Source organism: Trematosphaeria pertusa (assembly GCF_010094035.1).
Source record: "Trematosphaeria pertusa strain CBS 122368 unplaced genomic scaffold BU26scaffold_5, whole genome shotgun sequence".
Taxonomy (NCBI): Eukaryota; Fungi; Ascomycota; class Dothideomycetes; order Pleosporales; family Trematosphaeriaceae; genus Trematosphaeria; species Trematosphaeria pertusa.
The window spans coordinates 1-494,176 of record NW_022987216.1 but is presented as its reverse complement, the minus strand read 5'-3'; the positions used below and the strand labels follow the sequence as shown (position 1 = coordinate 494,176).

The window sequence follows — 494,176 nt, the reverse complement described above, 5'->3', positions numbered from 1 at the left end:
GAATCGATCTTGAACGGGGAATTTGCGCCCATGGTGCTGGCCTGCTGCGCTACCTCCTCAGATCCATTGGTAAAGATAGTAACCTCCTTCGAGAGCTGCGCCGCATTGTCGGCCATGTGGATGGCTAGGGCCGGCATCATGGCCAGGGCTTGGACAGCTAGGATGCCAGAGCACTCGGCGCCTCTGTCTTCGTACCCGAGGCAGAAGAGGCAGTGATAACTAAATCGAAGGTCAGCGGTCGCAGCCAGAGCTTCAATCCGGAGTATCTCACATCTTCTTCTTCCACAACTGCGCATATCCCTCGATTTCCGGGAGCACGTCGCTCGAACCAATAGCCAAGATGACCTTCTTCGCCTCCCAAGTCCTTCCATCTTCATCCGTAATGTTGAAGCAAGAGTCATTCTTCTTCTCAACGGAGGATACTGCGACATTGGTGAACTGAATGGTCTCGTAACGATCCTGGATTTGCTTTCTCGTCGTCTCGCGATACTCCTTTGGATCTGTGTGCCCCCAGCCCGGTACCGTATGCATATGAAGGCTCTTTGCGTTTCGATAGTTACCGTTGTCAAGCACAACGGCTGTGTGAAGCTGACGTGCCAGTGTTGCGGCGGCAGTAAGACCCGCGGGGCCCCCTCCGATGATGCCGACGTCTATAGAAGACATTGGGTAGGTAAGACGATTGAAAAGATGGGAGAACGGATGGGAATTGTGAGCAGAGTAACATTGTTTCCGCCTTTATCTTTTAATCGCCATGTATTGAAACCAGGGAAAACGTAGCAGCAGAGTCAGGGAAGGAGTTGGGGCGAGAAAGGACCCAAATGCGCGAATGTCAGACGCGCCGCCTGCTTACTGCACCTTAGAGGAATATCAACCACAGAATCTAACTCTACAAATTAATGATGAGCGCTTGGTGTACGACATATTGGGTTACACCGAAGATAAGGATCGAATTTTGCCTCAAGGAGGTAAACAAAATGGGGCTGGAAACCGTCGGGGAGGGCACAGTATTCAGCACACCAACGTTCCTGCGCCATGGGTTCGTGGTGATTGCTTGGACCAACATGGTTTTTCAGCGACAGAATCCGAGCGATGATTAGAAGCGATTGGTCCGTGATATCCAGGCCCAGCCCGTCAGCATCGTCTGGCGTCCCAAATATGGCAAATACGTGGAGGGGGAGACGGTTCTTCCATGGACGGGGAAGCCCGGGGAGGCAAAGCTATGAAAAAGCTCGGCTGTGCCGTTTCGTAGCATAAATGAAATATTGATTGCCTTCCTCATGTTAGAGGCCCCACAGATAGCTGACGATGTATGAAGGCGGCACAGCAGCGGATAATGCCCGTTGGAGATCCATGCCCGAAGGCTTCCACACAGGATGCGGTGGTCCGCGGGGTTGTGAAATTCATACGCACCCTGTTAGCCGCCAGTGATTCTTTGCTCCTTGGCCAACATATGCTAGCCGGGACACCACAGTCTCAACAACCTTACTGGATACCGTAAGCCATGCACTGCTCCTGCGGCAAATTCGACTACGGTGAAGGCCTTCAGATGTAGATGTACAAGACTGACAGGGTCTGAATTGTTGCGAGTCCACGTCAATGGAACTGATGGAATTATTGCATGATGGTCCATAGCTCAGAGAGACTGCTCTACCTAGGTTGGACATACCAGCACTCAGCTTCTCGCTCCCTGAATGGTAACATCCTCTACGACTTTCTTTTCTCTAGCTTCGTTTGTCTGCGGTGCGCTTTTCTCGGTTTTGTTTCTCTCCTCGTTCGATACTTTCGGGGTCTTCATAGACTGCCACCGAATACCCGCAGCGCCAAAGACCGTCGTACAAGACACCGCCAGAGTGATGTACAATGTCTGTACTAGCGCATCACTGAAGGCTTCGAGGGCCTTGGGTCGATCGTCCGGAGGGATCGCAATAAGAAGATCGCCGGCACCAGTTTGCAGGAACCCGCTTGTGTTGCTTCCAGGTGCGATAGTTGCTAGGCTGTCAACTAGGCCGTTTTGGAATACGCTCTGTCCGACTGCAACGAATACCGCGGCGCTCAGATTCTGCACGAGCGTGATAAAAGTCACGCCAATCGGAACATCTGATTCCGGAAGAAGCGTTTGAACAACATAGCTGGGCTGTCCAAACCCGAAGCCAGCTCCAAATCCATAGAGAAGCTCGTAGCCTACGATCTTCTGGGTTGAAATCTCGGAGTTTAAGGTCGTCAGGACGGCAGCGCCGGTAATGAGCAGAATCGCTCCAAGAATCATTGCGGGATTGTAATAGCCTGTGGCGGTCGTCATGGCCCCGGCCATTACGGAACCGACCACATAAGCCCCAATGGTAGGCGTTAGTAGTACTCCGGACGAGAGAGCGGTCTTGCCCCGGATGGCTTGGAACCAGAAGGGCAGATATAGCATTACGACGTATATCCCGCCAGTCAGACCGATCGCGTAGCTTGCGGCAAGCCAAATGTTTCGGTCCTTGCTGATGCTCGTAGGGATCGTTTTAGCCTTGGAAAGTCGGCTTGAGGACTGGAGCGCGGCGAAGGTGATAAGGAGCACTCCGGAAAGTACTAGCAATGCAATCACCCGTCCGCTATTCCAAGGGTACATGCCACCGCCCCATTGTAGACCTAGGAGAAGGCAGACGAGGCCCGATACCATGAAGACCGTTCCGGGAATGTCAAATTGGTTGATCTTTTCTTTGTAGCTCAAGGAGCTTGTTCTCGCGTGGGAAGGTGTTTCCACCAAGACGATGCAAATCAGAATGGTACAGGCACCAATTGGAAGATTGATGCCAAAGCACCACCTCCATGAGGAGCGGTCCGTCAATGCTCCCCCGATGAACGGGCCCGCGATGGCTGCGACGCCGAAGACGGCTGACATTATCCCAAGGTACGCAGGGCGGCTGGACAATGGAATGATTTTGGTAGTGATCAGGACTCCCCCAGAAAATATTCCGGATGCTCCAAGACCGGCTATTGCACGGCCAAAGATCAGGGCCGTGGAGTTGGGTGCTGTTGTGCATACCAGGGAACCAATCTCGAACAAAGCGATGGTGCCGATGTAGATAAACTTGATCGAAAAGAGCGTGTATAGCTTCCCGTAGAATAGCTGGAAGCTACTGAGCATAAGGAGGTAGATGTTGGTCCACCAGGCAATGTCGTCAAGGGAATGGAACTCGTCGCTGATGGTGGGTGCTGCGGTGGCGAGGATAGTTTGATCCTATAGAGAATATCAGCTCTGTCAGGGTGAGAGGTGAGTTTGTTAACTGCCATTCCGGTGAGGAGAACTGCGAGACAAAGTGCAGCCATGATGAATGTTAACTTGATGCCTCCAACAGTAGGGGCTGGAGTCACATCTTCTGTCGGAGACATGGTGGACACAGCGTCGTACAATTGATGAGGTTCGATCCAAAGTTGTGAAGGCAGAGGGTAGTGCTGCACGGAGGACACAGGCAAGACCAAATTCCCTAAGAGGACGACTTGTAGGCGGAGGGGGAAAGGGCGGAGCAGGACAGTGCCGCGTAGGAGGAGCGAAATCCACCGTCGGACTCACTGCGTTGACGACGGATGGCAGCCGACCGTTCGAGCCGCAGGATCTATGAAACCTGCAGGAATGCCTGTTATTTTCCCCAGTCGATGATGCTGCGCCGCAATTTAGAGGCTGACCGGCGCCAATTCAGCTCTAAGGACGACCCCGGCCACGAAAGAAACAAAGGGTGCTTCCTAGCTCAGATGTAATGAGTATGAGCCCGGATCTAACAGGCAAGGCCTACTACGGTTCTGTCAAGCGATGACAGAGGCCTTAGAGAAAAAAGACCAGTGCTCCTTAGAAATGAAGATTGACAGCACTCAAGGTAGCACTCGCGGGGGAACTTGACCTGAATTCCTCGTCGTTCGCTGTCAATTAGATGACATGCATCAAATTAGCACATCTGCCACCGACGACGAGTCCATTGAACAGACCATCGCTGCCACTCTTTGCATGGAAATGCGCGGGTGGAGCTGGGTCTGAAAGGGTTGCGCTATGCCGGAGCTACGCGAGACGAGACGTAACCCCACACGTCATCTTGTCCAGGTGTACTCCATGAGGAGAGCGCATTGAAGCTTTCTGTGATGCAATGCCATGGGCGGGTTGACTTGCAAGGTTCGCGGTGGGCTTGTTCGAAGTGGTAGTGAAAAGCGGAAATGGGGTCCGTGCGAGAGCTCGACAGACCTCAGACCACCACCACGGCTCACTTAAAGAGGCCGCCGCGAGGAGCACTCCTCCCGTGCTCGCGTCCTCGATAACACAATGTCCTGGCTTATACGCATTCGCCCCGGCGTCCTCGTCGTTTTCGGTTCGTCTGCCATTGGCGGTGCCGCATATCGACACTTCAAGCCCGGTTCCGCCGAAGCGTCGCTAAACCCCCACACCTTCACGCCGTATACCCTCGTCGACAAGCAAGACGTGTCCGACACGAGCGCGATATTCACCCTGCGACACCGCGATGGCGCACCGGATCCCGAGAGTGTGAAGGAGGCTTGGAAGCGAAGCGTGTGGAGCGTGCAGGTCAAGCAGCCGCAGCTGCAGATTGCACGGGCATATACACTGCTGCCCCCGAAGACAGATGGCATACAGGCTGGCGAGAAGGAAGCGGAGGATGTGAGGCTCTTGATCAGAGAAGAAGAGGGCGGCGAGGTGTCGACATATCTGCATCGGCTGGCAGAGAAGTCCACCATCGAGCTGCGAGGCCCGAACGTGGAATGCGAACTGCCCCACGACATTAAAGAGGTCTTGTTCCTGGCTGGCGGAACCGGCATCGCGCCTGCGATGCAGGTTGCGCAAGCACTAGGACGGAGAACAGGCAGCAAGATGCACATCCTGTGGGCGAACAGACGGAGGGAAGAATGCATAGGCGGCGTTAGCGACGAGCACATACCCGCGAATCCGATAATACACAGTGGAACAAGTTGGTGGAGGAGCTTGATCGGCCTCGGCCACACGGCAGCGCCACAGGCGGTCGTGGACAAGCACAGCAGCCAGGGCAAGGGCGTCCTAGTGCAGGAACTGGAAGCGCTGAAAGAGTGCAGCCAAGCAGGCACCAGAGGACTCAGCGTGCAATACTACGTCGACGCGGAGAAGACGTTTATCAAACCTGGCGATGTCGCGAAGCGGCTACATGTCGAAGGGCCAGAGGAGAAGGGGTCGAGGCTGATTTTGGTCTCGGGACCAGATGGCTTCATTGAGCACTGGGCGGGCAAGAAGCTGTGGGTTGGTGGACGAGAAGTCCAGGGCGAAATTGGCGGTGTGCTGGGGCAGATGGATCTGAAGGATTGGAATGTCTTCAAGCTGTAAAAATGCATTGTACGTATACCAGGTCGATACCCGGCTTCTAATATCTGCGAGCACCCATTGATCAGGCTCTCGACCCCAACTGGAAATCCATATTGGGGAAAGCCGGGGACCCTGGCTAAATTGTGGATCGGGGCGAAATAACGGCCCTATCGTGGACGGCGCCCGCGGGCATCTCCGACAGTAAAGCCGACCATGGATGGGCATGGGCACAGTTCCGCGCTGATTAATTTTGCAGACCGCGAGATGCTTTATCAGATCAGTCCATCGCAGACACGCGTCAATATAGTCTTCGCGCGCTCTGTCTTCTCTCTCTGTCTCCGTCGTCGTTGCGTTAACTCTTTCTTTCCCGACTGCAGTCTTTTCAACATGTCAGAAGACGCCGAACTCGGCGACGCGGTCTCGCCACCAATCAGAGACCCCAACGCGCGACCAGAATGCTTCGGGTCAACCATCCAGGAAGTCTTGTTCGTGCTTTCCGTCACCATGGCCGTTGCTATGGCTGCGTTCCTGACTGGATCCGTCATCGTCATGTCGTCTTTTGCGGGGCGCGATTTGCATATGACGAATGCTGAAATTACGTGGATGAATGCTGCGACTTCGTACGTACTTGCCACCTTCCGATTCCCATCGCAATCCTTACTGGGCTAGACTGTCTTCAGGGTCCCTGCTGCTCTTCTTTGGAAGTATAGCAGATCTGTTTGGGCGCAAGTCCATGTTCATAGGCTCCATGTTCCTCTTCGCCGTCTTTTGTCTCGGCGCCGGCTTTTCTAAGAACGGTCTCACTATCGATGTCATGAACGGCGTCCTGGGTATCTTCAGCGCATCTGCCGTACCTCCCGCCCAAGGCATGCTCGGTGCAATCTACGCCAAACCATCCAAGCGCAAGAACAAAGTTTTCGGGTGCTTCAGCGCTGGCAACCCGCTAGGCTTTGTCTTCGGCAGCATCTTTTCCGGTCTAGCGACGCAGATCTTTAACTGGAGGGCGTCATTCTGGCTGCTGGCCATCGTCTACTTGGTGGTGAGCGTTGTGGCAGCGTTCACGGTGCCGAACGACATGACGCAGAAAGAGAAATTCAATGAGGAGACGTTCAAGAGATTAGATTTGCCGGGTACGGGGATGACGATCCTGGGGATTGGCATGTTTTGCGCTGCGCTGAGGTAGGTTTATCGCTATTTAGATAGAACATCACTTGCTAATAAAGGATAGTCTTGGGAGCGATGCAACCGATGGCTGGAAAACGCCCTACGTACTCGTCCTGTTGATCCTCGGTGTTCTCTTAATGGCGGCGTTTGTGGTGTGGGAGATGAGGTACCCGTATGCGATGATTGATATGAAGATCTGGAACGACAGAGACTTCTCGCTGGTACGTATCCAATTTCCACCTCTATTGCGCGCTGACTGACCACTCCGCAGCTGCTCACTATCATGGTCTGCGGCTTCATTGGCTTCCCCGTCCTCTCCTTCTGGCTCGCCCTTTACTTCCAGAGAGTCCTCGGCTTTTCCGCGCTTATGACGGGCGTGCACATGCTGCCCATGGTCGTCTGCGGGCTACTCGCGAATCTTGTGGCAGCGCTCATTCAGCACAAGGTGTCTAATAAGCTCATCATGGGCCTTGGCGCAATAGCATATGTCGTCTCCTTCGTTCTTGCGGCAGTGCAAAGACATGGAGACTCCTACTGGGCGTTTTCCTTCCCTGCGCTGTGCTTGTGTGTTGTGGGAGCGGACTTCCAGTTCATCATCGCAAACGTGAGTCTTGGACCTCGCCAAGCCTAGCGGCAGCACTAACTTGTCATAGATGTACGTCCTCTCCTCCATGCCACCGAATCGGCAATCCATCGCAGGCTCCCTCTTCCAGACGCTCACCCGTCTATGCACGGCCGTCGGCTACGGAATTGCGACTGCCATCTTCGACTCTGTACAGAGCAGTCCTGCATCCTCTGGCTATTATGCGCACAATGCGGTCGAGCCGTATGCGGCGACGTTCTGGTTCTCGGCTGCATTTGCGGCCGTTGGTGTGCTCTTCGTGCCGTGGTTGAGGATTGGCACACAAGGGCATACGGGCGATGAAGGACGGTTGGTTGACCAAAGGGGTAGCGGAGAAGAGCAAATGCAGGGAGGAGGTGCAGAGAAGGGTGGAAACTCGGTGGGCGGTGCGGGGGAGCAAGTACGACCAAGGGACATGGACAAGGGAGTGTGAGCACGTGAGCATGGCATGAAATACGATGTCAGGCCTGTTTAGGATGTACATATTCATACGGCAATTTCGATTGGATTCCATGGAGCGGAAATTTCATCGCTTGTGCGGAACCGTTGTTCAACCTCGGCAACTCTTGACGAAGCCACCCCAAAGCTTGGAGAGGCTTCGTCTGACGTCAGTCACGATACAGTACGAAGCGCTCCCACAGCGACACTCACCTGATCGAAGTCCGAACCTTCCCAAGGTCATCCCCGGCCGATGCTAAATGCAGGGACGACGCAGACCGGCCTGGAATATTCCTTCGCCCGAGGTTTCGGCACCACGTCGGCATTCCAACGACCATCGCCATACCTAGGTGCTAACCCAAAGAAGGATAATGCTAACCCGAAGAAGGAAGGTAACACTCGCCCGTCCAACCACAGCGCAAAGCAACTCTCCGAACTCCACTTCTACCACGCGACCAACAACCCTGGCTCGAGCGACCATTTCCCCGCAAAATTTTATGGCTTAAAAGCTTCCTGTTTCCCTGTCACCATGCACCTTTTGTTCCTCAGGTTCCAGGTCCCAGGTCCGCCATTCTCCCCCTTCCCCTTCCCCAGCTTCTCGGTCCTTGGTGCGCCATTGGCAGTGCCGCTGACAGTAGTTGCACAAGGGCAAAATGGCTGAAGAGAAGGAAATCCAGCCCACGGGCACCGATATCCCTACCGACACCGACCACAAGAAGGCAGCCGATAAGGTCATCAACGATGCGCGTCTCGCCACTGAAAAAGAGCACTCCATGAGCCTATGGCAAGGTCTCAAGCTCTACCCAAAGGCCATCGGATGGTCGGTCCTCATCAGCACCTGCATCGCCATGGAGGGCTACGACGTCTGCCTCCTGTCCAACTTCTACGGCTTCCCGCCGTTCCAGAAGAAGTATGGGGAGCAGCTTTCCGACGGCAGCTACGAGATCTCGGCGCCGTGGCAAGCGGGGTTGAGCAATGGTGTTACTGTTGGCGAGATTATTGGGCTGATGATTAATGGGTGGGTGAGCGAAAGATATGGCTACAGGTATACCGTTATTACGTGCTTGGTGCTGATTATTGCCTTCACGGCGATTTTCTTTACGGCACAGACCGTGGTGCATTTGTTGGTTGCGGAAATCCTTTGTGGGATTCCGTGGGGGGTTTTCCAGACGCTGACGATTACTTATGCGAGTGAGGTTTGTCCGGTGGCGCTGAGAGGCTATCGTAAGTTCTGCCCCTTCGATAAGATAGTGTTCAATGGCTAACTAGGAGACAGTTACGACGTATGTGAACTTCTGCTGGGGTCTGGGCCAAGTTATCGGTATTGGAGTTATCCGTTCCATGCTGTCACGAGACGACGAATGGTCCTACAGAATCCCCTATGCCCTACAATGGATGTGGCCCGTTCCACTCTGTATTGGCGTCTGGCTCGCCCCGGAGTCTCCCTGGTGGCTAGTCCGTAAAGGGCGCCTCGACGACGCCAAAAACGCCCTTCTACGCCTCACAAACCTAAACCGCGAAACCGACTTCGACGCTGACGAAACAGTCGCTATGATGGTCCACACGACCGCCCTCGAAGAGAAAATCACCCAAGGCGCCACCTACCTCGACTGCTTCAAAGGCACCGATCTGCGCCGCACAGAAATCGTCTGCATGGCTTGGGCAATTCAGAATCTTAGCGGTAACGCCTTCTCCGGCTATTCATCCTACTTCCTGCAACAAGCCGGGCTCCCTCCGTCGACGTCGTACGACTTCGCCCTCGGTCAGTACGGCATCAACATGGCAGGCGTGCTCGGCGCGTGGTGGCTTATGAAAGCTGGTCTAGGTCGGCGGACGCTGTATCTCGGCGGACTTTGCGGTCTCTGCGCCATGCTCTTTGTCATGGGCTTCCTTGGCCTCGTCCCAGAATCGCACCGACAACAAGGCGCCATGGCCACTGGAGCCATCATGATCGTCTGGGCCATGTTCTACCAGCTCACCGTCGGCACCGTCTGCTACTCGCTCGTCGCCGAACTCTCAACGCGGCGCCTGCAGATCAAAACCGTAGTGCTTGGCCGCAACCTGTACAACGTCGTGGGCATCATCTGCAGCGTTCTCTCACCCTACATGCTCAACCCGTCCGCGTGGAACTGGAAAAACTACACGGGTTTCTTCTGGGGAGGCATTTGCTTCTGCTGTATTATATATACGTATTTCAGGTTGCCGGAGCCGAAGGGACGGACGTTCGCGGAGCTGGATTTGCTGTTTGAGAAGGGCGTGCCGGCGAGGAAGTTTTCGAGTACAAGGATTGATGTGTTTGAGGAGACGCATGTCGAGGATACGGGCATCTTTCATCAGTATGAGGAGAAGGTTGAGGCGGTGCATAGGGAGGGGTCGATTGTTGCATAGGCGGGGCTGTGGAGGAGGGGATTGGTTCGCGGGAGGGGTGGAGCGCTGGGTGGGTTTGTTGCGGCTTCTGATTCTTCTGATGCGCATAGGAAATGCTTGTTCGGCTATGCCAAGGAGTAGGAATAGATAGTTGATTGAAGTTTGAATAATGTGTTGAAGATTTTCAAGAAGCACTTAATGCGATGTTGCCAGAGCTGAAGAAGTCGCGAGGGGAATGAAAACAAAAGCTAGTACAGAAACGGTATAGCCTCCTCGGCAAGTCCATGACACCCCGGGGCCCTGCCTGAGTCGGACGCGCAAACTTTTACCTTCGTCCTGTTGCATGCTTCCGGCATTGTGATATACTCATATTGTTAATCTTTGCTGGATTTCGTCCTCTCCGTGGACCTGTGCTCAGCTATCGGCGAGCTCTCTATTCTCCCAGTCCGAGCCTCACCACCTGGCTATATGTACCCCTCTTCTTATCGGGCCTTTCCCACACTCGCTCACCCGTCGGCGTCCACCTGCGCTGCGGCGCCTCATCCGCGGCACACCCAAAGATGCAATCATGGCATATTTCTCAATTCAATCCCCTCATTATTGCCCTTCATAGCACGCCCTATTATTCGTCTCTTGAGATATGGGCCCTCGAAACGCTTCTTCAGGCGCTTCCATCCCATGTACTCAGTTCCTTTTGGGTCCACTCCCAGCCTAGCTCTTGCATCCAAATACCACACCCGCCAAATGATGAGGAGCATGAGAGTCAATGGACCAGCAACAACCCACAAGATCCAGATGTCCGAAGACATCTGAATACGATTCGGCGCGTCGTCGGACATGTGAAAGAATTCTGTGCCAAAAATCGTCGCCACGGTACTTAGAGGCAAGAATATCAGCGTCATAAAGGCTATCGTTTTCATGGCATTACTCTCCGACATCATTGTACGGCTGTCGGTTTGGGTGACGAGATGGAAGGACAACTCGATCATGTTCGCCATTCGTTGATCCAGACTAGCAAGTCGGCGCTGCGTTGATTGGAAGAGCGTCCTTCGATACCTCAGAGCTCGTCGGGTGGCTTGCTGGGAAGAGTTGCGAGGCACGGCTAGGGTAGTCTTGTGAAAACCACGTAAGTCCTCCAGCGTGGCCAGCGCTGACCCGCAGTTCTCGTGCAGGTATATCGTATGTTTTGCGAGGTTATGCAGCCCCGCAAAATTGAGCTCGTTTCCTGCCGTGCCCGGATTGTCTTGAGCGTTTTCAAAGGTCCTCTGCAAATTCAGATTAGCACCTCCCTTCAAACTCGCCCAATTGGTACCTACTGTTTCAATGGGCCCGAAAGTCCACGCCACTGACCAGCCCGCTGCATCCAACAACTTGTGCATCTCCTCAACGACAATGACTAGGAGCATATACGGATCATCGAGTATGTCCTTGTAACACGCCATTTTCGCCAACCTCTCGAAACGAAGAATAAGGGCATTTGGGCTTCCGAAGCAAAGTAATGTGACTTCCGGATCCTCGGGCGGGGCGCTAGTCGGCGTGGATGTACTTTTTGTCGAAGGTGACTTTCTCGACTCTTTGATTCTGAGTACGACCCCGGTCTTGGTCCAATGATAGTTGGCCTGATTCAGCTGCGGCTCCGGTACACCAGCGGTATCCACGATTTCCTCAGAGTCTTCCTCGCACGCTTCGTCGGACTCCTCCGGAGCCCTTTCGTGTTTCGGACGGTTGACTATGGCCAACTGACCATCCACGTTCTGCGCCTTGATGTCCTTCGAAAGGAAGTGAAACCATACATATACGCCAGTCTCGTCATTTTGAGTGCCGAACGACTGGGAGACATTATGGAAGCTCTCGGCAATGAACGCGCTCGGAACATTGCAGCTCTTGAAAAGCTCAACAAGCCCATTCGCATATTCTGGATGCGGAATGTCTCGTGGAGCCAGCCTATTCCTGTCAGTATGGATCATCGAGATGGGTATGTCGTCGCCCGTACAAAATTCGAACCGTAGGTTCCTTTGGCTGTTCCAGCGTCTGAACCGTTGTAATCGAGCAACCCGCGGTCTTCGTGGTATCTTGATACCATTCAAACAAGCGAATATCAATCGCATTCCCTTGTTGGAAGTGTAGCCGATTTTCCTTCGCTATCCTCTTCGCCTCTTCAGTGTACGCCTTCAGGAGGAGATCGCGATCCTCTGCGAAGCTTGAAGGCAGACTCATGGTCGTCGAACGCGGACTTGTATCTTGCTGGTACGATCTGAGTTTCTCTAGAGACCCAGGCTTGTTCTTACTGTCGCGCTTTTGGGTGAATCACCATTGGAGGCCTTCAACGTAGGAAAGGTAAAAACCATAGAACCGCTCCTGATCTCAGAGCGCGCCCTTTTGGGACTGGCCTGGCCATGCTGGTGCGGCTCAACATCCTCAGCCCCATTTGGTGTCGTACGCAAAGCTCATCGTACGTAACACCCTTATCCTCGCTAAGCATTTCCTCTCTGATAGCTAATCGCAGAATGCGTACAGGTGGCTGTTGCAGGAAGTATTGGAATCAGGATTTCTCTCCAATGCCCCCGCGATCATGAGGCTCTTACAGGGACCTCGTTCTTGGCTGTAACCGAAAATGGATCGCTATTATGCAACAAGAGGGGGTTCAATTTATTCTGGCCCCATGGCACTACCAATCCAAGACTTCAGCGCTACACAAGATACGAGGAAAGGCTTGGTGGCGCAAGGCTGAAGCTGTGTGAACCCAATCAACGCGCATCCCCGCCACAAGCATATTAGCGACCGATTCTCCTTCTGCAAGGGCATCCGAGGTCGCTTTGGCCAATGGTTTTGTTCATGCCTGCTACAGTTATCTGGGTCTGTGGACTACATCTGTATGGACCATTTCCGGCCATGCGGTCATACAGAAGTTCGTCTCACATTCCCTTTTCTCGGGGTGCGAGATTGTGCGACCAGAGAAGGCTGCGACTTTGATGCCGTTTGCCCAACCAAGTATTGTTTCGGCAAACTCCGTTCTATCGTGGTATCAGGCGTGGGCCGCATTACGTCTCAACCAACAAGTGGAGCGCCTCTCCAGGGCATTACCTCGGGGTTCAAAATAAGGAGCGGAAGCTAATGTGTAGCGCCCGTCAACCGGGGGCCCATGCGTGTGCCCTCCCGTTGGCCGGAACACACCTTTTTTGGACGTCGCACGGTCACACGAGATCCAAGATCGACATCCCGATATCCATGGCCATGGGAGTCTCGACCAAAACTACCCGTCTAATATTAGCATTGGTCCCTAGGACTACCTCGGAGATGCATCTTTCACACGACGCGGCTTCACCCTGGGCGACCTCTGATTCCTCATCTCCGCCTTCTTCAGGCTCACCGGACCTTGTGCAATCGCTTAGGCCTGAAGCTCTAGATTGCCTTTCGATTGCCAAGCACAACACCATCGGTGAAATTCACACCTGAATGCTGAACGAAAACGCCAGCTATGCGGTGTGCCGGCCAATCCCTCGCGATCACATTGGAAAGCCACAATGCGTCCTTAGCGAGAGCAAACTTTCGAGAGGGGCATGTGCTAGGGGATGGGGGACTTTGCCCCTATCTCTGTGCTCAGCCTGATGCCTTCGAGGAGAATACATATTAGGCTTGCCTTCGAGCATGACCATAGCTCATATTTTGTATTCTCAACCCAAGGACTCGATTCCCCTTGACCTACACATTCCGGACTTTGGATGGTAAAGGCTTCACCTCCTTTCTCCTCAGAGATTTTGCTAAGAGATCCCACCAGGCACCTGTTCCCCACGGTGGTGGCTACGATCTACACTATTCTAACTCTCCCATCGCTCCTGTCAATCCATACCATCAAACTCCGGTATGTTTGCCATTCACTGTTCTAGGAAAGACTCCGCTGATTTGATGCTCTAAAGGGTAGAATTCCTCACGGAGGAGGCTACGATCTTGGAGCATCCTATTCTAGCCCACTAGCCAACACTCAACCTCAACCCCTCGCCGCTCCAGTATGTTTGCCGCTCAATCTTTAGGGAAGCCTCTCTAACTTGATGCGTGAAAGGGCCCGGTTCCCCACGGAGGAGGCTACGACCTTACACCACCCTATTCTACCCCACCGGTACACGCACAACCTCAACCCCTCGCATCTTCTACGCCGATCTACCTAAGCCAACAAGCCTCCTATACAAGCCAGGTGGGTCTCTTCTTGATTCTCCTGAAGCCTTGTCTTACACAACTATACAGGGGTATTCCACCACACATCAAGGCGGCTACTCTCCTCAGAAACCCCCACAGCAGTACAGTCCATCACCTAGCCTTTTCGGGGTACTCTGTCCCTGCTTGCGCTAGATTCACCCGCGAAGAAGGTGGAGATGGCCGGCAAGGAACCCTACGCATCATCTTACGAGGTGGGGCCGGTGGCTACCACTTCCATCTTTAATGGAGCGTATACGCCCAATGGCGACACTCCCGTGATGGTCAACCCAAATGGACAGACATATGTCCAGGTTCCGGTGCGTTCACCCCGGGTATTCCAGTCGCTGGACTAACAACGATGAAGCGGAAGGGGCCTATGCGCCTGAAGGGCTATCTCCATCTGTTCGATGCGCATACCTCCTTCAAATGGCAGTTTCCGAACTTCTACCGTACGTTCCATGTTATTGAAGCTGTCCTAATATGGCTCACAGTGATATAGGAAAGCCTGGGCTCGGCTATCAGAAGCTCGCACAGCATCGACATATTGACTGGTGAGTATTGCCACCGAGCCCCTTTGTTTTTGCAATAGCTTAGCTGTTAAGGTTTGACCGCGAGTGGACTGGCGACTGCGATGATCGGTACATCTCCTCTTTCGACGGCAAGGTCAGCAAGCTTGTTGTGCAAGCCGTCGACGACATCTATGACAACACGACGAACAGCACATGGCGCAGAACGTTCGTCAGAAACATGGCTCCATTCTACCTCCGACTCGCGAACTGGCCTTTCAACCATGTGGACTACGTGCGCAACGGAGGTCCCACTGGCGAGGGTATGTCCGTCAGGAGAGGCAAGAGAACACGTCCAGTACAGTGCTGACGTCTTAGCAGACTGGCCCTTGATCATCGTCAAGTGGTTCTTCGCTACTATTGCGATAAGTTTTGTTGTACGTATTCTAGGCCCTTCAAGGCAATGCCTCACTGACTGCGGTTCTAGATTGGAACACCACGCCCGAAGCAAGTCGAGTTCAGGAATAACGGCAACTATGACCCATTCCTGTACCGATATATCGGCTATCCGAAAGTCTGTCGGAACGCCCTCGAGATAGATACACCCCGCGGCCACCGCTTCGGTGAGACGAATCCAATCGCTGAGCGCCTGCTTAGGCCGAGATACCTCTACTTCCTTGGCCAAGAAGGCCAACCGGCGATGCGCATGAATGTAGATCAGTACATCGCTCAATACAGGGCCGAGAACACTTTGAAGTATGTCTTCGTGGCGTACACGGCAGAGCAATTCCGAATGCCCGACGACCTTCAAGCCCTACACCAGATTGCGGACGCCGCTGCGCGCAATGCCGGAGCCACGGCCTATTGGGTCGGCTGCTCATGCATGCCGGACAAAGAAACCCTCCAGGACGACGTGCGTATTCTCCAGCTATCTCCGCGTATCAAGGCTTATTTTTATCAGGTATACCGCATTTGCGACGTCATTCGGGGAGCCGATTCTGTTGCAATAGCCGTCGCCCGCCCTCGAAACGACAGGGGGGAGATAACTACCACCGAACTCATGCTACAGCAATGGGGCAGACGGATATGGACTTTCCCGGAGGTTCTCCTTGCCCCTGCTGGGAGAGATATTAGAGTATACACACGCGGGACTGATCTTACAAGTCCTCTCCGGGTACCGAAGAATCAGTTCACCGTCGAAGTATGGAGGCAGGATGCTAGCGTTGCGCGCCAGGTAGGCTGTCGCCCCATCATGTGCGACCCCTCTTGTTGACTCGCGCAGCTGGTAGATCACTATGAAGGCAACCTCATCCTAAGCCAGTTGGAGCTCGTTACGCTGGCTCTTGAGTGCCTTCAAAAGCGAGAAACCACCCAGTACCTCCCCGGAGACCACAGCTATGCGCTGATGGGTCTTCTGCGCATCCGACCGAAGATCGACCCCACAGATTCAGCCTTCCAAGCTTTCGCACGGTAGGTCTTCTCTTGCGTCAATCATGCTGTCTAATGCTGACAGTAACAGACTCTCCTTGGCAAACGACAGTGACCAACTTCTCGAGCGCCTCATCTGCGTCCTTCCTAGGACTCCAGATCAACCATGGCACTCGATGGATGACGCTTATCACGCTAAGCTCTGGGACATCCTCCCTCAAGAGTGCAGCATCTCCGGCGTTGGAACGGACGACACCATCATCCTCGACGGCTGCCGCGCCGCCAACGTCCGTTGGAAATCCTTCACTCAAGTCACGCACATCCGGCGCCTGACTTGGAGACGCCTGGCTGCAGAGTATATGCTCCGCAGTAGCGGATACGTCTTCTATCTCTCTATCATCCTCATGGTTATCTTTCCCGTGATCGGTATCCCCTTTTTTATTTACGCGCTCATCTGGTTGGGGCTTTCCCCGTATCTCCTGCGTATGCTTTACCTTGGCAAATTCCTTGGCCAACAAGGTTGGCTCTTTGGGTTCGAGGGGTACATGGATATCGACACCATCGAGCGCCAGATCTTCGGTGGACGATTGGGTCGTATGCGCTGGACGCCCTTCTCGAGTCCGCTGTCCCGACATCATCGGAATGAGTATGGCGAGTGTGTGCCTGACGACCCATGCTCGGATCCGGCCGTTAGGGCGCTCGTAGAGAAGTGTAAGAATGCGCAGCCCGGCGACCAACGCATCTTCACTCTCGTAGACACTGGTAAGTGCTTTCTCTCACCTCCCATCCACTACTCGTTGAACACATGGCTGACACCAAACCAGGCAACATGACGGCAACCCTATTCATGGCCGCTCGTCCGCCTGTCTGCTTCCTCCTTGCGGGCTCCGAAGGCGGTATGCAACGCGCCATCGGCTGCTCTTACGACTGGACGACCGCGACGCTGTATCGCGAGACGGTACTCCGCATGGAGACCCCGGTCCAGGATAAGATGGCCCGTTGCAATCGCGTCAAGATTGGATTCAAGCGGACGCAGGCTCCGTGGGGACCTATTGGTCAGGTGGGCGAGCCACATGGTGCGCGGAGGGACTGAGCGATGGCAAGGGATGATAACGAGGGGTGCAGGGTTCGTTCTTCTAATTAGTCTAGTTCTTCGTGTAACGAGTGTGCCTTCTGTACAGTAATTTAAATTCTTCTTTCTTCAGCTATACATTTACTTACGTTTAGTAAAAGCTTGTAACCATAGTATATAAGTACTACTATTCTCTGCGAAGGACGTGGTTATAGGTAGGTAAGCCTCTAGCTGGCTCGGTGGCCGATGTGATGCCCATTGACTGATTTTTCAATAACTCCGATAAGGAGGGTAAGAAAAAGCTCACAACCGCAGTAGCTGGGGCTTCTGCTTAATGCGAGCTCTCTAATTAGCTAACATAATTTTCCGTCCGAAGTTTGATTCTTCCTGAAGGTCTTGGCAGCGGCCCTCCATATACGCAGGGAGAATCTTTCAGTACGGCTTGAAATACTTTGCCCTCACTATAGAAACGAAGAGTATATAGAAAGACTAGGTAGTGCAAGTACTCTACGCACGAAGAAGTCTCGCAAGCAAGCGCCTTGCAGTTATCTTCGAGGCACCAATCGGCCTTCCCTCAACGGGTCTCCCATCAACCGGCCGTCCGTCCACGGGCCTTTCGCCAATGATGCGACCAGTGACCTCTGCTCTCCTCTGCATCTCCGGCGAGAGTTTCTTCTTGCGATAGCCCGTGTGCTTTCCTTGCTGCCAGTTCTTCGCGGCCGCGGCATGGTGCTTGTGCGCCTTCTTGCTTCTGTGCGAAAACCAGATCCAGTCTTTCCAGTCGTCATCGTCATCGTCTTCGTCTTCGTCTTCGTCGTCGCCGTCGCATTCGCAGTCGTCGTCCTCATCGGGGTCGCACTCCTCCCACGGGTCGCCGTCGTCTGTTGGTGTGGGCTTAGGCGGGTGGGGCTTAGTGATGAGAGTGCTGGGTATGGTCGGAGTGGGCTTGAGTGTGGGAATAGGCGGGGTTGGCTTCGATGTGGGGAAGGGCGGCACTGGCCTTGAGATGGTCGGAGTGGGCTTCGAAGACGGGATGGGAGGGGTGGGTCGGGAGGTGGGATTGGGGTGCGTCCAAGACGGGCGTGGCGGGGTTGGCCTCGATGTCGGGAACGGAGAGCGGGTCGTGTTGAATGAGGGAGGGGTTGGCCTGATGGATGGGAACGAGAAGGATGGAACAGGGCGGCTGGTGGGCCTCAGCGTTGGGATCGGAAACGAGAAGCTGGGTCGCCTTGTCGTGTTGAAGGATGGCGGTGTCGGCCTGATTGAGGGGATCGAAATCGAAGGCAACGGAGGAAATCCGGTAGGTCTGATCGACGGAACGGAAAGGCCGATGGACCGCGAAACATTGACCGAAGGCAGTGGGACTGGTACGGACAGCGATGGCAGCAGGCCTGTTGACAGTGGAATGGAAGGCAGCACCGGAAGGGAGAGTGACGGGACCGCAATCGATGTCGAAACGTTTACTGGCGGGATGGGAAAAGGCACTGAAACCGAGGGGAGGAGCGGAGGTAGAGACAGTCCAATGGACGCAGTGGGCGCCGGTATGGTTGACGGCCTCGGAAGAGAAGGAAGGGGAACCGAGACGGTGGGCAGAGGGACGCCAGGGATGGAGAGACCGACGGATGCGGAAGGGGTAGGCAAAGGCACGCTTGGGAGGCCCGTTCCAATTGGAATCCCGCCCGAGAACGAAATGCCACCGGTGGGGCCCAGAGAGATCCCGATCGAAGGGCGAGGGATGCCGGATGGAAGAGCGAAGGACGAGTTCTGTGCATTCGCCGCGCCCAGAAGGCCGAGCATCAGGAGGAAAGACTTGACCGACATGTTGGCTACAATGTTACGATTGGCGGTCTACCGGAAAAGGACGAAGAGGAGACCCACAAGACCCTCTCGGTCAGCAGCTGATCGGCCTTTATATGCGAACTTAGACATGTTAGCTGGTGGGGGCCGTACGGCAACACCAAGCCGACCGTGTCCGGCTTCGACAACATGGCATATATTGACGTGCTCAAGGCCTGAAGCCTCCGAACCAATTGCAGCGGCTGGCCTGCGTGTGCTGTGGTGTTGTTGGGTTCGGCAGAAGGCGATTGCACAGAACATGCGGTTTTCTCAAAGTACCGTTGGCGGAACTGAGTAAATGCAATGTATGAGTGCTATATGAGGCTGCACGTCCTTGATGGGGTAGAGGCTTGGTTCCTGCAGTGGTATGGTGCATCGGCAGTGCGTAAGTCAAGGGTGTGCAGACATTGACATCAGGAACGGACTTAGAGGGAAGTGTTAAGTTCCCAAAGCCCGGATGGGTGGATCACCAAGTCCTTCGAAGTAACCATCCTTTAGACGCGATGGAACCTGTCGGTCGTGAGCGAGCAGGGTCGCAGCGTGCTTGGGAAGACTATCGTGCCGACGAAAACCCATCCGGGATGCGCAGAATTGGTGGTATTTGCGGCTCAAGGCCTAGCTCCGCAGCACTCTTCGCTAAAGAAAAACTTCCGACGATCAATGCTAGAAATGGTTATCCATTCACCCTGCGCGAATTAACCGGAGAAAGCCGCCAAGGTCGGGCAGAGAGACTCACATATTAAGGTACACTAGAGCACATGCATGCAATAAAATATAGTGAGCGTGGCGAAAGCATCGAGACCAAGTGCCGATCCGCACCATGTCCAATCAATGGGCGCAGAATTTCCATGCCTCTTCGCCCGAGACGAATGGAGATCGAGCGTGCTTTGTAGGTGAGTCGATGAGGGCAGAAACGTCGGGTCTGAGCGCGAAGTGATTATTGAGCGCTTGCTCTTCCACGGACGTAGGGTCGGGGCCCTACATCGCAACTGGGCCACGGACATTGCGACGACTTCTCAAGGCTCCTTCGCACCAGCATAGCCGAAAGCAAAGGGCATATGAGGAAACTCACTTTTGGTCATCCAGTTGGCCTCCTTCGCAGTCTCTACCATGGCCTTGAGGTCCGGATCTGTTGCGGGATCGACGGGCTCATAGTGGCCTCCTTTCCAGCTCTCATCTACCTTGTCTTTCAAGTGGTGGGCGGGGTGCGTGCGCATATGGTGGTATTTCGAACATCTTTGTGTTTCCTTATGCTGCACACAGCACTCCTCTTCAACCGCTGAATCTACAGAATCCACAAACTCGTTGCTCTTTCAGCCACATGGTTTGGGTGCCTGTATGATCCGGGGCCGGGGGTAAGACGGACCCATTGGGCCAGTAGCAATCCGCTTCTTAGAAAGGGTAGAAAACCAGCTACTAGAAGGCGGACACCTGAAGGTCGATTCGGGGGGGTTTTAGAGCCACAGTCTCTATCTGCTTAATTGATGCCTACTTTAGTTGCAGCAGGCTCGTGAACGTATGTGGTGACCAAAGGTGGTAGAAGGGGTGATTTACACAGACGAGACGGGATTGGTGTTGAATCGAACGTGGTCGACATGTTTGAGCACTGCTAGCGCGAAATCCTGACCGTGGTGACAATCATCACTAAAGCCTCCTGTGAGTATCCTGTCAGCAAACTCCTTAAGTAATCATACCTTAGTAAAGGCCTCTAGCAAGGCAAGAGCGGAGTCGACGCCTTCCCATAGGAGAACGAAGATATTGCGATTACAAAATATACCACCAAGCAGATTCTATGTCCCAACCAACGCCTCGCAATGCAAGTCTGTTTATACCAAGTTCGAAATCAGACGGATGTACTCGTACCACCTCGGCCGTAACGTGCCAGTTACCTGCAGCAATATATCGCAGACATTAGCACTTGAACCACACCGCGACCGTTTAGCAGCAACCACCCCACCCCTGCTGCCCTTTCCGCCCTCTCGCCGCATCATTCATGCCTAGGTTGATCCTCGCCTGGTTCCCACCTCCTGCGGTCGGCCCTTTGACTCCAGATCTGCGGTCGTTCAAATCATATTTCCCGGCTTCGATATTCTGGTATATCCGCTCCGCAACCTCCAGAAAGGCTCTTTCTACGCCCTCGCCGGATTTTGCGGACGTCTCGACGTACTGCATGACGCCATTCTGGCGACACCATTCCTCCGCCTCCTCTTTCGTAACCTGCCGCTGATTGTCTCCGTTTTGCCCCGACACCGTCGACGCAGCGGCCAAATCGCTCTTATTCCCCACTAGTACCACCACGATTCCCTCTTCTGCAATCTGCCGTAAATCGTGCAGCCAGCTCGTCGCACTGAGAAACGTATTCTTCCGCGTGATATCAAACACTAGCAGCGCACCCGATGCACCGCGGAAGTAACTCCTCGTGATACTCTTATATGTTTCCTGGCCTGCAGTATCCCATAGCGAGAGCTTCATGTGCTTTTGCGGCTGTTCCTGGTTCTTCTTTGTAGGAGATGTGGGCGAGGGACTAGAAGCGGCTTTGGGGTTGTTGATATGGAGGTCGAGGGAGGCGGGCGGGCCAACGGGGACAATGCGGGAACCGAACTCCACACCGATGGTTACGTCGTGGTGCGGGGAGAAGCGGCCTTCGCAGAGGCGGATGGTGAGCTGGAGGAGTTAGCGGAGCGAGATTTAAAGAGGTAGGGACAGGTGAAGAGGCGTACACTAGACTTCCCGCATCCTGAGTCACCTAGCGATACTATTTTCGCGATGTAGTCCCATGGTTGCGTCATTTGTGAGTGCTGTCCGCCGGACGGCGAGAGCTCTCTCAGGCTTCAGAAGCTTTGGGGACGCGGCGCGAGCTTGCGGAGCTGCGTGCGATAGCGACGTGGCTTGTGCCGAAGACTCAGTGAGCCGAAGATGAATCAGCGCGAACGCCGGCGAGATGCGACTGTCGTAGTTCGCCGTGCAAGTCTTGCGTGGAGGAAGCTATTAAGGTTGCGGTAGTGGAGTCGTGGAAGACGTCCGGGATGACGAGCATGATGCCGACTTGTGGCTGAAGTGGCTCAGCAAGCTAGGCTGAAACGGGTAAACGTGATATGCCAGTTTGGAGGAGCCGTGTTGGACGGCATTCTTATGGATGCTTGCTATCTTCTGTCATTCAAAAGAGCCCCAGACGCACGGGTAGTACTTTATAGCTCAGGTGCAGGCGGGTCGGAGAGTTCATGTGTTTTCATCGAGCACCCCAGGACTGTGGACAATCACGTCAAGCAGCAGCAGTGTCTCAGTCACTGAAAGAATATTCTCATTTCCCCTAAGTCTCCTCAGAGCGGGGCAAACTCAGAAGCCCCTAAATCATTGTCCCGCGCGCCTTCCACCGCGTTTTCCAGATAGTTTGTTCACCTCCCAGCGCGCGGACCCCTCAAGTTTGTAGATGGAAGCAACTCTCCTTCACCCTACACGCTCTCTGCAAAGCACCTGAAATACTGAACTCTTAAATATCAATTGAAACCCAGGCCACCCCACCAGCGTACGAGCACCGCGCGCCTACCCGTTCGCAACCCCATTTTTGGCACATTCTTATCCTATCCTATCTTCAAACACCTGGCCGACCACGATGGAGAAACGTGCCACCGTCATAGACGACCCAATCCCTCGCATGACTTACTGTATGTATTGCCGGGTTAAGAACTCCATGCTTGCCGTCGCGTGCCTGCGCTTTGTTGGCTGAAGTGCTTCTGGGTGTCGTTTCGCCACGTCGCGGGCATGGACCTGAGATAGAGGTGGCTATCCCTCGTTTGACGATGTGCTGACTTGGCACCTCGCCTTTAGACGTCATGAGATTCGACTATGCGCGACCGCCCGGCGTCGACGCCAGCGGAATCGCTATCGTGCCCAAGAACGGCGTCGGCGACTGGAGTAAGTGCCTCCTCTTCACCATCGTCTCCGGCCCCCTCTTCAAAACCCAGATTCATGGCTTTGGCATCAACTCCAAGGGCTACAACGAGCGTGAGGCCCTTCTGCAGTCTTTGCAGACGGCGGAGTACCTCGTGTTTCCGGACGGCAAGCGCGCCGAGATAGATGCAGAGGATATGGGGAAGTTCCAGAGTGTCATCCGGTACACGAAGCCGCTGTGGGACGAATACGCCATCCTGAAGCGAGTCAACGAAGAGCCGCAGTTCCGAGGCGTGCTTCTGGAAGGGGCCGTCTTCGGCTCGTGGGCAGACGCTATCTTGAGCAGGATTATCATCGTCAGCGACCGGAGGTTCTGCTGGAGGATGATCGGACGCGATCCGAGGGTGGCGGCGCCGGAGGACAAGTTGCTGGCATTCAAGGACGAGCAGTACGAGGACTTTGTGTTCACCGGATGGCAGGGTCAGGACGGGTATCCGAGTCAAGATATGATCCTTGGCTGAGCGGGTGCCCATGGGCGGAGCACTCCGTGTCTAATGAGTTCGCGCCATGGGGGTAAAAGAACAGTGGGCAAGGAATCTACAAAGGGTACCTTGGCGGAGACGGCGAAGGATGAACAAGCATGGGAAAGCGGGAATTCGTCACGGATGCCCCAAGCTGCAGGTGGGCTGAAGGATAGCGAGGTGGACCAGAACAAGGCGGCATCTACTCGTATTTGAAGCATGCGCGGTCCGAGCGCCCACCTACAGTAGGTGCTTTCCCGAAGCCGGCGAGTGGGCACAGCGGGCGTCGCCTTGGCAGGCGTGACGACAGAAACAACACCTGCACCTCAGACCTCACCTACAAACACCTGATATTGCTATTCACCGCTGCTGCGGCATTTCTCCATATCACATATCTCATCCACTGCACACATCAGTCGCTCAGCCCGCGGCAGCCCTCGCCCGGCTGGATGCCTTGAATACTGCGTCATCCGCTGTTGCTGCCTCTTGTACCGCCGCCCGCCTCACCGACCGACTGCTGACCCGCCTGACTCATCTCCACCACCACAAGGCTGCACCCGCGATACATACGCCTGAGCCACCCGCGGGAAGCTGCGCAGGCACACGAGCAGCTCTCCTCCCACGTCACGCACCATGTTCTCCGAATGTAAGCCCCCCAGCGCCCTTATCAGGCACATGTGACAGCGGCGGAGCCTCCGTCTTGGATGACCTGCGACCCCGTGTGACTGACCAGCGTGCTCCCCCAGATGCATCCAAGTTCCTGTCGCAGTCACAGTCGCGGCTTTCTCTCGGCCAGCCCGACCCTCCTTTCCCCCGCAATCATACAGACAGGCAACGCCCTCCCTCTCGAACGCGAGCTCCGGCCGGATATCTTCAGCGCCGTACCATGCCGAACCCTTACAACTCCCAGGCCATGTCGCGCTTCGCCTTTGCGTCACGGACATCAAACGCGCCCGCGCCGCTGTTCTACTCCGCCACCGACGACTTTCGGGAAGAGGACGACCATGAGGAGCACGACCGGGAAATGGCAGATCACTACGCGCTGCAGCGCTCGAGGCGCCAGTTTGGCGTCAGCAACCTTTCAGAGTCTTCGGAGGTGGATGAGCACGTGGCACAGAGGTCGGATCACACAATAGAGGGCGACGAGAACGATACTGGCTATGGACTGGGCCGCGGTATCAAGAGTTCGTGGAAGGGAGACAAACCCGGCCCGCGCGGGAGGCCCACCACCGTCACGACGCTGGAATCTGAGGACAGGGACACGAGCGTACCGCTCTCGGAGTCAAGCGGCCCTAGCAGCAAAGGGAAGGGCAACCTGGTGGATGTTGAGCTTGCCTCCACGGATCGAGGGAGTATAGAAGAGGTGAACAGGGACGAGATTTTGCGCGACAACGATGACCGGCCGCCATCCTTCCAGCAGTTCCGCGATATCCCAAGATCGAAACGCCCGAGAAGTCCGCTAAGAACGACGTTACCTATACCGCAAGAGACGGACGAGGATACGCTCTTGGAGAATCAGCATCCGATAAGCCCTGATCGCGAGTCTGTACCACAGCTCGTCGCCGCGGAGCCTGTAGCACCACCGAGGCATAACTTCTTCTGGGCGGAACTATTCGTCATCGCGCAGTGCGCCATTATTGGCGTTTTCTTCCTCGCTCTGTTACAGGAATCGCCACCTGACAAGAAGCATCCGCTCGGAGACACCATCTACACGGTTCTGCATTCGTCTTTCCACCTGATTGGAGTTTACTCGCTAGTTTCGGTCCTGGTTGGGTTGCTATGGCTATCTCTACTACGGTCTTTTGCGCGGCCACTGATCATGCTGATTCTAGTTGCCGTACCGGCCATCTCGTTCTCTTTCTTCCTCTACCCGCTCATTTCCAGCTACAGGGGATCGTGGCACGGTGACAGCGTTCAAGACAAGGCCATGCGTTGGTTATCTCTCGGCCCGCTGCTTTTTTCCCTGTTCTGGGTTTACACTGTGTGGAAAGGGCGACATTCGCTAGAAAAGGCCGCAGACATGCTCGAATTCTCTGGGGAGATTCTTCGTGCACAGTCTCCACTCCTCTTTGTAGGCATCGGTGCGCTGGCATCCGTTGTACTCTGGTCGTGGATCTGGATGCTCATGTTCACGCGCCTATTCCTTGGTGGCCACTTCACGAAATCCCGCTGGGCCATTGACCTCGGCACCTGGTGGCTCGGAGCCGCCTTCTTTTTGGATTACTTCTGGGCCTTGAGCGTCATTGCGGGCGTACAGCGCGCGACAACTGCAGCGACTGTTTCGCAGTGGTACTTCCACCGCAACACGGTTCCCGCACCCGCAGCCCACACCGTTGTCCGGGCCTCGCTCGCACACGCGTCGTACACGATGGCCGGTACCATCTGTCTTTCCACCCTCCTCGCCCTCCTCGTTCGCCTACCGCTCATCGTCCTCCCCAGACGGATCTCCGGCCTCATCAGCATGTGCGCATACTCGATCATCCCCACTCCAATTGCCGCATTGACGAATCCGCTCACTCTGACATACGCGTCAATCCACGGTCTTCCCCTGTCGCAAGCTGCTAGGGGCCTCTCAAACATGACCTTCATCTCTTCTTCATCCCCAACTACAACGCTTGGGCCGCGCTCCTTTGCACCTTCGCATCCGCGACCGTCGCTCGTCTCGTACCGGCTGGCTAAACTCCTGCTGCACGCCATCCGCTGGGTGATAACAATCGCACTCGGCTTTGGGGGCTGGGTATCCACGGCTAGAATGCTTCAGATTGGGAACGAGACGGTTCCGTACAAGGGGAGCCTATATGCGTATGTGGTTGGCTTGATCAGTGCCGCTATCGGATGGGGAGCACTCGGCGCGATGGAGGGAGTGCTGGGGGGAATCCTAGATGCGGTGCTGGTCTGCTGGGGAAGCGAAGTCGGGAGAGATGGCACTGGAGAGGCACGATATTGCGTGGATGCGGGGAGGTTATTCGGGAACGAAGCGACGGGACGAGGGAGATATGAGGTATAACAGGAAGTCATGCAAGAGGAGGAGCGGAGCATTGCATAAATGGCGTTGGGGCTTTGGCGTCTGCAATAGTACCCGACGGGTCGCCGGCATAGCGGTGGCGCCTTTGTATACTGCTAGATTTTGAATTTGCGGAATCCGCAGGTATAGGTTAGCGAACGAATATTATATCAACGACAAGTTTCCAAGGCTCGATGCATCCCTCTGAGAGCTACTTGCCATGGTTCGGCTCGCTTAGAGCAGCCCTGTCCTGCGCGACGCGGGGGGAACAACACGTCCAATTCACCGCAGCCCAAGCATCCACAGACGGCACAACGAACACAACAAACAGGACCCGGCCTCTATGGCGCCCCAGCTGCATCGCCGCTGCCATGTCCACCCGCAACCCGAACACGAAATCCTCATCGACGACTGACCGACGCTCCGCTAATTACACGTCCTCGTCGCGACCCCGCGCTCCGTCGGGCGCCATGGGCGGGGAGAATGAACGACGCGGCTCCACGACGTCGCATTCGCGAAAACAGTCTGCCAACGCCGGGACAGGCGAAAGACGCATCGAGAGGCGGGAAGTGCGAGAGAGAGAGGTGGAGGTGCGGCGGACACGGAGCCCGTTGAAGCATTCTTCTGAGAGTCGAGTCAATGCCAGGACGAAGACGGAGAAACAGCCAAGACAAGAGAGGGCGATGGCGTCGGCGACGGCGAGCACGGCTGGCTCTAGGAGAACAGTGGAAGAGCCTCAGGCGCCCTGGGAGCCGCAGGCTGTGCTCGTCCCACACACGACTGCTCCGCTCGCGACGCGCATATCGATCCCACCGCTCGCTTCGACCGCCCCCGCTACGCTTCAACCCACGCCCCTCGCCCAGTTGTCGCTAGAGCAGCAAGAGAATGCCATAATCGAAGATCTGCTGTTCGTATTTATGGGGTTTGAGGGCCAGTACATTCGCTTCAGCGATTCATATAACCCTCATGAAGAGAAGGAAAGACTCGTTGGGCCGCAGTTCCGCATCCTACCGGGCCTGGATCCGAGTTTGCGGGACCTGACGAAGTCGATGTTGAAAATGGCGACGCACTACATCGCGGTGGAGACATGTGTTGAGGTGTTGAGCAGAGAGGAGTATGGCGCTGTCAACCATTCGCTGTGCGCGGCAGTGCGGAGACTGCTGAAGGATTACCTGACGCTGATGGCGCAGCTGGAGCACCAGATGCTGACGAACGACTCGTTTACGCTGCATGTCCTGAACTTGCACACAAAGCAGACGAGCCACATGCTGTTCCAGCTTTACACAACCGGGATTGAGCTGTTGAAGGCGAACGGGATCCTGGAAGACGAGGAATCGGAAGAGTCTGAAAATGAGACGGATGATCTTGAGGGGATCCTCGAGTCGCTAAGAGAAGGCGGCAATGTCCAGCTAACCAGCAAGAAGATATGCAAAGGCGGGAGCGTACTGGGCCTCATCACAAGAAGACTGTCTTCAATGTCAGGCGATCCGGCTGCACGGGAGCTGCTCACGACATTACTCCGCGAAGCCAGCAAACCGTATATGGCAATGCTGAACGAGTGGTTACATCACGGTGGAATCAAGGATCCGCATGCCGAGTTCCTGATTAAGGAGCAAAAGAGCATCAAGCGGGAGAGGCTAGACCAGGACTACACAGACGAGTACTGGGAAAAGCGATACACAATACGAGACGCGCTTGTGCCACCGCAGCTTGAGGGAGTAAAGGACAAGGTACTGCTCGCAGGTAAATATCTCAACGTCGTTCGCGAATGCGGTGGCGTAGATATCAGCCAGACGGTTCAGGACGTTCCGACGAGCTTCGATGACCCGCGGTTCCTAGATAATGTCAACTCCGCATATGCTTACGCCAACTCCTCGCTTTTCAACCTCCTCCTTACTACACATCAACTACCCGCGCGATTACGCTCTCTCAAACACTACTTCTTCCTCGATCGCTCCGACTTCTTCTCCTACTTCCTCGAACTGGGCGCATCAGAGCTTAAAAAGCCGGCGAAGACGGTCAACATCGGAAAGCTGCAGTCGCTTCTCGATATCGTCGTCCGACAGCCTGGCTCCGTCGCAGCGGAAGACCCATACAAAGAGGACGTTAAGGTGGAGATCAATGAAGTTGGCCTCACAAACTGGCTCATGAAGATCGTCACGGTCACCGGCCTCGACCAAGACGCAGCGAACGCAGGCTCGATATCCAACTACGTTACTCCCGCAAACACCGTCTCCGTAGCGGACGACAGCAACATCACCGGCTTCCAAGCCCTCGTCTTCGACTACGCTATGCCCTTCCCTCTCTCGCTAGTCGTTAGCCGTGTAACAATCACACGCTACCAACTCCTCTTTCGCTACCTCCTCTCGCTCCGTCATCTCGAAAACAGCCTCGTCGACTGCTGGGTTGAACAAGGCAAGCACGGCGCGTGGAAACACCGCTCTAAGAACCCGCGCATCGAGCTGTGGAAACGCAGAGCGTGGACTCTGCGCGCGCGCATGCTTGTTTTTGTGCAGCAGTTGTTGTATTATTGCACTGCGGAGGTTATCGAGCCGAACTGGGTGAGCCTTATGTCGAGGTTGAATGAAGAGGGTAAGGAAGAAGGAAAGGGCAAGGGGAAGGCAAGCGGAGAAGGAGGTACGCCGCAGGTTAAGAGAACGGTGGATGAGCTTATGCAGGATCATGTGGACTTTTTGGCGACTTGCTTGAAGGAGTGCATGCTTACTAACAGTAAGCTGCTACGGGTAGGCCTCCTTCCTTACCCCCTTTCCGTCTTATGCTCTTCCATGAAGGGAACTCGGGCTAATAGAAAGCAGATCAACAACAAGATAATGTCCACGTGCACCATGTTCGCCACCTTTACACAGTCCCTCTCCCGCTACCTCATAACCGGCGACCCCGACCTCGTCGCACAAGCGAACGCCCAAACGCAATCCGCCTCCTCATCCACCCATCCTGCCTCGCTCACCTCCCAACGCACCTCCAAATCCGGCAGTTACGTATACGACCCCCAGCGCGTGGATAAAATGTTCGATATGTTAGGGAAGTACGAGGATAACTTCGCTCGGCACCTGAAGATATTGTTGGACACGCTGAATTATTTGGCCGCGACAGAGACGGTGGTTTTCTTGAGTCTTTGTGCGAGGTTACAGAGCGCGGGAGAGGGGGGTTTAGTTAGTGCGACGGTGGATGCTTTTGGGGTTTAGTGGGGTCTAGTAGCGTACGATACTTGTTGGGCGGGTTTGGCGTTTTCTTTAGTGTGTTAGGCCGGGTGGGTACGATGAATCGTGGCTCAAGATTGGGATTTGGTGTTGGCGGCGCTTAGGGGAATACCACCATGCTACTAGGCTTGCTGGTAAGGGCTTTCAAGGATGGGATAGGTACCGCAGACCTCAAACCGAACACAAGCTATATTTCGGACTTTATAGCGCTTTGGTTCATATCTGCCCGAGCACGACCGACCGCTATATCACCAATCCCCTCAACCGACTAAAACGCGATCAAACCTGATCAATTCACAGACTCGAGCTTTTCGCTCGGCTCAACGTAATTCAGAATATTACAAACGCGGAGGGAAGTCAAATTGTTGCGGCTGGAGGGCAGACGCCGTGCCCATTGCGAATCCGGCCGCTTTCTTCCGGTCGGCTTTGTACCGAGATAGACTAGCTGTCACTTCTTAATCTCCATTTGTATTCCTCAAAACCCCTTGAATTAGGTCTGTGCAGGGCTCGATGCAGCCTACCTTGGCTGGACATATGTCTCATTGAGGAATGGTTGCTGTGCACTGGGGCTGGGGAAGAGAGAGGAGCTATGGAAGTAGGCAGTAGCGGTCTGGGAGTCTATGGAGCCAAGAGGGACGGGCATTCGCTGCTTGTAATTCGACTTTGATGTCCAGAGAGGGCAGAGATGAGGCTCAGGAGGCTCACGACACACGGCGACGGCCGGTCCCACACACATAGTTTGTTTCTTGGGCGATTTGAGGTGGAGGATTTGATGCTCAATCAAACACTGCTATTCGTTAGCAAAACGTATTTAAATGAGTGACCACGTGTCATAAGCAATGAACGAAAAGGTAGAGATACGTGAGGAAAAGCAGGAGCGAGACTCCGAAAAGATGCATTGCATTTGCATATCGATAACACCGGAACATAAGCCATGGTATACCCGTCCAATCCTCCTTTTGCACTACTGGAAGCACCAGAACGAATAGCAATCGCTCCCCGAAATGCTAAGAGCATTCGTCTATAGCAGCCCAATTCCAAGGTCTGTCCCCTCAAAACGCCGTGATACACCCACAACCAAACCGATTTCTCCGGTGGCTTCAAGTCTCCGGTGGAGCCGTAATTATGATACAAGAAGGCGGGCAGGGGATGCCGAACCCAGAGCTTCGACAACCGTAATAGAACACACGTCCGGAACCCCGACGCTCCTACACGGGGAGATTGAACTTCTTGCCTTGGATGACCCTGCTTTTGTGTCAGCATACCCATGACCGATGAACGGCTGGCCGTTGGTACCCACTTTGTGTAGTAGATCCAGAAGAAGTCCGAGTAGAGGATGGTCTGTATGATGCCCGCGATGACGGCAATGGGATCGAAGAAGCGCGGAACTTCGAAGAAGTATCTGTAGATCCAGTTGGGGATATACAAGGCCCGGTACGCGCCAAGTGCAAAGAGATAGTGGGTGGTAATCGTCTCCGCTTCGCCCGTTCTCTGCAGCATGAAGAGTTGCGGCAGGATAGCGACGGACTCAAGCCAGATGGAGAAGGCCCAGAGGATCTACAGCCGTCAGCTTCGGCAATAATACGACAATTGCCCCATGCCCACCTCGGTGAAGTTGTATTTGTACGGGAACAGCACGGCCAATACTCCAGCAAATGCCAGCAGGTATTGCACTTTAAACGTGTCCAGATTCGGGTCGTGCGTCGGCTTGTAGTCGTTGAGCATGAGGTAGACGGTATACGCAGATGTGCTGATGAAGATGATCTTGAAGATGGTGTTGTAGAGCGAATTGGGGTTGTAAAAGGTCCACAGAAGATCGACGTAGCGCGTAACGTACACGGTTAGGTAGAGGAACTGCGATTTGAACGAGATGCCGGACGCGCTCTGTTGGGGATTAGGCTGTGCGCTGGGCGACGACGGGAAGACACGAGCGTACGCTTGACGACTTCATCTTCTGCAGGAGAATCAGAATCGAGAGGAGATGGGACAAGTCCCCTAGATTGCACGTATTAGCACGCGCATTCGGATGTGATGTGAATGAAGCGGTTGTGCGGCTGTCGGGCGATGCTGAGCCTGGGTTTGACACGTCTATCGAGTCGCAACGCACCTAGTAACCGAAAGATGTTCATGGCGGCAACCCGGCGTCGTAGCGCGCGTTGCGTGTAGTGCGAAGAGAGAAGTGTGAGACGTGGAGGAATCGACTTGCTGAAGAGCGAGAGCGGCCTCGAAATGAAATGACACGTTTGGAGCTCGGATGCGCGCGAGACGAGAGCTTGCATCCTTGCATGCCAAGACATTCCCCTGTCGGAACGACACCGCACTTGGTCACTGCGATACCAGCGCCCACCGCGCATGCAGTTGCGGACAGAGTGGCATACGGAGGCATGGCTCACATTCGCGGCTGGAAAGACATTCTTAGGCCCATCAGGGACGGCTATCGTCATCTGTTTCCGGCTCCGGATACAGGCCCAACTCCGGAAGAGAGGCAGAAACAGCGTGGGCTAGACCGCCTGAAGGGCTTCACGTACTTCGACACGTTCGACCAGCTCGAGGCCTGGACCGAAGCCGAATCGGATCCTCTTCAAAGAGCCAATACTCCGCTATTGCCTCGGTCTAATGTTGCAGTAAATCAGCAAGAGAAGGCAACTGTGCTAATATGCCACGATTATTCGGGAAACTATCACGGCTATGAAGCAGTTCAGGGAACAGGTGTGCAGGAAGAGAGCTATACTTGTGAATACCTTCATGCTGTTGGCACCTTCATCTATTTTTCACACAAGTTTATCTGTGTTCCTCCTCCGTCTTGGACGAATACGCTTCATAGGAATGGCGTGATGGCATTGGGGACCCTGCTCGTTGAGCCCCAGACGAAGGATTCAGAAAAGCTGTTGCAACGTGGCGGCAGCGGGGGTACTTCAGGCGCCGGCTCCATCTTCCCAATGACACGGAAATTGTCCAACATCGCAAAGCATTATGGCTTCGATGGATGGCTTGTCAACATTGAGAAGCCATTTCCGAAAGAGTCCTGGGATGCGAACCTCCTAGAGTCATTTCTTTGTCAACTGCAAGACTGCCTTGGGCCTACTCGAAGACTCATTTGGTTTGTACTTACGCTTCAGCATGCGCTGTGCCACTACTCTCTCGTTCTTACTGTCAGCCAGGTACGACGCGATTACCATAGACAACACCATCGCGTATCAGAACGCGTTAAATGCGAAGAATGTCTCCTTCAGTAAAGCTTGCGGGGCCGTCCTCACCAACTACTGCTGGAAAGAGTCCGATGCCTGGACATCAAAGCAGACTGCCCTGGAGCATGGCTTGTCTCCCGATCGCACCTTCTTTGGGGTCGATGTCTGGGCGCAGAACAAGACGACCTTGAGACATCCCCGGGTAACCTATCCTGAGAAAGGTGGCGGTGGAACGAATACCGGTGTCGCAGTTAGCAAGCTCGCCGAAGTTGGCCTTTCGGTGGGCATCTTCGCGCCTGCGTGGTCTTTGGAGCACTTTCCCGGATGCGGCCGCGCGGTTGAGCGAGCTATGTGGGAAGGTAGAACACTCCTAGAAGACGTCTCTTGCTCATGCGGAAATGCTGGTGTGCGCCATCCGCCGAACCGGGCGTATCCTATCCTTCAATTTGCGAGGCAGTTTCTTGCGGGCTCCGGGAGCTTTTTCTATACCGACTTCAGCAGGGGTTTTGGCAGTCATGGGGAACAGGAGGCGTATCGAATATATAACGGCCAGCCTATGCACTCGCAGTTGGCATCGCAGTCCGTATTGCCGACCATGCCAAGGTCGAGCGTACCAGACGATCTCGTCGAAGGCCGTGTCAATGTCGTATCTCACAGGCTGAATGACCTCGAAGGTCGAACTCACCTTCTGATCGAGGCACAGGGCGTGAAGCGGCCGAAGGGTGATACTGGGGAGACTTGCGAGAGCTGGCTTCCGCTTTTCGAGCTTGACATGCCGGCTGATGGGTCTTTGAGACTCTCGATATCGTCTCGGCATCTTCTGCAGCTTCCGGACGCTGCGGCCAGCTTTTACCTCAAGTTCAGCAGTGGCACGAAGCTACTCAAGCTCGAGGAGAAGGACAACCTTCAGTCCACGGAAGCGATTCTGCACCTAGGCAGTGGACGCGAGGCGCTGGGCCGGCTTTGTGAGATTGGCGTCCATCTACAAGCGCCACCGCTTAGACCACACCCTGTGCAGATTCTGGAGGTCCAAGAAATCCGCATTGTTCCCCGCTCCGCGCCTTCACAGATAAACTGCGGTATACATAACGTGCGGGTTGAAACACGCCGTCAGTGGAAGTCTGAGCATCGAAGGCTGTGCTGGATGTACCAAGCTGCGGATCCGTCAAGGTTGATGTTGCTCGACATGCCGTATAGCGATATTACAGGGCCTTTCTCTCACTTTCTGGTTCGGATTGACGGTCTTCACGTCGGGCGTGCATATGCATTAGAGTACGTGGTGCCGCAATCGTTGGGGGACGAATTGGCCGGGAGGGAGGTAGAGGTTGAGGTGACTGGAATCGGATTTGATGGTAGAACGCTTGCACACAAGCATGCAAGGCTGCGAGTATAATCCAGCCAGCAAGTGCAATGGAGATTCTGTTTACATGTGCCCACATGTCTTCGCCATAACGCTCTTCGCTCAGGGACCGGCGGGTGGACACATCACGTGCTGCAGCCACACCGCCTTTCGCGCCTTCCCAATTCAGGCCTAAGGCGCTCTGCTGTTCCATTTGACGACGCGCCAGCCAGCGCTTCTCGTTGTCAATTGCATTCGCCTGCGCCTGACGCAGCTTTCGCCCTCTATCTCCGGCTCGGTCGTCGGCCTGCCAATTCTTAGAGCATCGCTGCAGCTTCACGGTTCCGCGCAATTTGAGTGGCTGGGTGAGCCAGCCGCCGCACGATAATTTTGGGTGAGCAATAGTCCGTTTGCCGTCCACCTCGTCCTCTAACGCCCGCGCGCCCACCTCTTTTCCCCTCTCGCCTTCACTGACGGTCACCAAGGCCTTCCGCCTCTCACTCACCATGGCGGATCTGCAGGAGCTGTTTGCCCGGCTCAGTGGCCAAGGCGCTTCGAGCAATCAACCGCCGACCTACCAACAACCCTCCGTCTCCTCACCAATCTACTCCCCGTCTCCTAACGAACACGGTCCGCAGCCGCATCACCAGTCCGCTGTCATGTCGCCGAACACGTCGGTGGCGAACACGCCGGCGCCCGAGCAGGGCGGCGGCCCGCAGCAGACTCCACAACAGCAGTCGGCCCAGCTGCTGAACTTGCTCCGCTTCAATTCGCAGCCCAGCGTCACCCAGGCCAGGCGTGCGTCCCAAAACACGCAGGTCCCAGAGAGTGCATCCGCTCACAGTCGCGCCATCTCCGCCTCCGACTTGGTTGCGAGCTTCATGGGCGGCAAGTCGGCCCAGCCCCCCGCTTCGTCGACCCCAGCGCCTGCCGTGAGGCCCGAGCCTGCGTCCATCTCCACAGAGAACCCCCAGGATCTGCTTCTGAGGCTGTTGAATCACCCGAAGCCGGCGCAGGCTGACACCCACTCGTCACGGGCTTCAGCCGCAGCCTTCTCTCCATCTGTCGCTTCACAACTGCCAGAAACGGCCGTGGACGACATCGCTCAGGACCTTGCCGATGCGAAGCTGGAGAATGTGCCCTCTGACCCGACGGCTAGACTGCCTGCCGCTTCTCCGATGAGAGTATTCGGATCGGACGGCAGTGGCCAGTCATCCCAATTCCAGCCGGCGACAACTGCTGCGCAGCCGAAGTTTACCTACGTCAATCCGTTCGACAAGTTGGAGGCCGCGAGCCCTCGCAACAGGACCCCGGTCCCCGAGTCGTCCAAGCCGGCTCCTCCGAAGATGGAGATACTGAAGCCGAAGTCGAAGCATGGCCTTGACGGATCGTCCTCAGTTGGCGACGACAAGGAGCAGCGTACGCACAAGATTCGGAAGATGTCCCCAGGCCCATTGGCTCAGCCGCACGAAACTGTGGCTGAGGCCGTGACCGACTTGGGCGAGCAGGTCGGCCAGCAAATTGGTGAGGCGCTCGCTGAGGCTGAGAGCCGATCCCAGGCCCAGGCGGCAAAGGAGCTACAGCGCATGTCTCCGGAAGACGTCAAAGAAATGGAGCAAGCTGTTGTCGACACAGCCGTTGAGATCAAGAAAGAGCTTGAAGACGAGAGCAACGTCAAGGCGCTGGAGGAGATTGTCCCCAAGCCCGTCGCAGATGCACTGAAGGAAGTCGCCACCGAGCTTGCTGAGACCGATGTTGCCGACAATTGGGAGAATGCTGAAGCCGAAGCCAGCGCAGCGAAGGATGACGACCAGACGGTAATAGTCTACAGATTCCCGATGCGCGCCTTCGCTTCCATCACTGTCAAGGACCTGCCTCCGCGGCGCACCTTCTTCCAGCCTGAATTGTTCATGGACGTTGCCAGGTTGAAGAAGGAGTTTGATCAGATCGATCGCTCGCTTGTGTCCGCAAGCAAGAACTATATCGTCTACGCTATTGTCAAGAAGGGCGGTTTCCGCATTATCCGCCAAGAGAATGGACAGTACCGCCAGGTCTTCGAGAATCACCAGGAGCGTCTGTTCAGCGTCGCCCTCTGCAGCGGTGGAGAGGACTCTACCCAAAAGAACATCGAGAGCGTTCTCGGCATCGGCATCAACGGCACTGTCTTCTGGACGTCTGTCGACCCTAATCGCGAAGACCAGTTCTCGGAGCTTGATACTGAGGGACTCATGCTTCCACCCTCCCCCTCACAGGACGACAACACCTCCGGAGGCCAGCTCAAGACGCGAGCCAAACCATCATCCCGACACCCCGAGTACTTCGCTGTCGGTCGCGGTAAGGCTATTCATATCATCTGGCCGCGCGTTGCGGAGGAGTATGTTCGCACCAAGTCCCGCATCGTTCATACCGAGAAGTTCCTCAAGGAACGTTCGCTGAAGATCTTGACCGGGAAAGCCGGGAAGGACTTCACCTTCAGCGAGGATGACACTGTCATTGTGTCTCTAGACAAGGCTGGCCGAATGCGCTTCTGGGACATCCGCCCGCTTACCGATCCCGACGTGGCGACAGTCCGTGGCCCACCTCAACAGGTTGAAGTCTCGCAAACCTTGCTCGAGTTTCATACCACATCTCCGAATGGGAAGTCTTGGCCTACCTCAGTGTTCTTCTTCGATAAGGATAAACCCTTCAACAAAGGAATAGCCCTGAGATATGTCATGGTGGGCATGAAACAGAATCACAGCTTCCAGCTGTGGGACCTTGGTCTGGGCAAGGCAGTTCAAGAGATCAACCTGCCTCACGAGAAGGAATCTGATGCCATCTGCAGCGTTGGCTTCCACCCAAAGACTGGCGTCATGGCCGTTGCTCATCCTACACGCAACTCAATCTTCTTCATCCATGTGTCGTGGCCGCGATACAATCTCCCGGTCATGAACCAGGCGATGTACATCTCCCGTATTGCGAACAAAAATGACAAATCGCAGCCGGCGCTACCTCCGGTCAACGCCACGGCCATCATGACGAGCTTTACTGAGTATTCCTTCGCGTCGAAAGGACAGATCCGAAGCCTCCATATGCTCAACGAGCCCGCCGGACCCCCAGATGTCGATGATCCCGAGAACACTGCTCTCTTCGAGCTATACGTCATGCATTCCAAAGGCGTATGCACCCTCCGCATTCGACGGAGCGACTTGGGCTGGAAGAAGGAAGGCGAGCCTATGCATCCTAAAGAAGCGGAGGAGGAGGGGATAATCGCCATAACCCAGTTGAAGCCGCCCCAGCCTATTGCGGATGAGTCTTCTACCAGCGGTGATACGCCGGGTCCGAAGTCCACGTCCGACAGGTCCGCTCGGGAGAGCATCAAGAAGGAGAGCAGCAGTGCCTCCAGGCAATCGATGACGCCAGAGGCTGCTACGCGTGCTGCCACTCTAGCTAAGGTGGAGAGCAAGCAAGATGCTGCTCGTGCTGCCATCATCAACGGCGGTGAGAAGTCAGAAAAGAAGAAGAAAACGAAGCGTGAGGCTCTCGCTGCACGGTCGGCTACCGTAGAGACAACCTCGCAGGCTTCCACTTCTACACGCGCGCCGCCTCCATCCTATGCGCAAGCCGCTCAGACGACCCCGCGTGCAAAGTCGCCCGCTCAGCCAGAAGCTCCCGTTAGGCCCGCCTCATCGAAGACAACTGATACTGAGGCACCCGAGTGGGCTAAGAAGTTGGTCGGACAGCTGCAGCAGCCCGCGCCATCGACAGCGGCTCCCCCACAGCTCGACGCTAAGAAGCTGGAGGAGATTGTCAAGGGCGAGATTACCAAGGGCTTCTCGCGCGAGCTTGATGTCATGTACAAGCGCATCGACGAAGATAAGCGTGTCATGAATGCCGCCAATGGTGCCAAGCAGGAGGCCATACTCCGTCTTGTTTCCAGCACTTTGACTGAGAACGTTGAGGGCGTCATTAGGAAGATGGTTAACAAGAACATGAGTGACGTTCTCCTCCCTCAACTTTCGGCACAGATGTCGTCGGCGCTTGACGAGAGCGTGGGCAGCAACTTGAAGTCGGCCTTGGGTCCTCAGCTTTCTAAGGAGATTCCGGAGTTCGTTTCGCGGGCCCTGAAGAGTCCCCACGTTTTCCAATCGCTCTCTGATCAGGTCGCGAAGAAAGTCGCTGGCAATCTGGAGCCGATGATCGTCGCCTCCATCGGAGCCGTTGTTAACCCTGCCGTCTCGAACTTAACAAGCCTTATTGAGCACAAAGTGGGAGATCAGCTTCGTCAGGCGCATGCGCAGCATCGGAACGACGCCGCTAAGGTTACTCAGCTCACCGAAACTGTCCAGACATGCCTGCAGACGATTCAAGCTATGGCTGCTTCCCAGGCCGAGCTCCAGAACCAAGTCGCCAAACTGCAGCATCATATATCTCACCCGCCGTCCCAAAGCGGCTCGGTCACCCACCCTTCACCTCGTGCCACTCGCTCTCCCGCCAAGCAGAAGACTCCGGCACAGCTCGAAGAGGAAGAGATTACTCGCCTCATGGCCGACGGTAATTACGAGCAGGGCACGATGCATTGGCTCCAATCCAGTCGCTCCAACGAGCTCTTCGACACTGTATTCGTTCGTTGCAATCCGGCGTACCTCAATCATGTGTCGCCTCTGCTAGCCCTCTCGACAGGCGCCGTTGTCACCAACTCTCTGGAGAAGAACCTGCCCGAGCGGCTTATCTGGCTTGACGCCGTACTGAAGAATGTCGACCCCAACGTAAGTTGAGATATACCGAGCACCCTCGGGTCTCACTAACCACTTTATCAGGATGGCGAGATCCACGACGTGGTTCCGAAGATCATGGAAGTCATCAATCAACGTCTCACGTCTGCATATATCCAGCTCAACGAGAGCTCTCCAGGCGACCAGCTCCTCCGCCGCATCTCGTCTTTGGTCAATAAGGTGAACGAATTGTCCCGTGCCGTTGTTCCTTATGAGGCCCGTGCGTAGATAATCGCCTATCTCGCTCGACATGGGATTGCACGCATCGTCCAGGTCAATGGTCTTGCGCTGAAAACGCCGAGATTGGCTACGTTTCCCACCACTAATTGATGCGGTTTCCCAGTCTTTGTACATCTGCTGTGCATTAGTTTTTCGGTACCGGCGCAGCAACGTCTTATGACTCGAAAGCCTTGGCTATTTGGTCTATGGGGGTGGCATCGCATGGGTTCATCGATGATTTATATGACGACAAAAAGGTGGAGATGAGCGCGGTGTGAAAGATCGCCGGCTCTGAATTTCTTTCTTTGGCTTCCTTCACATTATGACGGCCGCGTTTACGGTTAGATTCACTTCTATCAGCATTCCCTCCATTCGACATCTTTTTAGCGGTGGTCGGCTGGCGTTCGTTCGAGAGTCACTGCGATGCTGAAATGCTCGCTAGGACCTCGCGTAGACGCTGGTCTCTATTAGCGAGAGCGGGTCGGTGGTGGGCGTAGCTTTCATGAGCTATGATGATGCATTTTGGCAGATGGATGGATTTGACGTGATGGACCTAGGCTATCTGCATCCCTTTCAACGGCGCTGATTTCAGGAGGAGGCATCTGTATGATACAATCGATCATGGTAGGGAAGTAATTAATTAGAACTTACTGGATATGACTCGCCCTGTTTGGCTTGTGAAATGAGTGTGGCTATGGAAGTTGGCGGGCACAAGTTGAATTTCGCGGGGAAAAAGCAGATGCCTTTCGTAATCTCGCTTGAACACATCAACGGGGTTGAGCGGAACTCACTGCCTCTACGCTGTGTAGGCGGTTGAACCGCATGGCAAGAGTCTCTGGAGGGACGGTATCTGTTGGTGTCGCGAAGGGTTATCGATAAGCACGGCGGTGGCGCGAACCGCCGAGCAGATGCTCTCCATACATCTCCTCCCAACGCTCTTCAGCCCTCCTTTCCTCCCAACCCGCTCTGCTCGCCCTTTGAAAATCCGTAACAAGAAACGCAAATTCATCACCAGTATGATTGCAGTACCATGGCTGCAACAACGCTGCTTCAGACAACAAACCAGCCAATCAAGCCGAGGTGGTCGTTTAATGCGCAACCCCAGTCGTGTTACGGGTTGAAACGCTCGACCGGGAGCGCGGCCACTAAGAGAGCAGCGACGATCCACCGCATGGACGGTTACTTGATTTTCCAGAGAACGATGGCGTGGCACTTTCGGGGAGGGTAGGGTCTGCTTTTAGGCGCATGGAGGGGTTGAGGCTAAGTTAGTTGCAAGAAGGGGGTAAGGGCATATTACTGCCTTTATCTCCCGAACAGCAAACTTGGTCGGCTACTGCTACTGCTTTCTTCGCTCCTTATCTACGCTCTTGTGGACTTGTTGATTGAGTTCTACGTTCGCTCTTTTTTGGAAGGATAACGCTCACGGCACGGGTACGGATTTGGCGACTACGCGGACGATACTACGCCACGTTTTACGGTAATCGATCGGAATAAATATTTGGGGCCAGATAAGGAAGGAAGAGGATTTCGAGATGGCTGTCAATTGGATCCTTCCGGTGCGCGGACTGCAGGTCGTGCTGTCCCTCGTCGTGCTCGGCTTGATGGCTTACGGTAACACAACACTCCTTCCGGACGCACGTTTCCCGACAGTAAACTGACATGCTCGCGCAGTCGCAAACTGGTGGACCACGCACTGGCGCCAAATGTCTCCCGTCGAAGTAAACTTCATGGTCTTCGCACCCGTCTGGTCGTTCATCGCCGCCTGCATCTTGACGGTCGTCCCTATGAAGTCGCCGTCCGTTACCTCCTCGACCGTCCCCAAACTCGGCCTCATCGCCTACGAGCTGTTCACCATGCTGTGCTGGTTTGGCGGGTTCATTGCGCTTGCAGTGTTTTTGCATGATCGGATCTGCTTTGGGACTGTTTGTTCCGTTGCGAAGGCGGGGACCGCGATCAGCGCGGTGAGTTGGTTGACGTGGGCGGTTACCTTCGGATTTGCGCTGTGGAGGCTGTTTAGGGGAGAACGTGGAGGGGCGATGAGGGCTGGGGAGCCGAAGGTGGAGATGCACCAGGGCGTGTAGAGGCGGTCGAGGTGAAGAGACAGAGAATGAGAGGCGTGGTCACGATGGGGTAACGACAGAAGGATGTAATACCCTCAAGAACGAATCATGGGTTATGGAAATGGATGGAGCTATTGGGAGCACGAACGATCATCGAGACTGGAGCTCAACGATGATGCATTGCGGTGGGAGGTGTTATTGGTCGCGGGCTATCCCCTTCTACTACTCGGACTACGTGGACTACTCACACAAACGTGCTGGAGGAGTAATAGGGGCTTTCTTGTTCATTTGATTGCTTTTTTTAACAGAGTCCTACACCGTTCGTCCGCTGCGTGGTAGTACAATAGTATGATAATGGTCAGATCTTTTTCCTCCGTCTTCTGACGCCTTATGCCTTACGCAACCTGAAACTGTGGAGAGACTCACATTGCCTGAAACGGGTACTGGTAGCCGAAACCGCCACCAGGAGTTCCAAAGTTGCTTTTGCAAGCCAGCTGCTAACCAGCAGGGTCGATGATCAACTTCTTCGAAATGTTTTCGATACAGGCTTCTGTGCAGGTGTATGTAGCGAGAACATGCGCAGCGTCTCTGCTCCGCCAGTATCTCTACGCCTACACTATGCCTGCATCCACGACTCCTTGGGCCGTCTCAAGGAGGAATAGCCTAAGCCCAAAACTGAAACCACAGCTGCGCCATCTCCGTTTAGGCTAGCGGCATGTCTCCCTACGCCGCATCCATGGATCTTCGAACGCCAGGAACTAAGGGATCCATAAATATCAACCGATAAGGTAAGCAAGCCGCGGCGGTTCAGGCTGGACGCTCTTGTCGGAGCACCGTCTCTTGAGATGTGCTGTTTCTGAAGCCGTAGTTGTTCGACAGCCCGCATCTATCGGATGATACGGACTCTTCCTTCTGTGGGTGTTCCGGGAGGGGCAGTAGCCGGTAGGCTGAGTAGCGGATAGAGCTGCACAAAGAGCTTATTTTGATCGCGCGGCGCCGTGCAATCCTACAGGGGCGCGCCTGGATCGTGAGGCTAGGCTTGTTGGCAGCGTTGGCGTAGTCGGATATCGTCAGCAGGCATTCCTGTGCTTTGCGCTTCGAAACAAGTACCACCGAGAAGCCTCCCGCTCTCCCGTGCACTTCCCCAGCTCTCCCGCCGCCCGCTCAACTGCCTCACATACCGCCGTTCTTCTCTCCGCGCCCCGGTTGTCATCGATTGGTTCGCTCGAGCGACTGAGAGCGGAACATGATGTCGAAGACCTCGGTGTTTACGACCGTCACCCCGCTGCCCGCGGGGATTACGAGGCAGAGCGTGCTCGATACTTATCGCAATCATATTGAGATGATTGAGCTGAATCCGCTGGTGGTGGAGAGGTTCAAGTGCAAACCGCCCACCTACGCGCCGGCGGAGGAGTTCTATTCAACGTGGTATACTATTAAGGGTACGTCTCCCCCTTACCCCTCATTGTCGCGTCGTACAACAACATCATACTAACGAATGGTATAGATAAAGTATCCTACCTCCCCGGCGGCCTCGCAACCGGCTCCGTCTCCTATCACGCCTGCTTCCACGACCTCCCCGACGGCCTGCAAACGCACGTCTATGCGCCCCTCGGCCTCGACATCCGCGCGAAATGGAGCGTCGGCGGCTCGCTGCCCGGTGAACCCAAGGCGCCCACGGAGCTCGGCATTGGCGCGCCGCGGGAGGGCCTGTACATCCGCGAGGACGTCAAGATGAAGTGCAACATCATGATGATGGGGTTTGTCAAGAAAACGTTCAAAGAGAGCCATAGCAAGCTGGTGGACAGGCTGGTGGAGAAGGCACATGTGCTCGAGAGCGGGTATGCGAATGAGAGGCTGAAGGCGCTGAGGGAGGTCGAGCCAGGAGAGCGCATGGGGCATGGGGATATTTTTATTGCGCCGCCGCCGGGGTATCGGGAGTCGCAAGGACAAATGCACGGGCATCCGGGACACCACAGTATCTACTCGAACGGAAGCGATCGAAGCTCAATGCTGTATAGTCCCGGCTTGTCGCAGGCGAGCACCCTGACGAGCCACAGCAGTGGTGGTGCGTATCTGGGGAGTCCGCCACAACTTTTTCACAAGACCGAGTGCGATCAACGCGGGAGCTTCCAGTCTAGCGTAGATGGGCAAAAAGAGCAGCAGAAGCTGTCGTTCCTGCCGGCGACGACGTACAACCCACATCAGCGGCAGCGATCCGTGGATGAGAGACCGGGATATCATGCCTATCATCCGCCGCCTACGGAATTGCCTGCTGAAGGGCCGCCGGTGCCGCCGAAGGATATCCATCGAGGGTATCCTGCTGAGCTGCCGGGTTGAGTGCGCATAAGCCAGCTTGGACGCCGTCAGCTTTGCGATGCCGCGGCTTCGGGGTTGGGGTTGGGGTTGGATCGCTGATCCTGAAGGCCTCGCGTCACGGTGTCACGGCTTCTAGGGCGAGGGAGGATTACCTACCCTGAAGGCCCTCAGCTCATGATCTTGTGTTTGCGATGGCGAAGAGGGATCGCCCAGCCTGGAGGCCTTCAAGTCATGATGTCACGTTCGTATCTATTTCTTTCTCTTGTATTATATTGTCGGGTTGGAAAAGAGTTGGGTTTGGATTCGCTCAGCCTGGAGGCCTTCAGCACGTCTTTCTTACTGGTAGATACCCGCATGTTAGGACTAGCTGGGCTGGTCTTGCAAGTTGCATGAGGTGTTGAGTTGAATGAAGATGGTCATGAACAACAACGGAAACCAGGCACTGCTCATATCGCATTGAAGGTCTTCAAGCTCGCAGATGCTCAACTCAGAAAGGATAGCTAATACTAGATTGAAATAGGGACCTGAACGAAGCTCTGGAGGTAAGATAGTGTGCAACGAAAGCAGCAATGTTTCGTCGCTTCCTCTACCGTATGCAGTCTAGCGCCCAGACAGGCGAATCCGGGGTATGTAGCGGCTCCACTTGCACAGCATCATCTGACGGACACGTGCAGCGCGAGAGACGCGTGAAGCCGCGTTGACTATGATTGTCTGACCTCAATTCATCGAAGCAGGACATGGTACGAGAACAGCAAGAGCTGCGGGCGATAGCGCATGCCCACACCCCTTTGGGAGCAAAGATGCCGAGGTCGACAGCCAATCCGACAAGGGTATACGAGCTCCTGCTCACCCCTCAAGCCCCTCTTATGCGCGTCGGATCCGCTCCAGAGGTACAGAAAAGAGGTACCAGAAGCTGTCAACTATATGATCGCAGCTTCTCCGTGATCCTCGATCCCGGACACCCTCTTGACATCGGCTGACCATGTCGCCGCTCTCCAACCTCGTCTCGCTCTCCGTCTCACATGTCGCGCTCAATCCCGTCGTTACCGCGTCGCTCCTCTGGGTGCTGACGAGAGGCCCGCCAAACGTACGCGATCCACTTCTGAACAGAATCTCGTCGCTTCGCAACCCGCAGACGCTCGCGAGGGTCGTCAAAGCGCTCAAGTGGCTGCTTGCGCTGGGAGTCACCGGAACGGTCAATCAGCAGCTGAACAAGCTCGCGTTGAATGCGTGGAGGTTGAAGAACGAGAAGAAGAGATGGGATTGGAGCAAGGAGATTGCCGTAGTGACGGGCGGATGTAGCGGGATTGGAGAATTGGTCGTCAAGCGACTGATAGGCAAAGGCGTGAAGGTCGCGGTGCTCGACATCCAGCAGCTACCGCCTAGTCTCCAAGGATGTAGGCAATACCCCATTTGCTGTCTGGATAGCGAAGCTGATAGTGCGTAGATGCCCATGTTAAGTTCTTCGCTTGCGACGTCACCGATGCCGCCGCCGTCAACTCGGCCGCCGAACAGATCAGGGACACACTGGGCACCCCGTCTATTCTGGTCAACAATGCCGGCATCGCGACGGCGCACACTATACTCGACACATCGCCCGAATGGCTTCGTAAGATCTTCGATGTGAACGTCCTCAGCAACTGGTACACCGTGCAGGCGTTCCTGCCAGATATGATGGAGAAGAACAAGGGCCATATTGTCACGGTTGCTAGCACGGCCTCATATCTTGGCCTTGCGGGCATCACGGACTATTGCGGCACTAAAGCCGCCGTGCTTGCGTTCCACGAAGGTATACTGGCCCCTCTTTGCTTACCCCGCGCCCGTCACTCACACATCGCAGGCCTGAACGCCGAGCTCAAGCACAAATACAAAGTGCCGAACGTTCTGACGACGTCCATCCACCCGGTATGGGTGCGCACGCCCCTGATTGCTCCATTCGAGAAGACGCTCCGAGCAGCGGGAAGCCCGATGATTGATGCTCATGTCGTCTCCGATGCCATCGCTGATCAAATCTTCAAATGCTCAGGAGCTCAAGTTTTCTTGCCTTCTAGGGTGGGTAGGGTAAGCGCCGTGAGAGGTTGGCCGAATTGGATGCAGGAGGCTTTCCGAGGGATGGTGAGTAAGGGTCTGCTGCCGGCTACCGAGCAGCAGAAGTGAAGTGGGCGGCCAGTCGCATTGCGGCTGGTCTGCTGAGACTCGGGTTTTGGGCTTTCCAGGCGTTCGTGGCAATCAAATCATACCAAAGGTCGGTCGCTTCAAGGTCAACAAATTGGTATCACGTTCAACATGAGGGAGTGGATATAGTATCTCCAAAAAAGGGACCGGTCGTGTCGGTGTAAGGGTGCAGTAAGCTGCAGCCTGCGTTATGAACCATCAAACCGGTGTGCGTTCACAGTATTGGCGGCCTACTTTTGGCACAACATGGCTCGTGTAATACATGGTGCATTCGTATATGTGTAGGACTCGCGGGAGCTGAAGAATACAGGAACGCTGACAGGCGAGGGTAAGACGAGCATTCGGTGAGCAGCCGGTAGTCACGTTACGGAGCACCTCACGCTTTCCCCTTCCGGCAAGCGAGGTCGGCAGGTGCGACTAGCGGACGTGCAGCGAATCCTGCCCAACTTCCCGCCGTTCGTCGGCGGCCCTCACGCTCTCACCACTCGCGTCAGTCCATCATGTCATCTTATATTCCATAAGGCAAGTCAGAGACGATTGCATTTATTAGCCGAACGAACCCCGGACTCCAGAATCCGAGCCCACGGCGACGCCGCCCTGATTTGCATGCAGCCCGCTGGAGAAGTACCGGATCCTGGGATAGCGCCCCCAAGCCGCAGCGCGCTGATTGCAAGCTGGTGACACGGCGTCGAACCGTCCGCCCATTCGAGCCAAGCGCAGCGCAAATATCGGACGCGGCCCTGAGGCCTCGAGCACTCTCGTGCCACTGTCTGCATGAGGACTCACGCGATGGTTTCTCGCATCGCACGCACGCATGCACGCATCGGCCGCGGGCACTACAAAGGGCAAGCTCAAAAATTCAGCCGCTCGCGTGCATCGTGGGGTAAGAACACCATTATCTTCGCACCATTGTATCTGCCCTCCCTCTTAGTATTTTTTCTTGAAACTCTAGGGTAAGGAAGAGGTACCTTAGAATTACTCTGCGCCTTATTCTTGCTCTTATAGAGTAAAGGACTAAAGAGAGAAGAGAAGGAAGAAGAGATGGGAGAGGCTAAAGAGAGAATTGCCAATTGGCTATTTCTCGGGCCGAGTTGCACGTGACACGCAGAATTACCTAGGTATAGAGCTTGCCTAGTACTCTTCGAAACAATCTTCGTCCGTGAAGAGTTTGACCATGGCAATCGCGAATGCACGGCCCCGGCGTTGGCTGCTCGGCTGGCGCTTTGTCAACGATTGGCGGCGATATTCCATCCAGCCCCGTGACGTCGGCTCAACGGCCCACTGCCACCTTTGCCAGGACGCCCGCCAGCGCTGAAGCAGGCAAAGCGTGTGGCCCGGCGTCGCCTGTGAGTCGTTGCGAGCCCGCGTCACCAAACGCCTCCCAGGCTCAAAATGCGGAGTAAAATGGCGTCGAGCCACGAGCGGACCGCCGTCTTGCTCACCTGTTTGTCCCTCGTACTCTCGCACGCCTCTCCCGCCCATGATAAGTCTTGCCATGCCGCTCTCTCTCGTGTCGACTCCCTCGCACTGCGGAAAATGTTGAGCTTGGCTTCTTTTTCTTCTTGACATCACACATCACACATCACGCTACCTCGGCATCTGCGCAGTACGACCCGCCGGCAACATGAGTCCCATACCGCAGAGCATGGCGAAAGATGTCGCGCAGAACGTTGGAGCCACAGATGGCAGCGACCCCAAGCCAAAGCAGCAAAATGAGCTCATTCTCGAGGCATGGGCTCAAGGATACATGGTCGGCTCGTTGATCATCATGGCCTTCATCACTCTGGCGAATATGCGACGAGGAGTGTTGCTGCACAAAGTGAGCGAATCTCGATGGCTTTTTCCGAGCACCGCCGCTGACCTCATACTCCCTAGTTGATTCTCCTCGAGGTACCATTCCCATGCCTGACAGCTTCGCATGTCTTTCTGGATCTAATTTTCTCCAGCTAATCCTCGGAATATGGCAAGGCTTCTGGCTGTTCCCTCGGAGCCCTATCGACGCGTGGTGGCTCTCCGTCAGCGCCATCTTCCTGAACGCATCCTGGTCGCTTCATAACGTCATCGCCTGGATGAAAATCAGGCCTTTTCTACCACGGACCTGGAGCCTATTATTCATCGGCACCGTCATTCTGGTCCAGCCATACTGGGTTGTCGAGATTTACGCGAGTACTGTCGCCCGCCCCCGCCAGTACCAATTCCATACTAACTTGCTAATAGATTTTACATACTTCCACGGAATTAACAATATTTTCAGGAAAACGCGCCCTTGGGAAGCGCTCTGCCGCGATCCCTGGTGGATCTTCACCACTCTCAAACTGTTCTGGGTCATCAAGAAGCAGTACGACATGACTTTGAAGGAGATTATCCGCATCTCACCACGCTTCGGCATCATGCTCGCCTCTATGGTCATCAGTATCATCTTCATCGTCTGCGACGTGCTCTCCGTCACCGGTGCCTTGCATCTCCCCGGAACTACCGGCATCAATCCTTTCTGGAAGCTTGCCTTTGTATTCAAGTGCTTGACCGATACCATCGTGCTAGACGACTTTAAGACGGCACTAGATAGGTTGAGGGCCTTCAAGATCAGCCGTCTGGGGAGCTTCTCCCAGGACAACAGTGACCGCCGGACGCGCAATCGTGGATCTCTTGTCGCAACATGGGAACAGGCCGAGCGCGATGCCCGCAAACCCCGACATTCACCGCCGATGCCCAGCCCTGATGGCGATTACGTCCACTCAAGCAACTTCCCCGGCTTCAAGCCCAAGCCCAAACCTCGGGAGATGAAAGACTCAGTAGTGTCGCCCGACAAGGCCCTATATCCCCCCTCCGATCGAAGCCTCAATCCAGAGGACATCGTACCCAGCGCAATCGAAGAGCAACCGCTCAGCTCAATGCAAGCCGCGCGCCACCCCGAGAAGAAGCAGGATGAGTGGATCGATGATCTGGACCTCCGAGATGTGGGACATCTTGCTGAAGAGAGGGATTACGCACAGGCGCTGAGGGATCTTGAAAGTAGCAGTCAGCCGTCAAGCCCGTCGAAGAGTAGTAGCTTTCCCCGACGGTCACTACCGCCTTGAAGCCGCCAGTCGATTCCGACGCATATGCCGGGCGGCCACAAAGCACGTTGGCTGCAAACACGTCCCAATATACGTAGCGCCACGCCGCCTATTCACCGACCGGACCGTCTCGCCACTATGTCGGCACGGGGAGAGAGCCCCCTCCGGACACCTCGCGTCCGACATCATATCGAGCGAAAACCGAGTCACGCAGCCACCTGTAAAGAATCGTTGTACGAATAAAGTCAACGGTCGACTTGCAGAGGAAACAGGAGGATCATACGGAGTGTCCCGAGGTTAAGGATGGATTGAGCGCAAGTTGGAGAGATGTGTGCTATTATACAGCCTGAATGTTCCGTAAGAGAGAGAGAGAGAGAGAGAGAGAGAGAGAGAGAGAGAGAGAGAGAGAGAGAGAGAGAGAGAGCCTTTCCTACCTGTTGTTGATACCCCCTTATGGTTTATGAAATTACTACATACTGTATAATTCCCTCTCTCTGTAGGAATGCAGTGTCCGGCAGTATCTATCTGGCTACCAGTTGACAAAACGACGGTGCATGCGGGGTGGGGCTATCCGGTCTGTTGACTCGTCGTCGTCGCTTGTCGTGCGAACAACACACTTACGACACGAAACCAAATGGCCCGATTCATACGCTCGAAATCCACTGCCTTGGCAAAAGGATTCTTGTTGCCTTTTTTGTTGGAATGTTTACCCACAGAAACAGGCGTTGGGAACGAACCCGTGCGTCGATCATTCAGTGGATTGCGACCCCCACAAAGGTGGGTTCCTTCGAAACGTTCCCGACTGTGAAGTTCGCAGCCTTGTTTCGCATGCGCATGCTTTCAATCAACATTGGTCCCTGGATTAGAGGAGTGTGTGTGCAGTGCAGTGCAGTGCGTTCCGGACGGAAGCCGTGGAAAGACCGGGATGACAGGCAGATCTTGATGCGGACGAAAGCTTATCTGCGTCAGAGGCCCACGAGGGCACATACATGCGCATGTCACCCACCCACCACGCTGCCGAGCATCATCACACAAATTCGCAAGCCATTTTCACAAAGAGCAGAGCAGAATTTTTTGGACATTCATTATCTCAAGCCAAAACCCAATACCACCAACAAAAAGTGTCCTCGAACACCAACACCGCATGATGCTATTCCCTAGCATTTCCCTATCGCATATAGACTCTAAGACCTATCCCTAGTTGCTTTGGAAGCAAAAAGCAGGAACAAACGAAAAGTAAGAAGAAGCTGATGTTACATGGCAAAGTGCCGAAACCGTCGGGTCGCAGGCTGTCGGTGGTGACGGAAGCCTTTCGCGCTTTTATTGATCGCAGGTGAACGGCCAAGGGCGTCACAGGTTTATGGCCGCTTCTCCTTTCCCTTAGTCCGTGATCCTCCACGTGCTGAACCACTTGAGGTGCTGCCACTGCGAGCTCGGTCCCACCATACCAAAGCAGATCGCCCTGAACAGCCAAAAGAGCCCAATGATAAGAACGTAGAGCGCACCGAAGATAATCCAGTTGACCTGCTTGTTCAGCCTCCTGGTCGCCCAGTCAAGGCAGAAGCCGGCAGTGAGAATAGCGAAGTACAGCGCGGGGTAGTAATGGTGGACGTAAGTGACGCGGCCCATAGCGACGAAGGGCAGATAGTGCAGGAACCAGCCGACAACCGGGTAGAGACCCGAGTAGTGAATGTGGTCGATTTCGGCGGGTTTGAGATCTTCGTAGCCGCGTTGCCAGCGGATTAGGTACCACGCGACCAAGAGTCCAAAGATGGCGAGACTGGCGGTGCTGCCCCAGTAGACGGCTGGGTTGCCGAGAAGAAAGTACTTGACAACTGAGAACAATATTAGCTAACGGTATGCGAGGAATCGGGGGAAAGGGGCTTACTTTTATCATCCCAACCGCACATGCGGAGGCCGACATGGAGGAGGGGCCACTGCCACCACTGCGAGGCAAGGTCATCTTGCTTGTCTGGATCGGGAACAAGGGCGTTATTAGAGGTCATCATAGCAACATTGAGGTGGATGAAGTCCTGGAGGAAGGGAGACTTGTAGGATCCTGGATCACCAGGGGGAACTGTATGACATTAGCACAGCCTTCACCAAAAGATCTCATAGAGCTTACGTCTATCGTTCCAATGGCTCTCAACGTTCCAGTGGGTATAGACATCGCGCGGCTTGTTCTCCTTCACGCAGGTTGTCTCAATCTGCTTGAAACCCCACTGAGGCAGGTTGACATTGCCAGCACGGAGATAGCATCCGAGATCCTTGTGTTTCAGTCGGAATGCAGTCGTGAGCGTGCGAATTTTGGAGTAATCTCTCGACGCCGCATCACGCACAACTTCAACCACCCAGTGATCCTTGGTGTCGCCGACAGTGGTGTTACCGTAGCAAGAAACTTCCCAATCTGCCTTCGTGACCGGAGCGGCGATCTGGTGCGAGTGGAGATTGCGGCCGGTTTGGGCGTGGATAAGCCGAATGGTATCGCCATTACCAGGGAAGCGAAGTTCCTCATCTGGCTGATACTCTGCCTCATGGCGGTTCGGGTAGAAGAACCAGTCGTTGTTGGCATCCTTGTGATGGTAACACGTGATTTGCTGTTGTGCTGAACCCTCCGGGTAGGTTTGGTGGTGAGAATGAAGTAGACCTCCTCCGTATCCCATGTTCTTTAAGGTTGCGCGAGAGCCATACGCGACCTCGAGCGGGCTGTCTTTGCCAACCTCGGTACCGCGAAGGTTAGCTTGGAAGAGAGAGCTCATCTGAGCATCTCCAGGACCGCTGTTTTCAAGAATGAGGAAGTGCAGGTAGAAGGAGAACATGTAGACCATGAGCGGAATGAGGATCAGACCGAAGACGCGGAAACCTAAGTGTACGGCTAGCTCCATCTATAGTCATTAGCGAGATATGTGCAAATTCAAGGATATAACATACCTTTGGCATCCTGAGGTCCCCGAATTTGTTCCAAAGATCTTCGATAGTGTATAATCCAACCAATGCGGTGACGAAGAAACCAACCCACTTGACGCTGCACACACATCCAATCGAGACACCGAGCAACATCAACCACAGGCCCCATTCAGGCGCAAAGGGGTCATGTCGGAGGCGGTGAAATTTAGACCAGCAGAAGACGGTCGTGAAGGTAAAGCAGAGAAGCATCGAGTCGAGCAGAATGAATCTGCTAATGGTGGTGTACGAGTTTTCGAACAGAACCATCATGGTAACGAGCCACACGGTGGGTCTGCGGAAGTTTAGCTCTTTCGCGGTAAAGTACGCCAAGGGGACGCAGACTGCGCCGAAGGCCGAGTTGAAGAGGCGCATGAAGGTATAGTTGAGCTCCTCAGGGTAAGTTTCTCCAGACTTGAATTCGAACGAGCCATTGTATCCTGCGAGGTATCCCGACAGACCAACTAGCATCTTCCCTAGCGGTGGGTGCACATCGAAGTAGAACTCGCGTTTGAGGTAGTGGGAGCCGAACTTTCCGAAACTAGGCCGTCTGTCAGAAGCGCGATGAGATTGCGAGGGGGTGTATTGCATACTGAGCTTCGTCCCATGTCACGATTGGCGACAGACCGATTTTCCACATGCGCGTGAAGAAGGCGAGCGCGGTGAATATCAGAGGGGCCCATATGAACTCGTATTCGTCGAAGAAAGCGATGATGTTGAAAGGCTGAAAATCATCGTTAGCTTCATGCCCCGGTTCTGCGGCCACAAGCTTGCTTCAAGCTTCGACTAGGACCCCGAAAGGCTGCATACCTTCTCTTTGGCCTTCTCTGGCGCCGGGGCTTGTGCCACAGCCGGTGCCGCCGTGGCCGGTTGACCAGCGACGTTTCTTCTCCGCAGCTCATCCGCCTTGGGCTCTGCGCCCGTTGTCTGCGCAGCGGTCGCCATGTTGCAGGGCAGCCTCTAGCTCGCTGCTCGTCTGCGGTTGTGTGCGCGAAGTCGTAGAACTGTCAGAAGGTTGCGTGGCCGACGCGGGATGCTGTCGTCGCGGCTTGGGGGCGGGTATTTGTAGCCTTGCTGCTACAGCACGAAAACGAAGGGAAGAAGAAGGAATTACAAAGAGAATAGAAGACCGCAAGTGATTGAAAGCATGGAAGCCTGTAGCAGAGCAATTCACTCCCTCTGCGCTGCGGCGATCGAGGCAGGAGGTGGTCGAGTACAGAAATAGAAATTCAAAAGGTGATGTTGGAGCTGAGCAAGGGCGGCGCTAGCCTAACAGGGACAAGGGGTCCAGCGAAGAACACCTGTTATCTACCAAGTTACTTACGTGAGAGCTCCTCTGTGTGGTTTACAGTCTGCGGAATTGGGAGGCTGGAGATACGAAATGTTCACAGAGAATGCATTTAGAGCCATCGTACACTGGACTGGGAAGAGGAGGGTCCATGCGCCAATAGGAAATTACCATGTATATCACTTTGCCTGCAGCGAAGGGGTCCAGCGGTAACGGTTCTATTCATCTCTACACCCGCTCCCGGAGCCGAGTAACCATGATTAAAGATGCAACGCAGTATGAATACAATGCCAAGGCCGTGAAGCCTCGCTGAGCGATACCAATCCCGCTTTGCGCCCTCTATTCGTCCCAAAACCGGCATGCTTACCAAAGGATATCATAGCATGCTGCTGCCAAGCAGCTAATGATGCAGTAAACAATATCAAATGCTGAACGTCTGCACAATTGCCCTCTCACTCTTCGTCATCGTCTTGGCCCACGCGCTTGTACCGAGCGCTTGAGCTATCACCCTCTCCGTTGCCCTTTGTCCTCTTCACCATGTTGGAAATCCATCCGCCGATGCCCTCAGTCTGCTCCGTCTCCTCCTTTGACGGCTTCCCGGCCTGTCCCTCTACATCATCAGGCGGGTCGATATTGAGGCCGGGAATGGCGCTATCCACCGCCGCCCGTCCACTCCGTATGTCGAGCGATGGGACAGGAGAGCGAGCGCTACCGCTGAACAGCGACTCCGCTTCAGCAAGCGTCTGCGGTGTCGGCATTACCGAAGTGGCATCGCCGAAGATGGAGTTCATGTCTTCTAGGCGGACGTTCGCCGTTTCGGGATAGATAAACCAAACTAGGCGTATATCAGCGGTCGAGCTGAGACAGTACAAGTTCAAAATTGAAACTTACCAATGACAAAACTAGCAGCGCAAAAGAACGCATGGATCAAATACAGACGCCATTGAATATGCTCTTGCAGTATCGGCGTCATTTCTCCTACCAGCCAGTTAAACGCCCAATTGGTGGCCGTACTCAGACTCGCCCCCTTTGCGCGTATGCTGAGCGGAAGAATTTCCGGGGGATATAACCACGGAATCGGACCCCACGACGCTCCAAAGGCGGCATTATAGATCATTACGAAGATGACAACCAAATTGGGAGTCCAATCGGCTTGGAGGTAGATGAAGTACGATATGGCGGAGAGAGATATGACCATGGCCACGGCGCCGGAAAGTAGGATCTTTCGACGACCCAGGGTATCCACAACATACCAAGGGGGTACAGTGGATAGTAGATACGTGATGGCGTTGATACCGGTCATCAGAATTGCCTGGCGACCCATCCACCCAGCCTCTTCGAAGACGAGAGGCGCATAGTACGAGATGACGTTGATGCCGTTCAGTTGCGCTAGGGCTTGGGCGGACATGGCAATGAACACGCGCTTGGAGTAGCGCTTGAACATATCGGAATAGGATCGCTCGCCTTCTTGGCGTTGCAAGAGAACGTTCATCTTGATCTCTCGGTATTCATCACGCGCTTTGGGATTGTGGATATCGCCCTTGCCGTAGAGGTTAGCAATGACAACAATGCCCTCCTCGTCATGATCGTTATCCAACAGCCACCTGATTCGGGTCAACTCAATTTCCTTGGCAGATAGGCGGCTACAAACCTGGGGGACTCGCAAATGAGCAGACTCCCTCCGGCGAGGAGGCCGCCCATAACGCATTGCATGAGCAGAGGTATCCTCCAGGCCCAGTCATTGGTGATATAGCTGCAGAAGTAGTCGACCCAGACACTTGCAGCATAGCCGGTGATGTTGCCAGTAAATTCGATGCAGGCGAGTTTGCCTCTGTTGTGGGGCGGAGAGATCTCCGACTGGTAGATGGGCACGATGGTGGACAGGGTGCCAACCCCCAGACCAGCAATGATCCTGCCCAGCAACATCATGGGCATGCCGTTTGCAAAAGTTTGCAAGGCGCCACCAATGACGAAAATGAGCGAGCCGTAAAGGATAGTTCTGCGTCGGCCTAGTACATCACCTACGCGGCCGACCATCAAGGAAGAAACGAAGGCTCCGATCTCCAGGATTGCGACCATTGTGCCCAACTCCGCACTTGTAGGCTGGTTGAAATAGTCCTTGAAATAGACTCCTCTGCACAGTTATCAGAAACGATCGAAAGCGAAGGGTCCGGGGCGCCGCACGTAATGATACCAGACATAACTCCCTGGTCATAGCCAAAAAGAAAGACGCCTAATGATACAAAGACGCTGGTAAAGTAACTGCGAAGACGTTAGCATGCCAGTCATCTAGTCTCTTGTCTCCACTTACATCAACTTCTTCCCGTGTAGCCCGTGGATACGGGAGGGTCCATCGCGCGGAGCCATGATGGCGGCGAGGATCCTCTCTGCCTTAGAGATAGTCCGAGGCCCCGGATCGGGTACCTCAATGTCCTCCTTTCGAACCCCCCGGTAGCCACCAGGCTTTTCGTTGAGGCCGTCCTGGGACTGGTATCGGACGCGCTTTTGCTGGCGTCGATGCTTGGGAGGGTGGGCTCCGTCGAGCGATCCCCGCAGGCGGATGCTGAGCGGATCTTCCTGGTCAGCGAGCTGGTCAACGAGATCGCCTGTGTCGCTCCAAAGCGAGAGGTCGGAGTCGGATTCGGGGGTGTCGAAGGAGGAGCGTGGGCTGTCCTTGTCGTGGTCCTCGAGGAGATAAGCGGAATCAGCGTCTCGATTGTGACGTGCCGACGACGAGAGGGTGTGGAGTGGGATGTTGGCTGGCCTCCTGTTGCTGGATGAGTGGGAAGGAATTTTGAGTGGGTTGGAGCTGGATGGGAGCAGCCCCGATCTCCACGTTCGGTTGTAGGAAGAAGCGGCTGCGGTTGCGGCACGTCACCGGGCCCAGAGGTTGGGAAGCGGATAGGCGGAGGAAGCGATCAAGCGGGTCACATTGGGGTGGAAAGCATGTGGGTGGGGACAGGGTTACCACGCCGGCAAGCTTCGTGATCAAAAGAGAGTGCAGCGGACGGCGGTTGCATGCGCTCGAGGTCCCTGGCCTTGTCAGCTCGCTCGCCAAGCCTGGAGGGCATCGGCCCGAGCGTGCACAAGGCAAGTTTTTGATAAGAATTTGCTGTTGTAGTGGAGTCGCTGTATGATGATATAATTAACCCTGTCTAGTTGCAGACAGGCACAGCTCCTAGGGCACGCCTCTTGAATAGTGGTAGGACCAGCGACAGTCGCTCCTTCCGCTCGGATCCTCCGCGAATACCTGTGGTGCACGTGAATGCTCTCGATTGGCGGACACTTAAATGGAACCTTGGAACAACATTGAATTCACCATGCCAACACTGGGACACCGGAGACGGTGTATTCGTTATTGCTGCGCTCACATCTTCCTCCTCGCTGCATATTGCAACCACCAAAGGGAAGCGCGGTTCGGATGCTTCTGCCTACAAGAAGACACACCGCTGACGCCTCCCGGATTGCTACATTAGGCACTGATGGGCGTCGTGCGCTTAGGCCGGCTGCGGCCATGGGCCTCGTGACTTCGAATTCACGCTGCGAGGCCGATGACTGCTCGTGGGCCGCCGTCTCAACCGAGACAAGAAACAGACCTCGTGTCTCCAAGCCAGAGCCGGCGCGGGCTCCGCACAAACAAAACGAAGTCGCTTCTCCTGTCGCTCCCCACGGCGCGCGCATAAGGGCTAATCTGCTACACCGGGGTGATGGCTGTTTGACATGGCGATAGGGAGGCTTTTGTGAACGATGCATGAGAAGGGTGACGCCTTAGCCTCGATGCTAGCCCGCACTCTGTGCGCGGCCTTGGGCACAATAAGGATATGAGGTCATCTATCGCAGGCGTGCGAGCAGCAGCAAGCAGCACGATGCGAGTGCGCTCTCCGCCCTCTCTCGCTCCCAAGCCATGTGCGGTCGCAGCAGCAGCCGCCGCCCCGAGGCCTTGTTTCAGCGGGCGCGCGAGGCTTCGACGATGCGAGATCTGTGGAGGCCGCTGTGCATGCGAGGGCGTCTTATTTGCATCAACTCGCCTTGCACCCGCCTGCACGGCCTCCTTTTTTAGGTCCTGAAACGCCTCGGCTCAGCCGCCCTGATTGGGCAGCCGTCGTGCAATTAATCTGTTCGATGGCTCGGCGCCGCAACCGGGCTGGCTCTTTGTTCCTTCATCAGCGCCGGCGCGCTGCTCTCTGCACCACCACAGAGCTTCACCGCAGCAGCTGCATTCACTCTCCGCTTTGCCCTCGACTCCGCCAGCCTTGCAATCGGCTTCGGTGGGCCGGCAACCGTCGCATCACCCGCTCGCCTGCGCCAACCCTCACAGCTCCCGCACACCCCTGGCCCCCAGCAACAATCCTGTTTCGACCAGCCACCAAGCCGCTCAGCCAGCGCATCACCCTTCGCTCACGCCTCCACCACCTAATAATCTCCTCCGCATAATCATTCACTACCCTTACCGCTTTCAGCGGCAGACATATTCTCGCAGCCCGTCGCATCGCATCAATTCGCAGAGAAACCCGACACCGACGCAACCCACGAGGCTACGCGCCGCCGCCAGCCAGCCCAGCTCCGTCGTCATGCCTTCTACGGCCTATGGCAACTTCCACGACTTCTGTCGCGACACAGGAGACCTCTGGTCCACATTACCAGGTATGAATTGATGTTGCGCGCGTCGCTCAATTGCAATTGGAACATCTACTGACTCACAGCAGTCTGCTACGTACGTCGCACTCCAGCTCCTGCGTGTCCCCCAATGCCCGCGACCAAATCGCTAACCACGATGCGATATAGCTATTCAATCAAGCTCCTACAAGGCTTAATCAAGGATGGGGAGGCTGCGTCTTGAGGGGCGTAGATTTGAACGGCGACAAACAGCTGGCGAACTTGGGTCAGTGAATGTGAGAGAGAGAGCCTAAAGTGGAGCCATGTTAACTGTACTAGGTTCGATACTCCTCTGCGGCATTGCGATAGTCGCCGCCGCCTTCTTGATATGGAGGTCTGAGCGGAAGAAAGCTGCTGTTGGCAGAAGGTGCGCCGTTATGATTGCACCCGTCGGGCGCAACGATGGACTGACCTTGGGCAGGGAGATGCAATTATTCCTAGTTGGCTATATCATCATCGAAATCTGCGAGATCTTCACCGTCGGCGGGTTTCCCCTCGATAGCGCTGTTCGGAGGGTGAGTTTCTGGCCGGACGAGCAAAGATACCGTCTAACAAGGTCGCCAGGGCTTCGTTGCCGTTCACATGGCCACTATCGTCGCCACACTATGGATCCTAATGCTCAACGGTATTGTCGGCTACCAACTCCTTGACGATGGCACGCCAATGTCCATCGGCCTCATTCTCGTCTCCGCTGGCATGATTTTCGTTGGTGTGGGCTATATCGCGCTCGACACAGGATTCAGCTGGACGGGATATTGGGACTCAACATTGTCGGGCGACAACCGTGGCTATGCGCTGTACACGCTCTACCAGCTTGTGCCGCTGGTCTTCTTGTTCGTCTTCTTCTGTCTGGAAGCCTTCCTCGTCCTTCGAATTCTAGGCGAGAGGAAACCAATGAGTGAGTGCTCCATCCACATCAATTAGTTGTGGCAAATCTGACACTTATCTGTAGTGTATCTTTTCGGCGCAGCTCTTCTCTTTGCGCTTGGACAGATCTTCCAATACGTCATCAGTGTCCACATCTGTAATGGCACGGACGGCAAGATCAATGGAGGCCTCTTTGAAACCCTCTTTACACTACTCGCAGTCGTTATGATCTGGGTATTCTGGTCCAGTATCACCGAGGACGATTGGCCGATGCCAGTTACTGGATCTGGAGCATATTCATAAAGATCTAAAAGTTGGCTTTGGAAAGGATAGGAAACAAAGGCGTGCTTTAATGCTTTATGACTTTTTCTAGCATAGCGGATACCACATTGGGAGCTCTTTCCTGGATGCTGTCATGCTAGCACTAGTTTACGATACACAATTAATGTAGTTTGGAAAGAAGCAGTATTATGTAAATTCGAGGTCGCGTTCGCATGCAATAGCACGCGAATCATACGGACCCGTGGACGCGTTTTCGAGGATGATATCACGTGCTCATGCGTTCCGCCGTTACGGATCCGTTCGCGATCTACCTCGCATGCCTGGAGACCACCAACCAACATTTTCTCCCGGTCGCCTCCGCGCTCGATAATGATAGGGATCGCGCCGCATACCCCATCCTCAGCGCTTTCACCTTCACCGACCTGCCTTTCACGAGTTTGCAGGTAAAGCTCGCCCGCGTCCGTCCCAGCTTTCCTCCAGCCTCAGAAGGACGCAATCGACCCATTCTCCGGTCCCCACAACGACGGAGATATTATAGTATTTGTTTCCTTCATTTACCTTCCGCCGGACGCCCCCCGACAACTCTTCCAGCCTGCAGACAGCCGGCGGTTTTCTAGCATCGGTCCGTTACGCGCGAAACGAGCAATGGTGGACTCAGATTACGAGTACGAAGGCGACGATGCGTCCGACGACGAATATATCGGGTCCAAGAGCAGTTCTAGCACGCGGGCACAAGCGAGTGGGAAGAGAAAGACACAGGAGAGGACGAAGGAGCGCAAACAGCAGGCTTGGGCACGGAGAGGTAGCACGCCGATCGAAGACTTTGAATATACAGCGCCGGACTTTGAGGAGATAGAGGATGAATCGAGGTTGGAGAAAAGTGTGCAGGAGAGGGAGGAGGAGAGGAAGCGGAAGAGGTGAGCAGCCCAGGCCGTTTAGGTGGCATGCTGGTTGCCACCCCTCCGCACGCTGAACGACGCTGACATGGATCGAACTAGGCTACGCAAAGACACGAAGCCTTTTCAGCGAGGTATCATACGGCATGTCGTCCTTGTCCTCGATCTATCAGAATCCATGTTAGACAAAGATATGCGGCCTAGTCGGTATCACACGATGATTAAATACACACAAGAATACGTCCGCGAGTTCTTCGAACAGAATCCCATCTCTCAGATGAGCGTGTTAGGCATGCACGACGGCCTTTGTATACGAGTGTCGGAGCTATCTGGCAACCCTGCGGAGCACATCGCTGCGATAAACGGCCTGCGCTTTCCGCGGAGCCCTCAGGATATTCCAAAGGAACCGAAGGGATCACCCAGTCTACAGAACGCGCTGGAGCTGGCGAGAGCGACGCTTTATCATACCCCGAGTCATGGAACGCGAGAAGTCATCATTGTCTTCGGCTCCCTGCTCTCTCTCGATCCTGGAGATATTCATCAGACGATTCGAGCCTGCGTACGGGATCGAATACGCGTCAGCATCGTGGGCATGAGCGCCCGGTTGAAAATTTGTACCGAAATCGTCAGTCGGACAAATGCAGGCGATGAGAGCGAATACGTCGTCGCAACAGACCAAGAACTGCTCCGCGAGCTTCTCCTCGCGACTACGACGCCACCGGTTGTTCGCGCAACCAAATCGGCAGCGACTGCGCCTCCTGAATCAGCGGCAGCGCTTATGATGATGGGCTTCCCGTCGCGCGTGGTTGAAGATACGCCGACAATGTGCGCTTGTCACGGTATCCTAACAACAGGAGGCTACACATGCTCGAGATGCAACGCCAAAGTATGCAGTCTCCCAGTCACCTGTCCCAGCTGCCAACTCACCCTCCTTCTATCCACGCATCTCGCCCGAAGCTACCACCATCTCTTTCCCCTCCGCAATTGGGCCGAAGTAAGCTGGAAGCGCGCACGAGAGAAGGGCAGCAAAGAATGTGTTGGCTGTCTTACTGCCTTCCCTGAACCACCTTCTCTTGAAGAACTAGACGGCCAGGGGGGGCGGGGAGGCAGGACGAACGGGGAGAAGGTCGATGGAGCGGTAGGCCAGCGGCAAATAAATCAAGGTGAAGACGAGGAGCAAAAGGCAAGTGAGAGTGCGCGGTATGAATGTAGAGTGTGCGAGAGCCACTTCTGTATCGACTGCGATATGTTCTGTCATATAGTGCTGCATAATTGCCCCGGCTGCTTGAGCCAGCTCAACCCGGCCCCGGATGTTCAGGGCAACGGAGATGTAGTTATGACAGGTTAGATATGGACCTCGTTCTCTCCTGAAAGGATAGAGCTGTTCGAGCTCGAGCACATTACCCGACCGATTATGTGTTCTTCGTTCCAATTCGCACATTCTCGGAAGCAAATCTAATTCCGAACTTCGGAACGCCTCGTCAAGTGAACACAGCGAAATCCCGTAAGCAGGAGCCGCATGCTCATTTTCCAAAGGCTCGGGCAGATCAAATGCCGAAGCTTGACCCCACCATTCCTCGGACACGGAACTAGCATGACGTGGGGCAATTCCGCGTTTGCTTATAGATGAGCGGGTCGGACATCCGGTGCCTCTTGGAGAATGTTTAGTAGGCCGACTTCGCTGCTCTGCCGTATATTTCCGTCGTCAATTCCTTTGCCTCGCCCCCAGAACTCCACTGCAGCGAGTGCGCCGTTACAGTTTCGGTCGGCGAGGTTTTCCAGTGCTACGCGGTTAAGGATGGCGGCTTTTGAGCGATTAATCCGCTTCCAGGCGGAGGACGGGAGGACTTACTTTGGAGACCTGGGGAAGGAGACTCCGACGAGGGAGATGGAGGGGAGGAAAGTTGCGGTGCTAGAGGGAGATATCGAGAGCGGGTTCAAGAAAACAGGGTCTGAAGCTACCGTCTCGAAAGTAAGTTTTCCCATGCCTCAATTACCTTGCCCGATACAGTGTACTAACGAGAAGTAGCTCCTCTGCCCCCTACCCCGAACCAACATCGTCATGTGCGTAGGCCTCAACTACCGCCAACACGCCGAAGAATGCAACCTCCAGATCCCCAGCAACCCCACTATCTTCACCAAGCCCCCGGACGCCCTCGCCGGCCCCCTCGACGCCATCCCCATCCACAAAGACTGCCAATCGCAACTCGACTACGAAGGTGAGTTCACCGTCATCATCGGCCGCGACTGCAAGAACGCCACCGTCGACAACGCGCTCTCCTACGTGCTGGGCTACACCGTCGGCAACGACGTCTCAGCACGGAACTTCCAAATCCCTGCGAGCGTCAGCGGCGGCCAGTTCGGCTACGCGAAGAGCTTCGACAAGTTTGCGCCAATTGGGCCGTGCATTGTGGCGAAGGAGGTGCTGGGCGATCCGCAGAAGCTGCGGTATTGGACCAAGGTGAATGGCGTGAAGAGGCAGGAGACGGGGACGGATGATATGATTTTTACAGTCGCGCAGATCGTGGCGCATTTGAGCCGGGGGACGACGCTGAGGGCGGGCACGGCGATTATGACGGGGACGCCGAGTGGGGTGGGGCTGTTTATGGAGCCTAAGGGTTTCGTGGGGGATGGTGACGAAGTGGAGATATATGTTGAGGGGATTGGGAGCTTGATTAACAAGATGAAGTTTGAGTAGGGCAGCGCTGGTGCTGGATAGCTTGGGGGTTCAGACGACCTTGGTACGTAAAGTCAAGGCAATAATCCCACCGCTCTTGAAACATAAACCCCCCCGCAGAATTCCACTCCCAGATACCGTAGGGAGTAGTCTACGCCAAGCACTCATTACTTCCCACTCATGGAGTCATATCTAGGTATGAATAGTTACGCTCGAAATCAGGAAGGAGCCATGAAGCTCTCCAATCCCGCCGATGCCACGGACGCTACAGTTCATCTCACCTGCCACCAGAGTCTTCTCGACGGCAGGTCTACCCTAACGGTTGGGTCTACGAGGAAATAATGATGGAGAGGAAAGCCATAGGCGGCATCTTCTGGATCTGAATGACATCTCTTCACAGCAAAACATGACAATCGCTCGCGCATCGATATCCACCGCACCATCGCTATCGATGGTTCATACATATCCACAATCACCCTCGCTGACATTTCCGGTTCGTCCGGACATGTACCATGAGTGACGCCAAGGGCTACGCACGCCAGCTATCACACTGTTTCCAGGAAGTACTCCAGCTACTCCAGCAGCAGCATGACCAAATTGCAGAGCTCACGCAACTGGCAACTATGGATTCCGTGAGCCTTGCTCCCGAGCAGCAGCATGAACTACACGAGCTATTATTGAAAATAAGGCTAGCAGTCATCGCGACTAAGAAGAACACAGACAAGCAAATGCAGGAGCTTAGCGCCTCGCTCAAGTCAAAACAAAATCCCGAAAGCGGGATAGAGGGCGAGGTCAGCGCTGCTCAAGAGAGTCTGCAACCACAAACTCCGGCGCCAGAACCGGGTCTGGTCCGAAGAAGTGGTGAGCAGCACAGCCAACACAGCAGGTGTCCAACGCTGAAAGACGAGATCATCGACACAGCGCGAGCAGCACCTCCAGACAGCGACGATGATCGTATTCGCCCTCAGAGCAATCCAGGATCAGACCCGAACATTCCTCCATCCTACGAAGGCTCTGATACACCGATACACTCAGCGCCCCATGCATACAAACTTTCCCAACTCGCACGTATTCGCTCCGAATGCCCGCTCACCTGCCCTGAAGCCGAACTGCTCGACTGGGCCCTTGATGAAGCGTACGGCCACACTGCCCTACCCGACTACGTGAGCGTCGGCATAAGAGAGTTTGTGGAGCAGAAAGAAGCGGGGGGTTACACAGCCAGATTCTCTTTCGACCGCTTGCATCAGTGGAAGGTCTGGATTCGGGCTAGCCATGGCCAGTCTGAGGTTATGGCGCTCGGAGATGGTGAGGTTGAGGTGCCGGAGCAGTGTTTTGGTGTAGGATGTGGAGGTGGGTTCCTACAGTCTACCGATGACGAGGAGGACGTGGACGATTGTGGAGCGAAAACAGGGCCGAGTGTGGATTGGGTGGCTCGGGCGAGGGAGTTGTTTGAGCGGCGGACAGGTCGCCCTTTGCGCGACGACAACGAGGACGGCCACATTCCACACCTTCCCGGCGGCCGCGAGTGGCACGAAATAATCCTCTTGGAGCACCATGCATCCTCTCCGCAACGGCCCGATTTCACCTCCCCCGTCTACCACATCCGCCAGGAGCCCCCTCGTCACCGGTCCAGGCCTCCATCCTCAATCTTTCAACACGTCTGGAATGAATTGACCGGCGCAAGTAATACTAGCCAGGTGAACCCGCGCGACAGCACCTCGTCCTCTAGTCCTGACACCGACACGGCCTCGTTGCTTCCCGCAGCAGCGCTTTCTCCGCCGCCACGAGCCCTTCTACGCGACGGGCTACATGGCTCGCCGGTTCGTCTTGACGTCAACGGCGGGGGTGCGTGCTTGCGGCGAGTAGGACGGCCGCTGTTTGTGCTGCGGAGGGGCTCGAGTAGAGAAGGGTTGTGGATTGAGCGTTGGGGAGGAGACGAAAAGAAGGGGGGAGAGCTGGTGGTTTGGGTGTAGGAGAGTAGGTTCATTGTGTTCTTGCTTAGTCGCGTTTATAGTGTTGGAAAGCTGGGGATCGTATCAATCTGCCATGGTGGCCAAGTTGGAGAACTGTTCGGGGAAGATGTAGCTCTCTTGATGGTACTATCGACCAAAAGCTCGCCCTAGAAACAAGCCTTTCGTGCATAGTTGCCAAGTGGGGCTGAAGCCGCCGTCAAGATCTCGGGCGGCTACGCATATGCGGCAGTCACATCCCCAATACAAAACCTATCTCTTTTTGCCAATCTCTTTCCAAACTGTAAAAAGCATGGGACTCTCGCTGCCATATACTCTCTTCATCCTACCCCTCCACCTATCTGTATCTTTTTGCACAATGTCACCCACCTGCTCAGTCATTCCCCCTGACCCATCACTAGACCAAGGCGCAGAATCTTCGGGATCTTCGGTTTACTCCTGCGTCCCTTCCATAAACCTCGCAGACCCAGCGCGCGCACCGTACGGTGCTTGGACACTGCTCGAGGACTAGCTGGAAACGGCGGATCGCTCCTTCGCAAGGAGTCCAGTCGCACCAGGGCTCAATGATAGGAGTTAGCCGGGGCTGCGTGGCTTGAAGACGCGCTCAACCCTCGAGTCGGAACATGAAGTTTTCATATCTGGATGCGGTGAAGCCGAAGATTCCCCTCCAGCCAGGCTGTAGTCTGCAAAGCTGAGGTGTCTTATCTCGTAAATGAGCATATCGACGCTCGATAATGAGGCTTGAGGCCTCGATTTTGGCGGCCATCTGTCTGCCAGCGCATATCGGCGGCACCTTACGCAGCGAATGGCCCGGGCTATCTGTATGTGCTGTCACGGGGATGGCGCAGAGGCCTCCGAACGGCACCCTGCATGTACCCTCGTACCTCCGGAGCAAATTGGAAGGGAAACCGCGGATCCTGGATACATATTCGAGTATGCAAGGATGCCTGCTTTTAGTTTAACAGAGCAGAGTAGAAGATTCGCATAGAAGTGGGTAGGGCGGTTCTGCAGGGTGGGAGTAATGGGATGTTATAGGCTTGGCTGGAGTGGGATGTGTTGGAGAGCGGGGCAGGAGGGCCTCGGTTGGAGCAGTGCGCTGACTTTGACTGGACCTGTAGAGATATTCCACAGGTGAGGGCATCGTCAGGACTAAGTACTAGAGTCTTATATAGCTCTCGTCGAAGTACCTCAGCATCTGCTCTACCTTTGTTACCCGCTCCTCATGGGATGGTCACCGTGTCGAGCGATGTCGGGCGGTGATTGGAATGCGGGGAATGCTGCTGCCGATTCTGAAACAAGCTCCTTCCTATCGATACCCGCGGGCCTAAGCCGGATGTGCAGTAGCGCCTTCTGTTTCAAGATGGCGGTGAGCCCGCACACGTTTTTCTAGACCAGGCCGTCCATCACCGTGCAGCAAGCGTACCTACCAGATGCCCAGTGCGGCCTGCTGCGTGCTGAGCGCCTCAACAACGCGCCGAGAGCAACCCGTGGGGAGGCCGGGCGGGCGAGCAAGAGGGGGAGCGTTGCGGAAAGGCGAGGCGAGCGTCTGCTACCGGTGCTGCTCCAGCGGCGGAGGGCGAGGTTGCACGCCCTCGATCACTCTAAAACCCCGGTCGCTACTCGCCCTGCCAGAACGCTGAGCGGCCGTGGACGTGCAATTGTGGCCCTCCTTGCCTCCACCTCTGTCCAGGCATGCAGATCTGCGGCGTCCGATTGGGAAGACGGTACTGTGTACGTGCCACTCAGCGCTCGGCAGAGAGGGGCCCAGCCAGCGCGACTGTCACGAAGACGTCCAGCAACCACGGTTACCGCGCACGCAGAGCAGAGAGAGCGGGCGGCCCAACTTGCGAGGGGGGAGTACCGCGGACTCTGAACGAAACGCGCCCCAGGTGCGCTGTAGGCGAGTAGGTTCATGCGCCCGGGAGCGTCTTGGGGTGCGGGCAGCACAGAGGGACGAGCACAAAACGAAACCTCAGTCCGATGGAGCGCTGGAAGGAAGTGCCAGGCCGACAGCTGCAATTGCGTGCAGGCCGGGCGGCACAGCCTGGACCGGTAGAAGTTAGGAAGCGGCCAATATATTGCGGAGCAGAGACTCGAGCTTCCTCCGACCTGCTCTGTGCTTGAATTGCGGTGGCTGCATGCGCTAGTCGTCCTCGTCTTAAACAGGGTCCAACCCGCCGCCGTCCCTCGCAGCTCTTCCCGCCGCACTGTACTGTATTTCTGTATCTTCGCTCAACGCTGCGCTGGAGGGCTGGTACTCCTGTTTCCTTTGAGTCGGTCTTTTCGAGTTCTGCACCAGCCCGCAGCCCCAGCACGCCGTCCGCCGTGCGCCATCTGTCAAGCACACGGGCCACACTCTGCCGCGGCAAAGCGCTAGGAACCACGCCCATTGCACCCTCGCAGCACGAACATCCTCCCGCGACCTCTTCTCCCAGAGCGCAGCACCCGTGGCGAGCGAGGGCACCGGCCCTGTGTACCGATTACTGTGTGCGTGCCTTCTCTTCTGCGCCTCCTGTCGTGAGTGAAGCGTGACGGCGCGCCGTGCGCTCGCTCCTTTTCGACTCCCCCTCACCGCCAACCTCAACCCCACACACTCGAGACGTGACGACGAGCTCCGCTGACCGGACGTGGTGCAGTGTATTTGTAGCGAAAATGGCCTACCCCGCCGGCATGGGAGAGCGCGGCGCCCTCAAATCCCCCCGTGAAGACTCCTTCGCCTCCCTCGCGAGTCCGCTGCGCAGCGTCGGCACCCAGATGGCCTCCTCGTCCAACGACGCTCGCGGGCAGCTGCACCGCCGGTTTACGACCAACAATATTCCTACCCAGAGCACTCCGCTGTCGCCAATTGGGCAACAGCGCAGACAGGCGGCTGAGCCGACCGAATTCACCACCGCGGTACGTAACAGCACCGTCTCGTTGCAGGAAGGGCGGGCGCCGACGTGGTTGCTTTGCGAACATCGCAGGACGTCCCTGTGCTGTTATCCCCATTAGCATGCTATTGTGGAACTCGGACTGAGCTGGAATCTGCCTCTTCTTCCTTTTGGTTTTGGTTTCGTTGCTATTGTGCGCCCACGTACAATACGAGGTGAATGAGAGTTGAGACTGACGACCCCCGCAGACGTACCATAAGCTTCAAGTGGTAAGCATCGGAGGGTCTCCTTCACGTCGAGTTTACCTTGTCTCTTTTACCCCGACACCGCTCTTTCTATTGGAACAATAAGTGAGATTGCGCTGCCGCCAAGCGGGCTCTCTCCACGGCGACGGCCAGCATATAAACACGCCCTCCCCTCATCGCCCCTCTCCACAACACCATCTCCAACCAACTTTTCTCTCTGCATATTGCTACCACCACCTCTGTACTTCTCTATCTCTTCTGAGATCCGAGATTTCGCATCTATCTCCGCCCCATCTCTTCTCATTTCTATCAAACCTACCGCGCCGGTCCGCCTGCCTCCTACGTCACACGTGCTACGTGTTTTCCGTTTCGACAAGTTGCGCTTGACAGTCCGTGTGACCCGCTGACTGCTTGTTAGCTCGAAAAGAAGAAGCTTGAGTACGAATATCTGAAGGAGCAGCGACGACGTTTTGAAGCCGAAATGGAGCTCATTGATTTGCAGTCTCGTCGCGACGAAGAGGAGATCAGTCGCCTCTCTTCCGACATCAAGTACGGCAAGCATAGTCAACCGACTACCCCGCCTGAGTACGGCGAGACCACCGGCTTCCCGACTGCCCTCTCACGTCCGAACCGATTCAGCATGTCTAGCATCACCCCAGGCATGAGCACTCCCCGTGGTAGCCGCTCCGGCTCCCAGATTACCTCTCCCCCATCTGCTTCTCAGGGCAACGGCTATCTCCCGTCCAAGTCCATGCCGGGCTCCCGCCGCGGTTCTGACGAGGACGGCGACGACTTCGACAATGACGACTTTACCCCGATGAGCCCGGTCTTCCGCAAGTGAGTCAAATTCGCCGTCACCTTTACTTTTGAAAATCCTTGCGTCACCTTCAGTTACACAAACCCCACAGTCGCCCTCACCTACATTCCAACACATGAAAATCTCTCTCAACTACCTGACCACAATCTGACTTCAACAGCCACAACCGCATGTCCATGCCCGTTACCAACCTTGATCTGCGCGGTCGCAACGATCTCCCAGATCTCGCTGCAGTTCTCGGAACTATCAACACCGCTGCCTATCTCTTTGGAGACGAGGAGAAGCAGAACCCCGACGCCTCTCCCGACGTGAAGTCCTACCTCCAGATGAACACCACGGACGACAAGTTCCCCATCCTGGTACGTCGTAATGCCAACGGTAATGGCATGGAGTTGTCTGCCTCTTCTGCTGCACTTGATCTTGCTCTTTCACAATCGCCAGGTCCGGACGGCCAGTCCAATGGTTGGCCTAGTTACCGCCACCGCCAAGCACAGCAGTCGCTCCCTACTAACACTTTTCGCAAGGGCTCCCAGGTTGACGAGTACGAGACTGGACAAGCCAACAACAACGTCGAGACCACCCCCACCAAGTCCATGGGTGGCAATCGCCGTTCCGTTGAGTTCAGCTTCAGCCCGATGAACTCAGCTTCGAAGCGCTCTAGCTACCATGCTAGCCCTTCCAACGGCATGCCCAAGCTGCAGCAGTCGTACTCCACCAGTGATGTTCCAACCCTGAAGAACGGCGACGGAGTGAACGGTGTCGGTGCCTCGGGGGTTAACTCTCACGCAGAGCAGCACCTCCAGAACCACAACGCTAGCCTGGGTCGTATACCACCGAGCGCTCTCTCCAACCGCCACAGCCGAGAGCTGTCTACTGGCTACAAGGACCAGGAGTATCGTCCAATGCAGTCCGGACTTCATGCTAGCGCCGCTCCCTTCGGCCCTTCCACCACCTCCGCAGCCCCAGTCAACGCTTCCGCTGCTTCCACCATCGGCTCCCCGACTATGTCGCAGTACTCCACCAGCACTGCTACTACCGCCCCGTACTACGGCTACGGCATGTCTATGCTGAATGGTGCCATGAGCGGCCTCTCTCTTGGCGGACCCCAGGTCGGCGCGCCTCCCCCATACTACCCTAATGGTGGCATGTACTCCGGTGTTCCGCAGACCTTCAATCCGTATGCCACGTATGGTCCGAATGGTCGCGTCCAGGACAGCCAGGCTCGAGTCATCCAGACCCGTCGTATGCAGAACGGTACTCCATACCTTTCATCAGTGCTTCTCACGCGTTCTAACAATTCAGATCCAGATGCCAACCGGTTTGTCAACTACGACCTGAAGACCATGGCTCCCCATGAGATCTATACCCTGTGCAAGGACCAGCATGGCTGCCGCTTCCTCCAGAAGAAGCTTGAGGAACGCAATACCGAGTACCTGCAGATTATCTTTGACGAGACTGCTCCGCACGTTGTCGAGCTGATGACTGGTATTTATCTCAAAAATTCCGTTACGACATATTTGACTGACCTTGATATAGATCCCTTCGGCAACTATCTCTGCCAGAAGTTGCTTGAGTACACCAACGACGAGCAGCGCAACACACTCGTGCGCAACGCTGCTCCGTCTTTGGTCCAGATCGCCCTCAACCAGCATGGTACCCGTGCGCTCCAGAAGATGATCGAGTTCATCTCTACCTCGGAGCAGGTGAGTTCCATAAGCTTCACATTTCCTCGCTCAAGAGGTACTAATCCCTTCACAGATCCAGATGATCATCAATGCCCTGGGCGGTCAGGTTGTCGATCTTATCCAGGACCTGAACGGCAACCACGTCATCCAGAAGTGCTTGAACCACCTCAAGTCCGAGGACGCCCAGTTCATCTTTGATGCTGTCGGCAAGCACTGCATCACCGTCGGCACGCACCGTCATGGCTGCTGCGTTCTCCAGCGCTGCATCGACCATGCCTCCGGCTTCCAGAAGGTGCAGCTTGTTCGCCAGATCACTGCTAATAGCTTCCACCTGGTGCAGGACCCGTTCGGCAACTACGTCGTCCAGTACATTCTCGACCTCAACGATCCGAGCTTCACGACGCCGTTGTGTGTCGGCTTCCAAGGCAAGATTTCTGAGCTGTCGAGGCAGAAGTTCAGCTCCAACGTTATCGAGAAGTGCATCCGTTGCGCTGATGCATCCACCAAGGCCCTCATGATCGAAGAGCTGATGGACCCGAACGAGTTAGAGAAACTCATGCGCGATTCGTATGGCAACTACGTCATCCAGACTGCTCTTGAGTTCGCTCCGGCGGATCTGTGCCTCCACCTCATCGACAGCATGCGCCCGATCCTGCCAGCTATCCGCCAGACTCCGTACGGTCGTCGCATTCAGAGCAAGGTCCAAGAGCGTGAGTCTCGCCTGGCTGCCTACACTGGTCGTGCTTCTGGACACGTTTCCCCGCACAGCATCTCCAACACCCAATCCCCAGAGACGGCTACGGCGTTCACTGGTCAAGTTCCTGGATCCTCTGGCTATCCGGCCCCTCCTATGTACACCGCCGCTGCCAACTATGGCTCCAACATCGCTTCGCCCCAGCCGCACCGCATGAGCAATCCGCCGCTTCCAAACCATCTGCAGAACTCTGTACAAAACCAGACCTACCAGCAGTTCGGCCTTGCTCAGGCCAACGGCATGGGCAACTTCTTCTAGGCGCTGATGGTCTATGACGACGTTACGACCTAACTAACGACTCACGGCCGCCCTCGCTCAAATACGTTACCCGGGACATCGCCATCAATACGCTTTATCCTTACCAGTTGTCAATCTGTCGAGCTGGTGTTGGTCGGCTATTTCTCGAGGAGCGATCTCTTTCATATCTTACGATTTGCCAGCCATGAGTTGAGACCGATTTCTTTGAGCTGCTGCTCACCATTTCAGTCATATCGATCGTCGGTTGGCAAGCCGCTCTGTACAGTATCCTTGCGACACGAGCATCACAGCGGAGCTTGGGCTTATTTTTCGGCATCCTACGGGCGCTCCGGAACGGTCTTGCGGTGGGTTTTCACCACAACGACATCATATCCCCTTGCATTCCATGTATCCCTATTCGGCATTTTTCCCCCATTGTTTGCGATATTCTTCCCCCATCTTCACAGCTGCGACTCATCCTTTCCTTTCTATCCCTGTCATTTCTACGGCTCACGACCCCTAAAACACCAAACTTTTCTACGGCATTTCATGCTTCAGTAAGGGCGGCTCTTCTTTCATCATCATTGCGCGCGGTGCCAGCGATGGATATTCTCAGCTACAACTGCAGTGGTTGGTTGATGGCATATTTTATCGTGGACTGGACGGACGACGGCTATTTCAAAAAACGACTCCACTACGCTTCGATCACGTCTTTGCCAAACAAAAGATGGTCGCTGTTTCTCTGGCGTCGCTTTTCTTTGGCAGCTTCGTCGCGAAAGCGCTGCCTTCGGTAGTAGATAGATGAAGTCGATATGAATGAACATTCATAAAATTATGACAGCCCACCGACGGTGATGTGAGTGCAAGTTTTATGTGGTACAGAGGTACAGAGGTACAGAGGTACAAGTTGACGTTTGGGCGCTGAGGTGGCTGTTAAGCGTGTGGCGTGTGGTTTCAATGTGAGCCGCCACCTTCCGGTTTGAGCGGCGATGATGCACATTCCATTCCTGGTCTCGCGACCCAGCGCGCGACCTTCAATCTATTTAACAGGCACCCACCTTTCCCACCTTCCTCTTCACACAACATTGCATATACCCCCCAAGCACTCGAAGAGATTGATAAGAGGCCGCCGCTGCAACCTGCAACCCACGACATTATGCGCTTCGCTCTCCTGTCCTTTGTTCTCGCGCTATTTGTCGCCATCACCATGGCCGTCGCTCCGCTTCAACCCGTCATTATCAGCTTCCCGAAGGAGGCGCCGGATAGTCTTCTGGAGAGCGCGAAGGAGGCTATCAAGAAGGCCGGCGGTGTGATTACACACGAGTACAGTGAGTTTGTCCTCTCGCTCTCCTCCCTCTCTGGGCCCGAAAGCGAAGGCGCAACGTCGCCAGACGGCCTAGGAAAGGGCGGAATGGAATTCAAGAAGAGAAATCTAATGTGCAATGCAGATATCATCAAGGGCTTCGCTTGCCAGGCACCCGCAAGTATTCTCGAGACGGTTTCGGCGATGAGCGCCGAGTTCCCGGCGCTGATTGAGAGCGATGGGATTATGACAACGCAGGAGCAGGAAAGCAAGGCGGGACATTAGGCGGGCATGGTTTGAGCTTGTGGACGGGGGATAGGTCGACCTTCTCATTCCCGATACCGGACGTTGCCCTTCTTAACGACCTTGCGGAATGATGGCTGGAGTTAGGTTGGACGCTAGAATATTGGATATTTGGCAGGGGCGTGGAAGCCCTGGAATGCATAGCTTTATTGGAGAGCGTGTGTCCAACTGCGGGAAAGCGGTTCTGGATCAAGTTTCGTATGGTTATACAGAGGTCATGAATCGATATGCGTTCTACAGTCACGGCCCCGAAGCGTTTATGCCTGCCTAGAAAGGCATAGGAGCCACTCACAAACAGAGGGCGTTCGCTCTTAGGGTCTGATTACATACGTGCTCGAGCTGAGGGATCATGACGCTGGCCGCTGCCTTCATGGCGCTCCGGCATTGGCTCCCCTCCCCCGCCAAAAGTGGTTGAACTGGGCGGGCGTGTTTTGAGGACGCGCTTCGTTTCAGGCATGACTGCAATCTTATGCACGGCATCTGATGCCCCTCACGCAGAGATCTTCACATACGTTACTTTCTCGTCACTTCACCTGCGGCGGGAGGATCTAAGCTTGACGTGCAGCACGACCCTGCAGCCGCGGGAGTGCTTCGAGAAGGTCTCGCTTTAGCGTGGTGCCACTGCCGAGAGCATCGTCGCGTCAACCGTCAACCTGCCGCGCCAGAGCTCCCCGGGCCCCATTTTCTTCTATGAATCGCACGCCTGCTCATGATGCATAGTACCCGCTCGCTTTGCACTCGCATTTCCGCCAGAATAATAACGCGCGCTTCCGGGGCCTGAGCCCCCGCGATTCCACCATGGACGATTTCAAGCCCGAGCTGCTGAAAGCTCTCCTCGACTGGGTATGCCGCGTGCAAGCCACCTCGTACTCAGCTACAACGGTTAACGTAGATTGAATAGGTGAACACATTCGACCTCCCCGGCAGAGTCACCGCATGGAACCAGCTCGAAGACGGCCAGATACTCTGGCAGATACTGGCTGACATCGACGCCGACTACTTCAACGAATCCCTCCCCAACCTCGACGAAGGCATCGACCGCCGCAGATCAATAGCAGACAATTGGATACCGAAATGGCAGAATCTGAAGCACATAGAGCGAGCTGTGTCGACGTACATTCGCGAGGAGTGCGAGCAGCTCCCTGTGCTGAGCAAGCGCATGATCCCAGATCTCAAGACGGGCGCACGAGATGGGTCAATGATGCTCACGGCGAAGCTTACCATGGCTGTTCTGTGTGCGGCTTGCTTCTCGCCCAAGTCTAATCAGCGGATGCTGGGCATTATGCAACAGTTGGGCGAGCAGACGGCGAGTGCAATCGCCGGTGCCATACAGGAGATGCAGGCGCTGGATGCACGCATGCAAGAGCTCGGCGTCGACCAGGAATTGACCCCGGAGCCCAACCTCTCGGGGTACAGGACACCCACGCGTGCGGTATCTGGGGCTGGGTCCGCGATAGGGCGAGACAATGAGCTGGAGCAGGAGGCGCAGCTCTTCGAGGCGAACAAGGATCGGAACGCCCTCAGGACACAAGTCGGGAAGCTCCAGGAAGAGCTGGAGAAATCGAGAAGCAAGATCTCGCAGCTTGAGGAAGAGCTGGTTGAGGCGAAGCTACACTTGGACGATCGGAGAGGAAAGAGGACCTCATCAGACGAGTATGAGCAGCTACGGAACGAGCTCACACGCGACCGCCAGTACATCGATTCGTTGGAGATCGACCTTGCTAATGCCAAGGACGTTCTCGAGAGTCAAAAGCGACGGCTCGCGCGTATGGACTCCGAGGAAGGCTCGAAACAGGACCTTCGCGACCAGCTACAGCTCGTTAAGGCCGAGCGCGATGAGCTGAGCCAGAAGGCCAAGGCCAACGAGAATCTTAAGAAGAAGATTGAGTCTCTGACGAAGGAGACGAAGCAGCTGGAGACGCTCCGTCAAGAGTACCAGCAAGCTCGCGAACGGTTGCAGGAGCTTGAGGATGTGGAGGATAAGTGTGCGGCGCTCGAGAAGGTGAACAAGGAGAACAGTCAGACACTTGTCAACTGTGAGCAGTCGATATTTGAAGAGAAGGGCAAGAGGACGAGAGTTGAGCATGAGAATATCCTGCTCATGAAGCAGCTGGAGCAGACCCGCGAGCTGCAGTACAAGGCCGAGGATGCGAAACAAGAGCTTGAAGATCGGATACGTGAGCTGGAATCTTCAAATCATGCGGGTCGCGGAGGCAGTCTCGAAGACGAGCTTGAGCAGGATCGAAGCGTGGACAATCTTGAGGCATCTGCGAGCGCGAAGGCTTCTCTGGAAGGGCGAGTAAGCGCAGATGCCATCGCGTTACAGCAGAAGGTCGACATTTTGACCGCTCGACTCAAGTCGCTAGAGGCGGAGACGCTCAAGCAGATGCAGGAGAATCTCGGATTGAGGTCGGACATGATGGCTAATAAGGATGAGGAAAGCCAGAGGTATGCCCATTCATGTGATTCTTAAGGGTACAGCCTGCTGACTCTTAGCCAACATAGACCGTTCCTCGAGCAAAATCAGAAGCTTCAAGCCTCCGAGACAGAGCTTGAGGAGCTGCATCGTAGGTTACGTGAGAAGGACCTCCAGGTGGCTGAGCTACGCAACGAACTCAACAAAAGTATGCCGTCTGAACCCCTAGTCCGCCATAGCTCACCGCATACAGAATCCGACCTTAGCGATGAGGCAAAGACAGAGGCTGTTCAAGCTGAGCACGAGCGTCTACTCAATTTGCAGCAAAAGATGAACCAGAAGCTACGGGATCTCGAACTTTCGAACGAAGAAGCCCGCAGCCTCCTACGAGCGGCACTTCTAGACAAAGATAGTCTCAGCCCAGAGCTATTACAGCTCAAGAAAGAGGAGACCTTACGAAGGATCAGAGAACAGATTCAGGACGTGATCAAGGCTCCATCAGAGGCCCAACCAAAGGTCCTCGATGCTACGTCCTCCGACATCGCGGAGACAGTGCTAGCATCGCAAGCCGCGTTAGATTCAGCGAAGAAAGTAAGCGCCCAACAACTGCCCCAAGGCGAACCATCGTCCTCCCCCGCAGTCGAAGCTATAAGTGGAATCATTTTCAAATCCCCAACGTCGACAGCGAGGTCAAGGCGGGGTTTGGACATATCCAACTCCGCTGCTACCCTTGTCGGACCCTCAACACCCGCCAGAGGAAAAGGAAATGAGAAGGCGAGGAACCAGTCGATGTCTGTAGTATCTGCTTCCACGGCCAGCACAACAAAAATCAGGTGGGAAGAGAGGATCGCGGACTTCTTTTCGCCAACGAAAGGAGCCTCGGCTTTTGCGACGGGAGATCCGTTTGGCATGCACTTGTCTTCGGAGCTTCCTCCATTCCCCAAAAAGAAGTTGGCAAGTTGTTCTGTGCTTGGCGCGGTTGAAGAGTATACTTATCCGCACGACTTTTCAGTCTTCTTATTCTCCTTTTGCGGCGTTATTCTCCCCGCACTGCTCGTTTGCATGAGGTGTTTGTGATTTTGGACGGAGCGCTAATTGTGAGCCAGGAACTTGAAGAACAGAAGATTTCCAACGGTAACTTGCGCGAGCAGCTTGAGAAGGCGAAGAACGAGAGTGTGGAGAAGGGATCCGTAAGTCTTGTGGTCTCGCCCTGTCACACCTTATCATTGTCATTCCCTACCAACGCAACCGTTCTTCGACTATTCCTTGCTAACTCGGCACAGGAGCAGCTCCAGGAAGAACTCGAGCATCTACGCCGCGAAAATAAGCTCATCATGTCCGCCTGGTACGATATGACGACGCGCTTGCAGAGCAACACCGTTATTCTGCAGCGGAAGAGCGAGGCGCCGAGGAGTTGGCTGGGCAAGCAGAGGACCGCTGTTGGCGGGAACGGGAGTCTGGTAAGTTTCGTCCGGCCATCCCGCCCCCAACCACCTTCAAAGCAGAACGAAAGTCCTAACAGCTGAACAGGCCCGAAGGTAATGTCTGAGCATCCGGCTACCTATCAAAGTTCTTATGCTCAGCCTTGCCTTTCAGTTCTGATTCGTTCTTCCTCTCGTCCCCTATTTCACGGTACTCCGTTTGAGCATAGCGTCGGCTTGGTGGGCATCTCAGACACGTATACACGAGCTTCTCATTATCGTCATTATACCCCCTTCATCATTTTGCATGCGGCGAGGCGTTTTCTTTCCCTAGTACATTCGAGTAGATAGAGCGAGGGTGGCGGTCGTCGGTAATTCCTCGTGGACTGGTTGATTCAGCTTTGCATAGCGAGGTGATGCGAATGGTTTAAGCGAAACCGAAAGGAGAGATACACGAAAGACTTGTTGATTTGAGCGCGAGTGTGGTCTGACGAGCAGGAGCTGTGCTCGAGCTGGGACGATGTGCTAGAAAGGATGAGAGCGCGCCACCGGACGCTTTCGCCGCTCCATCCGCGGACTTGCTCGCAGTGGGGCTCATGTGAACTGTGGCTCGGCTACACGTAGCCAACTGCTTCCTTTGTCTCGCTAGCGGCACCAATGGACCCAAGATCTGCATGTGCCATGCCGTGTCTGAGATGCCGAGCGGGACTTTGCAAACTGGAAATGTCACCGCAGGAGCGAACAAAGAGACGCTGCGACCTGTTTGATGGAAGGGTCAAACACCAGTGGAGGCAGAGAATTGCGGAGGAGCCCAAGGCGTGACATGCCAATGAAACCATGGTGCCATAGCTGCAACATCACGCACATTGTGGCTCGCCATTCATCCAGTTCCGTTTCCAGAGAAGGTTGTCTAACGGTCGCGCTAGTCCGCCTTTGGTTTAGCGCTTGAGCTCGCCCACACCTGCCACTTTTGCGGGCAGATATTTTCTCTTAAAGTCCCCTCGCTTTCTCCCACCTTCACGTCAACCTCGCGCGCCGACGACTCAATTGCCAGAATCGCTTGCTCTTGCGGGCAGGATAGTTGGATACATTCGTCTGCGACCCAGACTTATCGCTCGTTTGCCTGATACTCGGCCTTGAAGGTGAGTGGCCACCCCGCTGCGCGCCGCTCATGACGGTACTCACACGCCCCCAGGTCCAGCAACAAGCCTTACCCAAAGCATGGATTACCAAGCAGCAGGAGGCGCCGGCGGTCGCGGCTGCTACAACTGTACGTTGGTGCGCCTTCGCAAAGGCGACTTTCTCTTATGGCGGCCAATTCGCCATTCTGCGGCTTACCTCTAGGAACGAAAACGTCATGGGTACCAATCCGACACGGAACCTCGATCCGACCACCCACCTTGTCATGTGACGCGCTCCCAGCGTTCGACCAAGACAACTGGCCTTTACTGACTTCTCTCTGATCCGTTTTTCATGTTGCGTTCTTTCGTTATCCGCCACTCCGCCACGTTTGGTTTCACTCAGGAACTGTGCTCATTTTTCTTGTAGGCGGCGACCCATCCCATCGCGCGGCCGACTGCCCCAGCAAGGGTAACCCCACCTGCTACAACTGCGGTGAGAAGGGCCATCTGAGCCGCGAATGCACCGCTCCCCAAGCCGAGAAGACCTGCTACCGATGCGGTTCCGCTGGACACATTAGCCGCGAGTGCACCAAGGACGGAGGCGCGCCTATGGGCGGTGCTGGCGGCGGCCAGGAGTGCTACAAGTGCGGAAAGCGGGGTCATATCGCCCGTAACTGCACCCAAGGTGGCGGTGCTGCCTATGGCGGAGGATATGGAGGAGGCTATGGCGGCGGCGGCGCTGGCGGCTATGGCGGACCCCGACAGACGACGTGCTACTCATGCGGAGGCTTCGGCCATATGAGCCGCGACTGCACCCAAGGCCAGAAGTGCTACAACTGTATGAGACTTGAAGACATTAACGTCAATGCCCCGCTTAGCTGACCCTGCGAACAGGCGGTGAGGTCGGTCACCTCTCCCGAGACTGCCCGTCCGAGACCTCTGCCGAGCGCGTTTGCTACCGCTGCAAGCAGCCCGGTCACGTCCAGAATGCCTGCCCGAACTAGGTCCCTCTTTTCAACGCCGATTGCCTGGTCTGGACTTGATTTTGAACACGACGATCACCCTTTTCAATCACGCTGGATCGGGAGCTTCGTTAGTTTGGCATGAACCCATGATTCACGGGCCATCGGCATTTACGATTTTCCTTCACTTGTACATGTTCTCAGTTTGCGGCTGGCTGCCGTCTTTCGACCCTTACGAAAAAGCATCATCGCCCGCCATTATTGGACTTGGTTCTTGGCTGGCTGGCCCTACAGTCAAGAGAACGGTTACGGAAAAGTCACGAATCAGAAAGATTTTGCGCGGTGGAAGATGGGGGAGAGGATTCTTTGGAGCAGAGCAGTGGGAGCGGTGTCTTTTCTGGATACTTAAAAGCACGGGAGGTAGGCGGACGTCTCGCTCGAGTTTCTTGCTGCCGCAGGATTTCTAGAGCCTTGGATGCGAAGTCGATCACGTAGGAAAATCGGAATTGATATCCTGTCTGCGGACGTGGATGCTGATCACTCCTCATTACACTAGTTTTCTATCCTGTTTGTGCAGACCTGCCACTTTACCCTTCCTCTCGCTTCGCCACTTGAAGCTATCTCCTCACTTCTCCACCCGCTGCTCTAACATCCCGCACTCCCCTCTCTTTACCCCACCGGTGATCCTCTCATCTCGAGTTCGCTGTATTGCCGAAGTTGGCCGATATCTATATCGCCCATCTATTATACCTCAGCCTAAATTAAGCTGCAGTAAATAAGGTATCCTTCCGCAACCGAAGCCGCTTCATCACGCCGTTGCCAAGGCTAACGAATTTCTAGAAGCCGGTTTCTTTTCCCCGAGACCGCTCTGCTGGGATGGATGGACAGGCAGAACCGCGGATGACGCTGCAGAGGTTTTGAATGGTCTGACCGCCGACACGAGGCGGTTGGAATTGGATTGAAGTGAGGGTGGGAGTGAGGGGGTGGGGGACGGTGTGGAGGTTAAAAGGATGGTGGGCTTCGGGAAGTGGAGTGTTGTGGGTTGGGTTGGGTTGAGGGTAGGCTGCTTCCCTTAGTCGATGCGTTATAGCACAGGAATACAGAAGACGTCCGTTCATGTCATGTTTCGAATGCGTGAAGGCTTCTTCTTGAACTTCCTCGCGAAATCTTATACAACGAGGCTGCTCTTATGGGTCGTAGTGTACAGAGGGAGTGTTGAGTGGAACGGGTATTGCCCAATCTTTTATCAGTAGCAACCCCGCTGGCTAGCTGGACGGGTTAGTACGTACTTGACGGCATTTTTCCTTTGCTTCGAGTTGCTTCTACAAGCGAGGGGGGTAGATATGTTCGATTGTGCTGTCGTCGCAAACCACCGGCCTGGGTGGATGACGAGAGAAGCAATGGAGTAGTAGTGAAGTGACTTCGGTCAAACATTGTGTACGAGACTAGGGGAGATAATTTCATGAGGACCATCTACCTAGGTGAATGGGGAAAGCCTATGGCATGCCATACTTGAAGTTAGCTGACAGAAGGTCAGAAATAAAGCAGCCTAGTTAGCTGATCTGGGAGGGTATCTCTTCCAGGTGTAGCACCGGATCGAGGGGGAATCCTTATTGCCTCAACAAGCCAAGCCGGACGGCTACATTGATGTGCTGCGTGCGCCCTGCGAGTCATCAATTTCGCTCGACGTAGTCGGAAGGAAAGACGCGAGCATCCTACAGGCGCTCTGCGGTAAACACGTCGAAGTTAGCCCGCCCACATCATATCTATTAGTATCTACTTGTTGTGTTGTCTAAACGCTTACGGGTTCTCATCACCCAGTTGCCCATTCTTACCCCAGGTACTGGTTTCTCCTGAGATAGCTTTCCGGTAACAATTTTAAGCTACGCGTACGTTTGTTGTATTTGGCTCTAAACCCTCCCTCTGAGCTCTCTCAAAGTTGCACTGGGTGTTGGATCGATCGCGGGCATACATACATGAAAGCCCGGAAAGCCATGAAGCTCCCGAAGCCAGGCTGCAGTCCCGATGGCTGGTAGCAATGGGATTCAGCTAGCATACGCGAATCCCCGTGCTCGCGTTGACGTATAGCCGGTACCGTGGGACAGTTCTCGGAGGCGAGGGCCTCGAAGTGAATTTCGGTGGCCCCCCCTGTTAAACTTTCATGCTATGTTCATCTACATTTCTAGTGAAAGGATAACAGTGCGACCGAACAGAACACGTGAGGGAAAGGGAAGACAGGTGGCGGGCACTAGTCCGCTTACGTCGTTTAGCGCCACCAAAACACGTCCATCTCAAACAACATTGCTGCGCAACCTCTCCCTCGAGCACTAAAGCGCGCAACCGCCAACGCGTTAATTAGGTTATATTCTGCTTCGCTGCCGACTCTCACTGACCTTCACAACATGGCGCCCTCGAGGAAGCGCGAAAACCGCGAAAACCAGTTTTATGATGTCGGCGTCCAGGGCCGGTGAGCTCCCAGAAGCGCAGCAGTCAACGCGTGGAGGCTGACGTTGATACTAGGAAAACTGGCATCACACTTGAGGATAGAGGTGTGCGCGACGAGCATGGCCTCGAACCTATCTCCGGCATCTTCTCCTCACCGGAGAAGTCTCCCCCAAAACGCGCAGCGGCTCTCAGGAGCGGGACCATCACGGGGTCGGAGTCGATGGACATACAAGAAAGTACGTGCTAGCACCGCGTCACTCAAAGAGCGCATACTGACCGTGTTTCGAATTACAGGTTCTCTCCCAGACCTCGCGACGTCCACCCGCCTTGTGCGCAACGAACGAACACACCTACCCCCACCAAAGTCGCGTTCCCCCATGAAGACCACGCTCGGCTCCTCTCCGCGCCGACAGTCGTCCATGGGCCCTAGAGTGCAGCCAGTCAACAACGTGTCCAGTCCATTTCGTGCCGCATCACACCCCGCAGTCAATCGACGTCTCGATTTCGATCAAGAGGAATCCAGCTTGCAGGAGACACCAGCGCTAAGTGGCTCCGCACAGCGCCGTGGAATGCGTCGTGGAATGCGCCGCGATGTGTATGACATTGAGCCTTCACCAATCCGTGCCCACAGCGCTGTGCTCGAGGAAAGCATGCAAGAGGAGATCACATCGAATGAGGATTCCATAATGGTAAATGCAATTGCGGAAGAGAGCTACGTCGCGGACATAGGAAACGACTCCCTCGCTGGTGCGCAGATCGACGGTACTGATGAGGTGGAAGAGTCTGAGGTAATCCCTCTACCAGTCAAGCAGCCAGAGAAGAGGGGCAGGAAACGAAAGAGTGATGCAGTAGAGTCAGCGGCGGAAGAGGAGCAAGAAGCGCCGAAGACACGAAGGCGAGGAGCTGCGCCGGAAAAGGTTCCGGAGCCACAGAAGAAGAGCAAGAAGTTCGTCGCGCCCCGAAGGTCGAAACGCGTCTCGGACATGACGGAGGAAGAGTCGAGCGCAGCACTGGATACGACCGGAGGCGCTTCAGAGCTAGTAGAGGATGCCTCTGTTGTATCTAAGGCTCGAGGACGGCCCCCAAAAGCGAAGTCACAACCCGAGAAGCCTGTACCTCTGGAGAAGAAGGGCAAGGCGAAAGAGAAGCAAAAGGAGAAAGAGGACGAGGAAGAGCCTGTATTCAAGAAGCCAAAGGGTTTAACTAAACCCAAGAAGAAGGCAGATCCTACAACGAACGGCAACGAGCCAGAGAAGGAAGAAGTCGAGGGCGGTAAACTCGTCGATGTGTACGGGAACCCCATTTCCCAGGCCGATCTCGATCAGATGTCTACCACATCAGCAGGTTCGAGATTTGGCCGCGGCCGACATCTGTCAGTATTCCGAGAACTTGACCCAGACACGGTTGCACGTATAGGACGCACCGGCAGGCATCGCGTTAAGCCAATCGACTTCTGGAAGAACGAGCAAATTCAGTACGATCCCGAGGGCAATATGCAAGCAATTGTTCGCAACGAGGACAAAGAGCCCGCGCCCCGAAAGCATGGGCTAGGCAGGGTGAAAGGCAAAAAGCGGGCTCTCACAGCGATTGAGGAAGAGGAGGAGCAAGAGCTTGAGCCTTGGGAGGAGGACGATGGCATCTTCACAGGCATCTATCGGGATTTCGACCCGGTCACCGAAGTCTCGTCCAGCGACCTTATCGAAGCTAGTATGTGCCTTGTTCATTTCTGCTATAGTCATCTACTGTGCTAACTCTAACGCAGCCGTTGCCTGGGCTCGGAAAGGTATCCAGCCGGTGGATGTCGCTGATGCTTCGTTCAAGTTTACCAAATTGGCATCCGCTGGCGCCGAAAACTTCCTGAGCTGGGGATGTATCGAGCTACAAGCCGATCAGATGAAGCGCACGAAGAACTCCAGGCGCATGCACATGGTCTTCAATGTCATGAGCGGTGCTGTGGAAGTAAAGGTCCACGAAAACGTCTTCATGGTCCACCGCGGTGGAGTATGGCAGGTCCCTCGTGGTAAGTTTTCACACTTTTCTTCAAACTCTGCAATCGCTATCGCGCATGCCCTCTGTACGACGGTGGTTGCTTTATGCTTATCCCCTGGTCCGACGACACCACGGCAGTGTGCATGTTTGCACTGCATTTTCGCGATCCATCCGCAACGTCGCACAGTGGGACCGGGGCAAGCGAGCACACCAGCCACATCTGCAGCGTGCAATAGCCAGCTGCACACTGCATTCCTCGCATGCTGTGTAACATGCGGCCGACGTTTCTTGTCGTTCGCGCGGCTACAGCGCACAAACCACCCACACATCCCCCTCACCCCCTCATTCCCAATGCGGTACTTGCTTTTTCGGCTGCATCGTTGTTCCGATGCGTGTACGACATGCTTCTTTCGTACCACTCACACTGCCTATTCCTCTTTTGGCCGTCCCCACGCTTTTCCCTACAGCTCGTTTAGCGTCGCTATGTCCCGCATGATCGCGTATTCCGCTATGTGGGGACCTCTTAGCTAAAACCATGGTTCACAGGCAACACGTACAGCATCAAGAATGTGGGCGCCGGCACGAGTCGCATTTTCTTCGCCCAGGGTTGCGAGACGCGACCGTCCGAGGAATGAGTCTGCTTCGAACTGACGCCGTCGGCCTTGCTCGCCTAGGCTACTAGCCCGCGCTCGCTCTTTCGCTTCCTCGGATGAGCGGTGAAGAGCGCATTCTGGCGGTGACGTCTTCTTTCTCGGCCGGAAGGACTGTTTGCAATGGGCGCACATGAGATGACGGGGTTTTCCTGCATCCCGGAAGCTGGTTTTCGCGATGGTGTGGGGCCCTGTGTTTAGCTCGATGCTGGCCGGCGTGCTTGTGGTTAATGCGCGTGTGGACGCTGGAGATCGGTAATTTTAGGATGCCGTCTACAAACTGCCCAAGTGGTGGCCTGTGGGAAACCGTGGTTTTGAGTAATGAATTGACGATGGTGTTCAGGCTTCTTTCGAAAGGTTTGCCCTTTACTAAGCTATGCGTCTTTCCAAGTTCTTTTATTTCGCGATCAGCAAAAGCCACGCTCCTTGTCTCGCCCTACTGCTACCTCCATTGTCGCTGACCGCAGTATCCCCGACCCCATACTCCCCCAACATAGCACCTACTCACCGACTTTCAAGCTTCTTCACCGCCACTTAAGTATAGCATATCGATTCCTTGATCCGCTGCCTCCCGTTCCCGTCGATTCCCGTTTGATGTGAGCGCGTCTGCGCCAAGAGGGCGAAGTTCAGTGTAGAAGATCGTAAGGCGAAGCGAAGCGAAGTTGTACAAAGATTGCTATGGTGGGAAACAGACGTCTCTGGCCCGGGCCCCCGCAGCATCTTTGTTTACGCTGTGGGACCCGAGACGAGCGGCTTGCGACGGAAGAAGAGCGGTGGAGGGAACGGTTCGTTGGCTCGATTGCAGCTGTATGCTGTTGGTCGCACGACCTCGAAACCTCTGCGTCTGCAAAACGTGCAATAGACATTAGGGGCGTCTACACGTTAATATCGCGAGAAATCGCCTACCAGAGACGTGCAAAAGCGACACTGAGCAGAAGCAGAAGAGAAAGTGACAGCTCACGTCCCCTCAAGGTGCTGACATGCCCACGCGCCGCAAACGAAACGCCGTGCGACGCTGACAGGAACAAGGAGCCGTGGCGCACACTCCTCCCCTCCCCTTCCTTCCTTCCTTCCTTCCCGCTGCTCAGGCTCGTGCAACCACACTTTTTCATCTGCGGGGAGCTTTTCTTGGCTCCGTTGGTACGGTACGACTGGTTGCCTTAGCTGCTCTGCTCTGCTCTGCTCTGCCACCGCGCGCGATGTGATCGCATGCAGTGCCAGGCACGGCCTTTCGAATCCCCTTCTCTGCCGCTTTCCCCCAGGGGCGCCGTGTGACGGTGATAGCGGGCGTGCGTGGAAGGCTGAGCAGGCTGGCTGTCTGCGGGGCAAGGTGCTCGCTGATCGGTGTGGTTGTGGCGGGCGGGCGGCTCGAGTCGAAGCGTATGGGTCGAGCCGCGCGAGGAAAGGGGATTTGCGCATGAGTGAGTAAGGGGCTGCTTTCTCCCATGTACCTTTTGGTAGGTTGGTGATTTGCGTTTGAGGGGCCGCGGGTTGGGGGAGGAAAGCTGAGCTGGCGGCGGTGAGAGGCGGTGTAGAGGCGTTTGTTGGCGGTTTCGTGGGCCGGCGCGAGGACGGCTAGATGGCTGATTAGGGGAGTTTGGGGAGGGGATGTGGTTTTGTATTGGAGTTCTGGAGGGGTGCTAGGGTTGTGCGACTTGACTTCGAGGTTGCGTCGTTCTCCGTCGTAGAAGGCACTACTGCCTGTGCATTGGGGCAGGATCTGGATCGCTGTCAGTGGCTTTTTGAGGGATCATGTCGCTTCGTGATAATCTTAGAGGAGAGGCGTATAGGGGATGGTTGGGAAGGCGAGGCTTGAAGTGGTGGTGCTTTTTGGAAGTGAAGTATTACGAAGGAGAGACGTGAAGTCGAAACTCTTCGGATGACATGCGCATGAACCTCCAATCAAAGTTTACGAAAGCTGTAGTGGTTCAAGGCCCTGAGTAGCCTTCTACGACTCTACACCACGCCGTAGTCTAAGGTGAGAGTGTGCTCCTTGTCTATTTTCGTTCAGTTCAGATCATTCGAAGAGCCGCCTCTCGAAGCGACAGTCTCTCTTCTCACAGCAGACTCACTGCGAATTTGGAACACCGGGCGGCCGGACCGTCACGAGTCAAGGCAGTGTCTCAGCCTCCGTGATGAGCTGGAGGCTGAGCTCGAAAAACTGGACTGTTGACGTTCCATGCAGACGAGACGTCAGAGAAGTCGGACCAAGGGTCGGGCTCTCCGAACTTCGGCCCACAAACCTCAAAATCCGCCCATGGTTCCTGCCACATGCTCGACTGAATCGTCCCTGACTTGCTGCCCAAGTGCCGAAGCAACCCAACGGTTGCCCTGATCGAAGTTCCCTCCCTATCCTCAAACAAGTCACTCTGCAGCAACAGCAAGCCAGCTCACGATCCAGCACACACATCCCAGACCCTGCGTCAACACCGCCTCACAAATCGCTTCAATATCCGGGTGCTCGATAAGGTAGCTCCTAGCATAGGGCTTCGGTAGTCAAATGCACTAGCTCGCCCGGCTGCAAGCCAAATCGCGATGTTCCCCCTACGAGTCAGTCAAGCCCGAACTAGCTACGGCGACTACGCTCACTTCCCCCCGGTCCCAGCTGTTCGAGCATGCTGTCCTGACTAGTCGAGTAAGTAAGCGGCCAGCCGGTGAATGACGAGCAACTACGCGGCTCCAAGGGATTGGAGAGCGATCCTGCTCAGTCCGCATTAGCACGAGCCTAAAAGCAGGTGCGGCGAAGCCTTGCGATCGAGAGCCGTAGCGTCGTCTGACTGCGAGCGGATGACTGTGCAGCAGCAGCGAGCAGCAATGTCTACTCTCTCGAAGCAATTAGTGTGCGATAAGCACCGACCGGCAATTGATCGCTGTGTTGCCGTGCCTGGCAGGGTGGCTGGCAGCTAAGGTGGGTAGACTGTATCTTCTTTCAGCATTTCTTTGGCAGGGAGTTGACCGAACTGGCCGAGTTTGAGTCGTGCCGTCGACTGACTGTCTGACTTGCAGGTGCAATAGAGTTTCGCCTGAGCTTCCCCGAGCAGTTCGACGCCGCCTCCCTTCCGGAACCAAACTTCGGGTGAACACTTGAACCGCCATCCCGACGCCCTCCGAATCGAGCCGCCTTCTCGTGGCCAGTTTCAGACGATGCGGATCTGGCGATTGGTGCGGACGCTGTACCGTAACATCCACTGCTTCTGACGGGGAGCTTGCGTTCTCATGCCGGCGACGGCAGCGAACTCGCACTCGCACCCGATGTCGAACGTCGCTGGAAGTGCCGTACCGCGAATGCCTTCAGGATAGGCAATAATGCCTCGAAAAGAGAACGGGGTGATTCCCCGTTGTGGAAGGATATAAGCGGAATACTTCCCTCCTCATAAGGAGGCCATGACCAACGGTCATCCGTCAACGGGACCTCGCGGAGTGTTAAGACTGCGATCCCAGGCATAACTGAAAGACAACGACGGCTATATACGCGCGCCAGGAGAGAGCCTGCACGCTCCGGGGGCGAACACGCCCTCCTCCGAAGGTGAGCGGTAACGCCGTGTATCACCACACGACTCATCAGTCGACGAACCTGTGGATTGCGTGCCGTTGACGCTCCCACCGGTTCGAAGTATGTATAGTGGTAGACTGCCGTCGCAAGTCCTTCTCGAACGCACTCGCCAAACCAAGCGAGCCTTCGCTTCTGCGAGACATGCTGTTTGACCCGCTCGCATGAATAAAGGTTCGAACATGTTCGCATGGCGGCGGCCCTTTAGTCTACTCCGGGAATGCAAGGCAAGGACGCTCGGCCGTTGTATCGAACTTTCCATCCCCCTTCCATGACTCCGTCGGGTTGGTTTAGTCTCAGCATGAACATTGTCGCAACAATGCCGACCTCCCACAGCTCTGCCTCCCGCACCTCTATTTGAAATCTCCACGTTCCACACACTCACTTGCCGTTCTCTATTTGAAAACCGCCCACGTTTCCGCGCCGCGTCCATGAAAGATGTTGAAAGTTTATTTATTGCAAACATGCACCCCCATAGCCTATAGCATAGCAAATACCAGCATTCTAGAAGGATACTCAGCTCCCTTCCGTGCGTGGAAATAGGAGTTGTTGCGGCATGAACTTGCCGGACAAGGATCTCCCCTGCTGCTAAGCATGTTTCAAGAGCCAAACTACCCCTCGTCTTTTGTAACCAACAGCCCACCATCTCATGTTCACTTCTCGAAATTTTCTAGAACGGACCGTTACCGGTGGGGCCGAAAGCACATCGCGCCCCGACAAGGTAATGCCCGCTTGCAGAATAGGGAGTATATTGGGCCGGGATGAACGGAAGCGTTCAGGCAAGAAGATTGTTGTTGCGCGAGAATCGTAGGGCGGCCTCATGCGATCTTGCATGGGTTGACTCGTACCACTGGTTCGGCTTGTATGACAAAAAGTGAGGCTTGTTTGTGTAACCATGGGGCTTGACATGCAGCATCCCAGCCCTCCTTTTCCAACCGTTGACAACGCAGCGCGCAGGAGCAGATTTTTGAGGTGTTGCCACGTAGGGTTCGCCCGCTCTGTTCTCTGCGGCTGTTCGGAGAGAACGGCGGGGGTGATCGGGATACGTCATCAGCGATGATTCACCGCCAGGGACAGCCCTGCTATTGTGATGCGAGAGATGACAGGAATTTTTTGGACGTGGAGAGAGAGAACAGAGAGGGGCGTGAAAGAGGATGTGTATGTGGTAGTCTACAATTCATAGCAGCGATGCGGCTTTCTCTCTATATACTGGAAATGCTTGATTAAAGAAACGTATCGATGTTATTTTTGCGAAAGTTCAAAAAGGACGTGTAGTCCTGCCGCTCGCTCGCTCAAATGCACACAACCGTGACGCTGGAAAAGCAGATACCTAAAGACAAGAGAGAAGGCTAAGAATTGAAAAGGAAATGAAGCAAGCGCTGGAAATGCAAAATCATAACCGCCAATGGGTGTATCTGTAGAAGAACAGCAGGAAGAAGAGAAACGAGACGAATGAAACGCTATGATGTAGATTCTTGAAAGAGAAGAGACGAGATGAAGGAAAAGATCAACCGACAACACCCGCCCAGCGCTAAATGCCACAATCATAAGGCCGCTCGATATGATGAGTTGACGATGAAGCGAGATGATGATGACCGTGACCCGTCCGTTATGCGATCCAAATGCCGTCCGTTCCCAAGATGTCGTAGCATACCTCCTATATGGCGCATCGAAACTACCAAATTACGTCCATGCTCTTATCCGGTTCCTGCCCGAAATGTAGATGTCCACCTCTTCCGTACCGTGCCCCGCCTCCACCTTGTGATCCTTGGTCACTCCAAAAGTACAATCATAATAGCCATGCTATGGGGCCACAGCATGGTGACGCCGGGTGGAGTCGGCTAGAGCGTTCTACGTCCGCGCGATCGCTCGCTCAGGTGGCAGAGGGAGGAGGCTCGTTGGCGGGTTGCTCTGGCTCGTCTGGATCTCCTCTCTTTGCACTCTTGACACTTCCAGTTCCACTGCGCTGCGACGCCCGATCGGGGCTCCTTCCTCCCTCGCTTCTCGTCTCCACTCCAGGCCGCAAAGCTCCGCCACCTTCTTCCTCCCGTCTCCTCTTCATGAACGGCTCGCCCAATCCTCCTGCGTCCCCCTCGCCCAACCTCTTGACACCAGAATGGGTTTCGGGGGCGGGCGCCGTCCTTGCTCCGCTGATAAGATCCGCCTCGGATTGGGGCTGTATCTGCGGAAGCGTTGGGCCGAGCTGCGGTGGTACACTGGATCTTGAGCTTGCTATTCGGCGCCGACTGAACGAGCTATTCCTCCGGCGGCCCTGGCTCGTGGCACTCTCCGAGCGCTGGTGATACGAATGAATTGGGCCTGGAGGGGGAGGCGGTCCTGGTTGGTGCTGCTGTGGAAGAGCGGGCGGAGGAGGCGGTGGATGCGGAACCAGTTGAGGCGCATTGGTAGGCGTAAATCCATGCGGTGCTGGCGCAGGCACCGCAGGCACTGACGGTGGTGAGCTGAGCCCAGTCGCGGAGGGATGGAGTTGGAAGACGGGAGCGTTTGCGCGAGCGCTCATTTCTTGTTCCCCAAGTTGCCAGTGCATCGACTCAGCCGAACGCCATGGTATGCCCATCTCCGTAGCCACTTTCTGCCACATTTGGTCCTTGAATCTGCGGTCTTTTGTTAGCACTCGTTTCGCCATACGGCGCCTTGGAACACACAGTCGCATACAGGAAAAAGGCAATGTAGCTCAGGCCGCTGGTGGCGAGCGAACCGAGCACATCAAGGGAGGGGGCAAGAAGGACCAAATGTGCGGCAATTCCCGTCCTGTTGCGATGGCTGGTAGCCACTGTGGGTGTGTGCGTTTTACATACCGAGCGTAAAGCCTTGCGAGCTTGTTCTTTTTCTCTTCGTCCCACACAGCCCTCTTCTCCAAGTAGTTTTGATAGCGCAGACGACACGAAATGGAGCTCCGTCCGGGTAGTCGCTTCGCGATATCGTCCCACTTCATGCCTTGACCTCGGAGTTCAATGGTGAGGTTGTCCTCTTCCGGAGTCCATTTTGACTGCTTCTTGGCAGGGCTCTCGTCAGGCATCGGCGTCTGCGAAGCGGCTCTTTTGACATTGGCAATCTGCGAGGGGGGAGATCCATTCGGGCCAGGCGGTCCCTGGGGAATAGGAGGAGGAACAGGCGGTCCGGAGTAGAGGGGGCGGAACTGCGCGTGTTGCGCTGGATCCGGATGGCGATGGAGCTCCGAAATAGCTGGGAGGACCGGTCCGCCTTGCATCGATCCGGGCGGCAGCGGGCCCTGCGCTGAATACGCAGGTGTTGCGCCATAGGCGGGCGAGGAGGTCGCGAATGCTGGCGACGCAGAGGCGTGGGCGGGCGAGGCAGTTGCATACGCGGGGGACTGCGTGTAGGCAGAAGGAGCGGTCGTATACGCTCTGGTTGCCCCAGTGGAAGCCGATGCTACGGAGGTCGAGCTCTTCTTGCTCGCGGGAGACTCGGAGCCGCGAGGCTCGATGAGCAGGTTGATATCCACGATAGGCGGGGTGGACCGGCCCTAAGCCAGCCCATAAGTTGATGAGGGTTTGCTGGAGTCTCCTACCTGCGCCGGGCCCGGGGATTTGAGAGGGAAGGTGCGGGGCGTGGCAGTCGATGGAGCTGTTGGCTGGCCGAAGGGTGGCCCGCAGAAGTCGATACCAATGACGGCGCTGCACCCTGGCTGGCGAAACCGGATCAATAGATGCACCTTGGAGATTTGCCGGTCCAGGTGCGTGTTTCTCTACGGGCGGCGCGGCGGAGGGGAGCCTGGAGCCGGGCAGCGGCCGTCGAGAAGCACGGCGCAATGCGTGCAGCTGCGCGGCGCGGCGTCAGGCAGAAGAGACGGCCAGATGCTGCGTCGACGACGGAGAGACCAGCGGCTGCGGACGGCGGATGCGAGGTGAGATGAGTGAGCTGAGTGTTGTGTGCGTCGATAAACAAAGCCAGGCGGAGGGCGCGACGGGAGCAGTGCAGTGCTGAGGCTGGGACGAGAGACGGAGGGGACGGCCGCCAGGCGATGAAGTTGGAATAGAGTCTAAATTGTGCCGACGTAGGTCGAAGTGACCAGTTGCGAGGTACTTTGGGCAATACTCGCTCTCAGTGGTTGCCCTTGGGAAGCTATTTAGGATAGGGAACAGGGCTGCTGGGCCGGGTTATGAAACATGCTCGACCAATGGCTCTCTAACGGCAGGCGTGCATAGCCACTAGAGGCAGCGCAGGCAGAGTGAGGAAGCAGGTCGTGTCGTGGTGCGAGGAGTGATGCGGCCAGGCGAGCGGAGAATTAGGACTGCGGTACTTGCGAGCATGGATAGGTAAATAGAGGGAGTTAGGATTAGCGGCGGCGTGCGACTGTAATGCAGTGTTCGTGGACAGGGCCTGCTGGCGCCTCGTCGCCCGTCCGCGGTAGGGATCCGGGGGCTTGGGTTCAGGACAACCCCATTTCGTCTGACGGACACTGACTAGCAGCCGGCGTCGCTTTACGCTGCCTCGATTCTGTGCTGGCGGCGCCACTGCTGGCGGCCGCCATGCCCACGGACCCTGTCCAGGCCAGACAGCTGGTCAAGGGTGTGTACTCTCTGCACCCTGTACGCTCCTCCCGGCGATCTAACGACGCTGCTCAAAAGAAAGACCACAGCCCAATTTACTAACGTTAGCTGCAACAAAAAAGCAGTCGGCCGCGCTGCCAGTAGCAGGTCATGCCGATGACGTGTCCCCCACTTCGCAGCCCTGGAGCATTACTCACTCTCGCGCTCCAGTTCTGTCCGTTTCCTAATTGCTTCATATCGACTTACTCGCACGTCTCGGCTTGATTTGCTGCCCCCCATCTGTTCCGTCGGGCTTCGACGCGGTGCCGGAACGGGGCGGCGGCGGAGAGGGCAGTTCGGCGGCTGCTTGGGCTGCTGTCACGTCTGTCTCGATCGTCGAGCACGTCGACATCACGACCACGACGACGAGGGTACCGAGAAAGGCGACGAATCAGGGGCGGGCGACAGCCTCAGGGATGGCTGACGCCTGGCCGGGTTCGGGTGCAGAAGCGCGATGACATGGCGAGGCGCGGCGAACGAAGATCTGCAGCATCCTTCGCCCTGCCCTACGGCTATCTAACGCCAAAAGAGTCGCTACCGAACGAAGCCTCACCCACGAACGCTGACATCAATATGGCGGTGCAGTTGGTGATGTGTTCACGCCAAAAGCTTGTCCGCCCTGCACGCTATGCTGTCAAGCGTTCATGCCTCGGCCAGCCCCCCACTGCTCGCCCTCTCTCTCAGCGTCCGGAGCAGGCGCCCGTCGGGCAGGAAGAAGAGCGGTGAAATGCGGTGAACTGCCGAGCAGGCCGCCGTGACGTCTAGCTTCGAATGCGTTGTTAAACAGGTCGCTCTGCATCCGAACGAGGCCCTAGCTCCGGCCTCACCCGCACAGAACAACCTCCTTGTGCCACCACGCTCCACGTGAAAGCCCTTCTGCCGGAACGCCGGGGCAGTGCGGCGGTGCTGATGGCAGATGGTGCCACGTTGTTGTCGGCTGCCGGTCTTGTGATATCAGGCGGCCCCAGAGCCGGCCTGCCCAGGTGTCCGCAACGGCGAGCGCTCTCCTCCATCAACAAGAAACGGCAGCGGCAGGGGAGCAGCGAGCCGGATATGCCGTCTGGCCGGTTGCATCACAAACAAAGCCCATCAGGGATAGATGATGATGCGCATAAGGCGGTGAACGCTGCCTGATTCACGCGCCCGAACGCTCGCGTTCCGGGCCATGTTCGAGAGGAGTTTGGACGCAGGCTATCGGTGCTAAAACGCCCGAACTGCATTAGTCTGGCGTGGAGAGGCGCACGGGGACAGTGTTCGTGAATAAAAGGCGTGCGTCTTGACGGTGGTGTGCTTCTCAGGTGGAGAGCGGTTGATGAAGGACTCTCCACACAGTCTGTGTTGCAATCTGTGTGCGGCTGCGAACTGATTCTTCCAAAGCCCCGGTCACAGGCTGTGACGTCCCGACAGTCCGTCTCGTGCTCCTTGCGGCTGCTGATTCAGAGCCACAATTCGTGGGCCTTTTGTTGCGTGTCGCAGGCCTTACGCCCCAACGACGTCTGGCTGGCTGTGGCCGCTCCGGTTGGCCATGCACTCTGGGGTAGCTATGGAGTGCCAGCTGGCTGTCAATCCCATGGGAGTCGCAGGCTCGCAGCCGAACAGTTCATCAATCTGGATACGAAGGAATGCATCCTGGCGCTCTGTATTTTTAGTGAGGGATGCATTAAATAGGCGGTGAGGCCCGTCCTTGCCAGCGGAATGTTGGAGGTAGAGCTGGCAGAGCTGGCCGTCGCGGCGCTGGCAGCACAAGAGCGCGTGGCTGGCCGATGCGAGCATCTCAGACGCACTATGACCTGGTGGCGACTCATATTGAGTGCCAGTCGCCGAGCGACGGCGCGCAGAGACGGTACCTGGCTGATGCGTGCCGAGGGCAAGGGGCGCGCGGTCACTGGGTGCAATGTGTGCAATATCACGGGGCTTGGCTGACGACGGAGCGGTTTGAACTCTGGGTGAGGCGGCGGGGTGAAGCTGGCGGCAGGGAGCCAGCGCAAAAGCAATTGGCGGGCGCGTGGACGTCGAAACGGCTCGGACGGCCACTGGCAAGCTGGCGGGGTCGCGAACGCTGTTTCGACGGCTGCGTGGGATGTTCCGGAATGTGCGCGGCAGTCAGAGCGATGCGCTGGAGGCGTGGGGGAGGGAACGCTCGGTGGCTCGTTAAGGCTTCCCTTCTCGGCCGCCGGTCGGTTACACAAGGCATGCGCAGATATTCTCCGTCAATGGTGATGTGAGGCGATTACTCTCTCCGACCACGTCCCAGGCTGCCAGGTACACCTCATCCTCTGCATGCTCCGCTAGCACCGCTCGACAGCTCACTCCCACCGAGGCCCGACCCTGCTGCCGTCGACCGTCGTGGCCCATCCCGCCGTCGCCCACCGGAATCCCACCAGCATCGGCCCCATCACCTGTTCCTTCGACCATCGCCGCACTACCCAGTTCCTTTTGGCCTGCTAAGCCGGGCGTCTGTCACTAGCCTCCAGCGAGACAGAAGGCAGCCGCCATGTCGCTCCAGGCGGCAGCAGACGTGCCCCTCCTCATCAGCTCGCCCAACTCATCGTCGGAGCGCCGCATATCGCCGTCATGGACCATAGCGCACCTCAAAACGCGCCTTGAACCCATCACCGGCGTGCCGGCCGGCAGCCAGCAGCTAACGTTGCGCGTTGGCTCCCAGGATGGCATCGCAATCTCTGCTGCTGATGAAGAGCAGACACAGCTGGCCGCCTTCCCTCTGCAGCCGTATGCGGAGATCACCGTAAGTGCATTGCGTCCCTCCTATGGAATAGCACCGTCCAGCCTTGTCCCTGAGCGGCCTGATCTCGCCGTCCTCTCTCAAGCTGCCACATCTCGCCGCTTTGAAGCCCGTCGGGGTTCCCTGTCAGCAGCCATCGCGCACGCTAACTCCACCGTTTTCACCGCGCTGCTGCCGTCTTGCCTTGCTTTTTCTCCTTCTCTGAGGCTTTGAACCCCGTCCTGCAGCAAAGACATGCAGCAATGCGCGCCACAAAACGCCTCAGCCCTCTCTATCTTTGTCACCAGCCTTGCCCAATTCGTCTTTGGCACGGGCTTGGCATATTCCGACGTGCTGGGGTGCCTGCCAACCTTATCAGATCGTGCTAGACCGGGGGTTCCAGATCCTGGAGGCTTCAGTTCCATGCTGCTCTGGTCGTCGTCATTTTTGGCTTCATCCTTTTCTTCTTCTCGTTTTACTACTTTTCTTTTTCGCTCAACAGTCAGGACAACCTTCTACTTCTGTCAGCCCCTGCATCAGAGTCTGGTCGCGGGGCAAGCTCCTTGCAACAGGCCGAGCGGCAAACGAGCGCGGTCAGAAAATGGTTCCGTTCTGACTATGTGCTGTTAGGTTGGCGACACGCGCCCACCTTCTGCGCGCACGGATTTCTCAGATCTGTCATCCGTGCCGAAGTACACATTGCCGAGTGCTGAGTATGAAACCCGGACGGACAGCGTTCTAGCGTGGAAGAAGGCTCAGCAGCTGGGCCGGTTCGACCCGGATGCGCCGAGCCTCGAACAACAGAAGATTCGTGCCTCGGAACGCGAAATCGAAGAGAGAGGTAAGTGCACTAGTTGTTTGGTCATGCGTTCAAGAAAATCGTATGGTTGTGGCGGATTAGGAGAAGCAAAAACAAAAGCAATCACTAGCCGTGGAAGCGTTCCATGGCAGGATATGCTCGCGCCGGCACGAAGCGCCAAACGGTGGTGCTTCATGTACTACCGAAAACGGACGTCTGCATATCGCCGACTCACTTTCTCGAAGTCGCCATGTCTACTGCAGAGGGGATTCGTCATGTCTCATCCTGCAATTTGTGACGGACGAGGCCCTCACCAGACCATCGCTTCTCCAGCGCCTCGGCGAGCGGTCACACTACGCAACACGCTTTTCTTACTGCCTTTGTAATGAGCCACTTCCGAATCGAGCGAACTGCATATACGCCTTGGCCAAGTGGAGCAAAATCGCGACAGGCGAGGTGTGGATGGCGTCCAATTCCAATGCTCAACGCAAGCTGAACCGCCTCTGACAGGCACCGCAACACCCTCCGCTTCCTTTTTGGAAGTCGTCTTTTCAGTGCCCGGGGTGGCTTCGCCGATCCTGATCCGCCATCCATATTGTTGGAAACCGCCTCCTTCCCTGCCGCAACTCCCGTTGGACCTCATTTCCGGTATTCTCGCCACCAGCCTCACTATATCTACCTGCTCTCCAATATTCACCGTTCACGCAGGAAGATAGTGAAGACTGAGGCGACCTGTTGTTGATAGCGTTTCGCCATTCACCGTTGCGAACAGGGCGCGCTGGCGCCGATACGCGTTCCCGAGCCGTTTCGCGCTGCAGCCATGAACGCTTTCAGGAACGAGCCGCGTGCGGCGGCGTGGTGGCAGCCAACGGCCAGTCCCTGGACCCCTTCTGCACATCTCTGCTTCGTCAAGCGAAGAGATGGAGCATCTCCTGCAATCTCTGTGCGCCGCCTCCCCGTCTGCAAGTCAGCCTCACTCTGGGACCGGTTCTCCGCACGTGCGATCGGTGGGACATGCGGCCGATTGAAAGCGCTTAGATCTCTACGTCACATTCCAATACCGGACGGAAACCCAAATTTTGCTTCCTCTCTTGCCCACGAGTTGCGCGAGAGCTCGTGATGGGATGCTGCTTGCTTGTTGCAGCCTTTACAGCCTAATAACATTGCGAAACAGTGAGCTGACTTAAACTCGGCAGGTCTTACGCTTTCGGCCCGCGTTCGCCTCCTCCCCGAGTCAGACGCCCGGCGAGGAACAATATCCTACATTGGCCCTGTCCCGGAGATCCCGGGCATAGGCTCGTGGATTGGTATCACGCTGGACGAGCCTACCGGCAAGAACGACGGGTCGGTGAAGGGCAAAAAGTACTTCGAGTGTGGCAAGAACTGCGGCGTCTTCGTTCGGCCCGAGCGATGCGAATCGGGCGACTTCCCGCCGCTGGACATCGGCGATGAGGATATGGAGGAGTTGTAAATCACACGAAAATATGGGCATGAGCGGGATGCATTGAGTTTTCTGCAGCGTGGATCAGTGGGTCCGTCATTGATGCCCAAGAGGCGAGTCGCAGGCAGACAAGTACATGGTGCTGGCGCATCCGTCTCTTTGCAAGCGCCGGGGCGGCCTATAAAAAGGCATGGCTGATGGATTATCACCCTCGAGAAGGCCGAAGAGGCACAGCTGTGGGATATGGCCGCCGCGAGCTGCGAGTGTGGGGGTGATGGTACCCGATAGAGGCTCGTGCAAACACTCGAGTAGGAAACTGCTATCGTGAAGGGCCCCTTGATACTCCTCCATGCTATGCTCTCCTTTCTCACTGGGTGCCTGATGCTTCATCAATACATTGGGTCTAGAGTCTCAGCTCTTGGCCACTGCCACATCGGTCAGCCCGTCCTCGGGCGAGAAGATGAAGCTGTCACGTCGCGTTTCCCAGCGTCCGCAACAGAAGCAGGCACGATAGACTCGCACCTGCCATGCTCGTAGAGCCATCTCATCATCATCAAGTTCGTGAAGGAAGGAGCCTGAGGATGCTCCTGCCTCAGCGCTTCCTACCCCACCTGTTCGTGCCATGGGTGTCGGGAAAAGTCTGCAGTGAAACTGAAACCTGTCTTCTGTGGTCTTCCAACGTTGAATCCAGCCATGTCTCTCTGCTCGCCCTCTGTCCGTGCCTTTCGTGGACTGCCTTCGTTGAGTCGTGCCTTCCTCAGTTGCCAGCGCCGTCATCATGATTCGGGCGGTGTCTGGCGATTCCTCATCGTCCCTCTGTCCATTCGACCGAGCACTCGTCTTCGATCGCCATCGTACCTGTACCGTCGAACGGCCCTCTTGTTAGACGCCGTGCCACTCCGGCATGTACGACCAGACGGGTGAACGCACACCAAATCCACCCTTACCGCGCGTAGAAACCGCATCGAGCGTCACACACGATGGCCATCCTCAAAAGGCACTGTATACGCGTAGCCACCGCTCATCCGAAGAGCTTTCGTCGTCGTACTCGAGCGTGCCCTCGTCGGCCGTGTTGGCCCTTGGCCTGGGCAGGCACCGAGATCGACACGAACAACAACAGCAGCAGCAGCAACGATGCGTGAGGGTATACATGATGTAGTAGCGCCTAGGAAGCATATTGTGGATTCCCCATCAGGCTGCCCGAGTGAGGTCTACCGTGACGGCTTGATGCTCCGGTATGTTCTCTCAGCGACAACGGTAGAGCCAGCGAGCGAGACCGCACCGTATATACCGGCTCCTACGGTAAGGCACAGAAGATACAGTCTACTGACCGAAAGAGTGAGCGACGCAGCCCGCTTCACGCCCGCTCGACCCTCATTCCATCCAGGCTGAACGGTGGGTAGGCCAGGGCACCGAAACCGTCCATATCCATCTATCCGTTTTTAGGCATGCCCGCCCGCTCAATAGAGATATCAAGACACTTGCTCATCTCTAGCTATACGCCTAAGAGATCCTGAGTTCCTTCAAGGTGAACCCCGAGATTGACACTCGTGCTCACTGGGAGGACAGAGGCATGCAGTCACACCGCGCGACCAGCGAGCTCATCTCCTCAACTCCGAGACCTCTCAAAACCACAAAGGCTGATCTCAGCATCGCTGGTGAAGTCCGGTAGCTACCCTGAACGACCCCATCGCACGCACGGGAGTCCCGAGACCTCCCTCCACACGCTTGACGTGAACCATAAGGAACTCAGTTCCAACTGCGAGGACTTCCTACACGTACTTGCTTGTTACCTTGTGCCAGGCATTGCTCGCTAGCTTAGGCTTCTTCTATTCCCGCGCACTGTGGCAACAGATATAACCCATGGGCCGCGTTAGTGCGAAGTGCTGCCCGACTCTAGCATCATGTCATCCCTCCTCACCTCAATAGCCACCAGCACCGCTGCATCTTTGAAATACTCAGGCTTCTTAGTACACCCTGCGGCGGCTTTTACTCCCACGCGGCGAAGTTAAGTCAGACGGACCAGGGGTCTCTTTTCAGACCTTCTCTCCGCCCGCACGAGGATGCCACCCGCGGGCACTCCACACCCAGAAGAGTGCAGGGCTTACCTTGTGTATGCTACTGAGCACGAGTCGAAGCGCAGAGCGAATTGTTACATGCCGCCTTCCCAGTACGGAGAGTGCGCTCGAACCCCTTTCGTCCTCCTTTCGAACATCAGCTCGTGATCACTTCGTAATTTGCTCGTCGACAAATCACGTCCAAAACACGGCCCAGCAATCGGGCAATTAGAGAGATACCTAGGTAGGGATCGATTTGATGACAGCGGATACGAATGCAATAGTGGTATAGCTGAAGTTGCTGCGGCGGAGACCGCAGTGTGCTTAGTTCAAGCCAGGAGCTGCTTAAACAGGAAATGAGTTTGAATCCACAATCTTTCGCACATTCTGCTCCCATTCCTGTCCCTTTTGTGTCATCAGGTCTACTTGTCGAACTTCTGCGAGAACACTTGAGTAGCCGAAGGACTTGACTAGCAAACGTAAACCCTCTTCTGCTCTGTTCGGGTACTAATGTTCTGCTCTTGCCATATTGCCTTGCTGTGCCCGAACAGGTCGCCCCTTCCTTGAGTGGAGCCAAGGTGCCGTCCTCGTGACTCGTACTTTGTCTCAGTTTCTCTGACAGCCATTCTCAAGCTGGCAAGAGCATCACGCTCAAGATTCTGCTCTCACGAACATCGTACAGCCACTATCGTCTCCATCCCACTATCTCGCCCCATTTCTCATACCTCGCCATGTCAAGCCCAAGCATGCCGTACGGGTGAATCCGCGAGAACCTTGGAAACGCAGACGCCGATCCTGACCGCGCGTGCAGCAAGCACAAGCACGAACTCTATCCTCTCCGATAGTCATGCACAGGGACCGCCCAACCACCTACAAGCACCCACCGTCACAAAGCTCGCAGGTCGGGCACCCACGGACGTCCATCCGCTGCTAGCTCAGCCAGCGTCGTTTCGAGCATTTCGCTAGGCTCCCACAGCATCCCCTCCCAAACAAGGGCTTGACAAATGCGGACGATTGGACGACATGAGAGAGCCGCTCGCTAGTCATAGTTTCAGGCAAACGGCACAAGAGCGTGCTCCCCCCCTGCTGAACGCTCCGTATGCTGACCTTGCTGCTGTCGGTGCAGCGTGGCTTCCGAGCGGCGGCAAGTCCGGAGCAGCCACGGCATTGAGCGACCGTCGCATATGGCGCCTGGATCACTGTATGGCGTGCATGCAAAAGTATACTCTGACAGAACAAGCGAGCGGCACTACAGGGGTCAGTCATGCCCGCCGGAATCCAGGGATATCGGTTAGGAGCGGCGCGGTGGGCGGACAGGGATGGGGTGGGCGTGGTTTCGTGAGCCAGAGAAGTGATGGACTGCGGTGGGTAGGTAGGGAGAATGAGCTTGCTCCTGGGGTCTGGTAGCAGAGTCGCTGTCTCGACCTCCGACCTGAGTACGTGCCCTGTGTCCGTGGGTTTTGCTTCAGAGCTGACGTTGCCAGCCACTCGGGGAGGTCACGGCCATGGCCTGGTCGACACGGCGCTCTATCTCCACCGCTCGGGTTATAGCGGTATAGAACATGGCCAGCTTCGATTAAGGATAACAAGCGCTGGGAGGCTCCCACGGGGAAGTGTGCTGGGGCTTCTTTGCCAGTGAGGAACGCAAACCGTGAGTGCTCTCCCATCGATTTGAGGGAGTTCGCGGCAACGACTTTCAACGTCGAATAACAATTAAACTGGCTCTCTAGAACGCTCACATTCCGATCCTATAGTGAGCAAGCTTGATAGTAAGTTGTTCTATTGTTGCTAATGCCGCAGTAACTGTTCGAATATATTCAAGTATCATCAACACGCTCAGGCGAAGTCATACACCACGAGCGCCTGGCTACCCTCCCGCTTCTCTCTCAGCACTATCACATTCTGCTCATCGAATCCAACCCAGCCCCGACTTACGGTAGAGTCGTCGAAGCCTTGGTCCAGAGCGAATCGGAGATCAAACCTCCGAACGCGTCCATCGTCCTGAACCTCGTTCGAGTTGTTGTTCGGCTTCGATGGTTGGATCCTCACACTCAACTCGCCGTTCTTCGACCGTCTGCGGTTGGTTGACGATGCCATACCACCCTCCAGATCCCACACGCGAAGCTCATCTCCTAGTCGACTGACAGAAACGGCTTTCCCTCGTACACCGACATGGGCGCCAGAGATGGAAGAGGTGTGGCCCCATAGACGGGTGCCGGCGCTAATTGAGAGCGAAGAAGCCGTGGACTTGACCAGGTACAAGCTGAGCGTGTTGTCCGGATGCGCTACGAGTAGGTATGGATGCGAATATGACATTGATGTGGGTTTGGCGTTGCTGGGATTGTCTGCTAAAGCGGGCTCTCTCGATCCTCCAGGGAACGGCGACGAAGAGCGCGTGGTTGGAGACGACATGGAACGCTGCCCTGAAAGCGTGAGAGAGTGCTGATCAGCGGCAGTGGCTAATCGAGATTCTAGGAGCTCCCCATCGTGCGTAAGTCGCATTTCCTGGATGCCTACGGTCCATCCGGAGAGATACGTCGGTAGCGCATACGCGATTGATGCCGTCATACTTGTTGTCGTGGTACGGATGGACAGCGAAACAGGGGGCCATACAGTATGGGATTGGAGAGAGTACAGCAGATTTGGGGGTCCGAGGGTATCATCTAGCTGCGTGTCCTCTAGAAAGACATACATTGAAAGTAGATGGTACTCGGTCATAGTAAGCAGATACGGTGAGGAGAAGGCGACGGCCGACAGAGCTCCGTTTGTGGACGGAGCATGCTCAAAGAGCGTTCTGAATGACTGGTCCTCTCTCCTGAGCGTGTAAATAGTAAATGACCCATCTTCGAAACCTATCACTACTCTTTCATGTCCCGTGTCCCTTTCGGACGTGTCTATGGCCATCGAAGTCGGCAATTGTGGGTTGGTTGCCTCCGGCCTCAGCAGCGGCGTGGAAGCAATCAACTCGCGTTCGTTCTTAGAGTCAAATGCTCGTAGCCCTGATAGAGAGTCGGCAGTGAATATCGTGCTGCTTGACATCATAACAAGAAGTGGCGGGTCTGGCGGTCTTTCGGCAACAACGATTTCGCTGACTGCACACTGCCCTTGCGACCAGTTATGCCGTAACCGATATTGCTGCTTCCAGTTTGTGCATATTCCCTTCCTCAAAAGGTGTCCATCATCCAGCCATTTTGACAGCTGCGAGGAGTAGCGCAGGTGGTCGGAGGCGCTGGTGTCTTTGATGCCAGGTATTCGCGTGGCTCGCGGGAGCACGAAGCGTTTGTAGTATGCGGCTTTCCATAGCTCAGAGTCGATGGCAAGACGGCTAAACTTCCTGGATACCCTGAATGCGTGTTAGTATGTACTATCCTTCCGAGAGTGATTATGCGTACTGTTGGCAGAGGAGCAGCGTAGGCACTGGAACGAATGAAAGGATGCGCACAAGCAGCTCGTCACTCAGTTTTGAGAGACGGTCTTTCGCAGGTACTCTGCGCACCTTCGCGGGCCGCTCGCCGCCGTCGTTCTCCTCGCGCACCCGCTTCATGGCGTGCTGTCGATGTGTGATTGAGGGGCGAAGATACGTTTCGGAGTTGTGAGCGATATCGCCGCCAGACGGTCCGTGCGCGATGGCTAAGATCCCTCGTGACTACGCGCTAACGCCGACGCGTCCCACTTCCGCGGACAACCAAGGCAGCCGACGTGAACCACGCCTCACGAATCCTAATAACGCCATCAACCCCCGCACCCTCATGACTACCGCTGTGAGGACATCTAGGATAGAAGATGTCGGATTTCTCTGCCTGGCTGGAGAAGAATAAGGCGCTGTGGGCTCGTGTTTACGATGAAGTCATCGCGCCGGATCTCGAGCAGGAGTGGAAGAGGAGTATGATGCTGCTGATTCACGAGGCGTAACAGACTAACAATGCTGTAGGGAATGAGGAACACGAAAAAGAGCTGAAGCAAAGTATGTGCGCATATTCTCGCGGCAACACGTGCAATGCTCACACCAAGGCAGAGAACGAGCATCAGCAGATTCTGTACGCGCACGTCAACAACGAAGTGATCAAGAACGCGCGCCTGGTCGAAGAAAACGCGCGTCTGAAAAAGCTGCTCCAAAAGCAGAGCAATGAACCCGCAACCTCCGCCGAACAGCTAGAAGCCAGCACAACAGACGCGACAATCCTGGCCAGTGACTACCACCACATTGCTGACAAGTACAACGACCTGAACAAGCGATACCAGGATGCCACTCAGAAGATGAAGTACCTTGAGCGGAAGAACGCTGCGGTCATGCAGAAGAATAAGGAGATGAAAGAAAGCGTGAGAGCGTGGCAGGAGTACTGCGATCGGCACATGGGCAAGAATAGGTCGAAGACGGAGGGGAAGGCTAAGGATGAGCACTCGAAGCAGTTGGCGGCGATTGAGGCGTACGATGCAAGGCTGAATTTGCCTTCCACTCCAAGCTCATCCGCCGTTGTAACGCCTGGGTCGTTGGCGGGACAGGAGCGTTCATCGCCTGTCCAATACCTTCCGCTCGCGCATATCCGCGCTGAGCCCGTCGAGCCTGTGGATGGTCGTGTTCTCGAGAATGTGGTTGTGACAGGACAACAAGAGCCGAATCAAGCAGCGGAGCATGCCGGCTCGCGATCACCGTCACATCGGCAAGTCGACGCTCCTACAGGTACGGAATCGGGCACAGGCCACGGCAACTCTACTTTTTTAGGCCAACGGAGCTCAGACAACCTGGGCTCAAGCCAGACTACTGAAGATGAGGCAGCTGAGCACAATGATGCGGAGATACGAAGGACTGCTCATGCGGATGACGACGAAATGCCTGAGGTAGTCTCCGCACGATCTCTAAAGCGGAAGCGGAAGCCATCGAGGAGTTTGAATGTTCACCAGGACCGTGTTCCATCAGATGGAACTCCGGCAAGGCCCATTAGAGTCAAGGAAGAGCAGTTCAGCAGCCCGCCACCCGAGACAGCCATGTATCAGCTACAGCGGAAGGAGACGATGGACCTTGATGAGCTTGGGGCTCATGTGATTCGCACTCCCCGCAAACGGCTGAGGACTCATTCCATCCACTCGAATTCAACCGGTACTCTGCGGAACCAGAGGTCTAATAGTGCACCTTTCAGCGGACATCAGATCAAGAATGAACCCGCTGACGATGATGTGCAAGTCGCTGATCCACAGATCCTGACTTTGCGAAGGGCAGACACGACACTCAGTGAGCCAGGAGACTCTATCGCGATTCCACGAGATGTTCTGCAGCCCTTGGACCCGAATGTGGTTGCCAATGCGAATGAAGACACGCCTAACAAGCGTATCCAAAAAAAGGAGGCTAGACGAGCCGCTGCATATGAGATCCTCGGAGAGTCTGGGGAAACACCGCCTCTGATGGACGAGAACGATACCCGACTGCCGCCGAGCATAGCGCGAGCACAGCACAATCGAAGACTGAAGATCAATAAGGATGATAGAATACTAGCGAAGAGCGCACATCGAACGCCCAAAGCAGCACCTAGGAGGAGCAATGCAGGCCAGGTTCCGACTCCGCCACCTTCTACGGACCGCCCTTCAAACGCCCCCTCCGCTCTTCGTGTTTATGGCAAAGCTCAAGCAGCCGAATCACGTCCTAGCCCTCGCGCTGCCCCTTCCGATACGCGACCAATCTGGACGATGGGCCCCTCAAGCGAGCCACCGCGAAAGGCCCCAGCCCCTCCGCCAAAGAAGAACGTACCGCTTCGACCCAAGCCCATCTCAGAGCTGCAGTTGAAAGACTTCAAACCAAACCCAAAATACAACCAAGGCTACACCTACGCCTTCTCTGAAACCGTCCGCAAACGCGGCGACCGCATGTGTCTCCCCGGCTGCACCAATCCATCCTGCTGCGGCTCCACGTTCCGGTCTCTCGCCGCAGCCGCAGCTCCCTTATCCCGCTCTCAGGAAGAAGAACTCCTTCAAGACTATCTCGGCGATGCATACGATAGCTTCGGACTCACGCAGATGTCCCAGAAGGAGCGAGAAGAGTTGGTGCTGCAGGCGCGAACTAGGAAAATGTCCAAGGACCATGGCAAACATAGACAGGCATATGAGGGTAGGAAGACGCCGCCGGGGTTCTGGAGGGTGGGGTTTCCGAACACGCAGGAGCAGGAGGAGGATAGGGAGATGGCGGCGAAGATGGAGAGGGAGATGGTGCGGGACAGGTGGCTGGAGGCTATGCGCAGGAACGGGAAGTGGATTTTTAGGGACGAGTGATTTGCGCTGGTTCCTGCACGATGGACGTATGCTGGCAATGAGCGATCCTATATTGTTAGTGTAACATGACTGCCTGGGGATCGTGGCTTCGTCCAAGGCTGGCTCCAACATGCGGCATATCGTCGCTGCCGAAGGATAGCTTACATGTATGCATTCTTCCACGCTTCACGCAAGTCCTCTTCATGATCGGAGAGTTACGTCCCGCCTTCTTAGTCCTCCAGGTGGCAAGATTAGCCGAGAGCACATCAGTGACGAACACGAAATGGAATGCTTCGGGAATAAAGTCTCCGAACATCGCCCACACCCTTCTCCCGTTTCTCAATGCCGATGCCGATTCCGACGTTTAAATGTTCTGCTGCTTTCCTTTTGAAAAAGTCTCGTTTTTTTATGAGGAGCAGATCGCGGTGCTTCAATTGCTGCGAGCACGTTCGTGGAGAAAGAGAAGAGAAAGCATAGGCTGGCAAGCGCAAATCGCGACGAACCTCCCCTGAATTCTGCCCTACGTCTCAGACGTGTTAGATTGGCGGTAACGAATAATCTTACATTTGCAGAAAGAAAGTCCTTGGATTCTATTTAACTCCTACTTCCATTCATTCTCCGGCCATCCATCTGACCTCCCCAAAAAGCCCGGCCCAGCTCGTCACCATGCCCACCCACTGCTCCATCCTCGTCATCGGCTCCGGCAACGCAGGCTTCTCCGCCGCGCTCTCCGCCGCGCAAGCCGGCGCCTCCAACATCCTCCTCATCGACAAATGCCCCGCGGCCTGGGCGGGCGGGAACTCGTTCTTCACCGCCGGCGCGTTTCGCACCGCGCACGGCGGCCTGGCCGACCTGCTTCCACTAGTCAACAACGTGGACGACGAGACGGCGAGGGCTATCGACCTAGATCCGTACACCGAGGACGATTTCTCGGCTGATCTGAAGAGAGTGACGAATGGGCGGAGCAATGAGGAGCTCGGGAAAGCGCTGGTGCGAGAGAGCAGGGCGGCCGTCGAGTGGCTGAAGAGGGATGCCGGCGTGCGCTTCCAGCTTAGCTTTAATAGGCAGGCGTATCAAGTGGCCGGGCGCTGGAAGTTCTGGGGCGGTCTGCATCTCAAGACGCAGGATGGCGGGAAGGGGCTGATAGCGGACCACATGGCGGCTGCGCGGCGCCACGGCGTAGCTGTTCGCTTCGACACGGCGGCGAAGAGCATACTGCGCGATCCTTCTACCGGCGCGGTCTGCGGTGTTCTGGTGGAAAGTGACGGGAAGGAAGAAGTGATCACGTGCACGGCGGTCATCATGGCGGCCGGCGGCTTCGAGGCAAACCCGCAGCTGCGAACTCAGTATCTGGGCCCCGGCTGGGATCTCGCGCACGTCCGCGGCACGCCGTACAACACCGGCGAGCTGCTTGCGTCGTGCATCGCGCAGCTGCACGCGCGGCCCGCGGGTAACTGGTCGGGCTGCCACTCCGTTGCGTGGGACGCGAACGCGCCGCCGGACTCAGGGAATCGCGAGGTTAGCAACGAGTACACCAAGTCCGGGTATCCGCTGGGCATCATGGTGAACTGCCACGGCGAGCGCTTCGTGGACGAAGGCGTAGACTTCCGGAACTACACGTATGCGAAGTTTGGCCGGGCGATCTTGCAGCAGCCAGACGGCGTGGCGTGGCAGGTGTGGGACAGCAAGGGCGCAGCGCTGCTGCGGGGCGAGGAGTATCGGGAGGAAGTCGTGGAAAGGATCACGGCGCGCAGCATCGAGGAGCTCGCAGAGAAGTGTGCGCAGGGGGGATTGAGCGGGAGGCAGAGGTTCGTGCAAACGCTCGAGGAGTATAATGCGGCGGTCTACCAGCACCGGAAGGAGAACCCGGACGTGCAATTCGATCCCGCGGTCAAGGACGGCTTGTCAACTCAGTCTTCTTCGAGCGCCCTTTCGCTGCCGAAATCTAACTGGGCGCTTTCGATCGACGTACCGCCTTTCTTGGCGGTCAAGGTCACCTGCGGGATCACATTTACGTTTGGCGGGCTGGCGGTCAAGCCGGAGACTGCGGCTGTGATCAATCAAACGGGGAGGGAGATCGAGGGGTTGTATGCTGTGGGCGAGATGATGGGGGGACTGTTTTACGGGAACTATCCTGGGGGAAGCGGGTTGACTAGCGGGGCGGTATTTGGGAGAAGGGCGGGACGGGCGGCTGCGAGGTTGGTCGCGAAGCAGAGCGAGGGCGAAGGTACGGTGGTGAGGGCGAAGATATGACCAGGCTGGCAATTCAGAATATAGATTTCGACATGGCTTGTCTATGCATCTATGTGTCTTTGGATACATGCCGTAGTCCGCTCTTCAGCACTTCATATTCAATGCCGCGACCCTCTGATGGCGGAGCCCATGGCGCGAAGACGACCTTGAACCACCTGCGCCACTTGGAGATGCGGTTCTCCTCATCGTTCCACTGCTCCTCCCCATTGACGCTTACCACTAGCGGTCGACTGGCGTATACAGGCTTCTTATGCAGGGCGATCCGACATGCTATTTGATTAGTCCATACGAGACCCAGTGACGGGGTCTTTAGGGTATGTGGGGGATCAGACTGGACGTCTCCCCAGCCAGTAAACCAGCATTGCTGATGATCGAGGGCCAGGGGATCCGGAGACAGTACTAGACCTTCTTCCATCTGTGGAGGAGCATGTAATGGCGGATGGTCGCTTTGTGCCTGTGGGGTGTTTTCTCGATCGGGTCCCTGACTGTTGGTAGACGTGGTTCGTGAGGGCGCATTGGAAGTAGGGTTCGAATACCCTTTTGAGAACCGATCTGCAACCTGATTTGCGACGACTATGGCAATTCCTTCTGTGCGCGCCATATCACGTAGTAAAGCTCCTAGCTGCACGAGCTGCGCCCCTCGCTTCGCCATGGACGCAGCGCCATCTCTCGGGCCCTGCCTCTCGAACTCTGCACGGTAATTTGCGGCGACTGAATCGAGAACGACGAGACCCACATTGTGCTTCTTTATAGCCACCGGGAGTTGGTATCGCAGGATGTGCTCTTGGGACTCGAGGTCGGGGGTCTGGATGCTCAGTATTCGCGACAGGGACGGTTTCTCCTTGGGCGGTAGCGAGGCGAGGGCGGGATGGGCAGAGAGCAATTGCGTGAGGCGATTGGTAACGAGCGGTGCTTCGGTGGAGATGTAGACGGCTGACTTGGAGAGGCCGTGCGGAGGAGGGAGCTGTGCGGCCAGCAGCAGCGTGAGGAGTAGCTGCGTTTTACCGGCGCCACTGCGAGCTGTCAGCACTGTACATGAACGGTAAAGTCTCCGCATGCGCGTGGTATAGCGATAGATTGGGGGTCTATGCGGCGAGACGGTGCATTGTACTACGTCGAGAGCTAGATTGGGTGAGTGCCGTACCTCTCGCCAGTGACCTCGACCAGGTAGCCAGGACGAATGCCGCCGCCGAGGCCCGCGTCAAGCTTTTCATCCAAGGTGCTGATACCGCCCCCTTCGCCCTTTTCGGCGCGCGCACTGCCAGACGCAGACAGAAAAGAATTGCCGCAGGCTTCCTCTCCTCCGAACCCAAGGTCGGCGTGCAGGGCACGCACGACGGCGTCCACGAGCCTCCTCAGGTCGCCGGGCGGCAGCTGGGCGCGGCGCGCTGCATCGGCGGGCTCGAGGGTGAGCAGGTCGTTGGTGGTGATCAGGGCCTTGTCGAGCGAGGGCAGCAGGTGAGTATACGGCCGCGCATCAAAGTCGGGCAGCACCTGCAGCAGATCCGTCATCGGTTCGCGGCCGGCGTCATTATTTGCGCGGCTCTGCGGAGTGGCATGCGCAACGGCGTCCCGGTGCCGGGAACAGCAGACGGCCTCGTCGGCTGAAGAGTTGGAGCGCGTGGGATGGCGAGGTCGTGGCGCGACAGTACGGCATCGCCCGGCGACGAAGTTCGACGCGTGAGGTGCTGGAAGCGCGCGGACGGTCACGTGACGCTCCCCCACGACTCCAACCATCGACGTTCCTTTGCTCCGCGTGGACGTCACCCCCGGCCGCACACGCCACGCGCGCCGAGCGCTTCCCCGCGCGTTCGACACCCAATCGCCCCGGGTCGCCCGCATTGGCAGCCTCAGCCACGCCTGCAGCTCGCCCCCAGCCTTGTGATGTCTGCTCGTGCCCCTCCGCGCGCACCGCACGCAATGACCGCATGAACGTCGCAGCATCACCCTCTGCCTGCGTGCTGGCAATTCCGGCGTCACACTGCTGGACTACTCTGCCGTCCAGGCGAGCTGCCCTGCCCTCTTCCCCAGACTCGACCTTGCTCCGATTAGCCGGCGCCGCCTGGCCAGCCGTCGGACGGCGCGTCTTTTAAAGCTCGCCCTACCACTGACACTTCCACTCGTCCGCAGCAACTGACAGCTGCCAGCCCAACAGGGTTCCTGGTGCACCTCGGGGCATCCTACCCTCACGCCGGTATCCTCTTGGCCGAAATTGTCTAATACTTGCGCGAGAAGCTGCGGCGGCAGTCCTTTTCCGGCTCTTTATCCTCGTCACGCTCGTCTTGGACGGCCTCCCCAGTCTCAGAGTGCTGATAGTGCGGTAAGCGACAACGTGGAGAAGCAGATTGACTGTCCCAGGTCCGATAGCACGTCGTGTTTGCGGGTACCGTACGCCTGTAGCTCGCCGTGAGCTCAGCACTACGCGGTAAGTGCACTCTCTCCTGCGCGGCCGTGCCGTTGGTTCTCCTCATCGGCCCATACCACACCTTCCAATCGCGCCATCTGCGGGTCATCTTCCGAGCTGGCGGTCCGCTGCCTCTGCTACTTGGATTAAGGGCCCCGTAATTACAAAGCCTATCGCCCGTTTCACATGCCTCCAAGCCTCGACCGCTGGCGGGGGGGTATCCGCCTCTTCCCACTTTCCCCATTCGTCCTGTTCCATATAAGACCTCCCCCGTGCCCTGTCTTCTCTCTGTTCTGGCGGACCGCTCGCCCACGCTGCGTAGCGCTCTCAATGCCGGCCTACTGTCTCCAGGATTGCCACTACTTCTACCGCAGCGCCTTGCGGTTACTCTCTATTAGCACTTACATCTCGCCTCTCTACGCTTAGCTAATCCACTCCTCATGGCAGTCCGAACCTTCACTAAGCCTTCGTCACTGAACGGCACCCTCATGTCCGCCCCAGAGATGAACGGCTCAGTCCGCTCCGAGGTGTCCGCAAAGGATAGCCAGGGCTCATTCCCATCAGAAGCAAGAGATCCTCTCGGCCACTCTACGAATCCGAACTCGAAGCCCGGCATCACCTTCGCCAGCCAAGACAAGCTCCCAAAGCTTCCGATCCCCGACCTCGACAGCTCATGCAACAAGTATCTTGCAGCTCTCAAGCCGCTTCAGAGTCCCAAAGAGCACAACGACACTGTCATTGCTGTTCAGGAGTTCCTCAAGTCAGACGGGCCAGTGCTGCAAGACAAGCTCAAGAAGTATGCCGCTGGCAAGGCCAACTACATCGAGCAGTTCTGTAAGTACCCTTACCCTGTCATTCCTACGTCGTTCGGACCCCCGGCCGCTCGATCTCAATTTGTTCTAAATCGGGCCACTAAACGACAAACTCAAAGATATGAAGCACGCGCTGACCTGCTGCTAGGGTATGATTCTTATTTGAATTTTGACAATCCGGTGGTGCTTAATCTAAATCCCTTTTTCCTACTGGAGGACGACCCCACCCCAGCCCGCAATAACCAAGTCACTCGCGCAGCCTCGCTAGTAGTCTCGGCACTTTCCTTCGTGCGAGCGGTGCGCCGAGAGGAGTTGCCACCTGACACTATCCGCGGCCAACCCCTCTGTATGTACCAGTACTCCAGACTCTTCGGAACCGCGCGAATACCCACCGAGAATGGCTGCCAGATCGGCCAAGACCCAACCTCGAAGCATATTGTCGTCCTTTGCCATGGCCAGTTCTATTGGTTCGATGTCCTCGACGACAACTCCGATCTTATCATGACCGAGAAGGACATCTCTCTGAATCTACAGGTCATCATCGAGGATGCGGCGCAGATACCCATCCGGGATGCTGCCAAAGGAGCGCTTGGTGTCCTCAGCACCGAGAACCGCAAGGTATGGTCAGGTCTGCGCGATATCCTCCATCGGGAAGAAGGCTCGAACAACTCTGACTGCTTGAACATCGTGGACTCGGCTCTCTTCGTCCTATGCCTGGACTACACCGAACCGCAGACAGGCGCAGAGCTCTGCATGAACATGTTGTGCGGGTCAAGCAAGGTCGAACAGGGAGTCCAGGTCGGTACCTGCACGAATCGATGGTACGATAAGCTGCAGATCATTGTGTGCAAGAACGGAAGTGCGGGCATCAACTTTGAGCACACCGGTGTGGACGGTCACACGGTGCTGCGATTCGCTTCGGATCTTTACACGGACACCATACTGCGGTTCGCGAGAACCATCAACGGCAACGCACCTAGTCTATGGGCATCCTCCAGCCCTGATCCAGCGAAGCGAGACCCCGACAGCTTTGGCGATGTTCAGACTACCCCGCACAAACTTGAGTGGGACATGGTGCCAGAGCTCAGCACCGCCCTCCGATTTGCCGAGACCCGTCTTGCAGACTTGATCCAGCAGAACGAGTTCGCAACCCTAGAGTTCCCGCATTATGGCAAGAACTTCATGACCTCGATGGGCTTCTCCCCGGATGCCTTCGTGCAGATGGCATTCCAAGCTGCATACTACGGGCTCTACGGCAGGACTGAGTGTGTGTACGAGCCCGCCATGACCAAGATCTACTACCATGGAAGAACAGAAGCGATTCGATCTGTCTCCGAAGAATCCGTCGACTTTGTGAGGACTTTCTGGGGAGAAAACCCTCCAGGTGCCAAGATTGACTCTCTTCGCAAAGCTTGCGTGAAGCATGTAGACATCACCAAGGATTGCGCCAAAGCACAAGGTCCCGATCGACATCTATACGCGCTGTACTGCATCTGGCAACGAGCAATCGATGAAGAAGGTGCCGAAATGGCAAGCAGTGATGGCTGGGATTCCACGCGACCGTCGAGCCCGGACGCGAACTCCGCCGTCAACTCCCCGAAGCGCAACTCTGTCCTTTCTGAGAATGGTTCAATCAGCAGCTCACCTCCTGCCCCTGTTCAGCACTCGATGCCCGCCCTCTTCGCGGATGCCGGCTGGGACAAGATCAACACCACGGTTCTGTCGACATCAAATTGCGGCAACCCTTCGCTTCGACAGTTCGGCTTCGGCCCTACGTCAGGCGACGGCTTTGGTATCGGATACATCATCAAGGACGGCAGCATCTCCATTTGCGCATCCTCCAAGCACAGACAGACCTCTCGTTTCATTGACGCGCTTGAATCGTACTTCCTTGAGATCCGGAAACTCCTGCGACAATTGAAGCGACGCGGTACTTCGGCCGACAAGACCGCTTCACGCGCCCGCGAGGCAGAAGATCGGCCCAAGACCGGCCGGCTCAAGAGCCGCGGCCGCATTATCCTATCGGATGGAAAGACTCAGGCTCCCGCTGTAGAGGAGATTACTGAGTCGGATGACGATGGTCTCGGTGGATGTATGGCTCCCCCTTCCCCTCCTTCTTTGTACCTCGACACAGTCAACATCACCTTACGCCCTGCTGCCCCCCTCACCCCTCCCTATTCGCCGCCACACTCTCCGCCCTTCAAGCCCCTCACCACCGTCCACGTGAGCTCTCCGCGACGCCCCATTAGGACGTTCAAAACCCGGAAGTGCACAAAGGCGGTGGTGAGGAGGCTGTACCCGAACACCTTCTGCTCTTCTTGAATATCCTCTCTACCCTTGCTTTACTCCTGCATATCACCTTCGCGCACATACACTTCCCCATATACCCCCTATAGACAAGATTTCGCTTCACTACCCCTTCCCCGCGTTGCATCACACCCCCGCCATCTCTTCTCATTATTTCATTTGCTGATTTCCTTTTCTTTAGATGGTTTTTTCGATGCGGGCATGCTTCTGTCGGCGCTCAAGGCCAAGGAAGAAGACGAGCCCGTCGACCAGCGCGAAGTCGTCCGGCGGAACATCGGAAGAAGGCTGAAACTGGCGGATTATTGAGCGAAGGAAAGCCGTCGAAAGGGCATGCGGGAGGCGGACGTTATCACATGGAAATGGAGTTGCTGCTATGCATACGTTGGATTGTATGAGAAATGAAGCGGGTGTTGGGGAGTTGAGGCGAGAGACGGTCGATGAACTGGTGAGGAGGGCATATGTGTACACACTATTTTGTATACTTCAGAATGATATACCATGTTTTTCTTTGGATATTTCTGTCTTATTATTGCCTGCTGTGTTGCTTTTTTCTCTTCGCATGTCGTGCGTGGCTGTTCCTATCGTGTTCCGCGGTTACTTCGCTGCGCAACTGGGGGGGGGAGCATACCAACGAGCCAATTATATAACCCGATTGCACCTCCGAATCCGGCCACGAGCCTATATAAGCCCCCCTCCGCTCGGTATCGCGAGTCCACTACTACTACACTTTCAAGATCCAACCTGGACACTAAAACGCCTCCGCCCGACTACGTATGCCTCGAAAACGCCTGCTATCGCGACAATGTCCCTGTTTTCTGGGAACTGGATCCAAAAGCACCCCCATCTAATTCATGAGACGAGGACTGCGACTAAAAAGCCGCAGTAGATGGCGACATGGCGTTTCTCCCCCCAGCCATCCTTCTAACAGCGCATGAATGCTCGGTGTGGAAAACTATTCTCGACGTGTCTTGTGGAACGCTGCGAGCTCCTTCACACGACCATGGTTCCGCCTCCCCATCGACATGGCGGTGATGTAGGCTTCCGGCAGATATTTCTCTCAACAAGCCAATTACCTCAACAAGAATGGACGGAGCGGGTTCAACATGGGAGCGCGAATGTTGCCCACGGATGGGTTGGTTTTCTGCGCCTTGCTCTGCAGTTCCTCCGCTCATCCACTCATGCTTTTCAGATGGACGCCCGCACGGAACTACATCCTTCCGATGCGCCCTGGCCTTTTCTAAATCCAGACACGAGATTTGCATGTCTGCGAGTCCAGCGTGCTCGCAATGATATCACACTGATATTACAGTCCAGAAAAGGTTTCGCACAATGGGCATGCGGAGAGAAGTCCTGGGGTCGAAGCTGAAACCGTTAACCGAACACGCTATGAGGGGATCAAACAAAAAGCCTGGAGTGCCATGCGATGCCGAAGCCTGGTTTGCTTCAATATCACATTTCTCGCCGGTATGGCTGTCGACTTCCGAGGGGCGCCGGTTCGACTTAGGAATCTGCTGACACGCTTTGCTATGTGTCGCTCTTGGTTATCTGGGCAGCATTTGGTCTCCTGAAGGATAGTTGCGAAGGGCGGGTCCGAAGCATTCGCGAACGAAATTTTTGTTTGCCCGTATGGATGGCTTCAAGCGGCCCCGCAACCTGGGGCGTAGTAGGCTTGCCAACGCCCACGGTTATTCTACTACGTCCATTCTTGGGTTCGAAAGCTGCATCTACTGGGAGGGCATGGCTTGGAGGATCTCCCGCTGGGAAATAAAGAATGTCGAAATTGCAGCGCTCGAGTACTATGACTGCGGCTCCAGCAATAGCAATGCAACAAGACATACCTGAAGAGTCGACAACGACCGCGCCGGGGTTGCGAGGGAGGAGAGAAGAGCCTGAATGAGACAAAGGCTCAAAACACAGAAAGATAGAAGTAATGGAGGCTCGAAGAGCTGATCAGTGTGCGGACTATGGCTGCGTGCTTCCGAATGATACGGAGGACGATCCAATGGACCACAATCCCAGATACCACGCCCGTATGTGTGCGTGAAGAGGAAGCGCATCTAGGACACCGGCCAAGCCCCAAAGATTTCTGGCGAGCATACGAGAACAAGAATACAGCACGTATTCGTACGATGGAGCACCGCGCCTCGCGCCAAACAACAGCGCGACAGCCCGATGCGCCGTTCCCTCTTTGGACCAAAAGAAAAGGACCTTCGAAGAATGCGAGTAGAGAGCGGCCCTATGGACATAGGAACAAACGCTTCGCTACGGAGACGTATGTCGCTCGTTCCCGCTTCTCTGGATGCGCAAAAGCGTCCTACGACGCGCTTATTTCTCTTCACGAACGCTACGAGGGGCATATCAAAAGAAATCCGCATACGAACACATGGGAACGAGTACTTCTCGGGACAGAAATGCCTCAGGCTGCCGGGAGATCATGCTGCGCGAGAATTGATTGGGGTGGAGGTTTATGACTCCAGTTTGCTTTGCTCAGCAGTTCCAGCTTCGATATTAGAGTCGCTTTCTTGTCTTCGTCACTCTCCTGCTTTCTTCCGCACATCTGCGCGCTGAAACGACTAAAACGATTGAGCTACCTGCATAATGGGAAGGCAGATTCCGGACTCGAAAGCCAGCACCAATCCAAAACGCGTTGGACCAAAATACCATATGAACAAGACCGACGTCTTTGGGCCCTGCTTCCAGAACAATATGCACTAGTGTGCATGATATCAAAACCGGGAGATGAAACTATAATGGGGGGAAGCATGGGCTTAGAAATTCCAAGAGATTGAAGGAGAGAGTGGAAAAGTCGCGGCATATGGCAACCTATGCGGTACTGTCCGTCTCTCAAAGAACAGACCAGGCTACTCGATGTGTTCAGTTTGGAACCGAGCTCGAAAATCAGCTATCCTAACTCGTAATTCGAGCCCAACCACATCCCTCCCGAACCATGTCATTGAGACTCCTGGGATCCGAAACCCGACTTCCCCAAGGAATATGTGCTCGTTCCCGCCACAGTCGACTTCAGTAAGATAATGGATTTGCGTGCCGAGACGGGAGCGAGTTTTCTATCTTCCCAACGAACGCAGAATATAGAGTATGCATACAATTACGAAGAGATCCTCGGCTTCCAAAAGTTCACACGGGCTCGGAGCATGCCTGCGCTTCTGTCCGCGCGGGCCACAACAAAGAAAGAACTCAAACCACGTAGAAGAACGGCAGGGCCTTATGTTTGATTCCACACGGCGAAGCCATATGGCTCTGGAATGAAAGGAAAACGAAAACGAAAAGGTGGAACCTCTTCGCGCAATGCGACTGAAGTAATGGAACCGCGAAGTGATGGCCGGAGGGGGAGAGCGGCGGGTACACGCTAAAGTTGAAACCACGCGAGTTAAAGAAAAATGACAGCGATGACGTACCGATGCCTGCGCAATACTACGGAAGACGGGGAACTGATGGCGCACCGAGCGACGCTTTCTCCGAAAACCTGCAAGAAAGGTTAAATGCGCCGCCGAGAAGATTTCGGACTTCAAAACAGGGAAGGCTTGGTCTTTCATGAGGGGAAGGAGTTCCCTGCGTTTTGTTGTGCTCATTCGAATGGGGAACAAACACAGCCCTCGTCCGTCTTGGTCCCTTCCGTTGTTACCCTCCGCGTCATACCTGCGGTACCTCCAACAACACCGAAAAGACATGCGTCGCTGGAGCATGGTTGCGTTCCCGAAAAGGACCAAGAGAACAGCATGCCCGAGCAAGAAAAATGGATACGAGCCTAGAATGTGTGGAATGATGGAGTACCCGCCACTTCATACGCTTCCTCCGCTGGGCGTGATAACTCCACTGACCCTCTATCCTCTCCTGCTCGATCCCAAACGTTCTCTATAACATAGTCATGGAGTAGATCCGCTTCCGAGAACGCAACTAAAACATACCCATTAACATCGATGCGCGTCTGGACTAAAGTGGACGGAAACAATATGCATGGCTGCGGAGGAGAGTCGACGGATCTCAATATCCGCGGTCCAGAGCGGAAGTCTGTTAGACTTTATAGCACTGGTTCCGTTGGCACTAAATTTGAAGAATTGGATCTTCATGGTGTGACAAAGGGCTGCACGTTGCGCCGCATGAGAAGACGCAAACGCAAGATTTTAGCCGTTTTCTTCGGAAGGCCTCCTCAGCTTCTGCGAAACCCCGTAAGCACGCTTCAGAATATTTCAGGCCCTTTTCTCCCGGACTTGGAGGACATTTGTGCATCCCAAAGAGCTTGGACCATACTCGATATCCAGACGCCCAGACGATCAAAAGAGGTCGTTCCGGGAGACTATGGCCTCTGGTCGTTCCTCCGCCAAAACAAACAGTGGCGAGACCAAGCGACACGTTTCTTCCAGAACATCTCCGCACCAGATCCATGCCTGAGATCTGCCCAGAGAGCTTTAAAAAGCTCCAATACCCCCATTCACGCACGGAACCGAGCCGGGGGAAAAACTCGGCTACTAAGCTATGCGGACTCGTCCTCCAAAACATTCTAACAGTATGTACTATGTCTTCCTTCCTCTTCTTTCCTAAAATACTATCTACCTCAACTATGCGTGGACGGAAATGAGAGGAGAGGAAAATGAACGTGGGCGCGACTTCATGCGCTTCAGGCGGAACGAGCCTACACACCTACCAAACTGTCAACTGGATTGGGGTATGCGGGCCAAAAAAGGGTTTGACAGCTGGAAATGAGAAGGAAAGCTAAAGACCCCGCGCGGTCTCGTGAAATTGCAGTGCGTTATATGCATGCTGCTTGCCTTCTCCGGCTCTCACAAAGCTCTACGAGTGGGTTTCATGCTATGGAAAGAAGGAAAGAAGGTCGAGCCAATGCGTATGGTGGAGTTCCGCATACTGCATCTGGAAGCTTGAGGCACTTCCCGTATGCGCCTTGGGAAACTATAGTGACACTTGCCGTTCAATGGGGTGCCCGGCTTCGTAGCGGTCTTGGAAAAACAATGGAAAAGACTATCATGTCCTGCGCTCGGGCCTTTCGAAATCATCGCGCGAGCTTCATATGACGAGGCTGTGGGACTCAAAAAAGGAAGCGGACTGTATCGATGCGGTTTCTTGGATTGGGATCTTCTAGGTGGGGAGTGGGGTCAGGGGAGCGCGGGGGGTTCTGTGTCAGCTAGTGCGTGAGGAGGATGACGTGGATGGTGGTGGTGATGATGATGCGCATCTGCTTTCGTTTAGACGATTGGTAGCGGAGCAGGAATATTCGGCTGCAAACTCGAAGATAGTTGGTATCATGCTGAGCAAGGGATAATACAAGAAGCGAAAGTAACAAAAAAGACTCCAATCCACATACCATCATCACTCTCACAGCATCAGAGCTGCCACCACCACCGCAACACCACCCGCCATCAACCCCGACATCCGCAAGCCCTCAGCAGCACCCGTAAACGGCTCTGTCGCATTAACCTGCTGCTTATTAAACCCCTCCCCCTTCATCACACTAATCGCCGTCGAATGCCCCATACTCCCCTCCACACACTTCCCACTCCCCCACCTAGCGTCGACAGCTCTCTTCCACAACGGTACAGGGCTGAAGAACGACTCGAACGTGTCGAAGAGGCGGCAGTCAGCAGCCTCGTAGATAAACTCCAACGGCGTTTGCGTGCTGTCGTTCTGCTTGAGGTTGTCCAGCGCGTTCATCGCCCCCGCAATCGTCTCGGCCGTGTAATGCGCCGACCTCTTCTTCAGCTGCTCGGGGTTCGCTAGGACCCCGAACGCGCTCTCATTCAGCAGCTTGGACATCGCGGCGCCGTCGACGGCGAGAGTGTATTGCGCGACAAGTTCTGCATTTTCCACTAAGGCATCGATTGGGAGGACCTGTGCGCCCTTGCTGCCCCCGACACCTTGCGCGGGGCTGTTCATGGGGCGGCCGCCGACGAAGATGGTGGGGACGTGTGCTTGCTCGCGCATGAGCTCGGAGAAGATGGCGCAGGTGGAGCCGCAGAGGCCGTCTTGGATGATGAGCATGTTGGAGGCGTCGAAGGGTTGGGGTGGTGTGGGTTCGGGGGCGTAGCCGGTGAGGTTGAAGGACGCGGAGCTGGTGTAGCCGCCTGCGTGGTTGGAGAACTGATGACATTATTTAATATCCAGGCCATACTGCGTGTTAGATACGAGGGAAGAGGACTTACGTTGTACCGTCGAGGAGATATGAACGTGTCATTGTGGAATGTGTATGGGCCATAATAGTCCTGGAAGGATTTGAATGGTTGACCATCCACATTCATGATGTTGCCGAAGTAGAAATTGTTCTCGCTGCCATATGCATATGCGTCGGGATCTATTCCTTCGACCGTCGTATTCGACGCGAAGTCGGCAATGGCAGCGCTGAAGATGTGGAACGCATCATGGGCGCGATATCGCGAGGCTCCATATGGTTGGACAGTTGGGAAGAGCTGCTTGAAGACTTCGAAGCCCACGTCGATCGTACCACCGCCGTTTCCGCGAAGATCGATGATGAGCTTGGTCTTCTTTTGCTTGATACAGTCGGCAAAGAAGGCGCGTAGGAGTCTCTGAGTCTCCATCGCGCCTGTCTCGTTCGTAGCCTTGGTCTTAGGGCCGAAGTTGGGGATTGCGAGGACGGCGGTATCATCGTATCCGGTGTCATTCAGATAGTATCCTTGCACTGCAAGGGAACTCTGGAAGAATATTGGCGTAGGGTATCCCGTGGGTGTAGCTTCTGGCGTCGGAGTTGCCGTGGAAGAAGTCTGATTGCGGGAAGTTGGTGTTGGAGTAGGCGTCGCCTCTTCTGTGTCGTCGGGAGGACCACCTTGACAAAACGTACTGAAAAAAGATTCGCCATCGGTTACCTGATCATGTTAGTTGCTGTCTGGCAAATAGTCGGGCGTCTGTTACATTGGTAAAGTCGAAATTAGGTCCGACGAAGGCAAGGTTCTCTACGGTCTTGTTGGTGCCATTTGCAAAGACAAAAGACGTAGTTGGTCCATCAAAGAGACCGCCCTGAGCAAAGGGGCCGGGCTCGACGCTGCCGCTTGACACGCGGGGTTTGTTGAGAAAAAGCCGGTTATACCTGGCGTCCGCGTCGTGGTAATTTGCCTGCATGGAGATATTGTAAAGGTATTCAGTTGCATTTTTCCCGTTGATAGACTTGATTGGCGAGGGTGTGAAGTTGAAGCTCTCCATGGCGGCCAGATCGGTTGCAAGATAGATACTGGGTGGCGAGAGTCCATCCTGGGAGAGCGACGTCAGAAGTACCCCGTATCTCTGGAACACGAAAGGCTCCAGAATATCTGATGACCAGCGAAGGTGGAAGTCGACGGCGCTGTCAAGGAGGACCTTGATCGCAAGCTGGACTTCGTAGTCGCTCGTGTAAGCCCCTTGCTGAACTCTGCTGGAGATTGCGTCTAGCTCCCCGATGATATCGACTGGCTTGGTCTGGTTCTCCGGGCGGTCTTTCAGGTAGCTGAGTGTTGACTGGAATTGCAAGAATTGCTTAAGCTCTTCGATTTGCTTCACATCCCCGTCCTTGTCGACCGGCACGGACTGTAGACAATCATAGGCGACCTGAGCTGGGACGTAGATCTGGTCAGAGGTAGCATTCGCCTTCTGGGCTACCCATGATGCGGCTACTTCTTCGCATGGTTCCTGGAACTGCTGGCGCTTGAAGAGGGTCGGCGGCGGCGACCGTTGCTCGATAGAGCCCACAAGCTTCGGTACGATGGCCTGGGCATGCACGGTGGCACCAGCGATTAGAAGGAAAGACAAGGTCCTCATCGTTAACGAGAGGCTTGGTGACAATGGCGGGACTGAACGAGTGTTCGTACTCGTACAGATCGATAGCATGCTGAGGATCTTATCCCTATATACAGACGACATCGGGGATGAAGGTGGCTAAAGCCCACTACTACGGGGGCCGGAAAGCTGACATCGTGGCTGCACCCCGGTCGGGTATCTGTGCTCCTAGTGTCATTGAGTGAGCGTGTTGATCAAGCTTCGCGGGTGGCTGAGCGCCGGAAGAAAAAGTAATCATGTTTTGACTCGTATACGATCGCAAAGCGGAATATGGTGTTCTGATCGTCCTGTGGGTGGCTAGATGAAACTATCTGAAGTCTGCGTTAGCAAGAGGCATCATGGTAATGCTGTGACTGACATCAGCCGCATGGCAGCCCGTGCCATGGTCGCTTCAGATACGCCCTACCCATTAACACCACGATGATGTAGGCTTCCAGCAATATTCACAGCAAGGCAACTACTCCACCAAGAACGAATTTGACGTGTTCAACATATGGAGAATGTTAGCCAGGTACAGCGTCAGCCTACGTCTGTCGGAAGCGACTAGGAAATTTACTTGGACAAGCCGATCAAGGGATCTACAACGATCCGGAGATCGAAAGGCTTCGACCAGTAGCCTTGACAGAAGGTCCAGTTGGGCGCTGATTAGTGTTCTAGTAGAACAGCTCAGCAGGGGCCGTTCTTAATCAGCTCAGCTACCCGGTCCGCCCTAGGGTCCCGTCTAATGTCCAGCGCGTAATCACATCTCTAACGCGAGTCAGCACATACGCACATAGTAAGAGAGGAGCGAATTACTCCGCCTAAGTGTTCAAGGAGAAATAGCATGCTCTCGCCACCATCGTGGCGTCGTGCGGAACTTTCGGTCAGAGGCCAGCACTTGGAATGATTCGAGAGCAGCTTCATCGCAGCAGTCACACTTCGCAGCAATCCAGCCATCTCAGCTCTCATCCCTCCGTGCCTGGCCATCAGCGAGCCGCGCAATTGGACATTCGCCCAGCTGGGCCGTCCGTTTGACATGATCATTGGCGCTGCGAAGGAGGCTGTAGCATCATCATCCGTTGCTGTCGTTAGCTCAACCGCCTGTAGGGGGCGCAGGGTGTTTAGTAGGGTAGTGAGGCTGAAGTGCGAGCTGTAAGATGAAAGGAGCGGGTCGAAACTGGCCTACTTTAAGTGGGTAGTGCCAAAAATATCAAGTAAGCGGCTGCTCATCGCGCTTTACCCGTTTGGGACGACTAAACGATTCGTTCGCGCATATCGGAGAATGGGAAAATAGTTGGAAATTATAATGGGTGAAGCACGCGCGGAGAAAGCCATTGCATGATTGAGGTCTATACTTGCTTACAACGGAAAATGAACACCGGAATTGCTGAGTCGCGCACATTAAACGCATCCGCATCCCTCTTGACTCTGACTTTGCCCTTCACTCCACCGACGAGAAAAATCATCTTTGGCCTTATAACATAAGGCCATACAATACGCCCCACGTACATCGAAAGAAACATTGAACCGCACAGATAACACAGGCGCTGGGTAATCTCAAGGCGCCCTTCATTCCGATCGTGCGAAAGCACTCCGGCGGCCATGGAAACCCCGGATTTGAATACAGCATAGGAACTATAGCAACACGAATTAGCTTCTTGAGACTCCTTAATGATCATACACGGAGCGTAGCGACATTGAAACATAAACGAGAACGAAAAAGAGCAGCCATCTAGCGGGGGAGTGAGTACCCAGAGAAACCTTCGTTGCTGCTGGAAAGGCTCACGATCCGACTCGAGATGACCGGAGACGTTTAGTGATCGAAGGATGAGCCGGTGGAAAGAGGTGAGATGGTATCGATCAGGCCGTACGGCGTAGCACATCCGGATCCATCGCAGTCACTCGGCCGTCGCGCGTCCGCAAGCGACGGTAAGGCCCAGTGGGCGCCTGGTCCCAGAAGAGCCAACCCTCTCGCCCTAGGAACTCCAGAAACGGCTGCGTCCTCCAGCCCTCAAAGGAAGCATGATGATAACCATCCTCATCCTCGTGCACCCTCACATCACCAGATGCGTCGTCCATCGAAACATAGCGAAGCCATGGTGCGGCGGCGCGCCGACACTGAAGCTCGTTGAGGTAGAAGCTCTGGCAGAGTCGGCGCCAGTCCAGGGAGATGGCACGGGTTTGCTCGTTGACTGCAATGGAGGGGATTGGGATACTCCTCAGCTGGTCGTTCAGAAGCACGAAGTGGGATTCATTGATGAGGCGCTTCAGGTCGTCTGCAGAAGAAGGGTTGAAGAAGAGGCTGGCCAGGCAATCGCACCTAGCGACTTCGTCGGTGGTCTCGATCCGGGTGTCACAGGTGCAACATTGACGGCGGAGGTAGAAGGTCCGCGTATAAGTACACTCTCGCGTCCAGTCTCCCCTCACGAAGTAGTCGTCATTGGTACCGGCCTCGTAGTCAATGCTCTGGTCTCGCAGCGTGAGGATCACCCTGTCCTTGGTGTCGGCAGGTGAGAAGGTGAAAGATTTGAAGGGGAAGGTCGCGAACTGCTCCTGGAGAGGAGAGACGCGTTCCCAGGGCCAGTAGCCGATGTCGCCGCCACCATTGTCAACGCCGTACTCGTTCCAGTCCCAGACGTCGAAGAGAATCCTCCTAGCATGTTCTCCAGCAAAGCGGACGGTGAGATTATGGAGCACGTATCGGCTGAAGACGTCTTCTGTGATGTGGCGGAGGAAGCGACAGACGCGGCGCAGGACGAACCAAGCGAAGCAGTCGTCAGAGACGTGCCGCACGACGTTTGCCCAAATCTCTGGTGGAAGAGACGGTGTGGAGGAGCGTGACCTTGAGGCAACGGCCTCGCGACGGTCATTGGCGGCCATGGCTCTTGAGCACGGAACGGTGCGTGCGTCACGGTGCGTGAGTTATTCCCGGAGCGGTGGAGGACGGCAGGACGGGTCGCAAACGGTCAGGCTTCGCCGCAGACAAACCACGCTAAGGGCACTAATCACGTAATCAGAGATCACGTGGCGCCCGCCCGGCAGGCTTAGAAGTCGCTCCACCGCCGCTGATGTATGCATAGTGATGATGAGTAGTCCGCAACGCCCTTGCTACGTAAGTCCCCTTGAACTGCAAGCGTCGTCCGTCAGGCTCAGCGGGTGCTTATTCCACCTGGGCAGAGGAGAGGGTTCGGCCTGTTGCTGCCGCCGCCGCCCGACGAGCGGGGAAGGCCTCCACGCCACTCTATTATCGACACCCGTCCGCGGCGCAATCTCTGTTCCCTGGCACAGGAAGAAGAAACGGCGGTGATGAGGCATATTTCTTCTCCCGCGCAGCCAACTTAGGCTGCCGGATGCGATAAGGCGCGCGACGGGGGTCGACAGGCGACAAAAAAAAAACGGGCGAAAACTCGCCCAGTGAAGCTCGAGACACGCCCTCGTGCGGCGAATATGCACTCGCGGCGTCTGGACGTTCAAAAGAACTCGATAGCTTGCGCTGTGCCTGAAGGGGTCCACCTTATCGTCGTCGTCGTCGCTTGGGACGAGGAACGGCGGCTCGCCAAGATACGGTAAAGCTTGTTTCTCCGGCGATCAGAAGCTTAAACATGGGTAAGAGCTTGACAAATCCGGTGCTTCGCATCTTCGGCAACGACCCCTCCACCAACGTCATCCGTCGTCCAGCGATGCCGCCCGTGGACGAATCGACGCCATTGCCTGCGCTACAAGGCTTAGTCTGCTGCTCGGCCGACCCCTTCCGGCTGTCGAGCCGGGCCCGGTGCTGGAGACCGCCTCGTGCTGAGGTGCCGTTAATCGCGCACAACCAGCAGTAAGCTGGCGCAACAGGCGGGCGAGGTCAGTTGAAGACTTTACCAAGACGCCGTGCCGGGGCAAGCAATCTGAGCAGGGCCACCTGCCATGGCTGCCGTGCCTGCGCGCCGCCAATCGCAGCAGATCGCGGTGCTGGTAGACGCGTTAGCGATGCGTCCGGGGTAAGCTCCCACGTCGAGCTACATCACCACTTGCCCTGTTTGGCCGCAGCAGCACTAGAAAATCCCGCGGCTCTCACGGACGGATCGGCCGGCTTGCCAACTGATAGGCGTTCCCGCAGCCAGGCAGGAAAAATTATCGCGCATGCTGTAGGCCGGCGCGCCGGTCCCGCGCGTCGACGTCAAAGGGTCCAATGGGTAATAAAGCGCAGCTACCCCTCTCAATTGACGCCGGAAGGCCTGGGCTGCGTCACTTCTGCCTCGCACTGAGCTTCTGCTTCCCTCCCTTATCTCCATCCCGCACACTTGCTCGCTGGACCGCTGAGCGTCTGCTACTGTGACGCTTGCGTAGTTGCCTCTGGCGGCACCTTCTCCTTCTCTCCACCATGGCAGACGATGTCGAGGCTAACCGGAGAACGTCGGTCGCGACGCGCTCCAAGTCGATCGTGTCAATCACGGCGTTTGAGGGCATGGACGAATACACGGCTTTGCAGAGATATATCCAATTGTACCGGGACCCGAGAACTCAGCCTTCCGACAGCGCCGACGGCCAGCAGAAAGATGCGGCCGATGCGAAAAAGAGCCACCATTGGTGGCAGTTCTGGCGGTCGGGCGACTCTCCCCAGGCCAAGCCGGGTGCTGATCCTGGCACCGTCCCAGAGGAGGTGCGTGGTGCTCTTCCAGGCATTGCGCGCAGTCGAGCGCGTCTCGAGCTATGGGCCTCGCTGACTTTGGTAGATGCTCGATACCGATATCCGCCAGGGCCTGTTTACGAACGACGTCGAGGCCCGTCGCAGGCGCTTTGGCTGGAATGAGATCTCTACGGAGAAGACAAACTGGCTGAAGCAATTCCTCAGCTACTTCATGGGACCTATTCTTTGGGGTACTGTTCTTATTCTGCTTCTGCTGGCACTGGCTGACTTGGTGCAGTTATGGAAATTGCCGCCTTGCTTGCTGCCGGTCTTGGGGACTGGGTATGTGTCATCCCGCTAGCGCAGCGCAGCGCGCCGCTAACCTGTTGTAGATCGACTTCGGCGTCATCTGCGGTATCCTTATGCTCAACGCAACCGTCGGTTGGTACCAGGAGAAGCAGGCCGCAGATGTTGTGTCGGTAGCCCTCTTCCCGGCTTCGCCGACAGTCCAACTGACTTGGCTTACAGGGCGAGCTTGAAGGGCGACATTGCGATGAAGGCCGTGGTCATTCGAGACGGCGGAGAAGAGACCATCCTTGCGCGTGAAATCGTTCCGGGAGACATCGTGAGCGCTATCAGTCAAAACACGCTTCGCGCGCTCACACTCTACAGGTGGTCATCGAGGAAGGCCAATCCGTTCCCGCTGACTGCCGACTGATCTGCAACTACGACCACCCAGAAGACTTCGAAAAATACAAGGAGATGAAGGATGAAGATCTCTTCGATGATTCGTCCGATCCTGATGACGAGAAGAAAAAGGAAGACGACGACGACGAGGAGCGCCCGATTAGCCAGGGAGTCGCCCTCATCGCGGCGGACCAGTCGGCCATCACTGGAGAGTCTCTTGCCGTTGAAAAGTACATGGGAGAAGTCGCCTATTACACGACAGGCTGCAAGCGCGGAAAAGCATACGGGATCGCCTTGTGCTCCGCTAAGCACTCTTTCGTCGGTCGGACCGCAAGCCTGGTGCAGGGCGCAAAGGATCAAGGTATGTAGTTCACCGTGTTTCATGTTTGTCAGACACCCGAGCTAAACTGTGTTTTTAGGACATTTCAAGGCTATCATGAACTCCATCGGTACGGCGCTACTTGTGTTGGTCATGTTCTGGATCCTAGCCGCATGGATCGGTGGCTTCTTCCGGCATCTGGGGATCGCCACGAATCGCGCCGGTACCGACAACTCAGTCAATCTGCTTGATTATGCTTTGATCCTTCTCATCATTGGTGTTCCTGTCGGTCTCCCAGTCGTCACGACTACCACCTTGGCTGTCGGTGCCGCCTACCTCGCAAAGCAAAAGGCTATTGTGCAGAAGCTGACGGCTATCGAATCTCTGGCCGGTGTCGACGTTCTTTGCTCTGACAAGACTGGAACCTTGACCGCCAATCAGCTTAGCATCCGAGAACCTTACGTCGCCGAGGGCCAAGATGTCAATTGGATGATGGCCGTCGCTGCCCTCGCTTCTTCGCATAACCTCAAATCGCTCGACCCTATCGACAAGATCACTCTTCTTACTATCAGGCGATACCCCAAGGCCAGAGAAATTCTGGGTATGGGCTGGAAGACCGAGAAGTTCACGCCTTTCGATCCTGTCTCTAAGCGTATCACCACAGTCTGCCACATGGGCGGCGATAAGTATGTCTGCGCGAAGGGAGCTCCTAAGGCCATTCTCCAACTCTCAAATTGCGACGAGGAAACTGCCAGGCTGTTCCGAGAGAAGGCTGCTGATTTCGCTCGCCGAGGTTTCCGATCTCTCGGTGTTGCGTACCAGAAGAATGACGGTGACTGGATCCTCCTTGGTCTGCTCTCCATGTTCGATCCGCCCCGCGAGGATACCGCACAGACTATTGTCGAGGCTCAGCAGCTCGGTGTACCTGTCAAGATGTTGACGTAAGCAAAATAACGCTCAACCACTTTTGCAAATGCTAACGATATCTCCAGTGGTGATGCTATCGCTATCGCAAAGGAGACGTGCAAGATGCTTGCTCTTGGCACCAAGGTCTACAACTCACAGAAGCTGATCTATGGAGGTCTCTCCGGCACTACGCAACACGATCTTGTCGAACGCGCCGATGGTTTTGCGGAGGTCTTCCCCGAGCACAAGTATCAAGTTGTGGAAATGCTGCAGCAGCGAGGCCATTTGACTGCTATGACTGGAGACGGTAAGCGGTCTACAAACGCGCCGATCGCGTAATGCTGATCTAATTAGGTGTCAACGATGCTCCTTCCCTAAAGAAAGCTGACTGCGGTATCGCCGTCGAAGGTGCTTCGGAAGCAGCTCAAGCCGCCGCCGATATCGTCTTCCTAGCTCCCGGTCTTAGCACGATTGTGTTGGCTATTAAGACCGCTCGAGAGATCTTCCAGCGCATGAAGGCATATATCCAGTACCGTATCGCTCTCTGTCTGCACTTGGAAATCTACCTGGTGACTTCGGTATGCCTTGCCCGTTCGCCTCCTGCCAATGGTCCACGCTTACTCGTATAGATGATCATTATTAATGAGACTGTCCGCGCGGAGCTCATTGTCTTCATCGCCCTGTTCGCCGATCTTGCAACCGTCGCTGTAGCATATGACGTAAGGCTCATGGACCTTAAGATTAGCAGCTAGTGATCTGACCATTGTTATAGAATGCCTACTCTGAGGAGCGTCCTGTCGAATGGCAGCTGCCAAAGATCTGGGTCATCTCTGTCATCCTGGGCATTCTGCTCGCGCTCGGCACTTGGGTCATCCGCGGCACCATGTTCCTCCCCAACGGTGGCATCATCCAGAACTTTGGCTCAGTCCAAGAGATCCTCTTCCTCGAAATAGCCCTCACAGAAAATTGGCTCATCTTCGTGACACGCGGCGGGAAAACGTTTCCCAGCTTCCAGCTCGTGGGCGCCATCCTCGCCGTCGACGCCATCGCAACCCTCTTCTGTCTCTTCGGCTGGCTTTCCGGCGCCCCTTACGAGACCAACCCGGCTGACGTGGCTCACTTCCGTGCGGACGGCTGGGTCGATATTGTCACCGTCGTTGTGATTTGGGCGTATAGCTTGGGCGTCACTATTGTGATCGCTATCGTTTACTACCTGCTCAACAAGATCGCATGGCTCAACGACCTCGGCCGCAAGGACCGCAGCAGGAAGGACCCGCAGATCGAGAACATGATTGCGGCTCTGAGCAAGCTGGCACTTGAGCATGGCAAAGACAAGCACGGGGTGGAGCGGTACGTACTTGCTCAGAGAGCTGCGGAGGAGGAAGAGGACGAGTAAGCGAAGAATGCGGGCTCGGGCAACGCGTTGTTGGATGCGCGGAAGGCTGGGCAGGCATGCAACCTAAGAGCATGTCGCCGTTTTGGAGAGCGAGTAATCTCTAATTGTATTCTTGAGTATACCACAATATAGGAAATGATGATCCTGTTTGAATATGTGAATGTTCGCTGCTTGCGAGCTTGCCTGTATACACGTCTGTGGTGTCTTCGTTGGACGAGCATCGTCAACTGCTCACGTTTTGACTTCCGAGCCATTCTCTCGGCAGAAACGGGCTAGCGCACCTTGGCTCCACGATTCTTCCCCAACGGTGAATGCGAACCCGGTGAAAGTGAAAACTCGTGCACTATTGTCGCAGTTTTCAACGGAAATCGAGAACTGCCTTTTTAGGAAGTCCAACGTCACTAAAACTTTAGCCTCGTTGCACTAAGCGGAAATAGGCTAGCGCCTTGGCGATCAACCGTGGCTTCCAAGGTTTTAACTCGAGCGCTCTCTCGCCTCACATCCATCCGATTTATCGTCCAAGAGCGCGCTTCTACTGCAAATCTCCCGAAAAGATAAAGATGCTACCTCTCAGCGAGGATACACTGCATATCAACGGCCACCGAGTCACATCTCAGAAACAGTATGCGATGTAAATCATGCTGTTTGGAATACTAATGCTATACACATCCTCCCTTCATGCCCGAAAAGCGAGCGTACGCCGACGATGCTGAGACACACATGCAAAGAAGAAAACAAACACGCGAGGCCATCCATTCGCGGACAAAGCAAATAGCCTACACGCCAACGCATCGCGTTCTCTAACCGGTCCAGACAGCAGGGCCGGGGCTGACGTACTTGAACGACGAGTCGTAGATGGCCTTGGTGAAGAGCGCGTCGCTGCGAAGCAATCAGCATCAGCATACTGGCAAGCCTATAGGCGAACGAAGTAATCACGTACCTGAGCTTATAACCACCGGGGAACGACACGCCGCTCGGGGTCGCGCTGCCGCCGCCAGTGACCTTGACCTGGAAGCAGGTAACGTACGGCTGGGGCTGCCCGGCGCCGGCGTGCAGCGCGATCGCCTCGGCGCGGACGAGATAGTCGCCGGACGCAAGCGACTTGGGCACCGTGAAGGCGCGCTTTCCGCAGTTGGCGTTGAGGATCTCGGTGCCCCACGACGCGGTCGTGCCCGTGTATCCGTCCTCGGCGACCTTGAAGAAAGAGCCGGAGGTGGCTGTCTTCGCGTCGCTGACCTTGGCCATGTAGATGAGCACCGGGCCGTAGTGGTTGCCGCCGATGGCCGCATTAGCGCACTTGCGGTCGCCGGGCTGGGCGTGCATTTCGACGGTCAGGGAGCTGCCGGCTGTTACGATTCCTGGTTAGTATTTTGGTGCTGGGAGAGAGGGGCGAGGGAGATGTTACCGGCGACTTCGCAGATGCCTGAGGAAGCGGCGGGCCCTCGGCCGCAGAACATGTCAGCGGACGTGAGCGAGGTAATCGGGTTGTTGTCCTTGACTGTGCGGGCGCACGTCGTCGCTTTGTCTTCGCTGCCCACCCACATATCCTGCCAGGTGGAGTGCGCGGAGACGGAGGCTACCGCCGCAAGGAGAAGGAAGGCCGCCTTCATCTTGGATATGTGTCTCAGGGACTGTACTGTCCGTCGGGGAGAAGTCGAAGTAGCGAGGGAAAACCGGTCGGCGTGATGAGCTGCGAGTGCCACGGACGAGAAGAGAATCCAGGATGCAGAGGAGTCCGCGGTATTTATCTTCCCCAGGATCTTTCCCTATATTACCCTCTATACTGCAGACCTCTACAAGAGTATGCCGGCCCGTTGAGCCACCGATCGTCATACCGCCGCACCTCAATTTCTCGCATAGAAACACGCCCTCCACATTCAGACTCTTTATCCCCATCTGAGCCAATCAATCCGCATCGAAAGCGCTAGTCGCCAAGGAGGCCAAGACAAGCCCTCTATGTTTCAATTACAGCGGCTGGGCGTCTAGGTATATTTGCCGATCTGGAACCACTGGCTGCGCTCGTATCCCCGCAATATGCCGGAAAATTTAATGAAAACGCACCCCAGGTTCTTGTGCGGCGTTTCCGAAAAGAGTGCGGAGGGGGATGTTTTGTGTCATGAGTCGAGGTGCGCTACCTGCAGTGCTGCCCTTTGTATATGAGGTGGGTGGTATGCGTGGGTGTGTCGCCTTGCTATCGTGTGTAAGCGCGACCGTCTAGACTGCACAGTCTGGCACCAGCCTTGAGTTGAATCGAAACGAAAGGGGAGGAAGTAGTGCGCCGGCCGCTTCGTTGTTCAGTGGCTACCCGGTCGAGACGCATGCTATTCTGCGGTCGTAACGAACGTCGAGAAACGAGTACGGTATTTAAGCGGATGTGTACGCTAAACGAGTTCCTGGGTATATGTGAGCTTTCGTATTGCTCTCCACCATCACTTCAAAACGGAGCCACTTCCCACGAAACGGATATCTAATCGCAGTATAATTGACACTCCCGATAAGGAGAGTGGATATCCAAAGCTGACTTTTTACCGCGAACCGGTTCTGTACGTCCGATTTCCCGGTTTTGAGCCAGCCACTTCCGTCTCTCGAGTGTACATGCGTCTGCTCGGTACGCAGCACTCAATTTTAGACGACCCGCGCTTTTGTCGCCCGCTGCAGAATGCTCATGACATGAGGGGGAAAGTTACTCCGTACATAAAATTCGCTCTGATGCCGTTTGTCTGAGGTGGACGAATACTCCGGCGCGACGGACATAGAGCGGCCAGAAAGCAAATTGCATCCCATCCCTCATCGAAGCGAATCACGATGCCTTCACAAAGTAATTCGCCAGAGTATTCTTCTGCACCGGCTTCTTCTCCTTCTTCGGGCTCCCCTCAGCCTTCTTCCTCGTATTCTCACCCACACCCATTGCTTTCTTGAACTCCTCCCAGACCTCCTTCTTCACGATCCCCCCGCTAGCCTCCTTATGCCCCCTCGCGAAGCTCTCGCCCAATCTCCCCCTCAGCTCCTTATCGTCTGCCACGATACCTTCTAGCTTCTTGATAATATCGACCTTCGCATCGCCCTCCCTTGCCCTCGCATTCTTCGCGATTCTACACGAGAAGTTGACCATGCCGGGTAAGTAGCCTTCGTTCGCGCACATGACGACTTCCAGCTTGTCGGACTTGAGGTGGCCGGACCAGCGCGTGGCGATGACGGGGTGGACCTGCGCGGCGGAAGAGATGGTGAGGACGGCGATTGTGGCGTCGCAGGAGAACTTTGGAGGCGTGTGCGTGCAGCGCTCGGTTTCTTGTCGGACTTCCCAGTTCGCGTCGTAGAGTTTCTTGTTCTTCAGCAAGGGCTCCGGACTAGATGCCGAGAGGACTGCATCCCAGGCATCTTGCACGTTGTAGGCTGCTGAGCGACGGGGCGAGTTGACTAGCCCGACGGCGTCGTTGATGGACTTCTTGGGGTGCTGCTTGAATGTTGCTGTCATGTCGGGGAAGGGGGGCTGCCATTTTATGGTGCTTCCTAGATCGCCGTGCGTTCCGAGAGCGGCGAGCCAAGATATCTTCTCGTCAAGATCCGGGTGCAGAGGCAAACAGATGTGGTAAGTTAACAGCGAACTCGTCGCTACTGGCGGGCAGTCGTGCGCAGTTACATATTCTGCGCCTTCAGGAAAGCCGCCCTCCTCCGCAAAGTGATGGTCGATGACCAGGCAGGTGTGAGGTATGTCGTAAAGAGGACCGCTTTTCCTGCTGCCTTGGTCTAGGACGAAGATAAAGGACGGCGATTTCGCGGATATCGCATCTCGCGTGACCTGGTCGTGTACGGTCGTTCCTTTCGGCGGGAAATAAACTGAGATCAAAGAAGATGGTAGTCCACGGGAAGTAAGCGTGTGATGGAGTATAGCGCCTGAGGACAAGCCGTCTGCGTCCTTGTCGGGTAGGATAAGAGTCGGTTTGTTGGCTCGAGCGCTATGAGGACGTTAGCTACCCGCCATGTCGCGCATTCCTAAGTTCGAATCCGAGCTAGAGGATCAGGTGCATGCTGTGCATACCATTCCTTGATGATGTCCCTCGCTCGCTCGATCTGCTCTTTCGGTGCGGGCCATATTATCTCACCCGCCTCGTCCCGTCTGGACGGCGTCAGATGATATTCTGGGATTTCAATCTTCGACCTCTTGGCTTTCGGTGATGAAGCCTTCAGTTTTCCGGCCTTGCGCTTCAGCGGGCTTGCCATTGCTGCAGATGTGTGGAAGGAGAGAGTAGAGAGTGGAACAGAAAAGCGTTGGAGAGTGCAATTGCTGAATCGCAAGAGGTTTGATGGAGAGACGGTACAGGGCCTGCAAGTTCTGTAGCAGGTAATATGCATGCCAGATTGTGATAAGGTGAAGCTTGAGGGAGGTGGTTCCGTCTTGAAGGGTGAAGGCAGGAATTGATGACGTCGTCCCGAGGTCTTCTAATTGGCTAGTGTCTCCAGCCACAATACTCAGCCACATCTGGCACATTTGTGCGGCTTCCCGCAGGACGGCCGCCTATTTTTCAATATGAACATAATTCAGCACCACACAGACTAAAACAATTCATCGTTCTCACGCTCCAGCCTCCGCCGTTCTCATTCACTATGTGCTTCCAAGTTGTCGAGCGCTATTCTGTTTGTCGCTGTCTCTACTACAAGCACGCCATCGATCCATGTGCTGCGCATGGACAGAGTGGCCATGCTGCCCAGGAGAAGACGGTGTTAGTGGGCGAAGCCTGCGGACCCCATGGCGGCTCTCACTTCGGAACTGATGTGCATGCCACGACACCGGCGAAAAAATCTCGCAAGACTACCAAGAAATTTCAGCCTCGTGCTGATCAAATTCGTGGCACCGTATGGCCATTGACCCCTCATAAAGAACAGAGGCAAAGTACGAGCAAAGATAGTGGGTATCGGGGAGCCGAGTTAGTGAAACATGATACGCTATGTAAGAAACCCTACCGGATCCGTCTCTAAAAGGCAGCACTGAGGTCTCTGAATCCCCAGTGTCCAAGGTGAACGTCAGTACAGATGCTGTAATTGAAAATGCAGGCCGGCCATGCATACCCATGCAATCCGGCAAAGCCAGAAATCCCTCTCAAACTCCCGATGGCAAAGCATCAACAGCGTCCTTGTCACAAGACACGAAACATGAACGGCGTTCTCTCGGCCGGGCCTCAAACATCACACGTTTCGAAGGGCAAGATATCAGTGCAGCAACCTTGGGCACTCATAAAGACAGTCTCAAAGCCCCGAACATCAGCAAGCTCATCCAGTCACTCTCCTTACAGCGCACTGTCGCCCCGGGGACCTCAAATTCAGCACAGCAGAACAGGAACACCGAGTCGTCTCGTCCTACAAAGGAGACCCAGCAGTCACATGGGAACGCGCCCAGGAAAAGATGTCAAGGCGCCGAAAAGGATCTCAATGACGGTGGAGATGACTCAGGCGACGATGAAGACGATCCACGAAAGAAGAAGAAACCCAAAGTTGCGGATGACCCAATGCTGCGCAGGAGACTTAGATGTCCGTTCTACCTCTGGGATCCTAAGAAATACGGCCATCTCCAAGCATGTAGCAGCGGCATGGGCTTCGAAGACATGAGTAGACTGAAGTTCCACCTGAAGAGAGTCCACACCCAGCCATTACGGTGCCCCTGTTGCCAGGCCGAAATGAAGTCTAGATCATTATTGAAAGAGCATCTACGCAGCAGCGAAAGGTGTGAGGTGCTTCCGGAGCCGGATGATGATCGGATCAGCCAGGAGCAGTGGGAGCGTATTGACTCTGCGAAAGAGTATGCGACGAGTTCCAAAAGCGTGGAAGAGAAGTATACGCAGTTGTATCAGGCTTTGTTCGGAACCGCCGTCGACTTGCCTTCTCCGTGTAAGCCCATCATTCTGAACACCGTACTAGTGGAAAGCTAATTGTAATGATAGACGAACGGTCATTCATCATGTCCGAACTGGAACGCTTACTCGTATGCGCGCTGGAGGAGGTATTTTCGCAAGAATTTGCTTCCATCATGCCGAGGATTAAAGAGAAAATTCCCGAGGTCATTAGGATTTGCAAAGCCAAGTTGCGTGACCATACGCACGAGGGCTCCTCTTTGGAGATGGCGGCGTCAATGAGCTCGGTCGAACAAGAGACAGGGTTGTTCTCGAACGAGAAACTAGGTCGGGCTGGCGATGCTGTCGACAGGTCTCTCAGTGGTCATCTAACTCCCACTCAGGAGAATGGCATTTCCAGCGGTTACGTTTCAAATCTGCATTTCGATAGATCAATGCGCCACCCCAGAGTCACCTATCCCCATAATGGGAATAGCGGACTTTCCAACCTGCCTATCGCACAGCAACCTGTACTCGAATACCCCGGCCCCACGCTAGCTAACGGTCTTCACCGCGGAGGGTTCGACAACCCTTTCTCAGATTCACACCAAATGCCAAGGAACTACAATCAGGGTAGCACTACGGAGCACTTCCCCTTCCAGCTCCAATCGACGCCCCTTCACCTCAGTCAAACTTCGAGCCACTCTGTATCCACATCGGACCACTCGTCACTGCAGACTTTCGAGCCGAATTCACTGGACACCGAGCTGACGCCGGAGAGCTCCCGGACATCTGTCCTAGAGATGACTGATAAAGGAGGCGAGCGAGCCCATGCCAGGGGTTTCTTCTGTGACGCAATGGAGCAGGGCGCTGCTTTGCCGGTCCTGGCGGGACTAGGGAGCGATAATAGAGAACGCCAAACATCGGATACGGATGGCCTGGATGGCTATTTTGCTTTTCCAGATGGATTGGATACTGCTCTTGCTGATGCTTTCTTGGCCGACTCTGAGACGCTAGCCATGGACTATAACTGGAATGGGGGGTAACATTGAAGAGGCTAAAAGGGACTGCAACATACACCTCGGAAGAATCGGTAGATTCCAGAGCTATGAAGAGACTTTAACGAACATGTCCACTGACCCCTTGCTCCGATATTCTCGTATCCTAGTCTATTAGTCACCACGATCCGCCACAAGGAGACGCCACAAGGAGACTAAGAGGGATACTTAGAGGATACTTTCAAACGGATCTTCCACTGTTTCAATATCCTCGACACCACCAAGGCCTTACGGCATCCTCCCGTCTCTGCCTTCAACCTCAAACGGCCCATGTACGGAAACATTGTCGATGATAAAAGTATCCTGCGGTACAGGTCCCTCATCCGTACAAACCGAACAAATTTAGTCTGGGCTTGGAAAATAGTCTACGGGTCTTCAAGCCGACTTTTGCAGCCGAAGATTGGCGGGGAATGTTTACGGTCTTGGCTCTAGAAGACTTCTCCTACTATAGGCCCTCATATGTTGAGGAAAACAAGAGTATGTTGGCGTGTGGACCGTAGCCTACGTACCTAAGTAGCCTTAGATTCCAGGCAAATCCAAAGTAGAGTCTTCAAGAGATCTCTCATAAAGAGAGAATTGTGGGCCGGTTGACTAAGGAAGGCTGCAGAGCGACTAACGGTGGTGAAACGCCCAAGACGAGGAGTCGTTTAACTCTCATTTCGAGTGAAGTGACTGTAATCGGTTGCAAGATACGCGAAAAGAGTGGGTGGGGATGATAAAAGAGGAAACTTTTGCTGAGGAAGACTGGAGAAGCGCTATTATCTTGGCGGGATGGCGAACTAGGCGTCGTGTGCGTCGTTGCGGCGGCGTTGCGGCGGACGGCGCGAGAGGTTGCGTCGTTTTGCGGAGGACAGCGAAGGCACTGGAGTAATCGGGCCGAGTTAGTCCAAAGCGACTAGCGCGGGGGGCTTAGCGCACCTTTTCGAGGTCATATTGCAAGGGTAGGTAGGATGAAAACCTTGTGTAGACAGGAGCTGATTTATAGATATCTGCTTCCAAAATCCAGGCTTCTCTATTCTTCCTCTACTCAAAGTTAGCGACCCCTTCTAAAGAACAGGTTTCTAATTCCATCGCCTCCCTTTCCAAAGACCCAACTTCGTTCAGCCGTGTTACGTTCTCAGCATGGCTACACCAAGCCCAATCGCAACTCCACTCGCTTCTTCAGATGCGTCAGACTCGGCTCATAGCGAAATCATCTTTGGGGTTATAGGATCCTTGATCGGGCTTGCCGGCCTGGTACTCACAGCCATAACACTTCGATTCATGTACTTGCAAAGGAAAAGGCATGGAAGCCCCGCGTACGTGCCTTCACTTTGCTCGGGCGGATTGGTCATCTCTCTCGACCTGATGCTGATGTAAATTCGATAGAGGAGAGCCTTAGAACTACGTTATCCTACCATAGGATCACATTGTCCTGCCTTAAAAGCATGAGCTCGTCCTTCGCTCATTACCTCTTACACCCAACTTTTGGAAGGGCGTTGGTCGCGTGCCGAGGAGTTCTGGAGGGAATCTAGGATCGGCGCGGGGTCTGCGCTGCGCACACTTCGAACGGGGCATCGGTCGCTTGTACGTATAGTTACGATCATCGTTCGGTGTATGGTCGTGCTTTTAGTGTTCTCGATAAGGTTTGACAAGAAAGACTTTCTTGGCTTGGTTGCACTCTCTGGAATCGTGCGCGGAATTGCAGATGTTCGGCTCGCAAGCCTCAGCCTTGTCCGTCGGAAGTGCGACACGTTCACCGCAATAACTGTAGATCTTGGCTCCGGGTCCCGCACTTCAGCCTGGTCCGTCGGAAGCGGAACATGTCCAGCGCAATAACCGCAGATCTTGGCTTCGGCTTCGGCTCCGACGCTTTTGCCTACCTGTTTGGGGGACACGCACCTGCAGGTTGCCGTAATATCGTCGTGCGAGAATGCAAGACTTGCGCGGCGGTCTGCTCACATTGTGAAAGACTGCTGGAGTCCACTAGGCAATAGGAAGGTCGGTATCCGATATGGCTCCAAGCTCTTTAACCGCGCGATTCCCCCGTCTTTGTCGTTTGAGCGCAATTCTAGGCTTAGATATTCGACGTTGAGATGATAGCGTTGACGACGGCGAAACCGAGCTCGCCGTGGCTGTAAAGAGATGACCTGTATATTGGATAAAATGAAGCAACACAGCAACCCGAATTCTCAATAGATACCAAAAGAACCATCTGGATGTATGTCCCACTCACCAACACGTCTGGGTTTCGCCAACGAACTCGCTTCCCTCTTGATGAACTTGCCATACCCCTTCTTCCCAAGCAATCCACCATTCTCCTTATCCCACACCACCTGTCCTCGCAGGATCGTATACCGCGGCCACTGCTTCAGCTTCCGGCCCTCGAAAGGCGTGTAATCCACATCATGATGCAGCATCTCGTTCTTCAGCTCAAACTCTTGCATCTTGCCCGGCGGATACCAGATATTGATATCCGCATCGGACTGTCCCTCAACAAGCGCGCCCTTGAGCGGGTACAGACCGTACAGTTTCGCCGGGTTAGAGCACGTTACTTCGACGAATCTCTTTAGGTCGAGGCGATTGGCGGAAAGTGTGAGCGCAAGACGCGTTTCGATGCCTGCGATGCCGTTGGGGATGTATTTGAAGTGGCCAAGCGGGTATTCGTCGTTGATACTTGACTTCTTTCCGATGACATTGTCGTCGAAGCGGAACGGGCAGTGGTCCGAGGACAGGATGGTGAAGGTGCCGTTTGCGAGGCCGTCCCAGATGACGTCGCAGTCTGCTTCGCTTTCGCGGGGTGGCGGACTGCATACGCATTTCGCGCCCTCGAATCCGGGCTGGTCTAGATCGGCCTTCGTGAGGAAGAGGTACTGTGGACAGGTTTCGGCGTAGATGGGGATGCCGCGGTCTTGGGCGGATTTGATGTGTGCTGCTGCGGCGGGAGTGGAGACGTGCACGATCAGAATAGGGCTGTCCATAAACTCGGAGAGGCAGATGGCGCGGTAGGTGGCTTCGGTTTCAGCCATAGACGGATGTGAAGTTCCGTGATATTTCGGAGCGAAGAGTTTGCGTTTCTCAAGCTGCGCAGTCATCCAGTCTATTACCTGGCCGTTCTCGGCGTGCACCATTGTCGTGATCTGCTGCTTTCTGGCTTCTAGCAGGACGTCAAGAATCTCGCCGTCATGCAGTTGAAGCGCTTGGTAGGTCATGTAAATTTTCAGGGATGAGACACCCTCTTTGCGGAGAGTCTTGAACTCTGATAGCGCCTTTGCGGAGGGATTACCAACGAGGAGATGAAACGAGTAGTCGATGTAACAGTTGTCCTTTGCTTTTTCATGAGTGGCATATAGAGTGTCCAGGAGAGTGTCTTCACTCTTTTTCTGAGGCGCAAATGTTACCATGGTGGTCGTGCCACCGCATACTGCGGATCGGCTACCTAAGGGATGGTTGAGCGGCCATGAGGAGTAAGGACGCTTTGAGGGTGCATACCGGACTCGTAATTGTCTGCTGTTGATCCTTTGCCGAATAATGGGGGTTCCTGGAGATGGACATGTGCGTCTACACCTCCCGGCTATAGATGGTCAGCCGTCGTAACGAGGTTGGGATGCGGAAAGAGGTACCATCACGTAGCCGCCCTCTGCATCAATCATCTTCGCAGCTTTCGCATCGTTCAGGCCTCCTCTTGACACTACTTTCGCGATCTTCTCGTCCCTAACAGCGATATCGTACTCTCCAATCTCTGTATCCGACACCACGACGCCATTGACGATGATAAGGTCATAATCCGTAGCCATTCTTTCCTAGCTCTTTGGAGAAATCTAGGAGTCCCAACCTAGGGGGCTCTCGCTCGTATATAGGAGCCATGGGCGGCTATTGCGTCTCGACGATTGAAGTGGAGGTTGGATGACCGGCTAGCTTCAAACGGTCTCTCCCTATCGCAACCCCTCATTCGTGCCCCGCGCCGAGGAGCAGCACCTCAGCGTCGTTCTCCTCCGACGTAGCTTATCATCACAACGCCGCTATCCGTGAACGGCATCTCGCAAGGATTCTGCCTGCTACATAGTCATACTTATCTGTCATGATTCCCGCGATGTCCAGGGTTTCCCATCGGAGAACGCGTGCTACACAGAACGCGTAGAATCTTCAACACCATGCGCATCGCCCGCAGCGCGGAGCTGCTAAAACTTCCATCGGCTTCGCTATGGCCACTTCTTCGTCCTTGAGGATCAATGCGGATCGGCTGAACAAGACGCTGCAGAGTACTTGTACGCAATGGGGTGCGCTTTCGGAACCGTCGACGGGCATGTGTCGCTTGACGCTCAGCCAGGAGGATAAGGAGGTGCGGGACTGGCTTGTACAGGAGTGCAAGAGCCTTGGATGCGGGATAAAGGTCGACCAGATTGGCAATATTTTCGCCGTACGACCAGGTGTGGCGAACGATAGGAAGCCGATCGCGATGGGCAGCCATTTGGATACCCAGCCAGCAGGTATGTGATCTCTCCCAAATCACACACTGGGTTAAAGCCTGACAAGAGTACTCAGGGGGAAGATACGACGGCATCCTCGGCGTCCAAGCGGCGCTTGAAGTCCTCCGCACGTTGCACGACAACAATATTCAAACCCACTGCCCGATCGCGCTTATAGACTGGACAAACGAGGAAGGCGCGCGGTTTCCTGGAGCCATGATGGCTTCCGGTGTGTGGAGTACGAAGAGCTCAACACCGCTAGAAGCCTGCTGGGATACACTGGACAAGGAGGGAATGCGGATGAAGCAAGCGCTTGAGGAGATCGGATACCTGGGCGATACAAAGTGCGATCACCGCGAGAATGGACTGGAATGCCATTTTGAGCTGCACATTGAGCAAGGCCCGATTCTGGAAAGAGAAGGAAAGAGTGTAGGAGTCGTTACATCCGTGCAAGGCATGAAGTGGTTTGCGATCCGCGTGACGGGCGTGGAAGGACATTCAGGGACCACGCCGATGCCTGGTCGCTCGGATGCGCTCGTCATGGCATCCCGACTCATCGCTGCGGTGCGTGATACTGCGCTCAAGACCGGACTCGGCGTGGCTACGGTGGGAGTCATCAGGAGTGATACCTATAGCCAAGCTACGATTCCAGCCGGCATTGACTTCATAATCGACATCCGATGCTCTACAGACGAAATGGTTGATCAACTTGCAACCGCGATATTCAAAGCTTTCGACGCAATCATCGCCGAGGAGAAGAACGGCACGTCGTACTCTACACAGCGCACGTGGGGCCTTCCGGAGTCGATATTTCACCCGCGCTGTATCGACGCTGTCCGCGCTTCTGCACTTAAGGCAGTTGGCAAGGATCAAATCATGGATATGAAGAGTCGTGCTGGTCACGACAGCGCGTGGACCTCGCGCGTCTGTCCCACGAGCATGATCTTCGTTCCGAGTAAAGATGGGATCAGTCATAATCCGCATGAGTATACGAGCCCGGAACATTGTGCGTTGGGTGCGCAGATATTGCTAGATTCGGTACTGTATTATGACGAGAGGGTGAAGAATGGGGAGTACTAGTAACTCTTAAGATGTATAAAATTGACGAAAATCCTGTAATTGAAGTTTGAAAGTGCTCAAGCTTACGTTCTACATCTTGACGACTGCTTGCCTGAACCCAGGATGGCGGTTAAAGCCCTGGAATCTTAGGGAGGCCTAACCCGGAAACCCGGTTATATCAACTCTGATCGCACTATCGTATACTCTTCGGAAGACTGAGTCTTCGTACAGTCAACGCAATGCCTTACCTTATCCCAAGAAAAGGGTGCAATTAGCTCGGAATCGATGTCGGAATGGAAAAGAAATCCCAGACGTCAACTCTCTCACTTCAGCCTTCTCTCCGCAGCTTGTAGCCATCAAAACAAGAGCAATGATAGTGCGTTATGAACAGTGGATGACTGAGTCTACTATTCAGTTGCCTACCTGTCGTAGTTGTCGTAATCAAAGAGATGCTTCTCCGACGGATCCTTCGAATGTCGGAGATTAGTCATCGGCGTTTTGCTTCTTATCAAACCCCCATCTTTCGCTCGCCTGCATCCTTTGGTCAACGTCGCATCAGCCTGCGGAAAACTCCACCGCATTTCGCCATGGCAGAAGCAATTGCTCCAATCGAATGGACGGAGCCTTATCGCGTGGCACAAACAGCCCGTTATTCCCGACGGAAAAGCTTCGTCCCACGACATGAAGCTCGATAAAATGAGCCACTATGCAGCTGCAGAGCCTCTCGGAGCTCAATTCAAGATCTTGGAACACTGAAGAATATGGCTGCAGTAGAGCCGGCTGTCGAGTATGCGGATGTTCTGGTCGTAGGTGGAGGACCCGTTGGTACGGACATCCATCCCTGGTCGGTCCACTCCTCTTCTAACAACCAATAGGCCTCGTAACCGCCTACCAACTCGCCCGCAACCTCCCAACTTCCGCTCACCGCATCCGAATTATCGAGAAACACCCCAAGTCCTCCCAAGACCAATATGGCCGCGCCATCACGTTGTTCCCCCGCTCGTCGGAAATGCTAGACCAGCTGGGTCTGGCCGAAGAGCTTGCCCAGCAGTGCTTCGCTTGTCGACACACCGTTAATTATGACAAGGATGGAAAGGAGTTTCCTGGTAGAGGATGGAGCTTCATGGAGCAAATGAAGGATACAAAGTGGGACTTTGCGCTGGTGTTGAGGCAGAAATACCAGGAAGAGATATTCAAAAGTGCGCTGAGGAAAGAGGGAGTAGAATTGGAAGCGCCATGGGATCTGAAAGGCATTGAAGTGATAGAGGGTGCGGGTACAGGTGGATACAAGGTGCTTGCCGGCATTGAGAATGTGGAGACAAGGGTCAAGAAGGTGGTGAAGTGCAAGTATCTCATTGGCGCTGATGGCGGGAGATCGTTCGTTCGAAGAGCGATGAACGTACCATTCGACGGATCTTCCAGCGAGGATAAGTGGGTACGCGTCGACGGCGTGATCGAGACGGATCTACCCAAACCGAGGACGTACTGCGCCATCGAAAGTCCCACCCACGGGAACGTTCTCTGGGCCGCGCTTGACCATGGAGCCACGCGAATCGGATACGCATTCACCGCCGAGCGACAAAAAGCCTACAAAGAGTTCAACGAAGAAGCCGCCGTCAAGGAGGCCATCGCATCTGTGAAGCCATTCTCCCTCAAATTCAAGCAAGTCGACTGGTGGACCATCTATGTCGTCGGCCAGCGCATCGCCCGCTCCTTCTTCGTCAAAGACTGCGTCTTCCTCGCCGGCGATGCATGCCACACGCACAGCTCCGGTGCCGCACAAGGTATGAACACCGGTATGCACGACACCGTCAACCTGGGCTGGAAACTGTCGCTCGTGCTGCAAGGTCTCGCTAAGCCGGATCTCTTATCCACCTACGAGGCGGAGCGGTTACCGAATGTCCAAAAGCTCATCAATTACGACAAGGATATCTCGCGCCTCATGACCATGCAGCTCCCTGAGAACTGGAAAGGCGATCCGGACGCTGATCCGAATGAGATTCTGGGTACCGTCATGGCGGAGGCCGCGACGTTCAGTAGCGGACTCGGTATCTTCTACGAGCCGGATACGTACCTCAATCTCTTGCAGGGCTCCGGCTTATCCTCAGTGCAACCAGGTCAGCGCGCACCGGACGTCTCTCTCCAGAAACCAGCCACTTTCGAGCCTACACGCCTGCAGGCTGAAACACCCAACATTGCTCGCTTCTACATCGTGCTCTTCGTAGGCGACATCGCGCTCACTAAACCTGCCCTCGCCGCCTTTACCAAGTCGGTGGCGAACTCTCAATGGCTTTTTGATTCGAAGTACCCCATATCGTGGATATCCATCTTCGATGGGCCTGGAGGACCCTCTGCGTATGAGACGCTTGGTGGTATGCCCTTCGGCAGGGTGTTCTACGACGAGGATCATAGCGCTCATGAGCGGTATGGCGTAAGCGCGCAAGGGGGCGCTGTCTTCGTACTGAGGCCTGATGGGTGGGTGGGGACAGTGGTGGAGATGGGGGCGAGGGCCGAGGAGAAGTTGAAGAGATACTTTGGGAGGTTTTTGAGAGTTGACGGGAAAGCTAGGCTGTAATTTGAACGTAAATATGACAATCATCCTTCAAGGAGCCAGTTGTCGCCCAGCATTAGTGACGATCAACGAGTGCCAGACCATGTATCACAGATGCAGGTATAGTCACTCGAAGAATACTCAAGCTGGCACGCAAAGGTACTGTAAGTTCCATTTTCGATGCGATTAAGTCCAAGCAGCTAATAATCCGTATTTCGCCAAGGTTCCAGAACACATATCCTACACACAGTAACGACTTACACCCAGGCCGGACCCGCACTCACTGCCATCAGGGTGCATCTCTACTGAATTACATTAGCTATAAGCTCATGCACTGCGCACTGAGCTATCGTGTGCGTTGTGAACTACCCAGGTACTTACGTAATATTTCCCTTCTTTTGCTTGTACATGAAGCGTAGCGTCATTGCTGCTAGAAAGATCCCGGTGAATCCAATCAGGGTACCAAAGACTCCGAATATCACGTCTTTGCTTGAGTACGCTGGATTGGAAGAGGGAAGCTGCAATAAGGTTGTGGTCTCGATGAGGTATGTACTGGTGGGAGACGGAGCAGAGGCGGGAGTGGATTGGTTCGAGGTTTGGATCTCCGACATGGCTTCTCCTTTGGGAGCAGAAAGATGTAAGCGTAGTAAGGACTGCTAAAGGTATGTTGATGTATGTCATTGATGGAAAGGAATTGACTTGGGCAGCCAGTGGAGAGGCAGGCTTAAGTATCCTTCTGTCTTCGCGCGCAGGATCTTGTATCGACCAGTACAACGAAGCTCGGCCCCCGGCTGTGCTCTACCCCCAAAGGCCTGGTGGTGGGCGGCTTCGCGATGCCTTTGGCTGGGCCTGCGTGCTCTGGCACGCTCTCACCGACTCTACTGCGCTCCAAGCCTGCAACTTCGTCATAAGTACCTCTACCCCCTCCTCAGCTAAAAGCCCGACAGGGTTCATGTACCAATACCTGGGCTGGAGTGACTCTACCCCGCTTCTTGCCTGCAGCTCGTTTCATGTAGCTGTCCCTCCTCCTCCGCAAGATGTTCACCGGCATGGCCGTACCAGTACTTTACCCCGCTTCTTGCCTGCAGCTCTGCCACGAAGTACGTCTACCTTCTCCCCAGCAAAAGGCTCACCGGAATGCATGTACCAGTACCTGAGGTAGTCGGGCGAAGTCTGGAGAGGCTGCAGACCTGGAGCAATTGGTCCAGCTGATGGGTTCGCCTGATTCTCAGTCTCGTAAACAACGGGCCAATGTTGGAAGGGAAAAGGAAGACTGGGAGGGAACTAGACCAGCTCTCGTGGGCCGCCGGCGCAGTTTTGGGTCTTGCCTTCAAGTTTAGAGGACGCCCTGTCAGTCGCCGCTTGCACTCGCCTGACTGTTGGCAAAGTATGTCATTCGGACGCAACAGACTATCGGACGTACCTCAGCCTGGTTATCGGTAATGGTGAGCAGGAACCATCCATCCACGCCCGAGCTAGACGAGGTATAAGAGCGAAGCGTTAGCAACGCCCTCGATATAGGCAAGTCAGATCACGGCCTTCACTTAGGAGTAAGCACTTCCGGAGTGTTCCAGCACACCAGACACTCCAAGGCACCATGATACGCAGCTAACTCATCTCACGGAGTAGTCTGGCAGGTAGCTTCCATGCCCATGAACCAACTCTGGGACCTTCAAACATACCGGGTTCGTGGAGAGAATGGAATGCATTGGCACTAGTACCTTCAATTCGTCGTGAGTTCTATTCGAAGACACATGACAAGCCAGTTACTGACGCCAGGGTGCAATCAAAGCGCCGAACCGGGTCACCGCGCCCAATCGCGCTCACTTCAATCTCCTTCCGCCGCATACAAAGGGGCTTCGGAGATGCAAATCCACCACGCGTTAAGCTTCGCTCCTGCTCAAAGATCAGTGAGACAAGAAAAGACAGGCAGCATTTCAGAATGGAAGAGGAGGTCAAGATCTTAACGATCCCAAGTATATTATAATTATTCGGCGACGCAGTCATATCAGAACCGACGAAAGATCGGTCAGTCAAGCTTAGTGTGGGGGTGACGTGGGATGCTGTATCCATACGGACTGGAAGGAGTGTCAATTGGTGAATAGGCTGGGTAAGCGACATGGTTTTGAAGACAGCTAGTGTGGTGTGGACGGGAAGCGAAAGCAATCTAGGTGTGTTGAACTTTCTTTGAGAGCCTCGAAGAAAAGAAGACGGCGTAAAAATAACTGATTGAAAAAATTCGAGTGGTTGACAATGCTGCAGAACAGCGAGAGCGTGCATTCAGTACGACGTGATCAGATGGGAACAGAACGCGCGCATGAAAATAGGCGATACCGCGCTCTATTGGTTCAAACCTAACCATACCTTTTGACTAATCGAGAATGAGCCTCACATACTTCTGCGCCGGACCTATGAACAGCACCCTAGCTACATGTGTACCCTACCCTGTCTCCAATGCTAGGTCCCGGGCGATGTAGTCCGATAGCAACGTCCGACCCTCAGACAGTCAAGAACGCAAGCATGACGATATAGAGGCCTAGCTTGAGAGCAGTTGAGGCATCCAAATCGAGACTGGCCAGTACACTGCCGCGGCTGCGTTACCCTCAGAACGAAGTCAGCGAGAGAAGGCACTCCGACGACTTGTACTTACACCAACCTCTCCAAATCGGTTCGAAAATTGTTTCCATCTATGGGGTTCTTGGGGCATATTCCATGGCAGTGACAGTCTCGATGTCCCCGCCTTCAGCATTTCTCTCGTTATGGCGGGCTTCCGTGTCTTGGCGCTCAATGTCCTGCATCTCCATCTCCACAATCTCGCCCATATGACGGTCGCTCTCGGCATTGTGTCTCGCCTTGTGGTTGCGATACATGACACGAAGGGTCATGCCAGTAAGAACGAGGCCGACGGTAGCGAGGAACGTGCCGAAGACGCCAAACACAATCGTACTGCGGGCTTCTAGGTCGGATGAAGGACCTGTGAAGATGTCGGGAGCTTGGGTTGGAGAGGTTTGTTCTGGTATAGTGGAAGTGGCCGTCGACACGAATTGTACGAGGAGGGTGGACTGGGGTGGCATGTCGGATATCGGAAGGAGAGAGGAGAGGCTGCGTGTGCCTGAGGTAGAGCGGTAGATGGGACAGGTAAGATGAGGGAAGAAGAGATTCAAAGGGTGACTGAAGCAATGAAGACTCCTTGGATGGGTGTGGGATATTTATTTTCAAGTCCAAGAAGGCGATCCCGAGGGATGAGGCGTTCGGTCCGGGAAGCCTGCGGGCTGCAAACGTTGCGTGAGGGCATGCTCTCTCCCGCGCGCAGATGCGAAAGTGCGAAGCCTATGAACGAGACATCCAGGGAGGTGGAATGGGAAGGACGCATGCCTGGTCGAGGGATGAGGCCTCTATCAACGAGCAGAAAGACATAATTGGAAGTGCGATAGTGCGTGGCTAATCGAGGGGAGCGTCAATCGTGGTGGCTTCCCTGAATAATGCTGCCTCGTGAAGTCGAGAATATTGGCGTGGCTGAGAAGATCTGGGACCCGGGGAGAGGTGCGCAAGGTGCGCGGCCTATGAGAGACAGCCGGGCTTTCGCTGGACGAGAGGTAACCATTAAGAGGTTTCTGTCAAGGGTCGGTAGTGTTTAGAGGCGGATGCAGGAGCAGTGAGGAGCAAGTATTCCAAACAGGGGTAGATGCGGGCGCACGGGCGGTCACGCAGCCGCAAGCTCCAGCGATACAGACCGGCGTTACTGGCGTCGGCCGTAGGAACAAGCAGCTCTTCCATATTCAGCATAGGGCAGCGAGTATCCCTGGAATTCCGGCGCGGGCGCATGTCGAACGGTGGACTAGGCAGCAGAGGTGCGAAGGTGCGCAGCCTATCAGAGGCTTAGTAGGCCAAGATCGACGAAGGGACAAGCAAATGTGACACGCGAAATGTGCGCAGCTATGAAAGCCCGCTCCGTGGACCGTGCCACACAAGCTTGACCGGTTGAGAACGTGGAGGCTACAAAGTGCGCAAGGTGCGCAGCCAATGCGATAGGCGTATGGGGGAGAGAAAACCTCTTCTCAGTCATCTTGGCACCGCCGCGTTCGTGAGAGAAATCCTCTTCTCAGTCATCTTTGCCCCGCCGCGTTCGTGAGAGAAATCCTCTTCTCAGTTATCTTTGCCCCGCCGCGTTCGTGAGAGGATTCCTCTTCTTAGTCACCTTTGCCCCAACGCTGTAGAGCATATGCACGTGTCAGCCTGGTCGACTTGGAATATCGCGCCCCGCACTTTGTCGCACTTTCCGCAACTCCTCTTGGCTGACGATATTGCTTTCTCTTCTTGCTCAGCACATCCGTCTCGGTCCCATCACGTTTTCTGTTCCATTGAGCGCTTTGCGTTCTACTTGGACACTGTTCTTGTTATGCTACCATCATGGCGTCGCTCCTTCCTTTGCAGCATATTGACAGACCAGTCGCTTCCAAAAGAGTAACCCGCGACAGAGGCCAGTTGAGCATGATACGCTGCGATCAGTGCCGAGAGGACAAGCAAAAGGTACGTGAGTCCGTCCGTCAGAACTCAGATACTCATCCTTGGGACAGTGTTTACCACTCCGGAGAACATGGCCAACGAAGTGCAACCGCTGCGAGAAGAGAGGCCTGCCCTGTTCGGAGGGTAGGAGAGCACCGAGAAGGCGGAAGGGAGAAAGCGCAAATGCGGCTCCGCTACCAGATCCTAGTAGCACCGCGGGGATTCCGGTCGATCCTCCAAATATTGGCACGCTCGATTCGTAAGTGCAATCTATCGTGGCTCCGGCTTGTGAACGAACTGGCCTAATTTTTTGAGGCCTTTACCGGATGGAAACGCCTCGGCAGACAGCACTCCGACAGACCGCCCAATTTCAGGGGCTTGCGCTCACTGTAGGATACAAAATATCACTTGTCCTGGCGACACTGGCGACGGCTCTGGATGTACGAATTGTAAGCAAGCTGTCAGGCAGTGCCTGTTTGCACCGGCCGGATCGACTGAAGCGCCGATGGCACTCGATAGTGTCCCAGCCCAGGTCGCAGCAGATCCTCTGGGCATCGAGATTCGCCACATGTACGGCAGGCTCCTTTCCCAAAGGCCGATGAGTTGCCACTGATACTGCCGATTTAGGTCATTCTTGATGTTATATCGCAGAAACCTAAGGGTGGCATTGGACCGCTTAAGAGGCCTGGAACAGGAATTGGAAGAGCTCCTTCCTATATATGGTAAAGAAGGTCTCGGCTTTTATGGAGACTCGAAAACCATAGATCAGTTCCAGGTATTCTGCGGCAAGCTTGATGCTATGATTAGCAACGCAGCGACTCAGTTAATCCACTACACAGCGGAAGGAGATGAGTTCGCGGACGCTCGCATGGCACAAGCACGCTTAACCTTGGAACATGCTCACTCCGAAACGCTTCGTTGTCTACTATGCCACGAGCAATCCTGGTCAAAGAACGACATTCTGAGATCATTCAACCATGTGAACGAGAAGTCCGCGCCTTGGGAAGGGACTCCGCACTTGCTTGTGGTGGAACTTGTTGCGACTTCCCTTCGCACATGCAAGAAACACCGTACGTACTCGGATGAGCCCCTTCGTATAGCACTGTGGCGATGCCTTAACTTATCGCATACGGCTCCCTCCGAACTCCGTCTTCTACTCAAAAGCTTGGGCCTCTTCAACCTGTTCCCAGATATTATGCGGCCATATCCGTATTTTATCTCCGACGAGATCATTCTCCGCGCAACCGAAGTGTCACTTTTCCTTATCCCTGGAATGGTTGAAGATGAGGCAGATTGCCTGGGGAGGACGCATCTGCATCAAATGCTCGATTTGCGTCCTTCGACGAGGTCGAGTAGAGCCACCTTGGAAGCTAGGCTTGAAGAATTTCAAATGAAGATCTCAAGGGCTCCACAAGGACTTCACGTTGATAAACGCGATATCCTCGGAAGAACGGCTTTACATATCGCATGTCAAAGAGGCTACACGTCTATCGCCAAGGTATTATTGGATAAGGGAGCGAATCCAATGGCAAGAACCCTCTGCGAACTGACCCCTCTTCATCTTGCGGCCGCAAGTGGATCATTGGAGATCTGCCAGACCCTGAGCTCCCTTTCGGAAGTGGACTTTGAAGCTTGGGATGATGTTCAAAGTACACCGCTGGATTATGCGATTGCGAACAATCACTTTTCAGTTGCTGAAAAGATTCATTCCACTATTGGCTCTAATCCGGCGACATACCGTCAATTTCTCCCACTGCTGTTCTCGGCGATACGAGTCGGGAATTCATCGTTCGTTCAGCATCTCCTCGACACTGGGACCGATGCCAATACGGATATCGTTGGATATAGCGCTTTCCTGTGGGCCATTCGATATCGCGATTCCGAGGTCGCGAAGTTACTCATTAATCGGGGAGCGGATGTGAACGCCAAGACATGCCTCACTAGACAAACAGCTCTGCATATTCTTGCTCTCTATAATAGGCATAGAGAAACAGAGTATCTCATCAAAAATACCAGCGTGGATCTTTACGCTCTTGACAATAGAGGGCATACTCCTCTGATGGACGCCGCTTCACATGGGTGTCTACGTGTCCTGGACACTTTTCTACGTCATTGCCCCGTCGAGTACCTCGAATGGAGAAATGGATGGGGCTTAAGTGCTGTAGACTCCGCCCGAGCTCATTCTCACTGGGATTGCGCTCGGCGACTGGAAGAGGGGATTTCCGAACTCAAGGCGCAAAAGGCAGGAATATCTTCGAGTAATGTCTCAGGAGAAGGCACCATATAGGGGTCAGACTGTCGACCTGCCATCACATGATTACCCGTAGTCACGCTTTCAAGTAATAACTCTCGGGCGGTCCCAAATAACTCTCCCTCACACCACCTAAGTCCACAACAATCTTCTCCAAAGCTATATTCCCATCCCTCAAACTGATCGTCAAAACATGGTTCCCAGTCTCGGACATGTCGGCTTCATGTCTCCTCGTCCAGGCGCAGTCCATCACCGACGCCGACCAATCAGGAGGCAGCTCGCCTGCTTTTCGCGGAGATTGAACAAGTCGGTGGGATTCGGCTGGGCGGCCTTCAAGTGAGAAGTTGTATGACAGAGCCGAGCTTGGATCGGTGTCGAGAGTGAGAGCGAAGTAGAAGGAGAAGGTGGCTTTTGGCGCGGAGGTGAAGGTGTAGAAGGGATAGCGGAGGGTGCAAGTCGCTTCGTCTATGGTATCTTGCAGTGAGACATATACAGCGCCTGACTCCTCGCGACCGAGATGAGGATTTATTACAGCGCCAGGCGCTGCGTCTGTGAACCGAGTAGCCGGGATGGAGACATGTCGATCGGATTCGACGTGTCCGATGAAGGAATCAGTTACGCGGCGGTTGATAACGGGGACGTGAACGTTCTCGTAATCGCCGAGATCGCTTTCCAGAACAACCAGGACTTCGTCATCAAAAGCCTCTGGCACCTTGGCCCACTCGACCGATACCGAGATCCTCACATCGTGCTCGGGAACTTTCGGATCCATGACTCCCTCAGCAGGCTCGACATGCAACCACTCCACCGGACTCCTCAGGCTCCACTTTACCACCCTGCTACTCCTCGAATACAGCTCAAAGAACATCTTCGGCCCATACGGCTCCACAACCGGCACCGTAATCCCGGGCACCAAATCTCTCCGACTCGGATGCGTCCGATCACTCTCCTCATTGCACAATCCCGGTCTCACACCCTCATGCCCCTCCACCACGACTCCAATATTTCCCACAAGTGGATTAGAGTCCTGTCCCGCCTGCACGAGACACAGTCCGCTAATCATATCGCGCGAGGGTGCGTGCCATGTATCGCGGTATCCGAGATGTGGTTGCTGCATAATGTGGTTCCATTTCCCGTCGAGGAGGGAGTGGTATTCTTGGCTGAGGTGGAAGTCTTGCTTGAAGAGAGAGATGGCGAGGTCGAAGTAGTGGTTTGCGGATGTGCGGCGTTGGAGGGCGTAGAGCTGGTTTCTAGCCCGCGTGATTTGGAGGTGGACGTAGATGGTGGCCGCTTTTATGGGATGGAGGACGAGTTGGAAGAACGAGGGTTGCATTGCGGTGGAGATACGGGTGTAGAGCGTTTCGGCATCGTGGAGCAGTGATTGCCATCGTTCAAGGATAGTGTCTGCTTCACGATAATTGATAATCGAGAAGGTTTCGGGCTCGATGTGTTCGTGCTTCCGCATAGCGATAAGCTTGTCGTATCTGAGAAGCATATCTACGCATTGATCTGCAATGCCACCGCCAAAGGTCTGCTCAGAGAAGGCTTTAAAGAAGGTCGGTAGCTGACCTCGTGGAAGGGCATCGGCATTCCAGGCGAGGCCCATCACGAAGGATATCGGAATCTCCAGTGGCTTGATGTCACCAACATTGAAGACCCATATCCGGTTCGCGCCGCGGCGATGGGCTAAATCAAGCTGCTGCCATACTTTTGCGAGTGAATTGCTATTGAGCCACTTATAGCTTCGCGGCTCGCCGACGTATTCGAGGTGATAGTATATCTAGTTCAGAACGAGTTTAGCATGCGTGATAGGAATGATGGAAAGGGACTTACGCCAGCGCCTCCTTTACGCTTTCTCTCCTCACCAGTGGGAAGTCTTCGTATGGTCCCGAAATTGTCGTCTGCGAAAAGTAAGGTGACGTCTTGAGGGATCTCCAAGCCATTCTCGTAATACTCTTGCACCTCCTTGTACAGCGCAACGAGCTCTGCGAACCTCAGCAATCTCTCGCTACTTCGTGAGAACACACTCACGAGGAACTCCATCCTCCTTCCCATAAGCCTCCCGTATAATCTCCCTCTGCGTATCCAGCACCTCCCTCAGCACCTCCTCAGGATTCTCCACATCCATCTCCCGATCTCCATCCCCTCTCATCCCCACCGTTACATAACTTTCAAAAGCCTTCGCCCTCTCTGCTCCCTCGCGAAAATATTCGGTAATCAGCTGCTTATTCTTAACCCAGCTCCAGCTCTTCTCCGGCATGTGATACGGCTTATCAAACCACTCATTCATCGCCCTCTGCATCGGCTCATGATGCGACGTCGACACCACAATGCCATACCGATCAGCAAGCTCCTGGTTCAAAGGATCGTCCATGAAGAAGTTATTTCCGGGATGCGGGAAGCCGAACCACATAGCTGGCCAGAGGAAGTTCGCTTTAAGGCGCAAGAGAAGTTCGAAGATGCACTTGTAGAACTCTGCGTTGTACTTTGGGCCGTACTTCTCGTGGACCCAACCCGATAGGGCGGGCGCCTCGTCGTTAACGAATATTCCTCTGTATTTGACGGAAGGGGGCCCGGCGTGGGTTTCGACGTTGTATGCGTATATGGTGGAGCTCTTTTTTATCGGGACGTCTGCCCACCAGTACCATCTAGAGGAATAAAGTCAGTGTAGATTATGATTGTCGACGGCGGCGACCTACGGCGACACCCCGATCTGCTCCGACAGCGAATATATCCCGAATATTGTCCCTCTCTTATCGCTGCCGCAAATAACAACAGCCTTCTCGCATCCTTCCCATGGCATCTCAACCAGCGTCGTAATATATGACTCCCATTTCCCTCTGATGCTCGAAGGGTCTAGTTTCCCACTGGAGACGAGACTGTGGATGACGGACGATTTCTCCAGGCTACCAGCAATTATTCCATACTTAGTCCTGATGCCAGGCTCTGAAATGATTAGGTTCGGCGCGTCGCCCGTGACTCTTGCGAAATCGGCCGACAGAGTTTCCGCTGCTATGAGGACTCCCTCGTAGTCGGAATCGGAGATAATGATTGGAGCATCGACGAGGCTGGCGCAGCCAGGTGCGAGTTGATGCCCTGCGAAAGTTGGTTCGAACATCGGCATCCTTTGAGAGCTGCTCGTGTGAGTTGTTAGTCGAGGAGTCTTGGAAAGTCCTCGCCGAAATCCCCACCCTAGGTGGGGTTAGGCGGAGTCTCCACAATTTAGCTGGTTCAAGCCTTGCGAAGCGCATCTTGTTTCATGGCATCTCCGAACTATGACCGCGTGTATTTTGTCACGTGGTGCGTAAGTATCATACCACGACCCGCTATCTTATTCGGAACCCCCATCGCACCTTGAGCACCAAACCGATTCACTCAAGCTACCACGGAAGTATCCACCCCAGGAGCTTATTCCTTTAAAAGCGCGATTGTCTCCTGCCATATCTTCTTCTGCGCGTTCTGCCCCTGCGGCGACAAGACGAAACTCGATGGGCTGAAGACAGTCAGCCAGGCTCAGAAACCAAATAGAGTGATAAACGTACGGTACCTGGCGTTGTTCGCTGAAATACTCGCCATGCGAATCACGATGCTGCACAAGAGCATCGGTCAGACAGTGTCCACCCTGCACGCTACTCCAGCCGAGCATCCACAAAAAGATCTTAATGATGCCCGTGCTCTCGTGTCGGTGTAGTCCACTGTAGCAGAAGCCTGGATTGACGGTATTGATAACGACTTCCTCTGGAGAGACCTTGCTTGCTAGTTCTCTGGCCCAAAGCACGTTCAGGAGCTTGGAAGTATAGTATCGCTGCATGGCTGTCCCGAACGTCTCTTTGTCATCCATACGCTTCAGGATGTCCGGCGCGCTTTGCTCCTTGAAAGGAATCCAAAAATGACCTTCCGATGAAACAATAGTCAGCCGGGTTGGCGAGTTGACCTTCCTAGCCGTGTTCCTAAGCACGGGAAGTACGGCAAGAGACACGGCGGAGGTTCCGATATGGTTGACTTGAACATTGAGTTCATGTCCGGTGCTCGAAGAAGCGGAATATTCTAGCTTTTTCACTCCCGCATTCAACAACGCGTAGTCGATGCGATCCAAAGCAGCAACGCGCTTCCCAAACTCGGCAATGCTGTCGTACGACTCGTGATCAAGGCTCCAAACCTCGACGGCGCATTCGGGTGAGGTGGCTAGTATCGATTTTTTCGCCGCTTCCCCTTTGGAAGCATCGCGCACGGCCAAGATGAGGCGGGAAAGCTTGTGTGCAGCGAGCTCACGAGCTGCTTCTAGCCCGAGCCCGCTGTTTGCGCCTGTGATGAGTGCCGTCTGCCCCTTCAGCGACGCGCTTGTCGGTAGCGGGTGCGGTCTGTATGTCAATTGACGGTAGCAAAATCCCAGAAAGCCGCCCATGGTGATGTCGAGCAAGTAGGTTGAGGAAGTGGGTGAGATGGCGTAGGGTGAGAGGAGGTGTGGGGGCCAAATTGATCCAAGCGGCACGGCTCCGTCGGACTCCGCGGAAGGAGTAGAAAACCGCGCTAGTGCGGGGAAGCAGCAACCGTCTGACAACAACAACCGGCTTTCGTCCGAGTCAAGCCAACTTTGATAGCATGGAAATTGATAATCGTAGGAATTCTTGTTCTTGCATACTCAGTCACGATGAAGATCGCCTTGAGGTTGTTCATTGCGTTGCTTAGAACATACCGCCAGGCGCGGTAAAGCTACGCTACTGAACGTTGTACAAGAAGGGCTTATAGGGCTCTTCTACGGACCGCAAATTACTTTTCTAGCCTGCTGAAAAGAGTTTTTATCTTGCTTGGTGGTCGTATTAATCGCATCGTTAACAGCTGCTTCATGCTTCCACCAATTTAGTCTGGCTCTTTGCTTAGCCTTATCCTAGATCGCTCACCGTTCGCAGTGCGGATCGCCTACCTTGCACGGCAGGTTTCGACTAAAAAAGCATCGCCTTCATGGCAAGGTTGTGGCGGGAGCGGGTCGGCCATCTACCTTCAGATGTTCGCCACTACGTCGGTTTCGTTACCATACCATGACTGTGGCCAATTCTCAGTTACTTTATTCAATCATGCGTGATAAGGTACGTTTGCGGTGTGCCTAAGGCGTGCAATTCCAGGGATGCGAGCGAAAGAATTGCCTTAAGCAGACCCGGACCAACATATTCCCACTCCAGAGGATCATTTCAGACAGGGTTCCCCCTTAATGCACAACATGTCGACGACTGGGTGACAGTCCCCCGTTATTTGGACCTCCCAGTGCGCGCGACTATCTGATCAAGCTGCATATTCGGAATTCTGGCTAGCCGCCCTTTGTGATCCTTCCAATATTCGGGCGCACTGTGGTCTCAGGGATAAGTTTTGTAAGGAGGCCAATAGCAGAGGGGTAGGAGCTAGTAGGATGAGGGATCACGGCATTTAGGGAGGTCTTTGCACCGAGCGTTGAGAGGGATATTGAACCGAAATCCTTCTGCCGCGCCCCACTCCCCCAACTTACAAAACTTATCCCTGAGACCACAGTAGTCCAGCACCGTGTATCTCTACATTGGCTCAGCACTAGCATGATCAATGCTGTACGAAAGATTTGTAGAGATGTGTTAATGTCACGCCTTAACTATCCACACTTCTCGCCTATGAATTCGTACGTGGATATAACTTTGGCTGATTTCTTCCTATACGACACTTCGTTATTAAACGCCAGTAGACCTGTTTATCCTTTCACTGCGTCTAGCGTAATATATGCTCATTGCGTGCGTGTTTGACACACGCTCCAACCCCACCTTTCTTCCTTCACAATATTTTCAAGAATCACAAGGTCGCCTGGATGCGGGATGTTTGTAACCTTTCGCCATAATCAGGATAAAGACTCGTTGGACGCAGTGAGAGAAACCACCGATCCACCAGTTCCCAAAGGCGCACAATCCGACGCATGCCGTAGGTGCAGAGAGAAAAAGGTACTTAAACGGTATCTCCCACGAAGGGTGCCTTAGACTGACCTCGGCAGCTCAGATGTACTGGAGAGAGGAGTGGGTGCGATCGGTGTTTGGCCAACGGATGGCAATGTACCTATCCGGGAAGGCTACGATCAAGACAAAATTCACTGGCCACAACTGGCAAACGAAAGTCCTCTAGCACGACAGATCCGGGGGTCCAAAGATCGACCGAAAGCAAAAGGTCTCTTCCTAGGGCTCGCACGCACTCCCAGTCTATGACACCATCGACGTGCCCTGACGATTCGGCAATAACAACCGCGAACGAGATGATCAACTTTAACGATAATTCATGGCAGATCGAGGCAATGCAAATACCACCTTCCCCAAGAGCAAGCCCCGAACTCTTTCCGATGGATGCCATGTCTAGCTGGAGCATGCTCAACGGCGGTCACGATCACAGCTTTAGCTTGAGTGGCCAAGGCCACATACAGCAAGATGCTACTGATGGATTGGCGATGAACTTGGACTTCGACGTTGACGAAATCCTTTCCATGCCAGGAATACTTTCATCGGATACGCGGTCGCTGGATGCAAGCCCGACCGACAGGAGCATCGAAATGGGTCAGCAAACCGTGCTGGGTGCACAGCAAAGCGTGTGTTCGTCTGCTCTATTCTTTCAAAATATCAGTCACGCACAGTCATCACCGTCTATCCAAACTCGATCGAAGAAGCCATCCAGCAGCAGTCAATCTGCCCTTACGGATCATCAATGCACAGCAAATGCTCTACGCGTTCTAGAGGTCTTAATGGCTGGCCCGAAAACCCAAGTGACTGTGGAGGACCTCCTGCGATCCCTCGCAAACGCGAAGAGCAGTGCGCGCTCTCTGGCGAAGCTGGCCAGGTGCAGCATGTGCATAGAATGCTCACCATTCTTGGTTTTGATGGTGATCAACATCAATGCTCTATTGGATGCCGTCGATAACGCACTCAAGCTCCTAAGCGACCATAACATCAGAGCTGAGGCTTCGGTCTGGAACCAATATGGCGTCGACACCGCGGAAGAGTTTGGTAGGATGTATAGCCCACTTCTCCTACCGATAGTGGGTGCTCTGAGAACCGTTATCACTGAGATCCATCAGGTGTGTCTGGCTCAGGATTTGCAGCCGCAGCTGGACCAGTTAGAAAAAGGGCAAAAGCGCTTAGGATTGCTTCAAGTGGGCCTACAGGGTCTTCTTTGATGCGCATAATATCGGCCCTTCTATTGTGGGAAGGTCATCTGTAGGATGAACAGGCAGTAGCCATGGTAGATCATAGAACATCCTTTAGACTTAGATCTGTTTCAAAAGAATTGGTGATTCAAACATGGTGCTCCAGATCAAGCCCATTATTGCTACGTGTCGCATAACACTTGTTGCTAGCATGGCGCCAAGTGACCCATCTAGGCGACTCACCTGCAGAGAATCTGTACCACGAGTAAGGGCTGACGTGACCCCCAGAAGACACCCACGGCATGAGCGCAGAGAATGCCAAGATCTCTTTATCTTCGGTTTGTTAGCGAAATTCGCACATTGATGCCTGTACCAGGTACTCACCAGCGGCAAAAAATCCTGCGAGGCGCGTCATACCAACCAGGACCGACTCTTGGCACGTCAACAGACACGGCCCAGGGATAGACATGGTGCAGTCGTCGTGTGGCTCTGTGGATATGGCCCTTGATAGCGCTTACCCCTACGACTTGGCATTAGGGTTGCTGACATGGCCCACATGGTCATTCGACACGTGAACTATATCTGGGACTCGATACGGTAGATCGATCAGCCTGCTGCGATGCATGCCTCACGACGGCAGCTGGGGGAGGACCTCATAGGGAGGAATCTCTTTCCTCGATCTTGCAAGGGTCGCATCGTGCTCCAATGCCATACGCACACATCGAGAATTCCCTGGTAGCCTCGAGCTTGGTTCATTAGCGAACCGATAACCCAGGGCCTTAGGTAGAGTACATGATGACAATAACGCGAACCATCAAGGAAAAGACACCTTCTTAACTACCTCGATGCTAAGCCTGGAGGTGTCTGGAACTAAGAGGCTCGAACGTAGTCGCAGTGTCCACACACCGTGTCCCGGACAACCAATTCGAAGACCTCTCTTTCCCAAAGATATTCTCCAGCATGAACTTTGCGAACTCATCAGTCTCTTCTGGTGCGACCATGAAAAGACACTCCGCGTGAGTGCGTCCGACAAACCGCACATCTTGGTCTATAGACATCTTGGCCCACACCGACGCTGAGTCCGCTGACCACAGCCCTTCGCGAGTAGTGAACATGACATCGCCATTGCATGGTGCCCATCCTTGTTTAAGGCCGTCATATGAGGCACTGATGCCTTGGATTACGAGCCACGTTCGCCTCAAGCTCTCAGAAATGATCCATGATCGCCACAATAGCTCAGCAGGTGCAAGCAAATGAGCGAGAGAGAAGGTAGGCCCGTCCATCGACATCTCTTGTTTCAGCGTCGCGCTGGCATTCTTGAGGGTGCGATCAAGCAGTTCTGCTAGAACCGGGGCGCGGCTCTCTGCAAGGTGGCGCGAACGTATATCACCATCAAACAGGCCTATCATTTGATATGCGAATAAGGCGTGAATATAGGCGAGATCTTTCACGAGGTCTTTCGAGCCGTGGATTTGGTCCAATTCGGATACCAAGGCCGTCGCTTGATCGTTGACGGTACGAAGAATAATCTCGCTCGCGGTGGGTGTCCTGTTGATATAGGCCGAATACGTAGCAAAGGCAATCTGCAGACATGATGGAAGGCTGTTGCCATACAGATGAGCATGGATGAAAGCGTTGCTCCCGGTGGTTACCCAGATCGTCAGCCAGCTCTCGATAAGCCGCACAAACTCTTTCAGATCTTGGATCTTGAAGTTTGGTGGTAAAGGCATAGGCGAGTGATCAACCATGAAGGCTTCGGGTGCTGTAAACCAAGAAGCACGCGCATCGTTGGTGAGAGGTAGGTCTGTTGGATTTGCAAAATCCAGAGCGAGCTCAGGGGAGATTCCGGCGAAGGAGAGCTCATTGCTCATCGTCTGGAGGTCAGGTGAATTGGTACTAGGAGGAAGGCTATAAGGATCGATTGTTTCGATTGGTACGAAGCTCGATGGCCTGCGAGATGGATACACGCATGCTAGTCCTTTTCTCCTGCAGAGACGGCATGATGGTGACATCTGATCGCACTTTCGTTTGGCTTCATGGCACCGACTGCAGGACCTGCCAGTGGCAATGGCGGACATGGGAGTGTAGTTGGCGGAACAATACGTTGGGAAGAGGTGAATGAAGGAGGATGGTGAGACGCTGAAAGTGTCGAAGGATTCGGAGAGCGCGCGAGGGCTGCCTTGACTTGCGGACGCTATCCCGAAGCGGCTAAATCGGGCATTCCACGCGGGCACGTGCGGCGCTATCCCAAAACAATTTAGCTCCCGCATCTGACCTGCACCACACCCGAGACACCATGCAAGCCACGAATCGCAGGAAGCGGCGTATCTCCGCAAAACGCGGGCGGCCACGCCTTGCGGACACTATCCCAAAGCAATTAGCTCCCGCATCTGATCTGCACAACCGCCGCCGTAAGCACACCTAAGACACCATGCAAGCCACGGATCTCGGCCAACATGATGCTCGCAGGAAGCGGCGTATCTCCGCAAAGCGCAGGGTCATTCTCACAGACTCCAAGGACCCCGCATGGATGATCTGTGCTGGCTTGACAATTTGTGCCATTTTGGCAATCTGCACCGTCAACTGCTTGTCGGCATTCGCCATAGAGGTACGCATGCAGACGAAGGCCTATTTAGCCGGAGGACAGCCTTGTATTGTCACGCTTGATCAGCCTTGTTGCGTTCTCAATCGCGGAAACAGTCGAATTGTCGCGTCCCTCGTCCACTCACCCATCTTGTCATTGCCGATACCATGGAATCTCGTACGTCGTTCGAACAGAAAGAATCTCCAGAGACGTTGCAGCTCCGGGCATCGCATAGCTCTGGTCAGCCCGCTCAGCCAGCTCAGTCACCAACTGGACAGAATTCAAAGCGGCTCGCGCGAGCAAAGCTCTTCCCCGTCTTATTGGCCATCATTCTCTCGGTCTTTCTCACATCTCTCGACTCCACGATCGTTGCCACCGCCATCCCACGCATCACCGATGAATTCGGATCTTTGGACCAAATCGGCTGGTACGGCGCCTCCTTCTACATTACCCTTTCGTCTTTCCAGGTTGTCTGGGGCAAAGGTTACAAATACTTCCCTCTAAAATCGACCTTCCTGCTGGCCAACGTTGTCTTCGAGCTGGGCAATCTTATCTCTGGAGTCACGAAAAGCAGCAACGTCCTCATTGCAGGTCGCGCCATTGCAGGTGCGGGGGGAGCCGGAATCACCTCGGGGGCATGGACCATTCTAGCCTTTTCACTTCCTCCTGAGAAGGTAGCACGCATGGCCGGCGTGCTGGGAGCTACCTACGGCAGCGCAGCAGTCATCGGACCTCTGCTAGGTGGTGCCTTCACAGACTACGTCTCGTGGCGATGGTGTTTCTACATCAACCTCCCAATCGGTGGGCTGAGCATACTTATCATCGCTTTCCTGTTCAAGACACCGGACGCTGCTACACCTTCGCCTGCCCCATTGCCCCAGAAAATCCTCGCCCTGGATTTCAATGGCATGTTACTTTCCGTGGCGGCTCTGTCTTGCCTCACACTTGCGCTTCAATGGGGTGGAGTCGCAAAGCCTTGGAGCGACGGAAGTGTCATTGGAAGCCTAGTTGCATTCGCTCTTCTTCTCGGCCTCTTTGTAGTCAACGAGTGGTGGATGGGCGAGCGCTCTCTCCTGGTTCCTCGATTGATCAAGACAAAAACACTGGCCCTAATGTCCAGCTTCGTGGTGTTTAGCGCTGCCAGCTTCTTTATCGTCCTTTACTACCTCCCGGTCTACTTTCAGTCAGTTGACGGAATCTCTCCTGCCGAGTCTGGAGTGCGGAACATCCCCTTCATCATCGGAGTCGCACTCTTCAGCATCACTTCTGGGTTCATTGTCGGTGGTACTGGTCACTATGCTGGACTCCTATTGCTCGGATCGACATTGATAACGATAGGTGCTGGCCTCATGCTAAAGCTTGACATTGGCAGCCCTAGCAGCGCATGGATCGGATACCAGGTGATTATCGGCATAGGGAGTGGCATGGTTCTCCAGACTCCAATAGTCGTCTCTCAGGGGATCGTCGAAAAGGCCGACATGTCTAATGTCTCTGCTATCATGCTCTATGTTCAGACAGCGACCGGAGCCGTCTTCATCGCCATTGCGCAGTCGCTCTTCACCAACAGGATCATCGAAGAAGCGAAGGAAAACCTTCCACAAGTTGACACAGCCAAGCTGATCAACACCGGGGCGACAGAGCTACGAAGAGTGTTTTCCGGAGAAGAGCTGCATGCGATCCTTGAGATATACCTTGACGGCTTGAGAGCCGGATATTATCTCGCCATCACCTGTGGAGCTGTTGGGTTGCTGCTTGCTTTTGCAATTCTGATATTCGATAACAGGAATTTGAAAAGGGAGAGAAAAAACGAAGAAGTCGCAGAAGTTGAGGAACCAACGGAGAATTCGGCAGCGTGAGGAGGACGTCGTGCGATATTCTCGGGCTCATATCGGTAGACTAGCGAGTCAGATAGATGGCGAATACGTTGCAAACTGTTGACAATGTTCTCTTAGTGTACATGATTCTATGTCTGCGTTCTTTCCGATCGGTTCATTTATATGGGGAGGCACGTGCAGGAACGCTGCCCTCAACAAAATAGTCAACTCTGGTTCAACGCGATCAGATAGTCGTACAGCTCCACTCTAGGATCATTGGTGGCGCATGCTGCAGTAGACTGCGAAGCATTGCTACCTTACATCAAAAGCGGCTATACACCTTCGTCGAAACAGCCCGGTTCCAAAACATACCAATCAACTATGATTAATATGTGCTGAAAAAAGGAACTACGCTCGCACCTGCAGGATCCTCTCGCACTTGAAGTTGTGCGAGTCCCCCATTTCTAAATAGGGTGCCTAGGTGGTCACCAACATGTGAAAAGCATCTTATGCAATCAACGAAAGTCAACCGTTCAAAGCTACATATGACTCAGTCCAATCTATGGAATCGACTCATCGATATGTACGCACTAGGTTCCGCCATCTCTCCCTAACGAAGCCCAATGCAAGATCACTGCCAGCCCGCTAATTCATAGCAATGCCGCCTGGGCCTTTCAAGCCGCAACAGTCTTCTTTGCCGGGCGAATCCTGCACATCAACGGCCTGGTCCTCCAGATCCAGTATGACTTTTGCTGAGGCCACTCGGACGCCTCATCTGCCAGCTCAATATCGAAATTGAGCAGGAGAGATGCGAAGACAAGACGAATGACATACCATGAGAATATCTGGAGCGGGTCAGTATCACCGAAGCTCAAGAACCCTGTTGGTTTGGCTCACCTCTGCAGGGCATCTTCTTGCGCCTACTGAGAATATTTGCACGCAATCGAGTCGATCGTTCTTGAATTTGGGATGCCCCATCCATCGCTCAGGGTGATAACCATTGGCGTCGTGAAAGTTGGTATCGGACCGATAGGTAGCCCATTGGTGAACTCCAAGACTGGTGTTTGGTGGGATCCAGACTCCTTGGACCCATGCGCCTTCTTTCGGCGTACAGCGGGGAAGGATACCCGGTGGAAGCGGGTATAGGCGATGGCCTTCCTTGATGACAGCCGTCAATAGGTCCATCTCAGACAAGGCTTTTACGCTCAGGTCATCTTGTGTCTTGAAGCGGGTGCGTATTTGATTGACCAGAGTTTTGAATGTCTCCGGCTCGCGGAACAGGTGGTAGCCAATAGTGTTCATTGCAGAAGTCATGGCCTCGGGACCCGCGACCTGCACCATACATCAGCAATGGCCTGGACCTTGTCTTTGAACGAGACTTACCGTCAGAATCTTTGTAGTGGAGTAGAATTGATCCTTTGGTATGGGCACGGGGGACAGTTCGGTCTTCCTCAAGACTTCCGTCAAGACATCATTCGTAGGAGGTGGATCGGCCAATCGGGCGTCAATACGCTTGGAGAGCGTAACAGCAAAGTTATCGAGCAACTTCCTGACGTGAGGAATGTTTACGATGGTCTTCTGGACCGCTCTGCCAATAGTAGGTGAAAAGAGACGTAAGGCATGAGCGACCGCGACTCCCTGCAATGACCCGTTCACAACAACTTTAGTGGGTGGGTAGTCAAGAGTTTTGAGCGACCCCGCATCCACGCTAAGAACCAGATCGGTCTGCAAGTCGACTGCGACACATTGGAATGCCTTACCCAGATCCATGATTTCTGCTCGTTCGGCTATCGGCACGAGTTGCTCGACCATCTTTTTCATCCATCCTTTGTAACGTGGCTCAAAGTGAACGTTCATGCGAGGGCTGAAACTCGAGACCACAAGCTTGCGGATCACCTTGTGCTGTATTCAATGAGCATTTTGGACTGAAAGGGAGCGCGAGGTCACAATCTTACTAGCAGACGTGTTAGCGAACGAAAACAATCGACGATGATATTTACTTACCCACGTCGTCTGGCGCAGCTGCCAGAGAATCTTTCCAACCAAAGCAGTCTTCTATCAGGTCGTAGAGCCGCTTGTCCTTTGGGAGGCATTTCGCGTAGCCCACCTTCTCGCCGTAGATCTCTGGCCATATCGTCGCCGTTCCGATGTACGAGAGGTGCCTTGGACCTATTCGGACCACCGGCCCATATTTTGAGTGAATGTCGGCCATGATCTCATGCTCTCTGCCTGTAACTTTCCAGTATCCTTGCGGTAGATCCGTCCAAGCACACAAGCGAGGGCCGGGGAAGGCACTGAGTGGCCCGCGAGTAGCATGGTGAGCCTTTCGTATGGCCAGCCAAATAAGAACCGTGGAAAGAAGGAAGATTGCCAGGTCAACAGTTGAGATTGTATCTAGGTGCTCTTGCAAGACGTCCCTTATAGCCATATTGATGTCACCGTATCAGCGAGATGAAATCTGAGAGTATCGAATAAATGGAAACGAGTTCAAAGAACAATGGAGTCGATGGATTCGAGAAGATCAAAGTCTCATACGAGTTCAAGACTACGATGGTAGGAAAGAGAACATTGTCGTGCACATGTGCGTGGCCTAATACTTCCACAAGAGGCGAGGTCCGACTGACTAGCCTAGAAAGTTTGAGCCGGTTCATTGTGGTAATCAGTCCCTCAGGCTCTAACTAGGCGCTTTCCCTAAACGTAGGTCTAGAATCTCGCGAGGCTTAGCGTGGATGTTGCTTTAATAGGTGCATGTTCTATTTCCTTGAATAGGCAAGTCTGCACCACTCGTGCTGGCTGCTTCGAGTACTATGCACGAAAAGAACGCACCGTTTTCGTCCTAATAATGGGATTAAAGTTTCTTGGCCCCCACTTCCCTTTAGCGTAACTCCGAGTTCTGTTATCGGACGAGGGACCATACAGTCGCTAGCGAATGCGGCTTCACCCTTGGCATACAGCTGTAACACCATTTCGCGCTGATTTGGCAGCATCACCCTCAGCTACACATGCAAGGGTTGAATGAAAATTGCTGGCAGGTCCGCCCCAATTGCTAGCAGCCCTTTCTGATCCTCCCCATCTTGCGGCGTAGTCTAGCACCGTGTTTCTGTGCGCAAAAGAGAACCTAGGTAAGTAGGGCTAAAACGACCAGGGTAAAGATCCGGCAAAACTCAAGACGGAGAAACAGAGGCTAGCCCCACGCTCTTCAAATGCTGACGATCTCAAGGTGAGATTGCGCAGGTGTCTACGAAGCGTATACCCTGCAAACAAGTGCCACTACCTATCGTGGCTGGAGTGATTAGACTCTTTTACAAGAGCAAAACCCCTCACGCGCTAGGCAGTCATACTTCTTTAGGGAGTGTAGGCGTCCATCCGCAGGATGGTACCTAGGTATGGAACGTGATCACAGTGGATACTTTGGGCCCCGATTGATCTATCTCAGTGCCCGCTATTACCGATGTGTGGATCACTTGCCAAGATCTCGCGATTGCCTTCCCGCATCAAGTGGTGCTGGACAGCTCTGTGCAAGACATGATTGCAATCGAGCTTGCCGAAGAGCACATGGTGCATATTTGACACGTGCAGATGGGAAGGGAGAATGGTGTAGATGGTTGGCGGCTACACCTGGGGCTTGCTCGACGGTTCGCCGTCGCCGCAGCAAGCGTAGGTTCGAATCCTGCTTCTCTCACAACTTTCGCCTTCAACGCTGCAGAATTTTCATTGCTGGACAAGGATCCTTCTCCATTGGGAAAGGACATGCAGGATCAACATTGATGAGGGGTAGCGGCCCACTTCCTTTTCAAATGCAGTTTCAGTTTGAAGACCATAGGCAAAAAGAGGGAGGTTTTTCATCACTTCGCGTGGTTTTCCTTCATCTGCCCTGCAGGAAGAATTGTGGAATAATTGCATAGCTCTCAGAGCCAGGTCAATTCAATGAGTTCAAGTCAAGTCAAGTCAAGTGCAGATGGGAAGTTTCATTCATCTATACGCGACGCTGTTTTCAAAGGAAGGCCATGCGCCACCAATACATGTGCCGCCTTCCTGCTCTAGAGATCCGGAATCTCAACATACCATCAGATCTTCGAATATCTTCCACCACGCTCGCCGGTCATCCATTTAAGAGTGCCACCATGCACGTCCCGCACTGCTTGAGCAAGGCCTGGGCTGAAGCCTGCGAGCTCATCCACCGCATCAGCCATCTCTTTCTCATATCTGTAGAACTCATCCACCATAAATTGGATAGCGTCGCTAAGATCGATAGGAACAGGTGACTCGCGCTGCCAAATCTTGACCACGTTGGTGTACTCGCAGATCTCCGCATGCGACCCATTGAGTTTGTAGAGATCCAGTGCAATCCCAACAGACTTCCCCGAAGGCTGTTCCACCCGGTCCCACAAGTCAGGCTCTTCGGCCATCAAACGGTTGAAATCCGCCGTCAACTCTGCCTGCGCGAAACCGATAACGCGGAACATGAAGCCCATTGCCGTATTGGGAACTCGGATGTTGAGGTATTCTTCGACAGTGATGATACGTTCTTCGATTTCGATCGCCCGCAGAGCCAATGCGCCATCCATGAAGCGTTGAGCTTCAGCTATGGTCTCAGCCAGGTTCGTTGGATCCCAGCGCTTATCCGTCATGAACCTGGCCAGCAAGAAAAATCTTGCGTCATCGGTCGGTATCCCTCCAGAAGTGGCCATGAACCTGTCCACGATCTCCGATATGTATGTCATGTCTGTCGAGTTGTCGATGAGATCGTCCAAAAACAGGAAAGCCATATAGCCATCAATTGTTACCGGTAGACGGTGAAAGTCCCCTCGAGGGTACAGTACTGCTGTGCATGAGCCCAACATCGGGAGTTGGCTGTGCGGTGTGCTGCTTTCAATGATGGCAACCGGCTCGAGCGACTCGGCATAGCTGGCATTTGCGTACGCGACACATTCGCGAAATTTCTCGTGCTTGTTGCAGGCGAAAAGAGAAGTCAATGGGGGCGAGGTGATTTTAGAGCTTTTTAGCACCGAGACAGTTTCGCTTGTGGTTGTGATTGTGGTAGCCATATTCTTGCTTGGGAATATCCCAGACGAACGAAAAGCAAAATAAGTATTAGTGTGTTAAAAACCATCGACTCTAACGAAGTGCCTTTAGTAAATGCGTACATCTTGTTCACAATGCTCTCAACGACTATGCGCTCGACCCGAAACTTAGCTTGTCAAAATTAAGGGCTTTCCCGAAGTAGTAACTCCGACCACAACCCTGAATGAGACGTTAGAGTACACCTCGATTCATAAACTGAATGGTTTGGGAATCTTACCTCAGCAATCGGGATATAACCCGAATTGGTCACTAAGCTTCCCCAGCTAGTACTAGTGGAGAAGCTGCGAAGCATGTGACTCATTCGCAGGACTTAGCTTCGAAGCAAGAACAATGACCTGGTTCGAAGTGCCAGAGAAATTATCAAGGTTCTACTGCATCTACTCACTGACTTTGGATGTCGGATCTAAGTCGAGCCCAGCCTCTTCACGTTCCAGAAACATCGCATATTACGACAGAACGCCAATTGGAGTACCTTGTGCTACCCTAGGATAGGTAACACAACGGGTGCCTGTACTCAAACTTTTATCCACTGGCCATATTTCAAGGATTCGAAGTCCCACTTCAGCAACCGGACTTCATGAGTGTCGCATCAGAAACCCGCGAAACTTTCCGAATGCCTTCGTTATGGGAGCCCGGACCACAACAGGTGCTTCATCGGCCTAATGAAGCCTTTGCGGTACAGTCAGCTAGGCCGATCTCGAAATCTCCAAGGCGCAATCAAGCTCCCGATGGCCCACAAGAGAATGGCACGACCTACACGCTGTCGACAACGACGCATGTAAACGGCACAGCACCAATCGTGGAGCCCTTCGAATCTCAGACTAACCACTACGAGACCATCGTCAGACTGCCTTTCGACTATGTGGCCGCCTCGCCAAGCAAGGGCATAAGAGAGAAACTCATCAAAGCCTTTAATGCTTGGTTTGCAGTACCACCTCCGGCCCTTGAACACATCACGACAGCTATCGGTATCCTTCACACGGCCTCACTACTGGTCGACGATATACAAGATGACTCCCCGCTTCGTCGAGGGAACCCAGCTGCACACACGATTTACGGAACACCACAAACGATCAACAGTGCCAACTACATGTATTTTGCGGCACTGAAAGAACTCCAAAGTTTTAGGAATCCTCGGGTTCTAAACATCTTCACCGAAGAACTCCTACAACTGCATCTCGGCCAAGGCATGGATCTCTACTGGCGCGACATGCTCCAGTGCCCCACAGAAGCGGAGTACTTCGACATGGCCAGCAAGAAAACCGGCGGCCTCTTTCGCCTTGCTGTTCGGCTCATGCAAGCCGAGTCCGCCAGGCCGGTCCTCGAAGGCTGCATTCCCCTCGTGGAAAGCCTCGGCATCTTGTTCCAGATCCGCGATGACTATCAGAATCTGGTATCGAGCGAATATCGCGATCAAAAGGGATCCTGCGAGGATCTCACTGAGGGAAAGTTCTCGTACCCAGTGATACATAGCATCCAGTCCAATAAGGCAAATCCGCACCTCTTCCAAATACTGAAGCTCAGAAGTACCAGTGATGGGGTGAAGAAGGTGGCGTTGGACTACATAGAGAGCACGGGCAGTCTGAAGCATACGAGAGACCTCATCTTGACGCATATTTGCCGTGCAAGGACTTTGGTTGATGATGTCGGAGCCGCAACGGGAGGCGTCCTGGAGACGAAGGGGCTACATATGGTGCTTGACAGGCTGGCTGATGGATTGTAATCGTCTTTTTATCATTACATTCATGATACCACTGCGTTTCTTTACTTTATTGAGGCCCAATTACTTGTCAATATTCGTCCAGTAAATCATCCAAACCAAGGCACGGTGGTCTCCGAGAGAAAGAGCGTTTCCGTCCGCTTGTCCATATACAAGCAGTATACCGGTAGCATTAAATAAGAGTTTTCGGCCGCATAACAAATCTAAGCTAGCAATCCGTCATCGCAGCATTTTTAATCTTTCATTGTAAAACTGGATTTTAGGTTGTGTCTACGAGTCAGGGGGTTTCAGTAACACACCAAAGGTTGTGGCTCCTGCTTTAAGAGCAAAGAACAAATCCTCGTTCTTTGTAGCGTTCGCAAATACCAAGTTGCTGCTAGCATCTATAAGCTCGAACCCGAGAACTCTGTCTGCCACAAAACCATTTACCTGGGTAAATTCGATAATTGGGACAAACCACCTACGCTTTGTCAGTGCTCGAATACTACCATAGCAAGACCAAGAGCACTGTGTACCTCCCATGATAGTTGCCAGGCCAACGGTGAGAGATCTACCGCCGGGAGTGATCCGATTGAGACTCTCGAGATATCCATATAAGTCTCCCCAGGTATTTCCAAGTCCGACTCGGACGGTTTGGGACCCTTCGTCATACACGATAGCGTTGATCCTCTTGGTAGAAAGGAGCACTCCCCCGTCTAAATTTGCCTAAGAGGGTAGGGGCGAGTGTCCTGCACCCCGAATGGTGAACGTTTGGTTGGAGGCAATCAAAAGGGAAAGAGCAGATCGGAGTTCGTCGACGGAAGTAGGAGTGAAAATGCATGCAGGATATTTCCATGCTGTTTGTGACCTATGTATTGAGTTAGCCTTTCCATTGGCTGCTGGAGCCGTTTACATCAGCCTATCAATGTGCTTCTCGCAGCTCAGTATACAGTGCACTAAGGTTACGATCGTGGCGGCATTTGGTATGGCGATCCGAGAACACGCCGAGCTCTTTGATAGTTGATCAAGTCGTCTCTCAGCAAAGCTGACAAAACCCAACGAGGCGGGGAAGATAACAAAAAGAGCCAATGTACTGAGTAAAAAGGGCTGCATTGTGGAAAATGTTTGCACATGTGAAGGCACGATGATTGTGATGATCCGGGCTACGTACTAGCTGATGGCTTTACCAGTAATCGGGTCAAAAAAAGGGCACATCGGTTACCGCGAAAAAAAGACTAATTCTCAATTAACATCGCAATGGCTCCAGTCACTACACTCTACGCCCCATACAGATGTTGGTCGAGACGCAATTGGCCTTCGACGTTTCATTCCACTAACATAGCTGTGATGAAAATAGATGATGTCGAAAGCCCAACCTCAGCTGACGGGACGAGGCAAACGAGGTAACGGGGCGGGGTTCACGAGGCTTAATCAAAGTTCGGGGAAGCAGGAAAAGAACCAGACACAGCGTGGGGGCTGGGAACTGCGCCAGTGCGGCGAAGCCTCAACCGTCTCCCGACAACAACAACCTCAGAAGCTTTCCTTCTAGACGAGCCGACTTCCACTGCATGACTGTGGATAATCGCAGCAGCACTTTCGCTCCTGTATACTCAGCCACGATGAAGACCGCCTTGAGGTTAACCATTACCTTGCTTGGAACATACCTCTTTTTTTGGATCCTACGAGCTGCATATAGACTTTTCTTCCATCCGCTATCACGCTATCCGGGTCCACTTCTTGCGGCCATTTCGAAGCCATGGTACGTGTCGTTCATGAGAGTTGCTCAATAGGTCTCGTCTGTATTCCTAATCGCCCCTGCTGTAGGTATGAATGGTATTGGAACTTCTATCAGAAGGGACAGTTGGTGTTTGAGATCGAGCGACTCCACGAACGTTTAGGTGAATATCCAGACGAGTTGTGATCCTACTTACTGACTTCGGAGGGCCCGTGATCCGCATTGCTCCCAATGAACTCCATATCAACGATCCCGACATGTTCCTTGAGATCACCAAGGTCGGTTCGCAATTCACCAAAGATCCAGGCTTCTACGACTACATCACCTTTCCGGGCACCTCGATCGGAGAGACAGACCCCATTCGTCATCGGATTCGACGGCAGGTCCTCACACCTGCTTTCTCTCCTCTACGCGTGCAGGAGATCGCTCCCATGGTAAGAGCCAAGGTCGACCGACTACTTGAGCGTTTCGACGAATTCGCTGCTCGCTCTGAACCTGTCAACATGTTCAGAGCAACAAAAGCATTTACCATGGACGTCGTCTCTACAATCGTCTTTGGAAAGGGACTCGGATGTATTGACGATCCTGAATTTCGCAACCAATTCATCGAGTATCTCCATTCCACATTCGAAATGGGCTGGACTGCCACTGCGTTCCCCAATCTCACTGCCTTTTCACTCTCTTTACCTGAGTGGGTGTCGGAGAAACTTTTCCCCATACCCATCATGGAGTTTAAGAAGGTAAGCGATTATGGTGTCCCAGCAATGCAAGGAAGGCCGGCTCTATATGACGTAGCTTCCCACGTAAAACCTAACTCAGTGTAAGGAAGACAGGCTAATAAAAACTTAAGAAATGCATTGGGCTCATGGACAACTACCTTCAAGACCGCGATGCGCCAACCCTCCACGCCCAAAATGGAGCGAACAAGAAGACCGACTTCGACAGGTCCATCGCCATTGACCTGCTAGTCGACCCCGAGTCGGCGAAGGACCACAGCACGCTTGATGCCAGCCAGCTGGCAGAAGAAGTTATCATGCTGCTGTCAGCCGGCAACGATACTACATCCGATGCCATGATCTCTGGCACCTATCAGATCCTCAAGCACTCCGAAATACACGAAAAACTCGCTCAAGAGCTCCAACAAGCGTTCCCCAGTGTACACGACGACATTACATACGAGAGGATCAAGAAGCTGCCGTATCTGGTAAGAGGACTGCGGCTCCCGCTCCAAAACGAGCTGACACATCGGTAGACAGCAGTCATAAAGGAGATATTGAGGTACAGTAGCCCACTACCTGGGAAAGCTCCTCGGATTGTGCCCCAAGATGGCTGGACGCTTTATGGCCATAAGCTTCCGCCCAAGGTAAGCCATGCCCGTTCCACCTTCTCGCACTCTAACTACTAACCTCGTCTTTAGACCGTCATCAATACGTCAGCTTACCTTCTCAACAAGCACCAGAGAGTTTGGTCCGAACCAAGTAAATTTATCCCCGAACGCTGGCTCGAAGGAGACTCTGCACATCTCGACAAATACATGGCGAGCTTCTACCGTGGCACGAGACAATGTCTCGGCAAAGAGTATGGCATTTTTCTCCGTGCAATTGGAAGAAAGGCGCTGATTTAATGAATCGCAGCCTTGCGTTCTGCGAGATGTACACCTTGCTGGCAAATCTTTTCAGAAAGTTCCATGTGGAGATTCACAATACGACTGATGACGATATGAAATGGATTGATCTTCTATTCACATAGTAAGTGTATGCCAAAAGCACTAGGTTGCTTCTACTGACAGATACCATAGCTTCGTCGGTCGGAACCTCCACGTGGCCCTTCGGAGGCGAGTGGAATGAGGACGCAATTGGGTACTCCGTTTGTAACGGTCGGGATGATGGGAGCAGTTTGAGAACTATGGCAACGGCGTGAAGCAGCAATGAGGTAATACAAGTTACTTAACAAAATCCTTCACTATCCATGCCGCTATATATTTGTACCATGAATGCATTAGCTACGTCACTCGAGCCATGCCTAGGGAGAAGATATGTCGTTCGCAGGTCTTCCACGTTTGGCCATAATTTAATTAATGAAAATACATTGATCAACGTATATCCTGACAAAATAGCAATTTCCAGAAGTCAGTCAAAGAAGCCAATATCTCACAAGTCGTCTCAGTGACAGCTCAAAAACGCCTTCCTCCTCCAGTCCAACCCGCTCCTCACAGGGACCTCAAATCTCCTCTCCCTATCCACGAAACTGCCCCTCAGCAGCTCATATGTTTCCCCGTTAGCCTTGGCGCCTTTCTCCTTCGCATCGAGGTTTTCATCCCAAGGTCGCCAGCCTTCTTCCGATGGGATATCCCAAGTCATCACGACTGGCGGTGTCGTCATTTCGGCTTCGGCGGTGGAGCAGTATTCTGCATCGAGTGCGAGGATGAGCATTTCTTTGCCGGTGTTGTTGGGAAGGAGCTTGAGTTGCGGGCTACGGTAGGGCGTTGAGTAGGGGAAGTAAACGGGGTCGCGCAGAGTCTGTATGTTGGATGCGGGAGGCACGGAAGGAGACTCGGCTTTCGGGAGATGCATGCGAAGGAGCTTTGTGTTGCAGGATAGCGGGGGCAAAGCGACGTAGACGTAGTTAGAGTCCCAGTACGTCAGGATCAGCGGATGCTGCATCGCTCCAGCACTCTCATAAGCGACGGATACCGTAGCATGTGTCCGCTCTAAGACGCACTCTGGGTCTCCAGAACTGCAAAACAGAAATGATGAGAGCGAAAGTGTCTGCTTGAAGCCAGTGTCCGAGTGTGCGGCGGTGTAGAGCAGATAGTATAGCGTTTTGCCGGATTCCGAAAACTTGAACTCCTTGCGCATAGCGCAGGTAGTAGAGACCTGAGTGTCTACAGGCTCGGGTAAGATCGTAGATTGCACGTTGCCAGATGCAATGTCCATTATGCAGAGCTGGTGCGGAGATGGGCTCCACACCGCAGTCGCTTCGGTAGGATGGAATGCGCATACAGCATCCATATCGATTTTGGACTTCCAGAAGTGCCAAATTGGTGCACCACCACTTCTCACTATGAACATGCAGTGCTGCGAGAGTGAGTCGCCAGTGTCAGGCGAGTCGTCGTCCGCGTCCGAATCAGACTCTATGTCAGAAGAACTCATGGAACCGTACCCCGATTCTTGGCTTGACTGGGTCGACATCGTGTCACTGTGGCTCGGTAAGTCCCGCATGCAATGGATAGCAATTGCGCGGTGCGACGTCGGCGAGTGATCATGAGGAGCCGTGGTAACTTTGCAGACGCCCTGCCAAAGCCCGATTGTTCGTTCCGAGGTATAGGTGTCTGCGTGGCTAGCGTCAACACCTTCGTCCGCGCTCGAATAGTAACTGGTCGACAGTCGAGCCGTATCCACGAGCCAATACCCTTGGTCAATATCCGGTATGCCGCCGAAGAAATACGAATGCCCCGCTACAGGTGCGCAGATTAGCTGAGTAGCAGTTCTTGGAGGGTCGGACGAAGAACTTCCATTGGCCGTTGGTAGTGTTGACCACTTAATGTGGTATCGGCTGGAAGAGCTTCTGTGGGCGAGGGTGAGGGCTTTGAGAGAGCCGGCGTCGAGCTGTATATCCACCAGGGCGTCGGGCGAGGTGCCCTGCGAAATCTTGTGCATTTTTACACGCTCATCTCGCCACGGCGCCCTTCCAGGAAGAATTCCGTCCCATTCATCATCCATAGCGCACTGAGCCACTGCTGCAGGGTGCGAGTTGAGTAGCGGATGCCACTCAGTCACGAAGTTGTGGAATGCCTTGAAGATGCGCGCCCCCTCTGAGCCATACACATCTGTATCCAGCCACTCAGGAAGTGGAATTGCGAAGCACACATCATCCACACACTGCGTTTTAAGCTTAGGCGCCGTAGCAGTGAGATGATAGCCGCCAAGATAACGTCCGCCATCTTTCGTATACGTCGCGAAAAGATAGGGCACGACCCGAGTCTGCACAGCCACACAAGCCCAGAATGCCTTCGTCTTCGTGAAATCGATGATCTTCTTGTAGAGCTCCTCTGAACGTTCCGCATTGCTGAGGTACCCGTGCCAAAATGTTGCAGCGTGTCGAAGGAAGGAATGGTCGTTCGCTGTAATAACGGTCGAGACGTCTAGGGTTGCATGGTACCTCTCATAGCTAAGGTACGAAAGGGCTGATAGTCCTAACTCGAGGTTTGCTTTCGCTGGCGACACGAAGTACTGGCGCAGGCGCTCGTCTGGCAGTTGCAAGACATCAGGATCTTGTACGAAAAAGTCCTGCACCGACTTATGAGCGACCTTTAGTAACGGATCATCTTCAGTGCCCTTCATAGTTCGATCGAACAAGACAAGATTAGAACACAGCTCTTCTATGAGCTCAGGTTTCGGTAAGCTTCTCGGAGAGAAGTCCGGGATGCCTTTCAAAGCAGCAAGAGCATGAGTGAGCTCGCTCAAATGAAGCGGCTGGGCAGCTCCAACGAGCATCGTGAAGATCGAGCGCGCAAGCTGCTGGTGGCGTTCGGGGCGCATCAACAATCGTGACAAGCTCCGCGTGTAAGCGCCAGTTAGACCTTTCGGAAATTTGTCTAGCTCTTCTTCAATTTCTTCTTCACAGGTGGCACCCTCCCCGTCTAGGATGTCCATCATGTGGCGCACCCACAAGAAATTGCCTTGTGCATGGCTTGTCCAGTATTCAACGCAGCTGTCGCATTCATGATCGATACGATCGGTAACATATCTTCTGATGTCCTCTGTGAGGCCCTCGCCGGAGGCTTCGAGTTCCGTGACATTATGCTTTCGCATCATTGTGCGGATATCGGAGTCTGGTCGACTAGCAAAGAAGAATTTTGCGATGCCGTACGTCTTCGCGTGAAGGAGATGACAAAACGACAGCAGAAGAAGTCCCCTATCTTCGCACTCGTCGAGCCCGTCGATGATGATATGGATGCGGCTTTGCTGTTTCAGAAGTGCCTCTATGATTTCGGACGCAGTCTTTGGATCGTTCAATTTGGAGCAATGATTCTTCAGATCTTCCTCGTAGAGTCGCTGTACTCGTTCGGGGATGGAATCAGAATGGGTGAGTATCTGGAGAGCAATAGATCGGAGAACATTGATGGCTTTCTTCCGCACAAAATCGTTGAAAGAACAGAAGAAAGTTGCCGTCCGGTAACCTTTTTCCTGTAGCTTCCGGACGAGTGTTGACGATAAGATCGTCTTCCCGGCCCCGGGAGCTGCGTTGTACCAGAGCGATGTCGACTTCTTCATTGCCAGCCACTTTTCCATAGTCGGATGTTGAAACAACCACTCGCAGCTTTCATCGTGACGGATTTCGAGGTGTGTCCGGATATCTTGCCGGACGTCGAGCCTATCCTCCTCCTGACCTGCTTTGATCCAGTCTACGATGTGGCTTCGCAGCTTCGATTGCTGACTCGTCGATTTTGCAAGGTCCCTCTCCCTGCCCAGGTCCGCCTCAGTTGCCTGTGCTAGCATTTGGACTTTCTTCGCATCCGCCTCCAAGGTTTGGCGACATCGTTGCCACTCAGCATCCAACGGTTTGACGATGCCAGTGAGTAATGTTTTGTACGCCTTACGACTGAAAAGCGCCGCTGCTTTCTGCCAGAATGACACGATGTTCTTGTAGGTCTCGACAAGAAGCCGTTGCATGTCTGCGGATGCTTCATATGCTTTGGCGAAGACGTGGTAGCATTTCAACAGATCGCCAACGCTTTCCATCATTGACAGAACATCTTCGAAGCATTTTCGGAACTTTTCAGCCAGCATGAGAACAATGCGAGCCCCCCCGTATAGCACTGCAGATGCTGCGGGCCCGGCCTGGATCATGACATCGCAGGCTTGCGTGTACTGAGAGAGGCCTGTTAATAGCGGATCCAACCTCTCAGAGATACGTCTGGTATAGCTGCTGCGCTTCTGCTTCTTGTCTAGTTCCTTGACGTAAAGTGCAAGCTGCTCCGAGCTCCGGCTACTGTGGTCATGCGAGTTGCTGTCGGAGGGGCTTGAAAGGAGCTGCGAAAGGACCTCTTTGTAAAACGGGCTGCGGATGTCTTCATCGCGCTTGACGCCGGAAATGAACGCTTCGAGAGACAGGGCGAAAGTATTCGTACCGGTGGTCGCCATCGCTGGCTTTGGGTGCGGACGTAGGTTGCCAGCCTTGGGTGAGTGTGTTGGTTCACTCCACCTTCAAATGCCGTCCTAAATCTGCGAAGAAGGCAACGAGGCAAAGGGATTGGGGTGCGATTACTCATGGCCAAACGACTGGATAACAGACTCGACCCCGCGCTTGGAGCATGTCGGAAGGAGAAAGTGGGCTTTTGAGTGCATGCCGTATCGCCTGACCATACCCGAAAGGGCAAGTTTGGGGTCCATTTCAGCCCCACTCAGGAGGCTGGAAGCAGACCCCTGCACCTAAAGATTTCTTTTTGCTTATGTGCGTCGGAGCTTCACCGCCTGCGCAAGGCTGAAAGCTGAAGTGCAGGCTGGAGGGGGTCCTGATAAACCAGCCTGTGTCTTTGATGTGGACATCCTGCCAAATCGCACACCATGACCGAGAAAGACAAGGTTAATACGGACAAGTCGGAGACCAGTAACGAGGAGGTGGGAAAGACATGTGAGCTGCGCGTTCGGCAGCAGCGATTCGATCGAAGCGGGAATGCAGAAGATGTCGTGGTCGACAGCTTGAAGCTTCCCCGCGGTCATGGATTCGACAAACCGTACGCGGTCGTCGTTAACCAGATCTTTACCGAGAAGAACCTTCTTGATAAAGAAATCGCGACGATCAACTCTGAGCACATCTTGGAGGCCTTCAGAGAGGTTATCGGATCATATCCAACGGTAGCAGCCGACTTCTCCGAGCCGTTCGACATGGAAAGTCCGTTCCAAATGCTATTCCATTTCTGGCACGAGCTGGACGCTTACAAGGAGGCCGTGGAGGACGACGTAGCGCGGATGCATATGAACCTCCTGTTCGACTTCATGGAGATAACGATGGGGCCCGAGAAGAAGAGAGTGGAAACCCAGATCAAGAAAGGCCAGATCGATTTCTCCCGGGCGTGGACCTTATATCGGCCGGGGGACATCCAGATCAAGTTTGAACATGACCATCCATGGTTGCTTAAGTGTGTGAAGACGGCATACGAAGAGAATACAAGACAAGGTAAATGGATCGAAGTCCATTGTACGCACACCGATTTCGACGGGAGACACGTTGGGGAGGCGACCCTCATTACCAAGATCCATCAAAAGCAATTCTTCGCTTCAGAGAATCCAGCCAACATCAAGGATTTGCTCGTATATCCGCGAAAATATTACAACGAGGGGGAAAGTCTGGAGAGGCGCCTCACCGAGCGGGGTGACCGCTTTCTGGCTTTGACGGAAACCTGCGTTCGTCAGTATGATGGTCTCGCTGAGCACATCAAAGAGCCCCCATACAGCTTCTGGGACCCGGACATGGCGCTTTTCGATCCGGTTTGGATTACGTATAAAGAGACGGGAAGGATCATGGTCGACCGCAAGACGTTCCAGGAGGATAAAAATCTGACGCGGGTTGCCATCCCGGCATCTCAAGAGGACGTTGACAAGATCCTTTGTCCGCCATTCGTGTACGGCTTCTCATTGGCAATCAAGGAGTGGTGCCGTTTTTACCTCGAGTACATTCGTGATGTACAGTGGAACAAGGGCTGTATGGATGCTTTAGTTATGAAGGAAGAGCAGAAATCCTTATTGCAGGCGATGGTCTCGAGCCACGACTTCCCAGAGAATCCGCGCGACCAGACCAAGCAGAAGGGCAAAGGACTGGTAGTTCTCCTGCACGGTTCGCCAGGTACGGGCAAGACTTTGACTGCTGAATGCTGCGCCGAAATCACTGGCCGAGCGCTGTTCAGCACAAGCTTGGCGGAACTGAATAAAGAGAACTTTGCCTGGTATTTCGAACGTCGGCTGGTCACGGTCCTGCAGTACGCGACGATATGGAGAGCCTGCGTCTTGCTGGACGAAGCAGATGTGTTCTTGGAGCAGCGAAGAGACGACGTCGCAGATTCATCCGAGCGCAACGGACTAGTCGCCGTCTTCCTCCGACACCTGGAGTACTTTAGCGGTATTGTCTTCCTGACAACGAACAGGATTCACGTGTTCGATGAAGCCATGAAGAGTCGCATCCACCTCGCTCTAGGGTACAATCCACCTGAGCTCGAAATGCGTCGCATGCTGTGGACCAAGAGCCTGAAAACAGCAACCGGGGGCGAATTGGAGGCCGAGGTGGAGGAAGCGATCGACGTCTTCATCCGCACCAATCTCAACGGAAGAGAGATCTCGAACACTATCAACACGGCACAGACTCTTGCGAGGTTCGAAGGCGGCAGGCTTCATCTGAAGCATATTGAGCAGGTCCTGAATGTCCGGAAGGAATTCGAGATGGGATTGAGGAAAATGATCAAAGATGCAAAGAGGACGTCCACTGGGCCGATTGCGAGGCGAGGATCGATGTTGGGCACGATGTGCGAGGAGCCAGAGGAGTTGGAAGGATGAGGTTAGAACAGAGAGGGGATGTGAGGGAGAGGACAGGTTTATAATGGGGGACGCCCAAGCTTTCGGGCTAGACCGCTTTTGACTAGCTTGCTCTCAGCGATCGCAACCTGCGCGGGCGCTAAAACCATCTCACTCGTTCACTTGATGATTAGAGACGCTCTGTTTATTACGAAAATATGAAGACTTGGCACATTTTACGGCCTGAGGCTTACTTCTGCCTCTCTCCGGCCTTTTAGGCCGTCCTCAAGAACGGTTCACTCCCCTTTCCCAATCCGGAATGCCCGCCGTTGGCTGGATTCACTAACCTGCGGCTCAACATCTTTCATCGAGGACAGGGAAATCTGAAGAACTCATGCGTATACCTCATCATGCCCGCTTGTTCCTACTGTTGCAGTACATAGCACCGTGATGGCGTACGATATGTCTCCGAGCAGGTCCGTACCACCCAGAATGTCTCCGACGGGAGACGCGTGAATTTGAGATGGTTGTTGAGTCGCAAGATACTCTCCGGCGTGACCATGAGCACATTACAGCCGTATAATATATAATTCCACTCCTTTCCCGAGAGCGCAGATTCGAAACGTGCTGCTCCATCGTCTCGGAACAAGGCCCACACAATGGCCACCACTCCCAACCCTCAAGATGTCGGGTACGTATCTACCTTTCCTACCCCCTACACCATACTTACTCTCCAAAGAGCAATGGCGGACTGGTTCGATAACCGTCCGATAAACAAAAAAAGTCGCGACCTCCAAGCCCAAGCCCTACGCGACCGTCTCGCATTTGTCGGACTGGACTGGGCGAAACAAGTCAAAATGCTAGACTACGCCTGCGGTCCGGGTTTCCTGTCGCGGGTAAACCCTTATCTCCTTTCTCCTCTTTCTGGTGCAACCACTGAAGGAGCGTAGATCTACGGCCCGCACGTATCCTCCATCGCCGCAATCGACATCTCAGATACGATGCTAGATCGGTACAGATCAAACATCGGAACCTATGGAATATCGACGGGGAAAGTGAACGCGCTGGTGGGGAATCTGCTGGTTGAACCTCCAGAGCCGGCCTCCCTATCATCACCAGAATACCACGAATTTGATCTCATCACCGTCGGCGCAGCACTGCACCACTTTCCCTCTGTCCCCTCTGCGGTCCACGCTCTCGCAGCGCGCTTGAGACCAGGAGGTGTGCTTCTAATCTGCGACCTGTTCGATTCCGATTCCAGAAAGGATGCAGATGGCGGAGAGGGGAAGGTGGAAGCTGCTAAGAGACCGAAGGGTTTCACCGAGGAGGGCCTGAAGGAGGTTATGGAAAAGGCGGGCTTGACGGAGTATAAGATGGAAGTGCTCCCGGAGAAATATGAGGTCGAGCTGCCGAGCCTAGAGGTGCTGAAGATTGAGTGTTTCCTAGCGCAGGCAGTGAAGCCGCGCAGTTGAACGGGTCCTAAGTTCTTTCATTCTCCGATCATTCGCAAGAATTCAAAGTCTGTTTAGCTGCATATGCCTCTCAAAAACAGCACACTTAACTTACGCTACACATCTATGCCCTCCCAAAGCCAAGAAAGCTTCGCGCTCCGCCCTCATCTTGGCGGTAAACTGACCAAACGTACTTCGAAGACAGCCCACGTGTTTCGGCTAGAGACCCTCGGAGAGAGATACTGCGAAGGCGGAGAAGACTCCGACAATCCAGGCTCAGCTGAAGGCGATATGATCCAGTAAATCGAGCGACTTACAGCTGCATGCAGCTGAAGTGGGACTCGCTGCACGGAAGGCTGTATCGAAGGCTAGGCGGGAGAAGCGCGATAAACATCGCGTGACCAGTTTCGAAGAACGGATGAAATGGAAGATGGTAGTACTTTCGACTCGTGTTGATGCATAAGTAGGATGTCCAGTCTACCAACGACGTTGCAAACCATAACCATGACTCAAGCAAGCGAAATCACTATAGTTGCCAATTACACGCCGGCCCACCACAACCCCAAAGAGGGTATCACCATCCGCAAGGAACCAACCAACTAGACCGGCCACCCCGGCCGCACAGCTACGACTTAAAGTGCGGCGCATTAAGGATAATGCCCATTAGCACACCGCCAATAGTCCCCGCAACAGGGATCGTCATGACCCAAGACAGCATAAGCAGACCTACACGCTGGAAGTTAACAGCCTTGAAGGTGCCGTTGCACAGGCCGACGCCGACGGTGGCGCCAGTGATGCACATAGATGTCGAGACGGGGAGGGAGTACTGCGAAAAAAGCAGGACGGTGATGGCGGCGCCCATTTCCATCGAGCAGCCTAATCAGCGGTTAGCATTCGGTGTGAGTAGAGGGGATGAGAGGAGATTACGAACCTCGGCTGGGAGAGTGGTAAGTGATCTTGTTGCCCATAACCTTCATGATGTTATAGCCGTAGGTGATCAGACCAAGGGAGATGGTGGCAGACAGAACGGCAAGCTGCCAGACGGGGACTGGAGCTTTCGACGCCGCCGCGTTGCCGGTGTGCCACGCGGAGTAAATGACAGCCCAGGGACCAACAGAGTTACCGATGTCGTTAGCACCATGGGCGAAAGACGCAGTGCAAGCAGTAAGAATCTGAACAAACGAGTACGTATGCTCAACTTCGTTGGGATACTTCTCCGCAGCCGCATACACGCGCTGCATGCGAGCACCTTCCGGCGTACCAGCGATACCAGTCTGTGCCGCATGAATATCGTAGTGCAGGCCATAAAGAGCACCCACAACAATCATGGCGGGAATACGCTTGCAGAGAATCTTCATGTTGTGCCATTCGTAGATCTCGCCGGCCGCCATGGGATTCTCGTGCAACAAGCGCATAGCCCAGCCAAGGGGCCCACGCTTGGCCCTGAGCCTCGCGTGGAAGCGCTCCTCGCCCTGGGCTACAAGCTCCTTATAGGTGAGTTGCTTGGTCTCGGTGACAACGGCGCCTTTCTCACTATCGGCGGATACGATAGCATCGGCGCCTTTAGTGTTGTTGTCGTCGGAGTCGCTGAAGGATGGCGACCGCGTCTCAATTTCTGGCTGGTCATCCTCTTGGACGACAGCGTAGTTGGGTACGTTTGCACGGTCGGCTTCGGCAGGGGCGGGGCGCTTGAAGAGCAGGGGGCCTTGGAGAAAGTGGTACCATTTGACGCTGTGGTCCTTTTGAATGACCTTCGCGTAGACGAACGGGACGAAGAAGAGAGCCGAGAGGAGGCAGACGCCGGCGCCAGTACCCATGGTAACGGACGCCACGTACCAGGACGGCTTCTTGTTCAGACCGAGGTTGGGCGAGCCCTTGTAGACGATCGAGAGCGTGCAGATGGTTCCCGCGATGAGAAAGAAGAACGGCGCAGTATAGATAGCCCACGGGACAGAGTTCTTGCGCATATGCACGATGACCTTGATGAGCATGAAGATGGTCGCTGCAAAGCCGCCTGAGATGGCGGGAGCCATGCCCAAGCCTGCGAAGATAGCACCGAGACCTTTGCCGTTATTCCATCCCCATTGCACCTTAGAGGCTCCCACGGTAGCGACCCCTACGCCGGCCACGGAAGATATCAAGGAATAGGTCGAGGAGACATGAGCTGAGTGGCGAGTGCACCACATGACCCAAGTCGAAGCACCTGCCAGGGCACAGGTGAAAGCAAGCATCTGTACGTTGGCATCGCCCTTAAATGCCGAGTTGGGAATGATGCCGTTCTTGATTGTATCTGCCGTTCGTGCGCCGACGGTTATGGCTCCTAGCATTTCGAATATGGTGCCGAATACCATGGCCTGTCTGTATGAGATGGATCTCGAGGAGACGCTGGTGGCCCATGCATTGGCGACATCGTCTGAAGCATTTAGCATTTGCAGTCTTCGAAGAGGACGAAGTTCTCTACTTACTTGCACCGTTGTTATAGGCATCGAGCATCGCAAAGAATGTGCCGATGACGAAGACGTAGGTGTAATCTGAGAGCACCATCTTGACGGCTTCCGCTCAGTGAAGGAGAGTCAAGAGATAGATGGATGAGAAAGACAGAAAAGGGGCCGCTGTGCAACTAGATGCCGAAGCAAGCTGATGGAGGAAGGAAAGCAGAAAACGGGTCCTCTAAGAAGTGTTTATACTCTAGAAACTGCTCGTTCTGCTGCGACAGCTGCATAGAAGGCTGAGCATCAGACCAATGAGGATTCCAGAACCGCACATAGGCGTACCAGCGACATTCCATCCACTCCTCAGTGGAACCGATAATCTCGATGTCAGCTAGAGGCATTTTCTAGATTCGTTCTTCGAAGCCATCATTCCTCTTGCGATACATCTTCGTGAAGTCAAGCGATGCTCAGTCTGGGCGGGATATCTTGGCCGCTCGGCGGAAGTGGCGTGAATTGCGCAGTAGCGAACCAAATCGCCAGCATAGAGCACGTTTTCCGCCACAAAGTCGTGGATACATCTGCAGAGCGGTGCTATCGCGGCGAGAGCACAGGATCTGGCCAAATGGTTCGAAAAATGGACACGGAGGGAACGACGACGGCGCCTGAGCAGCAATCAAGATAAGCAGAAATTTGCATTAGGCGTTTTGTCGAAGGACGCCCGGAGGCACTCCGGTGAGGCAGACAGTGGATCGAGGGAGATGCATTGGCCTTGCAATCTGTCGTTGGATCGTGGATCTCTCCCACCGAGCCCGGCCCCGGAATAGCGCCCTTGAAGTCTCATCCAAACTCTTCTAGCCCCGCAAGACTATGCATGCGACCGTGTGAGAAAGGATGCTGGGGATATCCGCAGGAAGTGCGTAAGCCCTTTATCGGTCCGTCTTGTGGCGGGAAGGGAAGGTGCGATGAGAGGGCTCGACAAGTCCTGGGGTCTGTGAAATGTCCGCGAATAACGCAGCGGGAGCTGCCAACCCCATTGCGCGTTAGGCGGCAGAAGTCCTCATCCTCTTGTTGGCGGCACCTGGGAACTGGACCAGGTCCTTTCATTAGACCGTTCCTGGTCAATTCTTTCGTGGTAAACGGGTCTTCGCGTTTCTAAACGGTGGCATTGCGACGTTCCTCGATCCCCTCGATGTCGTAGGAAAATCGAAAGTGCGATGTGTCCTGGGCCGTCCTCCTGCAGGGTTGAAGAGGTTCGACAGTAGGGTTGCGGTTGCAGTTGAGGTTGGGGAAAGCCTCATATATACTGGCCCAAGAATTGGCATATCTCAGTTAAGATCGGACAAGAAAGCCACCTCATGAGATCTCTTTTTATATACCTTGGCTCCTGTAATGCGACGTTGAAATAAGACTGTGTGGCTCTTTGCTTGCATTTGACCTCAGATCTGGGTTCAACGCTGAGAAAGGCAGACCATGTGTGGAGCTTGTGAAGTCTTGATTGGGAAGAGACGGGTGTTCGGCACACAGGGCTGAGCCTCACCAATCTAAATCCTAATAAATGAGCACAAACATGATAGAATGGGATACCACGCCGAGCCAGTCTCAAGATATACACGGAAGTTTCCACACCAGCAGTTCTCGCTCCGACGGGCTGGGTTCCATATCCAACGAGCCAGCTGCGAGATCCTCGTACCGCCACAGGTTGCCAGGTGATGCCCAGGAAAGCCGTTGTGAATCGCCTTTAGTTATTCCTTGCGCGGATCGCACTTGGTTTGGGATGGGAGGAAGCCCATCTTGGGGTTAGTTTGAAAAACCTATCCGTTCGCTACCGTCTATGCACTCGTATTCATTGCAGTCGTCGAGGGTATCAATAAACACCATCCAAACGCCAGCCATCTATAGAAAGAGAGCCGTCCGATGACTATCGTTCAGTCAGACTCGTCCTTATACCGTCGCGCCTCCTTCGCCTTCTCCAAGTGCTCTTCATCTTCCCTCTCCCGCTGCGCCAACGACTCCCGTAGCCGCTCTTCTTGCTTCCTCCAATGGCTTCCCTCCTCGTAGTCCTCAGAGATGCCGAGCGCCTTCCGTAACCGCTCGCTCTCCTCGATCTTCGCTTTCGCAAGGTCGTGTACCTGATGCGCTTTTAGGGTCCGCGCATTCGGCCCTGTGTCTTTGCCAGCTTTGTGATCTTCTTCGAGCTTCCTGCGGAGGCCATCGCATCGGTCGTCGATTTCGTCGTCATCGACACTATCCGCTGTTACTTTGCATGCTGGAGATTGTGGGGCTTGTACATACCCTTCATCTTCGAGCTTGTCGCGGAGCTCCATAACCTTGACTTCAATATCTCGTTTGCGCTCGTGCTCCAGGATTTCTGGGTCTGGCTGGCGCTGGCGGTGCTTCGTCTGCTCCCAGTCCTGGGGATAGGGTGCCGCCTTGTCGCGCGGCTTGAGGAGTGATCTGTTCTTCTGGACGTATCCGGAGGTACCGCTGCCGCGGGGAGTAGAGAGACCGACGTTGGACGACATGGTGAGTGCTAAGGTACGAGTTGTGGTCTGCAGATGGGCAGTGGATGCGGATTCGAGGGAGGCGTCGATGCGGAGTTTTCGGAGGTCAAGGTGGCCCGAGCTCCCGCACTTGCCCCGCGAATTCTTTGGAAGTTACAGAAGACTCATAAGTCACAACCCAGCCATGGAGTCATATCCCCGACATCAACAATACTCTTCGCTTCATTCTTCAACTTTATCACTAGAACATCCACCATGAGCTCTCAATCTGAGAGCAGCCAGCCTCAACCCTCTTCGTCGCCCTTGGAGGGTTCCTTCAAGGAGCTTCCGTTCCCTCCGGTGACGAAAAGCCATGTCCTGAACTGCTCATATCACAACTGGCATCCGAAGTAAGGCTTATCCTTAGCACACGTTCGGATTTCAAAGTACAACAGCTGACGGTGTCCCAGGTATCGAGCCATCACACCCAAAGCACGGCTTGTGCCACTTCCGGATGCTTTCATCTCGTACTTGCGTGAAGACGGCATCATGCTTCCTCCCGAGGACAACGACCGCCCAGAATGGTCCGATTCGGACAGTGGAATCTTCTCTGGGGCCGACAACGAGACCGACGATGATGACGGAGCCGACTACGACCCCTCCGCCAACTGGCGTGATACTCACGAAGCGATTGAACGCACAATAGAGGAGCTGGGCGGGAAGGTTGCGCCGAAGTTAAACTGGTCAGCACCAAAGGATGCTACATGGATCGCTGCGACGAATAGCATGGAGTGCCGGACGCCGAACGACATCTATCTACTCCTGAAGTCTAGCGACTTTGTCGCCCACGATCTCCAACACGCTTTCGACGATACCGCCGATGAAGGAGACCCTACAGGGCCATTTGGTCCTGCTGTTCCCTACCATCTCGTCCTTCGTAAATGGATAACGCTCAATCCCTCCGTGGAGTTCCGCTGCTTCGTGCGCAACCGCAAGCTGATTGCCATCTGCCAGCGAGACCTCAATCATTTCGACTTTCTCTTCAAGATGCAAGACAAGCTACGTCAGTCCATCCAGGAATTCTTCGACATTCGGATACGGGACACCTTCCCCGACCGCAACTTTACTTTCGACGTCTACATCCCGCCTCCGCACGATCGCGTCTGGCTGATGGACTTCAATCCTTGGGCGCAGAGGACCGATCCGCTCCTGTTTAGTTGGCTTGAGCTTCTGACGCTACCTGAGTCTGAGATGAATGAATATCAAGAGCGTTCGGAGGAAGAAGATTCTGCGGGCGCCGAAGGAGATGAAGAAATCACCGAGATGTGGCGGCCAGAGTTCCGTCTCGTTCGGCGAGACGATCCGGAAGCTTATGGGTTTACCACTCCTCAGTATAGCGCGCACAAGCTTCCGAAGGACGTCGTAGATGCTAGCAGAGGAGGGGAGGGAAACCTGAGAGAATTCGCGCTCCAGTGGCAGGAGGCGCAAAGGCTGGCAGAACAGCAGAGAGCGGAGGATAGCGAAGATGATTAGTGGAAAACGTGGGACCTGCGATCAGGGGCTAGACTTGGTTGAGGTACTTTAGTATGAAAGACCAAGCGGGTCTTTTGCATCATGGCGCGTCCGCACAGAGCCGGCCGCAAATGGGCAGAATTCAATATAAATTCTTCGACTCAAGGGAAAACTCCCGCCTCTCCATCTTTCTCCTACAATGTCCTTGGATATGACTAAGCACGGCCAATCGTTTCCCCGCTCCGTCTCGAATCTCATCGTGTCAACATCACCCCTCCACAAGCTGGGGAACCCCCATTTCAGGTGCAATCAACATGGCGAATGAAGCGCCAGACCCGCGAACGTTCAAAAGCTGGGAAGATGCCTTCCAATATCCCATTCCCGTGGTCCGGAAGCTGGAGCAACAGCTTCGCTCCAACGCCGATGAGAATCGCGAGAAGCTGCGGTCACTCGTGGGGTAAGCAACATCGGCAACTTATCTATGAGAGCGGATTAAATCTAACAAATTATTGTAGAGCAAGCTACCGCAGCCTCCTCGACACCGCCGAGACTATCATTGACATGGAAGCCCGGATGGAGCAGGTGGAATCTAAGCTGGCAAGAGTAGGGCAGAACTGCAATTCCCGGAACTTGGAACGTATAACGGGCAATGCGGTCAAAATGGATACACATAAGCGGAGTCGCGGTCAGTCTCCGGCTGCTATAGCACTCTAGGGGGCGAGTGGTTGACGACGGAAACAGACCTGGAGCGGTACACGTTCGCTTCGCAGCTCGCTGTCCTGCGGAATTGCCCCGTCGTTATGACACGGTTGATGAAATCCGGAAGCTCGTACCTGCTCATTGCGAAAGTCCTCGTTATCTCGAGGTTGCTGCACAAGGCGCTCTCGCAGTCGATGAGCAAGCCGCCCATTGTGGATCAGCTTTGGGAGAGGCTTCTTTCCGTACGACGGAAGCTCCTGCGGCGCATAGATAAGTGCCTAGCGAGCACTACGGGAGACACGTCGACGCTAGTTGAAAGCATGTGCGCGTACGCTCTTGCGACGAGTTCGACGCCTACCGATGTGCTGCAACATTTCCACAAGATTCGGATGGAGAAGATTACCGCCTCGTTGCAGCATGGCGATGAGCTGGCTAAGCACGGGATTAGTGCTCTACGGTTGTGTATTCAGACGTGTCAGGATACACAGGCGATATTTCCGCGGCGGTTGGCAGAGTCTCTCGCGAAGCTCAAATCACTACCTCTTGTCAAGGATTCAGAGGTTCGTGGGCTATACGAGCTGAATCTAGATGTCCATGATCGATGGATAGGAGACGAGGCTCGCAATTATACTCCCTGGCCGCGGCACGACGAGCTCCAGAGATCGGAGGCGGAAAGGATACTGCACCAATGGTCCAGGCAAGCTATTGCTGCATTCCTCAAGGGCATCAAAACGGCACTTGGGAAAGATGACCGGCTTAAAGAAGTCGCATCGTTGCGACAGGAACTAATCGAAACTTGGATCCTGTCCGGCTCGCGGATGGCAGGCGTAAAATCAGCGAATGTCCTGGACGACCTGCGCGACACGATAAACAGCCACCTGGAATCCATCATCCGATCTCGAACACAATACCTAGAAAACGTGGTATCCGAACTGACACGCATGCTCGAGTCGGGAACGTCCGCGAAAGCGCACACTTCTCTATCCCTGTGGAGTACAGTACCAAAACCCGCGGATCTAAGCAACGGCGCTCAAGCCTTCAAATCCAGGATCCTAAACACACATCAAGGCCGCGACGCCTCCGTCATCGATATCGTATCCACATTTGACAAGTGGATGGACTCCGTGCTCGAAGTGAAAAGCATCGCGAAATCGATGAAAGAAGCACGGTGGGATGATACCTTCGCGGATGATGTAGGCGATGACGATGATGACGACTTCGGAGATTCAAAGCAAATCCTGCTCAGCCACGACGACCCCCGACTGCTGGAAGAAGTGACACAAGAGGCGCTTAGTGAAGCGTTGAAGAATCTAGGAAAGAGCTTTAATCAAATTGTACAGCATCTGGCCGGGGCTAGTGAGGATGGAGGCGTACAGCAGGCTTGCTTTGTGCTAAGAGTCATGAGAGAGATCGGAGAGAGGATTCCAAAGCTGAGGCTGCAGGACAAGGCGACGCCACTTGCGACGCCCTTCACGACTGAGCTGTCGAAGCCGCTGCACGGCGCGCTCGGCCGCCAAATTGTCCAGCCGTCTACCAAAGCGTATAAGAAGTCGCTAGCTGCTGCGACCAAAGCGAGCTCAAAGAGCCACATCCTCTGGGAGGGCAATCCAGTGTTGCCAGCCCAACCGACTCCAAGCGCCTTTAGGTTCCTTCAAGATCTAAACAAGAGCATGGCAGGCTATGGAAGTGACCTGTGGGCTCCGAGTGGTGTCAAAGTCCTTAAGACATTAGCTTGCGAACAGCTCCCTCCAGTCCTCATGGAGAACATGGATGCCATCAGCAAGATAGGCAGCGAGAAGCCCACCCAAGAAATCAAAGATGACGCCGATGCGGAAGCCCAGCCCAAGCTCAACGGCGAGACAGACACCACCCATCCGTCTCCTGCCACTGCTATGCAAGACCTGAAAGACCAGAAGCTGAAGCAAGCGCTCTTTGACATGCTCTACATACACCGCTTCGTGGGCGAGGCTGGCAAGTCGGATGACGCCATCGAGCGGCTGGCGCGAAGCATGGCCGCCGAAAATAGTCTGGATGAGAGCAGTATGGCTAGGCTGCGGAAGAACGCAGCCGATTACGCGAAGAAAACGTATCTGCTTTTTGCACTACTAGCATAGATAGATACGTCAAGAAAGAACCTTTAAACTACATACTCAGCGAAGCTGAATCTGCGTACCTCCGCTATCAGGACACTTGCTCATGCAGTTCCAATCATCTCGTAGGTGGAATGTGAGGGTTGGGTTGGATGTCAGTAGCTCGTTTCCCAAAGGTCCTCTGCGCTAGTCCCGCTTCAGACGCATCAGAGGTTCCCTTGCACCATTAACAACTTGTGATTTACACTGCAAGGACGCATCTGCTATTTAAAAAATTGGTCTTGCATTGTGTTGAAACATTCGTCGAGAGTTTCTAAATCTATGGTATCCCATCCTATCCTCGTTGAGCTGAGTTAAACGCCAAATGCAAGCAAAGTAAGCTAGCAAAATGCAACCCCAAACGCCATAGCAGCCGACACAACACCCACCCATCAGCTGGGTCGGTCATCACCTAATCCTGCATCCCAAAGCGCTGAAATCCTAACCTCCTGATCTCACTCTCCAACCTCTCGAGCCCCTCAATTTCCGGAACGACTGAGTGGCCATCCGTAAATAAAGAAGACAGCTTCGCTGCCGCACCAGCGCCCTCGGACCCAGCAGTAGCAGGCCCAACATCGGCCGTGAACGCTCTCGCTGTGCTCTGGAACTTGCCCAGCATCTCTTCGTACTCGGCGTCCGGTACGCTTTGCGAGGTGATTGCGCCGCCGGCGCCGATCTGCCAGACGTCTTCTTGGGAAGTGGTGTTTGATGAGGCTGAAGAAGAGGGTTCGTCAATCTTGACAGCTGTGCGGATGACGACGGAGAAGTCGCCGCCGCCGCCGACATCCAGATAGCCCAGTACGCCGGAGTATATTCCACGCCGGCGGTTCGGTTCCTCGCGCTGGAGAAGCTCGCAGCTGCGTTTCTTGGGTGCGCCGGTCATGCTGCCTGGCGGGAGGGACTCGACGAATGCGTCGAATCCGAGATAGGCAACCTCCGACGGCAGGGGCGACTTCGACGCGGAGACGTAATTGGGCGGCTCCTCCCATTCATCAGGCGTCCGTGGTTTACGTGCATCGCGAGGTACCGCATCGACGACGGAGACGAGCTGCCATAGCGTCTCGTACTCTTCGACTTCCATGAGTTGTCGCACGTTCACATTTCCGGAGCCGTATACGCCGTGCAGTTGATGCCGAACTAGGTCGACGATCATCAGGTTCTCCGCCCGTTCTTTAGGCGAGGAGAGTATGGCATGTGCGTCCGCAGCGGTAATGCCGGGTTTCTTAGCTACGGTGCCTTTGATAGGGCGGCATTGTGCGGTCTGCATGCGGTCCCAGCTGATGTACCTTTCGGGCGACGAGCTGACGATGTGTATGTTGTGGAGGCGCATGTAGGCGCTAAAGGGAGCCGGATTCTGTGAAGCGAGGCCTTTGTAGAGCTTCCACGAAAGCTCATTGTTGTCAAATTTAGACAGTCGGCAGATCCGGGGCCTACGTGCGCGAATCTCGTTTGTAGTGGTCAGACAGATCTCGTAGCTTTGGCCGTCTGCGATGTGGGCCTGGCAGGATGCGACTGAGGCGCAGTATTCCTCTTGGTCGGCGACATATTGTTTGCAGGAGGCGAGGTAGTTATTGAATGTCGCGTCTTGCTCGAAAGGGTTGTTGAGCTTAGGCATGGGTGTCGAATTCGGGGTTGACTCCAGGCTCTTTCTACCGGCAGCTTCGTAGATCTTGTCCAGCGCTCTGTTCACCCAGTGTTCGTCATCCGGACCGCGAATGCTCTGTGCATATATCTTCTTGAGCTGGTGGTCGATTACAATAGTGCGCGTAACATAGGCGAAGCAGACATCTGGATACGCCGCATCTTGTCCCGATTGCACATCAATCGTCTCTAAGCCAGCCTCGTACGAGGCATAGCCCATCAAGCCTCCCCAGAACGGTGCCCAGGTGGGTGTGGTCGGCGGTCGCCGCATCATTCGCTGCAGGTACACCATGACCCCACGAATGTACTTCCAAGGGTCCGAGACACGCCACTCGCTATGCACTTCATCCATACCATTCCTTAACTGCATCAGCCGGCTTCCGGTGTAGTAATGCAGCCGCAAGGTCTCTCCTGGGATGACCAGACCGATAATGCTATATCGACCCGTCCCTACCGCCATGGGGAGCAAATTTCGCTGTAGTCCTGACTCCAGAATTATGGCTTCGTACCGAGGTATATCCAGTACTTCAACGATATCGGCCACAGTCAGCCTGCCACTCCCTGTTGTGCCGCAATGGACCATGGTAGGCGGCAGATTCGGCAGCGACTTCTGGTCTCCATACGCAATAAGGGAGGCTAATTCTTCTACGTGGAGGAGTTGGTCACCCTTGAACTTAGCGCTCTTGAGCAATCTCGAAATGGGCGGTATATCCTGAGCCATCTCAGCTAGTGACCGCCGTTCTCGACTTTCTCGCTTCAGCTCGCTCGAGTCGAGGGGGTAACGAAGAGCTTCGATAGCTATCGAGCCGTCGGAAGATGATGACAGAGAGTTCTTCCCCAGTACATGACTGGACCCGCGTTTATGAGCCCAGAGTTGGACGTCATGCCACCAGTTCTGGATGATGTGCGTGCCTTCGCTGTTCGTACAGATGGACTCCGGATGAAATTGAACGCCCCAGAATGGCTTGTCTGAATGCTTTGCGGCCATAAGGACGGCACCGTTGCGCCTGCAGTCGAAATCCCATGCTAGCGGTTCTAGCTGGGGACATGTTTTGGTAGCTTCCCAGAGCTCCGCTGGATACCTGACAGCTTTCTTCGTCTGAATGGAATGGCCAATCATGACCTGCAGCGAATGATACTGCGTAGCGAGCATTTCTTCGACTCCGGCAAAAATTGATCGCCCTCGATGCAAAATTTCCGAGACGAGGCCATGTCTAGGTTCGACGAGCCTTTCGATGTCTGCGCCAAATGCTAGACACATGGATTGGAAGCCGAGGCATATGCCCAAAACAGGGAGCATATGCGTGTCTTGGAGTGTCCAAAGCTCTTTCATGAGTCCGACGTCCTTGTCACATTTCGCCCAGCCAGGTCCGGGTCCCGCGATGACAGCATCGAACTCCTTGAGGTATTCCACGAAGCGCAGTAATCGCTCGTAGCCCAGGAAAACGGGACCATCATCGATGTGGCATTTGACAACATCAGCATCGATGCAGTGTTCGACCAAGGCGATGATATTGTTCGAGAAGGAGTCGTAGGCGTCCAAATACAGAATTCTCGGTCGCCTAGCCAGAATTGCAGGTGCCATCGCGAACGATACAGGCTCCGCGATGGGCGGTCAGAGCATCGGGTTTCCAAGATCCCAGAAAGAAAGGTCCAGGAACGGGCGTGAAAGTTCTCGGGACAATGTGAGAAAGTGGACAGCAGTGCCCAAGGCCGATTTGCTTTGTTGTCGTGACCCGAGAAAAATGTAGAACAAAAGTTTGATAGGGCTGAGTTGTCGCGGAACCTAAAAAAAGAAGCCGCCGGAACGCCGGGACGCACAAAAGGGAGGGCCGCGGCCAGGCTGCAAACCGCCCAGAAGGACGCGGGACAAAGGAACGACGAAAGCGCACAGGAGCACTGTGGGCCGGCAGGAGAGAATGTATGACTGCGAAATGATGAGTGAGCGATACGGCTACTTATCGTGACGTTTCCGAACCCCCTGTCGCGTGGCATGCAGGGTCCAGCTTGGCGCTGCTCCAGACCGCTCCAAGCCGCATTTAGCGCTAGCGGCATCGGCAGCAGCATCAGCTGGGCCGATCAAGCGCCTGATTCATCCAGCGCAAACCTAGATCAGCTGCAGCGCATGCCCACATTTGGCCACGGCATCTATATGAAGAGCAGTGATACGCAGCACTAACTATTCAAGTCTCCCTTCACTGTCGCGAGCGTGCCGAACTGGACCCCGAGGCAGTGAGGGAGCCCGCCACTTTTTGGCTACCCGAAGGCGAGCAAGGGATCTTCGTTGAGGAGTCGTCCTCCACATCCGCCTCGGCTTCGGTGAGGCCTTCCGTTTCCGTCTCTGCGTCGACATTATCCGGGAGGTCGTCATGATGAGCGGCTGACTCTGCTGCTGCATCGTTCCGTTGACGTATGCGACCAGCGAAAAAGGCCAGAAGCAGGAGGTCGTAGGCACCCTTCATCGAGCCAGCTACGACGAAAGCCATCCAGAAATGCTCGTGGTCAGCCAACAGCCCCGTGGCCCATGGCCCGGCGCTCTGAGAAAGCGTTTTGAGGATGTTAACGACGCCCATTACCGCGGTCCGCTCTTGGGGGAGAACGACAACTGATAGGAACGCCGACCGCGGAGCCTGATCCATGCTATTAAGGATCGCACGGGCGATTAGCAGGCAAATGGTCAACGGCAGACCCGGTGGAGCGGGTAGGAGTGCTAGAAAGATGGAGCTGGGTAGATGTGTGGCTACCATCGCCTGAATGAGCCCGATGCGCTTAGCGAGGGAAGAGGCGAAGATGTTCCCTATGGTTGAGATAAACCTGCTGAGGTTAGTTTGCACGCCGCAGGGATATCCGCCTTCATGCTTACCATGTCGCTGACATAATACCACCGAGCTTGCTTTTGTCAAGCCGAAACTTTCGTTCCATGTAGAAGTTGATCAAGGAGAAGGGCGCCATCCCACTGCCTAAGGAATCCAGAAAGAACAGGCCACAGAGCTTGAAGAGAATCCAGCGCGTGGGCTTGGATATCGTGCTAATCGGAGCCCATCGTTTCGGGGTCTTCGGCCTCGGTAAAGTGACTTGCTCGGGAGGACCAGTGCCGTCCTGACCATCCAGAAGGGGTTCCGCCTCGTTTGCGTCCTCGTGGTATTGGTCATACTGCTCTTCCTTGTGGCTATGCTCGCAATGTTTACTTAGCAGAAGAGTCATGATTGCTTTTGCAGCTCCGACGCCAGTGTATATCCAGAAGATCATACGGTAGGCATCCAACTCGGTCCACCCTTCCAGAGCCTGCAATCGGTCCACAGCTTGTCCTCCGACGATCAATCCGGTAGACGTTCCCAGCACAGCCAGGACCACATACCAGGTAAACACATCGGGTCGCTGTGACTCCTGTACTAGATGGGCCAGTGTCGATTCTTCGATGGCTCTGAAGGGCCCGATCTCATTGCCTGTTGGACTAATAACGCCAATGATTGCCGCCAGAAGCAATGCGAGGTAATTGCTCGTGAGGGCGAAAACAGCACCAGAGATAGCCATGGCAATCGCGCCGAGCAAAAGCGTCCTCCTTCGTCCGAGGGAGTCGGCGATGAGGGTAAGAAGCAAGCTGATGATGACATCCCCAAGGAGCGTCAGGGTCATGAAGAGGCCAATCTGCGAGTCCGAGAAGCCCAGCGCTTCAAAGTAAAGGGCAATAATTAGAGCGACGGCTCCGTACGCAAAAAGCCGCAAGTAGCGAGCGAGGATGATGATGTAGACATCCTTTCCGGCAGATCCCATAGTCCTGAGCCCGAGCTCGTTGGCAAGCCATCCTGCAGCCTTCGTGATGCCATTCCCCAACGACATCCTTTCCCTAAAGTTTAAGCAAGGAATTGAAGCGAGTTATTCGCCATTCGCGTCAGCAATCTGAGCCCCAGGGAAGCTTCAATCAACTAGCAGCGAGAGATATGGAAGCCAGGTCGGATCGAGTAGGTCGAGCTTTAGCCGTAAGCAGCCCAGAGTTCGGCAAAGGTCGGACAAAGCGGGAGTTTTTCGAGAAGTTGTCATGAGCGAACAGGGCTATAAGGCAAATGAAAGACGCGTCGAAAAGTAATGTAAGAGGAAGAGAATGTGGGAGGACGCGACATGCACAGCCATGTTGGAGTGTTTGAGGATGCAGGTGCCTTGGGAGGATTCCCGCATACGTCAGTTACGAGCATTGCCGAATACGGAAGGATCGACGGGTCCACGCAACATCAGCAGAGGAATATAATGGACGCGAGAGCGACAGGAGGCCCCCGATCATCGCGAGGCGTGGACATTTAAAATGTATTGTAGGAGACGCAGCACGAGGAGATGGCGTAGAGGAAGACTTATTGAGGTAATGGGGTGCGTTCGTTCTGCCAAGAGGCGACTCCGCCTTCGACTGCATACGAAACCGAGTACAAGCTCTGGAAGGATGTAGCCGATTCTCCATTACCACTCTTTTGTGATTACTGTTTGCTGCATGCGCTCAATCATGCCTACAGCTTGGATATTTATCTCCAAAGCCACGGATACATATTGGATGGCAGGTTTCCACAGCTGGGGATGGGATTCAATCACCATTCCTCGTAGTACAAGAAATGAAAATATGGCGACACGAAAGAAGGCTTGTAGGTGATATGATTGCTCAGACTAAGAGACACCCAACAAAGAAAGTAAAAGGAAGACCCCAGTGATCAACACAAGATGGCCATGATAGCAGTCTCTTCTAGTCTCCGGTCCAAAGGGCTCCACAATCTGCTACCATATCCGTCTGCCGCGATCACTGCCCTCCCCAAGGATGCAGAAAAAGATTGCTACCGAGACCCAGAAGGAGAATCCAACACAACCACCTCATGTGAGCCATGCATAGAAGACCGAGGAAAGATGGACATGGACGGCGGCTTGCTGTTGTAGAGGGAAACCATTAGGTACCAACCCGGACGAACACCCACGCCTTGAAACTGGCAGTCGTTATCTTCACCCATCCTGCTCACCCCCTCTAGCAGCAGCCACCGCCTGACCCGCTCTGCACGCCCTGGCCTTGACCGATCGGCACTGTGGGCTTGTTATTGACGGTTGTGGTTCCCATGCGCTCCTTGATCTGGCGGGCCATGGTCAAGAAGGCTTGCTCGACGTTGGTGGCGCTTTTTGCGGACGTCTCCAGGAAGGGGATACCGAGGCTGTCTGCGAACTCCTATATACACCATCAGAATGACTCTTCGTTTTCAAGTGTGGCCTTCTCTCAACGCACCTTCGCCACGGTGTACTCAACCACCTTCTTGTCCGCCATATCGGACTTGTTGCCCACTAGCAACTTGTTGACACCCTCGGTGGCATATCGGTCGATCTCCTGGAGCCACTGCTTCACGTTGTTGAACGAGTCCATGTCCGTGACATCGTAGACGACGCAGATGCCGTGGGCGCCCCGATAGTACGAGGATGTGATGGTTCGGAATCGCTCCTGACCGGCGGTATCCCACTGCAGTTCTTGTCAGAAAAAGCAAAAGTTGTAGGCAGCAGGTGTACGCACGATTTGTAGCTTGACCGTCTTGCCGTCCAGCTCGATGGTTCGGATTTTCTGCGCTCAGGTTAGCCTATCGCAGGTTGCCAGGCAGCGAGCATTGGCAGTGAACGTACGAAGTCGACGCCGATGGTGGAGATGTAGCTCTCCGTGTATGTATCATCGGCAAAACGAAGGAGCAGGCATGACTTTCCGACGCCGGAGTCGCCGATCAGGAGGAGCTTGAAGAGGTAGTCGTATCTGTGCAGAGCGAAGGGTCAGCTAGACCTTCGATAGAGAATCCGAGGACACCGAGGCTTGCGAGGGAATCGAAGATACTCTATATGCGACTAAGTCAGCGATCTTCCATAGTGATATCGGCCATCAAGGTCGCGAGACCAGTGGCGCTGGGAGTTGGCGGAGGTTACGTACTACTCAGGATTCATGCTGGCGACGGATATTGAAGTCTGTGGAAGAAGATGAAGAGTTGTGTCAGTGGGGTTCGGCGAGGCGAAGGCAGGAGGCGGGGATGGCAGACGCTGGGGTGGACGGGGTTAGGTAGAGGGTCGGCGTTGATGCGCAGTGAGGTTGAAAGGCACCTGGCAAGCGTTGGCTTGGCGCGCCTGTGCGTCAACGTTCAGCCCGCCCGCGGTCACAGGTCGGGTACATCACATTCGCACTGTATCTCTGCTGCCTTGGTCGCGTTTGGTCGTGATAGACTCATAGGTCTCACCTCGTGTCTGGCCTGTGATTCTCATTCGTTTTCGCCAAAACCTCACATGGTGAAGCACCTCGGCAGGGCGCGAACGAGCCGACACGTGATGCGATGCATCTGGTCAGCTGGGGACGAACCGCCTGCTTACGACGCACAAAAGGGCAATGCGGCTCAACAAAACGCGTGGAATGGAGAAGGATATATTAATTCCAAGAGCTCGCGGATGCATCCGCCCGAGTAAGCTCTTGCAGCGCTAGATTAGGAACCTTTTATAAACCACCCAGAATCCCGGAACCCTACTATTGTACAGAACACCATCCCTCGGCGACGACCCGCTTACATTACCTTGCTGAATGCAGGTATAAGCGTTTGAGCTAGCCAGAAGGAGAACACGAGCTTGGGGCCGGTCATCAGAAGCTTTGGCGTCAGTCCCTTGAAGAACGACGTGAAGCCCTCGTGGCGGATCATGTTGGAAACGATCCGGAAGCCGCTCTCTGGGTTTTCGAAATTCCTGTTCTGGATCCTCGTCTTGATGACATCGAGCGGAGCGGACACGAGAAGGGAAGCGCTGGCACCGGCGATCGAGGCAACGAAGTTCTGCGTCCAGCTGGCAGCGTTGTAGTCGTTCAGCTTGTACAGGTATTCCTTGGCAGCCGCAGAGCCACCGAACAGCTGTTGGAAATGTTAGACTATGAATCGAATGCATAGCGGTTTGACCTACCGCGAATGAACCAGGTGCGTTGCGTGCCGCTGTCCAGCCCCAGCCACGATACAGGCCAAACCCTTCATCGGCAATGATCCTGAACAGTCCCCGTCCTCTGAAAGCTTCTGGGTTGGTTTGTCGCTTGATCTTAAGAACATCCAGAGGCAAGATGACGATTTCGCCAATACCAATCAAACTTCCTGCCGTCGCATGCATTATCGCCTTGCCGTTGCCCTTGCCGAATGTGCGATCGAAGCTGCCTCCGTGGTGCGTTGCGAGGTAATCCCTGACGAAGGGTTGGCCGCCATACTTGTACACACGTTGGAGGACCTGACAATATCAATACAGTGCCTCGTTCTTCATGAGCGTGGCATGTACCTTGTAAACGGCCGCATAGCCTAGACCAGGGAACAAAGATATGAACCGACCCCCAACCGATGCTTGTGCCTTGTCCTTGAAGATGACCGAGTTCAACTGCGAGGCAGAGGTGATCTGATAGGGCGTATTGTCAGCACGCGTGGTTTACGACGCAATTAGAGGGCATACTTTGCCGTAATTGCTCATCAATCGCTTCGCGGTGGTGTCGACGGGGTGGAAGACCATAAGCTCAGCAATACCGGCCGTTCCTGCCAATTGTTAGCTATACCGTATGCATACGAAAATCGCGATGTATACCTGCGCCCACGAATCTTGCTGTCGCCGATTCCTTCTTGAACTCCTTCGCCGACGATGACGTGCCCGCGGCAACGTTCGCGACTTTCGCCGCGGCTTCAGATGCCGATGGGGCCATGTTCGGATCGAATGCGATGGCAGAACAAGTCTGAGGAAAAGGTCTTATCTAACTAAGGGGAAACTGAATAAATGCACGCAAAGCTGGGTATCAATGGGCGCAGACTGTATCGAGGCTTGTGATCAACCGGAAAAAAAAGTCGAGATAAGTCGCAGCTCGCGAACATCGGAGTGTGCTGCCAAGACGCTAGTCTAGAAGCAAATCATGGACATGGGATTCAATTTCTATCTGAACCTCAAATCTTCATTCTCACAGTCCGTCATTCGGGATTGTAGTACTTCCTCCAATTATGGTTCTCCTTGAATCCTAGCACTTCCCGGATCTTCCTGTTACTCAATGGCGCTTCCCACTCACTCATCTCCCTCGTTATCGGGGTGTTCGGGCACCACTGCTCGAGGAATTGGCGCGTCGGGAACGTCGCGGTAATGGTGTCATTTGTCGCATTGAATACCTGGAATCCCAGTCCATCTTTCTGGATGCATAGATCGCAGATCTGGCCCAGGTCTCTGGCGTCAATGTACGACCAGGCATTCCTCTTTCGTAGCTTCGGATCGTTGATGTACTTGGGGAAGTCACGCTCATACTCATGAGGCTCGACGACGTTGCCAATCCGCAGAGCATAGATATCGGCGTCGAATCTTCGGGCGAACCCACGAGCTACTCGCTCACCGCACAGCTTGGAAATGGCGTAGGTGTCCATGGGATTCACATCGGCATCCTCATCTAAAGGAAACGCGCTGTAGTCCAGGTCGCCCTGTCCGAAACAGACTTCATACGTGGTTTCGCTGCTGGCAATGATGATTTTCCTCACTCCAAGCTTGCAGGCGGCTTCGATGACGTTGTAGGTGGACGTTACGTTTCCCTTGAAGCACTGGTGGATAACTCAATCGTATGAATCTACTATGAATCGGACGGGGGGAAGCCTCACCTCGTTATCCGGCACTAACATATTCCTGGCATACGCAGCAAAGTGTACGACAGCATCAGGCGGTCCTGGGACATTTGGCCCTTCGTAGCCGCCGAAGTTGAAATGCGATGTCTGAGAAAGTGACGGTACGCATTAGCAATGCCCTGAATAAGACACGTTAACACTACGTACCAGGGCGTTGAAGACTTGGCCGCTATCCGTCAGGTCCGTCTTGAGCGTAAATACGTTCGCACTAGGGTCGGGAAAATCCACCATATCCACGTTGAGCACATCATAGCCTCTTGTAATCAATTCGGGAATCGCATGTCTACCTGCTTTCCCAGAGCCGCCAGTGAAGACGATGCGTTTGGCGGAAAAAGAAGTCATATTGAATGAGGCCGTAGTGAATGGTCGTCGAACGAGAGAAGATCGAAGAAATTTGTGCATGTAGCGGTCGATCTAGTGACTTGGAACGATCAATTCACAGTTCTCCGGGTTTCAGATTTTATATCGCGGGGTGCATTCAGCAGGAGCAACTCAAATTGATTAATGCCTGCCGTAAACGGAGGTCACCCACGTCATTCTGCCCGCTTATCGATTCTGCAACTCCCTCAGCCGACCACTAATTGTTTCTCCACCTTCTGCCGCATCACCAAAGACTCTTGACCTAAGGCGCCCTAGGAACTGCCGCTTTCTCTCTATGGTCGCATATTCCTACAGATGACCACCGGTCTAATGCGGCGGTTATTTTCGTCGTCGACCCGAGCACATCTGCCGCCGCGATCTACCTCAACCCATCTCACCACGCCCCGGTTGCTGGGCCTCAAGCAATACCAGAGGACCATTACCGACGTCCGTCCGCGGCAGGCCTCAGTATCGCGATCATGGTTTACGAGCTCGACACCGTCCCTCTATCCAGGGGCAGGCAGCGACCATCCGCCCCCGGATGAGCGCAATCTCAAACTTGGGAAGAGTATGAACCACCTTCTAATTGAAGCAAACAGCTACTGACAGTGATAGCCATTCGCATACTCCAAGAACGTCTTCCGACGCTATTAGTGTCGCCGCTGCCGCAAGATATCCTTTCCCCGCGGATTAGTCTCCACCTATTTCCTTCGACGCACCCGCATCTCCCGACCGTGAGTGGAAAGCTTGCATATACAGCCGCGCTATATACCGCTCCAGTCGCATGGGGAAGGGTGCCCGTTGTGGGCAATGTAAAGCTCAAGATCTTGTCTGAGCGCATGATCAAGAATGGAGGCACATCCACGCCTGCCGATATGCGACACGAGAAGCTCATCGTCAAGTGGGAGACGTGCGGGAAATCAGAGGAGAAAGAGCATGGTCAGGTTAGCGAAGCAGTGGAAAAGATCAAGAACATTGTCGGGGGTTCAAGACGGCCTGACGAGAAGTTTTCTGGCCTGTTCATATTCGAGTTCGATGAACAGGGGAGGATCGCCCAGCACACCATTGAGCATGTTGAAGAGAATGGACAATGGGACAAGACGGCGAAGGTCATCTCCGTCACCGACTGGCTGCTGGGTCGGGCTTGGGGCAGGCGCGAAGAGGGCGCTCCAAGCCTGGCGTTCTCTAAGAGCGTGAGGGCGAAGGAGACTGGGCATCCCAAAGGACAGCGGTGAGGGCATCGCCCGCTCTTTGGATATGAGACTCATTGCTTGTTGAACAGTTCAGCGTGAGGGGGCCGGGAGACTCTGCTGTCGTTCCGCTCTTCCCCCTGTACCACGCCCACTTGCACGATGTATGTCATGGCCGTCCATTTCCCGCTCGTGGGACGATAGCCTGCGGGCCATTGGCTAGCAGCGATTTCTTGCCTTTGATTATCCTAGGCCCCCGCAGTATGCAGCTCGGGTTCTCAGACGCCACTGTACCAAAATGTGTAACTAGAGGCCACGTCCTCTTCGACCTCTGTAGGGTAGCATACGCAATACAAGCCCCATTCCTCTCCTGAAGATGCATATGTCGGCAGCGTGGGGGAGGTCATGTGCAGCGCAGGGTGGATCCTGAATGGATACAACCGGGAAAACGTATGCTGCACGCCATGCGCGGGTAAGCTGGCTGGGAGAGGCAGAGAGACCTCCAACGGCGCTGACAGGTGCGGGCGTGATGGGGCAGCCAGTGGCCAGCCAATCAGGCGAGGCCAGGTCCGCGACCCCAGTAATCCCAAGCTGGGAGCTAGCAGCGACGACGTGGATTGGCGAGGCATCATCCTCGTCGTTCCGCGCATCTCTCCCCATCGCTCCTCCAGCATCTCTATCCTCTCATCTCCGCCCCGTGCTGCGGCCGCAACAATCACTGTCGTTGAGCAGTTTGGCGCTGTCGGCGTATTGCCAGCCCCCCGACTTTCACTACCGGCTGCCAGCGCACGCCTAGCTTCCCCGCCCGATTACACGACAGCGCCAGAGCTTCAGCCTCATTGCAGCTCCTCCCTCATCGACGCGCTGCATTGTTCAACCTGCCGCAGCCATGGCGGACCTCTCATCGAGTGGAGAATTGAGTACGTCATTGCAGCCCGCGACAGCTGTCACAGCGCAGACAGAGAGCTTATTTGGACGCAGACCACCCCATCCTCAACCTCACGCCCGAAGAAAAGCGCGCCTTCCAGTACCTCTTCCAGCAGGCCGACACGGAGAAGCTCGGCGTAGTAACAGGCGAGGTCGCCGTCAAGTTCTTCGAGCGGACAAAGCTGGCGCCGGCCGTGCTGGGCGAGATATGGCAGATTGCAGATACAGAGAACCGCGGTCTCTTGACCTCGTCAGGCTTCTGCCAGGTCCTGCGCCTGATCGGACACTACCAGGCCGGAAAAGATCCATCGCCAGAGCTGGCCTTTAGGCGTATATAACCTTGCGCCTGTTATTGTGATGCCAGCTGACAGCTGTAGCCGCACCGCTCCCCAAGTTCGAGGGCTTGACCATCCCGGCTGGCCCTGCACCCGGCCCCAGCTCTTCGCAGCCGCCCGCCGCTGGTATACAACCGCAGATGAGCGGCGGCCCAATCCGGGTCCCTCCGCTGTCTCCCGCGAAAGCCGCCGAATATGCGGGTCTCTTCGAGAAGTCAGGCGCCGTCAATGGCCTTCTATCAGGTAAGCCCTCCCGGTAGGATTAGAGGGCCGTCAACTGACCTGCCACGCCAGGTGAGAACGCAAAACAGATATTCGAAAAGGCCAGGTTACCGAACGAAACTCTGGGTCGCATATGGAACCTGGCGGACACCGAACAGCGCGGAGCCCTCGGTGTGACAGAGTTCGTTATCGCTATGCATCTGCTCGCCTCGATTCGCACTGGTGCCATGGATAAATTGCCCAACACTCTGCCAGCGGGACTGTATGAAGCTGCTTCGCGAAGAGGACCTGTCCCACCGCCAGGACGACCGAACTTCGCTGCGCCTATTCCTCGACAGTTCAGTGGACAGAGGAATCAGAGTCCACTGGGGCGATCCGCTTACAGCACGCCCCCGCAGTCAAGCCAGCCGACCGGAAGCGATTGGCTGATCTCGCCGCAGGAGAAAGCCTCCTATGATAACCTCTTCAGCAAGGTCGACACAACGGGCCGTGGATACATCACCGGAGAGCAGGCAGTACATTTCTTCAGCGACTCAGGTCTGCCCGAGGATATTCTAGCTGGAATATGGGACCTAGCAGACATCAACTCAGAGGGCCAGCTATCCAAGGATGAGTTCGCAGTGGCCATGTACCTAATCCGACAACAGCGAAAGCCTGACCGGACACCGCTTCCTGCGGCGCTACCTCTAAATCTTATTCCTCCTACCATGCGCAACCAGGTTCGGCCACCACCGGTCGGTGCTCCAGAGCCAGCACCTCCCGCTCCATTGCCAAAGTCAGCAGCAGAAGATCTGTTCGGTTTAGACGCCTTCACCGCGCCCGCCCCTGCCCCTCCGCAGATCCAGCAATCGACGGGTGGTTCAGGTTCCTTCAGTAGGCCCTTCGACAATGACCCGTTTGCAAGCAAGGCCGCCTCCCCGACTTCGCCGTCGCAGCCGTTCCAGCCATCGCCGCGCAATCCGGCATCGACCTTCAAGCCTTTTATGCCTACCTCGTCTTTCGGTCAAACTCTTACCTCTCACTCTACCGGAGCGTCTGGAACATCCGCGTCACAATCTCGAGCGCCTCCGTCTGCCATGGATGATCTATTAGGCGGCGAGAGCGATCCCGAAATCAATAAGAAACTGACACAAGAATCGACTGAGCTGGCGAACATGTCGAATCAGATGACCACCCTTCGGAACCAGATGCAGGAGGTGCAGAATAAGAAGGTCACTACCGAGAGCGATCTGAACAGTGTGAGCTCGCAGAAGCGTGATCTTGAGGTTCGACTTTCGCAATTCAAGTCCCAGTACGAGCAAGAGGTCAAGGCCGTAAAGGCAATAGAAGATCGCCTAGCAGCATCGAGGACCGAGATCCGCAAGCTCCAGCAGGACATCGCTATGCTAGAAGGGACACGTCAGGACCTTCAGGCCCAACATCGCCAAGTGGCAAGCGCCCTGGAAGCCGATCAGCGCGAAAACAACAACTTGAAAGAGCGCATTCGACAAGCCAATACAGAAATCGCGCAACTGCGTCCTCAGCTTGACAAGATGAGGTCTGACGCCCGACAACAGAAGGGCATGGTGGCCATCAACAAGAAGCAACTCGCTACCAACGAGGGCGAGCGGGATAAGATTAAGAACGAGATGAACGATCTGAGCAAAGCCGCAGAAGAATTCCGTAACCCCCAAGGGCCAACTCCAAGTGTTGCTAGCCCAGCCACTTCCACCGCGAGCCACAACACCAATCCGTTCTTCCGCAAGTCACCTCAACCCACCACTGACAATACCATGTCCCCATCCGGGTTCGCTCGCGATGGGCCCCATAAAGATTTTGACAGCGTCTTTGGAACTTTCGCTTCTCCCCAATCTACCGTTCCTCCGACATCTTTCCGATCCGAGAGCCAGAACCAGATTCCAACCTTCTCTGCTCCGTCGGGCCATTCTGTTCGCTCATCCGAGGGCCCAGATGTGCCGACGCCATCAACATCCCCTCCCCTTTCTTCCTACCAAGAGAGCCCGCGGGGTGGAGAGCCCCCAGCTCCGCCGGAATCGCGCCAGTTTGCTTCCGCTTTCTTACCGCTGAGGGATAATGTGCCCCGATCAGACTCGTTTAGCTCATCGGTCAAGGTGTCCGCACCAGCAAGCAGGTATGGCGGTCCCGGCGGCCCTGGGAACGAGACACCCACGATTTCCAAGGCCTCCCCGGCCAGTACCCCAGTTCCGGAGAAGCCCGCTGTTGAACGTACCGACACGCAGCGGACAGAGACCGACAACTTCCAGCCTTCTCTCTTCGACAGGAACACAACCGCGTCTCCAGTGGCAAGTACTACCAGTGATACGAAGTCCATTCCCAAGGCCGAAGAGCGGAAGGATACCTTTCCAGGCTTTGGAGGCCCGTTGCCCAATAAGGATATCCCCGGCGCTTTCCCTAGGGATACCAGCTCCCCGCTTCAACAAATGCCCACGGGAGGGAGTAGCTTGAGCGAACAAAGCAAGGCTAACAATCGCGCGGATGCCTTCGGTCCCGTCGGCAGCGACCAGCCCCGCCAAGGCGGAAAAGTTGACTTCGATGCAGCATTCGCTGGATTCGGCACCGTGCGTCAAAATTCGGAGTCCAGCGGAGCCAACGGGTCGTCAAAACTTGCGAGCAAATTTAACAAAGAGTTTCCGCCGATCGAGGATCTCAGTCGCGACGATGACAGCGACAGCACAAGCGAGCAAGGTTTTGCTGATAACTTCACTTCGGCATCACCCCATCAGAATCGATCAAGCACTAGACAGACTCAGCGTCCACAGCCCAGCACAACAACGATTGGAGGCGATGCTTCGCATGATGATCTTTATGCACCTCCGCCCCCAACCACACGGCTCGACTCCAGCACGAGCGGTTTGCCCTCGCCTGGCGCACAGAAATCCCCTCCAACATATGATGCTACTGTCGGCCAAAATAGGAGCGGCTCAAACCAGTTCCCGCACGAATTTGGAGGGCTCCTCCCAGCCCGCACTGATCCCACTTCGCCACCTACCTCTCAGTCACCGGAGAAGTCATTCAACGCTAGCTCAGGTGGTCAAGGCGCTGCACTATTCGGCGGCTCTGCTTCCGCAAAATCAGCGACCACATCGCCGCCTCCGACTGATACGCCTTCGTCTACCGTTCCATCCGATGCGTACCATTCGGCAGTGTCCCAACCTGCCGGTGATGCCAAAAGCCAGCCGGGAAAGTCCACTTTCAATGACGACTTCGACGCCGGGTTCGATGACCTGACGGAGGCGAAGGAGGCCGATGATAAGGCGGATGATGATCTTTTCTCTTCCCAACATCGTGAGGGTTTTGACGAGTTCAACCCAGTCTTTGATTCTCCTGCTGCATCTAAATCAAACACGATGGCTTCCCAACAGACACCCACTGGCAAACCACATGGCGACGACAGTTTCGGCGACTTCGAGCACTTGACTCAGAGCTTTGGACAGCCAAAGGGACCCCAACCGGCTGCCCCATCCCAGGACTGGGACGCCATCTTCTCAAGCATGGACTCTTCACAAGACAAAACCTCGCAGCAGACGCCCGGTGATCTTGGCAAGTCTGTGTTTGATACGCTTGACAGAGAAGAGGCTGCTGCTTCTTCCGCAAAGTCCCCTACGATGCCCCAGCTCGGTCGCGCCCTCAGCGCGGGAACGGAGCACGATGATCCGATCTTGAAGAAGCTGACTGGTATGGGCTATCCACGGACGGACGCTTTGACTGCCTTGGAGAAATTTGACTACGACATCAACAAGGTGGGGAACGAGCCCTGCCACGACTCTTTCGCACCACTAACGTCCAAATAGGCGGCCGACTACCTGACATCGAACCACTAGGTGGAACTCCCTTGACGTGTTAAATTGAAACTGCACCCTAGCCGATACGGATACAAACGGCCCTTCAATGTGCGCAAACCGTTCGCAAACCAGCCAATGGAAAATGGATCAGCGTACATCCCCCGTTATTTGTACCGGCGTGCAGCATCTTGGATCAAGTTGTTGTATGAATACTACGTTTCTAAATGGACTTCCCACCCGCGAACATTGACCTGCTTTCCATACCCTTGAGCGTTGGTTCTTTGGTTTGCAGCAACAATCAGCGCGCATGCAAAGGCCCCGGTTATGATTCTTTGGACCATCCCCATACTTTGGTCTGTCTTTCGCGGCATGGCATTCGTTTGGTTTCGGTTGCTTTGGGCGGTTACTGACGACTTTCGCTCTGCACATACTTGGTAGTAATTAATGTTCTTTCTTATGTTCCAACGGGGCTTGGCACACTCACTTAATGTAGCGCCTCTACCTGGTTAAGGCTGTATTCTTACCGATTGCCTCGCAAAAGGGTAGGATGCCCTCCGAATTTGGAAGCGCACGTGGTTTGAAACTACCGCGCGCACAGCCACATGCCGCCACGATGACGCGTAGGCCATTGAGCGCGCATTCATTTCTCGGCCGGATATTCCGCGTTAGCTCATCCTTGCCCCTCCTCCGCATATAACCCATCTAGGCGACCCTCCCGCACCTTTGATCACTCGCAAGCTTCCTAAACGCCTTCAAGTCGACATACGCATCATCTCTCACTACTTGACACACACAGTAGGCTCAAACGATGGCAGACTACGCTCCCCCAACGGTACGTCAGGTACAAGCGGAAGCTCGGAAGTAGTTGCTTACGTCGCATACAGGGACCGCCTCCGCCCAAGTTGCCTGAGGGCTGGAAAGCCGTCTGGAATCGTACGCTTCGCCACAACTCCATGCGAATCGAAGCTGCGACGCTAACGCGACACAGAACAGTACAGTGAATGGTTCTTCGTCAACATCTACACCAAGAAGTCGCAATGGGACAAGCCCACCGAGCCCGTCTACCCGCCCGGCGAAGGCCCGCCAGACGGCCCGCCTCCCTCGTACGCTCCACCTCCCGGCGGTGCATCGCCGCGATCCTCGACCGACAAGAAGACGTTCGGCAGCAACAACCCATACGCGGGCAAAGCCGATATAAGCGAGGATGAGCGCCTAGCGCGGCAATTGCAGGAGGAAGAAGACGCGCGGGCGCGCGCACACGGCGGCGATAGCAGAGGCGCGGCGGACGCATACTATGGGCAAGGAGGCGCGCCGCAGCCGAACCAGTACGGCGGCTATGGGCAAGGCTCGAGTCCGTATCCGCAGGCTCAGAGCCCCTATGAGCAGCCGGCTACGCAGGAGAAGGGCAAGTCGAAAGGCGGGTTGCTGGGGAAGCTGCTGGGTAAGGCTTCTCATAGCAGCTCGAGTCACCAGCAGCACGGGTATCCGCAGCAGGGTGGGTATGGAGCCCCGCCCGGTGGATACTATGGCGGCCAGCCGCAGTATGCTGCGTACCCCCAGCAGCAGATGTATGGCAGGCCCGGGAGAACGGGCGGAGGCATGGGCGCCGGTGGTGCTGCCGCGCTAGGCCTCGGTGGTGGATTGGTAGGAGGCGCGCTGATTGGGAGCGCATTGGGCGATGCGGGAGACGGTGGTGGAGACTATGGCGGTGATGGTGGCGGCGACTTTGGAGGCGGCGATGGAGGGGGTGACTTTGGCGGCGGCGATATGGGTGGTGGTGATATGGGCGGTGGGGATTTCTAGATGGATTGACGCGCTGGGTGCTGTGTCATGGACTAATGCGTGGCTTATGACTATGAGGCCTCTGACCTGCTTTAGCTATTATATATAATTCCATGGCCTTCTTTTGAGTATTGCATGCATGTGTCTTGCAGCTGTGAAGCTTGAGCTTTGCCATCCCACCTATGACGTTATCCCAATTCCTGCAAGCCAAGACGTCAAGCTTCAGAGCTTCAAATACCGTTGCGCCACAACCACTGTTCATTCCATCCCTGAACCAAACCAACCTTCCATGCTCAGATCTGCTTCCCGTCTCCGGCATCATGGCCTCCGAGCAGCAAAAGAAGAAGAATATCGTAATAATCGGTACATGAAAAACAGAGGAAAGGAAAAAAGTCCAAAGCTAATCTATCCGCAATCAGGTGGCGGTATCATTGGTTCCACAACCGCATACTTCCTCTCGCACCATGAGAAGTTTGATAAAGAGCGGGATTCCATAACGCTGCTGGAGGCGACGCAGATTGCGGGCGGTGCGTCGGGCAAGGCGGGCGGATTGCTGGCGCTGTGGGCGTATCCGAGTTGTATTGTTCCGCTGAGCTATCGGTTGCATAGGGAGGTGAGTTAGTAGATGTAGTGGTTTCTGATAGTGTGTTTGTTTTGTGTTCTGAGGGCTATGTGGAAGGAGAATGGTAGGAAAGAGTTGGGAATGTGTGGGGAGCGAGCTCCTCCTGGGGGAAGGAAGGCTGTGGATTACATCGACAGTGCTCGAATGATACTGCAGAGAAGAGTGCGAGGCTGACACAATGCCGCCAGCTTGCGGAAAAACATGGAGGAGCGGAGCGCTGGGGCTACCGCGCCGTGCACTGCGGCCAAGTCGACATGTACGGCATACTCGCCAAATCCAAAGCGCCCTCCTCCACTGACTCCTCCTCCAACCTGGACTCCATCTCCCTGCAAAAGCGCTCCGAAAAAGCCAAGCGCCTCCTCCGCGCCGCCGGCGTCCCAAAAGAGCTCGACTGGCTCGCCGCCGAAGGCCTCCAGAGCTACGACGCCATGGGCGACCCCAGCACCACCGCGCAAGTCCACCCCTACCAGTTCACAACGAGCATGGTGCAGCTCGCGCAAGAAAAAGGCGTCTCCGTCCTCTACGGCGCCGCAACCTCCATCAACCAGGAGCAACCCGACGGCGCCGTAACCTCCGTCTCCTACACCGACAAAGAAACAGGGGAGGAAAAACAGCTCCCCGCCACCACCGTCATCCTCACCGCAGGCCCCTGGACGAAATCCATCTACCCGGCCGCACCCATCTCCGCGCTGCGCGCGCACTCCGTGACCATCCGGCCCAGTCGCCCCGTCTCCGCTTACTGCCTCTTCACATCCATCGAGCTCCCCCGCGACAAGAGTGGTCGCAAGGCGCAGACCGTAACACCCGAGATCTACGCGCGCCCCAACAACGAAGTCTACGCCTGCGGCGAGGGCGACACGCTGATCCCGCTGCCGACCAGCAGCGACTTAGTGCAGGTCGACCAGGCGCGCTGCGACGACGTCGTCGAGCAGGTATGCTCTATCTCCGAGGAGTTGCGGGACGGCGAGGTGACGGCGCGCCAGGCGTGCTATCTGCCGAATGTGAGTAGTGGGCGGGGCCCGCTGGTGGGCGAGACGGGTGTGAAGGGGTTGCTGGTGGGCGCGGGGCATACGTGTTGGGGGATTCAGAATGCGCCGGGGACGGGGAAGTGTCTGAGTGAGTTGGTGTGGGAGGGGGCGGTTAGGAGTGCGGATTTGAAGAGCTTGGATCCGAGGAGGGTTATGTGAGAGTGGGCTGGGTTGATGTGGAGGCTGACGGGAAGGAGGGTGTGTTTGGTTGGGGAGGATTGTGGTAGGATGGGTGATTGCGAGGAGTAGGAGAAGTGCACACTGATATGTATGGATAGTCAGTGCACTATTCCCTATAGTGTTGTTTCTCTTTAGTAAGAATGAAGAGGATGTGAGGGACTTCAGCCAGATCCCCAAACGAACCAATGCAGGCGACAGAATGCCCGTTCAAATGCAAGGAAAAATGACCCCCTGGGGAGTAAACCACAATGCCACACCTATGCAAAAGGCCAATGCACTCCAAGCCAATGTTATCAAAGAATGCCAAAGCATCGAAAAAGCCCCCAAACCCCAATAAGCAAAATGATGTCCTAAAGCCCCTCCGGAACCAATCCATCCAACCACCATCAGCCCTTTTACTCCCCCTCCTCCTCAGCGCCCCTATCCCCCGCAACCCAATCATCGACCTGCCACCACTCTCCACTCAACTTTCCCCACCCCGTAGTCAGCATCCTTCCGTTTGGACGCGGCTTCACCGTCATTTGTACTCCACTACCATGCCTCCCGCGAAACACCTTGGTGTCGATCTCGCCACCGTAAGTGTTCTGCAAGATGCGCACGATGGGGCTGCCATCGTCGCTCCACACCGTGGGGTAAGAGGCCGGGCCAGGGTACAGGATGCGCGTTGTGAGTTTGACCGGGGCCGAAGAGAAAGGCGGGAAGAGCGTGCGGGCCAGCGACGCGATGGCGGTAGTGGCAGCTGTGAGGCTTGCGATGGGTTGGTGAAGCAGGGTGGGAGTCTTGTTAGACCGCTGGCGAAGGGGCGGGTCGAGGCGTAATCGGAGGCGCCGACCGCTCGCGTCTTCTCCTCGCATGGGCGCTGGATCTTCGAGCCGGGGCCGTTCGGAGACATATCGCGAGCTGGAAACTTCCATGCCGACTGTGCCGAATGAATGCTGCAGCTCAGGGTCCACATTCTCTTTCGCCTGGGGACTAGCGTAGCATCCCGAGATATCCACTCTGCTCGCCTGCTTGAGCAGCTCGGGATAGCACTCTTTCAGCACTATTAAGCCGTACGGGTACGTGACATATAGCGTCAATCCTTCCTCTTCCTCATCTCGCCTCATTCTTCTCTGCATGCAATCCATTAACTCATGGCGAGTGAGCTGGCACGTCCGCAGCAATGCCATTGTAGCCGGCCAGAGCACTTCGCCGCCCTGCTTTGTATGCGCTAAGCCATTGTCCAGCGCGATCTCTGGCGGATTCGTGATGCTGAGGAGGGTGTGATCGTATCCGCAGCGCACCAGCGGCACGAGTTCGAGCGGCAGGCCTGCTATTTCCTTCGCTCGTGCGGTGTCGCGGATGCGGTGGCCGAAGACGGTGAGGGGCGCCGCGCTGATAGTAAATGCACTTGAGTCTGCGAGAATGTGCTGGTAGATCTGCAGTCGTAATTCTGTCGGGATAGCGAGCAGCCAGCTTTTCTGGGTTGGAGTCTTTCTGTGCATCGCATGTAGGTATGTTGGTTGTAGTTGTTGCGAGCCAAAAGTTGTGAGGTTGGTTGGTATGTTGTAAGAGTTGGGAACGAGGTGAAGGCTTAGTTGGGAGACGGGAGGGGTGAGGAGTGACGCGTGGGTGAAATGTTTTTGTTGTGGTGGTGAAAAGACGGGAAGATCGAGTCGAGTCCGCGAGCCCCGCTTGCCTATTGTGTCACAATACGAGTCAGGCGCGGATAGTCCACTGCAGGTACCCTTTCTCTCATGTGTACATGCAGCCGAGGAGTGAATAGTCGGACAGTCACCAAAGATTGCGGGGAGAAGGCACAGGACATGCTGGTAAACTGTAGTGGAGTGACCTCGTCATCACCGGAGACCGAGAGATGAGGGGTCCAACGTCAGTTCCGACTCGGAACAGCATCGGATCCCCATGTGTTCTCCACTTACACCGCATATGGACCTACGGCCTGCAAGCATGACATGTCTTATTCGAAATAAAGTAGCTGAGTCCAAATCCATATACGGCTGAAAAGCCACTTTCTGCTCCATTCCTCTGAATCCTCTCACTATCCCTTTGGCCCTAAGATCAGAGCTGCAGCTTTACCTTTTCAGACATCGCAAGCGGAGACGACAACATGGCGGCACCAGCCATTGCAGACTGGCAGACTCTCGCCGCCTCGAAAAGAGCAGCCAATGCGAACAAGATTCCCGCAGAATGGCGCCTCCCATCTTCCCTAACCGCCCAGTTCACCGAAACCTCGACGCTCAACGTCCTCGACGTGCCTCGAACCTGCGGCCTGCTCACCGAAAAGGAGCTCGAATTGACCGAGAACTACCACGCTACGGAACTCGCCCATCTTATGAGTAGCGGCAAAGCCACGAGCGTGGATGTAGTAACCGCGTTCTGTAAGCGGGCGGCTATAGCGCAGCAGTGCGTAAACTGCTTGACGGAGACCATGTTCGACGAGGCGATCGCGAGAGCGAGGGAGTGCGACGAATACCTTGCGCGGGAAGGGAAATCCATGGGTCCACTCCACGGTGTCCCGATTTCTCTCAAAGTGCGTGCCCTCCACCATGCCTCTCAAAGCAAGAGATAATTGAAAAGTCTCCGAGAAGCTCTACTAACGAAATATAATAGGATTCGTTCAACGTCAAAGGCACCCAATCCACCATCGGCTACGTCTCCTGGATCTCCCACCCGCCGGCGAGCTCAAACTCCAACCTCGTCGACCTTCTCTTCGCTGCCGGCGCAGTCTTCTACTGCAAAACGAATCTCCCGCAAACCATGATGACAGCTGATAGCCACAACAACGTCTTCGGCCGCACGCTCAACCCCAACAATCTCTCGCTCACATCCGGCGGCAGCACCGGCGGCGAAGGCTCTTTAATAGCCATGCGGGGAAGCATCCTGGGACTAGCCACTGATGTCGCGGGTAGTAATAGGATACCTGCGCTTTGCAATGGCGTCAAGAGCTTTAAGCCGAGCGCGGGGAGAGTGCCGTTCGGAGGCGGCGCGCCGCCGGGGAGACTGGGCAGTCCGAGTAGCATTGTGCCGGTTATCGGACCTATGGGGTGGAGCGTGAGAGATCTAGAGTTGGTGATGCAGACCATATGCGACAGCGACGCGTGGAGATTCGATGAGAACGTGCTGAACATTCCGTGGCGGCGCATCCAGCCCACCACTCGTCCACTGCGATTTGGACTCATACGCGGGCATCCAAAGCGCCCGCTGCATCCACCGATTGCGAGGGCCCTGCATTCCGCTGCTACGAAGCTAAAAGAGAAAGGTCATCAAGTCGTGCTGTTGGATGACAAGATCCCCGATCTCTGGGAGAGTGCAATTCTGGCTTGGAAGTTCTTCCTGCTGGATCCGAAGAAGACGCCGGTGCAGCATATCACGGCGAGCGGCGAGCCATGGGTGCCGTCGATTGCGACCTGTCGGTTTGAAGAGTTGAATGGGTGGGAGCCAAGCTTGGATGAGCTGTGGGATATGAATCTCGAGAGAGCGAAGATTGTGAAGAGATATCATGATCTGATTGTCGAGAATGAGCTGGATGCTGTGCTCATGACGGGGTATAACGCGTGCGCGCCGCCGCATGATACTTACGGTGTGACCATATATACTGTGCTGCAGAACCTGCTGAATGTAAGTCAACAGGAGCTAGTGAAGGAAATAGAAGTCACTAACGCCTTGTAGTACCCTTCCGGTATCCTACCCTATCTGAAGGCCAATAAGGAGTTGGATGAGCCCTTCTTCAAGGCTGAGGCGGTTTATGAACCCCCTTGTACGCCACCCTTCCTTAGCTATGTCTTGACACAAACTGACCACCTTCAGATAACCCCGAGACGTTCGAAGGTATGCCAGCGCACGTTCAGGTCATGGGAAAGCCCATGAAGGACGAGGAGTTGATGGACATACTCAAGCTCATGGAAGGCATATTAGAGGAGTAGGCGGAAGGACACTAAGAAAAAGATCAATGAATGATGCATGGAGGTCCTAATTCGTTTTCTACCTATTGTGATCGAACCAGAACACTCCATGAAATGTAAAGTCAGGGTATCTAAGTGGTTTCCCCCTGACAAGCGCTTAACCTCTCCGTCTCTCAGGCCTGTCATAAGGCGACCTGCTCCTGCGCTTTCGGTAGCGTTCCCTTGATCGCGAGCGGGATCGCTCGTCATCCGAAATTGGCTCCCTACGCCGTTCGTGACGATCTTCTCGTCGCCTATGCTCGCGGCTTCTGGAGCGGTGCCTACGCCTCTCTCCACTCCTATCCCTTTCCTTATCTCTTCGCCTCTGCGATCTTGACCGGTCTCGTCGCCTGTCGCGGTCTCGTGAACGGCTCCGAGACCGTCGCCGCCTCTTCCTCTCGCGGTCATCATCGCCCCGGTCCCTTCTTGAGCGCTCCTTCCCCTCGCGGTCGCCATCCCCACGGTCCCTTCTCGAGCGCTCCTTCCTCTCCTTCCTCTTCCCTCGCTCACCATCTTGAGCTTTCTCATCCATAGCCTTCTTGCCCAACGGCGTCAAATTCGCATTCCCCGCCGAGCGATCCGGTACCGGAAGCCCCATAGCCTTCAGCATAGCATCTTCCTCCGCTTCCTTTAGCCTGCGCTTCTCTTCGGCGAGTTTCTCGGCTTCGGTCTGTTCGTCGCCCTCCTTATCGCCCTTGGCGTACCAGTTGAGATCGCGGCCCTGTTGCCAACGGCCCACGGGCGCCATGAGTGAGTGGCCGAGGTAGTTTTCGCGCTGCGCATCTTGCTTAACGTCTTCCCACTTGAACTCGGCGCGGCCGCCGCTGGGATAGAAATTAGCTGTATTCGGAGAAAGACACGAGGTTTGAGGACTTACCGACTGCCTTCTTTGCGCACAGTCTGCACGAGATCCATGGTTGCGGTGCGAGGGAGTGTGGTGTTGGTGACGAAGTGCGGAGTGAGCGCGGAGGTCTTCAACATCGCCTTGGAGCTTGGGCCACCTTGCCAGCCCCGCGTGAAAGCATCTTCATAGCTGCCTTCAATTTACTTCACAACTTCAAAGCTCTACATAATCTCCTACCTTCCATCTGCCCACCTCCGAGCCCGCAACCATGCCCCCGCAACTCCAGCCCCTCGACGAGTCCGAATACGACGAACCCGCCGCTCTGCGTGGCCTCCCGGGCGGCACCCTCAACTCCGAGTCCATCCTGTGGTACTTCATGGGCAGCCCCTTCTTCGACGCGTCCTCCAACAACGTCGCGCTCTTCAACCACCTGCGGCAACTGGGTCCCGCCGGCCAACCCACGCTAGACAGCCGCCACGCGTTCGAGGAGGCGCTCCTCAGCAAGTACAACCACGGGTCATATTTCGTCGTAGCATCGGAGCCGAAGAGAGAGGGCGAGCCATGGGTGATCCAGCGGCAGAGGAAGGACCAAGGAAGCGCGGAGATTGTGGTGGAGGGCACGTGGTATACGCAGGGGACCAAGATTCTCATGGCGCCGAGCTTGCTGGATGTGCTGCAGCTGCGGTTGTTGAGCGTGAGCACGCAGCTGCAGGACTTCTTCGAGCTGTCGAAGAATCTCTCGCACTTTTCGCCGGCGATGGGGCACACGTACTTGCCGCCGTCCTACGAGCCGCCGAAAGCTGCAACTGCGAGTCGCGCCGGAAGCCGCATTGGCAGCCCAGCGCTCGCCGCCATCGATGCCCCTGCGGCGGCCTCCCAAACGCAGTCGCAACCGCAAACCCTTGACGCGGAAACCAACCCCACCGAGTTCTCAGACCCCTTCTTCTTCCAATCGCTCGCCCTCACCAACGCCTTCGGCAACGAGTACATGGACGAGAACCCTCTGCAAGGCGAGCCCGGATCCTTCGTCTTCGCCAACACGCTCGCGCACGTCGATGCTCGAAACAAAGCACAGCAACAGCAACAGCAACAACAACAGCAGCAGGCAGCTCAAGCAGCAAGCGGTGCGTCTACCACTACTCCCGCAGCAGGAAACATCAAGGCTGAGACTCAAAGCGTGAATTCGATAGCCGCGACGCCCAAGGCCGCGGCCGCGCCTGCGCCTGCCCCGGCAGCTCCGGAAGCGCAGAGCAGGAAAGCCAGCACAGCGAGCCTGCCAAAGCCGGGCAAGGAGAAGAGGCGCAAGTCCAAAGGCCTGACTAGCCCGACGACGCCAGCAGCCCCGTGAAAAAGCGGACTTGAGTACCTGTCTATCTAGAGGCGCAACAGCACCGGGGACGGAGCCCACGGATTCCTTTGTTCATGATACCCAGAGATTGCATACATGACTCCTACCTATCACAGTGCCGCCACCATGGGATGGGAGTGGCGTCATTCAGGTACCCTTTCCGGTAGCTGAGGCCCACATCCACGTATGCCCACGAGGCTTGGACCCGCCCGAGCTACCGTTTTATTGAACGTGGCAGCCGAGCTGAGAAATGGGGCTGGATTTAGCGAAAGCCTGCTTGCTTGCTCATGTGCCAGGTGCAGGTGATACTGATACGAAAGTGGGAGAATCATAATTCAGGGCTTTAGGCCAATTAAAGGATTAACTTGTCAACTGATTATGATTATGTGGTTGCCTTGGTGACAAACATCCGTGATGTGCCGGAGAGGGGAAGGGGCGACGGACCACCACCACGACGGTCGTTGCGGAAGCCGCAGAGGACACCTATCTACTTTATACCACATGACATCATCACAGATCACATCGCAAATCGCAGTGCACCATCATTCTGAGTGGGTAAATCCCGGAGCCCCGGTCGTCCTCAACACTTGAAAGACGGCCGAAGACTCCCGACGGATACGAGTCTTGACTAACTAATCATCCCTAAGAACAGAAGCTTAAAGTAAAAAAAAGGAAACCCATCTTCCGTACAGTTTCGCATAATGCTAGTTTGTCCCAACCCCATGCGTCCGAGTTTCCCAATATGCAACCCAAGAGGCAAGTAACAAAGGAGATACCAAAGGTAGAGTACAGGAGAAGATGGTATATGCTGAGGTGGGGTATCGAGAGAGGAGAGAGGAGAGGAGAAGGTAAGGTAAGGAAATGGTATCTCTAGCGCTACAAATTGACGGGGAAAAGGGACGCTCATCCTAGGGTTCGTTTTGCTCTGAAGGTTAAAATCATTTTTCTGCGTTCCAAGGTAAAGAAAGTAAAAGGGATGAAAAGTGTCAAGACTACAAGTGGAAGGTGGAATCGTTCCAACCCCCAACCCACTCTAGGTCTCCGATGTCGTCCTGAGACGGCACCGGGTGCTGCCGCCAATCCTTGCTCAAACTCCATTGATAATCCTTCTTTTGATGTTGTGGTTGCGGTTGCTCCAAAACCCCATTCTCATGGTGACTTGGGCCCCAGTGGATCGGACGTCGCCAGCTTCCGGTTCGGCTTCGCTTCCGGGCGGAGTTCGGAGTGCCTGGCGATTGCTTGGGTGCTTTAACGGTCTTGGATGTTGTGTGTTGAGGCTGCTGCTTCTGTTGCTGCTGGCCGCGCCTGCGGTCACCAAGTGCAGCCCACTTGTCCATAATGCTGCGCTTGGAGGGAGGGGAGTAGCGGCCGGCCGCGGCAACGTGTTCCTCGAAGACAAATCCAGTGTGTTCGCTCACATGGTCGGGTCCGCGGCGGTTCTGCTTTGGAGATCGGCTCCTGCTGTTGTTCACGATAGCAGGGTTCTTCAACTCAGAAAGCCCACCGCGAGGAGTAGAAACACCGGATCCGCTCTCGGATTGGACAGCTGGCATCTGCTTCTTGAAGCTGTCGAAGGGGAGATAGTTGTTCTCAATCTCAGCAATGGCATGCTCTTCCTCTTCCTCGTCCCATAGATCACTCCAGCTCTTGGAGATGACATCGCGTTTCTTGCCAAACACAGCTGCCATGCTATTGAATGGCCTGGCAGCATTGGCCGGAAGCGAGCCCGAAATGGGAACCGGCCTTGACCGGGCAATCTTGATCGGTTCCGGTCCGCTGGCGTCGCTTGACTTGAACGACAGGCCCAGCCCAGAGTCAACGAACGAAACCGTAGAGGCATTGTCTGGCTTGACATCGTACCATGCGCGGTCGGAACGTTCGGAGCCAGGGAAGAGGTCCTCTGAATAGATCTCAGTATCCGGGATAGCCGAGAGCTGGCGGATTGGTTGAGGTGGGGACATAGCCAGAGCCTTAGCCCAAGGGAACGAGCCACCCTTGTCCAGCTGAGGCGTGGAAATGGAGGGTGTGCGCAGAGGCTCACGGTTGGCGCTAGCAACGACTGTGTCACGCTCCTCTGTGCAGAACTCGTCGAGGCTTTCATCATCGGTGGTGAAGCTGATGACACGAGCGAGAGCCTCCTTGACGAGCGACAGATCACGCTTCTCGGGATCGATGGCCAAACAGTGCCTGAGGACTTCGAAGGTGTCCTGAGACAGGTTAGGGAAGACATCGAAGAGGGTTTGACGGTCGAGAGCGAAGTCAGCATAGAGAGGATCCGAGGTTGATGGAACGGCAAACGGATTGCGAGAGAACAGTACGTTCAACAGGCAGATGCCAATTGCCCAGATGTCTGCTTTGGCCGTGGAGTAACCGGCGCTGGTGGGATCGTATTGCTCGGGAGCCATGTAGCGGTCGCTGCCTACAGCAATCTCCCAGGACCAAGAATCTGTGGTGGCGAGGCCAAAGTCACCAAGCTTCATCGCACCATCTTGGGTAAGGAAGATGTTCTCTGGCTTGATGTCGCGGTGGTAGATGCCCTTGGAGTGAATGAACTCGACCGCACCGACCAGTTGAAGCATGAAGTCGCGCACGTGCTCGGTCTCTCCCGGACCCTTACCGAGGCGGATGGCTTCGTAGAGGTCGCCATTCGTGCAGAACTCGAGGACCAGGTAGACGTGGTTCTGGGTCTCGAAGGACTGAATCAGGTTGACAACGTTCGGGTGCGAGGAGCCGATACGGAGATGGATGCCGAGTTCCTCAGAGCGCTCGTCGACAGCAAAGGCGGAGGGCCAGGAAAGAGTGGCGCCAGTTTTGGTGATGACTTTGATAGCAACGTGTTCGCCAGTTACAAGGTCCTTGGCCTGGAAGACCATTCCAAAGGAGCCATGGTTGAGTGGAGAGATGGTTTCATATCGTCCATTGAGCACAGCACCTTCGTGAAGCTGATTTCGCATGCACTCCATAAGGGTGGCTGGTGGACGGGTAATAGACAGCTGGCCAAAGGGAATCCGAAGGTACACCCGGTGGCAGAGAGCTGAGTCGAAGGTGAAGGCCGATAAGCGAGAAGAGGTGGATACGCCGATATATGAGGTTCGAAGTCGTAATCAAACAAGGGTCGACGGCAGTCAACCCACGAAGCGATGAATGTATTGCACTTTTGAGGTGTCGGCAGAGCTTCGAAGAAGATAGTAATAAATGGCTATGATAGACGTCCGATCCGGGATGGGGTAAAAAGCAGATAGAAGAGATATCGTCGTCAAGTAAACAGGCTGCAGGTTGCAGCAGGCCGCGCCAGGAAAACCGCAAACAAGGGAAAAGCCGTCGGTGATATGCACAGGGGTCCGTCGACTGGAAAGACAAGGAAAAGCTCAAGAGAGTGTGGTGCTCATTTGGTGTATTAATTTGTTGTATGGATAACCCGAGTCAACGAGCGGTCGGAAAGGGAAGCTGCGTGGTGTGGAGGTGCTAGCCGTCCGGGAAGCAAGAACGAGAGGAGGATCGCTGCGTGAGAGAAGGTCGTAACACGTGGAGGGGCGTAGGGCTGTAGACAGGGTGGGCTGTCTACGGAGGACTCGTCGGCGGGCGTGAGTCAGCGGCACGGGCTCGCAGGTAGCTAGCAAGGTACTCGGAGGTGCGAGGGTGCGGAGGTTGGCGGCTTTCGCTGGGAGAGTCTGATGGATCTGAGCATCAAATGTCTGTCCAAGAAGCTGGGGTGCGGCGCGGGTCGTCGGGCGGGCTGATGTGAGGGCGGAGAGCGAGGACGGGCAGGTGCAGGAGCAGGTGCAGGTGGCCGAGGGTCGCCAGCAGAGCTCTCTTTATCACATCAATGACCAGCGCGGGCGTGTAGATGGTCGACTAGATGGTTGACGTGGAGCGGGGCGGGCAGTGTGTCGATGGGTGAAGCCTGGGGCGGAGGGCGGGATGTTGTGGTCGGGTCGTCTAAGCAGTGCAGCGGCGTGGGCGTGGGAGCGGCAACAACGAGCGGCGGAATGCGAGGGGATATTAGGGCGAGAGAAAGCACAGGAGGAAGGAATGAGGACGGGCGTTGCTGCTGCGACGGCGAAGAACGACGAGAGGCACGAGGGGGTCAGGCTTCAGGACATGGCAAGGTGAGGTGTGGTGCAGGCGATGCGTGAGCCGGAGCGGGCAGGCAGTCTTATTGAAACGGGAGCTGCTGGGGAAGGGGCGGTGACAGACTTGGACAAAGAGCGCTTGCCTGCATCGGGCGGCGTGGCTTGCATCACGCTGACCGGGGCCTGCAGCGGTCGGCCAGGTTCCATGAGCTTCTCCCATTTCTGCCGACGCCGACTCCAAGGCTCGTCATCCCCCGCCGCGCGCGTCGCACCACTTGTGCATTCTGCCGCCGCGCTCGGTCGGGCGTTGCGTGATTCTGGCGCTGAAAGCCCGCGCGGTGGAGCCCGTCGCTGCGTGCGGCCTCGGACGAGTGCGTGGATAATGACGCTGCGGACGGCCAGCAGGTGGTGCACTGAAACAGCTCCTTGCCTCGCAGTGCTGGCCGGGGCGGCGCTGGGCCAACACGAGTTGGGGCGGTGACGGCGCTAGCAGCCAGCCAACGAGTGCGCTCGTCTGCTTGGGGACGGCGCGGCGCCGATCAGCAGAGGGCTCAGGGCTGTCAGCAGGCCGCCCGTCGTCCTGCTTTGTCCAACATCCGTCGAGTCGCACGGCAAGTTGCCACCTGGCCTCTCATTGGCCCCGCCGATCCTCGCCCACCCTCCACCACGAGCAACCCTCGCGAAGCCGTTATCGTTCATCTATCGAGATTCGCTCGTCATTTCCCTCCCCGCCTGCCCTTTGATAGCAGTCGTCGCAGCCGCAGACGGCAGCATTGCAACCTGTACGTCTCAGGGGCCGCTTTGAACTGCTCGCCCGATCAAGCCATGCAAGCGTTTCAAGTGGTTAGCGCTCGGAAACCCTCTGGTGCGCGCACCCATGCCCTCTAGGCTCTGTGTTCCCCTCGCGTTCCACCTCCAAGCACGGCCGGCGGGTAGTGGCGGCGACGTCCTGGACTCTGGGGAAAGCTCTCGCCATCGAGCTGCTTGCGAGCCCCGCCGCAGCGCGAATCGCTTCGAGCATCGTGGCCTCTGTAGACTGGCGCGAGAGGGCTGCACCGGAGATGAAACAAAGTCGGTGTAGACCGCCTCGCGCGAATAGCAGTGCGAGGAGGCAATCCTGCTAGCTATTTTCTGCCTTCCTGCTGTTTGTTGTCCGGCTTCGGGGTCGTCGACCAGTGCCATCGCTCCGGAGTGCTGCCGAGGCTCCGTAGCAACGTCTCGACTGGTCTGCAAAGGGGATGCTGCAGTAGTCTGCAGCAGCCTGCATAGCTAAGAGACGCATGTCGAGAAGCGTGCGTGACACCTCGCCACCACCGAAGCGTGCTAGACAGGTACTCGACGGCCTCCCGAGAGCACTACTGCAGGAAACACGCCTGTACCCACTCAGTCCCTGAGGTTTCCACGGCGGTGAAGCGACGGCAAATTTTTCGACCAACAACACATCGTATTTGCGGGCTCTGCGGCCTATGGGAATTCGTACATTTCTCGAAATAGCGGGAGCCCCCTGGTCGGATCTGTCGCACACGGTGGGCCTGCGGAGCCTACCCGCGGATACCGCACCGTCTAGATGCAGACATCGAATTGTTGGAAAACCCTACTGCACGACAGTTAGCAATTGCGATCGCTGTCTGGAGAGACAATACTTTGGCCATATTCGTGCTATCTCCACGACGTGTGTGTGGAAGTGGAAAGAAGCTCAATTATGCTCAATTGGCAGGGGCAGAGGCAGCTGAGGAAAGTACGCTCGCGCCTTCGCACCTGCCATGTTGACAGCCATCAACAAATCCTCAGGGCGGTCCGTCTTCCTCAGAAAATTTTCTTCACATCTTCACGCCTACAACGAGCTGTACCCTATTCGGCCATTACAGTCCTTATCAAGACCAGGGTCTGCACTACACTTCAGACCACCATGTTGTAAGTTCTGTTCTCGCGATATTTGCACCAACCAGAGCGTGAGGCCGGCACACAACAGCCATTGTTCAAATGTCGAAAATTTTTCTGTCTTCACCGCCCTTCACCGCTCCTAAACAATAATCAACAACAACAACAATGCCCAGCATGTCCATCGAGCTGAATCGCTGGGTGCAGTGTCGGACTGTCCTCCTCGACATTGGTGAGTTTGCAGTAGTTCTCTCCTGTTTTTCCTCAAAGTCAAAGTCTGCATGCAGCCTTCCGTTCTCCAATGCATGCGGCAGTTCTGGTATGGTCTGGCCAGCAGCCTGCCGACACACTTGCGAAGCCAAAAACGAACCACGCGCTTTCTTGCAGCATGCTGGCGTTTCTTGTTTTCGTGGCCGGGCAACTCTACCCCAGGTTTTGCTTGCGCCGACCCCAGCCATCTCCACGTCTCGACCCTGTCCAGCGACGCGTGCAATTGTTACTCAAGACAATACTGACCGCGCTGTGTCACCCATCCAGAGGGGACCATCTCAAGCATTTCCTTCGTCAAGGACGTTCTGGTGAGCCGGCTTCTGTTCCGCTGCACTTACTCATTAGTCGTCCCCATCGCGTCGAGGCTACCTGTTTCCCCGCAATCGGAGCGCGTGTGATCACCAACACCAAACTTAACTCGACCTCGAGACGGCCCGCGCTTCCAGCCCTTTGGCGCCTTCTCGGGGAGCGTCAAGCCACTCATTCCATCCCACGCCTGCGTGATGCCCCTGCTCTCTTTTCTCTCGTCTTCTTTAAGCTTCTATAGTCCGTCACGCGCCCAGTAGCAGAGGGTCACTCCCTATTCCAGTCCTGTTCTCACGATAGCCGCAGTATGCCTACGCACTTGACCGTCTCACAACACTAGCACGCCACTCGTGGGACGATCCGGCTTTTCAAGACCTAATTGCGGGGTTCCCAGAAGAGACAAAGGCGGACGCCCAGACACTGCTTGCGCATGTTGAGGACCTTACGCGTAGAGACGTCAAGGCTGTGTATCTGAAGCAGCTACAAGGTGGGTCTTCTTTTCCTTTACGTGTCTCTCGCGCGCCCTCAAGCATGCTCCTCGTTTTGTCTTTGTGGGTGCGCGTTCGGCCCAGGGTCATTCCTAGAGATCATCGACACGTCAAGAAGCCGGGGCGCGATCTCCGCCGTGTTCGATCGGGAATCGGTACGAAACGATGCGGGCCGGCAATTAGAGTCGGAAGGCCGACTCCCTGTGATATTCGCCTTCGCTATCACTCCCAAATGTGGAGATGCTGAGTTGGCTCTTCGGCCCCAGACGCGCTTACCACTGTCTCGCCCATACGCGCTGACCGCAGCTATATGAGAATAAACATAGATTGTTTTGTTTCATCACACTCACCTCAGCCCCTTTCAAGCAGATCGCTTTCGATGCCCATTCGTCGAAGATGGGTGCTACTACGGGTGCACTAACGCTGGCGTATAGGCAAGATCTGGAAGACCGGATACGACAACGGTGACCTTAAGACCCCGCTCTTTGACGATGTGATCCCGACATTGGGAGCCTGGAAGGGTGCCGGCAAAACTTTGGCTGTCTTCTCCTCCGGCAGTGTGCAAGCTCAGTTGCAGTTCTTCTCAGTCGTCGAAGATGGCTCCACTACACGAGATTTGAAGCCTCTCTTTGCAGCGCACTTTGACCCCACCATAGCGGGTTCAAAGCTCGAGACGAAATCATACGAGAAGATCTGCCGCGATCTTGGCCAGGAGGCTGCAGAAGTGACCTTCCTGACAGACAACGTGAAAGGTATGTACAGTGCAATTCTACACCATGTCCGGGTCTCTCTCTCATCCCTTTTCTACGTTGCTCCGTACACGCGGTTTGTCTATACGTGGTCACCCCGGTCGCTACGCGTCGCTTCTGTATGTTTCTACATGAAACGCTTCCGACAGATTACTGGATCGGCGGGCTCAGCACTCTATTAATATGGCAAAACCACCATCCTTATCGCTTACTCTTCGCTAAACCCTTCAAACTAACCCCGCCGTCATCGCGCTTTTCTATTAATCTCCGCAAAAGCCCGCAAAAGCCCGCGAATCCCAACTCCGCGTCTCTGGCAGTCGATCTCCTGCTCGCTCTGTTCTCCCTTGATCTGCCGCAATCAAAATACCCCGCATACCACTCCGTCATAAGCTGTTTACTGACATTTGGGTAAACAGAAGCCGAAGCTGCGACCGATGCGGGTGTGCTCACCATACTGGTGGATCGTCCCGGCAACGCGCCGCTGTCGCAAGAGTCAAGGGCGCGGTTTCCGGTCATCCAGAAGCTGACTGATCTGCCGTGATGCGAGGGCAACTGACGTAGAGTGCGGCGAGAGACATATGGAAGGACAATGTAAGGACGAAGGGAGCTGGCGGTGTATGTTTCTGCATCGGTAGCTGAGCCGAAAAGGAAATCTGGGTCATGAGCTAGCATACGAGGAAACATTATGGAGCATTCATTCCTCGACTACATCATCCTCCATTCCTCTGTTCCAGCATAAGCTAACCGTTTAGCCCCATGCTCAAACAAACATCCTCTTCCAGCCACTCCTCACGTGCTCCTCCACCCATCGGAATGCGCCGCCTCCCCCTCATACCTGTAACGTGTCTCAAGCATTACTAGCCTCCACATCACCAATTCAATTCTCGTCCGACATTCGTTCGTGGGGTACAGTGCCGCATTTCTGGAATGCGTGGGGGTGTGCAACGCTGCGAAACGGGAATCGCTTCATGCAAAGAGTGGAGTGACCATCAACTGTCGTTCGGTCGGCCGACTCGTCACGCCATTTCCCCCGGCATTTTGGCGGGGTGCCCATACCGCGACGCTAATCAATGTCGGAGAAATTGTACTGTGCTACGCGTGCCACGGTAGTTGGCGGTGTCGGTCGGTGGTCGGACGATGCTTTCCCGGGGATTTGGTCGGGCGGGTCTTGGGTGTGTGTGTGCATGTGCATTGGAGGGAGGGAAGTTGTTGATACTGCACGTATGCGGGCATGTGAACGCAGAGAGGGGAGAGATACTATGCTATGCGTACCTATGCGTCTGGTGACCTTGTGACTGATGCGTTGCAGGAGCTCGACGGGGTGATGAGGGAGCGGAAGGGTAGTGCGGCAAGTGCTTCAATTCCATTCCTGAAGGTCTCGACAGCAGGGCCGCTTGACTCCGGCTGACATCTTGCAGGACTGACTGACTAACTGACCTGCAAAGAAGTTGCTACTGGCAGGCATGACAAGAAAAATTTGTAGAAGCTCAATCGGTGCTCGAGCGGACAAAAGCAAGTACGGCTACGGCGTTAGTAGTCTCATGGCCCTCCGAATTTTTTTTTCTCTTTCTATGCATGAGGAAGGCCTGCATGCGCAGATGGCGAGAGCAGACAGACAAGAAAAAGCTTGCCTAGGCTTACTTACTTACCGGGTGAAAGGCCAACTTGGCGTACGTACCAGCTCGATGCGTCAATGAGATAATTGGTTAGTTAGTTGTGTTGTATTCTCTACGCTCGCTCGTTCTTGATCGTTCGGCCTTATCGGGTTTGCCGAGCGAGCTGCACTTACGTCCCTTGCACGCTCTGATAGAATATAACATGTCGATTGAGTTCGATCGTTCACTGCGTATGTAGGATCTCGAAGGCATCATTCCACCTCTTCGGTTGCGTCGTCCTCTCTCGCTCATACCGCCACCATAACCCCCTCTCCCGCGGTCCAGACTTTACGCTCCGTAGTTTTCTAGCTAGCTAGCGTCATATTTGGATATGAGCTCGGCTCAGAGCGTTGCAATGGATGAGTACGGTAGCGCGGCTGGTACTGGGCGAGTAAGTGCGGTCGCTTGAGGGAGTGTTTGAGCGTTAGACACAAGGAGCTATACGGCACTAAGAAGGGGTATGGAAGCGAGCAGGGTTGCGGGAGCATGGTCCGACTTAACTAGAGGTCTGTGACCGTCACTATGGTAAGCGTCTCAACTAATACCTCGTTGCATCCATAAGTATCATAAAGGTAAAGTCGTGTCAAAACAAATGGTATACCCCGCTAGACGAAGTCCAAGACATGGTTAGCTGGGTAGCCATGCCTCAATTAACCCAATAGTGCGGCTTCCACCTCAGCCATGCTGTACCCATTCCTCAAGCACACGTGTCATGGAACCAACTGCTGGTCACTCCCCTCGTCCAAGCGCATTGATGTTTCCAATATCCAAGCCTTCTGAGGTGTTGGTCACGGTATCGATCTTGAAGCTATTGTCGGTGCTGCCGAGATATCTAGCATTGTCGATGTTCCCAACGCGGTGCTTTTGACCTCCTATTTGCCCGATTGTGAAGGTATTCCGGTTTTTCATTCCATCTCTCGTGCCTCTGGCGTAGTCGCGGGCTGCATCTCCGGCCTGTTGTGGACTGGGTGGAACGTCGTGCTCATCAGGCTCAACCATCATGCACCTCTCAGAACCAAACGCCTTACCCTTCTCCGGCGTACCATCACGCCCAGCAGCTTGTGATGTCTGATGCCTTGGGTTGTACTGCTGGTTCAAGGAGGCGTTCGCATGTGGATGATCATAAAGAGGGCGTACTTGAGACAGGGGAGGATACACCGACTCCGTATCCCCGGATCTACCTTCGGCAGAGTCGTCTTCATCACCAGAGTCCGATTGCTGCTGGAAATGTTTTGGGTGGGGAGTAGCTTGACTCTCATTTGCTCCATCAGAGGTGGGCAAAAGATGGCGGTTCTCGCGTACAGACCGCCGTCCATGATCCTCCGAAGAAGTGACCGAAGAGGGCGACCTAGATCCAGCGCTTCGGCCAGGATCCCTCCGGTACGAGTTGGCGTTGTATTCTTGCTCAGGAGGAGCCATCTCAGTGACCTTTTTCTCGGCTTGGCTGATCAATTTAAGCTTCTCGATATCTGAAATTGGGCGCTGCAGCTGGATTGACCTGTCTGGTATATTAGCTTGAGCACATCCAAGATGAATACACCCTCACTTACAACTGGGTGATAGCAACAGCTTAGCAACGTGCGGTCTCTACCCAAGTGGGCTCATGGATGATTGGCTGTGCGCTTGGAGAGTGCGACAATCCTGCTGTTCCGGCTCGCTCACCGGAACATGTGGCATGTAACGCGTAAAATGGCGATAAGGAAGGCGATGTTTGCGCGCGGCGATTCGAGCACGAGCCGTTGTGTAAGTGTGGCGCAGTGAAGGTGTGTTGTGGTGGCAACCGGTTGATCGCCGGATTTGGCAAGCGCACTGCAGCCCTCGCCTTTCCCTCAAGGTCGATACGCCTTGCGCCTGTTGCCCTGTCCTCTGCCTCCTATCTCTTTCTCTGCCTTCTATCTTCATGTCTAATGCGCAGTAGGCTAGCTTACTGCCACCGAACGAGCTATCCGGCCATATTGCCTCGCAATTCATCAAGTTCGCGAGCTCGCACGGATGAGAAGCATTGACATACCGCAGAAGAGCATGGACTCAGTCGGTCAGTATGAGGACGTCAGGCTGCGCTGACGGCCAATGCGGGATGTATCCCGCGCGTGGCGTTGCAGTATGCAGCTTCAAGGCATGTCCCATTGTGAACTCGGCCACACGATTACGCCTATGGCCCTTCAGGCCAACAATGCTCCGCTCAGCCTCCCAGATAGGTGGGAGAAAATCCAGCTACAGTTCGACCTGTTAACTAGCGCAATGCCCCAGGCTGAAGACGGTCCTGGAACCAACGACAGCATAGGTACGCAACTAGAGACACTATACAGCTCATACGTCCTGGGGATACGACTCTATTTTCACAGAATTGTTCGCCATGGACGATACCCCCAGCCCCGAGACTTATTTCATCGATCTCAATATCAATAGTCTCGGTGGGCGCGGCCACGCTGTTGGTAACATCAATGTCAACGACGGTATGCTCACCCACAATCTTCAGAGGCTAGCCGAGATCAGTACATGACTGACCTAAATGAGCAGGAGGAAATGCAGCAATCGAGAAGTGGATGAGCTTGCATTCCAGTCCACTCAAGCCGGTTCAGCTATCTTCTGTTCGACCATTCGTTGAAAAACTAACGGATAGCATCTTTAGAGACGAACGCCTGCAGCGATGTCTCAACAACCAGGGCGAGTCTCTTATCCTGCAGGGCAAGATGGGGGTGGGGAAGACTATGACGATGCTCGGCATCCTTAAAAGACTCGATCAACTTCGCGAAGCCGCGGCTGAGGAAAAGCAGAAAAATCTCAATGACGCCACGGGGGAGCAACTTACCAGAGAGCAGGAAACAAATGAGCACGAGATGGGAAAGCAAGAAGAACAAGAGCAAGAACTAGAGGAATTGTTCAGGGAGATCACAGACCGCTTACACGACGCAGAGGAGCACGAGACGGAAGAGCAGGAGCAGGAAAGGCAGACTGGTGTCCTACCTTCCATGCCTTCCGATGTCGTCGTGGCTTCGGTGTTCTTCAATGGTAGCGAGCAGGAAAAACACGATGCCGCGCAGATCCTGATGTGGGTCTTACAGAGTCTCGTCCAACAAATTCCTAATAGCATGAGACATGTCAAAGACCTGTATGAAAAAAGCAGGAACGCGGGTCCCTCGGCAGAAAATATCGCGGCTGGGATTATCTCCGTGCTCGAAAGAGGTAACCCCGCTTGTATTTTTCTAGACGCACTAGATGAGTGCTTCAAGCCGAGCCTCCAGCCAATCCTACGACAGCTCAAAGTCATCCAAGATGCGACGAAGGTCGGACTCGTGATGACCGATCGACTGGACACTAGCAAATGGCAGAATATCTTCGACGAAAGCTGTGGGCGCATATTGAGTGCCGACGAAAGGGATGTCCGGGACTATCTGAAAGCATGTTTAGATCAACTGTCCAGCACCAACCCGGGGCGCTACACCTGGGCGAAGGGCGAATCTCATCGTACGGATGTTATAAGCGTTATTACCAAATCGTCTGGTGGCATGTAAGTCAACAACTCCAATCTGTAAGGTTATTGCTCTCTGACTTGTGCTTCAGTTTTCTCCTCGTGGAGTCGAATCTTCAATTCGTTTCGGGAGCCTATGGCGCTAAGGATCTAAAGACGAGTCTCCTAGCCGTCGAGAAGCTGACATATGATGACGATGGCCAAGACCTGTATCTTGATTGTGTGCTCAAGAAGGCCTTCGACCGGAATCTGGAACGGGTATTATACCAGAACCACCCGCTGATGCGGCATGAAGTCGAGAGGACCCTAGGGTTCATTCGAGACGCAGCTCGAGTATTGTCCATCCTGGAGCTTCAGACGTTGCTCAGCATAACGCTAAGTGGTGGAGAGCCATGTCAAGGCGACTCCCCTTTGTGGGAAACCATCCAACAGTCTTGCCAGGGGCTAATTACAGCGAGAGACGACCACGTATATTATTTACACGAATCACTCGAGAGATACCTTAAGCAAGGCGCTGGTCTCGAAAGGATACCAACCCAGAACGAGCAGCTGGGGAAGAGATGTACCGCCTATCTTACATTCGAGTTCTGCCGTGAGGGTGTATGCAACACTCGGGAGTCTCTGACCGAACGATTAGAACGGTGGCCCCTCTTAGATTACGCCGCAAGATACTGGCAAGACCATCTCACGCGTTTCGAGCAAAGCCTGGGGCACATCGTGACTCCAGAAGATCATAGTTCGGGGTCCTTCCACACACTCGCCCTGCAATATCTCAGGAAAGACTCTCACGTCGAGGCGTCGTATCAGATTACATTGTTCCCAGACCGAGGCCTCCAGGCCTTACGCCGAGAGACCCCAGCAAATGCCACAGCCCCATGGAAAATCATTCTGATTAAGGACGACGGCTTGTCGGATCCTTTCATGCCTAATGGGTTCAACGGCCTCCATCTTGCCTGTCTTTATGGCTATCGCACTTTGGCCCAAAAGCTGATAGATGAACGTCCGCGGGAGTACGTCAACGAACCGACTTCGGAACCCATTGCTTTCGCGCCGATGCACTGGGCAGCTAGAGGCGGCTATCAAGACATTGTCAACATCCTGCTCGACGAAAATGCTGACCCCGGCTGTCGAAGTTCGCTTGGTGCTACACCGTTGATTGTGGCTGCCATGTTCGGCCACAATGGCGTAATCGATACACTGTTGCAGAGAGCTCCAATTCAGGGTAACATTAACGCCCAAACAAGGCTACCCGTCGACATGGAACATCAGATGATAGAATTCGAACTTCGAAAGAAAGAGGACAAACTCTGTGTGAGAAACAACTTCAAGGTCTATGCTCAGGCCGATGGTCGTACTGCATTACATTTCGCAGCAAGGGAAGGCAACATCGAAGCGCTCCGGACTCTTTTGCGCAGCCCGCACATCGACAAGAACATACAAGACTCCGACGGCCAGACAGCACTGCACAAGGCAGCTAAGAAAGGAAAGCTTCAAGTCGTCAAGGAGCTGATTGTGTCCGGGATGGATCCAAGACTAAAAGTCGGCGAAAAGCCTTACGCCTTACTAGACGCCTTGTTCGGATCCATCAAGGGGTTAGGCGGCTTTGTAGGAGCCCCAGCTGAGAATTCTAGGGGCGACTTTCACCATTGGACTGCTCTTCATCTCGCGAGCCCGTACCTACGCAGTATCGGAGTGGTCGAATATCTCTTGAGAGAATGTCCCAAGCTGTGCACTGAAGTCACTCCCTTGGGTGAGACGCCATTACACCTGGCCGCTTCCGCAGGAGTGGTTAGGAATATGGAGCTTCTAATGAGGCAATCAAACGTTGCTATAAATGCCGTGGACCAGGACGGGAAAACGATCTTGCATAACGTGGCCTTGGCTGAATCGGCTGCGGGGCTGGAGCTGATCCTTGAGAAGGGCAGCATTGATGTGAATGCTGAAGATGAGCAAGGCTGGACGCCGTTACACTTCGCCGCTCTCGCGGGGGAAGTAGAAAACCTGAGACTCCTTCTCAAGCAGCAAGGCATCAAGGTCAATCATCGAGATAAAAAGGGTCGCTCGGCGCTGTTCAAAGCTGCGGCCTCACGCAGTGTTGAGTCATTCCGATTGTTACTAGAGCACTCTGAAGATGGGATTCGTCTTGAAGCCGCTAAGATGGTTGCAGAGGAAGCGATCAAGACGGGGAAACGGCCGCCGCTTTTGATTCTCAAGACGATCCTGCACATGTAAGTTACACGAACATCCTGAGCAGCAAGCTCCATCTGACAATGCGCATTAAAGCCTAAGACAGGCCCGATTCCACGGAAACGTCGACGCGTTCATCGCCCATTTAGCTGGCCAGTTGAGATCAATTCGGTCCTCTCCAGAAACACCAGCATCTCAATGGAATGAGCCAGCAACTCTACCCAGGAGAATGGTCACACATTCCAAGTCCCCTTCCCAGCAAAGCCTAGATTGAACCGGGCAGTTCTAAGGGACTCCTCTCTCACCCATTCCCCTCTCCCCTCTCCACGCACTTAAACGTCCTCCCCAGCGGCCCTCCTAATCCACGCCACCGTCTCATCTACCCTGCTCAAAAACGGACTATGCCCGCTCTTAATCCTAGTGATCTCGATCTCACCGCCCATCTCCCGCACCTGCCCCGTCATCAGCTCCTGCGCAAACGGCGGAATCGGAATGTCCTCCTCGCACAGCAGATAGCCCGTCGGGATCTCCTTCCAGCTCGCGGCCGTCGCCTTGGCCGTTTTCGTGCCGAACGAGTGCGTCGACGTCTTCGCGTACCAGTACTGCTGGTCTGCTTCGGGCAGGTCGTTGTAGAAGACGCCGGCTGCGTGGGGCTTGGTGATGGAGTAGTCGCCCTGTGGAGCCAGTGTCAACGAGGGGGGGTTGAAGAGGCATGGAATGGGATGAGATGGGCTGAGGACATACCTGCACCTCCCACCAATGCGGAATCTCGCCCTGAAGAGCATCCATCAAGCTCACCCCCTCAGGCGCAATAAAACTACACATATACGCCACCCTGACCACGCCGCCCTTCTCGCCCCTCTCCTCCCTCTGCTTCTTCCCCATGCCGGTCAGAGCGCTGCCGGCCACGATGCCAGACCAGCTGTGCGGCACGACCAGCACGTCGTTCCCGTCTCCGATCGCGGCGGTCACAAGTTCCCTGACGGCCGCGATGTCTTGCGAGAGATCCGGCGGAGGGTTCGCGCTCCCGACTGAGGGGAGCTGGCGCGTGTGGACTGCGTAGCCGGCGGCTTGCAGCTTCGGAGTGATGAGGGAGAAGCATTCGGGGGTGTGCCAGGCGCCGGGGATTAGGACGAGTTGGGGCTTGGTCATGGTGGGCGGGAGTTCGAGACTGATCTGATGGAAGGCGGAGGAGGAATTATTGAGAGGTATTAGGTATGAGCTGGAGGAAGGGCGTAGTTATGCTGTAGGAAAATCGCTGGGAATCCGCGTGCCGCCAAAAAGAAGATTTAGGCGTGGAAAAGTACTGAAAAGAAAAGCGTCAATGGACCAAGGAGTGAGACTCTGGATGTGCTGTGCTGCTGACAGTGTACTGACGACGGCGGGGCAAGTCCGCTCTCGCTCAACAGCACTGAGACTACTCGTCTGAGACCGAGCTCGAGCTTTCAAGAGTAGTGGGCAGCTCGCCTGCATTTATACAAATCCACAAGCTCGTTCCTCCCTAGCTCGCGAGAGAGTCAGCACTTATGTATACATGGGTGGGGTGGCCCTAAGGCACTCCCTCCAGCAGGCTTGTCCAATGAGGTATGGCGAGGGGAAGGGTCTAGGTCTGTGTGGCTGCGGCATAGTACGGTCGGAGTACACAGGGTGGCCAATGAGAATGTGTCTAAGACTGCCTGCCCCATCTTCAGCAGGCTGTACATCTGCTGGTCGTTCGGGAGTCGTATACAGGCACGCTTGCTGTATCGCACGAGATACGGAGCATCTTTTGACCGTGGGGCACGGTGCAATGGGCGGAATGAAAGCTAGTTCGTCTGGTTGTCTATTGAAGTTGTCGACTCCCGGTTTGCCGAGGCACGTTGGCCATCCATGAACTATCGAATTCGCGCCAGCCAAAATTACTGTATGTCGCTGCTCATTCTGGGTAGGGCCGGGAAGCAAAGATGGTATTGAAAAGCGCAATCCGAGTTAAAGGCCACCGCGAAAGGTAGATGTGGGTATTATTACGTCTTCTAGCATACCTTCCCGACCTATAGTAGAAGACCCTGAACGCCGGCTCTTGCGCAAGAAGCATCTAGTCCGTTATGCACCGAATCGCAGTACCCAAACCTCTCAAAAGAACCGCCACCAGATGAAGACGATTATGATGAACACCAGCGCGCCGACCGGCCCGTACTGGAGCACAGTTAGCATCCGCGCAAGCCTGTGGGGGCCGCGAAATTATGCCACTCACCTGCTTCAGCAGCAACTCCCAATTGATCCGCACCGCCGCCTTCCTGTACTTCCTACTATCCTCCCGCAACCTACTCGAGATATCGCCCATGCGCTCCAGACTATCCCCCCTGTACAGCAGATCCTCTATATTCTTCGTCATGACCTTGGTCACGTCCTTGAGCTCGTCGTTCAGCCGGTCCAGGTTCGCGGGCATCCGCGAGTCCTGATACGTCTTCATGGTTTTGTGGATGGTTCGCTCGAAGCCAACATAGGCGAAGGACTTCACGCCCGGGGCGAGGTAGTCGGAGGGCTGGTGGCTGACGTTGAATTCGTTTGCGAGGTCGGCGAGGTATGCGAAGGCTAGTTTGCGCGGGTAGGAACGCTCGCATAGGGTGAGGTAGCAGAGCCCGTCCTTGACGATGTAACTGCGTCCATGTGTCAGCGTCGGCGGTCCTATGCGTCGGTGCTCAAATGGCGACGCGGATGGGGCGAGGGGCAGCAGCAGGATGCGCATACTGGTATGTGTAGGCGCCGGTCTCGACGCTGGCTTGCGGCTCGGAATTGCGGTTCATGCGGCGCTGGATGAGCTTCGCCCTAGACGTGGCCTCCTGCAGCTGCGCGTCTATCTGTTGACCGTGAGCCGATGGTACGGGGCACGACGAGCACGACAGTCGGACGCACCTTTGTCTCATCTCCCCCACTTGCTAATATGATGCCTGGGCTGCCGTTAGCTTGCTGTATGGCCCTCAGCGCCCGCGTCGTGGAACACAACTGACCGTCGTCCACCCGCGAAATCCACGTCATCTTAATCATGGTGTGTGCGTGATTGCTGTGTAGCGGTCCTAGCCAGTGGGTATCTTCGAAAAGAGGAGCAGTCGCAATCAGGGCGATTTCGGGTGGTCGTGGGGCAGGGGGAGAGGCTACGTGTCGGTGTTGAAGCTATGGAAATGCGGAAAGCATGCGGAGAAGCTCGGGCCACCGACCAAAAAACATCGTGACTTCGCCGCGGCCCACCACCCTTCAACCTGCCCCTCGGAATATGACTGTGGCTCTTCGGCCTCGTTGATTCGAGAACCAAAGCTTAGCAACACCTTCTTGGACCACTGCCATTGGCATTTTTGGGTGCACAGGGGCGGCACTTCCGTACGACGAACGCTCTGGACACCATGTTCGATCAACCTTCCGTCATCCAGTCACTCTGTCCTCCGCACCCCTCAGGAGCAGTCTCCAAGCGGAAGCCACAGTCCAGGGCTTATTTCTGGTTCTTTAACTCAACTTCAGCTCCCTGAGCCTACCACCTCTCAGTCGGTTTCCTACCTTTGTCTAGCCTGACAACGCCCCTCTGCTGCCTTGCCCAACACGAGCGTTTATCAATCGCCACAGCCCCTTACCGGATCTGCAGTCATTTGAGAGTCTAATCAACCCCTGACTGCCATTCCACGCTACATCGGTAGTGAAAAGGCTGGTGCTTGTCTGAAAGGATTGCACGCCGTTTTCCAACGATAACATCGTCTTGGCGGTGTGCCACCATAGAGCTCGCCATGTCTCTCCCAGTGCGGTATGTTCAATTCAACATCTAGCTTTCATTTAATCAGGACGCTATTGTTCCAGAGCCCTATTCTGCGCTCCATTCTTACCCTGATTCTGGTTCTCGTTGCCCTGCCGCGTTTCACCTGCAGCACTCCAGCTATTGTACTCTTATTCGCACGCACAACCAACGCTCTCGATCGCAGCCGTCGCTTTCACTCCAACCAAATCGCCGATTGCTCGCCGGCGTCGTTCCATTCTCCGTATTCATTCTTATTGTTCTTCGCTTCCCTATTCTTCCGCGTTATTCGACAATACCAATCTCAACAATCGCCGCGGCCGGCCACGTCTTAACCGAGTCGTTACTGACACAAAACCCAAGGCCTTCCTCTGCTTCTCAAGACTTTCCTCCAGATCCTCAACAACCCACTTCGACTTTCGACTCGTTCGACATCTCTCAGCTTCCATCACAGCAATCACAGCAAACCAACCAAGCACTTCCCACTACACCAAACAACAATTCAGCAACCATGTGTGGTCCTCTCATCGACTCGTCTCCTCTCTCTTCGCCGGGCTCTCCGCTTCCCGCCGCGCCTGGTGCGTGGAACAGCGCCAAAGCCTCTCGCGATCTCACCAAGACCGACTCAGTCAACACCAAGAACGCAGCCACCCCGCCTCCTGCTCCAGTGTCCCCTGGCTCGACCAAGTCGACCACTTCCAACATGAGCAAGAAGCGTTCCCGCCGTGACAGTCACGACCCTTCCACTCCTGTCTCCAAGTCCAAGAAGCTCAACAAGGTGTCCAAGCCATCCTCTCCGCGCACCAGCACTCGTCCCACGCGCAGCCGCAAGGCCCCAGAGCGCTTCACCGACATGAAGGAGCCGCCCAAGAAGCCCGCTGCTCCCCGCAAGACCGCCAGCAAGGTCTTCGACCCAGTCTACATCACCACCAACTCCACGTCGCGCCTTGGCAAGGCCGACATCTACCACATGCTGCTCGAAGATGCTCCCTGGGTCTGCCTGACCCTCGCCCAGAAGCAGATCCTCCTCGACATGCTCCCCAAGAGCCAGGAGAATGTCGTTCTCCTCAGCAAGATCGTCTCGGGCGAGGCTGCTGCCGCTGAGCGGCCACGGGAGTTCAGCAGGAACTTCAACCTGTTCCGGACGGACGTCGCCAAGTTCGTCGAGGACCTGAAGAACGGCCACCTCGCCAAAGGGTGGCAGGCAGCTGCCCAGCAGGCAGTCGTCGAGCGGGCCGCAGGCCTGTACGACGAGTGGAAGGCGGAGGAGGCCGAGCTTTGGTGGGGGCAGAACTGAGTGGTCCGCGGTGGCCGGGACGGTGCTGGCATCGTCCCGGCAGCGGCCACTCATATGTGCATGTATCTAGGCCTATCCGGCATTTGATGAGAGTTGGGATGACTGGGCTGGATAGTGGTGGCTTTACTGGGTAGTTACTGCACCTCAATGAACACCAGATGTCCTCGTATCCATACATATTCATATGCCACGTGATATGACGTAAAGCTAGCTGAGAGCCATCAGCCTCCCTATTCCCTCCTCAGATATATACAACTCCATCCCCACCCTCACGCCCATCCCACCCACCGTACAAGCCTCTAAAGGCCTCCACGCTCCCTAATCCCCAATTCACATAACCCCCACCATCCCCACCACCTTCCTCGCCACCTCCAGACTCTCCGCATCATCCACCCTCTCCATCCCATCCCTTACCATCCCACCCCTAGTCTCCACACTCCCAGCCCCCCGCGCAACAATATTCAAATCGCTCTGCGTGTGCGCCGCGACTTCTTTCCCCGCGACGGCGAAACGGACCTCGCATTCTAGTCTGTAGCTGCGCCAGATGTTGTACGTTGCAAAACTCGGGAGCATGGTTGCTGGGAGCGTGAGAGTCAGGGTGATGCTTTGCGAGGAGAAGTCACCGTCGATGGGTATGAATGTTCGGGAGGACGGGAGCGTGGTGCTGCGGAGAGCGGTGGATTTGAAGGTGTGCGAGTGGGATTTCGCCTGTGCCCCGAGGGCGTGGTTTGATATTGGACTTGGATTTGGACTTGGATTTGGACTTGGATGCAGAACCCGCAGACCCGTGAACGATTTGACCCGCGCGTCCAGCGACGCGATGCAGATATCCGGGACTGCGAAGTTGTACAGTTTGCCCAGCGGGGGCGGGAGCACGGAGAGAGTAATCGGGAGGTGGAGGTCGGAGCCTGGGGTGGCGAGCTTGGGGCTGCGGATCTGCGCGGCGAAGTAGAAGCTTGGGGCGGAGGGGTTGAAGGCGTCGCGGAGTTGCTCGCGCAGGGAGAGCCGGCGTTCTTTGGTGAGGGCGGCGGTTTGCACGGAGAGGTTGTGGCGGGTTGTTGTTGTGTTGGAGGGGGAGGTCAGGGATTGCAGGCGGGGAGGGGGGAGGCGCAGGGTAGTGAGGTGGATGGGGAAGGCGTGCGTGGCGTTTGGGATGAGGGTGTTGGGGGATGGGGATGGGGATGGGGAGGGCGTGGAGCGCACGGCGATGAGGGAGTAGGATATGGAGGCGCGGCCTGAGGCGAGGGATGTGAGGGTGGTGGAGGTGCGGAGGGGGAGAGTCATGGATGGGGGGAGGGGGTGCGCTGCGCTGGATTCATATGGTTCTTGGGCTGGCCAGGTATGTGTCCAGAACGGAGTATGCGTAGGGTGGTCTGAGGAGAGGCTGTTCAGGGTCTCATCGAAGCCGCTGGTGGAGCGCTCGGGAATCGTGATGCAGAACCGCGGGATTGCGTTGTGAGTTTCGGGCTTGAAGTGCAGGATTTGATAGAGCAGCGGTGCGTGGTTTTTGTGCTCGGTTTTGTCGCCGCGGATGTACGTTGTTGCGCGTCCTTCGAGGATGAGATGGATATGTGTGTTTGAAGAGGGAGTCCAGCCTAAGATATAGCCCGTTATACTTTCTCCAGGGGAATAGGCTCGAGATGGATTGTCAAGGACAAGTTGCAACTCTGCGGTATGGGAGGACGGAAGCGACACGGGTATGGGAGCTTGAGAGGCATTGCTATGAGTCTCCGCGATGGGGTCATCGTAGAGCGAGCGATTATCATCTTCTGGACACAGTCCAACTTGTATGAAGCCAAAGTCGGAAGCGCGGTAGACTGAATCGGAAGCCTGCGCCGAAGCTCTCGGAGGGGATACTGCGGATGCGCTCGATGGAGGACGCGGAAAAGTAGAAAGAAGCTTTTGCTCTTTGACCGAGATCGCCATCTATGGCCTGTAACGGGATCCTGCGACGATGCGGGGGTGTTTTAAAACAAAGGATCCCGACAGAATGGTATAAGATAGGGCGAAGCAGTAACCGGGTCAAGAACTGGTTCGCCGGGTCCGCGATGGTCAGCGATGAAGTGGGTGGAAACTCGCCTGGATAATTGAGGAAGGGAAAATCGGATGGTTGAGAAATTGTGGGTTGAGGTCTCCATACAGTAGTGTGGGCGCATTGCCTGATGCTCCAGACTCTATTATCTATATGCGACGTGCAACGCATGCGGTTTCAAGGTGCAATGTTTCGCAGAGGACACCAATGGTATGGCTCCTACGTACTATTTCAAGCAACATCTGCAGTCCATGCTTCCACAGATTTGATCGGTCAACAATCGTCGGGAAGGCTATTTTTGTACAAGGAGTATCTGCAAAAAAAGACAACGATGAAGCACAGCGTGCAGCGACGACATTTTAATCTTCTTCTGCTGGGGAATGATATCGCGATCGGATGAATAGATGACGGACCTCATTGCACGACGTTCGCTGTTCAGCTCTCTCACTCGTCCTCCGGGTCAGCCTTCCAGAACAGCCACGCACCGACAGCAACTGCTTTCAACGCGAAAGCAGTCCAAAGCGCTCCGGCCAGGCCGACAGAACTATGCGCCCACAGACCCCCAAACACGGCGCCAATCAAAAGCAGAATCGGCGCAGCGGTCCTCCTATTCCGCTCCACGTTGGTCAGGGCAAACAGCTTCGGGTCGGAAAAGAGATCGCAGTAGTTGCTTGTCAGAACGACGCTCGTGAGCCCGCCATACTGCAACACTCGTGAGGTGACCGCCTGTCCGCTCGATTGGAATGCGACTGAAGCAAGCGGGATGAGCACCTGCCAGTGGAGGCCATTCGAGGATTCGGTCCCGAGAGTGACAATCAATGCAGCCAGGAGGATGAGGACGAGTTGGATGAGATAGGAAGCAACAAGGACCCAGCGTCTGCGCGGCGAGAGGTGGCGATGGAAGCGGCTGAAGAAGAAGGAGCCGAGACAGAAGAAGGTTATCGAGGTTAGGGCTTTGACCCAGCGTATGCCTTCGTTGGGTGCTATGAGACCTAAGCCCAGGTACACGGTGTTCCCTAGTCTTGTGTTAGTGATCATTTCTACAACACATGAGATGGGATCAAGCGCTTCTTACTCACCAGTTTGCATGCTTACGAACGAGCCCCAGATAAACACGGCGGAGCTATCCAGCAGCCCCGTGATGATGTAGCAAAACAGCAAGACCAGGTCTGCCCAGTCCTTGTGGACATTTACCATCATGTGTTTCTTCAGGCGATTCCATGGCCGAGCTGGATCCGAAGGTTTCGCGGGTCGGGGCAGCAGCGGGGTTTCCTCGTCGGCGGCATTGCGTCGGTGCGAATTGAGATTGTTCATGTTGCTGAATTTGCTGAAGGCGGCTTCGGTGTCCAGAAGTGAGGGCGAGGGGCGGACTTAATAGAATACTAGCGCGGGAACGGCAAGTCGCCAAGCAACTCCGCACACAGATCGGGGGGGCTGGATGTTTCCGCGACGACAACAAACCGCGGCAATTCTAGGATATGGCCGGAGGAGTGACTAAAGACCAGTAACGCTGCAGAAGCAGATGCATTTAATGTTTCGAGAGGACGAGTCCGCAGGGATAAAACAATAATCCACGAGTAGAAAGCAGCTGGCGGGCCAAGCGATGAAAGGAAAGCCCCGGAAATGTCGTCATGGGAAAAGGCCCGAGCGGGGAGCGGGAGAGTGGCCGGAAGACGTCTTAAGGAGCGCCATACCATCAGTCTGCGACGCGCAGAAGTTCCAGCAGAATCGACCGAAATCAGTTGAAGAGGAGCCATGCATTTCTCACCGTTGCTCGTGGTGCTGGGTGCCTGCAGCGGCGTCTCGGCCGCCCCCGTCGAGCAGCAGCCGCTAACCGGAAACGGACGTCACGCTGGGCCGCATGGGAAGCCCTACACGCCAGAGCATCGCGACCCGTACGATGGGAAAATCGACGCCATCGGAGACAAGCTTCAGCCTCTGCCATGGGTAAGTTAACAATGCCGTCCAAAAGTGTCGCGTAATCCAACCAAGCATCGTAAAGCGCCTTGGCTCTCTGGGCTGCACCCTCGCGATACAGCGCCGCTCTGCCAAATGAGCGCAGAAAGCATGTGCTAACTCTCTGATCAGAGAAATGGAGATGGTGCGACCATGCTGGGCCCACGCAACAAGCCGCGTGAGCGAGAGAACCCCGATATTATCCGCCCACCTAGCACCGATCACGGCACCATGCAGAACATGCGCTGGTCGTTCGCCGACTCGCATATCCGCATCGAGGAAGGCGGCTGGACGCGAGAGACGACTATCCGCGAGCTCCCTACCAGCATAGAGCTAGCTGGCGTCAATATGCGACTCGAAGAGGGCGTGATCCGAGAGCTCCATTGGCACAAGGAGGCCGAATGGGCTTACGTCCTGGAAGGTCGCGTCCGCATCACTGCGCTCGACACTGAAGGTGGCAGCTTCGTCGACGATCTCGAGAAGGGCGATCTCTGGTACTTTCCCGCCGGCCATCCTCACTCTCTTCAGGGACTCAGTCCCAACGGCACCGAGTTCCTTCTCATTTTCGACGACGGCCACTTCTCCGAAGATTCAACCTTCTTGCTGACCGACTGGGTCGCTCGGACGCCGAAGAAGGTTCTTTCAGAGAACTTCCGCGTCGCCCCGGAAGTATTCGAAGCGACCCCGGACAAAGAAAAGTACATCTTCCAGGGCCGCGAGCCTGACTCCATCGATAAGGAGCTCCCCAAAGGTAAGGGTTACAAGAAGTCCAAGCTGCAGTTCACCCACAAGATGCTTGCTCAAGAGCCCATGAATACTACCGGAGGACTGGTCCGTATCACGGACTCCACCAACTTCCCCCTCTCCAAGACAGTAGCCGCGGCACATTTGGATATTCAACCGGGTGCGTTGAGGGAGATGCACTGGCACCCGACCGCAGACGAATGGAGCTTCTTCATCAAGGGTCGGGCACGTGTGACCATCTTCGCAGGTAAAGGAAACGCAAGGACATTCGACTATCAGGCGGGCGACGTGGGCATCGTCCCGAAGAACATGGGCCATTTCATCGAGAACCTGAGCGACGACGAGCCGCTTGAGGTGCTGGAAATCTTCCGCGCAGACGAGTTCAAAGACTTCTCGCTCTTCCAGTGGTTGGGCGAGACTCCTCGAAAGCTGGTTGTGGACCACATGTTTGCTACAGACCACAAGACGGGAGAGAAGTTTCTCGATGCAATTTGGGATGCCGAAAAGGATCCTATCAAGGGTCGCGTCGGTATTGACGAGGAGGACAAGGAGGAGTTGTAAATATTTACTCATGTGCAAGGCGCGGGTTCAGTTGTGAGATGAGCGAACACGGTCGGCGTTGGTGCTGGTGCTTGCATGTAAAACACGTATATTGGGCCCCCGACTAAGCTCCCAGTTTGAAATGTCATCCATAATATGCCTGCTTGATTACATTAGTTTTCATGTCACAGACGATGTTCAGCCTGCAGAACGTGAGAAACCGATGCGTTTAGTGCCTATTCCATAAGGCGAGGAATACTTACAGATCCCAAATGTAATTATATTCTTCTCTTGACGTAGCGCAGAACCGCGTCTTCTTCGGAAACTCCTCATACTTAAAGGTATTCTCTGCTACTGCCAAAGCCCTACCCTCATCGTACAGCTGCTTGCACGTGAAGATAACAGCCGACGTGCACGTCCACAGGGGGTCCATCCGCGGGATAGGATCGAGGGCCGGCAACGACGGAATCGTTTGCGACGCCAAGGCAAGCTCGAGGATGCGGTTGCGTATCTCGGCGGGCATTTGTAGCAGACGAGAATCGGGTTGGGCTTCGTACCGCAAATCCTTATCAAGTCCTTTTCCGATGGGTTGGCAGAGATAAATCCGTGGCTCCCAGACCAGTGGGTCGGTGCATTTCCAGGCGGGGTACGCAGCGATATGAGGATCTCCTGTTGTAATCCTCTTCCCAATGACGCGGTCTCTCCAGGTCTGGGCGTCCTCTCGCACGCGTTTCGCAAAGCGCTGTCGGTTCATGGCGGCTGGAGTAAATGCCGTGTTGCAACCCTGCGTCTCGGGTGCTGGCTGGACGAACCGTTGGAATGGATGGGCTTTCCGGGGCGGTGGGATCCAATGTAGTTGTGTCGTGTAGGAGGAGAGGTAAAGGTGGCAAGTGCCACGGTGCGAGTGCTATGTGCCATTATTGCCTGGGGCATCCCGGTCGGTTCGTGGGACAACACCCCACGGACAAATATGCCACGGTATGCATTTTAATCCAAGCTTTCGCAACTTTAACATAAGTGAGTGGATAAAACTAATGCGTTGGAGGTTTGTTTTAAGTCTCTGAAGCGGTTTTGGTACATTCTCCCGCACTGTAGCGTGGGTTGAAGACACGGATGTCTCGCTGTCTATTTCAAGTTAGCGGGAAACGAACCCCGGGGCCCTCGGACTTCAGCTCCGTCGCTTACCCTGACCCCTCCTTTCCACCTTCAACACCATCCCGTCGGCCTGCTTTTCTTTTTTACGCAAGCATGATCGCCAAGTCAACCACACGCAACTGAATCCGCAGGCGCATCGGCAGTCCGGGGAGGTCGCGATCAGTACGGCATTCTATCTCACACTGAACAATGCGATGCATGTCCAGTTCATCAGAGTTATCTGCCATTTCGGCATCTTCTCGCCCCCGGAACATGCCGTCTACCGGTTTGAGGAGCGACGAGCGATGTGTCTCCGGCCTCCCAGACCTCATTTTTTTCCCCACATTCTGCGCCTTTCTGTACTTAATTCCTCAGGCAACACTCGAGGTTGACAGCGCAGTCGCCGACCCCTGAACAGAAGGACGATGGCGTTGAGCGGTGAGCTAGATGATTGGCTGCCCCGTCGTGCCTCTTCTCGAGAACATGCTGCTGCAGGACCTGACCGGTCGCCCCTCCAATAAGAGCTGCCGCGGATATGCCATCATCTGCCTCCTGAGGTTTCTCGCGGCTTTGCTCTTTCCTGCGATGAATTCTCACCAGCAGACACTTTCTTCATAATGTTCTTTGAATGCAGAGCCGCTTTCATCATGAGCCTCAGCCTTTCGCCTTCGACTCAGCGCCCTCGATATTCACATTGGTGACTAACTGCATTGAGTGGCTGCCACTTCCGCCCAGATGCCTTGCAGAGTCGATAAAGTCGGCCGAAGCTACGTTTGGTACTGCTGCAATTGCGAAGATGGCCCGTTTTCATTGGCGAACAACTCATACTGCCCTAACGATACATGCAACTTTCACAAGCGATGCAGTCCGGGTACCAATCCGATGACCCCCCCTAGGTCTCCGCCACCTACATCTTACATATACGATGCTACTCGTAAGAATGCCGCTTCCCCTTCCGACATCGCAAAGCCGGTCCCAGCGGAGGACGAATTGCGATCCATCGTTTCTCCGGAGGATAAGGAACCTGACACACGACATGATTCCCGGGGCAAAAGGAAGGATCGTCCTTCGAAGGATACGCCGCACGCGCCGGGTCATAAGCCTGAGGAATCCTTGGCGAACATCGCACGACAGGCTACCCTTACGGTCCTGGATTTCCTGCACACTTTACCCTCAAATGATAGCCTTCCCTCTATATCTGGATACAAAGAATGCCCCACGGCTGGAGCGTCCTCAGCTGGTCGGCGGAAATCTTCCCTGCTCCAAGCGGCGGGTCGGTCAGAAAAAAGTCAAGCTCGAAAGCATGACAAAGATGACACTAAGAGAAGACACGACGAGAGCGATTCCAATGACGAGAAACCGAGGCTGCCACAAGATCTTGAGGTACAGGGCACTGATGGTGCACCAAACCAAAAATACGCTTGCCCCTTCTTCAAGAACAACCCCCACAGGTTTCGGCATGTCGTGTCATGCAGTTCGGGGTATTCTGACTTCTCTCGCCTCAAGTGAGTGGTCAAGCTTGCATTGGCCTGAAGGGCCACTAACCAACGACAGAGGCCATTTATCCAGGCAGGGAAGTCCGCATGAACTGCAAGAATGCGTCCGATGCCTTCGTGTATTCTCGACCGAGAATGATCTCGACAATGATGGATTTTGCGCCCAACAATGCGACGCAGCAGAGCCATACTACCCAGCCGAAGGAGTCGGTATGAGGATACGCAGAGCCCTTCCCAAAGCAAAGAGGGGGCCTAAGGCTGGGGCCTCTCAGGCTAGGGAAATAGAACAGTGGAACGACATATACCGAACGCTTTTCGGTCATGATGTTGAACTGCCATCATGTTGTCAGTACTCTGCGTTGGAAAGGCGGATCGCCGCTGACACTGCCAAGTTTACGAAGACGACGACATTGCCCGCAGCATCGACCCGGAACGTCAAGATGAATACCGATCAAGGCTTCTTCAGACCTTGCGTCGCCAGCTTCCAGAATCGCAATGGGAGGAGGTGCTGCTATACCACTTTAATAGCATCGTCTTAGCGGAGGCTGAACTCCTTAAGCAGAGGCTTAGTCCGGAAAAGGAGGCTCGCAGTACGCGTATTCTGCTTTCACGGCCTATATCTGTCGGACGGCCCAGAAGGACATCCCGCAACATAGAGACAGGTGCAGGAACCCAACGAACAGGATCCGCCACGGTGACTAGCCGGGAAGAGGATCCCGGTCAATCCGAATCGACCGCGATTGATATACCTTCGACGTGCTCGACCGATTCGCGCTCGGCGCCGTCAGAAAACATTGGAGAGTGTGGTGCGCCGCCAGCTTTCGATGATGGAGTCGATCCAGAAGACTGGACGTCACTTTTAGTGGAATCGTCGTACGACTCAGCCATGAACGACTCCATCAACTACACGGAGGAGCCGCAATTTCTGGCACAGGGCTATGATCACCCTTCCATGATAGGCTATATCAACAGTGCCCCATATACCGGCGCAGTTCCTAAAGACGGTATCGAACCCTACTTAGCGAGCAACATTTCCATGCCCGCTATGCGGGATGCATTTGACACGTTGCCTCCTCTCCTCCCCGGTCCGCCACCTCAACCAGCAATCCGCATTGTACAAACCGAGATGACCGCAGCTTCCTCAGTCAAACGCCGCAAACTCGAGATGGAAGAGCTGTGGCAGTCCGTGGCAGCCGTGGACCAGTTCACCATGGCTCTTGCACCTGAATCGCGAAAGACTGGTCCTTCTAGCAACGACTTGCCCCGGCCCAGGGATGTCATAGATCCCCTTTATGCCCCAACGCAGCTACCTGCTGGAGGCGAAATTGATCCCTTGGAGGGTTTGGACCTGTCACAATGTGGAGGTGGTCATTGCGAATTTTCAGGCGGGTTGGCCACTGCTCACCCGGGTAACCCCAATTCATCGGATAGTTCGGTGACGGCGCTGGACGACATGGAATTGTGCGGAGAGTTGACTTTCGCTGACCTGGATTCTCTTTTCAACTCGTACGGCTCAGCCTGATATGTGAACACAAACGGATGAGGTTGGAGTAAACGGAATACCTCACTTACCGATAACGGGTTGGCCGCTTGGTCGCATGAGTTCCGGAAGGTGGGCTCAAGTCTTTCGCGGTTGCTACCACGCCAGCACCTCGAACATCGTCGCCCACCCTGACAGGGGCATCGAGGTACGCGATAGTCTTTGAAACGAGGAGACTGATGGCGACGACGCGGGCGAAGGGATAACGGCGCTGTCTGCCTCCCTCGATCTAGAAGTCGGAGTGGAGGCTATTTCATTCAGAAGTACTACAAGGAGTGCGGCTTCTCAGGGCAAGCAAGGCTTCATCGAGGCCCCCGATATCACCAGGCCAGCAGCATCAAGCCCTCCTTTCTCCCTTACTACGGGATACGAAGGTGCTAGCCAAGATATACCTTGCAGAATGGAACAAGATTTCTCGTCTCAACCCAGTTCTGAGTCCCTTTCATACATCCAGCCTTTCACCCAAATCTCCGTCCATCTCTCACCCTCACCAGCCAGCACACGTTGCGGCATACCCTTTGCGGCAATCCGTTGCTTGCTCACTCGATTTTCGCGGAGAACAGAGCACGCGGCGCCCCTGTCCGCGGTGCTTTCTCGGAGCCGCCACTCTAGCGCCTGTTCTTCGGCTGTTCTAAACTCTCCACAACAACGCCAGTTTCCGTGCGCCGACGCCCAGGATTTGTTTCACTAGCGACCGGGTTTGCCTGATACGGTAATGCGGTCAGCATTCCTGAGATTCCTCAAGATGCCCTCTTCATGTATCCAATTAGAAGAGAGGATTTTGAGATGCACGCGTGAGTGTGAGTGCTAAAATTCCCCATGGGGCGTGCATACAGGCGCAGATCTGTCGACATCCCCGCACCAGGCTCAACCACCCAAACGTCATCGTCGGCTTTGGGACTTGGATGAACCGGGAAAGTCGCCACGGTCCCTGCGATGCTAGGGCAGCTTGGAGGCCGCGATGGAGACTCTTATATCTCAATTGGATCCACTTCGGACGGTGGTTCAATGGTAGCGGTGTACAGCGGGTCGCAACTGCCTCAAAGTTCACCGCAATTTCCCCCCAGGATTAAATTTTTTCTTCGGCTTGTTCGCAGCCCGGGAATAACTTTCCTTCTTCAACCAACATGAAGAAGTTCTACGGCCTCACAGGCCTTAAACTCAACATCGCCATCGCCATTGTGGCAGGCACTGATTTCGCCCTGTTCGGCTATGGTAAGTCCCCGGTCGTCACCGCGGCAGCCTCATACTCACGATAAACAGATCAGGGTGTTATGGGTGGCCTCCTCACGCTGCCCTCCTTCCTAGCTCACTTTCCTCAAATCGACACTGCAAACCCGCCGCCGGGAAGCAACCCCAGCCATGCCTCCAACATCCAGGGCATCACCGTCGGCGGATACACACTCGGCTGCTTCTTCGGCGCTGTCGCGACCATCTGGCTCGGTAACATGCTCGGACGTAAACGCACTATTTTCACCGGAAGTTCCATTATGGTCATTGGGGCCATCCTGCAGGCTTCTTCGTTTGGCCTGCCCCAGCTTATCGTTGGGCGATTGATTACGGGCTTCGGGAACGGCATGAATACGTCCACGTAAGTAGTGACCGGAGAGTAGAGGCAGCAGAGTTGACGAGACATAGTGTACCGACGTGGCAGGCTGAGACTTCCAAGTCCCATCGACGTGGGCAGATGGTCATGATAGAGGTATATTCCGGCTCGCCCCTAATTAGGACTCAACCTAACCACATCCTTCCAGGGCTCCCTCATTGTTTTCGGCGTCATGCTCAGTTACTGGCTTGATCTCGGCTTCTCCTTCCTCGAACCCAGCACCATCTCCTGGCGCTTCCCCATCGCCTTCCAGATTGTCCTCGCCCTCTTCATCCTCGCCACTATCCCGGGTCTCCCTGAATCCCCCCGATGGCTCGTCCTTAAAGGGAGGGAAGATGCCGCCCTTCAAGTGCTTTGTGCGCTTAGCGACCTCCCGCCCGAGGACAAGAAGATTCAGAGCGAATTCCAGGCCGTCAAGGATACGGTGTTTGAGATGTCGAGAGGAGGGTTCAAGGATTGCTTTAAGATGAATCGGAATCGGAACTTTCATCGGACGGCGCTGGCTTATGTCAACCAGATGTTTCAGCAGGTACGTGACCCCTAATGGCTTTGCTCTGTAACGAGTATTCTAACACTATAACAGATCAGCGGTATCAATATTATTACGTACTACGCCGCGACAATCTTCGAGCAAAACATCGGTCTTTCCGGCTTTCTCAGCCGCCTGCTGGCTGCTTGCAATGGCACGGAGTATTGGATGGCATCCTGGATCGCCATCTTTACCATCGAAAAATTCGGGCGACGTTCGCTCATGATCTTTGGCGCTGCAGGCCAGGCAGCATCGATGGCCGTCCTAGCCGGCACAACCAGTAAAGTCAGCACCGGTATGGGTATCACAGCGGCTGTGTTCCTCTTCGTGTTCAACTCTTTCTTCGCCATAGGCTGGCTCGGGATGACATGGCTATACCCCGCCGAGATCACACCCCTCAGCATCCGTGCCCCAGCTAACGCTATTTCCACGACCGCAAACTGGATCTTCAATTTCATGGTCGTAATGGTCACACCCGTTGCCTTCGCCAACATCGGGTACAAGACCTACGTCATCTTCGCCGTAATCAACGCCTTCATGGTCCCCTGCGTGTACTTCTTCTTTCCCGAAACCGCCTACCGCTCGCTCGAGGAAATGGACGAGATCTTCCACAAGACGACGAACGCGTTCAACGTGGTCCAGATCGCAAATGACTTGCCGCATCGCTACGATAAGCATGGCGAGCTGCTGATCAGCTACGAGGAGACGGAGGAGGCACATGTGATGGCTGAGAGGAGAAGGAGCAGTATTGCGGCCCAGGGAGGTATGCCGACGGGGATGATGAATGGTGTTAATGGAGTGGGGGATGAGGAGAAGGGAGCTAGGGAGTATAAGGAGTGAGAGGAATACACTGAGGAAGAAGTGTATAGGAGGGACAGGACGGGCATGGCTGAGGCATAGGCTTACATCACTCACTGCGAGGGCTTATATGCAGTCCTTCGTGCATAGCCTGGCCGCTAAGTACTTGTGGTCACTTTACATTCGTGTGCTTGTCTACATATATGCATTTCCATCGGTAATTGGGCAACGGAGCCTGAAGTCATATCAATCTAAGTCGAGGAGAAAAACTTACAGTCTGATGCGATTCCACCCTTCCCATCCAAACAAAAGCGCAGCGAGAAACCCCATTCGCCCCAGGCAGGGGTTAATCCCTCAACTAGAGCCGAAAGGCACAGAAACCCACCCCTCCCACACCTTCTTCTCCGCCTCCATAAACTCGTCCACCTCCTCCTGCATGCCCCCCATCTCAGCATGAGCGCCCTCCCCAACAGTCCCCCAGCTAACCGGCTTCACCACCCCATTCATATCCACCCTTTTCTCCTTCTTCTTCTTCTTCTCCTCCTTCCCTTCAGCCTTAGCCTTTATACCCCCACTCCCTTCCACATCACTCCCCTTCCCACGTTCCGCAGCAGGTGCTTCCCGCCGCATATACTCGCCAACCACCACCGCCTCCCGAGCCTCCCGCGCCTCCCGCCCCGCCTTCTCCCGCGCAATCTGCAGCTTCCTCAGCGCCAGCTTGCCCGCCCTCCGCACGCGGCGCGTGCCGGCGTCGAAGCGCGCCTGCACTGCTCCGATGACGCCGTGTGCGACGAGCGTCCCGTATTCTAAGGCCATGGGATGGGTTTCGGAAGCAGGGGCTGGGGCTGGGTGTGAGGAGGAGGGGATGAGTTTGTCGGTGTCTTGTGCGGGTTTGGGGAGGTAGATGGGGTGTTTGAAGGGATTTGTGGGAGGGGTGGGAGTGGGAGATGAGGGGAGTGGGGTGGGTGTGGAGGCGGACTGGAAGGGTCCGAATTCTTCCTCGTCACCATCGGGGGAGGAGGAGTAGGAAAGGGAGGACGAGGAGGGCTGGTACAGTGATGGTGCCGTTGGGATGCTAGGCCGGGAGGTGCTGGTAGATTCCTCTGCTTCGGCAAAGGGATTGTCAAGCAGTTCATCCACCACGGCAACTACGCGGTCATGCTGCGTCTGCAAGACAGTGGTAATCCATTCTTGCTGCGCGCTCTGGGCTTCCGCGGTATGAGCGGTGTCGGTGTTGGCCCAAGAGCCGGCTTGGGCTGGGTTGCTTGTGGGAGTGCGGGTGGACATGCTAGAGAGGTGTTTGTTCTGTAGTGAGTTGTGATGGAATGACGGGCATGAAGCATATGACGGTGAGCGGGGGTAGAGTTATAGAGAGCATGGAGTGGAGCACACAATGTATGTCATGCTTGGGAGGGGGAAGTAGTGGTAAACAATGCGGGGCGGCATACAATCTTCTCGTCTTGCGTGCAGGTCCTGAACGGACAATGCGAATTATTTCAAGCACGGGAAACAGACAGAATACTGGCCTGAAGTGGGAGAATGGAAGAAGTTTGGAGGTAGTAATTGCAAATGATGCGTGTTTACTCGAGGCTGGTTCTCGAAGGTCGAACGGCCACCTCGTGAATCGTGATGATGGATACGAAAACACCGAAAACCGTATGAATACCTTCACCTATCCCGGAAAACTTTTGCATGTGGAACCAAATGGTATTCTGCTGAATCTCTCCAATAGCTAATACCAGAGTCATGCGAAATCCTCAAGCTCTTTACGTCCGCAGAACCTCCCTTGCAGCGGGTTCCCTCTCGATCTCGTATTCGATCTCGCGACGTGGCCCCTTCGAGTCCTTCTTGGTGGGTTTCTTCTTCGGCTTGGGGGGTGGCCCGGTCGGTCGCTTGCGCTTCAGATTTGCGAGCGTCTTCTTGAGAGCCTCCACGTCCTCATCTTCGGACTCGTCCTCGCCTTCCTCGGTATCCGCAGCGCTCTCACTCTCCTCCTCTCCACTCTCCTCATCTTCATCCGGGCTTTGGCCTCCAATCCAATCCTCGAAGTCCTCTAGATCATCGTCCGACTCTCCCTCAATGTCGCTCACGTATTCGACTTCTGCACCCTCGTTTTCGAGTTCTTGTTCGTACTCGACTTCCTCGTCCTCCTCTTCTATACCCTCATCTAGGTCCTCGTCGCGTGTTGCACCTTCCTTCTCTAATCTGTCCCATCATCAGCAAACCCCTACGTCTGGGAGGAAGAATAGAGACTTACCCTCGCAAAACCTTCTTCCACACGTTAGGTTCCACATTCAAAGGCCTATCTCCATATGCTAAGGGGGGTATAGTCAGCAAGGTTCGGAGATCGGAGGATAAATTCAGGGGAGGGGATGAAAAATTGAGGCAGTTCTCTGAGCCCCGACTGCACTTACCACCAGAGCGTAAACGATCGATCAGCACACGCTCGATAGCGCGCTCAACCTTCGCGGCAGCAAGAGCCTTCCTTTCTCTCCCTTCTTCACGTCGTCGTACTTTCGGTGCTAACCTCGGAACGAGCTTCTCGCCCAAGCGCTCTTGCTCTTTTTCGAGCTTGCGTATTCGAATATTTACTTGGGTAAGTCTGGTTAAACGCTGCTTGTTCTTGTGCCTAAGTTGGCCTCCAGTTAGCCATCGTTCAAAGCCTATCCTGTATTTACTTACACAAGGAATTTAGGGTAGTATTTGAGGTGTTCGTCTACTAGTTCAAGGGCCTGGGTGTAGTTTCGCGGGAGCTTGATGCGTTCCCACTAATGACTTGTCAGCGGAACCGAAGTAGATCCTCCAATATGAGGGATGTTTACCCATTTGGAAGGCAGATGGCTCCTCTCGATGGCCTTGATGTACAGATAGAGGTTGCCGGTGGCGGGATCGCTTCTAATCGTAGCATATCGCGAGTTGGCCAAAGGACAGGACTGCCTGGAGCAGAAACCGCTGACTAGAGGCGGCCAAATTAGTTGGGTTCGAAAAGCAACAGCGAGCATGCCTCAGCAAGTTACACCAAACGGCGTTCATGAGACGATGTCCAGCATCCCGACCCGCTCGCGAAGTGCACCGGGAGCAGAGCACAACGCCGATAGGGCCCTAGTATATCCATCCTCGGATGCTGCTTATCCAAGCTCTAGTATGCGTACGCCCTCGTCCATCGACCCCGCTATGATTCACAAGGCCGCCAAGACACGTTCTAATCGTGAAGAAGGTTCGTAGCGCCGCCGAAGGATGCGTTTGGGTGGAATCCGGCTTTGGAAATCGGTCTACGCACCGTTGTGTTCGTTTCTGCAGAAGGTCTGGTCCTTCGTGGTCTTAAGCTTGAACGCACAGAAGTCAGTGCCAATGACTAAATCGGGGGCATAAAGTTAGCGCAGCTCATAAACTAAGGGGGTCATCTCCACGTCTTAGCCAAATACTAGCGACATCTCGCAAGACGCCACCTAGTGGTATTTCGAGATGTGAAGGCACTGACGCAAGACAACGAGTCCACCAAGGGATCTTACTGTTCCAGACGATGTCGTCGGAAGCCATAGCGGGGCGCAAAGTAGAGCTTTCGCAAGTTGGCGGATTGCAATATGGTCGTCGGTTTGTTGTTGGCTTCGAAGGTGGTTGTTAATAATTTTCCAGGTCCTCTAACTAGCGCGCCGCCAAGATTTCGGAGGGCCCATGCGCAATGCGGAGATCAGTTCGTCGCAAATCTCAACACCACCATGTCATCGCCAAAGCTGCTCTCGGAATGAGAGCGTCCATCTCGTCGCTGCAAAGAATCCATCAATTGTGCTCAAGAAGGGCAATTGCTTCCCTCGTCCGACCTGTTCAACTGCCAATTGAACGGTCGTGGCTCGCTCACCGCCATGGCGTCACACCACACAAACGGAGGCTCCTGAACCTTCCTCAGAGCCGCTCTTCTCATTTCACCATTTCGGATCCAGATGAGCCCACTATATATGCCCTTTCAACAGCTTCCGGAAAAGCCGCGATAGCTGTCATTCGCATCTCGGGTCCAGCATGCAGACAGGTACGGCTCCTCCCTAGTCGCCGGGCAAACCATTCTAAACCAGTCGCAAGATCTACGAATGCTTGTGTCCTTCAAACCCCTTTCCGAACCCTCGGCATGCCACGCTTCGCAAGCTCTATGCGCCGCATCTTCCTCCTTCTCCGGCAACGTTGCTCGACTCGGGCGCCCTTGTGCTCTACTTCCCAGCCCCGAACACTGTAACAGGGGAGGATGTGCTTGAACTCCATGTGCACGGCGGGCCAGCCATTGTCCGTGCCGTGTTGACTGCTATACCCCAATGCGCATCATCTCCTAGCCTTGGTGCTTTGGGTGCAACTCACCCCATCAGATATGCAGAGCCCGGCGAGTTCACCAGGCGCGCCTTCGCCAACAATCGCATGAATCTTCCGCAAATCGAGTCGCTAGGCGAGACTCTTTCCGCTACCACGGAGCAACAGCGCATGCTTTCGGTGCGCGGCACGACCTCCTCGTTAGCCGCGCGGTATGAGCGCTGGCGCATGCTATTACTCCAAGCACGAGGGGAGCTGGAGGCGCTGATTGACTTCTCCGAGGACCAGCACTTCGATGAGTCACCGGCGGCCCTTTGCGCATCTGTGGCGGATCAGGTGCGAGAATTGACCATTCAAATGGAAGCGCACATAGCAAACGCGGTCCGAGGCGAGCTCTTGCGAAGCGGCATTAGCGTTGCGCTCCTTGGGGCGCCTAACGCAGGGAAGAGCAGCCTGCTCAACCGCATCGTAGGCCGAGATGCCGCAATTGTCTCTCACGAAGCTGGCACAACCAGAGACGTCGTCGAGGTCGGCATCGATTTGGGTGGATGGTTGGTCAAGATTGGAGACATGGCTGGCCTGCGGAAGGCTGGCGTTGTCGGCGCCGATGTCGTTGGCGCTATCGAGCAAGAGGGCATCAAGCGCGCTAAGCAACGCGCGCTGGAGTCGAACGTCCTAATCGTCGTTCAAGACGCCACAGCCGAGATGGATCCCGAGGTCACGGAAACAGCACAGGAGTGTGTTGAAATGGGCATCAATGTCGTTGTTGCTATCAATAAGACTGACCAACTACCGGAACCACTACAATCCACCGAGAACTGGAAAGAAAAGTTACAGTCTGGCCTCGATATTCCTTCCGACCGCATATTCTTCGTCTCTTGCAGAGAAGCTGCTGTTCTCCCCGAAGTGCAACCTAGGGACCCCGGCAATATCCAATCATTCCTCCAAGGTCTGCTCCAAACTTTCAACGACATGACCGCGGCCTTGGTACCCGACTCAGAACCCGACCCGTGCATTTGGCAAGAGTCACTTGGTGCAACTGAGCGCCAGCGCGTCCTGCTTTCCGAATGCCTTTCTCATCTTGAAGCATTCCTGAGAGCCGTTCACGGCCGTCCTCCCGCCGAAGTAAATTTAGATGGCGCAGCCCCCACAAGTGGCCCACTTGGCCTAGGATTTGACCAGCCTGACCTAACGGATGAAGTGGACATCGTTGTGGCCGCTGAGTCGCTCCGCCTCGCTGCGGATGCGCTAGCCAGGATTACTGGGCGTGGAGAAAGTGGCGATGTGGAAGAAGTCTTGGGCGTTGTGTTCGAAAAGTAAGTCCGCCATTTGTTACTTAGCTGCATATCTCGGACAATGCAGATACATAACCACAACAACAACCCTTGCGGTAGCACGAGGATGTTTCGTTCTTTGAGCATCCATATCGCGCTTCTGGACCCCATACCAGTCGGGTACTACCTGACCGTGCCGCACACAGGCCAGCCACCGCCCTTTTTGCTGATGACATCCATCGGTTGAGGCGCTGCGGCAACGGATGCGGCACAGACAGTCACCCGGCAGTTTCCACTGTTCATTTGCGCACACCTCCGTCCCCACTCTCGTCTGGAGTTACTCCTCGCTTGAGTGCTAACCCGTTTTTCATAATTTAGGTTTTGCGTCGGAAAATGAGGATCGCATCACGAACCCCGCCAAACCATCGCTCGATCGCGCACAGGATATAAGGAGTATTGTTGTGGATTTGAGATACCGCCAGGGTATGAGATCGACCATGGGGAGCGCATACCGCCAGCTCAACCCAAAAAGACAAGAACGCGCAGTCTAAGAGCAAAGATTACAATTTGGGAAACAAAAGAACAAGATAACGCCAGAACGCGAAAGCGTCCAAATCCCCGCCAGCGCTCAGCGAAGAGCGATATTTCCACCGTCTATAACGCCATTGCCCTGGATATCTCGTCCGTACCGTGTCCGTAACCCGTTACCCGTTGCCCATAACCCATAATCATGTCCGTTGACCCAAACCCGCTCGCTGGAATGCTACCGACAAAAACGAGAACGAAATGACGAAACGACCGAAAGGAGAAGAAACCACAGATGCTGCGCTATGCTGGTAGAAGTACAGAGGATAATACACGGCCGAGGCCTGGAAGGAAATAAGACAATAGAAAGAAGAGAAGAGGCTGCTGACGGTGGCGTCAAGCGCGCCACCGTTCAACGCGCTTCTTGCGGAGCATTTTGAATGCTGGCCGAAGACGATGCGGTGGACCTTCGGTGGAGGGAGCCATGTGGCGTTTCGAGATGTGGTCTTGCTGAAGGCTTCAATCGGCTTCTCGAGTGTTGCTGGCTGCGGGATCACCCGCTGGGGATTTAGTTGTATCCGCCGCGACCCATGGTAACGGTGTGATCGCTGATGTTGTGGTGTTGGTAGGGCGCCTCTTGGCTTGGTGGATAAGGTTGAGGTGGTGGTTTAGTTGTAGCCTCCTTCTCGTCGTTAGCAAGCGCTTCTTAGCACACAGTGAGAGAATGGAGTAACATACCCCTGCCCATTGCAAGTGTAGTCTGGGTGAAGATGTCGAGGATCGCTTGACTAGCCGACACTGACTGGAGCCGGGTCGAGTAGGAGAAGATGGCGATGATGGTGGTGATTACGACGAGATTGTTGTAGCTGTCTGAGATGGGAGGAGTATGCTGAGTGTATGAGTCGAGGAGCGTTTATAGACTGAGACGGCTGTAGAAGGGTGTCGAAGAAGTTGATGACTGAAATGAGCAAGCGACTGACTCAAAGGAGATTCCCGAAGAATATAAAAGAAAACGGTGACTGAATGACTGATAGTTTGAAACTGAGCTGCCTGTTTACGGGTGCCCTGGCCAGGCATCTTTATACCAAGTGCGCTGCGCTCCCTCCACAGACGTTCCATACGGTGGGCTCGGGCTTCTGCCCTGGCAAGCCACGCTCAGGCATCTAGTCATCAGCACCCGGGCCCCCTGGACCCTGCTACCGCTCGGGGACGAGGCTTGGCCGCTCTGTACCGTTGCAGTATTCAGCATGCGACAGGAATAGGTAGAGCGCAGGCCGAGGGAGCTGGACTGGGGTGTGGCAGTGTGATGGTGTGGTGCAGGGGTGCCATGAGCCGCAGTGCACGGACGCCGAGCGGCGGCGGCGCGGCTGATGCTGGTGCTGGTGCTGCCCACTGGACCCTGTGATTATGGCAGCGACGGCGCTGGAGGGATGTGTGCTAGGGCAGGATTGAACGATAGGACGGAGATGGCCTGTATGGTTTGGTTGATTTGCGATTGTGAAAGACGGCACTGCTACTACCACGGCGTGGAGATGAGGAAGGCGCGGCCGCGTCATTCAGAGGTGCTGCCTGCCTCCCTCTCGCCCTCCACCCTCCCCCGCTAAGACACATATTCCTCTCTCGCCGTCCTCCAACTCCCCATCACGGGTCCAAAAGCGTGGGGTGCAGCATTGCAGGCTTTCCAGCGGTCCTCCTCCATCTCGCCCTCACAAGCGCTACACGCCCTCTCATTGGCCATGCTTGGATACGCGCAGCACAGTCATACATCATCATCCGCCATCATCGTGCCCCTGGACCCCGGCCGCTGCGACCCGCGAATGGGGAACTACGAGATGGCGGCGCCGCCTATCGTCCGCCATCCCGTCGCCGTTACACCGATTTCGCATTCCTTCTTCCTTTCTTTCCGTCCGGTCGACTTCGCGACGATCAACGGCAACCCCGTCGCCGCTTGGGGACGGGGATTCTTGGAAGACAGTCAATTATCGCGGTGCGACATATTTGTCAAGATCGCGATCAGGGACACCAGCGGGCCTTTGCGCGCTGTTGGACAGGATGGAACGCGAGGCCTGCCTTGCCATGTGCGGAACTTTAGTTGGGACGACGTTACAGCGCCGGCTACCTGTTTCGAGGATTCTGCGACATCACTACTGACGAATGAGGGCCCATAGACTACTGAGTGATAATTACGGGGAATACAGCGCATGGCGGAGCAGCAGAGGACTCAGAGCCTGAGAGGGCTCCAGCTCGCAAGCCATCGTGTCGAGCCCGACGACCGGAAAGACGACCGACCGTTGTGCCTACGTGCTGGGAGCGGAGCCGGGGACCAGTAGCATCGCATGTGAGCGCTCAGCGATTGTGCTGCACTCTGCACGATGTTCCTGAGTGGATCTCAATGCCCGCCAATTCCAGCCGGCACCGTTCGAGCGGAGCAGCTTCAGCTGGACAGCGGGCGCCGGCACGCCAGTGCGCAGTTCAAGCTCTTCGGCGCGTGTTCCGGATCGGAAAGGCTGCCGCTGCCACAAACACGAGCTTTCCGCAGACCCCAGTACTATTTTCTACGCTCCCGTGTTTGCGCAGTCCGATTCACCATGCGCTGCCTTGAGCCTGCTGAACCACAACGCCTGGAACTCTGAGTATTGCCCTTCACCGGACGCCAGGCAAATCGGCCACGGCCTTCATGTGAGAAGAAGGCAAAGCGAAGTATACGAGTGCAATTGGTGGTGTCCGAAAATAATATTCTCGATACTCACTACTCGAGCGCACGGGCCCCGGCATTCAACACTCCAATAAGCTTTCGGAAAACGACTCTCTTAACCCGTGATAAAGGCATACGCCAATAAAGCTCGCGTATGCACACTTACGAGCGAACCTATAGTGTTACAAATGTGCCGTTGCGTGGAAGACTGGGGCCTGCGTTGTCATCCTACTAGATGGAAGTTCAGTGCATCAAGGTCCCTGGCCCTCTCACATCATTTACTGACCACGAGCATTACGTTTCTCTGCGCAGATCATCCCGCCGTCGGGATTGAGCCTCTTTCGTGTGACCACACGCCACGAGGTGTATTGCATATGCAGTATGCATCCGTCCCGACTACGTGGGAAGGGAATCGATTAGCAACTCAGTGTACCACGGGAGCCCCTGAGCGAATCTATCTTTGGGGGCCGCAGGACCCGTGACAGCGAGGAGCGCAACGCAGGGGAAGATGCCTGGCAAGGCAAAGGAGTCCCCTAAGACAGATGGCATTATCGTGCGGAAGCGAGTCGGCAGTGACGGGTTTATTGAATCGATAAGAGAGGCTGCGCAAAAAGGAACCCTTCCGCGAATGGAGCGCAGACGCAGCATCTCACAATGAAAGATTCGAAACGTTGCCCTCCGCAAGCCTGCCGCAAGCTTCCGTTCACCAGTTCACCAGGCTTCAGCCTTTCACACTTGCGCCATCCCTTCGGTGCCCCTCTCAAAGACCCGACAAAAGGCCACGGCTGCAGGAACCCTCCGCAGCTCCACACACATCGGAGTGCAGCACACCACCCTCCAAAAATAGGTATCCGATCTAGCTGCTAGACGCGATAGCCGCGGCTAGACTGGGCCTCCCTGGTCGTAGGGCTGACCTCATGGCTGTGCCGCAGCATTATCTCAGCCATTTGCCCAAACCGGTAATGGCGCATGGAAAAGCTGAAGTCCCCTCATTGGAGGAGGGTGTGGCAATTAAGCCTATTATTATGCAGAGTCAGCAGCTACGCTTTCCTTTAGCAGGTGTATTTGTGCGATTAGCTAAAGGGACGGTCTGGAAGAGGGCTATTTTGGGGTCTGAAGAGTTACTGCTTTCGGATGGGATGCGTGAATGCCTCAGGTTTCTGGGCCGAGCGCTTTGAAATCCACGACACCTCATCTACTATACTGAAATTCCGGAAACTTGGCCCCATCTTGCGATTCGAACGGCGACCCTTCATCTCCCCTTGGCTCGCCCTGTTAGCCTTGCGCAATGCCCTTCTATTCTCGCAAACCCCTTTACCCATCCCGACTCGGTTTTACTTTCTTGCAGACCCACTATCGAAGCCACGTCAGACACGTCCCCTTCTTCGGGAGCCACGGAAGCGTAACGAACAGGTGTTCCATCGGCTCTTTCTCGGTTCCTTCCGTCGCACATGGCGTCCCACCCGAATACCAAAATAAAGGCCGAACATGTCGCTTCCTCGGGGCGAGAACCTGTAACACATTACACAAGGCTTTTTCGTCCCGCCCGCCGGCCACTGCGCGTTTCTGCGCAAAAAGAGTTGACTCACTGTTATGCCTTACGCGCACAGAAGAGTCATTTGCATGCGGGTTCGACTCATTTGTTGCACGTGCCTGAGCATTTTCGTCCGATGCACTTCCCTGCGTCGCGAAACCCCCAACCCCATGCATTCGACCATTTTCGCAATGTTTCACGACGTCTTTCGTAAACTATCGATCGCACGATCAATACCAGCGTTGACCACGAAGGGGCAAGATGTGCGAAGCAGCTAGGGCTTTCCGAAGCGCGAATCACAAAAACCCCGCTTTTTGGTCAGCAGCCTCGTCGAAGATTGGAAATACAGCCTCGCGATGTTCACGTAAGGCAGTAAGGCTGAGACGACTGGAGCACTAGCTCTGCACCATGTTCCATGGAGACATAAAACTGCTGATCACTGACCTAGTTTAGAATTCCCGAGTAGTTACAGCCGAGCGAGTTTGTCATCATTTTCGATCGCGGACCACGATAAGCGGAGGCTGTTTGCGATCGCGTTGTGCGCCAAGGTGAGTCTGTGCGGGATACTCCAAAGCGTAAGTCATCGTAGACTAATTCTCAGGGTCCTTCCAAGAAGGTTGAAGCCTTGGGGATGAAACGCTGCGACCCCGCGCGGCTCGGCGTGTCCGAGCTCTATGCCTTGATGCCTCGCGCTCTAACATCCTCGACCATAATGCCGCTTTGAGTCATTTTGATGCGAGAGATCTTGAGGTGGCATTCGATGACATGGATGTAAAGAGATGGAAGGCCTTGTGACTGATCAAGCGTGTTAGTGCGTACATCCGACTTCACGGCTTCACCGGAGATCAAGATCTAGTGACTCCATGGGCGATTCGTTGGATCGCACGGACGTATGCACAGTGGCAGGCATGGCGGAGAGAGCATGGCGACGTCGAATGCTGCGAAGAAATTGCCTTTGCATGTGGAAGGCGCAGCATTGTGAAGGCGAAGGAAATGGAATGTCTTCTCCGTCGCTTTCAGAAGTTGTCCGGTCTGCGCAGGCAACTGTCCCCTTGGAGCAGCAATTTTGTCCGAGAGATGTGTATCCCTGTGAGCCTCTAGCGCCATTCTTGCGTGCCGTAACACGAGATCCGCCGCTCCATCCTACCTCTCCGTCAGGACCTCCTCTCGTCCGTACTGGACGCGGGTGGTTTCATGGCATTCACATCACGTAGGTCGACAGTTCAGTGGTTCACTGAGCCCAGAGCAGTGTACGTATTCGACTTTACAAGAGCTCTGCCGTGCGCAATGGACATGGATACCGGACGCTCAAGTAAACGCCATATGCGATGTGGGGCATACAGGAGGCACGCTGGAAGTCCGAGTAAGTGTTTCTCCAGGGAGATAATAGCTCATCAAATCTCGCAGCTTCTCGGGGTCCAAAAAAGGAGAAGTACTCTACAAGTATCCTCATAAAGCCCTCAGGTGCCTGAGTCATGATTGCCATATCCGTCTCGGTTCGCCATGCGCTCACGCTCGCGACTTTTGACAAACACTTCTACCACATCGCATCACTGCAACGGCCCGTCCCGCACTACATCTCTACAGGCCGTCGCACCTAGCTTATTGACCCGCCTCCACTCAGTCTGTGGCTCCTGTATTTCAGGCCCCCTCTCAGCACTGATCACAGTCATCTGGCGGCCACACACGCCCGAAGAGCTAGACGCTCTTAACGCCTCCGCAGCAGCACACGGCCCCCTAAGTATACCTCGGGCGGTCAGCTGTCTCAAATATAGTGCTTAGACGTTGAAGCTTAGCACGCCTTCTTGAGTGAGCAGCTCACGTGCTCCCCGGACTCTGCAAGGCCGGCGAATCCTGCGAAACGTGGCAGAAGGGACAAGCATGACGTCAATGTCTCTCGGACTGGCATCCTTGTGCAACTGTAAGTGTGGAGTGGAGGCTGCGATAAGGTAGTGCAGTGAAGTCTGCCTAGCTGTACGCCTTAGCCCCCAAATACTTCGCGTTCCGAACTCCAGATGTTGACTATACCGTCACTGACAGAGTTTTCATCAGGTCCACCAGGCGGCAGGAACGCCTTCGCTTAAGAGTAGTATTCGTACTACTGTTCGACTTCAACACCGTGTCTTCAATCTCACTACACAGAGTATGCCAAGAAACGGCAACTGCTACACCAACCATCCACAAGCCACGCCCCTAGCACGGCCATCAATACCCTGCGGCTCTCATCCTTCGGAATCCGGGGACCAAGCTGCTGGGTCGGATCTCCACCTATGCCCACACCTTCTCGAAGATGTGACGAACGATGACTTACTGGATGTAGTGAGAATAAGCGATACGGGCGCAGAATGCTTCCGGAACAGCGGGTCGGCGGCGCCAAAAAGGCGAGAGTCCCTTCCTCCATGAGGCGAAGCGACTAAGCTTCCACCAAGGAGTCACCGAGCCCTGGAGTTGGAGTACAAATGCGAGTCGTGTAGGGCAAACCAAAACTGCCTCCTGACTCCGCCCTCGCACGACACACTCGCACGCACGCATGCGGCATACATAGCCTCTCCACTTCAGGCTGCCAAAAGCGAGCTCTCTGTCGCGTTTCTCGCTCGCTTACCCTCACCCCAATCCGTCTCAGTTGCCTAATCCCCCGTACGTACACCCACTTCCCATGCACTCACTCTGCCTCGGTATCCTTCCCTCCCCTCCCCGGACACCGGGCATCAAACAACGTGGCCGCACGCACCTGCATAGACCCCAGTATTTCGAAAGTCCGTGGACGACGAACCGAACCGTGCAAGATTGCGCACTTCGTAAGATTGCGCGTGCAGGCAGGTGCTTGCTTGCGCCATCAGCCGCTCGGGCGCTATGCATGTCAGCACAGCAAGCCCCCCTCGCGCTCACGAAGGATTCCTTCTGGAAGGCTTCCGCTTCGGGAGAGGGCGCTGATGCTGGGTTCTGCGAGACTGCCGGATTTGGATTTGGGTTGAGGGAGGATGGGAGGGTATACTTTGTCCTCTGGAGAGAGGTCCTTTTTGCAAATTGAGTTGAACTGACCTGGTACTTATCGTGCTGTAGGACAGCCACGCGAATAAATCACACCGCCTGCATGTCCAAGAAGGTATTTCGCTAGTACTCTCGGTACATTCGTTTAATCGATCGAATTTTCGTCGCGCATCGTCGGAGCCTAGCAGTGCATACGCACGCCAGCATGCTAGGCGGGCGGTATTCCCACCTTCAGCTCTGGTCAAACGTTGCGAAGACCAATTATAATATATCAATTTTACTTTGCGAAGTCCACATCTTCTACGTTCCGTCCGCCAACTCCTGCCTTCTCGTTCCACGACGACAAGCGTTTGAAATGCAATGCTCTAGTTCCTTGGCCATAGCTTACCAATTGACTCCACACCCCTGGGCAACCCCTACAGATGATCCATATGCTCCCTACACTTGTAAAAAAAAAAGAGTTGTTGCCCCGTACGCTCACAGAAGTCTAGTCCCCTCTATCCCAATAGGTTCCCGGCCTGAACGCGTGCTAAAGAAGCACTTCTGTTCAATCTTCTCCTTCGCTTCTCTCACCCCCTCCAAGGAGGAGAGGAGAGGGGGTACGTATGCAGCGGCTGGCTACTCATCAAACGTAGCGGTTCGTCCAAGAAAGCCGAGGCCAGCGCTCGTGTTCGTGTTCCGCATTGCTGCGTACTTGCAGGAATTGTAGTTAGAATGCCGCTGTAGTAGGATCGCATCGCGGGTACACGTCGATAGATAGATGGAATGATGCATTATTTAGCCTGCTATCGTTGTGGTCGTTCGCATCTGTTCACCAACTCTTGCGGTACTCTAACCATATCGTAGGCGATTTGTCCGCGTTGGCGAATCCAAACCTAGCCACATTACTTCTACCACCTTGCTCGCTGCTCGTCGGCGCTACGCTACTGGGTGGGTATAGGTTGATAGACCAATTCTGTATAGAAAAATCTAGCTTCTTCCGTCTCGCTCATCACAACGTGCTTTTCCCGGCTCTTGCAATGGCGTACGTACTCCGAGTCTTGTTCTCATTTACTTGCTTGCCTACAGAAAGAACTAATTGCGGCATCTAATTAGCTCGAAAGAGAGAACATACCAGGTCAGAAGTCGCGCTCGCAATGAGGATTGTTCTGTTGGTGGAGCACGCCCTTCGCAGTTGGCGAGATCAGTGCGTGCAAGCACGATTTGTCTTGATAAGAAACTGAGGGCCCCCTTCCAGCGTGTAGCCATCATCACCTGGCATGAAATCAGTCACTGGATGTTTGCAGTCCTTATTCATTGGACTCACCCACTCTCTCACCAACAACAACCTTCCCATACGGCCACTACATCCCTCCATCTCGCTCCGGGCCCCAATATCAGCAGTCTCACGATCGACCGAGATTCCCGCCGCTGCATTCTTACTCAATGCAATGCGCACCCTGTCCCACGCACTCGATCATCCTCCGTTCATGTTGTGCTTGCCGCTCATAATGGCGAATCAACCTTGCTATGCGGGTCCAGGATCTTGAAGATTGCGGTGCGGGCGTGTCTCGTGCGTTTCACAGGAAGGCTATGCATGCTTGCCTGGAACTTTTTACTCTCTTCGAAGGGGTAAGACGCAATAGCAAGCGATAGTACGCAGCGATGTGGCACTGTCAGTATAGCACACATGCTGAGGAGTGATGAGTGACCCTGGACAGAGGCAGCACGGGACAATGGCGGGGGCGAATACTCGCTTCCAAATGTTCTGACGGACGCAGCCATTTTGACAGGGCTGCATACTGTAGGGCAACGGGCGGAGCTGGGCACCCCTCATCCTGATATCAGGCATCACCCAAAAGTGCGGCGTAGCCTGAGCCCAATATCGATGTGAAGCATGAGCACTCCCGTGACAAATCCACTGGGCGCAGTATTCGCTCGGAAAAGGTTCGATGTTGCGAGATGCAGTCCGAATGCGCCTTGTCTGGGGCCTTTAAAGAGCAGCAGAACCCAGAACTATGGTTCGTTGTCGACATGGGTCGCAAAGATACCTTGGTAGGACAAATCGGCAGGCGTTTTGTTCGTGGGGGTTGAGTGAGCGCTTCTCGGGAATTAAGAGGCCTTCGTCGGGCTTCTAGAAGGTAGCTCGATTGGGGGCTGACAGAGAGTCAGATGCGCTGTATTTGTCATGGTGAGCGAGGTGCGAGCAAAATAGGGTACCAGCGTGAGTGCTGATTAATATTGCAGTTGTGAGTGAACTTCAACCGGTTAGACAGGAATTTGCTTGGCATTATCTTAGTATAGTATACGTCTCGTGGGAGATAGGTGTCTAGATCATTATTCATGGAACGTCGTGAATCCGCGCATGTCGCTTAAGCGCTGTAGGAACTGACATAGTACTGCAAGGCTCGTTAGTTGTTCAAAGGAGTGATCAGAAAAGCAAGTGCGAGGTCACGTACCGTTAGGACCGATTCATCTTCGCCGTTGTCGCTGGGCAGGTAGACATATAGGATTAGCGCATGCTCATGGCAAAAACCTGGCTGTTGTCAGAGTCGTCGACCATGCGGTTCCCGTGTTTGAAACTCGCAAAGCACTAACGCCAATTCAACGCGTAGAATACTCACATGCGATGACTCTCCCTCCGAGCCTACCCACACTCATCACCTTTCCCCAGTCGCGTCCATCTATCCTCACTGATGCCCATCCTTCCTCGCTGCGTCCATCAGCAGAGCCGAGCAGTTTCATTCTCGTACTAGGGTGCTCCGAGATGCCGATTTCTCCTCCAGCCACTTGACCTGGATCTAGTTCCGGGTTGCTCAAGTCGGTCCAGACGGACGAAATGCTCATGGCATCCGTCTTTATGCTCATCTTGAGGCACCCATGCATGTTCGCAGCCATTTCTAGTCTCGTTCTTGATGCCGTGCTGCCTGGTCCTGACCTCGCTCCTGCGAGTGCAAGCTTTGTGAATCGGTCGCTGATACTTTTCAGCTGTAGGAGCGGCGGTAGGATGATGTGCACATCAGGCTCCCGGCACTGCGGTTCGTGCAGCCCTGCCACTGTATCCGGCGCGAGCACCCTAACAGGCACTTCCTGGGTGATGATGGTCTCGCGGTTGCCGCCGCCGAACGAGTCGTCAAAGGGCGCGTCAAGGCCACCGTCATTGCTGGCGCCTGTGGGGAATGCGGAGTACGAGTTCGAGGACGAGGTGGTCACGATGGTGAGGGCGAGCAGCGGCATGCTGTCCTTCTTCGTGAGGCGGATCTGGGCCGACGTCGCATTCAATGCCGACTTGAGGGCGCGATTGAGCGGGCCGAGCGGGACCTCGAGGTTGATGACATTGTTGGCTGCCGACTGGACCGTGTACGTCTCGAAGATGGTGTCCTTCGTAGTGTTAGGATACGGGCGCGGAAGGTTGCAATGGCGCGCTTACAATGGACAGGGCGCTGTGCTACGTCAATACAAAGCACTATCAGGGGACGCAATATCGCCCACTCACGCCCACACCTGCGTGCCCTGCTCCGGTATGATGGTGAAGCACACCTGGTCGTCGCTGAGCTTGACCCACGCAAGCGGGCCGAGCGAATTGAGCGACGCCGTCAGCTCTGCAAAGCATTAGCTTCCGCTCCATACTGCTCCAGCCGCCGGCTCACTCGTGAAGGTGGTGATGTTCTGTATCGACGCCTTGAAGCGCATCGTGGGCGACGACGGGGTGTGGCAGGTCGCGTCGCGTCCAAATTGAACGATGCGGGGGTGTGGCCCGTGCGGGCTTGCAGCGTCCGTCTTCCTCGACCCCGGATGACCACTCCCCAGTGTCCCCTTCGTCTCTCATATATCTCGAGGATGGATAATCCATTGCCGACTCGCACAAACGCGACTGCTCCCACCAATGGAAAAGCATGCGTTGTCTATCCGCACGGATTCGGCCCTGAGTCCTGGCCCAGAGAACTGCCGCTCAGCTGCCGGCTTCACCAGCATCTCGAATAGATTTCTAGAGCCGATTCATCCGGCCGTCCTTCGTCTCTACGAGTATTTACTAGCAATACAGCTCTCTTCACGATTTGTCGATCATTGCGGGGGAACAAGGATGTATTTTGCCCTCATCTAACAACAGGCCGGCAGTGGAAGATGTGCCGAAGGGGTATATATAAGGGGGAAGCGTATGTACATGTCTATTCAAGGTAGGTATACAACAATTTCACCTTCCTCCTCTTCGTTCTGCCATTCTTTGCCTTGCTCGAAACCCACCACTAACAGCACTAGCCAGTTCGTCTGACGGAGACTCCGGTGCCCGAGACGGTCGTCGACGAATACATCTGTCCACTGCGCCGAGTTAGCAGCCGACTACGCTGAAAGAGAAGGTCTGCCTTACCTGGTGCCTTGGATCTCATAACGTCCTGCATTAGAGATGGGTACGCTGGTCCCACTCTTCGTCGTCGTCGTGCAGCTCGTGAATGAGACAGTACCGTAGCTGGGAGTCTTGACGAGTTCTCCAGGGACGACCTGATAAGCCTGCACCCACCAATCCGCCGCGGTGAGCGCCGATGGATCTGCACCCGCGGGAGCTGCAATCGTCTGAGTCGCCCTCCTATTCTGCGTTTTGTTCTCGATGGTCACCGTCCCACCACTTGCCTGGGCCGTGACCGTGACCGTGATTTGGTTTCCATTGGCGACAGGCACCTGCGACGTCGTGTCGGTTGCTTGGCCGGGGAAGAAGGCGGCCCAGCTCGAATATGTCCTGTTGAACAGAATACCACCGCCGAGGACATAGGTTTGCTCAAGGCTGTCGCCGAGGCCTACCCAAATGGAGAGCCGGTTGGTGCCCGAGAGGTTAGGGACGGTGAAGGTGCCGCTCACAGAGGCGAATGAGTCTCCGGCAGGTGCTTTCAGAGCCGCACCTGCACGGTTGAGGTCGAATGCCGCTAGGACACTGGATACCCAACAAGCCGAGCTGAGGAAGGTGGAAATTCTCATGTTGGCCGACGAAGGTGTGATCTTTGCCAATAGGAGGTGAGTTAGAGGGGTACAGCAGTGCGGCCCAAGGGAGTAAAAATGACTTTGGCGCTCGAAACAGGACGGACCTGACTTTGCAGAAGGATCTTTTAAAATGCGAGGAATCACAGCTAAGGATTGCAACAGATACGATAGCAATCAGCGGCGTCTACCCGGTTCGAAATTATTATTCTACAGGATCGCGCCTAGGCGGGCTTGGAAGAAGGGTTGCGTTCGCCATCGCCGACGGCTCTGTTCACAATGATGCGGGACAAGACCTGTCTTCGTATTTCGACAGTCACCGATTGGAAGCTTGTCTTCCTCCAAGAAAAATAAAGAAGGCGGATATCCGCCTTTGAATGAAAGTCTAACGGCATTCGTAGGCGAGAGGAAAAGAGATGAACGCGGCAGCGGACAATATATGTGTATGGGGCCAATATGGGGCGGTTATACCCCCGCAGCTTGGCGACATGGGAATGAAGCGTTTTACAGAGTTCGTGTAACTTTGAGCGCACAACAGCCAACACCAACCTTGCCTGGACACCCACTCAGCGCCCTTCAGCCGCCGTGCGCAATATGAGATAGTCACACCGGTGACAAGTATTGACGACTGCGACTCCATGCTGGCCTTGGAATGCAACTGCCGATACTTGGCCGAGAAGGGCAGATATTGAGAGAATATCAACGAGGACGGCGACTCGTCGCTTTGGGGCTCAGAGGAACATCGCCCAATCGCGGTGTGCTTCTAGATCGAGACCGACGAGCCGATCCTGAGCGATGCCAAGCATAAAAGCCCAGTGGACGCCGTCTCGCGATGCGTAGCTATCAGCGCACCTGATGTTGACACCCAAAGGGACCCCACAATGGCGTGGATCTCCTACGATAAGCCTTTTAACAGCCATTCAGGAATGTTCGATACATACACGAGGCTTGGACTGAATACAGAGGCGTCATTGTTATCCTTAGGCCGGGTATCGGGAAGAAGAGCTCCAGATTCTCTCACGAGTCTGTGATTGCTAAGCCCCACCATCGACTTCCTGCCCAGCAGCATACGTGAATGCCCAGCCGGCATTTTGACGCCCTTGGCGACAGTGATATTCTTTCGGCTCAGTCCATATAAGGGGACTAAGCACTCTGAGGCTGTCCGTTCTGCCCCCATTCTGTCTCAGACGCTACAGCGACTCTAGACGGACACCAAAATGAAGTGGACTTCGACCGTTGCGCTCGCCCTTCTGGCGCCTGCCAATGCGCTGCTGCGATTCCCCTGTGCGCAGCTCGTCATTGACCGCCTGGATCCGCTGGTCACTCCTGGCATGGCGCCCTCTCCGCATCTTCATCAGATTGTGGGAGGAGTGAGTACTCCTGACTTCCTTGGAGGATACTCACGCGACTAACGTCAAGTAGAATTCTTTCAATGTGACCATGGCGCCCAGCAAAGACATGCCCACAGAATCCACGTGTACTACGTGCCAGGTATGCCTATCACAAGATCAATACTAGGCTAGAGATGGACACTAACCCCCTGCAGTTCAGCGAAGGCAAGTTCTACAAACTCGCTACCTCAACTCAAAGGGCACAAAACGCCATGACATGACGATGTAGTGGTGGAGCAGCTTCAGTTCGGAAAATACGCGCACCATTCTCCACTTTTCTGAACTTTGCTGACTCTATACGTTCAACAGATTTCAGTAACTACTGGACTGCTATTCTGTGAGTTTCATATGAAGAGCTCAAGCTTCCATTGAGGAGTGAGACTGACTTGATGACAGTTACTTCAAGGCCAAAAATGGCACCTACAAGCGCGTCCCCCAAAAGCAGAACGTTGGTTTCGATGGCGTGCAAGGTGGCATGACGGTGTATTACATGCAGGATGGCCTATACAACTTCCAGCAAACTTCTAAAGTTACGGCCTTTAAGCCAGTATGTCTCGCACCCTCCATGAAGTGGCCTTAATGCACTGCTCGACCAGTATCGCTGACACCGATACCAGGGCTTCCGCATGTACATTGGCGACGTCAATGCACGAACAAAGGAGCAGGCAGAGCGCTTCAGACAGCTCACCTTCACTTGTCTTCAAGATATGAATACACGCGACCCCCAGACGCTGGAGTTCCCCACGCAACCTTGCCCCGCTGGTATCATGACGGCAGTCCGATTCCCAACGTGAGTAGCCTACAAGCACCAGGCTTCAGCTTTTAATCCCCAGAGCCCTCAGTTTGATCGAGAGAAGCCGCTAACACGCGTATTAGCTGCTGGGATGGCAAGAATCTTGACTCGCCTGACCATATGTCTCATATGTAAGCAATCACCCTCCAAAACATCCAGACATCGACTGACGGGCATTAGGGCATATCCCGAGTACGGCACCTTTGAGTCTGGCGGCCCATGCCCAGCATCCCACCCCGTGCGCATGCCTCAGCTCTTCTACGAGGTGATCTGGGAGACCAAGCAGTTCAACAACAAGGCCGACTGGCCTTCCGATGGCACTCAGCCGTTTGTCTGGAGCTTTGGCGATGGGTAGGTCCAAGTCTCTCACGTATCCAAATCACGTGCAGGGTCTTCATCCAACCACCTCTACACCATGAACTGACTCTCTTCGTAGAACTGGTTATGCCAATCACGGCGACTACGTCTTCGGCTGGAAAGATGACTCCCTCCAGCGCGCCATGGACAGCCCGTGCTACCAGAACTGCCCGACGCTCCAGACGCAGAACGCGGCCGCTATGAACGCGTGCAAGAAGGACCGCGTTGTGCGAGAGGAGGTTGATGCCTGTGAGTAGCCCCTTCCCTAGTCATCATTTATGGCATGGCTAACGGCTTGAAGGGGTCAATGAACTTCCCGGTGGCCACATGCCCGAGTACATCAAGAAGAGGTGGGATTAGAGTCGGCCAAGGAATGCGTTTCGAGACAGATACACTCGTTCCCGCATAACCGTGTCTTCTAATTCATATCATTCGCTCTTTGAGAAGGACGTGGGGTAATATGATAACGCTGATTCATAGAATGTTTAACCAAAGTGTTGCTATCCCGCTGGTACTCTATGCCTCTTCACTGCTTACGTAAAGTCTGTGGTTGCATATGTGACAGGTCCCTTCGGTCACATGCTCCTTTCGCTTCGCGACGAACCTACCTTTACTCCCAGCGCTAGTAGGTAGAAGGAGCCATAGGATGATGCAAAATAATCTTGCTCGTCAAAGCACTGGTCTGGTGATCGTTCGTAAATCGGAAGTCGACCCTGCCTCTCAAAGGAACGGTTTCTCCGGAAATAAGCCCGGACCACCGAAAATGCCAGAAGCCAGAAAACCACAGCAAATATCGCGACTTTAGCATTTCAGAAGGTTTTTTAATAGTTTATCGAGCTTTTTGAGGCTGTAGAGATTGCTGGAGAGTTGTATATACATAATTTTCTTGGTGTAGCGACTCTAGGAGAGCTCCGGAGCCCTCAGTACTTTGTAGCCTTGCCCTTCAAGCGCCGACACTCCCACAGGCGCGCTAGATAGCTGTCAATAGTCTTATTTATCTTCTCAGCTTTCAGCTAGTCCCAGCAGTAGTAGAAGCGCTCGCAGCCCTGCTAGATTGTTTGACTTCTCCGAGCTTTGAAGCGATCGCGGAGAGGTTTTACCCAAGTCTCCATCACCAATAGATCAGGGCTTGAAGGCGCCCCAATAATATAATCCATGCCGTTCGCGTCCATCCACTCAAGGACCTTTTTTAACTTATGCGCAGAGTCGCAGTCCATATATATAGCCACCTCTCTGCCCAATGTAGCGTCGCGTAGGTGAGGTAGGATCTTGAGGAAAGTTACGGCGTTTATCTTGCCGTTGGAGTTTCCAGCGTCGTAGGGCATACACTATGCGAAATCGTAGCCAACAGCTATAAATATATGAAACTATTTCTTCTTCTTTGGGTCCCGGCGAGCGTCGTTTTGGTACTGTATATTATCCTCCCTGTATCGCTGCTCTGTGCCTGGCCAACGTTTGATGTCCTTGACGTGCTGGGGGCTAGTTGCCCAGTGGAGCTTATCGCACTAAATAACAGTATACCAATCCTTCCTATGAGGCTTGTATAGTAGCTAGTATATACACCAGCGTACGCGCTCCTTCTGGGTGGGCTCTGGGTGGTCCTCTTTTACAGCTGCCCTGTGGGTTTTGATGCCGGAAACTTCGGTGACGCGTTTTTGTACGATCCTTCTTGACCACTCCTTCTTGCTAGGAGGTGGATTGACGCTAGCTCTAAAAGCAAGGTCCACCTAAGGATCACCTTTCTCCTTAAAAGGAGCTTCGTTAATATAGGTGGCGATAGCGTTGGCGTCCGAATTTGTAAGTTCTCGGAGAGCTCCGCGCGTGTTAGGTTCGTCGGCGTTCTGTAATCGTTGGGCGCGCTTTGACTTGATAATATTGCTGGCAGTGCTCTCAGGTATATTAAAAACCTCTCTGATTTCTGCTAGGTTACAGGCAATGCCTTTAACCTCACAGAAATACAGCGTAGAAAGTACGGCGGAGCGTTGTGGAGTTTCGAGTTGAGCTTGTTGATGCGACGCGAATTCCTCGGTGGCTACGACGGGCGGCGGAGTGGAAAAACGACGTCGTTTTCGCCTCTGCGGCATTCTGCGATACTGCAATTTAGCGAGAGAATATCCGATATGCGCGAAAATAGCTGTAAAAGTAATATATAAAGATTATTACTTGCGTTGGTGTGGGTGGGTGGATGGTGTTGATGGCTGGCCTTATTTCCGGAGTTCCCGTTCCTTCGAGAGCCTGCCTAATATTGGAAGGATGCGAGGCTGTGCTCCCTGCGCCTCGTACTTGCCTAGCCAAAGACAGCCTTGCGCTCACCCCAACATCCATCTATAACCCCACATCTCTCTCCAGCCTACAATGACTCAGAACTCCAGATCGATGAAGATTCGAAATGACGAAATATGCCAACCATGAACATTGCCCTATTTTCATCGCACACCGCGCGCTCCACACGTACACGAGCGGCGAGCTAGTCCGTGGGGTGGTCCGCGTGGATCCCAAAACGCGCCCACACCGCATCGTTCTAACATTCACGGGCCGACTACATGTCGTTATCGTTCGCAGCAACGGCCAAAGCTCACAAACTTTCAAAGCAAAGCCCGAGCTCTTCTCACGCGAGCTCATTCTCTTCTCGTCGCCGACGCCTGGCGCGAGCTACGATATCGTGCGCGTGCACGGCGTTACAGGGGACGACAGGGTTGAACTCCCCTTCGAATTTGAGTTCCCCGAGTGTGTAGAGGGCGATGGAGGCGGATTGTATAGGCCGGAAGACGGATTTGAAAGCCAGCCGGGCCATGTGCTGCCACCGAGCTTTGGGATGTTTGATGGTCTCTACCACGGAGGTGAGAGCTCCCAGCGGGTTGATTACTTTCTAGAGGCGAAGCTGTATACGTCGTCGACTGGGTCACCGAGTGCCCAGGTACGGTCTTGGTTGTCGTATCGACCGCCGGCGCCTGCCCTGCCTGCGATTCCTACCGCGCTGCCGCAACCGACTTACTACGGCCTCCGCGGTACGTATGCGCGGACGTACAGGCTACACCCACACTACGATCCGAATGAGAAGCTGCTAGCAAAGATTAAACACAGCTGGACGAAGCACAACGCCTCGACCCCGTTCGCGAGATTCCGGGTGTCGGCGACCTGTCCCGCCGTCCTAACCACTGGCTGCCCGATCCCCATATCCCTCAGCCTCTTGCATATGGATCGTTCGAAAGACATTCCCGATCCCCCGCCTATCTATCTGCGCCGCGTGCGCGTCAGACTCACCTCCACCCTCGACGTCCGCATCGCACGCTATTCAGTCTTTAGCACGCGTCAGGCGCTTCGGGATTCGCACCGCAATAAGGGCACTCTGCTCGATCAAGAGTACAAAACCGGGAACGAGATGCTGCTGTATGACGGGCTGGAGCTGGCTACGGTCAGGTTTCCCGAAGAGATAGCGCCGGGGTTTTCGAGTTATGCGATGCATTTGGAGCATCAGTTGGAGGTGAGGATTTGGGGCGAGTGCGCTAAGGAGAAGTTTGAGGTCGTGGGAGCGTTTGGGAGGGTGGTCGTTGTGGCGGATGTGGAGAGGCCTCGGAGAGAGATGCTGGTAGCAGAGGAGAGGCCCCCGGAGTTTGATGAGGATGGTGCGCCTCCTCCTTACCAGGGACCGGGTTGAGAGGTTTAGTATTTCTTTGATTTGGTTTGATACCCCTTTCCTACTTATTCTTAATGTATAATTTATAGTCCACATTCTTTATTCACTCCAACTTTCCTGTGAGAGAAATGACAGTAAGAGAGGTAAAGATAGTATCGCCATAGCTGGAGAATATTTTGACGGCTTTGGTAAAGCAGCGTGTAGTGTTGCCGGAGCTTTCTACGAGCGATGACATCATCCGTTGTTCACGCTAACGTGCTCTGGCAGATCTCATCCGCAATTTAGCCAGGTACCTTGCATACAACACCCTTCTTGTGCGATATGGAGGATCAAGAACTCTTGATGTACGAAGGGCAGACTAAACTAAACAGCATAGAAAGCACACCAAATCGAAGAGACGTCTCGAACCAATAAAGGAGCGAGAAGAGTGAGCTCGATGCTTCTCCCCTGAATTCATCCGTGGTTACGGGGAGCTCGTATTTCCCGATCACCGTATACGTATTCGGAGGGTTTTCGGTTCAAACCCCGCGTTCGACCTTCTTTGATATCCCGAAGACAGGGGATGCGCTATCTGCGGCACTCCACCCGCCAGGCGTTGTATGGGTGGAAATCCGTTCGAAAGTTGTCGATCATCTTCTTTATTGCTTAGATGCGTTGCTAACGCGCATCCGTAGTTTCCTTCCGCGCAAATATTAGCTGACTTGGCTCTGGTATCACGGTACAATGTTGTCATTTTATAGGATGCACGGAATGAATTTCTCCGCTATGAGAATATCAAAAGGCCATGAGGGTTGCGGTGCGACCTTCCACGTGTCTTTGTGGAGCGTCGAGGCTGTCTATAAGCGTCCTTGTTGGAGACGCGAAACAGGAACATGGCCTTCAATGCGTGCAGGCTCCTTGCGGGCCTGGTGTTATTGACCAACCTCAAACCAATTGCGGCCTCTCCAATCCAGAACTACCAGCAAAACAACACGACCCTCGGACGCGAACGCATCAGTCTCAACGCCGACTGGCGCTTCCAGCGCACGGAAAATAACACAGATGGACTGATCTACGACTACCGCTCCGACCTCGCCTATCTCAACGGCACAGGCGTGGAAGTCCTGAAGCCGTATATCCTCCCCTCAGCGAACGACTTCATCCAGGACCCAGCGAACCGCCATGAACGTCCAGCCGGGAACCCAGGTAGCGATGTGCCTTTCGTGCAAAAGGACTTCGACGATAACGCCTGGGAGGCGGTGGCGCTGCCACATGACTGGGCGATCAAAGGACCTTTCTATGTTGGCGATGATGTTCCCGTCACCGGCGGTATGGGACGGCTACCTTCGCAGGGAGTGGGCTGGTATCGCCGGAATCTCAGCATGACGTCTCTGGATAAGGGCAAATCGATCTATCTTGACCTTGATGGCGCGCAGTCCTACGCCATAGTGTGGCTTAATGGACACCTCGTCGGCGGATGGCCGTATGGCTATGCTCGGTTCCGGTTGGACTTGACGCCTTATATGAAGTTCGACGGGGAAGATCAGCTAGCTATCCGGCTAGATAATCCCCTGGATTCTTCGAGATGGTACCCTGGGGGAGGTATCTATCGCAACGTCTGGCTTACGAAGGTCGAGAAGGTGCATGTTGCGCAGTGGGGGACGTATGTCACTACAGAAGATGTTTCGGAAGAGTCGGCTAAGGTCAATCTGGCGTTGCAAGTTGAGAACAAGGGGAACAGCAGTCAGCAGGTGCAAGTTGTCACCGAGGTGTATGTGGTGGATTCTCATACTGGAGAGGCTGGAGAAAAAGTTGCTGAGTTTCCTCAGGCGACATTGAACCTCGCAGGAGCTGGGAAGCAGCAGATCAATCAGTCCATCACGATCCAAAATCCGGCACTATGGGGTCCCTTACCATCACAGACACCGAACATGTATGTGGCCATCACGCGCATCTCCAGTCGCAACGGCACAATGGACACCTACGAAACTCCTTTCGGCATCCGCTCGCTCACCTACAGTGGGGACGATGGCCTGTTAGTCAACGGAGAGCATATCCGCATCCAAGGCGTAAACCAGCACCACGACCTCGGCGCAATCGGCGCAGCTTTCAACGTCCGCGCCGCTACTCGCCAGCTCGAAATCCTCCGCGAAATGGGCGTGAATGCGATCCGCACCTCGCACAATCCGCCCGCACCCGAACTCCTTGATCTTACAGACCGCATGGGCTTCCTTGTCTTCGACGAGATCTTCGACACGTGGCAGCACAACAAAACAGCCAACGACTTCCACCTCATCTTCGACGACTGGCACGAGCCCGATCTGCGCGCCTTCATTAGAGCGGATAGAAATCATCCCTCAATTTTCGTCTGGAGCGTCGGCAACGAAGTCGCCGAGCAGCAAACCAACGAGACCGGCGCCGCAGTCGCAGAAATGCTGCGTGACATCGTGCACGAGGAAGATCCAACGCGCCCGGTCACCGCCTCCATGAACTCCGCGAAACCCTACCAGCCCTTCCCGCGCGTCTTCGACGTACTAAGTCTCAACTACCAAGGCGAGGGGATAAGAGATACGCCAGCGTACTCGCAGCTCAGGGGGATTGCCACGCCGCCCCAGTACCCAGCCTTCCACTCCGCCTTCCCGGGCAAAATGCTCATGACCAGCGAATCAGCAGCCGCCCTTTCCACACGCGGTACTTACATCTTCCCCGTTGCCAACCTAACCAGCGCCCCCGTGAACGACACATCAGGCGGGAATAGCACCTCGCTGCAAGTCAGCGACTACTCGCTCTACAGCGCCGACTTCGGCGCCTCGCCCGACAAAGTCTTCTCGAGCCAGGACCGCAATCCCTTCGTCGCGGGTGAATTCGTATGGAGCGGTTTCGACTACCTAGGCGAACCGACGCCGTACTACGACGCGCGGAGTTCGTACTTCGGACCCATCGACCTAGCGGGCTTCCCAAAGGATAGGTTCTACTTGTACCAGGCGAGGTGGAGGAGCGACTTGAAGATGGCGCATATATTGCCGCATTGGACGTGGCCGGATAGAGTGGGCAAGGTGACGCCCGTGCATGTCTTTTCTTCGGGGGATGAGGCGGAGTTATTTGTGAATGGCGAGTCTCAGGGGCGCAAGACGAAAGGCGAGTATGAGTATAGGTTCCGGTGGGATGAAGTCGTGTATGCGCCCGGCGAACTTCACGTCGTCACCTACAAGAACGGGACGGAGTGGGCAGACGCTACGGTGAAAACAGCTGGGCCGGCCGCTTCGCTTCGTCTCGCCGCGGACCGGACTAGCATCACAGCGGATGGCGACGATCTCTCCTTCATCACGGCCGTGGTGCTGGATGCGGAGGGGAATGTGGTCCCGATGGCGGACAACGAGATCACGTTTGACGTGTCTGGTGCGGGAGAGCTTGTGGCGACTGATAACGGGGATCCGGCGGACTTCACCGCGTTCCCGTCGCCGCAGAGGAAAGCGTTCAGTGGACTGGCGCTGGCTATTGTGCGAGGGAAAGCCGGGGCTGCGGGATCGATGACGGTTACTGCAAGTGCGGAGGGGCTGGAAGCTGGGACGGTCGCTGTGATGGCAGACTAGAGAACTTAGGTATAGGCACGTATGCTCAATTAATCTACACGTCTCCATCAGTCATACACCGGCTCTCCTGCCAGATATATGGTGTTGTCGGAGTCCTTCGCCCTCTCTATTGCACACTCTGATGGCATCGAAGTCCCTATGTGTATGCGTAATCCGCATAAACGCGACGCCCGCATCTCCATCATAGATTCCAACATCCCAGGATCACCACGGCACCTAGCACAAGTAGCGGAAACGAATCGTTTATTGGGAGGGGAGGCCCTCGGGGCGTTCCCGCGTTCCCGCGTATTGGTGCCTCAAGGCTGTTAGTGAACTTTTTGCAATCAGCCATCTGTGGTCTCTGAGATAAAGTAGTATCCAAGCTGGGAGCTTACGATAAGTATTCCCAAACCCTTGCAGTGTGAAGTATCTATCTTTTGTCTCCTTAAGATTGCGCTCGAGGTGCAGCATGAGCCTTCTCCACATCACAATGTATGTGCCTCTTACGAGAGTGAGTGCCGTCGAAGCATGGTCAGGCTGGTGGCGAGCCCGGTCGCATTCCGCTTTATTCAGCTTTCACAAAGGGCCACGGCAAGTATTGACAGATGCGCTAGATGCGCCGTTCCTCGATATCGTTAAGGTCTAAGGGTGATGGTGTTCTCGTCTGATGGGAGTCCTCGCTAATAGTCCCATATTCGGATTAGCGCAGATGACCCGTGAAAGCGTGCCCGCGCCAGACGCGTCTCGCGTCGACACCTCCCACTCCAACCCACCATGGCGAAAGCAGAGTCCTCAAAAGCTGCCAGCAACGGCGTCAAAGTGAACCCAAATGCGCAAGGAGGGGCAAACTATGAATTGCCCTGGTAAGCGTCCCGTTCTGTGCCCCCGCGCACCATCCTCACTGACGTCTGCTCAGGGTCGAGAAATACCGCCCCGTCTTCCTCGACGACGTCGTCGGCAACACCGAAACAATCGAGCGCCTCAAGATAATAGCAAAGGATGGCAACATGCCGCACGTCATCATCTCGGGCATGCCGGGCATTGGAAAGACGACCTCGATTCTCTGCCTCGCGCGCCAGCTCCTCGGCGACGCATACAAGGAAGCCGTCCTGGAGCTCAACGCCTCTGATGAGCGCGGTATCGACGTCGTACGGAACAGAATAAAGGGCTTCGCGCAGAAGAAAGTAACGCTCCCGCCGGGGAAACAAAAGCTAGTGATTCTCGACGAAGCAGACAGCATGACAAGCGGCGCGCAACAGGCCCTACGCCGCACGATGGAGATATACAGTTCGACGACGAGATTCGCATTCGCCTGCAATCAGTCGAATAAGATCATCGAACCGCTCCAATCCCGTTGCGCCATCCTGCGCTACGCCCGCCTCACGGACGCGCAAATCGTCCAGCGCCTCATGCAGATCTGCGAAGCCGAGAAGGTGCAATGGTCCGACGACGGGATTGCTGCGCTCGTTTTCTCCGCTGAGGGCGATATGCGACAAGCGATCAACAACCTGCAGTCCACGCACGCCGGGTTCGGCTTCGTGAATGGGGATAATGTGTTCAAGGTGGTGGATAGCCCGCATCCGATCAAGGTGCAAGCGATGATAAAGGCGTGCTATGAGCAGCGGGTGGACGATGCGTTGACCGTGTTGAAGGAGCTGTGGGATTTGGGGTACTCGTGCCATGATATTATCAGCACGATGTTTAAGGTGACGAAGAGCATTGAGAGTTTGAGCGAGCATGCGAAGCTGGAGTTTATCAAGGTATGTGGGTTCTGGGAGAGACAGGATGGTGTGGGAAGTGGAGAAATGTGCTAACAAGGGGATAGGAAATCGGCTTCACGCACATGCGCATCCTTGAAGGCGTTCAGACTCTCCTCCAGCTCTCTGGCTGCGTCGCGCGGCTTTGCAAGATCAATATGAATCCGCAGCTCTTCTCCCTTGCGACGAAATAAAGCACCCCCATATACTTGTTTGGCATTTAGCATGGCGTCTGGCGCAGGGAAACTATCCTGGGGGAAGGGGCTTCTGGAGGGAATATGTCACGTCCGTATGCTAGTCGTCACATTCGAGAGATAGGATCCACGTGCAAAACCGCGCCGTGAGCGACAATCCCACATCCGAATTTCTATCTATCTATCCATTCCATTCCACTCCATATCTATCCGTGCCTGTTGCGGTGACTTCATGCATGAGAGCAAATGCCACCAGGCCCCTCGTTCACATACGCCGCCCAGTTCAGTTCATCCGGCGCAACTCGCCTAGTTCCCCCTCCCCCAGAATCCCTTCTTCTTCTCACCTTGCACCTTCCCTTGGCCGTGCGCCTCCTCTCCCGTTGCATTCTCGTCCTCAGACCCTGGCCACGAAACGTTCTCCCAGTCGTCCTCCGTTGGCGATGGCGATGGCGATCGTGAGCCTCCCAAGTCCTCGTCGTGTCCGTTGTGAGCCTGTGGCGTTTCATCCGTGGATGCTGGATGATGGATCGGCGTTGGGCGCAGGGTGGGGAACATTTTTGGGAGCAGGGGTTGGGGGGATATGCTGCGTTGAGATGACGGACGCGGAGGCTGCGCAGAAGAGGGTGCATCAGTGGCATCTGAAGCGCTGTCTATTGGGATGTCGTCCCCGGAGAGAGGTGAGTTGGTGTCGTCATTCGGGATGTCCACGTTTGGTTCATCGTCTTCGGGGTTCGCGTTGTTGTTGTCGGATTGTGCATGCTGATGGTGATGATGCTGCGTTGTGTAAGTCTAGAGTCACAGAGGGTTGAAGAGCGGGCGCTTGGTGAGAACGTACCTGTTGCAGCAGCAGGTGCCGATCGCGCTGCGCTGTGTTCTGGCCACTGCCACTGAAACAGAACCAGATAACGATGGCGCCGCAGCCTACGGCTACCAAGACTCCTGCAATGCTGACCATGGCGCTTGTCTCACTCCGTTGATGCTTCTGGAGATTGGGATATGATAGTGGACAGAATGGCAGAATTAGGTGCGTTTATATGCTGTTCTACTACACAGTTTGACGAATGGAAAGTTTGGAAAGGCAAACGCGTGGTGGAATCCGCGTGATCGTGCTGAATGGAGCATGAAGATTCGCGCGCGGGGATTGAAAGGAAGCGAAGTTTCCATTAAACGGAGCTAGGCCAGCGACAAACAAGCGAGATGGAGAGGGAGCAAGAAAGGGGTATCGAATACAATAGAATGGGGCGCCATAGAGAGGCCCGGGGAGAGACGCAAAGTGCCGAAAGCGAAACGGGAATCGAAGAAGCAGGTCGAAGAAAGCAACGTTGGTGGACAAACGGCGATGTCCCCTTCACACCAAGTCCTTCACATCCTGGCCGCTCTTCGTGTTCTCCTCTGTCTTGACTTCAGCCACGGATGGAATGGCCCGCTCATTTCCGCTCAGCGGCTTTTTCGTGAGGTGCTTCCCAATATACCCCCTTCTTCCCCAAAGATGGAATGGATCCAGAAAAGCGGCAACGAAGCTCCGTTTGTTCGCCTTAGCCTCCGCCCTCAGCCGCGCAAGCTCATCGTCCGACATGTCCCAGAACTGCGTCTTTTTATCCCGCCCTGTCACCAAACCCCAAATGTCAAACGGATCGAAGACCGTCACAATCCACGGCCTATCGTCCGCCCACCCAGGTCCCCTCCTCTCCGTCACGCCATCCCGGTCCAGAAAGATGGAGTTAGAGCGCGGGAGTCGTTTGCCGGGGTGGTAGAAGTTCAGCAGCAGGGTGTTGAGGAACATGATGACAGCCTCGAAGATCCAGAAGAAGACTTCGTTCTTGTAGACGGTGCTGTCCCAGCCTTCGATGTACTCGACGAGGCGGTATATGCAGCGGATGGTTACGATGGTGGCGCTGACGTAGAGGACGTAGAGCACGATGCGCAGGTCTTTCGATAGCAGGTTCTCTTTGTTCGCCCGGCGGTGGAACTGCGCTGCAAGGAGACCGAAGGAGCCGAACAGCGCTGCTTGGAGACAGAGCGAGGCTGTGACTAGATGTGCCCCGATTTGCCTCTCCTTTTCGGTCAGGTCGGAGTTCGCCATGCGCCACGCACCCTGCCCGATGAGGATCTCGCAGACGGCGTCCAACCCGACGAAGGTTGTTGCTACACGGCCGGGGTGCATGGGCGCGAGGTAGGGGATGTAGTATAGGACGCGGGATAGGATGAAGTAGTTGATGAGAGCGTAGACGGGAGGGCCAGACATGATGAGAACGGTGCTGGCGATTAGGTAGGTTAGGTTGGAGGTATTGTAGGCGCCGACTTCGCGGATGGTGAAGCCGGCTATCATGAGTGCCGCCGCCCACGGGAGAAGGATGGTGGTGCGCCATGATTTGTGTTTGCTGGGGACTGTTAGTAGGGATCTCAGCGATGTGCTGGGGCGGCATACATGGTTTGCCAGGCGTGGACACATCCTGAGATGAAGAATAGGACGATGAAGATAATCGGGGCGACTTTGTTCGGTGCATAGTACCAAATGCTGCCGGGTGCTGCGAGACGTTAGTGAGTGTTGATGGAGTGCCGGTGTGTAGAAGAGACATACAGTAATCTCCCATCCCCATCTTGACGGTGTTGATGTCCGATTAGGCTTGAGACAGTGTGGGGTACTCAGAAGCTGAAGAAGCTTAATCGCCCGAAGCTTTGAGTGCTGATCTCAGGCAAAGAAGGTCCTCTAAGTATCGAATGAACACGACGTAAGGCTTCCTGCCGTCGCTGAGCCAAACAACAAGTCGCTCAGCGCGAGAATGCTGCTGCGAGTTGCAGAGCCAGATTGGGGCTGTGCCTTATTTTGCGGGCATGCGTTGTGGAAAAGGGTCCATCACAAAGTTATTCCCCTGCCATAGAACCGCCGATACGAAGAATGCGAGGCGAGCCATCTCGGGTATCGGAATTCAGCCTTGCGCAGTGCCTTCGTGGCGCTTGAACGGCGTCTCGCTAGGATGCTGCGTCTTTTTTTAATTGGCAGGGAAAGCGAATACGCCGTCAAAGAAAATGTAAATCGGAGGACGCTGTGACGTGAGGCTTTTGAGCGATAAAGGCTCTGGGGACACGAAACCGCCTTGGGGAACGTTCACCGGAATGTGGTAGGATGGGCGCAAGCTATGTGGTCATAGCGTGTCTTGTTAGGGGGTTCTGCACGTGATGGGCTTAGCATTGTCCACGGGTGGTGTAGATCTTAATGGTTTCGAGCGAGCATCGGGTAACTCCAGGAGAGCCAGAAAGTGGCCGATATTAAGAACATATGGACTTCTTTTGGGCGACATGTAGGTCGCGTGATGCGGTGCTGACCAAGACTGACGCTAAGCCTAAAGTTAAATCAGTGTGGCATTAGCGCACAAGCCTCAAACGCGACCCTTGGACGCAGACTCCTAAGCAATCCACAAGAGGACGAAGAAACGTCGCCTTGCACCCATTTCACGAAAGCTTCCCTGATAATCGTGGTGCGGGTGTTTCATGAGCAGTGCTGGAGATGGTGCGCCAGCTCTGGGGGCCGCAGAAATTGCTTCCAGGCAAAAGCAATCTGAGCCCGCGATGATGGATGGGCTTTCGAGCTCCAAAGTCACGGGTATTGACAGCTCCAACGAACGCTGAGTCTTTTAATAGATTGCTAATAGATGTGAAGTCGAATATCACGACCCATCGGGCCTATATCCTCTCATTCAAGATCAACTCACCTCTCGACTTCCACTCAGGAATCTGCACTGGAAGGCGCCAACCCGGCCACTGAGATCTATCGACTCCCTTCACGTGGATCTGGTGCCGAGCGAAGACACTGTACATATATCCGGCGTCACCTCTCCGGGTCTAGCGCCGCCAGAGCTCACCCCGAGGACTGCAACGCCGACGAATTCGGAGCATATCCGGGGTCCTGCGAAAGAAAGAAGACATCAAATCCCGGGCCTCCGCCAAACACCGTACCTGAAGGTCTATTTACTCAGATGCGATGACTCTGACACGTATAAGTCTACCGTACGGAAGCAGCTAAGAGAATGGGTCAAGGCACACACGCCACCCTCCCAGAGCAGCTCTTCTGCAAATACTCAAGAGAATCACGATGCCTTCGAGTGGATGATCCTTCACGTCGTGATACCGGATACCCCGGCTGCAAGTCAACCACGCGGATCCGCGAATACGGCCACCGGGGAGAAAGAAAAGACCAGTTCTACATCCCGCTGGACGCGCGGAACCACGACCATCCTTGAGAAGATACGGGCCGACTTCAATAGCGCGTCAAAATCGGCTCCAGATCGAGTTGCGCAGGTCCGCCTCCAGAAGGATGCTGTGCCACCTCATATGCTACCTGCTCCGGCACCGGTCACGAGTCCGCCCATCACGGAGAGCCCCCAAGAGCAGGAAAGAGTATGGAACGACGTCATAGCCAAATTCAAAACTCTGATACTGCTCTCCTTTGACTTGCGCGTGAGCCAGTATGAGGAAGATATTCGAGAGAAGGATTCACAGCGCGCACTTCCAGGGTGGAATTTCTGCACGTTCTTCATCCTGAAAGAGGGTCTCGCTAGAGGATTCGAAAGTGTTGGTCTGGTTGAGGACGCTCTTCTTGGATATGATGAGCTTTCTATTGGTCTGGATTCCATCATTCGCGACCAGGCGAACGAAGGCACCGAGGGCCAAGGCGGCGTTCTACTTAATTACTCGGAGGACCTATATCAACAGGCCTCTGAAATTCTCAAGCGATCCCAGAAGGATGACGGAGGGCGCAAGGAGCCTCAACCGCAGCTCCACCATGACAAGCCGATAAATGCGCGGAAGAAGGATTATCGGGGTCTAATCCTTTCAAACAACATCTCAATATTCGACTTCCGATCGTACATATTCGCTCGTCAGATGTCGCTACTCTTGCGTCTCGGCAATTCTCAATCTGCGAGATCTGACCTAGCAGCAAAACTGCAGCCAAGACCTAATGCGGCTGTGCTTCAGCGCTCCGTAGACGACAGCAGCGTCGGGACCAAGTCTGAGATCTCTTCAAGTGACTCCGAGGACCTTCTGTCCTTGGCCGAGCTTTGTTCGCGAGCGCTAAATTTCATCACTTTCGCTGGACGACTTCTACGAGAAGACTTGATCAACGGGTACGAACTATCTGAAAATGCAGATTCACGAAATTGCTAACAGTATAAAAGGGCCAAGGCTCATGAAACGCGATTCCCCGATCGGCTCGTCGATAATATCGTACGTTCATGGACATTTGCTGCTCTCGAGCAAATCCTGAGAGAGACGACAACAACTTCACTGCCTTTCACGAAGTATCTTAGCGATCCCGGCACACGCTCCTCAAGCAAAATTCTGCCTTTTGGCAAACACGCTAAAGAGCAAAAGATCAGCGTAGCAGAGCCAAAATCGATGATACATCCGACACGATCTTCATCCCTGAACTACGGTCGCTCTAACTCTGCAGACCCACCATACGCGCAGCCTACGGCAAGTGGGCAGGTGGTCTTTGAGAACGGGCAGTACCACGATCGCCCGGCCCCGAATCAGGAAAGCACGCTACCGCAGGCCAAAACAGGACTTCAAGAGCTAGCTGGAAGTCGGGCTCATTTACTAGGTGTGCAGAGACGCATCCTTGAGCAAGTGGGCAAATCGTTGGGCTGGAGTATCGGCTGGGCGGCTGTACTATCTATTCTCAATCCGAAAGAAGAGCTGAGCGACGTCGATTTGGATGGCAAGGGCAGCTCTGACGAAGAAAGCGCCGAGCTCGAGAAAGAACCTGAGAAAGAAGCGGCGCTCACCACCCCTACCGTTGGACTTTCGGCCGCCCCAGTAGTCAACGCGGTCTCCTCTATCGATCAATTCCGGCAGTACTACGAGGTCAGTATCTCCGCCCTCTAGCCTACTTGCGTCTCGCTGATATCACTAGATGTTGAGCGATCTTATCGTCAAGCACTACATGGCGGCGGGACAAACCAAGTCCAGCGAGAGTATCCTGGGGGACCTGGCCGCGCTTCGATTGTATGTCACAATTCTCTTAACCCTTACGATAACATGCTGATGACGCCTAGCGAGCTCGGCGATTATGCTGCTGCCGCCATGTACTTTGGACGCATGGCTTCGCTCTTCGCGGAGACTAGGTGGAACACTGTTGAAACTACGATGCTGAAGATGTATGCGCAATGCCTCAAGAAACTTAACCGAAAAGACGAATACGTTCGATCTCTCCTCGATTTGCTCGCAAAGTCTACCGCTAGCAGAAAGTCGATACGAACATCCTTCAAGCGAACGAGCTCCTCAGGTGTGCCCCGGATGCCAAAGGACTGGTTAGACGACGACAAGGTCGATACTGCGGGAGTATTTGCGGAGCTAGTAGACTTCTCTCATCAGCTACCGTACGATGTGAACGTCCCGCTGGCCAAGTACTTCAATGATATCGTTGTCGAGCCCTACGTGCGCCATTTCGACGACAGGGACGGCTTTCAGCTACGGCTTCAGTTCAGGCATGTTCTGGAGGACGACATTGAGTTCGAACAAGCAAAGCTGCGAATCATCAGTGCTACCTCAGCGCAAGGCAAAGAGATCTGGCTGGAGAGCTCGGAGCCTACATGGGTCAAGCAAGGTGTCTGTCGAATGTGGCTCGACTCAAATGTGCGTATAAACTTTCCATTTGTGTCTGCATACTTACTCCCCTAGGTAAACACGTCTGGCCCCTATATTGTCGACAAGATCGTGCTCCAGGCCAAGCGTATCGCCCTAGTTCATGAGCCCTTCAAGAAAGCGGAGGCGACAACTCCTCTCGGTATCATCACCTCCGTCTCTGCGACGTCGCTCCAGGCTGCAAAAAAGTCCCGAATCCTATGCTTCCCACGTATGGAGGCTTTCCAGGCAAGGGTATACTTGTCGCACTTTATACACATTGACAAGCCACGGCATATCGAAATTGAGTGCTCGAGCGGATGGAACGAGATACAACGCGCGGAGATACGACTGAGGTCCGCGTCGGCTGGCCTCAGGCTGCGTACTGCCAACGCTACTATCGCCTCAGGAGAGGTGACAATCGAGGATAAACCAAGCCCGGGTGTCATTGCGATTGGTTCTATGGCTGCGGATACTACTGCAACGTTCAAGGTGCCGTACGAGATGGAGACGATACTTCCGGACATAACAGTCAAGGTGGAGGTCGACTACTATACCGAGAACGGGCAATTTCAGCACCACTCGGCCTTCACAATTCCCGTCGAACTACCACTAGACGTCAACGTGCACGACCACTTCAAGAACCATGCCCTCTTCTCAAAGTTCAACATAAAGACCGCCAGTCACGTACCGTTGGAAGTCTTGGACGTATCGCTTGAGGGTTCCGAAGACTTTGACGTCTTTGCGCCAAAGATACCTCAAGGCCCTACCTATGTCTTCCTGAAGCGGCCCTTGGCGGTCACTTACAAGATCACCAAGAAGGACCTCGACGTCAGCACGCGCAGGAGAAGCCAAGCAACCCACAACGGCAGCCTTGCCCTATCCGTAGAGTACCGTTGCCTGGACGAAGACGTCCTAGATAGGCTGCGGCAGGTATTCGCCAGGGCCGTGGAGAATAGCCCTGTTCATCGGCTTGCACGTTTGCTCATCGATACGTTCGTCGACCGTCTAGAACATCGGATCCTACCCCACCAGTTTGAGAAAATTGCGCTCCTACATAAGGTCAACCTCGGGCCGTTTGAGGAAATGGGCTGGACAGAGTGCATCGAGAGTCTGCCACACATCGTTCGCGACGACACTCGGAAATGGCTGCATAAGTGGCATGAGGTGAGGTGGTAAACATGATTGTGGTGCTGGCGTTACTAACTTCTTTCTCAGAACCACAGGTCCATCCTCCTCTCGCAGAAACCAGATCCCAAATTGCCCTCCACAGGCATTGCGCCGCCGTCCCCCCACCCTCCCCGTCGTATGATCATAACAGTCTCCATACCGCAGACACACATTCTCCATACCGCATCGCTATCGCTCACCTCGCCGGAACCGTCCTCATCCCACGGCATGACAGTCGCAGTCGCAGGGCAGCCGCTCATGGCCGAACTGCGCATCAAGCATACACGCATGTGGTGCTCACCAGCGAGTCTCAGATCTGTAGCCAACCTTAGCTCACCCAATGATCCCATCGAGTTTGTCTACACGCTCGAAGCAAACCCCGAGACCTGGCTCGTTGCAGGCCAACGCCGCGCGCACTTTACCGCAACGGAGGACGAAGAACACAGGTTTCCGATTATGTTGATACCGCTGAAGGCTGGGAGTGCATTGCTCCCGAATGTGGAGATCCGAGCGAGGATAAAGCCGAAGGACGAGCAAAGAAGACAGAGCGTTGCTGGGCATATAGGGCCGGGTGCAGGTGAAGAGGAGTTGAACTGCGAGACAGATTACTTGAGCTACAGCGAGTGTGTCATGGTGGTACCGGATGTGAAGAGCAGTACGGTGGGAATTGGCGAGATGGGATCGCCGAGAAGTGCGATATGGTTGGAAGCTGAGGGCAGGTAGAAGTAATTGAGTAGTTTGCTGTGAATTGCACGCCAAGGGATGATGTAACCCAGCGCACGGGACACCGCGCCTCGCGCCCAAAAGTCGCGGTCCCTCGCAGCTTCGCAGATGCCACAAACAACACATTCCACCGCCCGCCCTTGCAGCGATTGCGGCTTCCCACGTCCCCGCCCCCCACGTGCGATCGATTGCCCCTTCCTCCAGCGATCCCCCGCCCTCGGAATCGCACCTGCCTCTCTCGCCATGGCGTCGAACAAGGAGAACGAGACCCCCGCGCCTGTGCGTGCGTCCAAGTTCAGAGAGGCCACGATGAACAGCACGAGCTCCATCCATGCTCCGCCCGATATGCTGTGGGACGATCTGGGCATCGAGGGCCTGATTGAGAAATACAACCAGGAGGCTAATGCCCCTGCTGCTGCTGCTACTGCTGCTGCTGTTGTCCGTAAAAGACTCGAGCGAGTTGCTGTGGGCGAGAGCTCCGCGGTGATGACGCCCGCACCCGTATCCTCGGTTGCGCCTGCCGCTGAAGGACCGCTCGGCCGGTTTTCTCGTGCCGTCGCGAGCTTCTTCAATGGAGCCACGTTCTCGGCGCTCGGGAAGCGGAAGGCGGGCAATGAGCATGCAGAGAAGGGCCTCAAGGATAGAGATAGCCATGCACCTGGCCAAGCCGGAGGCGATGATGATAGGAAGAAGAGAGCTGAGGCAGCGTACAAGGAAGCCAAGGAGCTGGGCTTGCTGCCGACACCCAAGGTGTTCGTGCGCCCTGTGTCGCGGGCTCGCAAAGCTAGTATGCGTATGTCTGTCCCCGTTCTGACCAGCGTAGACGGATTGAAGGCATTCAGGCTAACTAGTGATGACGATGCAGCATCCAACCTCCTCCCAGACACACCGACGCCTACTCCGAGCGCCCTCGCCCCGCCGCAGACCCCCACGCTCCACAAGTCCCCCTCGAAGAAAGACCTCCACAAGCAGAAGAAGCTCTCCAAACGCGTCTCCGACCTCGAGCACAAGCTCGCCGAAGCCAGGAAGGAGCTTACCCTCGCCCTGGGAAGCCCCAGCGTGCCCCCCGTGCCGCCGCTCCCGTCCACCCTACCTCCAACCCCGAATAGCTCCACGAACCACTTCTGGAGCGAGAACGAGCTCTCCCCCCACAATCACGCCGAGTCCGCTTCCGCTTCCGCGTCCAAGCCCGCCGGCAAAATCACCAAGAAGCGCAAAGCCAGTGGAGCAGATAACGACGACGAATACAAGCCCATCCCAACGGATAGCGAAAAGTCGCTCGATTCCGAGCGCGAGAGCAAGAGGAGCAAGAAGAACGTGGTGCGGAAGAAGAGTTCGTCGCGGCTGACGAAGAAAAAGTCGACAGTCACGACGAAGGAGGAGGTTGTGATTGTGGTGCCGGATGGCGTTAGCGTGCCGCCAATTCCTTCGATTCCGAAGGGTGTTGATGGGAAGCGGGCTGCGGTGAGTAGAAAGGATGATGGGTATGGCGGGTTGGGGCATGAGATCTTTTGATGTTAATGTGTGTGTTTTCTTCTTCAGATCAAGCGGTTCAAGCGTTTCTTCGGCATTGGCGGGTATTAGGCGTTGGAGGGCGACGGGATGCGTTTTCGCGGCATAGCGGGTGCGAGTTTGCGTTTGCCATTGGTCTTTGAAGGCCTTTAGGATGAGTTTGCGTTGTTTGGCTTTTTGTCTTGCTTGGTTCTGTTTTACTTACTTTTTGCATGAGGTCTTGATGGCCTCCAGCATGGGTTATGCGTTCACGATGGTATGATGAGCACTTTGCTTCTTGTATACAGTTTTGGTGGATAGCAGTTTCTGGCGTGGGCTAATTCGATTGATTGAACTCTGTGTTAAAGTGCGAAGGCCTTCCGGGTGAGTGATGTAAAATTAGGGATTCGCCTCTGTTTATCCCACTGAAGGGCTTCACGCGGAGCGATACCTCATCCGGTATTCAACGTTCAGATCCAAGCTAGACCCAACACGGGTCATTAAGCGAACACGTGCGGCTTTCATTCCGACCCAGCGCCCAGGTCTTGGATTCAGGAACGAGCATCTGCGTTCCTGCGGATTCACTTCACTCCATTATAACTTGCTTTCGCATCGGCTGCGTATCGTGCTCTGCAGGCCTTCAGCCTCCCTTTTCCAACAAAGAGCATCCCCAGACATGCGGCGCTCCATCTTACGCTGGGGAGCCGCAGGGCCTGACCCTCATTGCCTGTTCCTGACACCTGAACGCCAAAAATATCTGTCTCGCACCCGTTTCACCTGCATAACCTGCGCACCTCAGATCTCAAGCGATCTCGAGTCTTAAGATAGCAGTCGAGGCCCTTCCGAGGCTCAGCGCTTCGCCGGGACGACCGCGCGCTTGTTCATCGTCGTCGAGTGTGCTCATCTTCTCTAAGCAGCTTCTCGGAGTCGTCGGACTGCTGGCGGGGGTCGACAATGGCGATCTTGTGCCTTGCGGATTCTTACGTATGAGGCGCTCCGCCGCTATTCAGGGCGTCGGGTGACTACTGAGCGGGCGCACAATCGCCCTTGGCCGACGCTTTGTCGTCGGCCAAGAGAGCGCAGCTTCAGCGTTCTCGCGGCGTTTGTCGGCGGCAATGGGACGCGTCAGGCTCAAAGACAACCTCTAGTAGTGCCATCGCCGGCTTTAAGAAGATCGAGGCCCAGCACTTAGCTCGCCGGTAAGCCGCCTGCATTAGAGCGTCGAGCGTGAGTAGCACCGCCACAAATCCACGCAAGCCGTCGAACAAAAGAAAAATCCTGTTAGCTGTCGAGCACCAAGCCTGAAGCCCGGCGTCTATCTTAACAAGGACGGTCCGCCGACTGCTTGCGCAGCTCGAGCCGCTAGATCCGTCCCTCGGCGTTGAAACACTTTCCAGGCCTGACTCCATACGCGTCATCACCGTCGTTCGCCTCCCTGCGCATAAGACCTCGACATAGAGCCGTCACCTCTGGCCTGCACTCACCTACGTTTCCTATTCCTCTTGGCCGTTTCCTACTCCGCCTTTGCTGCGTTACCGTCCTCTTGGCCTTGTGCTCACCCAGGGTCTTTTTCCGCGCAGAGTATAGGCTGCTGAAGAGGTACGCTCCACCTGTGCCTATTATTGGCGCCAGACTCGACTCTAACTCGCTGAGCGTCAGGTTACCTTCTGCCCGACCCACCGCCTGGGCTCGCTGTATATACCATAGGGCCGCCCGAATATAATCGTCATTCCCACCCGCCTCCCACCCATAATGAAGTATTTGACGCTGGCGCTGGCCGCGCAGTTGGTGACGTCGACAACCGCGTTCAAGCTGGTTCCGCGAGAGGTAAGCGCTCTCTTGGCTTCCCCACGATCTCGTATCCGACAGCAATCCTCCCGGCTGGGCATCGGCATCTATCCGAGATTGCGAGAGCCTGCACGCCGACGTTTCTGAGTAGAAACGAGCTGACTTGGGTAGAATCCGAGGGTAGTAGCGCTCGATATCCAACGACGACACGTTGTCAACCCCATTGCACACGACCGGTTACGACGGCGGCAGAAAACGGTCCAGCAGACGCTTGACAACCTCGAGACGCTCTACTTCGCGAACGCAAGCTTAGGCACGCCCGAGCAGAGTCTACGGTTACACATCGACACCGGCAGTAGCGATCTGTGGGCCAATGCTGCGGATTCGTCGCTCTGCTCATCAGGCGGCAACGAGTGCTCCGAGTCGGGGACGTATGATGCGAACTCCTCGTCAACGTACACGTACGTCAACAGCGTCTTCAACATCTCATACGTAGACGGCTCGGGCGCGTCGGGAGACTATGCGACGGACACTTTTACATTCGGCGGCAAGACCATCGACGACCTGCAGTTCGGCATTGGATACGAATCGACTTCGCCCGAAGGTATTCTCGGCATTGGATATACCATCAATGAGGTCCAGGTCAACCGCGCTGGCCTGAAGGCATACCCAAACTTGCCGCAGAAGCTCGTCGACGACGGCGACATCACCACCAACGCCTACTCGCTCTGGTTGAACGACTTGGATGCGTCGACGGGAAGCATCCTGTTTGGCGGCGTCGACACGGACAAGTACGAGGGCACACTGAGCAAACTCCCCATCGTCCCCGAGCAGGGCATCTACGCCGAGTTTATCATCGCGCTGACGGGCATGGGCATGAACGGCAACGCTGGCTCCCTTTTCGATAACGAAACCATCGCCGTGCTCCTCGACTCCGGATCCTCGCTCATGTACCTCCCCGACAACGTCGTACGCGCCCTGTACCAGACGTACAATGCGCAGTACGACTCCTCGCAAGGCGCTGCCTTCGTCGACTGCGACCTCGCTAACCAGGACGGCTCGCTCGAATTCACCTTTTCCGAGCCCACCATCTCCGTCCCGCTCAACGAGCTCGTCATCGTCGCCGGCTACCAGGGCGGCGAACCCGTCTGCATCCTCGGTGTCGGCCCTGCCGGCGACTCTATCTCTGTCCTCGGCGACACCTTCCTGCGCTCTGCGTACGTCGTGTACGACCTCGAGAACAACGAGATTGCCCTCGCGCAGACGAACTTCAACGCTACCAGCTCCAATATCCAGGAGATTCAGTCCGGAGAGGACGGCGTACCGAACGCCTCAGAAGTCGCCAACGCCGTTTCTTCGCTCGCCGTCGGCTCCGGTGGCGGCAGGATAAACGGCCCGAGCATCAATCCTAGCGGTGTTGTGGGTGCGACAGGATCCCGTGGTGCGGGAATGCCGGCGGCTACGGCGAATCCGTGGCACGCGGCCGGCGCGGCGGCAGCGGGCGCGGGGATTCTGCTAGGGTTCAACGGGTTCTGATCCCGCGTAGAGCATTTCATTGTGGTTTTGAATCTTCGATCTTTGCGCACTTGGGCTGCATTCGGCGGCGTTCATTGGGCTGGATACGGAGTAAAGGTGCTGCATTGGGTATGGTTGGCATTTTGGGTCTGACTGGGATGTGCTGCATACGATAAGCTAGGGATCACCTATTTGACTTGGCAGAGTATGTATATAGCGCTGAGGTGGCGGCTGGGGGAGAGGCTGTGGAAAATGATCATGATGAAGTATATACTACTAAGCGTGTCAACTGTGGGGTCCTTGATTCATAGAGCTGGAGCGTGTGGTCCACATAGTGAGATGGCTGATGAACCGAAGTGAGCTAATCCCACCCCATGCCATCCCAAAGCACTCATGCCGACGCTTACGTAGGTATCTATACAACCCACACGAAGCAAGCAAGGCACCAAAACCTTCGGTTCGCCAGTGCCATATTCCACTCCTCCCTTGCAGCGAGCGCGCGCGACCAAAACGTGCCCTTCGGCGCGTCGATGCGGATGGGCGTCCCCCCAATAGCACTCGCTCGCTTGGTCGTCATCGTTCGTCCCAGCTCCGCCTCCATTTCGTTACTGTGGTGGAGAAGCGGATAGATAGATGTCCCCTCCTTCATCAGTATGGCTGGCGGTGCTGCGGGGGCTCTTATGTGCTTGGTTTTCGCTCATAGCATAGCGGCTGGAGGGATGGGAAGACACCTACTCATGGAGGAGGTGTCGATAGCTGACGGCTTCTCTTTCTCGGTCGGGCGGTAGGGCGGCTGAGCTGATTGCGGGATCTCCTCTGGAGTGCCTGTGGGAGTCTTGCTGCGGTTGCGGTTGTGGCCGTGGCGTTTCTTTCTATCGTGGAGACAGATGCAAAAATCCCCAAGATCGTCTGTGCTTCGCTTCTACGCGCGCGCGAGGTTTCTTGCACTACCACTCCCAGGAACGACGGACGGGGTTGAACTCCTGCGTAAAAGAGGTTGGGGATGAATGAAAAACCGCGCTTGTCTGCACTCAGTCGGTCAGAACGAGCGAATCGAATCGGACTAGAATCGAACCTGGTAGCGCAGTATGGATGGCGCTTGTGCAGCTGCTGTCAGTCTCTTGAGCAGTTCAGCCCCCTCTGCACTCTTGATAGCTGAGGGAGCGGTTGACTAAAACCCTGAGCATCCGTTCGTATGCCCTCGCTGCGAGTGGAAACTAAAAGGGCAATGGAGACGACGACATGTGGAAATTTTCCCTCCTTGCTTAAGACCATGCGAGCAATTGAGATGAGGGGCTGGTATAAATATCAGATTTACTAACCTCAGGGACCGGCGAGCTGCTTCCATTGATACATGCCAGATGGCGCCTGTGCTAAAGTACCCACTCCAGCGAGCTATGCGCGTGGTAGCGGACCCGAGCTAAAAGAAATAAATTCAGAGACACGGTTGCCATGTGGATCCGTCTGCCTGGAGGTCTTATCGTGGAAAGGCACCTACGCCTTGCTCTTCCCCAGGGACCACCACTACGGCAGTGAGTACCACCGCGTTAGGATCCCGATCTGTTGGCGGATATATAAGGCGTCATAACTGAAAGAGCAGAAGGATTGGCGATCCTTTTGCTCCTGAAATGATCCATGTGTCCTCCTTCTCTACAAAAGTAAAGTGGTGGGACCCCGTTGGCTCGGCTCGACTTCGTTCGCACGCTAACCATGGGTATATAAAAGACGCCATTCTTTTCCTTCACTTCTTCCCACACTTCATCCACGAGGCGCTAGGTAACTAAGCCGGACTCAGAGAGTAGAGGTGTGTATCTCTACGTAGCTGAACTAAAAACGTTTGGAAAACACTGTCATAGGAAGGCCCCTCGTCGCACTTGCCAGCGTCCTATACTGTGGCAGCACGCGTTTCGCAGGACTGAAAGGCGTCCCTAGTCAAGCGTATGGTGGGTCTGAGATCACGGTGAGGGGATTGCAAGAGAGCGCTGCATGGGCTGGACGTTTGTTGGCTTGAAGTACGGCGGAAGAGGGGATGGAGGTGAGCATCACAGCGTGCTGATAGAACTCCGCGGCTGCTTGCCGGAGGTGGCAGAATAAAAGGAAATGAGTCCAGTCTTCGCGAGGAGGGAATGACTCCATGTCCGCTGACAGTTCGTCTTCGCAAGAAGTAAGTATCCTGCAGTTCTTTACCCCCTGATTGTGGGTATATAAGCTACTTCAGTTTTTTAGTAACGCTGCTTCCCTCACTCCGAAGCACTAAGCCGCAATCGCGGGACTAAAATCCTGATTCAGCAAACCTATATTGTGCCCCTGTAGCCGCTGGACTAAAAGCATATTCCCCCGTCTGGCATGTGCAGTACCTTCTGTTTTCCCTCCGGGATCACTTGTTTTCCTAGGAATTGAAAACCACCTGGCGAAGGAACTCATGGCTCTTCTGTGTGCTCCGGTAGGACCACGGCGTTGTTGTTCATGAGACTTTTGAATAAGTCTTGAGATGCAGCAGCATGGGAAAATGCGAAGATGGTGAGTGTCATCGCACGTCCCGATGATACTGGCACGAAGCTCTGCTCTTACTTCCGTCTCTCCACGCGAGATGACGCATAGCTGGCTATTAGTGCGTCTTCATCTAATGCCCAGTATTGCGCCCGGGATCAAGTATAAAGTCTTTCCTCTTCGCGTCAAAGTTAGCTTCTACTACACACACTCGCCTCCCTGGGAGTTATTTCTACCCTAAAAGACACACGCAAAGCTGAAAATGTTCTCTGGCCTGGGGCTGAACTAAAACTTGCTAGTATGCTTGCACATGCTAGCGGTCGCGCCGCTAGATCTAGTTAGCTCAGGCGAAGTGTGGATATGGAAGGCTGAGGTGCTTCAAGCCTTATGGGAATATCAAGCGATACCGGAGAATCGAAGCGAGGGTAGTCTAGCAAGATGAGCTGTCGCATGCAGGTATGATGGATGATGCAGAGCATCACTGCACTTGAACGACTTACAGACCCGATTTTTTCTCCACCCCTCGCCCTCTATCAATCTGTCGTTGCCATTATTTTCACATCCGAGACATTTGACGCTCGCAGCGGCTTTTCTAGTGCGCTCGCTCATCCATCGTCTTCCACTCTCTACGCTCCACATAGACAGATGTAAGTGTCGGTATCTTTGAAGCTCTCCGCGCACTCGACTTATATTTCTCGAATGATTGCCCCGTAGGCATCGGGGATCTCGTACTTTATCTTTCGAAGCCGAGGTTCTCCATCCCGGCTATGTTGTCCAGTGAATTTGGACAATGAATTTGGACACAACAGCACACGAACGAAGCAAGCGCCAATCTTTTGAACTTCGATGGCTGGGCTCAAAGAGACCCATGTTTCGATACTTTGTCGTCTTGTGGCTTCCCTAGTTCTCCCTCCGATATAAAGGGCGTCATACTACACTTTCAGGCTTTATGAAAGGAACGCGAAACCTGGTGCCATGGCTCTTCCCGGATGAAAATGGCACAAGGCTCCTTTTCGCTCGCTCTACCTTCACAGCAGCATACCGAGATCAATTTTTGATTTTAGTGGCTATTCCTTGCTCCAGAGCCAGTCGTCTTTCATCCCGACGTCAATAGTTCTGCTCGAAACTTCTAGATCATTGCGCGGCTACGTAATACGGCTCAATGCGATAAAGGCCGGAGCAGTGCGTCTCGCATCAAACGCAATGCTCATGAATTTCGCGGTCCGAACATGCGACAGCAGCCAGCATGCCACATGGACGACATGGCAATCCGCTTTTCGGTCCCCTTCCAAGCATCGTGGGCCAGTTGGCTGGTTTTCATCGCTTCACGCACGGCGAGATCCTTCCAGCAGTATTCCGGCTCAATCTGCGAAAGTTTGAAGGCCTGAATCTTCTTCTAATACCCGGTCTCCTCCATACGTCGCGATTGGCGGCACCTCTCGAACCGTCAGCATACTCGCCACACGTGAAGTCTTCTGGTTTCGTACGCAGGCAGCGGTAACTTTTCAGTCTGCGTTCACTCGGCCATTGCGCTTCGACGGGTTCCGGGAGATTTGGACGGCTTGCTTCGATTCTTGGACTTTTGGAACAAGACACCTACTGCATTGTCTTCCATGAGTTTGCTTCAACATCTTGAGCTTTCGTTGAGATTTGAACTGGGGGGTGGAGCGAAGGCCGGCCTGAGTGTCCCGAGTGAGATATCCAACCGGAACCATAATCGGTCTATCGTACTGCCTGCCGCCAGTCCGGAACATAATGAGGAGGAATGGAGTTTCGGATATCTCGCAATACCTCTCCCCTCGCCCTCCGCTGGGTCTCCAACTCCCACATCCAAGGCTTGACATGACCGTTTTCGGCAGCATACATACGTGTGATAACTGTTTTTAGCTCTGTCGAAAGAGAAACGCGTCCCGTGCCTCACATCGCCTTCCGCAATGATGCTTTCGACAATCCAGAGCATGCGAACTTGCAATAAGCCTTTCAGCTCCAGACAGAGATCCACATATCCACTCAGGAGTTGTTCGGCGGTCCTTCGACGGAGAGGAGAATCGGAGGTGCCATCGTTCGTGTGTAGTGTGAGCTGCTCGATCGAATATTGTGCAAGATGTGGTGGACTGGGAGCGGAAAGAGACTCCGTTTTATACCTGTGGGCCTCGCGCGCAGCGTTCATGGCTGTCCGCCCTCACTGCCCTTTTGCTGGTGTTGTTTGCGCCCTTTTCGATGACCATCGTCATTGTTAAGGAACTTTCTGGGGCTCCTTTTTTGTTGGCAGCTTCGTGCCATGGTTCGCGGTGGGCTACGCCCTCATCCGCGCCCGAACCGTTCTTTTCTGTCGACTTATGCCACCTGCCCGTGGTTCTGTGATACCCTGTTCCCTTCTCTTAATTTTGGCGTCTTTTGAGTCCTTTTGTGCGTAGGCGTAGTCAGCATAACCTCTATAGGTTGGTGACTTAAAACGAGAGAAATCAATCAATCAATCACTCAGGAGTTTCTTGCGACCTCCTCGGAGCCTCCTGCGCGCCCAGCCACAGCCAACGGGGGAGGGGGAACGAAGGAGAACTCCCCCACACGAGCTGTCGTAGTGCACTCTAGTCGCAACGCGACTCCCAGGCCTTGGCCTTGAGTCCAGATTGCACAGCGCAGCGCCGAAAAACTGGGACTCTCATCACGTCTTCCCTCACCTACTTTTACAGCTCTCGCCCCCAGGAGCACATTATCCATATGCCCAGAGCTTTGTATCCAAGCAGAGAAATCCCTATAAGCCAATTCTTGTTATCATTCTGGTATGTAGATCCGAGGAAGGCCAGCACACTGCCATGCCTCAAGTCACAATTCAATCGAGGTGGGATAAAAAGTGGACAAAGAGTACTGAAGCAAGCCACACCACGTCCGCGGAAAGTCCGACGAGGTCTTCCCGCTCGCGGACATGCAGACTGCGCAGTGCATCTCTAAACCTCCATTGTGTGGCGAGGACTCCAAGGACGAGAGTTGACGCCTTTTAGTGCGCCAGACAAGTTGTCACCTTTGAGCGTGTACGTTTGTAGTGCAGGGAAAGGACGCTTGCAGTGACATATAGTCGTGTAAACAGTCCTTCAAACAGACGCAGATGCCGCATCAATCTCTCAAAGTGTCCGAGTATGAGGCGGCGGCAGCCCAAGCGGTTCCAGGAGAAGCAGAAAGCTCCATATGGAAGTTTTATCCCACTTTTGAACCCCACAGCAGCAATAGATACCTCCTCTTACACTTTCAGAGAGAGACGCGTTTGAAGACTGACAGCTTCCAGTCTCCCATGACAAAGCTGTGCTGGCGTTTTTAGTCCTTTCGGACGTTGAAATATAGCCTGGACGTTTTGGAGAGCGCAGGGCTCTTTTAGAGATATCGTGAGCTTGTATGTCGACTTTACTACGCGCCTTCGTAAACTGTGTGTGGGGTGGAAAGGAACACCCAGAGCGGGCGTCAGGGCTTCAGAACTGGCGAATAGCTGAAGCTAACGAGAACACGAAGACGGGGCCGGAGTCGATGGCGAAGATCGGAGCGATTTTCCAGAAGACGCATGGGAGGGTCGCGCATCCATCTTTGTCGCGCAGCGATGCGTGAGAATCCTCCTGTATGTGATGACTTCGCGATGGCTTCCAGACTGGACTCCATGACCCCATTGCGTACGGCTTTGGGGAATGGCTGATACGCGGCATGGTGCTTCTCTGATCTCCGTGAAAGCTGATTCCTGACCGGTTTGGCTCCGGGGACATTATGTGGTGTGCTGAAAGATTTTAAAGCCCGGGGAGGAGACACATGGCACCATGTATCTAAGCCTTATAGTACGAGTATTGTGCCGGACAACCGTACTTGTGGAGAATGGGAAGCGATGGCGGTTGAAGCGGAGGATTTATACCCAGGAAGCTCAGAACATCACGTGATATGTGGTGAGCCGCCGGACTCTAGCCTGAAGTGTATTAGGTGCTAAAACAAAAGCTCTCCGACTAACGCCAACCTCACCGAAAGGTATTCACCCCCACCGGTGAGCGTACGATGGTCGTACCGACCGCTTTGCCAGCGAAAAAGGACGCGATTAGTGTCTATCCGGACTCCGTTCATCTTGCCCTGAATCCTACTCAGACTCAAAGGGTTCGCATACCACGCAATCCTCTTCCTATGCGCCCTCGACTCCATCTGTTAGAGAATACCCTCCGTGAACTCATCAAACACCGTAATCTCCTCAAACCGCTCTGCCAGCACGTCAACCTGCGCATTCACCGGATCCGTAGCCGCAAGATCCAAATCCACCGCAAAACCTCCGGTAATGGGCTTGTCTATGCTCGCGTGGGCATGCTTATCCAATCCGTCCATTAGAACGCGAGCCTCTTCTTTAGTGATAGCATTGTCATCGAGCGCAAGCGCCAGCTGGCCCCGCATGGCAACATCGACCAATGCGTACGCCGGGCGCAGACTCTGGAGAATACGAATGATGTAGAGGAAATCAGAGCGTCGATTCAAGTCTACGCGGTCCTTGAGCACGGCGTTGGCAAGCGGGATGAGGCCACAGGTCCAGAGTAGCGAACAAGTCGCTGTATGGTACTGGCTTGTGTACTGGAAGATGAGACCTATATCCGATCTTTTAGCCTTGGCAGAGCAAGCGGTAGGAGGGGCAAGCCCTAACTTTTAAGCTGCTTAAGAGAAGCGGCGAATATGGCGTCTGGTGACGAGACATGCGCCAAGTATGATGTGAAGCCGTGTTGCTTCGGGGGAGGGATAAATGGGCGGACTGTGTCTAACACCGCTATGTGATAGAATATGCTTGAAGACGTCAGCGTTGCTCTAGACATAATGTTAACGATCGGTTTCTGTGCGGTTGCTGCCCGAGCCAGGAGGTAGATGACCCTCAAGTGATCTCCGCTCATAGCGTCGCCTTCATATCTGGGCTTGGGCACCATGCGCAAATGCGCGAGGCGAAAAGAAAAGGCCGGTGAGATACGTTGGCCGGCCGATGAAAGCTTTACTCTATTCACGGAAGACAGTCTTCCATACCCATCATAATGTCGGTAGATGGTACCCAATCGGGCATGGTATAAGGCGGGAGCTCGAGAGGAGGGTGCCCTGCTCACTGAACGGCTTCAACGCGATACTGACGTGAAGCCCTCAGACGTCAGTTTCTCAACAGAGGCGACTTACTGGAATACAAGGGCGTGATCTGCAGGGGTGCCACTCCGCAGCGCGAACTTGGGCAGTTTGTCAGCTAGTGCCAACAGCTTCTGGAACCTCGACAGAGCGAATGCCAAAGCTGGGCGTGGAGGCTGGTTACACCGATACGTGCACAAAATCTCGGAAAGGATGTGGGAGAGCCCACAAAACGCGACAAAAGTCCGATGAATGCCTAGAGCGCAAGAAGAGTGGTCGTTGGTGTCGTCAGCGTGCTCATCGCATGCTGGAGGACCTTCCGGAACCGGCAATGCCGGTGTGTATGGAGTTGGTTGCGTAATGTAGAAGAGCGCCTGCAGCCTCGTGCATGTCAGCACTACTTCGCTCGTGGTCCCCCGTATCGCCGTGTCACAACCTACATGATGCTGTTGAATGCGCCCCACGCGGTGTGAGCGGTTGCTCTCTGAGTCTCTTCCGGGAGCAGAGGCAAGTCTCTAAGCGCATGTGGAACCCCAAACAGCTCCATGCGCTTCGCCATATCGTAAGCAGCGTCGACGACAGCTTGTCTATCCTCGCTCTGCCCGTGGCCCCCCAAAGACATGGATAAAAGAATGGCGCCGGCCAAGGTAGTAATAGAATCAGACGCCTGCTCGACCAGCCATAACCTCTGCGCCTCTTTCTCAAATTCGTAACTCAGTGGCTCTGCCTGCGGATCTCTGGAAGTGTAGCCTTGCTGGGCTCATGAGTTCTGCACACTTATATCCGAGGTAGTGGAACTTACGGATGCGAATGCCAGGAGCGAGCTAACCATGAAAGCGGAACAATAATCGAAATTGAACTCGACAAGGTCACGAATGAACAGGTCGGCGTCGAAGAGGCCGAAGACGGGATAATCAGTCTGCAGGTACAGGGAGATGGCGCGGGCGGCATATTCATCAGTGGCTCCCACACTGGTCCAGAATGCTATCTTGAGTCGAGCCAGGCGGGAATCGAAGTAACGAGGGACCGTTTCTCCGTCACTGCTCGATGCGGTGCTAAGGGGGGGCGCGGTGCGTTGTCGTTCCCGGCCGGCTGTATCGGCGTCTGCAATCTCATATACCGACACGGTGGGCACAGAGGCTCTGGCGGTAGGAGGGGCCAGGTCACCATCCGGAGCAGGCGCACCGAGGGGAGCCTCACTCGATAGTAGCCTGTCTTTTGACAGGTCCACCGTTGGGTAAGCATTTGGATGGCGCACCATGAGCTCGAACTCGGCGTCAGAGTGGATTTGGGGTAGGATTCCGAGCGCGGTCGTCTTCTCCGAAGGCTGCCCATTAATGACCTCTCCTGTGGCTGCCCTGACCACGGCGAAGAGGTCCGGAGCGGATCGCAGCTTCTGTAGGATGTCGCGGGCAATGTCATCAGGCGCGGATCGGAGCTGTTTTATGAATACCTCGAGTGTGGTAACGTTCTCTCGCAGCGTGTCGTTCTCTCGTTTGAGGGCCATGGTGGGCGTCTCGTGCTCCTCTGTGTTCCGGTAGGTGCACTCCGATGGCCGTGCCTGGCATGCCGCGCAGACTGGCTTGCGTCCATCGCACTGGCGGCAGACGTACGTCAGGGTAGGCGGGCCTCCAGGCGGGGCGGGGGGACTCACGGCGGTTTTCTTGGCCCTGCACTCATTGCACGCGACCGAGACGCGCTGCTTCTTGCGCAGCGGCTTGGAGTCTAGTGACGTGCGCGGCGGCGGGCCGGGCACGAGTGGCCGGAAATGGACCGAGTTCATGGGGAGGTGAGCAGGTATCGTAAGGGTGCGTCTTGCATAATGGCTGATTGCTTCGCGGTCGCAGGAGGTGTAAAACTTGGCACCTCGATACGAAGTGAGGCAAAACTTCGTATCGAGTATGCCCCTCCACGCTAGCCGTTTTTAGTAACCACTCTGATTCTCGGTACGTTTCTTCAAATCTTGAAAAAAAAAATTATTACCTAGGTAGCGTATGTTGAAGAAGTTACGTCAGGGGTAGAGAGAAGTTGTAAAAAAGCGCGCAGGTTTAGACTAAGCTTGCATGGATGTCTGCTTCGCTTTCTCCACACTGCCGCCGCACTCCACACGGCTACGGCTCACGGAGCTCAAACGATCAAATGAAGCCGGAAGATCCAGCAGCGTAGGACGCCGAGCACCTGTAGTCTTTGGTGGCATCACTTTGGTGGCATCACGTGCGCGCTAATTCAAGTAGGGAGTTCTGCAAGTAACGCTTTCTGTCCCAATCAACTTGCGGACGCATTGCTTTCCCCAGATCGTCGAACCAGACGGAGACCTGGAGCACGCCCGGTGGATCAAAGAGCACCAGGAAATGCCTCGAAAGCTTGAAGGACTCCTAAAAGCGGACACAGGAAGTCGGTTGCCATACTCGCTCGCGTCTCAGCACGCCCACAGGCTTGGCATTGCTTAACGCAGCAACATCGACGCCACAACCGTGATAGCCTTGCCGCTAGATGCACTGCATCCTTTCGCAGCCCATCGATCTGGGCATGATTTCCCCCTTTGTACAATACCTCTGCACCGCCGCTTCTCCGAACCGTCTAGTCTCGAGATCCGAACCCGGTCCCAGACCCACGAGACCAAGCGATTTGCGTTCGCCACGCTATATTTACCTTGCAGTATATCCATCCGTTCTCGGACCGAGCAATATGGGAAGTTTCTCTCGCTGTTAAACGTACGCCACAGAGTGTTGGAGTTGCGCAGGTTGGTTCCTGGTGGAGTAGGCTGTGGCACGAGCCTGTCGATTGCTACCACAAAGGTCGGGCCAAAGGGTACCTGCATTTCCGCATCCGACTTTGAACAACGTGTTTCAGGCACTGCGTACCCTTTGTAGTTTTGTAGCGCAATGCGAGGCTCGACCCCGCACCCTAGCCTCGTCCCCACTCGGGTCTATTGCTGGTCATGAGGTCGATATTGCATTGCGACCCAGTGCCGATATACTAGCCACATACGCGAAGAATCAATCCATCCCTCAAGTACGCTCTCCCCAAGTTCATTCTTCACCGACTGTTGCACAGATCCTCAGCCGGATGCGGGACGGTGCGACGCGGGGCTGTGCAACGCAGCTCCTCCTCTCTGTATCCTCACCCTCGAGATGGGGGTTACCAACGTGCGTACACCTGCGCGATGGTGAGAGCTTCGCCCCGTATACGGGACCTCATTCGTAACGGAGGTAGCTTCCTGCGGGCACGCTGCAAGGGTGTCCGACGTCATTTCAATTATTGAACCTCACACACACCCTCGCGCCTGCCCTCACGTGCTGCGCAGTACGGGCACCTCCAGCGATGCGGTGGCCTCACTCCACCTCGATAAATAGTTCCCTGAGCCGCGCTGCCTCGCCGTTCTCTCCTATCATCGTTCCATTGTTCTGTGACGGCATCGAAGTGTCACCAACGCCATCAACATTGCGCTGCACCATCTCCCCAACACCATGAAGGCCATCCTCGCCCTCGCAGCCCTTGCAGGCGCTGCTCTGGCCCAGTACGATGCGGATTCCGCACCATTTCGCCTCTTCCTCAAGTCCCACAACAAGACGCTAGACAACACCGGTAACTTCATCCACTCCCACAACCACTTAGCAAAAAGCGCCTTACTAACCGCCCTCCGCAGCCCTCGGCGCCTGCCACGAAGGCGCCGCCATCGAAGGCCTCTGCCTCACCAAGGAGAAGCCCTCAGACGCGCCATCCTCCTATACCACCTTCTTCCACACAACATCCAGCGCCCAGCCCCCCCTGGAAAACCCCGGCATCCTCTACTGGAACCTGTCCATCGGTAACAACATCACTTATCCGTCCGCCATGCGCTTCAGCATCGATGTCACCTCCAACGTCGCCCTCCCCATCTTCATGCCCGGCAACTCCAGTTACACCGCCGTCAACTTCGCCGACGACGGATGCATGTACATTCCAAAGTCCGTGGACGATACCGTCAGCCCGCCCGGCTACTTCAGCCCGCCGAAGAAGCTCACGGAGTGGTATGTGTGTTTGACGAGGTATGGGTATCTGTACCAGACGCTGGTGTGGAAGATTGGCGTGCAGGGGAAGCCGCAGAATCCGAGTTGCCAGAAGGTGGAGGTCTATCGGAAGTTTAATTGAGCTGGAGGTGGGGTCAGGGAGAGCGTGGAGCGGGGCGGGGCGAAGTGTGGAGTGTTTGCGGGGTGAGGGAGTGAGAGGGGAAGGCACGAGTGGGTTTGACGGGTTGAATAATGAGTAATAAGTACGCTAGAACGACACAAATTGTAATGTTTATTCTTAGACCATGGCCATTGTTTCTTTCGGTGAGAGTTGTTGTCAGTGTAGCACAAACAGGTCTCCTTCGATCCGGGTAGCGCGCCTTCCGCGAAGAGAGGACTAGAAGTGCCATTTGGGCAGGAGCAACCCTCCATCATCCACCCACTAATACAGCCACGGCCCCTTCCCAAACGCACTCTCCCTCTCCCCCTGCCCGGGCACCCTCAAAACCGTTCCATGCACCACCCGCATCGCCCTTAGCGCCTCTTCCTGCCTCACTACAAACGATATATTTATCTCGCTCGCCCCCTGGCTGATCAGATAGATGTTCACGCGCGCGCTGGCCAGCGCGCTGAAGATCTCGGCCGCCGTGCCGACCATGTTGCGCATTTTGTGCCCGACCACGCTGATGATGGAGAGGTGCTGCATTATGCTGGTGGCGCCGAGGGGCTGGGGGGGTGGGAAGGGGGTGTTGGTATTGTGTGAGGGTTTAGGGGGGTAGGATAGGACGGAGAGTGCGCGGTCTGATAAACCCCGCCGGTCGCAGGCCGGCGAAGATAGTGCAGCTAGCTACTCGTAGAAGCCCTGGACAGATGCTGTGGAAGTGGTAAAGTGGAGCGAGTTTCGGGAAAGGGCTGCGTACATACCTGCAGGTTGCATGTCGCTGTTGCGGAGTCAGCTAGCACGCCCCCAGCTTGTAAACCCAATCAGCCCACGACAGCTATGGTGCAGCTTCGTGATGCAGTGATAGTGGGCGCGCTATTGCAGCCGTGCTATACAGCAAAGTCTCCCCTTTAGACGAGCTTCCCTATACTCTCGCGAAGAACGAATCTGACTACGGTCCGCTGTATGCCCCCTTCAACGTCACCACCCACAATATGTTCGCCAACCAAGTTCCCGCAAGCAAACTAGTCCGAAGACGTGTACATTAACTGCCGCTACTTCAAGAAAACGTGACATCGCACTACCCTTCGAGTTCGGCTTCGGTCTCAGCTACACCACCTTCAACTATTCCGCCCTGAACATCGCGCTTACACCAGGGAACCATTCTATCCTCCCGCCCAAAGATGCCCTTGTTTGGTACGCTAACCTTGGAACCTGATGGAAACAGCGTTCACTTCTTTCATCTCATGCCTAATTAGTTTGTAGATGGATTGCGTACGCACAAACATAAGCTCACGCCTATATAGAGACGTCTCGCGTCCGTAGATCACGAATATCATCTCGTCCAATCTTTCTCGCATCTGGGTTCTACACTACTCGCAACCCATGGCGGGACTTTTCCGCGTCTTCTGTGAGTTGTGCAAAGGCTTTACATCACATCTCGCTAGCTTCATCCTCAGTACGCTCTCTTCGTTCGCTACACTATTCTCAACACATACCGTGTCACGCGCCACAGCCGCCGAAAACGCAATTCGATCCGGGGATACGGTTTCTGTCTTCGATCCAAACACCAACTCTGAGTGGACGGGCACCGTCGGTTGTTTCCTCAAGGATGCACGCAAAGGAACATACTACGCAGTGACAGCTGGACGCGTTGCCGGTCCTCCGGGATGCCTCTGTAAGCCTACCTCTACAAACCTACTCCTGTGAAGCTTCAGCGACTGATACGATGACCACGTTCAGACACACTAAAAAACCGCCGATTCCCTCGCGCTGTCATTCGGGCCACCCACGTTCCGAACTTCCGTACAAGCCTCTACGATGAACTCGCGAGCGAAGTCGCCTTACTGGAAGTTGCTCCCGAAGACGCCAGTGCCATTGACGCCCTCATCCCACGACTGGACGTGAACGGTTTCGGCGGCGGAGCACCTCGTTACCTGGACTTGCAGCATCACCGTGCGCGATGGAGCGCAATCTGGAAGCGAGTAGACGATGAACGTGGTATTCGAGTTTACAAAGAGGGTGAAGCTACAGGGCATACAGTGGGTACGCTGTATAAGGTCGTTCATGAGTTGCCTGCGGCGCATCTGGGTGGTAACCATCCGCACCCTGATGAAGAAGAACTGGACAGTCCTTCTGGCCAGAGGTATCAAGAGACAATTGCGGGCGACCATGACAGACGATGGGTTGGGGTGGTCAAGCGGAGCGACCACACGTTTACGGGCCCCGGGGATAGTGGCGCTCTTGTCTATGCCATTGAGGACAGCTGTGTTGTACCCCTCGGCATTCACATATGTATTGAGGACGGTGACAGTATATTCCTGTCAATTGAGACGTTCATGCTGGAGGGTATACTGTATGGCCTGGATTTGCAGTTTGCGTAGATAGGGATAACTTTCGCTGGTGCTATTTCAATTGCCATTCAAGTCTAAAGCATCACAGGCAGCCTGTTGCATATTTGAAATCGAGAGCCGCATGATACGAGCACCCATATGCGGGAAAGACTTTGAAGAGAAGAGCGCCCAAACCGTTCTTTTCTGTTGACTTATGCCACCTGCCCGTGGTTCTGTGATACCCTATTCCCTTCTCTTAATTTTGGCGTCTTTTGAGTCCCTTTGTACGTAGGCAGAAGCTCTGCTTTGCCGTTAGCTAGCATAACCTCTATAGGTTGGTGACTCAAAACGAGAAAACTTAATCAATCAATTCCATTCTATTCTACCTGAGTTCAAGCTATAAATAACCGCAGCAATTCAGGGTTGGTGAGGACAAATCGAATATGAAAACGTGTGGACTGGAGTTTTAGGGACTGGAAACCATAAGTTGGAGGATCCCGGGAAGTTTCCAATCTGTGGGATAGGGAAGTAACCTTGCGACCGAGAGCGCTGTGACGAGAGTGAGGAATGGGCCTGCGTCTATAATACGGGGTCGACCCGAAAACTATCAGAGCTGGGGGCCGGGTTCCCGCGCCCATGGACCGAGGTAGTAATTCTCTCGTACTTTCACAAAAGGCAGCCAGTCTGGAATGGGTCCCGGAGTGATACCGGGTTTGGCGTATGCCCAAACAATTACGGGGGCATCACAGGTTCGGAACTGGACTCTGTAACCATACTTCTCAATTGTATATCGCAACCGGTCGAACACCGCAGAATATATTTCGCATGCTCGTAGCTCTCCGCTAACCGGTGAGCTCGGAGTAACATCGAAAAGGAGTTCTTCGGCGGCGCTAAGCACTTCTGGTTTCTGCTCCATGAGGGACACATTGAAGTTCCAAATTTCAGCCACTTGACGGAATGTCTGCAAGTCCCAGGGTTTCTTATGCCATTTGTATTTCTTGGAGAGAGGCTGTGTTGGCGTATCGTCGTTGCTGGGATATACGGTGGTTGGCAGCTCGTCGTCGGGTCGTGGGGCTGCTTCGCAAGGATTTTTACCGGAGCACTTGCAGTTGTTGCAACACTTGGAGATACTGCAGGGGCAGCATGGCGCCTCATTTGTGCTGGACGGCTGAGCTAGTGCCGAGTCGTTGATGGATTGCGGAGGAAGGGAGTCCTGAGGTTTGTTCTTCGTCATGATGCTGATCTGACTGACTGAATTCAGTTGGAATTGACCTAGTCTTGACCTAGTCTTCTAGACTGTGCAACTATTGTACAGTAATTCAGTATAAACGCGAGTGAGGTAAAGGAAAAGCAAAACCTCGCCTGCGAGACGTTCCTTTTCTGTACACTCTTTCCAAACCCAAAGAAGTAGGGCCTACCCCTCACTACTAAAACCTGCAGTTCCTTGCCTAATGAAGGAAAAATGCTTCAACAACTCGTCTTGCAAAGAAACTCTGCAGGCTTGTGGCTTAAGCAGGGGATAGTCTAGCAACCTAGATAGCAGCAATACAATGTTAATTCGACCCAGAACACCGGTGAGTAACTCACCTTGTAAGACGTAAGATAGATCCGACTCGGAGATCCGTCGAAGCTTTAGGGAGGATTTGATGTTGGTTTAAGGGCGAATGCGAACTTTGGAATAGCAGTTGGCGAGATGATTGATAGAGTTAATTCAGGAAAAGTTGCGGGATTAAATACACATACGGTTCTTAGCTCGGACTCATTGTTGAGTTATTTCTCAAAGGTTACATTGTATGCATATAAGAGTTAGCTCGGACTCATTATTAAGCTACTTCTCAAAGGTTACATTGTGTGCATATAAGGGTTAGCTCGGACTTATTCTTAAGTTTACTTCTCAAGCAGCTACATTGTGAAAGGCTGGATCGGGCTCGCCCCCAAGGTCCACGCGAAGAAAATTCCAACATAGTAAAGGCTCTGTCTTAAGTTTGCAAAGCGTACAGCGAAGGTTAAACGTCTCGCCACCAAGATTGTGGAACGGAGTATTAGGCAGGAAACCCTGAAGGTCTTGATAATTTGCCGCAGAAACAGCGGCGTCTACAAATGGCACCCGAAAAAAAGATGAGAGAAAATAGCTTACTGGCTTGGGAAGGGAAGGGATGGGAAACGTATATTAACGTTATCGTAGTAACGGGTCACTTCCCACGCAACATGTGCCAGCGCTCGCCATGTAATGGTGGGCGCCCTGGCAGGATAGACGCCGCCGTGCTTTAACTTATAATCGCTTATTTAATATAAAACTCTTCGCTTAGCTTCCGGTACGTATGGTTTTTTCAGCACAGAGGGGGAAGAGGGGGTGTTTACGGAATATAGTTGTCTTGAGAATGTAGTCGTCTTGAAAATAGGCTGTCTTGAGAACAGGGAGGCCTTGAGAACACGGCGTTCTTGAGCACTTGGCGGTCTTGGGTATCTTGGTTACATTGGGACTAATTCTGGGCCCGCCTGTACTATTCTCAGGAGCAGCTAGAGCAGAAAATTGGATGCGTACCAACACCGTGCAAGGGCAATATTTGTCAGCCGCTATCGCTAACTGAAGGTCCGGTTTCTAGAGGGATAATAGAGGAAGTTATGCTGCGGAGTAGTTTCCCGATGCTAGTCCCGCCATACTTCTGGACAATCCAGGATTTGCTTTGTAGGAAGGGTATCTGCGGAAGGCATGTTGAATGATATCTTCGGAGGTATAGGTTGAATAGACTGGAGATTAGGACGTGGAGCGGGTTCTGGTTCTGAAGCAGGGTGTCTTTATCCAGCCCTGCTGCTACTTCTCGTCGCGGATCGCACTCATGCCCTTAGATTGTGCTTGTAGATACAAAGGGTGCGTATACTTGATCACGGATTCGGCATCCTGCATACGTGCGGTGCTATCGCAGCGGCAGAGGCGCCGTTATCGTTCGGCATCTCGTCCATCGGCATCTTTGGGATACACGCACTGCGCCTGCTGGACGTTTGAAGTCGGATTGCGTGATAGATGCATGAGTGCCGTCGAGGAAAGATGAGAGCGGATGAAAATTCGATGTTGATGAAAGATTGAAGGTGGGAGGTGGGCTGCCGAAGACGCTTGTTGATGAGGGTTAGCGTGCCAAGAAATAGCACGTGATAACTCCATTCACACCTCGGCGTGCATTTCTTGGATCGGGAGAGAGGGCTTAAACGCTGCAAAATTCTGTGCAATATTCTTGCCAAGTTTGAAGTTGAGCAATTATTAACAATCCCGTCCGAACATCTATCTGTACCAGACGGGCGAGCAGTATTCACGAAAGCCTTGAGACGTGTTCACTTAAAGTGCGCTCCGTATCCCAGTGCCCGAAGCCCTTCAGCGATTTTTTCGCAGCGCAAAAAAATCTCCATCGTGCTTTGAAGCCGATCAGGCTCCGTCTTCCACTGTCAGCGAAACCCGCTATGGCCCAGGGCTGGAACAGACATTTTTAATTCAAGATGACCTAGAACTCGACGCACTCAGCTTCACCAAAGACGCTATTCACAACTCCCTCCGCTTCCTTATCGGCGTCTTCGTTCGCCTCGCTTTCATACACCCAGGGACACCGCTCCTCTAGATGCGCCTTAATAGCCCTATTCAGCGTTTCAAACTCTAACAAGAACCCATCGTGACCATCTGGGCTCTCCAGAACTACAAGCTTTGCATCTGGCAGGCACTTCGCAAGCTCTAGCTGCTGCTCCGGCCGAAACAGCACGTCCGTTTCCACGCTGACAACCAGGGCCTTTGGTGGGACGACGCCGAGCACAGCATGTAGCTGCTCTTCGCTAGGAGGGCGCGAGACGCATGGGACGCGGTCGCGGGTGACATCATGCGTGTCTATTTTTTTTGTGAGATGGATGTAGCAATTCGCATCGAAGCGTTTGAGGAACTTGTCGGCTTGGTAGTGGAGGTAACTTTGCGCTGAGAAGTTGATGGGGGATTGCTGTTCCTGGAGGACTTCAGTGTCGGGTGACAAGCTCCCTCGGTGCGACGATGGCGGAGTGGGTAGCCCTCCAGCAGATAATACTTTCGTCGCGCTCGCAGCGGGTTTTCGACTAAACCGCGACTCGAACGAGCAGTGCGAGCGGTATGTGAGCATTGCGATCATGCGGGCAGTTCCGAGGCCTTTCTTAGGCTGCCCTTCCGGTGTTGGTTCGTACCAGCCACTCTTGAAGGCAGCGTCGGAGTAGATGGCTTGCCGTTGGGTTTCGCCCCAAGAAATTCCCCATGCGCCGTGATATGCGGAAGTAGCGATAGGTATGATGTTCTTCACGTAGCCATGGGGAGTGCAAAGTGGCCACTCGAGCGTCGTCATGCCGCCCATCGAACCTCCAATGACAGCTGCGATGCTTCGAACACGGAGCGCATCAAGAACAAGCTTGTGAATGCTGGAGCTCATTAATCTAATATTCCAGGGGCCATGGATACACAGCTTACCGGACATCATCTCGAATTGTAGTTTCCGGAAACGCAGGACCATATGGCCGTCCAGTGGTCGGGTTCGCACATAGTGGCGACGCTGAACCGTATGGAGACCCTAGTACATTCGCGCAGAAGACGAAGTAACGCGTATAGTCCAGAGCGTTCCCAGGACCAATCAAAGGGCGCCACCAGTCCAAGGCGTCGCTACTGCCGGTCAAGGCGTGGCAGACCACGAGTACATTATCGCGTTCTTCGTTCAGCGAGCCCCATGTCGAGTAGGCAACGGGGACTGATTGCAATGTAACGCCGGATTCGAGCGTGAATGACGGAATAGTGGCGATGCTCTGGCTCTGCACCAGCGCTGAGTAGTAATTGTTCGGATCTTCGTTGCAGTGCAGCGCTTGCTGCCCATTAGCCATCCAGACAAAAATCCGGAGATTAGCGGTAAACTTACAGATCGTGGCGGAATATTCCGTAGCCTCTTCGAACCGGAGAAGCATGGCGTCTTTTCCGATGCTGCGCAATGATGGAAACAGTTAAAGATGAGACAGCCGGCGATTATCGTAAAAAGAGGACTGAAGCTGGACTTGTGAATCTGCGTCGATGAGTGTTGCTTCAAGTGACCAAATGCGACGGGCAGGTCTAGTCGTCTGCTCCGGATAGAGCAAGTCGAGCAGAGTGTGGTGGCTGAGCATTACTAGGCAAGGACCGTGCTGGCAACTCAGCAACTGCATGTCCTCGCGGTTTGAGAGCACGCCATTTCGGCGACAGCCTCTCTATCTTGCGGCACTTCGTCAGCCGAGAGATTATCGCAATCTACCGCATGTCAGCTTTAATCTTACTGCCGACTGCTTATCTCCTTCGGCATGTAGTCTAGGCTCGGTCACGAGTAAGCCTGCGCTACATTACCGATCAGCCCTGCATTGCCGAACCAGACTTACTTCGAGAGGTAATAGTCCTTAGGAACTTACTCGTCTTTATGCTCTTAAGTCCTCTGGGATACGATTTGCACCGGCGTTGCTTTTAGTTTCGAAACCGTAGCTTGAACATGGTGTCCAAACTTGTCAAAGTTGCCGCTGTGCAAGCCGCTCCGGTAGCGTTTGATCTGGAAAGAAGCCTTGAAAGGGTCGCGAAGTTCACCGCAGAGGCTGCGCGGTCCGGCGCCGATCTTGTCGTGTTTCCGTACGTCGCTGCACTGGAGAGGAATAGCATGTCTAGTTGGCTTATCAACATCGCAGCGAAGGCTTTCTCTCAGCATATCCTTGGCGTTATGCATTCGACGCTACGATTGGCGCCCGAGAACCACGAGGTAAGCACCGTCCAACGAAGAGTGTGTACTTTGCTGAAGTGGACAGGTCGGAAGTGGTATGCCAAGTACTACAACTCAGCTATCAGTCTCTCATCTCCAGAGTTCGGCAATCTGCGAAGCATCGCGGAGCAGAATAGCGTCTTCCTGTCAGTGGGAATCATTGAGAAAGACGGTGCGACTCTGTATTGCACAGCAGTACTGATCGACAGAGGCGGAGAGCTATTATCTGCGCACCGCAAGGTTTGAATTCATGGATAAGCAGCATAGTCGAAAGCTTACCCGTTCAGCTCATCCCGACCGCTGCTGAAAGGCTAGTGTGGGGCCAAGGGGCGGGCGATGGGTTGAAGGTCATCGATACTGAGCTCGGCAAGGTCGGCGGTCTGATATGCTGGGAGAACTATATGCCGGCAGCGCGATTGACCTTGTATCAGCAGGGAATCGAGTATACACCCCCCCTTCCCCCTCTCGTAGTTACATAGCGACCGACTGATAGTGCGTTCAGGATCTACATCGCACCCAACGCGGATGACCTTCCCAGCTGGGTTGCTTCTATGCAGCATATCGCGAAGGAGGGCCGATGCTTCGTCATCTCCGTCAACCAATTCTGCAAAGTCAGCATCTCCGTCGCACTCTTCGAAGGCGGCAGCTGATTCCAAGGCTAGGTGTCCGACTTCCCTTCAGACTACCCACCCTTCACGCCGGAACACCATGATCGCCAGTCTGATGGCTCACCGTGGACCCCTGAAGCGGTTCTCAGCCATGGCGGATCGTGCATTGTCGGCCCTCTGGGAACGTTCTTGGCCGAGCCTGTATGGGATAGGGAGGAAATTGTCTATGCCGAGTTGAACAGAGACGAGCTTATCGAGTCTAGGGTAAGCGTTGCCAGCCTTCGTGCAGCTCTACACTCTATCTGACATCTGTAGATGGACTTTGACGCCGTCGGCAGTTACGCAAGGCCTGATATCTTGTGAGTAGTCCATCCAAGGAGCGTGGTCCTTTAGACTGATGTGGATGGTAGCACCCTGACTGTAAATGCAAAGCCTGTAGCAAACGTCTCGTTTGAATGAAATGGCCGGAAGATGGAACCGGAGCTGAAGGCCTCCAGGATAGGTAGAGACTAGTCGAGACCCGAAAATTTAGCTCTGAGAAATTCATGATGTCATGCGATCAACTTCTCATGCTCTCGAATGTGCCGATCCCATTCTATGAACCACAGCCGGTGATTGTGGTCATGCTTGCCTGCTTGCCTGCACGGGTGCAGTCGAATGAAGCAGTTCGACCTCGGGATTTTGGTGGCCTGCGCACAAAAACAAAGAGGGAAAGACAGATTCTAGCAATCCCACTCGTGAGAGAGCTTTCTCCGAGAGGTGGGGCGTCGTTCGCAGGATGGCGAGAGGAGAGTTGGGAGATGCGGACGGAGCAACGCGTGGAACCGCGAAACGCGTCCCTAGCGTCGGCATCTTCGGCATTACCATCGGCATCCTCACCTTTTCCCGCATCGACCTCATCTCATCCCATCCGTTACCCCAGACAGTTAGAATCCGCAACACGGCAGACATACAGCCAGGCTTCTCCGTACCTCCCGCAACGTTCGCGCATAGGCCACTGATAAGGAAACTGCCGGCTTACAGTTCTCCGCGATCAGAGATCGCTTTCTTCCATTACCGCCTTTGGAGATGACGGCAGACATGCTGTATGATTCCGAAAGAGGAGGGGAAGAGGCTTTGACGATCATCCATCAGTCGATAATGCCGCGATAAGGGAGTGCGAGCTGAGACTTAGAATAGACTGCCGGCCGCAACGAACGCCCTAAACCTTGGGGCATGAAGGTCGTTGAGTGGAAAATATAGATCGTCGAGGGCCTTCGAAGTCCTCCCATGATAACTCTAACTCTTCTGCTCCACATTCCACACCGGTAAAACCCGGCCTAAAGTCCTTCACGCCTCTTTTCAAATACCGAAGAGCCTCTCCTCAACCCATCGACCCCCTTCAGCGTCCACAATGGTATCCGGCCACCTAGGCAACGTAACCAAAGCCCCCGAGTACGAGACAATCGCACTCCACGGCGCTCAAGAGCCGGACCCCATCAACGGCTCCCGCGCCCTGCCCTTGTACCAAACATGCTCCTACAGTGAGTGCCCGCCTCTGGCACGAAACTGCGCATACTGACTGCCCCTCAGACTTCACCGATGCCGCAGATGGCGCTTCGAAGTTCGCGTGGTCGAAGGAGGGATATGTCTACACGCGCATGGGCAATCCCACGAATGCAGTCTTTGAGCAGCGCATGGCGATGCTAGAAGGTGGTGTTGGCGCTGTGGCTACAGCAAGCGGGCATGCTGCACAGGTAAGCTTCTCCTACCTTCTCAACCACCCCTCATTGGCGCGAATACGGCTGATGAGTGAGGCATAATAGTTTATGGCCATAACCTCCATCCTCGAGCCGGGTCACAACTTCGTCTCCACCATGAACCTCTACGGCGGCACCTTCAACCAATTCCGCGTCTACTTCAAAAAATTCAACATCGCCTGCAAATTCGTCGAGGGCCAGGACCCCGCCGATATCGCCGCCGCAATCGACGACAACACACGCGCCGTCTACGTCGAAACGATCGGGAACCCGCAGTTCAACGTGCCGGATCTCGCTGCTATTGCGAAAGTCTGCCATGACGCGGGCATCCCGCTGATCGTGGACAATACCTTTGGCATGGGCGGCTATTTGTGTAAGCCGATTACGATGGGCGCGGATATCGTGACGCATTCGTGTACGAAGTGGATCGGGGGTCATGGGACGTCAATGGGCGGTATTGTCATCGATGGCGGGCATTTCGACTGGTCTGCTTCCGGGAAGTTCCCCTGCATGACCGAGCCAGCGGACGGCTACCACGGGATGAAGTTCTGGGAGACGTACGGCTACAAGGCGCTCTCGGCGAAGGTCCGCATGGACGCTATGCGCGACCTAGGTGCCTGCATGTCGCCCTTCAACGCCTGGTTATTCCTCCAGGGCCTTGAAACAATTGCTCTCCGCGGCGAGCGCCACGTCTACAACACGCTGACCTTCGCGCGCTGGCTGGAAAAGCATCCCCGTGTTTCATGGGTCAACTACCCTGGTCTAGAATCACACCCGGACTACGCACTCGCGCAGCGCGTTCTACCCAAAGGGCAGGGCGGCGTTCTAACTTTCGGCGTGGCCGGCAACATCCGCGAAGTCGCCGCCGTCGTCGACAATCTGAAGCTCTGCAGCCACCTCGCCAATGTCGGCGACGCGAAAACGCTCATCATCCACCCCTGGCGCACCACACATCAGCAAATCCCGGACGAAGAGAAGATCAAGGGCGGCGTAACGCCCGATATGATTCGAATCAGTCTAGGGCTCGAGCACATCAACGATATTATTCATGACTTCGAGCAGGCGTTTGAAGGGGCGGCGTTGAAGAGTGCAGAGGGCTGGACGCCGACGTGGAAGAAGGATATGGCGGGGAGCGAGTGGAATGATGGGACGCTATATGCGCCTGCACCGGGTCAGCAGCCGGAGGGGCCGGCGAAGGAGATGGCGACGAGGGAGATGGCTGTGAGTGCTTGAGCGAGCCACAGTAGTCCATAGAGTATGCCTTCGGGTAGTTATTGTTCGCTCTCGTGGAATCTGGAGGTTGAAGGAACTCGTGGGGAAGGTACCGTCCGACCGTGATGAGATATGGCAGTAAGGGACTTCGGGACGCCGCATGCGGAGATCAAAGTACCGCGATATGAAAGTGTATAAGGCTGGTCCCATTCGGATCCCAGGCGTTCAGGTTTCGCCATTAAGAATCCAAAAACTCTCATCATCGTTATCCAACTACACTCATGTCCTTCAGCTTGACCTCCACCTCTTCTCTACTTCTCATGAATCCCAATAGCCCCCACGTTCTTCGACTCGCCATACACATCCGGCGCCTCTGGCAAACTAGCCTGGCTCTCCCTCTGGGATTCTGGAACTCCGTCCAACTTCTGCTGTTCTAGCCGCTGTCTGCGCGTGAAAAACCACACCACTGGCGTCCAAGCCGTCATCGCCAGCGACGCGCCAAGTCCGGCCCGATAACCTCTGTAGAAGCGTGGTGCCTCTATGGTGGGCACGAATACCTATCGCGAGTCAGACATGTATATCCAGCACGAGGAAGGAGGTAAGACAAACCTGATTCCACCAAGTTCCGTGTGCCAATCCGATGGAGTTGCAGGACGCAATAGTAATAGCGCGCTCCTCTGCATCCGCACTGCAAGCCTCGTGCACGGCGCTGATGATGATTGGGAACAGCGACTGGATAGTGCCCGCGATATAGAAAGCGAAAAACTTCGCCGGCTTGCTGACATCCCACGCGACGAGGATGGCCTCGGAAACAATATTGCATACGCAAATGACCGCCACGCTCTCCCATCTTGATCCGCGCCAGTCATTATACACACCGGAGAACAGCATCCAGACGATAGAGATAGCGGAATAAACGGTCGGCAGATTGTTGACGTCTGGCACGGAGTAGTGGTCCGCTTTGAGCCACAGTGCCATGGTCGAGGTGGTCGGTGCTTGATAGGTGAAATACATAAGGGAAAACCAAGTTACCATAATCCACCAGTGCCAGCGACCGAAGACGCGCTGGAAGAGCGTGCGGTCGAATTTGCCGAGCGGCTCGCGATTGTCAGCTTCGAGGCGCTTGATGCAGAGTTGGCGTTCGGGTTCGGTCATCCACCAGGACTTCTTCTTGTAGAGCGAGTCAGGGATGAAAACAAGGCCAATAAAGACCATTGGGCAGGTGATTAGGAAGTCTGGTTGATGTCAGTGAGATGTATCGAAGGTAGTATGGGTGCTGGATGCGCTTACCGACTATGAAGAGCCATCGCCATCCGCGAAGGCCAAGGTGGCCGTCCATGTGTACATAGATACCGGCTTGGATGTAACCCGAGAACATGGTGGCTGCGATACCGGCTGCCGTCAAGATGCCGCTCCTCTTGTTGATCTCGTGGTTGCGGTACCAGGTGCCGATCATAAAGTGGAGACAGGGCCATGAAGCAGCTTCCACGAAACCGATGCAGAAGCGAAGCGCATACATCTGGTGGATATTGTTGCACTTGTACAGGAACAGCACGAAAATGCTCCACAAGAACTCCGCTGCCGGTAGATAGTATCTCGGGGGAAGCTTGGTCAGGAGTATATTCGCCGGAATCTGACCCGTGATGTATCCTACTTGGAAGAAGGTGATGAGCCAGTTGAGTTCGTTGCCATAGAGTCCTAGGTCTTCCTTCATGCCCGAGACGAATGCATTATTGATGTTGTTGCGATCCAAATCCTTAGCAAAGAAGGTCAGACAGCAGAAGGTCAAGACGCAAAGGTCGAGTTTCTGCACCAACTTCTTCTCCTGGTGTGAGGTACCAGGACGGGTCCACAGGAAGAATCGCGTAGGTTTTGAGGCGCTGTTCGGCTCGGGCGCACCTTCCAATGGCCCGTCCGCAGTCGGTGGTACGTCTGAGACACGAGTGGGGTTTCGGAACCGCATGTCGTCGGTGTAAAAACTTTGGAAAACTCGTTGAAGCTTCCTAGATCAGGAGAGGTGAGTCTGATTGTCGGTGTTGCCAGTAGCTCTCCTTAAATGTCACCTGGGCCAGAACGCAGGAGGCTGAGATGCGACTAGGTCAATTCCTAGGGAAGCGGAGACCTGATAGGAGTATCAATTCTCTATCAGGCTGCGATACGGAAAAGCGGGCACACGCCGCCTTTACACTTTTCGCTATCAACAACATCTTGATTTCTGGGGTCGTCCCGCGTAGGTAGGAGATCGGCATGAGGCTGCGGTTATCGGCGCTTGTCGCTTATTCCCGAAGGTGGAGGAGCCCCTCACCTTGCTTGGATATCGGCCGTGTCGGCTATCAGCGAGGCAGCCGCCTTACTCCCCGATAATACCGGCGCGTTAGAGTGGAAGCGAGCCTCAAAACCAGCCAGCTATCAACGTAAGTAGCAAAGAGGCAAGCGGAAGGGATATCATACTTCGACCCTGCACACCTGGCCCGGCCACCCACGTGACATCATGACTTCGCGACTCTCGAAAACCTCACCGATCATCATCGTCGGCGCAGGTGTATTCGGCTTGTCTACCGCCCTCCATTTGAGCAAAGCCGGATATTCAGACATCGTTGTCTTCGACCGTCAACCGTACCTCGATAATGCCTACTCAACGAAGGATGGCGCGGATGCCGCCAGCGCAGACATGAATAAAGTGATGAGGGTATCATACGGAAAAGAGGTGTTGCACCAAAAGCTTGCATTCGAAGCAATCGACATCTGGGGCGAATGGAACGAGCAGATAGGAAAGGCGAAACCGGAAGATCTGCCCAAGAGCATCCGACCAAGCGACAAGGTGTGGAACAACTGCGGGTTTCTAAGGCTCAGCAAGGATGACAAGATCAGTCAATTCGAAGAGGATACGTTGGCTGGATTGGGGGCTGAAGGCCTTCGGGATACACAATACGTGTTGGACGATTCGAGTGACAGAGAACGCGCAGCGAGGAAGGGAATGCTTAGAAAGCTCGATCCCATGGGCTTGCAGCAACGAAGAGGGAAACTGGTAGGCGTGTATGACACTCTCGGCGGCTTCGTCAACGCGAGCAAAGCCTGCGCCTGGGTCCTGCATTTGCTGTCGAAAACAGACGTGAAATTGGTGCTTGGGCAGAAGCAGGGCACGGTCGCAAAGTTCGTTCGCTCATCCCAGGGACGGACAATCGGCATCAAGACGGTAGATGGCCTCACCCACAAGGCTGATCTCGTCGTGGTGGCTGCCGGGCCATGGACGCCGACTTTGCTACCACACGTTTCCGACATGTTGGAAGCGACAGCAGGAAGCGTCGCTTATATCCAGCTACCACCGAAGGAGGAGAGGCCGGATCTGTGGGACAAGTATGCACCGGAACGCTTCCCTGTCTATTCGTGGGGCGGCTGGGGAAAAGGTAGTGGGCTGGGTGGCTTTCCGCGAACCGAGGACGGTGTGATGAAGATTGGCTTCCGCGGGACAAAGTACACGAGCTACAAGACTGTGAAGGATCCGAGGACGGGGAGATCTCTAAGAATTAGTCAGCCTGTGACAGCGTACTGGCCCGAGAGGCGAGAGCCCCAGATTACGAAGCAAGCCGTGGATGCTATCAAGGGCGTCGTTCGCGACGTCCTACCAGACCTGATCCCATTCGGTATCTCCGGCGTGCGCAACTGTTGGTACACCGACAGCCTTGACAACGCCTTCGTCATTGACCGGGATCCGGATGATCAAGGGTTGATGGTCTGCAGCGGAGGCTCCGGCCACGGGTTCAAATTTTTCCCAATCCTGGGACGTGAAGTGGTCCGCATCATCGAGAAGCCGGAGAAGAATGAGTACGGTATGCTTTGGAGATGGCGAAACGTTGATTCCGGCCCGAAAAATGGGCTGGAGGAAGGAGAGGCCGGATCAAGAGTGTGGGAGAGGCAGCAGATGGCTACCATAGCAGACTGGAAGCTCAATGAGTTAGCAAAGCTGTAGAGGCATACCTAGATAGCTTCGATAATCAAATCGCAACACTCGGCGGTGCCTCCCACAAAGCCTGAGGCGCTTCGCACTCATATAAGCGTTATCTGTCACTTTTGTAAGGGGCACGGAAGCACTTCATGAAGGCCGAATGCTAGAAGGCATGGAATGCGCAGTTGGCGAGTGCCAGTGATGGACATGATGGATACGTCGACTGACCAAAGTCGACGCGTAGAAAGACGCGCGCCGCACGGTCTGCCATTGCTTAGTCAGAGCCACTATGACGAAAGAAGGCTCCTCTCTCGCAGCCAATCGCCCAGAACTTGATTGAACTTGTCGCTCTCCACCATGTGCGAAAAGACGCCTTCAGTAAGGACTTCGACCTTGTCCCTTCCCTCCTTTAGGCCGACCTCCCTTTCCCACCCCGCTGGTGCCTCAGCCTCCAACACCGTGGTGCACACAGCAAGCCTAGGACACTCTCTCTTACGCATAAACATCCTGGCCTCCTCACTCTGTCCCATTACCGATCCGAAAGTGCCAACTAGGCCGACGACACATCCGGCAAGCGCTACTGGATCCGTCCCAAGCAGTCGGCGGAGTTGCCACGTCTTCAGCCATTCCGGCGTCCGGGGCGTGTACATGAGCTTCTCGAAAAACTCTACCGCCAGTTCCGGTGCGCGTCCGATGTCCTTCTGCATCGCCTCGCCCATCCGCGGCAATGCTGGTGGCACGCCGCTGTAGATCGGATGGACGAGCACGAGCGCTTTGACGGCGTCAGGATGCTCCGCCGCAAGAATGGATGCAGTGACCGTGCCCATCGAGTGTGCGATCAGGGTGACTGGGCCACTCTGAAGATGGTTCAGCAAGGCGATTGCGTCTTCTACTAATGTACGCGCTGCGTAGCTGTTGATATCGGCTGGTGCGCTGGAACAGCCATGACCGCGGTGATCGAGTGCTATAACGCGCAGACCGAGCGAAGTGAGGAACGGGATCTGAAAGCTCCAGTCATTCGAGTCGCAGCCCCAGCCATGCAAGAGCAGAGCTGGTGGTCCGCTGCCGTGGCTTGTGTAGAATAGATTCGCGCCTTGGTGCTCGAGGAAAGGCATGGCCAACAAACTCAAGTAAGGAGGATAAGAGCGACTCTGCGACTTGGTCCGCCAGCTTATCAAGAAAGAAGCCGATATGTATATGCGCAGGTCCCGAGTCCAACGTCTGCCGGGTAGGATTTACCCCGCCTCTCGTATATGCTCAAGGCGCAGAGTGACCAGGGCTCCAGTGCCTAACTCGCGGCATTTCTGGGTTCAGCAACCAGAATCACCACATGAACATAGCGACTAGGCGGATTCAAGATTCTAAAGTCTACATGAAAATGGCCTGGCCGAAAGAGGGGTACGCACGGGCCAAAATCTGATTAGTCACTAGCGTCCTCCCGACCTCCTGAGTTCTTCCCTCACGCCTGCTTCGTCCCATCTCACTTCAGAAATGCATCTCGAGCCCCTGAACCCATTCTCGCCCATGTCCATCTACCTTCGCAGTCGCAGACGGAGCCGTCAATCTGCACGATGACCGTACTGGCGGCCGACGATTTGCCAGGCCTTGCGACGACCGTCAAAGATGTTTTGGGACACTAATATGGATCCACTACCACTCAAAGCTGATGTCCTGGTCCAGGCCGACGAATTCCGCCGCCCACTGGGCGTTGGAACCAAGCATCTCGCTGAACGAAAAGGTCTCATTGGACAGCATTGAGAATACATCCTCTATGGAGTTCTCAGGCTGTAAGTTCTGGGTCCAGGGGGCGCTCGGGAAATTGTGCTGTAACGTCTCGAGGTCGGGACCAAGAGTCACCGGGTTTTGAGGAGACAGCAGCCTCTTCATTGTGGCGGATGCTAGTGTTTCGAAAGCGTCGCGGCACCCATTCGCACCTGGAAACCGCTCTGTGATCGCCGAGAGGGTCGAGGCGCCGCAGTGGATGGTGTTTACGATTTCGTCGACCGGATAAGCCGCCTTGATCTCTTCAGAATTCCAGATGGAGTACATCAAGGTCAGGCCAGCTATGAATAGCCGATGAGTCCAAACCCAAAGAATATCAATTCGATGCTCTCGCTGCAAGGCCTTCACATCCCGAATCAGTCGGGTTGATGATTCGAAGCATATACGCAAGGATTCCACCGACGGCTGCGGCACGAGAGGATTCGGCCTGTGCAGCAACAAAAGGGCGTTATTGTACACGGCACTCCACCAACTATCGCAGGAGTAAATGCTCCGGGGAGAGGAGCTCGTTGGCGCTGGGACCGTCGCCTGCCACTCTTGGAGTCGTGGCTGGATGCTTTGCAGCCAGATGGAGTAATTCGGTCGTGGATATGCAATCGAGTTTTCGCGGAGTTGATGATACAATACATGCTTGATCTCTGACTCAAGCTTGGCAAGCGCGGCGACGTGGTTCGCTATCTTTTGGAAATGGACATCGGCCGCAGCTATCGGATGCCGCTCTTCGTACGGATTAGGGAAACCGACGCTTGTGCTGGGATCGACGACGCCAAACGGTCGTCCAAGTGTAATGGCTAACAGCCTATCGAACTGGTATGCTGCCCAGAACAGTCGCCGTCGTCGGTTAAGGAGGGTGGGGTCAAGTCCGAGAATCGCATCTGTTTCCCAATGCAAGCCAATATCAATAGCGACTCGGAGCGCATGGCCCGTCAACCTCCAAAGACTACCTCTCGACGGCATCAAGGAGATATACTGAGCCAGTAGGAGGATGGTTCTCAGCGTGTCTAGGTCACTCTTAGAGTAGGACAAGACGGTGTCCAGATATTGCAGGGCTGAGTTGAAGCAGCCTTCGCTTTCCGGCGGACGTTCGCCAGCAGCGTTAAGCATTCCGCATAACCCGATCCCGAAGACCATGAAACAGATAAACAGACTTTGATCCATCTCGCCATCATGGACTAAGGTACTTCTCGCTCTCCCATACGCCTGCTCAATGGCCATACCGACCTCCGTTCTATCTACGATCGGATAATGTGGGGTCCGATACTCGAAGTACGCGTCGATGATCTGTGCAGCAGCCCTGCGAGGAGGCAGCGAAGACTGCCTGCTGTATACCGGCTCGCTACCAAGTTCGACAGTTGGAGAAGGCGGAGTTGGCAAAATGTGGCATTGCATTGAAGCCATAACGATCTTCGCAAGCGTTACGCCACTGGAGGTTCCCAGGAATCTTGGCTGGTTGGACGGCTCCAGCACAACGAGCCCCATCGACTTCACAAGCTCTTGCTGGTTCACGAAATGCTCCTCTAACCCACTCATGCTGCTTGACCTTGCCGGCGTGATGGCAGCGACTTCACCACGAGGCGAAACAGCATTGGAGGGTGATCCATTCTCTTGAGGTACCGAACCACGGAGCTCCTCCAGTTCTTTCTTCAGTCTTGCGAGCTCCGTCTCAAGGTTCGAGATATAGTTCCTTGGCACCTCTGCTTGTTTGCCGGCATGGTAGCTTAAGCAAGCAACACCAGCGTTTTCACAGCTGGAGCATCTCGGATATTTGAGATCACACTTCAGGCGACGTTAGCATGGATGCAACACTGAGAATTATTCTCTCTGCGGAAGGCTCACTTTCTGCTTCCGCCGCCGACATCTTTGGCAGGCGTTGGCACTTCGGCTTAGTCGGTTCGATACAGCGGTCGCTGGCGTCCCAGCCATTGCATCTTCAGACTCCTCGCAGTCAGGCGGTTGAATCGCACATGAGCGAAAGAGAGGCGAGAGCGGAGTATTATTCCTCCTCCGCTGAGACGAGAAAGACGGCACAGAACCGACCCCGGTGGAGAAAAACCTAGCGTGGATACCGTCGCAGCAGACCGAAGGTTCGGTTTTGTTTCTTTCAGGGTAGGTGCTACGCCTCCAAGGATGGGGGCGGCTGCGCGAGGGGTTATCGCATACCTCCGATGTGGGGAACGGCAATCGTCGCTTTTCTCCGATGCGCGCACTTTCATCGCCTACAGTGGGTCTGCCTGCGGGAATAAGCCTGCTACTACCCGGCATCAAAAGGCCTGCAATGGCCCTCACACAAGCATTTACTTGGTAGCCCAGCCATAGATCACCTGACACAATGCCTTCCGGCCCCAACGAAGTGGAACCGAAGATAGATATCTTCATCGACGTTAGTCATCTAGCCCGAGTATTCGGTTTCGCTAACATGCTTTCTAGAGAGGTGGCACATTCACGGATTGCATTGGCATACCGCAAGACAATCGTGGCGAGGACATTGTCGTGAAGCTGCTGTCGGTCGATCCCGAGAACTACCAAGATGCTCCTACAGAAGGCATACGGCGAATACTAGAAAATTTTACTGGCGCGAATATTCCTCGCAATGACAAGCTTGACTATTCACGAATTGGAGTAATACGGATGGGAACGTAAGCGCTTGAACCCGTCGTTCGCCATTCGGATGCTGATATCGGAGCAGGACGGTCGCGACGAATGCGCTCTTAGAGAGAAAAGGCGAGCGCATTGCATTGCTCATTACGAAGGGCTTCAGGGACGCCCTCGAGATCGGCTACCAAGCGCGACCAAAGCTTTTCGACCTTGCCATCAACAAGCCAGATGTTCTCTACTCCGAAGTCGTCGAGGTTGAGGAGCGCGTCACGTTGGAAGATTCCGCGAAAGATCCCTTTGCCGGATGCATAGACGTAGCTTCCGATTCTCGTCTCCGCATAGGCCAGAGCGGCGATGTGGTACGAGTGCTCCTGCCCCTCGAAATTGAAGCAACAAGACGTTCGCTCCGAGATCTCCGATCCAGAGGCTTCACTAGCGTAAGTATCTGCTTCGCCCACAGTTACACTTTTCCGGACCACGAGAACATCGCAGGGCAGCTGGCAGAAGAGGAGGGCTTCACGAGCATATCCAAGAGCTCAGCATTACTTCCAATGATCAAACTGATCTCACGAGGCATGAGCGCCTCCGCAGATGCGTATTTGACTCCAGCGATCAAAGACTATGCCAGGACATTTAAGAGCGGTTTCCGCAGATCCTTGGCAGGAGCGCAGTGTCAATTCATGCAGAGCGACGGTGGTCTCGTCGATATCGATCGCTTGACTGGGCTTCGCGCAATCCTCTCTGGGCCTGCTGGTGGGGTCGTTGGCTACGCCAGGACTAGTTATACTATTGACAAGGTACCTGTCATTGGCTTCGACATGGGCGGGACCTCTACGGATGTCAGTCGTTTTGGTGGAGAGCTCGAACACGTCTTCGAGACTACTACCGCCGGTGTTACGATCCAGTGCCCACAACTAGATATCAATACAGTTGCTGCTGGTGGTGGAAGTATATTAGCCTGGAAGAATGGCTTGTTCCACGTCGGTCCTGAAAGCGCCTCCGCTCATCCGGGGCCGGCGTGCTACAGGAAAGGTACGTTTATCGCAGTAAGCCTACCGGCATGTCGTAGCTTGGACTCGGGAACGGCGTTCCCGGAGACCTTCAACAGGTAAAGCTAAGATATGTCGACTTCCTCAGCTTTCTCGACGCAGGGTATAGGCTAACCATGCTCGCAGGAGGACCACTTACTGTCACCGACGCAAATCTATTCTTAGGCCGCTTAATCCCCGCATACTTTCCGTGCATCTTCGGTCCCGAAGAGAACCTCCCACTAGATCATGAGCGAACCGCTGCCCTTTTCCATGAGCTGGCCACCTCGATTAGCGAGGATATTCAGAGACTTATATCACCAGAAGAAATCGCGGAAGGGTTCCTAAACGTCGCAAATGAAGCAATGTGTCGACCCATTCGCGCCTTAACTGAGGGCAAAGGCTTCAATACGTCGCATCACCGGCTCGCGGTGTTTGGCGGGGCCGGTGGGCAGCACGCATGCTCCATCGCCGAAAAGCTTGGAATTCATACTGTCATCATCCACAAGTACTCCAGCGTGCTCTCCGCGTACGGAATGGCACTCGCAGACCTCGTTGAAGAAGCTCAGGAGCCCTGCTCGCTGACGCTTGAACATTCTTCCGAACAGCTGATTGCCAAGAGGTTCAAGCAGATAGAAGATCGCGTACTTCTAGGTCTGGCTGACCAGGGAGCAACATCAGCGCCTGGTCTCGAAATTCAGAGATTTTTGAACCTCAGATATGACGGCTCCGACACCCAAATCATGACGCCGCTTCCAGTTGATGGCAACTTCAAGGCAGCCTTCGAGGAGAGACACAAGAGGGAGTTCACCTTCCTGCTGCCTGGGCGCAAGATCTTGATCGATGACGTCCGCGTCCGCGGCGTCGCAAAGGAGTACAGCAGGCCAGAGTACAATTTCATGAAGGAGTTGAGTGCCGCAACGGCACCAAACTCCGTGAAGCCAGAAAGGCACTCTCGAGCCTACTTTCAACAGCATGGATGGCTAGATGTTCCAGTATTCCGCTTAAGTTCTCTGGTCGCGAAAACTCATATACCCGGCCCTGCAGTCATCATCGACAATACCCAGACCATCGTAGTCACGCCCTCATCTATAGCAAGTATCCTTAGAGATCATGTCATCCTCCACGTCGGAGCCGTGGAGAAGAGCAGTCCCAACTCCGAAATCGAGCTAAGGAAGCCGGAGGTTGGCGAGCGGGGGGATCCTGATTCCGAAGGGAGAGAAGAAAGCTGCCCGAGGGACTCCAGCCTACCAAAAGCTCCGGATGCCATCCAACTATCCATTTTCGGACACCGCTTCATGTCGATAGCGGAACAAATGGGCCGCACACTACAGAAAACTTCCGTGAGCATCAACATCAAGGAGCGTCTTGACTTCTCTTGTGCCATCTTCGGCCCGACTGGAGACCTGGTGGCGAATGCGCCGCATGTGCCTGTCCACTTGGGCAGCATGGCATATGCTGTAAAATATCAGCATGAGCGCCACGGCTCAACGCTCCAACCTGGTGATGTTCTTGTCGCCAATCATCCCATCTCCGGCGGTACCCACCTCCCCGACATTACAGTCATCACACCTGTCTTCGGCGCGCTGGGCAACATCGTCTTCTACACAGCGTCGCGCGGTCACCACCGCGATATCGGCGGTTACGAAGGCATTTCGGGAAATGCGAATGCGACGACATTGCATCAGGAAGGTGCTAGCATCATTTCTTTCAAACTAGTCTCCGGTGGTGTGTTCGATGAAGCTGGCATCACCAGGATCCTCGTCGATGAACCTGCCCAGCATCCAAATTGCGTGGGAACGCGAAGCTTATCAGACAACCTGTCGGATCTCAAGGCACAGATCGCAGCCAACGCGAAAGGCGCTTCACTCATTGAAGACCTTATCACGGAGTATGGCCAGCACACAGTGCAGTTCTACATGTCCGCCATCCAATCGAACGCTGAAATCGCAGTTCGCAAATTCTTGCAGCAAACGCACACCCGCGTGCGCGGCCGCCCTCTTCGCGCCACCGACTCCCTCGATAACGGCACACGTATTGCACTCTCGATCCGCACAAGAGAAGACGGCTCTGCAGACTTCGACTTCGCCGGCACCGGCCCCGAATGCCTGGGAAACAACAACGCACCGCCCAGCATCTGCCTCAGCGCAATCATCTACTCCCTCCGCTGCCTCATCAACGAAGACATCCCGCTCAACCAAGGCTGCCTCTCCTCCATCAACGTCATCAACCCAAAAGGCTCAATCCTGAACCCAAGCCACTACGCCGCGGTATACGCGGGCAACACGCAGACCTCGCAGCGCATCGTCGACGTCATCCTCAAGGCCTTTCGTGCTTGCGCAGCCTCGCACGGCTGCATGAACAGCATCGGTTTCTTCGGCGGCCGCGACCGCAAAGAAGGCGACGGGTACAAGTTCGCCTACGGCGAGACGATCTGCGGTGGCGCAGGCGCGGGTCCGACTTGGAACGGCGCGTCCGCCGTCCACGTCCACATGACCAACACGCGCATCTCCGACGTCGAGGTTCTCGAAAAGCGATACCCGATCCTCCTCCGCGAATTCAGCATCAGACGCGGTTCTGGTGGGAGAGGTCAGCGCAACGGTGGCGACGGCGTCACCAGGGTTATTGAATGCAGGGAGCCCTTAACCTTCTCGATGATTTCGGAGCGGAGGGTGAGTCGGCCTTATGGTATGGACGGTGGTGAGGAGGGAGAGGCGGGGCAGAACTTGATCAAGAAGGTGGAGGATGGCGAGAGCAGGATTGTGAGTCTAGGGCCGCGGGGCATCGTGAAGTTGAAGGAGGGAGAGCAGTTTATCATCAAGACGCCTGGTGGTGGGGGATGGGGCGCGCCGCCGCATGAGTCAGAGTAGATGTAGTTGAGAGATTCTTTCGTACCCGCTTCTACGCCATCTTTACTATCCTACTTCCTTTCTCCCTACTCCTACCTGCTGTGCTACCCTCTACCCTCCACGCATGGCAGTAAAAAAAAGAATCTAAGGTGAAATAAAATTCGCAAAAAAATAACTTTAGAAGTTATTTCTTTTAGCGTTCAAATTGGGATTTGTAGAACAACGGATTCGAACCGTCGACTACTCCCGGCATCTGCTATCCCAGCTATAGCCTTAACGCTGTAATAGGCTATTAGCTTCCTAGTGGCGGTAGCTCGCGGTCAATATTCCAGACCGTTGTGAGTTGTACCTTCGATAGCCCGTTGGGGTTGCTCGATGTGCGATGAGCTTTTTGTTTCCCCGGTTTGACCACTAGCCCACCCATGATGCGAATTATGAAATGGAGCGGTTTTTAAATAATATATATAGGACAATTAAATGTGTGGGCGGGTAAGAGTGCAGGTGAGGGATGAGGCAGGGTGCACGTGCGTAGGCGGCCGCGTGGGTGAAGGCAGGAGCGTGAGGGTGGTTTGTTTACACTTTTTTTGGGCGAGATGAGGATATGGAAGGAGCACAAAAGCTGAGGAGAGAGTGGTGCAGGTGCGAGTGGGACTAAGCTTTGCGATGACAGCAACTCATCCACCTTTCTATGCACGATCCTGAGGACTTCAGCATGCTATCCACTTCACTACCCCTTCATACAAAACGCTGCGGAGCCCTCCAAGGCTCCTGGCACGCTGACGAGATCACCGTGCTGCCACTGTGCTTCTTCCGGGAGGCGCGTGAACTAAGGGACGCAAAGTATCCCCACTTAAGGCATACACTTTGGCGGACAGGAAGAGGATATAAGCTCAAAGTATGTTAACCCATCGGCTTCATTTAGATGCGATACAAGAACTAACTATGTCCATCTCTCACTATTGGCTTTACTGACTGCGCCCATCGCGCTTACACACCCATGTTGATCTTGATCGTCTTCGCCTGCAGATACGCCATCAAACCCTCCTTTCCGAGTTCCCTGCCGGTACCACTCATCTTGTACCCGCCGAAGGGCGTGTTGTTGTCTGGCATGAAGGAGCCGTTAACCGCAATGGTGCCAGCCTTGATCTTGGACGCGAGACGGAGAGCGCGCGATGCGCTTCCGGTGTATATGCAAGCTGTTGGCGCGTCAGTTGAAGCGTTCCTAACGCTAACATAGGAGCAGGAAAAGCAATACGTACCAGAAAGGCCATACGACGTATCATTCGCCAGCTTAATAGCCTCCTCCTCTGTCTCAAATGTCAATACGGATAATACTGGGCCGAAGATTTCCTCCTTATAAATCTTGCTCTCCTTGCCCGGGTTCAGAAAAATCGTCGGCTGCACAAATGCGCCCTTGTCACCCTTACGCTCGCCGCCGACAAGCAGCTTCGCTTCGGACTTGCCGGACTCGATGAAGCCCAGTACGCGCTCTAGCTGCTTAGTGTCGGCAAGCGGACCCAGCATGGTGGTCGGCTCGGAGGGGTCGCCCATGATGCCCTCTGCGCCGGCGAAGCGCGCCTTCAGGCCCTCGATGAATTTGTCGGCGATGGAGGAGTGGACGAAGAGCCGCGAGGCGGCGATGCAAGCTTGACTGCTGTTGAAGAGAAAGCCTTGGGAGTTTCTAGGATGCCGTTAGCTACATACACAACCGATCGAGTGCCTTCGGAAGTAACTTTTCGACACCAAAACGAGAATATGCAAGTCATTAAACCCATGGTCAATGAATTCCGCTCGTATCCGCTTCTTTTCAAAATGCCGGAGGGATGGGAAGTGCAATGCGGTACGTACCCAGTGAGCGCATTCTCGATATCCGCATCAGCAAACACGAGAGATGGCGACTTGCCGCCCAATTCCAGAGTCACCTTCTTCATGTTGCTCTTTTGCGCCGCATCGATGACCTTACGCCCGCTGGCGCCGCTGCCAGTGAACGAGATCTTATCAATGTCCATATGCGAGGCCATAAGAGCGCCGGTCGCGCCATCTCCAGAGAGGATGTTGACAACTCCAGCCGGGAACCCGGCTTCCTTGAACAGACGAGCTAGAATCAGGACACTATACGGCGACTTCTCTGACGCCTTGAAGACGAATGTATTTCCGGCGGCCAGCGCGGGAGCCATTTTCCACGCCATGGTCCTGTATCCGTCAGCAAGCCGCACGAGAAATCCGCTCACGAAATCCCCGAGGACCCCTTAGGAAGCTATCCGCAGCCACCATTAACATCTCAACTCGCACGCTAGATATCTAAGTTGATTCGATCAAACTTACAGAATTGTCACATTCCAAGGCCCAATTCCCGCACAAACACCATACGGCTCATACTGCGTACATCTCCACCAACCGCCCTCCTCCGGGAACGTCTGCCCCTCAATCTTATCCGCCCAGCCTGCGTAGTACCTCCAAGTCCCCGCACAACTCGGCACAATTGCGCCTTGCATGATTCCCACAGGCTGGCCCATAGCTTGAACCTCTGCCTTCGCAATCTCTCCAGCATTGGCTTCGAGCAGGTCGGCGAACTTGAGCATGAGGGCTGCGCGCTGGGCGCCGGTCATGGTGCTCCATGGTCCAGACTCGTAGGCCGCGCGGGCGGCAGATACGGCGGAGTCGACTTCGGACTCGCGGGCGAGGTTGATGTTGCCGACGAGGGAGTCGCTGGCGGGGTTGTAGACGGCGTAGGTGGCGGTGGATGAGCCGGGGATGAACTAGAAGAAAGATTAGTAAACGTTGGAAGAGATAAGAGGGCGATGTACCTCGTTGTTGATGAAGTGGAAGTTGGTTGCCATTTTGAAGGAATTTTGCTTTGATGCTTTGGATTGAAGTGGTAGAAAGGAAGTCTGAAGCCTAGGAACGAAGTATGTGGGACGGACAAGCTTTATACACCTCTAGCTATGCCACAGCTTAAAGTATCGATCGCTTTCAGGCACTCCACAGGCAGCCTCCATTAACAGCTGTCGTCAGCGTATCCATGCTGCCCTATAGTAAGATCGTACCATCATTTGACATTTGGCCCATCTCTCGCCCTCGCAGTCGCCGCTCCGGACCCTGCGCTCCACATCGATCACAGCTCGGCGGAAGTACAATTCTCGCACTATCTCACCCAGAGCCACCGGCGGGACGAATCCGTGCCACCACTGCCGCATGGTGCAACGTTTGCCAAACATTAATAATGCAAGAAGCAGCGCCCCGCGCGCCAAGAGGGGAAATCCAAGCTCTAAATGTGCACTAAGCTCATCAGGTATACGGCTTACTCACTTGCTCTATCCAGCAATATGTAAGACGCCGAGCCGCATTGCTTCCTCAAAAGAGTATTTTGGATGCTTGGCCAGCGTAACATCATGCATCTATTCCGTGATATCTACAGTACTGAACGACCTCCGGTAGATTCTGGTAGGGTTGCGGTGTAAGGCAGGTAGGAAGTGGTGCCACGAAGGTTTGTGATAAGCTGGGAAGCTATGTGCGGGTCTCGGGGTTAAGAAAACCTAACTCCGACCGGCTTCTTGTATTTGACGTGCGTTAGGAGTCAGATAGATAGTGAAACATACTACTTCGGTGGTTAAGGCTCCAGTGGGGCGATGCTCCCTTTGAAGAATATGTGCCGAGGCATGAAGTCTTGGTCAAGCTCGAGCAGGTGGCCTTCAATAGTAATCATTTCGACCGCCGCCACGGATGAGAAAAGCCTGCGCGTCGTGGTTCCCCTCAGACTTCTCTGCTTGCGTTTCTGTCATCCTATACCTAGGCGTCGGGTTTCGAAGCGGAACTTCGAGCGCAGTATAAAGATCCAAAAGGTATCCGTACCGCTAAGCCGTCGTACAAATCGAGTGCGCTCAGTTGGTTGAGGACCTCCAGGCTCCGCTTTCCCTAGTATGAGTCTGATATGCGAGGACGTGCTCGAACGGGGAATTAGAGAGATGAACTTGGGCGGAAAAGAGATAAGAACATGCAGCAGTGGAGGTACGTATGCACCGAATATCATGCACATTAGAGGTCGGAACCAGGTATCTTTTCATTCACATAATCAACGCCCTTCTTGCGCCCCCATCCTTAATATTGACCACGTGTGCGATCTTTATGCGCTCAACTGTTGACCTTCCAGAGGTATCTGTAATCCATCTTCCAGTGTAATCCTCGGGCTCGGAATATTCTCCATGTCCTCCCTCTTCGGTAGATCTCCAATCTTGTTCCACAGCAGCTGCGCCTGCATGTGTCCTGGTGTTATGCCCATCTGGTGGGAGCCCCATCGGAATTGCCACAGCGACAATGTCTCGTTCTTCCCCGGAACCTTCTTAACATCATAGTAGCAAGCGATGTCGCCCCAGCATAAGAAGACGTATGGGAAGCCATCCTGCGAGATAGTTAGCACGGTGGGGGCATTATCGGAGCTGACGACTTACGATAGTGTAGAGCTCATCGTAGATCACAGCCTTGTGGGTACCGTTGCAGTTCCACGCATTATCGCTCTTGCCATACCAGCTATCCGTGTTCTTCTCTTGTGTCGCGTCGTCGAACGTGCAGTTGCCCTTCTTGGTCGAGAGCGTGTAGGGATAGTTGGCCAGTCTTGTGAATACGCCGCAGTCCTCCTCATCATCTGGATTGATGAACTTCCCATTGTCGTCCAAGCAGCCGACCTTCTGATCGGGCGTCGCACTCGGCCAGTCGCTCGAGTTCAGAACAAATATATTCCCGATGCCCGAGAAATCTTTCTGCGCAATGCCTCCAGCGCGCGCAAGAAGCGCCGACGAAAGCAGGACCACCGGGGCGAGAATTGAACGCATGGTGAGCGGCGTAGAGGGGGGGGGAGAGTAGAGTCGGTCGGGCGTAAAGGCGAGAAAAGTCGAGACCGCGAAATTCCCACGCTCTTTATATTGCGGCAGTCGTACGCAATGTCGTCCTTGCGACCCAAACCCAGTACGTGGAGAAACAAATCCGTTGACCAGGTCCGGAACGGGGCGATTAGCCTACGAGGCCCTCCTCATACTGCAGCTTAAATGAAGCGCTATGGCCAACCAAGTTACGCCGGCTCTCCTCAATCTCAGGTCCGTGGGCAAATAAACCAAGTCTTCTTTCACATGCGCTTCGCCCGCGGTTCGAATGCGAGGCGAACGGCCCCTGTAACTGGCGTAGACCTTTCCTCAATCGCAAGATCTAAAGCCAAGGTAGATATCTACACCCTGGGAGACGCGAGGAAGGTATTTGAAATGGAGCCCGGAAAATTTGGTACGACCGGAGAGTGAGGGACGCCACGGCGCCGCCACGGTGACACACGGCGAATTGGAGGAGCGAGGGATGAAAATGTCGAGGTCTGTACGACGAGAAGCGGCGATATCGATATTGAAGGTTCCGGTAGATGTACAGTGCAAATGCGAGGGCGAGGTGTTTATCCTGTTCAGCCGGGTCATCTCCAAGGAATCCGTCAGCGGAGGGTTGGGGTTGTGGCTGGGGTTGCGTATACCTGCGCCGCCAAGGGGTTGGGGTTGCCGAGATGCTAGGCCGCTTTTGGATAGCGCTGATCCGGTTGGACTTTCCGTGGCTGGGACCACTGTTGCCTACCTACAAACGCAAACGACGCTGTTTTGACGACGATCTTCGCCACCGCGGCCTCTGCAATCCCAATAGCTCTACGACGCCTTTAGCTGCCTATTTTCCATCTTATCGCTGCGGCTGCGGCTGAGTTCGGGCTCGCAATTCACTCTTGCAACGGACATCCTCAAGGCAACGAGACACCCTATAATCTTAGAACGCTCATTGACCTCCTCCATCACTATCACTACCACACTCCACATACCACGCCCTTTCAAGATTCTTATTCTTTGTGTGCTGCTTTATCCCAGTCGCCGCATCTCTCAGCCTGTGCAGCGAAATGCCATTCCCAGGACGCGGCAGGACGAATGATGAAGAGGAAAACGAGAAGATGCGAGGTCGAGAGAAGTCTGCTCCATTACTTCCACCAGCTTCGTGGTACCGCAAGCGTCGATGGCTCGACCGACCCGCGCAGAATCGAAAGGCCAGCTACAAACGCCTCTTAAAACCCAAACCGTTCCCATTTCTGCAGCTCCCCAGAGAAATAAGAGATATGATATACGCATCCTACGCCAGCTCGTTACAGGAACTGCGAATCCCCATACTCATCGATTTGAACAACCCATACATTAATTGGTCCGCGTGGCCGTATATCCACAAAGGGGTCTTCCCTGCCGGCACGGAAGATAACGTCCACTACCGCACCAACCGCCACGACGACCTCGGCATCCTAGCTTTCCACGGCGCTCTACCACCGACCAACTTGCTTCTCGTGTGCAAGCAAATCGCCTCCGAAGTCCTCTCCCGCGTCGCTTTCGAAGTCGATCCTCTGACATCGCACGATAAAACCTTCCGCTACAGCCTCGACCGCACATATCGTTCGCTCGCTCGCTCTCCCTACGTCGCTCTCCTCAGCAAAATAGTCGTCCGCATCGATCTCACGTGGATGCAGACACAGCGGAAAGTCTACGTCTGGCCGTCGGGCGTGAAAGAAGAACTGTGGCCGGCGCGCGAAATCAGCTTGGCGGAATGCGTTAAGAAGGTTCAGCCGCGGAGTCGCGCGCTATGTGCGGTGCTGGGGAAGTATGCGCTGAATTTGAGGGTTGTGAGTGTGCATTGGGTAGACGATTTTCCGGATGCGGTTGGGGAGGATGATGTCGGGTTGAAGGCTAGCGTGTTGGAGCCTTTTTCTGGGCTCAAGGGAGTCGCTGTTAGGATCGGAAAGTTGGTCGTAGCGGAGAGGGGGAGAGCGGCGGCGCAGGCGATGATTGATCAGACCCTGAAAGAAGAGGTGCCGTCCGCTTGATGTAGTATTGAAGCATCGTTACCTCGGTAGTATGTAAGCAAATGCTTCATGGGAGGACATGCCATTGGTCCTTACGCATGGCGCATCCAACGGTTAAAGTTCTGCACACGGAGGCCCTCGATGCTCTTTTCGTTGTGTAATCTATATCACCTTTTGACGCGGGCGTCTATGCAGCCTCAGCCATCCACGTCTGAGTCGCCGAAGCGCTCGCAAAATATCAGACGGAAACAACAGCAGAAGAAAGGCTGAATCCGGGTGTTACTTCATCCATAGCAGAGGGAGATGCGCGAAATGAAGAAAAGTAGCCATCGAGGTAGCAATTGTGTATTCGAATTCAGAGGCCCGACATCTGAGATAGTACTAGTTGAAGAAGAATGTAGACTGGCTCATACAGGAAAAGCAAACCCTAGGAGAGTGAGCCTCCCTCCAGCGCTACCTCAGCTCTTGGATATTCAAGCTTGTTTAGCAAAGAACCAGCATACTTGATGTCGCCCATGCTGGCATGATAGTCATGCTGGGCTTGTCTTTGTTTGCTTTGATGCTGTGCTCGCGATCGAACTCTGAGCACTTACGAAGGGCCGTTTTTCGTATGCGCTCGTTCCATAAGCTTGACTCGCGTCTCTTTCTATTGTTAGGCCTGATGCACAGGTAAAGGAAAGGACCCATACCATGTGCCTTCGGCGATTGACTCCATTGCAAGGAGACTAAAACGCCCCTTCAGAATGCTGTAGCCGGCATTCGCCCTCCTTGCCCTTCATCGCTGCTTGATAGACACAGTCCAAGCACATTCCGGTCACCGAGTTGAGGACATGATCCACCTTTTCTATGACGACCGACATGATATTTGTTCCTCGCTTGCAACCGCAGTAGTACGTGTTGCATGAGCCGTTCGCGACGGAATCGATTCGTGACAACCGACGGCGATACTCCGCCAAATCCAGGGCTTTTGTCGGCCAGAGTCCTGCGCTCTTGAGCTTTATTAGATAATTGCAATATACCTCTTTTGAATGGGTACAGCCGCTGAACAAGACCTGGTTCACATAGTCGGGGTTCAGAGCGGCGACTGCTAGGTGCTGGTATAGCTTCTGGCCCTTCTGGAGACGAGCTGCATCGTACGTCAGTTGTAAAGAACGAGATGATTCTGCATGGAACCACTTACCGAACACAACCAGAGGAAGGAAATCGGTTCCATGGCTCGCTACCTCAGTGTCGAAAGAGAAAGTGCGGTCTCGTATGAGGCTCTGAGTGACCTTGTAGAACTCATCTGGCAAGTCGAGAGCGTATGCCACCATGAGAAGCTTCTCAAAGCCAGCGACATCCGGCTTGGGAAGCAATTCCAAGACCCAGACCCTGCTCCAAGGTCGGACAGCATCGACGCAGTCATACTTGTCGCAGAGGATGGCGAAGTCGGCCAAAGGAATGATATCGAGCCGCCTCGGGATGTCGGAGGTCTGCAGGTGAATGATCATGCAGAGAAGCAGCATGCATCCGAAGTCATCATCTGGAAGTGGTATCTCACTCGGGTTGGCAGATGACAAAGCCTGGCCTTCGGCGAACCGCCCATCTAACATCTTATCGAAAACGGAAGACGCTCCGCGCAGGAACGCTGAAGATACGAGGAGCTTTCCAGGCGCCTGATTGCCCTTGCTGGGAACGAGAACGACGTCGCCGCATTTGGAGAGGATGACGGTCGACGGGGATCCGCCGGGAGAACTGGGCGGGATGGGCATGGCGAGAACTGCCACTTTTGCGTCAGTTTCTTCAACATATTTATTGCTAGAGCCGCTCACTTTCGTAGGTTAGTTGAAGACCTTCACGACCACAATGTAACTGTGCTGAACCCGGAGTTTTACGTGGATCAGTTGAGTCTGTTGTCGAGCTGGCGGAAGAAAAAATCCAGAGAGAGGATCTTTTATGACTTGAGTAGAGAGCGAGAGCCACGTGAAGTGAAGTGAAGTGAAGGACCTTCCTACTTTCACCCGACCTCTGGTAATTTCATTCTCGCTAATGTCGGGTTTGACGAAGCGGTGAAGGGCGACGTCAGGCGTATTGAAATTCGCCCAGTCACTCCTTTTTCGGGGACGAAGCTTCAACAAGCAGATGAAAAGTTTGTGGCAACCTCAAATGCTTCTAGCGGTCTTGGCCGTTTTTTCGATTTCATATTCCGATCAGTATGCCTTTGAGCTCTCTTTTGCTCCAATAAGGCGGCGTTGGCGTCCGGACAAATGCCAGCGAGAAGGGCTTCAGCAACTCATTCACCGCCCCCGGATATCTAAAGTAAACCAGGCAGCGAGTTCTGAATCCAAGGGCACCCATGGTCTTGTTCCTACCGAAGGCGTGGGAGAATGCGGACGCCTTTACTGAAGTATGTTTCGCTATCACGTCAGAGCGACGAACGCTAGGACGATCATTAGTAGCGGTAGCTTAACTGTTTTCAAGCCTCCCCAATGCGTCGTCGTTTCCCACAATTTCTTGCTAGCGAAGCATTCTTCCAGCTTTCAAAGCGGAGGGTAGTCTCCGTATAAAAAGCGGAGTGTGCTCAATTCGAGCTTGCAACAGCCCAATGAAGGTATGGAGGAGCGCCTTTTCAGAGTCGACCGTTCGTGGACCGTAGTCGCTGCGCCTTCCAGGGCTTTCTGTTATCCAAAGATGTCGGCTGGAGGCGTTGTCCTAAGAGACTCATAAGTCCGCGCTATATGGTTTCCCCAGCTCTTCTTGCGCTATATCATTACATGAGAAAGTGTCTAGAGAAGGTGACTAAGACAATGTAAGAGTTTGTTGATGCTGCCGAAGAGCGAAGCCGACGAGTGATGGTCTGAAGTCGTCATCTTCGCTGGCCTGTGCGCTTATCGACGACCGAAACTCGAAAGGTAGGAGCCGCGGTGATGACTCAATTCTGCTCGCTCAGTCAGGAATTGACATCTAGAACGGGATACTCACGGCAAACTTCTTCGCAACCGTGCCGTGGGTCCTCGGTCTTCTTAAGCGCTGCCCGACCGAATTTCGCCGAGCCATCTCCCCTTATCCCGAGCGTTTCCCGGCTTTCAAGCGAAGAGGCCGCGACAAAACCGAGTTTCAGCGGCGCAACTCTGGAGACATTTCGCAGCCGCTGCTCTGGCGGATCTGAACCGCATGCACTCCGCATCCCGTACTTGGCTGCGGGCTATCACTCCTTCTAAATGCGTCTCAGGATGTCCCTGCCCCACCTCCTGCCGGCGCCTAGCAAACGACGCGGAGCACCTTGTTGAAGGTGTTGTGCCTCGCGCCACAGGTTCGCTCTTTTGGACTCAACATGGCAAGCAATTCCAGACGGGCACGCCCGCAACCAGAGTCAATGGGCACAACAGGACGCTGAACGCGAGGTGGAGCTTTCAGGCAGCAGTCCGAGGCATTACTACTGGGTCCTGGGCACCTATCTGTCCAAGCCGTCACAAGGGCGGCACCTCCGTTGTCCCGCGGCGATCAGTATATCGGAAGCCAGCTCGGAATGGAGCTACAGCTCACTCGCCACATCGCCATCTAGGACTTGAGAGCATGACTTGCAGCTCCTAGCAGCTGTCTAAGCTGGGTTTACGTATTGTAGAGCGGTATCGGACACACATTTGAGCCCGACCCCATCCACAACCACGTTCTACGGTGGCCCGCAGCTCAGGAACAGCCACTACCAATGCAAACACGGAGGAACCATTTTCAATTAAACGGTAAGCAGGCATCTGTGCTCCGCCGGCGCGTCCATGGACGCGCCGGTGCCATTCGCTACAACCCCGCACCCATCTGCGATGAGGAGTTAATCCACAGACGACTGCGATTCCCGCACCACGCCTGACCACTCGCTTGCTAGGCGGTTCTGCACGATGGAGTGGGGAAGCTAAGATTGTGTTACGCTTCAAATGAGCACGTACCGGGGGCTGGATGGGCGTACGGGGGTCGGCAGTCCGTTCTTTGTCTGGTATATATAGACCCCTCCTCCCCTTGAGGGTTCTCCCAGCAACCATCCTCTTTCGTGCATACAAGCGTCGAGGAGCTATTCCCGAATCCTACGTCACCTAGTGCTGCAAGAGGTATAACTTCACCTGTCCCTCCCGCGAGTGAATTGCTTAGACAGGGCTGACATTGGCTGCGTCAGATCCACGTATCAAGGTACTTTTTGGGGACCTTGCCCGCCGCAGCTACATAAACCTTATCAGAGCCGCACCTCTTGTACTCTACACTTCAACAGTCAACCATGGTATTTCTCCGCTCAGTTTCCCGGCTTGCCCGCCCAGCCTCCTCCATCCTTTCCGCTCGCGCTGCTCCTAGGGTGTCTGCGGGAGCTTCTTTCGTCCGTCAGCCGAGTGCCTTCAGAACGCTAACGGCGAGTGCATCGCAACAGGGCAAAGTCCTTCTTGTACTCTACGATGTAAGTCAATCGCGCTCCCATTGCGCCTCAATTGCGGCTGCTGCGCGCGGACACGGCTGACGACGTCATAGGGCGGGGAGCACGCCGAGCAGGAGCCGCAGCTTCTGGGAACGACGGAGAACGAGCTGGGCCTGAGGAAGTGGATTGAGGAGCAGGGCCACTCGCTCGTCACCACGTCCGACAAGGAGGGCGAGAACTCCAAGTTCGACAAGGAGCTCGTGGACGCGGAGGTCATCATCACAACGCCGTACGTTCGAGCTACCCCGCACTTTGCGAAGCTTCCAAGGCTGCCCCGCAACACTCGGAAGAGAGGAAGAGAGCTCACCCCACCACTGTGTGACCCAAAGCAGCAGAGCATGCGCTGACATTTAATGCATGCAGCTTTCACCCGGGCTACCTGACCGCAGAGCGCCTTGCGAAGGCCAAGAAGCTCAAGCTTGCCGTCACTGCTGGCATCGGCTCCGACCACGTCGACCTCAACGCCGCGAACAAGACCAATGGCGGCGTCACCGTTGCCGAAGTCACGGGCTCCAACGTCGTCTCGGTCGCCGAGCACGTTGTCATGACCATTCTCGCCCTCGTCCGCAACTTCGTGCCCGCCCACGAGCAGATTGAGGCCGGCGACTGGAACGTCGCTGCCGTCGCCAAGAACGAGTATGACCTCGAGGACAAGGTCGTCGGTACCGTCGCTGTCGGCCGCATTGGCGAGCGCGTGCTGCGCCGTCTGAAGCCCTTCGACTGCAAGGAGCTGCTCTACTTCGACTACCAGCCGCTGTCCCCCGAGAAGGAGAAGGAGATTGGCTGCCGACGGGTTGAGAACCTCGAGGAGATGCTGGCCCAGTGCGACGTTGTCACCATCAACTGCCCGCTGCACGAGAAGACCCGTGGCTTGTTCAACAAGGAGCTCATCTCCAAGATGAAGAAGGGTAAGTGACCTTCTTTTGAGGCTGGGGTCCACCACTGACTGTCCCAGGCTCCTGGCTCGTCAACACCGCCCGTGGCGCTATCGTGGTCAAGGAGGATGTCGCTGATGCGCTCAAGTCCGGCCACCTCCGCGGATACGGCGGTGACGTCTGGTTCCCGCAGCCCGCGCCAAAGGAGCACCCGCTCCGAACTGCCAAGAACCCATGGGGCGGAGGCAATGCCATGGTCCCGCACATGTCTGGTACCTCGATCGATGCCCAGAAGGTATGTCCTGTACGCCCACTTCTCCCTGTGCATGTGTTGATGGTTTCTAGCGATACGCCGCCGGCACCAAGGCCATCCTCGACTCGTACTTCTCCGGCCGCGAGGACTACCGACCCGAGGACCTCATCGTCCACAAGGGCGACTACGCCACCAAGGCGTACGGCCAGCGTGAAAAGAAATAAGCGCCTTGGCTCGGTTGATGGACTTTTCATTTCCTTTCTTCCCGGGAGGTGGAACGGGTAACGTCTCGGCTGTATATGCAAACCAATGAATCCAATTGAACACCTCTACCGTGCGATGCAATATGCTCCTAATGACCTCGTCCTATGCCCGGCCGAGTGGCGCCAAAAAATATGGGTATCCGAACCAGAAGTATCTACGGTGCCTGCAATGCGCATAATATCGAGCGCCTGCGAGCGTCAAAACCGGCCGTATGCAAACTATTGTATCAGAACACCCGCCCTCTACCCCTCGACCTTGAAAGCGACCTCCGCCTCTCATCCTCCCCCTCGTCATCACTGTCATCCTTAAACCCCTCCTCGAGCTCCCTACTCAGCCTCCGCTCGTCCTCCCCCATCATACTCCTCCTTTGTTCAAGCGCCTCCCTCCTCCGCTCATCAATCGGATCAAAGCCGATCATGCCCTCGCCCTCCTCGTCGTCAAACAGCTCGTCCTCGTTGTGCTCGGCGCCGCTGCCGTCGACGACGGTCCGGGCTCGCCAGGACGAGGGCACGAAGAGGTTGAATAGGGCGTCCGATATGCGGGTGCGCCAGGAGGCGGTGGTGGAGGTCAGAGCGGTGCTGGGCATGGGGAGGTACTGCGAGTAGCGGGTGCGGTGGCGCCGGATGAAGGGGAGGAGGACGTGCGCGAGGGCGATGTAGAGGAGGGCGGCGAGGAAGAGCGGTATGAAGATTGTCTGTGGGCGGTGTCAGTCAGCCGGAGGTTCAGCTGGCCGTTCAGCTGGGTTGGTCTGGTTGCAGTGACGCTGGACGGTTGTGCTTGGCCAAGCCGCCCAAGGTTGCGGTGCAAGTGGCAGACGGTTTACCACTCACCTTGAGAAAGTGCGTGAACCCAGCCATGGCTGCGGGTGGAGGGCTGTCGGGGAGCTGACGCCTGCTATCTGATCTTTTGGTTCTCCTGGCAGGCTGACGGGCTGCGCTGCGTGCGCCGACTCCTGCGGGTGGTGGCCGCAGCTGCAGGGACTGCGGCGTCGTCACTCGTCGGACTGCTGCCGCGCTCGCAGAGCGGAGGGGCAGGATGGTCGAGGGGTGAGGTCCAGACAAAGCCGTCGGGCTCGCGATAGAGCTTGCGATGGCGGAGTAGACGGCGGGCGTTCACGCGCAAGCCCATGCAGCACTCGAGCCGGGATGCGCCCCATGCACGTGTTTCAGGAGAACTCTCAATCGTGTCTCAACGCCCAAAGCGGAAACATTATTCAAGAGCGCCCGTCTGCGTCCCCAGGCCACGAAACGCGACGAGTGCAGCGCTGCTTCAGCCCTCGCTGCCCTGCATATCGTCCCGACCGCTGCGCGAGGGTGCTGAATCCGACACATAATAGAGCAGTGAATGCGCGCCCGCCCGCCACAGCGCCGCTCGACTCGGCAAACCCGCGACCGCAGCAGCGACCCGCATATCGCCCTCTTTCACGTCACCGCCGCAATTCACGGCCTTCGCACGCCTTCGACTGCCCCGCAGACGCCGTTTCAGCATTCTGGGAGGGCTGGCTCACGACTCGCACTCCACGCCCACCGGGGCACGTCGAGAGAAAGGGCGCTCAATACCGGGCGGCTGCTATTAACGGCGCGCTGTCACGCCTCCGGCACAACGCATAGAAACGCATAGCGATGCCTCCCAGCACGTCGCAGGATGGACGCAAATCATCCACAGGCAAATTCTTCGGCCGCCGCCTGCACAAGGACCGGCCCAGCAATGAAACCCACCTCTCGACTCAGAGCCCCCCCGGCAGCGCGCCCGGCTCGCAGTCATCACGACACTCCCACAGACACTCCAACTCGGCCGCATCGATAGAACGCCCCGTTTCTATGGGACTGGAGCCGGGGCTGGCTATGCAGGCGGGCGTATACTCTTCGATACCCTACGAACAGACCGCCGAAGGACGCTCCCCGCAGCACGGCGACGAGCGGAGCACACGCCACGGCGAACCGCTGCCGCATCATTTAAACAAAGGCGGAGGAGACTTCCACCAGTACCCCATCTTCGACCCCTCGAAGATGCAGCAGAATGGCTATGCGAACCCCGGGCCGCCCCCGCGCCCGCCGCCACACGGCACTGGGACAGCCATGGCCTCGAGCCAGCCGGGCGACCGCGGCGTGTCGATGCAGCAATGGGGATCGGGTCGGGGCAGCAATGGGTTCACTTCGTACGCCGGAACAGATTCCTCGACAAACACGCGCACGTCCTCGGACCAGGCGAGCGTCTACTCAAATGACTCCAAGACACGCGCCTCCAATGCCTTCTACCCGCAGAACCCGTCACAATCGACCTTCTCCTCCATCGGGCTTGATCCGGGGAGCCTTCTTCCCACCGCAATGTCTACCCCGCGCGACTCGCATCGGCACCTTCTGCATTCGAACCAGCCCTCCGCTTTCTCCTCCACCTCCTCGTTTGGCCAGAACGGCTTCAGCATACAAAGACCGCCGGATCATGTTGTGGAGCAGGAGTTTATGAACCTGATGGTGAAGAGAGGGTGGAAGAGCCTACCGGAGCAGGCGCGGCGGCAGATGGAGGCGTACAAGATTGACAAGAAGTGGACGCTGGTGTATCAGGATAAACTAGCGGAATTCAAGCATGACGAGAAGAAGAGGCAGACACAAAGGAATACGTATGTGGGTGGGGCGAACCCAGACATATTGGCAAGGGCCGAAGAGGAGGGATCGCCGGAGTGGTATGTCAAGAAGGTCATGGACAACTCGATTACGATAAAGCAGATGTCTAGCTTGGAGATCAGCTTGAGGACACAGCCGATTGCATGGGTTCGAGGGTTCATTGAAGCACAGGGTCAAATTGCGCTCACAAACGTCTTGGCCAAGATCAACCGCAGAAAAGGGCAGGGACCAGCACCACCACCAAGTGCGCTTGCGGCAAAGGCGGAGAATGACGTAGAACGCGAGTACGAAATCATCAAGTGCTTAAAGGCGTTGATGAACAACAAGTATGGCGCGGACAATGCGTTACAGCACCCTTCAATCATTCAGGCGCTCGCTGGATCTTTGATCTCCACACGACTGAACACAAGAAAGCTCGTCTCCGATGTGTTGACCTTTCTATGCCACTGGGGAGATGGCGTCGGTCACGAAAAGGTCCTCCAGGCTCTCGACAGCCTCAAGGCGCAGTATAATGAGAACGGACGCTTCGATGCATGGATGCGCATTGTTGAGGTTACCGTGGATGGACGCGGCAAGATGGGTTCCATGGTTGGCGCCTCAGACGAAGTCCGCAGCGGAGGCATTGGTGTGGAAAATCTGCTGATGGAATATGCGATCGCCACGCTCTTCCTCATCAACATGATTGTGGATGCTCCAGAGCGGGACCTGCAGCTGAGGATGCATATTCGAGCCCAGTTCACAGGATGTGGTATCAAGCGCATCTTTAAGAAGATGGAGGGCTTCCAGTACGAGGTCATTGACAAGCAGATCGAGCGATACATGGGCAATGAGGCCATCGACTATGAAGACTACCTCGAGCGAGAGAACAGCTCAATGGTGGATAGCATCGAGGGCGAAGTCAAGGATCTCAATGACCCAACGCAGATTGCGGATGCCATCTTGAGCAAGATCGGTGGAAGCCGGGCGCAGGACTACTTTGTGTCTGCAATGCAGCATCTGCTTATCATCCGGGACACCGACGGGGAAGATCGGCTCAGGATGTTCCAGCTCGTGGATGCGATGCTCAGCTACGTAGCAATGGACCGCCGGCTACCGGATATGGACCTGAAGCAGAGCTTGAACTTTACGGTCCAGTCTTTGCTCGACAAGCTGTACACCGACTCCGAAGCCCGGCAAGTGCGAGACGAAGCGATTGAAGCACGCCAAATCGCCGACTCGGCTATTGCAGAACGCGATGAAATGAAGGCGCAGCTTGAGCTCGGTGCAGATGGCATGGTACAGAAACTTCAGAAACAGCTAGCAGAGCAAGAACGCATCATCGAAGTCCGCGGCAGGCAGATCGAGCAAATGAAAGCTGAACTCGCTGAGATCCAAAGAATACGAGCGCAAGAGCTGCAACGGAATGAGTTGGAGACGCGTGAGCTGTACTTGATGCTAAGAGATGCTCAAGACGTTGCGGCATCTGCGGCCAAGAAGACCGGCAAGGAGGCACTCGGCGCGACTGACCCTACGCAAATGGCGGGAATTCTGGATCGTGAACGCTTGATGAACAGGCTCGAGATTCAACTGCAAAGAGCGAAGACTCAGGCAACTCTTGAGGGCAAGAACCTTGCGCAGATGCAGCCTAGCGAGAAGCTTAGGGAGCTAAGAGAGAAGATGGATGGTGCAATGGGTGAAGTGCCCGAGAACTTCTCCGGATTGGATCCTAACTATCTCGGGACTTCAAGAGCGAAGAGCGGTATAGTCCGAAGAAAACCAGTTGGTGGCGACGTTGCAGACGATGAGCCCATGCCAGAAGTGCGAGAAGACGACGAAGACGACGCCATCATTGAGAAGCCGAGGCTCATCCAGATGCACAGGCCGAAGCTCAGCGCTACGCAAGCTACTGGCCTTCTTGATGAAATTACCGCCAAAGTCAAGCCGTACGATAAGTACGGAGATGAAGGTCCTGCGCAGGCCAGCCTTGAATCTGGTGAAGCCAATGCCGCTGCGCCGAAGCCCCCTGGGGTTATTCCTCCACCTCCTCCGCCCCCCCCTGGTCAGCTTGGATTTCCTACTAATATACCTCCCCCGCCGCCTATGCCCGGCTCTAATGCTAATGGACCACCTCCACCGCCACCGCCTCCCCCTCCAGGCCAGCTCGGATTCCCTGCTGCTCCCGGTATCCCTCCGCCACCTCCTATGCCCGGCCAGGTCGATGGCAGCATGCCTCCTCCACCGCCTCCCCCTCCTCCGCCACCAATGCCCGGCGCAAAACGTCCAGGATTTCTACCGAAGTCTGCTTTCAATGTAGCACCATCTCTCACGATGACCGGACCACGACCGAAGAAGAAGCTCAAGGCACTACATTGGGACAAGGTCGATGCGCCTCAGAGCACAGTATGGGCCGCTCACGGTTTGACCTCCGAGGAGAAGGAAGAGAAGTATCGGGAGCTGTCGAAAAAGGGTGTCCTGGACGAAGTCGAGAAGCTCTTCCTGGCAAAGGAAATCAAAGCCATCGGCAAGAAGTCATCCAAGAAAGATGAGAAGAAGCAGATTATCTCCCGCGATCTCATGCAGAATTTCCAGATCTCCATGGCCAAGTACTCTCAGTATTCGGCTGATGAGGTCGTGCGCATGATCATCCACTGTGATAAGAAGATATTGGATGATCCAGTTGTTATGGAGTTCCTGCAGAAGAACGATCTTTGCGATATCCCGGACAATATTGCGAAGCTTATGGCGCCGTACTCCAAGGATTGGACCGGACCGAATGCGGGCGAAAGCAAGCGCGAGCAGGATCCGAATGAGCTTACAAGAGAGGACCAGATCTATCTGTACACCGCGTACGAGCTGCATCACTATTGGAAGAGTAGGATGAGGGCGCTTTCGCTCACTCGCACTTTCGAACCAGAGTACGACGAGATCTCCAACAAGCTTCTTGAAGTGTCTCGCGTGGCAGACAGCCTCAGAAGTTCGTCTAGCTTGATCAGCGTCCTAGGCCTGATCCTCGACATTGGTAACTTCATGAACGACGCCAACAAGCAGGCGAACGGCTTCAAGCTCTCAACACTCTCCCGTCTCGGCATGCTCAAAGACGACAAGAACCAATCAACCTTCGCCGACCTCGTTGAGCGCATAGTCCGCAATCAGTACCCCGGCTGGGAGACCTTCACCGAAGAAATCGGCGGCGTCGTCACCGCGCAGAAGATCAACGTCGAACAACTACAAACCGATGCCAAAAAGTACATTGAGAACATCAAGAATATACAAATGTCGCTCGACTCAGGTAACCTCTCCGATCCAAGCAAGTTCCATCCCGAAGATAAGGTGGCGATTGTCGTACAAAGGAGTATGAAGGAGGCACGAAGGAAGGCCGAGCAGTTGCAAGTCTTCCTGGAGGATATGCAGAAGATGTACGATGATATTATGGCGTTCTATGGCGAGGATCCGCAGGACGACAGCGCGAGGAGGGACTTCTTTGCTAAGCTGGCAAATTTCGTCGTCGAGTGGAAGGTGAGTATTCCGTCCCGTCAACAAACCACAAACATGATGCTAATGGGAAGCATAGAAATCTAGAGAAAAGAACATCCAACTCGAAGAAACCCACCGCCGCAACGAAGCTTCGATGCGCCGCAAAGCAGGCAACCTCAACCCCCTCTCCCCCGCCGCGCTCTCCGACTCTTCCGACGGACCCAAGTCCCCCGCAAGCACCGGCGCCATGGACGACCTCCTCCAGAAACTTCGTGCCGCCAAGCCCGAAGCACGAGACCAGCGCGACCGCCGCAGACGCGCCCGCCTCAAAGATCGACATCAAGTCCGCGTGGCCTCCGGTCAGAAGATCCCCGAGCTGGGCGTCAATATTGCGGATGAGGAGGGTGAAGGAGGAGACGACAATGCGGCTGGTAAAAGTATGCTGAGTCCGAGGAGCGAGGCCGGTGAAAGCGAGGCCGGTGCTGTCACTAGTCCTGTAGACCCGGCGGGCGGCGATGTTGCGGATCGGGCGGCGGCGATGTTAGAAGGTCTCCAAGGCGGATCGTCCCTAAACAAAGACGGTTCATTATCGGTGCGGCGGAGACGAGAGAACGCGGGCGACGAGCGCGAGAGACGGCGCAGAAGAAGACAGCAGGCTACCAGCACAGCGAGCAGTGCAAGGAGTGAGGATGGCGGGTTGATGAGCCCGACGGACACGATACTCGAGGAGGACGAGCGAAGAGGAAGCGTGGTATCCGGAGACGGGACGGAGAGCACGGGTGTAACAACGCCAGTCACAATCGTCAGCCCGCCGTCACCAGACCAGAGCAGAAAGGAAGAGAGGGAACTGCCTACGCCGCCGCCGGAGTCATGATGTACCTTTTCTCTTTCTTTCTTTTCTTTTCTTTTCTTTTCTTTTGGAATGCCGCATCGTTTGGAGAGCAAGGGGCCGCCGCTGTACTGTTGTTGTATGTACAGTACAATCCGCACAGCTTCTTTTTTCGTTTCTCTTGTTTTTTTGAGTCGCTCTGTAAGCAAGCGCATTTGGAGGGGAGCCTCTTTAGCATATCTTCATGTTGTGAGCCTCTTCTGAGCTTCTTCCGTCTCCGCTTTCTGTTTCGCTTTCGTTTCTTGCATGCATGCACAGTGAGCACTGCCAGCGAGCGAGCGAAAGGAGGGGGGTTTTGTATATCATGCTTGCGCTTGCCGCTTGCGTCTTGCGTAGTCTTGCCTTGGAAGCATACCACATGGAGTTATTCGGCTGCATATCCGCGTACATGTATGGCATTAGGATAGGACGGGAGGGAGGGTGAAAAGAGGGGTGGTGCGATATGGGGATAGGGTGAATATATTAATAATACCGAACCTTTTTTTCCTCTTGGCGCGCACAATGAATGAGATTTGGGTTCAGGGCTCTTGCCATTTATTCATTCCTTGAGTTTTTCAAGTGGAGAGGATGGGATGCCGGAGTGGGAAGGAGGCATAGAAAAATTAGATCGGTTGCTGTGTCGATTTGACATTTGACGTCGCTAAGTTGCGTTGGAGATAGTCAGTTCAGTCTACTTACTCTACTCGCTTCGGGCATTCACTTTTTGTCGTGAGCGAGGAGGTGGGCGGTGGGAGGAGCGAGTGGGAGCATGTTTCCAATTTGCAGTTGAAAATGATTGAAGCGATTCATTGGCTTTGTGGTCTACATTAAAGATGTGTGGGTACATTTCAGGGGGGTTTGTGAGCTGTAGGTGGTCGAATAGGAGGGCGTAAATCGTATAGTATACTGCCTGATGCAGGGATGTATCTAGGTAGAAAAGGCTCCGCAGAAGTGTAGATGCTAAGACATCGAGAAGAGAGAAGTAGTTGATGTTGGAGAGACCGCATCTGTCAGAGTGGAAGGAAGCCGTGAAGAGATCTGAAACATCAGGTCCGCTCTCCCTTAGTCTTTTCCCAACGCTCGATCGTCTCGTTCAGGAAGTCCTTCAATGCGTCGCCCTGGTAGTAGATTCCCATGCGGTCATACATCGGAGAGGGTCTGAGGTGCATCTCCTTCAGACGCTGCATGGAGTCGCGGAGCCAGGCCAGCATTTCGCACCACTTGTCGTCTGTCAAAGTGAAATCCCAGGACTTGAGGCAGCATAGGTGTGTCCGGACACAGCAAAGGGCATTGCAAAGCCTATCCCATGTAATTCGAAGCCCAATTAGTTCGAGCTCCCGGAGGTTGGATAATTGCCCCGCAATGTCTTCGAGAATGAACGCGCTCCCATCGACCTCGCCGAATGTCAGAGCTAATGTACGAAGCTTGGGTGCCCGGACCAGGAACGAAGCAATGCGATGGGCTAAGCGTACATAGCCGATGTCATTGCGCGTGGTCTCGGTATGAGCAATGAAGAGTTTCAGGATTGTGAGATCCGCAAACGCGGAATTGGACGGATTCTCTCGCGGACGGACACTGGGAAATTGCAGAGGATAGGTGCTGAATCCAGTAAAGCGAATCTCGTCGGATATGGGAAGAGGAAAGTGTCGGATATGAGCATCGACGCATTCGAGGCGGAGGTCAGCAGCTTGGCAGGCGTGGAGTGCGACGTGGAAGAGCTTAGCGAGAGACTGACTAGCTTCAAGCTCGGCGCCATAGGAGAAGCGAGCGATGCCTGAACCAACAGTCTTGTATAGGTAGTGCATGCCATACGACCGATGCGGAAGGCAAGTGCCGCAGTAGCACGTGAAGGGATCCAAAAACTCGAGTTTGGTAATCCATCGGAGATTCTGCAGCGCACTCCTGATCAGAAACGTATCCTCGCCTACGGCTCGCATCTCGCGGTTCACTTCGCCGTACTCGTACATCTCGGACCTAATCTTCTCTTTCTTTCCTTTCGACCTCGGTTTTACGTTGTGGAAGACGATCGGGCTCTGGTCGTTGGAAGGCGGGCCTAAGCCAAGCGTTCGCACATAATACGCCATTCTTGACTTCGACATGGCAAAGAGCGCTTCCAGTGCGTACTTAGAGGGCATGAAGTTCACCTCTCGAAAGTATGTCTGAGTGAAATACCAAAGCGTCTCGCTTTCAAGCTCTTTGCAGGAGAGACGGAGATTACCAAGGGCCGGCATTGATAGGTAGGCAGCGATGGTCTGAATGAGCTCCGATGGAAGGGTGCTGTGAGCGTGGGGTACACATTAGCTAGTGTCTGGTGTATCAGAGGGGCAGAAGGGAGCCAACTCCTATCTGAATGTTCATTCAGCATTGCCTCCACATCTACTGAAGGTCTCCACGATGGGCTTTGCAGAGCTGTGGTCTATACTTGCCCATATAGGTCTATCGTGGTTTACACACCTGTCCCCTGGTTGAATTCCTTTGAGGTATCGCTGCATGACTGCAGAGGAAGGCGTCGCGCCTAGAGGTATCTTCCGCTTGTCTATGCTCTTGGGTTCTGGAAAGGGGTCAGGCGGCTGCTCAAAATTTGCTAAGTGATAAGCTCTCACTCCTCGTGCGCGAAACCTTCTTGGCTAGGCGCTTCGGCATCGCCCTTCGTTTGGGTCCCGAGCCAAGCACTTGAAAAGCATTCCGTGGGCGGGGCATGGCCATCATGACATCCGGCGGCGATGGCGGCGATGGCGGACGATGGTGGTTGAGTGGTGGTGAGGTGTGAGTGAAATTCGCGTTGACCGCCGGCCAGTTGCTCCTTCCTTATCGACGTGTTCCCGCACGGCACGACATCATCGCGAAGTCACGGGACCGCACGGATGGAAGGTGCGACGCCTACCTCGCCTCGCCATCCCGTCGCATCTCAACTCACCGCCACCTCGTCTCCCCTACCTCCAGTATGCAACGCATTGTGTCTTGTGCTTTCGATTCTCACCCCACTGCTCTGCATGCCTCCCCGAAAATCTTGCTGCCACTACCCCGCTGGCACGACCTTCGATGGCTTCATGAGCGCCCCGCCTAAGCACTAAGGCTGCAATACAACCACGCGCTTGTGAGACAGTAGAAGGTCCCGAGATGCATTCGATGCTGCGAGACTAGGCATAGCCATGGCGGTGGAAGGAGAGCTGGGTGAGATTGGGCCCACTCAGGTGCCTACTACCGACGCTGTGTCAGTCGTACTGCCTCTCAACGCATGCTTAGCTTCTCTACTAGGCAAAAGATTCGGCGAGGCTGAGAGATCGAGCCAGCATGAACTGACCAGGAAGCAGGGCGCTCTTCCTGTGCCGAGAGGCAAATTCTCCGGAGACGCAACGAGAATCCAGCAAGGCTTGGGTGACACTCGTACGGCAGCATCGATTGGCAATGCGCAAGCAGATGTAGATCCAGAGACGCCTCCATTGCTGTGCAGACCTCCGTCGTGCCATCACGCGAGCCGCCAGCAGCCGCAGCGATCGCAATTCCGTTTTCTTGACCGCATGAGGATGTCGGACTTCCGTGAGAAGCGAAGCGGTCGGCGAAGCATCTTGTCGAGCTCGCGCTGAGCTTTGCTGTGCTGTCCTCACATCATCAACAAGAGATGGCGTGAATAATAGCAGGGATGCGATTCGACGTGTCGGGCGCTTGGGGCGATGATCTGCCTAGCTTAACCTTATAGGTGACCTAAATTCGGCTCCCCTCGAAACTCTCCGGCGCCCATCAGCAACGCCACTGCTGCGCTCCACTTCCATGCCAGTACTCCCTCAAATGCCCTCACCACCATTGGTTGCAAAAGTAGCCTCATTGGGAACTTCTTACAGTGACCCACGTTCTTGCCGACCCAAGTTTTGCAGTGCCGCTCTGCAAGACCACTCGTGCGACCGTGGTCTAGTCGCTTCGTCAATACCAGGACCGCCGACAAAGTGCCACAATTTTCAGCTCAAAGAACTTCTCCCACTTGGCTATTATCCGCCACTCAATCTCCTTTTCGACATAGCGATATCAATTCTACACGTGTACCGGACAGCCACGGAAACTAATTCCCCCTCGCAGGCTGCGGAGGTAAACGGTACAGTCAGCATCAGCCTTACGTTGAGAGAGGCTCTTGGTGGCCTCGAAGCCGTGACCATTCCCGGGTTCAACAATGCAAAGTGCTCGGCTAGCTATCCCCTCGATTGGCCATCTCAAGACACTGAAAGCTTGTCTGCGCCGCAAGCGCACGCGGCATCATGAGGACCCGTGGGGCCGTGAGATCGTCGTTTTAGACGCTCAACCCGACCTGGTACCACCGAACACCTTTGAGGACGGAAACACTCCTTTCTACTGTTTCGAACACCTTTCCGACTCAAACGGAAGGACCGAAGATAATTTCCACCGCTTTGGAACTCCCGCAAATGATTCTGCTAGGGCAAAAACCGGTTTTCCAACCAGATTCAACCTCGTGGGATGGAGGATTCTCTCGCACAATCCGCCGCGTCGGTATACGAGAAGGGCCGGACGGTTCGCACCCCGCGACTGCTCGTTAACCTCGCAGATTCAATATTCTTAGCATGCACACAGCCTGCCCAACTGGGGCACTGCATCCTACCCGTCCGTCGAAGTTAGGTTATGATCAACGCTGATGGCTACCTGTCATCCTACTAGCGCAGCATGTATGACAACAGATCTCGGTCTTCTTGGCGGCGCCCTGAGCTGGGTACAGCCTTGAGCCAATCCCTTGACAATATGCGCACCATCCCATAGGCTTTGCAGGTCAAACTCAGCACCGCTCGGGCGTTCTTAGCACGATGGTCGACCGGGGTTACTTCACTGCGGACCGCGGACACGGGCGGGATTGTCGCCATAACTTCCTATTTTCGTCCCTTGCCCAGATGTCCTTCAACATGTATAAAGGGCATCTGTGTTTCTTGCCTAAATTACCCAGTCGACATCCACCTTTCGTTTTCATCCTTGATCTGTTGATCTTGCTTGGTCTTTCATTCAATCGGATCTGATCTTCGTAATAATGTATATTTCGACTTCCTTCATTGCCATCCTAGCTGCGGCCAGCACCACCCAGGCCTTCCAATTCTCGGATATCACATCGGCGGCCTCGGACATCAAGCGCTCCGTCAGTGAAGCTGCCTCTTCCCTATTCGCGCGGGATGACGTCTGCGCGGTCTGGAAGGACATCTCGACTACCCTCACGGCGCAATTCCTCGCAGATGGTCAATGCACCGATGCTGCCCGCGCAGCCATCCGAGGCGCTTTCCATGATTGCTTCAACGGCGCCTGTGACGGCTCCCTCATCCTCGCCGACGAGTGCTCCAACTCAGAGAATGGAGGCCTAGGGACTCTATGCCCCAACCTTGCAGATCTGGCGAAGGACAAGAATGTCGGTGTAGCCGATCTCATCCAGTTCGCAGCCGGTACGTGTCTTCGCCCAACCTAAGATATACATTCAGTCAACTGACTCTCCTCTTAGCCCATGCCATCAAGACATGTCCAGGAGGCCCAACCATCCCCTTTAAGGTTGGCCGCAAGGACTCTAGCACCCCGGCTCCCCTCGGTATCCTCCCTCCAGGCAATGCTAAAGCCGACGACCTCATCAAGCTCTTCGCCTCCAAGGGATTTTCAGCTATCGACCTCGCTGCCCTCGTTGGCGCCCACAGTACAGCCAAGCAGTTCGTTACCGACCCATCGCAAGCCGGCGCTGCCATGGACTCTACTCCTGGCGAGTTTGATACCAAGTTCTACTCGGAGACGCTCAAGGGCCAGGCACCCTTTACCCTGGAGTCCGACAAGAACCTCGCGAAGAACCTAGTTACCACCGGCCCATTCGCGGCTTTCGCGGCGAGCAAGGCGGCATGGGCTGCCGCGTTTGTGCCTGCGATGACGAAGATGTCAATGATGGGTGTTCAAGGGGAGCTAACAGACTGCACGTCTGCGCTACCTGGTGGCAGCGCTAAGCGCGACGTTAAGAGGGCCCCGCTTTTCGATCGACTAAAGTGGTAATCGGAAGTTCGACGACTACTCATTCTCACGACGGTGACTCTTCAACTTCAACTTGGTTAATATCCGGCGTTTGTATACATATTTAGGGGGGTGTCTTGCGGCGTTCCATCGGCGCTGCTGATGCATTTTGGGAGGTCGGTCCAATAGTGCATTTTCCTGGACATTCTCCAAAACTGGTAAATAAAGTAGAACCGTATTTTCATGCTGTGTATAATGGATAATTTTCATGATACTTCATTTCTGAATCCAAGTTTAACTGCGAAAGTGTCAAGTAGTGGTCAATCAATCGAATGGACCCCGATAGAATCCGCAAAATCGTTTCACCAATTTCCCGCAAGGGCCCCGGGAAGGAGGATTTGGAGTTGAAAGGCTTCTAGGCCTCACTTACCGTGCCGGTTCTACCATACCTAGGTAATGATTGATAACGCGCGCTGTAGCCTCGACCGCGTGATGCCGGTGAGGAGGCATCTCAAAGCTTCAAGCTCGAGGATCTATACCCTCAATATCGAATGCAAATCACGGAATGATAACGACTACTAAATATCGAGGGAAGCACATCCACGCACTCGCACTCCAGCGCCTACGCGCTTTCCACCGCGCTAACTTTCTCCCGCCGCGGCCTTCTCGACAACACTGGAAAATGACAGACAGCGGGAAATTGCCCCTAGAGCGAGGCCTTCAGCACAGCAAGGGCGCTCTGGAATGCTTGCTGTTGTCTCCTTTGTCTGGTTGATATAGGGATCTATTAGACCTAGTCCTGAAGATCAACCACGCACGTTGTACATACGCACGTGGAAAACCCGCCCGTCGGTGACGTGACGCCAGCAGCGTGCGTGCGACCCGGACCATGTGTGCATCAGCGAGCCCATCCATCCATCCATCCATGCATTTAGGGAATCGATCGTCAGGGCATCTACCTTTGTAGCACCGCGCACACGTGGGACACCTGTCAGTGATGCACGTCCCATGGACCCGGACGACGGCCAATGTCTCAGACACCACTGAGCGAGCGAGGCAGCAGTCCGCCCGCTTGCCGGCCGGGCAACCCGACCACAGCACGTGGCAGCACATACGCTAATGTAGGCGGGCTATGTATGTGCGAGGTGCTAAGTATATGTACGTGGTGTTTCAGAGCTGCAGGGCGGGCGCGGGTGTGAGATGTTTGTTTCGTCCGAATGACTCGCTCGAGTCGTGCGAGGGACTTGACTGGGTGTTGCTCTCTTTCGATTGTTGGGGGATTACTTCTTGACGTACGTTGCTAACTCTCCTTCTTTCTAACTTCTTGCTGGTTTTTTGGGCGTCTATAGTGCATATGGACAAGTCGCTTTTCCTTCACGACCAAGCGCCTGCCTGCGCTGACACGATGCCTCGCGAACCCCATCGCTATTGCGAGCCAATCCAAGCCAAGTCATACTTTTCGATACAATCTTCGAGCTTCGTATCGTATGGCGTGCTGTGGCTCCCACGCAAAATGCCAGCGATGCTTCGTAAGCATATTCAGGTGCATACGAGAGTACAGTAGTGAGTAGACCGACCCTCGCTCGATCACGCACCCGGTTTCACGCCAACTGTCGAGTCAAGCTTCTTAGGTGACAGCTGCGCCATGCCATGTGGGCCTCTATATTCGGTCGGGCACAACATCTGTATACAGTAGACGGTGTAGACGCGCTCGCACATGCATGGCATGCAGGACGTGTTTCCTTGGTACTCGGGATTCGGGAGTGGGGGAGCGTTGGCGTCAGCTTCAGCCTTATATCAGTGAGCACCCACCCCTTGGCGCGGTTAGACTTATAAAATGGGAGGATGACGCAAGGGCCGTATGTTATGCAGAAAGGACGGCTACGCTTTCTACTTCGGGCTGAAGTCGGGAATTACACGGGAGGGCTCACGTATATACATAAGGGGGTAAGTGTTCGTCTGATTGAATTTATCGTCGTCGCGGCTCATTTTGGGTTTCGGCAAGTGGAGGCATGGAGGAGAAGTAGAAGAGTTCGCTCCATAGGCGGCGTCGGTTTGGTTTGATTGTCTTGTTTTGCTACCTGGCTCTCCATCAGGCCGTACGTATAGCGGCACTGGCATGCCTGGTAACCACAGTGCGATATGGCAGGCTTGAACACAACTCCAACATGCAATGTAGCCGTGAGGGAACTTAATTCCGTACCCGATGCACAGCACGCTCCGAACAATCGTGCACCGACCATGTCCATTCCAACCTCTCGAGCAGCATGTTCATCATAGCTATGCACAAGCCATGCACCCAAGCCGGAATAGCGACTAGCTCGATCTCCACATTTTTAGCGAAGCCCATCGCGGCGACTCCGAAAGGGGATCTGGATGGACATCCACAGCGGATGCAACAAAGGGGTTCTGCTTTTCTATGCACGGGACGTGCGAGGTTCTAAAACGGCGGATGGTGCGGTCTTCGAGCTGTCAAAGCGGAGGCTGATCTCCTTAGAACAACGAAGAGTGCTCACATCGCTCTTGCAATCACCCCCTGAGGGTATTCAAGAACGCTTTTTCGGTGTCGAGATGCAGTCTCTTTTGGTGGCAAATGAATGAGCGGCTCCTGGATCGTGTTATGCGGTATGAGCATGCGGAATATACTTGTTGGCGGGACGGAAGCCTCTCTATGACTGGTCAGCACATATTCGCGGGATAGTAAACCATTGGTTTGCGAAAAACATATAGAGCAGACGCACTGAGATAGCAAATAGAATCGCAACCCAAATGACGAAGCAGGACCGCAAGGCATAATGAATGACTGAGTGAGAACTACGGAGGATAACGAGACGGACAGGTGAAGGAGCCAGCCCCCGCCACCAGCGGCATGCTCGGGATAAAAGGGTAAAACGAGAGACGAGAATGACATGAAGCGGATGAGAACGGAGAATTCAGAGGAAGGAGCGACTGAAGGAGACAAGGGAAAACAGGAGAAAGAGAAGAATGAAGGAGAGGAAAGGAAAAGCGAAAGATGCCAAATTCCATCGCACACTTACTCATCTCAGCGCCCCGAGGTGCCAGCACCGTTGAGAATTCACCTCTTCTCTCGTTGCCTCTGTGTATCTCTCATACGACGCCGATTCAACACCGCCGATGATATCAATACCGCTCAAACGGGTTCCAAACCAAATACCATGAACTATGTGGAGGATGAAGACGCCTGTGAGAAACTCGAGGCATTGAGCCAGACGTTGAAGCAATCATCGTTGACGACGGACGACATGAGCTTGAAAGCCCAGAATTCGGAACCGCGCTCGAAATGGGACGTGCCGGACGTCAGGGGCCCTTGAAGTCAGTTAGCAGCAGATTCGAAGAATGGGTTATCGAGGCAGCCAAAGAAATCCCTTGGTGCCGATGCCTGAGCACAAGGGAAAGGCGCATAATGACGTCCAGTCGGCGAGGAGCGCTTTTCGAGTCGGATGCGGTGCCTCTATAGCAACAACGGCTAGGGAAAGCCTTCTCCGTAGGAACGAATCGCTTCAATCGCTGATTCTCACCAGGTCACCATTTCCCCTTACTCCAGATCGTTTCGCCGCAAACCGAATGTTCGGGTGGATTTACCGCACCGTGTCGTAGCTTCGTAATGGTGGAAATCAAATCGATGTCGGACTAAGCGTGGTCTTCTCTGCTTTGCGACATAGAACACGGTGCGTCATGACCGAAAAGTATGCTGATAGAGGCCATGGGATATCTCCTTCCGGAATAATGTGAACGAAAATGGTCACTTACAAGCCAAGTTCAGATCGATATGCTTCAGCATGTCCCACCAGTTCCACTCCGGCGCCGATCTATCCATAGGAACGTTCGTGGAGAGTAAATTCTCCCTTCTCTCGCGGTCAACAATCTCGGAATATGCATCCAGTTTCTCCCAAGAGATGTCTAACTCCAACTCCTCGCCGCCAATCGGACTCACCGGCGCTGGCGAGCCGGCACTAGCGCTTTCGGAAGGGCCCGCCATGAACGCCTTGAACTTCGCAAAGTATGACAGACAGAGAGCTCGCTCATCGCTATTGGGGCGGCTGACGAGCGAGAGTATGAGCAGCGGTACGAGGATGTAGCGGAGGCAGACCGGATCGAGGTCATCGTGGAGCGCGATGAAGTTCGTCGAGAGAACGGTAAATGCCTCGTCATGGATCTCGTATCGAGTGTCCCAAAGGTTCGAAGCGGGCGGCTCAGTATAGGGAAGAGGCGACGGCATGGGCGACGGACTTCGCGATAGCGGGTCGTTGAGGTACAATCCGGCCGTAAGGTAGTCGGGTAGATTCTCCTCGCCTGCAGACTCGTCAACGAACTCACTCAAATCGAAATCTTCTATATTGTGATGATAAGCGCCAAGCTCATGCTGAGCTGCTGATGAAGATCCAGCTCGAGTGGCGAATGACGGCGTTGGCGACGTTCGAATTTGCGACTGTGGCGCTAAGTTCGGCCGTCCGAAGTACAGATAGCGAAGCGCCAGGATGGTGATCGCGGCCTTCCATGCCCTGCTTATCAAATCCCAGGACTTGAACCTCGCCTCTGTTCTGCGAGTACCGACTTAGCCGCATGTGTGGAAGAGGAGCTTTGCATGCTTACACTGCGCTGTCTTTGTAATATTCCTCCTTTATGGCCTTAGTGGCGTCTTCTGGCTGAAAGCCAAGCAAGTCAAGGAGGATCTGTTCTCTGTTGTGCATCTCCGCAAAGCTGATTGGATGCGGGCTATTGAGCATCTTCTGCGCGCATGCTCCGATATCCCATAAAGCGAGGGTCAGCTGAGTCGGGCAGGGGTTGTAAATCTTTCGCTTGGGGAGAGAAGCGTTGCACAACATTTCCATGGCTCTCCGCGAAGCCTGTTTTGTCTTTGTGAGCGGAACGTGGGATAAAATAATCCATGACTGCTTCTCTATTAGCCCTGTCGAGGTAATTTATGGCTTATTAAGACGTACCGTTTCGAAATGAGCCACGTGGAATAGGGGTACGTGCAAATGTGGATAAAAAAGGGAGAGATTCTCAATCCCACCGAAAGAGGACATGACTTGCATGGAGCCGAGTGTATGGATCATCCACCTGCTCATACCGTGCTCGATAAGCTAGAAAGAGGTCAGCAAGCGGTGATTGAGCAGATGCAGACGACGTACATCCATCGCGAAGATTAGGATGCCGCTACAGATGATCACATCCGGCTGCTGGTCGAGTTGACTCTGGGGTGTCTGCAGTAGATAATTGTGACTCTGGAAGACGTTGACTTTAGTCTCTAACGCAAGTCGCTCCAAGGCACGATGACCAGGATTCCTCGATGCCATATGCACAGCGGCAATCCCGAGTATACAGTTGACGATGCTTCTTGGTAGCCTCTGAGCGGTCTCCTGAGTCAGCGGCGCAATACGGCGATCGATGAAATTAGATTCTCCCATGGTAATCATTTCGGAACATATCGTCGAGTTGTCTAGCCACCCAAGGCGTGAGTGTTTTACCCCTTCTTCATTGAGGTAAAAGATGAACTTACGGTAAGTCATCAGTTTCAATAGCTGGCTTTGATCGGCCACCACCTCGTTGCAGCAATTATCGGTTGTGTGAAGACCAAAATGAGCTGCCTCCTTCATGGCAGAATTTGCTTGTAGCTGCACATTGTTCCGTACGATGCTCATGACCTTGCCTAGCCGTTGCTTAGTCGATTTTTGGGGAATCTTCTGGGTACGCTGTACTCACTGTCGACGACTGGTTGGGACTTGCCCTTGAGCTTTCCCCTAACCGCAACACCGTCCGCCCACCTGCCCGTTTCAAGAAGGGTTAGAAAAAGTTCTACGTCGTTGAGGAGAACGAGCGCTAGGCAGACCAAAAACTGGTCGAGCCAAAAATTATCATGCCAGATACCGGGTCAATGATGTCTCAAACGATTGATGCATAGAGGCTAATTCTGCTTCTCGCACGGGGGATCGGTACCTTAGCGGCTTTTGATAGCCCAGACATGGCACTCCTTTCTTTCTGCATTTGGCGCTCCGAAGTATGTTAGTGACTGCATAGTTGGCAACGAATAGGCCATACATACCAAGTAGGCAGTATGCGGTCACACTTGACATGTCGACGTCGGCAAGTATAGCAAGGGACGTCGGACAACTCTGGAGGTTCTTCGAAAGGCGAGGGCTGGCGGCTTAGTAAGTTGGAACGAGGGGCTTTGTCACCCTTTCTGGAAAGAGGCGAGGAAGACGACGGGAGCATTTTTCTTGACACTTTCGCATAGATCCGTACGCATCTGCGGTTACCCGTCGGAGGAAGATCCGCCGTCTTTATACGCCGCTTTGGTCTTCGCTCCATTGAATATCTTGGCCACTTGAGGAAATTTTCGTACGTAGAGCTGCGACTGACGTGCACGTCCAGAGTTACCTCAAGGCTGAAAATTCCGTCAAGCTTCGAGCTGGACTGAGAGACATGGAACTGCTGCCGCGAATGCGGAGAAAAGGACAGGGCAAGATCTAGCGTGCTAACTCTTAAGCGAAGAGTCATGATTGGGAGATTCCCGCATGCATCGTCGCCAGATGCCAAGATCAACATCTAAAATTATGTGGATGGCGGGTGAATAATCACCTTATCGAGGTGTAGTAGCTTCGCCATCCCTGTCTTTCGACGTTGTATAGCCATTTTAGGCTTAGCGCTGAGGGCTGTCGCCTTGTCGGCGACTGATCATCCCACCGACACTCTAGAACGTCTGAACGCCCTTGTCGGCAGAACCTGCTCGCGTTCCTGCTGTCCTCGAATCCCTAGCCACAGGGTCAGTGATACACCGAGATACAACGGTGCAGTTACGAACAGCCTACCGGGTTCAGCCGCCGGAGGCGCAGCAAGCCTCATCAATGCGTTCACGTCATATAACGGACGTTACGCGGGTCTCACCGTCCCTCTCTACGCGCGCCATTGCAACGTGCCATAGCTGGGAGACGATGTGGAGATGTGTGAAGAGGCGGTGCGCAAGAGCTACGGCGAAGACCCGAATTTAGACCTCAGCTCTCGTCCAATCACGACCGCTAGCCCTGTTAGTCATGCGTTTCGCCTCAGCGCGGTTCTGGCTGGTATTAGCCGCCTCCAGCCTAGCGCACCGTATGTAAGGCTTGAAGGATCGCGTCACAGCGACTCCACGTACCTGGACACGCTCGTCAGCGGAAGCAACACAGGACCTGCGTGGGTCGTCGAAGTCGGCATGAGTTGCATCTTCTTCTCGCCATGGCCGGAGGATAAGACAAGCTCACGTGTGGCGGGCTGAAGCATAAGGCCTCTCCCTCAGACTCGATCCGATCCCTCGCAGCCGCATCTAAGTGGATTAGATATTTCCAGACACGAGACGCTCATGGAGTACTTCTTCGCAAGATCGTCCGGACCCCAATGTCATCCAATGAGACATGCGCACAATCGGGGGTGGGAAACAAGGGGACATGTTCAGCGCTGTGCAGAATAGGCGCAAAAAGGAAGAAGCCGGGGTATAAGATCGTCGCGGATGGCGTGTCTGTACGGCGATCAGCGTGCTCCCCATTATTTGCGCCTCGGGGCAAGAGATAGTTTCCAAAGTTAGGAACTTTGTAAGTCAATTGGGAGCTTTGCAAGCAGTCGACGGTGCGGGTCCTGGTTCGATGATTCGAGGTTATGGATGCAAGAAAGCCCATCAACAGCGTAATCGCCTCGCGAACGCACCTCAAACGGAAATACCCCGAAAATGATGTCTTCCATTGAGGCCCGCCTGTTCTAGGATTGCTTAGAAATCATCTGGAGGTGGCAAGCAGTCAAGCTTCTCGGAGGGGAAGGGCCTCATCGCTTTGTAAAGCAGGTTTCCGCTCAAGAATCCGGTTCCTGGTCTTATCGGGCGGCGATGAAGAAGTGGGGGATCGGTATTTAGCCCATGGAACCATTTCTCCATCGTCTCTGCCTCGCCGATCCGCGTCCGAGGGGTAGAAAGGTAGAATTTGACACTGTCTCGACATGACTGCCGTACGAAATTTCGAACATGTGCGGTGGTCGGCGGTGGAAGGCAGTCGCGGTTGCTGGTTGTCTGGGAAGGCGACTGTCGATCCATCCAATGCCTTCGGGCGTTAGACAGGGGAATCTCCCGTCACGCTCTTGGCTCTGAGGTATTCATGCCATTCTTGTAAGTGATGCGGCTCCTTACAACTCTGAAGATTCCTCTCACTGACTGCGCATGCCCCAAGCGCACCTATACAATGCACTCGACATGGAAGAGCGTCGCTTGGAGATGCCACTCGACCATCGAGTTCTCCGCTGTTGGGGAAAGCTTTGTTTTCCTAGCGGTATAGAGAGCTGCAGATAGTAAGAACTCCACAGAATTCTCATGAAGTGGACGGAAGCCTAGAGGTCCAAGATGTGGTGCTAAGGTGTAACGGCTGACTCGAAGTAGGCTGGAAGCGTGAATCTAGCAGTGACCGTCTTCCTCAATGCTCGCCGTTGGACATACACATCCCAATGGTGTCAGACTCGACGCTCCGTCATCCGAATACGTCCTGAAGACGGTATTCAAACGCCCGATTTCCGTCTCGACAGAACAGAGTCGCAGATACTGCAACGGCGAGCGCTCCGATGTTCGGCTGCTCCACTCCATCGGTGTCGAACCTTCCTCGTTGGTAGCTAAAGCACCCGACATCGTCCCAACATGTTTTTGGGGCACGAGCCCTGCTGTCGGCCTTCAAGGACGTTTTCGACCGGGGCGCAGACATATCCAGGAAGTGGTATAGTAGGGTAGTCATCTGGGCGCGGCTGTAGGCGGATTGGGCGTTTGCCTGCAGGCCGGGCGTCTTGCTACAGCCTCAGCGACCCGCCTCGCCATCGTGACACCTTTGTGTCTGGTGAGAGCGCCGCGGGAGTCGAATCCCAAACGGAAGGCGCGGCTGTCGTCACCGCTTCAAAGCTTTCGTTGCTTGGTGAAGGCACTTCGAGCCGGTCCACTCCCACAGCCAGAGAGCTCCCGACCACCTACCTAGGTATATAAACCTACCTTCCACTCGCCAAACCCTCTTCCTCTTCTCATCCTCGAATGCTCAGCCAACTCTTCGACAGTCTTCCAATCTTCTCAAGTCTCATCCACACTCCTCAATTCTCCAACTCCTCAACACTTCCACACCCTCCCCCACCATGCGTTTCACCCAGGTTCTCTTCTGCCTCGTCGGCGCTGCCGTTGCTGCTCCGCACTCCGGCATGATCGACACGGCCGAGCTCCGCGACGTGGGCACCATCCACACCGAGGCCAACTACCAGGGTGTGTCTCAGTTCATCCTCGAGAACCGCAAGGACCTGCAATGCTATCCCATCAACGTCGGCATGAATGACAAGGCCCAGTAAGTTTTCCCACACCAATGGCAGTCAATGTCGTAGCGGGGACATTTGCTGACTGCCTCCGAAGGGGCATGCACATCGGTGCGGTGCAGATCTGTCAGAACGTCCACTGCCGCTTCTACACGGGCGACAAGTGCGACGGTTCTGAGGGTGACGATTGGTGCGCCGAGGCCTCAGGCCCTGGCGACATTCCGGATCTCAAGACTCCCGCTGGCAACCTCTTCAAGTCCTACGCCTGCACTGAAGGTGGCGTTGGCAGTTTCGCTAGGCCTGCCAACATCATCCTCGAGACGGTCCCTCATGACGCTTCGGCGGGCATGTAGGAGGTGAGTGCATCTCTTTCTCTCTGTTTACTGATCCTTCGCTGACTACCTTCAGGCTGTCTCTTACACCTCTTCTCTCCGAGCTGTATCGACTCGTCGGCATAGCATCGTCTTTCGGTTCTATAGGCAGCTCAATGACCTCTTAGCATGGCGTTCGGTGGAGATCGGTCGCCGATATACCTACATAACAGGTTGATATATGGGATGGGCTAGACGGAGTGGCTCCTAGGATCCGGAATCCAATACACGGTTTCTTTCTCATTCTCCTAGATCCTCCATTCGTGATGTTCCGCGCATGTCCAGGTGAGGTGAAGTATTTGTTTACTCCCCAGCCCATTGTGCCTTCCTTCGCCAGCTGCAACGACGACCGCCGCATCTCATATACATACGCGAGCTCTTTCGCTCAGCTCACCATACCTCGCCTTCCCTGCACAGACACTAATATATTTCTTTCTGCTAAGCACATCTTCAGCTACTCGCTCGGCGTTCTCGTGCCGCTTTCTTCCTTTCGCGGCAAGTCCACCCTGCTTCGTCAGCGCTCACCGATTTGGAATGCCGAGTCAGCGTCGTGCGCCTCCAGCAGCCGCATATGGATCGATTGTACCCAGCCACTTCTTTCTAGTCAAGTATTAACTACACGAAGAATATGCAGAGTCGACTTTACCCCAGGGAACGAACAGCGAGCCCAGAAATGAAAGTGCACCTCATCAATTGGAGAACTTCTCTACGGATGGCCCGAGGAAGCCACACGTGACCCGCGACTTAGCGTGTCACTAGCGCGTTTTTTGAGACGCGTCCCGTTCCCAGCCCCTGATCCGCCAATCGTCGCTCTTTCCTACCCTACTATGAATATCTCGCAAACTCCATCACTTCCATCATCAATCCATATCCCTCACCATCGCCAGATCAACCCCTCGAAAACATGGCCCCGGCCACCGCCCGCCCATTTCCATTCCTCAGTTTCCCCCGCGAAATCCGCGACAAGGTCTACCGCGAATTACTATGCAACTTCGACCCTCCCCCGACCAAGGTCCTTCCAAGCACCATGTTCACATTCGAGCAGGCCAAGCACTCCATCGATACTGCCGTCCTTCGTACAAGTACCCAGATCCACCGTGAAGCGTACGACGTCATGGTCAAAACGAATCGCTTCGTCCTCATCGAATCTGCAGGCGGCCTGCCCATTCGTAGCATCATGGGCGGTCTCCGTGTACCCGTGATTACAGCAGATAGAGACTGTGCCCAAAGGTTTAAGGGCTACGTGCTGGCCGTATCGCTATCCACAAAAAAGCCGGCATGGAGGGATGATGAGGCAATACCGACCGGGCCCTGTGGCCTCATGATCCTCGGAAGGGATGTGCGTCTTTTCTGCGAGGCTTTTACCGACGGCGATAACCACATGCCCGGCTTCAGCGCCAATCTGAGCTTGACCATCACCGTGGGGCCTGCCGTCGCCCACCCAGTCCCCCGGTACAAAAACACTCTCACAGACTTCTTCGGGGAAACCACGCAAAAGACCCTGTTGCATCCCTTCAGGTCCCGCCTTCGAGGCCATAAAGGCATCTGCGTCACGGGATGCGTCTCCCCGGACCTTGCCAAAGCCGTGCAAACCGAGATAGCACAAGACGAATGCGCGGACCACCAGAAAGTCTTCGATGATTTCGCTGCCGCTAAGGAACGCGGGCTCGCCCACTTCCGCGCCAAAGACCTCACCGCCGCCTTGCTCGCCTGGCAAGATACTGCCCTAGACATCGAACGCATCCACCGCGGCAGCTCGTGGGCCGGTCTCGCCACGCGCGGCGGTCCCGATTTCCTCGCCCGCATGGCCGAGCTCTACTTCCTTCTCGAGCTTAACATTGCGCATGTCCATCTCATCGGCATGGAGCGCGGCATCCCCAACTACCCTACTTTTGACTTTCAGGCTGAGCAGGCGCTAGAAATGGCTAGATCCTCGATCAAGAAGAGTTTCTGGGCGGATGACTGGAAGTGGCAGCCGAGCGCTGTGCAGAAGGCGAAGTTGTGCTATAGGACGGCGCTGTTTTTGAGGTTGGAGGGGAGGATGGAGCATGCGGGGGCTGCGATGGCTTGGGTGGAGCAGGCGCTGCGGTTGGTTCCGGGGGATGCGGCGATTTTGAGAGAAAAGGAGAAGATAGCGGCGTGGGTCGAGCTGGGGGGCTGAAAAATTCAAGAGCATCGGGCATCGTACCTGGCTCGACCGTCGGCACGCGGACTATTCAAGGTAGAGTCCAGGTAATGTTGGACGGGCTATCTATGTTAACATATCATAGTTGGCGCATTGGGTATTCAAAAGAGAACGTTCGCTGTTCCTCACCATTGACCAACATTTGTTGTTTATTACGCCGTGTCTTATGCCCTCAAAACCCGACCCCTTTCCGCCCCTAGATCGGAATCCGATCCGCGATGCTCCGCCAAAACTCACAGCGCTTCCCCCGTCCACCCTCCCAAGCAAACGCATCCACAGCCCTGAAATCATTCTGCAACCCCGGCTCCGTAAACTGCGTCACGTTCACGCCCGCATTCGACGCCGCCACATACGGCGTCCCACCCGTCTGATTCAGATTCAGCATCCTAGTCGCCTGCCCACCCGTCCAGGTCGGGAAACTAGCCAACACAGGGTCCGAAGCCACGGAGGGGTTAGAGGTGCGGATAAAGTTCCCCCAAATTTGGCGAAACGCGAGGGAGAAGCTGGGCGATTGATTCGGCGTGCTGGGACCGAAGTATCCGGCTACGTCGTCGCCGTGCGAGCCGAACGGGACGCTGTATTGGTAGTGGTACGAGGAGGAGCCGCCGGAGCTGGAGTTGGAGGCATAGGCGCTGTTGAGCCAGTAGCCGGGGCAGATGAACGTCGCTTCGGCGTATATGTTCTTTCATCCCAGATGGTCAGCAAATGCATCCGCTGTCGCTCAGAAAGAGAAGAAAGAGAGTGACGGAGACGGAGACGGAGACGTACATATCCCCTCTGCAGCTGCCCCGTCGCCGCCTGGCTAACATTAACGGCAAACGGCGGATTCAAGCCATCCGTCGCAAACCGCAGCGCCATGGGATCGACCGGCGCATCACTGCTCGGGTAGGCATCTAGAATGGCCTGGATATCTGCGTCGTTCAGGGTCGGGAATTCGAGATGCAACCACGCTCTCAGATCCACCAGGGTAGTAATCGTCGGCGGGACAAACAGGGGGCCTTCATTCGCATTGTTCCCGACTAGCATACTCTTGCCGTTTACGCGCTTGGCGGCGAGAGCGACGCTGGGCGTGGACGGGATGAAGGAATAGTCGGTAACGGGGAGGAAGGCCCAGGTGCCGAAGGTGCCCGTTATAGTGACGTTGTAGTTTGCCATTTGAAGGGCGAGGCTGTCGGCGGAGCGAAGGCAGGAGAGGGTAGAAGTGGCGGAGGTTGAGTTGGAACCACAGCCAGCTTGAGCAGAGAAGTCGCGGAAGTGTTGGGTGGGGATGCTGGCGTTGAAGGGGTATTGCGGGGGGAGGTAGGGGGATGCAGTGATGCCCTAGTTTACACCTTTAGTAAGTCTTTCGTTCAGGAGACGGGGTTGTATATTTACGCTTCTGAATAAAGAGGTCCCTAGTATTCCTCCTTTCGCGATTCCGAGCAGCATAACCGCGCCGCCACCTGCTGATTCCCCGGAAATCGTCACTTTCTTCTTGTCCCCGCCGAACTTCTCGATGTGCGTTTGCACCCACTGAAGTGCGAAGGCCATATCGAGGAGCGCAGCATTCGTGACGCCATTCGCCTTGACCTCCTCAGATGAGAGAAACCCGAAAGCACCGAGCTATATATCAGTTAGCTCACTCCAAATTTCTTCTAAAATGGTCGAGTCGACATACCCTATACTGAATCGCCACAGCCACAAACCCCTTCTCATTCGCATTGATAATCGTACTCATATCCTGCGTCCCATCGCCGATGCCGTATCCACCGCCGTGAATCCACACTAGCACAGGAAGGAGCTTCTTCGTGTCATTCAGCGGCGGTGCGTAGACGTTTAGGAATAGACAGTCCTCGTTGCCTGTCCATTATATGTCAGCTTCTGCTCCGCAACAGGCCCCTTCAATAGGTCCCGAGGTCTCCGGAAGCTTACCGGGAACGAACGGCGCATTGGGAACAGCCGGATATACCTGAGGACACGCCGGCCCGAAAGAAGTCGCCAACTGCGTCGTGCGATTTTTCTCTGGCGCTTGCGGTGCTTTCCAGCGGAGGTTGCCCGTTGGGGGAGCTGCATAGCGGATCCTGGATACCTTCAGCACATGGTCCCATAGCAGATGCCGTAGGAGAATTAGCATACCCTTTCCAAACATTGAGGTCAGTCGTCGCATTGTAGACGCCCTGGTATACAGCATAATTAAGGTCGACGCTTAAATTCGCCGACGCACCAGCGCTCCACCTAGACTCCACGCTTGCATCGTTCGCCGGCGCAGCATTTGCGCCAGCCAAGCATAGCGCCCACGTCGCGTAGACGCTCAGCATTGCGGTCGCTGGACAGGATTTTTAGAAAGGTGACGCGCCCAGGCACCCCGCAAAGCGGCGGTACCTGCATTATAGCACCCCGGGACCTGTGCGGCCAATATATCTGGAAGAGATTCTTTCATGATCGGGCGTTCGGGTGCCTTGGTCTGTTCCCCACCTTGTCGATCATATGGAGAAATGTGTTCCGGGGTTGTGTTCCGGTGCGAACGCGCGCCTGGGATGTTAATTAGACGGCCAATGAGACGGGGGCTTTTTGGTATCCTTCTGATCCAGGATAATGGTGGAGGTGAGATGCGGACTCGTGAAGTCATCGTTCTAGAATTAACCAGGTAATTAACCAGGCGGACAATTTCTTGTGGAGCTAGACAGGGTATCCTAGTGTGTCGATGGAAGACCGCATGGCGTTGTTCCGAGGTTCGTTGGTGAAAACAAAGATTTTTAGACTTGATAATATTTATAGAGGGTGCATTGGGGTATAGGATGTAGTGCGAGTTGTAATGATGATAGGAGATAGGAGCGGCACCATACGGCTCCCTTGTAGAGGGTTTCTACCTTTCGACTGAATCGCCTTCGCAGGAACTGTCCATGTGGCCGAAACACCATGCACAGCATTCGAAAATAACATTCTCCAAGGCTCTTCCTAGTTTGCTAGCCATTTCGTTCTGTGAGCGCGTCTCCGTCGCCCACCTCCTCCCACGCCTTCGAGACATCATGGTGTGACACGCCAGCGAAACGACATTAACAAGAGGACGTCAATACCGGACTTGAGATGTAGTGAGGTGTAAGGTTCGAGAAGCGGGATCACGACCTCGGGACCTCGGGAATCAGACTACGCTAAGTCGAGCTAGTCCGAAAGGAGAACAACGTTCATAGACCGCCTGGAGTGCGTCTGAATTTTGCCAACACCTTCACGAACCAAGATATTTGAAGATGAAAGATCCAGTTTCCAGATGAGGTTGCATTGACACCACCAACGCCATCGCTATGCAAAACAGATCACTAAAAGCCGGGTATCATCATCCTCTCCCCTCTATTACCTAGGAATGATGCTTAGGAATATATCCATCTACAACATCAGGAAGGCCATCACGAAAGCCGCAATAGCCACCAATACTCCGCTAGCGCCCATCGTAGATGCCGCACTCGTCTTCTGTCCTTGCGCCGTGGGTGTCGAGCTCTCCTGGCCCGTGCTGCCGTCAACACAGACGCTATTCGCATCGCCCCATTGGCCATCGACCGTCTTCTTCCACACATTGGTGACGTCGCGGACCATGTCTGCGGTGTAGAAGAGACGGCAGTCGGCTGCCTCATACACGAACTCGAGAGGCGTAACAGAGGTGTCGTTCCTAAGAAGCATGTTAGCGAGACGCCGAGGAAGGGAAAAGGAAGGTTGGAGAAACTCACATGCGTATGTTGTCACGGAGGTTGATGCCAGAGGATGACAGCCCGCTCGCTTGATACGACGTCCGCATCAACGGACGCTGAGAGAACACCAACTGACCGAGCTCCGTCTCGTTGAGTTGTTCCTGGTACTCTGGCATGTTTTCATACGCAAGGACAGCCTGATTGTAGACCTGAGTCCAAGAAAACACCTGCGAGCCCTTTGACCCTGCAACACCCTGCATAGGACCGGTCTCAGGCTTGCCGCCCACAACCACCTGCTTGACGCCACCCTGCGTCTTCGTGAACTCGGTGAATACAGCGCAGGTGGAGCCGCAGCCACCGTCTTGCAGAAGCACAATGTCCTCGGACTTGAAGGGTTGGTTCTTGTTTAGCTTGTTGGCGCGGGTACGGTAGCCGGTGACGTCCAGTGTCAAGTCATCGGAGAAGAAGTTGTTGAGGTCCTTCCGAGAGGGCACGGTGAAGTTATCGTTGTTGCGGACCTCCGGGCCGAAGTAGTCTTCCCAGGACGTGAAGTTATCGTTATCGATGGTGAGCGGGAGCTTGTAGTTGAAGATGCTGGTCCACAGACTTGCGAGTTGGCCATTAAGTCCGTTGGCGCTGAAGTCATCGAGCGCATCCTCATACGTGGAATCCTCCAAGACGGCAGTCATGAACAGACCGGTAATGTTGAAGGCCTGATTCGCGCGGAATGTCGAGGCGCCATAGGGATCCTCAGACGGAAACAGCTGCTTGAAGAGATCGTAACCCAGGAAGACACGGCCTCCACCATTGCCTCGCAAGTCAATGACAAGTTTCTTCTTGCCGGAATCGGTAGCATCCTTTAGAAAGGTACCAATCAGATCCTGGAACTCTTCTGGGCCATCATCAGTCTCTGGCGAGAACGACGGCACGCTGAGAACTGCGACGTCGTCATAGCCTTGTCCGCTTAGGTAGTATCCTCCAATGACACCCTCCGAATGCAGGATCTCGGGCGTCGGATAGCCCGTAGCAGTGGGCTCACTTTGGCGCTTGATCTTGGTAGCATCGCGCTTTGAGTTAGTCGTTGGCGGGCCTAGATTGAGGAAACGTGTCCAGAAATCTTCACCGGATTCAACACCTTCGAAGACATCCAGCTCAAGTATCGCGTTGTTGATGTATTGAGAAATGGTGCCGTTTTCGTGCTCGACAGTGGTGTAGTCCCCGTCTGGGACGTTGCTGCGGCCGAATTGGTTGACAGGGCTACCCATTGAATTCTGCGCCTGGTTGGGAAAGAGCCGGTTGTAACGCGCGTGATCCTCATGATATTCGAATATGTCCGACCAGGCCTGTACATACTCCTCGGCAGACTGATTGTTGATTTGAGAAATAGGTGAAGGCGTCCAGCCCTCCTCTGCGGAAAACATGATGTCATCTAATCCATAGGGTTAGCTTATGTGAGGGGGTTGGAGGAGATGGACTCACAGTAGTTATATAATTTCGGTACTTCTTTGCCATCCTTTGAAACAGATACAATGCCGAACTCATCCTTCAGACCGCGGCCAATGTTTCCTCGCCTGAACCGGAATACATTGCGAATGTCTGGGCGGAAGCCGAAGTGGAAGTCGTAGGCTTTTGACAACGTAGTCGACAGGTCAAACATGAGCGTGTATTCGTCCTCGTACTTGTCGTTATCCAAGTCATCCCTGATCTTCTTGATCTCCTCTTCTACATCCAGGCGCTCCTCGTTATAGCCTTCTGGGGGTTCGCGTAGATAGGCCAGATTACCTTAGCTACAGTCAGCCTCAAGTCCTTTGGAGACCAATCGGAGACGACTTACTTTGCCAATTTATAAAAAGCTGCATCTCGTCGATCAAGGCGAGATCTTCATCCTTGTCGATCGGTACGGACTTTAGGCAATCTTCGGCAGCTTGCGCGGGAACCAGGGCTTGCGTCGCGGAGGGATATACCGACATGAAAGCAGCAGACATGGAGCTGACAGACTGGCATGGGGTACCAGCTGCTGCCGCTGTCCTGCTGTTAAGCAGAACAGCGGCGCTCACGACGAGCAAATCGAAAAGCATCTGAATCGGAACGAAACGAGGGGTATCAAAACAAAAAATGGCCCCTTGCGAAGCGGCCGGTCTCTCACAAAGCGGACCTACAGAGGACGAAACTGTGGAGCTGTGGGGAAGAGAGGATAATAGAAAAAACAGAGGATGCGGAAGGCTGCAATTTAATGTTTCCTGGGGCTGTCGACCGCGCCGCAGATCCTGATGAAGCGATTGGCCCGTAGACCACAGCCACCACCAGGGACGAGCCAGTATAAGGCTGGGGAGTAAAGGCTGGCCGCACATGGAACTGCCAAGACCAGCTGAACCCCTAACGCTAGGGAATTCCAAGTTAAGCTTAGGGGCCAAAAGCCACCGTGCGAAAAGAGACAAACGGACATGGCTGGAGGCTTCCTTTCGCGACCCGAGACGAGTTCGCTGCGGCTGATATGCACGACCAACAAAACAAGATTGCATGAAGCATTGTACGCGCCTAACGCATGAGAAAGGAGGATGATTGAGCAGTCCAAGAGAGCAGAAGCTCGGACGAGTGGGGCATCGTAAAGAAAACTAGAAGCGGAAAGCAGCAATGTGCTGACAGTCAGGTAGACAGGTACATCTGGCTGGTGGTGACCCAGATGGATAGGGGTGGAGAGGATGTGAGCCAGCGAGGGGGCCTCGTGGCTGGTGCAAGCGCTGCTTGGCAGCGTCTTGGCCGCCCCATAAGCACTAAGAATAGTCCGAGCTCGGAACTCGGAATTTCGAAGGAGCGCGAACTCAAACGTGAAGGGTTTCGAAACGCTGCTCTCGAAATCTCTCTCCTTAGTGATGCCTTACCACTCTTCAAAGGACCTGTAAAGACTGGCAACCGTCAATAGATGGCGTGGAAGGCCGCTGTCGAGAAACAGGACGCGGTTGCGTTGCATCGATCACTGTTGGCGATGAGGTTATTCGCTGCATGTCCAAGCGAGCTGGAATTGACGAGGCGCAACGTCGAAACCTGAAGGATCAATTCGGCAGGTATAAGCCACAGGCAATCGAACGGTGTGTGCTGTAAATGCGAGTGCTTCCTGATGCGAAAGAATCTTCACAGAGGTTCACCGGTTGCTAACAGCTGGCCAGGTTCAACACGAGGTATCCGCTGTATTTTCTCTTTCTCGCGACGAGTTGCCTTCCTGGTCGGCTCAGCTAGACGTCACTGCCCTGATGACGAGAAACAAACCGAAGATCCGGAACTGATTTTCTTTGTGGTCCAAAAAGACATGCAATGGCGGCCCGGTTCTGCAAGAGACCTTCCAAGCGAGAACGATGCGTTGTGGTAACATCCGGACGCAGATGCCGAAAGGCTCGTGGCGGAAAGACTCCCTCTTTCTAACGCAGAGATTTATCACTGCCCACAGCCTTCTACTTCCAATCCAGAAATAGCAGCGTTACCACCCAATCTCCCCGAAGTGACACAAAGGATAAGCGACCATGCACACGATGCAGAAAGGGATTCCGATCGACGAGGCTTCAAGACATGTGTTGTGTCCTAAGATCCCTCTCGTTCAATGGGGACGGTGATCCAGTCGAGACCGAACGCCTCCCGTTCTGGCAGGTATCGCGGCAATGCATCGTTGCCGTAGGTACTGTCGGTTGATTGCATCCGGATCGTGTACTCCGGTGAGTCTTTTCATCTTTCCATGACAAAATCAGCAGACAAGGGAACGTTGGAAGGAAACAAACACATATTCGCCCCTGACGGCCGGTTCTCGGCACTGTCAGACTCCATGGGCATTCGTCCAGTTACCGTTCGGGCATATACGTTCCACTGTCAATGTTGGATAACAGCTGGTCACGGAGAGGCGCAAAGGAGGATTGGTGGAGGAATGACGAGAAGCATCTGCAAGACAGCATTAGCGTGCCAAGACCAGTCGGCAGCACTTTCCCCGCTTTCCATAACGTCCCTCCTCCTTTCTAAGGCTGCGTTCTTCAATACTCTTTTCTCATGCAACCAAACGGATGTAGCCCCAAACAATCTGGGTCCAGGTCATTCCCGTACCCAGCGCGACAGGCCAGAGTCTTGGATCCGCAAACGCGTCCACCGCTCAGCAGGAACTCATTCACACGATATCTACTTCTTCGCAAACATGCCGCTTCCGATGGATGCAGGCTCGCATGCAAAACGTGCAGAGTCAAAGCTCGATGGGGGGGGCATCTCTTTATTGCTCTGAGCATCTTCCCAAGCTAACTCATCGCTTCGCTTCCGCCAGATATCACTTCGTCCAGCCAATGCAGCTAATCCTCTCATGGGAGAATTAGCAAACTGCACTCGACCGTCGGTTCTTCAACTATATAAGCGATGTCTGGCGGAGCGGGACGGGGAAGTCTTTTTCATCCGACAGGAGCAACGAACTACCTTCAACGGATCCTCTGAAGATCGTCATACAAATTAAGGGCTTCTTTCGGGGATCCACGGCGACCTTTGACAAGGCGGGCCAAGGGATCCCGGTTGTGGCGCTCGCATCTGCAGGTCGTTCCGAATTTTGATGAAGCAACCGCACGAATACGATCACCACCTTTCTCCGCAACTGGATTAAGCACTCTATCATAGTGGTTATCCCTGCTCTCGCTTCCCCAGATTTGCTATTGAGGCGCTCCGCAGACCTTTCGCCCTCTCAGCATCCTACGGTAGATTAGGTGGACGCGGAGGATGGCTGCAGTGACACCCGAGATCGTCTGCCACGCTTTTGGGTGGTCGCACACGTTGGCTCCCTTCAAAGAATCTCAATGTGCGCTGTCCTGTTGTTTGGTTTCCTATATCCTCTCTCTATTGGAACCACGCTTTGTTCTCACGAATGGTTGCCGAAAGTCACCACGCGACAGAACTCAAAGCAAGACATGCCTGCCGCTGTCAGATGGCTCCCGCCTACTCCACCCTCGACAAATCTAGAGGACCTGACTTACAACAAGGGGCCTTTCTTCCTTGTCATTGTCGCTACGCTGGTCTCAATCGCGCTGTTGATCTTCTTGCTAAGGGTCTACACTCGTATCAGACTTCTCCGCTTCTTCGGCATCGATGACTGGCTCATGCTGGTCGCTGTGGTAAGTACATGAGACGCAACTCGCAGTTGCAGAGATGGTCATGTTAATACAGTCACGCAGGTCTGTGCATCGGGGTCCCTGGCAACCTTCAGCGTGCTTGTAAATCTCGGATTTGGGAGCAAGCATAGCGAGCCAGTTCCCATTAGAAGCATGCTAGCGATGGGTTCTTACCTATGGTGCTTCGCCCTTCTTATGGTTGTCGGGATCAGTTTCGTCAAGCTCTCAGTAGCCTTCTTCCTGCTCCGTGTCATTCATGGGAAGTACTTACGACGGACTTTATACGACATGATTTGTACGTGCATCTGGAACCAGCCGTCAGCACGGACTCCTTGCTGACATGTCTAGGTACTCTCATATTCTTGACCCTAGTCTGGTTCACAACTCTCCTCTTTCAATGCATTCCAATCGCTGCGGCTTGGGATCCGCGCGTTCGATCACAAGCACGTTGCATGTCTCACGTCACGTACAGGAACTTAGGACTCTTTAACAGCTGTAGTACTGCCTCATCTTAGTCTCACAAGTGGACATGCTTACAGACGTAGCGATCAATGTCGCCACTGATCTGGTTCTCTCGATTCTTTCCTTACTCATCATATGGAGACTCCGCGTAAGTCATCGGACTAAGATCGCGCTCATACCCGCGCTCAGTTTGGGCTTCATGTACGGTCGCCTCGCACAATGTTTGTCCGACGCTCACATCCTCCCACAGCGCCTGTGCCGCATCCATCGTTCGAATACCCCTGATATACGACATGTGGAACGCGGAAGACCCCTTTGTGTAAGTCGATGGTCCCGTTACCCTTTGGCGGTCGTGCAGCTGACCGATTTCTCAGCAATAGCGCGTCGTTATGCATTTGGAGCGTGTGAGTACAGCCACTTTCCATACACGGGTGCACGTCGGTTGCTCGCGATCCGGCAGTCATGTGTTTGAGATCTGGCCATGGTTACGCAGAACCACGATCGGGTGTTTGCCGGTGTCGCGAATGGGCGCACATGTACAACGGTCCACCATCTTTTCAGGCAGTTCCATATTGCTCCTCACGGACCTTCTCCACATGACCGATTGTTATATTGGTTTCGGCGCCTCGTGGGCGATGACTTCAGACACGATATTTCGCTTGCACCTTCAACCCAGCCCCCCCCACCCCCCTACGATCTATCGACCTGATACATTCATACTCTCTGACCAAGAGACCAGCATCGAAATGGCGACCGGAATGATCGCAGCCTGCCTTCCTGCTCTCAAGCCGCTTCTTACGACCGTCCAAACCTTCTTCTCGAATATTACGTTCCCACCGCTGCCGCATGCTCCCGCGGAACCAACGGACCGCTCCGAACCATCTTCACCGCAGCCTCAACAGTCAACCTTCTTCTCGCTCCGCAACTTCTCGCTCACCAGGCCAAAACCCGCCTGCTTTCCAACCCGCTACTACGACCACGGCTCAGGTCTAGACTTTGATCTCGAGACCCCACGATCTCGAACCCGCACACATAGCCGGCACCCTTCCAATTTGACTGCTTTCTCCAACTTCACAAATACACACCTGGCAGCGCCATTTGAAGACGAGCGACCCGCCTCCCGCGCACGAACATGCAGCAAGGGCTTGAGCGACATGGACGATGACGCGACGGACCTCAGGACTGGCTATGCGGTCAGCATCACAAGCGGCGAGACGCCATATGACGGGGGTGAAGATGCGAAGAGTATTAGGAGGGTGGCAAGTAGTGCCGAGAGCAGCGTGGACGAGGAAAGCTCTGGGGCTGCGTCTGGAGGAATTATGAAGACCACAGAGGTGAGGATAACTTGAGCGACAGGCAACTCGTCGGCGGAAAACCTAGCCCGAAGGCCTTCAGTAAACTGGACAGTGTTTTCGGGGGGTCGCGCCAGGGTGTTTCAGATGCGGAATATCTTGCAGAGGACTGGGGGAACGACTTGGTAGGGTCGACTTCCCAAAGGTGGAGTAGCTTGCCCCGACCTGGCTATATGGTGGAGCAGCGTCACTCATGACCATGAATGTACATTGTATGACTATGAATGTGACACCGCCGCATCACTTCATCTCGTTGTGCGAAGCCATGCTAGCCTAGTTTGAAGCGGCCTGAAGTGGTTCAAAGAGGCTCATCTCGGTCCGAGTATGGACGTTCAGCGCCAAATAGGGACTTGGCTCTCATCGAAGTGGTGAATAGGGCGACAAAGCCGGCTGACTGGGGAAGTAGCGCAGAGTGTGAGGAAGGCGCTGCGTGCCAGCGACGGCGGCGTGTAGAGCAGGCAAGAGGCAGAGCCGATGTTCGCACTTCCCTCCGGTGGCATGTTGTCCCCGGTGAGTACTTTGTTTACCCTGACATCATAGAGAGTCAGTAACACAACAGCCAAAGCAGAAAGACAACACCCGAAAGCGACGGAAGAGTGAGAGAGAAAGACTTCTTCCTCGAGCATCCAGTAAACACTGGAAGACTCAATGAAAAAGAATGAAAGAAGTCGCGTCAGCCGGAGGTAGTGCAATACCTAGAAAAAAATTAGCGCGCTAAGCCCAATAAGGCATAGAAGGTAACAATGCTTACCGGCGACACTGTGGCCTCAACTATGAGCAAGCCCAGTGAGAGGAGGCCTGGGTCCAAAAATAGGAATAATCTTGATATCTCCGTAGAGATGTTTCAGAGATTAAACTGTAGTCAAGTCAGTCAGTGGAAAGCTTGACGAGTATGGAAGAGGGGAGACGAACCTGAAAAGAACAGATACTACACTTGATCTAAGCCAAAAGGCAAAGCTGTTGAGGCTGTTAGCTGAAGAGTCAACCATAGGGGTGGGGTGGGGGATACGAACAGAGCTCCGGTCGTGTAAGGGGCATGGGGAGGGCAGGCTTAACTACCCTCTGGGATTCTTGGCGCTCTTGGCGCGCTAAAAGTCACGGGACCGCGCTCGGACTGCCTTTTTGGCCAATCAGAGGGCGGGAGATTCAGCGGTGAGGTCGCGACAGTGGGGTGGGTGACCGCACACGAGGCGAAATTGAGGGCGAAAATGGAGGCAGAAGGGCTGTAGAGGGCAGTGGAGGACGCAAAAGGGCAGGAAAACAGCATAAGATCATCGATAGAGCTGCGAGGGGCAAGCCTAGCTACATTGGGATGCACACATGAGGCCATATCGTCGCTGGAAGGCGGGTGAAGTCGCTATGGAGTTCGTATGGGTATCATAACATTGCCTCAACTCCGCCTGCTAACTGCCCTCAAGGCCGTCCTGACCAGCCAGATACCGCATACTCGAGCCTGATGGCCTTCAGACCAGCTATTACGCCCTGCGTCGACGAGAGAGGCGTTCCCGCGCACCGATACCTAGCCAGACGCTTCGCAAAGTGCCTCGCACACAGAACGCCGCGGACTACAACGTCACCAGACTCCAGCCTCAAGCCTGCCCGCCGTTCGAGCGACTTCGCCGTTTCGACACTGCAAACGCGACTCTGATGTCCTCCAGACCCTAATATCAACCAACCCGTCGCTGAAAGCGTTTCCTCTCCCGCACCGTTTGCCGACCCGGTAGGTTCCTGAAGCGCCTCGAATATCGTCCGCCGGAGGAACACCAAAGAGACATCCTCAGCATTGTTCCAACCGCGAGCCCTTCGTCCTCACCGCCGACACCAGAAAGGCAAGCCCGAAGGCCCTCAGCAACTAGTACAATACCAACCCACGCCTTCAATGAAGCCGCTATGCTCTCGCGCCCCAACCTCAGCTGACAAAACCTCACAGAGAACCTCGAATATCGCCCGCCTGAAAGAACGCCAACTCGACATCGTCGACCTCATGCCTGAGTGACACCCTCCGAACAAACACGCCGTTCTGCCGGTGCGTCTCGATCATCTTGCGAGCTCTTAGCGTCAGCCTGTCCATCAGCGGTCCATCCAAGTGCTTGTCTGCACACAGTTGCTTGACCAGGCGCTGGAGTCGCGCGGTAGTGATAAGTTGGGCACGACGCTCTGCGCATCCCCGTCGGGACTGCTCCACAAGATCCCAGGTGTCACGCCATAGCCGCTGCACGAATCCCCGGATGTTAGCTGGAGACATACCCGACGTCGCGGTCGATTCGTCAATGTAAGCGTTCAGTTGTGCTTCCCTGGACAAACGGGCGGAGTGGCGGGGGGCGTTTGTTCGGACGGCATGCGCTGTGCTCTTCGGATACCGCGGGGCAAATAACACGGCGCGGCAGCAGGGACAGGTGTGCGAGTGCTGGAGCCATTTGAGTAGGCATTTCTCACCGAAAATATGGCGGCAGGTTGGGTGGTTGATGATCTGGACAGGTTAGTGGTTCTCGTCGAGATCGTCTAAGCAGACAGGGCATCGTATGTCTGGGAAGCCGTCCATTCGATGAAGGCATGTGCGAAGAAATTGAGCTTTCAGCATCGTGTCGGAATTATAGGCCACCATCTCAATCATGACACCAAGCGCTGGTGCTGGGAATAAGAGAGCATGTTGGAGCAACACAACCGGCGGATTCTTATAGCACATGGTTTCCTCTCGGTATGGCTCCTTATAGATGAGAGACATACAGAGGCTTGGTGGTCTCGGGCCGTTTGCGAGTAGCTTCTGATCTGGAGCTAGGTCACATGGCGTTCACATTGCGGCTCAAGCACCGCCAGTGGAGGTCTCTCACCCATCTGATTGGATCTAGCTCGGCTAACCAGTCATCCAGCCCTACAGGACAGCAAACTCCTGCCAGACTACTGGAGGCCTCCAGGAGGACTTATCCCAAAGCAGAAGCAGCACGTTCTCTATCTCCTATCCCACCGGTGGTCGTCCAACGCAACCGTTAGCCGCTCTCGAGCTCATACACCCATCTCAGCCAAATCCAAGCGCTGCCGTCGCCACTAAATATCGAGCCCCTCATTTAGAGAACCAAAAGGCGCTAAATCCTACTAGAAACCTCGTCCTTCGAGGGCCATGTCTAGGAACTCTAGTAGAGATGGAGGTAATCAAGATCCGTCTACTCGCCGGAAAGCCACTCCCGAAGGTCTTCAATAGGTGAGGACTTGACGCATATGTACATAGCACCCAGGGGAAGAAGTCGATTATGGTAATGTTGCACGCCCTTCTGAGAAGCTCGAGAAGCACGACTATGCGGCGAAGGATGGCAAACCGCTTAGTATTCCCTCCGCAGACACTCTCGCTTCTGGTTGAGACTGAGGCGGTCGATGCTGTACTCGGACGGCGCATTGGCGACACGGGTGATGGATCCGCTCTGGGAGCCAAACTTCAACAACATGTGGAGAAACTCAAGGTCAATAGCGTGGCGACATATGGGAGGCTGGCTAGCATTAACTTATAATGCGACGCACGAAGACATAACGGTGGTAACGTCGGTTATCCCCGACGTGCGCCCAGTTCAGAAGAAGAAAGCAGGACTGATCAACGTCAACGTGCTGCCTTATTGCATGCTTGACTTTTCCGATCGATTCTCCGGTTTTCGAAGAGAAAAGAGAGTGATGTCGGATCGAAACAGGCTGGCAAGTAGGGCGCTGAGAAGGAATGATGTGGAAGGAGCAAGGTCGTATGCTGCCTCAGTGCATTTTGGAGCTTGAGTTTGCCTGACAGCTCAGGGCGCAGCAAGTGGAGGTATCATCTTCGTCTACTTGGGATTGATAGCACCCCCCGACTAAGCACTACGCGTATCAGACGCGGCACCCATATGTTTTTGCTTGCCAATATATGACAGACGAGGATGTACTGTACAAGTGCGAGTTTCCAAAGAAAAAGCGCGAATGCTGATGGTGGCCGCTCGGCACTAGACGGGCGTAAGAATGGAGCGAGTGGTTGGCAGGAGCATATGCAGTATCAATTAGATCTACAGCTATATGCACTGCAGAAGTAGTGCTCGTCTGATGGATTAAGCATGCGGAATCAATCCAGGCGATGAAGATTCGAGAGAGGTGTGCTTATCCAGGGGCTATTCCTCTAGAGAAACCCCTCACTATTCGATTTTACTAACACTTCTTCCTACACACTGACCCATCAATCTAAGACAAGAGCAGCTGCGCTGCCTAAACTCTCGAATAATTGCTCAGCTCTTGCGAGGCTTAAACACGACACTCAAAATCCCTCTCGCCCTTCTTTCACCGAGCTTCCTTTTCGCCCATGCCGAAATCTCACGTCCATGCTCCCTTCCCACCAGACTGGGATCAGCGCCGTGTTCGAGAAATGACTTTGCGATGACCAACAAGGAGGCAGGCGCGATCTCGGACCTGCTCTGGTGTATGGTTGGTGTTGATGAGTGGTAGGGCGCCGGCAGAATGGGTGGCGGGTTAGGATTATCCAACCTGCGGGCCTCTAATATTTGGAGCTCTTGGTTCCGAAGATACACATCAGGGTCGAAGCCCGGAGCCCGTGGAGTTCGTGGATTCATAAGTCCCAGCCTTAGTAGGAACACCTGCCATGGAGAGAAGGCCTCAGGCTGTCCAAAGGTGTATTTTAGCGCGTCCCGAATAGGAAGGTTGGGATCAGCGCCGCGTGATAGCAGCAGAGGTACGAGGTCCATCGGGTGCCTCGCGGCTGCTCCTCGCGGAGGTTTTGGGAGCGGGAGGTCAGTGTCCTTCTGGTTTTGTGAGACAGCCACTAGAAGTCCGTGAGATAGCTCTGCAGGTTCTGCGCCGTAGAATGGTGACGCGGCCTCACGGACGTACTCAAAGAGACAGCTTTGGATGGCGAGATGCAAAAAGGACCTGTTCAAGGAACACCGTTCCTCGACAGCCGTCCAATGAATTGATGGCACATTAAGCTTGTTCGCAATCCCTTGAGTATAGGGAATGCTTCCTTCCTCTTCCCGGTTGGCAAGGTAAGAGGCAGCGAAATCGAGAGCGTTGAATAACTTGGCCTGGAAGCCTTCAGTACACGTCGGATCAGCGAGTAAAGCATACTGAATCGCGTGCGTAACGATAGCCCAAAACTCTTTTCCACTATCCTGCGCCCTAAAGAAGCCCATAGGTCGGGTACGGAGCTCGATGATCCGCGCGTTGCACAGGCGAAAATAGGGATTGAAATCCGGGTCCGTCAAAGCTAGGAATTTGGACCAGATCTCGGGTCGTTCCACGTAGTCTTTGACCGTTCGGTGCAGGTAACCTATCTCAGTATGGGCCAATGGCATTGCTGTGGGTTTCGATTCCAGAAGTCCCTTGCAACAGGCCGTCAGTCGCCGGCGCATAATATCAGCCCGTGCATGTGTTTGCTCGGGTGAAAGTGCGCCGTAGGCGTGTTTCGAAGCAATATCGGGGTCCGCGTCATCAGCGTATGAGAACATAAGCAGTGTTAACTGCCCGATCGATGCCCGGAAGATTTGGAACATTTCGGAAGCTCGCTTGAGATGGAAACCACCCAACCGAGCCAAGATATTCCAGAAAAGGTGCTCAAGATCGGGCGGGAGATCATCCAAACGTGCTTGCAGCTCCTCCAGTCGCTCACCCCCAGAAAGACCATCCATAAGTGAGTCTGTGACCAAATGAACCCATAGAAACACGCCCGACGCTTTCATGACGACATTCTTAATTAAGTTGGCGGCATACTGCTGGTTCAGAATTTCCAATTGCGCGAACCCCCTGTTCTGGCTTAACCGGGAGCTGACGTAATGCTTAATGTCGTTGTACGTGAGATCTTCCAATCTCAAGCTTGGCCTTTGGTGGAATCCGTCTTCAAAAACGATCCATGGACGGCTTGAAACACACGTCTTGACATTAGGCGAAACGAATCTTTGGATCATGGCGATGAGCTTGTCGTGGTCACCGCTGTACTCGTCTAAGCCGTCTATGAAGAAGAAGAGTTTGTGCTCGTCTCCAACTTCCTCCACCAGATGGCGAAAAGCGCTCATGATTTCTTCCCAAGTGATGGGTTTGTGCCACGGATTTCCGAAGAGAATGAACTCCTCCATCTTGTGTGGGAAAGCAATCTCCCACAGTCCCGGTTCTTGCCGGATGGTCTCATACAGAAGTGTGCGGGCTAATCCTTCTTCGGACATCTGGAGTTCCGATCCCGAGTTCCAGAAGTAGAAGGCCGAGACTATCAGTTTCCTCCTCTTGGCCCATTGGTGTAGCAGCTGATGCGTGCGCTCGTGAGAGTAAATGAATTTCATCAGCGTTGACTTTCCTGAGGCTGGCTTTCCGGTGATCCAGTAGAGAGGTTCTGAATCGCCCTCGGCCCATTTGACGAAGTCGGACCACGGATTGTTAGGAGATGTGCTGAATATCCATTCGAAGGTCCTCTCATAAGCCTGCTCGATCTTCTCGGGCCGGTGCTCGAGCTCTCTAAAGCGAACCCAATAGAGGAGGCCACTAGTGAAGCATTGTAAGTCCTCATAGATCAGGGTTTTCCGCATTTCGACCGCAGGCAATGCAAAGGCGTCGGTATTAAGTCGTCTTCTCTCTTCGTAATCATTGTGCATCGTTTGGATGATCTCCTGCTGCCAGCCATCTTGCGCTGCCACCTTGTGGAGAAAGCTTTGAACCATTGTCTGGGTTTGCCTTGCGATAGTGCGCAGTTCCTCGTCCCGATTTGACTGGTTCTGCTGAAGTGTCTTGACCTGATCGCTGTGTGTCCGTTATTATATGCCGGGGTAAGAAGGGGTAGATGTCGCATACCGTAATGAGGTCAGCAGATACAGTGATATTTGCTGCCGATAGGTGTCCAGCGTCTGCCTCAAAGCCTCCACTTGATCCGCATTCCAGATACTCTTCAATGCATCCAAAAAGCTGCTCCACAGTGTCGTCTGCGAGCTCCTCAGCCTGCCCAGGGCTGACAGAAGCTCTGTGATAACCGCTTCGCTATCTCTGCATATCCGCATAATTTGCGTATCCACCGCTGACAGATTTGCCGGCGCTGAATCATGTTGCAACTTTAGCGAATCTCTCAGAGCCTTGTTATGGGATGCCAAATCGTGCGTAATCTTCTCGAGGTTGTCATGCGGGTCTGTTTCATGGTTTGGCTTGGTGCGATAGACCTTGATGGTTTGTGTAACGACCCTCCCGGCGAAATCAACAAACTGTACGACACTTGAAGCTACTGAGAGCGCCGTGAGAGGCTCCATGGTGGCGAAGGGCTGGAGAGGTCTGCGTTGGCGCGTTGGCGGCTTCTTATAGCTGGATGCGGGGCAACAAGGCTGAATCGTAATCCAGGATACACAGTAAAGTCACCGGGCTGAGCCTCGTGCAACCGGCCGCAGCAACCGGAGCGGGAGAGTTGACTGGTTGTGGGCGAATGAGACCCAGGTTGTCCTGCTCTACAGGCGTCCACTGGTGTACCTGCAGGAAAGGAGCCGCTCTCCCAACCTGGTATATAGTTGATCTCATACTAAATGCCGAACGCTGAGTGCTGCAAAGGATCAATAAAGCGAGTGATGTCGCAGTGGAGATAGAAACGGAAAATGGCTTCGGCTCATATGAGACGCTGGGGCGAGTTATAGATGACATTGTGACTAACCCGAAAACGGCTTAGCTTGACCTGAGGTATGCAGCCTCAGGCGCCACACCAAAGCTCCCTCTTGCGGTAGGTTATTCTCCGGATCTAAGGGCTCGCCGTACAAGTAAGTAAGATTAGCTGTCTCATTGTACGCACCCGCGAAGGCCTCCAGGGTAGCTGTTGCGCACGTCGTTCTATCCGGAGAATTCCACACCGTGAGAGGCTCCATACCCCACTCTCATCTCAGGTCAAAGCTATTTTATCCCAATCCAACTAGCTTTTGCGCAGCCTTGAATACGTTTGATAGATCTTCCAAACCGTGTCCTATGTATTTATTCGTTCATGTCCTCTGTCGGCTCTCCAATATCTCAATCCCCGCCCTCCCCAACTCGCCCGCCCACGCCAATAACTCACTGCGCAATAGCGCGTCACTCCCTCTCTCTGCCTCACTATGCATGGCTAGCATCTGCCTCCCAATGCTCACCAACACCCCCCAAGCCCTCTGGGGCACCTCCATTCCCCTCGGAATTGCACCGTCAATGACCCCCCTTAGCACGCCCTCATCGACAGACAGTGCATCCACCTCCCGCATCTCAGCATCCCGGAAGAAGCCCCAGGTTTCGTACCAGAGCTCGAGGACAACGCGCCGACAACCTGCGTTGGTAAGAGTGCCATTTACACCGGTGATTTCGCCGCCTTGGGTGGGGGTTATGGATGTTTGAGCGTTGCGGCGTGGGCGGGTCGTAAGAGCGGCTTCTGATGCTGGGATACGAAATAGTTCCGTGCGGTCCATGGGACAAGTGTTCGCATTCGGTCTCCCGCTATCGAGCCATACTAGGATGCATTCCCGGCCGAAGACGTGACCACGGGGTTTGAGACATACTGGCTCATGATCTTCGTTGAAGACTTCTTGGCAGATACTGCACACGCTCCCTAGGGAGGAAGAAATGGGAAGTCGAACGAGTGACTTGGAGGTGAAGTCCTTCCGCGACGGTAAGGGTCGATCAGGAGGCATATAATTCTCAACGTACTCTACGGATCCTGTTCTGTAGGCACCCAGCAGGACGTTTCCACAATCCGGCGCCCTCACTTATATATGGAATCTTCCCACGGCCCACGAGGCAAGAGAAACATTCACGATGAAACATGTGACCAGACAGGTTTGCTTCCATGGCAGGGCAAAGAAATCCTCTTCGAGCAAGTGCTAAATTGATCGAGCAGACTATGGCATACGCTTTCACCGCAAAGCTCCCTGGTCATGAGAACGGAAATAGTCATGAAGGGATATCATTAAGAAATCTAAAAACTTCCAGAACCGCCTTTGTGACACAGAACCAGACCACAATCTATACTCATTACCTTCTAAAGACCCTGAGAACTACAATACAGTACAGTACAATACAATACAAACAAGGAAAAACAAGGGAACATCGTCTAGTCTTGGAACTTCCCCCTAAACCTAGTCTTGCGGGTACTCCTCCGAGGCGTCCACTCGGGAGGGGAAATGGGCTTCGGCTTATTTGGCGTTCCCGGCGGGCGACCACGCTTCTTCTTGCCCTTCGGGCGAGGAGTGCTCGGTGCCTTCAGAGAGGAGGCTGCCGCGGAGCGGCGCGAGCTGGGGATCTTTGGGGAGGAGGCGATGGCGGGCGAGGAACGCTTTCCGGTTGAGGGACGCGAACGAACAGACGCGGGAGACTGGGACTTCTTCAGCGGGCTGGGAAGTACCAGTTCAGGAGGAGAAGGGGGCTCTGGGATGCGCCCGCGTGGCAATTCAGGCGAGCCTCGCCCGTAGGAGTCAGTATCCGGCGACGAGTCCAGGATCACCGAGTCCCATGTTTCGTCGCTGTCCTCCTGCTGCTTCTGCTGCTTCGATACAACAGCCGCAACCGGCGACGCATCCGGCACGAAGAAGTCCTTGATGAACTTGCGGTTCTTCTGCACCGTCTTTACCTTTTCAAAGAACGAGCGCGACTCGGCGACCCGGTACTGCATCGTGCTCAGGTCCGGACTAGTGCTCAGCGAGTTGCCCTCGTCGATGGGCGACAGGTTAGTGCCGCTCTTTGCGTAGTTGGTAGAGACGGCAATCGCATTCGGCGGTGTGTGCGGGAAGGGGTTTGGCGGCTTGACGGCCTTTGGCCGGTACACGCTGCCTGGTGAGATCGCATCGAAGGCGGACCGAGTCTCTCGCTCGACCAGGCTCATGCGCTTGTCAGCGGGTGGTATCTGCTGCTGCCGCTGCTCTGTCGGCGAACTCTCTGCAGATGACGAGGAGGTAGAGAAGTCGTCATAGGAGAAGCCGTAGCTTCCTTGTCCGGGAGTGACAGGCGGACGGTCTTCAGGGATCACAGGGAGCGAGTTCGGGGACTGGATAGTGGTGACGTCTTGTGCTGCTTGGACGGTGGGGAGCTCGTCTTCGGAGAACTCTGAGCTGGTGGGGATGTGAAAGCCCTCGTCAGTGTCCAACATGGTGACATCCGCTTGCTCGATGACAGGTACTTCTTCGGGGTTCTGTAGGCCAGGAGTTTGAACGTAGGGCTCATTCTGTTCCGCAACCTGGATCCGCAGCTTCTTCGCCGACGGCTGTCCAAGTCCCTTCGTCCGAAGCTTCCTCTTCAACGTCCTCATGACCTGCTCACACTCATTTTCGGACAAATAGCTATCCAACAGTTCCAGGACCTCAGCCTCCATAACCTGTATCAGCTGCTGCGGATCCTGCAGCAGCTCCTGGAACTCCGGATTACGCTCAACGAGGCGGATGACATGGAAGACGGCGAGCTGGATCTTCTCGCGGCTGTTGCGGAACTCAGTAAAGTAGTGATATATGCCGAGGCCAGTTGCGGCGCCTAGGAGTGCTTGTATAAGTGGCCCGTAAGAAGAGAGCATGTCAGGGAGTCCGCGTTCGCCGAAGAGGTAGCCGGTGAGCGTGCGGGCTTTGGTGGAGAGCGGTAGGGCTGCTTGTGGTGCGCCTTGCGCTTGCTGGACGATGGTGGGACTCATGGTCGTGGTGTTGGTGCTGTGTTGCGTGGTATTCGAGATGGGAACTTGCGTCGTTCGTCGGCGCTTTATTCGTATCGATGTTGGAGAAAAAGAATCTGGGAGCGAGACGCCGTCAATGTAAGGTGTGGGATTTGCTTTATGTCTTTGTTCTCGCTGCGTGGACAATATAGCCGCAAATAGTCGAGTCGAGGTGGTATGGCCGGTAAACAAAGGATGAAAGAAAGAGATGGAAGAACAAAGGCTGCGAAGCTCAAAGAAAGTATTCGACTGGTCGCCGAGGGGACGTGAAAGTGGTTGCTGTGGCGGCTACTTTGGCGGTGCGCGCATGTGGCGGTGCGTGGTGTTGCGGTGAACTGTCGCGGTTGGAAACAAGACCCACCCATCACTGAGACCGACTACTCCGAAACAGGCACATGCACCGGTTTCTGGGCGTGGATACTCGATATTGCTACATACTATTGCTATGGCGGTGAACTAGTATATATATCGATTGACTTGAAGTTCTTCAGTGGTGATTATGTGGCCGAGTTCATATCATAACATGTAGATAGAATCATGGGGCAAGACTTCGTACTAGAAGATACTGTATTTTGTTTGCCATTATGCCGGAAATTGTTTGAGGCTAAGATAAATAGCAAATGAATGCAGCACTTGATGGCAAGTAACTCAGGTCTCACATCAAACCCCCGTCTTGTAGGTCGTCGACTAGTGCGCCGCTCTTAAGACCACCTGGATATATGAAACATCTACCAAAAGCGTATCAGCATGAGCGAGACTTATACCACGACGCTGTTGGATGTGGCGGAGACATATACTCACGATGAGAAAGCTTGGAGCCAAATATGGGCGCCACTCTTCAGCCCGGAGATTTCACCCTCCAAGCAGCCAGGGAACGGCCTCACCACCAGCTCGTCACCTTCGGCCTACCAAAGCACCTGCACCATCCCTTTAGGCACTCAGGAATTGTTTACCTCACAACAACCCATCCGCATCTCCTCTCCACGAACGTTTTCCGGCCCCAGCATACCAACAACCTCGCCCTCCATATCCGCGCACATAGCAAGCTTCACCGCTCCCGACCGCGTACAAAGCACCAACACACCTAAAGCTCTCCAAGAGGAATTCCCTACCATCGACGGCATGTACTCCACACCGATCGTGCACCCCGGAGCTCCCTCCATGCCCAACACCCTCATCCCCTCCGCATTCAGCACCAGCACGGTCACAACCACAACCACAACCACGGCTACCGCCGCAACCACGGACGTCGTCATGAAGGACGCTCCAGCCGCCATTCGCGCCGCCTCCTCAGAGCTCGTCGACCGCCTGGTGCGCAACGCTACGGACGCGTACGCCGCGCTTCACCCCCTCGCCAAGAAGGTTGGCGTCGTCTCTTGCAGCCTGGACGAGCAAGTCCCCGTTGTAAAATGGGTTATCTTTGCGCTAGTGGGCGGCGTGGGCGCAGGCATGGCCGCTGCGTATCTGTACCATCGATCCAAAACACATCGACCACCACCACCACCTATCCCGATTCCTGAGAATGAGGACGCGGCGACCTGGAGGCGGAAAGCAAGGGTTGTGGCGGCGTTCCTGGAGCGGGCGCTGAAGACGAATGGAGAGCTGAGGCAAACGCTGAGGGAGACGCGGGAGCAGAGCGGGAAAGAGTTGAAGGAGTTAGAAGAGCTGAATGAGACGTTGCAAGAGGAGTTGGAAGAGGCGAATGAACACTCGAAGGCGCTGCAGCATGGAATCAACACTGAGCGCTTGCTGAGAGAGAAGAAAGAGGTGGAGCTGCAGAGGATTAAGAGCACCAGCAACACGCCACAGCAGGTGCAGATGGTTGGTGGGAACAACAGGTCTGCTCCCCATCAGAGACACTCACCTTTCCCAATGGCGAGTCCCCTCGGACCACCGTCTTCCACCCACAGCTCATCCGGAAGCAGTTCCAGCTCAACTAAGCGGAGGATCCTGAAAAACAGTCCCATCAATCCTCCATCCTCCAGCCAGCGCTCCTCCACAAGCCGCCTCTCAACAACCTCCAACCAACGCCTGACCTTCACACCCCGAGAGACACCCTCGCAACCCCTCACCGCCAGCCAGCGCCGCAGCCGCACACCCAGCAGTCCCCTACCCACCCGGCATCCTACACCCCGCCAACAAGCCCTCAAAGCCTTCATCAAGCAGCGCGTCGAGAGCGGCTGCGCGCGGCTCGAGAAAGGCGACCTGACGTCCGACGAGCTGACAGGCGTAATCGACGGCGAGATCCAAGACTTCAAGAAAGAGCTAAGTTCGACGCCGCCGTCGAGCGGCGGTAGTAGTAATAGTCAGAAGGGAAAGCGGAAGCTATACGAGATCATTGAAACTGAAGAGAGGGAGGAAGGTGATGTGTTTCTGACGACACCCGAAGCCCAGTTGATGGATCCCGCGCATCGTCGAGTTAAACGCGTCGCCACCGCGCAGAAGCTGGATCTCGGCAACATCCCGAAGCTGGAGCGTAGCACCACGGTTCGGCAGGTGAAGCACGGGCGAACGAGCATGGCCGCTGGCACCATCCCGGCCCCGGCACTGACTCCGGTTCTATCTCCTGTAGCTATTAGCGGCCGCCGCTCCAAGGCTCCCAAGAAGCGCGTGAGCATCATTGCTGCCAGCATTGAAGAGCCGCTCAGCCCTCGGCGGAGTCCGCGCAAGCATAAAGTGACGGGGAGTATGAACATTCAGGCGCTGAGTCGGCGGTCGAGGTCACCGGAGAAGTGATGGGAGGCTTATTTCGCAGACTTTCTAAGTGGTTTAGGAATCTTATGCGGGTTTAACGTTTTATGGAGAAGATATTGGATACGTTTTTTTGGTCGTCCAAAAAAATAAATTTGAAGTTCGAAAAGGGGTACAACAGGGAGCCGCGATCGTTGGTGTCCGGCGAGGATTTTGTCTTTAGGTGCGCAGTAGGCACCGTCGTATATGCCATCTCATTCCTGCATCAGTGAGCATTTGCTCGGATGGTGCGATGTGATTCTGCGTAAAGTTAGCTGAAGGTCTCCAGGTTGATCGCTGTACTTCCCATCCATTCCAGAAAAGAAATCCTTCTACTCTACGCTCCACGATACCATGCAGTTCGTGGATGTATGAGAAAGTTGCGCAAATTCACGAAACATACCTTAATAAGACAGGAGGCCTTTATCCCCAAATTCAAGAGTTCTTCTCTCCTTCCTGTCATAACCAACGAGTAGAGCAGCATGTCGGACGCTGGATTTGACCAACACCTCAACCGCCGAGACCACACACCTCCCATCCAAGCCAATCTCACAGACCCCATCTTCGACTGCTGGCCCCTAGGAAGCGACCCCCCACCTCCCATCGACCTCCGCAGCTCTCCCCCCGATCCCTCTGATATCCCTCAACTCATCTCCAACGACCCTCTCCTCGCCCATCTCACCACACGCTCATGCACCCCTCCACCATCCCCCCAAGATAGTTTTTCCCATACCCCTCCGCCCCTCTCACCACCTCCCCCTACACCTCCCGAACCCCCACTCCACCATCTAACCCTCGCCTTCGCCTCAACCCAAGACCCCTGCCCCATCTGTCTAGAAGCCTACAACACCTCCCACACCCACACCCCCATCCGCATCGTCAACATCGCCAACAGCGCAAACCACATGTTCGGGCGCTTCTGCCTTCTAAAATGGTTAAACGCGGGGGGGAAAACGTGTCCGATATGTCGAGCAGAACTAGTCCATGCTGCAGGGTAGGAACAAGAAGAGACGACGAGGAATGAGGAGGATATTGCTATTGCTCCGCTAAGGAGGCCTGCGCGTGGCATGAGAGCTCGCAGGGCTAGGGACACGGCGATTCGGCGGCATTTCCGAGCTGCGAGGCGGTAGATGGTGTTAAGGTATGGGAGGGGGTATAGATACTGTGAGGTTTAGTCGTTTTTCTGAATAGGGGAGGGGACTCCCTGAGTTCCGTGAGTGACTCAAAGACGGATGGGTGATACGACGACGGTAAGGTAAAAGATGACGAATAGAAACACGTGGATGTGAAAAGTAGAATTGACTCGCGGACTGAACTGTAAAATCGTGACATTAAGAATTGCCTGGTGGTGGCAGGCCTAGTCGATACTATACTACTTACTGTGTCTGCTCCGTTCGCGTCTACTACATCAAACCTTGACCCTTTTGGTCGGCTGCTTGTAGGGTGTGCGGATGGTCCCGGTCCCCCTTACCCCGAAGTCTCTCCCAAACGGTATTGCGGCGCTGAACGCAACAAGGAGAAGTAACATCTTCCCAGCATATCCTCTCCTCATGACGCGGAACCACCCTTACTCTGCTCCTCAGCCTGCTTAGCCTTCTTCATCCTCTCCTCCGCAGCCCTCGCTAATATGTCCCTTCTACTCAGACTCCCGGCGGGCACACTCCCACCACCCGCACTACTCACCACCGTTTCCCCTCCTCCTCCACCACCAAGCACAAACTCCCCGCCTGTCCATCCTCCATGATCACACATATCCTCGGGCGCATCCGCATACTCCACATCCGCCACGCTCCTCCCGCCACTCCGCCAATCATCCCTCTCAACCTCCCTCTCAATCTGCTTACACAGCTCCCAAAAGTTCCTATCATGCGGGCCCCACACATTATGTGCCAGCTCGTGACAGAGCGTGTTGCGTATCGTCTTGTAGTCGCGGTAGCCGTCGTACGCGTCTGTTCGTAAACGTAGCTCGATGACCTCGCCACAGTTGCGGTTCAGCCCCAGCGTGCGCGATTCGTGCGTTGTGTGCATGGCGGGGTCCATCTCTGTAAGAAGGGGCACGCTGAATTTGTGCGTGCGCATCGCGGATTTGATACCTGCGTCGTCGCGCAGGCGCTCGAGGAAGCGCAGACTGCGGTCTGGGTTCGGGAGGTAAGGGAGCGGTCGGAGGGTGTGGAACGTGTACTGCGCCTCTTCCTGCACTTTGTTCCAGTCTCGGTTTCGCGCGGGGGTTGCGGCTTTGATGGGGCTGGGTCTTCGAGGCGCGGTGGTGGCGGAGATGCTGGCGTTGAGGGAGGAGACTTCGGCGGTCGTGCTGCCCATGAGGGTTATCTTCTTGGAGGCAAGCTCGGAGATGGGTATGGAGGGGTCTTTGAAGGGCGGTTTCTGCAGGCCTAGCTTCGGGTTGATGAGGAATTTTTGATTTGACGGGGGTATCGAGAGCTCTGTGGAGACTCTTTCGGAGAGATCCGATATGGTAGCGTCTTGTGCGAAGGAGAATGTGACCGGTTTGCCGTGATGTGTGAGCGTGAGCTGTATCTCGTCGGCGGAGGCAGCGGGCATGGTGGTATCGTGAGTTTCGTCTATTGATGTCATTTTCAAACAGTCTGCGTATTGTAAGTAGGAGGATTAGTTGTGAGATCAATGTAGCGTTGTGCTGCCGACTGTGAGATACGGGCCTCGTCGGTGACGTTCGCAAGGCTTCCATGCGCGTCGCCATCGCGCCAGATTTGTCATCGCGCTAAGACGCATCACGTGTAGAACTATTCACGCCCTAGCGGTTCGCATCTCACACAAGCAATGCATAATATGAGTCGGCTACTGAAAGCTTTGATGACAACATACACTGAAGCTATGTACATAACATCTGAAGTTTTTACTCTAGCCTCCGCGTGAGCGATGCGAAGTTTAATGAGATATGGGTATCGATGCTCATATCCAAACGACGGCCAAAGCCCAATCCATCCAAACAATATGGTCGATCCAAGGTACGCCGTGTAAATGCCCAAACTCGCCCTAATGTATACAGAGAAGCTCTCCAAGATAGTCGTTCAGACCTGCTGTTACCTGTCTCCCTCGCCCTCTTCCGCTGCGCTCTTTTTCTGCTCCTCTTCCTTCTTCTTTTCCTCTTTCTTCCTGCGTTCCTCCTCTTCCTGCTTCCGTTTCTCAGCGTCTTGGCGATCTTTTTCGATTTGCTCGGCGGTCTTGAGCCATTCTTTCCGGTTCGGGTCCCATGCGTGCCTGAACACATTAGCTGCGACTCAATACCTAGAGGGAGGATATCTACGTACCCCTGGAACTCTGTCACGACAAGCGCCTTCTCCTGGTACTCCTGGATCAAGATCTTGTCGTACGAATACGGAACCTTCGCGATAACGCCCTCAAACACAGTCTCGCGCATCGGATATAGATCTGAAGTGTGATATCGATGGTAGTTCTTGCAACTCCACACTCCCGGCGCGGTATCCGGATGCGTCTCGCTTAGACCAGTGATATCGATAAAGAGACCGTTCCTAAGATCAATCCACCGTGCATCGATGATGTTCATGCCGTCTCCCCGTTCTCGTTCTCTTGCCATAGGGTTCACGTCGAGCAGGTATTCACGTTTGACGCTGCCGTCATCGGAGACGTATTTGTGGTGCGTCTGATTGTACCTTTCGCCGAGGAATGCGAGTGTAGCGCCCGACACTTGCGTGTCCATATCCCAGTCCCAAGGTAGTCGCTGCAAGCGAGCGTCAGCCTAAGCATGTCTCGCCTATAATGATGGATTATATTCACCCTTCCGTTCCACCACCATCCAAGCAATGTCCCGTGTGCTATCCATGTATCGAGGCCCTCCTGTCGGAAGAAGTCGAGGTAGGCGCGGATCATGTGTAGTTGTGTATCGGTGCGCTCGTCGTCGGCAACGACGCCTTTGAAGTAACGAGCATCATAATGTCCCATAACGTCGCCTTCCCTATTTGAAAGTTAGCCATATTCTGAGCCAGGCGTCGGGACAAAAGCCTCGTGAAGAGGTGCGTCCTTGACCATTGAAAAGGTTGGGGCCAAAATCACTGGAGGGATGCCGCTCCTCCAATGCCGACGGGAAACGTACCCAGGCTCGTGAAAGTATTTCAATCTCTCCTTCTCCTCTTTGCTCAGCCCCCGCGCCTCCATCTTCGTCGCAGTCCTCTGTAGGCCACTCCTCCCAGGCCTGACCGGCGAGGCCACTGTCGAAGCAAATAGCGAACCCCCCGCAATCGCCGCCGCATATATCGAGAACTTCATCTCCGCGGCTTTGGGAATCCGAGCTCGCGGTCGAGGCTCGTCTGAAATAGGAATATCGGGTCGAGCTTGGCGTCTAAACGGAATGCGGCGGAAGTTGGTGAACGGCGTTACACCGAGTCCCGCGGTTGGAACAATGCTGAGGATTGGAAGGGAATGTTGGTGGGCCCAGAAGGAATTCCCTCGTGTCTCTAGAAAGCGCGCCGCGTGAGGTTTTCGGATATCGGCAGGAATGACGTCGTCGGAAAGACAGATTCTGGAATCAGCACTCGTTCATTTCTCAGCGGGAAGGGACAACAGCGCCAGCGACGAGCGAGAGCGACGGCAAGAGTGGCAGATAAGACGCATCAGCACAAGGCGGGCCATGGGAGGCTTTAAGGGTAAGGAAGGACGACGGCCATACTTTCCCGTCCGTGCTTCTGGGGACGGCAGCATAGCGCCACCGCTCAAGCCGCACGGCGAGCGAATAGGCAACGGGTCGCGTGCCGGGTTGCTGGTGGCCTCGGAGGCAGAGCGAGTTCTGGGACGAGCCGTCGCATCTAAGCGCATGATGCCCTGCCACTAACGCGCGGCCTTGGTACGAGCCCATGCCGGATGGGGGAACATGGACGGCGTCTCCCTTGTACTCGCTGCTTCCATTTCGCATACTCACTCTTGCTTAAACCCTCCCCAGATATGAGGCTTCTCACCGGCATTGGCCTGCGCTGGGGCTAAGAATAACCGGGTCTTGTGGGTGGGCTGTGAATGATGATGTCGTGTGCCGCAGTTCCTAAATGCGATAAGATCGACATAGAGCGATTCTGCCAGAAACCGGGCGCGCGATCTGCATCTCATCGTCTGCCAAGCTGGGAGAAAGCCCGACCTGCCGTTCCCTCCCGCACACGCTCCCCAACGGCTGGCGTCGCCATCAGGCCTCTTGGCGGTATCGAGCACGATCTCTCCTTTCACGTAGAGATGAACCGTCCCTCTCCGCAGTTTTCTCAGCTGTTGACCTGCTCGAGCAATGTACGAAGACGTACAACAGTAATCGCTAGTCTCAGTCAAACCCTCGCTAAGCGCTTGAGGTGACGTACGCAAGCCTACTGTGGTACTGTGCGTCCAATCTAACAAAACTTCTCTGGCGAAGCGTCAGACGACGCCATCCTGACAGCGCGGAGCGCCTCTCTGATACGTCCACGTAAGCTCAGTGGTTACAGATTCACAGCTCACACGGTGCGAATCAGACGAACCTATAAAGGGGACGCGGCTCCGGTTCCCCTCAACTGCGAGAAATGCCCAGCTTATTACACTCGCATCCCGAGAACAATTATTGCCCTTCGAACGGTTTCACACCAGGCGGAATTGGAATGTTGAACCATCGGTTGACAAGCGTCTAGTGTTACATGTTGCGACTTTTCCCACGCCTAATGAGGAGCTACCTCTACCCAAGCGCTCAGTAAAACCAGACACCTGTGTACGCCTAGGAAATGATGTCTAGGTAGCTTAAGACTCATCCATCACATCCGTACCGTTCGTGACTGCAAGGGATACATCGCCTGCATCGCCGATGAGACGCTTCTCAGATTCCGTGACAAACTGGTTCACTCGGATTAGCAACACAATTTATAAGAAGAATGCAGAGTTAAGAATCTCACCTGCACACTTCTTGTCGGGTCGTAAAACAGCGCGAAGCTGCGCTGCACGTCGTCGATGCTGACGTCTGAACCACCACGTTTGCTGCGAATAAGATCCGACGTGGTGATTAGGTTGCTGGCGTATCTCAGACCCGTTTCCTGACCGATCTTGGTGAGTAAAGCAAGCGCATCTGGTGAGACGTCGACTTCCTCTTCCTGCGCGCGTATTGAAAGAATCTGCTGCATCTCCTCGCGCGAGTATGGATGCGTGCTAACAATGACCACCCGATCCAGAAAATCGAGCGGTAGGCCGTGTGGCGATCGATAGTCCGTCCCTCTTATCTGTGTGTTCCCTCTGTTACTTGCCATAATGACAATCGGTGCTAATTCGCTCTCGAGCGCCCGGTTGATGAAGGAGAAGCATTCGATGTCGAGCATGTGGACCTCGTCGATGAACAGCACTCCCGGCACGATCTCCGCCTTGCCCTCCTCTTTCCATTCGGCAATCTTGGTGTTGATCTGGTCTCGCACCTCGCTTCGGATCTCGCCAGTATCGCCGGAGAAGAGGGCCAAGAAGCCCTGTGTGCGCGAGTTTATCACATCGATCTCATGTAGGCTGACCGTGTGCACTACCTCGCGCCGCTGCTGCAGCTCGCCTTCTGGACACTGCACAAACTTAGTATCTATGCCCATGGCATCGTAATCCCTCGAGCGCGTGTACGATCGGCCCAGCTTCGTGATCTTCCCGGAGGCCTTATCGATGGAAATGATGTCGCCGGCCATAACCTTCTCCTTGGTCATCGCGTCGATCATCTTGGTGCCCATGTCGTAGACAGTTTCCATGTCGGTCGTCTTGATGGTCAGTTTGCCTTGCTTGTTGCCCTGGGATCATCTTCAGCTTCTGTCCGTGAGCAAAGATCTGCCTGTCTTACCCCTGTGACACTGCGATCAATCTGTATCTCCACGACCTCGCCCTCAATGACCTCGCTCTCCTCCGTTATCCGCACGCCTATGGACTTGCGAAATGCCTGTGTGAGGGCCTCCGTCTTGGACATTTCGAGCGAAAAAATCTCGGACGAGGCCAACATCGTGAAGGGCACGTCGGCGCCCAGCGACTGCGCCATGCCCATGGCGATAGCAGTCTTTCCTGTACTGGGCGGGCCTGCAATGAGCACCGCGCGGCCAGCAATCTTGCCGTCCTTCGCCATCTGCAATATCACAGCCGCGGCTTTCCGCGCCTTTTCCTGTCCTACTAGTCCTTGCGACGACGGCTTGGGCTCGAGAGTGTCGCTTTCGACGCCGAGGCCGCGAATGTGCGAGTGCGCCGCGATGAGGTTGAGCCCACGCAGCTCCTTGCTCTCGGCGATGGTCGTTATGGGCTGCCACTGTTAGCTGAAATCCGCACAGCGGGGCGTCTGCAAGACCTACGACAGCCATGGCGATGTGCGGGCGTGGGGGCAACGGCAGGATGTGCTTGTTGCTCTCGCACCGCGTCAACTGAGTTTGTCGCGAAGCTTGAGCTTCAGCGCACTGACCAGGCGCTAAGAGAGGTATCCACAACGCTAATACCAATCTGGCCCTTGGCGTGTTAGCGTGCGTTGCGGGGGTCTTACCGCGACGACGAAAAGTCGCTGTGCGGCCCAGACGGCCCCAGCTCTCACTTATAAACCGCCCGCCGATTCTCCTTCACCTCTCCTTCCACGACATTACACTTGTACCTACCGCCCCCGTCCTAATACGATCCTCATCTGGGCATGTAGAGCGCGGCGGCGGCTCCCTCCCCCGTGCGTCTGAGACGCCGCCAAAATGTCAAGCCGTCCAGCGTATCCCAAACTCTCAACCTCGAACAACCCCTTGGGTTCCAGCGGCCCTACCGGTAACCGCGTCTCGGCACATGCGGACAGGTACGTGTCCCTTGCTCCGAAAACACACACACGCACACAAACTCCGCGTGGTTAGCGTATCCTTTACAAACAACGCAGCCCGCGGTTACAGCGAGCAAATCTTGCAGTAAAGCCAGGAGCGTGTCTAGCTCAAAACTATGTGATAAGGAAACTGCCTTAGATCCCTGTAACGCTAGTTTACCACGATTGGCCCGCAGACACAACTCTCGCCACCTTCACTTATAGCTCCGCCTGGATTCTCCCTCACTAACACATCCGCAGTCCTTCTGATGGTCCACGTCATCAGGTTGCACCCGATCAGATGAGCTCAAAGAAGAGGCCTTCAGGTCCACGACCACGTGGAGATAGCCCGCAAAATAAGCGAAGCAGGTCAGATCTGTTAGCTTCAAATTCTGATAGGGTACGGCTGAACAAAATCTACATCCACAAGCATTGTATTAACATTTAAATAGTACGCTGTCCCAGAGAGTCTCGCTGTGCCATTCAGTCCGCCTCCATCAAGAAACAATTCCATTATCGGTACATCAGACGTACCGATACCCACAAGACCTGCACCAAAGACTAGAGATGGACGGCGTATTGACCACTACAGACCTACCAGAGACTGGGATAGTCGACGAGACTCTCTGGATAGGAGATCAAACAATGGAACCTCGCGAGCTTCCAACGACACCGCGAGCCCGGTCCACCGCACCATGTCGCCACTGTCAGTAATGCATGGAGACGCTGGGAATTCTGGAAGCGGAGGCTCTACTCCCCTGCAGGTTGCGCCTCCTGCCCCGTCGATGTTCCCAATTTCACCGAACCCCGCCTGCGCTTCGAACGGATCCAAATTTTCGCTGCAGGCGCTCGCCAACATTGTCCAATTGGCCAATGCTGAAACCCATAGCGTCCGATTGACCCAGCAGGAACCGGCCGAACCTAGCGAATCCGGTACAATTGCTTCATTACGCAAGATCAAAGCACGGAAACAAGCTATTGCGCGTTCGGAGCTAGATGCCAGCAAAAAGCGGGTTGGCTCTGTTCTTGCCTCTCAGTTGTTGCGAGCCGCAAATCCGGACAAGGCTAGTGCAGATACGGCTGGCAAGAACGAGGATGGTCCATCCTCAAACCAGGGTGCCAAGCTCATCGCTCTTCAGATTGAGGTGACTAATCTGAAGAACGAGCGAGAAACCATGCTGAGCCGTATCACGCAGCTCGAGCGGTTCAAAGACCTTTCGACGGAGGTGCAGACATGGCCAGGTCGTCTCCAGCAATTGGAGACGGTTTCTGAGCGAAGAAAGCAGCTAGAAGCTCTGCCCGACAGAGTCACGGAGCTGCAAAACACGCTTGATGGGCTGCATAAATGGAAACAATCACATTCAAATCCGCTGACACCGGAGCAGCTCCAAAACAGCATAACTGCTCTGAAGACGGAACTGCAAACTCAAATCAAGGAATTCGCAAAAAAGAGTATACCTGCTGCCTCGGTTCTCGGAGACGTTAAGGACTTAGGAAAGCAGCTCGATGACCTAAGCCATAGCATCAGAGATGTTGCGTCAAAAGAGACATCGACCTACGATAAAATCAAGGAAAGAATAGAGCCGGAGGCGGAGAAACTCAAGAAGAGGGTCGACGATATAGATTGGGATCTCGAAAAACTTATTGGTCCGCTATATTCCGAACACAAACGCACTGGACTCACTGTCCTGGAGAGACTCACCACTCTATCCACTTCAGTGGGTGATCTCGCCCAGCAGATGAAGCAGATCGAGACAAGCATGCAGCAAGTCAGCAAGAACAACGATAACCTGGGAACTAGGCTCTCTCAGGTAGAGTCGAGACTGTCGGAAGCAGAACCGTTGGCAGCGATGGTTGAAGAACTCAATGCCAATGTTGGCAAAGATGGCGTACACGACAAAAAGCTTATCGAATTTGACGGCCGACTCCAGCGCATCCAGGCACTTATCCCCGAGATAAATCGGATCACGGAAAAGACTGGCGAGAAGTCACAGCTCGGCGACCTCGTGTACGCATCAGATCCCGATCTCAAGAACCAATTTGGGGACATGGTCCAAGACATGAACGCAATTGGTGACGACCTTGAGCGCCTGGAGAGGAAGTTGTTCCAGTTGGAGGGCACGGTGCAGACTGTGCAGACCGAGATACCTGAGCTGTTTATGAGTGAGATAGATCCCATTAAACTAGGCGCGCGGCAGGATCGCCAGCGCATGCAAGAACAAGTCGATGCACTAAAAAGACAATCCATCGAACACCGATCCCGGGTCAACACACCACAGCCAGCACTGACCGCCGCGGAACGACAGCAGCTGGTACATTTAGCTGCTGAGTCAAAGACCTTCCAAGAGGCGAGCGCGGACATCCAGAAGTGGCGTGGTGGCGCGGACAACAAGTTGCTTGAACTGGACGTTTTAATTACCGGCCTGGGACAGCAGATGGAAGCCAAGACTCAGTCAATTCAGGCTTCAGAACGACAGATCGAGATCCTCCAGAATGTTCTGCGAAGTCTGGAAGACCGCTACCAGAACATCACAACGGAAGCTTTATACCAGCACATGGTGCACTGGATTGCGGACGCCTACCCCAATGCTCCAGGCTTTCTCAATCAACTCGGCGCTGTACAGGCAGACATAACTTCGCTGAGGAAGTTCAACAACGAAATTAGATGGGTTTCCCAGGTAGCGCAGCAACTTTACGGCCTCGCGCAGAGCTCACAACAGCTCCAACAGTTAGCACAGAATGCCGAATCTGTGCACAGCCTACCACAGACGCTACAGAAAGTCGATGATACATGCGAACTCGCGCGACAGGCGGTCGCAAAGTCTTACGACGCCACGTCGCTGGCCACTCAAACCGAGAACAGCCTCCGGGAGATCAATGCCACGTTATCAGCCTTGCAAGAAACTGCAAATCAATTTTCTGTTCTTCAAGTCACCCAAAACGAGCTCTCTAAAAGGCTGGACACCGAGCAGACGGCGCGTGTCGAAGGCGATATGACGCTTGATCACAACATCTCCGCCGAGAAGGAGGAGCGCATCCACTCGATCGCCGACATCTCAGATTCAATGATTTCGTACAACCGGGACACGCAGAGTCTGAATGATCGCTACAACCGGATTGAGAATGAGACAAAGCTGTGCAAGAACCAGATAAGCCGGATTGAAACCCTCGTCCAGCCCGTCAAAGATCTCGACGTTGGCCAGATCCAGCACTTCGCTGCTGCGTTCCCCCAGATCCTCCAGTCCATTTATCAGATCCAGACAATCGTTGAGGCTGTCAATAAGAACCTCCAGGGCGGTGGACTGAAGTTCAATTGGAACGTCGATTTCGAGAAGCTCATAAACGGCAACGACAAGGGCAAGAAGAAGGGCTAGCTTCTCAGAGAATGACTCCGGATCAACGACTACCCATCCCTCTATATGCTCTCGACAACATCCTTTTCCTTTCGGCCGACGTTACCCGATTCAAGACTTTCAGCACTTGTAATACCTATTTCAGCATCTCAAGCGTTTCCCAGAGTATGCACAAAAGTTTTTCCTGCGGAGTTTCATACTGCATTTCTCCCCGCATAGATACCCTTCAGCTTCATCGGCTAGCTTGCCTTCGGCCGGGACCTCGACGTCATCACAATACCCTCTCTGTAGTTCTTTTCCTTCTCCTTTGTCGGACCTCATTCTGATAGTGCCCAGTGTCGGTATCGCTGGACATATTCCGATTTTCATCGTGCTTTCCACGGATATTTTGGTAGGGCGCTGGGTGGTCTCGTGGAGGTGGCGGATGGAAGGGTTTGCTTTCGTGTCTGGTCGTCGGATATCGAGTGCACGCTTGCGGGATGTGGATATGGATGCGTGGTAGCTGCTTAGTGACACTTGCTGAGAGGCATAATAATTGGATGCAAATACACTATCTTCACATATCAAAACCTCCTGCTGCTGATGATCGTGATACGTTGATGGCGACTGCAATGGCCCTTCTTTTGGATACCGTTCGGCATTACCACCTCAAATCGCGAGATAAGTCATTTAACCAGTATAGGGAAGAAAGGCATAGAGAGGAATAAAGTCGACATAATATACTCTCCGAACGTTGCCAAGCGACGGTGCAGACATTGACGTGGACGCTAATTCGGCCCCACCGAAAGTTTCGCGTCAAGCCCTGGGCTTCGAGTTTCCCTCCGTTGAACAGCACACAGCTCTAAACAACAGCCACCACAACTCCAGTCTCCTCTTCTCCTCCCTCTTACCTCTCGAAACCCTCCAAGAGCCCTTTCAACGCACAATGGCGCCCCTCCGCCATCCTACAACCCCCTCCGCACTAGCCCCCGCCCCGCCCTTAACCGCATCCACGAACCCCACGCTCCCCTCCTCCACCGCCGAACCCTCCACAGCAATAGCAACAGCAACAACAGAAAACCCGCACCCCAAAAAGCGCAAACGCAAAGAGAAAGCCCACCCTCACATCCTGCACCACGCGACCTTCCGCGCGCACGCCTGGGTCTACTTCAACCTCTGTCTTGTAACGCCCAGCGTCACCTCCACTTCCACTTCCACTTCCACTCCCTTCAATCCACCACCCGACTCGGCGACAGCCGACATCGACATCGACGCCCTCACCGTCTCTACGCTCCTCACACCACTACTATCCGCCTTCCTCGGCCTCACAGGCTCCGCAGTGCCGATCGACATCCTAAAGACACAGGGCAGAGACGTGTGGATACGCGTGCCGCGGCAGGATGCGCGCGCGGTGCGGGCGAGCTTGTCCGGGTGGGTGGGGTGGTGCGATGCGAGGTTAGTTCCGGGGGGCGCGGAGGAGGACGGCGGGAGGGGGAAGGTTAGGGTGGCGTGGAGGGTTGTGGGGGAGGAAGAGGGGTTGGGGGTGTTGAGCGTGGGCGGCGGGGATGGAATGAGCCTTTTCCAGCAGGGGACTTGAGGCGGGAGAGTGTATAAAGCAGGAGTGTGAGGATGAGGGAGTGGGAATGAATGAGCTGATGGGTTCAATGGGCTTCTGTCTAGTAGATTGGACAGCCCTCAGATTGGTGAGTAATGGGCATGCGCCAGATGAAGTCGCAAGATGCTCTCTTGAGCGTAGAGACACGTCTCGGCCGGTTCGCGCTTTCGGGGCCGCATGGCCCGCAAGTGGCTATAGACTTCAGTGCACGCAATAAGCCATGCGTCGGAAGTACCCAGGTAACCCGGGTCTCGAGACACGGAGGAAGAACAGTCATTGATCTACAGTGTTGCAAAGGGAGACAGTAAAAGAAAGAGAGACCCAAGTATGAACAGGCTGAACCGTCCCTCCTCACAAAGTACCCGTACGAATGGGGAATCACGTAGCCTCAAGCAATACTAAGCTTGCAACCGCTTTATCTCCACCTGATAGAACCCATACCCTCACACATAAACTTTGCCAAAATCCTCATGTTCCAACTTTGAGACCTGTTTACCAGCCCGGCTGCGGCGCACCCCCATGTCCCCCATAGGTCTGCTGATGCTGTGGCGGGGGCGGATACTGAGGTTGTCCACCGTACGGGTTATGCCCATCGTAATTCGCAGGCCCGCCGTACCCGGCATGCTGCCCTTGCGGCGGCTGGTACGAGGGATATCCGGGACCGCCATATCCGGCTTGCTGCCCATACCCAGGACTGCCATTGTAGGCCTGCTGCGGTGGAGCCCCGCCGTATTGGTTGTGCTGGTGTTGGTCGTAGTTCTGGGCTCCGCCGTAGGGAGCTTGGTGGGAGTGCGAGGGCGGCGGGGAGCTGTAGTTCGGGCCGCCGGGTGCGGCGTAGGATTGGGGTTGGCTATAGCCAGCTTGTTGTCCGTAGCCGGCTTGCTGGTGCTGCTGGTCGTGGCCATAACCTCCAGCTGGATGGGGAGAGTGCTGGCTTGGAGTTGCGCCGTGCGAACCAGAAGGCTGATAGGACGTTGGAGGTGCGGTGCCGGTGTAGGTTCCACCTTGCGAAGTGGTGTGGCTGTAACCGTAATCTTGGGGCTTGTTGTGCTGCATATCGTCAACCATGCGTCTCCACAGCTTCTGTGTCGCGGAGGATGTGACTTACTGAACCTCCACCCAGTACTCCTCCAATGATGCCGCCAAGGCCGCCTGATCCGTGACTCGACCCGCCATGACCAGACTGCTGGGTTCCATGGCTCTGCTTCCCGCCCCCTAACAGCGATCCCGCAAGCTGTCCCACGAGGTTTCCCGAGCCTCCACTTCCCTGTCCGCTGCTGCCGTGCGACTGCTTTCCACCACCGAGGAGTGATCCTGCGAGCTGGCCGACGAGGTTTCCGCCGCCGCCTCCAGAGCCGTGTCCGCTCTGCTTGCCGCCGGTGAGCGCGTTGATCGCGAAGCCCTGGCATGGTCATTAGCCTTGCCCTTCCAACAGCACTTTCATGCGATGAAACCTACTCCGAGGCCTCCAGCGCGGTCGCCAGTCTTTCCGTCTACACCCCTTGTCCCCTCAGCAGCTCCCGGGCCTTGGGATCCTTCCAACGGCTGCTTGTACGGGTTCGTGTTCTGCGCGGGAGTGCCGCTGTGCGAGCCGGCGCCCATGGGGGCCTCGGTGGTGGGAAGCTCCCATTGCGACACGCCGGTGCTGATTTGCACGTCTGAATATTTTGTCAGCCCGTACTCCTCTCGCTCGCCGAGACCCTGTATGCCATCGTCGACGGCGCGGTAGGCTTCACGCACAGTAGTACTTTCGAGACCTGTCACAGTGTCAGGAGCGTGTCGCGGGGCACATGGTGTGATGGCGGGGTAGCAAGACAGCGCGACGACAGGAACTGAAAGGTGACTCACGTGTTATCCCATTGGGCGATCCAGCCGCCAGGCAGCTTTGGCAGAGTAGGGTCGGTTGGGCCAGAGTCTGGAGAGACTGGCGGTCGGGGAGGCGTGGGTGCCGACATCGTCGCTGTCGCGAACGCGGGGCAGGCAAACTGAAGGGAGAGTAGTTGGTAGCGAAAGAGCGGCAAGGCTTGGAAGAGGAATATGGGAAGTATTGCAGAATGCCGTGCCGAGCGCTTATATGGTGTGGGAGAGGGCGCTGACTGGAGGGGATTCCCACTCAAGGGTGGCTGTGAGAGCAGTGATGAACACCCTTGTCCACCCACGTCAAATCCGTGGCGCAGCGCTGTGGCGCACTCACTCTCAGCTGCAAATGGAGTACCTTGTGCGAGCGAGCTGTGAATTATTTACGATTATCTCCGAGTACCTCGTACGAAGTCCTATTTGAATTTTCAATACTATACAGAAGACTCGCAAAGCTAAATCGGAGTCTAATAGTAGCTTTATGCATGAAAAGCCCGACGATGCACGTCCCATGATGCCCAACGATGCAAACAGGTATTCAGGGGCAGCCGACTAACACCAGCCCAATGCAAACCATGAGCCTATTTCACCAGTAAGTCATGACCAAACGCCACCGAAAGCCGTGAAATATCCGTTGACCAAAAGGCGTACAAAGAAATACAGCGGAGCCCAACTAATCCTCTCGGCCTGCAAGCACCCTCCTGCTCCTTGTCCCATTAAGCTGGCACGGCGAGGTACCTTACCAAGCGTATTCATCGTCAACAACATCATTACCGTTCCAGTCTTCATCGCCGCTGCGTTCTTCATCGAGAAAGTCGTCCTCATCGTAAAGCTCTTCGCGGGGACGGAAATTGTCGAGTCGAAAGATGACCGTGTGGCATCGGCCTTGGATGAATTCTGGCTCGTCTTCTGCGTTCGGCGACTCTTGAGAACCCGACTCGTCCTCGTCATCCGACGTCTCTTCGTAGTTGGTAGATGTCTGAACACGAGACCGTAGACGTGAGGAAGTCCAGTGCTCGTCGTCCTTGCGTTTGCGCGATGGCAGAAGCGGCACGTCGCTATCGCTTTCTGACGCTTGACCGGTATTCGCCGCTTCTGGTATGTCAAGGAGCGAGTCGTTCTTCTCAGCGACATCTGACCAGGATGCTTTCCATTCCCTGTACGCTCGCATTGATACAAGATGGGGACTCGGAGGGATCCACCTTCTAGCAAAGACCTTCTCGAACCTGGCCGTCCACTTCCTTCTGAAGTCTGCGCGCTGGCGCCAATCGACGTCCACCATCGCGAGAATTCGCAATTCCCGGAGCCAGGGTAGCTCCTCGGCGGAATTAATCAAGGAGCTAAAGAAATGTGTTGCGGCTTCCGAGCTCCATTTGCGCAGATACTCCATATCGATGACGCGAAGGCTGGCCGGCCAGGTTGGGATCTCGTTTTCTCCAAGGAGATAGTCATAGAGCGGCTCATTATCCGCTGACATTGTCAATGAGCTGTAGTTTTTGAGGTCCATCCTAAGGACTTCCAACCGAGGACAGGATGATTTCAGATCGACCAAGAAGGAAAGGTCGAGGTACTGGTTGTGGAGCAATACCAAATCCTCCAATAGGCCACCATGTGTAGCGAGGAAGCCCTGTAAATGCTCCGATGTGAGTTCTATGCAGTTGGTGATGTTCAGGCTGCGGAGTGTGGTTGGCAGCAAGGGAAGAAGCCGGCCGTTGACAACGCTGCAGGTCTCGAAAGCGAGAGACCTTAGGTTAGGTAAAACAGCAAGGGCGGAGCCAAGAAGCTCTTCTGCTATCGGCTGGCCTTTGTCCTCATCAGGCTTACGAGGAGGATCCGTGTGGTACTTCGTCAGAGTAAGTTCCCGAAGGCTTTGGAACGCTCTGTCTGCATGAATTTCTTTCATCCATAAGGCACCCCGGGAGCAAAATGTGCTGTTCCATCGCCAGCTCTGTAGGCGGAGTTCGCTTTGGCGCAAAGCGGTGAAGAGCTCGTCCGGATAGTACCAGCGGCGGATACGCTTGAGCCGACCCCTGTAGGGCGGTCTGTCAAGAGGATCGAAGATATCAATTTCTTTCAGAGTCGTTAGTGAAGTAATTAGAGCCGCAAGGTCAGCGACGCTATGTGTCGGATCCGTTAGGGCAGGCATCTGTGTCGCATCTAGCTCGAGGCGCTTCACCATGACCCGGTAGTCTTCGTGAGCCCCCTCTGGCGGCGATATCAAATGATGGACGAGTTCTTTCCGATTCTGTTTCATAGCAAAGACAGGTGGATTCCGATGTAGTGCTGTCAGGGCCGGTTTCGTAAATGCGGCGCACATCTTAGCAACGCGGACGAGCCACGGGATGGAGGATGTCGGCACCATGTTCTCGTCATGCAGCGGATGCGACGCGTAGACAAATATCTGAAGGAGTACATGATACGGAAGGGTAGCCCACAGCGGTTTGTATCCGTCGGTGGGAATCTGAACTGGCTTCGGGGCTTGCTGCGAGTTCGCCTGAGGCTTCAGGGGACCACCAATCGGTCTTAGTCGCCTTCGTCGTTTATTCTGGTGCTTCTGGGATGGCGGAGACTGCGCTGGCTTCGCGTACGCCTTTCGGGGCGGCTCCTCGACCTCATCGGTCTCGAAATCTTCATCAGAGTCGTCATCATCATCCGTGCTCACGTCTCTGTATGATATCCTGTGCTTTCGTCGTCGTCGCAAGGCAGCGACTTTTGGGCTATGCTTCGGGCGCTCCACAGGAACATTCGCCATGGGTGGAGAGACATGTCTGCGCTGGGCTCTTGACGACGGTTCTGCATCAGCGGATTGGTGTCTGGCGGATCGTCTCACAGGCCTCGCGCGCTTCCTGGATATACGCTCGTCATCGGACTCGGAGAAGTCGTCGTCGCTGCTTGGCTCCCGATAGGAGACAGCGCCCCGTTTGCGCTTCAGGGTGACGGCCATCCTCCTTTCGCTTCCCAACTTTGTTATCGAAGCGTGGGCATTAGAGTATCGCTTGACCGTCTTCAAGAGTGGGCACGGATGGGTCGCGTAAAGGTGCGCAGATACGCCCTAGGGGGCAATCAGAGATAGCTGGTGGCGTGGGTGGGCGAAGAGTGAAAGAGGGCCGACGGAGGCTGTCGCGATGATGCGTGGAGTGAGTGACGACAGAAAGCCTCGGGTGCCAAGAGCCCCGTTAGGCCCAATCCGGATAAGCGTGCACGTGACTGGAGTTGAAGAAACAAACAACAATAGTATTCTGTTTCTCTGCAGCGAAAGAGGAGATCCCTAAACCGTGCAGGCCGCTAGCGCTAGGTTTCATGAGACATGATACTCCAGCCGCGCTGTGTGCCGTTCCGCTACTCTTCGACATCCCTTTTCCGCTTCCAGTGTTGACGGCGCCAAAACAACACCACAACAATAATCATCGCTCACCATATCCGCGCAATCCGCCACGGGGCACGCTTAGCCATCGCGACACCTCATCCAAGGGCAATCGCTACTACAAAAACGCGCGCAAACAGTCCTCGCGCGACCGCGGTTGGCCTCGAGGATTGACATCAAAACGGCTGCTTCGGAGACAATCCGCAATCCTCAATCCTCAATCTTCGACAGCTGAACCGCGCAGTCTGCTTGCGCCGGCGTCCTCCTCAAACAATCGCTTCAGTCCGACCTTTACCTTGCCGGCTCTATTGTGCTCTAAAAACAACAGCGAAACAAGCCCTTTCGTCCCGCGGTGATTGCGCCTCGCAAACCTTTAGTTCATGCGCGATTGTGGACGCGCAGGCGCATGGGAGGGCAGCACGCCAGTAAGAGCATTGGTATTGCCGAGATCTCCATCGGTACCAATTTATTCTCGTCCACACGAAGTGCCCAGGTGATAGCGAGCGTCGCTATTGCCCCTCAGTTCCAATCCAATCACCTGGTCATCCGCCAGAACCAATTCCTCCAGACTTTGAAAATCGGAACAAACACGCCTCAGTTGCCCTAGCATGCAACTGGGCGACTAAGGAAGCTCTGTATGTCAAATTTTGCAAAAATGCCTGAAACTGTTCTAAATTTGCGTCCAGATAGCTAACCTCATTGCCAGAGCATGGTTGGGCGGCAGGAGGTGTATATGGGAAACATTCTGTTTTGCGAATATTTGTGCAGCAAGCGCAACCCTCCCTTTCTGAACAGAAGCCTGGCCCGCTCTTTGCAGCTGAACCAACGGGAGTTGGAGCAGGCTCCTCCAGACCGGGACTCAAGATCCGATTTCGAAATCAATCGAGCAGATTGGAAAATGCCAGACGAAGAAAACCTCGACGCCATGGTTGCAAATCAAGAAAGCAACAGATCACTTATTGTTCACATCAACGGCATCGAGCCACTGAAGCCAGACAAGAGATCACAGGGAATACCATCAAAGAAGAAGGCTGTTCTCTTCCGACTGGTTGTTGAGGTACACATCACAATCTTCGATCCCGACCGTAACGATCCTTGCTACAGGATATCGAACACGGAAGTCGCCATGCTTGCCATGCAGACCGAAAACGGAAGGGACATAAAACTCGCCATGCCAAAGAGCGTCATCAAGCTCAAGGACCTGTTGCGATCAAACGGTCTAGGAGAGGAACCATCGAGGAGGCTGTCAAGACCAAAACCGTGGAACCTGCTCATAGCCATTAATTTCGGCGGACAAAAGGATGCCGAGCAATTCTTTGCGAACATGGCTCCATCTCACCCGTCCTTCCAGCAGAACGCGCCAAGCCGTATGGTTATGCGATGGATAGACATACTGAAATGTCCAGGAGTGAACACAGTACAGCCACTAATAGTAAGAGATGAACAGCTCGATTTTGGTCTAAAAATGAGCTTGTACTGGACACCGCCAAAGGATGAGTCTGTCCTTGCCATGCACAACCGGCAGCTTAAATCTTCAGTCCGCGCTGCACAGTATCCAACACCTCCGCTAGAACCTGGGCCTAGCGGGCACAACTTCGAGATTACCTTTGTATATCAAGACACATCCTTCACACGTGAAGGGTTAGTTTGTCCGCACTGCAGCCGCAGTGGTTTCTATGAGCTAGATGCTCTTCGCATGCATCTGGAGGCCTGGCACGATATGTTCAAGTACAGGGTTAAGAAAGAGAGGGAAGAGGGAGGTATCCAATTTTGGAAATTCAGTTGCGATGTAGCGGACCACAAGGCAGACCAGCAGCGAGCCAGTGATCGGGCACCCGATCCAAGAGAGATTCAGATGCTAGCGCCAAAGAACCCGTTCGATCGACAAAGATATCTCGAAGGAAACAAAGACTTTCAGAAAGCGGCTCGCTTGGAGAAGATCTACAGACCTGCTGCTCTACAGAGATCTACCACCGCTCAATTGAGAGAGAAGATCAAACCGCGAAATCCGGACGAGGTCCAAGAACGGCCCAGAGTGCAGGGAAGAAAAACATACAAGGTTCCCAAAGCTCCCACCAGTATCACATTCTTCCGCTCAATTACGAAGCGGCCTTTGCAAGAGGGAGAAGAGATCAGTGAGAGTGATGACGAGGTTGATATGGACTGGGTCCGTCTCAAGAAAGAGGCCCACATGGACCTTGATTCAGGTATACCAGAACCAACCAAACGATTCCTAAAGGCTTTCGATTCCTTCCTCATAGATGAGCGGCTACAAGGTGATATTCACGCCGCCGATGCTCTGATACGCTTTGCAAGAGCGAAGGCGAACTGGCTGCAGCAGCAGAAGCTTCTGGATGAGTTCCAGACAAAAGCCGATGAGCTGCTCGGCGACAAAATCATCACGGAAGAAGTCCACAGAGCATCTCTGGATATTGTCAATAAGGAGCTGGATATCCTGTCTGAGCAGCTCGCAGGCCTCGATGCCAGAATGAACAGATGCCCCAACCCGAGTCTCACAACAAAGGACAAGGGCAAAGGAAAGGCAAAAGTAACTGCCACGGGGATCATGACCCCGCAAACAGCCGACTCGGATGGCGACGTCGAGATGCAGGACGTGCCAGCTAATACAAAACCCTTGGAACCTCCCTATGATCAATGCTTGTGCGGAGAGGATGCCCTGGCTGCATCAATCACTAGCAGGATCATCGTCTGCGAAAACATCGTAAGTCTCATGCAATTTTGTAATGGAATGATCGAGTCTATTACTAACATCAGATAGAACTGTATCCGCTCTGCCTTTCATATTGACTGCATATTGAAGCATTGGAGCAACGCACCTGATCCAAAGACTCACACCTGGATCTGCAACGACTGCGAAAACGACCAGCAGGCTACAGACGCGGATAGCCAGCTGCCCTACTCATCGACAGCAGCAGCTCCTGGGCAGAATTCAGGACCCTAACCGTCGTAATGTGGAATTTGGTAGTGGATTAGGGTTAGGGTTAGGTTTAATGCCAAGACTGCGGCTTAGTAAGAGAGACGGTAATCTTGATATTTCATTGCATGCTCTGGGGTTCATGCATTTCATACATTGCGTACTAGAACGGCGTTCGTTTGAGAATGCAGACTTGTACGAGTAGCATTTATCTTGTTTTTCCTGTTCCTTTGAGCGCTTCGCGCGTTTCGTCGAAATTTCTGGCTTGTATACTACATTACACTATAGCATTCAGCATCTATTACTTTTCCTAAGCTCGGCCCTCCTTCTATGTACTGTACAAAGTTACCAGCTTCGCAAAATTGGGGCTTTTAAGCTAGAGCGAGAGAGATAGCCAATGCACCTACTGCGAGGCTGCTGTATCTCTGGACAAGTTATGTTTTCATACCATACTACACCATACCATTCAGCATCACTATTCCTATGCTCGGCCTTCCCTGTATGTACAAACTACCAGCTAGAGCTGGAGAGGAAGTGGATGCGTTTACTGCGAGGTTGCTGCGTCTCTAGACTGACTGTACCAGTTATATTTTCTGTGTAAATGCCATCATATCTACCGCTACCTCTAAGAGATTTGACGCCCTCGGCGGCATCTACTGCGCGGCTGCCGCGTCTCTGCCAGCCACATCATATTTCCATGTCATAAATGCCATCACACCCCCCAGCACCTCCCGAGAGTTAAAACCCTCAGCGTCAAACCCGCCAGACCACTAGTTAGCAAGCAACCCAGAACACCGAGCCCATACTAGAGTTCCCAGCAAAAGCAGAGGAAACCGCAAGTTCCACCAGACACATACCAATCGGCCTAGCACAATGCAGTGTGTGTTCACATTTCGCTCCTAACACCTCGGGTTATAAACCCTTATGGTACTTACTGCTGCATGCGATTTACATACATAAGGGCATAGCTAGCTTATCTATAGAGGCGTGTGTTTGAATTAAGCTTACTCTATAGCGTCTTCTTACATATGTGTGTGTATTTACACAGATACTACATACCTACCTCCTCCATAGATTGAGGAGGCAGGGCTGTTGGATCTGCGCAGGATGGATGCAGAGTGCGTTCACATTTTGCTCCTACCGACAAGTTTCGCTCTGTTTGCAACAGCCCCACTACAGCTGCGGATTTGGATGAAATAAATTTGGCATGCTTTGACCCCTGGGGATGCATCGGCATGGAGGAAGGAGCACCAAGCAGACAACGAATCACAAAGCGCAAATGTTAAATTCAAAGAATTTGACATTGATGGTAGACACCGACCGGTACGCCAGCTAGCTAATAGAGAAAAACAGCTCCCCGTAATCTGTGCCAAAGGTTCCGCGTGTATCCAGGGAAAAGAAGCCTCGCCTTTCTTCCATTGAGATTGCCGGTAGCCTCTGCATCGTCTTGCATTTCTCTGATCTCGCATCTCCTCATCATGTGGTCTTCCCTTCCGAATGGCTGTTCCTTACCCTTGCCCATCTACGACTTAAAAATCCTCTCCAACCGCTCCAGCAAAAGATCTGCGTGGTGCTTCTGGAAGATGAGCATAGGCCTCAGCCGAACCGCCGACTCGCCACTGCCTCCAATATTAAGGCCTACCGTCTTCGCCTTCTTGAGCACCTCGTCCCTTCTCGGGCTATCCCACGCAATAAACGTGCCCTGGCCCTGGCCACGGAGATTCTGGACCTCATTCGGATATTGGTCGGACAGCCGCCGCAGACCGTCGTACAGGTAGCTACCAGTAACCGCAGTGTTCTGCACGAGATCGAGACGCTTGATCTCCTGAATGATGGCGCGGAAGAGGATAGCGCGCGCTGGGTCGCCCATCCAGGTGTTGAATTGGCGGTAGGGTTTGTTGGGGCGGAGCTCGCTGTTGCCGAAGTAGTAGCCTGCGGTCTGTGCCTTCTTCGAGAATGTGACGATGTCCGGCGGTGTCTCAAGACCCCAGTGCTCATGCGCCCAGAACTTGCCGGTTGCGCCCACGCCCGTCTGCACCTCGTCGACGATGAAGAGGATATCGTGCTTCTTGGTGAGCTCGCGGAGGCCGCGGAAGAAGTTGGGTGAGGCGTGGTTATCACCGCCCTCGGACTGGATGGGCTCAACGACCACAGCGGCGGGAGGCGCGTGCCATTCTTTGATCAGGCGCTCGGTTTCGTCGAGGCAGCGCTTTTCTTCGGCAGCGTTCTCAGCAGCATATTGATCAAAAGGGTACTTGAGGGAAGGAAAGGGCGCTTGCGGCCAGTCGAAAGCAGGAATGTCGAGTTTGTGGATGGGCTTAGAGCGGGTGGTTGATAGACTGCCAAAGAGGCGACCGTGAAAGGCAGATTTGAAGGAGAGAATGGAGAGCTGTGGTGCGCCAGGTGACTGGTTCGTCATGGCCGAGCTGATCTCGTGGTCCGTGAAGTCGACATGCGAGCCTCCTCGCTGGTGCTGGCGCTTCCACATGAACGCTGCCTTGTATGCTAGCTCGTTCGCGTCGGAACCGGATTGGCCAGTAAAGACCTGGTTCAGGCCCTTCGGTGCGACGGAAAGAATACCGGTCTCGAGGATGTCGGCCCAGTCGTGCTGGGGAAAGTTTCCAAGGGCGGGGCGGTTGATGAGGGCAGAAGCCATCTCGGGAGAGGTCGCTGCGAGCAGCAGGGTAGGATTGTTGTAGCCCACCGGGATCGAGGCGATTTGGGCGTATACATCGAGGAGTACGTTTCCGTCGAGATCAGCAATGCTGGAAGCTCATTAGCTACCCGTCTAGTATTTTGTGCGCCTCCCCGGACGTACTAGTTGCCATAGCTCCGCTGGTAGTTCGCCATCATGTTCAAGCTCCGCGTGTCGAACACCTTGCTCAATCTCTCGATTGCGCGCTGGCTCTCCGGTCCTGGAATCGGGCATTGCACAATTGGCTCGGTGGGCTCGTCTGGGAAGAATGGCTGCTCTCCGTTCGCGGAGGCCACGGCGTTGGCAGCGGCGGAGGCATAGCGCCGTTGGAGGGCAATTGGCGCGATCCGTGAAGTCGGCCGGGCAATGGAGCCAGCGAGAGCAGGCCGGGCGCGACCTGCTGTGCGCAGAATAGAGGCCATGGTTGACCGTGGGAGCTGGGGAGTGCACGCAGCTATGACGAAGCTCGGCTGGGGAAGCTCAATGTTCGCGCGCAGCTGCAAAGAGCAACTTGGTCCAGAGCAAAGAAAGAGGAAGAAAGTGGCAGGTATATAATCGGACTGCGGTGAGCGAGGCCTGCATAAGCTTTGCGCGTGAGGGGGAGCGCAGGCTTTATTCGCCCTTGTTTATCGACGGCCGTTGGAGGTGCATCACCATCGGCGGGGTCTAAGCCGATGCTATCCCCGAAAGAAGCTTGTCCACGCGAGCGCCGAAGCTTAGCCCCCCCGGACTTGTGCGCCTAGTTCCTGGTAGTGCACGCCGCAACACATATTTTTCCTATTTTCCCTAGGAACACATCAGTCACATCGACCTCTAAACGCCATAGACGCCGCGCCCCGCATGAGCAGAGCCGAGATCACATCTCACGCCGGCCATTTTTCGGACCATTTCGTCACCGGAACTCTGCGCACTTGCGGAATTGCTTGCTTATCTGTGCAATCACTTGCCTCCCAGACGATTACCATGCAGTATTATAGTACACTCTTGTCGAAATCCTCATCTCTTCCAAGGCATGCGCCTTCACTGCCCCACCAAGAAAATGCTGTGGATATGATTGCTGTTCAAAGTTGCAGACCACCGCCGACCCGAGGACGGAGCTACGAGCTCTCGCCGCCATACATTGCCACCAACGCCTGATTTTCTGTCGAGAATGCGACCATGCATGAAGCCGAGATCCTAATGCCATGACGCCAGATAAATGGGTTGTCGCGAAACAAAGGACCAAAGGAATAGCTGGAGATCGGAATAAAAGCAATCGAACCACCCGACATCATAAACCGCCATTCACAGCAATCAGACGCTTGTTGTTGCCATCTCCGTTCGCGTAACCGCCGTGCTCACAGGACCCGTTCGTCGGAGGCGTCGCCAGCTGCATTGGACTCGGGAGGTTGTCCTGTGTCAGCTTCCATCTGCCGTTTACCACAACGCCATTTGTGTCTCCTTCGCTTGTTGGGTCGACACTATCCTCCAAAGGCGTGAGGCTAGACTCCTCCATATCCATGGGCATGTCATCCGCCGAGAGTGGTGGCGGCGGCGGTGGGGGAGGAGCAGGCGGCATCTCGGTCCTAGTTTTCTTGGGCGAGGCCAAACTACCATCCTCTTCCCTCTTCCGTTTCAGATCTGTCGCAGAGGATTCCGCCGGAGATACTCCAAGAGTCTTCATGTCTTCATCGTCGCTCAGCCCTAGAACGTCATCATCCTGCTCTGTCTTGTCGGCTTTCATATCACCCCGCGGAGTCTCCGGAGTCTTACTCTCTACCGTCTTTCCTCCTCGCGCTGCCTTTTCCTTTTCGCGTTCCACCTTCTTCTTGACGGCCTTGTCCATGAAGTCCTTCACGTAATTCCTGATCGTCTTCTCGTGTTTCGAGCTCACTGGCGCCGTAGGGTCCCTCACTCGTCCGGATTTGTAATCTCCTCGCACAAGCTTCTTGGCAACCTAAAAGACACTGTAAGCAAACCCGACTTGAAAAGCGACCAAGCGTACATACTTCCTTGGATAACCTCTTAACGTCATCCTTTTCGAGCTCTTTGCGATAGCGGGAGGTTACGGTCAGGACGTGCCGCGAGATCTGAGACGGTTAGATATGAAGTCCTAGCACATCGTGGATGCACTCACATTAGCTTCGTAAAGCTTCTCCTGCTTATCCTGTGGCAAGCTACGCCACTTCTCGCCCTTCGACTTCTTCTCTTTGAGTTCTTCGGTAGCAGGCTGCGGGGTAGTGGATGCGGATGCTTGATTGCTCGGCGTGACATTGGCGGTGATACTCGAAATGATGTCTTGAAGCAACTGTGTATCCGACTTAGCCTTAGGCGGGGGCGGGGGCGGCTGGTTAGCTGGCAACGTTGGTCTCGTCCATTGCGTGGAACCGGTGGCGTTGTAGTAGTACGTCGCTCCGTTTTCAGAAGCTGCTTGGAACCACCCGGGAGGCAGAGGGGTTGGATGCGGTCGTGGCCGATGCGGCGGGCGCGGGGGGTTGAAGAATCCAGCAGGACCCCTCGGAGCATTGAAACCACGGGGACCTGACGGCGCACCAGAAGGCGCACCGGACGGACCCTTTGGTGCGGATATCGAAGGCGACTTTGACCGTGATCGCGAACGCTCACGGCCCCTCTCTCGTCGCTCGAAGTGGTGCTCTGCCCGGACTGGTGTGCTGGCGTTGGGATCCCTCTTCATCCTCGGGATCCGATAAGCTATTTCTAGCTTGCTCCAAGCCTCAAGCAATTCGTTGGCAGAGTCCACAACGCGCTCGTCGTCGCACTCGTCCTTGACTTTCTGGATGGCTTCCTCAATCTTGGAGTCCTGGATTTTGTTGCGAGTGATCCTCGGGAGCTTGTGGAGGATGTCGAGCACTTGCAAAACAACATTGGTGTCATCTTTCCAGGTGGTGATAGTCGTCTTGAGAATTTCGTAGCCGTGCATGCGAATGACGCGATGTCCGACCTTCTCATCCCTGCTCTTCTGTATGCGGTCGAGCAACTTGACGGCAATCCATTTCTCCGTGCACAGACGAAGAGCCGCCATGACCTTGGTAACACCGTCCTCCTCGAGAGACTTCGGTTGGAGCTCATTGACGTACTCCTCATCATCTTCGCTGACCTTCTTCTTGCGAGGCTTTTTTGCTACGGCGGTGTCCCAACCGTCGCCATCGTCAATACCGAGCGCCTCGATCGTGGCATGCGACAATTTCGTAGCATTATCGGTCTGCGTCCTCCCGCCGATGAAACCGGTGCAGTTGGGTTCGCCGCAATAACATGGTTGTGGATCTGCGCCATATCGATCGACGTTGTAGTTGAAGACCAACTCTTCGCCTGCTTTGATTTTTCGCTCGGCAAAAATGCCCATGCGCAGCTTGTCCCCAACCACCCACTTGTCCACAAAGCAGTTGGGGTTGCACGAGTGATTGCAGAATCGGCCGAGATTACCTTTCTTTGTCGCATCGACGAATTCACCCTTGGTGAGCGACATGAAGTAGAAGTGCTTGATGCCCTCTTCATCATATTGCACCATGCGACGGCGGAACGCCCGTTCATCGATGATCTCGCCAATGTACTCGAACACAAAATCGCCGGCTTTCAGATCAGCATTCGCCCTCAAACCGAAGCCTTTCTTGTCGGTCTTGATGACGGTCACGTTGGCATACTGCTTCCGCTGAAAGCGCTGGTTTTGGCACTTGCTCCCGCACGAGCAGTCACCCACGCACTCCATTTTCGTCGCGCGGTTAATGCAATCAGAATCATCGCCACAAGCACGATTAATCCTCTCGACGGGGTCTGCGATCTGTGTCAGCGGACGGAGCGAGAAAGGCGTGTGCTGGCGATCAAAGCTAGAGGCTTACCCCACTCCTCGGAACAATCGCACTCCAAGGCATGTTCGGTTGTGCCGATGTACTTGTTGGCGTAGGTGTTTTCTGGGAGGACCACGAAGGTCTGTTTTGCTGCTTCGGTAACATCTGGGTGATCGAGATAAAGCGGCGGCGGGCGTGATACGACCTTCTGGGATGCTGTCCGCGAGAGCTTAGGTGCCTTTCCGGGCTCCATCTTCAATGTGATGTCTCCGCCAAGCACCTCTTCGTGCGCGTCTGGATCAGGAGAAGAAGCTCCGGAGCCTTGCTGCTTGATGGGGGACTGAGATTTCGAGCGCGAATTTATCCGTGGCAGTACGTGGAGGGGCGTGGGCGTGCGGTCTGCGTTTCCTTCTACCTTCACCCGGATTGTGTCGGCATTCTCACCTTCCTCCTCCGCGGGCGCGCCTTCCTCGATCTTCATGTCGCGCAGCTCTGGCTCCAGTTGAGCCGTTTTCTTCTCCGATTCGCCGTCCGACATGGTGGTTGACGATGCGCGCGGTGGGCGTGGTCGGCGGGTTGGAGGCGGGAGGGAGAAGAGGCTTTCAGAACTTAGGGACGCTAAGCGATGTTCCGATTGCTGCTACCCCGTGGTGACAATCATGGCCCGCTTTGCCTAGGCAATAATCCAGCGCGCAGGCAGACCGAATGAGGGTTATTCAAGAGTTATAGCAGCTCGTGAAAGGACAGAGGGAGCACCGCCGCATGCTACTCCTCCCCTGCCTGACAAATGGAGGCAAATCGCGCTACCTCTTGCGACGCAGCGATTCCAGCCGAGCCACAAACTTCGCTATATGTAGTGTAGTCGCGTTCGCTCGAGCAGGAGAACAGAAGGAGTATGGGGACCGCGCTTTAGGGAATCGTTTGAGAATGCTGCCATGGGAGATACCCAGGTCTCGGAGGAATCGGCGCGACCGGAGAGACTGCAGGCGCGGGCGGCGGTCGACGACGCAGGCAGACGGGCGAGCGGCACGAGGCGTCGTTCGGAGGATTCTTGCAGTGCGCCGTTGCGGAGGGTCTGGTTTCGTTGAGCACACGACGGCTTCGAGGTGCGCTCGCCGGAGGAGATTGAAGATGGCCGCTTCCCCATCTCGGCTAAGAAGTTCTGGGCAGCCGAATGACCAGGCTAGTAACTCGAACAGTGCAAACACCGACCGGACGGAGATACAGAGATGCGCACACAATACTATATAAACCGACTACGGCTTCGAGTGTGTCAGCCACGGAGAATCTCTTCTCGTTCGTCGCGGGACCATTTGGCCTTCGGAACGCGCACGCAGGTAGCGAAAGCTTGGCGACGGCTCAGTGTAGTGAGACCAGTTCGTCTGGCTACTGTGTATGAGTTAGTGAGGGCCGGAACATTATCACTCTCGGTTTGGAGCGAAAGACCTTCTGGGTGGAAGACTTGCTTACATGGAGTGTAGCCACTCGCCGCTCTCGCCCCTCCTTGAGCCCCTACAATGACTATTCTCCACCGCCTGGCGACATGATGAATATGCAGTGCATCCGTATTCCTGCACACATCGCTTCCGGATGACTGCAAACAATTGCCCGAAGGAATATGCTACGCATCGTCTTGCGAGCATTATTCTGCCTCGAGGTTCCTTAGCGCCAGCCGCCTCAGAATGTGATCGGGCTTTCCTCTGCAGGCTTGGCTGAGGTTTGACTTACAATAACCCATAGCGAACGGAACTAGAAGCGGCGCTGCTCTGCATACCTTATGCGACCTTCAAGCCGACCCTTGGAATGGTGGCCAAAGAATCTCAGAGATCAGGCGCATCATGTAGAACGGGCAAGTCCGGGTGCCGAGGTTGATACCAACATTGTCACCTCACCCGCTGCTCGGTCTGGAGTTTGCATTGATACGTGAGAAGGACGGCTGTTGATAGGTGGCGTCTTAATTTATGCTGGCGTCGTACGAACTGCTCGCATGCGGTCTGATTCGATCAGAGTGAAGAAACTCTCCACATCCACGTGGACGGGCGCAGAAGGCTGGCACTTGCAGCTGGACCACAGACCAGGTTGGCGCGAGTGTAGACATAGGCTTGTCGAGTCGCTGGCGCCTGCTCTTGGATCGCCCACGCAGAGCAGTGCGCTGTACTCACTGTATGCACTGGTACATGGCTGCTTCAGCAGAAAGGCGTGACAGAGTGTAGCGCACATTTTCACCGGGAGGGCCCGCTGACACTCTCGATGGAAGTTTCCATGGCATCGGGACTCGTGCCGCTCAGCAGGCGCACTGCGCGAACGAGTGCGCAGCAGCCAGCAAATAGATGAACGTCTTCTGCAGCGCAGTACTAGCGACGGGGACGGTAGCGTGCTCCACGACGCGGAGGGTGGGAATCTCAGCCGATAAGATGCGAGCATGGAGCACAGGTATATGGAGGATTTAGCCATTTGCGCTTCTAGCTTCATGCACGCCAGTCCTCACCAGACGCCCGCTCCGCCCAGCGCCAGCTCATGGGCCAGAGACGGTCGTTCATGCGGATGATGGAGCAGAGCGCATGACGGAGCACTGCCACAGCGAGCAGGCAAAATAAGCAGCATGTCGACGGAGGTTGCACGTCTTATCGATTAGGAAATAAGGTTGATGGGATTGCCGAACTGGGCCTAGCGCCTGGCGCCCAATTCCTCGATGACCACAACAACGCGCCGCAGAATCTGCAGCCGTCCCGTCGTCGCAAACCGCCCCGGTCCCCAAGCCGCCAGCTAGTTTACCTCTAACAATAGTGCAATAGAGCGCTTGTGCGGCGACGCGGCCGCGTACATTCGCCGTACGGCCATACTGCCATACTGTACTGTATTGTACAGTACAGCGCCGCCAGCAACCTTGGAACTGTTGCGACGACGATGGAATGCGTGCCGGTATCGCTGCCGCATCTCCCATATCAGGGGCTGCTATGCCGAGGGGCTGTCGATCCGGCGCACAGCGCGCGGGCTCAGTGGGCGGCGGCGGGCGCGACGTGGGATACCGAGGCGGGATATAGAAGTGCTCCTCCATGGGTGAAGTGCCCATTGGTGCTACGTGGCAGAGCAGTCGGCGAGCGTCGGTGTCGATTGTATATAAGAAAGAGGAGCGGCGGCGGCGGCCTGCTGCACAACAGCCCGCGACTCTTTGCCCCGTGGAATCCTTCTCCCGGAATGCGGACAACAGTGCGTCGAGCGCGAGGCATTCCGCTCCTTCGTGGGATGAGGGCATGGACGGCCAGCGCTCCGCGAACACGCCCGGCACACCAGCGCGCCGTCTCGTCTCCCGCGGCCGCAGCGAGCGTTGCAGTGGGCGCCGAGCACTGCGCAGCTGCACGGGAGCAGCCAACGCAAAACCGCGCGAGACGAGCGGTCCACCTGTGTGCGGTATCAGGCATGCCCCCAGTGCGACGACGATTGGCCGCGGGGGGTTCGTCCCGCCGCGGCCCTGTGGCGCCAGCTCCCAGCGACCCGCGAGCGTACACAGGACGAGCAGCGCCTCACATCGATTGGAAATGCACCGGCGGGAGCTGGTCGAGCCCGGCCGCCGCAGCTGAAGCACCCAGCTCCTCCGCCGCGACGCATTGGGCGCCGCGCGCGCGCGAGGCCGCCGTTCTGTTGTTTATCGGGCCAAATTACGTGCTGCAAGTCATCCAGGATAACCGGGCCACACTCTAAACTCGCGTCTTCTGTGTCCCTAATTTCACCAGGCGTTTCCGTCTCTCTCCTTCCCGCGACCAGCCTCATGGTTCTCTTTTGACTCTTCTCTGCCGGCTGGCATGAGGTCCTGGGAACGAACTTTTCTGTTTTTCTGCCTCTCGTTTGATGTGTTCCTCTTCTACTCTCGTTATTGTCCCCCCGTTCGCAGTCGCCGCGACGAGACACGGGTCTCATTCTTACCGCGCGCCTCTGCAGCTACTTTACGGCCTTGTGATCGCTCGTTGCTCAATTTGTCTGGTTGCATTCCCCATCGAATCGCCGCGAGTATTTTGTCGACCGTCGCCCGCTGGATCCTGTAGAGAGACACGACATGGAGCCTGCCCGTGAAGCACCATGGGCAGAGCACGAGGTATGGGCCGCCCGCCGTGGCCGCCGCCCTCCCGTAGCGCCCGCCTGGAAGCTAATTCGCTGTCTCAGAAGGTCTATCTACTCGCCGAAGTACTCAAGGCCGCCCCGGTCCCCTCCCATGTGCTGTTCGATCTCATTCGCAACTCCAACATCCAGCCCCGATGGAACGAGATGGCTTTGCCGCAGGGTAAGTGCGACCCGGGCGCCACGGGGAAGGCGCAGGACGCGCGCCTTCCGTCTTTCCAGGCGGCCCCGACGACGGTATCTGGTCTCTGGGAAATTGCAGAGGCTCGAGTATGGCGTGCTAATGCCCGCGCAGGCCGCTCGCTGCGTTCGTGTCAGATGGCCTACGATAACCTCGCCGCAACCTACTCCGCGGCAGACTACAGGCGCCCACCACTGCCCGCCCCGATCATGTACCCCGGCCCCGACATGCCAAAGAAGCGCCCGCACCAGCCAGAGACTCCGCCCATTGGCCGCCTGCTGCAGCCCCGACCGCCGCAGCCGTACGCGGGCGAATACATAGTCGGCCCAAATCCCTACACCACCGCCGCTATGTCGCCGGTGGGGGAGCCCGCGAGCAAGAAGAAGCGCGGCCGCCCCACGAAGGCGGAGGCCCAGCAGAAAGCGCAAGAGGCGGCCGCACGCGGAGAGGTCTATCCCCCACCACGAAAATCGAGGCCATCAGTCACCGCATCCGAACCAGCGCGAGGAGAGCGCTCATCGCTGGGATCAATTGGGCAGAGTCCCCCGAGCGCCGTCCCTACCGCACCCGGCGGCGCCATGACGCCGCAGCAGACCCAGCCAGAGCAGGGCCCCGAGTCATCATCAGGGAAAAAGAAGCGCGGCAAGCCGACTCCGCTGGAGCTGGAAAAGTCGCAGAGAGCACCAAGTGAAACGGAGTCTCCCCTCGCCTTTGGGTCGGCAGCAGACCCGAGCCGCAGCCAGGCCTACTCCTCCTTCACGCCCATATCCGCACCCTTGCCATCATCTACAGAGCCGAGGGACAGAGACAGAGACAGAGACGTGAGGATGGAGGGAGTTGAAGAATCCCAACCGCAACCCCGGACCACGACACCACACTCGTTTAAAGACACGGTCGGCATATAAGGCGTTTCCTTCGTCACAAAAGCACGAACGGCGGTATCTGTGTTTTGAAAGCGTTCGTACGACTTTTTCACGCAGTCATGACGACCATTTTCATGATACCATTATGGATCTTATGGAGGTATGCTCTGCAAGTCTTCACGCGTGGCATGCATTCATGAGCACCCATTCTGCGAATCTTTTGATTTCCTTCATTTCCTTTTGTCCTGGACACGCTCTCGCTCCCCAAAATTTCCTTCGTAAAATTCTCTTCCAATCTGCATTCGAATGCCTCCCACGAAGTCGAGATGTGACGAGCACATACCTTTAATGTCTTATCCTTATTTGACGACTTCCAAGGACATTGTATCAGTGGCTTTTTTTCACTTCTGCATTTCTTCAATGTGTACGATAGTATCAGACGCTCGGCTTCCGAGTTTTTCCTTATTAACGGCCTTTGTACAAAAGCACCGGCTACAGAGTATCCATAGTAAAGACACAAACATCTTTACGTCCCTTCCTCGTTTCGTCGCAGGATTTCCCCGACCTGGCGTCTCAGGATTCCTGTGTTCATGTTGCACCTGTTCCTGCTCCTGCACGTCAGTGTCTCCGGTCCACTTAGACGAGACGGTACCACGGACAAACTTTTCACAGCTGCTGCACGCCGACTCAGACAGACGGCCAAAATCGTTGGGGTTCCTAATTCGGAGCGCGAGACGACGTTGCCGGCGACACAAAAGGACGGGTCTGGTTTCACCTTCGAAGAGCTTCGCACCACCATCGTTCGGTCGTCCGTGCACATGACCTCCACTGCAGGGGTTCTCGCGTTATCGGCAGCCCATTCTACCCCTCACGTTCAACACCATGCCTCGATATTCTGCGGCTAAGCGCTATTGAAGATCGCAAGGGAAAATGGTGTTCGCGCGGCGCTCAACGGAAGGGCTAAAAGCATGCGTTTTCGGAAGAGCTTGGAAAAAGGCCGAGCGCTTGCGGCTCCCTCATGACTCGAAGCGCATATGCCTGCTGCAGCTGCAGACGCACAACCGCATGCATGTACGCACCAACCCTCCATCCCAAGGGAGCTTCCTGCCCAACCAACTTAGCCTGTTGCTTGACGGCTAAAAGACGTACATCGGAGTCGTGCTTTCTGTAAGTAAGATCTCAGATGTGCAACAGGCCTTGGACACTCGGAGTAGCTGCTGATGCTGTAAGTGGACAGATCTGCATTTTGGCAGTCGAGAGCGAGCCTGCTTTTGCTTGATCGTGTGAGGCTCTTCAAGGGTAAGAATGACGAGCGCTTCCGAAGGTCTGCAATGGCTGGCTCCCACTGACCCGGGCTTCGGACGCTCTGCTTGTCGAAAATCCGCAAATTGGTGATGATGCCGTGCTCCCACCTGTCGACTCCGCTCTCATCCTACCTTCGTATCCCTTCCTTCGAATCAAAGCACGGAGGCTGAACTTTCATGCGCTCATCGAGCTCCGTGCTGTTGCTAATATCCACAGTGGCACCGAATGATTTTTGATGGCTGTGCAATATTCGGCCCCTTCGAGCATCAAATCTAGGTCGCTTTAAGCCTCCACGGTAATAATGAAACGGTCGAGCTTAACGAACCTAGGGATCTCCGGTTTATATTCGCTTCGCCACAGCAATAATGCCACAACAGCCGCATATAATCCGCAATCGGCATGTTATGATCTTCGTTTCCTATACTACAGCCGTCCCGGGAGCTTCTGGAACACGGATCGTTAACGGTGCTTTTATGCCACGGTGTGTAAAGACACTTGGGCGGCTGGTAGCCAACCGATTCGTTTCATTGAGCGCAAAGAGCGGGCTGAGGAGACTTTGCGAGGTCTAAAGGCTTGAAGAGGGATGATTCTTTTCCGAATGCGTGGTGGTACTTGCTGCGTATGCGCTAGCCGGGCTGTCGCAGGTACGTCAGCTGTAGGTCACCCGAGTAAGCGAACAGAGGGAGCACTCGCGAGGAGAAAGTGCTGCGGCGGGAGGTCGCCGCCTCTTGATGGCCCCAGGACATGCCGTCGTCCCCTCCTCTGATCCGATAGTCAGCATCATGACAACGCCATACTATCAATCGATGGGCAGGTAGTCCCATTGCTCACCAGCTGCGATGGACAAGCCAGGCAGAGAGTCCTAGGAGGCTAGTCGAAGTCGGTACTGTGCGCGACCGTCGCGAAGTCTCCGCAAAGCCCCGGAAACATCCTCGAGCTCCTTGTAGAGCGACCGAATGCGCCGTATGTCGACAAGCAAGTAACACCGCGCATGCTTCGCAAGAGATTCCTTAGTGTCCTCATCCCCCAACTAACCTCTCAATATTGGAGCATCGTTAATGTCTCACCTCGCACGGTAACACGCCCGATAGAACGTAAAATCACCCTCCACTCCCCAAGACACGCCTCACGTCTTACTCAACGTACGATCACCGGCACTCGCATGCTAGACACGTCCACACATCCGACCCTCCGTAGCAGTGACGACAACAGCATAAGAGAGGAGCGCAGGACGGGTTTCCCGACACTGACATCGAGGGTCGAGTACCAAACTCAGCTAGGAGCGCTGAACGCCTCCGCGGTAGTATCCGCTCGTTGCTCCAACACGGCAAGTGCCTGGTAGACTAGTCAGTGGTCAACGGTCAGCGAGGTCAATAATGTGGGGGAAGTCCGCGCGCACACGAGTCGATACTCGTGAGGGATGGCTTCTGCCGACGCACTCGATGCCGTGCCCCCCATGGCCGCTTCGCCGCATGCAATATATCGCCGGTGCTTCGTCGGAAAAGGGATGACAAGGTACATTACATAGGACCGGAGAAGCACCGTCTTCCGGTAAGACCAACCTTCTATGAAACACTTGACACAACGGTCTCTCTGCTCTAAGCACACCGGGTAGGTATGTCAGAAAGAGCGGTGACGGCGACAGCGTCGGCGTCGGCGCGGCCCGAAACGGAGAATCCTGTAACGGTTCTGGAGACATGACATGCTCTAACACGATAGTAGTGCACGAGTAAGGAAGGCGGACGGACGATGGGATGACCTTGGTCTGTTGGTCTCGAAACGCTATCGAGCAAGAGTCGGGGGTGTCTGCCGTGAGCACTTAGCATTCTTGGTCTAAATACAGCTACAGTAGACAAGTCTAGAGATCATAGCAAGAGTATAGGCACGCAATGTTTCTGTTCCCTTGAACCTTCCACAGATAGTCCCCCACGCATACGAAACCCCGCAAAGAGCAGTGCTTCTGTACCAGACATCTCAGACGAAGAAAAAGAGTTCATTACTCACTCGCTCAACCGCGTACACTAGTATTTTCATTTCCCAGTCCCCACCGGGTGCACAGGACACAAAATTAAACCAAGCGTTGCGAACACACCGAGCATGACATGGTAGATGCAAGTATCTTCGTGAGAGATTGACATATAAACTCTCTGTGTTGCTATACACAACAGACATGCACGCAGTCGAGCGTGGTGGCCGTCGTGCCAACCAACCAGACCCGTTCGCTATTCCGCTCTATAAACGCATTGCATCTGCAACAGATTTCGCAGCTATCCAGGAGGACCTTTCCATCCATGATTTCCTCCGCTATGCTCGAAAAGTCGCTTGCAGATAATGTGTGTGTGCATGCGCATCTATATCGTGTATCATGAGCCGCTAGGCAAGAAAAGCGCCCTACTCGCATATGGGCTAAAGCATGTATGTATGCCAGCCATCTCGGGATAACCGCCACACGAGAAAGTAAGAAGCCGAGGCAGAAAACCAGCCCGGAACGAGGAAAGGAAAAGGAAAGGGAGAAAACAAAAACAGTTGACGAGGCAGCCATTCCGCCTCGTGGGTATCACCTTGCAGTAGGAGCCCAATCCGAATTCGAACCGATCCGCCGCCGGAAAGAAAACCATGTGTATACCGCACCAGTCGATGCCATTGAACGCCAGCGCAGAACGTATATATCGCTTGGAAACAAGGTCGTGAGAAGGGGAATACCGTTCGTTATCCATTCATAGATGAGGACAGCCAGAGACGCCGTGTACCGGAACCGCTATGCCGAAAATGGGGAAATGCACAAATGTCGTGTGGGAGATCTATCGATCTAGAAAGTGAAGCCACTCACTCAAGCTTATTGAGTTGCAGGCGAAAGGTGTAATCGAGCTGCTCTTTGTCGCAGTACTCGCTGAGGAACTTCAAGCCGAATCGTACAGCCTGGATCGGAGTCGTGTCGTCTTGAATGGGGAGGAAGTATCGGCCGGTAAATCTCGCGCCGTCCACCCTCTCTGGGACTTTGGCGAGCTTCGCGTCCTTCTCTCTGCCAGCCCAGGTCTTCTGATACTGTTTCTCGATGTCTTCAATCGGCAGGCCGATTCTAGCATCCTGCGCGTGTCGAAGGAGTTTGACGTAGTGGTCGGAGAGCGTGTAAAAGTTCGCGATGACTTGGGTATGCTGTTTGACCAGCTCAGGAGGATCCTGAGGCGAATCATGAGCCTTTGGGTTCGGAGCGCGTGGCGCAATGAGCATGCAGATGTGAGCAGCAATGACAGTCGCGAAGTGATTTCGGATACCATCGAGGTGTTGGAAGTCCTTGGTAAGGCGGGCGTAGGCGGCACAAAGGGGTAATAGGGTTTTCCAGGTGTTCTCGACCTCTGCCGGACGGCCGCGCGATTGGGAGAGGAGGTCTCCAGCATAAAAAGCAGTCATGTATGACCTGTTTTGCTGAGTCAGTCATACAGTTTTGACGAAACTGGTAACCACTTACAGGACACATTCGAGCCCTATGACAGCCGCGCGCTTCTGGTCCTCCTTGCTCAACTTGTTGCCTTTCTCACGCTCCATTTTCTGGCCCTCGTACTTGAGCGAACGACCCATCTGATTCAGTTGCTGGGACGCTTGCGAAAGTGCATTGAAGTCAAGCTGCTTCTTGCTATTCAGCGGAGCGGATGTCGGTGCCTTGACGTCGAGGAATTTGGAGCCGGTTGGGGTTGTGCCAGATCTGCCAGGTGTTACATCGAAACCCTCGGATGAGTTCGCTCGCAGCATATTGATAGCTTTATGGTCTTTTCGGGGAGTGACGTATGGGCCTTGGCTCTTCTGTGCGCTTGATTTGTTGGACAACGCGGGAGAGGAGACGACCTGCTCCTTGGGTGTGATAGGACCCTCCTGTAGGGTATGGGCCCGAGGCCGTTTTGACACTCCCTGAGATGCATCATCCTCACTTCGTGGGCGCTTTTCTGTTACTTTTGTGGGGGCAACGGGTGCTTTAGAGCTTGGTGTAGATGACTCGGGTCGACGCGCAGCGACTTTCGGTGTTGGCTTCTTAGTCTGACTTGCAATACCATCCGTCCCTCTCGATCGCGTGTCTAGTGCGCGATCTTTCACGGTTTCTTCACGCTCTTTCCTGTCGCCTGCGCCTTCTCTCTTAGGCGGAAGGTTCAAGAGCCGCTTGATAGTCTCTCGCGACTTCTTCGTGTACTTCAACTTGACGATCAAGCTGGGCTTGGGATTTTCGGTGCGGTTCACAATAACGCCTGACGGAGATTTCTCATTTAGGGACACTGAGCGCTCACGAGATCCACTCTTGGTACCCTCTCCCTGCTTCGGGGCGCGAGGCTCAGGGACAGAGAGCAATTGGCTCTTGCGGTCGGAGGATGACGTGGAGGCATCGGACACAGCACGCTTGCGCTGAGTTTCAATCTTGTCGAGCTCGGCCTGAATATTGGAGGGCAGAGTAGGAGAAAGGATAGCTGGAAGCCCGTACGGATTGCTCAGCGGCTGGTCGACAGGCGACAACAGCGGCGGGAGACCATGTGGAGTCGCATTTGACGCGCCAGACTTATCCAGGTTGATCTTGGAGTCAACAGGCTCAGCCTTCGGAGGCGGTGCTGCCGGTGCTGCAGAAGGTCGCTCCTCCCGAGCGCGCTTCTCTGGCTTCTCGGGTGCGAGTGACTCTGTTGCGGGCCTGTCAATGTATTAGTATTGAGTCAAGACGACAAGAAGAGATGGCATACCGCTTCTGAGGCTTGGTCTCTGGCTTTGGCTGTGCTGGCGGAGGTCGTTTCTCCACGGCCTTCACGCCATTGGTCTGAGCGGAAGTTGCCTTGGTCGCGGGCAGATTGGGTGAGACCTTCTTAGAGCCGGGAGTGATGAGGCCATTGGCTTGCTTTGACTTGTAGTCCGAGAGACTAATCTTCTTCTTCGGTGGCTGATTGGTCGTATTCGAGGCCTGGGACTTTGGTCGCGGCGCGTCGAGCTCATCGTCCTCTCCATGCTGCAGGGTGAAGCAGTCTTGGTACGGCTCGCGGAAGAGGTAGGTGCGGTACTGGAGAAGCTCCTCGTGCGGCTCAAAGAGGTGTCCCATCATCCAGGCCCGCGCCTCGTGTCGCGAATGGTACTTGTACGGATCGAGTGACGGCGTCGAGAGAATATAGGGGGCGCGGGGGACAGCCGTCTTGATGCGTTTGAAGACGCCGTCCAATTTGTCGAGTTCTTTCTGATCTTCGTTGGAAAAGCGCTTGCGCTTGAGCGCCGTGGTGGGCACCGAAGGCTCCGGCGGTCGGTCCGGGCCTGACATTGTGGTGAGCGCGCAGGTGTGTGCGGATTTGCTAGTGATGCTGCGGTTCAGCTAGAGATGTGTTCCGGACGGCGGCGATATTTACGATAAAGTGTGGGGAGGGAGTGGCCGGTCATGAAGCTGGAGGGAAGCGGGCGAAATAAAGGCGCGGCGGGGGTGGGGGTGGTGAATGCGGTCGCCGCGGTGAAGGTGAATCGCAACTCGACGACGCAGGCGCGGGGCCCGGGCGGGGCGCACAATTGGGACCTGAGCAAGCAATGAGCACAATAGCTATAACGCGCCGCCATTGTCCGCGCGCAGCGCCCACGAGGGATATCAGGTACACTCACCGAGCGGGCGGTCGAGGGCGTCAAGTGCTACCTCAGCCTGTGCTTCGCAGTGGTGCTGATGCCGCGCGAGTCGACCATCACGGGGCAGCCAGGTCTGCGGACTCGGCGGAACGCGATCTCGCGAGTGAATGCGGCGGCTTTGGGACAGGTGACGATATCGGCCGGGTGGTGGTGAGGACCGGTAGCAGTTTGTCGGAGGTCATGGCTTGGCGGTTGAGTTGAGGATCAGCCCGATGATGCTTCGTTCCCGCTCATTGGCTGGCGCCGTGCAAGTCTTGATTTTGAACTTGGCGCTCGTCTGCGCCTCCGTCACACTCTCGTCGTTGACTTCTATTTCAGCCTCGAATAGTATACAAGGCGAATCTCATTCTTGAATGTCGTATCAGAGCATTTTAACAGCGTAGCGACAGGACAGTGACACTTGACTACCAAGCCTACATATGTCGCGTCCATATACCTACACTAGTAGTCGTCCGAATGGGAAACCATTGCCAGCGACCGTGCTAAGACATCTACCAACCGTATCCAAATTTCGACATGCTGAAATATTGCTGGCAGAAGAAAAGAACGGTTGACCTCGCACTGAAGGCATCTCGACTCTTGACCGGCCTATTAGCATCCTGTTCATTGACCACACCAGCCGCCGGAAGGCAGCCGCAGCTTTTGCGTTCGCCCTTTTGTTCCACGTTACGCCGCGATCCGTCTCCGGCTGGGCATTAGGCGACTAGCAAGCAGGACAGAGTGAACAGCAGTCGAATTCATCCTTGAGGTGTAGTTCGACGACTCGCTCTAAGCAAAGGTATCGGAGTATGATCCGTAACGTGGGCAAGCATACAGGCCGAGCAACGGCGCATCCAGGGAATCGTCTCCCGACTATTGCTGTTCTTTCACAGTTCTTCATCCTCTGTTTCCTCATCCTCATCCGCAGTTGCTGGGGGCGGCTTTTTCTCTGGAGGCTTGCTGCGCATAGCCGGTCTCCCGAATGGCAGCTCGCGTTGCGGTGGCGGTCCTCCGGCTTCTGAAGGTGCATCTTTCGGCGGCTGTGCGACCGTTGACTGAGACTGGGCTGTCTCGGATGACCTGTCTCGCGTTTGCAGCGCCGACGAGGCTACTGCACCCTCGGCACCTTCTTCTTCAGCCTCGGTCTCCTCGTCGGACCGGTCTGGAGTGACTGCTTCAGGCTCCTCCTCGTCATCCTGCTCTTCTGCCTTGGCCTGGTCGATTTCCATCTGATCAGCATCAGACAGCTGTTCTGGTTCTTCAGGTTCTGGAGCTTTCGCGGGTGCTTTCCGCTTGGATGCACGCGATGCTCCAGCCCTTCGAGGCTTGGTTTCCTCCCTTGTGGATTTGATGGTGGTTGCTATAATTCCCCGCATTAGACATGGTACACATCCGTATAAATGGCATCTTATACCTACCAGCGGACTTATCAACCTTAGCGGTGGCGAGGAGACGGCTCTGGTCTCTGATCTTCCGTTTCTTCTCGTTCAGGAGCTCCATGAACTGCTGGAGCATCGCTGTCTCAGTCTCGGTCTTCGTTTTGATGAAGTCGTCAAGTTGGGCATTGAGCTTCGCAATGGTGTCCTGCTCGCTGCTCACTCTTGATTTCAGGTCTACTAGCTTCCGGAGAGTCTGGGAATGAGCTTGTGCCGACACCTGAGCCCATTCGAAGGGATTAAACTCGAACCCATCATCCCTCGGAAGCAATATCTCCCCCAGAGTGACCTGCCCAAAATTAGCCCAGGCAAATCTGGGGAAGATCACTTCCGGCGGGACTACTCGCCTTGATCCCCTTGACATCCTGCCGAACGGAGATCTCGATATTGTCGCCTTTCAGCGCGTATACCATCCGGACGTTTTCCAAGATCCTAGCACCGTCCCCTTCAGGCTGTTTTTGCAAGAGGAAATGAAACAAAACAGTCTCCCACTCATGGTCGGTGCCTTTGAATTTGTGCTTCAATTTTGCAATATTGCGATGTTTGACTGGAAATACGTGTCAAAGAAGGAAATGACCTCAATTTGGAGACAATCTTACTCTGGGTCACATAAGGACTCTCGCCTTCGCAGCCTACGAGCCGGACGTCGAGTGGATGGGATCCCTCCTGCTGCACCTCGACGACGACTACCTCTCCACCGTCATTGGCAGGCTCGACGGGTATGATGTATCGGCCCTCCATTGTGGCGGCAGTGTTTGACGCGGAGAAGCAGGCTGGACAGGCTTCAAAACCTGCTGGTTTGGGCAGGTTGAGCACGCGACGCGCCAATGATGTTGTGGCGCGGAACTGAGGAGCCTGGAGCAGCCCTAGCGGATCTGATACAGACCCTTGAGGCAGTTGGGGTGATGCCTGTCGGGAAGCACGGGGTGGGCAGCGGGCGCGGCGCGGCGTGCCGGACGAGAAGCAGGAAATTGGCCGACGTTTCACGTCAAGTTGTAGTCGGGAAAGGAGGATGTGAAACGCAGGCGGGCGTGCGACGAAGGCAGTTGAGGTTTATAGTTGTCCCAAAACGGCGAGCCGGGAGCAGTGAATGTGTCGGTGCTGCCTGCCAGGCACGGCGCGCTTGCCCGCTGAGTCAAGCCACGGTCTTGCAGCAGTCTGAGAATAGCAGGCACGGTGAAGGGCTACTGCGGTGCAGCGGTGCAGCAGTGCAGCAGTGCAGCGGTGCAGAGGCGCAGCTGATCTGTCTCCAAGGTACGTCCCCGGCTATAGCACGGCCGGTCTCTATATACGTACACTTCCGCGCCTTTTCGCATCACAGACGCGTCAAGCACGCGCAGTGCAGCCCACGGCCCGTGCGCGCTGTGACACGGCTGACCGCCTGCCCGCCGGCCTCTGCCAAGCCAACGTCGCTTGGGCAGGGCCTGCAGCTGCCGGCCACCTCGATTCTTCGCTCCGCAAGAAACCACCACCGCGCTGCGCGATCACCGCTACCATGGCTGCCAACAAGGGCAGCTTCGCCCAGCGCATGGCCTCCATGGCCTCCACCGCCCCGACCATCGAGAATTGGGACGACGATGGCGACTTCGACGCCGCCGGCGACCTCTTCACCCACTCCATGTCCACCATCCAGTCGCTGTCCTCGCGCGTTTCCGTCCGCTCAGAGTCCAACACCGGCGACGACGACTGGCAGGTCCTCATAACACCCAACGACGAAACCTCCACCACGAATGCCATCAATTCCGCGAAGCTGGCCGGCATCCCGATCCCCACAAGCGTCCCGTCGTCGGCCCTGCTCGGCGGATCCATCAAGCGACTGGGAAAGAAAAAATCGCATCGCAAAATGGCTGTCGACGACGACTGGGGCCACGACCTCGAGCTGCCGTCGGACGCGAATGAGGGATTGAAGCTGAAGGCGCCAATGCCGCGCACGCCGGCGGACGACCAGGACGACTTCGACGACTGGGGCGAGGGCAGCTTGGGCATCCGCTTTGCAGGAACGAGACGGGAGGCTCGCGGCGGCCGCAGCTCGTCCGTTTCGGCCATGAGCCCGAGCATGGGCAGCTGCATGACCCTCGAAAGCGAGGACGATGATTTGACCGGCCTCGTGCTACCGAACGAGCCGCTCGACTTCAATGCACGCCTCGAGAAGCTCAAGCGGAACGAACAGCTACCAACTCCGGACGCCTCTCCGTTGCCCGTCCTCCAGGTCCAGAAGCGCGAGCCACCCCCGACCTCAGTCCCTTCATCAGCACCCGCACCCGGCGTCAGCCCCTCTCCTGCCGCTGCACCACTTGAAACGCCGCCGCTAGAGGGCGAGCCCACCTCGCAACGTCTCGCTGAAGATACTCCAGCACCGAGGCTCAAAGGCGCCGATGATGAGGAAGATTTTCTGGATGGGCTGGACTTTGGTGGGCCCGAGCTTCTCGACACTAAAAAGCTCACCATCAACCGCAACGTCGTGGTCAAGAAGGCGCCATCCAAGCCCCCGGCACCTACAGCTGCTCGTCCAGCCGCTACTCTAACTTTTACTGACAAACCCGAGAAGCCTTCCGTATCCAGGATACCGAGGCCTCTGCCGACTACAACCCGCTCCCGACTTACTCCGGTCTACGAATCCGGGGCTTCAACCCTTGGGCATAGCAGACCAATCCCTACGACCACGAGCGCCCAGCTCCTTCGAGCGAAGCGTTCTGCACCTCTTCTCCGCAACAATCATGGTCCTACCCCGCGAGCCCCCGTGCCGTTCCTCCCTGCAGGCAACTCTAATTCGCAGTCGCACCACGTGATGGCCCGCTCTTCGCAGACGCACCTCCGCCGTGATTCGGATCCCCGTCGTCCTCAGTCTCCGTCTATGCGGTCCTATTCGCGCATGTCTACGACCGACCCTACCGACACTCCCAGCCGGACGGGCTTCCGGAGGGACATGGCTCCTTCGCGCCTTGCGCGTCAACCCCAAAAGATTACGCAACCGCAGGGCCGCAAGCGAATATACGGGGACGGCTCCGAGCTCGAGATCTTCGATGATCTCCCTACATCGGCAAGCAAAGAGAAGCAGTTCGAGAAGGTCCCGCGCAATGTTCCAAGCAACAAGTCTCTGCGAACACAACCGAGCAATTCCCGTCTACCTATGCCCGACCGTATGGCCACACCGCTGCCACAGACCCCTCGAAGTCCGACGAAGATGGACAGCACACCGCGGTTCGCTCGAGACACGGCAGCAAGTAGGAATGCGCGAGAGCAGCGTCTGGCCGGCATTCGGGCCCGAGGCGAAGGGCCAATAGCGCCGACTCAGATAAACTGGAAAGTGCATGTTGCGGCTAGGAGCCCTCATGGCAGTCCCACCGCCCATAGGAAGAGGGGCTCGGGACAGAAGCCACACTTGATCCAGGGATTGTTTCAACCATACGCGAAGAGTAAGTCGAAGTTCGCATCAGCATCAAAAGCCACTGCTAACCATACGCAGCTGAGAAAGGCATGGTATATAACCCTACTCTACAACGGTGGGAAGGGAACGAGGAAGCCCTCGCTCCCTTCTCACACCCTAATACTTCGACAACCACGCTGGCCTTGACGACGGCTAGCACGCCAACCTTTGCCCCACCTAATCATCCTTTCAGCCACTCACACGAGCGTTCACATTCTATATCGCACGCGGCATTGTCTAACATACAGGCTGCGCAGAGGAACGTGTCGTCACGCGCTGTGAAGGTTGCTCCTGCGCCGTCGCCACCGCGTCCTGCTTTGATATCACAGAAGAGCATGCCCCGCGGGGTCCAGTACGAGGGCCGCATGGTGTTCGATCCCGTCAAGATGACATGGCTGAAGGCTCCCCGCCTGTCCGACGATCCTCGGTCGCCGTCCGTCGACATGGACGATGAAGAGGATCCTTTCGCTGGCCTCGACGATCTCAAAGATAATGAGAGCGTTGTTGGGCATGGTGCTGCCGGGGCTGGTGGCAATGGCACCCCGAGTGTCGACGATCCTGCCTTCATCGGAGAAGAATTCGACCTCGGTCCAAGTTTCATTCGAAGGCAGCGGGAAGAAGAGGCGATCTGGCGACGCAAAGTGGAAGGCTGGGTTAGCGGTGATCGTGACAATGGCGAGAGCAAGAATGGTGGGTGGAGATGGGCGATACGCAACTTCGCCGAGGCTGCGAGGAGATAATCGATGCCGGGGGCTGACATTAGGCTCGCATTATACATGACATGAGTTACGACTGCATTGGAGATGGAGTCTGGCGCGTAATGGGCGTTCCGCCAAAAGCTATGAGGCGTCTGGATCGTCTTAGAGATATCCTGAGTGTTACGTCGGGCGTTGGGAAGACCTCGCCTCACTCTAGCGATGCCTTTATGAGTTACGATTTTGGATATGACTGTACGAGCAATGTGCTCTGGATAGAAATGATTATCTGGTTCGATGATTATTCTATTGGCGTTCTGGGTTATGTCCTACAAAGCTGCTAACCGTAATGTCAGACGCATCGGAATATCTAATAGTATATGGCAGAGGTGAGGTAGAGCAGAGTGTGATCGAAGGTGCGGTCGTAGACGACGCGCGATGATTGGCGGAGGGGCGTGGTGGGGTCGATTTGAGAAACCCGCGAGCTCATCGTTTCTACCAACAACAAACAACATGTCGCGTTCAACGGGTGCAGGACACTTCTTTCAGACAACGTGGGTATCTCTCGCCGGCTCACGAAGCCAGCAACTAACGGTAATCAGCTCGGCGCTCAATGAATCAGCCCGCAAAGCCACCAAATCGAAGAACACCAAGGGCAACCCCGTCAAGCTTCAGTCCAAAATTCTCGCCGCCGCCGCAGACCCGCATGATAGCGCGCAGGTCTACGTGGCTGAAGCCGCCGGCAATGTGAAGAGGATAAACCTTGAAGTCGGTCAGACACTGTCCTTCTCAGTCCAGGATTCCGCTCGCCCTTTCTTCCGACCTCCAAGGCAATTGCTGACCGTCGCTGCTGTAGACCACTAACGTATTCGCGACATTCTCGGGTCCTGCCGCGCCTCTTACCTCCGTCGCGGTCTCTACGAAATCGGATACTGTGTTCGCCGGTTGCTGGGACAAGACAATCTGGTCATGGTCGATCTCGACGCGGAAGCTGGGCCGGAGGTTTCACGGACATAGCGACTTCGTGAAGGCGCTGCTGGTATTTGCGCTGCAAGGCAAGGAGCTTCTGCTGTCTGGCTCCGCCGACACGACCATCATCGTCTGGGATGCTGCCACTGGAGAGAAACTGCACACGCTGAAGGGGCATACACGAGGCATCCTCGCACTCGCGCTCGATCCCGCGGAGTACGCGCCTACCAAAGATCGTGTCGTCGTGTTCAGTGCGGGGAGTGATCGCGAGATTCGAAGGTGGAGCATTGGGCTGTCCTCGGCCACGGAGATTCAAGACTCGCACTCCCCAATTATCGCACACGAGACGAATGTGGATGCGATTCACTTCGATTCCGACGACGATCTCTGGACAGCCTCAGCCGACCGCACAGCGAAGTGCCTCTCAAGGGCCAGAAATTGGAAGGAAGACTCTCGCTTCGAACATCCCGACTACGTGCGCGACGTCGTCATTGACGAGGAGGGCGGATGGGTAGTCACGGCCTGCAGAGACGAAGAAGTGAGAGTATGGGAGAGAGGCAGCGGGAAGTTATATCACACCTTCTCCGGCCACTTCGAAGAGGTTACAGGTCTCGTGTTGATGCCAGGGCAGAAAGTGGTCAGTGTTAGCATCGACGGGACCGTCAGGCAGTGGAGTCTGAAGGCGCCAGATCTGGCGGAGGCGATCAAAGAGGCGGAGGATGAGAGATTAGGGAAGACGAAGGAAAGTGAGCCAGAGAAGAATGAGAACGTGATGACGGCCGAAGAGGAGGCGGAGCTAGCGGCATTGATGGAGGACAGCGAGTAGACGCCGCCGCAGGCAATGGCCTAGCGAAGTATCCAACTTCCCTCCTCCACCCCACTTCCTCTACTTCCATCCATCTCATTTCTTTAAGGCTCCTCAACATGGATGCACTGCTCAGCCACTCCAGTGTTTCTGCGAACGTCGCAGCACCGTACTTGACCCAGCAGGCCTTCGATGTGCACGTCTATCTTGCGTCCATACCAACACCATCGCGAGTCCCACGCCCGCGGCACCGAGCTTTTCAGTTCATCGCCCCGTTCGAAGTCGCCTCCTCATCGGATTATCCAATTATACTTACATCGCCATGGTCTTCGAGACTGGGGCTAAAGTCTAGGCAAGGCTAGGTTACTCCAGACCTATGAGCCGGTGCGTTACACACCGATGACAGCACGGGAACACAGCGCCTCGCCGACACCTGATCACTTTTAGTCGTGGTGCACTCCAATCAAGCCAATCGAGCAGAAGCACAAGTCGTCGGATTTACGCCTCGCAGCACTGTCATTTGTGCTGCGCGATAGATATGCGTCGCCCAGCCCCGGGCAATTGGACGCCGGAGAGAGGGAAGGAAGGGGGAGGTGCAATCCAGCCTTCCCGTCAGATTGTCGCGAGCCCCGCATCTTCCTTCAAGCTTCCTACGCTTTCGGATGTGAATGCGTATGTAGTCCGTTTTCAATCGGCTTCGTGATCAGCAAGTATCGACAGAAAGGAATTGCGTACGGCTAGGCATCTCGAAGAACAGTGGAAGAGTGTAGTGGCGATTCCATCACCGCCAGGCTGGGAGAGAATCTATGCGATGAATTACCCGATCCGCGTGAGTTTTTTTACCCCTACACAGTATATTGTTAGTAGGAATCTAAACCTGACATGGATAGCTACCTGGGCCACCTCACTTTCTTCGTCTGTCACACCATCGGCGACGTGGCCGGGCGAAACTCTGACACCTGGTGTGTCGACTGCTTCGACCTCCTCCCTCCCCGTCTCCCTTCCTTCCGAGCCCGCTCAATCGCCAACACGCACCACTGCACAGCCCACGATAAACCCAAGCAGCGGCCTATCCACAGGGGTAAAAGCTGGAATAGGCTTCGGCGCTGTTCTTGGGGTCCTCCTTATCGCCGTTGCTGCTTTCCTGCTCGGCCTTCGGTGGCGGAAGAGAAAGCAACATCAAGTGGCTGCATCGGAGTCGGCGGCACTCGGATACAAAGCTGAACTCGATGGGAGGAGTATCATGCGGCGGTGGGAGTGGTGGAGCTTGAGGCGGTGCCTGCGCCGCAGGAGCTTCCGGCGATTGAGGTCGTCAGAACGGAGATGGTGCAAACGCTGCGGGCCAATGGGCCAGAAGCATAAATCAGGAGTTCGGTGGAGGGCGGAAATGCGTGCTAAACGGATTTTGCGGCTGGGTTGGGCCTGTTGGGAGGACGCCAGATAGGAAAGATCCAACAGCCAGGACGCAGTTATCAGCAGCGTGAATGATGCCTTGGATGGATCCACGATTGCTAGAGAATTGTTTGGAGCTAAAGCTTGCTGCCGCTGCCGCGGTTTGCGTTCATTAGCGCTAAAGGACCTTCAGGCATGGCTTTCCAGAGCCGTGATCAAATGGGATATAGAGCATCATGAGCAAAAAGGCAAGTAGAGGACTAGAGATAGAAGTCGTAGGACGGAAGTAGGGAAACGGAATCGCATGGATGCAGGAGCATACATTAGCCACCCAGCAAGCAAGCCGGTTTGCCGCAGACGTAAGCCAGCCGCAGAGAGCACACACAATAGCTTTTCCGTCGTTCACGCAGCCGGCCATGGTAAAGCTGTTTGAACTTCTGCATAGCAAACCCAACTGCTAGTAGTCATTGTTCTCTTAACATAAACGCAACGCCGGAGACGTGGAACCCCCTGATACTAAAAGACGCACACATACACTGTCCGCACACTCACTCCAGCAAGAACCGCCTGTCGTGCGTCAAAGCCACGGACGGCATTGAAAGCATCGGCAAATGCCTACTTTGTCTTCTACCACAATGCCCAACCCAACTGCAGACGAACTTTCAGCACCCAGCCCACCCGCCGAAGAAGCACCTACAACAACATCCCCTCCTCCCCCCGACGCGTGCCCATCTCCTCCGTCCGCTAAGCAAGCAAGCACGCCTTACATCCTTTCCCCGCACCACCCCAAGCCGCCATCCGAGGTGTCCCCTCCCCCAGTCCAGCGCCGAGGCCGCGGGCTCTTCAAACACGGCATCGGCGTCATCAACGGGTTCGAAGACGACGGCGGCAGCGGCAGCGGCAGCAGCTCCCTGTCGCGGTATCCCTGCAAAGACGGATCTAGTGATTTGCTTAGCGAGGAAGGGGAGACGGGAAGTAGTGAGGGGCAGGGAGATGTGGTGAGGGGTGGCCACGGTAGAAATGGATGCCTGGTGAGCTGGGGATGGGGTGGGGAAGCTATACAGGGTCGTGTGTGCGATGGGAATGCGTGGTTGGACTTGGAATTGGAGGGAGCTGGGGGGTGTGAGGGCGAGGTGTGAGTGAGTGGGCATGGAGGGATGGAGCAGGGGGAGGCGTATGCGTGTGCTGAGTGAGGCGCTGGATGGATGGGGACGCGGAGGATGAGTGATGAATAGCATATGTAGGACTGACTAGCGTATCGTAGCGAAGCTGTGCTGTGTTAACTTTAGAACACGCTTATGGTCATATGAGGAGAGTGATCACACAGTATCAGCTGGCATGTAGATTGCATTCATTGGATACACAACCCCATTCGTTGACTATAGGTACAGCCCTACATCGTTCCGACAAGCAAATAGCCGCCCGTCATAACATGATATGATGACCGACCCGAACGCCCATGATCCATCCGTTCCTTGATAAACGCACTTTTACCGCCGTGACGACGCGCGGAAATGCGGAACACCTGAGCGCTTCTCTCAGCTAACATCTGATGTACAGTCCCCAGGTGAAATCGATCTGACCACTAGTCAGGCAGGTAGATCCGTGACCGCAGATTTCGAATGAAAGGAAGATAATCTCCGAAAGAAAGAAAGAAAGAAAGAAAGAAAACAGAGTGTTGTGTACATAGAAACACATTGTTGAGAGAGACATTGAGCTTCCGACAGAGTAAGACAGCGCCCACAGGAAGGAAGACGATGTGTCGCACAGATAGAAACACAATTGCCGAGAGATCGAGAGCCGGTGGAGACAGCGAGCGCGACTCCAGCATCGATCGAAATGTTCCGAGTAGTTAGGAGCGAATGCGACCTTCAGAATCGACCTCCGGCGTCGGTTCCTTGATCGTGGAGGAGCCCTCCTCAAAGTCGATCAACAATGGGGGAGGAGACACCTCTTTCTCCTTGACAGCCGCGGACTGCGAACGCAGACCCGAACGCATGATGCGGCCAGCAGCTGGCGAAGAGGACGCTTCCTGCTTCTTGACGACGCGCTTCACCGGTTTCGGGCCCGGCGTTGACGAAGACGGGGAGCAGCCTCGGCGACGAGTGCTGTCCTTCCTATATCGCGTCTCTATTAGTATCCGCGCGTCTGGTGTACTGAGCAAAGGATGGATGGCAAAGCTTACCCGGTCTGGAGCCAAGCTTCAACGCGAAGCTTCCTCTCGACGGTACGGTTGAAAGCCTTGTTGTCGGGGCCTTCGTTTCGAGCCCGATACTCCAGGACTTCCTTCATCGTCGGTGGGGCAGCTGCTGTGGCTGACGGGAGATTCTGGTTGTTCTGCACACGATTCGGATTAGTACCATTGGTCACTGCAGTAGCAGACGGAGCGACGACGCGGTGAGAAGCAGAAGCACGAGAAAGACGCTGGAGATGAGCAGCACGACGAGCGTGCAAATGAGCCAGGTTGTCGGCGGCGAAGGTCTGAGCTGGAGCAGGTGCTACGGCTGGAACTCCGGGCGCGGTTGTCGGAACGGAGAAGGCGCTGAGCTGGTAGGGCTGCTGGAGGAGAGCAGCATTGAAGGAACCTGCGCCGGGGTGGAGCTGGTGCGGGTTGATGGTCGGAGCAGCTACAGCACCGCAGCCGCAGGAGCAGCTAGCGGCGGCTTGGTGAGGGTACAGTCCTGGGTTGAACTGCGCCGCGGTGCCTGGGAAGTACTGCTGGCCCTGGCTCGGTTGCTGGACGTGTCCCTGGAATGGCGACAGGTACTGGGCAGCCGGAACAGCGGCGTAGTTGGCTTCTGCGAGCGGTGTTCCGTAGGCGGATTGAATTCTAGAATGTGTGAGCAAGGCATGCAGCATCTTCCAACCGACCAAACACTCACGACAGCTGCTCATTGCTGTAGTTGAAGGGCTGGCCCAGGACTTGAGGATGCTGAATGCCCTGTGCTTGATGCTGGTGCTGCGTCAGGCGCTGCTGCTGGTGAGCGACAGCAATCGCTTCACGTCGCTGAGCGTCGGCTTCGTCCAAGCGTGCCTGAGCGTGGGCGTCTCGACGATCCATTTCGGGTAGCTGGAGCTTGGTGGTGGAGGTGGGCGTAGATAGCTGCCTGCCGGGACACGGTGAGAGAAGAGAAGAAGGAAGCGCTGCAACAGCGAGAATTTATGCGTGCTGCGGGGGGCGGTGAAAGGTTGCGATGAAGGCTCACCAATCTCGCGGTGTGGGACTCGTCGAGACGCGCAGGTGGCTTCACTCAGCAAACGCAACTCTCGCGACACATGCTCCGAGCTCGGCCAAAGAAGATAAGAACCACACCGAGACTTTCACTTCCATGGCATCAGTTCGAACGATAGAGAAGGGAAGGAGCGAATGCGGAAAGTGCCATTTGATTAATGAGGTATAGCGCGGATGTTCTTTAAGAGTGAAAGCAATACCTCCAGCCAGGTCCGCGGAGAGCCGCCCTCACCTACTTTTCGACTTCCTTACACGCCAAGACCAAACGAACTGACAGCTGACGCCCCGAGCGAGCAGTTACGGGAAGAACATACCTGAGGTGCGTCTCTTGCATTTAGTTCGTCTCGCCCATGAGACTATCCAGGTGGCACCGCGAGGAGGCGCAAGAGTCCGACTTCTGCCACCCGTCCTCCTCTTGCGGTCTCCAGGCTGGCGCCCGACCCAATTTCTCCAAGCACGAGTCGGTCCGGCCACCTTCCCACACCACACGCCTTCCCCCGCGAGCCACTCCCAAGCCGAAAATGCTGTCGATATCCTCTTGACTCCATATATAACACAAATAAAGTGACACTCCTGCGTACCGTCAGGACGAACCGTCAGGAGACCCCGCAAGAAAACCGTCAGGATAAGCCGTCGGGACGAACCGTCGGAAAACCATCGGGAAACAAGATCGATATAGACCATTGTCGAACCATCAGGCTGGGCCGTCAGGAAAAACCATCGTCGTGAACCATCGACTGCACCGATGATAAAGATCATCGGCCAACGCCAGAGATAATCGCAATGGACATCTCTTTTCCGGCGCAGCGCCAGAAGCGCAGTAAACCTCGAGAAACGCTCGAAGTCGGACTCTTTGAGTGTCTGAGACACTTCATTTGTGGATGGGTGCGTCGGAGCAAGTGTGCCAAGGACCTTGCGGCCTGTCAGAGAGTGCATGCAAGCAGCGGCACCTCCATATCGGCTGGCATCCTCCTCCGGGAGCGGATTCCGTACGAACAGTTCGCAGGGTTCCTCTCCCAGGGCGGGGGCTGCCCCCTGCTCAAACGGCCATCGCGGCTTTGTGGACGGGTAAAAACCCCGTCGAACCAATCTGGAAAACACAGCAGGAAGACTCCTCGAAAAGACTCTTCATGGACACAACAGCAGTTCTCAAAATCATGCGTACAATACGCAGATAAAGCTCAGCAACGCAAGCGGAGCTTGGTTTGGCACTCAGTGCCATGGGGCCCTCAGTGAGGCCACGTCGTGAACAACGCCGTGGGCATCGTCAGAGCGGCCAGTAGTCCTCGTTGCGCAACAACAGCGGACAAAAACATCGTACCCGTGGGAAGCGTTCGCGCACGCTCGGGTGGGACGTACGCACGCTGAGCCCTCCACCCGGAGGGCTCGAAACATGCGATAACAGGAAAGGGTGCGTCTGAGCAAGCTGCCACGGACCTTTCGGCCTGTCAGGGCATGCCCGGAGGCAGCGGCCCAGTATCTGTTGGCTTCTTCCACCGAAAGCGTAGCCCACGATTCCCGGCAGCCCCGCCGTGGAACAGCAGGGGGCCAGGCTCGCGGGCTACAGAGTCCGGCGGCGGAGGTGTCCCTCTGCAGCAGACGTCCTTTCGTAAGGGATCGAGGATCGGCTTCATGTTCGGCGTGGGAGTTCTGCACTCGGGGGACGGCGAGGGCGGGGCGGAGAATCGTGCTGCGGCGTGGTGAGGAAAGTGGTGGAGCGAGCGAAGACCAGGAGGCGGGCGGCGCCCTCTTATACGCTGAGGCGGTAGGATGACTCCTCCAGGGCTCGCTTCAATAAGCGGGGCGAGCTAGGCGCCACATGGACACGTGAGTCAAATGCCAGCGCACCTGCATGCAGAGACACGGGTTAGAACTGGCTTTGGGGGAGCGGATGGCGAGAAGACTGATGCTATCAAGGGGTTCGATGCACCTTCACCTGAAAGGGGCCGGCAGTCGAAGGCGGGTCGGCAGCGCCACACATCAGCCACAGCACGCCACATCCGATCCCAATAACTCTACGCCGTACATACCTCGACATCATCCGCCTACATCTGTATCCACTTCCAGTCCTAACTGTCTGATACTGTGTGAACGTGATTGCGTAAGGGCCTGCGGGATGCGTCTCCCAACGCTTGGTCATTGCACCCCTGGAGAACTCATTTCTCAGCGCCCTGACGCGAACTTGTCTCACCTCAAGCGCCCACAAACGCGTCTCCACAGAACAAGAGTGCGCGTAACTACCATCACCGAGTGGACAGGATGAGGTCATAAGGAATGTGCTGTCTTTTAATCCGGAGAGGAAGCCAGCCAGAAGGCATTGCTGTGGCAGCTATAATAGAGACTGGCTTGTTGATCGACTCCACACGAGCGCCCTTAGACTCTCGCTTCAGATGTTGAAGGATGCTACAAATCGATGGTCTGATACCGTATAGGCCAGACAGAAAGCTCGCTGCTGGCATACAAAAGGCGCAGAAGCGGGACTCCTGTAGGGAAGCGTCAGTAAAAGTGAGTCCCTTTGAGAGTGGGCGGGCGTTAACTCAAACTCTGGTTGATAGAGGGCCATGGGTTCTTTGCTGTTTGCTCTGTACTACTGTGCTTATGGGTGGACACCTTGGTTTCGAGACGGTGGTGTACGGCCTGTCAATGCGGGCTGTAGGAGATACGGATAGAGTGAGCGTCACTTGAACTGTTCTGCAACGAACAGGGAGACCGGTGAGTTTATAGCTTTCGGAGGTACGAAACATTGTAGCTCGTCTGAGGGAAACATCGCGAGATTATAGCGTATGGCCTCTTCCCCTGTGCTACAGCTGTAGAGCGACAGGGACGCATGGACAAGTCCCGGATTCTTTGAAGGTTGTCACAATAATGGCTCCAATGGGCGGTATCACCACTGGGTGCAACCGCCATTTGATGATGAAGGGGAAGGACTGGGGCCAGGGTCCGGCAAGACTTGAACAACGATCGACCGACGTACTGCCGCAGGGTCCACGCGGGTGCAATGGTTGGCATCGGAGATATTCCCGTCGAAGTGTAAGGTTCGCGAAGTCAAACCTTGTGTCTTCCGTCCCTCATCGCGGGAGCCTGCATCCGACGAAGCACAGCTGAGGCACTGTAACGTCGTGACCACCAAGGGGAAGCGACGGGCTGAAGTGTTTCTTCTTTATCTCGTGGTAGACACAACCGCAGTTCTTCCCGCGCCGAGAGACGGTGAGCAGGCTTCGTGGGCTGATTATCAGTGGCGTTTCCCCCGGCGTAAGCAGGCTGGGCCGGGAAGGGCAATGGGCGGCGGCGCCCACGATGCGTGAGTGTGCAACAGCACGGTGTTGGCGACGCTCCAGCGCGTGAATCGTGATCGCCACACGGAGGCTTGTTCCTCGTAACGGAAGCGGGAGATTGCGCCAAAGCCCTTGAAGCCGTTAGGATCTCGTGCTTGGGCGAATCAGACGGCGGGAAGTGGTCCGTGGCGCGGGCGTCCCCAGGGTTCGCTTTGGGTGCGGCCAAGCGCTCCCAGCCCCGGCTTGCCTTTCCTGGCGACCACTTACTGGCCAAAGCGCTGCACGCCGGGTCGCCATCTGGGTGGCCATTGGCTCCCAGCGCGGAAATCGCCAGACGAGCGACGCCCGTTGCGAGGGCCTCCTGGGATTGCTTCTGCCGCCGCAATATCGAGGACGCACCGCGCGTGATTGTGCGCACTCGAAGCAGAAAGCCGCTGCTGCTGGTTTCGCGGTATGGCGTGAGGTCGACCATCTGCGTTGTCTGTGTTTCGGCGTGTGGGCGCACGGCAGCGCCAGTGAGCAGAAAACTCTGATCGAGAGGGAGGGCGCCATGCCCGCGGAGCCCCCTGCAGTCGCTGGCTGGCGCATGCCGCTCGGCGGCGTTGCAGTCGTCCTGCAGAGGAGAGACACAACGCGGTCAACCATGGAGCCGGTGATGGCTGCACGGTGTGTGAGTTTTCTAGGCTGGCAGTGTCGACAAGCGCTATCGCTCTCGTCTCGGGGCGTGCAAGATAAACGTCCGTTGTCTGAGGGCGGACCGGCCGCTGGACCCATTTCAAGCACACTGCAGTACCATTTGTTTCGAGCCTCCCGCGACGGCGCACTGGCTGCTTTCTTGGAGAGCAGCGCTGCAGCAGCAATGTCAGCCGTCGGCTCAGTCACGCCCAACCCGCCGTCCACTGTGCGACCCCGGTTATTGTCTGGCGGGTGGTCTGGTGGCGCCATGCCGGGGCCGTGATTGGCCGGGCTCCACTTTTCGGCCCGGCCTCTTGGTTCCTCTTTGTGCGTCGGCTGCAATTCAGCCTGTGTCCAGTAGCGCTGCCCCCAGCCTTCCCCCTTCGTGCCGTCCTGCGAGCACGCCCTTCTCCTCTCCACTCTCCCCCCAGCGACCGCGACGACACCCGAAGGGAGAGCGCGAGAGCGAGAGAGCAGCAACCGCCGTCGACGACGCAGCACGCCCATTGCGTCGAGTTCTCGAGTCGAAGCCCCGTGCTGGCTGCTGTCGCGTCCGCCCCGTCCCCACCGACTCGCTCCAGCCCTCCGCTCCAGCGCACCGCCCTCCATCGCTTTCCCTCTGCGACGCAGGCAGACATCGCCCAGCCGAGTCCCGCTCCGTCGACGCCAATTCCCCCGCTGCTGTATAATTCCCAGACGTGAGTCCTCTCGTCGGCCGCTGCCTCGCGTGCTGGCTGTCAGAGCCGACGGCCTGGCGTTCGGGAGCCAGCTCCACGGCGCTTTCCTTCCGCACGGCGCAGCGAGCGCGGCGGCCACGCCCACCATTCGAGAAACGTGCTGACGGCTCCAGGTTGCGTGCGTTTGTTGTTGACTTGGTTTATTTTGTCTGTCGTTTGCCGGAATCCGATCGTGTGGTCGAAGACGTGAGTTCCGCCCGTCGAACCTTCGCCGTGGGCGCCGCGAGGCTGTCCGGGAGAGAGCGACTCACGACCACTCCACACGCACGCTAACTCCCCGCAGACACACCGTAATTCACCATGGCCTCTATCATCCCCGTCTCCAACGAGACCAAGAGCTCTGCCGTCCGCACCACCAAGGATGGCAGGCAGATCCGCTACTCGCTGCAGGTCATCCAGCAGCCAGAGCGTGCCCGCGCGTGCGGCAGCGGCGCCAAGTCCAGCGCTGACCGACGCCCCGTTGACCCGCCGCCAATTGTCGAGCTGCGCGTCTTCGAGGGCGAGCAGGAGATCACCTTCGCGTACAATGCCAACTTCTTCCTCTTTGCGACCCTGGAGAACGCCCGCGCCATCGCTCCCGGACGCGCTCCTCCCACCACGCCGAGCTTCCCCGTGCTCACCGGCACGCCCGTCGCCGGCATGGCCTATCTGGACCGTCCCAGCCCTGCAGGCTACTTCATCTTCCCCGACCTGTCTGTTCGTCACGAGGGAAAGTACCGCTTGAGCTTCGCGCTGTATGAGGAGTTGAAGGACCCCAAGGACATGGACCCGGATGACCGTTCCACCGTTAACGTTCACCCGCAGCCCGGCGTTGATGCCCATGTCTCTCACCGTCTTGAGGTCAAGTCCTCTCCCTTCATCGTCTTCTCGGCGAAGAAGTTCCCTGGCTTGTCCGAGAGTACTGCTTTGAGCCGCATGGTGGCCGAGCAAGGATGCCGCGTCCGCATTCGACGTGATGTGCGCATGAGGCGACGTGAGAACAAGTCGAACAAAGACTGGGATGACTTCGATGACGAGGCTGCCTATGACCAGGCTAGACGCACCGCAACCCCTGATGCCTACGGGCAGCCGACCGGCATGCCGACACCGAACCCGGCTCTTGATGGCAGCGATCGCCCGCGCTCGGTGTCCAATGCCAGCAGCACTTCGTTCGCCCCGCCCCGCCGTCCCAGCATGGAGGAGATGTCGCAGTCTTACCAGGCCGGCAGTAACTACCAGCAGATGCCTCCGCCTCAGAGCGCTGGATACTCGCAAATGCCTCAGTATGGATCGGGCCAGAACCAGTATCAGAACCAGTTTGCTCCTCCGCAGCCTGCCGCACCTCTCATGCAGCCGCCTCAGACTCCCTACTCTCACCAGCCTCACCAGCCTCACCAGCCTGCGCACCACAACTACCAGAACCAGCCTGACATGCACATGGGACAGTCTTACGGCTACATGAACAACCAGAGCTACCAGCAGTCTCACTATGAGCAGCCTCCTCCAGTCCGAGGACCGCCATCCGCTGTGGAGTACGCTCAGCCTCCCGCTGAGTACCGCCGTCCATCTCTTCCGCAGACCACTCAGTCGTACCCAGGCCCTAGCCAAATGATACCGCCCTACAGCCCAATGGACCAGTACAACCGATCTCAGTCGATAAGCCAGCCGATCCAGCCTCTTCAGACGCCTAGTCACAGCGCGTCGGTCTCTGCCCCGAATGCTATGCACATGCCCAATGGACACGCTCTGGCCCCGCTGAAGACCCTACAGCCACCTGCGCCAACTGAGAAGCTAGAACCGGTCTCGCCGTCTTACCAGTCACCGCCGAACACCATTTCGGCGCCCATGTCCGCTACGTCTGATGCGCCCCAGAACCACAACTACCTCGACTCTCGTGCGTCGCTGCCGAAGTTCGTCCCGCAAGTGCAGCCTCAATCCTCTCTGGGCCAGAAACGTTCCTTCTCCAGCACTTTCGATACGAAGCACATGACTGAACGTCTCCAGCAGGGTGCAAGGCCCAACCCTTCTGGACCAGGCTATAGCTACGATGGAGGCTATGACGAACCCGATATGGAAGAGCCCATGGACCGATCAGCGATGAGCTATCGACGCGCAGATGGTACGCACCGTCAACGCCGAGTACCCGAGCTTGGCGTCTAGATGTCTAGACTTGTTGTATGATGTCTTATGGCGGAACCCTGCTCACGTCTTTCCTTGGACCTGGCGTTAGTCATGACGGGTCTGATGTCCTCGATATCCTTATACCCCGACTACGTATGAATGCGCGAACCAGCGAGCTTTCCTTTACGTTATTCCTTTAACTGTTGCTTCTGAATGTTCCTTTCGGAGCACCTACTACACCGTTTTCCTTGACGTCGACGAAAAGAACACACTCATTACCAAACCATCTACCAACTTAATTTCCTACCATTATCTATTTCCTTACTGTACCTGTAAGCTGATTGAACGAGGCAACCGAGTCTGGACCTTGGATACCCAAGCTCTGGTACACGCATGCCATAAGAGCGCACAGCCTTACGGCACTTTTATTATCCTTACCATCCTTAGGCAGACAGCCTATCACTATTATTTCCTTGCTGTTTTTATATCGTTCGGTTTGGTCGGACTTGCTAGGGATTTCCTTTTCTAAGATGCGTTGCCCCGGAAGACTACCCACACCAGATTGGCAGAGGAAGACACACAGGCGGCGCGCGCATCCAGCAATGACGGATAGGCTATATGGCAAAGAAGGGAGGGCGGGCGGCCGGAATAGACAGGAGAGGATCACAACGAATGGTTGGGCGGGTTCGGATGGGAGAATGCACACACAACGGGTTTTCCTTTCTCTCTTGCCGCTAGATACGAGGATACAATGCGAGCTTCTAGTCTACATACTACCAGCGCTCTGTGAGACGCTCTCCGCTGTGATGAAGGTGGGGTAGCACTCGCGAGGTGTGATTTCCGATGTGACTGACCAGCTTTTCATCCCCATGCAGCATCATGATGAACGCGCACATTATTCAACATGAAACCGCAAAACTCGCAATGCCTCATCTCGCTTCCAACCCTCTATGCTCCAGCTTCCCAGCACGAGCCGTCGCCCGTCGCCAATTCAACCCACAGCAGGCGCTCTCGGCTGCGCCACCACACGCAGCGCACGCATGCGCAGCTTTAATTTACCAGGGCAGTGGCACGCAACCCTCTATCGATATTGGATGGCGGGGCCGGAGTGCCAGTCGCGGGTTTTTGGTGCAGGCGAGCCGGAGCCGGTTAATTTGGGGATGGGTCGATCTTTGCGTGTTCTGGAAGTCGACTTTATCGATTGGGTCAGGGGGATGGGAGTGTGGGTGGTTGGTGGGTGGGGACTAGGGTTCGGATGGAGAGGGCACGTGGTTGGTTAGGAGGACAGGGTTAGGGTGTGGAGGGAGAGATGGAGAGGTGGAGGGAGGATGGTGGGGGAATGCTGTTGGAGGTAGCCATAGAGATGGAATGAGATTGTTGACTTGGTTCAGGGGGCCGGAATAGTAACTTAAGGCTGGGGATCGCTGGAAAAGGAAAGTACAACTCGCGGCAGAACTTCTGGAAGGCGCAACCTTGCGGCGTCAGCAGTGGGCAAGTGAAGTCAGCATGCCATTTCAGCTCGTGGAATCCTTCAACTCTTCTTGGTGTGGCCTCGGCTCCCTCCTTTACGCAGTGGAGGATAATGTTGCTGTCGTTCCTGTCGTTCCTTTTCTCGACGCCGTGTCCTCCCCAGGAGCCTTTCTCATCCAATAATCGGCTTATAATCACGAAGTGAGATTGACAGTGGCTTTTTGCTCGCATGTACGCTACTCCATCGGTAGGTGCAGCCAGAACATATCCATGTACGAGCACCAAGCCGCGAGCAGCTGGACGGACAGCTCCACGATAAGTAATCACTTCAAGCCCGACACTTGAAATAGACACCGCAACAACGCAGACCGTAAGCCCAAAGTTTCAAACACCAGCCCTTCGCAAACACATTCTTCTTCCTTTCAAAAGCGAGCAGCCTCCTTTCTTGTCGTCGTTTCTGAGTGGCCTAAATCGGAGCTAGGGCCGCCCTGGACCAGCCCCGCGGCGGGGTAGCAGCAATTGCGTGCTTGACGCGAACACGGCTACGAGCGAAGTCGGATGGCCTGACCACGCAATTTTGCTCAAAGAATGCATCCGAGAGGTCGACGCCGGCGTCAGCAGGTGGGATAATTATGGCCGCCGCCAGATCGCCGACGTCGAGCTTGTGGGGGTTAGTGGGCGTATATAAGGGTCCGGGGGAAGGTTGAGTTGGGGACTACAGAAGCAGACACTCGACAGGCGAGAAAAGAAAGAGCACAGGGCGCTAGCTTTGTATGACGTGACGGTCGCTGTTTCTTGCACAATTGCTCCTTGGAAGCTGCCATCCAGACCTCCTTCCGACGATACCCCAACCTTCGACGCTACATACGACATCGACGCTGAATTCTACCTCCACACCCTCGTCCAGAAAGCAAAATCGAAGCAACCATGGCTGACGAAATCTCCAAGAACTTCGAGACGCTGCAATTGCACGCCGGTACACTCTCCCCAACCCGAGATATGGAATCCGCTGACGAGGGCTCACTCAGGTCAATCGCCCGACCCCGCGACGAATGCCCGCGCTGTGCCCATCTATGCCACTACCGTACGTTCAATTGAGAGGATACATTTGATTTTGAGGGTTGGGAGCTGATTGGCGCAGTCGTTTACCTTCAATGACTCTGCCCATGGCGCGAGGCTCTTCGGCCTCAAGGAGTTCGGCAATATCTACAGCCGCATTATGAACGTGAGTGTCCGCCTTCCTAGGATCTGAGGGGCCGATATCTGGAACCAATCATGCAGAGAAGCATTGCTGACGTACACTCGGAACCGTAGCCCACGGTTGACGTCTTCGAGAAGCGAATCGCTGCCCTCGAGGGAGGCGTGGCTGCTCTAGCTGCGTCATCTGGCCAGGCCGCTCAGTTTATGGCCATTGCGACCCTTGCTCAGGTGGGAGATAACATTGTCTCTACGTCGAATCTGTACGCCAAACAGAAATCTGCAAACGTAGCAGTAAGCTGACAGTGCCTAGGTATGGAGGCACATACAATCAGCTCAAGGTTACGCTCCCGCGTCTAGGTATCAAGACCAAGTTCGTAAACGGAGATAAGCCAGAGGACTTCAAAGCGGCCATCGATGACAACACCAAGGCTGTGTACCTGGAGAGCATCGGCAACCCGAAATACAACGTCCCAGACTTCGAGAAGATTGCCGAGATTGCGCACGAGGCCGGCGTTCCAGTCATAGTAGATAACACCTTCGGTGCCGGTGGCTACTTCATCCGCCCGATCGACCACGGCGCGGATATCGTCGTTCACTCTGCTACTAAGTGGATAGGAGGCCATGGTACAACAATCGGCGGTGTGATCGTCGACAGCGGCAAGTTTGACTGGGGAAAGCATTCGAAGCGCTTCCCACAGTTCAATGAGCCATCCGAAGGCTACCACGGCCTCAAGTTCTGGGATACGTTCGGCCCGATTACTTTCATCATCCGCGCGCGTGTCGAGCTTCTGCGAGACGTAGGGGCGTGCATGAGCCCGTTCGCTGCACAGCAACTGCTCCTTGGTATCGAGACTCTCAGCCTGAGGGCGGAGCGCCATGCTTACAACACGCTCAAGCTAGCTAAGTGGCTGGAGAGCAACCCTAACGTGAGCTGGGTTTCATATCCTGGTTTGGAAAGCCACCCCTCGCATGAGCTAGCAAAGAAGTACCTCAAGCGCGGCTTTGGCGGCGTCCTGTCGTTTGGTGTCAAGGGCGGTGGTGCTGCGGGAAGCCAGGTAGTCGACAACTTCAAGCTCATCTCGAATCTGGCGAATGTCGGTGACTCCAAGACTCTTGCTATCCATCCCTGGACTACTACCCACGAGCAGCTCAGCGAAGAGGAGAGGATTAGCTCTGGGGTGACAGAGGTAAGCGACGGATATTCACAAAACGCTTCGCAATGCTAACTCTCCATGCAGGACCTCATTCGAATCTCTGTCGGCACCGAACATATCGACGACATCATCGCAGACTTCGAGCAGTCGTTCGAGAAGTCGGCCACCAAGCCAGAGGAGAAGGGTGAGGCTGCCAACGCTGTGAAGACCGGGGAGACTGCCGGTTCATTGTCTGGCTCTGTGTAGAGTCGCTAAAAGTGTGCTTTAGATGGCCCAATTCCCTCTCCTCGATTATAACGGCCACGATCTCCGGTCCTTTAGGTGTTCGGTAGCATGGCGGGAGTAGTTTGAAAGCGATGTCTTTAGGAGATTCAAGGAAAAACCGTTTCTGCAGAAGCCGTTCTGAGGCGCCGCTTTGATTCACGTTCAGTGTCTCCTTGCTCGTACGCAGCGTCTTTGCCTTCGCATGGCCCTCATGCAGCGTGTGATGGGATTACTCGGCCGAGGAACCTGTCCAATGCCGACGATTAGCGTGCATCAGAACGCCAATCCCGTGATCGGTAACATCATTAAGCTAAGCGCGAATGGGGCTCGCTTCCGCGGTGGCTGCATTTTAGATCTCGTCGCGTGGCCGATTCCCCAGATCCCGCGCATGTGAACGTGAACATCATCATGCTGCATGTGAGATTTGGCTCGTGAATAATGTTTCCACTCGCTCGCGAAAGTAAGTACAACATGCCCATGTCAACCGAAATTAGATCACCAAGCTTGAGATTAAGCTTAAATTCCCGTGCAACACTGTCAGTACAAAGGTAGGTTCTCAACGGAAGTCCCGGCGGAGAGTGCCTATTGCTGTCGGCTGTCGGCGCTCCGTTGCCGGAATCATCCAGCTCACCGGCGACCCAAGCTCAAGCCTCTTAGCCCGGGTTTTGCCTGACATCATTGGTCTATAAGTGGATATACCGAGGCTCCATGTAAGAGCTCCCTTTGAAGGGCCCCACCGCCCCTGCTACCTCGAGAAGCCGCGGTTCTTTGTCTGCCGGAGCTTCCATTTGATTTCTGCCTCAGCGTCCTGACAACTTCTTCAACCTCACTTCGGGATTTTGAACCTTAGAAGGCTTCGTGCTGAAGCTGTAACTGTCCCAGCTGTACTCGATACCATTCGTGGCTGCCAAGCGCCTAGGTATGTCATGCACCTCGGACACGCCGAACACCAAACCCCAGCCACGACGAATGCGGGCAACTGACCTTGAGAATGGGGCAGAATCTTGGATCCCGAGTTGAGCAGGCTCACTGTGCGACTGCGGTCCTCCGACTTCGACCTCCCGCGCTGCCTTCCGAAATCCCACCTAAAGTACTCCATTGCACCCGCTCGCGAACCGACCCTTGATACCTGCGAATAGGCCGAACACTTGTCAGACGGACGCAATCATGTTTGGGACACCGGATCTCCAGATGCAGCGCGCTCACGAGCTGGGGGCGCCGCCGCCAAAGGGCCAGCCATACAGCGTACCGATTCCGGGCTCACAAATCGAGGGCCGCAGCGCCGTGTACCGGAACTGGAGGTTCGTCGACAAGCCGTTGCTGGAGACTTTGGATCCTGCGGTATGGCCAGTCCTGCCTAGTGAGAAATTGATGTTCGGGCTGTGGAGGTTTAAGGACTCGAGGCGCTGACGAGCCATCGGTAGATCACAACGGCGCACGAAGCTTTTGAGGCGGCTGGTACGTAGCAAAACGCAACGCCACAAGCGAAGGAAGTCGCTAATTCTCGACAGCTGCGCGACATCCCAAGAATAAATGCCTAGGCCACCGCCCGTACGATCCCGTTACAAAACGTTTTGGTGCATACGTATGGCAGGACTATGAGACGGTTCAGGGACGGAGGAAGAACTTTGGTGCCGGCTTGGTGCATCTGCACAGGCAGACGGGCGTCACGGAGAAGACATATGGCATTGGTCTTTGGTGCCAGAACAGGCCCGAATGGCAGATAACTGGTAGGAATCTGTCTGATTTACACGGCATGGGGAGGGGAGCTGATTTGCATAGATCTGGCATGCATGTCCCAAAGCCTATTTACCGTCTCGATATACGATACACTGGGTCCGGACACCACCGAGTTCATCATCAACCACGCCCAATTAACTTGCGTCGTCGCGGGCCTGAACCATGTAGCCCCCCTTTTGAAGCTGAAGCCGCGGCTGCCGTCCCTCAAGATCATCATTGCTCTGGATCCTCTTTCGGCTGGCGAGCTTCCTGGGCAGTCTAAAGGGGAGTTGCTGAATTCGCTGGCCAGTGACATGGGTGTGGCCATCCATTACATCCAAGATGTGGAAGCCTTGGGCGAGAGACAGCCAATCCCTTACAGTCCACCGAAGCCGGACGACCTGGTTACGATTAACTACACCTCTGGGACGACAGGCGACCCGAAGGGTGTTGTGCTCACGCACCGCAATGCCCAAGCTGGAACCTGTGCCAGTATGATCCTGATGAACACAGACCCAAACACCATCATTTGCTCTTTCCTCCCGCTCGCGCACATCTATCAGCGGCTGGGAGAGCACACGGCGCTCGCAGCGGGTTCCGCTATTGGCTACTTCCACGGCAATATCGCCGAGCTGGTGGACGACTTGAAGATGCTCCGGCCCACCGTATTTGCCGGCGTTCCGAGACTGTACAATCGGTTCGGATCTGCGATCAAGGAGGCCACGGTCCAGCAGTCAGGCGTCAGAGGCACGCTTTCGCGGCACGTCGTCTCTAAGAAGCTGGCTGCCATCAACGACAAGCACAATCCCACTAACAAGCACGCGATTTATGACCGCATATGGGCAAAGAAGGTCGCAAAGGGACTAGGCCTCGACAGGTGCAAAGTAATGGTCAGCGGCTCCGCGCCCATCGACCCCAGCCTCCACCAGTTCCTCCGCATCGTCTTCGGCAACAACTTCACCCAAGGCTACGGCCTTACTGAAACCTACGCCGTGTCCATCGTGCAGACGGAAGGCGACTTCTCCGCGGGCAACTGCGGCGGCGTTACGCCCAACTCGGAATGCTGCCTCATCGACGTGCCAGACATGGAGTACCTTACCACCGACAAGCCGCACCCGCGCGGCGAGCTACTCATCCGCTCGACTACCCAGTTTCGGGAGTACTTCCACAACGAGGAAGAGACCAAGAAGGCTCTTGATGCGGACGGCTGGTTCCACACAGGCGATATCTGCTCCATCGACGAGCTCGGCCGCTTCAAGATCATCGACCGCAGGAAGAACGTGCTCAAGCTTGCCCAGGGCGAATACATCTCCCCCGAGCGCATCGAGAACGTGTATCTCGCCAACTGCGGGTGGATGGCTACCGCGTACGTGCACGGCGACTCGCATCAGTCCTTCCTCGTCGGCATCTTCGGCGTCGCGCCGGACCTCTTCCCCGCCTTCGCGTCAAAAGCCCTCGGCGAGAAGATCGACCCAGCAGACACGGAGAAACTACAGGCCGCGCTAGGGAACAAGAAGGTAGAGAAGGCAGTGCTCAAGGAACTGGATCGCATTGGCAGGAAGAACAAGTTCAACAGCTATGAAAGGGTGAAGAGCGTGAGGCTGTTCTTGGATCCGTTTACGGTGGACAACCAGCTTTTAACCCCGACGTAAGTGCATACTTCTTTCTTCCTGATATGCATATGCAAGTGAAAGCGGATGCTAACGAGGATGTAGGCTCAAGTTGAAGCGTGCGCAGACGGCGCGGGCATATAGAGATCATCTGGATGAGCTGTATGACGAGGCCCTTGTCGAGGAGGCGAACGGCAAGGTGAAGGCGAAGTTGTAAGTATGTGTATACTATGGCGGGTGGGGGTGGATGCATGGTTGGCATATTGCATCGCATCACATGACGGTGGCTCTCCTTCGCGGCCGCTTTGCCGGCGATGTTGTCACTGCTGTAGAGCGTGGTTAGTAGGCGTGTTTGTAAGAGTTGCATGTAGAGATTCTAGAATGCATCATTGCCTTGATACGGCTTTTTGTCGATTGGCAGACTGCCGCGGTGGCTTGTTCGAGTGGCACGGTAGTGGGGAGGATGATGCTTCGTACACTTAACTGTTGTGTCTGTCCCCGTCCTGTCCCGGGCGGCTACCTGCTGCGGTCTCGGCCATTGGTCGGATCAAGTACATGCAATTGGCGTTAAGTGTACGATATAGAGAGAGGGGTAGTATGACAGAAGAGGCGATAACAATCAAATAGATTTGCGTAGCTATAAGGGTATCTCTGGCCAACATTCCACCCTCCCGTACCCCAAACTCCTATGACGCCTTTGCCCCGCCCAGAAAGGAGACCCGCGATGCTCGTTGACATCGTCCAGCTGGAGTGCCTTCCAATCTAGCCATATCCAGCGTATCCAAAAAAAGAGAATTCGCCTTACGTCTCGCCCAACCTCATCACTCCAGCTCTACTCTCGTCGTCCCTCTTGCCTCCACCCACCATGTGCGTCCCCCGCTCGTCAAACCACCGACTACTGCTATGCCAACTTGGCAATCCCTCTGGATCCTCATCCTCATTCTGACATCCCCTCCTACAACCTCCTCCTTGCGTCCAGCTCGTCCCCGCCCACTTCATGCACTTCGCATACTCGGCACACGTCCCTATCCTTCTCTTCTTTTGTATGGCGAAATCATTCAAGATTTGCCGAGGAAGCGTGCGCCGCAGCGTAATGACCGATTTGGCGACGAAGTCGGTGACGGGGATGCCGAGATGCGTCATAGCCGCCGCAGTAGTTTCGAGGGATTCGAGGTGATAGAGGGTTTCCTGTTCGTCGTGGAGCCAGTGTCTTGGTGGGGGCGGCTGTTGAAGAAGCGAGGAGGGTTTCCGTTTGAGGAGCCTCCTACCGGTGTTTGGTTCCTTGTCTTGTGATGGTCCCGAGGATACGGGTGTTATGGCGCGGACTATGCATTCGTCGAGATCCTCGAAGGACGAGAAGTTGTTGAGTTCCCACTCCAGTACCTCCTTCTCGCAGCCGACCATCCCGGCATACACCAGGTCCTTCAGCTCCATCAAGAGCTCGAAAATCATCCTTTGTGGGACCGGTCTCTGTTCGAAGAGGGTCTGTATCGGAGGCAGGAATCTGCGTATTATCTCTCCACCAGTGTATAGATTCTTGCCTTGAGCGAAAGGCGCGTTGTCCGCCATCTGAAGCTCGATTTTGGACATTTGGCGCGATATGCCGGCCGCAAGGTGGCGGACCTGGATGAGCGGGTTCTGCGTGAGGGAGGACTGGAGGGCAGGCGGGAGATCTATAGCGCGGTCAGCACGCGCAGCATACGCCGTGGACACCCTCGGGGTTTGATGTACCGGTAAAAGCCACCTCTCCTGCGAGCACCACCAGTGCCTCCGCCAGCTCCTTTTCTTTCTCCCTCAGCTCCCGCTTCTGTGCCTGCATGCTTCGCCATGGCACCACGAAGCCTATGCTCCTCCCATCCACGGCCCCTCCTCCGTCCACGGCACGTCGGCGACCCACGTCCTCGGTCGTGGTTTCGACGGCATTGCCCTTTCCGAACTTTCCGTTCTTCGCTCCGCGCACGTCGTCTGGGTGGTACTGGAAGGTGAGGAGGAGGTCATTCTGGTCGCGTGTGTTGCGCAGGTTGCGCCAGACGTTGAGGACGGCGTTTGCGGAGAAGAGGTGCTGATATGGCGACATTTTGGTGGCTAGGATGCGCTATCACATTGCTGAGCTAGAAAGACACGCGTTGCCGAGCGGTCGAACACTGTATATAGATAAAGCGTTGTGTGGTGGGGTTTCATGGGGAGTCAGGCTGAATCGATGTGCGACGGTAAATACCCTGCCTAAAAGGGGCAAGTGCTAAAACACGTGGGGTCGCGCAGGTGGCAGTGGCATGCCTTCAGCACGGCGGGGAATCGCATCGATCAAGTGCGCAGCCAAGCAGACTTCCATTGGAGACAGACGGAACCACTGAAGAGCGAGCGGGACCCGTGAGTCGACTTGCTCATATGCAAGAAAGCGCTACAAGCCCCAATCTTGGAACCCAGGCGCTATCATCCGCTGGTCAGTTCAAGTCAAACGTGGCAGTTCTTCGTCGGCAAGGAAAGGCTCGTAAGATTCTAGAGTATCAATGGCCTTGCTCACTCTCTAGCTTTGCTTCTATGAGGCTCTCCCCGAATTTGTGGCGTCCGAGTGAGGAAAAGGAAACCCATGTCCGCCCTCGACCTGAGACATGTACCGGCGTCTTGGCACTGATGCGGACCTCCAGGGCTCCATCTCCCAGCACTCCGCCTTTGTGCCAGGAACCACACCACACTGCTTGCTCGCCTCTGGAACCCAGGAACAACCCGACGGACATTTCCGGAGCCCCCGAATCGCCCATGATACCCTCCCGTCTGCTAGGCCGACCGTAACCCCCGGCGCACCTGCGCGCGACTGCGCAACAACTACGTTTCGCAATCTTCAAAGATCCCACAGATGCAGCTCCCCAAGCTCACGCCTCTACAATCGAGGCTACTCGCCTCCGCCGTTGCGACGTGTCTTCTCGTCGTAATATGGATATCCTTCCAACCGCACCACTTTGTCTACGCCGCCGAACTCCCCATCGCTCCGGAAGACGTCCAGCATAGCCAGTTTGGCCAATCGATACCACCCGCGCCGCCAGATGGATCGCTGATAAGTGCGGAAGATAGCATGGGGGAAGAAGGGGTTGATGGAGGATATGCGCCGGATTTTGCCTACTTTGATCGGAGCTTGATAGGGAGACAACAGCAGGAGGTGGAGAAGCTGACGAACAGTCAGGCGATGGAGATGGATGCGAATCCGGGGACGACAAAATACTTTGTGCTGGAGAAGAGCCAGCTGCGGGCAAGAACATTACTAGCTGACTCGCTGCATGCCCGCGGCTTGGAAAACGCGTCGGAGAGCGGAACAGGGCAGATAGAGGTTATTAGGGAAGAGGGGGAAGCTGTAGAGGATGACATGAGAGATGAGCTCAAGAGGCGACAGGCAGGGAACACAGTCTGGATCTCCGCGAATACATGTCGCCAACCCACACCGGATGTTGCTCTCATCACTGGGGACGTGCCGCAGCTCACTCTATATGTCTCGACAAAGAACACGAAGCCAGGACCAGATTCTACCAACGACCTCCTCACGGACCCTATTTCATTCAAAGAAGGATTCGCAAACTTTACACTGCAGACTACCTCCGACGTATTCATTGGCGTCTCCGCCCCCTCGTTACCGCAAGGTTGGAATGGGAGTTGGCATTTCGAAGTAGCTGCCAGTGTCGATGGCTACTACCACAGCTATGACAACGCCACGCAGTTCATATACCTTGTCGATACGGACAGCGAATCTGCCTTATTCATCACCTACAATCTCAGCGCCTCTAACAGCTCTGACCAGTTTGACAAATGGTCACAGTCGCCTCTGCCCTTTACCCTGTATGCCTTTCCCGACGGCACCTGGAGTCCTATGATGGGTTTGGAAAATTCGTTTTGTGGTCTAAAAGAGCAGTTCAATGCGACGAACAATATCACGGTCAGCAGCTCGGTGACAAAAAAGTTTGGGCTCAACTACCCGAAAGGCCAATTTCATGTCCAGAATCTGAAGAGTAATACTGGATACACAGGCTTCTTGGCCGTGAATGGGAGTGCACAAGATCTCCAACTACCCGATGGAGGTACCGTAAGAGGCGGCGGCCAGGTGTTCCAGAAATTCACCTGGACTACGAAGGCCGGTATGCTATCCACCCTTCCCTTACGCTCATCGCGCCTCATATTAATCACTCACTAGATGACTCCTGCCAAGTAATCTACGATCTCAACTTCTGCGAGGACGTGGCTTACGCGGTGCCTTCCTCCCCACAATTCAAACCCAACATGACCCGCCTCAAGGATCTCTACGACCAACAAGCGAATTCCTACTACCAAAACTTCTCCAACTCACTCGACCAAGTGGCCTGCAACACCACTTCCACGGCACAATACTCGCTCGCAAGAAACTGCACCGACTGCCGCAACGACTATAAAGCCTGGCTCTGCTCCGTCCTCATCCCGCGGTGCGAAGACTGGAACGCGACGCAGGACTGGCTCCATGATCGCAACATTAATACGCCCTTTGCGGACGGAAGCATACCCTACGCTTCAAATATGAGCCTTGAATTCAACAACACCCGGCGTAACCGCTTCGCGTATAACCAGTCGCGGAATCCGATGATCGACCTTGAGATTAAGCCAGGCCCGTACAAGGAGCTGCTGCCCTGCGAGGACCTGTGCTTCGACATCGTGCGCAGCTGTCCTGCGCAATTAGGCTTCTCGTGCCCGAATGGTCTGGCAGGACAGATGAGCTACGGGAGGAAGGATCCGTGGAACCTAACGTGCAACTTCCCGGGCGCCATTGTGAAGCTGAATCAAGTTATGGGCGGGGCGGGCGCTTTGACAGCGCGAGTCGCGCCGGTCGTGTCGGTTGTGACATTGGCTGGCTTGATGCTTTGGCTATAGAAGAAAGAGGCAAAGGTGTATGGTGTATGGTGTATGGTGTATAGATGGATTGGTTTACGCTTGACGTTGTTATGGTTGCATGGGTTGGCGTACAGGGGTTCTGAGTTGGCTTGAGATGTATATACCCAAATGACGTTGGCTTGTATGCCAGAGACTTTGCTCTGATCCACCCATGTTGCCCATTCACATGTGCGGGACTAGTATTGATACACTCTTTAATGAACTCTCTTATCTACTAATCAGATGTAGAAGATAGTCCGTAAAAGCGGATGCCAAAACACCTGGCGCCCATGCTAACCTTTTCCGTAACGCCGCTGCTGAAGATGCTGCATGGTATCCCTCCTCCATCATGATACGTCTTCCCCGCCTACACCCCGCTGCCGCTCAAGCATCCGTAGGCAGCGCCTCACTGACGCTACCATCCCGCGGGATATAATGGACGCCCGAATTCTCCGCCGCGGCAATCACATCCTCGGGCAGCACGCCCTCCACCTGCACCGCGTACACGCCGGGCACATAGCCCTCCAGCCGCTGATAGCGCGCCACCCAGCTCTTGCTCGTGTCGCTCACGGTGAGCAGGCCGTCGAAGACCTGGCTTGTGCAGTCTTGGATCGCCTCGTGGTTGTTGGCCAGCTCGAGGAAGGACTCGCAGTTCGGGCAGCCGCTGCTGTTGAACTGCTGGAAGGTGCGCACGATGGAGCACACCATGCAGGCGCGCATGTGGCGCTGCTGCGACGACGGGATGTAGGCTCCTCCTGCGGACATGGTGCTCTCGCTCTGGCCAGTGAGAGGGGGCTCTTTGGCTCGTTTGGTGCGCCGGGGCTGCCTCTCGGGACTGAGAGTAAGGGCTTGAACGTGCGTGCTGAGCGTCTCTTGGGTGGGAGGCTGGTTCTCGGAAGTTGGGGCTTGCTGGCTTGCTGGAAGACGGCCTTGGGGAGTTTTCTTGGGGCGCTGGGGTCGCGTGCGAGAGGCGTTTGGTGATGAACGAGGGTGGATTTCGACGGTGAGAATGGGTTTGTCTTCGATGCTGGGTGAGGTTTCAAGGCCGCTGTGAGGAGTGCTTTGTTCGCTGGAGCCGTTGACGGGCTCTTGGCGGAAGCTGGAGCCGGGGTCCGCTGCGGTAGAGCGGTTTCGCCGGTGCAGCGAATGCCGGCTCCGTAGTGCCTGGATCGACGTGACGGCTCTGGTGCTGTCGCTGCTGCTGCTCTCGGTGAAGGCAGAACTGCTGGCTTCGTCGCTCGATTCCACGACTATCGCGGTGCCCCTCTCGGCCTTCTTCTTGATCGGCTGGGCGGTGCCCTTCTTCGGCGGCATGTTGGCTCGCTTCCGGTTGAGGTCGCCTTTCCTATTCGGGCGAGGTAGGGATCGCTAGCCGGTGGCGGCGCGCAGGGCGAGACGATGATGGAAGCGTGGGGATCGCGAACCCACTTTTTGGGTTTTTGGAGCCTCAGCAGGCGCCGTGGAGTTTCGCCAACGTCACTTATAGTCCTGCGTCGCTCTTTGTTCCTGCCGTGACCGCCGACTGTGGAAGCTTCGCTCGACCAGTTTCGCAGGTGCAGGTGCAGCCGCCCGTCGCGCCTTCTTGCACTGTGCAGTTCCGCCTCGCATCCTCCGTCACTCCCGCAACGTCGAACCGGCGCCATGGGGGCCTCGCTGGCTGAAGCTACCGAGCTTAAGAACAAGGGGAATGAGGCGTTCAAGCAGCAGGACTGGCCCGCGGCTGTCGATTGGTACACCAAGGCCATTGACGCCTACGACAAGGAGCCCGCATTCTACACGAACCGCGCGCAGGTGGGTGGCTATAGTGGCGTGCACGCGACCACGCACTGACAGGCTGAGACAGGCGAATATCAAACTTGAAGCGTACGGCTCAGCGATACTAGATGCGAACAAGGCGATTGAGCTCGACCCCAACAATGTCAAGGTACGGGCTGGCTTTCCGTCTCTAGCTCGACGGGCGACTTACAGAACCCGCAGGCATACTACCGCCGCGCCTCCGCGAACACCGCGATACTCCACCACCGAGAGGCGCTCCGAGACTGGAAGCTCGTTGTCAAGAAAGCGCCCAACGACAATGTGGCCAAGATGCGCATGACGGAATGCGACAAGGTCGTGAAGCGAGACGCATTTTTGAAGGCAATTGAAGTTGAGGATGCGCCGTCAGCGGCCGAGGGCTTGGATCTGGAGCACATGGTTGTGGACGCTTCGTACGACGGAGCGAAGCTGGAAGACAAGATGACACTGGAGTTCATCGAGGACATGATTGAGCGCTTCAAGAACGGCAAGAAGCTGGCTAAGAAGTACGCCTACCAGATCATATTAGCCGTCATGGATATTGTCAAGAAGGAGCCGACCATGGTAGAGATTGATATTGAAGACGAGCGGGAGATTACTGTCTGCGGCGATACGCACGGTGGGTTTTACTCCGAAATTTAGTCGTGGCTTTGGATTCTGGTGCTAATCATAAATAGGCCAATACTTCGACCTCATGGAGATATTCCGGCTCGCCGGCAAGCCTACCGAAAAGCATATGTTCCTCTTCAACGGCGACTTCGTCGATCGGGGGTCATGGTCGACTGAAATTGCGCTGCTCCTCTATGCGTACAAGTGGCTATATCCCGACAGGTTCTTCCTGAACCGCGGCAACCACGAGACCGACGACATGAACAGGATGTACGGCTTCGAAGGCGAGTGCAGGGCGAAGTACACCGAGCGGGTGTTCAAGCTGTTCTCCGAGTCTTTCTCTGCACTACCCTTGGCCACTTTGATCGGCAAGAAATACTTCGTTCTGCATGGCGGTCTTTTCTCGGACGACAACGTTTCTCTCGACGACGTCAGGAAGCTGGACCGATTCAAGCAAAGACAGCCGGGCCAGTCCGGCCTCATGATGGAGATGCTCTGGACAGACCCGCAGACACAGCCCGGCCGAGGACCTAGCAAGCGAGGCGTCGGCCTGCAGTTCGGACCCGACGTCACCAAGCGCTTCTGCGAAGCCAACAAGCTCGAAGCCATCATCCGATCGCACGAAGTCCGCATGGAAGGCTACGAGGTCGAGCACGACGGCAAATGCATCACAGTCTTCTCCGCGCCACACTACTGCGATAGCACAGGCAACAAGGGCGCCTTCATCAAGATTGGGCCAGACTACAAGCTCAACTTTACGCAGTTCGACGCCGTGCCGCACCCTAACGTCAAGCCTATGGCATACGCATCGAATGGCCTCGCGGGTCTGATATAGGCGGTTGAAGAATTGATTCGCTTGCGTATAGCGATGCATACTTCGGTGTTCTTTGGCGCATAAGCATACCTCCCGAGAGTTGGCGGATCCCTTGCGTTCGTTCAAAGGCGGGCTTGGATGATGGGGAGGCGTCAAGCATATATGGATATGGATGTATTATAGAGAAATCTCGGTCTTGGCCGGCTTGTGCTTGAATAGATAAATGTAGTATCTTCCGCCGTTTACTATTCAGGGATCTCTGACACATGGGCGTGGCTTCCTTTCATGGAGGTCGGCTAGGAAATAGCGCTACACGCTAGTCGTACCTAATCTCAACTTTGCGTCCACTTCACCTCTTCTGATTTCCACCATTTCATCACGAATAGCTTCATTCTCCTATCTAGAATTCCAAACCAACCTCCCTGTACCCACAATCGGCTTCTCTCCCAACATCAGGCTGTAGATACCGCACGCGGATCGAACGGCGACTCGCCCACGCTCAGTACTAGCTCCTCTGGAATGTAGCGGATCAGCATCTTGTCTTGGAAGGAAACGTTAGGGTACAGCGCCTTCTCGTGCTTTTCACGTCGGAAGTACTCGTGCATCCATTCATCAACGGCCGCATCCCTCCCGCAGCCGTTTTCCCGGTCCCAGTTCCACTGGCGCTCCAGTTCGTCTGAGTCGGAAGTGGCGTTGATCGTATTTGTAAAGGGTTTCGACTCTCGGAACTTTTCCTTCGCTTTCTGCACAATATTGAGGTACCATGGATAGTAGTCCATGTGGAGAAGCATGTTCTCATTTTCAGCGTCCGAGAATGCATGAGAGTACGACTCGTCGTACAGACTGTATTCGAATATGATCTCGTCACAAACGACAAACGAGACTGCACAATCCTTGAGAACTTCAAGAACGAGCGGGACCACCAATCCGTCCGGCAATATCATCGTTGTATGTACCTGCCCGAGCGTGGCTCTCCGCTCACCGGAGGCCACAGTGCCAACCTTGGTACTCCGGACCTGTGCGGAATGGAGAAAATTCTGTTTTGCCCAGGTGGAGTCGACAACATTGCAATTTGAACCGGTATCCAAACATGCGGCGACCGCGAGAGAGCCATCCAGCATTACATTGAAGCGCTCAGACGGGTGTCCGATGAAGTGGAATGAACGTTTCGAACCCAGCCGGGGAAACTCGCACGTCTGGAAACGATGGAAGAACTTCGTCAGCGTTTTGGTCTCCCAGAGAAAGCCATTTCCGAGAAGGAGATCGAACGGGAAATCCCGAACAACGTGTGCGACAATTCTCGTCCGGTTTGCCGGATCATCCTCGAAGGCGACTTCCAATTCCACAGTTCCCAGCGAAGATAACGTGCTCTTGTCGCCCAGCATGTGTTTCATTCCATGACCGCCTATTGGCAGCCCTTGCTTGCGGACATACTCTTCGTCGACCATGTTATGATATGAGCCGGTATCTCCGAAGGCGTCTAGACGCTCGTCATTGACGATCATCCTTAACCCGGATTTCCTTGACGTAGCCTTTCGGGTCGAAGCAGGGGCGTTCGCCCTAGATAAACGACGGGAGACTCTGGTGGGCTCAACCCTCGTGATGCGTTTGACAATATCATCGTATGCGTCCAATTGAAAGAGGACTCGATCAATGCTTAATCCAGTCTTCCGCTCTTCCGGTCGTATCTATGACCCATCAATTCAATCGCTGTTAGATCATCCAGAGGTCGACGTACCTCATCATCCCACCAGTAGCTCGTTTTTCCGTGGGCCTCCAAATACTGCTGCCGTTAGATCCTGTTTCGTAAAGTCTCAAATCTTCTAAATGCTTTCGAGTACTCGGAATAATCCATGGCCGACCTTGGTTTTCTCAAGATGCTGACTCTTGGGCAACGGGGCAACAGGAGTGAAATGGACCACAGAGGGAATCGGGATAGAGGGGATTCTTGGAGGGGAACGAGGTAAGTTTTGGGAGGGCTCAGTGCCAAGGCGTGGCTTGCAGACCCGGCGAACTCGCGCCCAGAATCATCCTCCCAACACATGAACTTTTCGCTTGAGTATATTCCGCGATGGTGAGTATGCCTTCGGGAATGAAAGGTATCCCACTACTTTCCGCGTTTAGAAGCGCCGATAACGATGCCGCCATATTTCGGAGGTTCAGCCGCCTCGGAGCGCGAAATCTTCTGCATTTCCAGAACCACTTAAATGCGCTTGAAGCAAAACTGCATGAATTCGACAAGAGGGATGCAAAGGATGCCCAAGGAAATCCGTCGCTCCGGCAAGGCGCCAGGGCTTATGATTCAATGAGAGACGCTGCCGATGAATACAGAAGGAGGCTCAGCGGAGCCCCAGAGGATCAGAATGGCACCCTCGATACGCCTGAGAACAGATTCTTGAAGGACTCTCACGAGAGAGTCGAGCTGCACCGGGAGATAGCGATCATCCTCCATCAATACCGTATGGATTGCTACGACTGAACCGCTTTCCCCAGCTAACGATTACCCTAGGGCAAGCATTGCTGGAGGAACGTCAGATACAAGCACTCCCACAACCTTCAAAACGCGCCTTTGCAGCGTTCAATAGCTATTTCACGGATGGCGGCAACATTCTAATTGGTCATGACAAGAAGATCATTCAACAAGAGGAAGATCTTGTTAGCCTGAGCCAGCCTACGGAAGATGATCGCTTGAGCAGATTTGTGAGATACACCTTCGGATACTGTCTACAGGTATGTATGTAGCTGCTGAGTCGGCGCATATCCGCCACTAATAACTCACAGTCCCGCAAGCCCGGGGCTACCAAGTACCATTCCGAGATCTACTACTTTCCTCCACGTCGCATACAGTTTCTCAGCTATTCGTTCACCGCTTCTCGTCGGCGCTATGACATGTCTCGCTGTTCTGGACGACCGGTCATGGAAGATACGGATATGCATGGTGGCTTTGTTCACCTTCCTATTTGCAGCCTTTGTGGCTTTGCTCACGAATGCGCGCCGAGCAGAGGTCTTTGGCGCGACTGCTGCGTATGCTGCAGTGTTGGTCGTATATGTTAGCGCGGCGCTAGGTCCGCGGGTGAGGAATGATACGGGACCCGGGGTTGGGGTAACTCGAGTGAGTTTGTGAGGGTGGAGCGTCGTGGGACTTATTCATCGGCAGTTCTCTATGTTTTGCGACTGCAGTTGGGTGAATGAGTCCGTTTCGTGGAAGCACTCATCATTCTAACAATTCGTGTTGGGTCAGACCGAGCAAGTGAAGAGCGCTGAAAGATTCTGGGCATGTTCATGTTAGAGTCGTGGTGGGTAAGCCCAGCGATTAATTTACTCGAAGTGAAGTTCTCACACCCAATCCTTCGACATGGAGGGCGCCGTGGGACGAAGAGCCTAGATTTGGATTCGAGAAAAGCATCTATGGCAACAACAGAAAATCCGAACGCCAACCAAGCAGACCGACCTGGCCTACTGGAGTTCTTGCGCACCTTGTCTCGGCGCCTGCGCTGCTGGCATTTCCATCGCATTCGGATAGACAGGCCGGGACTGCTGCATCGGCGGAGTATATCCACCTCCGTTCCCCGTATTCATCGGCGAAACTGGACTCGTAATCGCCTGGCCATGGAGTTCAGGGGCTGCCCCCTGCTGATATGCGTAGACTACGGGCTGCGCAGTCGTCGGAGCGGGACTGGCCGGCGTCCACTGAGGAGGCGGGCTGCTAACCGGCGAGGGTACCTCATACTGCTGTGTATACGCCGGAGTCTTAAGGTCGGGATTTTGAGCAGGAGTCGCGTGCTGCGGCATAGGTGACATTCCCATCTGCGGCGCGGGCGTAGCGGGCGGTGGGCCTGACATGACTGGCTGTTGCTGTGTCATGGCCGGCGGATTCCCTGGGCCGCCACCTTGCTGGTTGAAGTTTGGGACGGCACTGGCGTTGGCATTGGCCCTCTTCTTCTTCCTCAACATGAAGAGGAAAAACACGATGCCAGCAATGACAGCGATGCCGATCAGCGGCACGATGACAGCAGCCGCGATCCAAGCCTTGCTCTTCTTCTTGGTCTTCGTCCTGCTGCCGCTACTTCCACTGCTCCCACCACTGCTACTACCACCCGTCTCAAACGGCTCATCACTACCCGTGGCCGTCGCCGTCGGTATCTCAGCCGCCGAAGAATCTGCGGAAAAGACGTCCCCGCTCTCGTCCTGGCATTGCACAAGTCCGTTCTCGATTACGCATGTTGTGCCGGCGGTGCACCACAGCCCGTAGCCGTACTCGGAGAGGTCGGCGCAGCATTCGCCGCCTGGGTCCATGCAGTTGAACACGGTTATGCCGCAGCAGTTGGAATTGATGCAGTAGTACGAAGTCGCTGGTTGACAATGTCAGCAGTGCGGGAGATTGAGACCGAGAATGGACAGGGCATACTGCCGCAATAATCATAGCTTTGGCGCGCGAGCAGGTTGCGACTCCGCGCTGAAATGTCCCGCACATCGAGCGGCGGTGTACTGTTGTTTGAAGGCAGAAGCTTCGCAGCGATGGTGTTAGAAAGCGATGCAATCGCAAGGCTGTAACTCAGGGACTTCATGGTGGAAGCGAATTGACGAACGCGACGATTAGGCTGGTGCGCGCGTATACAGCAAAAAAAGCCCTTCGCGACGCATTAAATACATGCCCCTCTTTTCAGCTGCATCCCTTTTGGAAATCCCATGAGGCTCTGCGTTTTCAGCTCCCCAGGCTCCAGAATGGTCTTTACCGGAATCTAATGTTGTGCTCGACTGTTATTGCCGTTTTGGGACGTTGTGGCGCCGCGCTCGCTTCGAGAGCACCGCGATTCGGTCCTCAGCTGAAGCCACCAATAGTTTGTATTTCGTCCGGCCGCGAGGCTGAGCCGGTGTTTCTAAATCGATTAAGTTTTGGTTGCGGGACTGGGTCCCTTAAACTGTATTCCTTGATCATAAGAGACTGGAGTTTCCCTTGTCAGACCTGGACCTGGATGGAAAAAGCACATTCTACTGCGGGAGACGTAACTAAGCGAACTTCGGAAAGCAAGCAATGTCCAGGCTATGAACTCCCTCCTACGGGCTTCCTGTGGATCTCGTCCATCCCCAGCGCATTCTCCACGGGCTGCTCTGCGCCATCCGCGCCTCGATCAAACTCGATTCCCACCTGCGGATGATACGCCGAACTCCTCCTTAATCCGGTACGCTCCTCAGGATCCAATTCCACCGGTCTCGGCTCCGTCGAGAGCTCCGCAGGCGCGACGTACGATTCTCCCAAGTCCTTCCTCTCCGCCACCACCATACTATTCCGCCACTGTTGCTCCTGAGCATCGAGCCTCCTCTTGTATTTGCGCATCATAAACAGAAACACGATGCAGGCGAGGAGGACAAAGGCGCCGAAGGCTGAACCGACGCCAATAGCTACCTTCGCGCCAGTGCTAAGGGAAGAAGATGAAGGGTTCTCTGATGAGCTAGTGTTGCTCGTTGGCGCGGCGCCGCCCGTTGCCGTTGCGCCCGCCGCTAGCGACGAGGACCCTGATGGTTCTGGCGTCGAGGCGGCTGTGGGGAACAGTATCGGCGCAGCGTCTGAGGGAAACTCGTACAGATCGCCGGGCTGATACATAACCGCGACCGCGAACATGACGGCTTCTCCAGGCCCCACGACTGAAGTATATGTCGTAAAGCTTCCATCACCGCTTTGGCCCGATGAAGCTGGTGCCGTGTCGACAATGGTAACGGTGGTAGAGGTCGAGTATGTGCTCGTGCAGCCTTTCATCTCGCCCGTATATGTGAACCCGCTGTAGCTTCCGTCAGCCACGCTAGTCATGGGAGCAAAGCTTGAGTGTCGAACCTCTGGCAGCAAACAGCGGTCGTCGTCGCATCATCCCACCATAGGCCCGCAGTGGTATGTCCGCTGGGGCAGATCGCGGGACTGTACGTCCCGATGTCCAAAGGATTCGCCCATCCTCCTCCAGGATTCGGATAACACAGCGTGGTCACTGGGTTATCCGAGTAGTCGTGATACAGAGTGGTCGTGTCAGAAGCAGATTCATCGACTTTCCGCCATGTCCAATGCGAGGTGCATTCTGAAGGAGGGGTGAAGAGTGTAGTCAGTGCCGGGTACGGCCCCATGGTTTACATGAAGACCACGCGAGGATAGATGAGGGAGCGAGGATTCTGGAGAACTGAACGCGGGAACGGAGCAATGCCGCATCCCGGCGGATATTATCTGCAATGCATCATGGGATGACCTTGAAAACCCACGTTCTTTCCCAGAGGTCACCGCGCGGGAGTAGGCTTCTAACTGCGGGTAGACGGCGTAGAGTCTCGTGTCTCGATGTCCCCAAAATTCGACTTTCGGCAGGCGCCTTCATGCTATTCGTCGCCTGCCCTGTAGTTCGGCCTCGAACCGCGACGTGGCTGGACGAAACGTGATGTGGCTGAAGGTGTCAGGCTATGATGGAGGCAGTTCGTCGTACGACCGTGCCAACCCAAGGTAACGACGCCTGTAGAGATTTCAGTGGCTTCCGCGAAGACGTCTGTATGGAAGCCCTGTTGAGCGGGTTGGCACACGTTGGCAGTATTTCACGTTGCCGGTCGTGCCATCCTGTCATGCCGACTCCCAGAAAGGCGTTCATAGGCGAGCTGCGCGGTCGCTCCCCTCCACTTTATGGGTCGACGTGCGAGGTCCTTTGACAGAGCGCGCTTCCCCCAGCTAATATTGTAGCATTTTCATAGTGAGCTTTCGGTCGGCCGCGAGGGCTTCTTCATCTGCGGTCCTTCGGCGTTAGTTCTTCTGACGATGGAGCCCATTGGATGGAGTACCTAAACCAAGCCAAGACACGTTTCATGGCTTATTTCCGTCTTGAGCCTGGACGGATATCCATGCGAAAGCATTCGGAGTTCAGCAGCAAGCGAGGAGGTGGTGTTTATATCCAAATGGCCTGGCGCTAATTATGTGGTTTCAAGGGTGCGGGGCAAGGCCTCATTCTGACGGTTCGACCCATCATCGATCTATCCCCCAATTTTACCTCCTCTCTAGCCAATTCTAGGCAGTCCTTTCTCGCTCGACATCTTAGTATATCCCACCGAGGGGGCAGGACGGGCTCCGAGAGCCATGATCCCCTTCTTGATTCTGTTCTTCCTCGCGCACTCCTCCAGGTCTCCATGCCCACGAGGGTCCGCCTCTGAGATTCAAGCTCGGGCTCGGGCTCGGGCTCGGGCCTAGGACGAATTATGCGCTCTCGCAGAGATTGATAGGTTCGACAAAATGACCTGGAGAGCTCGAAAAGTAAAGACTCAGGCAAAGCATCAAAACTTTATAACCTACGACACCTTAGGGCCTTAAAATCAATGCATACGACGTCTCTATAGCTTCATCTTCTCCTCACGGTTGAGGTGCATGCACGTGTGTGCATCCAATGTATTCGCGTCACGGGACGTCCTAATCGGTCTAGTGGAGACGACATTCCAAGTTTGGCAGCCGCTCAGCCTTCCTCCCAGTCCTCGCCCAAAATCGTCGCAGACCCAACGACAGCATCTCGAAATATCCGATATGGCTGAAAGAGCGCGGCCTGTATTTGCGGGAGTGGGTGCTTCAGATCAAAACGGCTTCAAGACCACTGAGAACCCCTGAGAATGGAACAACAGGCTCTTCGGAAGAGATACCTTTTCAAGCAGCAAGTAGGGGTTTATCGAAGAAGATTCCATCTATGCTACTATTGCTAACCATTTGAGGACAGACGTTACTTGCGGACTTGCCCTACAGACGCGAAGAAGCTCCCTGTACGCCGCGTTTTGGTTCCCCGAGGTGCGATACCCAGGATTATATCCCCATATTCCCCCGCGCTGTCATTTCATTCCATGCCGTCAGGTTCTTGGTCTCATACCCACAGTCAGTCGAAGTCCGGGAATTTACGTACGTACACTGTCAATGTCGTATTTGGGAAAACTACGGCCAAGCGTGCGGGAATCTTCGGTCTAGACCATGACAACGACGGTCAATACCATCAACAATTGTGTAATAACTCGTCCACCGATCCCGCACTTTTGGCCACAAGCCCCTCAGCCTAGGGTTATACAGGTCCTGGATTGCGAACTACGAAGCCAGACATACCCAGCAACGAGCTCGAAAATGCCTTTTATCGCGGACAGATTCTTTCCGCAGGAAGGGAAAACAACACCCTCATGCAGATCTCTCTCTTCTGGGCGAAGATCTGGCTTCAATCAATCTGACACTCGTGGATGTTCTCAACGAATGTCTGATGACAGCTTCCTCTCCGCGTCGATATTTCGCTTTGGGCTACGTCCGGGGAGGCGTCGAAAAGGCCAGAAATCGGATAATACGACGATAGCACGGCATGCACCCCGCTGGAACCCTAGAGGAGAGTTTCCAACGTCTTACGAACGCCCCAAACCCCATGTCTCGGCTTAGCCATTTCATGGCAAACAGGTGGACCCGCCACTGCAGTCCCGCTGCAGCTACCTCTCATCATTCACCCCTCAAGTGGATTAGAGCCTCAGCTATGCTATATTTGGGTTGTGGTTGGGAAGTACCGGACAGCTTGGACGGCATCTCGCAGACCGTCAAACAACTGCTGCTCTGTTTCAGAGGAGATCTACTTCAGTAGAATGAGATGACATCTCAAAAAGCGCACATGGCCACTTGTATGGCTCAGTCCTTTCGCGGGAAAATATATCGCGACGTGATTGGCTCGCCACCCGAACAGCCACACCGCAGTCGGGGGGAAATATTCAGGTCTCCTGATAACCTGACACATACCGTTCAGCATTTTGACATTTCCTACCGTCCAGATTCGCTGCGCCTTTTGCCATGGCTACTATCAGCTGGAAGAATCCACCGAAAACGCCCAAGCTCACTCGATGGGTGTGCCGAAATAGCGGTCGTTGGTCGGCTAGCTAAGGCCATGGCTCTTTCCTCTCACCGCAGCTGAGCGCGTTCGAACCTATAGCAACGTAGCTACACTTCGAGCAGAGCGGCTTGTTAGTGGCGGAGTATCCCGCCGTTCGTACATGGTGTTCGCCGCGTCTCAAGGTCCTACGGGCGTGAGGGCACGTGATCACGTGCTCTCCTACACACCGCAGCTACAACTCCCTCAGCTTGGACGCCAGTTTCAAGCCATTCAGCTTTCTAAAATATATCGTGGCTATGGGAGCGGTGTTGTGTATATAAACCTGGAGTTTCTCTTCCCTAGTCATTCAGCATCAAGATCGTTTCTCTCTACACTCATAATACAGTCCCTATTCCTTCACTGCTATCTTTCATCATGGTTCTCATTACTCCACTTCTTGTCCTCCTCTCTTCGGTGGCATTTTCTTCGGCCTTCCCGGAAGCCATCACTGTCACGGTCACAGACTGTACTCCACCAAACCCTGACCCGACATGCCCCCCAGGATGCATTCCAGACCCTGGCACATGCACCGGAGATGCCTGCCCGTTTACCTGCGACATCTATGATCCGTGGCCAAATGGCGCTTGCGCTAGCGTCAACGATCGGGTTACTTGCACCGTTTTCGATCCTCTCATCCCTCACGCGCACTCGGGACAATCTTTCTGCATGTGCCAGGCGGGCTATCGCGGCGACGGTCTCGCTATAGACTCGCCAGATCAATTCCGCGTAACTTGGACGAATGTGCGCGGCGACCAAACACATCGGGTCTTCGTCAAGCCGGGCACGACCTGCCTCACGCTGTGCAACGAGACGGGTGCGAATACTTGCAGCGAGGTTCCTGTCAGAGAAATTCTCTAAGGAGTCGACTACCCTCTTTCAGAGTTTGTTGGGATGGTTGGGGTTCTGGTCTCTCGTTTAGGCGTTGCTAGCTCTTTTGGGTCGGTTGGTCACTCATTTTCCTGTCGCTTGGGCATGCGGGCTGTCGTTTAGTGTTTGGGTTCAAGGGCAGAATGTACCATAGGCGTTATAGGAGTTGGTATCTTGTGAGAATCTCTCTTACTTTCTGTTGCGATGATATGTGTTCATCATTTGCTCCGTTCGCGCCGAAAACGTTCTCTTCGGACGCCCCAGCTTGGCGCCAGCTCGCCGTCAGCAAAGTGTGGAGGCTACTCGTCGGGGACATAGAGGATCAAGTTCAATATTCCAGAGGGGCTACAACGTGTTATGCACATTAAGGGTCTGAAAACCAAGTAGATGGGAGACAGGGGTTGAAACGGGTAGGATCATAGGCTGTAGTGCCCCTAATAGTGATTATGCCAATAGTGTCTTGAAAAATCTTAGTAGTGGGCTCATGATTTAGGGCCGAGTGGTGCCTTGAAAGAACAACCGCCCATTATTGAAGAAGGGGAGTCTCCGGCCGTGCACAAACGAGAGTTGTATTCATTGTAAGGCTCGAGTAACGAGTGTACTCTCTCCTACATCTCCTAGCCCCCCCAAACAGTTTGAGGGTCTCTGTGTGTGACCGATCTCATAAAAGCGAGAATACAGCCCAGCGTTTACCGCGGCGACATGCAGCTGCATTCGCACGTGTTCCAACCCACGAAGCAGCCCTGGGACGTGATATCCGCGTCGATGGAATTCATGCAGCACTTCTTGCCGTCGCCCTGTCGGTAGCATCTGTCGTAGCAGTTGTCTGCCCAGTCGGTTTCGCATCCTCCGCCCTGCCACTTGAGCTTCTTGTTGCATGTCGCACGCTGCTCGAGGTCCAAGTTCTCGCCTTCGTTGGTGGTCGGGATGGCGTATGAGGTTGCCACGAGGGCACTGAGGAGTCCGACGAAAATCTTTGGGTGCATGGCGCTGGTTATGGGTACTGTGGGTTGAGTCAGCGAGCGGGCTCGGGCAGGCAGGCGCGGGAACTAACTGCTGGTTTTGTTTCCAAGTAATAGTTTGAATTGGATGATGTGGTGTGCCGATGATGAACTTCATGAGTGAGCGGTGTCCCTTTTATGTCTTTCCTGGAGACTACCACCGGTCCCCGAGAAAGACTCGTGATCAGCTAACTATAGCATGGCTCCGCAAAACGGGGTACGTTGTGGAATGCGAGCAGCTGAAGCATTGTTTCATCTAGTTCCAGTAGCAACCCGATGCAGGCAACCTATGAGGCTGAAGTTCTGAGCACGCTCCTACGCACGAGGCTGGTCGGCCTTGAGTAATACGAACCATTACTTCATCGGCACCACCCTGTGCTTCCAGATTTGGAGAAGCATACCCGAGCCAAGCTTCTTGGGCGTTGTGTAGCGACGGGAGCGGCTCATGACAGTGTGGGGATGATCGCAGATCATGCAAGGAGAGTTCCCGAATGGGTATCGCGTATTCCTTAGATCGCACGAATCAGCGGGGGCAGACTATTCGTGGACCTGTGAGTAGCTTCGGAATAGATTAATTCCATCCGGCACAACACGAGCTTACCCTAGATTTCGTATCCTCGCATTTCACGCCATATTCGAGGCTAAAAGTGTACACAGCAAAACAGGGGACAGTTCCTAGGGGCGAAAAAGCGAATTCGAGTGGAAATTCAGTATTGACGTCCTGAGATCAAGCAACCGACGTCCTCGAAAGTTTGGCGGTATATCGCAATCGGTTCGGTATTCTGTGTCGTAACCGTCTTTCCAATTTTCGAGACTGCCAACCACTAGAAAATAGTAATGGGCAAGAAGACGACCATGATTCGAGGCCTTTTAACATGCTGGTTACCTAAGACCGGTAAGCAGGGCGAACAGGTCGTTTCCATTACGCCAACAAATTCCCAGTAGATCTGCGAACATGAAGCAGTCCAACGTAGTACAGTTTCGGGTGTCGCATTCATCGTACTCGTCTTCCAAAACGGCGTCTAGAAAAGCGATGTTAGGCGTGCTTAAACCCCTTGCTTACTCCTCCTCAGCTCGCCATAGCAAATCGTGACCCACTCAAGGGAGGCAATACCCGCCGTCAATCAAAATATCGCTTCCCGTCATATACGAGCTCGCATCGCTGGCAAGATACAAATACAGCCCCTTGATCTCCTTCGTATGTCCCTGCCTCCCCAGTGGCGTCATCCGATAGGCCTCATTAATGATCGTCGGGCCGGCACCCATCTTCGTGTTGAAAAATCCCGGGGACACGATATTCACGCGTGCAAATTCGCGCCATTCCCGCGCCAGCGATTTGCCGAAGTGCGTGACGAAGGCTTTGGTCGCGTTGTATACGGGCTGGTCGACGGGAACGTTGACGACGTGGGCGCTCATGCTAGAGGTGATGATGAGGTTGCCATGGTTCTGATTGCGGAAGACCTCGCCGGCGAACTTGGCGCAGTGGACTACGCCGTCGACTAAGAAGCGTAAGCTTGGATGGAGGGGAGGCTTAGAGCGATGTAGTTGAAAGTGGAAATTACCGTTTACGGACATGAGTTTTCGATAATCTTCAAGGGTTTGGTCTAGGAGAGGCTTGGAGTCCGCCATGCCGGCATTCGCGACGAAGACATCGATGCGGCCAAAATCTTCAACTACCTTAGAAATGCCGTGCTGAACCTCTTCCGGTTTAGTGACTGCTTCACGTGAGCGGATGCGTTCAACGGTTCGATTCATTGTTAATGTTTACGCACTGTTGACCTGATACGCCTTCGTCTTCACACCATGCAGCTTTGCCAACTCTTCCGCCCTTACAACCGCTGCGTTGTTTCTGCATTACAAAATACAGGTCAGCCAACGTTTCTATCCCCGGCATGGCAACCTACGAATTATACCACAGTGCAACATTGCCCTTCGCTTCAGCCATTGCTTCGGCTACTGCAAGACCGATCCCATCTGCCGCGCCGTTAACAATGATGGCTTTGCCATTCATTCGGAATTGCTCGATGACATTGCTCGGCGTATTAGGAAATGGACGAGGAAAGCCCTCGCGGGGTGCTTGGGTCTCTTCAACTGACATGGACATTTTGGCGAGAGTACAAAAGTCAGAACTACCGGATGCAAAGACCGCACAGCGATGTAGTGAAAGAAAGAAGATCGAATAGAAAAAAAAAGGCTATCGTTGACGTAAATTTTGGGCGGTGGGTTTTCTTCGGCCTCGTGTAGGCCGATCGGCGGAATGCGCGCCGAATTAGTTCCAGTGCTACCGAACCTAGGTAGCCACCTACCCCCTGGCATTCTTCTCCAACACTTCTCATTACCGCCGCACCTTTCTACAAGCATGCGAGCACCTCAAAGCAATTACCATGCGTCGGCATGGCATAAGCAAAGCGCCCAGAGTCCGACTGCGACATCAGCACAACCGTCGGATTGGCGATGGCATACTCTTCCTCAGCCTCTTCGAACATCATCCTGGTGCCAAAGTCCAAATACATAAACGGTTGCGCCTCATGCAGGTCCTGCTCACATTTCGCAAACATTTCTCGTACTCCCCACTCCTCTTCCCCATCCACATCCCATCCCTCGTTCTTCCGACTCGCCCTGAACGGCGGGAAGCCGCGCTCCGCCCAGACAATCGGTGCGCACAAGCAGTCAGCGCCCGCGTGGTAGAAGTCCATGCGATGCGCGAAATCGCTGCGGCAGAAGTCGCAGAGGACAACGTTGCAGGTGTTGCAGGTGTAGTAATAGACCGACATGGTAAAGCGGCACACCTGGCAGTTTGTGTAGTCTGGTGACCTGTGGATCCAGTGATGCTCCCAATCGTGGCTACAGTCCAGTTGCTGGAAGTTAGGGATTGGAGGCGGCCAGTGTTGGAAATAGAGGCGTTCGCCTTCCTCGGCAGCTTCTTGACGGAACCGGTCCTCGTCGTGATCGTCATCTTCCCGATCGCCGCCCTGGTCTTGATAATCAACAATTTCCTCACTATCGTCATATTCGTCATACTCCTCGTACTCCTCGTACTGCTCCTCATACTCATCGTACTCCTCGTACTGCTCCTGATAGTCATCGTCACAGTCCCAGTACGCAGAAGTCGACGAGTCCTCCCAGCCCTCGACATAACTCCCATCCTTCCGCTGGCCAAAGGCATTCAGGCCATGGAGATCATAGCCGCCTCGATCACGGCCAGAGTAAACATGCAGCCCGCGCTCTGTCTGCTCGAAGCCCTCAGCATCGTATCCCTCTAGCGGATCACCGTAAGAAGGGCAGCCGTCCCGATCATGAAAGCCGCGCCAGCGCTGCTGGCAGACGAAGCAGAACTCGTACTTACATGAAGTGCATATCATGTGATTACATGCTTCCGCCAGCTCGATCCACTCGTGGCACTTGGGGCATTGTTTGATGCGAGAGGAAGAGGAGTAGGGAGGGACCCAGGCGGGTTTCACGTCGTGGAGATCCGAGCATCGGCAAACATGGTCTTGAGCCCATTCCTTCCTACAGCCGACGCAGGTCGTCGTGCCACACGCACATCGTGCGAGCGTGTAGTACCGATGTGTGTTGTCCCAGGATTTGGGGTGCTTGTATTCAGCGCAACTGGGATTGGCACAGTACACTCGTACGGCCGTTGGGGTGTAGTGCTCGTGCAGCTTGAGACGGTATTTCTCCATGAACTCCGGACCAAGGAGCTCAGCGAATAGGGAGGGCGCTAACCCATTCCGAGACTTCGAGCAACATGATGCTGGGAACTCGTTGATGTTTTTCAGTGAGCGATGGAAGGTTTCTACCGCGCAGTCGTTACAATAGAAGTGCTCTCCACAAGCCAGTATTCCGTCGCTTTCGGAGATGTCGCTGCCGCAAACATCGCAGTCGTACTCGTGCGAGGATGTGAGATTACAGTCCTTTGGAGAGGACATTGCTAAGTTGCTTATACTCGGGGTCAACAACTAAGGAGGGATTACCATATTGGTTGGGGTCAGTCTGCTCTACACAACCTCAGGAAACAGAATGCTATATAGTAGTCGATTGCGTGCCATTGTTGATTCACACAGCAGGAACCCACCCGATGGACTCTGCACATTATCAGCTAGATCGCATTGTGCATTTCACTGTCGGTAGCCGGAGCGTTCTAGTACCGAGTCCATCAAAGGAATTGATATCCGGTGTGACAGAGGGCCTGCTTCGTGAAATTGTTCGTTGCAGGCTATAAGGCTCATATAGAGCCCTGGAGCAAGCCTATATATTGCTTATACGGCTCATACGGCCTGCTGCGAGATGTTTAACCCTCTGATTGATGTGATCTAGTGCCTTCTAGCCAACAAACCATCAGCCGCCATTGCGTCACCCACAAGGCCAGGGCTCAAGCGATTCTCGTGGCATTCCCATTCGCCTTAGGCTGCGGCCACACATCAAACACCGTATCCCCTCCCAAAATCTCAAAGCACAGCCTCTGCTGCTCCGGCACATCGAGTATCAAACAATACGCGCCATCATACAGCACTGTATCGCCCCTCTCGTTCACCCTCGCAAAAGCGCCAAACGTAAGCTCAAGCTCCGCTTCCCTCTCCTCTCCAGGCTTGATATTGCGGAGGCGCTTGTAGGATGCTAGCTCTTTGATGGGATGCGGAGCGGGGCCTTGCTTCGTAGTTGCAAATGCAAGAGCGACGAAGTCCGAGGTGACGTTGCCGTTGTTCTTGACGGCGATGGGGAAAGAGGGGAAGGCGCAGAGGTCCCTGTGCGGCTTGTCGCAATCGTCGAGGAGGAGGTTGGATTGGAAGACTGGCGGATTGCGCTTCGTTGCGATGGAGTCATACGGAGCGCCGAATCGCACGGTAAAGTTGGTATAGTGCAGACCAAATCCGAATTCTTGAACCGCTTTGCTGTACCATTTGTATGTGCGGCCTGGATTTTCGGTGCTCGGGCGGAGCGACATGTCTGTCATTGGGACCTGTCCAGTGTAGTTCCCGGGGTACTGTGTGATCGGAAGACGGCCAGCGGGCGGATTCTTGCCAGTGATGATATCCAACACTGCAGATCCGCCAAACATGCCGGGATATCCAGCCCAGAGAATTGAGTTGATGCCCTTGTTCGAGAGTAGTGGTGCATTGTCGATTTGTGTGCCTAGCTGGACCACAATCATTTTCTTCCCTAGAGCACCGAGATCGCGAAGAAGTGAAAGCTGAACATCTGGCCATGTGATAGTTGTCCGGTCGCGGTCCTCCGTTTCAATGGATGTGTCGATGCCGCCGAAGTATAGCACGACGTCTGACTTCTTCGCAGCATCTATCACAGTGCTGTAGTTACTATTTTCGGAAACAGGAGCAGGTGCATAGTTGACGTCGAGCCCGAGCTCTTGGGCGGCCCAAAGCGGGGTGCGATAGGATGGTGGCTTGCCGTTGTAGTTGCCCAGCATACGATATGAGGTATCATTGGCCCAGAATCCGATAACAGCGACCGTCTGGTTCTTGCTGAGTCTAAGCGGCAGCATTCTGTCGTTCTTCAGCAAAACCATGCCATCTGTAGCGGCAGTCTCCGCCAGTTTATGCGCCATGTCGGTGTTCACCGTTTCCCACCCGTATGAACGGAAACCGACAGCCTCGTCTCGGAAGGTCGCAAAGTAATCGGCGCGAATCAGGCCTTCGTACTGCCGACGAAGCGCTCGATCAACAACTTCTTCACTAAGCAGAGACTGGTTGTAAGCCCCAACAACGTCAGTGCTCCATCCGCCAGCTTCGCAGACGTTGTCCGTGCCAGCAGTGTACGCTTTTCCGGCGGCTTGCGCGGCCGTCTGCAGCCAATGGTGGTCGGCGTAGATGTTGTGTACGGCGTTGCAGTCGCTAACAATATAATTGTTATGCTTCGTCCAGTTCCAGTGTTCACGCAGGACGGTCTGCATTAGGTATTCGTTCGCACAGGCCGGCGTGCCATTGACCGAATTATACGAGCACATGATTGACCCAACGTTGGAGTCTCTAGCGCATTGCTTGAACGGCGGCAAGTAGTATTCCACTAGATCCTGCAAGGACACGATAGCGTCAAAGGCATACCGGACCACGCCGTTCCACCGCTCCAAGTCGTAGGCGGCATAGTGTTTGCATGTTGCGATAACCTGGCGTTTTTCATCGATGCTCTCGGGGTCCTCGCCTGCCCATTCCATCCCTCTCAGCAGGGACCGCACATAGTTCGATACCCTGAGCGGATCCTCTCCAGGCGTTTCGAGACCGCGTCCCCATCTGGGATCTTTGAAAGGGTTGATATTTGGGGTCCAGAAGTCCAAACCAGCTCTTCCAGCATTGCCAAATGCGCGAGCTTCCGCGCCAATTGCGAGGCCGATAGACTCGACTAGAGCATCATCGAATGCGGCCGATATCGTGATCGGGTTCGGAAACGAAGTTGCGGACGAGAAATTTCCCGAGTCCGCGAAGTGGACACCTGGGGAGTATGCGACACCGTGAAGAGCCTCGCTCCACCAATCGTACGCTGGAAGTCCCAATCTTGACGCACCAAGGCTGTGGCTGAGAAGACGTCAGCAAACAAGAGTGTTTCTCTTCGACTAGACGCACTCGACCAAGTTCACCAGTTTCTCCTCCATGGTCATTGCTGCGACAAGAGCTCTCGCACGTTCCGCCGGTTCGAGCCCCATGTCGCACACATCGTTCTGGCTCAAAGGCCCGGATGCGCAATTCGGGTACCTGTCGCCGGTCGCACAGCACGCCAGCGACAGCATGCTCCACGCATAGACTAAGCGAGCAGCCATCATTTGGGTACTCGAGCGAGATCTCGGCCCTAGCTAAGTCTTGGCTTGAACAGATGTACTAGATGCCGAGAGGACTGCAGACTTCGGAGGCGAGCGAGACCAAAGACGGGCATCGACAATGGCAACGAGCGAGTGGATAATTTAAATAGCCATCGTGGGCTCGACCTAGGCCCCGTCTGCCTTGTTCCATTCCCGAATATGGCAAACAATTTCGAAAATGGAGATCAACTACGACCCCTCCTATAGCCGTACCTAAGAGATTGAGGTTGGCTATGATGCTCTCATATGCCGGTGCTGCGGATAAATTAATGCGCGCACGTAACCGTCACCCGTACCTGACCCCGCAAATACTCTATGAAGTATAGAAGCGTTCTTCGTATAGAAGCGTATATGCAGTGTGATGCGCATTCGATGCGCAGGAACCCACTGATGTCTGGGATGTGAGCCTGCAGTGTGGGCGATCGAAAACTGGCGGGACCGCTAATGGATGCGACATGCGGGCAGCCCCCAGCCGTTCGACTATAGCTCCATGACACTTTGTTCTTCGTCGTCCGACCTGTCCGCACTGTCCTTAATTATGCGAGTCAAATTCGCTCTAAATGCGGTGAGGTGTATATCATCGAACAGTCCGGTCCGACCTCGCCAGAACACGGCCTCGTTGAAAGGCAAACCGGCGTACGAAAGCGAATCCATATCAGTGAGGCAAGCATCATCCCAAATGTCTTGTTCCTTTTCAGTTCGTTCTGCGGTAGTGACTAGGCGCCAAAGCTCCCCCTCCTGCGCCTTTTCGTCACGGTAGAGCAAAGTCGGAACGAGCTGGGCATACCAGGACCCGTTCCGAGACGCACCCATGAGTTTAGGCAGGGCAAAATTGAGAACATCCGACGAGTTTGAGACGAAACTTTCCACAACCAGCCCGCGGTCATCGGCCACGAGGGTCATTGAGGAGTTGAGGCTGGGATCGGGCGAAACAAAGGTTCCTGCGTAGCGTCGCTGGAGCTGCTGAATGGAAAGCTGTTCGGCGGCGCGGACCACCTGAACGGTCACAATCTCAAGCATCTTTTGGAAGAAGGCGGGTGGTCCAGCTAAGAGAATGGTAATTCCGAGATCATAGTCGGGTAAGGTCATAATCACGGACGTGTAACCTGGGAGCCCGCCACCTTTGGTGATGAATCTCACGGTCCGCTTCGAATTCAGGAGTACGCGGTCAGTATAAAAGATTTCCCAGGGCATGCCATAGAAAGAGTGTAGGCCTCTGCCTGGGGACACAGGATGAATCCAGTTGGCCGCATGAGTGATGCCGTTGTAGTGGGTTAAGATGTACCGCAGATACTTAGAGAGGTCACTCGACGAGCTGTATATCCCACCGGTGGGGCTCTGTACGCCTAGTTCCACGTCCCACCATTGCGGGTCAAATGGAATGACGCCGGCGCTATCGTGTGGCTTCGACAGGGTAGTCTTTGTCATTGCCAGAGGCTTGAAGATGGCATAGTCGATGTAGGATTCGTAGCTCCGATTCGTGACTCGCTCAAGGACGAGGCCCAAGAGCTCGAATGCGACGTTAGAGTACGTCGACTGCTGGTTTGGCGCGAAGAGTGGTTCCTTCGCCTTGATAGTTCGGAGCAGATCTACACCCCGAAGTCAGTTTATTCCCTATCAGCACTTCGGCTCTGGCTCACCATTCACATCGCACGGTGTCTCATGGTTGGGCGAATATTCATCGCAGTTCAGCAAGCCATCGCGAGACACAGGAGGGAGGCCGAGCTCCTCGGGTGTGGCGGGCAAGAAAGACGGCATATTGATGAGGTCGCTCTGGGCGACTGCGAAGCGTTAGCCACCGCGTCTCCATGATTTCGGCAGCGCTCTAGGGGGCCTACATTCGCGCGGGATACCGCTCAACTGGCTGGCCAGAGAGCGCAGCGAAATATCCTGCCACGGTATGCTACCCTTCTGCTCCTCCCTCAATTCCTCGATATACTTGTCGACGGGGTCGTCTAAGCTCAGGTTGCCCGCGGCATGCTGCTGCAGTATTCCAAGCACCGTAAACGACTTGGTAATACTTGCAATTCGATACAGGGCGTCACCGTTGACCTCCGGGATGTCCGGACGTGATGTGTTCCGCTCGCGGGCCGTGTGGTGCTGAGACCATAGCGACTGCTTTGGAGAGGTGATCTCAACGGAGAAGGACGTCGACGCATATTCGGGGTCGGCCACGGCGATGGTGAGTAACGCGTTGATATGGGCGAAGGTCGTCTTCAGCACTGGCTCATCGGGATGGTAATCGGGCGGCGGGTGGGCAAATGAAGTCTCGTAACATTTCGCAGAGACAAAAGCCACCAAAAACAAGTTAAATATAAACAGAATCATAGCTCAAGACGAGCTGAGCTCTTAGGAGAGTAGCTGAGAGGTCAGCGGGGTTACCTGCGTCGTCACGGTAAGCTGAACGGTGATCACTCGGAGATGGCGCACAACATTCGGAGATTGGAGCTGCAAGCTAAGCTGAATGGGGGGCTTTGGAATTCCCTGCGCTACTATATACAACTTCGCGAAGGACTCCCCGGGGCCACGGCTATTTTACCTAGCCTTTCGCCCATCCAATCCAGCGAATGCGCTTAACCGCTGACGGTATACTTCGAGTTACCGCCAGCATTGCCCCAGCCCTCCGTCGAGATGGTTTGATAGTTGTGGGTGCCGAGGTTCATGCCGAGCTTAGCCCAGGCATCAAAGTGGTTCTTCGTCGTCACAGTGCCGCCGCCCGGGCGCTTGTTCTGGCGCACAGAAATGTACTGCCAGAAGGTGGAGGTGCCCTGGATCGAGGGCTGGTTGACCTGCTGGTGCTTCCAGATGTCATACGTGGATCCGTCGCTCGTCACGGTGCCGACTTTCGAGCCCTGCGCGGCGCCCTGCCCGTTGCTATATTCTTGGATATAGTACTCGACAAGCGGGTTAGTGGTCCAGCCGTAGACGGAGACGAGAACGGTGCCCGCGGACGCAGTAGTAGAGCCGCTAAAGTTGATATTCCTGCGCAGGACTTCAGCACTCGTCGGGGAAGAGCTTGGAAAATGTTTACCTGGCCGATCCAGTCTTCCAGCCCTTTCCGACAACGAAATCCCCAGCACCGGAGAAGGTGACCGAATATCCGTTGCTCGTAGGCGAATAATTGACACTGCCACCCGTCTTGTAGTTCTGGTTGTAGTCTTGGCGGGGCGCGAGTGCGAGATGCTTGGTAGAGGCAGTGAGCTCGAAGTCAGGCGCGTCGGCGTCAGCAACGGGAGCAGCTAAGGAGCCGGCAATGGCGGAGACCGCGAGGGCGAGTTGAGTGAAGGACACCATAATTGCAGAGATACAGCAGATGCTTGGCAATAGTAGTAACGAAGCGATGGGTCAAGCTTTCGACAAGCTTTACAGCGACTTGGCCTACCAAACTTCCAAAGGGATCATCACTCCAATTTATACGTCCAGCGCCCTAGTTGGGAAGCAATCTACTCTTGGAGATGTTGTCCAGATTCGTTCGTCCTGGAAATTTACCCCAGGCACCCGTTCATCTAATCTATACCTAGGAAGGGAAGCTTGTTTCTCCACGAACGGCAGGAACGGTTTGATATGCTTCAGCCCGATTAGCGAGGCACTATGCATGCTACGGAAGCACGCCGTGATTCTGTTTGTTTCTTTTCTCCACACGAGGAGGCGGTGCTGTTTAATTCGAAACCGAAACAACCGGTGGTCGTAACGATCTTCCTTGCCCGCGGCGAGCCGATGGGCGCACTGCACCACCGTCGTGATACCGTTCTTCTATACTTGTGGCTCGACTGCCTATTATTTGAGGGGATGTCTCCACACTCCCGAAACGGCGGCTCTAGGTCCCTGCTCCATGTTTATGTTTATGGCGCCAAAAATCGCGTCAGCAACTATGCGGCAGAAGCAGGAAGCACGTCGAGATGGTGGGAGTAGAATAGTATCATCGGTGCGGGGAGGATACCATTAGGCACCGGCTAATAGCTCGGCGACACTGCGGTTGCTTGTACCTGCAAATGATCAAGCTGGTTGCGCATGCTGAAGACTACATCAGCGCGTCAATGAGGTAGGCATAACCGAGGAATAACATGCGGCATGATATACAACGTGCTGGCACCAAGAAAGCTTCCACAAATGGGCAAAAGCTTAGCGGGTCATGCGTACCCGGCCGCGATTTCTCGGCATTGGCAGCCACCGGGGTTTCCCCAAGTTCTTAATATGGAGGAGAGATCGGAATGGCGAGCCGTAGATGAAGAGTGATGGATACACGCAAAACGGAAGATGACGCCGCCAACTAAGCGGGCTCTTGTGGGCTGGGTTGAGGAACTCCTGCCTCAAGAACACCGCCAGCTTTCCGATGTAGGATCGGCTATGAGTGGTGCGCTCGGTGGTTGAATTGCACGTAGTTGATGAAACGCTCGAAGGGTCGGGGATAAGAAGGCTCAGTGGTCGTCGCTGCCCAAGCTAGTAGTCCGTATTGGGATTTGTGGGCCCGAGCGCCTGCCCTTCGCTTTCGTCTCAACTCTCATTTCTTCTCTCATCCTCTTTCTCTTCATCATCATGTTTCTTCTGAATCGCACAAGGCATAGTCGTAACCCACGCGCCTAGACCCCCGCTGCCTTGAATAGATGCTAACGATGCACGCTCACCCGCACGCTACACCCCACACGGAGACCGCCAAACACCGTACTGGCCGTCTCTCGTCTCGAGTTGCATCGGCATTCATCGCCCCTCTTTGCCAGCTGAATTGTGCGCAGGGCGGTCCAGCAACTTCAGACGGACCTCGGCCTATTCCTCACCTGCCGCCGACGCGTTCTCGTCATTTTTCGTTGCTCAGATCCTTCACGAGCCCTACGATCGCAAAGTAGGATCTTCTCTGCCCAGAGTTTTGTAGCAGTACGCCTCGTTCTATTCGCGAGAATGGCGCTAAGCGAAGCACGCCACTTTGCGTGTGGCGGTGCGGAGCCGCGTCTCCCGGGCGTACGCGTTCCCACGTGCCCGCCTCATATCTTTCCGCTTTACCGTCTCGTTTCTTTTTCTTTTCATCCGCCGAATTTCGAAAGTCTACGTTAGAGAATAACCGAACAAATAAGGCGGGGCCCCACGCCAAATTGGTCCTACTTCAGCCGGCTTTCTCGGCATCTACGGCCAGGATATATTCCCATCCGGGAATGTCGACCCGGGAAATGAGCAAACTCAAGCATCACAAGGCCACGAAGCCATGGTTTCAATTTCTCACAAGAGAACGGGCCGCATCCGACGTCTTCTCTTTGGAGGGGCGACTCTGCTCCTCCTGTGGACACCTATTGATGGCCGTTTACGAAGGATCTACTCTGCGGACAAACGGCGCTACAGTTCATTGCCGGTCTTGGGTCGGCTCCACGCGAGCGATGCCTGCACATCAGCCGCCGAATCACAAGCACCGATAGACCAGATCTAAGAAAAGCTTCATCTACAGCAGATTGAAGAGGGAACAAAGATAATTGCTCATGTGCCAGAACAGTTCGAGGCCACCGCGACGTTGCGGGGCACGACAAACGCAGCTTTCTTTAATAACTACTTTGCATTGTAGCTCCTCGTCCACCCGCTGACACAGCTACTTCGAGAGTCCACAAGAATGCGCTTCGAACTTACGGTAGTCACTGGCCTGCTGGCCACCGCTCACAGCGTGCCAACGCCGGCGCGCATGTATGAGCGGATCATGGATCTGCTGCCGCGCCAGGGGAACGTAACATGCCCGACCACGCCAAATCCCATGCCCAGCGCCGCGGACCTCGCATCCGTTAAAACGATGCCCGACCCGATGCTCTACCTCGATGGCAAGACCCGCGTCAAGAGCCAAGACGAATGGTATCAATGCCGACAGCCCGAGATCCTAAAGCTGCTTCAAGAGTACCAGTATGGATACTATCCCGATCATTCCAAAGAGATAGTCAGCGCGACGCGAAGTGGGAACAACTTGGTCGTCACCGTTGCGGCAGGTGGCAAATCAACAACCATCTCGGCGAGCATAAACCTCCCGTCAGGAAGCGGGCCGTTCCCAGTCATCATAGCCATAGGAGGCATCGACAACAACGTCTATTTGAAGGCCGGCATCGCCGTCGTGACGTTCGACTATGGCAAGGTCGCCGCGGACAGCAACAGCAAGACTGGCAGCTTCTGGACACTCTACAATGGCCAAGACATCGGTACGGCCCGCGTTCCATTCCCTCTCTTCTCAGCGCTAATACACGAGCAGGCGTGCTAACCGCTTGGGCATGGGGCTTCCATCGCGTGCTGGACGGTATCGAGCTCAAAGTCCCTGAGATCGACGCCACCAAGTCCGGTGTAACGGGCTGTTCGCGCCTCGGCAAGGCGGCTTTAGCTGCTGGTCTTTTCGACAAGCGCATCGCCGTCACCATGCCCATGTGCTCCGGCGTCCAGGGCGCCGGTCCGTATAGATATAGCCTGAGTGGGCAGGGTGAGAATCTGGAGAACTCTGTAGGCACCACCGACTTCTATCGGATGCTGAGCACTAACGAAGGGTAGAAACAAGGAGCCGGATGGTGGACCTGCTCCCGCATTTCACAATTCCTCAACAAGGCGACCCAACTGCCCTATGATGCCCACACCATCGTCGCCGCCATCGCACCCCGAGCCGTTATTCTCGAGCAGGGCGCGTCAGACCAGTTCACCGACTCGAAGGGCACGGCTACCGTCACATTTCCGGCCGCGAAGGCCGTGTATAACTGGTTGAGTGCCGGCGAGAAGCTGGGAATGTCTATTCCCTCGGGCGGACATTGCGCCACGAATGGATATGGAGATGTACTTCCGTTCGTGCAGAAGGTGCTTCAGGGAAAGACGACTACAAGGAACTATGACGACCTAGGAAGCTGGCAGCCTATGCCTACCGCATATCCTTGGGCAGCGGACTTGGCTAAGTCGCAATGAGCGCAGACGCCTCGACCTGACGTGTACATAGACCCGGTCTCTGCATACGACATGTCTATGCATTCATACCCTAGCTTCTTTCCATTCTCTCACTGCACCAGTCGCCGTGGACAGAGGAGGTGATGTCTGACCTTCATAGTGCGGCACGGTAGCGCTTACATCTTCTCCAGCGACACAATACATACACCCTGTCGCTCCTCAGAAGCAATATAAAGACGCAGCGAGCCCGGCGTCTCGCGTTACCTTCATCGCACGCAACCATGGCTAAGCTCATCGCGATCATCCTCGTATCTGTTTTGTTTGGTGGGAGAAACTACCTGTTAACCCCCAATGATAATAGTGAAAGACCTAAGGGCACTAGCGAAGAGCCCCCTTATGCAACGGTGGAGGGCCAATGCCAGCCGAAGCCAGATCACCCAGGAGGATTTGTTTCGCCAGAATCCAGGGGGGTTCAGGGAGGAAGGCGGTGCGGACGAGGATGAGTAGACTGTTACGAAGGGTCTTGCGAAGATTCCCTACTCCATAAGAGATGAAACGTTCACCGAAAGGTGGTGATTACTTCTGAAAACTCGGTCCATTCCACCAAGTAACGGCCATTGGTCTTGACTCCCTGATGTGCAGCGTGCATTATAACTTCGAAGTGAGAGCTGCTCTGCTCCTCGCAGAACGTCCTTTTGGATCGTCTTAGCAGAGCTCGGTAGATGCTAGACCGCTCTCCATTTCAGGGAGTCTCCGGACCTTGTGTAGAAATGATTAGACTGGACCTAGATGATTTGTCTCCCAAAACGGCCCACCTCTCCGTCTCTTTCGGACTCCGCAGACGTTATTCGACCTAGGAAGCATCCAATAATCTTGATCAGGGCCATTTGATGACGTTTCTACGCAGTTACTGCTGTGTCAGGTCCAACAATAGAGTGGACACGCTGTCGAAGAAGGATGGGTCATGGCTTTTCATAATCTGGAAATTCTAGATGCATAGCAATGATCCATAAAGAAGCCATCAAGTTAAGATCATAGCGGAACATTAGGACTATCTATGGATATACCTAGCTAGTCTCGCATAATCGCCATCCAAGCTACTACTATATTTGGTCTTAATACTGAACGATGATAGAAATTACCCAAAAAAATTTAATTTTTATGTTATGGTCACTACGAGGGTCGAACTCGCGACCTTGGCGTTATTAGCACCACGCTCTAACCAACTGAGCTAAGCGACCGAATATCTTTTTCGATGGAAAGATTCCCGTTTAATATTTAAATATCCTCAAAAGATATTTCTTGCAGCCCGCCCCACTTGCTTGAAGTTTGTCTAGATTAGTCTGATACAGCCTTGGCACTAGTCGGTGTTTCGGCGAGCGGCCACAAATACCCCGCAAATTCGTATTTCTTCAACGCGCACCGGCTTCCAGCAAAATTCTCAACAAGGCAACTTATCTCAACAAGGACGAATTTCAACGCGCAGCAAACAGACACCAAAAGTCAATGGCGACCCATCGGCTGTTCGGAGATATTTGGCTTTCCAACCCAGCCTTACACCTCGATGCTGCTGCGTTAGACAAACTATGCACACTCGAATCATATCTCCATCAATTCGACCTTCCCATAGAGGAGCTTACTTTACGCAACGGTTCAAACGTCAACATCCAGGAGGAGTTCACGTATTTCCAGGGGATGGAAAGTAAATATTAGCAGCCCCATCAGCCCAAGGAAGAGCTCGTACCTCCCTCGGGCACTATGAATTGGGCTATCGCCCATCACCTTCACAATCCATCATTTGTGACATTAGCACCCCACAATAGGGAAACTATGGATGACACGAATCCTGATTAGGAAGAGCAGCCTCTCGCAGAACAGGGCGTCGAACATAGAGCAAAGCAAGACTGTAGATGGCATCTATAAATTGCGGATGAGAACCGCAAAGATATGTTGAATTATGCAAGCAAGAATTTAGTCCCTCCAATTACGGCACGTGGCTCCAGGGCTGCCCAGATACCCGCTAATCATCCCGTCTATTAGAATACGCCACCTGCAATATGGAGATCACGCCCGCCTCGCATTGGCTCTAGCGGAGTTGTATCTATTTCTGATAGATCTGCTGCCTCATTAGCAGGTTCCAAGACTCGCGGTCTCTTCGAAGGGGTAGACAGAGGCCGTCAACCGCCCATCAGCCATCTGCCAATAATTGCGCCAGGCCGCGCAGGCCGGGCATGAAGAAATAGGCGCCGCCGCGCACGGTGACGAATTGCGGGAGGCCGCTGATCGTACGGGGACATGCGCCGGAATCCGTGTAGCTGAAGGCATCGGTCGGCTGCGCGCCGGCGAGTGGCAGACGGTTGCCGAGCAGCGGGTCCTGCTCGGCGGCGAGGCCGGCGAATTTGGCGCTGGCGACCCAGGCGCCCTGGACGAACTCGAACTGGCGGGCGATGTTGGTGTTGAGGCAGAGGAAATGCAGGCCGGTTTCCTGGCCGGCGCCCGTACCCTGCATAGCGGCTTGCGGCACAATCACCGGGCCGTAGGGGCGGCCACGACGGGAGAGGCGATGGAAGCGGGCGGAGGCGACGGCATCGTGCATCGCGGTGCCGCTGAAGCCGAGCGCGGAGATGAGATTGCGTAGGAAGCCGTGGCGCCCATGCGGATCGTCGACGCTACGCGGATTGACGCGGCGGATATGCGCGCCGATCGGGCAGACGAGGCCATCGGCATCGTCGGCGAACAGGAAGGCGTTGCGCGGATCGTTGGTGCCCGTGATGGTGGCGGATTGAAGCCCGGGTAGGGGAGCGCCGTCGAGTTCACGGCCGACCATGCGTTCTGCTAGCGCGATGGCGCCGTCGCCGGCTTGACGCGCCAGCCATTGCCAGAAGCCAGCGACATCCTGCGCTAGCTGGCGGTAGACCAGGTAGGAGCCGTTGCGGCCCAGCTCGTCGGCGGTAGGGTAATCGCCAATGAAGCCGTATTCGTTGGGATAGCCGAGCAGCAACTCGCCCATGGCCAGTAGATTGCGATAATCGCGGTCGCGGGCGCCGCCGGGGGTGAGCGTGCCGCCCCAATCGTAGTCGGGCTGCGAGACGCCGTCGGCAAAGCCAAAAGGTTCGCGGCCGAGGGGGGTGGTGGTGGTGGTCGGGGTATTCGCGCTGATGACCGCGCAGCCGGCGGCCACGGCAGCGCTGCATGTATCTTTCGCCAGGCTGTTGATGGCGGTGTTTGCGGCAAGCAGGACCAGCAGGATATGCGGCTCTTGTTCGCCGACGCCCCAGTGCCAGTGAGCGGGGGCATTGGCGCCTTCGTCTCCTAGCTGATGCGAGCGGCGTTCGTCGCCGGCTATGCCGTCGATGAATTGCGGGTCGAAGCCAGCTCCGGGGGTGACCTCGGTGCCCAGCGCGCGCAGGCCGGCGGCGGTGAAGGCGATCTGGCAAACTTGCGGCAGACGCTGCGTGCGGGCTTGCGCCAGCGAGGCGATGTCGAAGGAGCGCAGCCAGGGTTTGGCTAGGGCGGGATTTTGGATGCGCAGCAGCAGGTAGCAAGCGCCGGCGAGCGAACTGAAGCCGCGATCAGCTATCGCCTGAATGTCGGCAGCGTCGTCGTTGGCGGCCATTCTCATATCTCAGCGATCCAGGCTCGGAGCTCGGAGCCAGTCAGGTTTGCGGTGAGCCCTTGGCGGATGCGGGTGTTGCGGGCCAAATCGTACGTGGTGAGGCCGGGCATGGCCTTGTACCATACCTGGGTTGGGATCTGGTGGTGGAACAGGTAGCGCTTGAAATCCTGCTCGTGGTGGGCGCCGTCGAGGATCAGCCAGTTGGTTTGCGGGTAGCCGAGGCCGTTGGAGAAGGAGAGGTTGAGCCCGAAGGCAAGCTTGTTGATGAAGTCGTCGTTGTAGGCCTCACGGCTCCCGTCGTAATTGCTGGCGAAGAGCACCCGCCGCTTGTCGTCGAGGAAGGTCCAGCTGGCGAAATGGATGGTGTTGACGCGCGCCAGCCGCCCGGTAGTGTAGAGGTGGCGGCCGCTCCAGTCGATGATGCAGAAGATGGCGAGGCTCAGCCAGCGGCGGAAACGGCCTGGTTTGAGCGAGCCGATGGCGCTGTATTGGTTGGTAACGTCACGGTCCTCGATGGATTTGAGCAGCTTGTTGCGCGCAATCGAGGGGACGGGGGCGAGCACTGGATCGTGGGCTTCGCGCCAGCGCAGCAGGAGGACCAGGAAAGGCAGCGCGGGGACGAGGAGCGGCGACAGCAGCGCCGCATACAGCGGCAGCCGCAGGAAATCGCCTATTTGCGCCACTTTCTCGGCGAAGGTGGGGGCGGGGAGCGGGGTCAGCGGGACGGTGCGCGCGGCGGCGAGCAGGGCCGGGCGCAGCTGTTCGGGCGAGGCTCTGGGACGGGCGAGACGGGCCTGGCGCAGGGCGTCGTGGAGCGCGGCCTCCTCGCGGACCTGGGCCATGCTGCGGCCCGGCCAGTTGGCGTAGGTCGCGGCGGCGCGGATGCGGTGGGCGCAGAGCCAGGCGAGCAGGTCAGCGCGGGCGCGGGCGTCGAAGTCGCTGCAGTGGCCGAAGATCTGCCGCAGGCCGGGGGGCGGCGAGCCGGAAGCGGTATTGCATCGCCTGGCCTTCGCCTAGCAGGTAGGGCACGCAGCCCCAGTACTCGGTCTCAAGCGGGCTCGTCTGCGTGCGCGACCAAAGGGCCTGCATCAGCGCATCGAGGAAATGGCCGCCGGGGCCGATAAAGTAGAACAGCGGCAAGCCGCGGCCGACGGCAGCTTGCAGCTTCGCGTTGGCGATTAGGTCGGGCGTGGTGAAGACTGGGGTGCTGATGCCGGTGAAGTCCTGCGTGAAGCGCTCGTCGTCCAGCAGCTTGGGGCCCGACACGCCCATGACCTTGACGCCGATGCTCAGCACGCCGACATCCTCGATATCGGGTGGTAGCCCCGGCCCCGGCCCGCTGAAGCGAACCCAGACCGGGTATCGGCGCGGCTGCTCGAATATGCCATGGCGCAGCTCCTCTGGCAGGCCGTCGTGGATCACCAGCTCGCCGCGCACCACGCCGTGCGTCTTTGTGTTGCCGCCGCGCTGCGCCGTGCCGGCGTCATAGTGCGTGCGCAGGTACTGCGACATGTTGGCGATGATGTCGGCGATCAGGTCGTCCTCGCCCGCGATGGGCTGCTCCTCCGCGAGCCCCAGTTCGTGGTCTGGCAGGCGGGCACGGATCAGCGCCTGCACGAGGCGCGTGAGCGGCTCGCGTGCGATCGCGTCGACGAACGGACGGAAGAACGGATCGATCCGCCGCTCGATATGCATCGCGCCGACGAGGAAATCGTGCAAGGCCCGCAGGGCGGACATCGTGCTACCGGGCGGCCGGCCGGCGGGCGGCAGGCGGGCAGCGGCGGCGGAGGAGGAACAGGGCTGTCGAGAGCGGCGGGTACGACCACGACGGGACGGGACGGGCCGGCCTTCTAATCCAGAACTGTCTCTTGGAAAGTGTTAAATGTTAAAAGTAGAAGCTGAAACCTAAATAAGTGAGCTGAACATCGTCCGTGCACGGGCCACCCTGAAGTCGCCAATCGGTCTCACCATTCCCGAGCTGAAATATTGATCAGGACGAGGAAAGCGATTCCAGCTGGCGCCGTTAAGCCACCATAGAATCCACCCGTTTTCGTACCAGTGCTTCTCCATAGACTTTAGCAGGGATGTGAGCGCTGCTACCCCGCTCCTCCAAGATGCTGCCTTCTCTTGTGGCCCCAGCAGAGGCGTTCCCCGCGCTCTACGAGTTGCTCTACAAGCTTGTAAACGAAGGTTTTATAGCCGTCGCGTTTCGGATTTTCTCGTACCGTTTAGCGCGCATAGGATAAGAGTCTGTAGCTGTTGTTAAGAGAGATGTCGAGGAGGAAGTAGAGGAGTGTGACGGTCCGACTCGGCTCCGACTCGGTGCTTCGGCCCGACTCGGCTCCGCCCAAGTCACATGACCCTGCCTAGCGCCTTGGCATAGGCACCCTGTGTATATAGAGAGCTCTCGGAGCATCCTTCTGCTCCTCACCTTTGGATAGCTGAATTTGACCCAACCTACCCTGCTAGCACCCTATCCTTACAGCTCGTGGAGACAGTGCTGCCTGCAGCCAACTTACCCAGCTAGGTGTTCCGGGACGCTCACAGCAGTGGAGACCGCGGACCCAGCCCTCACAAGGAGAGGTCTCCAGGTGCGATGTTTCACCTGCTAGGTCGAGTAGTACTGCTTCGTCTAGTCGAACCGATTCACCTCGCTTTTGTGTAAATTATAGCTATCTATTAACGTACTTTATAAGCGAACCGACTATATAAGCAAGCCGACTACTTTTACTAAGCCTTTACTAAAAATTATCTTAACTACTATAAGTCTAGCTATCTATATAGAATTATTCTATTATAAAGCTTAACGTACTTTATTATCGAAAGCTCTATATTATTAAAAGCTTCACGATTTCTTAGCAAGGAAAATTAACGAAAATTAACTTATTTTTCTTAAATAACTAAGCGAAACCTTAATATTTTTATTATAATCGTAGAATTAAACTAGAACTAGCGCGCTCTAGATAGAAAACTAGAGAAAGACTATAAAGTAGAAAGTAATTATATAAAGAATTATATAAGACGTATAGAATTCTAGTTATAAGAATAGAATTAGAATTCTAGTTATAAGAATAGAATTAGAATTCTAGTTATAAGAATAGAATTAGAATTCTAATTATAGAAATAGAATTACGCTAAGAAGCGTATATATATAATACTAAGAAGCTTACTTCTTATAGCTTTTTATAGCTATTACTTTATTTAATAAATTACTACTATAACTTATAACTTATTATATTATTACGTCTATCTCTTTATTACTAAATAATCTACGTTTAAAGTATTGTGAGGGCTGGGTCCGCGGTCTCCACTGCTGTGAGCGCCCCTGGAACACCTAGCTGGGTAAGTCGGCTGCAGGCAGCACTGTCTCCACGAGCTG

General features: G+C 54.9%; 193 protein-coding genes and 1 non-coding gene across 194 annotated transcripts in view; 97 read left to right on the top strand and 97 right to left on the bottom strand.

Annotated features, from left to right (window-relative positions):
* BU26DRAFT_267931 (FAD/NAD(P)-binding domain-containing protein) overlaps positions 1-779 on the bottom strand; it is a 1,293-nt gene extending 514 nt beyond the window's left edge. The window contains exons 1-2 of the mRNA XM_033821336.1: positions 272-779; positions 1-219 (exon numbers count right to left, since the gene is read on the bottom strand). The exon at positions 1-219 is cut by the window's left edge and continues 514 nt beyond it. Coding sequence (XP_033685657.1) covers positions 1-219; positions 272-663 — 611 coding nt within the window. The 5' untranslated portion in view covers positions 664-779. The remainder of the gene's footprint in view (positions 220-271) is intronic.
* An 893-nt stretch (positions 780-1,672) lies between these two features.
* BU26DRAFT_422866 (MFS general substrate transporter) lies at positions 1,673-3,375 on the bottom strand (the record flags this gene model as incomplete). The annotated part of the gene is made up of 2 exons (XM_033823484.1): positions 1,673-3,223; positions 3,271-3,375. The coding sequence occupies 2 exons, from the start codon at positions 3,373-3,375 to the stop codon at positions 1,673-1,675; spliced, it is 1,656 nt and encodes a 551-aa protein (XP_033685656.1).
* Positions 3,376-4,192: 817 nt separating this feature from the next.
* Positions 4,193-5,631, top strand: BU26DRAFT_267925 (uncharacterized protein). Its single transcript, XM_033821335.1, has one exon. It carries the CDS (start codon positions 4,295-4,297, stop codon positions 5,336-5,338), a length of 1,044 nt encoding a protein of 347 aa, XP_033685655.1. The 5' UTR covers positions 4,193-4,294; the 3' UTR covers positions 5,339-5,631.
* A 190-nt stretch (positions 5,632-5,821) lies between these two features.
* Positions 5,822-7,536, top strand: BU26DRAFT_529840 (MFS general substrate transporter; the record flags this gene model as incomplete). The annotated part of the gene is made up of 5 exons (XM_033830919.1): positions 5,822-5,937; positions 5,987-6,496; positions 6,546-6,702; positions 6,753-7,085; positions 7,135-7,536. The coding sequence occupies 5 exons, from the start codon at positions 5,822-5,824 to the stop codon at positions 7,534-7,536; spliced, it is 1,518 nt and encodes a 505-aa protein (XP_033685654.1).
* A 277-nt stretch (positions 7,537-7,813) lies between these two features.
* On the top strand, positions 7,814-9,998 carry BU26DRAFT_603215 (sugar transporter). The gene is made up of 2 exons (XM_033835409.1): positions 7,814-8,765; positions 8,818-9,998. Exons 1-2 carry the CDS (start codon positions 8,195-8,197, stop codon positions 9,927-9,929), a joined length of 1,683 nt encoding a protein of 560 aa, XP_033685653.1. The 5' UTR covers positions 7,814-8,194; the 3' UTR covers positions 9,930-9,998.
* Positions 9,999-10,451: 453 nt separating this feature from the next.
* BU26DRAFT_480932 (uncharacterized protein) lies at positions 10,452-11,875 on the bottom strand (the record flags this gene model as incomplete). The annotated part of the gene is made up of 2 exons (XM_033825718.1): positions 10,452-11,173; positions 11,225-11,875. 2 exons carry the CDS (start codon positions 11,873-11,875, stop codon positions 10,475-10,477), a joined length of 1,350 nt encoding a protein of 449 aa, XP_033685652.1. The 3' UTR covers positions 10,452-10,474.
* Positions 11,876-13,460: 1,585 nt separating this feature from the next.
* Positions 13,461-13,939, top strand: BU26DRAFT_267868 (uncharacterized protein). Its single transcript, XM_033821334.1, has 3 exons — positions 13,461-13,633; positions 13,687-13,770; positions 13,826-13,939. Exons 1-3 carry the CDS (start codon positions 13,557-13,559, stop codon positions 13,881-13,883), a joined length of 219 nt encoding a protein of 72 aa, XP_033685651.1. The 5' UTR covers positions 13,461-13,556; the 3' UTR covers positions 13,884-13,939.
* A 539-nt stretch (positions 13,940-14,478) lies between these two features.
* BU26DRAFT_424153 (uncharacterized protein) lies at positions 14,479-17,129 on the top strand (the record flags this gene model as incomplete). The annotated part of the gene is made up of 9 exons (XM_033823551.1): positions 14,479-14,551; positions 14,602-14,653; positions 14,705-14,931; positions 14,990-15,045; positions 15,096-15,521; positions 15,570-15,842; positions 15,891-16,078; positions 16,128-16,798; positions 16,861-17,129. 9 exons carry the CDS (start codon positions 14,479-14,481, stop codon positions 17,127-17,129), a joined length of 2,235 nt encoding a protein of 744 aa, XP_033685650.1.
* Positions 17,130-17,495: 366 nt separating this feature from the next.
* Positions 17,496-19,114, bottom strand: BU26DRAFT_603212 (uncharacterized protein). Its single transcript, XM_033835408.1, has one exon. The coding sequence runs from the start codon at positions 18,927-18,929 to the stop codon at positions 17,616-17,618; it is 1,314 nt and encodes a 437-aa protein (XP_033685649.1). The 5' UTR covers positions 18,930-19,114; the 3' UTR covers positions 17,496-17,615.
* A 1,606-nt stretch (positions 19,115-20,720) lies between these two features.
* Positions 20,721-21,905, bottom strand: BU26DRAFT_480925 (ras-domain-containing protein). Its single transcript, XM_033825717.1, has 2 exons — positions 21,665-21,905; positions 20,721-21,608 (listed from the first exon to the last, which is right to left on the bottom strand). The coding sequence occupies exons 1-2, from the start codon at positions 21,731-21,733 to the stop codon at positions 20,883-20,885; spliced, it is 795 nt and encodes a 264-aa protein (XP_033685648.1). The 5' UTR covers positions 21,734-21,905; the 3' UTR covers positions 20,721-20,882.
* A 412-nt stretch (positions 21,906-22,317) lies between these two features.
* On the top strand, positions 22,318-23,528 carry BU26DRAFT_517470 (uncharacterized protein). Its single transcript, XM_033828586.1, has one exon. It carries the CDS (start codon positions 22,778-22,780, stop codon positions 23,354-23,356), a length of 579 nt encoding a protein of 192 aa, XP_033685647.1. The 5' UTR covers positions 22,318-22,777; the 3' UTR covers positions 23,357-23,528.
* Positions 23,529-23,681: 153 nt separating this feature from the next.
* On the top strand, positions 23,682-26,536 carry BU26DRAFT_517469 (uncharacterized protein). Its single transcript, XM_033828585.1, has 2 exons — positions 23,682-24,002; positions 24,103-26,536. Exons 1-2 carry the CDS (start codon positions 23,990-23,992, stop codon positions 26,361-26,363), a joined length of 2,274 nt encoding a protein of 757 aa, XP_033685646.1. The 5' UTR covers positions 23,682-23,989; the 3' UTR covers positions 26,364-26,536.
* Positions 26,537-26,645: 109 nt separating this feature from the next.
* Positions 26,646-29,566, top strand: BU26DRAFT_480921 (spindle pole body component 97; the record flags this gene model as incomplete). Its single annotated transcript, XM_033825716.1, has 2 exons — positions 26,646-29,104; positions 29,174-29,566. The coding sequence occupies exons 1-2, from the start codon at positions 26,732-26,734 to the stop codon at positions 29,564-29,566; spliced, it is 2,766 nt and encodes a 921-aa protein (XP_033685645.1). The 5' UTR covers positions 26,646-26,731.
* Positions 29,567-30,445: 879 nt separating this feature from the next.
* BU26DRAFT_517467 (ER lumen protein retaining receptor 2) lies at positions 30,446-31,816 on the bottom strand. The gene is made up of 5 exons (XM_033828584.1): positions 31,689-31,816; positions 31,518-31,576; positions 31,187-31,465; positions 30,882-31,138; positions 30,446-30,826 (listed from the first exon to the last, which is right to left on the bottom strand). The coding sequence occupies exons 1-5, from the start codon at positions 31,708-31,710 to the stop codon at positions 30,790-30,792; spliced, it is 654 nt and encodes a 217-aa protein (XP_033685644.1). The 5' UTR covers positions 31,711-31,816; the 3' UTR covers positions 30,446-30,789.
* A 149-nt stretch (positions 31,817-31,965) lies between these two features.
* Positions 31,966-34,162, top strand: BU26DRAFT_603206 (glycoside hydrolase family 85 protein; the record flags this gene model as incomplete). The annotated part of the gene is made up of 2 exons (XM_033835407.1): positions 31,966-32,681; positions 32,743-34,162. 2 exons carry the CDS (start codon positions 31,966-31,968, stop codon positions 34,160-34,162), a joined length of 2,136 nt encoding a protein of 711 aa, XP_033685643.1.
* A 6,246-nt stretch (positions 34,163-40,408) lies between these two features.
* On the top strand, positions 40,409-41,294 carry BU26DRAFT_267768 (uncharacterized protein). Its single transcript, XM_033821333.1, has 2 exons — positions 40,409-40,692; positions 40,753-41,294. Exons 1-2 carry the CDS (start codon positions 40,614-40,616, stop codon positions 41,160-41,162), a joined length of 489 nt encoding a protein of 162 aa, XP_033685642.1. The 5' UTR covers positions 40,409-40,613; the 3' UTR covers positions 41,163-41,294.
* On the top strand, positions 41,116-41,516 carry BU26DRAFT_267763 (uncharacterized protein). The gene has a single exon (XM_033821332.1). It carries the CDS (start codon positions 41,250-41,252, stop codon positions 41,478-41,480), a length of 231 nt encoding a protein of 76 aa, XP_033685641.1. The 5' UTR covers positions 41,116-41,249; the 3' UTR covers positions 41,481-41,516.
* Positions 41,517-42,120: 604 nt separating this feature from the next.
* Positions 42,121-43,566, top strand: BU26DRAFT_267734 (uncharacterized protein). The gene is made up of 2 exons (XM_033821331.1): positions 42,121-42,583; positions 42,649-43,566. Exons 1-2 carry the CDS (start codon positions 42,388-42,390, stop codon positions 43,479-43,481), a joined length of 1,029 nt encoding a protein of 342 aa, XP_033685640.1. The 5' UTR covers positions 42,121-42,387; the 3' UTR covers positions 43,482-43,566.
* Positions 43,567-44,143: 577 nt separating this feature from the next.
* BU26DRAFT_517463 (dehydrogenase/reductase SDR family member 8 precursor) lies at positions 44,144-45,886 on the top strand. The gene is made up of 3 exons (XM_033828583.1): positions 44,144-44,857; positions 44,908-45,249; positions 45,301-45,886. The coding sequence occupies exons 1-3, from the start codon at positions 44,443-44,445 to the stop codon at positions 45,615-45,617; spliced, it is 1,074 nt and encodes a 357-aa protein (XP_033685639.1). The 5' UTR covers positions 44,144-44,442; the 3' UTR covers positions 45,618-45,886.
* A 1,394-nt stretch (positions 45,887-47,280) lies between these two features.
* BU26DRAFT_424196 (uncharacterized protein) lies at positions 47,281-48,712 on the top strand (the record flags this gene model as incomplete). Its single annotated transcript, XM_033823554.1, has 3 exons — positions 47,281-47,454; positions 47,582-47,801; positions 47,853-48,712. 3 exons carry the CDS (start codon positions 47,281-47,283, stop codon positions 48,710-48,712), a joined length of 1,254 nt encoding a protein of 417 aa, XP_033685638.1.
* Positions 48,713-49,859: 1,147 nt separating this feature from the next.
* On the bottom strand, positions 49,860-52,797 carry BU26DRAFT_603200 (glycosyltransferase family 39 protein). Its single transcript, XM_033835406.1, has 6 exons — positions 52,445-52,797; positions 52,228-52,358; positions 51,623-52,175; positions 50,817-51,576; positions 50,580-50,768; positions 49,860-50,526 (listed from the first exon to the last, which is right to left on the bottom strand). Exons 1-6 carry the CDS (start codon positions 52,577-52,579, stop codon positions 50,072-50,074), a joined length of 2,223 nt encoding a protein of 740 aa, XP_033685637.1. The 5' UTR covers positions 52,580-52,797; the 3' UTR covers positions 49,860-50,071.
* Positions 52,798-53,125: 328 nt separating this feature from the next.
* Positions 53,126-56,312, bottom strand: BU26DRAFT_603199 (MFS monosaccharide transporter-like protein; the record flags this gene model as incomplete). Its single annotated transcript, XM_033835405.1, has 6 exons — positions 53,126-53,757; positions 53,814-54,526; positions 54,574-55,056; positions 55,107-55,184; positions 55,234-55,689; positions 56,242-56,312. 6 exons carry the CDS (start codon positions 56,310-56,312, stop codon positions 53,375-53,377), a joined length of 2,184 nt encoding a protein of 727 aa, XP_033685636.1. The 3' UTR covers positions 53,126-53,374.
* Positions 56,313-57,073: 761 nt separating this feature from the next.
* On the top strand, positions 57,074-58,912 carry BU26DRAFT_480889 (uncharacterized protein). Its single transcript, XM_033825715.1, has 7 exons — positions 57,074-57,566; positions 57,629-57,636; positions 57,708-57,804; positions 57,858-57,945; positions 58,000-58,093; positions 58,143-58,476; positions 58,531-58,912. The coding sequence occupies exons 1-7, from the start codon at positions 57,494-57,496 to the stop codon at positions 58,746-58,748; spliced, it is 912 nt and encodes a 303-aa protein (XP_033685635.1). The 5' UTR covers positions 57,074-57,493; the 3' UTR covers positions 58,749-58,912.
* Positions 58,913-59,055: 143 nt separating this feature from the next.
* On the top strand, positions 59,056-62,506 carry BU26DRAFT_539352 (uncharacterized protein). Its single transcript, XM_033831503.1, has 6 exons — positions 59,056-59,644; positions 59,726-59,939; positions 60,047-60,182; positions 60,268-60,953; positions 61,383-61,595; positions 61,653-62,506. Exons 1-6 carry the CDS (start codon positions 59,373-59,375, stop codon positions 62,319-62,321), a joined length of 2,190 nt encoding a protein of 729 aa, XP_033685634.1. The 5' UTR covers positions 59,056-59,372; the 3' UTR covers positions 62,322-62,506.
* Positions 62,507-66,665: 4,159 nt separating this feature from the next.
* Positions 66,666-67,875, top strand: BU26DRAFT_517455 (uncharacterized protein). The gene is made up of 2 exons (XM_033828582.1): positions 66,666-67,165; positions 67,389-67,875. Exons 1-2 carry the CDS (start codon positions 66,923-66,925, stop codon positions 67,488-67,490), a joined length of 345 nt encoding a protein of 114 aa, XP_033685633.1. The 5' UTR covers positions 66,666-66,922; the 3' UTR covers positions 67,491-67,875.
* On the top strand, positions 67,679-71,179 carry BU26DRAFT_267524 (ARM repeat-containing protein). The gene is made up of 5 exons (XM_033821330.1): positions 67,679-68,222; positions 68,363-69,456; positions 69,511-69,687; positions 69,739-69,905; positions 69,961-71,179. Exons 1-5 carry the CDS (start codon positions 67,867-67,869, stop codon positions 70,897-70,899), a joined length of 2,733 nt encoding a protein of 910 aa, XP_033685632.1. The 5' UTR covers positions 67,679-67,866; the 3' UTR covers positions 70,900-71,179.
* Positions 71,180-71,925: 746 nt separating this feature from the next.
* Positions 71,926-72,643, top strand: BU26DRAFT_517454 (uncharacterized protein). Its single transcript, XM_033828581.1, has 2 exons — positions 71,926-72,206; positions 72,327-72,643. Exons 1-2 carry the CDS (start codon positions 72,035-72,037, stop codon positions 72,464-72,466), a joined length of 312 nt encoding a protein of 103 aa, XP_033685631.1. The 5' UTR covers positions 71,926-72,034; the 3' UTR covers positions 72,467-72,643.
* Positions 72,644-77,918: 5,275 nt separating this feature from the next.
* On the top strand, positions 77,919-79,016 carry BU26DRAFT_267380 (uncharacterized protein). Its single transcript, XM_033821329.1, has 3 exons — positions 77,919-78,100; positions 78,152-78,280; positions 78,447-79,016. Exons 1-3 carry the CDS (start codon positions 78,052-78,054, stop codon positions 78,869-78,871), a joined length of 603 nt encoding a protein of 200 aa, XP_033685630.1. The 5' UTR covers positions 77,919-78,051; the 3' UTR covers positions 78,872-79,016.
* A 1,705-nt stretch (positions 79,017-80,721) lies between these two features.
* BU26DRAFT_517450 (uncharacterized protein) lies at positions 80,722-83,872 on the top strand. Its single transcript, XM_033828580.1, has 5 exons — positions 80,722-80,871; positions 80,925-81,085; positions 81,144-82,556; positions 82,612-82,869; positions 83,385-83,872. The coding sequence occupies exons 1-5, from the start codon at positions 80,807-80,809 to the stop codon at positions 83,471-83,473; spliced, it is 1,986 nt and encodes a 661-aa protein (XP_033685629.1). The 5' UTR covers positions 80,722-80,806; the 3' UTR covers positions 83,474-83,872.
* A 5,025-nt stretch (positions 83,873-88,897) lies between these two features.
* On the bottom strand, positions 88,898-90,499 carry BU26DRAFT_267170 (uncharacterized protein). The gene is made up of 2 exons (XM_033821328.1): positions 89,858-90,499; positions 88,898-89,653 (listed from the first exon to the last, which is right to left on the bottom strand). The coding sequence occupies exons 1-2, from the start codon at positions 90,268-90,270 to the stop codon at positions 88,912-88,914; spliced, it is 1,155 nt and encodes a 384-aa protein (XP_033685628.1). The 5' UTR covers positions 90,271-90,499; the 3' UTR covers positions 88,898-88,911.
* A 1,741-nt stretch (positions 90,500-92,240) lies between these two features.
* Positions 92,241-92,746, top strand: BU26DRAFT_503278 (uncharacterized protein; the record flags this gene model as incomplete). The annotated part of the gene is made up of 2 exons (XM_033826689.1): positions 92,241-92,334; positions 92,400-92,746. The coding sequence occupies 2 exons, from the start codon at positions 92,241-92,243 to the stop codon at positions 92,744-92,746; spliced, it is 441 nt and encodes a 146-aa protein (XP_033685627.1).
* Positions 92,747-93,972: 1,226 nt separating this feature from the next.
* BU26DRAFT_267068 (uncharacterized protein) lies at positions 93,973-96,637 on the top strand. The gene is made up of 3 exons (XM_033821327.1): positions 93,973-94,358; positions 94,965-95,175; positions 96,330-96,637. Exons 1-3 carry the CDS (start codon positions 94,107-94,109, stop codon positions 96,602-96,604), a joined length of 738 nt encoding a protein of 245 aa, XP_033685626.1. The 5' UTR covers positions 93,973-94,106; the 3' UTR covers positions 96,605-96,637.
* Positions 96,638-100,314: 3,677 nt separating this feature from the next.
* Positions 100,315-102,194, bottom strand: BU26DRAFT_603188 (uncharacterized protein). The gene is made up of 2 exons (XM_033835404.1): positions 102,024-102,194; positions 100,315-101,974 (listed from the first exon to the last, which is right to left on the bottom strand). The coding sequence occupies exons 1-2, from the start codon at positions 102,173-102,175 to the stop codon at positions 100,468-100,470; spliced, it is 1,659 nt and encodes a 552-aa protein (XP_033685625.1). The 5' UTR covers positions 102,176-102,194; the 3' UTR covers positions 100,315-100,467.
* Positions 102,195-102,350: 156 nt separating this feature from the next.
* On the top strand, positions 102,351-105,056 carry BU26DRAFT_549351 (SAE2-domain-containing protein). The gene is made up of 3 exons (XM_033831993.1): positions 102,351-102,514; positions 102,563-102,595; positions 102,647-105,056. Exons 1-3 carry the CDS (start codon positions 102,415-102,417, stop codon positions 104,890-104,892), a joined length of 2,379 nt encoding a protein of 792 aa, XP_033685624.1. The 5' UTR covers positions 102,351-102,414; the 3' UTR covers positions 104,893-105,056.
* Positions 105,057-105,195: 139 nt separating this feature from the next.
* On the top strand, positions 105,196-107,135 carry BU26DRAFT_517445 (fumarate reductase flavo protein subunit). Its single transcript, XM_033828579.1, has one exon. It carries the CDS (start codon positions 105,538-105,540, stop codon positions 107,122-107,124), a length of 1,587 nt encoding a protein of 528 aa, XP_033685623.1. The 5' UTR covers positions 105,196-105,537; the 3' UTR covers positions 107,125-107,135.
* A 785-nt stretch (positions 107,136-107,920) lies between these two features.
* BU26DRAFT_267022 (uncharacterized protein) lies at positions 107,921-109,204 on the bottom strand. Its single transcript, XM_033821326.1, has one exon. The coding sequence runs from the start codon at positions 109,066-109,068 to the stop codon at positions 108,247-108,249; it is 822 nt and encodes a 273-aa protein (XP_033685622.1). The 5' UTR covers positions 109,069-109,204; the 3' UTR covers positions 107,921-108,246.
* Positions 109,205-109,968: 764 nt separating this feature from the next.
* BU26DRAFT_503272 (carnitine acetyl transferas-like protein) lies at positions 109,969-112,662 on the top strand (the record flags this gene model as incomplete). The annotated part of the gene is made up of 2 exons (XM_033826688.1): positions 109,969-110,362; positions 110,489-112,662. The coding sequence occupies 2 exons, from the start codon at positions 109,969-109,971 to the stop codon at positions 112,660-112,662; spliced, it is 2,568 nt and encodes an 855-aa protein (XP_033685621.1).
* A 1,714-nt stretch (positions 112,663-114,376) lies between these two features.
* BU26DRAFT_266900 (uncharacterized protein) lies at positions 114,377-114,775 on the bottom strand. The gene has a single exon (XM_033821325.1). It carries the CDS (start codon positions 114,702-114,704, stop codon positions 114,444-114,446), a length of 261 nt encoding a protein of 86 aa, XP_033685620.1. The 5' UTR covers positions 114,705-114,775; the 3' UTR covers positions 114,377-114,443.
* Positions 114,776-117,996: 3,221 nt separating this feature from the next.
* On the bottom strand, positions 117,997-120,423 carry BU26DRAFT_423344 (uncharacterized protein; the record flags this gene model as incomplete). The annotated part of the gene is made up of 3 exons (XM_033823505.1): positions 117,997-118,758; positions 118,821-119,498; positions 119,545-120,423. 3 exons carry the CDS (start codon positions 120,421-120,423, stop codon positions 117,997-117,999), a joined length of 2,319 nt encoding a protein of 772 aa, XP_033685619.1.
* A 1,577-nt stretch (positions 120,424-122,000) lies between these two features.
* BU26DRAFT_266877 (uncharacterized protein) lies at positions 122,001-123,401 on the bottom strand. Its single transcript, XM_033821324.1, has 2 exons — positions 122,172-123,401; positions 122,001-122,055 (listed from the first exon to the last, which is right to left on the bottom strand). The coding sequence occupies exon 1, from the start codon at positions 123,298-123,300 to the stop codon at positions 122,281-122,283; it is 1,020 nt and encodes a 339-aa protein (XP_033685618.1). The 5' UTR covers positions 123,301-123,401; the 3' UTR covers positions 122,001-122,055; positions 122,172-122,280.
* A 1,931-nt stretch (positions 123,402-125,332) lies between these two features.
* BU26DRAFT_517439 (plasma membrane ATPase) lies at positions 125,333-128,431 on the top strand (the record flags this gene model as incomplete). The annotated part of the gene is made up of 9 exons (XM_033828578.1): positions 125,333-125,377; positions 125,428-125,510; positions 125,564-125,660; positions 125,708-126,083; positions 126,142-126,982; positions 127,034-127,254; positions 127,302-127,525; positions 127,577-127,666; positions 127,720-128,431. 9 exons carry the CDS (start codon positions 125,336-125,338, stop codon positions 128,341-128,343), a joined length of 2,598 nt encoding a protein of 865 aa, XP_033685617.1. The 3' UTR covers positions 128,344-128,431.
* Positions 128,432-129,143: 712 nt separating this feature from the next.
* Positions 129,144-129,953, bottom strand: BU26DRAFT_423139 (lytic polysaccharide monooxygenase; the record flags this gene model as incomplete). The annotated part of the gene is made up of 3 exons (XM_033823494.1): positions 129,144-129,222; positions 129,284-129,689; positions 129,749-129,953. The coding sequence occupies 3 exons, from the start codon at positions 129,951-129,953 to the stop codon at positions 129,144-129,146; spliced, it is 690 nt and encodes a 229-aa protein (XP_033685616.1).
* A 1,190-nt stretch (positions 129,954-131,143) lies between these two features.
* Positions 131,144-132,564, bottom strand: BU26DRAFT_503267 (DHH phosphoesterase; the record flags this gene model as incomplete). Its single annotated transcript, XM_033826687.1, has 2 exons — positions 131,144-132,299; positions 132,383-132,564. The coding sequence occupies 2 exons, from the start codon at positions 132,562-132,564 to the stop codon at positions 131,144-131,146; spliced, it is 1,338 nt and encodes a 445-aa protein (XP_033685615.1).
* A 384-nt stretch (positions 132,565-132,948) lies between these two features.
* Positions 132,949-133,104, top strand: BU26DRAFT_383629 (uncharacterized protein; the record flags this gene model as incomplete). Its single annotated transcript, XM_033822603.1, has 1 exon — positions 132,949-133,104. A coding segment is annotated over one exon (156 nt), but the record flags the coding sequence as incomplete, so codon positions are not given.
* A 308-nt stretch (positions 133,105-133,412) lies between these two features.
* Positions 133,413-135,214, top strand: BU26DRAFT_562580 (uncharacterized protein; the record flags this gene model as incomplete). Its single annotated transcript, XM_033833046.1, has 2 exons — positions 133,413-134,226; positions 134,280-135,214. 2 exons carry the CDS (start codon positions 133,413-133,415, stop codon positions 135,212-135,214), a joined length of 1,749 nt encoding a protein of 582 aa, XP_033685613.1.
* Positions 135,215-136,276: 1,062 nt separating this feature from the next.
* BU26DRAFT_517434 (uncharacterized protein) lies at positions 136,277-136,614 on the top strand. The gene is made up of 2 exons (XM_033828577.1): positions 136,277-136,524; positions 136,595-136,614. Exons 1-2 carry the CDS (start codon positions 136,349-136,351, stop codon positions 136,605-136,607), a joined length of 189 nt encoding a protein of 62 aa, XP_033685612.1. The 5' UTR covers positions 136,277-136,348; the 3' UTR covers positions 136,608-136,614.
* Positions 136,615-137,220: 606 nt separating this feature from the next.
* BU26DRAFT_266703 (D-hydantoinase) lies at positions 137,221-139,112 on the bottom strand. The gene is made up of 3 exons (XM_033821323.1): positions 138,829-139,112; positions 138,698-138,779; positions 137,221-138,644 (listed from the first exon to the last, which is right to left on the bottom strand). Exons 1-3 carry the CDS (start codon positions 139,000-139,002, stop codon positions 137,398-137,400), a joined length of 1,503 nt encoding a protein of 500 aa, XP_033685611.1. The 5' UTR covers positions 139,003-139,112; the 3' UTR covers positions 137,221-137,397.
* An 82-nt stretch (positions 139,113-139,194) lies between these two features.
* Positions 139,195-140,790, top strand: BU26DRAFT_549340 (amidase). Its single transcript, XM_033831992.1, has 2 exons — positions 139,195-139,695; positions 139,751-140,790. The coding sequence occupies exons 1-2, from the start codon at positions 139,410-139,412 to the stop codon at positions 140,752-140,754; spliced, it is 1,290 nt and encodes a 429-aa protein (XP_033685610.1). The 5' UTR covers positions 139,195-139,409; the 3' UTR covers positions 140,755-140,790.
* A 491-nt stretch (positions 140,791-141,281) lies between these two features.
* Positions 141,282-143,315, top strand: BU26DRAFT_453458 (FAD/NAD(P)-binding domain-containing protein). The gene is made up of 2 exons (XM_033824835.1): positions 141,282-141,558; positions 141,609-143,315. Exons 1-2 carry the CDS (start codon positions 141,495-141,497, stop codon positions 143,306-143,308), a joined length of 1,764 nt encoding a protein of 587 aa, XP_033685609.1. The 5' UTR covers positions 141,282-141,494; the 3' UTR covers positions 143,309-143,315.
* A 2,428-nt stretch (positions 143,316-145,743) lies between these two features.
* BU26DRAFT_266653 (uncharacterized protein) lies at positions 145,744-146,622 on the bottom strand. The gene is made up of 2 exons (XM_033821322.1): positions 145,935-146,622; positions 145,744-145,886 (listed from the first exon to the last, which is right to left on the bottom strand). Exon 1 carries the CDS (start codon positions 146,356-146,358, stop codon positions 145,972-145,974), a length of 387 nt encoding a protein of 128 aa, XP_033685608.1. The 5' UTR covers positions 146,359-146,622; the 3' UTR covers positions 145,744-145,886; positions 145,935-145,971.
* Positions 146,623-147,331: 709 nt separating this feature from the next.
* On the top strand, positions 147,332-148,642 carry BU26DRAFT_549337 (uncharacterized protein; the record flags this gene model as incomplete). Its single annotated transcript, XM_033831991.1, has 5 exons — positions 147,332-147,814; positions 147,862-148,049; positions 148,106-148,360; positions 148,418-148,565; positions 148,598-148,642. Exons 1-5 carry the CDS (start codon positions 147,695-147,697, stop codon positions 148,640-148,642), a joined length of 756 nt encoding a protein of 251 aa, XP_033685607.1. The 5' UTR covers positions 147,332-147,694.
* A 1,455-nt stretch (positions 148,643-150,097) lies between these two features.
* Positions 150,098-153,307, bottom strand: BU26DRAFT_266621 (glycoside hydrolase family 115 protein). Its single transcript, XM_033821321.1, has 4 exons — positions 152,741-153,307; positions 152,073-152,689; positions 151,875-152,026; positions 150,098-151,821 (listed from the first exon to the last, which is right to left on the bottom strand). Exons 1-4 carry the CDS (start codon positions 153,163-153,165, stop codon positions 150,118-150,120), a joined length of 2,898 nt encoding a protein of 965 aa, XP_033685606.1. The 5' UTR covers positions 153,166-153,307; the 3' UTR covers positions 150,098-150,117.
* Positions 153,308-153,449: 142 nt separating this feature from the next.
* BU26DRAFT_423707 (dehydrogenase) lies at positions 153,450-154,446 on the bottom strand (the record flags this gene model as incomplete). The annotated part of the gene is made up of 2 exons (XM_033823525.1): positions 153,450-153,534; positions 153,584-154,446. The coding sequence occupies 2 exons, from the start codon at positions 154,444-154,446 to the stop codon at positions 153,450-153,452; spliced, it is 948 nt and encodes a 315-aa protein (XP_033685605.1).
* A 1,429-nt stretch (positions 154,447-155,875) lies between these two features.
* BU26DRAFT_591484 (uncharacterized protein) lies at positions 155,876-157,069 on the top strand (the record flags this gene model as incomplete). The annotated part of the gene is made up of 3 exons (XM_033834802.1): positions 155,876-155,998; positions 156,049-156,630; positions 156,666-157,069. The coding sequence occupies 3 exons, from the start codon at positions 155,876-155,878 to the stop codon at positions 156,957-156,959; spliced, it is 999 nt and encodes a 332-aa protein (XP_033685604.1). The 3' UTR covers positions 156,960-157,069.
* Positions 157,070-157,808: 739 nt separating this feature from the next.
* BU26DRAFT_517425 (uncharacterized protein) lies at positions 157,809-159,319 on the bottom strand. The gene has a single exon (XM_033828576.1). It carries the CDS (start codon positions 159,261-159,263, stop codon positions 158,034-158,036), a length of 1,230 nt encoding a protein of 409 aa, XP_033685603.1. The 5' UTR covers positions 159,264-159,319; the 3' UTR covers positions 157,809-158,033.
* Positions 159,320-159,806: 487 nt separating this feature from the next.
* Positions 159,807-161,627, top strand: BU26DRAFT_453451 (putative efflux pump antibiotic resistance protein; the record flags this gene model as incomplete). Its single annotated transcript, XM_033824834.1, has 1 exon — positions 159,807-161,627. Exon 1 carries the CDS (start codon positions 159,937-159,939, stop codon positions 161,623-161,625), a length of 1,689 nt encoding a protein of 562 aa, XP_033685602.1. The 5' UTR covers positions 159,807-159,936.
* A 630-nt stretch (positions 161,628-162,257) lies between these two features.
* Positions 162,258-164,011, bottom strand: BU26DRAFT_591479 (cytochrome P450; the record flags this gene model as incomplete). The annotated part of the gene is made up of 4 exons (XM_033834801.1): positions 162,258-162,428; positions 162,481-162,915; positions 162,967-163,485; positions 163,592-164,011. 4 exons carry the CDS (start codon positions 164,009-164,011, stop codon positions 162,258-162,260), a joined length of 1,545 nt encoding a protein of 514 aa, XP_033685601.1.
* A 1,594-nt stretch (positions 164,012-165,605) lies between these two features.
* On the top strand, positions 165,606-168,391 carry BU26DRAFT_591478 (geranylgeranyl diphosphate synthase; the record flags this gene model as incomplete). Its single annotated transcript, XM_033834800.1, has 2 exons — positions 165,606-165,713; positions 167,504-168,391. The coding sequence occupies 2 exons, from the start codon at positions 165,606-165,608 to the stop codon at positions 168,389-168,391; spliced, it is 996 nt and encodes a 331-aa protein (XP_033685600.1).
* Positions 168,392-168,658: 267 nt separating this feature from the next.
* On the bottom strand, positions 168,659-169,090 carry BU26DRAFT_423882 (uncharacterized protein; the record flags this gene model as incomplete). Its single annotated transcript, XM_033823536.1, has 2 exons — positions 168,659-168,848; positions 168,897-169,090. Coding segments are annotated over 2 exons (384 nt in total), but the record flags the coding sequence as incomplete, so codon positions are not given.
* Positions 169,091-169,926: 836 nt separating this feature from the next.
* On the top strand, positions 169,927-172,093 carry BU26DRAFT_517424 (cytochrome P450). Its single transcript, XM_033828575.1, has 8 exons — positions 169,927-170,126; positions 170,192-170,265; positions 170,310-170,842; positions 170,953-171,306; positions 171,355-171,465; positions 171,520-171,680; positions 171,737-171,850; positions 171,901-172,093. Exons 1-8 carry the CDS (start codon positions 169,987-169,989, stop codon positions 171,947-171,949), a joined length of 1,536 nt encoding a protein of 511 aa, XP_033685598.1. The 5' UTR covers positions 169,927-169,986; the 3' UTR covers positions 171,950-172,093.
* Positions 172,050-176,460, bottom strand: BU26DRAFT_266579 (uncharacterized protein). The gene has a single exon (XM_033821320.1). It carries the CDS (start codon positions 176,246-176,248, stop codon positions 172,265-172,267), a length of 3,984 nt encoding a protein of 1,327 aa, XP_033685597.1. The 5' UTR covers positions 176,249-176,460; the 3' UTR covers positions 172,050-172,264.
* A 113-nt stretch (positions 176,461-176,573) lies between these two features.
* On the top strand, positions 176,574-178,843 carry BU26DRAFT_517422 (P-loop containing nucleoside triphosphate hydrolase protein). Its single transcript, XM_033828574.1, has one exon. The coding sequence runs from the start codon at positions 176,672-176,674 to the stop codon at positions 178,652-178,654; it is 1,983 nt and encodes a 660-aa protein (XP_033685596.1). The 5' UTR covers positions 176,574-176,671; the 3' UTR covers positions 178,655-178,843.
* Positions 178,844-179,271: 428 nt separating this feature from the next.
* On the top strand, positions 179,272-180,088 carry BU26DRAFT_603165 (S-adenosyl-L-methionine-dependent methyltransferase; the record flags this gene model as incomplete). The annotated part of the gene is made up of 3 exons (XM_033835403.1): positions 179,272-179,303; positions 179,352-179,508; positions 179,563-180,088. The coding sequence occupies 3 exons, from the start codon at positions 179,272-179,274 to the stop codon at positions 180,082-180,084; spliced, it is 711 nt and encodes a 236-aa protein (XP_033685595.1). The 3' UTR covers positions 180,085-180,088.
* A 600-nt stretch (positions 180,089-180,688) lies between these two features.
* On the bottom strand, positions 180,689-182,607 carry BU26DRAFT_503249 (putative sodium/phosphate symporter; the record flags this gene model as incomplete). The annotated part of the gene is made up of 3 exons (XM_033826686.1): positions 180,689-180,939; positions 180,995-182,476; positions 182,529-182,607. 3 exons carry the CDS (start codon positions 182,605-182,607, stop codon positions 180,689-180,691), a joined length of 1,812 nt encoding a protein of 603 aa, XP_033685594.1.
* Positions 182,608-183,947: 1,340 nt separating this feature from the next.
* BU26DRAFT_453437 (pre-mRNA-splicing factor CWC21) lies at positions 183,948-185,060 on the bottom strand. The gene is made up of 2 exons (XM_033824833.1): positions 184,788-185,060; positions 183,948-184,739 (listed from the first exon to the last, which is right to left on the bottom strand). The coding sequence occupies exons 1-2, from the start codon at positions 185,015-185,017 to the stop codon at positions 184,421-184,423; spliced, it is 549 nt and encodes a 182-aa protein (XP_033685593.1). The 5' UTR covers positions 185,018-185,060; the 3' UTR covers positions 183,948-184,420.
* A 113-nt stretch (positions 185,061-185,173) lies between these two features.
* Positions 185,174-186,653, top strand: BU26DRAFT_517418 (D123-domain-containing protein; the record flags this gene model as incomplete). The annotated part of the gene is made up of 2 exons (XM_033828573.1): positions 185,174-185,385; positions 185,446-186,653. Coding segments are annotated over exons 1-2 (1,193 nt in total), but the record flags the coding sequence as incomplete, so codon positions are not given.
* A 114-nt stretch (positions 186,654-186,767) lies between these two features.
* Positions 186,768-189,300, top strand: BU26DRAFT_549326 (uncharacterized protein; the record flags this gene model as incomplete). The annotated part of the gene is made up of 3 exons (XM_033831990.1): positions 186,768-186,944; positions 187,003-187,172; positions 187,202-189,300. The coding sequence occupies exons 1-3, from the start codon at positions 186,802-186,804 to the stop codon at positions 189,298-189,300; spliced, it is 2,412 nt and encodes an 803-aa protein (XP_033685591.1). The 5' UTR covers positions 186,768-186,801.
* Positions 189,301-189,595: 295 nt separating this feature from the next.
* Positions 189,596-195,095, bottom strand: BU26DRAFT_539322 (para-aminobenzoate synthase; the record flags this gene model as incomplete). Its single annotated transcript, XM_033831502.1, has 4 exons — positions 193,820-195,095; positions 193,260-193,770; positions 189,890-192,556; positions 189,596-189,610 (listed from the first exon to the last, which is right to left on the bottom strand). The coding sequence occupies exons 1-4, from the start codon at positions 194,794-194,796 to the stop codon at positions 189,596-189,598; spliced, it is 4,170 nt and encodes a 1,389-aa protein (XP_033685590.1). The 5' UTR covers positions 194,797-195,095.
* Positions 195,096-195,680: 585 nt separating this feature from the next.
* On the bottom strand, positions 195,681-197,204 carry BU26DRAFT_266371 (uncharacterized protein). Its single transcript, XM_033821318.1, has 5 exons — positions 196,892-197,204; positions 196,594-196,717; positions 196,487-196,534; positions 196,208-196,435; positions 195,681-196,150 (listed from the first exon to the last, which is right to left on the bottom strand). Exons 1-5 carry the CDS (start codon positions 196,900-196,902, stop codon positions 195,956-195,958), a joined length of 606 nt encoding a protein of 201 aa, XP_033685589.1. The 5' UTR covers positions 196,903-197,204; the 3' UTR covers positions 195,681-195,955.
* BU26DRAFT_266413 (uncharacterized protein) lies at positions 196,820-197,459 on the top strand. The gene has a single exon (XM_033821319.1). It carries the CDS (start codon positions 196,936-196,938, stop codon positions 197,410-197,412), a length of 477 nt encoding a protein of 158 aa, XP_033685588.1. The 5' UTR covers positions 196,820-196,935; the 3' UTR covers positions 197,413-197,459.
* On the bottom strand, positions 197,352-198,783 carry BU26DRAFT_453418 (mitochondrial carrier). Its single transcript, XM_033824832.1, has 5 exons — positions 198,550-198,783; positions 198,421-198,500; positions 198,253-198,366; positions 197,893-198,204; positions 197,352-197,843 (listed from the first exon to the last, which is right to left on the bottom strand). Exons 1-5 carry the CDS (start codon positions 198,662-198,664, stop codon positions 197,508-197,510), a joined length of 957 nt encoding a protein of 318 aa, XP_033685587.1. The 5' UTR covers positions 198,665-198,783; the 3' UTR covers positions 197,352-197,507.
* Positions 198,784-198,836: 53 nt separating this feature from the next.
* Positions 198,837-200,079, bottom strand: BU26DRAFT_517413 (UDP-glucose 4-epimerase). The gene is made up of 3 exons (XM_033828572.1): positions 199,764-200,079; positions 199,593-199,703; positions 198,837-199,535 (listed from the first exon to the last, which is right to left on the bottom strand). Exons 1-3 carry the CDS (start codon positions 199,956-199,958, stop codon positions 198,924-198,926), a joined length of 918 nt encoding a protein of 305 aa, XP_033685586.1. The 5' UTR covers positions 199,959-200,079; the 3' UTR covers positions 198,837-198,923.
* A 212-nt stretch (positions 200,080-200,291) lies between these two features.
* On the top strand, positions 200,292-201,163 carry BU26DRAFT_405001 (uncharacterized protein; the record flags this gene model as incomplete). Its single annotated transcript, XM_033822848.1, has 2 exons — positions 200,292-200,544; positions 200,592-201,163. Coding segments are annotated over 2 exons (825 nt in total), but the record flags the coding sequence as incomplete, so codon positions are not given.
* Positions 201,164-201,948: 785 nt separating this feature from the next.
* On the top strand, positions 201,949-206,570 carry BU26DRAFT_266266 (uncharacterized protein). The gene is made up of 4 exons (XM_033821317.1): positions 201,949-202,086; positions 202,148-202,423; positions 202,471-202,671; positions 202,723-206,570. The coding sequence occupies exons 1-4, from the start codon at positions 202,056-202,058 to the stop codon at positions 206,460-206,462; spliced, it is 4,248 nt and encodes a 1,415-aa protein (XP_033685584.1). The 5' UTR covers positions 201,949-202,055; the 3' UTR covers positions 206,463-206,570.
* A 691-nt stretch (positions 206,571-207,261) lies between these two features.
* BU26DRAFT_562552 (uncharacterized protein) lies at positions 207,262-208,256 on the top strand (the record flags this gene model as incomplete). Its single annotated transcript, XM_033833045.1, has 3 exons — positions 207,262-207,285; positions 207,338-207,386; positions 207,442-208,256. 3 exons carry the CDS (start codon positions 207,262-207,264, stop codon positions 208,254-208,256), a joined length of 888 nt encoding a protein of 295 aa, XP_033685583.1.
* Positions 208,257-208,486: 230 nt separating this feature from the next.
* Positions 208,487-210,239, top strand: BU26DRAFT_517410 (FAD dependent oxidoreductase). Its single transcript, XM_033828571.1, has 3 exons — positions 208,487-208,598; positions 208,655-208,848; positions 209,046-210,239. The coding sequence occupies exons 1-3, from the start codon at positions 208,556-208,558 to the stop codon at positions 210,042-210,044; spliced, it is 1,236 nt and encodes a 411-aa protein (XP_033685582.1). The 5' UTR covers positions 208,487-208,555; the 3' UTR covers positions 210,045-210,239.
* BU26DRAFT_603152 (uncharacterized protein) lies at positions 210,160-211,846 on the bottom strand. The gene has a single exon (XM_033835402.1). It carries the CDS (start codon positions 211,547-211,549, stop codon positions 210,461-210,463), a length of 1,089 nt encoding a protein of 362 aa, XP_033685581.1. The 5' UTR covers positions 211,550-211,846; the 3' UTR covers positions 210,160-210,460.
* A 120-nt stretch (positions 211,847-211,966) lies between these two features.
* BU26DRAFT_453402 (amidase) lies at positions 211,967-214,096 on the top strand. The gene is made up of 4 exons (XM_033824831.1): positions 211,967-212,595; positions 212,676-213,683; positions 213,735-213,822; positions 213,873-214,096. Exons 1-4 carry the CDS (start codon positions 212,173-212,175, stop codon positions 213,986-213,988), a joined length of 1,635 nt encoding a protein of 544 aa, XP_033685580.1. The 5' UTR covers positions 211,967-212,172; the 3' UTR covers positions 213,989-214,096.
* Positions 214,097-214,124: 28 nt separating this feature from the next.
* Positions 214,125-214,921, bottom strand: BU26DRAFT_549318 (uncharacterized protein; the record flags this gene model as incomplete). The annotated part of the gene is made up of 2 exons (XM_033831989.1): positions 214,125-214,830; positions 214,884-214,921. 2 exons carry the CDS (start codon positions 214,919-214,921, stop codon positions 214,125-214,127), a joined length of 744 nt encoding a protein of 247 aa, XP_033685579.1.
* Positions 214,922-215,056: 135 nt separating this feature from the next.
* On the top strand, positions 215,057-216,566 carry BU26DRAFT_517408 (uncharacterized protein). Its single transcript, XM_033828570.1, has one exon. It carries the CDS (start codon positions 215,119-215,121, stop codon positions 216,196-216,198), a length of 1,080 nt encoding a protein of 359 aa, XP_033685578.1. The 5' UTR covers positions 215,057-215,118; the 3' UTR covers positions 216,199-216,566.
* A 294-nt stretch (positions 216,567-216,860) lies between these two features.
* BU26DRAFT_266225 (kinase-like protein) lies at positions 216,861-219,626 on the bottom strand. Its single transcript, XM_033821316.1, has one exon. The coding sequence runs from the start codon at positions 219,159-219,161 to the stop codon at positions 217,191-217,193; it is 1,971 nt and encodes a 656-aa protein (XP_033685577.1). The 5' UTR covers positions 219,162-219,626; the 3' UTR covers positions 216,861-217,190.
* Positions 219,627-222,291: 2,665 nt separating this feature from the next.
* Positions 222,292-224,659, top strand: BU26DRAFT_603147 (2,3-diketo-5-methylthio-1-phosphopentane phosphatase). Its single transcript, XM_033835401.1, has 5 exons — positions 222,292-222,384; positions 222,690-222,730; positions 223,035-223,215; positions 223,651-223,968; positions 224,382-224,659. Exons 1-5 carry the CDS (start codon positions 222,321-222,323, stop codon positions 224,504-224,506), a joined length of 729 nt encoding a protein of 242 aa, XP_033685576.1. The 5' UTR covers positions 222,292-222,320; the 3' UTR covers positions 224,507-224,659.
* A 1,491-nt stretch (positions 224,660-226,150) lies between these two features.
* On the bottom strand, positions 226,151-227,330 carry BU26DRAFT_549313 (uncharacterized protein). The gene is made up of 2 exons (XM_033831988.1): positions 227,171-227,330; positions 226,151-227,118 (listed from the first exon to the last, which is right to left on the bottom strand). The coding sequence occupies exon 2, from the start codon at positions 227,037-227,039 to the stop codon at positions 226,350-226,352; it is 690 nt and encodes a 229-aa protein (XP_033685575.1). The 5' UTR covers positions 227,040-227,118; positions 227,171-227,330; the 3' UTR covers positions 226,151-226,349.
* A 179-nt stretch (positions 227,331-227,509) lies between these two features.
* Positions 227,510-228,223, top strand: BU26DRAFT_517403 (uncharacterized protein). Its single transcript, XM_033828569.1, has 2 exons — positions 227,510-228,076; positions 228,141-228,223. Exon 1 carries the CDS (start codon positions 227,724-227,726, stop codon positions 228,027-228,029), a length of 306 nt encoding a protein of 101 aa, XP_033685574.1. The 5' UTR covers positions 227,510-227,723; the 3' UTR covers positions 228,030-228,076; positions 228,141-228,223.
* Positions 228,224-231,237: 3,014 nt separating this feature from the next.
* Positions 231,238-232,757, bottom strand: BU26DRAFT_453390 (alpha/beta-hydrolase). Its single transcript, XM_033824830.1, has 2 exons — positions 232,024-232,757; positions 231,238-231,953 (listed from the first exon to the last, which is right to left on the bottom strand). The coding sequence occupies exons 1-2, from the start codon at positions 232,429-232,431 to the stop codon at positions 231,612-231,614; spliced, it is 750 nt and encodes a 249-aa protein (XP_033685573.1). The 5' UTR covers positions 232,432-232,757; the 3' UTR covers positions 231,238-231,611.
* Positions 232,758-233,091: 334 nt separating this feature from the next.
* On the bottom strand, positions 233,092-234,400 carry BU26DRAFT_517401 (snare-like protein). The gene is made up of 5 exons (XM_033828568.1): positions 234,270-234,400; positions 234,175-234,209; positions 234,010-234,119; positions 233,513-233,918; positions 233,092-233,454 (listed from the first exon to the last, which is right to left on the bottom strand). Exons 1-5 carry the CDS (start codon positions 234,304-234,306, stop codon positions 233,392-233,394), a joined length of 651 nt encoding a protein of 216 aa, XP_033685572.1. The 5' UTR covers positions 234,307-234,400; the 3' UTR covers positions 233,092-233,391.
* Positions 234,401-234,930: 530 nt separating this feature from the next.
* On the top strand, positions 234,931-236,505 carry BU26DRAFT_266119 (uncharacterized protein). The gene is made up of 2 exons (XM_033821315.1): positions 234,931-235,051; positions 235,403-236,505. Exons 1-2 carry the CDS (start codon positions 235,035-235,037, stop codon positions 236,334-236,336), a joined length of 951 nt encoding a protein of 316 aa, XP_033685571.1. The 5' UTR covers positions 234,931-235,034; the 3' UTR covers positions 236,337-236,505.
* Positions 236,506-236,666: 161 nt separating this feature from the next.
* On the bottom strand, positions 236,667-238,262 carry BU26DRAFT_503228 (uncharacterized protein; the record flags this gene model as incomplete). Its single annotated transcript, XM_033826685.1, has 1 exon — positions 236,667-238,262. The coding sequence occupies one exon, from the start codon at positions 238,260-238,262 to the stop codon at positions 236,667-236,669; it is 1,596 nt and encodes a 531-aa protein (XP_033685570.1).
* A 528-nt stretch (positions 238,263-238,790) lies between these two features.
* Positions 238,791-239,826, bottom strand: BU26DRAFT_266093 (uncharacterized protein). Its single transcript, XM_033821313.1, has 2 exons — positions 239,448-239,826; positions 238,791-239,384 (listed from the first exon to the last, which is right to left on the bottom strand). The coding sequence occupies exons 1-2, from the start codon at positions 239,680-239,682 to the stop codon at positions 238,813-238,815; spliced, it is 807 nt and encodes a 268-aa protein (XP_033685569.1). The 5' UTR covers positions 239,683-239,826; the 3' UTR covers positions 238,791-238,812.
* On the top strand, positions 239,766-241,748 carry BU26DRAFT_266100 (oxalate decarboxylase oxdD). The gene is made up of 2 exons (XM_033821314.1): positions 239,766-240,315; positions 240,457-241,748. Exons 1-2 carry the CDS (start codon positions 240,124-240,126, stop codon positions 241,627-241,629), a joined length of 1,365 nt encoding a protein of 454 aa, XP_033685568.1. The 5' UTR covers positions 239,766-240,123; the 3' UTR covers positions 241,630-241,748.
* On the bottom strand, positions 241,692-242,542 carry BU26DRAFT_266090 (uncharacterized protein). The gene is made up of 2 exons (XM_033821312.1): positions 241,872-242,542; positions 241,692-241,811 (listed from the first exon to the last, which is right to left on the bottom strand). Exons 1-2 carry the CDS (start codon positions 242,360-242,362, stop codon positions 241,754-241,756), a joined length of 549 nt encoding a protein of 182 aa, XP_033685567.1. The 5' UTR covers positions 242,363-242,542; the 3' UTR covers positions 241,692-241,753.
* Positions 242,543-244,256: 1,714 nt separating this feature from the next.
* Positions 244,257-245,969, top strand: BU26DRAFT_266086 (uncharacterized protein). Its single transcript, XM_033821311.1, has 2 exons — positions 244,257-244,580; positions 244,631-245,969. Exons 1-2 carry the CDS (start codon positions 244,451-244,453, stop codon positions 245,758-245,760), a joined length of 1,260 nt encoding a protein of 419 aa, XP_033685566.1. The 5' UTR covers positions 244,257-244,450; the 3' UTR covers positions 245,761-245,969.
* A 718-nt stretch (positions 245,970-246,687) lies between these two features.
* BU26DRAFT_266037 (general substrate transporter) lies at positions 246,688-248,992 on the top strand. Its single transcript, XM_033821310.1, has 5 exons — positions 246,688-246,993; positions 247,042-247,369; positions 247,417-247,480; positions 247,533-247,913; positions 247,968-248,992. Exons 1-5 carry the CDS (start codon positions 246,906-246,908, stop codon positions 248,751-248,753), a joined length of 1,647 nt encoding a protein of 548 aa, XP_033685565.1. The 5' UTR covers positions 246,688-246,905; the 3' UTR covers positions 248,754-248,992.
* A 73-nt stretch (positions 248,993-249,065) lies between these two features.
* BU26DRAFT_591433 (uncharacterized protein) lies at positions 249,066-249,998 on the bottom strand (the record flags this gene model as incomplete). Its single annotated transcript, XM_033834799.1, has 1 exon — positions 249,066-249,998. One exon carries the CDS (start codon positions 249,996-249,998, stop codon positions 249,066-249,068), a length of 933 nt encoding a protein of 310 aa, XP_033685564.1.
* Positions 249,999-250,339: 341 nt separating this feature from the next.
* On the bottom strand, positions 250,340-252,310 carry BU26DRAFT_517391 (Mak16 protein). The gene is made up of 7 exons (XM_033828567.1): positions 252,224-252,310; positions 251,992-252,066; positions 251,534-251,667; positions 251,394-251,479; positions 251,126-251,340; positions 250,969-251,026; positions 250,340-250,916 (listed from the first exon to the last, which is right to left on the bottom strand). The coding sequence occupies exons 1-7, from the start codon at positions 252,249-252,251 to the stop codon at positions 250,478-250,480; spliced, it is 1,035 nt and encodes a 344-aa protein (XP_033685563.1). The 5' UTR covers positions 252,252-252,310; the 3' UTR covers positions 250,340-250,477.
* A 146-nt stretch (positions 252,311-252,456) lies between these two features.
* On the top strand, positions 252,457-254,327 carry BU26DRAFT_423988 (P-loop containing nucleoside triphosphate hydrolase protein; the record flags this gene model as incomplete). The annotated part of the gene is made up of 2 exons (XM_033823540.1): positions 252,457-252,738; positions 252,789-254,327. The coding sequence occupies 2 exons, from the start codon at positions 252,457-252,459 to the stop codon at positions 254,325-254,327; spliced, it is 1,821 nt and encodes a 606-aa protein (XP_033685562.1).
* Positions 254,328-256,213: 1,886 nt separating this feature from the next.
* BU26DRAFT_591431 (uncharacterized protein) lies at positions 256,214-257,564 on the top strand (the record flags this gene model as incomplete). Its single annotated transcript, XM_033834798.1, has 3 exons — positions 256,214-256,238; positions 256,339-256,884; positions 257,005-257,564. The coding sequence occupies 3 exons, from the start codon at positions 256,214-256,216 to the stop codon at positions 257,406-257,408; spliced, it is 975 nt and encodes a 324-aa protein (XP_033685561.1). The 3' UTR covers positions 257,409-257,564.
* BU26DRAFT_265701 (uncharacterized protein) lies at positions 257,549-258,069 on the top strand. Its single transcript, XM_033821309.1, has one exon. It carries the CDS (start codon positions 257,690-257,692, stop codon positions 257,981-257,983), a length of 294 nt encoding a protein of 97 aa, XP_033685560.1. The 5' UTR covers positions 257,549-257,689; the 3' UTR covers positions 257,984-258,069.
* Positions 258,070-264,416: 6,347 nt separating this feature from the next.
* On the bottom strand, positions 264,417-265,698 carry BU26DRAFT_423269 (checkpoint protein hus1; the record flags this gene model as incomplete). Its single annotated transcript, XM_033823502.1, has 5 exons — positions 264,417-264,541; positions 264,630-265,386; positions 265,436-265,448; positions 265,502-265,607; positions 265,656-265,698. 5 exons carry the CDS (start codon positions 265,696-265,698, stop codon positions 264,417-264,419), a joined length of 1,044 nt encoding a protein of 347 aa, XP_033685559.1.
* Positions 265,699-266,261: 563 nt separating this feature from the next.
* Positions 266,262-267,252, bottom strand: BU26DRAFT_603131 (concanavalin A-like lectin/glucanase; the record flags this gene model as incomplete). The annotated part of the gene is made up of 2 exons (XM_033835400.1): positions 266,375-267,252; positions 266,262-266,325 (listed from the first exon to the last, which is right to left on the bottom strand). Exons 1-2 carry the CDS (start codon positions 266,974-266,976, stop codon positions 266,262-266,264), a joined length of 666 nt encoding a protein of 221 aa, XP_033685558.1. The 5' UTR covers positions 266,977-267,252.
* Positions 267,253-267,905: 653 nt separating this feature from the next.
* Positions 267,906-269,985, top strand: BU26DRAFT_265643 (uncharacterized protein). Its single transcript, XM_033821308.1, has 9 exons — positions 267,906-268,346; positions 268,399-268,475; positions 268,675-268,704; positions 268,764-268,914; positions 268,985-269,157; positions 269,244-269,291; positions 269,341-269,511; positions 269,597-269,766; positions 269,819-269,985. The coding sequence occupies exons 1-9, from the start codon at positions 268,194-268,196 to the stop codon at positions 269,875-269,877; spliced, it is 1,032 nt and encodes a 343-aa protein (XP_033685557.1). The 5' UTR covers positions 267,906-268,193; the 3' UTR covers positions 269,878-269,985.
* A 581-nt stretch (positions 269,986-270,566) lies between these two features.
* On the bottom strand, positions 270,567-271,601 carry BU26DRAFT_503215 (uncharacterized protein; the record flags this gene model as incomplete). The annotated part of the gene is made up of 3 exons (XM_033826684.1): positions 270,567-270,845; positions 271,089-271,225; positions 271,256-271,601. 3 exons carry the CDS (start codon positions 271,599-271,601, stop codon positions 270,567-270,569), a joined length of 762 nt encoding a protein of 253 aa, XP_033685556.1.
* A 247-nt stretch (positions 271,602-271,848) lies between these two features.
* Positions 271,849-273,349, top strand: BU26DRAFT_517382 (uncharacterized protein). The gene has a single exon (XM_033828566.1). The coding sequence runs from the start codon at positions 271,907-271,909 to the stop codon at positions 273,173-273,175; it is 1,269 nt and encodes a 422-aa protein (XP_033685555.1). The 5' UTR covers positions 271,849-271,906; the 3' UTR covers positions 273,176-273,349.
* Positions 273,350-274,377: 1,028 nt separating this feature from the next.
* Positions 274,378-276,745, top strand: BU26DRAFT_517381 (glycoside hydrolase family 2 protein). Its single transcript, XM_033828565.1, has one exon. It carries the CDS (start codon positions 274,516-274,518, stop codon positions 276,724-276,726), a length of 2,211 nt encoding a protein of 736 aa, XP_033685554.1. The 5' UTR covers positions 274,378-274,515; the 3' UTR covers positions 276,727-276,745.
* A 724-nt stretch (positions 276,746-277,469) lies between these two features.
* Positions 277,470-278,843, top strand: BU26DRAFT_480732 (P-loop containing nucleoside triphosphate hydrolase protein). The gene is made up of 3 exons (XM_033825714.1): positions 277,470-277,568; positions 277,622-278,465; positions 278,531-278,843. The coding sequence occupies exons 1-3, from the start codon at positions 277,480-277,482 to the stop codon at positions 278,654-278,656; spliced, it is 1,059 nt and encodes a 352-aa protein (XP_033685553.1). The 5' UTR covers positions 277,470-277,479; the 3' UTR covers positions 278,657-278,843.
* BU26DRAFT_265599 (uncharacterized protein) lies at positions 278,706-279,775 on the bottom strand. The gene is made up of 2 exons (XM_033821307.1): positions 279,492-279,775; positions 278,706-279,430 (listed from the first exon to the last, which is right to left on the bottom strand). The coding sequence occupies exons 1-2, from the start codon at positions 279,609-279,611 to the stop codon at positions 278,963-278,965; spliced, it is 588 nt and encodes a 195-aa protein (XP_033685552.1). The 5' UTR covers positions 279,612-279,775; the 3' UTR covers positions 278,706-278,962.
* BU26DRAFT_265598 (uncharacterized protein) lies at positions 279,776-281,373 on the bottom strand. The gene is made up of 3 exons (XM_033821306.1): positions 281,238-281,373; positions 281,085-281,184; positions 279,776-281,037 (listed from the first exon to the last, which is right to left on the bottom strand). Exons 1-3 carry the CDS (start codon positions 281,254-281,256, stop codon positions 280,005-280,007), a joined length of 1,152 nt encoding a protein of 383 aa, XP_033685551.1. The 5' UTR covers positions 281,257-281,373; the 3' UTR covers positions 279,776-280,004.
* Positions 281,374-282,073: 700 nt separating this feature from the next.
* On the top strand, positions 282,074-287,236 carry BU26DRAFT_453351 (TMEM1 family protein-like protein). Its single transcript, XM_033824829.1, has 7 exons — positions 282,074-282,260; positions 282,318-283,782; positions 283,834-284,521; positions 284,571-284,662; positions 284,713-285,292; positions 285,338-286,447; positions 286,499-287,236. The coding sequence occupies exons 1-7, from the start codon at positions 282,149-282,151 to the stop codon at positions 287,171-287,173; spliced, it is 4,722 nt and encodes a 1,573-aa protein (XP_033685550.1). The 5' UTR covers positions 282,074-282,148; the 3' UTR covers positions 287,174-287,236.
* Positions 287,237-287,391: 155 nt separating this feature from the next.
* BU26DRAFT_517376 (uncharacterized protein) lies at positions 287,392-288,993 on the top strand. The gene is made up of 2 exons (XM_033828564.1): positions 287,392-287,966; positions 288,039-288,993. Exons 1-2 carry the CDS (start codon positions 287,417-287,419, stop codon positions 288,686-288,688), a joined length of 1,200 nt encoding a protein of 399 aa, XP_033685549.1. The 5' UTR covers positions 287,392-287,416; the 3' UTR covers positions 288,689-288,993.
* Positions 288,994-290,290: 1,297 nt separating this feature from the next.
* On the top strand, positions 290,291-292,150 carry BU26DRAFT_591417 (acid protease). Its single transcript, XM_033834797.1, has 2 exons — positions 290,291-290,491; positions 290,624-292,150. Exons 1-2 carry the CDS (start codon positions 290,417-290,419, stop codon positions 291,986-291,988), a joined length of 1,440 nt encoding a protein of 479 aa, XP_033685548.1. The 5' UTR covers positions 290,291-290,416; the 3' UTR covers positions 291,989-292,150.
* A 3,869-nt stretch (positions 292,151-296,019) lies between these two features.
* BU26DRAFT_265432 (uncharacterized protein) lies at positions 296,020-296,782 on the bottom strand. Its single transcript, XM_033821305.1, has one exon. It carries the CDS (start codon positions 296,625-296,627, stop codon positions 296,082-296,084), a length of 546 nt encoding a protein of 181 aa, XP_033685547.1. The 5' UTR covers positions 296,628-296,782; the 3' UTR covers positions 296,020-296,081.
* Positions 296,783-298,630: 1,848 nt separating this feature from the next.
* Positions 298,631-301,355, bottom strand: BU26DRAFT_503207 (uncharacterized protein; the record flags this gene model as incomplete). Its single annotated transcript, XM_033826683.1, has 5 exons — positions 298,631-299,058; positions 299,115-299,251; positions 299,627-299,953; positions 300,013-300,326; positions 300,375-301,355. The coding sequence occupies 5 exons, from the start codon at positions 301,353-301,355 to the stop codon at positions 298,631-298,633; spliced, it is 2,187 nt and encodes a 728-aa protein (XP_033685546.1).
* A 1,859-nt stretch (positions 301,356-303,214) lies between these two features.
* Positions 303,215-303,706, top strand: BU26DRAFT_423406 (uncharacterized protein; the record flags this gene model as incomplete). The annotated part of the gene is made up of 1 exon (XM_033823508.1): positions 303,215-303,706. A coding segment is annotated over one exon (492 nt), but the record flags the coding sequence as incomplete, so codon positions are not given.
* Positions 303,707-304,006: 300 nt separating this feature from the next.
* BU26DRAFT_503205 (uncharacterized protein) lies at positions 304,007-304,501 on the bottom strand (the record flags this gene model as incomplete). Its single annotated transcript, XM_033826682.1, has 2 exons — positions 304,007-304,407; positions 304,489-304,501. The coding sequence occupies 2 exons, from the start codon at positions 304,499-304,501 to the stop codon at positions 304,007-304,009; spliced, it is 414 nt and encodes a 137-aa protein (XP_033685544.1).
* A 609-nt stretch (positions 304,502-305,110) lies between these two features.
* Positions 305,111-306,108, top strand: BU26DRAFT_591410 (uncharacterized protein; the record flags this gene model as incomplete). Its single annotated transcript, XM_033834796.1, has 2 exons — positions 305,111-305,402; positions 305,468-306,108. The coding sequence occupies 2 exons, from the start codon at positions 305,111-305,113 to the stop codon at positions 306,106-306,108; spliced, it is 933 nt and encodes a 310-aa protein (XP_033685543.1).
* Positions 306,109-306,664: 556 nt separating this feature from the next.
* BU26DRAFT_562514 (uncharacterized protein) lies at positions 306,665-307,291 on the bottom strand (the record flags this gene model as incomplete). The annotated part of the gene is made up of 1 exon (XM_033833044.1): positions 306,665-307,291. One exon carries the CDS (start codon positions 307,289-307,291, stop codon positions 306,665-306,667), a length of 627 nt encoding a protein of 208 aa, XP_033685542.1.
* Positions 307,292-309,492: 2,201 nt separating this feature from the next.
* On the bottom strand, positions 309,493-311,216 carry BU26DRAFT_549289 (homoserine O-acetyltransferase). The gene is made up of 3 exons (XM_033831987.1): positions 310,968-311,216; positions 310,529-310,913; positions 309,493-310,479 (listed from the first exon to the last, which is right to left on the bottom strand). Exons 1-3 carry the CDS (start codon positions 311,011-311,013, stop codon positions 309,555-309,557), a joined length of 1,356 nt encoding a protein of 451 aa, XP_033685541.1. The 5' UTR covers positions 311,014-311,216; the 3' UTR covers positions 309,493-309,554.
* Positions 311,217-311,561: 345 nt separating this feature from the next.
* On the top strand, positions 311,562-312,889 carry BU26DRAFT_424339 (putative nitrilase; the record flags this gene model as incomplete). The annotated part of the gene is made up of 8 exons (XM_033823566.1): positions 311,562-311,695; positions 311,752-311,822; positions 311,869-312,062; positions 312,110-312,264; positions 312,325-312,433; positions 312,485-312,694; positions 312,746-312,789; positions 312,841-312,889. The coding sequence occupies 8 exons, from the start codon at positions 311,562-311,564 to the stop codon at positions 312,887-312,889; spliced, it is 966 nt and encodes a 321-aa protein (XP_033685540.1).
* Positions 312,890-313,347: 458 nt separating this feature from the next.
* BU26DRAFT_517367 (O-acetylhomoserine ami) lies at positions 313,348-315,620 on the top strand. Its single transcript, XM_033828562.1, has 3 exons — positions 313,348-313,953; positions 314,003-314,166; positions 314,236-315,620. The coding sequence occupies exons 1-3, from the start codon at positions 313,824-313,826 to the stop codon at positions 315,400-315,402; spliced, it is 1,461 nt and encodes a 486-aa protein (XP_033685539.1). The 5' UTR covers positions 313,348-313,823; the 3' UTR covers positions 315,403-315,620.
* BU26DRAFT_265393 (MFS general substrate transporter) lies at positions 315,548-317,608 on the bottom strand. The gene is made up of 3 exons (XM_033821304.1): positions 316,672-317,608; positions 315,991-316,616; positions 315,548-315,938 (listed from the first exon to the last, which is right to left on the bottom strand). The coding sequence occupies exons 1-3, from the start codon at positions 317,342-317,344 to the stop codon at positions 315,693-315,695; spliced, it is 1,545 nt and encodes a 514-aa protein (XP_033685538.1). The 5' UTR covers positions 317,345-317,608; the 3' UTR covers positions 315,548-315,692.
* A 224-nt stretch (positions 317,609-317,832) lies between these two features.
* On the top strand, positions 317,833-319,392 carry BU26DRAFT_517366 (FAD dependent oxidoreductase). Its single transcript, XM_033828561.1, has one exon. The coding sequence runs from the start codon at positions 317,873-317,875 to the stop codon at positions 319,349-319,351; it is 1,479 nt and encodes a 492-aa protein (XP_033685537.1). The 5' UTR covers positions 317,833-317,872; the 3' UTR covers positions 319,352-319,392.
* Positions 319,393-319,580: 188 nt separating this feature from the next.
* BU26DRAFT_517364 (alpha/beta-hydrolase) lies at positions 319,581-320,663 on the bottom strand. Its single transcript, XM_033828560.1, has one exon. It carries the CDS (start codon positions 320,440-320,442, stop codon positions 319,615-319,617), a length of 828 nt encoding a protein of 275 aa, XP_033685536.1. The 5' UTR covers positions 320,443-320,663; the 3' UTR covers positions 319,581-319,614.
* A 91-nt stretch (positions 320,664-320,754) lies between these two features.
* BU26DRAFT_453332 (uncharacterized protein) lies at positions 320,755-323,228 on the bottom strand. Its single transcript, XM_033824828.1, has 2 exons — positions 322,946-323,228; positions 320,755-322,885 (listed from the first exon to the last, which is right to left on the bottom strand). Exons 1-2 carry the CDS (start codon positions 323,030-323,032, stop codon positions 320,978-320,980), a joined length of 1,995 nt encoding a protein of 664 aa, XP_033685535.1. The 5' UTR covers positions 323,033-323,228; the 3' UTR covers positions 320,755-320,977.
* Positions 323,229-323,438: 210 nt separating this feature from the next.
* BU26DRAFT_562506 (uncharacterized protein) lies at positions 323,439-327,602 on the top strand (the record flags this gene model as incomplete). The annotated part of the gene is made up of 4 exons (XM_033833043.1): positions 323,439-323,489; positions 323,537-323,745; positions 323,796-324,736; positions 324,880-327,602. 4 exons carry the CDS (start codon positions 323,439-323,441, stop codon positions 327,600-327,602), a joined length of 3,924 nt encoding a protein of 1,307 aa, XP_033685534.1.
* A 923-nt stretch (positions 327,603-328,525) lies between these two features.
* BU26DRAFT_480700 (aldehyde dehydrogenase) lies at positions 328,526-330,763 on the bottom strand. The gene is made up of 5 exons (XM_033825713.1): positions 330,389-330,763; positions 329,907-330,340; positions 329,430-329,774; positions 328,841-329,262; positions 328,526-328,777 (listed from the first exon to the last, which is right to left on the bottom strand). Exons 1-5 carry the CDS (start codon positions 330,419-330,421, stop codon positions 328,569-328,571), a joined length of 1,443 nt encoding a protein of 480 aa, XP_033685533.1. The 5' UTR covers positions 330,422-330,763; the 3' UTR covers positions 328,526-328,568.
* A 941-nt stretch (positions 330,764-331,704) lies between these two features.
* Positions 331,705-332,410, bottom strand: BU26DRAFT_529755 (uncharacterized protein; the record flags this gene model as incomplete). The annotated part of the gene is made up of 2 exons (XM_033830918.1): positions 331,705-331,980; positions 332,030-332,410. The coding sequence occupies 2 exons, from the start codon at positions 332,408-332,410 to the stop codon at positions 331,705-331,707; spliced, it is 657 nt and encodes a 218-aa protein (XP_033685532.1).
* Positions 332,411-333,198: 788 nt separating this feature from the next.
* BU26DRAFT_517360 (uncharacterized protein) lies at positions 333,199-334,678 on the top strand. The gene has a single exon (XM_033828559.1). The coding sequence runs from the start codon at positions 333,496-333,498 to the stop codon at positions 334,459-334,461; it is 966 nt and encodes a 321-aa protein (XP_033685531.1). The 5' UTR covers positions 333,199-333,495; the 3' UTR covers positions 334,462-334,678.
* A 487-nt stretch (positions 334,679-335,165) lies between these two features.
* On the bottom strand, positions 335,166-336,191 carry BU26DRAFT_562502 (uncharacterized protein; the record flags this gene model as incomplete). Its single annotated transcript, XM_033833042.1, has 2 exons — positions 335,166-335,566; positions 335,621-336,191. The coding sequence occupies 2 exons, from the start codon at positions 336,189-336,191 to the stop codon at positions 335,166-335,168; spliced, it is 972 nt and encodes a 323-aa protein (XP_033685530.1).
* Positions 336,192-338,686: 2,495 nt separating this feature from the next.
* BU26DRAFT_423957 (uncharacterized protein) lies at positions 338,687-340,230 on the top strand (the record flags this gene model as incomplete). Its single annotated transcript, XM_033823539.1, has 5 exons — positions 338,687-338,860; positions 338,932-339,107; positions 339,242-339,786; positions 339,834-340,048; positions 340,099-340,230. 5 exons carry the CDS (start codon positions 338,687-338,689, stop codon positions 340,228-340,230), a joined length of 1,242 nt encoding a protein of 413 aa, XP_033685529.1.
* A 329-nt stretch (positions 340,231-340,559) lies between these two features.
* Positions 340,560-341,127, bottom strand: BU26DRAFT_390290 (uncharacterized protein; the record flags this gene model as incomplete). The annotated part of the gene is made up of 2 exons (XM_033822692.1): positions 340,560-340,964; positions 341,101-341,127. Coding segments are annotated over 2 exons (432 nt in total), but the record flags the coding sequence as incomplete, so codon positions are not given.
* A 351-nt stretch (positions 341,128-341,478) lies between these two features.
* Positions 341,479-347,700, top strand: BU26DRAFT_453312 (uncharacterized protein). The gene is made up of 2 exons (XM_033824827.1): positions 341,479-346,389; positions 346,445-347,700. Exons 1-2 carry the CDS (start codon positions 341,893-341,895, stop codon positions 347,219-347,221), a joined length of 5,274 nt encoding a protein of 1,757 aa, XP_033685527.1. The 5' UTR covers positions 341,479-341,892; the 3' UTR covers positions 347,222-347,700.
* A 185-nt stretch (positions 347,701-347,885) lies between these two features.
* BU26DRAFT_265061 (uncharacterized protein) lies at positions 347,886-349,932 on the bottom strand. Its single transcript, XM_033821303.1, has 2 exons — positions 349,819-349,932; positions 347,886-349,766 (listed from the first exon to the last, which is right to left on the bottom strand). Exon 2 carries the CDS (start codon positions 349,444-349,446, stop codon positions 348,262-348,264), a length of 1,185 nt encoding a protein of 394 aa, XP_033685526.1. The 5' UTR covers positions 349,447-349,766; positions 349,819-349,932; the 3' UTR covers positions 347,886-348,261.
* A 1,230-nt stretch (positions 349,933-351,162) lies between these two features.
* BU26DRAFT_517355 (uncharacterized protein) lies at positions 351,163-351,409 on the bottom strand. Its single transcript, XM_033828558.1, has one exon. The coding sequence runs from the start codon at positions 351,364-351,366 to the stop codon at positions 351,202-351,204; it is 165 nt and encodes a 54-aa protein (XP_033685525.1). The 5' UTR covers positions 351,367-351,409; the 3' UTR covers positions 351,163-351,201.
* A 767-nt stretch (positions 351,410-352,176) lies between these two features.
* On the top strand, positions 352,177-353,495 carry BU26DRAFT_603104 (class II peroxidase). Its single transcript, XM_033835399.1, has 2 exons — positions 352,177-352,644; positions 352,701-353,495. Exons 1-2 carry the CDS (start codon positions 352,242-352,244, stop codon positions 353,228-353,230), a joined length of 933 nt encoding a protein of 310 aa, XP_033685524.1. The 5' UTR covers positions 352,177-352,241; the 3' UTR covers positions 353,231-353,495.
* Positions 353,496-356,234: 2,739 nt separating this feature from the next.
* BU26DRAFT_264976 (uncharacterized protein) lies at positions 356,235-358,987 on the bottom strand. The gene is made up of 7 exons (XM_033821302.1): positions 358,916-358,987; positions 358,713-358,862; positions 358,345-358,652; positions 358,153-358,296; positions 357,803-358,101; positions 356,960-357,750; positions 356,235-356,515 (listed from the first exon to the last, which is right to left on the bottom strand). The coding sequence occupies exons 2-7, from the start codon at positions 358,852-358,854 to the stop codon at positions 356,370-356,372; spliced, it is 1,830 nt and encodes a 609-aa protein (XP_033685523.1). The 5' UTR covers positions 358,855-358,862; positions 358,916-358,987; the 3' UTR covers positions 356,235-356,369.
* Positions 358,988-360,169, bottom strand: BU26DRAFT_264975 (uncharacterized protein). The gene is made up of 4 exons (XM_033821301.1): positions 360,015-360,169; positions 359,786-359,964; positions 359,256-359,734; positions 358,988-359,203 (listed from the first exon to the last, which is right to left on the bottom strand). Exons 2-4 carry the CDS (start codon positions 359,843-359,845, stop codon positions 359,068-359,070), a joined length of 675 nt encoding a protein of 224 aa, XP_033685522.1. The 5' UTR covers positions 359,846-359,964; positions 360,015-360,169; the 3' UTR covers positions 358,988-359,067.
* Positions 360,170-362,247: 2,078 nt separating this feature from the next.
* BU26DRAFT_517350 (uncharacterized protein) lies at positions 362,248-363,064 on the top strand. The gene is made up of 3 exons (XM_033828557.1): positions 362,248-362,541; positions 362,607-362,865; positions 362,918-363,064. Exons 1-2 carry the CDS (start codon positions 362,339-362,341, stop codon positions 362,860-362,862), a joined length of 459 nt encoding a protein of 152 aa, XP_033685521.1. The 5' UTR covers positions 362,248-362,338; the 3' UTR covers positions 362,863-362,865; positions 362,918-363,064.
* Positions 363,065-363,691: 627 nt separating this feature from the next.
* On the top strand, positions 363,692-365,086 carry BU26DRAFT_517348 (uncharacterized protein). Its single transcript, XM_033828556.1, has one exon. It carries the CDS (start codon positions 363,785-363,787, stop codon positions 365,039-365,041), a length of 1,257 nt encoding a protein of 418 aa, XP_033685520.1. The 5' UTR covers positions 363,692-363,784; the 3' UTR covers positions 365,042-365,086.
* A 175-nt stretch (positions 365,087-365,261) lies between these two features.
* On the bottom strand, positions 365,262-367,362 carry BU26DRAFT_603100 (alpha/beta-hydrolase; the record flags this gene model as incomplete). The annotated part of the gene is made up of 6 exons (XM_033835398.1): positions 365,262-365,747; positions 365,834-366,385; positions 366,440-366,667; positions 366,723-366,904; positions 366,977-367,125; positions 367,181-367,362. 6 exons carry the CDS (start codon positions 367,360-367,362, stop codon positions 365,262-365,264), a joined length of 1,779 nt encoding a protein of 592 aa, XP_033685519.1.
* Positions 367,363-368,428: 1,066 nt separating this feature from the next.
* Positions 368,429-370,805, bottom strand: BU26DRAFT_423356 (uncharacterized protein; the record flags this gene model as incomplete). The annotated part of the gene is made up of 4 exons (XM_033823507.1): positions 368,429-368,708; positions 368,767-370,156; positions 370,207-370,509; positions 370,562-370,805. 4 exons carry the CDS (start codon positions 370,803-370,805, stop codon positions 368,429-368,431), a joined length of 2,217 nt encoding a protein of 738 aa, XP_033685518.1.
* Positions 370,806-373,272: 2,467 nt separating this feature from the next.
* BU26DRAFT_264869 (uncharacterized protein) lies at positions 373,273-375,858 on the top strand. The gene is made up of 8 exons (XM_033821300.1): positions 373,273-373,543; positions 373,638-373,856; positions 373,917-374,148; positions 374,202-374,348; positions 374,399-374,516; positions 374,566-374,634; positions 374,690-374,719; positions 375,055-375,858. The coding sequence occupies exons 2-8, from the start codon at positions 373,653-373,655 to the stop codon at positions 375,662-375,664; spliced, it is 1,410 nt and encodes a 469-aa protein (XP_033685517.1). The 5' UTR covers positions 373,273-373,543; positions 373,638-373,652; the 3' UTR covers positions 375,665-375,858.
* A 1-nt stretch (position 375,859) lies between these two features.
* On the bottom strand, positions 375,860-376,397 carry BU26DRAFT_264811 (uncharacterized protein). The gene has a single exon (XM_033821299.1). It carries the CDS (start codon positions 376,291-376,293, stop codon positions 376,000-376,002), a length of 294 nt encoding a protein of 97 aa, XP_033685516.1. The 5' UTR covers positions 376,294-376,397; the 3' UTR covers positions 375,860-375,999.
* Positions 376,398-378,041: 1,644 nt separating this feature from the next.
* On the bottom strand, positions 378,042-378,489 carry BU26DRAFT_517344 (uncharacterized protein). Its single transcript, XM_033828555.1, has one exon. The coding sequence runs from the start codon at positions 378,351-378,353 to the stop codon at positions 378,147-378,149; it is 207 nt and encodes a 68-aa protein (XP_033685515.1). The 5' UTR covers positions 378,354-378,489; the 3' UTR covers positions 378,042-378,146.
* Positions 378,490-379,922: 1,433 nt separating this feature from the next.
* Positions 379,923-382,898, bottom strand: BU26DRAFT_453295 (uncharacterized protein; the record flags this gene model as incomplete). The annotated part of the gene is made up of 2 exons (XM_033824826.1): positions 382,466-382,898; positions 379,923-382,414 (listed from the first exon to the last, which is right to left on the bottom strand). Coding segments are annotated over exons 1-2 (2,694 nt in total), but the record flags the coding sequence as incomplete, so codon positions are not given.
* A 724-nt stretch (positions 382,899-383,622) lies between these two features.
* On the bottom strand, positions 383,623-384,297 carry BU26DRAFT_562489 (uncharacterized protein; the record flags this gene model as incomplete). The annotated part of the gene is made up of 1 exon (XM_033833041.1): positions 383,623-384,297. The coding sequence occupies one exon, from the start codon at positions 384,295-384,297 to the stop codon at positions 383,623-383,625; it is 675 nt and encodes a 224-aa protein (XP_033685513.1).
* A 419-nt stretch (positions 384,298-384,716) lies between these two features.
* On the bottom strand, positions 384,717-386,279 carry BU26DRAFT_562488 (uncharacterized protein; the record flags this gene model as incomplete). The annotated part of the gene is made up of 1 exon (XM_033833040.1): positions 384,717-386,279. One exon carries the CDS (start codon positions 386,277-386,279, stop codon positions 384,717-384,719), a length of 1,563 nt encoding a protein of 520 aa, XP_033685512.1.
* Positions 386,280-387,044: 765 nt separating this feature from the next.
* BU26DRAFT_603096 (uncharacterized protein) lies at positions 387,045-389,033 on the top strand (the record flags this gene model as incomplete). Its single annotated transcript, XM_033835397.1, has 1 exon — positions 387,045-389,033. The coding sequence occupies one exon, from the start codon at positions 387,045-387,047 to the stop codon at positions 389,031-389,033; it is 1,989 nt and encodes a 662-aa protein (XP_033685511.1).
* Positions 389,034-390,342: 1,309 nt separating this feature from the next.
* BU26DRAFT_517339 (WLM-domain-containing protein) lies at positions 390,343-391,714 on the bottom strand. Its single transcript, XM_033828554.1, has one exon. It carries the CDS (start codon positions 391,584-391,586, stop codon positions 390,576-390,578), a length of 1,011 nt encoding a protein of 336 aa, XP_033685510.1. The 5' UTR covers positions 391,587-391,714; the 3' UTR covers positions 390,343-390,575.
* A 372-nt stretch (positions 391,715-392,086) lies between these two features.
* BU26DRAFT_562485 (uncharacterized protein) lies at positions 392,087-393,290 on the bottom strand (the record flags this gene model as incomplete). The annotated part of the gene is made up of 4 exons (XM_033833039.1): positions 392,087-392,264; positions 392,315-392,745; positions 392,802-392,979; positions 393,118-393,290. The coding sequence occupies 4 exons, from the start codon at positions 393,288-393,290 to the stop codon at positions 392,087-392,089; spliced, it is 960 nt and encodes a 319-aa protein (XP_033685509.1).
* A 1,140-nt stretch (positions 393,291-394,430) lies between these two features.
* On the bottom strand, positions 394,431-396,384 carry BU26DRAFT_517338 (TIP49-domain-containing protein). The gene is made up of 4 exons (XM_033828553.1): positions 396,329-396,384; positions 395,833-396,279; positions 394,922-395,782; positions 394,431-394,862 (listed from the first exon to the last, which is right to left on the bottom strand). The coding sequence occupies exons 1-4, from the start codon at positions 396,335-396,337 to the stop codon at positions 394,770-394,772; spliced, it is 1,410 nt and encodes a 469-aa protein (XP_033685508.1). The 5' UTR covers positions 396,338-396,384; the 3' UTR covers positions 394,431-394,769.
* A 215-nt stretch (positions 396,385-396,599) lies between these two features.
* On the top strand, positions 396,600-400,407 carry BU26DRAFT_264567 (uncharacterized protein). Its single transcript, XM_033821298.1, has 3 exons — positions 396,600-396,804; positions 397,066-397,204; positions 397,257-400,407. The coding sequence occupies exons 1-3, from the start codon at positions 396,707-396,709 to the stop codon at positions 400,176-400,178; spliced, it is 3,159 nt and encodes a 1,052-aa protein (XP_033685507.1). The 5' UTR covers positions 396,600-396,706; the 3' UTR covers positions 400,179-400,407.
* Positions 400,408-400,938: 531 nt separating this feature from the next.
* On the top strand, positions 400,939-401,772 carry BU26DRAFT_264524 (uncharacterized protein). The gene has a single exon (XM_033821297.1). It carries the CDS (start codon positions 401,083-401,085, stop codon positions 401,731-401,733), a length of 651 nt encoding a protein of 216 aa, XP_033685506.1. The 5' UTR covers positions 400,939-401,082; the 3' UTR covers positions 401,734-401,772.
* Positions 401,773-402,243: 471 nt separating this feature from the next.
* Positions 402,244-403,706, bottom strand: BU26DRAFT_562481 (uncharacterized protein; the record flags this gene model as incomplete). Its single annotated transcript, XM_033833038.1, has 5 exons — positions 402,244-402,801; positions 402,860-403,153; positions 403,210-403,409; positions 403,492-403,508; positions 403,600-403,706. The coding sequence occupies 5 exons, from the start codon at positions 403,704-403,706 to the stop codon at positions 402,244-402,246; spliced, it is 1,176 nt and encodes a 391-aa protein (XP_033685505.1).
* A 299-nt stretch (positions 403,707-404,005) lies between these two features.
* BU26DRAFT_517335 (uncharacterized protein) lies at positions 404,006-406,725 on the bottom strand. The gene has a single exon (XM_033828552.1). The coding sequence runs from the start codon at positions 406,550-406,552 to the stop codon at positions 404,348-404,350; it is 2,205 nt and encodes a 734-aa protein (XP_033685504.1). The 5' UTR covers positions 406,553-406,725; the 3' UTR covers positions 404,006-404,347.
* A 744-nt stretch (positions 406,726-407,469) lies between these two features.
* Positions 407,470-410,119, top strand: BU26DRAFT_264512 (uncharacterized protein). Its single transcript, XM_033821296.1, has 3 exons — positions 407,470-407,607; positions 407,679-409,694; positions 409,752-410,119. The coding sequence occupies exons 2-3, from the start codon at positions 407,682-407,684 to the stop codon at positions 409,932-409,934; spliced, it is 2,196 nt and encodes a 731-aa protein (XP_033685503.1). The 5' UTR covers positions 407,470-407,607; positions 407,679-407,681; the 3' UTR covers positions 409,935-410,119.
* Positions 410,120-411,233: 1,114 nt separating this feature from the next.
* On the bottom strand, positions 411,234-413,158 carry BU26DRAFT_603088 (4-aminobutyrate aminotransferase). Its single transcript, XM_033835396.1, has 2 exons — positions 412,726-413,158; positions 411,234-412,672 (listed from the first exon to the last, which is right to left on the bottom strand). Exons 1-2 carry the CDS (start codon positions 413,022-413,024, stop codon positions 411,430-411,432), a joined length of 1,542 nt encoding a protein of 513 aa, XP_033685502.1. The 5' UTR covers positions 413,025-413,158; the 3' UTR covers positions 411,234-411,429.
* Positions 413,159-413,805: 647 nt separating this feature from the next.
* On the bottom strand, positions 413,806-417,037 carry BU26DRAFT_264426 (uncharacterized protein). The gene is made up of 4 exons (XM_033821294.1): positions 416,439-417,037; positions 414,719-416,373; positions 414,591-414,671; positions 413,806-414,538 (listed from the first exon to the last, which is right to left on the bottom strand). Exons 1-4 carry the CDS (start codon positions 416,923-416,925, stop codon positions 413,873-413,875), a joined length of 2,889 nt encoding a protein of 962 aa, XP_033685501.1. The 5' UTR covers positions 416,926-417,037; the 3' UTR covers positions 413,806-413,872.
* A 670-nt stretch (positions 417,038-417,707) lies between these two features.
* BU26DRAFT_264483 (uncharacterized protein) lies at positions 417,708-418,235 on the bottom strand. The gene is made up of 3 exons (XM_033821295.1): positions 418,116-418,235; positions 417,854-418,038; positions 417,708-417,776 (listed from the first exon to the last, which is right to left on the bottom strand). Exons 1-2 carry the CDS (start codon positions 418,123-418,125, stop codon positions 417,854-417,856), a joined length of 195 nt encoding a protein of 64 aa, XP_033685500.1. The 5' UTR covers positions 418,126-418,235; the 3' UTR covers positions 417,708-417,776.
* An 834-nt stretch (positions 418,236-419,069) lies between these two features.
* BU26DRAFT_264315 (uncharacterized protein) lies at positions 419,070-420,392 on the top strand. Its single transcript, XM_033821292.1, has one exon. It carries the CDS (start codon positions 419,295-419,297, stop codon positions 420,087-420,089), a length of 795 nt encoding a protein of 264 aa, XP_033685499.1. The 5' UTR covers positions 419,070-419,294; the 3' UTR covers positions 420,090-420,392.
* On the top strand, positions 420,266-421,721 carry BU26DRAFT_264354 (uncharacterized protein). The gene is made up of 3 exons (XM_033821293.1): positions 420,266-420,480; positions 420,549-420,747; positions 420,799-421,721. The coding sequence occupies exons 1-3, from the start codon at positions 420,442-420,444 to the stop codon at positions 421,587-421,589; spliced, it is 1,029 nt and encodes a 342-aa protein (XP_033685498.1). The 5' UTR covers positions 420,266-420,441; the 3' UTR covers positions 421,590-421,721.
* A 282-nt stretch (positions 421,722-422,003) lies between these two features.
* BU26DRAFT_517329 (uncharacterized protein) lies at positions 422,004-422,453 on the top strand (the record flags this gene model as incomplete). Its single annotated transcript, XM_033828551.1, has 1 exon — positions 422,004-422,453. Exon 1 carries the CDS (start codon positions 422,138-422,140, stop codon positions 422,450-422,452), a length of 315 nt encoding a protein of 104 aa, XP_033685497.1. The 5' UTR covers positions 422,004-422,137.
* Positions 422,454-425,536: 3,083 nt separating this feature from the next.
* BU26DRAFT_264297 (uncharacterized protein) lies at positions 425,537-428,269 on the bottom strand. The gene is made up of 3 exons (XM_033821291.1): positions 427,571-428,269; positions 426,322-427,521; positions 425,537-426,270 (listed from the first exon to the last, which is right to left on the bottom strand). The coding sequence occupies exons 1-3, from the start codon at positions 428,131-428,133 to the stop codon at positions 425,679-425,681; spliced, it is 2,355 nt and encodes a 784-aa protein (XP_033685496.1). The 5' UTR covers positions 428,134-428,269; the 3' UTR covers positions 425,537-425,678.
* A 996-nt stretch (positions 428,270-429,265) lies between these two features.
* BU26DRAFT_264273 (uncharacterized protein) lies at positions 429,266-430,795 on the bottom strand. The gene is made up of 4 exons (XM_033821290.1): positions 430,498-430,795; positions 430,246-430,445; positions 429,881-430,187; positions 429,266-429,822 (listed from the first exon to the last, which is right to left on the bottom strand). The coding sequence occupies exons 1-4, from the start codon at positions 430,637-430,639 to the stop codon at positions 429,350-429,352; spliced, it is 1,122 nt and encodes a 373-aa protein (XP_033685495.1). The 5' UTR covers positions 430,640-430,795; the 3' UTR covers positions 429,266-429,349.
* Positions 430,796-431,305: 510 nt separating this feature from the next.
* On the top strand, positions 431,306-434,323 carry BU26DRAFT_453270 (uncharacterized protein). The gene is made up of 2 exons (XM_033824825.1): positions 431,306-433,314; positions 433,365-434,323. Exons 1-2 carry the CDS (start codon positions 431,394-431,396, stop codon positions 434,063-434,065), a joined length of 2,622 nt encoding a protein of 873 aa, XP_033685494.1. The 5' UTR covers positions 431,306-431,393; the 3' UTR covers positions 434,066-434,323.
* A 203-nt stretch (positions 434,324-434,526) lies between these two features.
* BU26DRAFT_264261 (WD domain-containing protein) lies at positions 434,527-435,993 on the top strand. Its single transcript, XM_033821289.1, has 3 exons — positions 434,527-434,574; positions 434,623-434,788; positions 434,877-435,993. Exons 1-3 carry the CDS (start codon positions 434,534-434,536, stop codon positions 435,813-435,815), a joined length of 1,146 nt encoding a protein of 381 aa, XP_033685493.1. The 5' UTR covers positions 434,527-434,533; the 3' UTR covers positions 435,816-435,993.
* Positions 435,994-437,301: 1,308 nt separating this feature from the next.
* On the bottom strand, positions 437,302-437,701 carry BU26DRAFT_264250 (uncharacterized protein). The gene has a single exon (XM_033821288.1). It carries the CDS (start codon positions 437,602-437,604, stop codon positions 437,365-437,367), a length of 240 nt encoding a protein of 79 aa, XP_033685492.1. The 5' UTR covers positions 437,605-437,701; the 3' UTR covers positions 437,302-437,364.
* A 120-nt stretch (positions 437,702-437,821) lies between these two features.
* BU26DRAFT_562471 (uncharacterized protein) lies at positions 437,822-438,325 on the top strand (the record flags this gene model as incomplete). Its single annotated transcript, XM_033833037.1, has 1 exon — positions 437,822-438,325. One exon carries the CDS (start codon positions 437,822-437,824, stop codon positions 438,323-438,325), a length of 504 nt encoding a protein of 167 aa, XP_033685491.1.
* A 713-nt stretch (positions 438,326-439,038) lies between these two features.
* On the bottom strand, positions 439,039-440,247 carry BU26DRAFT_562470 (uncharacterized protein; the record flags this gene model as incomplete). Its single annotated transcript, XM_033833036.1, has 3 exons — positions 439,039-439,303; positions 439,372-440,016; positions 440,069-440,247. The coding sequence occupies 3 exons, from the start codon at positions 440,245-440,247 to the stop codon at positions 439,039-439,041; spliced, it is 1,089 nt and encodes a 362-aa protein (XP_033685490.1).
* Positions 440,248-440,340: 93 nt separating this feature from the next.
* BU26DRAFT_264230 (uncharacterized protein) lies at positions 440,341-441,540 on the bottom strand. The gene is made up of 3 exons (XM_033821287.1): positions 441,518-441,540; positions 440,733-441,244; positions 440,341-440,510 (listed from the first exon to the last, which is right to left on the bottom strand). Exons 2-3 carry the CDS (start codon positions 441,175-441,177, stop codon positions 440,434-440,436), a joined length of 522 nt encoding a protein of 173 aa, XP_033685489.1. The 5' UTR covers positions 441,178-441,244; positions 441,518-441,540; the 3' UTR covers positions 440,341-440,433.
* A 1,923-nt stretch (positions 441,541-443,463) lies between these two features.
* BU26DRAFT_503162 (uncharacterized protein) lies at positions 443,464-444,638 on the bottom strand (the record flags this gene model as incomplete). The annotated part of the gene is made up of 2 exons (XM_033826681.1): positions 443,464-444,054; positions 444,093-444,638. The coding sequence occupies 2 exons, from the start codon at positions 444,636-444,638 to the stop codon at positions 443,464-443,466; spliced, it is 1,137 nt and encodes a 378-aa protein (XP_033685488.1).
* Positions 444,639-445,307: 669 nt separating this feature from the next.
* Positions 445,308-447,633, top strand: BU26DRAFT_264100 (uncharacterized protein). Its single transcript, XM_033821286.1, has one exon. It carries the CDS (start codon positions 445,406-445,408, stop codon positions 447,242-447,244), a length of 1,839 nt encoding a protein of 612 aa, XP_033685487.1. The 5' UTR covers positions 445,308-445,405; the 3' UTR covers positions 447,245-447,633.
* A 1,969-nt stretch (positions 447,634-449,602) lies between these two features.
* Positions 449,603-451,275, top strand: BU26DRAFT_423838 (uncharacterized protein; the record flags this gene model as incomplete). Its single annotated transcript, XM_033823534.1, has 6 exons — positions 449,603-449,651; positions 449,704-449,759; positions 449,817-449,900; positions 449,990-450,135; positions 450,186-451,062; positions 451,114-451,275. The coding sequence occupies 6 exons, from the start codon at positions 449,603-449,605 to the stop codon at positions 451,273-451,275; spliced, it is 1,374 nt and encodes a 457-aa protein (XP_033685486.1).
* Positions 451,276-451,961: 686 nt separating this feature from the next.
* Positions 451,962-454,872, top strand: BU26DRAFT_517317 (long-chain-fatty-acid-CoA ligase 1). The gene is made up of 6 exons (XM_033828550.1): positions 451,962-452,212; positions 452,294-452,634; positions 452,718-452,751; positions 452,805-453,023; positions 453,076-454,660; positions 454,728-454,872. Exons 2-6 carry the CDS (start codon positions 452,461-452,463, stop codon positions 454,837-454,839), a joined length of 2,124 nt encoding a protein of 707 aa, XP_033685485.1. The 5' UTR covers positions 451,962-452,212; positions 452,294-452,460; the 3' UTR covers positions 454,840-454,872.
* A 399-nt stretch (positions 454,873-455,271) lies between these two features.
* BU26DRAFT_603076 (uncharacterized protein) lies at positions 455,272-456,959 on the bottom strand. Its single transcript, XM_033835395.1, has 2 exons — positions 456,354-456,959; positions 455,272-456,295 (listed from the first exon to the last, which is right to left on the bottom strand). Exons 1-2 carry the CDS (start codon positions 456,697-456,699, stop codon positions 455,424-455,426), a joined length of 1,218 nt encoding a protein of 405 aa, XP_033685484.1. The 5' UTR covers positions 456,700-456,959; the 3' UTR covers positions 455,272-455,423.
* Positions 456,960-457,084: 125 nt separating this feature from the next.
* BU26DRAFT_263934 (uncharacterized protein) lies at positions 457,085-459,701 on the top strand. Its single transcript, XM_033821282.1, has 2 exons — positions 457,085-458,746; positions 458,803-459,701. The coding sequence occupies exons 1-2, from the start codon at positions 457,480-457,482 to the stop codon at positions 459,507-459,509; spliced, it is 1,974 nt and encodes a 657-aa protein (XP_033685483.1). The 5' UTR covers positions 457,085-457,479; the 3' UTR covers positions 459,510-459,701.
* A 192-nt stretch (positions 459,702-459,893) lies between these two features.
* BU26DRAFT_423254 (transcription elongation factor spt4) lies at positions 459,894-460,274 on the bottom strand (the record flags this gene model as incomplete). The annotated part of the gene is made up of 1 exon (XM_033823499.1): positions 459,894-460,274. One exon carries the CDS (start codon positions 460,272-460,274, stop codon positions 459,894-459,896), a length of 381 nt encoding a protein of 126 aa, XP_033685482.1.
* Positions 460,275-460,930: 656 nt separating this feature from the next.
* On the top strand, positions 460,931-461,716 carry BU26DRAFT_264018 (uncharacterized protein). The gene has a single exon (XM_033821284.1). It carries the CDS (start codon positions 461,197-461,199, stop codon positions 461,602-461,604), a length of 408 nt encoding a protein of 135 aa, XP_033685481.1. The 5' UTR covers positions 460,931-461,196; the 3' UTR covers positions 461,605-461,716.
* A 1,373-nt stretch (positions 461,717-463,089) lies between these two features.
* Positions 463,090-464,606, bottom strand: BU26DRAFT_263937 (uncharacterized protein). Its single transcript, XM_033821283.1, has one exon. The coding sequence runs from the start codon at positions 464,229-464,231 to the stop codon at positions 463,179-463,181; it is 1,053 nt and encodes a 350-aa protein (XP_033685480.1). The 5' UTR covers positions 464,232-464,606; the 3' UTR covers positions 463,090-463,178.
* BU26DRAFT_264034 (uncharacterized protein) lies at positions 464,515-465,981 on the top strand. Its single transcript, XM_033821285.1, has 3 exons — positions 464,515-465,185; positions 465,236-465,456; positions 465,508-465,981. Exons 1-3 carry the CDS (start codon positions 464,798-464,800, stop codon positions 465,778-465,780), a joined length of 882 nt encoding a protein of 293 aa, XP_033685479.1. The 5' UTR covers positions 464,515-464,797; the 3' UTR covers positions 465,781-465,981.
* Positions 465,982-466,016: 35 nt separating this feature from the next.
* On the bottom strand, positions 466,017-467,333 carry BU26DRAFT_517313 (uncharacterized protein). The gene is made up of 2 exons (XM_033828549.1): positions 467,135-467,333; positions 466,017-467,078 (listed from the first exon to the last, which is right to left on the bottom strand). The coding sequence occupies exons 1-2, from the start codon at positions 467,292-467,294 to the stop codon at positions 466,183-466,185; spliced, it is 1,056 nt and encodes a 351-aa protein (XP_033685478.1). The 5' UTR covers positions 467,295-467,333; the 3' UTR covers positions 466,017-466,182.
* A 437-nt stretch (positions 467,334-467,770) lies between these two features.
* Positions 467,771-468,840, bottom strand: BU26DRAFT_503152 (uncharacterized protein; the record flags this gene model as incomplete). Its single annotated transcript, XM_033826680.1, has 2 exons — positions 467,771-468,506; positions 468,560-468,840. 2 exons carry the CDS (start codon positions 468,838-468,840, stop codon positions 467,771-467,773), a joined length of 1,017 nt encoding a protein of 338 aa, XP_033685477.1.
* A 3,155-nt stretch (positions 468,841-471,995) lies between these two features.
* Positions 471,996-472,478, top strand: BU26DRAFT_562457 (uncharacterized protein; the record flags this gene model as incomplete). The annotated part of the gene is made up of 1 exon (XM_033833035.1): positions 471,996-472,478. The coding sequence occupies one exon, from the start codon at positions 471,996-471,998 to the stop codon at positions 472,476-472,478; it is 483 nt and encodes a 160-aa protein (XP_033685476.1).
* Positions 472,479-473,176: 698 nt separating this feature from the next.
* On the bottom strand, positions 473,177-473,606 carry BU26DRAFT_562456 (uncharacterized protein; the record flags this gene model as incomplete). Its single annotated transcript, XM_033833034.1, has 2 exons — positions 473,177-473,477; positions 473,542-473,606. The coding sequence occupies 2 exons, from the start codon at positions 473,604-473,606 to the stop codon at positions 473,177-473,179; spliced, it is 366 nt and encodes a 121-aa protein (XP_033685475.1).
* A 930-nt stretch (positions 473,607-474,536) lies between these two features.
* On the bottom strand, positions 474,537-475,609 carry BU26DRAFT_480623 (short chain dehydrogenase). Its single transcript, XM_033825712.1, has 4 exons — positions 475,393-475,609; positions 475,261-475,337; positions 475,051-475,203; positions 474,537-474,987 (listed from the first exon to the last, which is right to left on the bottom strand). The coding sequence occupies exons 1-4, from the start codon at positions 475,590-475,592 to the stop codon at positions 474,587-474,589; spliced, it is 831 nt and encodes a 276-aa protein (XP_033685474.1). The 5' UTR covers positions 475,593-475,609; the 3' UTR covers positions 474,537-474,586.
* Positions 475,610-475,693: 84 nt separating this feature from the next.
* Positions 475,694-476,041, top strand: BU26DRAFT_263899 (uncharacterized protein). The gene has a single exon (XM_033821281.1). The coding sequence runs from the start codon at positions 475,746-475,748 to the stop codon at positions 476,001-476,003; it is 258 nt and encodes an 85-aa protein (XP_033685473.1). The 5' UTR covers positions 475,694-475,745; the 3' UTR covers positions 476,004-476,041.
* Positions 476,042-476,646: 605 nt separating this feature from the next.
* Positions 476,647-477,417, bottom strand: BU26DRAFT_424058 (uncharacterized protein; the record flags this gene model as incomplete). The annotated part of the gene is made up of 1 exon (XM_033823544.1): positions 476,647-477,417. A coding segment is annotated over one exon (771 nt), but the record flags the coding sequence as incomplete, so codon positions are not given.
* A 443-nt stretch (positions 477,418-477,860) lies between these two features.
* BU26DRAFT_424124 (glycoside hydrolase family 3 protein) lies at positions 477,861-480,227 on the bottom strand (the record flags this gene model as incomplete). The annotated part of the gene is made up of 2 exons (XM_033823548.1): positions 477,861-480,015; positions 480,064-480,227. The coding sequence occupies 2 exons, from the start codon at positions 480,225-480,227 to the stop codon at positions 477,861-477,863; spliced, it is 2,319 nt and encodes a 772-aa protein (XP_033685471.1).
* A 549-nt stretch (positions 480,228-480,776) lies between these two features.
* Positions 480,777-482,624, bottom strand: BU26DRAFT_423343 (beta-lactamase/transpeptidase-like protein; the record flags this gene model as incomplete). Its single annotated transcript, XM_033823504.1, has 3 exons — positions 480,777-481,885; positions 481,937-482,077; positions 482,135-482,624. 3 exons carry the CDS (start codon positions 482,622-482,624, stop codon positions 480,777-480,779), a joined length of 1,740 nt encoding a protein of 579 aa, XP_033685470.1.
* Positions 482,625-482,844: 220 nt separating this feature from the next.
* Positions 482,845-483,626, bottom strand: BU26DRAFT_480614 (glycoside hydrolase family 11 protein). Its single transcript, XM_033825711.1, has 2 exons — positions 483,328-483,626; positions 482,845-483,296 (listed from the first exon to the last, which is right to left on the bottom strand). Exons 1-2 carry the CDS (start codon positions 483,588-483,590, stop codon positions 482,870-482,872), a joined length of 690 nt encoding a protein of 229 aa, XP_033685469.1. The 5' UTR covers positions 483,591-483,626; the 3' UTR covers positions 482,845-482,869.
* A 1,201-nt stretch (positions 483,627-484,827) lies between these two features.
* BU26DRAFT_263868 (uncharacterized protein) lies at positions 484,828-485,292 on the top strand. The gene has a single exon (XM_033821279.1). The coding sequence runs from the start codon at positions 484,901-484,903 to the stop codon at positions 485,138-485,140; it is 240 nt and encodes a 79-aa protein (XP_033685468.1). The 5' UTR covers positions 484,828-484,900; the 3' UTR covers positions 485,141-485,292.
* A 503-nt stretch (positions 485,293-485,795) lies between these two features.
* Positions 485,796-487,332, top strand: BU26DRAFT_263875 (carbohydrate esterase family 15 protein). Its single transcript, XM_033821280.1, has 3 exons — positions 485,796-486,460; positions 486,511-486,752; positions 486,801-487,332. The coding sequence occupies exons 1-3, from the start codon at positions 485,890-485,892 to the stop codon at positions 487,200-487,202; spliced, it is 1,215 nt and encodes a 404-aa protein (XP_033685467.1). The 5' UTR covers positions 485,796-485,889; the 3' UTR covers positions 487,203-487,332.
* A 1,016-nt stretch (positions 487,333-488,348) lies between these two features.
* BU26DRAFT_t23 lies at positions 488,349-488,422 on the bottom strand. The gene has a single exon. It is a non-coding gene; the product is annotated as a tRNA-Ile (tRNA).
* Positions 488,423-489,110: 688 nt separating this feature from the next.
* BU26DRAFT_263859 (putative iron-dependent peroxidase) lies at positions 489,111-491,008 on the bottom strand. Its single transcript, XM_033821278.1, has one exon. It carries the CDS (start codon positions 490,801-490,803, stop codon positions 489,370-489,372), a length of 1,434 nt encoding a protein of 477 aa, XP_033685466.1. The 5' UTR covers positions 490,804-491,008; the 3' UTR covers positions 489,111-489,369.
* Positions 491,009-491,709: 701 nt separating this feature from the next.
* Positions 491,710-492,534, bottom strand: BU26DRAFT_562448 (uncharacterized protein; the record flags this gene model as incomplete). Its single annotated transcript, XM_033833033.1, has 1 exon — positions 491,710-492,534. One exon carries the CDS (start codon positions 492,532-492,534, stop codon positions 491,710-491,712), a length of 825 nt encoding a protein of 274 aa, XP_033685465.1.
* Positions 492,535-494,176: the final 1,642 nt, after the last annotated feature.

Excerpts from the sequence above, each read along its gene's own strand:
- BU26DRAFT_603215 (XM_033835409.1), top strand. The coding sequence starts at position 8,195 with ATGGCTGAAGAGAAGGAAATCCAGCCCACGGGCACCGATATCCCTACC. Across the intron at positions 8,766-8,817 it reads GGTGGCGCTGAGAGGCTATC|TTACGACGTATGTGAACTTC; the intron begins GTAAGTTCTGCC and ends ACTAGGAGACAG.
- BU26DRAFT_517463 (XM_033828583.1), top strand. The coding sequence starts at position 44,443 with ATGTCGCCGCTCTCCAACCTCGTCTCGCTCTCCGTCTCACATGTCGCG. Across the intron at positions 44,858-44,907 it reads ACCGCCTAGTCTCCAAGGAT|ATGCCCATGTTAAGTTCTTC; the intron begins GTAGGCAATACC and ends GATAGTGCGTAG. Across the intron at positions 45,250-45,300 it reads CGTGCTTGCGTTCCACGAAG|GCCTGAACGCCGAGCTCAAG; the intron begins GTATACTGGCCC and ends CACACATCGCAG.
- BU26DRAFT_549340 (XM_033831992.1), top strand. The coding sequence starts at position 139,410 with ATGGCCACTTCTTCGTCCTTGAGGATCAATGCGGATCGGCTGAACAAG. Across the intron at positions 139,696-139,750 it reads TTTGGATACCCAGCCAGCAG|GGGGAAGATACGACGGCATC; the intron begins GTATGTGATCTC and ends AAGAGTACTCAG.
- BU26DRAFT_264018 (XM_033821284.1), top strand. The coding sequence starts at position 461,197 with ATGAGGCGTTCAAGCAGCAGGACTGGCCCGCGGCTGTCGATTGGTACA.
- BU26DRAFT_517338 (XM_033828553.1), bottom strand. Across the intron at positions 395,783-395,832 it reads TTGATCGCAGTGTCACAGGG|GGCAACAAGCAAGGCAAACT; the intron begins GTAAGACAGGCA and ends AGATGATCCCAG. Across the intron at positions 394,863-394,921 it reads ACCCGACAAGAAGTGTGCAG|TTTGTCACGGAATCTGAGAA; the intron begins GTGAGATTCTTA and ends CGAGTGAACCAG.
- BU26DRAFT_539352 (XM_033831503.1), top strand. The coding sequence starts at position 59,373 with ATGGTGGACTCAGATTACGAGTACGAAGGCGACGATGCGTCCGACGAC. Across the intron at positions 59,940-60,046 it reads ACGACGGCCTTTGTATACGA|TCTACAGAACGCGCTGGAGC; the intron begins GTGTCGGAGCTA and ends GGGATCACCCAG. Across the intron at positions 60,183-60,267 it reads ATCAGACGATTCGAGCCTGC|GCGATGAGAGCGAATACGTC; the intron begins GTACGGGATCGA and ends GGACAAATGCAG.
- BU26DRAFT_267768 (XM_033821333.1), top strand. The coding sequence starts at position 40,614 with ATGGCTGTCAATTGGATCCTTCCGGTGCGCGGACTGCAGGTCGTGCTG. Across the intron at positions 40,693-40,752 it reads GCTCGGCTTGATGGCTTACG|TCGCAAACTGGTGGACCACG; the intron begins GTAACACAACAC and ends ATGCTCGCGCAG.
- BU26DRAFT_267868 (XM_033821334.1), top strand. The coding sequence starts at position 13,557 with ATGACCATAGCTCATATTTTGTATTCTCAACCCAAGGACTCGATTCCC. Across the intron at positions 13,634-13,686 it reads CACATTCCGGACTTTGGATG|GCACCTGTTCCCCACGGTGG; the intron begins GTAAAGGCTTCA and ends AGATCCCACCAG. Across the intron at positions 13,771-13,825 it reads ATCCATACCATCAAACTCCG|GGTAGAATTCCTCACGGAGG; the intron begins GTATGTTTGCCA and ends GATGCTCTAAAG.
- BU26DRAFT_517339 (XM_033828554.1), bottom strand. The coding sequence starts at position 391,586 with ATGCCCGCTGCCTCCGCCGACGAGATACAGCTCACGCTCACACATCAC.
- BU26DRAFT_517391 (XM_033828567.1), bottom strand. The coding sequence starts at position 252,251 with ATGGCTTCCGACGACATCGTCTGGAACA. Across the intron at positions 252,067-252,223 it reads CGACGACATCGTCTGGAACA|TCATTGGCACTGACTTCTGT; the intron begins GTAAGATCCCTT and ends CCCCCGATTTAG. Across the intron at positions 251,480-251,533 it reads GCCATCTGCCTTCCAAATGG|TGGGAACGCATCAAGCTCCC; the intron begins GTAAACATCCCT and ends ACAAGTCATTAG.
- BU26DRAFT_266090 (XM_033821312.1), bottom strand. The coding sequence starts at position 242,362 with ATGAACCGACAGCGCTTTGCGAAACGCGTGCGAGAGGACGCCCAGACC. Across the intron at positions 241,812-241,871 it reads TATAATTACATTTGGGATCT|GCTGAACATCGTCTGTGACA; the intron begins GTAAGTATTCCT and ends CACGTTCTGCAG.
- BU26DRAFT_265701 (XM_033821309.1), top strand. The coding sequence starts at position 257,690 with ATGTGCCGTTGCGTGGAAGACTGGGGCCTGCGTTGTCATCCTACTAGA.
- BU26DRAFT_263875 (XM_033821280.1), top strand. The coding sequence starts at position 485,890 with ATGCGCTTCGAACTTACGGTAGTCACTGGCCTGCTGGCCACCGCTCAC. Across the intron at positions 486,461-486,510 it reads CTACAATGGCCAAGACATCG|GCGTGCTAACCGCTTGGGCA; the intron begins GTACGGCCCGCG and ends ATACACGAGCAG. Across the intron at positions 486,753-486,800 it reads GTGAGAATCTGGAGAACTCT|AAACAAGGAGCCGGATGGTG; the intron begins GTAGGCACCACC and ends AACGAAGGGTAG.
- BU26DRAFT_517454 (XM_033828581.1), top strand. The coding sequence starts at position 72,035 with ATGCGCTTCGCTCTCCTGTCCTTTGTTCTCGCGCTATTTGTCGCCATC. Across the intron at positions 72,207-72,326 it reads TGTGATTACACACGAGTACA|ATATCATCAAGGGCTTCGCT; the intron begins GTGAGTTTGTCC and ends TGTGCAATGCAG.
- BU26DRAFT_264273 (XM_033821290.1), bottom strand. The coding sequence starts at position 430,639 with ATGGAGGGCCGATACATCATACCCGTCGAGCCTGCCAATGACGGTGGA. Across the intron at positions 430,446-430,497 it reads GAGTCCTTATGTGACCCAGA|TCAAACATCGCAATATTGCA; the intron begins GTAAGATTGTCT and ends ACGTATTTCCAG. Across the intron at positions 429,823-429,880 it reads TAAGGTTGATAAGTCCGCTG|CAACCACCATCAAATCCACA; the intron begins GTAGGTATAAGA and ends GGGGAATTATAG.
- BU26DRAFT_267763 (XM_033821332.1), top strand. The coding sequence starts at position 41,250 with ATGGGTTATGGAAATGGATGGAGCTATTGGGAGCACGAACGATCATCG.
- BU26DRAFT_517424 (XM_033828575.1), top strand. The coding sequence starts at position 169,987 with ATGAAGACCGCCTTGAGGTTAACCATTACCTTGCTTGGAACATACCTC. Across the intron at positions 170,127-170,191 it reads GCGGCCATTTCGAAGCCATG|GTATGAATGGTATTGGAACT; the intron begins GTACGTGTCGTT and ends CCCCTGCTGTAG. Across the intron at positions 171,851-171,900 it reads ATTGATCTTCTATTCACATA|CTTCGTCGGTCGGAACCTCC; the intron begins GTAAGTGTATGC and ends CAGATACCATAG.
- BU26DRAFT_453458 (XM_033824835.1), top strand. The coding sequence starts at position 141,495 with ATGGCTGCAGTAGAGCCGGCTGTCGAGTATGCGGATGTTCTGGTCGTA. Across the intron at positions 141,559-141,608 it reads CGTAGGTGGAGGACCCGTTG|GCCTCGTAACCGCCTACCAA; the intron begins GTACGGACATCC and ends AACAACCAATAG.
- BU26DRAFT_549289 (XM_033831987.1), bottom strand. The coding sequence starts at position 311,013 with ATGCTTCTCCGGTTCGAAGAGGCTACGGAATATTCCGCCACGATCT. Across the intron at positions 310,914-310,967 it reads GGAATATTCCGCCACGATCT|CGCTGCACTGCAACGAAGAT; the intron begins GTAAGTTTACCG and ends ATGGGCAGCAAG. Across the intron at positions 310,480-310,528 it reads ACAATTCGAGATGATGTCCG|CATTCACAAGCTTGTTCTTG; the intron begins GTAAGCTGTGTA and ends AATGAGCTCCAG.
- BU26DRAFT_266093 (XM_033821313.1), bottom strand. The coding sequence starts at position 239,682 with ATGAACAATCTCAATTCGCACCGACGCAATGCCGCCGACGAGGAAACC. Across the intron at positions 239,385-239,447 it reads GTTCGTAAGCATGCAAACTG|GGAACACCGTGTACCTGGGC; the intron begins GTGAGTAAGAAG and ends ACACAAGACTAG.
- BU26DRAFT_517434 (XM_033828577.1), top strand. The coding sequence starts at position 136,349 with ATGGCTACACCAAGCCCAATCGCAACTCCACTCGCTTCTTCAGATGCG.
- BU26DRAFT_267170 (XM_033821328.1), bottom strand. The coding sequence starts at position 90,270 with ATGCAAGGCGGACCGGTCCTCCCAGCTATTTCGGAGCTCCATCGCCAT. Across the intron at positions 89,654-89,857 it reads CTCGCAAGGCTTTACGCTCG|ATTCAAGGACCAAATGTGGC; the intron begins GTATGTAAAACG and ends AAAAGACCGCAG.
- BU26DRAFT_517455 (XM_033828582.1), top strand. The coding sequence starts at position 66,923 with ATGGCCTACCCCGCCGGCATGGGAGAGCGCGGCGCCCTCAAATCCCCC. Across the intron at positions 67,166-67,388 it reads CGACCGAATTCACCACCGCG|ACGTACCATAAGCTTCAAGT; the intron begins GTACGTAACAGC and ends CGACCCCCGCAG.
- BU26DRAFT_453312 (XM_033824827.1), top strand. The coding sequence starts at position 341,893 with ATGCCTCCCAGCACGTCGCAGGATGGACGCAAATCATCCACAGGCAAA. Across the intron at positions 346,390-346,444 it reads ATTTCGTCGTCGAGTGGAAG|AAATCTAGAGAAAAGAACAT; the intron begins GTGAGTATTCCG and ends TGGGAAGCATAG.
- BU26DRAFT_266371 (XM_033821318.1), bottom strand. Across the intron at positions 196,535-196,593 it reads CCACCATCGGCGTCGACTTC|AAAATCCGAACCATCGAGCT; the intron begins GTACGTTCACTG and ends ACCTGAGCGCAG. Across the intron at positions 196,151-196,207 it reads TTGAGTACACCGTGGCGAAG|GAGTTCGCAGACAGCCTCGG; the intron begins GTGCGTTGAGAG and ends TGGTGTATATAG.
- BU26DRAFT_263859 (XM_033821278.1), bottom strand. The coding sequence starts at position 490,803 with ATGAGAATGGCCGCCAACGACGACGCTGCCGACATTCAGGCGATAGCT.
- BU26DRAFT_603104 (XM_033835399.1), top strand. The coding sequence starts at position 352,242 with ATGTATATTTCGACTTCCTTCATTGCCATCCTAGCTGCGGCCAGCACC. Across the intron at positions 352,645-352,700 it reads TCTCATCCAGTTCGCAGCCG|CCCATGCCATCAAGACATGT; the intron begins GTACGTGTCTTC and ends CTCTCCTCTTAG.
- BU26DRAFT_517408 (XM_033828570.1), top strand. The coding sequence starts at position 215,119 with ATGCCCCCGCAACTCCAGCCCCTCGACGAGTCCGAATACGACGAACCC.
- BU26DRAFT_603188 (XM_033835404.1), bottom strand. The coding sequence starts at position 102,175 with ATGAAGCGGGTGCGCGAGGAGAACGACGGCGGCGAGCGGCCCGCGAAG. Across the intron at positions 101,975-102,023 it reads ACGCTGCTCCTCTGCCAACA|GGTATCCAGGAAGTTTAGCC; the intron begins GTACGCATAATC and ends ACACGCATTCAG.
- BU26DRAFT_480925 (XM_033825717.1), bottom strand. The coding sequence starts at position 21,733 with ATGACGCAACCATGGGACTACATCGCGAAAATAGTATCGCTAGGTGAC. Across the intron at positions 21,609-21,664 it reads CAGGATGCGGGAAGTCTAGT|CTCACCATCCGCCTCTGCGA; the intron begins GTACGCCTCTTC and ends TAACTCCTCCAG.
- BU26DRAFT_265061 (XM_033821303.1), bottom strand. The coding sequence starts at position 349,446 with ATGCCGGCCCTTGGTAATCTCCGTCTCTCCTGCAAAGAGCTTGAAAGC.
- BU26DRAFT_517401 (XM_033828568.1), bottom strand. The coding sequence starts at position 234,306 with ATGATTAAGATGACGTGGATTTCGCGGGTGGACGACG. Across the intron at positions 234,120-234,174 it reads GTGGGGGAGATGAGACAAAG|ATAGACGCGCAGCTGCAGGA; the intron begins GTGCGTCCGACT and ends CACGGTCAACAG. Across the intron at positions 233,455-233,512 it reads GGGAGTTGCTGCTGAAGCAG|TACGGGCCGGTCGGCGCGCT; the intron begins GTGAGTGGCATA and ends ACTGTGCTCCAG.
- BU26DRAFT_267524 (XM_033821330.1), top strand. The coding sequence starts at position 67,867 with ATGGAGCTCATTGATTTGCAGTCTCGTCGCGACGAAGAGGAGATCAGT. Across the intron at positions 68,223-68,362 it reads ATGAGCCCGGTCTTCCGCAA|CCACAACCGCATGTCCATGC; the intron begins GTGAGTCAAATT and ends TGACTTCAACAG. Across the intron at positions 69,457-69,510 it reads GACCCGTCGTATGCAGAACG|ATGCCAACCGGTTTGTCAAC; the intron begins GTACTCCATACC and ends ATTCAGATCCAG.
- BU26DRAFT_517425 (XM_033828576.1), bottom strand. The coding sequence starts at position 159,263 with ATGTCCGCCATTGCCACTGGCAGGTCCTGCAGTCGGTGCCATGAAGCC.
- BU26DRAFT_517376 (XM_033828564.1), top strand. The coding sequence starts at position 287,417 with ATGGCGTCGAACAAGGAGAACGAGACCCCCGCGCCTGTGCGTGCGTCC. Across the intron at positions 287,967-288,038 it reads GGCTCGCAAAGCTAGTATGC|CATCCAACCTCCTCCCAGAC; the intron begins GTATGTCTGTCC and ends ATGACGATGCAG.
- BU26DRAFT_264315 (XM_033821292.1), top strand. The coding sequence starts at position 419,295 with ATGGAATGCGTGCCGGTATCGCTGCCGCATCTCCCATATCAGGGGCTG.
- BU26DRAFT_603212 (XM_033835408.1), bottom strand. The coding sequence starts at position 18,929 with ATGTCGGTCAAGTCTTTCCTCCTGATGCTCGGCCTTCTGGGCGCGGCG.
- BU26DRAFT_267734 (XM_033821331.1), top strand. The coding sequence starts at position 42,388 with ATGATGTCGAAGACCTCGGTGTTTACGACCGTCACCCCGCTGCCCGCG. Across the intron at positions 42,584-42,648 it reads AACGTGGTATACTATTAAGG|ATAAAGTATCCTACCTCCCC; the intron begins GTACGTCTCCCC and ends CGAATGGTATAG.
- BU26DRAFT_517360 (XM_033828559.1), top strand. The coding sequence starts at position 333,496 with ATGCCATTCCCAGGACGCGGCAGGACGAATGATGAAGAGGAAAACGAG.
- BU26DRAFT_591417 (XM_033834797.1), top strand. The coding sequence starts at position 290,417 with ATGAAGTATTTGACGCTGGCGCTGGCCGCGCAGTTGGTGACGTCGACA. Across the intron at positions 290,492-290,623 it reads TCAAGCTGGTTCCGCGAGAG|AATCCGAGGGTAGTAGCGCT; the intron begins GTAAGCGCTCTC and ends TGACTTGGGTAG.
- BU26DRAFT_603088 (XM_033835396.1), bottom strand. The coding sequence starts at position 413,024 with ATGGCCTCTATTCTGCGCACAGCAGGTCGCGCCCGGCCTGCTCTCGCT. Across the intron at positions 412,673-412,725 it reads CAGCGGAGCTATGGCAACTA|CATTGCTGATCTCGACGGAA; the intron begins GTACGTCCGGGG and ends ATGAGCTTCCAG.
- BU26DRAFT_549351 (XM_033831993.1), top strand. The coding sequence starts at position 102,415 with ATGTCGGATTTCTCTGCCTGGCTGGAGAAGAATAAGGCGCTGTGGGCT. Across the intron at positions 102,515-102,562 it reads CGAGCAGGAGTGGAAGAGGA|GGAATGAGGAACACGAAAAA; the intron begins GTATGATGCTGC and ends ACAATGCTGTAG. Across the intron at positions 102,596-102,646 it reads CGAAAAAGAGCTGAAGCAAA|AGAACGAGCATCAGCAGATT; the intron begins GTATGTGCGCAT and ends ACACCAAGGCAG.
- BU26DRAFT_517445 (XM_033828579.1), top strand. The coding sequence starts at position 105,538 with ATGCCCACCCACTGCTCCATCCTCGTCATCGGCTCCGGCAACGCAGGC.
- BU26DRAFT_266037 (XM_033821310.1), top strand. The coding sequence starts at position 246,906 with ATGAAGAAGTTCTACGGCCTCACAGGCCTTAAACTCAACATCGCCATC. Across the intron at positions 247,370-247,416 it reads AACGGCATGAATACGTCCAC|TGTACCGACGTGGCAGGCTG; the intron begins GTAAGTAGTGAC and ends GACGAGACATAG. Across the intron at positions 247,481-247,532 it reads GGCAGATGGTCATGATAGAG|GGCTCCCTCATTGTTTTCGG; the intron begins GTATATTCCGGC and ends ACATCCTTCCAG.
- BU26DRAFT_266653 (XM_033821322.1), bottom strand. The coding sequence starts at position 146,358 with ATGCCACCCCAGTCCACCCTCCTCGTACAATTCGTGTCGACGGCCACT.
- BU26DRAFT_517413 (XM_033828572.1), bottom strand. The coding sequence starts at position 199,958 with ATGACTTCTTTTTCCGCCAAACGCATCGTCTTCACTGGCGGCTCTGGG. Across the intron at positions 199,704-199,763 it reads GCCAAGTCTTCAACGCCCTG|ACATCGCATTTCAACTTCGG; the intron begins GTACGTAGTGTT and ends TCACTTTCTCAG. Across the intron at positions 199,536-199,592 it reads TGTTAGTGCCGGATAACGAG|TGCTTCAAGGGAAACGTAAC; the intron begins GTGAGGCTTCCC and ends GTTATCCACCAG.
- BU26DRAFT_264250 (XM_033821288.1), bottom strand. The coding sequence starts at position 437,604 with ATGGCCGGCTGCGTGAACGACGGAAAAGCTATTGTGTGTGCTCTCTGC.
- BU26DRAFT_263899 (XM_033821281.1), top strand. The coding sequence starts at position 475,746 with ATGCGCGCCGAATTAGTTCCAGTGCTACCGAACCTAGGTAGCCACCTA.
- BU26DRAFT_264034 (XM_033821285.1), top strand. The coding sequence starts at position 464,798 with ATGGTGAGTATGCCTTCGGGAATGAAAGGTATCCCACTACTTTCCGCG. Across the intron at positions 465,186-465,235 it reads GATCATCCTCCATCAATACC|GGCAAGCATTGCTGGAGGAA; the intron begins GTATGGATTGCT and ends CGATTACCCTAG. Across the intron at positions 465,457-465,507 it reads CCTTCGGATACTGTCTACAG|TCCCGCAAGCCCGGGGCTAC; the intron begins GTATGTATGTAG and ends AATAACTCACAG.
- BU26DRAFT_263937 (XM_033821283.1), bottom strand. The coding sequence starts at position 464,231 with ATGATCGTCAATGACGAGCGTCTAGACGCCTTCGGAGATACCGGCTCA.
- BU26DRAFT_266900 (XM_033821325.1), bottom strand. The coding sequence starts at position 114,704 with ATGCGCTTCCTCTTCACGCACACATACGGGCGTGGTATCTGGGATTGT.
- BU26DRAFT_264297 (XM_033821291.1), bottom strand. The coding sequence starts at position 428,133 with ATGTCAGGCCCGGACCGACCGCCGGAGCCTTCGGTGCCCACCACGGCG. Across the intron at positions 427,522-427,570 it reads GAGACCAAGCCTCAGAAGCG|GCCCGCAACAGAGTCACTCG; the intron begins GTATGCCATCTC and ends ATACATTGACAG. Across the intron at positions 426,271-426,321 it reads ATAGGGCTCGAATGTGTCCT|GTCATACATGACTGCTTTTT; the intron begins GTAAGTGGTTAC and ends TCAGCAAAACAG.
- BU26DRAFT_453418 (XM_033824832.1), bottom strand. The coding sequence starts at position 198,664 with ATGGCCCCATCGGCATCTGAAGCCGCGGCGAAAGTCGCGAACGTTGCC. Across the intron at positions 198,501-198,549 it reads AGCAAGATTCGTGGGCGCAG|GAACGGCCGGTATTGCTGAG; the intron begins GTATACATCGCG and ends AACAATTGGCAG. Across the intron at positions 198,205-198,252 it reads GCTATGCGGCCGTTTACAAG|GTCCTCCAACGTGTGTACAA; the intron begins GTACATGCCACG and ends TGATATTGTCAG.
- BU26DRAFT_517317 (XM_033828550.1), top strand. The coding sequence starts at position 452,461 with ATGTTTGGGACACCGGATCTCCAGATGCAGCGCGCTCACGAGCTGGGG. Across the intron at positions 452,635-452,717 it reads TGGAGACTTTGGATCCTGCG|ATCACAACGGCGCACGAAGC; the intron begins GTATGGCCAGTC and ends AGCCATCGGTAG. Across the intron at positions 454,661-454,727 it reads AACCAGCTTTTAACCCCGAC|GCTCAAGTTGAAGCGTGCGC; the intron begins GTAAGTGCATAC and ends ACGAGGATGTAG.
- BU26DRAFT_263868 (XM_033821279.1), top strand. The coding sequence starts at position 484,901 with ATGCTAACGATGCACGCTCACCCGCACGCTACACCCCACACGGAGACC.
- BU26DRAFT_266225 (XM_033821316.1), bottom strand. The coding sequence starts at position 219,161 with ATGGAGTGCATGCGAAATCAGCTTCACGAAGGTGCTGTGCTCAATGGA.
- BU26DRAFT_517381 (XM_033828565.1), top strand. The coding sequence starts at position 274,516 with ATGACGTCTCTGGATAAGGGCAAATCGATCTATCTTGACCTTGATGGC.
- BU26DRAFT_453351 (XM_033824829.1), top strand. The coding sequence starts at position 282,149 with ATGAGCAGTGCTGGAGATGGTGCGCCAGCTCTGGGGGCCGCAGAAATT. Across the intron at positions 283,783-283,833 it reads CGAGAAGACTTGATCAACGG|GGCCAAGGCTCATGAAACGC; the intron begins GTACGAACTATC and ends ACAGTATAAAAG. Across the intron at positions 284,522-284,570 it reads AATTCCGGCAGTACTACGAG|ATGTTGAGCGATCTTATCGT; the intron begins GTCAGTATCTCC and ends TGATATCACTAG.
- BU26DRAFT_517313 (XM_033828549.1), bottom strand. The coding sequence starts at position 467,294 with ATGAAGTCCCTGAGTTACAGCCTTGCGATTGCATCGCTTTCTAACACC. Across the intron at positions 467,079-467,134 it reads AAGCTATGATTATTGCGGCA|CGACTTCGTACTACTGCATC; the intron begins GTATGCCCTGTC and ends ATTGTCAACCAG.
- BU26DRAFT_480700 (XM_033825713.1), bottom strand. The coding sequence starts at position 330,421 with ATGGCAACCAACTTCCACTTCATCAACAACGAG. Across the intron at positions 330,341-330,388 it reads TCCACTTCATCAACAACGAG|TTCATCCCCGGCTCATCCAC; the intron begins GTACATCGCCCT and ends TCTTTCTTCTAG. Across the intron at positions 329,775-329,906 it reads CCTTGGAATGTGACAATTCT|GACCATGGCGTGGAAAATGG; the intron begins GTAAGTTTGATC and ends TGACGGATACAG.
- BU26DRAFT_549313 (XM_033831988.1), bottom strand. The coding sequence starts at position 227,039 with ATGGCTCCTCCTGAGCAAGAATACAACGCCAACTCGTACCGGAGGGAT.
- BU26DRAFT_517350 (XM_033828557.1), top strand. The coding sequence starts at position 362,339 with ATGCGTTTCACCCAGGTTCTCTTCTGCCTCGTCGGCGCTGCCGTTGCT. Across the intron at positions 362,542-362,606 it reads GGCATGAATGACAAGGCCCA|GGGCATGCACATCGGTGCGG; the intron begins GTAAGTTTTCCC and ends CTGCCTCCGAAG.
- BU26DRAFT_266621 (XM_033821321.1), bottom strand. The coding sequence starts at position 153,165 with ATGCCGATGTTCGAACCAACTTTCGCAGGGCATCAACTCGCACCTGGC. Across the intron at positions 152,690-152,740 it reads GAGCAGATCGGGGTGTCGCC|ATGGTACTGGTGGGCAGACG; the intron begins GTAGGTCGCCGC and ends TTATTCCTCTAG. Across the intron at positions 152,027-152,072 it reads GAAGGAGGATGGAGTTCCTC|AGCTCGTTGCGCTGTACAAG; the intron begins GTGAGTGTGTTC and ends TGAGGTTCGCAG.
- BU26DRAFT_453332 (XM_033824828.1), bottom strand. The coding sequence starts at position 323,032 with ATGGCTGGGACGCCAGCGACCGCTGTATCGAACCGACTAAGCCGAAGT. Across the intron at positions 322,886-322,945 it reads GTCGGCGGCGGAAGCAGAAA|TGTGATCTCAAATATCCGAG; the intron begins GTGAGCCTTCCG and ends CGTCGCCTGAAG.
- BU26DRAFT_517470 (XM_033828586.1), top strand. The coding sequence starts at position 22,778 with ATGAGATTCGACTATGCGCGACCGCCCGGCGTCGACGCCAGCGGAATC.
- BU26DRAFT_266579 (XM_033821320.1), bottom strand. The coding sequence starts at position 176,248 with ATGGCGACCACCGGTACGAATACTTTCGCCCTGTCTCTCGAAGCGTTC.
- BU26DRAFT_264567 (XM_033821298.1), top strand. The coding sequence starts at position 396,707 with ATGTCAAGCCGTCCAGCGTATCCCAAACTCTCAACCTCGAACAACCCC. Across the intron at positions 396,805-397,065 it reads GTCTCGGCACATGCGGACAG|TCCTTCTGATGGTCCACGTC; the intron begins GTACGTGTCCCT and ends ACACATCCGCAG. Across the intron at positions 397,205-397,256 it reads TAGCTTCAAATTCTGATAGG|TACGCTGTCCCAGAGAGTCT; the intron begins GTACGGCTGAAC and ends ACATTTAAATAG.
- BU26DRAFT_267380 (XM_033821329.1), top strand. The coding sequence starts at position 78,052 with ATGGGCGGTGCTGGCGGCGGCCAGGAGTGCTACAAGTGCGGAAAGCGG. Across the intron at positions 78,101-78,151 it reads CTACAAGTGCGGAAAGCGGG|GATATGGAGGAGGCTATGGC; the intron begins GTCATATCGCCC and ends CCTATGGCGGAG. Across the intron at positions 78,281-78,446 it reads AGGCCAGAAGTGCTACAACT|GTCCCTCTTTTCAACGCCGA; the intron begins GTATGAGACTTG and ends TGCCCGAACTAG.
- BU26DRAFT_453437 (XM_033824833.1), bottom strand. The coding sequence starts at position 185,017 with ATGTCGTCCAACGTCGGTCTCTCTACTCCCCGCGGCAGCGGTACCTCC. Across the intron at positions 184,740-184,787 it reads GACAAGCTCGAAGATGAAGG|TGTCGATGACGACGAAATCG; the intron begins GTATGTACAAGC and ends AACAGCGGATAG.
- BU26DRAFT_264230 (XM_033821287.1), bottom strand. The coding sequence starts at position 441,177 with ATGATCTTTATCATCGGTGCAGTCGATGGTTCACGACGATGGTTTTTC. Across the intron at positions 440,511-440,732 it reads ATGCAAGAGACGCACCTCAG|TGAAAGTCTCGGTGTGGTTC; the intron begins GTATGTTCTTCC and ends ATGCCATGGAAG.
- BU26DRAFT_480614 (XM_033825711.1), bottom strand. The coding sequence starts at position 483,590 with ATGGTGTCCTTCACTCAACTCGCCCTCGCGGTCTCCGCCATTGCCGGC. Across the intron at positions 483,297-483,327 it reads TGGAAGACTGGATCGGCCAG|TGCTGAAGTCCTGCGCAGGA; the intron begins GTAAACATTTTC and ends TTCCCCGACGAG.
- BU26DRAFT_517450 (XM_033828580.1), top strand. The coding sequence starts at position 80,807 with ATGGCGCCCTCGAGGAAGCGCGAAAACCGCGAAAACCAGTTTTATGAT. Across the intron at positions 81,086-81,143 it reads GTCGATGGACATACAAGAAA|GTTCTCTCCCAGACCTCGCG; the intron begins GTACGTGCTAGC and ends TTCGAATTACAG. Across the intron at positions 82,557-82,611 it reads CAGCGACCTTATCGAAGCTA|CCGTTGCCTGGGCTCGGAAA; the intron begins GTATGTGCCTTG and ends ACTCTAACGCAG.
- BU26DRAFT_517344 (XM_033828555.1), bottom strand. The coding sequence starts at position 378,353 with ATGTGCTATAAGAATCCGCCGGTTGTGTTGCTCCAACATGCTCTCTTA.
- BU26DRAFT_264512 (XM_033821296.1), top strand. The coding sequence starts at position 407,682 with ATGGTTGGGCGGCAGGAGGTGTATATGGGAAACATTCTGTTTTGCGAA. Across the intron at positions 409,695-409,751 it reads TCATCGTCTGCGAAAACATC|AACTGTATCCGCTCTGCCTT; the intron begins GTAAGTCTCATG and ends AACATCAGATAG.
- BU26DRAFT_517364 (XM_033828560.1), bottom strand. The coding sequence starts at position 320,442 with ATGCCTTTCCTCGAGCACCAAGGCGCGAATCTATTCTACACAAGCCAC.
- BU26DRAFT_517422 (XM_033828574.1), top strand. The coding sequence starts at position 176,672 with ATGACCGAGAAAGACAAGGTTAATACGGACAAGTCGGAGACCAGTAAC.
- BU26DRAFT_266086 (XM_033821311.1), top strand. The coding sequence starts at position 244,451 with ATGAGGATACGCAGAGCCCTTCCCAAAGCAAAGAGGGGGCCTAAGGCT. Across the intron at positions 244,581-244,630 it reads TGATGTTGAACTGCCATCAT|TTTACGAAGACGACGACATT; the intron begins GTTGTCAGTACT and ends GACACTGCCAAG.
- BU26DRAFT_265393 (XM_033821304.1), bottom strand. The coding sequence starts at position 317,344 with ATGCGGTTCCGAAACCCCACTCGTGTCTCAGACGTACCACCGACTGCG. Across the intron at positions 316,617-316,671 it reads GCGATGGCTCTTCATAGTCG|ACTTCCTAATCACCTGCCCA; the intron begins GTAAGCGCATCC and ends GACATCAACCAG. Across the intron at positions 315,939-315,990 it reads ACGGAACTTGGTGGAATCAG|GTATTCGTGCCCACCATAGA; the intron begins GTTTGTCTTACC and ends GACTCGCGATAG.
- BU26DRAFT_266877 (XM_033821324.1), bottom strand. The coding sequence starts at position 123,300 with ATGGCCGCCAATGACCGTCGCGAGGCCGTTGCCTCAAGGTCACGCTCC.
- BU26DRAFT_266413 (XM_033821319.1), top strand. The coding sequence starts at position 196,936 with ATGAAGAGTTGTGTCAGTGGGGTTCGGCGAGGCGAAGGCAGGAGGCGG.
- BU26DRAFT_603200 (XM_033835406.1), bottom strand. The coding sequence starts at position 52,579 with ATGGCGACCGCTGCGCAGACAACGGGCGCAGAGCCCAAGGCGGATGAG. Across the intron at positions 52,176-52,227 it reads GTGACATGGGACGAAGCTCA|TTTCGGAAAGTTCGGCTCCC; the intron begins GTATGCAATACA and ends CAGACGGCCTAG. Across the intron at positions 51,577-51,622 it reads GGGACCTCAGGATGCCAAAG|ATGGAGCTAGCCGTACACTT; the intron begins GTATGTTATATC and ends TAATGACTATAG.
- BU26DRAFT_264354 (XM_033821293.1), top strand. The coding sequence starts at position 420,442 with ATGGAGCCTGCCCGTGAAGCACCATGGGCAGAGCACGAG. Across the intron at positions 420,481-420,548 it reads CACCATGGGCAGAGCACGAG|AAGGTCTATCTACTCGCCGA; the intron begins GTATGGGCCGCC and ends TCGCTGTCTCAG. Across the intron at positions 420,748-420,798 it reads GGCCCCGACGACGGTATCTG|GCCGCTCGCTGCGTTCGTGT; the intron begins GTCTCTGGGAAA and ends ATGCCCGCGCAG.
- BU26DRAFT_517403 (XM_033828569.1), top strand. The coding sequence starts at position 227,724 with ATGCAGCTTCAAGGCATGTCCCATTGTGAACTCGGCCACACGATTACG.
- BU26DRAFT_517382 (XM_033828566.1), top strand. The coding sequence starts at position 271,907 with ATGACGAAATATGCCAACCATGAACATTGCCCTATTTTCATCGCACAC.
- BU26DRAFT_517410 (XM_033828571.1), top strand. The coding sequence starts at position 208,556 with ATGGCCTCCGAGCAGCAAAAGAAGAAGAATATCGTAATAATCG. Across the intron at positions 208,599-208,654 it reads GAAGAATATCGTAATAATCG|GTGGCGGTATCATTGGTTCC; the intron begins GTACATGAAAAA and ends ATCCGCAATCAG. Across the intron at positions 208,849-209,045 it reads GCTATCGGTTGCATAGGGAG|CTTGCGGAAAAACATGGAGG; the intron begins GTGAGTTAGTAG and ends CAATGCCGCCAG.
- BU26DRAFT_517467 (XM_033828584.1), bottom strand. The coding sequence starts at position 31,710 with ATGAACATCTTTCGGTTACTAG. Across the intron at positions 31,577-31,688 it reads GAACATCTTTCGGTTACTAG|GGGACTTGTCCCATCTCCTC; the intron begins GTGCGTTGCGAC and ends CGTGCAATCTAG. Across the intron at positions 30,827-30,881 it reads TTCTGGATCTACTACACAAA|GGTCATCCAAGGCAAGAAGT; the intron begins GTGGGTACCAAC and ends ACACAAAAGCAG.
- BU26DRAFT_603152 (XM_033835402.1), bottom strand. The coding sequence starts at position 211,549 with ATGCACAGAAAGACTCCAACCCAGAAAAGCTGGCTGCTCGCTATCCCG.
- BU26DRAFT_264100 (XM_033821286.1), top strand. The coding sequence starts at position 445,406 with ATGGCCTCTATCATCCCCGTCTCCAACGAGACCAAGAGCTCTGCCGTC.
- BU26DRAFT_517355 (XM_033828558.1), bottom strand. The coding sequence starts at position 351,366 with ATGGTCACGGCTTCGAGGCCACCAAGAGCCTCTCTCAACGTAAGGCTG.
- BU26DRAFT_265643 (XM_033821308.1), top strand. The coding sequence starts at position 268,194 with ATGAAGTGGACTTCGACCGTTGCGCTCGCCCTTCTGGCGCCTGCCAAT. Across the intron at positions 268,915-268,984 it reads AAGTTACGGCCTTTAAGCCA|GGCTTCCGCATGTACATTGG; the intron begins GTATGTCTCGCA and ends CACCGATACCAG. Across the intron at positions 269,512-269,596 it reads GTCTGGAGCTTTGGCGATGG|AACTGGTTATGCCAATCACG; the intron begins GTAGGTCCAAGT and ends CTCTCTTCGTAG.
- BU26DRAFT_267022 (XM_033821326.1), bottom strand. The coding sequence starts at position 109,068 with ATGCTGCGACGTTCATGCGGTCATTGCGTGCGGTGCGCGCGGAGGGGC.
- BU26DRAFT_517366 (XM_033828561.1), top strand. The coding sequence starts at position 317,873 with ATGACTTCGCGACTCTCGAAAACCTCACCGATCATCATCGTCGGCGCA.
- BU26DRAFT_267925 (XM_033821335.1), top strand. The coding sequence starts at position 4,295 with ATGTCCTGGCTTATACGCATTCGCCCCGGCGTCCTCGTCGTTTTCGGT.
- BU26DRAFT_266266 (XM_033821317.1), top strand. The coding sequence starts at position 202,056 with ATGGCGGACCTCTCATCGAGTGGAGAATTGA. Across the intron at positions 202,087-202,147 it reads CTCATCGAGTGGAGAATTGA|ACCACCCCATCCTCAACCTC; the intron begins GTACGTCATTGC and ends ATTTGGACGCAG. Across the intron at positions 202,672-202,722 it reads CGTCAATGGCCTTCTATCAG|GTGAGAACGCAAAACAGATA; the intron begins GTAAGCCCTCCC and ends CTGCCACGCCAG.
- BU26DRAFT_480732 (XM_033825714.1), top strand. The coding sequence starts at position 277,480 with ATGGCGAAAGCAGAGTCCTCAAAAGCTGCCAGCAACGGCGTCAAAGTG. Across the intron at positions 277,569-277,621 it reads GCAAACTATGAATTGCCCTG|GGTCGAGAAATACCGCCCCG; the intron begins GTAAGCGTCCCG and ends ACGTCTGCTCAG. Across the intron at positions 278,466-278,530 it reads CGAAGCTGGAGTTTATCAAG|GAAATCGGCTTCACGCACAT; the intron begins GTATGTGGGTTC and ends ACAAGGGGATAG.
- BU26DRAFT_265598 (XM_033821306.1), bottom strand. Across the intron at positions 281,038-281,084 it reads GTCCACGCCTGGCAAACCAT|CAAACACAAATCATGGCGCA; the intron begins GTATGCCGCCCC and ends AACAGTCCCCAG.
- BU26DRAFT_266703 (XM_033821323.1), bottom strand. The coding sequence starts at position 139,002 with ATGGCTACGGATTATGACCTTATCATCGTCAATGGCGTCGTGGTGTCG. Across the intron at positions 138,780-138,828 it reads CAGAGGGCGGCTACGTGATG|CCGGGAGGTGTAGACGCACA; the intron begins GTACCTCTTTCC and ends GACCATCTATAG. Across the intron at positions 138,645-138,697 it reads AGCAGACAATTACGAGTCCG|GTAGCCGATCCGCAGTATGC; the intron begins GTATGCACCCTC and ends ACCATCCCTTAG.
- BU26DRAFT_480889 (XM_033825715.1), top strand. The coding sequence starts at position 57,494 with ATGCCTTCTACGGCCTATGGCAACTTCCACGACTTCTGTCGCGACACA. Across the intron at positions 57,805-57,857 it reads CAAACAGCTGGCGAACTTGG|GTTCGATACTCCTCTGCGGC; the intron begins GTCAGTGAATGT and ends TAACTGTACTAG. Across the intron at positions 58,094-58,142 it reads TCGATAGCGCTGTTCGGAGG|GGCTTCGTTGCCGTTCACAT; the intron begins GTGAGTTTCTGG and ends CAAGGTCGCCAG.
- BU26DRAFT_264976 (XM_033821302.1), bottom strand. The coding sequence starts at position 358,854 with ATGAGCATCGTACGGAACAATGTGCAGCTACAAGCAAATTCTGCCATG. Across the intron at positions 358,102-358,152 it reads ACGTGGCTCATTTCGAAACG|TCATGGATTATTTTATCCCA; the intron begins GTACGTCTTAAT and ends ATAGAGAAGCAG. Across the intron at positions 357,751-357,802 it reads TATTACAAAGACAGCGCAGT|AACAGAGGCGAGGTTCAAGT; the intron begins GTAAGCATGCAA and ends CGGTACTCGCAG.
- BU26DRAFT_263934 (XM_033821282.1), top strand. The coding sequence starts at position 457,480 with ATGCAGCTCCCCAAGCTCACGCCTCTACAATCGAGGCTACTCGCCTCC. Across the intron at positions 458,747-458,802 it reads CACCTGGACTACGAAGGCCG|ATGACTCCTGCCAAGTAATC; the intron begins GTATGCTATCCA and ends ATCACTCACTAG.
- BU26DRAFT_453390 (XM_033824830.1), bottom strand. The coding sequence starts at position 232,431 with ATGACCAAGCCCCAACTCGTCCTAATCCCCGGCGCCTGGCACACCCCC. Across the intron at positions 231,954-232,023 it reads CGCATTGGTGGGAGGTGCAG|GGCGACTACTCCATCACCAA; the intron begins GTATGTCCTCAG and ends CTGGCTCCACAG.
- BU26DRAFT_480623 (XM_033825712.1), bottom strand. The coding sequence starts at position 475,592 with ATGTCCATGTCAGTTGAAGAGACCCAAGCACCCCGCGAGGGCTTTCCT. Across the intron at positions 475,338-475,392 it reads GTTGCACTGTGGTATAATTC|AAACAACGCAGCGGTTGTAA; the intron begins GTAGGTTGCCAT and ends TTTGTAATGCAG. Across the intron at positions 474,988-475,050 it reads AAAACTCATGTCCGTAAACG|TCGACGGCGTAGTCCACTGC; the intron begins GTAATTTCCACT and ends TACGCTTCTTAG.
- BU26DRAFT_517348 (XM_033828556.1), top strand. The coding sequence starts at position 363,785 with ATGGCCCCGGCCACCGCCCGCCCATTTCCATTCCTCAGTTTCCCCCGC.
- BU26DRAFT_517335 (XM_033828552.1), bottom strand. The coding sequence starts at position 406,552 with ATGGCCGTCACCCTGAAGCGCAAACGGGGCGCTGTCTCCTATCGGGAG.
- BU26DRAFT_267068 (XM_033821327.1), top strand. The coding sequence starts at position 94,107 with ATGTCGCTCCAGGCGGCAGCAGACGTGCCCCTCCTCATCAGCTCGCCC. Across the intron at positions 94,359-94,964 it reads AGCCGTATGCGGAGATCACC|GTTGGCGACACGCGCCCACC; the intron begins GTAAGTGCATTG and ends ATGTGCTGTTAG. Across the intron at positions 95,176-96,329 it reads ACGCGAAATCGAAGAGAGAG|GTCTTACGCTTTCGGCCCGC; the intron begins GTAAGTGCACTA and ends TAAACTCGGCAG.
- BU26DRAFT_265599 (XM_033821307.1), bottom strand. The coding sequence starts at position 279,611 with ATGGTCAGCATTGCAGGAGTCTTGGTAGCCGTAGGCTGCGGCGCCATC. Across the intron at positions 279,431-279,491 it reads GGCACCTGCTGCTGCAACAG|CATCATCACCATCAGCATGC; the intron begins GTACGTTCTCAC and ends TACACAACGCAG.
- BU26DRAFT_264975 (XM_033821301.1), bottom strand. The coding sequence starts at position 359,845 with ATGGCTATACAACGTCGAAAGACAGGGATGGCGAAGCTACTACACCTC. Across the intron at positions 359,735-359,785 it reads TACACCTCGATAAGGTGATT|GATGCATGCGGGAATCTCCC; the intron begins ATTCACCCGCCA and ends GCATCTGGCGAC. Across the intron at positions 359,204-359,255 it reads GACCGCATACTGCCTACTTG|CGCCAAATGCAGAAAGAAAG; the intron begins GTATGTATGGCC and ends CATACTTCGGAG.
- BU26DRAFT_453402 (XM_033824831.1), top strand. The coding sequence starts at position 212,173 with ATGGCGGCACCAGCCATTGCAGACTGGCAGACTCTCGCCGCCTCGAAA. Across the intron at positions 213,684-213,734 it reads TGCTGCAGAACCTGCTGAAT|TACCCTTCCGGTATCCTACC; the intron begins GTAAGTCAACAG and ends AACGCCTTGTAG. Across the intron at positions 213,823-213,872 it reads GGCGGTTTATGAACCCCCTT|ATAACCCCGAGACGTTCGAA; the intron begins GTACGCCACCCT and ends GACCACCTTCAG.
- BU26DRAFT_264811 (XM_033821299.1), bottom strand. The coding sequence starts at position 376,293 with ATGCTCGAGGAAGAAGTCTTTCTCTCTCACTCTTCCGTCGCTTTCGGG.
- BU26DRAFT_603147 (XM_033835401.1), top strand. The coding sequence starts at position 222,321 with ATGCCCAGCATGTCCATCGAGCTGAATCGCTGGGTGCAGTGTCGGACT. Across the intron at positions 223,216-223,650 it reads GTATCTGAAGCAGCTACAAG|GCAAGATCTGGAAGACCGGA; the intron begins GTGGGTCTTCTT and ends GCTGGCGTATAG. Across the intron at positions 223,969-224,381 it reads CCTGACAGACAACGTGAAAG|AAGCCGAAGCTGCGACCGAT; the intron begins GTATGTACAGTG and ends TTGGGTAAACAG.
- BU26DRAFT_517367 (XM_033828562.1), top strand. The coding sequence starts at position 313,824 with ATGGTATCCGGCCACCTAGGCAACGTAACCAAAGCCCCCGAGTACGAG. Across the intron at positions 313,954-314,002 it reads GTACCAAACATGCTCCTACA|ACTTCACCGATGCCGCAGAT; the intron begins GTGAGTGCCCGC and ends ACTGCCCCTCAG. Across the intron at positions 314,167-314,235 it reads CAAGCGGGCATGCTGCACAG|TTTATGGCCATAACCTCCAT; the intron begins GTAAGCTTCTCC and ends GAGGCATAATAG.
- BU26DRAFT_264524 (XM_033821297.1), top strand. The coding sequence starts at position 401,083 with ATGGCGCCCCTCCGCCATCCTACAACCCCCTCCGCACTAGCCCCCGCC.
- BU26DRAFT_266100 (XM_033821314.1), top strand. The coding sequence starts at position 240,124 with ATGCATTTCTCACCGTTGCTCGTGGTGCTGGGTGCCTGCAGCGGCGTC. Across the intron at positions 240,316-240,456 it reads AGCTTCAGCCTCTGCCATGG|AGAAATGGAGATGGTGCGAC; the intron begins GTAAGTTAACAA and ends CTCTCTGATCAG.
- BU26DRAFT_603076 (XM_033835395.1), bottom strand. The coding sequence starts at position 456,699 with ATGTCGCCATATCAGCACCTCTTCTCCGCAAACGCCGTCCTCAACGTC. Across the intron at positions 456,296-456,353 it reads AGGAGAGGTGGCTTTTACCG|ATCTCCCGCCTGCCCTCCAG; the intron begins GTACATCAAACC and ends ACCGCGCTATAG.
- BU26DRAFT_265432 (XM_033821305.1), bottom strand. The coding sequence starts at position 296,627 with ATGAACGCTGCGCGCGAGGCCCACAGGTATAAAACGGAGTCTCTTTCC.
- BU26DRAFT_453270 (XM_033824825.1), top strand. The coding sequence starts at position 431,394 with ATGGCTGCCAACAAGGGCAGCTTCGCCCAGCGCATGGCCTCCATGGCC. Across the intron at positions 433,315-433,364 it reads GTTTCAACCATACGCGAAGA|CTGAGAAAGGCATGGTATAT; the intron begins GTAAGTCGAAGT and ends AACCATACGCAG.
- BU26DRAFT_264426 (XM_033821294.1), bottom strand. The coding sequence starts at position 416,925 with ATGTCGGACGGCGAATCGGAGAAGAAAACGGCTCAACTGGAGCCAGAG. Across the intron at positions 416,374-416,438 it reads CGATTGTTCCGAGGAGTGGG|ACCCCGTCGAGAGGATTAAT; the intron begins GTAAGCCTCTAG and ends CACAGATCGCAG. Across the intron at positions 414,672-414,718 it reads AGAAGCTTTACGAAGCTAAT|ATCTCGCGGCACGTCCTGAC; the intron begins GTGAGTGCATCC and ends TAACCGTCTCAG.
- BU26DRAFT_264261 (XM_033821289.1), top strand. The coding sequence starts at position 434,534 with ATGTCGCGTTCAACGGGTGCAGGACACTTCTTTCAGACAAC. Across the intron at positions 434,575-434,622 it reads GGACACTTCTTTCAGACAAC|CTCGGCGCTCAATGAATCAG; the intron begins GTGGGTATCTCT and ends AACGGTAATCAG. Across the intron at positions 434,789-434,876 it reads TGAAGAGGATAAACCTTGAA|ACCACTAACGTATTCGCGAC; the intron begins GTCGGTCAGACA and ends TCGCTGCTGTAG.
- BU26DRAFT_264869 (XM_033821300.1), top strand. The coding sequence starts at position 373,653 with ATGCCTGCCGCTGTCAGATGGCTCCCGCCTACTCCACCCTCGACAAAT. Across the intron at positions 374,349-374,398 it reads CTTAGGACTCTTTAACAGCT|CGATCAATGTCGCCACTGAT; the intron begins GTAGTACTGCCT and ends TTACAGACGTAG. Across the intron at positions 374,517-374,565 it reads GCGCTCAGTTTGGGCTTCAT|CGCCTGTGCCGCATCCATCG; the intron begins GTACGGTCGCCT and ends ATCCTCCCACAG.